General features: G+C 48.5%; 3 protein-coding genes and 1 long non-coding RNA gene across 6 annotated transcripts in view; 2 read left to right on the forward strand and 2 right to left on the reverse strand.

Annotated features, from left to right (window-relative positions):
- Positions 1–33,018: 33,018 nt before the first annotated feature.
- On the forward strand, positions 33,019–91,448 carry C5H16orf78 (chromosome 5 C16orf78 homolog). The gene is made up of 10 exons (XM_036187645.1): positions 33,019–33,168; positions 34,430–34,534; positions 35,013–35,139; positions 52,251–52,503; positions 55,196–55,323; positions 62,039–62,167; positions 81,605–81,852; positions 88,601–88,640; positions 91,215–91,324; positions 91,425–91,448. Exons 1-10 carry the CDS (start codon positions 33,019–33,021, stop codon positions 91,446–91,448), a joined length of 1,314 nt encoding a protein of 437 aa, XP_036043538.1.
- A 35,337-nt stretch (positions 91,449–126,785) lies between these two features.
- Znf423 (zinc finger protein 423) lies at positions 126,786–430,058 on the reverse strand. Of its 3 annotated transcripts, none has more exons than XM_036187113.1 (8): positions 429,656–430,058; positions 375,475–375,534; positions 328,901–329,101; positions 249,235–252,449; positions 242,761–242,845; positions 153,513–153,644; positions 151,998–152,113; positions 126,786–127,474 (listed from the first exon to the last, which is right to left on the reverse strand). In XM_036187113.1, the coding sequence occupies exons 1-8, from the start codon at positions 429,693–429,695 to the stop codon at positions 127,445–127,447; spliced, it is 3,879 nt and encodes a 1,292-aa protein (XP_036043006.1). In that variant the 5' UTR covers positions 429,696–430,058; the 3' UTR covers positions 126,786–127,444. The 3 variants fall into 3 exon arrangements, with proteins under 3 accessions (XP_036043006.1, XP_036043008.1, XP_036043007.1); XM_036187115.1 differs by lacking the exon at positions 429,656–430,058 and adding an exon at positions 415,200–415,251; XM_036187114.1 differs by lacking the exons at positions 328,901–329,101; positions 375,475–375,534; positions 429,656–430,058 and adding an exon at positions 272,992–273,073.
- Positions 170,864–182,354, forward strand: LOC118583631. The gene is made up of 3 exons (XR_004944972.1): positions 170,864–171,001; positions 175,125–175,251; positions 180,869–182,354. It is a non-coding gene; the product is annotated as an uncharacterized LOC118583631 (long non-coding RNA).
- An 85,196-nt stretch (positions 430,059–515,254) lies between the features above and the next one.
- LOC118584713 (nuclear receptor coactivator 5-like) overlaps positions 515,255–576,716 on the reverse strand; it is an 87,226-nt gene continuing 25,764 nt past the window's right edge. Inside the window, exons 2-9 of the mRNA XM_036188959.1 lie at positions 574,383–574,446; positions 532,322–532,404; positions 532,048–532,174; positions 528,170–528,369; positions 523,053–523,316; positions 520,808–521,002; positions 518,666–518,794; positions 515,255–515,533 (exon numbers count right to left, since the gene is read on the reverse strand). Coding sequence (XP_036044852.1) covers positions 515,475–515,533; positions 518,666–518,794; positions 520,808–521,002; positions 523,053–523,316; positions 528,170–528,369; positions 532,048–532,174; positions 532,322–532,404; positions 574,383–574,446 — 1,121 coding nt within the window. The 3' untranslated portion in view covers positions 515,255–515,474. The remainder of the gene's footprint in view (positions 515,534–518,665; positions 518,795–520,807; positions 521,003–523,052; positions 523,317–528,169; positions 528,370–532,047; positions 532,175–532,321; positions 532,405–574,382; positions 574,447–576,716) is intronic.

Consider the following 576,716-nt stretch of genomic DNA (forward strand, 5'->3'; position numbering starts at 1 on the left):
AAGCAGGAAGCTTTGGGCCAACCTGAGATGATAGCTTTGTCAATATTTCTCAAAATGGACTCCTTGTTACACAAAGTGCAACAATCAGTTTTCATTCCTTCAAGGAGATACCCAAGGCAGGCAATGTTGTAAAGAAAAGAGATTCAGTTCACAGTTTCAGAGACTCAAAGACCCATCAGCAAAGTGCCAGCTCTGGCAAAGACCCCTGGCTTTTTCACATATACAGATGGCATCATGGCACAAGCATGTTGTGAGGATAGCATGCACAGAGCAAGGCCGGAAGTCAGGCTGGGAATGACTAAACTCATTTTTAAAATAGCTTCCTTTCACAAGAACTCAACCCTGCCAGAACCACCTAGTCCCTCTGAGACAAGTGATCCAAGGACCTCCTCCTAGATTGCACCTCTTACAGGACACATCACCTCTTAAGATTATCATACTGGGGACTAGTTTTCTAATACATGAACACTTAAGGGGATACACCACATCAAACCATAATTCAGACTGTTTTAATCATTATATCCTGAGAGAAACTAAAGCATTTGATGTCCATGTGAGTTGGGGAGATGTTGGGCTAACTATTTAGGATTTTTTTTTTCTGCATGATTTCTCAAAGCCTTTAGTATTGTGATGTGTTTTGTAACTCCAGAACAGTGCTTCCCAACCTTCCTAATGCTGAAAAAAAAAAAAAAGCCCTTTTGTTACTACTCTCTCATGCAATACATCCCTATTGCAGTTTGCCTTCCCTCTGCTCCTCCCAGCCCCCCTGTCCCCTCTCCCCCAGATCCACTTCTCTGTTTCACTTATGCAGCAATACTTTATTTAATACAGTTTCTCATGTGTGCTGACCCCCAACCATAAAATTATTTTCCTTGCTACTTCATAACTGTAATTTTGCTACTGCTAAAAATCATAATGTAAATATCTTTGTTTTCCAATGGTCTAAAGTGACTCCTGTGAATGGGTCATTAGACCCCCCCCAAAGGGGTTGCAACCCATAAGCTGAGAAATGCTGTTCTAGAAAGAATCAAACAAGAGTCAGCAGGACCCCTCAGCTTTACTTAACAAAGCCCTGTTTGTCTGTAGCATCCTATGAAGCATTTCCCAAGACATGGATTTGTGAATTGTCCTCCTGGGAACTGTGTCCTTGGAGAATATATGCAAACGGAGGCGACTGGGTTCATGCTGCTCTGAAGAGGTCGGGTGGCAAGAATCTTAAGAGTCCCAGAGGAGGTGATATTTAGGATTTTAGCAGAAAGCATTCTCTTTGCCTGAATTAGAACAAATGAGGTGTCAGTGTTTTTTGCAAAGCTGGTGGCATCTCAAGGTGTCTGGGAACTGAGAAGTGCTAGACAGAGGGGCACTGGAGCCTGCATGCCTTGGGCTGAGCCTCTGCTTGGCCATTCAGAAGCTATGCAGCCTTGAGCAGCTCACTTGCTCCTTCGGTGCTTTCTCCTGCCTGAGAGAATGAACCAAGACCAGGTAGGGAACGGGCAATGTCTGGGAAGTGGAAGTGCCCACCCAGTGGCTGAGACAAATGTTGCTCTTGGCTTCTCCTTCTACCTCACAGCCACCTACCTATCCCACGGGGCTTTGCTGGTGGTCTGGAAACCTCGGGAAGATGCTGCCTCCCTCTCTCCTGTCCTCTTGTGGCAGCTGAGATGGTGGCATGGGACCATGATTCCTTCCCATCTACACCAGCATCTTCCTGCATATTCTTGAGGACACTGTCACTCTCAGCCCCTTGGCCAACAAGCAATGTGGAAACAGATGCAGAGGCCCCACTGTTCGCTCACACTCCCAGACTGTCCTTCAGGTCGCCCTCTGTGATATGTCACCGAGGGGGAGCCAGTCCACGAGTGCCTGCTCTATCCGAGTCAGCTCCTGCCTGCGTCTGTCACTGCTGATTGCATTTGAATGGCTTCGTCTCTTTTTTAAATAAAAGATTTATGCCTTAGCTGTCAGAGCTTGCCTTTATTTGAAAATTTAATCTTGTTTCTAGGAGTCTAGATTAACTTATTAGATTTAGGCATCCCTCTCATGGTTCTGGGAGAGAGGCAGAGAGTCTGCTCTCTGCACAGGCCTCTGCAAGCCTCCCTGTCAGCCAGCCAAGGTGGAATAGGCGACATCTCAGTGCACCTGGGACAGAGGGTTTGGCAGGGTTTCCTGGGTCCCCTGGGCCAGCTTCCAGACCTCTGCTCTGGAACCTGTGTTTCCTGAAAGGGCTGTGCATCAGACTCACCCTTCCTCCAGCTTTATGAAGGGACACCACTGGTCAGATGAGGGCTATGTCAGGGAGTCCTGCCCTCCCCCATCTATGTCTCCTCTCTCGGGAGAATTCTGCACTGCCGTTATGCCACAGGGAAGGGTATCGAATTTGCTTCCTGCTGTGTAGGTTTATGCGGGTCTCAAATCTCCAAATCTGAGTGAAGGTGGCGTGGTTAATCCCATCTCAGAGTTTAGCAAGAGTCTGCTTCCCGCTACTACACAGAGCAGACTGCAGGATGGATCAAAAGTTCCTTCAGCTCGCAGTGCTGGAGATAGAAGTCCCAAAGTTTGACACGGACATTTAGAAAGGACTCAGAGCAGCAGCACCTGTAACAGGAGAGGGAAGAGGCCCCTATGGCCCACAATGCATCCGGGAGTTAAAGAACTTAAGACCTAATCACATGTCACCCATAATCAACACTGTCACAAGGGAGTGAAACTCCTGGCTGAGGCTTTGGGAAAGGAAGGTAGAGCCACGGTTTACGGGGAGGGGTGTACCCTGAGCGCTGCTCTGGACATTTTGGTCACTGGGCCAACCGAGTGGTGGAGGGTGGAGTGTGACCCTCTTCGGAATGAGGAAATAGCAACAAGAGGAGCAGTGAGTCCCAAGGTCACAATAGTCTGGACAAGCTCTGGAAGTCCAGCACCAGAGCTGGGCTGTCCCCATCCAGCTCCCCGCTCTCCTGCACCTGGATTATGGCTGAGCTGTGCCCGCCTTTCTTAGATGCAAGCCCCAGCTCTTGAGAAGAGTGTACACTTGGACAGGGAAGTCAGAAAGGTTAAGGAGGTTGTAGAAGCCGGACTTGACCTTGTCCCAGGAAAGGCGGGAAGCCGAGAGAGCACTGGCCCTGGATAACCGCCTCAGAGCGGTTGTGAAGAGCTGCCTACCGTGTGAGCCACCCTGCCCACCGGCTCAACACCTTTGTAGCCACTGTAGCCCAGGGTTCACTCCCAGTCTGAGTCTCTTTCTTTTCCTCCCCAGAGCACAGCGCCTGCAGTCTTGACTTTCCCGCTGCACTCTCGCCATCTGCTGGTCAATGGCGGAATAGCATCAAGTAAGCACTTGGAACAGTCGCCTCCTCTAGGCCAGCCCAAGCAGGGACCGCGCCTTCAGCGAACGCGGGCGCGTCACACACACACTCACACACGCGCGCGCACCAGTGTGCACCAACAGACCCTCATGCGCTTGTGCATGCACACGCAGGTGTACACACAAAACATGACACACAGGCATACTCGCACATGTGCACACATAGGCACAAACACGCAATCACGCTGCCAAGGATATGGGCTGAGTTGAATCTCGCCTTGCTGTTTTCGACTTCCTCCAGCCACTCACACAAAGGACCCTGAGTTTCTGACCTGAATAGTCTCCTCGGGCCACAACCGATGGGTCTCATCTGTCCTTCTGTTCCCCCTGCCCTGCCCGCCCTCCTGCTCACAGTGGAAGCTGAACTATGTTTTGTTGCTTGGGTGGGAGGCCACGCTTGCCTTCTAGTCTGCTTCAGCGGGTTGATGAGCCGACAGGCGGCGATCAAGAGCAGCCTCTGGTCTCAGAACAACCTTGGAGCTGCCCTGTGGGGCTCTGCTGCACACTGCGCATGGACGAGCCCTTCTTGTTTGTCGCTTAGCAAAATAACTCCAAGGGAAGGAAGATACATAACTGTCTCCATAATTCATCTGCCTCGGCCTCGAGAGGAGTTGAGAGAATCCCAAGCCAACAGTCAGGCTGGGGTTGGGGTAACAGCTTGAAAGGGATGGGGATGCTGGAGTGAGCGTGCTGGCACTTACAAGGCCCACAGTGTCCTTACTGACCCCATCTTGTTTTGAACGTGGAGTTTGGACTTACTTGCACTATTTCCTATTTTTAAAAGACTGCATTAATGAAAGCAGGAGCTAAACGGATCATTTAAACACCCAAGCTCATAGCACCACTAGTCACAGCAGCAGAAAGCGGAAGAAACTGCCCACCAGGGGATGAGTGGGAAAAGGAAGTGTAGTATAGCATATAAGGGCACATTTGTTCGGGCCTGGAAAGAAAATTCTAACACGTTGCAGCAAGATGAACCTTGACACCGTGCTAAGTGAAATAAGCCAGTCACAAAAGACAAAAACCAGGTCAGACTCCACCTGCTGTAGTCTGGATCTGGAGTGTCCCTTGAAGGTTCATTTATTAAAGGGATAGTGGCCAGCCTGTGTTGCTATTGAAGGTGGTGAGCACTATGGTCTGGGTGATAATGGAGTTCAGTTAGGAAAGATGAAGTCTGGGGGTTGGATGGTGATGCTGACTGTACAAGAGTGTGGATATACCTGAAATGTCTCCTACCGTGGTACAATAGCATGCTCTTATAGTTTGAATCTAAACATCCTTCCCCACAAGCTCACATTTTGAACACGTGTCCCCAGCCAGTGGTGCCTGTTGGAAGGCTATGGAGCCTTTAGGAGGTAGACCCTGGCTGAAGGAAATACTTGCCCAGGATCTGACTGTCAGTCCCCAGCTTTCTGCATCTAAGGAACACACAGGGAGTAAGAGCTACAACCATGGCTCACCTGGATGACCTTAAAAGAAGTAGCCCCCAGCTTTGCCACTGCCCTTGACAGTGCATCCTTCCTGAGCTCCTAGCCACTGTGTGTCTGTCTCCTCACAACGGCCCTGTAAACTCTAAAATGTACAGGTCTAACGAAACTGAAACTGAGGTAGAGAAGTTAAAAACTGTGTCAACGGTCACATAGGTTACTTGAAGCAGAGGCGTGACGCACCCCACACCTAATTTGTCTCCCACTGCCAGGAACTGAAGAGAGCCATGTCCTTTCTCCCACCTCCAAGCTCACCCCAGGTTTCTGCCTGTCCCCAGGGACAGCTCTTTCTACTTTTCCTGCCAGGGCCCACTACAAATGTTAGAGGACCACCTCCTGCGTCTCCAGCCTTGCCCACTGGATGCCTTGAAAAACTGGGCATACCCCCTCCTACCTGGGTCCTCACCCTGTAAAATTTGCAGAGAGAGAGCTGGGATTATGCTGGCAACTTGTTTGAGGCGGCCACAGTGGGGGTTCCTGGGCCTCCTGCCGCCCTGGGTGGCCCCAGGCAGACACGTGCAACATCTCCTCTGACTCCAGCAGAGAAGTCGCCCATTGTCACTGACTGCCATCATGCTGTGATTAGTTAATCACTAAATGTGTGGGGCTTTTAATTAACCGCCAGCCTTGCGCGGGCAGCTGTTCCACAAACCACATCTGATCTTGGTCCCAGTCCCAGCTGACATGGTGCTTCCATTACACAATGACGCTTGCATATAGTGCTGCTGCAGAGATGGCTGCTGCCACGGCTACAGCCCTAAATAGAAGCCACCAGCTGCAGGAGGGAGAAAAGACAGCCATCCTGGAGTGGGGCCACCAGGTGTGGGAGGATAAGAAATCTGGTGAAGTCTACACACTACGAGTGTGGCTTGTGCTGTTCTTCCATGTATTAGAATCAGCTCAACTCAGACATGTGCACGAGGAAAGGACCCAGTTCTGGCCAGATAGAGCAAGGCTTCAGGCATGGCTGGATCCAGGAGGAAAAGGAAAACTACCGGAACTCCCAGAAGAGCTGCATTTGTCTCTGCACCGTGAGGCCACTGCTTCCTTCTAGAATGCCTATGTCTGCTCACCTCTGCACTTTGGAATAGGTCTAGCCTTACTTCCCCTGACACTTATCATATTTAATCTGATCCATCTGGGCATGTGTTCCTGTTATCTGATAGGACGGGATAGTTCAGTTCAGTACAACTGACAGCAGCTTAGGCTTAATTCTTTCTACTGGGCTGTCCTGTGCATGAATTAGGAGATATTTAGCAACTTCCTTACCCCTGGACACTAAGCATTCCCACCAGACAGATCATGACCACAAAAACCACCTCCAAATACAGCTAAATATCCCTTGGGCCAACAACACTGCCACTGCAATAGACTTAAGGCCCAGGATGTCCCATGGGAAAGGTTTGCCTCCAATGGGATGTCAGGGACGACCTGAGAATAAAGGCCAGAAGGCAGGCAGAAACAGGTGGAGCCTTCAGCAGCACACCAGGTACCAGAATGGAGGGCCATGCTGCACCTTCACTCAAACTTGCCTGAGACAGTCACTTAGCAGGACAGATGGTCTGTTCAGCTCACAGTTTAGAAGGCTCCAGGTCTAAGACCAGGCAGCCTCATTTATTACCACTAGTAAGGGTCAATGTCAATGACCATTGTCATGATAGACAATGTTATCTATGTTCAGCAATGTTCTGACAGCTGGAACCCGAGGGTGGAAACAGACCCAGTATCACATTTCCACCACAAGACATGGCAAGTCACCTAAGGACTACTTCTCAGTGCCCCATAGTCCATCCCAACACTGTGGACTTTTAGGGATCACTCAGCCTCTAAGTCATACCAGACACAGACACTCTTTCAGTAGCCCCCATGGTAGGCTTGGGATGGGGGCTGAATGTGTGGCAAGAAGCTGAGCACAGGTAGAGAAGCTTGGATCACAGTGAAGAGTGATTGCCCTGCCACCCACATAGCTGCTTTCTACAGTCATGGTCCCTAATAGTGTGAGGCGCCTGCTGCACATCACACTGAGGCTGAGTTAAGACCTTGTCCCAGGAGTCAATGCTAAGTGTAGTGACCGGGAGTGCTGTGCTATCATTGTTTGCTTGGTGCCATGGAGCAGAGTCAGGACCTAGTCCTAGTGCGCTGGTCTCTGAATCCACACATTTGCACCTCACCAGCCCCTGCCAGAGAGCAGAGAAGAGCCCGGCACTGACAGCAGCCTCAGCAGGGTTACATAGAATGCTCCTGGGAACAAGAAGTGGCCAAATACCTATGAAGCTTCCTTTTAAAAATCAGTCTTGAAATGTGGAGTTTGCACAGCCCCCTGCTGTGCAGCGGCCACTAAGATGTCCCCTCCTCTTAGACCTGGTACCTGCCGCTCCAGTACTGCAGCCCAGACCTCAGTAACTGCTGCCCCACACACTTCCCCAAGCACACACAAGGCATCTGCATGCTAGTGTAGTGAGTGAACTACTGCCGGTTCTCTGTGAGGATTTGACTAGCTAGATCCAACGCCTGAAGCTCATTAAAATTTTTTCTCTTAGTTTTCTAGATTTTATTCCTAATGGATATAATTATACATATTTATGGGTCTGGTGTGTTGTTTTGACACATGCATACATTGTATAATAATATTTCTGGTAATTAACATATGCATGTCTTGTACTTATCTCCGGGGTGAGAAATTCAGAATCCTCCATCCTAGCTAGTTTGAGATCTTCACTATAATGCTGCTGACCACAGTTGCCAGGGGAACACCCTAGAGTGTGCCCCTCCTACCTACTTTAATTTGGCAGGGCTGACCTCCCTTTCCCCTCCCAGCCTCAGATCCCCAATTCCACACAGCGGCAGAGCCTCTGGTACTTGTTCTCTGTGCTTAAATCCTTTTTGTTAATTAAATATTTTAAAAATATTATTTACTTTATTTTATGTGTATGGGCATTCTACCTGAATGTGTGTCTGTGTACCACATCCATGTAGTTCCCACAGAGGCCAGAATAGAGTGTTGGACCCCCTAGCTACAGACGGTTGTGAGCCACCATACGGGTGCTTGCTTTGCTTGACCAGTGAGCCATCTCTGCATCTCCCTGTTGTTTAAATTCTTGAGTCTCTGACAGCTTCCTGTGGGGCCTCCCTTGCCCAGCTGTTTCCTCGTCTATAAAAGTGAAGAACAATGCACGCTTACCTGGGGGGCAGGTGTCCTGGGCTCCACTGCTGGCAAGGCAGGATTTCTACAGCTAACCAAAGCTCTTCAGTCCTCAATTTCTCCAGCTGTAACGAGAGTCAATAACATCCCCTTTGCTGGTTGGAGATGAGTTCAGCATCTGGTGCAGAAGGTGGGCAGAGCTCAGGAAACATCAAAGATTCTCAGGCCACAACCAAGCTGTTCTCCTCACTGGATCTCACTCTAGCCTCCTCTCTCCCACATCCTAGCATCAGGTCCCTGACAGAGAGCTGCAACATCTGTGGATGTGTGTCACCCATCTTCCCTGCTCACCTGGTGTGAAAGCTCCACACCAGAGCTCTCCTCAAGATAAGACTCCAAGCTAAGTCCTGACAGGCTGGGCCGCAGTCAGGAAGTGGCTGGTGCACAGTGCACATCCCACCATGCAGCATGTTGTGGCCCCTGTGGCCCCCGAACTTCTTCTATTGAAATTATAGTCACAATAAATAGAATAGGATTTCCTGAGCAACCTGCCCCATTCAGAGCAACACCTAAATACCAAGAAGACCAGAACCTGTGAATGGCCTCCTCTGTTGACCTCCAGGAGTTGTGAATGCATGGCGGACAAAGCTGCTCCTAGTGGTCCTCCCAGCTCCTGCTCAGATATTGAGAACCGACTGGAACAGAAAGTTGGGGAGGCAGATGCTTGAACTTGCCTGCTATTGTTTCTGAATGGCCACCACACTGGGCTCTACTGTCTCCTGCCCAGGCATTGTTCTGAACCTTCTACCCAGTCCAGTCCACCACTCCCATTGTCAGCTACCCCAGGTCCCGCTATCTGTCAGCTGCCACAGGACCCAGTTGTCTATGTCAAATTCACACTGGCCGCTTATGAAGCATCTGCTGCGTACCTGGCCCAGTTCTAAACACATTATCCAGCTATCTCATGGAGTGCTCACAATTAGAACTACTGTGCATTTTATCTTACAGAAGCAGCCCCAAGATGTTAAGAAACCTACACAGAGGCTGCAAGCTGACATCCAGATCTCCCCTCCAGAACCAGCATTCCAACTTTGCATACAATCTTGGAGCCTGGGCTTCTGCAACTTTGTAAGCCCTCCAAACAACACTACAAATCATAAGACACGAGTGTCGTGAGTGTCATTTTCCAGACCAGGCCTCGCTGTATTCATGGATCAGGAAAACAGAAAAGAGAATGGACAGCCATTGTGAGCTTGATACATGTCTCTCCAGCCTCTCCATTGGCCCGTGCCATACAAAGGCCTCCCCCTCCGTTTAGCCTGGGAACATGAGACCCTTCCTCACTCCTCCCAGAGGGAAAGCAAGGGGTGTTGGGCTTTAGTGGCAAAGAGGGGGAAAAGCCACCAATGTAGTGAGTCCAGGGATGTTCTGGGGGTCAACCCATTCTTGATGCAAGAATGGAAGGAGGGCTGGCTGAGAGCCAGGCAGACAGGAGCCCAGCTTCACCACCCAGAATGCAGTTAGGAGACAGAAGCATTCAAGAAGACTCAAGCTGAAAAGAAGATGGAATGGAAGAACCGGGTAATTCAGCAGGAGAAGTCATGGGAAAGCCTTACATGAAGAATAGACCAAGCAGACGGTAAAATATCAGAACTCAAAGAGAAAACCGAGAATCTAGACCAGATAAGCAAGGGATGGGAAGTGTTTTCAAAACACAGGAAAAAGAACATACAGAAAATGTGGGACACCATGAAAACCCCAAACTTCTGAATTATAGGTGAAGATGAGGGAGAAGAATCCCAGGTCAAGGGTTTAGAGCAGGTCTTCAATAAGATCATAGAAGAAACTGCACTGCCACCCATGACCAGGTTGTCAACTGGCCCAAGCTGCAGCCAGGGGTCATGCCTGGGTCTGTGGCCCTACTGCAGCCAGGGTCTGTGCTGGAATTCATGGCTCCTGGCACCATTGAAGGCTTTGCAGATGCATGAGGTCTGGGCCACCCCCTGAAACCATGTTTTTGTCTGAGGGCCACCTTTAGAGGGGAATGCTGATCTGAGAAGCTTGAGCAGTTCACCCAAGGCCATGGTAACATCATGATCCGAGAGGCTCCTGAGGACCATGTCTGGGTCCATGGTCCTACTACAGCTGGGTCTATGTTGATGTCCATGGCCCACATTCCCATCAAAGGCCACAAAGATAACCAGCCTCTAGGTTACCACCTGTGACCATGCAGTTTCTGGGGCCATGCCAACCTGAATGGTCTTCGCTGCCACCTGTGATCATGGAATCATCTGGGCCCAGGTTTCTGCCAAAGGTCAATGTCTGTGGCTGAGGTTATCATAAAAGCTAGTTTGAATGCCCAATGTCTCTACCACAACCTGGGACCATTTTGGAGTTTGGGGACCACACTGCTGCTGGACCCATGCCGATCTAACCTGCCAGCCATGGCCATGGTGACATCCAGACCCAAGCTGCTGCTGCTGGTCATGTCTGGGTCCCTGGTCCTGCCACAGTTTGGGTTTGTGTTGATGTCCATTGCCATGTTAACCACAGGGGCCCATGTGAACTGTGTGTTGAACCGTGAGTTGAAGTACAAGGGCCTCCTTGAGCTGGTCCCACCCATCCTTGACCCAGAGAGAGCTGTCCCGCCCCCCCCCCCATACCTAGGAAAGCTGGCTCTGCCCCTAATAGGAGAGCTGGCCCCTCACATTTGGGAAACATGGCCCTGCCCCTCACCTGAGAGGAGTGGTCCCAGTAGCCCAGACTTGAAGGAGACCAGCACCCTCTTTTTCCCCCAGGGTACTCTTCAGGAGGGAGAAGTGAGAAATGTGTAGATAGAAATATAGAGAAGAGAGACAGTTAGAAACACAGGATAGCCTCAGGAGGGCCTGGGTCAAAACCTGCTGGCCCCTTCTGTCTCTACTAAAAGGCTTTTAAAGGAATGCCAAGAGATGGAACAAAAGACCTCCCTCCAGCACAGCCAAGTGCAGATCATCCCAAATACCTGGTAACCATGCACGTGGTCAAGCCATCCTCTAATGCAGTCCTGCTGTGTAAAGCAAGTTCAGATCTCACTAGAAAGCTTTTGTGGGCTCCCACATGGACTGACCAACTTAGCAGCCACCCAGGTACACATACAGGGCTTTGGGTTGGCACACACCAACATTTACCCCATCTATGACCCACTGAAGTGCGTGAAGGGACTGGTCCCATGACCCCATGGTCTACATGACTTGGGTCAACAGTGGAATGGATGTCTGGGGAGTTTCTCTGGGGGTCTAGTGTTGAGGGTATGCTAGAGGACAAATGCCTTGAACCATGTAGGGTAAAAGGACCAGCCAAAGAAATAGACTCTGACCCTGGAACCAGAGCCAAAAGATTAAAAAGAGCCAGTGAAACAAATACATTTTGGCTCTGAAACCAGAGCCAAAGAAACACTCTGCCCCTGCCCAGCTGAGCACAAAACCAACCAATCCCTGAGCATAAAATCCAGCCAACCTCTGAGCCTGTCCAAACCCAGGGATTGAAATCCAACCAATTCCCACCCTGGAAATCTCCCTAGAAAAACTCCACCTTTAAGAAGACTTATATAAGCCCTGTGCCTGTTCAGTTGGGAGCTGCCTTTTCCCACCCTGGCAGAGGCAGGATTCCTGGATTCTCCCTCCCAATAAATCTCTTGAATGAGTTTTGGTCAAAGACCTTCTTTTTCCAGAGTGGAGCACAGCAGAGAAGCAATAGACATCTCTGGTGGGAAACTCTCTTAGAAGAGTGAAGCAGAGTTGAGCTTTAATACCTCTCTGAGAGAGGAGCAGGATTGCCACATCCCATGGGGGAGACCATCCCCCACCAGAACACAGCTACAGGTGTAGCCTGACTTCCCCTACAGTCAGGATTCCCTTCTCTTCAGAGCTGTAGGTATTGTCTGACTCCCAACAGTCAGAATACCTTTCCCTCCAGATTGATAACACTTGCAATCCTGACCAACAACACATTATACAATGTGTGGTGGAAATGTGTTCCCCAAAATATTGTGTATCCTAATAAATTTATCTGGGGTCAGAGAACAGAACAGCCACTAGGTATACATAGAGGCCAGAAAATGGTGGCACACATGCCTTTAATCCTATCACTTGGAAGGCAGAGATCCATTTGGATCTCTGTGAGTTTAAAGTTACACTGGAAATAGCTAAGCATTGTGTCTCACGACTTTAATCCCAGAAAGTGATGGCAGAAAGCAGAAAGGTATATAAGGTGTGAAGACCAGAAACTAGAAGCATTTGGCTGGTTAAGCTTTTAGGTTTTGGAGCAGCAGTTCAACTGAGATTCATTGGAGGCTTCCAGTCTGAGGACACAGGATCAGCTGAGGAACTGGCAAGATGAGGTAGCTGTGGCTTGTTCTGCTTCTCTGATCTTCCAGCATTCACCCCAATACCTGGCTCTGGGTTTGTTTTTATTAATAAGAACTTTTAAGATTCCTGCTACAGCAATGATCATTTGCAAGAAAAGTTGTGTGGACAAAAGGGTCTGCTGTATGACACACTGCAGCTCCCAATGCCACTAAGACGAATGAGGAGGCAATGGAGAGGCAAAGACAGAGGAGTGACATATTTCATTTTGTTTTGTTTATTTCATTGATTGGTTGGTTTTTTTAAAATAGAAATTGATATTATTTGTATTTTAATTTTTAGTATTTTTCTTGATTTTTAAATTTTAATCTTATTTTTATTATTTGTCTTTTAGTTTTCCTACCAAGATGAGGGGCTGATGCAGAGGGACTGGGAGATGGGTGAAATTGGAGTGCGTGATGTGAAATTCCCAAAAAAAAAAACAATTAAAAAATTATATTTTAAAAATAAATAAATAAGTTTAAAGAAACAAATCATAGAAGAAAACTTCACCCAAGCTAAGGAAAGACACAAGGATACATATACAAGAAGTACACAGAGCACCACATAGACAAGACCAGAAAAGAAAATCTTCATGACATATCATCTTAAAAAAAAAAAAAAAAAATGCCAGGCGGTGGTGGTGCATGCCTTTAATCCCAGCACTTGGGAGGTAGAGGCAGATGGATCTTTGTGAGTTCAAGGCCAGCCTGGTCTACAGAGTGAGATCCAGGAAAGGCGCAAAGCTACACAGAGAAACCCTGTCTCAAAAAACCAATAAATAAATAAATAGGTGGATGGGTGGGTAGGTGGATGGATGGATGGATGGATGGATGGATGGATGGATAGAAGATAGATGATAGATAGATAGATAGATAGATAGATAGATAGATAGAAATTAAAACACACTAATGTGGTGATATTGTGTTCCCCAAAATATTGTGCACCCTAATAAACTTATCTGGGGTCAGAGAACAGAACAGCCACGAGATACAGAGGCCAGAAAATGGTGGCATACACACACACCTTTAATCCTAGCATTCCGAAGGTAGAGATCCATCCAGATCTTTGTGAGTTCAAAGCCACACTGGAAACAGCTAAGCATGGTGACTCACGCCTTTAATCCCAGGACATGATGGCAGGAAGCAGAAAAGTATATAAGGCATGAGGACCAGGAACTAGAGCCCAGTTAAGCTTTTAGGCTTTTGAGCAGCAGTTCACCTGAGATCCATTTGAATGAGGACACAGAGGCTTCCAATCTGAGGAAACAGGATCATTATTGAATGATGAGTGGGTCAAAGAAGAAACCAAGAAAAAAAATTTTATAAATTCCTGGAACTAAATGAAAATGAAAACACAACACACCAAAACCTCTGGGACACATTGAAAGCAGCCCTACAAGGGAAATTAATAGGTTTAAACTTAAGTGTCTATTGTTAAAAAAAAAAATCAGGAAGAGCACAAATAAATGACTTCATGGTGCAACTCAAGAACCTAGAAAAACAAGAATAAACCAAATACAAATTGTCAATAGCAAGAAATAATAAAAATCAGAGCAGACATCAATGAAATAGAAACAAAGAAAATGATACAAAGTTCACTGAGTCTACGAGCTGGTTCTTTGATAAGATAAACAAGATGGACAGACCCGTGGCCCATCTAATCAAAAGATGAAGTAGAGGACGCAAATAAACAGAAGCAGAAATGAACAGAAGAATGCGACAGAAAGCAAAGAAATTCAGAATGTCATTGGGGAATGTTTTACAAACCTCTCTTCCATTAAGTTGAAAAACTTAAAAGAAATGGATGAATTTCTGGATTCAGCCAAACCACCAAAATTAAACCAAGAAGAAGTCAACAACCCAAACAGCCCTATAACAAGTGAGGAGACTGGAGTGGCAATAAAAGCCTTCCAGCAGCATTTGCTGAGAGGCTTTCTTCCTCCAGCCGATGTTTCTGGCATCTTTGTCAAACATTAAGTGTCTGAAGTTACAAGTTCTGATGTTTGGGTCTTCGATATTGTTCCATTGGTCCACAATGTCTGTTTTGGGACCAGCACCATATTGTTTTTATTACTATGACTCTGTAATGTATCTTAAGATCTAGAATTGCAATCCCTCCAGCATTTTTTTCCGGGATTGTTTTGGCTATCTGAGGTCTTTTGTGGTTCCATGTGAATTTTAGGATTTTTTTCTGTTTCTGTAAAGAATGAGGCAGGGATTTTGATTGGGACTGCACTAAATCTGTGAACAACTTTTGGTAAAATGGTCACTTTCACTGTATCAATTTTACCAGTCCATGAGCATGAGATGTCTTTCTACAGGCTAATGTCTTCATCTTCTTCTTCAGAGTTTAAAGTTTTCACTGTAGAGGTCCTCCACTTCCTTGGTTAGGTTTATTCCTAGGTACTGTATTCTCTTTGAGTATGATATTGTGAATGGGAGTGTGTCCATGATCACTTCTCTGTGTGTTTATTGTTATTCTCTGAGAGAAGCTATTGATTTGTACAAGTTGATTCTGTACCCTGCCACATTGCTGTATTTGTTCATCATTTCTAGAGGTTTTCTGATAGAATTGTTGGGACCTATAGTGTATAATTTTATGTCATCTGTAAATAGGGATAGTTGGACTTCTTTCCTATTTGTAGCCTTTAATTTCCTTGTCTTATTGCTCCAGCTAGTGCTTTGAGCACAGTGTTGAAAAGGAGTGGGGACAATGGGGGTTGGGGGGACTGCCTTGTTCCCGACTTCAGTGGGATTGCTTCAAGCTCTTCTCCATTTAGGATGATGTTGGCTGTGGGTTTCTCATCTATGTCTTTCATTATGTTGAGGTGTGTTCCCTCTATCCCTACATTCTCTGGGACTTCTATCATGAAGGCATGTTGGATTTTGTCAAAGGCCTTTTTTCTGACTCTATTGAGATAAGTATGTGATTTTTGTCTTTAAATCCATTTACATGGTTATTGCATCTTGTTGGTTGTCTTTTCACTCTTTGGTCTTTGCTCTTTGAGGGGAGGAGCCACCACTCAGCTCCCAAATAAATCACATAGAGGCTTATTCTTTCTTATGAATGCCTGGCCTTAGCTGGGCTTGTTTCTAGCCAGCTTTTCTTAAATTATCTCATCTACCTTTTGTCTCCGGGCTTTTACCCTTTCTCTATTTATGTATATCTTTTCTCTACTTTTTACTCTGTGGTTTGCTGTGTAGCTAGGTGGCTGACCCCTGGAGTCCTCCTCTCCTTCTCCTTTTTCTCCCTGATCTTCTTTTTCCAGATTTCTCCTCCTATTTATTCTCTCTGCCTGCCAGCTCCACCTATCCTTTCTCCTGCCTTGCTGTTTAGCTCTTTACTAGACCAATCAGGTATTTTAGACAGGCAAAGTAACTCAGCTTCACAGAGTTAAACAAATTCAACATAAAAGAATGCAACACATATTTGCATCATTAAACAAATGTTCCATGACATAAACAAATGTAACACATCTTAAATTAATATTCCACAATAGTTACATATTGTTTTGTTGTTGTTGTTGTTGTTCTGACTTTCATATGTTGAGCCATTTGTACATTTCAGGGATAAAGCCAGCTTGGTCTTGGTGGACACTCTTTTTGATGTACATCTGTATTCTGGTTGCAGATGTTTCATTGTGCAATTTTGAATCTATGTTCAACAGGGATATTGGCTGTCATTTTCTTTTTGTTGCGTCTTTCCCTGGTTTGGGTATTGCAGAGACACTGGCTTTCTAGAAGGGGTTTCGAGTGCCGAAAAATGAAATTAGACCCATAGCTATCAACTTGCACAACAACTAGTTCCAAATGGATAAAAGGTCTAAACATGAAACCTGGAACACTGAAACTGCTTAAAGAACACAGAAGCTGTTCCCTCATGATATAGGTGTAGGTAAGGGCTTTCTGAATAGGACTCTATCTGCCCAAGCATGACCCCTGGGACTTCATATAACTAAAAGGCTTCTGCACAACTGAAGAAGCAATCAGCCAGGTAAAGAGGAAGTCCACAGAATGGAAGAGGATTCTTGCCAGCTCTACATCTAACAGAGGATTAATATCCATACAATGTAAAGAACTCAAAAGGCAAAGAACCAAAAAACAAATGACCCATTCCAAAAATAGACTTGGTATCTGAAAAAAGAGTTCTCAAAAGAAGAAAAAAAAGTATCTAAGAAATGTCTTTTAAAAATATTCATCATCCCTAGCAGTCAGGGAAATGCATATCAAAGCATCTTTGAGATTTTATCTTACCCCAGTCAGAATGACAAAGACCAACAAACAACTAATAGCAAATGATGGAGGCAGTGTGAGGAACGCCCTCATTCATTGTCTGTGGGATTGCAAACTGGTACAGCCCCTACAGACATCAGTGTGGACAATTCTCAAAAAGCTAAAAATACATCTACCATGTGACTCAGCTCTACCACTCCTCAGCACATGCCCAAAGCACTTGACATCCTACTTCACAGGTACCTGCTCAGCCGTGTTCATTGCTGCTCTAGTCACACTAGCTAGGAAATGGAAACAACCTAAAACAAATTTGCAAATTTGTTTTGTTATCCAACAAATGAATGATAAAAAATTGATACATGCACTATACTATGGGAAACCATTCAGCTATAAAGAAAACTGATATTTGTAGATAAATGGACAGACCTAGAAAAGATCATAGTGAACCGGGATACTCAGACACAGAAAGACAAATGTCTCATGCTCTTTCTCATTGGAGACTCCTAGCTCCAAATCTTCAGATAAAGTATAATTCTTTCCAGGTGGTGGTGGTGCATGCCTTTAATCCCAGCACTCGGGAGGCAGAGGCAGGCAGATCTCTGTGAGTTCCAGGCCCGCCTGGTCTGCAAAGTGAGTTCCAGGAAAGGTGCAAAGCTACACAGAGAAACCCTGTCTCAAAAAAAAAAAAAAAAAAAAAAAAAAAAGAAAAAGAAAAAAATTCTCAGCCCTCATCAAGGAAACTTATCTTTGCAACAGATGGAGACCATTAAAGAAAACCACAGCCAATCAAAATGCAGAGCTGTGAGCCCAGTCCCAGTGGATACATCTATTAAACACCTCCCATACCTAAAAGGACACGCAAATTTGCTGTGAGACTGTCTCCTAAGAATGTCAGAAGTTTAAAAAAAAAAAGAAAGAAAGAAAGAAAAGAAAAGGCCGGGCAGTAGTGGCACATGCCTTCAATCCCAGCACTAGGCAGAGCCAGGCAGATCTCTATGAGTTCGAGGCCAGCTACAGAGCAAGATCCAGGACAGGCACCAAAACTACACAGAGAAACCTTCTCTCAAAAAAAAAAGGATGTCAGAAGTTGCACTCATAATGCCTCACCAACATAAGTGCCTAAACGTGAGGTGAACAAGGTCAACGATAGACATACCAATGTGGATAAGGGGAAGACCAGGAGACCTCACCCCTACACAAAGGACTATAGGCAACTCAGGAATGCTCAGAGTGGGATCGATAGTCTTCTGAGAGGGTACACCAGTTGGCTGTCTGATAGCAAACGGTCAGCCCTGAAATCATGCACACAAGTAACATTCTAAGACTGAGCAGCTTATATTTAGGAATATATATGTATAAACATATATGCATGTAACAACAATTATTGAAAAAACAGGCCATAAATTTGAAAGAGAGCAAGAAAGGGTATATAGGAAGGCTTGAAAGGAGAAAAGGAGGGAGATGATGTAATTATATTTTAGTCTCAAAATTTTTAAAAATTTAATTTTTTTTAAAAAAGAAAGACACTGTGCCATATCTCTCTCCTGTTAGATTAGTGAGACAGTGGTCCCCAGGGAGCTGGAACTGAGACAGTGTTGAGTCTGGGTGGATAGACTGCTTAGTTACACATACCTATTGTTTTCTGTTTAAACCTAAAACTATGTCAGTACCCCAAAGACTAGACTTGGGGGCCACAGGACCCCTTTTATCAACTTTGTTTCTCAGACTTATCTTTCCTGGGAACCACAAAGCTGGGGCAGGGTGAGGCCCAGGCTCCAGAGGGTTTTTGCAGCCTCCTCTCCCTGCTTCAGATTCTTGCAGTCTGGACTGGCATGCCTCCTAGCTGGGAGTATAGCTGAAGGAGGCTGAGCAGAGACAGCCACAGGAGTTACCATCAGCATTTCTTTTTAAATCTGACTTCAACCAGGTTTATATAAAAATCATGATTTCCGACACCATTTGAAAAACTGAAAATGGAAACTTTCCCACTGTTCCACAAAGCCATGACCATCCAAGCCAGGTGACAGCTGTCCTGTGAAGAAACCACTGTTGTCCTCACCCAGCAAGTGCCCCTCTAGAGGTTACTCATCTCGCCCTTGAATTTGAGACTCTGATCTAGTGCACTAGACCAGATAGGAAATGCCTTTGGGGAACATGTCCAGGGATGGCCCTTCTAGGTTTCATGTGTCTCCTGGACAAGCCTAGGAGCTCCTCAGCCCTTGGTTTCCTCCCATCTGTGGAATGGGAGCAAGTCCTGGTATTCTCTAAGGGCATGTGCAGCTCTGACATTGTGAGCTCCAAGACCTGTCCTGTGACCTTGGCTTTGCAGGGGTCTAGCTCAGCCTCTGCCTGGAGTGTCTGCAGAGCAAGGAAGCAAGCAGAGGGAAGACCCAGGGTTCCTTTATATGGAAGCTTCCAAAGATGCTTCTTCTTTTCACTGACCTATCCCCTCTCCTCAAACTGAGGAAAGAGTGAGGCTGGAGCCTGGCCAGCTAGGAACAGGAGCCCATATTGGTCTAACGATAAATCAAAGCCTTAACAAACAGCCTATTGTTGCACTGCCTTGCAAATACTGTTTCCTTGAGGACCAGTCAGTGCTGGAGGTGGGGATGCTCATTCTTTCCACTCTGTTCTCGCTCCCGTAACTTCCACTTCTGCCCTCACTACAGCCCCGGGTTCCAGCCCAGACTTGGACTTCAGTTCTCTGTGGCAGCATTGCTGGACTTGACGTTCCGAGTCTGTGTGAGTGTCCTAACTTGGTCTCCACTCTCGACTCCACCCACACTCAGTTCTGCTCATATCCTTAGAGGTTCCTGGCCCATAAAGAGTCCAAGAACTTCTCCTTGGATGAATGAATGAACCTGGGATGGTCTGAATGTTCCCTCCCAAACTCACAGGAGACTGACCTGCCTCTGTAATAATAGTTTTAGGGCCAGGCATTTGAGAGGTAGTCAGGTCTGAGAGCTCTGTTCTCAAGAGCAGTCAATGCATCACTGGGTCACTGGGTCAGGTGTCATGAGTAGGTCTGTTATACATTCAGCCACCACTTGCCTCTCTCTGGCTCACACCCACTTACCTTTCTGCCACAATGCTGTGCAACACGAGGGCCATACCTGGTGCTGCTCCTCTGTCTTACACTTCCCAAACCGTAAAGCTAAATGAACTCCTTCCTAAGCCTCATCATTTTGCTGGCTTGGGGTATTCAGTTATAACCATAGCAAACAGACCAAGACAGCTTTCAAAAGCAGCCAGGCATTCACCCACCTTCAGCCTCTGGATCCCACTAGGGTCACTTTCTGTCTCAGCCCCCCCCCCCTCTGAGTGACAGCCTATTAGCTCCATACTGCCCCCTTCAGGCACTGGCAGTCCTCCCTGTCATGACGCCAGCATTCCTCAAGATCTAGTTCATGGGGTCTCTCTGATGCGGACTTCCCATAGCATGCTTTGCATGTTGTCACACTTTCTGTAGTTACACACTCGGTGAGCTATACCATCCTACCTGTGGTCGCTATGGCCACCCCATCTGTGTTTGTCATAACCACCCCTGCCTCCATTGCTGCAGTGGCGCACCCCTCCTTAACCTGTGGTTATGATGATCATTCCGCCTACTGTTGCCATGACCACCCTCCCTGTGACCACACCCCAGTGGCTGCAATAACCATCCACTCTGTATATTTGATGACCCTCCTCACTTTGGTTGCCATTGCCACCCTCCCTGTGGTTGGAATGACCACTCCTCCATGACAGGGATGTCCACACCGCCCCCTCGGTTGCCATGACCAACCTGTAGTTGCAATATTCACTCCATTTGTGGTTGCAATGACCACACCCCTGTGATTGTGATGCCCACTCCACTTGTGGTTACACAACCACAACCCCTGTGGTTGCCATGACCACCCAAACTATAGTTGCAATGATCACCCCACAGGGATTGTAATGGTCACCTACCTGTGGCAGCTTTCTGCATCATGCAGCAATCTTCAATTGCAAGTGGAACACCCAATTCCATTTGTCACCAAGCACCAACTCTGCCACCAGCTTCTCTTTCAGCAAGCCCTCGGCTCTCCCTCCTAACTGAATGGGGGTTCATCCTCAGGGAAATTCACTCCCTCATCAAGGTGAAGCCCACCTGAACAAAGGAGAGCCCTTCCCAACCCCAAGTGAAAGTTCTCAGCTCTTGCTGGCTGGCCTTCTGTCTAAAGCCCTCGAGCCATGGTTTAAAGCAGCTCTTACTTGGCTTAGAGGGAGCTGGTCTCGGTGAGAAGCAAATCTCCCCCAGATGAGAACAGTGTTTATACCACCTCGGGATGCAACCAGAGTGCTGTGGAGACCTTGGGAAGAGGCCACAAGATCCCTAGGCTTTGTGTTTTCCCCCAAAAGAAACCTAGAGCTCACGGAGGGCAGGGCTGGCTCCACTTCCTCTCTGGTCCCCTTCCTTTCCTGTGCCAGGCATGCAGCTCACTCCCGAAACTTTCCTTTCTTTGAATTCCTCTCTTCTTTTCCATCCAGATCACAGCTGTCACCCACTGTTTATAAGAACATCTCTGGTGCCCCCAGCTTCCACCCATCCTGAGACAGCCTTCAGGTGCTACCTGGTATGGGCAGACCTCCAGGAAGAGAACACTGCTGGCCTTTCCCGACCCAGGTTTGGTAAAGAGATATCTTGGAGGAAGATGCCTGAGATTGGCCTGGGGCATGCACACTCACTTCTTGGCCTTTGGACCTCCTCATCACAGCCTCCCACAGGGCTCTGGCAGCGTGGGAGCAGGCCATGTGCCTGCCTACCCCTGTCCACTCATCACAATGACATTGGAATGACAGCTGCCCCAAGCAACACCAGACTTCACCCAGTGGGAGTGGAATAGGAGTCTGATTCTGCTTTACTGTTACTGTTTGGTTGGTTGGTTGATTGGTTTTCGGTTTTTTGTTGTAAATTTGAATGGGAAAAATGTAAGTCTTGGAGACTGTCATATGAGAAAGGTGTGCAGGAAGGGGGCACTGAGAAACAGCCAGAATCAAAGGACAGAAGGCAGGCAAGGGACAGACTGAGAGGGGCCCAGAGCCCCCTCCTTGGCCCTGTTGATTTCTGACTCCAACCCAGAGACTCAGTCCTGAGGCATCCTCGGGACCTGTCCAGTGCTGGTTCTTGGCATGGCTTCCTGGCCCAGTCCACTTAGCATATTTATTTGCAGTTAGAGAAGTTCCTCTTCCTAACCCACCAGGAGCAGCCTAACCTCCCCAGGAAGTCTCACTTAAACCAGTGAGAGTCAGCCTCTGAGCTCTCCGATTCAGGATGCTTTGATCGGCACATGTCTTGAAACAGTGACCCAGCCCAGCCTGCTCACAGACTCCCCTAACTTCTTTTGCTCACTTGAATAATTCAGTCACTCATTTCTTCCTAGATGTCTTGCTAACTTACTGTTATTTCAAATTATGGTTGTCAGGCTTTAGCTATGGTCCATACAGGCCCAATGCTTGACATGGTAAAGATGTGAAGAGAAGCCAGGTAGAGTTTGAATTTTGAAAATGGGAAATAAATAAATATTAAGCAAAGGCTAGATGGTGTTGCAAATCTTGGGAAAGAGCGTGTGTGGGATGGAGAGCACATTGACTAAAGGGATGTCAGAGGGATGTCTCAGCCTTTGGAGAAGCAGCTGACTGTGGATTAACTTCAAGCATTTGAAGCACACCCTCAGCCCAGGAATGCCCCCCTAGCCACCTTCCCAGCCCTGATCCAGGTCCCTAGACATCTCCACCTCTCTTCCCACTGGGCTATCCAACTGGATTTCAGTGCTGTTCATAATAGGCATCCCCAGTTTGTTCCACTTCACCTCCGGGGTAATGTCCTCTGAGGAAGCGAGCATACTTCTGCTTCTAAGGTGATGTGCTTGCACAAATATTCAGAGGAAAAGTGAACCATCTGTCCTCAGGGGCTGAGTGAGGAAGGAAGAGATTCAAACCTTTGGCTGAATGGCAAGACATTTTTATCACAGCTGACTGTTGGTAGAGGAAGAGAGTGAGAAACAGGAAGCATTTCCTCCCTTTTTGGAGACAGTGATTTCTGCGGCTTTTACCACATGACACAGTGTGAGAAGAATCTTCTATTTTCTTAAGATTTTTTTGTTATTATTTTGATATGGGCTACTTTTTTAATGTAGGCTAATCAGATACAGGGTCTGATATTGGCTGAGTAATGGCCTTGATCTCACTATGTAGAGAAGATGGGCCTTGACTGTCTATTCCTATTTCCACTTCCTGAGTGCTAGAATTAAAAGCATGCATAGAGTAAGTGCATGGATCATAAGCATGTCATGCCTAGCCCAAGAACTTTCTAAACATAATTTAGCCTGAACAACTTCAGGAGTAACCAGAGGAAATTGTGTGCATGTCCTTGTTTTGCTGTCTTGTTTTGTGGGATTATACCATTTCTTGAGGGGCACTTGGTAAACCTAGGGCATCGGCTTCTGTTTTAATTGTGAGTGGTTTAGGTCATTAAACCATGGGAAAACCTGTCACTGAGGTAGCTTCGCCCCAACAGGTAGACCCTCAGTGGAGGGACAGCGGCTTTGGCCTCAAGCATATGGTCATGTTATGCCAGTCAGCCATGCAGAGACAGAGACAGTGGGGATTACTGTGCCTCCATGTGAGACTTGAGAATATAAATGTCAAATCAGAAACTTTAGCAGGTTCACTTTAAGACAGAGAATTCATAGCCTCTCTCCAGACAGGACTGCATGATTCCCAGAGCCCAGGTAATTTCTTCAGCAAAGAAGCAAATGACTAAACAGCCACAAGTGGACATGGGCAGGAACCAGACTCCATCAAGACTTAAGCTGAAGAAGTTTCCAGCACTTACAGTGGGTAGTAAGGGCTTGCCGTGTGTATACATTACCTGGGGGTTATGAGGCATGCCTGTAACCCCTGCACTTGGGGAGTTGAGAGAGAAGGATCCCAAATTTGAGGCCAGCTTGGCCTACATAGTGATACCTTTCCTCCCTAAATAAATTAACAAATAATTATTTATGATATACAAAAAAAATCATGAGCATGGAACACTATTCAGGGGGATATTGCCCTCGAATGTCCCCTAATATGTTTAGCAAGGACTACAGCTAGACACGTGCTATACACTATCTTTCTTAAAGGTCAGAGATTAAAAACATGATTCAAGGAAAATCAGGAGCCTTAGAAAAGCAGTGAGGAGGCATCAAGCAGCCAAGGCATGACAGGAGTCCCAGACACAAGAAATTCGAAGAAGAAAAAAAAAAAAGGTACAGAAAAATGCTGGATAATAACAATGCTCCAAAACTCCTGAGATCTGATGATGATAACATTAAATACTGCAGTGGATTAAATGGGAATGTTCCTCCCAGGCTCCCTGAGATCTAGCACTCTGTCTCCAGTGGTTGGCACCATTCTGAGAGATGGTAAAATTACATGAGGTGGACACAGGGGAGAAGCAGCAGGTCATTGGGGTGGGGCTCCAGTCCCTTCTCTAAGTGGCCCCCACTTCCACCAGTTCATAACCCACCCAGAATCATGGAGCCAAGGACCATGGATTGGAAGTCTGAAGCCTAAAACCAAAGTAAATATATCCTTTTAAAGCTGTCTTAAGCAGTTGACCTCAGTGATGCAGTACCAAAAAGTCCCCAAATAATAAAGAAAAAGTGGTAAACAACACACACCAACACCCCAAACATGAAAACAAAGACAGAGAGCAGCAAGGAAGGAGGTAGTCCTAAGCACAGACAGGGTCGACATCAAGGAGAAATTCAAAATCACCCGACCCAAGAGTTCCACTGCCCAGCAATGCTTTCTTTAAAAATTAGGGGAATATAAAGACATTGCTACATAGTGACAAAACCTCATTGCCAATATATGAAAAATGAACAATTTCAGATGCAAAAACAAACAAAACCCACTCTGCCTATGAGCCCATTTATCCAAAACAGGCAAACCTGGTAACTGGGGCTAAGGTGCCCTGATGGCAGTGAGTGGTATGCTGGGGGAGGTGCCATGGTGCTAGTCCCATGAATGCTTTTGGTTGTGATTTGGGCATACTGAGTTCAGAGTTTACTCAAAGAGCTGATCATAACAGCCCTCCCCTATTGGGATGCCTCATTATTTCCTCTTTGTTTTCCTGGCATTCCCATCTGAGCAGAACCTCTGACCTCCAAGGTGTTGTCTTTGTTCTTTTGGGGGACCCACCACCAAGCTCACAAATAAATCTCTCATGGAGGCTAATTCTTAATTATAAATGTCCAACCTTAGCTTGGCTCATTTCTAGCCAGCTTTTCTTAACTTTAAATTATCCTATATACCTTTTCCCTCTGGGCTTTTCCTTTTCTATTCCTGTATATCTTTCTTTGTTTCTTACTCCGTGGCTTGCTGTGTAGCTGAGTGACTGACCCCTGGGGTTCTCCTCCTCCTCCTCTGGCTCTTTCTCTTTTCTTTAGCTCTCCTCTCCCAGATTTCCACTTGTATATATTTTCTTTTCCCAATGACCCCTGAGCCTTGGGGGGAGGGGATGTGATGTGGATCCCCATTTATGGCTGAGCATTCGGCAGTTTTATTCCATGTTGGCCCATTGTGGCTCTCTGCCTTGATCATCATTTACTACAGAAAGCAGCTTCTCCAAAAAGGGCTGTGAGATGCAGTCATTGACGGGTATAGCAGTAAGTCATTAGCAGCCAGTTTCATTCTGTCTATCTGCAAAAATGATGGTAGGTTCTTCCTTACAATTGCCTCTTTAAATCATGCTTTATTCAGAGCTGGCAACCTGAGGTTGCCATGGTACTAGCTAACAGGGGCTCTGTTCCCCGTCAATTAAAGAATTCAAAGACAGAAAAACGCGTGGCGCAAAGTGAGAGTTTACTAGCAAGCATTACAGATATGTTCAGTAGAGAAGCCCCTACCCTCCAGAGCTGCGGAGAAACCAACTCTGAGGGAATTTCGGTTTTTATTTGAGTTTAGGGTGTCCCACCCAGCGATCCCCCCTCTCTTTTTCCACTGGTCTAAAGGTGTCTCTATGTCCTTATGTAGCAAGGATTGGGCCTATGTCTCTGTCCTGGAGCACAGAAGTCACTCATTTCTTTGGGTAGGGGTGACACACCCACCCTCCTCTGTTGAGAGCCCCATATTGGTATGCCAAATGTAGCTGAAGTTTTCCTGTATCCCACCCAGTCTGCAGCTGCTCAGACACAAATAAACACACAGAGGCTTATATTAATTATGAACTGTGTGGCCATTAGCTCAGACTTATTACTGACTAGCTCTTACACTTAAATTAACCCATAATTTTTATCTATGGTTAGCCACATGGCTTGGTACCTTTTCTCAGTTCTGCCTTGTCATCTTGTGTGGTGTGTGTGCATGCATGCATGCATGCATGCATGTGTGTGTATGTGTGTGTGGTACCAGAAAACTCACAGGAGTGAAGTGGGAGTGCCCTAGGATGAGGATGCTGTTCAACTGATAGAAGAAATAAAATCTTTTCATAACATACTAGACCTTGGTAACATGCTTTTTTTTCTTAATTCTCTTAACTGCTGAATTGCAAGACCAATTCCAGTTCCCTTGGAATCATCAACAATGGACCTTCCGTGTATTCAACCAGGTTACTTTCCTATTCCTCTTAGTCATCGTGACATGGTAATCCAGGACCTTGCTTTGTTATCCTGCCCACCCTTTGTAATAAGGTTTCATTGCAGAGATGACAGAATACTGACCTCCGTTTTACAAATTTAGAAAGGCTTCTAAAGGCATAGAGGTGCACCTGAAGGAATGGGGATGGGAGCTGAGTCTACAAAGTGTGTGAAGGCCAGGCGCTGCAGCAAAGTTAGGAGTATTACAGCCCGGTATGGTGCACATAATACCAGAAAAGTGTGTTGGAAAAAACTCCCAACAGCCTGTACCTGTGAATAGAAAAGAAATGCAGCCTTTCTTAGGACTCCTGGGAGAATGGTGGACCTCCACACCCACCTCATCCAAGCTGCCCATCCTTCCTGCACAATTTGGTAAAGAAGGGTGCCAAAAGGCATGGGGGCAGAAATACTCCAGAGGCTTTGGAATAAGCCAGGCTAATCAGCTGTGTGCCCCCATTATCCCAACATCCATTTCTATTGGAAATCACTAGAAGCTAAGAAAGCTATCACTGGGGGCTGTGGCCAAACAACCCATGCTCATAGTTCCAATAGGGTCTGGCATCAGCTGTGGAAAAGATCAGAAGCTCCATGTCCAGTGCAAAATCAGCAACTGCTGGCTGTGGATAAAGCATTGTAACTGTGGCGTGCACAGGCCCCACCTCAGCTTATCTGACTAAGAGTTGGGATGGAGGACATTTGGTGAAGCCTCTTCCTGAGGTAGCACAGAATCAACCCCTCCAAAGGTGGCATGAATATGTACAGAAATGGGGTGCAGGCTGCCCTAGGGCCCTGTCCTTTTAAGCTACTCAGCTCCCTCTAGTAACTGAACCAAAAGCTAAACCAGATCAAGTATTAAAAGAAATATCACCTGTAGCTGGAAAGTTTCTCTCTAGGTGCCACCAAGGCCCCACAGTCCCACAACCCACTTATAAAATAATCACTCAGAAGCTTACATTAATTAAAATGGAATGGCCTAATGTCTCAGGGTTCTTGCTAGCTAGATCTTACATCTTAAATTGACCCATCTTTATAAATCTATACCTTGCCACGTAGCTTGTGGCTTACCGGTATCTTTACATCTTGCTTCTCATGGCAGCGGTAGCTGGCAGCGTCTCCTGACTCAGCCTTCCTCTTCCCAGAATTCTCCTCTCTTATCCCACCTACACTATACTTCCTGCCTGGCTACTGGCCAATCAGCGCTTTATTTATCAGACAAATCAGAGCACGCATTCACAGCATACAGAGCAATATCCACAGCAACCACCCATATGCCTGCTGCATACAGTAGAAACACCAAGTAGGTAGCTGTAGAAACACAAGCGAACACAGATACCATGTGGCTGGAGGAGGGAAAAGAAAATGCTGCCTGTAAGCTGAATAAAAGTAGTACAGATAATAGTGACACATGACACATAGCCATGATAACCTGTGACCTCTCTCCAGAGGTCTCTCTTTATTGGAGGAAAAGGAAGGCCTGCAGGCACTAGGTTGGCCAGGATAGCAACAACAGATATGGAAGCAAATTCATAAGGGAGTTAGTTCATCAGGAATCAGAACCCCTGACAGTTTTCCATATGACAGCCTACAGCCCATTGAGTCTCCTGGATACTTTTTATTCTAACCAAAATATAAGCCATTTGCCCTCAGATGCCACTAAATGGGTCATTCAAAGTCTAGTCACAGGGAAGCCAACACAGCGTTCATGTAAAATAATTTGATGTCTCACATGCTGTTCAATTGTGCAAGGTCTATTTCTGATTGTGGCCTTGGTAGAATCCCATCTATGTCAACTTGCCTGTAAAGGATTAATAAATAGACTATGCAGGACCTATGCCTCTCAGTGATGGATGCAAGTATGTCCTCTCCTGTGTGATCACTGCCACAAGTCTCTTATAAGCACTTCAGTGCAAATGAACAACTCCTGAAATCACCATTGAGTGCCTCATCAACTCAGTGTTATGTATGGGTGTCATGAAAAACTGACAGTTACAAGGGTAGTCATGTCACAAACAGTGATGGGTAGAACTGAGCTGAAGACAGCTGCATTGATGTTTTCACCTGCTTTACAATGCACAGATAGAAAAGGGCACCCCCAGAGGCCATAAGGTTGCTAAATGAAAATCACAGTGCCAGGAATGTGCTACTGAGGCCCTATAAACCACAAAGGCTATTGATACTGTTGTTAGTTGTTGAGAGATATTTGATTACACTGTGTAAAGATATGTCACTGTGACTGGTTTAATAAGAAGCTAAATGCCCAATAGCTAGGCAGGAGGTATAGCAGGAACTTCTGGACAGAGAGAGCTCTGGGAAGAAGGAGAGCAGAGTCACCAGCCAGAAGGAGAGCAAACAGGAGGTGCAAGGTGAAAGAGAGGTAATGCCACATGATAAAATGTAGATTAATATAGATGGGTTAATTTAAGTTACAAGAGTTAGTTAGGAACAGGCCTAAGCTATAGGCTAAGCTTTTCTAATTAATAAGAAGTCTCCATGTCGTTATTTGTGAGCTGGTGGTCCAAAGAAAAGTCTGGCAACAAAAGTTGTACAATGTGAGTGCTCAAATATCCAAACATAAGGCCTGAAAAAGCAAAAAAAAAAAAAAAAAAAAAAACCATTCTGGACAAAGAGCTTCATAGTCATACAATCTTTCAGGCAGGCTGGTGCTAGAAGACATACAGGGGTGCCGGTACCAGCTGCTGCCTGCAGGCGGGAGCCATCCACCAGTGCCATGGACCAACACCATCCACTAAGCTGAGCTGTGCCTGCAGCTGACATAGCAATTTAAGATTTATCTCATATGATTAGAGAACTTTGGAGATGCTTAATAAAGACAGATCCAGACAGGAAAAAAAAAAGAAGAAAGCTCTAAATAGGTTGTGGTGTGTTTTTAAAACACACCCAGAATTCTCCTTTCTCTTATCCCACCTACACTATACTTCCTGCCTGGCTACTGGCCAGTCAGCACTTTATTTATCAGACAAATCAGAGCACGCATTCACAGCATACAGAGCAATATCCACAGCAACCACCCATATGCCTACTGCATACAGTAGAAACACCAAACTGAAGTAGGTAGCTGTAGAAACGCCCTCCTCCAGCCACATGGTATCTATGTTCGCTTAAATATTATGTAGACTTAAAAAAGAAAAGAAAATGGGTATTAACAGCCATAGGAAAGAATAGTTTATAAATAATAAGATAAAGGATAAAGTCTTTAAAGAGAAAAATAAAATAATATAAAAAGGATAAGCCACATAGAGATGGGAAAAATACAGTGAGTCTGGATCCTATATGGTCTTGTATTGACTTTGGATTGTATGTTTTGATTGCTGATAAGCAAACAATACCTGCTGAGAGACACTGGATTATAAAAACTACTAAATTAAACCAATCTATATATTTTAGAAATGTCTTAACTTCAAAATGGAAGTAAAAAAAAAAATTGTGTTGGGGAAGTGGTTATGTTTTTGTTTCCACAGAAAAAGAAAGTCTGTGGATTCATTCAAGGTTGATAGAGATCAGATTTGATTGGGAGACCCTTGAACCAGACATAAAGAAAAAAAAACTAGAAAAACTACAAGAAAGGTGATGTATATTTTACCTGTTCAAACATAAAACAAAAAAATCATCTTTGGCTGGCTTGTGTATAATGCATAGTTCATACTTGTGTTAACACAGATATGTATATTACCTTTAAAAATTTGTATGTGGGCTGGAAAGATACCTTAAAGGTCAAGGACACTGGCTGTTCTTCGAGAGGTCCTGAGTTCAATTCCCAGCAACAACATGGTGGCTCACAACCATCCGTAATGAGATCTGGTGCCCTCTTCTGGTGTTCAGGCAGAACACTGTATACATAATAAATAAATAATTTTTTTTTTAAAGTTTGCGTATTTTCAGAGAAAGGGAACCAGACACCAATGAAAATGAGTGGCCCTGGTGATCCAGCCTCTCAGAGTGCCTCTGTTGCAGTTTCCTCAGAGTTCTGCACCCAGAACAGCTTCAAGGCTGCTGGCTAAGATGGTCCAGCCTCACAAACTACTCCAGCCAGGGCTTCAGATAAGCCTGATACAGCCAGCTTTCCTGGGACTTGCTTATCCAATTTGAACAGTATACTGTCTGGATTGACAATGTTTCCCAAAGCCATAGACCATCTAACAAAAACGCCAACACCAGTCATGAGAAGTCCTCTTTAATTTATTATTCAGCATTATTCAAGAGAGTCCCAAAACATGACAGGTTATTGATGTTGCCCTTGTTTGCCCTCCTCCCAGAAGTGGAAGGTAAGTCCCTATTGCTGAAGACACCATGTGTGGTGGTTGGAAAGAAAATGGCCCCATGAGGACTGGCACTATTAGGAGATGTGGCCTTGTTGGAGTAGGTGTGGCCTTATTCAAGGAAGTGTGTCACTATGGGGGTAAGCTTTGAGGTCTCCTATCCTCAAGCTATGCTCAGTGTGACACACAGTTGTTTCTGCTGCCAGCAGATCAAGATGTAGAACTTCCAGCTCCTTCTCCAGTACCATGTCTGCCTGCATGCTGCCGTGTCATGATGCATAATGGACTAAACTTCTGAGCTGTAAGCTAGGCCCAATTAAAATGTTTTCCTTTATAAGAGTCATCGTGGTCATGGTGTCTCTTCACAGCAATAGAAACCCTAACAAAGACACATGTACTTCAGATCTAGGGCCCAAGCTAGATCTGACCTGAAAGCCTCCTCCCTAAGGAAGGACTAGCTTTCATGGTGCCAGAAGGCACCATACAAGCTTCCAAAGGAGGGAAACCACCACTTGTCCTATGTAGCTATGGTGTCTATAAACCATAACAGCATCTAGCATGGCTCAGTAACCCCAAAGGTGCAGTAGTGGGAATGCATACCTTGGCAGTAACAGACAGTTCCCTAACTGGGCTTACAACCCACTCAATAAGAGGGAAACCATGTCTGCAGCTAGATACCTAGCCAGTTACCCAGGGTTAGTGAAGTCATGGGTCTTAGAAGAGAGCCCGCAACTGCCACTTTACTAAACCAACATAATTCCTAACTACATTCTAAACACTTGTCCTTATACCATCAGATAGGTAAGTGTAGTCTTCACCTTCATCAAGGATACTTCTCTTTATAATAGATGGAGACCATCACAGAAAACAACCACAGCCAGTCAAAGTGCTGAGTGGTAGAGCCCAGTCTCAAATGATACATCTACAAAACAACTCTTGTATCTAAGCATCAGAGATCATTGTAGAAGAGGGGACAGAAAGAGTGTAAGAGCTGGGGGAACAGGGAGTTTGCTGTGAGCTTGTGTGACAGGCAAGACAGTGCTGAGGTTCCTCCAACTTGAGTTTTTGTAGAAGCCATTTCAGGTCTTGCTAGAATTTTATCTCCTTGATGAAGAGTCCCATGGAAAATTACCCAACTCTACTCTAGGATCTAAAGGTCAGGATGTCCTAGTTAAGTTAGCTTCTGTTAATTTGCCTGTTTGTGCTGAACCCCCTCCAGCTAACTGCTTATCTTAGCTTCTGTTAAACTGCTTGCTTCTACAAAGCTTCCCAACAGCTACAGAACAAGATGCTGAGATATGATTTTATTCTTTGAGGTTTTTTGGGGGGTACCTTAAAAAACCCTGTATTCTAGATGCTTGGGGATATACCTAGGTCTCCAAATATTTGGGTTTAGTCCCAGATGGTTGGAATAAAGACTTTCAAATTGGCTGTAAACTGTGTCTGAGTGGTCATCTCTGATAATCTACTCATAACAATTATGTCCCCTAGAAATGTCAGAATCTACACCCACGAGGTCTCCCCAACATGGCTGCCCTAACATGAGCTAAACAAAGACAAGGACAACATCAATAGGCATGCTAACATGAACAGAGAAACCCCTACACAAAGAACTACAGGTAACCAAGGAATACAGAAAGCAGGAGACATCTTCCCAAGGAAGAGCACAGCTATTGGTTATGTCAGCCTGAAAACACACATACACATAATGTTATATAGACTAAACTGGTATTTTTGTATTTAAGAATATATATACATATATGTATATAATATGAATACATAATACAAAATATATATAACAGGAATGTACATTATGTATATAATCATAACAATTAAAGAAAAAGAGGCCATGAATTTGAAAGAGAGCAATGGGGGAGTATGTGGGAGGGTCTTGGGGGAGGAAAGAGAAAGGGTAAATGAGTAACTACATTATCTCAAAAAAAATTAAATCTTGAAAATAAAACGATTGTTGGGGAGCAAAAGAGGAGCCAGAGCTGCTTGGAAGAGGCTCACCGGCCTGTCAACCTGCCTGAAGCTGAGTGGAGAGCTCCCGGGATGCCAAATGTGAGAGCTGTCACTCAAGGTGAGCTTTTGGTGAAACAGCAGCCTGTGAGTCATCTCCACTCCTATAAGTAATCCCTCACATAACTTGAACAGAGAGACTGTAAAGGAGAACATGGCAGAATCCAGGGAAGACAGTAATCAAGGTGGGGGTGTGAATTCATGAGAAAGAGTGGGAGGTAGCTTACATCCTACCTCCACCCCCAACTCTGACGTAGAGGATGGTTGCTAAGTCATCAGTGACCTCACAATCACTCTCCAGGCCTTCTATCCCCCAGGCCAACATCCATCTGCTTCCAACTCTGCCCTTTATCATTACATCCAGAGGACACATCCTACCTCTGAGTCACCACACTAGCAGACCCAGGGATCACGACAAAAAAAAAAAAAAGTGCCAGTCTCTCCTGTGGGCACAGCTAAGACATCAGCATGTCACAAGACTTAGGAGATTTCAAGAATCTGATGCCCACTGAAAGGAAGTCTGTCTGGAGGACAGCTGAGGAGAGGCGGATGTCTGACCTCACCCGGGTGCTGGAGTGGCTGGAAAGGAGGCAGGGCAAGAAGAAGCGTGCCCTCCAGGTGTGTACGTTGGAAGAAATTGCTGGAAGACTTTATGCAAGATTATTTACAGGAGAGAGAATTGAAATTCAACACCCCCTAGCAAAGGGGGATCATTTTTTAAACACTGGGGTAAGCTAGTGGGTAAGTTCTGAGGTGAGACCACTCACCCTGGTTGGGCTGTCTGTATCTCCTAATGGCAATTGTCATGGTTGGGCTTCTCTCCCACCAAAGACAGGTTTACAATCTTTCCTGGTGGCCATATTTTAAGGGATGGCTTCAGGTCCTTGAGAAAGATGCTTCACTATAGAAAATGTAGGGTGTGGCTAACAGATTTCTCTTTCAGAGGGGAAGAGAAAGAGATTGTTCAAATACAAATGTTCTGAAGTAGACATTCTAGAAAGCACTTGAGTCAGGGTCTGTGGTGAGGAAGAAGTCTGCCTAACATTAGGTCAAACTGTGGGCATTGCTAATACCTGTCAGTGTTAGAAATAGTCATGAGCACTAGCTTATGGGGTCTCCATGTGGGCATATTAGGAGCACTCCCACTGTTCCTAGCCTCCTCCCTCCTCTGCAGCATAGATCATTCATTCCTACTGCCACCCCCACTGAGACTCCTCCCACCATATACCTGACTCCTCCCCCACGTAAAGGGCTGCTCTCACCAGCCCATTCCTCCTTCATTGGGAGTCCTAAGTACCAAATTTGCCTTTCCCCCCAGAGTTTAGGTCCCCTGGGTCCATTATTTGTGAAAATCAAGTTAGGCCTATGGAAAGTGGTACCCTCTTCGGAAGATACTGAGATCCCATATCCCCCAGCTGCAGAGGATGCTTCCTGTGGCCTCTGGTCCCAGAGCAAATGGGTGAAGAGAGTATGACTAAGGACGGACTCATCCTGTAGCTAATCCTTACTGTCATTCCCTGCTCCTAGCCAGGCACACACACACACACACACACACACACACACACACACACACACATACACACACACACACACACACACACACACACACACACACACACACACACACACACACACACACACACACACACACACACGCACACACATACACACACACGTCATTCTGGAATGTTGACAAAGGTACCAGGGATAGATGCTAGGGTAGTCCAGAGACTAAGAGACAGTGAAGAAACAAGAGGCTCCAGAGTGTAGGTATTAAGAGGTGGTTTGCCACTTGCCAGGACTGTTCTCCTATTTAGGGACAGTGGATGGAAGGAACCCTTACAGGGTGGATGCACAGCCCTTTCTCCTGCTTTTTCAGAAAAAGATCGAAGAGGCGAACCGTGCAGAAGAGAAGGCAGGGAAGAAAGGCCCAGGGGCTAAGAAGAAGCTGGACAAAGATGGCCGCAAGGTGACCTTCAACAAGGTAATCACCCCTCCAGCTTTCTCCACAGCTGCTGCTCTGCTATGGTGTCTAGCCACACGGTTTGTGAGGGCCCCGAGATCCTCTGTGTCCCATAATGACAGCTCAATAAATAAGTCTTCTGTATGCACCCCACCCCCCACCTCGTGCTGCTTGACCAACAATCCCTACTCTCCTGAGGTCCCATTTCAGGACAAGTGTCTCACCTTCCTCCTCCCACATCCCTCCACACTCAAGGATGCCAGGGCATAGAGAGCAGTGGGTATACCTGTAGCTAGAGGGTATCCCAGACCTGCCTGCAGGCATGGGCTGTATGTACCCCTAGAAGGTAAGGCGAAATAAAAATGAAGTCTCAATAAGCCAACACAGAGGGCACCACTGCCCATTCAAACTCTTCCTGGGCCCAGGCCCTTGAGCAAACTGGAAATTTCTCTGTTGGGGTTTCGAGGATGCTCAGCATAATTTCTCTCCTGGCTCCAAGAATCAAGATCCGAATGCCATCAAGAAGCTCCCCGTCGGTTACCAGAGGGGGTACATAACAGATGTAAAGGGCAAGCGTCTGAACATGATGTCCACCGCCTTCAGCAGGGATGGCCTTAAGAAGTCTGGTAAGGAGACAACCTGGGTCCTGGGGTACCAGAACTGGCCCTCCCTGATCCAATTTCTCAGAGGCAGCAGAAGAGCTGCCCATCCATGTCAATTGAAACCTGTGTACATAAGAGTTAGGACTCAGCATGCAGGGTCCTTGGGGAATCACTCCTGGGGTGGCATTTCACAATCTGGGAACGCCCTGGATAGGAGGGAGTGGTTGTTGAGCTCCATTTATCCCCAAGTATTCTCAGGAATCCAGCACAGTGTGCTGCTCGATCCTTAAGTATTTTGGTGACATTGCGTTCATGAGTACCAAATTTCCTAAGTTAAATACTATGACAATGTCTACTGCAGAGGGTACTATCCTAGTGACCTGACATCTACCAAGCAGTGTCCACCCCTAGCAAGGGCAAGGGCTGGGTTCCAGATGGCTGTCCTGCTCCACCAGCTGTATCCTGCTCGACGTGCCCTTGGCTCTGGTCTAGGTTTGTCACATATAAAATGGTATAGTGACCCTCCTTTCTCTGTATGGCTGCAGTGATCTAGGGCCTGTGAATCAGCCTGGCACAGAAGTGCTCGGTAAGGTGGTGCCAGAGGATTGGAAAACAGAAACACTAAGTTTGGTTCTGCTTGGTCTCTTGGGACATGAGCTTACGGTGAAAGTGGAATCCGGAAGGCATTCCTGCGTGCCTGTGTGGAAAGTGGGCAGGAGCTTGGTGCACTTTTGTGTCTCAAAACAAACACTTTCCCCAACTTTTCATTTAGTACACCAAAGCCCCATGGTCTGCAAACTGAAAGCCCCTGGTCTGTCACAGTTTGGTATGACAGAGGACCTGTGGTGCTAAGAGCATGGGGGACTCTAAGTTGATCCCACAGCATCACACTACTGGGACATTCATCCAAACCAAAGAAGCCCTGCAAGCTGTCAGGTGTAGGCCCCTTGCTTTTGATAAAGGCTCTGTGGTTGTGTGAGACGTGGGCATTCAAGACAACTGAGTGGAGGGTATTAGAAGCCCTCTTCATTTTCTTTGAAGCTATTCTAATTGTTCTTACTATATAAAGTTACGTAAATTCTTAATTATTCTAAAATTTTTATTAAAGAGTTACCGGAGAAATAAAATCAAGATGAGAAGCTCCTGACTTCAGCCATGCTGTCTGTGACCCCCACTGTCACTGTTGCCACTGTGGGGGCCCCATTGGCTTCGTGAGCTTCCTTAGATCTTGATTCCAGCAGAACCCCCTTCCCCCTGCCTCCTGAAGCTGAGGCGCACAGTAGTCTTGCTACTGTGGTTTCTTCCCAGACTCCTCACGGGAAGCCTTTGTGTGTGAGCAGAGTTCGCTGAAACTTTGGGGGTCAGAGAGGCTAAGAATCACATCACAGAGGAAGAGTACGCACCAATCAGGGGCTGGTCAGGAGACCCCACTTTCATTCCTCGGAGTCCTTTGTCTCCTGACCCCCCAAAGATTTCCTTAGCTGCGCTTGCCAATAAGGAAAGCTTCCTGGGGTTTTCTGAAAGTTCCAGGCCGAGTTTCATGGGAGGCGACCAGAAGCACTAGTGTTCATCCCTGAGAGAGCAGAAGTCTGCTTAAGGATCCTCTATCGTAGTTCCAGTCCTCAAAGGCTCTTCCCTCTCTCTCTTTCCTCCACCCGCGCCTCCACCTCTGCAGTCCCTACCCGACTCAGTGCCACTGGCTTTTCGTTTACTCTGATCTTGGTTTCTTCTGTCTCATTCATAAAGTATGCTATGAAGACATTTTCCTAAACAAAATTAGTCCCTTCCCTAAAGAAACCTCCTGACCATGGGTAATTTCACCTCGCTGTACAGGATGTAGACATGAAGGTTGACTGGCAGGCAGTCTGATCCTCTGTTGTCCTCCTCTTCTCTTCCTCACCATCAGAGGCAAATTTATCGCATCTGAGAATAGCAGTCTTGCTTCTGATGTGTAACAACCCATAGCCACTAGAGGGCAGTGAATGGGTCCAGGCCGCTAAGAAGCATCTGCACCTGGCCTCATTTGGCATCCAGGACTGGGCCAGGCTGAGCTTAGCCACAGTACAGATCTTCCCACGCAGTCTTGCAGGCTACCTCAGACAAGCAGGCAGGATCCGGACCGGGAAACACGACGGTGATGAGGCAGCCTCAGAGCGGGCAAGGCACCAGCTACACACCCCACTCCCATTACGACTTTGAACTATACAGGCTCAACAAGCTTCGTGTCCTTCACCTTAGAGCAGGACAATGTAATCGGCCAAGCAGAAAGAGCTCTGGCTGAAGACCTCCTCCTCCAACCTCCACGTCTTGTGGCTTCTACTTATGCCTCCATCTGTGTCTCCGCCACTGTTGTCTTAATTTGTACGTGGTCCTCCACTGAACGGTCCTCTTGCAGCTGTGACTCCCACGGCTGCCACATTTACCTTCCTAATTGATTTGTGTGTTTATGTTTAATGTGATTTTCTTCATAACATTGCCATAGAAAAGTAATCAACCTCAAATGAGGGACGACTTACCACAAAGAAATGAAGATCGGTGAACTGATTGAAAAACAACTCAGAACAGTTTTTCCTAAAGCTTAATGAACTCTAAGGCAATGATCATCTAAGAAGCTTCCAGCTTCAGTAGATGGGAGCTAATGCAGAGACCCACAACTGAGTAATATACAGAGAGTGCCTTGGAACACTCAGTCCTAAATGGTAAATCCCTGCCCTTAGGGCTCAGGGAGCCCAGTGGAAGAGGAATCAGCAAGAGTGTGAGAGCCAGTGAGGATGGAGGACACCAGGGAAACAGGACCTTCCAAATGCAGTAGGACCAACACATGTGTGAACTCTCAGAGACAGAGGCAGCATGCCCAAGGCCTGCGTAGCTTCAAGCCAGATGGGGTCCCAGCACTGCTCGGAGGAGAAAGTGGACACAGGCTCCCATCTCTAACCAAGAAGCTATCTCCAACTGACAGTTACCTGCAAAGGAAAAATAAGTTTTCTCCAATGAAGTCTCACTGGGTGTGTAAACCACACTTAAGTGCAGTCCCCAGCTATAGATGGCCAACACAAAATGAACTCAGTGGTACTGTTGAAGTTTTTGTCTCATATTTATTGCTTTGTCTGGGAATTTTTTATCTTACTGGTCTTCTGCTTGATATTATTATTTTTAATTTTGTGTTTTTACAGGTTCTATTTGGGTGGTGGTGGTGGTGGTAGTGGTGGTGGTGGTGGTGGTGTGTGTGCGTCCCATGCTTTTTCTTTGTTTTTAAATTGGGGTTGTTTGTTTCTTTTGTTTTGTCCTTTTTATTTCTATAAAGAGAAAGAAAAAGAAAGAAGGAAGGAAAGAGGAAGGAGTTGAAGGAAGGAAGAAAGGAGGAAGGAAGGAAGGAAGGAAGGAAGGAAGGAAGGAAGGAAGGAAGGAAGGGGAGAATCTGGGATGTGTCTGAGATGAGGGAGAAGAAACTGATCAGAATACATTGTATAAAAAATCTTCAGTTAAAACAAACAGGACACTAAGGAACTAGAGGCAACAAAATGAAATTAGAGAAAGCATATTTGAATGAAATGAGAAGTGTGGCAAAGAAACAACCACTTTAAAAGACAAAAACAGAGATCTGAGGGACTGAGGAACACACAGTGTCCTGCAATGAAGCGTTTTAACTGCACAACAGAGGACATACAGATTCTTCAATCCAGAGACATTTTTTAAATAATCTAGTGAGAGAGACAAGTAGAAAATTCAAGAAAATCAAATAATACATGCAGCGTGGCTGTCTGAGAAAGAGACAAAAGACCAGAGAAGGTCATCTAAGAAATAAATAAGGAAGCATGGTGGTGAGCACCTCTTATCCCAGCACTCAGGAGACAGAGGCAAGAGGATCTCTTTGAGTCGAAGGCCAGCCTTGTCTACATAGCAAGTTTCAGGCTAGCCAAGGCTACAGAAAGACACCATGTCTCCAAACAAACAAGAAAAAAATGAATGAAAACTTTCAAAATTCAGGGAGAGAAAAATCTTTGATTCATGAGACCCCAAAACATCTACACCAAGACAAGACACATTAAATCCCAAGTCCATGCAAAGATTTTGAAAGCAACAGAAAAGTAACTTTTCATACACAGGGATCTTCCATAAGACTATGAATTTCTAAATAGAAATTCTGTAGAGCAGGACATATGTAGAGGATGTATATTCAAAATATTGAAAGAAGAGATACCTGACATCCCAAAATACTATACCTATGAAAGCTGTGCTTTAGAAAAGAAGAGACGCCGCGTGGTGGTGATGACACACGCCTTTAATCCCAGCACTTGTGAGGCAAAGGCAGGTGGATCTCTAAGTTTGAGCCCAGCCTGGTCTACAGAGTGAGTTCCAGGTCAGCCAAGGTTACACAGAGAAGCCCTGTCTCAAAGAAAAAAGTAAAAAAAAAAAAAAAAGAAGGGAGGAAGGAAGGAAGGAAGGAAGGAAGGAAGGAAAAAAGGGGAAGGGAAGAAAAGAAAAGAAAAAGAAGAGATAAAAAAAAGAGAGAAATGGAAGAGACAACCAGACATGGTAGTAGTACATGCCGGTAATCCCAGCACTTAGGGGCTGAACTCTGAGAGTCATAAACTAAGACCAACCTGGGCTACATGAGACCCTGTCTCAGGAAAAGGGGATGAGGGAAGTAGGTATTTTCTGAAATGGGCAAAATTTGAGAGTTCATTCATATTACAACCAGAGGGTTGTTTCTCAACAGAAATAAGATGCTATGTATTAACAACATACCTACTAATGAATGTAAAAATCTCCTGGCAAACAGTAACTATATAGTCAAACTCAGAATTCTGTAGCATTGTAATGGTTGTTTGTAAATCATGTCCAAGACTGGAATGAAAGTTCAAAGGTAAACATCTTTTTTAGATTTAACTATGTGTACTTTTGTGGTGTGTAGTCCATAGGTGGGCATGTGCACATGCGTGCAGGTGCCTAAAGAGGCAATAGGCGTCAGATCTCCTTGAGCTGGCATTATAGCAGTTGTGAGCCACCTGATTTGGAGTTCCAGGAACCGAACTCAGATCCTCTGCAAGAGCAGTATGTGCTCTTAACTATGAGGCTTCTCTGCAGCCCAAAATCCAACATCTTAAAAGCTATAACTATGAGATATAATATCTAATAAGGGCAACATTTTAAATATTTTTGTCTTGTATAATTGACTTCATAATATTAGTACATATTTACACTAACTATAGAACATATCAAATTCTTATGCTTCTTTCACTGTGTGGGAGTTCATTGTCAGTCATATATTCATTATCTTGTGTGTCCACTAACAAAGTTTATGAGGTACTTATAAAGTGGAGTTACTTCCCCAAGAAAAGTTAATAAATTTCAATACATTTAGAAAAAGAGTAACTATAATTACAATGCTTTGCTAGTAAATACACAAGATTAAAAATATAAAATTTTGGGCTTGGGGGATAGCTAAGTGGTAAAGCCCTTGCCTAGCACAGGAAGCTGGGGTTCCATGACCAGCACCCCAGGAAGAAGCTGCTAAGGCTAAATGTTAGGAGCTTAAAATGGGATGTTGTAACTGTCGAATGGTTGGAGTAACCACAGAAGAAAACCCTGTAGTAGATATGCAAGATGTGAGGAGAAAGGGTCAAAACACAGCACAGCAAGGTGTCATCAACACACAAGGAAGACAGGAACAAGGAACAGAGGACATGCAAGCTGTCAAAGACAAATCGTGAGCCCTTGTCCTTGAACACAGAAGCAATGTCACCCCAGTCCATCTTGTGTCGCTATAACAGCACCACAAACACAGGTGAAGAAAGGGTTGTCTGCCTCACTTGGGAGAATGCAAGGCCCAAGAATGTGCCTGCAGCAGCACCTGCTGGGGGCTTTTGAGCTACATCATCGTGGAGCTGAGGGTGAAGGGCAGCTGGCATGTGCAGGAGAGGAAGTGTGGAGGATGGCCTCGCTACACGACAGAATGCTCTCCTGACAATATTAGTCGGGCATTTCCCAGCACAACCCACTTCCCACTCGATTGAGGACCAAGTTTCCAACATGTGAATTTGGGGAGCACATGTAAACTATAGCATTTGCTAATCAAACAGAGTTACTGGGTAGCTCAAAAATCTAGTTATGACTCATTTGAACTTTTAAGAACATACAGAGGCTGAAAGTCAAGGGCTGGAAGAGAGATACTCTGTGTAAATGAAAAGGCGGGAGGTAGCTGCACTAGCATCCGATAAAAATAGACCACGAAGGTTATTATATAACAATGAAGAGGTCAATTCGTCAGAAGACCTAACAGTTGTAAATATCTCTGCGTCCAGTGTCGGACTGCCTGAATAGATAAAACAAATGTTAACAGCGCTGAAAGTAGAAATAAATAGCAAGACAATAATAGTGGGGGACTTAATAACCTAAAGAGGGGGAAATGATACATCATCTCGGCAGAAAATCAATCGGGAAACAGCAGATTGGAAAACACAAGACCAATGGACCTAATAGACGCATACAGAGCATCCCGTCTGTCTGCCACCAGCCGCTGCGCATGCTCCTCAACACGATGGAGACTCTCCAGGATAGAGCAATAGGCCTCAGATTCATGGAAGTGTCTTCTCTGCATTCAACCAGAATCAGAGGAAAGTGGTAAACTAAACAGCACTCTTCTAAACAACCAGAATATCACAGAAGTCCACAAGCACATGGTACAAATCCAGAGATGCATGAGAATGGAGGTACAGCATACCAAAGCTGGGGAGGCAGGAGGGGCTGAAACTGCACTCACTATAGGTACATGCTACAGAAAGAGAAAGCTGCAGGTAAAAGCGGGGGAAGCAAGCCCAAGTTAATAGAACAAAGTAAATAATAAAGATAATTACTATATAGATTCTCAGGCAGTAAAATGATCAATGAAACTAACAGTTGATTTTTCAGAGATGAACAATTGATAAATCCCTAGCTAGACTCAAAAAAAAAGGAGAATCTGCAAATAAAAAGTCTACCGTTTACATTGCAGATGCCACAGAAGAGCAAAGGATATAAGGAAAGATGACAAATGGCTAAGTAGCAATAGGCTACTGCCTGAAAGAAAGACATTTCTAGAAACATGAAACCTGTCAAAATTGAATCATGAAGAATCAGAACAACACCAAGGAGACTGGATCAATAAACAAAACCCGTCGAAGAAAGGCCCAGGGCCTGATGGTTCACAGGGAGCCTATCAAGAGTTTAAATGGGAATCAATGCAGATCCTTCTCAAGCTTTTCTAAGACACTGAAGAGCAGAGAGTATCCCAAGCCCATTTTACAGGGGCTTCATCTCCTGATACCAAGTCCATATTTTTTGAAAAGGCAACAAGAGAAGAAAACCTCACAGGCTAATGTCCATTATACAAGCTGGGATTAACACTACACAAGAACAAACCTCACACAACAGCCAAGCACAAGCTACCCCCAATGTGGAAGGATGGTCAATACATGAAAATCCATACACAGTGTGCTGCACTAGCAGAATGAAGAACAGAAATCAGGTCAAGTGTGCTTTTGTCAGAATTCAACATCATTTTATGCTACAAGCTCAATAAAGCATAGGACATTCACCCCACCAGAGTAAAGACCACACATGACAAGCCTACAGCCAAAATCACACTCTGTGAAAAGCTGAAAGATTTTCCTGGAGACCAGGAACAAGGCAAGGGTGCCCACTCACCATTGTTGCTCACCATGATACAGAACACCCTGGACAGAGCAATTAAGCAAGAAAAAGAAATACAAGAGACCAAAATCAGAAAAAAAGGAATAAAATCACCTCTTTTTAGATGTCACAGTCATAAAACTTTAAAAAGACTTCGAAAACAAACAAAAACAACAGAATTAATGAAAAAGTTAAAATAAACAAATTCAAATTGATTTTACTTCTGTTATTGATATGTATTCATCACGCACAGCAATGGGTGATGAATACACACATTGTCAACTATATCATATATTTTGACCACATGTGCCCTCTGTACCCTTTCCTTGCTAGTCCTTCTTTTCCCAGAAAACCCCCATCTACTTTCATTCATTCATAATGAATTTATGAATGAATACACACATACATATATACATATACACATAAAACTTAGTAGCCACATGAGAGAAAACATTATTGTTTTTGTCAGTCTGGCTTATTTTGCTTAATATAATATTGTATTTCTTGACAAATGCTGAAAAGGAAATTTTTATGATGATTTTGTTTTCATTTATACGTACATATGTGCATGTGTGCCTTGTGTGTATTACCCAGGGAGGCCAGAAGAGGGCATCAGACCCCTAGAGCTGATGACACAGGCAGTTGTGAGCCTCTTGGTATAGGCTTTGAGAACCAAACTGTAAGAGCAGGAAGAACTCTTAGCCACTGAGCCGTCTCCCCAGCCCCTGACACAAAGGCATTGGTGGGCAGTATTGGAAAACAGGAGGTGGAGTCTAGAGGATGTAGGCCACTTGGGCATGTGCTGGAAAGGTGACTCTGCTCCCCAAGGACTCCCCAGCCCTGCTGCATGACTACTATAAGATGAACGGCTCATTCAACCATTCCCTCTGCCATGATGCCCTGCTTCACCACAGCTCAGAAACAGTGGAGACAGCTGACAGAAGACTGTCTGAAGCCATCCATGTACCAAAAATAAATAAATCCTTTCTCCCTCAAGTTAATTTTCTCAGGTATTTACATAGTGACAGAAAAACTGAATAACACAACATCCAAGCATGCAGTGAACTCATGGACAGCAGCAAAAGCTGAACTGTTTTTAAACATGGCTGAATAACTGGCAAACAGTGTTTTCCAAAGATCAAAGATCACACACACACACACACACACACACACACACACACACACACACACACACCAAGCTTGGGAGAGCAGGCTCTAGAACCATTAGTCACCAGGAAAGTCAAATCCGTATTACACACAGGAGCTGTGACGGCTGTTCTAGGTTGTCAACTTGACTACATCTGGAATTAGCTAAAACCCAAATGCCTGGGAACACCTGTGAGGGAATTGTTTTTAATTAAGTCACTTGACTTGGGAAGACCCACTTCTAATCTAGATCTTTTAAGGTAGAAATATCTACTTTTAAATCCAGATCTTTTGAGATGAGAAGACCTACCTTTAATCCAGATTTTTTGAGGTGGGAAGATCCATCTTTAGTCTGGGACACACCTTCTGCTCGCAGCCTACATAAAGGACATGGAAGAAGGAGTCTTTTGCCCTTTGCCTGTTTACTCTTGCTCTGGCTAGCAAGTCCATTCATTCACTGGCAGTAGAGCCTACTTTTTCAGGATTCTGAAGTATATTGAAGACAAGCTAAGATATCCAGCCTCATGGACTGAACAACTACTGGATTTTTGGACTTTCTGTTGGTAGACAGCCAGTTTTGGACTAGCTAGACCACAGCCTGTAAGCCATTCTAATAAATCCCCTTTATACGTATAATATATATGTCTCTCTATATAATATATAGTCTGTATTATATATGTCTATATATTCTAATATTATATATCATATGTGTACTATGTACTATATGTTAATGTGATGGTATTGTATTCCCCAAAATATTGTGCACCCTAATAAACTTATCTGGGGTCAGAGACAGAACAGCCACAATATTAAACATAGAGGATAGGCAGTGGTAGCGCACGCCTTTAATCCTAGCATTCCAGAGGCAGAAATCCATCTGTTCAAGGATACAGCCAAGCATGGTGACTCACGCCTTTAATCCCAGGGAGTGATGGTAGAAAGCAGAAAGGTATATAAGGTAAGGCATGAGAACCAGAAACTAGAAGTATTTGGCTGGTTAAGCTTTTAGGCTTTTGAGCAGCACAGCTCAGCTGAGATCCATTCAGATATGACGACTCAGAGGCTTCCAGTCTGAGGAAATAGGGTCAGCTGAGGAACTGGCAAGGTGAGCAAGCTGTGGCTTGTTCTACTTCTCTGATCTTCCAGCGTTCACCCCAATACCCAGCCCGGATTTGTTTGTATTAATAAGACTCTTTAAGATTCCTGCTATAATAATATATGTCTACATATCATATGTAAACATGTATATTATTAGAATAATTAATTTTATTTATAAAATATGTATTAGAGAGAGATATAATATCTAATAAATATATATCTATAGAGAGATGTTGATATATAGATTCATTCTGTAAGTTCTGTTCCTCTAGAAAACCCTAAGTAATAGAATAGCCAGAGCCACAGAGGATAGCATTTTATACTTCGCAGGACAGCCAGCATCAAAAAACAAGTAAAGCAAGTGTCAGTAAGGGTGTGGGGAGAAGAGAGCCTAATGCTGCTGGTGAGATTGTAAGTTAGCAGAGCATTTTGGAAAACATGAAACTTCCTTTCAAAAATTAAAAAACTCATTGCCCTCTGATCCACCTATCCTACACGTGATACACAGCCAGGCGAAAAGAGAGTGGGATCTCGGGTACACTGATGGACTCATGCCTTCAAGAAAGCACCACAAAAGTGGGGGCCACCTAAGTGTGCACTGATGGATGTGTGGATAGGAAAATCAGCTGTAGCAGCTGGAGAGATGGCTCAGTGGTTAACAGCACTGGCTCCTCTTGCAGAGGACCAAGGTTCAGTTCCCAGCACCCACATGGTGGCTCACAACCACCTGTAACTCCAGTTCCAGGGGATCCAATGCTGTCTTCTGACCTCCACAGATACCAGGAACACACATGGCAAACAGATATAGATGCAGGCAAAACATTCATACACACAAAATAAATAAATAAATAAAATACCAAAAGGGGCGGAATTAGATGTGTACATGCAATGGAATGCTAGTCAGGCATGAAAAAGAAGTAACCTCTGTCATTAGCGACATGAATGACTTGAGAGGGTTTGGGCTAAGTGAAAGGTTAAAGAAAGCTTGTGTCTATATGAGGCTAAGTGCCTGAACTTCTAGAAGTAGGAGCATGGTGGTTGCCAACGACCTGGAGGGGCAAAATGTGGACATTCATGTCAAAGGTATAGATGTTCGATACAAGATAAAGATTTTGGGTGTCCAGGTCTCTGAGACCTTCATGGATGGCAGAATGACAAGCCACAGAAGGCAAGAAGGCAGTTTGATTCAACACAACTCAGTAGCCAGTGTTGGTTCAAACCTCAGGAGTCTGACCCTGAGGGTTTGTTTTTGGTATATATAAGCACAGCACAATTTGGTGAAAACTATTCTGCTGATAATGAACTCAATCCCATGTGCACAACAAAGCATACATATGTCTTCTTGAGGAACAAAGTAAGCTATATGCAGATCAGACATGATTACATGGAAACTCTCTGTAAAGTCTGTAAAGATAGGTTCTATAGACTGACTGAACATTAGGATAAGGGTCTGGGGGAGGATCCAGTGCCAGAAACGTCTCCAGCCACAGAGACAGCACAAAGGTCACCAGGCTAGAAAGGAGCCCATTGCAGCCTTCTGGGTGGATAACAGGTTTTGCATTCCTTCCCGTGAACAAATAGTCTTCAGTGCTTAACATCCCAGATTCCCCTAATGCTTGTGTGAACACAAAGACCTCCATGCCCCTACCCTTGGGATCTAATACAGTGTGTTCATGATGAGTGTAATTAGCAGCCCTGCATTACACACTTGAAGTTACTACACTATAGTAAAGAATACAATATTATACACTTCAAAATTGCTAAGAGAGCTGAGCTTCACTGCCTACACAAATGATGGAGCCATGGTTTGGGTGCGTTAACATGGTTGCTGTTGTCATATCTTGATCCACATGTACATAAAACCAACATATGCACTTTAAATATAAGCACACTTATTTGTCAATTATACCTCAACAAAGCGATAAACATCAAGTCATATTAAATGAACACACTAGCACTGCTGATGTAGCTGGGTTCGCTGCTCCCTTTTCGCCTGCCCCTGTGGGTGATTTTGCTCCTGTCCCATCTTTCTTGGTTTGTCACCTCTAATCTTGCACTGTTGTAGTGACAGAGTCTTGCCTAAACATGCACCATGCTCGCCTCCTGCCAGCATCAGAAGACCTACCAGGACAGAGCTCCATTTGTGGCCCTCACTGCCTCCATGTTGTGCGGCCAGCACCATAGTTCTCCATGTTACAGACCCACAATGCATCATTGCGGTCTGGGGGTTTGTGGTTTGTTTTGTTTTAACACATTTAAACAAGACATGTATTTGCCTACATCCTGAGTGTCCTTCCTTCCTTTGCATAGATCCAGAATTCTGACTGGAGTCATTCTCTTCGCCTTGAGGCTTTCAGGGGATCTGAATAAGAACATAAATTCTTGCAGCCTTGGCACATCTGCAGAGATCTTTATTTCACCCTTTGCCCCCCTCCCCCGGCTGTGGGTCTGTCTTCTCCCAGGTCTCCATCAGCCCCTCCCCCTGCTGGACTCCTGGTTGCCAGCAGGGACTGGAAGCTGGCTGCCCTCTGAAGCTGGGTGAACGTCATTCTAGGCGTTCTTTAAAGATTTTCCTCTGAGTAGTTCCCCATTGCTAAGCCTCAGAGTCCTTGGCTTCATAATTCTTACACTTGTGTTCAAGGTTTGCAAGGAATTCTTGGTTTCTAGTTTATATCGAATTTGCAACATTTTTGCCAATATTTCTTTAATTTTTTAGTTCCCCTCTGTCTTTCAGACACCCCAATCACACATGAAGTTCCTCAGGTTTGTCTTCCAACCTTCTCTCTTCATGAGTTATTTTGTATAGTCCCTGTGGCCACGCCCCTGAGGCTCTAGTCCTTTCTTCTGCAATGCTCAGTGTGTTGTCAATCTCATATGTTTTTCATTTCAAACATTGATATTTTCATCTCTACAAGTTCAATTTGGGCTGCATCTCCCCTAGCATGCGCATGCCTTGATGAGTATGATGGTACATTTAAATAGACATTTCTAGACTGGGGATGTGGTTCAACCAGTAGAGTGCTTGCCTAACATGCACAGAGTCTTAAGTTCAGTCCCCAGCACCATCACACAGAGCCAAGCATGACATTACACACCTGTGATCCTAGCACTTGGGAGGTGGAAGCAGGAAGATCAGAAATTCAAGGTCATCCTCTTGTGTATAACATCAAGACCAGCCATGAGACTCCCTCTAATCTACTATTTCTTGTTGTTGTTTTGTTGTTGTTGTTGTTGTTGTTGTTGTTGTTCAAGACAGGATTTCTCTGGCTTCCTAGAACTACCTCTGTAGACCAGATGGCCTTGAACTCACAGAGATCCACCTGCCTCTGCCCAGAAAGTGCTGGGATTAAAGGCATGCGCCACCATCACCCAGCTCTGATCTATTTCTGTCACTGTGCCCCCTCCTTCCCCACAGTGACTGAGCTGAGAGGGGCTTTCCAACACTCTGCTGTGATCTGTAGGAGCCTCTCCTGTTGCTGTCTGGTCTTCCCTATGTGGTCCACCATTATCCTGGAAAGATGTACCTGCTGCAGCCTCGGGCAGCCACGGGCTGAACCCTTATTTCTTCTCACTGCCTCGTGTTGCTTGTTGTCCAATGTCTTAATGCCCCAGACTCTTACAATGCCCAGGTTTCTAACTGAGTTGGAAGGCAAACACTCACTTTCTGTTATCTAATCTTGACTGAGAGCAAAAGTCTCTGACTTTTCCAGAATATAAGACTGCTTGAAGTACAATCCTTGTTCCCTGTGCATTGGGTGACCTAGCTGGGGCAGTGCTGGAGAATTGACCCTGGTAGTGAGGATGCAGGAGAGCTGGTGGGCTGACCAACTCAGCTACCACCTAGGTCCAGATTCAGGGTTATGAGTTGGCCCACCCTAACATCCACCTCACCTTTGAACTTCTGGAGCATGTGAAGGGGCCAGTCCTGTATATCCAAAACTGCAGGATCTCCTTGACACAGGGCAGCAACAGGATATCCAAGAGGAGTCCCAGTGAGGATCCAGTATTGATAGGGTAGCAGAAGCCAGAGGCCTCAAACAAGACCAATGACGCATTTGCAAATAAAGATGTATGGACTAAAAGAAAAGGATACAATGCAAGCCCCTGGAGTGATTTAAGAAGGGAACTACTGAGTTGGATTTGAATTTCAGAATGGTCACCCTGGATAAAGGCCAGTGAAAGATCCCAGGAAAACATCGAACATATTCCATGACAAAGATCCTGGTGAAGTCTGGAAACTAGCAAAAAGAGCTTTTGGTGGCCAATCGCTGGGTGCCTGTGTGTGTTCTGTGGCTTTAGGCCAAGGGAACATTTCTAACGGGAAAGGTGGAGAGTGATGGTTGCAGACATGCACACTTTGTCTACGTGGATACAGAGTCATCTCTGGAGTCCCAGATGTGGCCCATGAAACATCTAACTTATCTTTTCTCTTATATGCCAGAAGTGGGGATCATTTTATTCTAAAAGAGAGGTCAGTACAGGCTTCCTGGAAAAGGCACCAACATCCTGGGTTCGTCATGCATTAGATGTGGGGGTCTTGGGTACATGACCTTTAGCTTACTCACTGGTTAAATGTATGTGATATGGTTGTGAAAGTAGAGTGACCCCAGAGAGCCCTGAACTGCCACAACCTTTAATGTTGTTGCTGTTCTTACCGCTGTAGGCTCACCTGGATCCAGAAGAGGATCAGAGAACACAGGAAAGTATATGCTGTTACTCTAAGACCCCTGATTTTCAAAGAGGACACTGAGACCATGCTCCCCAGAGGAGAGCACCAACCCCATCAGCACAGGCAGACACTGCTGAGACCTCCCAACCCAGTCACCCTGTCAGGGACCAGCCACAGGCCAGAACACCATATGGGGCATGAAGTGTTCTGAGGCTAGTATGTACCCATCTGAGACCTTAGGCAAGTCCATTGACCCTCACAGGGAGTCTGGACCCATTCCCCATAGGCATATCATGGTAAATTCCTGAACTTTGTTAGTGAAAACATGAATGCTTACAGAGAAGTTTGCTTATAAGGGGGGCGGGAAATCAACCTGGCATGCTGCTGGAAGCCACAGTGCCTTTAGATTACAGAGGAAAGTCCAAAGCTCATAAGCCTGCCCCAAACACACCAGCATCACATCATGGTGACTGGATGGCCTCTGCAAGTTTGGAGATATTTAAGATGCACAGTCATGGACATCTCTGTCTGTGGGAAATGCCACAGAAGAAAGCAAGCCTATCAAATTAGACATCAGTAGATTTAAAAGTCAAAATTCAGATGCATCCTTGAAACCAAGTGACTTTAAACATTGAAAACAAAGGCTAAGGTGGCAATAACAAGGCAATAACAAGGAAATGCAAAGGTACAACAGGGTAGAAAGAGACCCAGGAAAGGAGCCAAAGAGATTCTTAAATGTTAAAGAATTCGTAGGAACCTCAAACAGCCACAGGCACCAGACATGGCAACTAAACAGGGAAAGCAGAGATGAAGAAATCCAAGAGAACACTTTAAAATGGATGATGGGGCTGGGGTGATGGCTCAGTGGTTAAGAACACTGGCCATTCTTGTAGAGGAGTGCGGTTTGGGTCCCAGCCCCCATACGGTAGCTCAGAACTATAACTCCAGTTCCAGAGGTCTGGCGCCCTCTTCTGGTATCCTTGGGAACCAGGCACACACAGTGTACATTCCATTCATACATACAGACAGACAGACAGACAAAACACTCATACACATAAAATAAAAATATTTTTTCTAAAATATGATTACTTAGGAAATTTTAAGTATTCCTCTTCCAAAAGAAAAGGCTGTAACAGGAAGTGCATTAAAGAATGCAGTCATTCAGTTACAGGTGATATAGACTCACATTTAAACAGCATAAATCTCATATTGCCAATATTTGTCAACATCATCTATAAACTTCACAACAAAAAGTTTTTATAAGGCATAAGATTGTATTTATTTTAAATATTTATTTTTATTTTTCAAATTATGCACATGCACCTATATCTGAGTATGGTTTTGCATATGTGTGTGCAATGTCGAGGCCAGAAGGTGTAGATCCGTGGAGCTGGAGTTACAGGTGGTTGTGAGACACCCGACATGGGTACTGGCAACTGAACTTGGATCCTCTGAAAGAGCAATATGGGGCTTTGGACACTGAGCCACCTCCTCAGCTTTTTAAAACATAAGATTTTAGAGACATATATTTTATCCTAAAACAATCATAAGAAATAAAGTTAAAAGATACTCTTCAACTTAAAAAAAATTGGAGACGAATGAATAACAAAGCCAGGCATGGTGGCGCACACCTCTAATCCCAGCATACAAGAGGTAGAAGCAGGCAGATCTCTATGAGTTCGAGGCCAACCTGGTCTACAGAGTGAGTTCTAGGACTGCCAGGGCTACATAGAGAAACTCTGTTTCAAAAAACATAAAACAAAAGGCAAAAAATATAAAATATAACTGGCCAATCTCATTCAAAGTGACGAGATGCTAAAGACATTTTAACTAAAGTTGAGACCAAAATGTGATATCCTTCAGTTTTAGACAGTTTTAGACTGTCAAATGCAGTGTGCCAAAAAGAATATGTAGTTTTTATAAACAGTGGGAGGAAGATATTTTGATTTTTCCAAAATATTTGCAAAACTCAGGACATTCTAATTGGCAGTGTATTTTTGAAGCAATAGGCTTTTCTCTGCACTAATCATGCCAATTAGAAGTGGAATGAACAGTGTGCCTTCCGGTAGTTCTATAAAACAAGGACAAATGGTGTCTGGCTTGAGCTCCATGTTCGGGTCATGTCAGACATTCCCAGTTTCCCATATCTGTGCAGTTGTAATCTGTGCCTCTGCCTGATGTGCATGCCAACGTGTCTCCATGCCATAAACTACCGCCCTTTTAAGTCCAGCTCAACACTTACCTCTTCTGATTTCTTTTCCTTCGGAGTTAATTCCCATTAGATAAACTTCCTCTGAAAAGGGAGAACAGGAAAGATTGAAAGCAAGGAGCAAGGGGGAAACTGGGCAAGGAAGGCAGCTGGGAAGGCTAGGAAAGTGAAGGATGGGAGAAGGGTAAGTGCAGCCCTGCGGGAGCTCTTGCCAAAACCTCAGAGCAGCTGTGAGGAGCCCATTCATTCCTCTAGCTCCCTCTTTCCCACTCCCACTACCCCACCCTCTCAACTCTCACCTGTCCCAGAATCTAACTCCCTGGCGGTATCTTCTGATTTCAGACTTAGACATCAAGGATGTCATAGCCCTAGAAAACAACACTCGGATAAGCCCATACCGCAGACAAAGCTCTGTTGACCCTGTACTTCAGGAAACTATGTTTGGCACACGGAGGGTAGGTTTGCTGAGAGACTGGTCAAACAAGGCTCCTGACAACACCTATGACCGCAAGCTGAAGAGCCTCATGGAGAAGGGCACAGAGCCCAAGATAGAGTCAGCCAAGATGCTGAAGCCAGAGGAGGTGCTGAGCTGCCGGTGAGCACCACTGGGGTGTGTGGGCAGGCCTAGGACAGCAGTGTGTGAATGCATGCATGCCTGATCATGGAAAGGACAGGCCTAGGACATCGGGCCATAGACCCATACTTAGACATGGATGGGGCAGGCCTAGGACATTAGATCATAGACCCACACTTGAACATGGATGGGGCAGGCCTAGGACATTAGATGATAGACCCACACTTGGACATGGAGGGGGCCAGCTCAGCCCTACCTGGCCCTAGCTGGCAAAGGATTGCTTGCTACAAGGCTAAAACCCTGGGTTTCCCAGCAGTCTTTACTGCCAGAGGCTACAAGCAATATATTTACTCCTATTAAAATTCCGCTGATGGACAGCCAGGTAGGGGCTGCCATTTTGAGCTCTGCCACTGGAAATCCAAATTTTCCATTTGCCTCACAACAGAAGCCATAGGGATTCATGAAAAGGAAAATGTAGGTTAGCTGCGGCTTTTTTCTCATAAAGAAACTGCCCTGAGTCCTTCCACTCTGGTGAATTTGAGCGACAGCATCTGTACTGGTTGCTCTTCCGTACTCTGGTAAATACCACTACCAAGGCAACTTATATTTGAAGGGGGTTATTTGGGGTTTACAGTTCCAGAGGGATGAGACTCTGTCATGGCAGGAGGCCCATCAGCACACCTGGTAGCCGCAGGCCTGGTGGCAGGAACAAGGAGCTGAGAGTTCATATCTCCAAACACAAGCAAGAAGCAGGGTACAAACTAGAAATGGGGTGAGACTTTAAGTTCTCAGAGCCTGCCCTCAATGACACATTTCCTCCACTGAGGCCACTCCCTCCTAAACCTCCCCAAACAATGCCATCCACTGGAGGACCAAGTATTTAAACACCAGAGCCCACAAGGGACATGTCTCATAGTGTCACGGTCCCCAGTGACCTTCTGCTATGTTTGGGGTTAGATTCCCAAGACAACCATGAACTGTTTGGTTTCTCTCTTCCCCTCTTCCTTTTCCACTCCTGGAACAGAACCCCGGTCCTTGCGGGAGCTAGGCAATGCTCCACCACTGAGCCACAAACCCACCTATCTCTGGCTCACTCTCCCCTCTGAAAACACCCAAGGATGGTGTCATCCTTAATGAGGAGTAACAGTCAAAGTTAAAAACCTTTAACAGAGTCACCCTTGACAAGCTGGCAGCAATGTAGCCATCTTGGATGACAGACCAGCCACAGTGCCCAGGTGTGTGCTGTCCTGGAGACTAAGAGATGAAGCCAAGGAGAGACCACACCTGACCACTGCCCTCCTCACAGGGACAAGCCATGACGTAGCTCTAATTGGCTCCACAATGGGGGCTTCTTTCCCAGAAGAGAGAGCAGGAACTCTGGGGCAGGTGGCATCTGTAAAGTCATTGGGGAGGCACCTAAGACAGGGATGAGATGGTGGAGTGGGCTCTTAAGGAAACCACAGGTGAAAGTGCCAACCCACCCACACCTCCCAGGTAGGCTGACCTGGGGTCGAGGGAACTGGGGCCACCAGCAAAGGCACTGCATGGGCAGAACCCAAGCACAGGCAAGGCTGGATGACGACAATACAGCTCCTTCCTGTCCCCCAGAACCAGCCTCTGCTAAAGCTGGGACCAAGAAGTCAGCAGATTAGCAAACACTGTCATCCCAGCACTCCGGAGTTGAGACATGAGGATTGTCTCAGCTGCCTGAGCTACATAGTGAGATCCTGTCTTGGCATAGATAGATAGATAGATAGATAGATAGATAGATAGATAGATAGATAGGGATGGATGGATGGATGGGTGGGCAGATGGACGGACAGACAGAAAGATGAAGTGATTGAGTATAAAGCTGGCCTTAAGGTCAAGGTTGACAGTGGAACCAGGAACTCTGTCTGGATCCCACACACAGCACAGATAGGATTAAATTCACTCCTCAGCAGAAGCTGGGATTATAAGGCTTTAGAAACCAGTTTAAATCAATGGCCTTGTTGTTTAATACACACATACAGTTCATTAAAGGAAGGCACGCATGCCTGTTCATGCAGCTCTGTGTATGCACACTCAAGTCCTCCAGCCTTGGCTCAGATCCACTGCCTCCAGCAGTGCCTAGCATACCACATTCCACCAAAATTAACTCGTACCCACAGCCCACATTCTCCATGTCCTCTTTCTTCCTGACACCATTTTAATCGTCTTCCAAATGGGGTGGCCCATTCTTTACCAGATTGCCATTTTGTTGACAGACTTCCTCATTCCTCAAATGAGCGTCTGTCTTCCCATAACATAGCTTCTCTCTACTTCCATGGACCTCATGCTTGTGTCAATGAAAACTGGTCTGTTTTCTCTGCAGATAACCAGGGTGATGCCTAACAGGTTGATTTCCAAGAATCACAGTACCATGAGCTCCTACCACCTTCTATCAGAGACACACAGGGAGTCAGGCCAAGGTCTCTTGCCAGCCTCCTACTGCCTAAAGCCAACCCGTATCCCCACCTTTTTTTGAGACAGGGTCTCACTGTGTAGCCATGGCTGTCCCAGAACTCACTATGTAGACCAGGCTAGCCTCAAACTCACAAAGATTGACTTGCCTCTGCCTCTCGAGTGCTGGGATTAAGGGTGTGCGCCACTACACCAAGCCCATAGCCAACCCTTTTTTAGTGACAGCCAGGTCCCACAGCTCCTTGTCACCTCTCCCTACCTTCTCTTGAAGGTACCTGCGTTTGTCCAAGAACAACATCAAGACCTTGATCAAGCTGTGCAAGGATGCAGGGATGGATGTGGAAATCCACCCACACATGGTAGAAGCCGAGATAGACGCCAAGAAGATATTCGATCATCGTAACAGCACAGCACTGTAGTAGCACTGCCCACTGGAGGCTCCTCCCATGTGGCCTGAGCACCCTGACCATTAGCTTCCCTAAACCGCACTGGTTGAACAAGTCAAACGCATCACCACTAGCTGGTGTCAGCTTTGTCCTTGGCTCCGCCTTGCATCAACCCAGGAGTGACTGGAAAGAGAGCCCCCTAGAGAAAGCTTGCTGGGTGACATGGCACTGGGGTAATCAGCACAGGTGGAGACAGGGGGACCAAGAGTTCAAAGTTCAAGGCCAGCTCGGGGCTGCATGAGGCCCTGTCTAAAACACCAAAATGGGAGAGAGGGAAGTGCACAGCTTTTACAAACTGCTTCTTAGGAGGAAACGCTTCTTGCGCAAGAAAATGGGGCTCTGAGTCTCTACAGGAACTTCAGAGAGGAGAAAAAGTTGAACACCTATCTGGAGACACATGTCACTGCTGTATAAAAGACACAGCTGTGTGGAGAACTGGCCCATGTGTAGGCCTGGGGCTGGTGGGTGATGTCCTCTCTTGTAAGGACTGACTTCATGGTAACACCGGTTTTATCTATTATCCATTCTTTTCCCACCAGGTGTGTTACACGGCTTGCTAAATTCCTCTTGTGCTCCATTGGGAGCCCAGGTCCCCCCCACAGAACCAGGTCTGCTTGTCCAGAAGCTCTGTCCCACATGTCTGGACTGTGTGCAACACAAAGTTCCCAAGAGGAAAGCTAGTACAGGGAAGTGTACAGGGCAGGTAATTGAGCTGGTGGTCAGCCTGTGCACAATATGGACTCAAATCTCTGGAGAGGAGATCTTAGTGTACTAGAGAGGAAAGGCTTCCTGGAGGAGGATGCTACTTCTGTGACTTGTTTTTGTTTTGTTTTTTTGTTTGTTTGTTGTTGTTGTTGTTGTTGTTGTTGTTGTTGTTTTTCAAGACAGAGTTTCTTTGTGCAACAGCCCTGGCTGTCTTGGAACTCACTTTGTAGACCAGGCCATCCTCGAACTCACAGAGATCCACCTGCCTCTGCCTCCCAAGTGCTGGGATTAAAGGTGTGTGCCACCACTGCCAGACTGGAAGCTACTTTCACTGAGAAACAAGAATGCCCAGATGTGTATGAGAGAAGGAAGGCAGGCAGAGAACAGAGCATGCAAGAGCTCAGAGGCCAGGAGAATACAGAGGTCAGGAACCTGCAGTTAAGTCTGGATGGGGGGCCACTGATAGCAAGTGCAGGGAGAGGAGATACCAGCCTTGTTTTGTGACTCTCCTGTGTGTACCAGCAGTCCTGTTCAGGATAGCTGTTATCTGCCTCATCAGACAAGCCTGGGCTTGTGTTAATGGAGTTACCTATGTTCTAAGATGTGGCAAGGCATTGAGGATGTGGGTCAGGACCAGGACACAAGTACATTGTGTTCTAGCTCATGCTGCCGAGCCGAGGTTAGTTCAGATTCAAAGGTGAGACTAGCCTGGATCCATGGAAGGGAAGAATCATAAAGTAACCTTGCAAAGGGTTGGGCTGGGTCAGCAGGTGTAAGAAACCAGCTAGTACTGTGATTACCCAGAAAAATTAAACCAAGGTAATAGTGTTGGGGGAAAATGAGGCAAAGCCGGAACAATCTGTCACTCGACTGGGCATGAGCAGAAGGTCTCGGGGCCACACTTGAATCCCCCTGGGCTGTATATTAGCAGAAGGAGAAAGAAGAGAAGGCCAGTGCAACTGATTCTCTGGGGTTGGATGGATGGGAGTCACCCTCAGCCCCAACAGTGTGGTTCCCCGTGGTCAGCAAGGAACCAGACAGGAAAGTTTGGCCAGGGCAGGGCACAGCAGACAGGGGTACTAACCAGCCCTGCTCATAGGGCATCCTGTTGCAGAGCTCTGAGGGCTGGGGGTCCAGAATCAAAACCCCAATGTGGCTGTAGTCCTCCAAACTCTGTGGAAGATATTCCTGGTCTCACCTCTTAAGCCACAGTGTCCCTGGTAACAGGCCTCAAGCCCTGCCTCTATCCATCACATGGCTTACTTCTCTGTGTTTCTATCTCACAGGTCAATTAGGGCTCACTTGAATGATCCCGTCTCAACCTGCCAATCTTAGGAAGGCCCTGTTTTCAAATAAGGTGGTGTTTCAGGGTTTCAGCAGATATTCCGGTGAGACATAATCCAACCCATAGCACAGGAAGAGATGTGGGGAGCTAGAGGCAGAGCTCCCTCGAGATCAGCCCGAACCCATGGCAAAGCTCTCACTGGAAGCCACACCCCACCATCCTCTCTGACCTGACCCTCTCAGAAACACTGTGTCTCTCCAGCAGGCTGGTGGACACATGTGGCATAACCACCCCACCATTCCTCACTAGACACCCAGAACCAGGTCTCAGGAGGTTCTCCAGGCCCTCAGGTCCCTGTTCTTGGACTTAAAAAATCTGTATGAACCGATTTTTACTAATTTGAACTATGTTTCACAGTGGGAGGTTAAGCCCAGTTCCTGCTGAGCTGAGCACATCCCTGGTGGATTCTTGGATTCTCTGTGCCTCTGGACCCTCTTGAGGGCAGTGGGGAGCCATCTTCCAGACCCACACATACCTACAAAGCAAAGCCGCTGCTTCCCTGGGGCTCATCCTAGGCTGGAGGGAGGCAGGTTGTGTTCCACCTGCAACTGGGAAGCCTCCACGGATGGATGCCCTGTGAGGCCCGAGGCTTGCCAGGAAGCAGTCTACAGCACAACTGCAGCTTGCTGATAACCTGGCATAAAGCCCACAGTGAGTCCAAGCCCACGGTACAGACAGCACAGAAAATGGGATATGCCCCAGCCAGCCCCACGCTGGGCTCAGACAACATCACCCACGGTGCACCAGGGTTTCTGAGGCCTCACAAACTCTGGAATTTCCTGTAAACGGTATAGTCACACCACTCTCCCCAGAACCAGACACACATATCAGAAGAGATTCGTTCTGTGAGGATAGAGGTGACACTGTGCACCAGAGGCCAAACTGTTCTTCCCAGCAGACCAGACAGGCCGCTTCAATATCCATATGGAAAATGCATTGACCCTCGGCCTCTTCATAAGCAAAATTCAATTCCAGGTGGAGGCAAGTGGCGGATGCTTTGAGAACAAACTTACCAAACACTCTCCATGACCTTGGAGAAGGAAAAAAAAAAAAACCTCTGAACACAATATGAAGTATTAAAATGAAAAACTTTACTCAATAAAGGACATCAACGCAACTGCTCCAAGGGGATACTGAGTGTCCGACACACTGACAGTCTCCAGATGATCCAACTCCATGTATACATCAAGAATGGGATCCCCAAACCGGAAACAGTCTTACCTAGCTAGCATGTAGGCATTTCACAAGAGAGGGTAGTTAAGTGCCTAATAACGCCCCCCAAGATTCTCTCTGTCCTCAGGATAAATGAATGATAGAGCACAAATATACATTATATACAAACGAAAAGCCACTCCACACCTCACAGGATGGCGACAGGGACAATTGCCAGCGAGCTGCATGGAGCAAGCAGAACCCCCATGCACAGCCCTGAATGTTGTAAGCTGGCCAACTACCAGAAAAGTTTGCATGTGACGGCCTCGTGGTCCAGCATTTCCTATTGGTGCACATCTGCATGTACTCACGTGGGCACTAGAGACACGCTAGCTATTCATAGCAGCCCTGTTTGGTGTATCCAAAGGCTAGAATCAGGTCTGGACCCATCAGCACAAGACCTGGGGTCTGTTCACACAGCTGACTACCATAGACAAACCAGGTAGAAACTGACCAGGTCAAAACGTACAAACAGTACCACTCAAAAGTAGCAAAACTCAAGGGATTGTACCTTGATTCCCATGTAACAGCCTTCAGCCAAGGAACTTCCAGTGTTAGAAGCCTGAGTGGGGTAGCCCTGTGGAATGCAGGATTGGGGAGACTGTGAACACACAATGAGCTGGTCCTTGGGAGTGTCTGCCTTTTGTGTGTGCTGAGCTTTAAAGTACACATGGGTAGGAGGGATGGTCAGTGAGTAAGGTGCTTGCCACGTACACATGAGGACCTGAGTTCAAATCCCCAGCGCCTATGTGAAAACTAGATGCAGTGGCACATCTGTAATTCCAAGATTCCTGACCTGGAAACCCTCAGGTCAGCTAGCCTGGTGTGCCCAGCAAAAGCTATCCTGTCCAAACAACATGGACGGTGAAAACCCAGATTCTCCCCTGACTTCTATCCACACTCACACTGGGTCATACCCCACCATGCTGACATGGACGTGCACACACCACACAGTTAAGCCAGGGCTGGAGATGTATGTCTGTCATCCAGCAGTCAGGTGACTATAGCAGAAGAATTGTGAGTTGAAGGATAACGTGGGTAGACTATGTCTCAAAAACACAAGATAAAAGTGTGTGCAAAACATTTATATCTAGTCTTTTGATAACAAAGTTCTGGTTTCATGTTTGAAAAAAAAAAAAGCCTCTGAGGAGGACCCCAGCTTAGACTCCTAGCAACGGAATCTAACAGTCTAATAGTAGATAAGTAGCTTGAATTGGCTGTCTCCTGTGACCAGATTGGTGCCCAGCCCAATTGTCATCAGAGAGGCATCATCCAGCAACTGATGGAGGCAGATGCAGACCCACAGCCTAACATCAGGCAGAGTTGGGAGGAGGAGGAGAAAGGAGTGCATGGGCCAGAGGGGTCGAGGACACCACAGGAAGGCTCACACAGTCAACTAACCTGTGCTCATAGGGGCTCTCAGAGTCTGAATCAACAACCAGGGAACCTGCATGGGACTGACCTAGGCGCTCTGCATATATGTGACAGTTATGTAGCTTGGTCTTCTTGTGGACTCCTAACAGCTGGAACAGGGGCTGTCTTTGACTCTTTCACTGGCTTTTAGGACCCTACTCCTCATCCTGGGTCCTTACCCAGCCTTAATACATGGGGAGGTGCCTAGCCGTACTGCAACTTGATATGCCATGTTTTATTGATACTCAAAGACCTGTCCTTTCCTGGATGGAGATGTAAGAGGAGGGTATTAGGGGGTGGGGATTAAGGAGTGGGGGACAGGGACTGAGGGGTGAGGATGGGGGTAGGTTGCATCTGGGATGTAAAATAAAAAGATGAATAAATAAAAAATTGGAGGGGGGCAAGAAAAGAAAAGAAAGCTTCCGTCTTGAAGACAGCATCCCCACTGGCCTTCCTTCCCAAGTGTTTTCCCTCTAGAGTCCACCAGGTGGCGCTCGATCCCAGCACAAGATGCTCTGCTGGAGGGCACCCACAGGCGTCCACTCAGCTGCAGGCAGAGCCACAGGCCCATGCAAGGAGACTGGACATTCCAGCCTGAGCTCGGATGGCACCCACACAGCCATTCACAAGCCAGCGGAGAGCCCCTGGGCATGTCACTTTCCTGAGGCTGTGATCCTTTTCCCAAATAGGATCAAAAAATGTATTTAAAACAGAGTGGTATCCATGTATGTCAGCTAGACAGACTTGAGACTTAACGAGAATGTGAGAGGACGTTAGAGTTACCGTCACCAAAGGAGGGACCCTCTGTGCCTTGTGGCAGCAGAGCACACATTCCGAGATAAAGCCCACCCTCTGGGCAAGCAGATGACCCTGGCCTGGTATAAAACCCAAAGGTCTGTACAGATTTACTCATAGACACTCACCCCAGGACACATAGGCTCTGCAGGGTCCCAGAGGCCACCCGTGTCTGACATCATACAGATGGCAAAATGTGGTGGATGACAGAAGATGTGAAATATGACAAGGAGCATGCTAGCTCCCCTACACACACACACACACACACACACACACACACACACTGCTTACAGTAAGTCACAGGCATGGACACCTTAGGATGACCAGGATGAAGAAGGATGGAGGAAAGGAAGGAGGACAGGTGGGCAGGCTCCAGTCCAAGGCTGCTGTGAGAAGTCTGAGGAGCTCCTCTCGGGGGGCAGTGGTCACCCAGGAAATGATTACATTTCTGCTGTGCAGTGAGACACTGGCAATTTTTAGATGTCTGCCGTGTTCCAGGCAGGGCTCATATACTGCACTTCAGTGTAATGGACACAACAGACCAAAGCCAAACTGCACCAGCCTGGAGCTGATGTGCCAGCAGCTTTGAGCATTCTACACTCGAGGGCGAGGAAAATGACACCCTGGCCTAAGTCAGGGATGGTGCGTCTGATTTCACACTCAGTCTCATGGGACCAGGATATACTCCTCACATCCCTGAGGCCAAGGCTGGACCATGGCACCATCTGGCACCAATCTCAAGGGACTACCAAATCCTACCAGTCACTATCCAGAACTGCCTCTAGGGTTGCTCCAGGATTCACCACCACGGCTGTGACATTGCCTCCTGGGGGCCATACAGCCCTCTCTCCCAGCAACAAAGCACAGCACCTCCCTGCCTCCCTGCTAGAGTGTGTCTCCACGATTCTGCCTGCCTCTCAGCCGGAGTGGGCCTCCAGGAGCCTGGCTTCCGGACTCTGGGCCCTTTGTGTGGATGTGCCTCTGCTCTCTGCCTGGGACAGTTGAGCCAGCAGGAAACTGCTGTCCTGGGGGAGGTGGGAGAGAGATTCAGAGAACCGAGCACCACGAATTCGCAGCTTTTAAATTCTTTTCCAAGGCTGTGAACAAAACACAAATTGAAATGGCAACAGCTGTCCTCAGGTCAGTCTTACTTCTCGACGCGGGTTAATTTATCCAGCATACTGGTGCCACTGAATAGTGGATGTTCCCCGCACCAGCAGCTTCGACAGGTGTTGTGACTGCAAAGGAGCTGAAGAAAACGTCAGCCGTGGCCATACCTGCCATTGGCAAAAGAGGAGCGTCCGGGGCTCTGAAGAAGGTTCAGGAGGTGAGAGCCCTTGCTGGGCGAGCATGTGCACCTGAGTTTGAATCCCCAGCACCCATGCTGAAAAGCCAGGCATGGAGTGCGTGTAGCCCCAGTGATGAGGGTGGAGGCAGATGGGTCCTGTGAGCTTGCTGGCTACTCAGCATACCTGACATGGAAAGCTTTGGGTTCAGCAAGAGTCCCTTCCTCAAGAGAATAAAGCAGAGAGCAACAGAGAAAGGCATTCCACATCTTCCTCTGAAATGAGCACACACATGCATGTGTACACAGATTCAGGGTGTGTGTATGTGAATATGTAAATGTGTGTATATGTGTGTGTTTGTGTGCATGTGTATGTATATGTTTGTATATGTGTACATGCATATGTGTGTTTGTGTGTGTATATATGTATGCATGTATGTATGTGTGTTTGTGTGCATATATGTGTGTATTTGTGTGTGAGTATATGTGTGCTTGTGTATGTGTATAATATGTGTGTATGTATGTATATGTGTATTTGTGTGTGTGTATATGTATGTGTGTGTGTGTGCATGTGTGTGTGATGTCAAGTAGTTTCCAGTATTAGTATTTCTGCTCCAGGTGCACATTCCAGGGAGAGTTCATGATGTCCTCTGAAGGAACAACCCCTACCTATTGGCTCAAGAAGGGCCACACGCTGGAAGAAGGGAGGAAAGGAAGCTTCCCACAGAGCACTGAGCAGCTCCATGGTTGTCTAAGGTTTGGTGACACAGCCCTTGAGCGATGAGAAACCCTCAGCCTCCCACAGTGTGCCTGAGTGTTGGAGCAGGACACAGAGGCAGTTAGATGGGAGCTCCAATACTGTCCCAGAGTGGTCAGTGTCTGGACCACGTCCAGGTCTCAAGGCTGACTGGGAGTGGTTGGTGACAACCCTCCACATGGTCTCCACTAAGCAGGTAAAAACTCAAAGCCCCGAAGCCTACCTCAGAAGTCACCACCACCATCATGTCTGTATTGTCCCATCTGTCACACAATTCAGGTCCAGTCAACAAGGAAGAAAATAATACAACACTGGTATACAGATCCAGAGGTGCAGGCACTTACCAGGAGCCGCCAGTGGGGACGAGCTTGTCTGAATGACATTACAGAAGGAGGGATAAAGAGGTGAGGAGCTTTGTAGCAGAAGTTGTGACCACAGCCTTGAACTCCTGGGCTGCACCAAGATGCTGGTAATCAGTGAGGGAGAAAATCCAGAGGTGAGCAGCCTCCCTGAGGATCCCTGAGGCGTCTGAAGGTAGTGGTACCTGACTTAGAACTCTGGGTAGAGATACCGGCCGCACTGCAGAGGGCAGAGCTGGTGCTGGGCTCTTCTGAGACGTTTGATAAGGCTGAATAATGGGCATTAACAGCCTTTGAAATGTCCCGGACCTTCTGAACCTGAGGGGTGATGCTCCCTGTTCTGCCCCCACCCCTTTCTTTCCCGATGTTTAGAACTCAAGGTCTCTGGTTGCCAAGGTGAGTGGACTTGGCTTCTGGGCTTGGAGCTCCTGCTTGCCCAGCTCACTAACTCCCAAGAGGGCACGTCTACACAGCTAAGAGTGAAAGATGGGGAAGTGAGTCTTACGTTTGTCTGACATTAGGCCCTTTCTGGGACTGGCAACAGCCAGCCAGCCTACGTGCACAGAACACCCAGGGCTTGGGCTGTTGGGCCCTTCGCGCTCAGGGTAGGCTGAGCTACCTTGCCTGAGACATCTGCCTCCCCCAGGATGCCTTAGGCAGACTCCACAGCTCAGGTTGCACTAGCCCCACACAGAAACAGCTCTGGGGCTCCATCCCAGTGGGGAGGACATAGGAACTGGTTGGAGAAACAACAAGGGACCCACAAGGCCTTCCTCCTTCCTCACAGTGGAAAGGAGGAAGGTTTGAGGGGGAGGGAGGGGGGAGGCATGGTAGGGACGTTGGGGAGATAAAACTGAGATGCAGCGGGATGCTTCAGGGCTCCATAACTCCTGAATGTCCCACTGGCATCGAGGAGAACTGGGGTCCATTCTCTATGGGGTCCTTGGAATCCAGGCTGCTTCTCTGGACCCAAGTAAGAGAGGAGAGGCCACACTGGCCACCAAGGGGTAGGTTCACATCTTAGAAGTAGACTTCCCTAAAGCCATGCCACTGAGAGACAGCTTTATTTCAGATCCTCAGAAACTTCCAGAAGAAAAACCTCTGCTCAGCCAGCTCATGGCCTCTGTAGAGAGACAGGACATGACACAGCTCTGCTGGGGTCCACCCCTCAATGTACCTTCATCCCCCTTGACACGGTGCTCTGTGTCTACTGTGACTCTGAGAAGGAAGTGATTCCAGCCTCATTTTGTTGATAGGGAAACTGAGGCCCAGAGAAAAGGAAAGACTTGTCAAGTGTGCAGAATTAGGAAATTGAAGAACCGGGGGCAGATTTGCAACTTTCACAGGAACCCCAGATTCTCTCCTTATCTGCCATTTTCTCCCCCTGCAACAACCAGCTGAGCCTTTCCTGAATGACAGATGCTCAGCAACCCCTGCACCCCAGCCCCAGACTCTGAAAGGCAAATTCATACATTGTTGCACCTCAAGGAGGTTTGCAGGTTAGCTGGGAACAGGTCCTAAATAAGTGGGTGATTGTTAAGTGTGAAGGAAACACCAGGAGGGGACTACTTCAGAAAGTCAGGGAGAGCCGCCTGAGAGGTGCTTTTCACCCATGTCCAGGAAAAGCAGAAATGAGCTTTGGGATCAATTAATAATGTCTGCTGTGGCCACTTGATTTGGAAGTGGGTGGGTCCTCCAAATATGTGTTTGCATCTTTTGCTTTTATGCCTTCTCTTAGAACGCTTGCTTTGCAAAGAGTTAGACATACGCTATTTCTCAGTCCATCATGATACAGAGAAGAACACTCAAGTAGAGCCATGAGCCAAGGCTGCTCACTAACCTCATTAGTGGAAAAATCAAGGAAAAGAAGTGGAAGCATTGTGGGAGAAACTACTTCCCACCAGGAAGATGTTAGCCAAGCCTTGGAGAGCCCCAGCAGGGAATCTTGGAGGCATATTGAAAAGATGGCTGTGCTTACTTACACATGGCCTACAGCCTTGGTGGGAAGGGCAGCTGAGCCTTACACATCTGTCTAGTCATACATTTCTGCCTGCTTTCAGAGTGCCAGCCCCACCTCAGGCTGCCAAGCAGAAATGAGATCCTCCCATCAGCTTTGCACAGCTCATCACCCCATCAGGTGCTCCACCAGTGTGGCCCCTGGCTTCCTTGTGTGTTGCTACACACAGGTGGCCTGCTCAAAGTCCCCTGGATGTGACCAGCTGCCTTGAGAAACAAGGGCTAGAGCAATCTGTCCTTACCTTTCCCACCCCTGTCACAATTATGGTCATTTCTCTCCAGACTTTTGATTGTCCTCACCCCAAGGACTATGTCTCACATATTTGCCACCAAATACTCAGTACCCACAGAGAGTGTACTGGTTTTTAGTTTTTGTTGAATGATAGAAAACTGAGTGGTTTAAGACTGGAAGTTTGGACCTTGTCTCACACACTATTGGCTCCGGGTTTTAGGGTGGCTGGCACAGGGTGAGCGCAGCATGAAAACCAATCCTCTTCAGGCCTACTCCTAAGCCTTGGGGCCAGGGGAGCTCCAGAGGAGGTGAGCCCACACTCTTCCACATCTGCTATGGTCACATCATGTTGTTTGAAGAGGCCCATACTTCTTATTGAGATGCTCTGTTGGTCCTGTGCTATGTACTAGCATCCACAGGCAGGATCTATGTTCCCAGAGAGTTGGTGGATAGGATGGACAGTCAAGGAGATGGATCAGATGCTCACAAGTCAACATCAAAATTTACAGACAGGTTCAGTGAAGACGGTGAAGCTCGAGGACTCAGGACAGTGGAGAAGGTACTCTTAGAGAAAGGAGCCTTGCCTAGAAGAAAAGGAATAAATTGGGATCAGTCTGATAGCAGTAGGAGTCTTAGGGAGCAGGGGTCCCGTGGAGGGAGCTAGAAAGAAGATAAAGTAGAGCCAGCTCATGGTGGACTTTGGTTCTTAGATTGAATGGTTTCAAGTTGGGCACATGGGTGTTAGGAGACTATCGTGGACCTCCTAGAGACAAGATCCCTGGGGGATTGGCAGATGACACACCCATGCCCCCAAGAGGCCAGATTTTGGAGAAAGGGGAAGACACCCCAGAGCACGGTGATGGATGACTCTGTAGACCTCGATTTTCAGAATGTGTCTCTTCAGAGAAGCCAGCCACCTTGTTAGTTCTCACAACAGTGCATCTTCCCTGGATCAAGATGCCTGTGCAAACACAATGACACAAAGTGGGTTTTGTGTCTTGGCTTTTCTGGGCCTCCCTCCACCGCCGCCCATATCTATTCTCCATTATTGGCCAGACAAAGCCCATCCCAAGATCCTGCGTCTCCGTTTGTCACTAACATCTGTCCTTTCTCACCTGTGCGTCTACCCGTGCACGTCGCCACCGAATCTTTCATCCCATTGACATTGTAAGGGTTCAAAGTAAGGAGGTTCACGTCGTCAAAGAAGCCTTGATCTGAACGCCTTCCCCCACTTTTGCCTTAAATGAGTTGTTAACAGGAACCCAAGTGTCTGTTGAACCTAAAATACTTTAAAAAAATAAAATAAAATAACATTTCAAGGTAACTTGAGACACACACTTTAAGAAGCGAAGACTCAGCGTGTCCCCGGCTGCTTCCTCCTTGAAGCTCCGGTCTTCGGGGCTGTGGGAGGTATCCAATCAGACAGCCGCCGCTGAGGGCCAGGGAGGAGGGCTGCTGGGGGTTTTATTTTAGATTGAGCTAAGACCATGAAATGGAAGGCAGGAGGAAAAGTGAGTGAGCGAGCAAGTGTACATCTGTGTGAGGACGACCAGAATAATGAGTCGCACTAATTCACAGGATTCCATTTGACCATCACACACGGCCCCCTTTTCTCTTGAAGGCCACTTTGAAAAATCCCATTTTTAAAAGTCATTTACTTCCCCTAGGAGGGCAGGCCTTCTAAAAATATTCCCCATTTCTTATACCTTGGAAGCAAATTATTTATGTTAAAGCAGCTTCGTTATCCCGGCCCCACTGGGCCAGCTAGGAAATGGAGGTGACTTCCAGAAGGCACCATTGTCAATGGCAAAGTCCTAGGAGCTGCCTGCTCCCAACTAAACAAAGCAAGGCTTGCTGCCAGACCTAAGGGGCCCAAAGAGCTTGTTCATGTCCATAAGGGGGCCTTCCTTATAGTCTCCCACAGTGGCTGTGAACCACCATGGAGAGCATGAGGCACTGGGAAGCCACAATGACACCCCAGTCTGCACCTTGGAGTTCACATTTCAACATGAGCTGACTGATGTTTAATACAATCACAAATGGGGAGGGGCGCCCAAATAGGTACAGTCAAAGCTGGATGGTGAATGATGGACAGTGGTAACCCCTGGGTAGCCCACAGTCAGCCCTGCATATCCACTGGTCTCATATCTACATATTCAACCAAACATGTATAGACAAAGTGTATTTTTTTTTAAGACTGGGCCTACACTGGACATACACAGTTTCTCTGGTCATGGTCCCCTAAACAATGCAAAATAACAATGACTTACATTGGGTTTACACAGCATTAGGGATTACAAATCATCTGGAGGTGGTTTAAAGTCTGAAGAACAGGTTGTTTGCAAACACAATGCCATTTTACAAAAGACGTTCAAGCATTGTGGTCCCAGAAGCCGTCCTCTGTAGACATGTGAACTATACTTGGACATGTCACAGGACTTGGGGTCAGGATCACCCTGAGGCAGTGTCCAAATAAGAAAAGAATTGTGTGGGGAAATCTAGTTATAACTTCGTGGGGGAGGGGGCATGGTAGGAGTTCCCAGAGCAAAGGTCTGGGAGTGGAAGAAGCTGGCCTGCCTAGGGCAGAGAGCCAGGAGGTACACAGAGGGCAGGGAACTCAGAGGGAAGATTCCCCTTCACTGACCTGGTCACAAACTGAACGCTGGAGCTGAACGTTAGAGTCCCATAGAAGCTTGCCCCAGTAACAGGAGGATGCTGGGAGACATCCCTGACCCACCCCTCTCATCTCCACTTTCTCTCCACCTGGGAAAACGCAATTAAAAATCACCTCTGAAAAGTCGGGAGGAGGAGGAGGGGAGCCGGGAAGGGATAGGCATTCAATGTAGGTGGAACTGTCACAGGCCCCCTAGAGGGGGGTTTGTCTTCCCCCTTTAATCAGCCGCAAGTCTTGTCATTATCCGGTGGGGGAGAGAGGCAGAGCGAGGCGAGCACTGGCTCCCTGGAGAAGCCGCTCCATTCTTCCGATGTCCATAAGGCAATTAAGTCTTCACGTTGCGAACCTGAAGGTTTTCCAGGCTGTGCCAATTGGTATAGCTATAGAGGAGGGGCACCCTGCACTAGACAACCCCTGGTAGCCACCACCTCGCGGCAGCACAGAGGCCCTGGTCAGAGATGCCATGGAGGACAAAGCTAAGCCTCAAAACAGACTGGCCTCAGCACCAAGATGCTGCCCTGGGTTGGGTGGGGGCTGCGGGACTGAGACCCTAGGGGAAGTAGAGACTAAGCATGATCAGGAGCACTCTGAGAAGTATGCCAGGAACGTGAGGCCCTTCTGTGAACAGCCTCATTACCAGTGAGCCTGGGACAGAGCCACTACCACAAGCCTCTCATTAGAGAGCTAAATATTCAGCTGCCAGCCTGTGAATGGATGAGTCAGAATGGTTCCTTCAGGTTCCAGGGAGACGCTGGATCAGGGGTGTCCCAGCTTTCCTGACATGCATGGGAGGACCTGGGTGTGAGCCAGCAGGGCCTGAGAGAGGAATGTGCTGAAGCCCTTGCTGCTGGCTGGCCAGACAAGGAAGAAACTTTTGGATCCAGAGTAGTGAGGGTAGGGTACACTACCTAGCACTAAGATCCAGAGGTGCAAAGGCCAGGGACAGAGGCCCCACAGGAAGTTTGGAGGTGCTGTGATGCAGACACATGAGGGAACCTTCAGTCAGCAAGCTTTGAGGGGCAGGGGCTGTGGTTTGAAAACAGAAGATGGTGTAGGGATTGAGGGGTTGGCCCTGGGTAAAGTATTTGCTTCACAAGAGCATGAAGACTTGAGTTCAGACCCCGAACACCCACATAGAAGCCGAGTGTGATGAAAATGCCTGTGAGCCTGTCCCTGGGAGACAGAGATGAGTGGACCCCTAGAACTCACTGGCTAGAAAAATGGGCACACTCCAGGATCAGTGAGAAACTCCGTCTCAAAAAAAGAAGGTGGAGAGCAAGCCATTGACTCTCAACTCTGACCTCCAGCCTCCTCCGTGTGCACGCTCACAAATATGCCGTACACACAACAGAAGGGAGATACGGCTCCACAAAGCTGCCGTGCTGTGCTGACGGAAATGGGGCAGGACCTGAGGCCAGGAAGGAAAGAAAAGGGAGACCAGAGCACTGAGTGAGGGCTGTTAACACCAGAGACGAAAATCAATCCAGATTCTGTCTGTCACTGCCCCTGCCTCCCCACCCCACCCCCACCCCCGCCCAGCTGTGGGCGGTGCTACAACCAGGATTGACTCTGAATGTCTCCCACAGGCTCTTAGGCTGAACTCTCAGCCTGTGCTGCCAGTTGAGGAAATTTTTCACAGAGGGGCCTGGCTGGAAGAAATGGAGACTGTGAGCCAGCTTGCTCTCACCGCCTCGGGGAAGCATGAGCAGACTGCCCCGGAGTGAGGGTCAGCACTAGCCCCTCCTCCATTCTGTAAGATCCTCTCAGGTGGGTTTTCAAGCTTCCAGATATTCCTATACATTGTGCCCCTTAGAGTGCCTTCAGTGGCAAGTGACAAAAACCACACTCACGTGATTAAGAAACCAGGGTCAGATGGTTAAGCGAAAGGATCCTGCTTAATAAGCTCTTACGGTCTGACAAGTCCGTGGCCAGTCTGTCAGCAAAAACGAGCGTGGTCCCGGAGCACAAAAGTGTTATTATGCCCAGTGGTTCTCTCTGTATTTTGCAGGCTTTCTTCTCAGACAGCTTCTTCCAGACAGTAAGATGGCTGAGCTGCCCAGAGTTGCTCTCCTATGGCTTCCAGCCCAGCAGGAAGATCCCAGAACACCTCTTCCTGGTCACTCAAGCAACCTCTCACTGCCCCTGACTGGCTGGGTCAGCTCATCTGATGTTTCATCCCAGACCTGTTTAATAGTGCAACCAGGGCTACCTGGTCTCCAAAGGGCAACACTTCCCAAGGGTCAGGCGCATTGTTTTAAACAGTCTTTCCAGCTTCCAATGTCAGTGCCCAGTGTGCGGAGCTGATGATGTCCTGGAAAGCCAAGTCTCTGCTGTGGCTTAGGCAGAGGACAGGGAGCCAGCAGCTCAAGACAGACTACAGCCAGGCTGATATTTCCCTCCAACAGCCTCAGCCACCCCACTTCCAAAATGGGATCATACAAGCCACAGCTTATGAGATTGTCAGAATTACAGTCACGTTTGTAAAGTGTTAACCTGGGGTCACCATGGATTAGGCACTCAAAAAGTTGTGCTATGGCAGAACAGTTAGGAACCAGTGAGGCTTTGACACTGTTGAAAAGCCCATGCACAGGAGAGACCTGAGTCAGGGGTGTGTGGGTCTCCACCCCACACCCTGATCTCTCCCTCTCTTCTTGCTAGTGAACTCCATGTGAGCAGAGAAAGCCTGAGCTGAAGAGGCCCCATCCTCTGGCAGTGCCCAGCACTCTCCCTGGGGCCATCCCTTGCCTGTGCCCCTTTGCAAGCTCCTTCACCTGCGGAGTCAGGGTCTGGCACTCTGTGCTTCCAGACACAGTGTCACTTGTAAATCAGGGTGACCAGGCTGCTGAACAGGCTGGCCTTCTGTGCTGTTCCCAAAGCCTGCTCGCCCCGCCTTAGGCTCAGCCAGCACCAGTGACAAGGCCAGCCGGGACCTTCTGGAACTGTGCAGGGTCAGCCTTTCAGTTCATTGTGTATCCCTCTGCCTTCCCTGGCCTAAGGGGGTGTTGGCCACCTGAGCACATCCAGAATGCCAAGGACCTGGACACCCTGCTCTGAGCTCCCAGGAGTGGGGTTCCTTCCATGCTTCCTTTCTGCAGTGGTGGTGAATGTTCAGTCAGCAATGGAGTCTGCACCAGACCTAGACCCCTCACCAGTGACTCACCACATACCTCTAACCCATGGTTACAGAAAGGCTCAAGGCCGTGAAGGAACATCCTGAACGACCTGGATGTCCTCATTTCTGAGCTCAACAGTGACCAACATCTGGCCAGTCTTGTGTTATTTCCTCCTACCCCAACCTGGTATTTCCCTTAAACTTGAATATTTAAAGAAAATTCCAGAGAGGCAAGGACCGGGGTGCAATTCAAAGCCAGGTGTAGGGAAGAAATTAAAGGTTGTGGCAGGTGGCTCAGCCAGAGCCTGAGGAAATGACACTGAACCCCAGACTAATTGGAAAGAAGGGGTAGGTGGGAGCCCCTGGCAGAGCAAGCAGCGGGCACAAGACCTTGTACAGCAAGGAGCTTGGGAGTCAGCCCCAGTGGAACGAAGGAAGACGAGCTTATATCATGAAGGACTCTCGCGAGTCTCATTACCACAGGAACCCCAGGGCAGATTGGACAAAGTAGGGACGTGCCTGGTACAGACACACAGATAGTGTCTCAAAAGTTCAAATGGATGCTGGGCCACGGTGGTACATGCCCTTAATCCCAGCACTCAGGAGGCAGAGCCAGGCAGACCTCTGTGAGTTCCAGGCCAGCCTGGTCTACAGAGCGAGATCCAGGACAGGCACCAAAACTACATGGAGAAACCCTGTCTCAAAAAACCAAAAAAGTTCAAATGGGGAGCCAGCCAGCTATGGTGGATTCCTAGGGCCCCTGTACTGAAAGAAGCTGAGGCAGGAGGATTGAGTGCTCTAGGCTAGCTTGAGCTGCATTGCAAGATCCTGTCTCAAAAACAAAAGCAAGACAAGAATTACAGGTGGGGTAGGTTTGGGGTTTGATGCCTTGGGACACAGGGGGTTGAGCTATCATTCTCCATCTGAGCCTTATGACAGATCTGAGTTCTCCCAGATGAAGAGACACAGGCTCTGAGTGATTAGCAAATACACGGTGGGGCTGGGCCTTCACTTGACTGCCTCCTGCTAGTCCAGTAGGGAGAAAAGAGAGTACAGACATCCAAAAGCTGCAAGAACAGAGATAGAGTGGGCTAGATTCCTTCCTGGGGCCCTTTGCCACTACCGTCAGGAATGGCTGTAGTCGCCTGCTGAGTGTGTCTATGCTGAACATCTGTGCTGTATGTCTACACTGAATGTGTCTACACTCACAGGCTCCCACAAGTCAGAAACCACCTCCATTTTCTGGAAGGCTAAGCCTGGTCACAGCATAGATTCACAGCTGGGCTTTTGCCTGTCTGTCCTTTACCTCCCCAAAGCTGCTCCTCTCCTTCAATGGGCTCCCCGAGGGCCCAAAGCATGTCACAGGGCCGGGAGCCTCTTGAGAAGCAGTTGACTGCAGGCTGGATGCTGACAGCAATGTCTGTCTGGGGACAGGCAGTGAGGACGGCAGGGGATCAAATGGAACCAGGGGCCCCAGAGACTTGATCTGGGAGAGCTGGGACAGGAGAGGAGCAAAGGAGGGCAGAGCTCCAACTTGGAGCCTGCACTTCCGGGGGTTGGGGAAGCTTGTGTCAGTCTCTGGGATGAGCTGGCTTTTGATCCCTACCCCACAAGTCCACAACACGACACTCAGGTTCAGATGAAGAAACTGAGGCTTGCTGCTAGGCAGTCTATAAACATGAACGAGAAAAAGCCCTCTTCCTTTTCACTAACCTCTAAGGGAGGCCTGCCCGTTCTTCACGTGCCAAATGCAGGCAACAAACACAAAGGTCACAGAGTCCTCAAGACAGCACCATGTGCATCACAGCTTCCAAGTGGCAGTAGTCTCCAGACCTGACACGGGTGTGCAAAGTGTCCACAAGGAAGCACGTTACTAAATCAAACTTAAAAAGAAATACTTAGGCAGCTCTGCATCCCACGCAATGCTCTTTCCTTTATTTCTCTATTTAAAAGTACTGTTCTACAGCTGCTAAAGGGTCCATTATTGGTGAAATTATTAAGGCCACTCCACGTAGTTAAAAGGGAGGTTTATTTTGTAGGGTAACTTACAAATGAAGGGGTAGGTTGCAGGGTCTGGCAAAGGTATAGCACAGTCCGGCGGTGTTCTCTGGAGAACTCTGCTCGGTCTACCTCCAGCGTCCGGCGTCCCGGAACCAAGAGAGCCACCACCTCCTCCTCCTCCTCGGTCTTCCGCTCCCTCCTCTGCCCTGCCTTGTGGGCGTGATCATTACTGAAGCCTCAATGGAGGTTGGAACTTCCAGGCCAATGCTGGGATGGCTACCCACTACAGTCCATGGCATCATAAAGGTCAAGACCTCCTTCCCCAGTGCAGCATTGGGGACCTGGGCTGCTCCCTTCTATCTGTCATCCGATGGCAGATACTCAGGACAAACTTGACATGTCTGCCACCTCACGCTAACTCACTACCCCAACTCCCACCCCCAGAAGGTCCAACAGGAGCTCCTGGGGTCTGCAGGTCTGCCAGGCCTCTGCTCGTGCTCAGTGTGTCCATAAGCCCCCGCTTCCCTGCCAACCTCACCTTACCCTGATCCCCTCCTTTTCTTTTTCCTCAAATGTTCCCTGGTCCTAGCCCCTCCCAACCAGAGACCTCTACAGGGACCGGGAGCACGTGTCCCTTCTCACCTCACGTCCCTTGTTCTTGTTGCTGTTACCACACTGGCTCCCTCTGACACATGCCGTCAAGCATCAAGGACCCGCCTTTCAAAAACTTGCCACAGCTTTTATTGAAACGTATTTGTAAGCTATGACTCTGGTCCCAGTGAACAGCGGTCAGTATTCCGCTAAGCTGCGCTAAGATAACAAACAGCCCAAATCACATTGATTTACAAACACTGATTTCTTGCTCTGCTTTGCTGTACAATGAATGTGCAGGTGGAATGATGGAAGGGATGGGAGAAGAGCAGTGGATGGATTTCTACTCAACTCAAGACACTTGCCCAGTCCAGGCAGACTGGAAAGAAATCATATGGAGGCTGTGCAGACTGTTGGCCACTGCAGAGTCGCCCTAAAAACATGAAAAAATGGGTTTCCAAGAGGAATTGGAAGGAAGGGAGGGTGCTGGGGTGGGTGGGCCAAGGTGTGGAACTTGGCAGTGAGGAAACGCTACAGCTGTCTCGCAGCAGCCCGTCCTTCTCCTAGGTCCTTCCCGCTGACGACGTGCACACCTTCTCCCCACTGCAATAGGTTTTCCCTTCTATTTCTGCTCTGTTAAAATTATCCAAAACTTCCTGTGCAATTCACTGACCCATATTCTTTAAGGAAATGGATGGAATCATTTTTTTTTTTTTTTTTGAGCCAAACATACAACAGAGAGAAAGGCATTACTAACCCGATTTTACTCAGAAAGGAACTGGCAGCCAGAACCTCACAAGTGTCTTGACAGGCGTGTCATATCAGTGGAGACCCAGGCTCGGTGCTCCTGCCCTGGGGCAGGTGTCCTGGCCCCAGGTGCACCGTGTGTGTCCCCTGGACACCAGGCATCAGTCAGACTCACATTGCCCCAAGCGCCTCCCAGGCATTTGGGAATAGAAAAAAAAAAAAAAAATGGCCACTGTCATCTCCCCTTCTCCCACCACCTGCTCCCAGCTACCTCCTGTCACCACTGACTGCCCTCCACAGACCTGACAGGGTCTGTGGGGCCATTGTGCATGCTCAGTCCTAAAAGTTAGGGAGAGGATCTGACGTTGCATCCTCGACAATTCCGTGAGCCGTCATACTATGGCGCATTTGACAGGGACGGTGATGAGGACAGAGTGGTCAATTTAAAGGTGACATGCTGGACTAGATGAGGCAGAATATGAAGCCCTGAAATATAACCATTCAGGGTTGCTCATGAACCTCCACTAGCAGGGCCCCCAAAGCATTGACAATTCCATCTCTCTGAGCTCACATCGGGGGAATCTTCCATATTACCAAGATAATACTATATTAAGCGAGGTTTTGTATTTGGTGTATTTAATGAGCAAGCAACTCCCCAAAGGCCTTTCAATAAAGCCAGTAAATTTAACAGGAGAAACGCATCAATTGGCTTTGCTGCTCTGGCTAAGAGGGCTGCCGCTTTCCGCTTTTACACATCCTGCCGTGTATTATGCTAAGAAAGCCGTGGAATCAATCTCTGAGAAGAGGTCTAAAAGGTGGGTGCAATTAAGCAGCTAGTACTCAGCCCTCAGCTGCCCCAGCAAAACTGATTATTTTAATGTAAAAGCAATGAAGTTGACGAGAAGTCACCAACCCACTCGCCATCAGAATGTCCCAGCCCTGAAGGGTCTCTGAGAGGCCGCTGTTCATAAGGCAGGCCAGAGACCAAATCAAAGACTAAGTGTATAAAGGCATGCTGAACCCCGAACAGTATGCTCGGGTGAAATTGATTTATGGAAAGCAATATTACAGGTTTTGACAAGAAGGGAGAGGAGATAAAATATTCATATCCTTCATCTCTTCATGGTGACTGCAGGACACCCTGGTGCCCTTGCAGAGGATTGATAGAGGGGACCTACAGTTTGAGATGTTGGAGTAAGTTTGTGGGACAGGAGAGGGGGTCTGACTGGCCTTATCTTCAACCCATCCAGCTCACAAAACTCAGCTGTGCTCTCCAGGTATGTTTCCTGGCTTTAGAACACAATTCAGAGCAGAGCTAAAGGACATTAAAAGTGATCCCCTGCCCTGGGTGCACAGCTCAAGGAAGGGGTCCCATACCACACACAAGCTCTCCTGCCACTGTATGGAAGGGGCTTTTCAGGCTCTGAGTGTGGACACACTAAGGGGAGCATCTGTGGCCATCTACCTACTAGGATCTGAATATAGCTGTTCCCAAACTCCTGAAGAAATGAAAGTCTCACTCTTTTTAATAGAGTGGCTCGCCTTAAATATTTCATGTTAGTCACAAAAAGCTGGCTACTATACTGCCGTCGTATATGTGTGTCTGGCCAAGAGCAGATGCGGAAGCCGGACTGTCATCAAACTTCTTTTGAGAGCTGCTCTTCCCCCAGGCCACACCCCTACTTGCCCCTCCTTCTTCCTTCTCAACAGAGCAGTCTGAACTTGCAGTCTGTTCTCTGCACTTGCTTGCCTCTTCTGCGGAGTCATTACTAGGCACATAGTAGGTCTCTGTGGTGGGTATTGTGTTCCCTGAAATATTGTGTGTTCCCCGAAATAAATGTATCTGGGGCCAGAGAACAGACAGCCACTAGAACAAAGCCAAAAATGGTGGCTAGAAAATGGGAAGAGTAAGCCATAGCAGAAGTTGGGCGGTGGTGGTACACGCCTTTAATCCCAGCATTTGGGAGGCAGAGCTAGCCAGATCTCTGAGTTCAAGGCCACTTTAGAAACAGCTAAGCATGGTGACCCACGCCTTTAATCCCAGAAACCCAACCTTTAATCCCAGGGAGTGGGGGCAGAAAGAGAAAGATATATAAGGCATGAAGACCAGAAACCAGAGCAATTAGAGAAAAGCATGTAGTTAGTTAAGCATTCGGCTGGTTAAGCATTCAGGCTTTGGAGCAACACAGTTCAGCTGAGATTCATGTGGAGGAGGACTCAGAAGCTTCCAGCCTGAGGAAACAGGATCACCTGAGGAACTAGCAAGGTGAGATAGCTTGTTCTGTGGCTTGTTCTGCTTCTCTGATCTTCCAGCAATCACCCCAATAACTGGCCTCGGGTTTGAGTATTATTAATAAGACTCTTTAAGATTCCTACTAAAGGTCTCTCTCCTTCTAGACTCTCTGCTTTCAGTGGTCAGTTGTATCAATGCTAAGGACACTGGCTTGGACTGGGACTCCATTTCCCTGTCTTGTTACTCTCAGGCTTGGAAGCCCTGCTACCACACAGCAACCAAGGGGCAGACACTGATGCACACCTGAGTGGTGTGAGCTCAGGCAGATTAAGTATTCTACACATTGTTGGCTTGCTCAGTTGGTGAACCCCGAGCTCCAGCTTAGCATTCTCCTCCTTCTAGGCTTCAGATCATAGTTCCCAAGGTGGGTAAGTGGCCCCAGAGTGTCCCACAGTCACTCGATCAGAACGCTTCCAAGCATTCATGCATCAGGAGTACACAGGTCCCTGTGAACACACATGTGCACACAGGGCCCTCCCAGGAGGTCTCTGTCCCTCTCTTATGTGTTCTTTGTGTCCTGAAGCTGTATCTCCTTCCACATGGGTCAATGCAGATTGCTAGCCTTGGGCACCACAGTGGTTTTTCTCCCTTAATCCTGCCAACAATATAGCAGGTAGGCTCCTGGTATCGCCCCTCACACTGAGGGCACAGAAGGTGGCATCCCGCTGGGGTTTGCTCTCCACCTCTTCCCATATGACATATGTGGTCCCACAGTGTAGACAGCTGAAGAGTGGTGTTTCCGGGAGATGGAGTGGGGATGGTTAACTACTTCATTCCGTCCTGTTAGCTTATGACCTGGCTGAATCGTTCTGAAAGTTGGGTGCCCAACTTTTAGCCTGGCTTGTAAAGGAAGGAGCTGGCTCCAAGTTCAGGAACCGGTCACACCCTCTGTTGACTAACCTGACCCCAGGCTCCTGACCTATGAGGAGCGCTGATGTCACAGATATAACAGAGAAAATTCCCCGGAGGGGTCAGGGCACCCCACACCCAGTGCTACCTCGCTAGGGTTCTCCTGGGAACCCCCCACTTTCCATTTCCAAAAGCACTCACCATGCTTGGGCTGCCTAGAAGACAGCAGCTGTTCTCAGTTCAGCTTATCCGATCCACAAAGGCCAAAGTGGCTGGTCCCTGTGGCTGGTCCCTGTGGCCTCTTGACAGCAGTCTGGACTGGACCCCAAAGTGCTTAACCAGTGCTGTCAGACCAGGTGTGAGCCAGCCTGTGTCCCTCTCCCCCAGACTAGGCCAGGAACAGTCAGAGTGGTTGATCTGAGCGGGTGACCAGGTGCGACCCAACTGCTCCATCTGGATCGGCAATTCCATGATGGAAGTTTTGCTCCTCCATACACGATGTTTTATGAACCCCACTCTGTGCCACACACTCAAAATTTATTGTCAGAGAAAACCATATTCTTTCCCCAGAAACTCAGCACTCAGTAGGACTCAGGCGAAGAGGAACTTGATGTGTAAGGGACAGAAAGGCGGAAGCCAGCCTCCACTCCTCACGGCTGGAATATCCCCACAAGGACACACCCTCCCTGGTTTTGCTCCCCTCCCTGCAGATACCCCCGATTCCCTTCTCTTCTTTAGACTCCTTCCCTGACCCCTGCCACTCCTGCTTCTGAACTCTTGGCCCATGGTGCACTTGGTTTGAAATCTTTTGGAAGAGTGTATACTGCCCTGTGTACCACAAGACAGGCTGTGTTCAAACAAAGCCTTCCTCAGAGAGCTAGCAACACACGTACACTTTATAACATGCAGAGACGCTAAACTCAACCCCGACCACCCGCCCTGAGGCCATCTTAAAGGCCCTGCTCCCAGCCCTCTGCTCTGCAGGCACACGGGCCTCCTGGGGTTTGGGTTTTTGTTGTTTTATCTTGTTTGCTTTCCTTTGCTTTATGCTTTTATTTGTTTTGTTTGTTTATTGATATTGGAAGTTGTATAGTTTTGTTTTGTTTTGTTTTGTTTTGTTGTTGTTTTTTAATTTGCTAGATGGTAAGAATCGAATTCTCTATCTTTGTACCCCCAGAGGAAATCTGCCCAAGATGCTTCCCACATCACCCCACAACACTTCCAATGATAGGAACTTGGGAGAGTGAGGGCTGCTCACGCTCAGCCCACTTCCTGTCAGGCCTCATCTTAGGAAGGAGCTTCTTTGGGTGGGTGTCCCTGGTCCCCCCAGGATTGCAGCTGGCTGCTGAGGATCAGCGTCTTGAAAAGAGAATCTAACCCGTTAGCCTATCAGTGGCACCCCAGCCCAAGCCTCAGCTTTGTGCCTAACCCCAGCTACGTCTCAGGTTGTTATTTAAGGTAAATGACGGAAGACCATACTCTACTTTCTTCTGAGGAACTTACTCATCCCTGATGACGATGCACACGAAGGGACCACGTGGACCATTATCTCAACTGTCACAGAGCCCAGCCCAGCCCCACCTCCACTTGCCTAGAGATAGAACTGCCCACAGTGGACTCCTCCCACATCAATCATCCATCAAGCAAATGCCTCCCAAAGACTTGCCTACAGACTGGTCCTGTTAAGGCATTTTCTCAATTAAGATAGTTTCCTTTTTCTCATTTTTATTAGTTCTTTGATAATTTCACACAATGTGTTTCAATCATATTTACCACCACCCCAGGCGCTCCCTTTTCAATGACATTATGTTTGGACATGGCAGAGCCTTAGCTACCCCATAGCATGGAGATCTTGGTAATGCCTTCCATCTCCCTCTCTCATCCATGTATCATTTTTTTAAGATTCATTTACTTTCTATGTATGAGTGTTTTGCCTGCATATATGTGTGTGTACCATGTGAGCGCCTGATGCCCTCAAGGGTCAGAAAAGGAGGTTGGATTCTCTGGAACTGGAGTTACAGAGAGTAGTGAGCCTCCAGGTGAGTGCTGGGAACTAAACCCAGAGCCTTTGCAAGAACAAGTGCTCTTAACCACTGAGCATCTCTCCAGCCCAATTGTCCTGATTGTTGGTTGATGTGGGAGGCTCCAGCTCACTGTGGAAGGTGCCATCCCTGGACAGGTGGTCCTGAGCTGTCCAAGGAAGGTAGCTGAGGAAGAGACAGGAGAAGCAAGCCAGTAAGCAGTGTTCCGTGGTTGCCACTTCAGTCCTGCCCCAGGTTCCCGCCTCAAGAGCGCACGCTCTTGCCCTGGCTTCCCATGATGGCGACTGTAAAGTCCAAGCTGAAACAAACCCTCCAAGTTGCTTTTGCTTGTGGTGTTTCCCACAGCAACAGAAAGGAAACCAGGGCAGCAGGATGAGGGCAGGGTGCAGGTAAGAGCTGAGGGGTACAGCCTCCTACCGTGAGACAGCAGCAGCCACGGGGACCAGCCGGGTGTAACCGGAGGAGGAGAGAGGGGCTGTCCCAGAAAGACTCGTTAAACAATGTAGACACATCCCTTACCCTATTGGAGCCTGCAGCCAATGAGAAGAGGCCGTGGACCAGCGTTTTGTCTCTACAGCGAGATGCCTGAGACTTTAGGATGAAGGTTTGTTCAGCTGTTTTGAAGGTTTGTAGGTGAGTCTCCTCTATCCACTTAGCACCAACAGAACCTTCACATCTGGTCAAGCTGTGGTGGGTCACAACGGTAGGAATGCATACAGTAGCCAGAGATCCACATCTGGAAAGCAAAATCCCAAGGACAGGATCCCCACCAGACCCCACTGCTCATACCCTGACAAAAGCTCCAGTTTCAGTGGACCTGGGGTGGCCCAGCCATAGTCAAACCACAGAAAAAAGGAAGTAAGGTTCATTTCAGTCCTGACACAGAAGCCACCTCAGCACCACCACAGAGGCCCCAGTAGGTGTGAGCATCAAGAGATGTTTAGAAGCTTGTGGGAAAAACAGAAAAAATAATTTGGGAGCCAGGTGGTCACGAGTCAAGGTCCTCCCAAGGGATTAGACACAGAAATTCCTTGAAGACCAGGATTTTTCCTCCACTCAGGGGGAAGGGGGATCCTTTCTAGGCCTCAATCCCCTTATTCTCCAAACCACGAACAGCTCTTTCTTTCCGTTAACGGTTTGTGGGTGCAGATACAATAATGATCACAAACACATCTTGACTGTGTGTGTGTGTGTGTGTGTGTGTGTGTGTGTGTGTGTGTGTGTGTGTACAAGTTGGGGATGAAACCAGGGTGTGACACAGGCCAGGTCTCTGCCATCCCCAGCATAGCAGAGCCATGGAAACTACAAAGGTGCCGAGGTTGTGCGGCTGTCCTGCGGGTGCTCCCGAGGATGGAATCTCTCACAGACACAACTCTGTGACACATTTATGAGGAGCCCAGACTTGGCACTCTGAGCAAGGTCTCCTGGGCAATAGCTTGTGAGCCTGCTTGCTGCGTTGTAGAGTGGGCCAGGAAGGGCACCTGTGTCACGGTGCCATCACAGCCAAGTCTGAGGACAGCAGTGCTTCTGCCAAGCTGTGAGAACACACGGGCATGGGGGGGGGGGTGTCACTGTTGTCCCCTTCCCCTGAGTCAGCACAGCATCTGACACCCAGGGCCACAGCCAGGTTCAGAAACCAGGACTCTGGCGGTCATGCCAGAGAGGGAAACCTGCCTTGGAAGGAAGGGACAGAGCTGCATCCAGAACCTCAGCGTTCAGAGAGTGCTGTCTGGTCTCTCTGCCTACCCAGGCTCTGGGATGCCCAGGGACCACACCGCGAACCAAATCTGCCACAACCATTCCAAGGGAGAAAAATCCTCAGTGGTAGTGGGAACATCCCATGGATGGCCACCAAGGACAAAGCTGTACACCGGAGGGCAGGGGGCAGCAAAGGCCACCGAATAATCCAGGCCCCAGAGGAAGACCACGCCTCCAGACTCAAAGCAAACTTTCCAAATGCAGAAGGGATGGACCAAAAAGGATGTGATGCCCGAGAGAAGAGGTGCCAGGTTCCAGAGGAAAGAGGGGTACATGAGCCTCCTCCTCGGGACATGGTAAGTATGTGTGTATGTGAGAGAGAATATGTGTGAGAACATATATGTGTGTGTGAATGTGTGTGAATACATGTGAGTGACTATATGTGAATGTGTGTGAGTAGGAGTATATTTGTAAATATGTGTAAGGGTATATGTGAGTGTGTGAACATATGTATGTGTGAAAGTGGATGAGTATGCATGAGATGACATGTGTGACATTATATATGTGTATGAATGTGTGTACATACATATGGTTGACTGTGTGGGTGAGTGAACATATGTGAAATTGTATATATGTGTGTGAGTGCATGCATGTGGGAATATGTATGAATATGTGAATGTGAGTGTGTATGTGTGCATGTGTCAATGTATAAGTGTGAGTGTGAATGGGTGTGAGCTGTGAATGAATGTGTGTGTTGATGTGAGAGTGGATTGGATGTGAGTTGCAAATGAATGTATGTGCATGTGAGTGAATGTGTGTATGTGTCAATGTGTATTGTGAATATGTGTTACGTGTCTTTTAGTGTATATGTGCATAACTGTGTGTGTGTGCAAATGCATGTGAGTGTGTGAGCAAAAGCATGACTATGTGAGTTGAGTGAATGTGTGTGTGTGTGTGAGAGACTGTGTAAGTGAGTGTTTGTGAATGTGTGTATTATCAATATGAGAGTGAAGTGGGGTATGAGTTGTGAACCTGTGTGACAGTAGGTGTGTATGTGTGAATGTGTGTGTGTCAGTGTATTGAGTTGTGAGCTAGTGTTTGGATGTGTGAGAGTGTATGTGTGTGTGCATGCACACTCCCATGTCCATGCAAGTGCTGGCTTGGGTGCCCAATGTGGCAGTGGAAGGGGAACTTTTTCCAAGAACCATTTTGGGTGCACAGTGTGAGGAAAGGAGGGTTGGCTGGGCTGTCCCAGCCTGGCCTTGGGTCCGTCGTCGTCTGTGCCTGTCTTTAGTTTCCACCTCCCCACAGCCGTCTTTCTGTGTCTGGGGCGTCTTTTGTGTGTTTCTGTCTTTCCATGTGTCCATCCTGCTCATCCTTCTCGCTCCTCCCGCTCTGTCTGTCCTCTTCCCTCTCCCTTCCCACCTCTCTCTCTCAGCTCCATCCCTCTCTGCCCCTCCCCCTGTGATCCCAGTGCCCCCCTTTGCCACAGGAAGCCTCTCCCTCAGCCTCAAGTCTGCCTGTTCTTTTGTGCTGGGTGAGGTGCATCTTCCAACGGAGCTGAGCTGACTCCTCTGGGACACAGCTTCCAGGTCTGAATGCTTAATTCTGCACTCAGCAAGGGCAAGGACTCAAGCCCCATTGTATTCTGCTTATCTTGCACACTACCAGGCTGGCTAAAATGCTCTCTTCCCTCCCTTGCGGGCTGGTGTCCCCGGAGGAGGGGGTGCATCTAGAGCTCCTCCCAATGCTTTTACTTCCCTGGTTATAAAAGGCTAGGGCACCCCAAACAGGGTCTTCACATGGCCACAGGCAGGGAGCCCTGGACATGGCCGCACGTAGGGACAGCTCCATCTTCCAAGCTGCATATCGGAACTCTGTATTGTTTTTTGTTCTGTTCCAAGACCTAGTGCATACTGTTTGCAGTTGTGTTTAGATCTGGTTACTTCAATGTGTGAATAATAATAAAAACACTTCACCAGCATGAGTTGCTGATGTCCCACATTTCCTCTTGGACAGACAAGGACACTGAGGCACAGAAAAGTCATACAACTTGTCAAGGTCACACAACCACCTGAGGTGAACTTGAACCTAGCCATCTACCCTGAGTTCTGGACCTCCGGAGTCACACTTGAGTCTTTTTTCTGCCTGGCACTTCGGCCCCCTTTTAGCCACAGGACACTGCACAGAGCCTACCCCAGGTTGGTGCCTAGAACATCCAGTTTGAGGGCTCAATTCCTAAATCCCAGCTTTTCCACAGAACTTCCTCTCTCAGTTCTGGTCTCAAACATCGTCTTAGGGCCTCTTTCCCTAAGCACCCCACACCGCTATGTCCCTCAAGGTTCACACAATAGAAGGCTTCTTGAGATTCTTCATCTGTATTCTGGATTACTCCCTTTCCCCTGTGATGGAAACCCGCTCAGCTTCCTAGCTGTGACCTCAACATCCAAAGTAGCCTGAGATCCACAATGCATGTGGAAATAAGTGGACACGAGGAGGGTGGTGTGGCCTTGACCAGAGAAAACATGAGAGGTAATGAGTTGTTTCTGAGAAGGACCATGAAATGGAGTCATGGTGATCCACCCACACTGTGTGGGCTGAAGCAGGAAGCCAGTCACACTGTGCTATGCATGGCAGGGCTTAAGAAGGCAAGAAGGACCAGGGTGTGAACAGTCACCAGACTGAGGGACCTGGATTTCACCAACAGGAATAGACAGTGAATGAGGAGCCTTGGGGAGAGGCCAGGGTGGCCAAGGCCCAGGCAGTGTGGATGCAGAGAATATACCAGCTGTGAACAGGCAGGCACAGAACCTGATGAGAGGGAGGAAGCCTCCTATGGTCTGCAACCGCCCGGATGCATTTTCTAGAAATAAGAGCAGGTCGGGACCTTTGTTTTCTGTTTTCCCCTGCCCGCTGAGGGCAATGAGGAGCCAAGCGTGTTTCCAAACACATCACAAGAATCTGCAGTGGAAGATAGAAGAATAACCCCAGGCTTCTTGGTCTAATTCTCAAGGTCAAGTGATATCATTAGAATAACATGAACTCAATTTGAGTTACAGCAGGGAAATCATGTTAGGAAATATGGGTCACTCTCCACCACCGCGTGATGAAGCTGCCACCATCGGAAGCACTCACTCAAAAGCCTGCCAACACCCCTTGCACCACTCTGGGGCTGGCACCCGATAGCAAATCACCCAGAACCCCAGAGCCCCCTGGAGAAGCGGAAGTGTGACTGAGCAGGGACTGCAGAGTCAGCTAGAAGGGTAGGGTGTCCCAGAACAAAAGGCAGGCTGGTTCCCACTAGTTTTCATTGAGAAGTCTGCCCTGTGCTTTGCTTCAAAGTCCTCTGTGGGAAAGCAGGCAGAGGGAAGGGCTGGGGTCAGAACACACCAAGCCCAGTGCTGGTAGAGGAGACACCAATGCTTGGAGGGGAAACACCAGGTTCCAGTGGGAGCTGCCCTGAGATAACAGCAAAGGTGAGACACTGAGAGTCACAGGGACATCCTGTATAAAAAAGACCACCCCTCCACAGCAAACACTAGCCCCAAGTGATGAGACTCCCTGATGTTCAGTGAAAACTAGAATTCGAGACTTGATGTGCCATCTCCTTATTTTAGAATGTTGTAGCATGGTAAAATGATGTGTCTCCTGCTGCAGGAGACAATTTCTATTGGGACTTAAAAGGTTAAAACCAGCCGGGTGGTGGTAGCGCACACCTTTAATCTCAGCACTCGGGAGGCAGAGCCAGGTGGATCTCTGTGAGTTCGAGGCCAGCCTAGGCTACCAAGTGAGTCCCAGGAAAGGCGCAAAGCTACACAGAGAAACCCTGTCTCGAAAAACCAAAAAAATAAAAAATAAAAAAAAGGTTAAAACTGATAAGGTGGGTATGTGTGTGTGTGTGTGTGGGGGGGTGCTGGCCTCAGGCTAGGAGGCCTGCTTTGTTAGGAGGGAGGGCATTTGCAAACCCACATGCTCCCTGGCAAAATCCAGTGGCTCTGCTTTGGAATAAATGGCAGAGATTTGCCCTCCACTGAAACACACTTCACACATTACCAACCCCTCCAGGATATAGCCCACAGCTAGTGGGTGATGCCAGGGGGCCACTCAAAAGGCTTGGGTTCCTCATCTAAACGTGGACCACCTCCAAAGGACCATGGGACATCAAGGCTCCAGCGATCAGCTGAGGGCATGGTACCAAGGGGACCTCCACCTTGGCCTATCTTGGTTTCTTGCCCCCTGTGGGCCCGAGCCACACCTCCCAGAAGGCTTTCCTGGCCCCTAGCACTCACCTGTCACAGATTGCCCCCTGCGTCATATCCTTTACAAGAAGTGTGATGTGATCCCTTAGGCAGATGCGGCTTGCTTAGAGCTCTGTCTGCACTGGCCTGGGGGACCCTTTGCTGGGTGTCTTGTGTGTGTTGGTCTAAGAACAGAGACAACCGCACAAAATTGTGGCTGGAATGACTGGCCATGTGAAATTCAAACTTCTAAATCATAGCCTCATCCCAACTTGGGGATCTGTGGGGTGCAGGAGTTCCCCACAGATGGAGGATATCTAGCAAGCTCTGTTCAACTGATGCCAAGAACCCATTCCTGTGGAGGACAGCAAACAGGATTTCTAGACACCTCCCAATGTCCCCTGAAGACAATCTGCCTGTCATTGAGAATCTGTACCCTGTATTTGCTCTCCCCATGACCTATACCATTCAAAGGAGGCGGTGCTTCCTGCCATTGTATGTGACCTCTTATTTAGTCTGAGAAGGATCACATGCCCCTTCTCCCTGCTTCTGCCTGCAAGGTGGATTTGCTCCTGGTCAGACTAGGGGATGACTTCTGCTGTCTACTCCATTCTGTAATCATGAGTGTATTTCCTCAATTTACATCTTAAATTCTGTTACCCATTTAATAGACTCGCGTGGATTGATCGTGATAGCTCCCTGACTCACTAAAGTTCCATGGCACACAGAAGAAGCCACAGATCAGGGGACAAAAGCTGACCAGGGCCCTTTCAGGCCTTCACAGAGAGATGGACTCTCAAGGCTGACCAACCAGTGGTGTGAGGTAGGAGAGGAGCCAGCCCAAAAGGTTGGGGACACTACTCCCAGCCTCAGAGACTCGTCCTGCAGCCTGGACAGAGCTGGGTCTCTCCTCCCAGCTCCACAGCCTCAGGTGAGAAATAGAGACACCAGTTTCCATCCTACCGACACCCCACCCCTCAGAGGATCTGCAGAGCAGTGGTGTGGTGCACAGGGGAGCACTGGCATGATTAGAGTACTGTGCACATGAGCAATGGACATGTACATTCAACACTCCCAGAATCAGCTAAGGGAGTTCAGCCTGAGGGAGACTGAAAAATGAGCAGACAGACAGACGGGCAGACTTTGTCTTTATTTGCCACTCTGGCCTTCCCCAGTCCCCAGTTGCCCTGGGAAAGGGAAACTGCAGATAAAATGCCCAAAGAACAAACTATAGTAAATTCTCAGAACCTACTAAATCCTAAAGAAGCCAGGAACTTCATTTTCGCTTCAGAAAATGTGGCTTTATACGGTGGCACACCCCGACCTTAAGTAGAATGCAGTAAGTGATAGAATCTGCTTCCTGTCTTAATTCCAAGAAGAAAGTGAATTAAAAGCCTGTCAATGGTGGATACCACCTTGACAGCCACATTCCACCAGCAGTGGGCAGCAGAAACAGGAGGAAGAATTTGCCTTGAAAAGACCTGGTGGAAGCCGAGACTTTGTGCCCATCTTCCTGCCCACCTCCTTCCCACCCTCGTCAAGCCAGAGGGAAGCAGTGTGGTCCTGAAACAGCTTCACTGCCAACAGTGACAGGAAGCTGCAGCCCGCCCCCTCCCCGCCGCCAGACAGCAATCCTGTGACTAACACGGGGAGTCCTCACTGTCCTGTCACCTCCTTCTAGGGACTCTTGGCCGCCCACATTCCCGTAATGGGAAGAAGCCAGCCGACTTCTGGGAGGCAGGATGGCAGTGGGTAGAAGGGGCTCCAGAAGTTTGCTCCTCTGTGATTCTTCCATCGTAATCATGGGGAGTCAGTTTACCCCATGTGCCCCCCAACCGTTAAACAATTTGAAATCATTTTTTTAAGGAATAGTGAGTCTAAAATATGGAAAGAAAACTGTAAAATCAAAACTGTTAGTCATTTCAAGAGTAAAACTCTATTTCTCTTTCACATTTTAATGCAGAATAATATTATTGAACTATTGCACCCAGTATGAGCTGGGTCCTATAATACATGATATAATATGGGAAAGGGCTTCCCTGTCTTTGGTCGGCCCAGAACATACATGTGCTTCCCTTCACCTCCAAGTGTGTCTACGGGGATAGTGAGTGTCCTCACCAGATCTGCAGAATGGACCCAGAGACTCTAGGAAGACCCTGAGCACCAACCTATGTCCCTTAGGTAAATTTGGGAGCTGGTTCTAGACATGTGACATAAGCGTTTAACACCACCTCTTACCATCAAGGCTTTGTAGCCATCAGACTGAACCTCTGCAAATTTGAGAGATTCTGGGAGCCTGAGTCTGAGCCTAAACCTTGTGTTCTGATTTTATTTTTTGTTAAATGATGGGAATCCAGTACTTTCTGCACCCGCGTCTTGGCCCAAACTAGAGTTAGACAAGATACACCCAGAGGACCACGTGAAAAAGAACCCATTCCTTTGTGGGAAAGAAAGCCATTCCCACAGGCTTCAGAGGCAAATAAAGTAGGCTTGTGAGCATCTCACTTGCCTGACCTCCCTAAGCAAGGTCCTCCAAGCCCGCCCCCTGCTCCCTGGCTCCTCTGTGAAATTGCATGTGTTGGACAGAGGGCAAATGCCAGAAGGCATGATGGTCTGCCCAGTGCCTGCTGGTCCCCAGCTGGCAGACATCTCTTTCCACAGTCAGTGAGCAGGGTTGTGTTTATTTTGTAATTAACAAAAAACAAAGGAAATGGCAGGGGGCTTGTGGGCGGTGCTTGTGGCTTGTTTTTGGGGGGCTGGAATTCCTGCCTCACCCCTTGTTCCCTTGGCTCTGCGTAGGTAGAAGGGGAGGAGGGGGCGTCAGCCCTTTCTGTCATTTCCAGGAGTCTGTGTCTTTTGTGGCCAGGTCACCTGCTTTGACAAACGGGCCCGCTATTTCAAAAGACGTGAGGGCAGAACTCTGCCCTGACGGGCCTGTGGGTGGATCGAGTCTGGTTGGTGACAGAAGGCAGCCATAGTTGCTATGGAAGGGACTGTGGAGGGATCAATGAACCTGGGTACTCCAAGTCCACATCTCAGACAAGAGTCCCTAGTAAACCTTTGTCGTGATATCTTCAAAATGGGCCCATGTTCCTGTACCCGATGGAGGGATGGAACAGACCCCTACCAACAAAAATGGGGAGGTTTGGGGATTTGGGAGGAACCTGTTAAGCAGATAGGATTCCAAGATACCCATGCTAAACAAAGCAAATTCCATTTACTTCCACAGGAGCCTGAGATTTTGACAGCAAAGAGAGACTTATGGTAGAGTTGTCGCTGCATTTATATTTAATAAATTTAAGAGAGAGATGAAATAGACTTTAGCAAGGCTAGTGAAATATTTATAAAAGCACACCGAAGCTGTGTAAGGGAGAGGGGGAAATAAAACAGCTCACATGTGGGATCAAGTCGAGCAAGCCAGCTTTTAACCTGACAGCTCCCTCGCACTGCAGGCGTGAGAGCTGCCAACAGGCCGCAGATGCACCACACCTGAGCTAGCCGGGAAGGTGGGGAGGTAGGGGCGGGAGGCGAGATGGGGACGGGTGGGCACAGCCAGCTCCATGCAGTCTGGGCAGCTGTCGCACCTGCCCAGCTGCTCAGGTGCTCCTGGCACCTTGCAATGCTCTCCCAATCCTTCCCACCTCTGGCCTGTGTCCAGTAAAGCCCATGGCCCAATAGGAACACGCAGGGCTCCTGAGGAGCCTCCCATAGCTGAGGGCTGAACACCCTTATATCTCTTTAAGAGACCCCCCATCTGTCTTCAAGCTTCTGTCCAAGCAAAGGCTCATTTTCCCATTAAAAGGAAACGTGGTTAGATTTGTTTGCATTTTTTAAACACACAGTTACTACACATCCATGTGGAAAGCTCCAAACACACAAAACAAACATCTACACCAACAAGCATGTAAACTCCATCAGCCACCATGTACTTACCCCGTCCAGGGTGATTTTAATGTCAGGAAGGTCATTTCAGAGCAAGTAATGCTGGCAGCTGAATGTCGTGTGACACAGTGTGTGCTGGACATTCCTCCTCCGTTTTTTGTTTGTGAGTTTTTTGTTTTGTTTTGCTGTTTGTTTGTTTTTGGGACAGTGTTTCTCTGTGTCCCCCTGGCTGTCCTAGAACTCACTCTGTAACCCAGGCCTTGAACTCACAGAGATCCTCCTGCCTCTGCCTCCTGAGTGCTGGGATTAAAGGCGTGCGCCACCATCACCCGCTTTCTTCTCCAATCTTAATCTAAATCTAAATTCACCTTCAAGCCTATGTTATCCTGTCTCCCCAAGACACATTCACAAAGAAACATTTCTAATCCCACCCTCTCGGACAGCCCAGTGTGGTTCTTCTCCTTCTCCACCTTGAGGGGCTCAGGCCCAGGCAGGCTCTGGACCACACCCTTCACCACCCATCACTCCCTACAAAAGTATCTTCCAGCTTCAATATTGGGCTGTGAGCAACATCTCCTCTCTCTCTCTCTCTCTCTCTCTCTCTCTCTCTCTCTCTCTCTCTCTCTTTCGGAAAACCACACCAACACTTGTCCACTTTCCCAGAAGTGGAAAATTGCTTTGCAGTTTGCAGACTGAGCTGCAGAAATGGGTTCACCAAAAGCCAATTTGCAGAAGTCCAGTTCAGCAGATGACAGGCTGACCCAGCCTCTCTTGGGCTTGCTTTTGGAAGTTTGTGTTCCCTGAACCCCTCTAGCCATTCTTACTCCAAATAAAGAAATTCTACCTCCCTCTCCATCCCCAGCCTTTGGACTTTGCTTTTTGTTTTGGTGTGTGTGTGTGTGTGTGTGTGTGTGTGTGTGTGTGTGTGTGTGTGCTCATAGGCCTGTGCATTTGCAGGCCAGAATTTGACATCACATTCCTTCCTCAATTACTTTCCACCTTACATTTTAAGACAGGGTTTTGACTGAACCTGGAGCTCATGAATGAATTCAGTAAAGCTGACTGGCTGTGGAACTCCAGGGATTTGCCCGGTTTTTGCCTTCCCAGCACTGGGATTACAGCTTTTTTATTCCTGAGACAGGGTTTCTCTGTGTAGTCCTGGCTGTTCTAGATCTTGCTCTGTAGACCAGACTGGCCTCAAACTCACAGAGATCTGCCTGCCTCTGTCTCCCAAGAACTGGGATTAAAGACGTGCGCCGCTACCACCACTGCCCAGCTGGGATTACAGCTTTTTATATAGGTGCCCAGCTTTTTGCATAGGTATTAGAGCTCTGAACTCAAGTCCCCATGCTTGTGTGGCATGCACTTTGCCCACTAAGCCACCTCCCCAGTCGCATGGACTTTGGACTTTGAATGGTGGCAGAGAGCCCTGCTGGCGAGTCTAAGAAGTGTATCTGATGGCTCATTCAAAAAAAACCGTGTCTGCAAACAACTTCCCACACACTGGCTTTTGCAACTGAACACATATCTTCCTCTGAGCTACAAGAAGGTTTGGGCCCATTACCCTGAGCCCTGAAGGTACCTTCTCTTTCCTTCAGGCCCTGCCTCAGTATCCAAAGTCTCAAACTCCTACCGTGGGGGCTCATTTGAGTATCTGGAGGGGAAGGCTGAGTGTTACAGGATCATAGAGGCGGCCACGCTAGGCACTGTCAGGAGTCTCAGAGACACTAGGCACAGAATGTACCGAAAGCAGAGACAACAATACCTGAGTCTCCCCTCTCCACTTCACGTCCCTCTTCTCCCACCAGGCCTACCTGACGGAACCCCAATGACTGGCCTCTGCCCAAGTTGGTCCCTCTATTTAGGACACTCTTCCTTACCCACTCTGCCTTCTTCCTTTTGCTTCTGTTAAGGTATGGTTTGTTCGCAATAAATGGCACACACGTGACATGCACAATGAGCTAAGTGTTGACACACAAACATACCTATGAAACCACTGTCAGGGCATTGCTCCTGTCCTCACCCCCCAGGTCCCTCCTGATATCCTGTTATCCCTCCCATCCGTTGTCTCAAATACTCACGACCACTGACAGGATTTCTGACCCTGTAGTTTATTCACAGTCTTTATAGCTGTGCATGCTTTGAATCATGTGGTGTGATGCTCATGTGTCTGACTTTTTGCATGAAGCATCGTCTCTGAGATTCACGAAAGCAACTGAATAGATCAGTAATTCACTCCTTTTTTGCTAAGTGACATTCCATTTCATGGGCCTACCACAATTTATTCATTTACCTCTGGGTGGCTCATTGGCAGATTAAAAATAAAGCTGCTGGGGCTGGAGAGATGGCTCAGCGGTTGGGAGCACTAGCTGCTCTTCCAGATGACCCAGGTTCAATTTCCAGCACCCACATGACAGCTCATAATAGTCTATAACTCCAGTTTCAGAGGATCCAACACTTTCACAGACATACATGCCTGAAAAACAAAAATGCACATAAAATGAAAATAAATTATTTAAAAGACTATTAAAAAAGTAAAAATAAAGCTGCTGTGAACATTCAAGTACTAAGTTTTAGATGGAAATTCCTTTTCATCCCTCTTGAATAAATACTAGGTTTAGAATGTCTGGCTTGTGTAATAGGTGTGTGTTTAAAATCTTCAGAACCTAACAAACTGTTTTTTGGCTCAGCAGTGTAAGGGAGTTCTTTTTTGTCCACATCCTCACCAACACTTGGTAAGTCACACAGGCTTTAATTACGGCACTAACTAGAAGATCCCAGGTAGCCAGTTGTGATACAAGTCTGCATTACTGATGATTGTTGCTCTTCAGCTTTTCATCTACTCACTGAACATCTTTTTTCTTCAAGACAGGGTTTCTCTGTGTAGCCCTGGCTGTCCTAGAACTCATTCTGCAGAGCAGGCTGGCCTCGAACTCACAGAGATCTGCCTCCCTCTGCCTCCTGAGTGCTGGGATTAAAGGTGTGCTCCACCACCACCACCCAACAACTAAATATTTTCTTGATGAAAACAATTCACATTTTCTGTCATGGGTGCATGTGTCCCTATAAGTGTGTGTGTATGTGTGTGACATGTGTGCATATATGTGCATCTATGTGTAGAGATCAGAGGTCACTATTGGGGGGGATCTCCCTCAATCACTCTCAGCTAAGTTTTTGAGGCAGGGTCTCTCACTGACCCTGGAGTTCACCAATTCAGCGATCCCCAGGGGGGCTCCTGCCTCTACCTCCCCAGGGCTAAGACTTCAAGATGCATACCACCACACACATCCTTCCACATCTGTGCTGGGACTCTGCTTCAGGTCCTCATGGCAGGCACTTCGCTGAGAAGACCACCTCCCCTTGTTTGTCAAGTTCTTTTGGTTTATTTTGAAAGTTTTAGAAATACATTTCTAAGATAATAATCCAATTGCAAATGCCTCTGTATTTTGTTTCTCTTTCCTTTCATTGCATCTTTCAAAGAGGGTGCATTTCATTTTTATAAAATCGAATTAACTGTTTTTTCTTTTAGGGACCATCATTTTGGTACTACGTCTAAGGAAGTTTGCTCACCTCAAGGTCACAAAGATTTTTCTCCTGATTTATTCAGGGATTTTTGATAGCTTTTGCATTTTGCATCTGGGCCTGTGGCCCGTGTTCAGGGCTGTATGTAACAAGTAATAAATCAAGGTTGATTTAATTTGGGCATGGCTCTCCAACTGCTCCAACACAACTTCTAGAAGCGATTCTTCTAGAATCATTTTCCAAACTTCAAGAAAACATGGCTTTCCCACATGTGGGAAACTTTCTTCTGGACTCTATTCTGTTGTCTGTCTCTCCATGGACAGCCGCACCATGCTGCGAATCGCTTGCCTTGACTGTAGTCTAGAAACCAGGTCATGTTAGTCCTCAGCTTGCAGGGACTTTAGGATTGTTTTGAATTGAAACTCATGGGCAAGGCAGGTCTGTGTATTCAGGGATTCCTTAATCTCTCAGCATCATGCTAGCTTTTCAGAAGACAGCTCTTACACACCTTTCTCTCAGACCAAGCTCCTAGCACTCCAGATCATACACTATTATCAGTATAAGTGGTGATTTCAGTGGTAGTTCTTGACTCTTCCTTACTAGTCTGTAAACACATTGGATTCTGTCTATCACCGTGTGTCCCTCAACCCAGTTCAACATTGTTTTTAGTGGTAGTGATTATTTTACTGATTTATCATTTTCCTACATAGACAAACACATAAACTGAAAATAAAAATATTCTAACTGCTTTATTTCCTTTCTATCCCATGCACATTTGGGAGCTGCAATCTTCCAGATGATGCTGAATAAGAACAGAGAGAGAAGACATCCAGGCCTTGCTGGTTACCTGGCAGGCATCCTGTTTCATTAAAACACACTGTTACCAGTGGGTCTTTGTGGTCAAGGACACTTTGGGTCTGTTGAGATAAATGGATTTTCTTCCCTATTTTTTAGGACTTACTTTATTTTTAAATTTTGTGTATATATGTTTGTCTGTTGGAGAGTATATGCACATGTGTACAGACACCTGCAGAAGCCAGCAGAGGGTGCTGGGTCCCTGGAACTGAAGTTGTAGGCAGTTGTGAGCTTCAGAACGTGGGTCAGGGGAGCTGCACGCAGTTGTGTGTGTGAGCAGTTTGTACCTTCGCCTGCTGAGCTGCCTCTCCAGCCTCTCTCCTGGGATTTGAATGGGATGAGTTACCCAGCTTGATGCCGTGTTAGTGACTTCTCTGTTGCTGTGATAAGACACCATGAGCAGCTTTTGAAAGAAAGTTTATTTGGATTACTGTTCCAGAGAGATAAGAGTCCAACATGGTGGGGAGGCATGCCAGCATGGTGGCAGGATGGCTGGAGCAGGAAGCTGAGAGATCACATCTTTAACTGCAGGCAGGAAGCAAGGGACAAACCGGAAGTGGGGTGAGGCCTTAAACTCTTGAAGTCTGGCTGCAGGGACATACTTCCTCCATCCAGGCTGCACCCCTTAACCTTCCAAGACGTAGCCACTAACCGGGAACCAAGTGTTCGAATGCCTGAATCTGTGGGGGGCATTTTTCTCACTCAAACCACCACAGATGCTAACCCACAGACTCATCCTATGTGTGCAGTATGGGACTCAGCTTCAAAGCATCTTTTGTAAAGGTTTTCCCAATCTTCATTCATGAAGAGTGTGGGCCTACGGCTTTCTTTTCTTGCATTGCCTTTGTTTAGTTTTGATATCACCATCACGGCGACATAAGCCACATTCATTAAGGCAGAAATATTCTTTCTTCAAATTTCTGAAAGGGGCTGGGTGGTGGTGGTGGTGGTGGTGGTGGTGGTGGTGGTGGTGGTGGTGGAGGCGGCAGCGGCGGCAGCGCACGCCTTTAATCCCAGCACTCAGGAGGCAGAGCCAGCCTCGTGTACAGAGTGAGATCCAGGACAGCCACCAAAACAACACAGAGAAACCATGTCTCGAAAACAACAACAACAACATTCTCAAAGGGTATGTATGGAACTCTCGTCATTTCTTTGCACAGACGCCTTCATGGACTCTAACTTCTGGAACCATAAGTCCAATGAAACACTTCCTTGTACAAGTTGTCTTTGGTCATAGCGATTGATTAGAGCAATAGAAAAGTAATTAAGACACACTTAAGATGAATATGTAAGGAAATCAATAAATACTATTCTTAAATAATTGTGGATTAATTCTGGGTGAGAACTCTGAGTATTTGAAAGATGCTGTCTAGTGCTTTCGTGCGCTTGCCCTTCACAGTGCTCCTTGGGTGGTGGTTTCATAATTCTCATGAAGTTGGGGTGAGTTCTTGTCACTGTTTCTTCCACTATGCTTCCTGGCCCTCCCTGCAGAAGTCAATGGGCTCTCGCTGCCATGCTTTTCATGCCATTTGTGCTGGCTTCCATCTTCAAGTTCACCAGCCTCTCTTTCTGCTAGAACTTCCTGTTAGCGCCATCTCACGCACGTTTCAACTTCAAACCTGCAGTCTTCGTTTGCAATTTGCTTTTGGTTTGGTTTTTCGAGACAGGGTTTCTCTGTGTAGCCTTGGCTGTCCTAGGACTAGCTGTGTAACCCAGGCTGGCCTCGAACTCATAGGGATCCACCTGCCTCTGCCTCCCAAGTGCTGGGATTAAAGGTGGTGTGCACCACCACCCAGTTCATTTGCAATATATTGATCTGTGCCTTTGTGTGCCTGGAGTTAACTGTTTAAACATGGAGTATCGTGTCGTCAGAACTATTTAATGTCTTTGTTGCTAACTCTAATATCTGGATCCATTCTATGTCAGTTTTGATTGAATAATTGTCCTCTTTCTCATGGGCCACATTTTCCTGCCTCTTTGCACACCTGGTAATTTGTAAATGGACACTAAATTGAATTTTAACCTCCTGGGTACCGGATATTTTTGTGTATGTACACATTCTTAAGCTTTGTTTTAGATGCAGCTAAAGTAGTTAGGACCAGTTCAATTCTTTTGGGGTCTTATTGTCAGGACTTGTTGGTGACGCAAGAGTGCTCAGCCTAAGGCTCAGGACTGCCTCCTTTTAAGAGGAGACCTCTGTGTTGATCAGTTTCAAATTACCACATCAAATAAAAGACAGTCAACTTATAAAGTGGAAAGGTTCATTTGTCTCAGTTTGGGAGGCTTCACCTCCTGGTGGGTGGGTGGGTCCCATCCCTTGGGTCTATGGTGAACAATGTGGTGTATAGCACATAGTAGAATGCCTCATTAGGAACCAAGCCTTTACCACATGGGCATCTGGAGGAACCTAAAAACTCAAACCATAGCAGCCTTGCTGAGTGCTCTGCCCAGCGCCCTGTGAATCACTAGATCTTCTCACCTAGCTGCTCAGAACAGGCAGCACCCCAGCTCTGTGCCTCCAGATCCTCTTCTCTCGGGGTGTTCAGTGTTCACTCCTGGGCCTCAGCTAGTTCTCTCCCATGCACAGGCTCATTAATACTGTGTGGAGCACATGCAGGAATACTGCACTCTCTCTGAGCTCAATGCAGGTCTCTTAACTCCAGTCTAACCTGCTCAGGGCCTGATCATCCACTGCTCCTCACCTTCCCCTGTGCCCAGGGCTCTGACAGCCCATGTCCTCACTCCACCACTGCTCAGCACTCTGACAGTCCAGCTCCTTCACTGACTCTTATCTCACAGGGAATATAGCCTTTCATTTTTATGTCAATGTTTAACAAACCACTGTTTTTTTTAACTATTCTATTATTTTACATGTATGGGTGTTTCACCTGCATGCATGTCTGTGTACCACAAGCCTGCCTGGTGTCTTGGGAGGCCAGAAGAGAGCATGGGGTCCCCTTGAACTGGAGTTACAGATGGTTGTGAGCCATCATATGAAGTGTTAAGAATCAAGCCCAGTCCTCTGGAAGAGCAGCCGGTGCTCTGAACTGCTGAGCCATCTCTCCACTCTCCAACTCACGGTCTCATACATCTCAGTCAGCATTTTTGTCTCAGTCTGGCTCACATCATCCCATCTCGGCTGGAAGTGGAAGCTCCCTTCCTCGCAGAAGTTATGTGTGCACACCTCAGTTCTTCCTCTGACATAGTTCTTACCCGTCTGTATTGCTCTTGCCTGATTATAATCAAACGGACCATAATGAAGCGGAGGGGTGGATCCAGGTCTTCCTCACTGGCACACAGTAAGTCTGGCACACAGTAGGTGCCTAATTCATGTTGAACACTTTGAACACGTTTAGCTCCCAGTGGTTGAAATAGCGATAATAACACTCTTCTCCTTGTGTTGGGTAAGACACTGGGGACATGAAACATATTAATGTGAGGTGTACCTATGTACCCAGAAACAGGATGCTAACTTACCAGGTTGTGTCTTCAAGACTCCAGAAGTCACAGTTGGCAGCTGGTCAAGCAACACTCAATTTGGACACAAAGGTGGCATGCAGAACCAAGGATGATGGGATGTCTGGGCTTCCTGGGCAAACAGGTCGCATAGTCCCACAGTGAAAAGTCCATAGATGTCCAGCCTGTCTTCCTCCTGAACTCCAGGCTCCCCACCCCCCAGGGTCATAGAAAAGGTCCTAGCCCAGGCAGTTTGAGAACAAAAGTCTACAAAATGACCTGATTTCAAATATTTTGGTCTGTATTTGATGGGGGCTGGGGGCCCCCTCCCTTCCCTTCCCTTCAGTAAAGCATTTCCATAAGAGAAACTGCTTGATGGACCTGCTCCCTTTAAATTATTTCCTAACGATCCAGACCTGGGCCTCTCCTTGGTTCGCCTTTCCTTTCAATTACTTTCATTCTTCAGCGGAACAATGGCGGCGACTCGCCCCTCCTGCCTGGGACTCTGCAATGTGTGCCCCTACAGCCAGGTGCCCAGGCTGGGCCCTAGCTTTGTTCCCCTGGCCAGACAGCCGGTGTTTCATCTTCCCGTCTCCCATTCTGCACCATTTAAACTTTAACCTGGTAGTAACTTTGCCCACCTTGGCTCCCAATTCAAAGGCTGCAAGATGAAAGCCCTCCCCTTGGATGTGGCTGGAAACTTCATCCTCAGTCTCTCTCTGTCTTTGAACTGCCTTGGAACCTTTTTGCCTAGACCCTTTTATTCTCCCTGGGGCTCTAGCTTTCAGGCTTGGGGGCTTAGGAAAGACAGCAATGGGGGCTTCCCCAGTGGGGCCTGACAAGACCCCCAGTGCTCCTGAGGACAACTCACCTGCTCTCATACATGTACCATCCCACCCCAGGCTCAGGAACCTGTCTCTCGGGCCACCATCTCTGGCCTTCAAGGCCAGTCCCTTGCCTTCATCCAGCCCTCCCCCATCCGAGCTTCCCTTCACAAGCCCCAGACCCACAGCAACTTCAAGGCTGAGAGCCCCAGGTGGGTCTTGCAGAAACTTTTTCCTTTTCAATGCCAGGCAGGCCACTCGCTGCTTTCAGATGTCAGGCAAGGCACAATGAGAGAATTCTGAAATCACACACACACAAAAATTCCAGGTAGTCAAGACAAAATGGGAGAGTAAGAAAACGAACCTGAGAGAGCGAACTCAAAATCAGACCCAACTTTTCTTGGTCTTCCATGAAGGTTCCCCACTGCCAGGGTGCACGGCACCACCCTTCGAAGCCACTGAGGTCCCCTCCCCAATTATACTCAAGGATTTTATTGTTGACAATGGAGAATAGTCTGTCACCCGTGTCTCTGATGCTGACAGACTTAAAAAACACTAGCTAGCCTGAGATGCATGGCAGACCTCAGAAAGACATGTCCTGTCTCTAACTCCTGGGATCTGTGGCAATTGCCTGGCTTGGAAAATAGGTCACTGCAGATTAAGTTTAGGTCTGACAAGAGGAAGTCACTGTGGATTACTCAGTAGGGGTGCTTAATCCAGTGACAAGTGTCTTCTCAGACCAGAATTCGATAACCCACTCTGTGACCCTGTCTTTCTCCTGTTCGGATACCACATGTGCCTGTTTTCTTCAGAAAACAATGAGGTGAATCAGATGGGAGGTGTGGCCACAAGCCAGGGCATCTTGCAATCATCAGAAGCTAGACTGTCCCCTAGAGCCTTGGTGGGGAAGCCCTACTCATACCTTGACTTTTGATTTATGCCTTGCAGAATGGTGACAGAATCAAGTTCTGTTCCCTAAGTCACCAAGTGTGTGGCAGGTTAGCTTCAGGAAATGAATGGAAGCATGCAAGCGGAGAGGAACCGCATGGGCCAGCACACTTCTTCCTCCCTGAGCCTGGATTGTCCCACGACATCACCAGAGGTGGTTCAAAGAGGAAAGGTATGCTGGGGCAATGGTCCCTCTCCTTTCCCAGGGCCATAGGAGGATAACCAAAGGATAAAGAGAGGGATAGGGTCTGCTGGAGCAGAGGAAGAACAGACAAAGAGGCCAGTTCATCGCCACCACAAACTGTCCACCAGGCTAGAACAAGAGATGGTACTTCCCAGAGGAGAAATCTGCATTCTGGAGTCTCAGACTGGAGACACAGCATGACCTAATCCTGCCTCCTAAAGAAAACGGGGCACAGGGATGAAGAGATGGTTCAGTGGCTAAGAGCACTGGTTACTCCTCCTCCAGAGGTCACAAGTTCAATTCCCAGCAACCACAGGGCGGTTCACAACCATCTATAGTGGGATCTGATGCCCTCTTCTGGCATAAGGTGTACATGAAGATAGAGCAAATAAACTTTTTTTAAAAGAAAGAAAGAAATCACGGCACATGTGAGGAGCAGGAGGGTAAGACACACATGGTCCACCAGCATGCTGGTCAGAGAAGCCCCCCGGAGCAGAATGTCTTCTGAAGATAGAAGGCAGCTGACCACAAGGCTTAGCATGGGGCAGGGTAAGCAAGTATTCAAGTGCCATCCTGAATCTTGACTCATCTCCTGGCGGCACCTCTCACTTCATGCCTCACCTTGGGGGTCAGAGAGCTGTCCACAAATTTGAAAGTAAGGCCAAGACACTGAGAGCAGAGAGGAGAGGACAAGCAGGAAGGACCCAAACTATGAGGTGCTTTCAGCAACTCCAGAGTGTCAACTGCCTGTGGTAGGGGCATGGCACTCAGACAGTACAGGACCAGCAGAATGCCACCCCTGGGTGGGCAGCTGACAGGGCGGTACCTGAGCAGCTGTGGGGCCTAGTGGAGGTTCTGGGATCCTACAACAGGCCTCTAGAGATGGCAGCAGAGTCTCCAGCGACTCTTCAGACAGTGGAGATGTACGAAGCACTAATGTAAGTGGAAAAGTTTCCATTGCCACTTGATAGCTGAGAGCTATGTTTGTAAAGTTGTGTTAGACAAGCTTCGTGGGTCCCCCAAACAATTGAGGGACATTGTAAGAGGGATTCTAGGGATTCCAGAAGTGCAGTAGTAAGTGAATGCAAGAGCGGGGTGTGTGTGTATGTGTGTGTGTGTGTGTGTGTGTGTGTGTGTGTGTGTGTGTGTGATGTATGTACGTATGTAGAATGTATATTGGTTTGTTTTTTGTTTTTTGAGCTGTTGGCAGGTGCCACCTCTAGTGAAGCCAGTACTTCTAGGCAGGTACCAGCTTCTGGGGACCAATGCCGCCCTGAAGGTCCCAGTGCATACAGACAGGCAGAGCTCCACTCCATCTGTCTACCTTGACAGGAGGCAGAGAGCCTCTCCTTCTGCCCCTGTTACCACCATGGCCCATGACCTGCTCCTGGCCAAGACTTCTGCAGGCCTAGCTCCTCAGGGAGCCTTGCCAGGAGGTAAGAGTCACTGGTCACCCAGCAGCTTGCCTATGTACAGCTCACAATCTGCTAATGGCCACACGGTCAATAGGCAAAGGATGTACTTGCATGCAGAACCATCTAAACCCCACTGAACTAATCATATAAATTTTCTAACAGATGTAAATGCTCTGGAAAGATGGGCTGGGCATAAGCACCCTGCTGCTGACCCACTGTGAGTAGCCTAGGTTTCCATTTCAAGGCAGATGGCCTTCCAGAGAGAACTAGGCCTATAACAGCCATCTATGGGCTATGGCGGGGGTAGCATAAAAGGCATAGAAGGCAGGTACCTCGGTTCTGCCCCCAGGAGCCCTCCACATCCAAAATCCCTGAGTGCCCTTGTTACCCTGCCTCCCCACACTATTAAGCAGTAGAGAAGGCCCCTGGTCCCCAGGTAACATTAATGGTGTTGACCAACTGTCTGGAAGAAGAATCCACCCTCTGGGTGTGAGAGCCCCTTAGCAGTATGCCAAGTACATGCTTCTCACAGACTCTGCCTCTGCCTGTAGCTAAAATAGGAGCCCTTTGTGAGCTCCAGGATGCTTTTCTGTTGATGACGGCTTTTTCCATAGAACAGTGGGTCAGCTGACCCAAAGAGAACCATCACTTCGGTGGCCCAAAGTCAGGTGAGTGTACAGCTGTGATTAGGTAAGCCACATCTCTGGGCACCCAGCCAGGCTACTTCAAACATCTCCATGTTGCCCTACCCCCTAAGTTGGAACACATTTCCCTGGAGCTGAAGACCCTCCCACCACCAGGAAGGACAACTGGCATTTGTCCCCTTCTTGTATATAGCCCAGAGCTTTGCGTAGTGGTCCCTGGCAGGAAGGGGCCACAGGAGGGTGAACTTTGAGCAGTGAACTTGTTTGCCCTTTGACTAGGTGGCTGGGAGTGGAGGACGTTGTTCCTGAGGCAGCTGGGACCTACTCCTAGAAGCTCATCTGTAGAATCACGGGAGTATATGGGGTACGCTTAAGAGCTGCCCCCATCCCATGCTGCCCTGCCAGAGCAGGGTGAGAAGTGGCTGCCAACCCAGGCAAAGGCCTCGTATAGCGCTTATCCTCAAAGAACTACACATTAGTCAGATTTCTAATTCTGTGACAAAGGCCTCAAGTAAACCATCTTATAAAGAAGGGACAGTTAATTTTGGAGCACAGGTTCAGACATCTTAGACTACAGTCACTCAGCCTTGTTGCTTTGGGCCTGTGGCAGACAGTACACGAAGCCCGTTCACTTAATTACAGACAAATAAGAAAACAAAGAGGCACAGGAAGGGGTCAGTGTCCCAGTGATTTCTTCAAGGGCATGCCCCTGATGACCTAACTTCCTTCCACTAAGCTCTGCTTCCTTAAGGTCTCATTACCTTCCAATAACACTGTGGGCTGGAAACCAAGCCTTCAACAAACAGGGCTTGGGGCAAAGTCAAGACGAAAACTCCAGTAAGCTTCTTCCACCCGCCAGACTGGGTAAGATGGCCTCAACCTTTACTGCAAGCGCCCCGAGCCTGGACACCCCAGACCTACCAGGTCCTGTGCAGACCGAAGCTATGCCTCTGCTACATCCTCCACACTGCGCACATAATTAATGCATCCGCTGCCTTTGCATAGTCCGGACCAAAATGCCGGACACAAGTGATTTTTCAGAGGATTTATTTCGGCAGTTTCAGAGTTGTCAGTCCATGGGCGTGGGCAGAGCACCAGAATGAGACTGTAGAGCTTCTTTACCCCATGGGGACCAGGAAGGGGGGGAGCGGCAGGGACAAGATACTGCCAACGACCTTCCCCTGGTGATGTGTTTCCTACAGCTAGTTCCCATCTCCTAAAATTTCCAGCATCTCCAAAATTAGTGCCACCAGTGTGTCCAACAGCACAGGAACCTGTGGGGGGACATTTCATATTCAAATCATAACAATAATAATTTGTAACTGCCCAGCACTCAGGAGGCAGAAGCAGGCGAATCTCTGTGAGTTCGAGGCCAGCCTGGTCTATAGAGCACATTCCAGGACAGCCAGGGCTACACAGAAAAACCCTGCTCAAAAACAAAAACAAACAAAACAACAAAAAATTGTAATTGTAGCTCAAACACGAACAGATGACACACCTGAAACCCAATTAATGTGCAGACAGGTCTCATCATCCACTGTGCCCCTGCCTGGAGGTTTTTCTACAGCAAACATCTCCTCTGAGTCCCAGCCTGCTTCTGGGCCTTGCCACCCTCACTTTCAGTGAGCTCAAGGATTACAAACTAATCTTAATATATTTGCCTGAGCAAAACCTAATTAGAAAGACAAATCTGCAAAAACTGAGAAAAACCAACTGAACTGTAGAAGGTGCCCCCAAAGCCTGGAGATGGAGGGGAGGTCTGGGCTTCCTCGCTCTGAGCTATCTCTGTCTCAGCTCAAATGAGGGAGATGGATCTCCTCTCTGGAACAGACAAAGCCAGAGGAAAGGCAGCCGTGGGAAGATGGCAGTTTGGAATTCCACCATGAAAGGGATCTGGCTGCACCTTACCTGCTGCCTTGCTTCAAGGACCATGAATTCCAAGTCCATCAGAGAATCGGCAAATGGTGACATGTTTCCATTGAAGGCCATAAAAATCCCAGTTCCAAGAAGCTTCAAAAAAAAAGTGTGTGTGTGTGTGTGTGTGTGTGTGTGTGTGTGTGTGTGTGTGTGACAGAGACAGGGAGAATGTGTATGAAGGAAGAACTTGTGAATCATGTCACTAAAACCTCAGTGACAGAAAGGACTGGTACAGTACAGCAACTTGCACAGAGAACTCTCTTACTCCTCACCCCTCAGCATCATAGACACCATGGCTTCCCATGATTTGCTGCCAGCAACTTGCTTCTACCCTCCCCTCTCCATGATCAGTGAATGGTGGTTGGATCTGATCGGCCTCTTGTTAGCCACATGTGCATCCATGTGCTAATCTCTTGGTCAGAGAGATGTAATCCTCTGACTGATTATCCCTGGGTCATTTGTTCCACCTCTACATATTGTTTATCTCACCTAATACCAAGGTAGCTTCAAGGGGGAGATGGCAAAGTTGGGGGGCAGCCTAACCTAAGACAACTCTCCATGGATGGCTCTGGAGGCCGTAGTGCCTGGGGCATTTAATGGCTTCAAGCATATGCAGCCCCATTCTGTGTCCTACAGGATGAATGGACAAGAAACTCCATATGGCCTGGGAACCCCAGGCCCCATTCTGCACTGCCATGTTGCAAGATATCCTCAAATCTGCCTATAGATCTAGTTGATGGCAGACCTTGGCCAGGAGAGATGGCTCCTGTTTCCTCCGAGGCCTCCTCAGCCAGGTTCTGCATACAGCAGTCATTCAGTGTTTACATCTGTTGACAAGTAGTCAGCGAGCCTCCCAACAGTGAAGAGTACGCTCTAAAGAGGAGCAATACGTAAAGACCAAAAAGTGAGAAAGTCCAAATAGTCCATGGGGAGTTATTTACTGAGCACCCAGGGGTTCTCGGGTCACAAATGGAGCAAGCATGAGGGACTATGGGAGATAAAGAAAAGTACTCCAGTGTAGATGGTCATGAGCTGAGCCTAGATGGATGGAGAAGTCATTCAGTAGGAGGATGAGGGCATGCATGGGATCAGCAAGCACAGAAAAATATAAATGTATGTGTAAGAGCTGTGCAATCTGTCACCACAATAATCCCCAGGGTTGGTTTGGCTGATCTAGCTTGGCTAGGTGGGTGTTCTCCCCTCCTTCTCCACTCCACGTGCATTTCTCCAGAAAGCTGTGTGTGATGTTGAAGATGACCTTCCCTAAACGGAAGAGGACTGGTTTTCCTTCCATCAAGAGGACATGGGTAGCTGTGCTCTCCTGCTAGAACCTCCAAACAAGCTATCACAAAGGCAAAGGTGGTGCGGGAGTTGCCCACCGGGTAGGCTCTATGGCCAGCAGATGACAAAACTGCCTGTAGAGGCAGATATTGTCAGCTCCTAGGACTGAGACCTGGGTACTTTTTATTAAGTTTTTACATGGTGCTGGGCACTTTGCTAAGTGCTTTCTGCTACCACTTGTAGTATTACTGATTAAGTACTCATTCAGTGCTTATGACTATTACATTATTACAATATCAGTAGATAGTCATTAAGTGCTTGGTACTATTTTCATATAGTGCTATCTATCACATTAAGTGCTTGTTACTGCTGTCTCATAGGAATAGCACTATCCCCATTTAACAGATGGAATAACTGAGACTTACTGAGTCATTTGGTTTGAGGTTGGAATGCAAGAGACAGGCTTCCCACCCCAAGATAGCACCCTGTCCAGTGGAGAGTGGGGAATTCACCCTGCATCCTATCTGAGGGGGCTGAAGAGGAGGCCATTGTTGTACGTGCTCCCGGGCCCCTAGCCTTTCCAAGCAAACATGCAAGGCAGGGAGTAGATGGAAGCTGCCCACCCAGGGACTGGCTCCAAGCCTTCCAGAACCCGGCAAACATGAAACAATCACAGATGAGACAAGGCTTGAAAGCCACCGTGCTTAAAATAAAAGGAAGTCGCATTGTAAAAGATGACACAAAAAACTTGTTAAGATCAAAAATGCAGCAAACCCTCAAAAAAGAGCCTTGAGATAAAGGATGTGGGGATTTACCTGAGGGTTTCCACAGGGGCTTCTAACGTGGGCAAGGGCGGGGCCATCCCCAGCAGGGCCTGGGCACACTGGCTCTTTTGTCCTTGGTGGGCACCTTTCATGTCCTCCCCTGCCAGGGATATGGGGCTGGAGGACGTCGCACAGACGTCGGACACCCATTAAGTTTTCCAACTTAAAACTCATTTCTTTCCTTTTAAACTCGGAAACTTGGAATCCTTTCAAGGCCTGAGGATGGCAGGCGTTCTCACAGTACCCATCCTCCTGCTTCTGCATGCAGAGACAGAGGGGCTTTCTGTCCCTGCCCCACAACTGACAAAGGGCCGGGTCTTCCGTGTTTTGAGTTCTCTGAGGAACAGAGGACCCAACAGGCTCCCAGTGCAGTTCTTTCTTGAACAAGTGTACTTGTGGGATTTACCAGATAACACTCCTCAAAAGCGATGTTATCTGCCGCCCAACCACAGCGGGGTGTTTGGGGCAGAAGGTGGGAGGGATCAGGCCCTGATTCCAAGCACCCAGTGCCTAAAGGTGTCTCTCAGAACAGGCACAGCCTCACAGGGCTGGGGGGTACACAGGTTCTGTGCACCCAACCTTTGAGGACGACCTGCTCACTAGGCCTTGCCTCACCTCAGTGTAGAGGAATTCCACAGCTGCAGCACCTCCCTGGCCAGACACCAGAGAGCTGGCCCAGGGGCGCAGGCAGGGTAGAAGTTGGGGCCAATGACTTAGGGGTGTGTCAGGCTTCCCCAGTGCCAAGTGAACTGGGCTCAGGCTCACTGATGCAGAAGCCATCCTAATGTGGCCTGGGTTCTCGCTGGGTTTCACCTATAGTGTGCACAATCCTGACACCTCCCCACAGCTGTCCTGATGAGAGGATGGGCAGACTTTGGTCTGGTCATAACTGTCATATGGGAGGGACCATGTGAGGGTCTCACAGACTAGGTAGGTCTACCATAGGACTCTGGACTTGCTGGGTCTGGAAAGGTAATGTGGGTGATACTGGGTCTGAGAGCTGGAGCCAGGGTGGCCATGGAGTCGAGAATGAGAAACAAGACAGGAATAGAGAGAGGAAGAAGAAAGGAATGAAAGACGCAGCAGGCCTCTCCTCACTAACCCTACAAACTCAGGGAGTCTTGGGAGGGGTTTGCCTGCGCAATGACCACCCTCCCAACCTTCCCAACCCTTGTGATCCAGCAAAGCACGCTCCCTTCAGGACCAGGAGCCCTGCCTTGGGAGCCTTGGGCTGGCCAGTTTGTCTACACAGGCCCTGGGGTCCATCACCCGGGTGGGCCACAGGCTGAGTGTCCTTCAGCAAGATCTATGAGTGGAGTTTTCTCTTGTGAAACTGTGACTTGAATTCAGCCCAGATCTCTGGGTCTCCAAGAATTTCCATGACCTCTGGTGCAAATCGCCCAGCTCTGTGCAAGCCTCGGGATCTGGATTCTGCCTCGATGGCCTCTAGCCTCCTGCTTTACCCTTCTTCAGCCAAACCCCCGCCAACCCTGGCACTCTCCTTGCCCAGCAAAGGAGGCAGTTATTCTGCTACAATGGCACCTGCCAACTCCCAACAGTGGCCAACAGCCTCTAAGCCTATGCCTCCTCCTGTAGAATTGGGTCCCCAAAACAGACATCTACCAAGCCCACAACCCCATCAATACTGTTAGCTCCAAAGGTCTAGAAAACTAATGTCCCTGTATCAAATTTCTCTATAAGATAAAGCATCTGGATGGAGGTAGATGTGAAAGGTTGAGTAGGTGAGAGAAGAAAGAGAAAAAGAGGAAGGAGGTGGGGGAAATGAGAAGGTAGAAGACAGAAGGAAGTGGGGAGGGGAAAGCAGGGCGGTGGAGGATGGGGAAGGAGGAAGCAGAAATGGAGAAGGAAGGTGGACAGTGAAGAAATATGTGAGCTTTCTGAACCTGGAGTGGAAGGCTCCTCCTGGACCCTAGGGCTGAGTGAAGGACCAAGAGGTCAGCATGACTTAGAAGTACAAGACTGAAAAAGTCAAATTAGGGCTGAGTTAGGACCTCAGGGACACAGTGGCTTAAATGCAGCCTCCACAGAGTCTTTGTCGACCACTGTCTTTGCAGGGTTCGTGGTTCCCTTTTCCTCTGGACTTCACAGTTTGCTGAAGGGAGACCCGGAGTCGGTTTGCCAGCGTGGACACCCTGTGATTCTTTGTAACATGAAGGTAGGTTATTGTCAGCTGACAGGGAAGCTGGACTGTGGAAATCCAGAGCCCCTCAGGAAAGGGAAAAGGATTTCAAAGTCTGGGGAATAGGCAAGAAGTATTGGTCTTGAGGAATGGACATCAGGCTCTTGGCCCTCTGGCCCTGTCTGTGTAGCCTGGCAGCCTCCTTGCTACATAAGTCTTTATTGAGCTCCTCAGTAGAAGATGGTCATGGCATGCATGTAGGTGAAGGTGTCTAGGGACTAGACAGAATGCAACAGGGATTATTTAATCGAAAATCAGTCATGTGCAGCCACATGAAACCTTCTTCCTTGTGGATCAGAAACAGTCAAATGCTGTATACTTCATATAGCTCCAACTAAAAATGAACTATCATAACAGGATCCTCAGAGATTTTGATGCCAGGTGACGCATGGGACAGGGCCGATGAGCACATCCTCTTAGTCCTATTCTATGATGCTGTGTCACTGTCCCCTTCTGATATGGGCACAGGTGCCCACTCCCCTGTCTGGCCCATAGGGCAAGTTCCAGGAACCCAAAGCAGATGTGCTTGAAGATGGCGGAGCTGTGAGAGGCTAGATGTAGCACCTGCTTCACAGACACAAGTCTGGGGGTGGGGGGCAAGGCTGAAAAAGGTCTACAGTGGGAAGGTACTGAGAAAGAACTGTGGGGCAGGGGGACAGATCGGAACACACAGAGGTCCACAGGTGACAGGAACACATACTTGGAGACAGGCAGAAGTACTTGTGGGTTCTCTCCAGAGCTGTCTTGTATTCTATAGAGGAAAATCATAGGAAATGCTTCTAGAGACCCAGTAGGTGGCGCTGTAGTAAAGAACAGATCCAGCCACCCAGCGAGGTTCCTGGTCTCAGAGCCTAGCCCATAAGGAGCCTAGGAGATGGCAAGCACCACAGAGAAACTGGACAGAGGCTTTGTGGACACACAGAATGACTGAGGCTCAGGCTCTAGGGACCCTGGTCTGGCCTTCCCGTGTTGTCCTAGGGTTTCAGCTGGATTCCAAAGACCCTGAGTACTAAGGAGCTGGAGCTGGACACGGAGCGGTGACTGGTCACCTAATGACGGGTGGTCACCCACAAAGCACCTCACCTTCGCCTTTTCACAAGAAAAAGAATTCAGGATGTGAAAGTCCCTCTGGGCCTCAATGAACTATTCAGAACGTGTGGAAATAGATGGGGATAGCTGGGATCTACTGATGAAGAGGAGAGACTGTAACTTTAGGACAAGAGGCCCACTTTGTGCCACCTGCCTGTGCAGACTCTGCTCAGAATCCCTTCTCCAGGGATCCCCAACGGGATCTGCCCTGCGATGGAGCAGAGCAGAGCTGGGTGTTGTTGGCAGCAGGTGGGGGTGGGGAGCAGGGAAAGGAGATGGAGCCCCAGCAGATTCTGTTAAGCTACTTCCCACATCACTGACAAAAACCAGCTCAAGGGAGGCAAGGCTTTGCTCACTGGCTCAGAGGGTTCAGTCAGTGGTTGCCTGGCTCCGCATGCATGGAAAAGAAGCAGAGAAAAAGGAACACAGGGAAAAGATAGGGCGGGACACAAGCCTATATGAGTACCCAGGTCCTACCTGCCTTTCCACCTCCAATAACACCATTGGGATGGACCTCTGACCACGTGTCTGATTTCTCATCTAGAAGGCAGGAGAAGCGAAGCCACAGAGACAGTTAGTGAAGATGGATTGGTAGGAGAGGGGACACACAGCACTTTTACCAGCCACATGACATGCACGTTCAGGTTTAAGCACCCCTGTAGACAGTCTTGGGTTCATTCTGACCCTTCTTGATCACCAAGTGACCTTGTCTTATATGGGAGATTCTCTGGAAAGGATTATCAACAGAATGCTATGGGCTGAGAGTGAAGGGCCAAGCCAGTCTACGCCATTAAGGACTGGTTCTCTTCTCAGTTCTTCTGAGGACACGTGGCAAAGCAGAGGCACAATTCTAGCTGTGCTAGAGCCTTAGTGTTGGTAAGTGTTGCTTAAGTTGCTGACGCCACAGAGCCCCAAAGGAAAGTGAAGTCTGTGTGCACAGAAATATGAACAACATACACTGGCAAGGCTTTGAGAATGCACGTGAGTTGCAAGGGGAGAAATGATTTAAAGTGAGTTAGGGGGCAGACTGAGTTAGTCCAGTATGATGTCTGGGCAAATGTTTCCCTGTGCCAAAATAACAGCCACCCACTGTCACCTTGGGACCCTGTAGTCAGTAGACCATATGATCTGCCACAGAAAGGGGGATCTGAAGGACAGGTAGGGACCCAGAAAGGAAGTCACTCTTTGGGGATCTTCACAGTGGGTGTATGTATCTTAAAGAAGAAGCCAGGGGTCAGTGCATGGGGCATGACTATGACCTCCTGGATAGGCTAACTCCTAGAGATTTTATTGAGTCCCCTGTCACAGGACATGCGGCCTCTTCTCTGGCATAGGCAGGCATGCAGGCCTGATTGATTTTGAAATCTTGTCTCTTACACAGGAAAAGGTCATGTTTGCAGGTGGGCAGCCTGAGGCCTCTTTCCAGCAGGGAGCCCTGTCCATGCCACAGGACTTCCATTAGTACAAATGGGGGCTCTCGGAAGAGGGCTTGAGGGGGGTGAGCTGAGTGTGTCAACATGAAAATCGTTCCTAATAAAGCTGCTAAGAGTCAGAGACGAGGAACTCCTGAGCCTGCCAGAGCAAGCGGGGCTACTGTGGGGGACAGGGATCACTGAGGTCCCAGTCAGCATGAGTGTTCCTAAGAAAGCTAGAACAGAAGGGTGGCCATCCTCCTGCTCACAGGCAGGACTGTAGCCTGCTTCCACTGGCCTATGGTGGAGAGAGCAGGCAAGGCAGAGACCTAGGCTGGGAGCCGGGGCAGCGTGGGACCATATGCTTGAGGCCTGAGAGTGGCCTACAGGTGCTGTTTCCACACTGTCAGCCTCAGTTCTGACCAGACAGGCACAGGGGCCGGGGGGAGGGATGTCTTGGAGGCAGGTATTTGCACTAGCTTTCCAGGACCCCAGAACCAAGAGCTCTTCAACTCCTGCCAGACCCCACCTTGAGGCAGCAAGGACCATCTAGCTATTACTGGGAATAGCACTCATCCATCAGTCAAGATCTGGGCCAGCAGGGACCTCACAGAAAGCTGGCTCCAACGTCGCCCGACTTGGCTTACAGCTGGATTTGATCTGTGGTTGACTTTGTGTTCCCAAAGTAGAGCTGCAGAAAGCCTTTAAAAACACCCTCCAACTTGCTGGGAAACCATTTTACATTTTAAAACATAGACCTGGAAGAGCACACATTTTAAAATATAAAGATTTGAGTGTGCAGTCCAGGCCTGCTTTCTGAGGCCTGGGACAGGAGGGTCAGCTTCCTGCAGCAGATCTGCCTGGCCTCCCAGTCACCTTCCCCACTGGGACTGAAAGGATGCCACTTTTCTTAACACACTGTACCTCGTTCTCTCTCATTGCTGGAGCCATGAGAATTAATAACCTTGGTTTGTCATTGCAGAAAGGCAATCCTTTCCCACCTCTGGGCCTTTACACCTGCTGTAGTCTTCACTTAGGAGACTTCTGGATGGCCACACAGTCTATCCTGAATCTCACTCTTGTCTCTGCCCAAAAGTTACCATCATCTCTCCATTCACCTTGCCTTCCTTTGATAACCAAAGCCCTTACTTCCTCCTAGCATAGAATACATTCATCTGGTCCCTGGCCTTTGTCTCCAGCTCATTCCATCAACAGGCTATCCATTCAAGACAGTCTTTGTGTATTTTAGCTACTGCCTCATTGTTGACCCATGGGTGGAGCATGGAACATAGCAGACAACTCAATAAATTAAAAGGAAGGACGCAAGCAGTGGGCCTTGAATGCTGGTCTGGGGCATAGGGCTAGCAGCCTCCAGGAGCTCTAAGCACCAGAGTAATAGGTCAGCTTGTCAGTCTCAGCCTTCTCTGGGAACTGCCTCTGGCATGTTTATGAGAACCTTGAGGGAGCCTCCTTTCCACACTGACTATATGATATATTGACAAGCAGCCACAATGTGGCCAGCATCTTGGGAAAGAAAGGCCACCAGAGCCTCGCCTTCAGAGGTCTCCAGAACAACTGGGAGATGATGGAGCATCAGAGGAGGGGGAGGGGATCCTTGAGCCTGCAGACTCATAGATCATTGTACAGAATGGACAGAACTCAATATGCCCAACCCCCACTGAACACTAGCTGGTTAGGGTTTTGAGCAGAATCTTGGAGGGCCTGAATCTTACCCTTCCTTTTTAATTTCTTTTTTTTTTTTCAGTATGAATACAGTGGCCTGTGTGTTCATACTGAAATGATGAAGAAATGTAGGGTTCTCTTGCAGACCGTCTCAGAAAGGTATAAAGTCCTTGAGAGCCATGGGGACACTGCTCAAAGACAGAGAAGGTGGCATGCTAAGGTTGCTGGGATTGCTTTCTTGGTATGTGATGTGGTGCCTGGTGCTGAGCTCTGGCCCTGGGCTGGACTCTCCCCCAGAATAGGCACTTCTCCTTTTTCAGGAATGTGCTCTGACTGACCACCACTCTGCCTGCCATTTTTACACTCTCCACGGGCCCAGGATGCTGTAAACACCCATACGCGACTCTCCTGCAGGGTCTCAGGTTGCCAGCAATCACAGCCATCTGGTCACATGGCATGGAGCCCAAGCCCAGTGTCCAGGGAGCTGTGCCAGGCAGCGATTGGTTCTGAGACATGCCCCTCAAACTGGGCAGGGGGCCCCCTCTTCTGAGGAGCCCCTGGGGTGCAAGGGAACAAAAGACAGATTTCTTTTTCCAAAACTGTAAAAGATCTATTTCACTTAAGACTCAGCACAAAATGAGGAGCGGGGAAAGACGCAGGAGAGAAGAGTGTCTACAGGGTCTTGAATATTCACAAGCTGGCTTTGCATAGCTCTGGGTCCTGGGGGATCAAGAGGCAGGGAGGGCACGCTCCATGTTTAAAACATCCTCCAAAAGTCAGAGTTTCGTTTCCGAGTTGCCTGTCCACAGCTGTCCCCACAGCTCAGGCTCTCTACTCACCTCTCCAGAAGCTGCTGGTTACAGGGTTGCGATGGGATGAGAGATGATGGCATGTCTTTGGGCAGTACCGTGCTCAGCATGTCTCTTGTATTGGGTACACATGCGAATCACTCACTAGTCCAGGACACATGGCTTAGTGTCATGAGGCCAGTGTACCTGGCCTCCATTGCACAAGTGTGCTTGACTTGAATTGGCAAGCGTGACTCCAGAACCAACATCGATTGTGTCAACTCTTGCTGACATCTGCACTCATGGAGCTGTGAGTGTACCAGGTGGGTATGCATACAAAGCAAACCTGCCCCTGGCCTGGGCTCTCCCTTCTCCAGAGCCAGCCATCTGCTGAGTATTTGGAATAAGTTGTCCCAACAACTCTCCCTTAGGCAGGCAGGTAGAAGCAGGTAGAAGCCAGGCTACCTCCCAGGAGGCTTCTCTTAGGATAACTACCTCCAGTTGGCATTTGGGGGCTGGTGCTCACTTTAAAACGCATAGCAAAATAAATCTGACCACTGGGAAGTGGCCCTGGACCTGTCAGGGGACCTGCATACCCCTGGGTACCTATGACAGACAGCTGTAAGCTATATTTGATGTTCCCTGAAGCAAGCTGAGGGTAAGGAGGGCTGAAACAGAGGCCGCACAGCTGCTGTACACAGCACCTGAGTCTGTCAGACACTGTGCCCCTGTGGTCACCCAGCTCACTTTTGCCACCATGGCAAGACAGATTGACTTCTCATCCCATCCACAGATGAAGGTATGAGAGGTACAGGGCAACCCAGTGCACACCCAGACGGCTCTGGCTTCCAAATGTCCCCATAGATTATGAGTCCACATTGCTCTAGTATACTGGGCTGGAGAAAGGCCAGTGGCTGTCAGTCAGGCACTGCTGGAAGGTCTCATTTCTTCCTTCCAGACCCTGTGAGGTCGGTCAGCACCAGCCACGCCCTGTCCTAACCCAGAAGATGCTTGATTCACAGAGGCAAAAGACTGCTCTTGTTGGCTTCCTAGACGCCGCCGAGAGGCTGCCCTTGGAAGAGCAGAAAAATGGGAAGATGAAAACATCTCTTGCCTTTTCTTCCTGGCAGAGATGACAAGGCGCCACTCTGCAGGGCCCTGGAACTTTTCTGGATCCTGAGGGCCAGGTTGGCGATTTCAGTCTGGAGAGAGTGAGAGATGGGGCAGTGCTAAGACCAAGGACAGCCAGGTGTCTCCTGGACCACATCCCATCCTCTGCTCCCCAGGCTCCACCTGAGGACCCTGCTTCTCACCTGACTGATAGAAGGGCAGCTCTGAAGATGTCTCTGTTCTTGGTGACCCCTGTGGTCAACCGTCCCTCCTCATCTACACTGCCCCAGAGTCTTCACAGAGGGAGTGGCTGGGGTCTGGGGCAGGAAGGTATGGGATGGAGCCAGAGCCCATCAGCCCCTGCAGCTCCTCTGCCTCACTGAGCTGTGTTGGGTTAGTCAATGTAACGTTTAATTACACTGAGCATCTAACGACACAAGGCAAGTCAGATGTGCAGTTCACCTCCTGCTGAGCCTCCTGGAAGCCTGGGCGAGGCAGGTTTTCTCCATATGTGGCTACGTGGGGGTGTGCGTGTGTGTCTGGAGGGCTTGTCTTCCTGCATGCTTGTGTGTCCAACTCCTTGTGTGTGCTCCCCTGTATTGTCTGTGTGGCTACAGGGTGTGGTTGTCTGCAGCTCTGAGTGAGTGTATGTGTGTGTCTGGGTTGTGCTTTGTGTGACTGTTTAGGTCTGGGTACACCTCTTCGTATGTGTCTCTGTGTACCTGACTTTGTCGTGCCTCTTAGAGAAATCTTTCAATAACTATTTGGAGGCCCCTAGTGAAAAAGCATCCTGGCCAAAACTCTCCCTGGTTGTATACTGCTCTAGAGAACCGCCCTGGAGAGAGAAGGTAATAGGCACCTCCAGCACTACAATCCTGAGAAGGCCTGGAAGGAAAGCAGGTATAAACAATTTTTCTATATGTGCCCTTTTTCTATAATGGCACTTTGGACTCTGACCTCCTCTTTGAATGTCAGACTCCAGAACAGCATCTCCAGTCAGTGTGCTCTGGATCAGTGTCCCATACAGCCTGCCTTCCATACAGAGTATCCCAAAGAAGATGGTTATGCATAGGACACCGTGTAGCAGATGGTGCAGTCGAAGCATGGCACTGTGGAAAGCTCAAGTCCCACTAGAGGTCTGTCTATAGAGAAGAAAGGATGGGATCCATGGCAGTCACTTGAGCCTTACCAGGCCCTTGGCTGCAGGAAGCCAGATTAGCCACTGGAGGGATGTACACGTTCTCCTAAGCAGGCCTAGAGAGCTGATGGTCCATGGACAGCAGAGCCAAGCTTAGTCAGGGCTAACTGAGAATTTCCCAGAGAACTGAGATGGGTAAACTGAGGCAGTCCACTTGCTGCTTGCCCCAGAACATACTGTTCTTGGTCAAGGTGGTGGTTTGAAAGAAAACGCGCCCCCAAAGGAGTAGCACTGTTAGGAGGTGTGACCTGGTTAGAGTAGGTGTGGCCTTGTTGAAGGAAGTGTGTCACTGTGGAGGTAGGCTTTGAGGCCTCACCTATGCTCAAGCCACATCCAGTGTCCCAGACCACCTCCTGTTGCCTGTTGGTCAAGATGTAAGAACTCTGGGCTCCTTCTCCAGCACCATGTATATTTGCATGCTGCCTTACTTCCCTCCATGATGATAATGGACTAAAACTCTGAACTGTAAGCCAGCCCCAATTAAGTATTTTCCTTTGTAAAAGTTGCCATGATCATGGTGTCTCTTCACAGCAAGAGAAACCCTAAGACAGTCAAATCACGTGCAACTCCCTATACATCCCTATTTTTCTCTCTACCAAAAGTGTTCACATCAAGAACCAACTGGAGTCCAATCTGCTCAGCCCACAAAGTATAGAATTGTCAAGTGCTCACATAGGGATTAAAGATGTAGGTACAAAGATGTCCCTTGTGGTGGTGTTTATAACACAAAAGGTGGGAACCATGCAACTTTCCCACCAATTATGGTTTGTTTATGCAGTGAGTGTGCTGTGATTGCTATAAAGAGTGGTCTGGAGGGAATCCAGCAAGTTGAGATGGATATGATTTTCCCATTTCTCCTGCTAAGTACAGTGAATACCCAGAACATTACATATTACAGAGAAGGGAGGGGGTGATGAAGAGGGAGAAAGGGTTTGAAAGAGGACAGATTGGATCATAACCTTGAGAAAAGCATGATGATGTGTCCTCTGGCTTTGGTTTTTGCATCATAGATCCCATACTTAGGGCTTAAAAATCAGCAACCCCAAAATGCCCATAAGCACAATATGAATAAATAAATAAATACATAAAAAATAAATTAAAGCCTGTTCTCTCTCTCTCTCTCTCTCTCTCTCTCTCTCTCTCTCTCTCTCCTCAAACAGTGAGGCAGAAGACTTCATTAAAGGAAAGGCGCAAAGCTACACAGAGAAACCTTGTCTTGTAAAACCAAAAAAAAGAGAGTTCAATACAGGCAAATATCACAAATAGAAACAGTGGCTCCTTCCCCATCTGGAGACCTTGACACCCATCCTCACAGTCTACAATGCGACCCTGTGCCTTCACTGGGTGAGTAGCAGAGGAGGCCAAGTAGGAATACAGGATGTTCACCCTTGCTATGCAGCAACAAGGTCCTTCCATGGAGACAGAAGACCCTTAACTTCCACTTCCAGGTGAGGGCCCCCCCTCCCTCCTTAGAGTGGTTTCAATATGGTTAGAGAAGCCGACCCAGAGGGAAGCAATAACCCAGCCTTCCTACCTTCCCAAGTCTACCCTCCATCATGAGAAGCCCCACCTCCAGCCAATGGAAGCAGAGTCAGGGGCATAGGAGACTATTGGCAGCTGACATCAGGAAGTCAGAGAACCCCCACCTCATCTTCCCCTGCTGGAACCGTCTGGCTGAAATGTGATACACAGTTTGACAACATACAAAATGTAAATGTTTCAATAAACCACGAGGATGTCAGATAGAATGAAAAAGGACAAGGCAAGGCAGAATTGAGCTGACAGGCATGCTAGAACTACTTAGGCAGTAATCATAAAAATGATCAACTACAAACCTGCCTGAAAGTCTCAGCAAAGGCACATGTCAGGAAGACCTGAGTAGAAAATTCTGAATGGGAAAGGAAAACGGTAATGAATAAGGATATTAAGTGCTGAGTTCAGCTGCAGATTAGAGGGGACAGGAAGAAAGCAGTGAGCTGGAAGAGAGGGCAATAGAAACCACCCAATAGGAGTGAGAAGCAGAACAGAACAGAGCAGAGCCTTGGGTATTTGTTGGTTTATAATAAAAGATCAACACCAGTGTCCCGGGAATCCTGGAAAAAGAGCAGGCAAATACTAATGTAACACTTGAAGGAATATGGACTAAAGAAAAATTCTAATTTATTATAAACTCACAAAACAGAGAAAATCTGGAGACACTGCAAACTGCACACAAAGAAACCCACTCCGACAGGCATAGACAATTCCTAAAGTAAAGACCAAAAAGATCTTACAGCGGCAAGAGGGTGAGGAAGGGGAAAAGCCAAATGAAAGTGGAGAAGTTGGAGGCCAGAGGGAGATGGCACAAGGTTCGAGGCTGGAGAGAGGAGCTGCCAAGCCCAAGCTGTACCCACTGACAAATGTCCTTCGGGAATAAAGCTGACTGGAAATGTGACTGGATCAAGGAAAGCTAAGAGCAACCATAACCAGCTGGCTACCTGGAGAGAGCAGAGGACATCCTCTGAACCTGAAAGATCAATGTGTTTAAAATGTGGGATCTTAGAATAAGAGGCAAACGAACACAGTAAGAGAAGATACATGTCAGCAAAACTGATTTTTCTCCTTTCAGGTTTTCTAAATTGTGTTCAATGGCAAAAGCAAAAATTACTTAAAATATCTGATATCAACTTGTATAGAATACTTAAGACAATTAAGTTATAAAGAGTGGAGTACAAAGAATCATAAGGCAAAGTAACATTTCATGACTCCTCTGAGGTGGCACAGTAATGACATGAGTAGATTTACATATATTTCATGACAATTATTTATTTGTGTGAGGGGGGCATGGGCATGCCACGACATATATGTGGGGGTCAGAGGACAAAGCTCTGGGAGTCGGTTTTCTCTTTCTATGCCAGGTCCCAAGGGTTAAACTCTCTGGCCCACATTAGCAGATTTTAATAAGTTATGTGTGTGCAGTGTGAATCTGAGAACAGCAACTAAGAGACTGTAGAAGAAAATCCACTCAAAAACATCTCCAGTAAGTCCAGTTGAAATTCTTTAAGATTTATTTTTCTTATTTTTTAAATTATGAATAGGGGTGTGTGTGTGTGTGTGTGTGTGTGTGTGTGCAGCCCCTAGAACTGAGGTTACAAACAGTTGTGAGCTTCCTAATGTGGGTGCTGGGAACCAAACCCGGGTCCTCTGGAAGAGCAGCAAGTGCTCTTACTACTGAGTCATCTCTCCAGCCCCTCCCCCAATCAAAATTCTTTTAAAAATCCTTAAGGTAATAGGGCAGGGAAAAAGCTAGTTTAAAAATATCAATCAAAAGAGCAATTGGCCAACTATCAACTATCAGCAGTCTGCATGAAATTTATGTCAAGTATGATACAAGCACACTGAAAATGCAAAGATGAGGAAAGATATAGTATTCAAACATTAATCAAAAGAAAATGCTAGTGGTTACATTAGCATCCAATTACGTCGACTTCACAGCAAAGATGATCAGCCCACAGAGAAGAAATCCTAAATGCAGATGAGAAACAGACATTCATTATAAGGCTTTTTAAAAAATAATTTATTTAATTTTATTTTATATGCATTTGCGTGACAGTGTGGATCCCCTAGAACTGGAGTTACAAACAGTTGTGAGCTGCCATGTGGGTGCTTGGAATTGAACCCAGGTCCTCTGGAAGAGCAGCCAGTGCTCCTAATCCCTGAGCCATCTCTCCAGCCCCTCCCCCATTACCAGGCTTTAACAACTGGAGAAGATAGGAAGGCAGTAAGGTTATAGAGCAAGCTGGCAGTGTCTGAGACCGAGGGGACAGCTACAGAACACACTACCCACCACCATTCTTTCAAGTGGCAGTAGTACACATACCATGATAAACCTTGTCATGGCTCATAAAACGCCCAACGTAACAAAACTAAAAGAATTGAAATCATATTCTCCAACAACAGTGGGACAAACCAGAACAGGTAACAAATACGATGGAATGCCTGCCACCACACTGTTGGAAACTAAAAGGAACAATGAATGATCAGTGACAGCTTGTACTATACATTGAACTCAATGACAATATGGTACATGTTTTAAGACAAAGAATAAAGTAGTACTGAGAGGAAAACTTATAACGTGAATTTATTAGAGGAAAAGCAGCCAGGGCTACACAGAAAAACCCTGTCTCAAAAAAAAAAAGAAAGAAAAGAAAAGAAATGAAAGGGCTGGAGAGATGGCTCAGTGGTTAAAGAGCACTGGCTGTTCTTCCAGAGGACCTGGGTTCAAATCCCAGCACCCACATGACAGCTCACAACTGTCTGCAGTTCCAGTTCTAGGAGGTCTGGGACCCTCATACTGCTGCTGGGAGGTGGGAGAACCTTGGAGGTGGGGCCTAGTGAAAGGATGTTAGGTCGTGGGGGCATGCTTCTGTAAAGCGGACATTGGAATCCCAGTCCTTCCTATTTTTTGAAATGAGCAGCTATGCTCCACCACACGCGACACCCATCACGCTCTGCATTGCCACAGGCCCCAAAGCTACAGAACCACGTGGCCATGGCCCGAAACCCCTGAGACTATGAACCCAAATAGACCTTTTCTCCTTGTAAGCTGAGTCTCTCAGGTACTCTGGTATCGTGACAGAAAGCTGATTAACAAAGGGCCCAAAGTCACGTGGGCAGATGGTGAGAGAAACACACACACACACACACACACACACACACACACAAACCCGTCCCAACATCTGTCCCTCTCCACGAGAAGCAGAACAAGGCCTTGTTTGCTGTTGCTGTACAGAGGCTCGTGTACTGGAACACAAAATCTTGACGTGTCCTCACTATTTCTTTGTGTGTCTAGCACAAACCAGTAGTGAGGCATCCTCAGATGCTCAGAGACAGAGATGCTTTCTAAGCGGCTTGCTACAGGTGGCTTCTTGGTGCCTCTGGAGTCCTCAGCCGAATGCAGGAATGGGCGGCCACATTTGCCACACTAAGTGCTTGTGACGTCATCTGGTCAAATGCTCACAGCTATGGAGGGCTGGACTTTTATACTTGCTTTCCAGATGGCGAGACTGGGGCACAGAGAATGTCATTGAGAATCTAGCTCTGACCACCTGGAGGGCTGTAAGGCTAGAGAGGGAAAGATTTGCATCCTTCAGAAGAGACAGAGATAGGCCTCCCACTTCCAGCTCCCACCGTTTGGCAAACCCAGTTTTCCCTGTGGCTGCTCAATCTGGCAACCATCACTAATTCACCTGCTTCTGGTTAGGCACCCAAGGTTAGAGCCATTCTCCTACCACAGAGGACTCAAGTTGGTGGCCCTTGCAATGCTTTTCCTAAGCACACAAGGGACGTTGTTTTTGTTGTCTTGTTTTGTTTTTTTAATTAAACTCTGGCATAAGTAGTACTAAAAATGCAGGTTTTTCCACTTGAAATTCTGTATTTCTTCCTCTCTCCCGGACTGTCCAGTGACTCGGGTTTGCATTCCTATGGGGCAAAAGGCACTGGGCTGCCATGCAGGAGGCTTCCCTTCCCTCCTCAGTCCACAGCCTGCTCCAGTCAGCCTCAGGAGGGGTTTCTGGTTGTAAACATTGGGCAGTCACTCAACAAGACTCATTGAACACCTTCTAGATACGCGTGCCTTCAGAGGGACAGCAGTCTGTACTCTCAGTGGCTGAGCTAAGGAGGTGACAGGGTAGTGACAGAGTGTGCTAGCTAGCTTTATGTCTACTTGTCACAAGCTATCATCAAAGAAGAGGGAGCCTCATTTAAGAAAAACACCTCCGTAAGATCGGACTATAGTCAAGCCTTGTGATTGATGGGGGAGGCTCCAGACAATGGTGGCTGGGGCCAGCTCTGGACTGGTGGTCCTGAGTTCTATAAGAAACTTTCTGTAAGAAAAAAAAAAGGCTGAGCAAGCCAATAAGCAGCACTCCTCCACGGCTTCTGCATCAGCTCCTGGCTCCAGGACCCTTCCCTGTTTGAGTTCCTGTCCTGACTTCCTTCTATGATGGGCTATGATGAGAAGTGTAAGCCAAATAAACCCTTTCCTACAAACTTGCTTTTGGTTATGGTGTTTCATCCAGCAATATTAACCCTAACCAAGACACGGAGCAAAGGCAGCCTTTTCTTTGGGGCCTCCTAATCCACTGCAGAAGCCCTAGCGCTAAGGAAGGGGCAGCTGCTCCATTCTGCACGTTTATCCTTTCAGCAAGCATTTTCTGAGCACTTACTGTGACCTGGAACCGGTCTAGGTACTAGACACACAGCAGAGATAAAAGACCACACTGTGCCCTCTTGGAACTGCCTCTATTGGGATCTCACAGCAAAGACAAGGTAGGGGGGTGGGGCGGTGGGGGGGATGGGGGTGGAGGGTTTTCCCCATCAGACCCGAGGCTGTCATTGTCATGGCTACTGGCTACTACGATACTACAAGAGAAAGTGGAAACAGCACAGCTCACCCGTCTCAGCGCCTGGCCTCGCAGCCTCAGCCTTGAGGTGGACCATGAGGCAGAGGTCACCCACCCAAGAAGCAGCCAGCAGGTCCTCTGGGGACTGGCGTCTGCATGGAGACATACGGACTAGGATGTGCCTGGCGAGCGGGGCCCCACAGACTTCCGTGACCCTTTTGCCTTAGCATCCTCTCTCCAGGGTCACCAGAGGTGATAAGGCTGGACCTAGCCAGGCTTCGCAAAGACTTCTTTGTGTTGTTACATGACTAGGTGGGATCTTGACTGGGCTTGGCGTTAAAACTAGGAACGGCCACGGCAGGTGTAAATTATGCATAGCTATTTCTAGAAGCTTCTCAGATTTCTCAAGAGAGAGAAATTAATTTGCCTGTTTGGGCAAATAACACCAATTTTTCCCCCTGCTTAAGGTCATTTTGTTAAAATAAAATTGATTAACGTTCTCTTTAAAGTTTAAGTAGAAACTGCTCAAACATATTTTTATGCACAGAAGCACGGCTTGTGCCCTTCAGTAATTAATAACTCCACAAATAAGTTCACACCGCGCAGCCCACGCTCAGCTTGCAACAGCAGCGGCGGCCGACGCGGGTGGGCGGGGCCACTGTGGGCGGGGCCTCCCAGACCGGACCAATCAGAACTCCGGAAGCAGAGGGCAGGCCTCGGGGCGGAACTGGCTCAGCAGGGTGCTCCTGCAGGCAGAGTCCCGAGCTTCAGGACCCGGGCAGTGTTGTGTCTCCCAGTTGGTGTGTTAGGGGCACATGGTGGTTAAAGGAAATCCACACGTTGCTTAGGACGGTGCCCCGGCCTGAGTGCGTAGGACGTGGTTCCGTCCTCACTCAGATTTACAACTTTGCGAGCTTAGCTCTGAGTACTCTGTTTGCCACGGACCACACACCGCCTGGCTTGAAGCGGGCACAGTGGTGGAATGTCTCGAACCAGCTCGGTCGACTTCCGCAGCAGTTGGGACTCTGAGCTGTCTCTGAGCCCGCTCCTCTTGTCCTGGGCCAACCTTCCTGTTCTTCATTCGCCTTCACGCTCACTTTCTGCATCAGGTAAATAAACATGGCTGCGGAGTGCGTGCCCGCACTGGAGACACCCAGCTTTTCCGAGTCAGGCTCTTCAGCCTCTCTTCTAGCTGCCAGGCACACACAGGATCCCCACCAGACCCCTTGTGATGAAGTGGGACCACGCGTTGCAGTGACTCTGTGTGTGATGAGGGTGGGAGTGAGGGAGTACAGAGACTCCCCAGTCAAGAGCACTGAGATGCCATTGGGATCCTCCTGTCCACTGCCTGAATTGGTGACTACATTTGAAGTGCTGGCTGCTCTCTGAGCGAGACTTCTAAACAATTCTGATGAAGAAAGGTCCCTGGGGATTTAATTCAGGATGGCCACAGAGCATGAGTGAGCAGTAAATTTTTGTTGTCAGCCACTGAAAATCTGGAACTCTTTCGTCCCATGTCATGATCTAGCCTGTCCTTACTGGTACATGTTCCCATAGACAGACAATTATAAAGTATGTGCACACCCAGCGATGGGCTAATCATCAGGCCTTATCAGAACTCTGGTCTTTGGAGCACCTTACCAACTTCAGGGGTCAGAGTGCTGGGGTACTCGTATGAATGAGGTACTTAATTAAACTACAAAGTAAAGTGAATGCAAAATCAGCAAGCAAGAAAACAGTCTATTTTCATGGAATATTTTTGAAAATCAAAATTAACAGAATAAAAAAAACCCTGGACAAAATAACCAATTGCAAAATAAACACGGATTTGATGCTGTGTTCTCCTAATCACAGCATTGGGTATTTAAAACCTATTTTACAAAAGGGGTGGCCACCTACCGATTTTAACATATTGGGATATTTGTTTTGTTTTGTTTTCCTCTTGAACAATGCTCCTGAAGTGAGCATGTCAGTGACCCCCCTCTACCCACCCAGCAAGAACTCACCCTGAACCAGAAGGGAATGAAATCCCACCAGAGCACAGAACGAGAGAAGCTGGAGGAAGGAGGCAGGGGACCCCAAGCTGTGCAGTTAGTTGGAGAGAGACCCCCACCACCCCCACCCCCCCCCCCCCCCCCGCAAGAACGCTGTCACCTGTTGGCCTGTTCACTAGCACTGAGCACCTGTGGGGTGTCTCACTCTTGATCCTCCTCTCCTGAGAGAATCAAAGTCAAGTGTCAGTTGCAGACACCCTCTGCTTGTTGCTTTGATGGGCAGCAAGCATTTGGGAGCCAAGTCATCTCGAGGTGTCTCTTTTGCAAAGGTAATTTCCAGCCTACGCCAATAAGCACCTAACACACAATGGGAAAGAACTGAGTGTTGAATATAATCAAGTTACCTACCTAGTCAGTCAAGGTGGCACCAGCTTCCAGCTATTGAATCCACATCCCAACCATCAGGATGAGTAATGAACTCATTTTTTCTCCTTAAAGATAGCTCCTACAGTTTTCATAGCCTTTGTTGATGTCGCCTTGATAGACTAACTAAGGACACACCTAAAAATTCTAGGAGTCGGATCTATAATCTATACCTGCCTCTCTCCAAGGTGGAGGGCCTGAAATCAGCTCTTCTATTAAAGAATGGGGAACCAGCAGTCTTTCTGTGTCGCTTGATTGATTATCATCATCATTATATTTGAATACAAATATTGCTGGCAGTCAGACATCTGAGGCAGAAGGCAGGACACCCAAGGTGCAGCTGCAATTCTATCCCGTGTGTGACCATGGACCAATTAAGAACTTCTTCCCTGGACTGCTATTAGACTTTCTAAAGTAGAAAGGAAGTGGTGGAGACCTCTAAGCTTGCTTCTAGCTCAGAGCTCTGTACAGACTGAGTCCTCTTCCTCCTCTTTTTGACTGCTGCCTCCTTTTATTCTACAGGTCTCCATTCAGGTCACTTGCTTGGCAAGGCCTCCTAGACACAGGCCTGCAACAAACACAGGGGTCTCCACCTGTCACTCACAGCTTCTGCCTTTCGCCATCATAGCAATATGGCTGTGTGTCGCTGGGTGTCTAGTGGCTTGCTTATTTGGAGGGTGGTTTTCAAATGACTCTGAGCTGCAGGAGGACAAGGGACACACGTGGACCTCCTCATCTGTGGCCCCTGTCTTAGGAGGTGCCCGGGACACAGGAACAGTCAGACAACAGCTGGCAGGTGGGTGAGTGAATGGGTAACTAGGTCAAAGTTGAGTGCTCATCATCCCATGCCAAAGAACTCACCCTCAGACAAGGAGGGAGGAAAATCAGAGGGGAATTCCACATTATCACACTGGGAGTCAGAAGGACCCACTCTATGGTTGGGGTTGAGGGTGCACTAAAGACTTCCCTAGGGCAGCTTCTCCAGCGATCAAAACTCTTACAGTCTTGCTTCCAGAAGCTCTGGGAGGGTGTCGAGAATAGACACATGTGTCCCAGGATTCCTGGGTCATTTCCAAGCCTGGGCAAAAATCTCTTTGCCCAAAGACGGAGCTGGATAAAATGGATGGTCTGCACATCTAGATGCATCTACCAGGAAAGTAGGCTTCTGGAAACCCACCCACCCCCCAAAGCAAAATGAAATGACACGGCCGCTTCCCTGAAACACACACACACACACACACACACACACACACACACACACACACGCTTGGGCTGCGCGCGGGAACACACACACACACACACACACACACACACACACGCTTGGGCTGCGCGGGGAACCCGCTCAGCTCTAAGTCACTGATTTATAGCGGTGCCTCACTCCCCACCCCAACGCCGCTTGACAGCGATGAAGGCGAGTCCCAGCCCCCATCCTGCAGGAAGTGGAGAGGGGCGCTCAGCTGCCGCGATGGGGGCACAGCCAGCGGAGAACAATGGGGTTGGGCGAGGGGAGTCGGCAGGGTTCCCTGGCAGCCTTGTCACCGCCATAAACCTCATTACCTCGCCGTCCCCCAGGCCGCCTCTCTCCTTACCCAAGGCAGCAGCCGGCTTCGCCGCTGATTCCCACTCGGCGTGAAAAGCTCTTAAACCCCCCGCTGTATTTTTAATGGGGGCAGTGACTAATTTAGCCCTACGCCACCAACCGTCAAATCACATCTTCTGTTGGTACTTACTGAGGGCTCACCTGGGCTGCATGGGGCTCAGATAAATCCGGAGCTGGAGAGCGCCCGAGGGAGCGAGGTGGTAAGCTCGGGGACCTGACTGGACTGTCTCTGCACTGCCTACATCCGGGCCCAACCCAGCCTTAGCGACCGCCTTGAGAAGCTTCGCGCCTTCCCAACTTTGAGATCACTCCAGAAACGGCCACCCTCACCCTAACCCCGGGAATGAATCTTGCTGCTTCCCACCTTGAGGCCACCTGCATTCAAGGACGACATTCCCAGTCTATGGTCAGGGGCAGCTCACTCGGGGCAAAGTTGACTTCGTGACCTGGGAAGCGCCACCCCCCACCCCCCCCCCCAATCCTTGTAGGAAGAAGCAGGAAGGGCCCTCCTACAGGTCACCGGAAACCCCTAGCAGGAATCCCCTAGAAGATGAGGAGCCTAATTGCTCCAAATTCTGCTGACTCGCTATCACATTATAATTAGGTACAATCTGTCTGCTTCACTTCCGCTCTCCTTGCCCCGAGTGAAACGCGAGCCAGGAAGGGTTCCCTGCACATCCAGCCTTGGATGAGAGAGAGCTCTGCGATCTCTGGTAGGGAAGTAGTGTGAGAGCCTAGGGGAAGGGGTCCAGGAAGCTTGCTGGTGTTCGGGGTGAGCCCTGAGGCAGCGGCAGGGCCTAGGTCACTAGGCCAATGAGGTGCTAGGGGATCGCACCACCTTCTCAGGGCTTTTGTGTGCAGGTAGTCTTTGAACAATGTCTTCTGGAATTTGGCAACTGGAGCACTTCTTTGTGGGGCTTTAGTCCTGACCCGGCCACAGGTCTCAGCTGGGAACTTGCTGTTCCCATCTTGTCCCACCCTGAAGTCACCAGCCCTGGACGGTCCACGGCTGGGTAGCTGCTGTTACCTCCCTCACATCCTATGCCTTGGCCCAAAGTAGAACCCAGGTGGTTTCTGCTGCCCTGGCACCGTGAGGGCTACCCACCAGCCTATCTGACTCCAACCCAGCAATGGATAAGAGTCCGTCATTGATATGTAGCAGGGGCATAAAAATGGCCCCCAAGGCCCCCAAGCCTCAGTTTCCTAATCCAGAAATGACAAGGGCAGAGTACTTGATTTCTTTCTTTCAGTGACCCCTGCAGCTCATCTGGCCTTCAAGAGTTAGTCTACGGCACTTCTTTCTGTGAATCTATTGTATGGAGTCCCCAGGGGTTGGTGTGAGCCCATGGGAACTCCCCAGAGACACACCTCCTGCCAGCCGCTTTGGCTTGGGGTTGAAGAGGAGAGAACCAGGCAATGTTGCTGATCGCATGGATTCCCTTTATTGAGCTGAACTAGTTACTGCGGTCAGATCAAGTCACATTTAAAAGCAGACCATCCAGTTGCACGGAAACCGATTATATTCATTACAGAGTTTTAATCACTGTCCGGTGAACTGGCAAATCCAATCAAAGCATTAGTCTTTAATTAAAAAATTAAAAGGAAATATTCAGACAATAGCCAAGCAATCACATCACGATGCACAATTACCTAGAATTGCAATTAAAAAGTAGTTAACTGAAGGGGGAGAAAGAAAAACAAGAAAAAAAAAAGAAGCAAAGAAAGAAATCACACTAATCCTTTTTTTTAAAAACTATCAATATAATACATGAAGGAACAAAGGACAATAGCCTCCAAAAGCAGGTTTCTCTAACACTAGAAATGTAGTCTGCGGCGAAAACTCTAAAAGCACACTAGCTGTAGCAGGACAATAAAAAACACTGAGCATGGAATACTTTTAATCTCTGCCATTAATATTCATTTCCAGCTGCTTATAATAGCAGCGCCTCATGGCCAAATCATTAGAGTTTTACATCTGGGTTGCAAATGACACTTTGATTGGATGTAATGTTCAAATGGCCCTCCCCACGGCGTCTCCGGCAAGCCTTCTGCGGAGAGGTGTCCTGTCGCGAGGTCCCTCACTGTGCGTGCTGGCTCATCGTGTGGTTCTGCAAAGGCGAAGAAAGGAGACACGCATGAGGGCGAAAGAATGGCGAGCATGCCCGTCCCCTCCCACCCGGGGCATGGACGCCGAGAGCTGCAGAAAGCGGCTCGATCATTACAAAACAGAATGCCAAAGCTAAAAGTGCTCGAGGGGCAGCTGCCAAGGCGCCACGTAGATCCGAGATTGGGGATCGGTTCCTGTTGCTGCCAACCTGGGATCCCTATAAACTTTTCATTATTTATTTATTTATTTATTTATTTATTTATTTATTTATTTATTTATTTATTTAAGACCATTCGTGTCGTACCTACAGGGTGGGCTATGTGGAGAGAGACGGAACAGCCGGGGAGGTGGCAATAATGAGCACCACCTTCCTTTCCCTCCAATGGCGTGGAGGAAACTCTGACGGCCTGCAGGCTGCACTCTGCATCACATCTCGGTCCCTTGCTCACTGTTCTGAGCCATGCAGGAGGAAACCGCAGATGTGCAGAGCAGCACGGCTGCCCAGAGGCACCCGAGTGAGCGCAGACGCGCCACGACTGTGGGTGGGCGACGCCCGTGGCCCAGGCAGGGGACAGGTCACCCAGCAGGGAGGGTCCTGGGAAGAGCCTGGAGCTGAGCTCCCAGGGCCCTGCCAGTGTGGTCACGTGAGAGGGAGATGGTGCGCTTTGGCCGCTTGGGCCTGGGACGCCAGGGCCCAGGTGGGAGCCTGTAGCCAAACGCTTTCCTCTCTCCACAGCCCATGCACATCCTTCTTCCAGCCAGCCCCGGCGAGGCAGGCAGGGCGGGCAGTGTGGAGTCTCTTTCCACTATGACCAGCAGCCTGGGGCTAGATTTTCAGAATACCTCCAAGCCTCGGAGCCCTAGAAGGAGACCCAGCCTACCAGTCACCGGCTGAAAGCAGCAGACTACATCTCTGCTCTAACCACCAGGGGGGGCAAGAGAGGCGCCGCGACTTTCTCCTGGACTCCAGGTCTCTCAGTTCCAGAAGGACCAGAGGACAACTACAGCTTTTTTTCTTAGAGGTCTGAGAACCTAGGATGGAGATGGGACCACAGCTACTCTCCAGGATAGGTCCTCATAGCAGATACGCAGGCCACATACCGACAGAGGCGCTTTGCTTTTGATCTTACGAGCCATCATGTGGAAAGTGAGGCTCAGACAGACAAAACACCAGCCTACTTCAGCCTAGGATCCAGGAGGGGCTGATCCAGGCCATTAGAATCTAGTGGTCTGCACCCAGTGGGTATATCAGCCCGCTGATTATCCACAGCTTGCTCCAGCACCCTGCTGCAGGCTAAAAAGCCCAGATCACCAGCATGACCTCGAACCTCAAATGGTCCAAGGTCCAAGGCAGATTGTTGGAGCTGAAGATGGGCCCCAGGTGGTTTCCATGGGAACCCCATCCTCAGCCCTGTGATAGCAGCCAACCATGTGGAACTGAAGGCATCCTCTGCACAGATCTGGCTTCTTTGTAACTCTGGACCTCTGCCACCTTAACACTTCCCCGAGCTGTCCTCTGAAGCCGGCTTTCCTCTAGCGCTCTGGACGTTCACACTGCGCCACCAGCCCAGGTGGGCCCCGCTAATACACCTCCTGCCCAGCACCACATGAGTCTGTGCACTTCTTGTACTTAGGCCTGGCTGCCCCCAACCCCCAGTCGCAGGCAGGACAACCTAACCCAGGACTGGACACATGCTGGGTTCCCCAATGCCTAGTAGAGGTGTGGTAGGCACATCGGCCTGGGAACAACAGAGCTAACACAGGCCTAGGGTGCTAACTAACACGTGGGTGGAAATGGTGTGAATGTGGACTGGAGAGCATGCAGTGAGTTCTCATGTGTGTGAACCATTGCCAAAGACAGCAGGAAGCCAGGCAAGACCCTTGAGACCCACCCACCTCCGTTTGGGGAGAAGGAATTCCCTAGAGGTGGAAAGTCTTGCCTTGGACCAATGGCTAGGAAACTGAAAATAAGTAACCCTTCTGAGAGCATTCTCCCTTCAAGAGCAATAAGCACATGCTTTTTAGGTTAGACTTACAGAGGAACTTCCTCCAAAAGAGTTCTGAGGTAGACAAATAAAACTACCTTCCTAACATTTGACTACACCAACAGGAGCCCAGGATGTCACAGCAGAAGGAAATATCAGACTCAGTGCTCTGAAGGTGACCAGCAATAGAGTTCAGTCAGCTTGTGTCATTAAGTACCTGCTAGACGTTCTGCTCTGGGCTGGGAACAGTGAGGACAGGGAAGACTCCAGCTGGTCCCATTCCTAGAGGGGTCTGACGTAGGAGTGACATACAGAATTAACGATGCCAGCAGTAGCCCGGGAGAGGGTCAAGGTCACAGCTTTTGTGTGTGTGTGTGTGTGTGTGTGTGTGTGTGTGTGTGTGTGTGTGTGTGTGTGTGTGTCTGTGTCTGTGTGTGTGACTTTAGAGAAGCTGTGCACAGGGTCATCAAAGGAGGGCTTCATCTAAGGGCAGCCTCTGAGAAGGCAGAGGGGTATCTAAGATCCATCACTAACACCACAACCCAAACACCTTACAAGGCACATCTATGGTAGCTCTTTTCCCAGAGCATGGACTCCTTCAAGGCTTCTAATGGCTTCCTCCCAAACACATGGCTCTTACAAGAAGCTCCTAGCCCCATGTCTCTTTCTCTAGTTATGCTTATGCTATATTGAGTTTCTGGAGAGAAGGAAAACCAACCAAACCTAACCAGTTTTTAAAAGACACTTCCGATCTTACCATTGAGCACTTCCCAGAACCATAAAGGCTGGCAGTAGGCCAGCCAAAGGCTGCGACGAGCCTGGCCAGGACACCTGGCACCCACAGACCTCACTGCCTGCCAGGGAGACACAGGTGTGGGGCAGAGAAGCAGGTGAGGAAAATAAAGCGGAGGCACAGTGAAGGTTCTCGGCTGGCCGCCATCCACTGGGCAGCACTCCTGCACTCACGGATGGGGTTTGTGTGATATCCTGAATCAAGGCCTCTTCCTGATGCACACTGCTAGCATCTGGTTGGGCCTAGCTGAAGGGAATTCCTTTTGTGGTAGATCTTTCACCCACAGAATCCTTATTACTCTTCTGCTGGGGGACAGTCACTAACTCCTTGCTGGGTTTGTGTTGGCTATGTGCTGGGCACAGGAACAGTGAGCTGTGTGTGAAGTCAGTTGGAAGGACTGTTCTTACACCCCAAAGCACAGGGATTGGGCGGGCCAGCTAGAAGGTCACACAGTCCAACTCTGGGCACAGAGCCAGAGCTCCACCCACCTCCTTAGCCCATGATTATTGTGGTCTGGATTTCAGGTTCTGTTCCTTGGCCTGCCTTGCCAGCATCAGGTTTGAGGAGACAAGTATCTCAGCACATTGGATGCCTGGTCACATGAAACAACATGACTCCTCCTGTCCTGGAGGCCCAGATGTAAGCTGAAGAGACTTATCCATCCTGTAGACCACTCCCGGTGTTCCAATAAGCCACTCCACGTATGTGCCAGCTACTCTCATGGTAACCAGTCACCTACCTACCAAGTCCTAGCATCTTGTCTGGCTCTCCCAAACGTCCTATTGACACAGGCCAGCCTTCTAGGTGACCACCAGACAGGCAGGCAGCTTCAGTGACCTGCTAAGTACCTTAATGGCCAAAAAGGGCTACTGTTCCCGGTGCTAGTTGTCCCTTGCCAGACATGTGACCTTGGAGCAAGTTCTTTGACCTCAAGCTTTGTGAGTTGTCTCTTTCTGAGATGCCAGAATGACTCAGGAAATGATGATGCTTATGGGATCTACCTACAGACAAGTACCTGAGACAGAAGGACTGTTTGCTCCCTGCTAGGACCCCCCAAAAAAACTGTTAACAGCTGGGGCTACAAGGCAATGTCAGAGTTCCCCCCACTCATGTCCCCGAAGCTGACTGTTCTCAGGAATGCCTTGCATGGCTCTGCCCTCAGGACATCAGGTACCACTGGTCCCTGATCATCAGACCTGGTTGAATACTTGCTTTCCCCTTTCTGCAGCAGAATGGGTGATCTGGTTTGGAGGAGAGCCCTAGGAGATGCTATGGTAGAGGGAGAGATACATACCAGCATCCATCCATCCATCCATCCATCCATCCATCCATCCATCCATCTCACAGACATTCATTCACTGAGCCCTTGTCTATGAGGTCCCAGGCTGTGCACTGAGCATGTACAAATAAATGGAGACACCTGCCCTCTTCCCTTGTGAGAACACGGACATGGCTCGGTAGGGAGTCTAGACTCACAGATATCAAAGACCCTAAGGAGGCAGGAAAGAAAGGACTCATTCCCAAAGACCCAACCTGAGCTAGTGCAGAGACACACTTATTCTCCACTCAGAATACCCCACCACCCACTCTCTGTCCAGCTTGTGTGACTCCCCCACCATTATGTCCCCGCCCACACTCTCCCTGTCCCACCTGCAGGGCCTTCTTCCTGAAGCCCCTTCACTTTTCTCAAATTCTCCGTCCAGAAGAGGCCAGTTCCCCTCACCCTGTCCCTGTGTCACTCCCTGGCTGGCTGCAGCTATGAGAAGCCCTCGTGGGCCTGGTTTTATACTGGCTCTTCTCCCCAAGACCAGGGATCAAGGCCTGGGTTGGGCCTTAGCCCGAAAGATTCCATTTTCAGTGGAGGACAGATGCCTTAGCCCGGCCTGGCTGAGCAGGGCTGCTGTAGGGCTCTATTCATTGCGCGCCCATTTCACAGTCAAGGAGCTTGGCCTTGGGCAGTGGACAGGGGAGAAGGAGAGGGGGTACAGGCCAGCCTCTGCCAAGTTTCCAGCTGCAGAATTTCATGGAAAGCAGCAGGGAGACAGGGCTTCTGATGGGGACTCCCTCAGGAGAAGCCTTCCAGCTGCCCTTGAAAGACAGTTTGAGCTAGCGTTTGCACTAGGACGTGTGTGTGTGTGTGTGTGTGTGTGTGTGTGTGTGTGTGCGCGCACGTGTTATATGTGTGTGTGATATGTGTGTTATGTGTGTGTGTTATATGTGTGTGTTATGTGTGTGTGTGTGCGAGAGAGAGAGAGAGAGAGAGAGAGAGAGAGAGAGAGAGAGAGAGAGAGAGAGAGATATGAAGGAGCAGTATGCCAAGCAGGATGAACCACTCAAGCATCTTGTAGATGTGAGTAACACTGATAAAGATTGTGACTCACATGACTGAGGCCCAGTGTCTGGCTCAGCTGGCCAGACACCACACACTTGAATATCATCAGAGTCCTCAGCAGCCCCATGAACCAAGTGCCACCTTTGTCCCTGCTGTGTAGGGCATGAGGTGCAGGGTGCTTCAGGTCCCAGGGTTGACAATGCCAGTGTAGGATGTGCACCCACAAAGTGTCTGCATACCGCCCTCTGCCACGGCCCTGCTCTGCCTGTGAAATGTGAAAAGTGCGGCATATGCTGGGGGAACAATGAATAATTCAGCTTGGCAGAAGCACAGGGTATGTGCTATGGAGACAAGCCTCCAAAGGAAGGCAGGGGCCTTATTGATGAGGCTCCGTGATGCCAGACGAGGCAGCTTGCCCTTAAATCTGGGCCACTGGGAGCTATCGAAAGTATTTGAGCTGTGGAGTTACACGACGCCAGACAGAGGGAAAGCTCTTGCCTCCACCCGGAAAGTATCTCAGCAGAGACTCTTCATCTCCCTCTGCTCCCTGTCATGGCCTCCCCAGCACACACTGTCACTTGCCTTTCCCTTTGGGGAGGGTGCAGACGTAGGCAGCTCTGCTCCCCTTTCTGTCGTGAATCACCTGGGCAGCCCCTCTCTGCTTGTGAGCACTTATTTTTAGCAGTTCTTGACAATCGTCCAAGGGTCTAAGACGAACAGATGGCCTGTCTTAAAGGCTCGTATGTTCGCTAGTTTGCACTTCTGACAAACGGTGCGCACACTCGAGAGCACCCCATAAACAGCGCCGAATGAATACTCACAACACAATTTAGCTAATGCACGTCATTAAAATTAGGAGTGAGTGATGGCTGGGGCTCCCTATAAATGCCTGCCAGTGACGCACCGCTCCCTGGGGAGGGGTCAGGCCTTGACATACTTGTACCCCACTTTCACCAGCAGCCCCCTTGTCACCCATTTACCCTCAGGACAGAGAGGTTTGCCACTGTAAAAGTGACATCCACCTTTGGCATCTGAGAGAGGCCTTGGACAAAGCCCCAGAGTGACCTATAAGGTAGAAGGAGAGAGGAAGACCCTCCATACATAGGGACACATGTGACATTTGCTTCTCCCTGCTGCCCAGCCAGCAGCAAGGAGGAGCCTGGCTCCTGCCACTCCAGAGCAGCCGCAAGTGAGCTGCAAAACTAAGCTTAGCCAGGAGGATCTGGAAGCCTGTAGCAGGCATGGGGACCTACTAGCCTGGAGTTAAGAGCTCAGCTTCCAGGGATCAGCTTTGAGGGACATCCAAGAGCAAGAGCAGACTCAGGGACCCAAGAAATACCTTGAGGACAAGGGGAAGGCCTGATCCAGACTCCTTTGGCTAGTGGATTCTCCCAGAGGCTGGCCAAGCTTCAGTTTCTGTATACTCCCTCCTCCTCCAACCCCTCGCCTGTCCCCAGGACACAAAAGACTAAGGCAAGTGGCCTGCTCCATCACCAGTTCCATAGGTGACAACTGCCTTCCCTTACATGAAAAGATGGAAGAAATATATATGAAAATACAGCATCCAACAGACTCTCCAGGTGCAGGCACCACGCCCCGACACTTTAAAAATGAGCCCACTTGAGAACAAATTATTAGGGAGCCCCCTCAGAGTCACCACTGAAATAAAGACCAATATTACTTGTTCAGGGGTCCTCGGCCTCAGAGGGATGCACCTCATGAGTGAATGGGACCAGTTGGTCTGTGTGTTTGGTGTGAAGGGCAAGACTCTAGCAGCCATGCAAGAGAAAACAGTTTTCTGGCTGCTGTCACAAGCAAAGTGTGTGTGTGTGTGTGTGTGTGTGTGTGTGTGTGTGTGCGTGTGTGTGTGTGTGTGAAATACTCCCAGGACTGCTTACAAATCTGTCTCTGTGAGGCAATAAGGAGCACATTTGACCCAAGTCCTGAGGAAACTTGGTAACTCTTTCTCTGAAGAGGGGCATTTGCTAGTAGATTCACTTGTGTGGACACTAGGCCCTCTTAAGCAGACTACCCCATACTAGCACACTCACTCTGCACACCAACCTGCTTTGACCCTACATAATGGCTCTAAAATATGAACTGGGCCTTGGATCCCTTCCTTCAAAGAGCCAATTCAGATCCCTAAAAGTTGATGCCTCCAGGCTGGCATGGAGCAAGCCTGTCTATTACGAAGTCAAGCTAGGAATAGTGCTATGCCCTGAAAAGATGTAGGGACCAAGAGCAAGCCAGGGGCTTCTCAGGTCACACCTGCCATGAACTGGGCCATGAAGAGTTTGAGACCAAAACAGGAACAATATACCTTGTAAGTTAATGGGAGACTTAAACGGGGAAAATAAACCATTCAGCAGATGTGAGGATTAAGAGCAAGCCCGAGGGTCCTCAGACCAGACCGCTAATAGGAGGAGTCAAAGTGTACACATGCCATGGGGCATACACACATGAGGTACCAAGGCACAGCCAAAGTAACCTAGAGGTAGTTAGGGGCATTAAACTTGGAAGTGCTTATGTCAGTAAAGAAAAGGGAGCCGGGCAGTGGTGGCACACATCTTTAATCTCAGCACTTGGGAGGCAGAGGCAGGTGGATCTCTGTGAGTCTGAGGCCAGCCTGGGCTACCAAGTGAGTTCCAGATAGCTAGGACTGTTACACAGAGAAACCCTCTCTTGAAAAAAGGAAGGAAGGAAGGATGGGAGGGAGGGAGGGAGGGAGGGGAGGGAAGGAAGGGAGGGAGGGAGGGACGGAGGGAGGGGAGGGAAAAGATCTAGAAGAGCTGTTCAAGCCATGTTGACTGGCCTCTGCAGGAGGTCTCCAACACAAGGCGTGTGGTGAAGAGTGGGGCCCAAGGCAGTGCAAAGCAATGGGGCTGGTGGATCTGTGTCAGCCTCAAGAGCTCAAACTTGGGAGGAAAGATGCATAGCTCAGCTCCAGGCAAGGCCACCATGGGGACACATGGGCCAGTAAGGCCACATCTGCAGGCTTTGTCAGAAAACTGGAAATGGGGTTTTTGAAACTCTAAGCTTCCTCTGGGTTGAAGCAGAATAATGCAGACCAACCACATGTCTCAGCTGAGTCTGACCTGAGGCCTCTGGAGTCATCCAGCATACTAACTGGGCCAGGACTCCTAAGGCAGGGCCGTTTGGGGCAATGCTCTCCCATGGCAGATGGCCCCAGTGCTTTGTAGGGTTGTGGAACTTGGCATGGCAAGCTCCAGGAGTTAGGGATGGTTTCAGCTGCTCACTGGCCCTGCCTGGTGCTGCCTCTATTGCTGTTGAGAGGTCAGCCTACAAGCTACATAGTAGAGAGATGGCAGTTAACCCGGGAAAGCAGTAATGCTTGCTCTCCCATCCAGAACATGCTGGGCAGTTGTCTTAAAAGTGGCCATGATCCTTTGGGGACATTACATTAGGCAAAATGAGCTAGTCACAGAAAAAAAGATACACAGAAAAAAAAAAAAAAGATGCATACTGCTGGAATCTTCTTGTTTGGGGTACTGAGTTAGCCCAGCTCACAGAAGAGCATGTGGCGGCTGCCAGGAGCAGTTTCAGGCTGGGGAGGTGAAAGAGTTCTGGGGGCAAAGGAGGTGAGGTTTGCATGGTAGTATATGCATCTCAATGCCTCTGAGCTGTACACCAGAATGGGGAAGGAGGGAGCTTCATGTTACATGAATTTACCACAACCGAAAACCGAGCAGGTAGGTCAAGCAAGAAACAGGTTTGTATTCTACACCAAGGTCAGAGACTCAGGACCATTCCTGTGTGGCCATCTTCTGTCTTTGCCTCAGAGGATGCATGGGCTGCGGTAGCCTGTGACACCTTAGGCTGGTAGACTGGAGCTGCAGCATCCAAGGACACTATGCCACCTGGCAGCAGCTGCTGGCATTGCCTGCAAGGAATGTCCACATCCACACTGCAGAAGACTTTCCTCCACAACAACAGAACCGGCCCTTATATCAGTGGTGTGGCTCTTGGAACCAGGCCATCACAGCCACAGAACCCAGTCAGGGCAGATACCCAAGGCCCACTGATAAAAATCCTGTTCCATGGGACAAGGGCCTGCTGCTGAAGGAGGTGTCTGCATTTTCCCAACACTGGGGAGGAAGCAGGAGACAATCATACGGCCCACCCACTTTAAAAAACGTGGGAACAACCTGGGGGCGGGGGGCGTTTCCTCTTGGCTCATTTCCCACTCTAGGCAGATTTTTACTCTGTCCACACAGAATCATCCTTCCTCACAAACCAAAAACCAGGGCAACTAGCCAGTAGTGGGATATAAGACCTGAAAATTAGGGCTGTCCTGGAAAATCTAGGTCACACGGTCACTAATTATACTGAACACGTATGTTCAGGTCCCTGAACCGCTCTGGTGCTTTTAGGTTTGTAAATGATACATGAAAACTTTGATCCAGCTCTGTTTCTACTTTCTTCTAAATTCCCATTAAAAAGAAGACTTTACTGCATCTTCCAGTTTTCTGGAAAATTCTCCCTGCCAACAAAAAGCTGCTCCAGCAGATATTCTGAGGGTGGCTGCCCCCCAAAACGTCATGCCCAGCACCCGCAAATGACTTCTGGCGACCACACGGCTCTGCCCCTTGCCTACAACCCTCCAGGCTGCAGGGGCAGAAGTCTCAAAGATGGACCTAATTTACTGTGATGAATTGTGGCATGCACCACTGATCCACACTGCAGCTGAGACCCATTACAGCTAATGATTGCCACAGTCCTCATGAAACACGTAGGTGTGTATGTACTCTTGCTAGTCCCTAAGGAGTCACATACCACAAATCGAAGGGCACAGGGTGATCTCCCCACTTTTGGGATGTTGCTCCCACAGAGTATGGGTCAGCTGGCAACCAAGCCATGGTCACAGTGTCTCTGCCCATATACCTGCCCTACCCACACCAAGTGGCGGTCTGCCTGATGGATGATTCCCTTTTACCTAACAGAACCCACTGGTTCCATGAGGCAAACCCACAATCATCTCCACTCCGGGTCTATCTACTCCATCCCACTCAGTGAACCAAAGCAGTATGTGTGCACCCATGCAGGCAGTTTCAAAGTGGAGTGTGAAATTAAGAGCATGTGAGTGGGAAGGAGGACTGGAGAGATGATTCAGTGGTTAAGAGCATTTTCTGGTCTGGCAGGAGATCTAGGTTCAGTTCCCAGCACCTACATGGTAGCTCACAACTATCTATCTATCCAGGGGATCTGATACCCTCTTCTGACCTCCTCTGGCACTGAATGCACAACACATGGAGAAAAAAAAATTCACATAAAATCAAAAGAACCGAATCTTTTATTTTTAGAAAAATAGCATAAAAAGAAGACACTCTAAAAGCCGTATACATGGGATGACGTATACAGAGAGATGGCTCTGTCGTAAAGAGTGCTTACTGATCTTGGAGAGGACCCAGGTTCAGTTCCCAGCACCTTTGCTTGGAGGGTCATAACCCTCTAGCTTTGGGTATCTGCACTTGTGCCCATACCCACACTGAGACACAGACATACACCACATAATTAAAAATAAATCATAAGTTAACATATATACCTCAATATCGGTACATATATAAACCTCAATAGGTAGATGGAGGGTAAGTGGGTAGGAGGGTAGGTTGTGAGGCCCGGATGGCCAGAGTAAGAGAGTATCTGGATGAATAAACGGGATGGAGGTAGGTGGGCTGGTCAAAAAACAGTCGTGGTTTTGGAGTTTAAATCTGGCTTTGGTCACTTACTACTTATGCGACCCTAGGCTCTAGGAAGACGTCATTTCTTTTAAGTCCCCATTCACACATCTGAAGGGGCCGGGGCTGACTGTATCTACTTCACAGTCTTGTTATGAGGTTTAAAGAAGGAAATACGCACAAAAGCTGAAACAGCACACAGAATGCCCTGTGTCAGACGGGGCCACTGACTGTTGCCAGGGACGACTGTGACATTTGTAAAACCAGATATGAATATACAGCCAGGAAACCCCAGCTTCTGTGGCGTGGTAAAGAAACTAGGGTCTTGGATAGTGGCCTGGGTCTAGCACTGACCAGCTCTGTGGCCTTGGGGAATGTATCAACTTCAGTGTGTTTTGGTTTCCTCATATTAATAGAGGCGTCATAAGGGCTTTTAATGTTCAAAAGGGCTAAGGACAATGTCTGGCACTTGATAAACACTGGGATAATAATTATGGGAAACCTTCCTGTTTTGAAAGACAGAAATAATTATTTACTTTCAACGACCTCTGGGCCAGGAGGTTTACCTTCTGCTCTGTACGGCGTTTGCTGTTTTGGTCACAGTGACATCTCCATATGTGTTCCCTCGTTTCTATGTGAATGGAGACTGGAGGGGGTTTTTCTGGATAAGGCATGTTCCCCTACCCCACTAGGAACCCCACACCCTGTCCCAGATCAACTTAACCCTTTCTTTCCTCCTCTCCCCCCACCATAGTCCCCACCAACATTGTGTTTTATCTGTTCTGAGAATAGAATGATCTAATGATAGATTTATCACAACAACCCCAAATATGACCAGCTCCACATCCTTGAGCATGTCTGTGTACTGGCTGTCATACATGAGTCCCTGCTATGTGTCAAAAACTGCTCTTCACACATCAATGTCACTTTTCCAACATCTCCGATTTTTCTGATGAAGAAACCGAGGCTTTCCCTTAGTCTTGCCGCTGGCCAGAGGTGGCACTTGTCTCTTGCTGTACCCTCATCCTGTTGTCCCCGGGTGCCACCTAAAGGCCACATCAAAAGGAAACCGTCACCCAGCACAGGCTTGGACCAACCATGGCCAGCCCGTTGGATTCTATTTAAACTTCAGTGGCAGAGCAAGTACAGCCAGCTCACTATTGACACAGCAAAATTAATTTCTCGCCCCCCACCCTGCCCCCCCCGCTCCGTCCAGTGTTCATAGGGCTGCTGACTGCTGCTACTGAAATGCCAACTTACATTTCTCATCATTAATTTCTTTCTAAATGTCATTAGTAATTGTTCCTGCTGCACCAAAGAGTACAATCTAAGCTTCCACCAAGACCCACTCTGGTCTCTGGCAGACCCTCCCGGAGAACAGGGCCCCTGCCATATCAGAGCCCAGCCTCCTAGCAGGAAGTGGCAAGCCACACTCCCAAGAAGAGGCGGTTTGAGCAGGAGTGGTCCAAGCACACGGATGCCTATCCAGGGTCCTGGAGCAATGGACACCAGCCCAGGGGCCAGGCTGCCTAGGTTTCTGTCTCCACTGCTGACCACCCACGTCTCAGCCTTCCACCTGTAAAAGGTACAGTTGACCGTGCTGGCTGCGCCGGGACTGTGTTGAGGGAGACAAGTGAGGCTTCCCGCTGAGCTTGACTTGGGGTGTTTCTGATATTCTTACTATTTCTTGCTTCATACCCAGGTCTGCAAGCTCAACTCTGCCACCAACAAGCTGTGGAACATGACATCAACTCACTGGTGTCCCTGAATACGACCCATCAAAAGTGGCAAGCCCAGCAGCACTCAGGAGGCCAGGGCAGGAGGCTAAGTGTTTGAAGTGGACCTTGGCTACGTAACAGTAGCCTGTCTCAACAGAGCAAAGGTGAGATAGGAACACTGACGGCCAGTTGCCCCAATACTGTCCCCTTTATCATGTCCTCCTGGGATCTGAGGCTCAGTGGCCTCTTGTGCAGAGGTGGTGACCCCTCTAAGAGGGGTCATATACACCAGGTCCCAATGACCAAAAGCCACAGAGCCTCACAACCGTGCCCTGCCCATGTCCTTCCTGTATACTAAATACCCTGTCTCTGTCCACATGGGGCAAAGCTTTGTAGTGTGCAACTCTCTGTGAGCACTGAAGCGACATGTCACCCACTGTCACTGGTATTGTCATTGTTACTAAGAAACTGAAGGCATTTGGTTCTGCCTAAAACGGCGCCGGCAAGGGGCTAGACTGAAAGAATACACAATGGTCCCAGGCTTAAGGCTCCTGGCAGTCCCCCATGCCCATCTGTCACCATGGCATGGTGCCCCTAGAAAGTTGGTTGGCCCCAGCCCCAGGACATGAATGGCAGGCTGCAACAGGCAGCCCAAGGCCCATTCTGAATGCCATCTCTGCTCAAAGCTGAGCCTCCAGGGAGGCTCCCAGTCCCCACATGGGCCTCATCTTGATTCATTGTTCAGCTAGACCAAACCCTGGGGCCCAGAGGACATCTAAGCAGAGCTGGCCACAGGCTCCAACTACTCTTCCACCCCCTTCTGTGACTGTCACAAGTGCTTACACACCCAGGGCTGCTGGAGCAGCTGGGGTCTCATGCCCCAGTGGCTATGCGTGCTGCTGGCCTCACCCTAGAACTGACCTCATGGGAGGCAAGGCTTTGATCTATCCCAGCGTTCACTTCCCTCAGCCTTAGGGTGAACTCTCTGACAGGGAGGCCCAGAAAGCAACCCTGGGAAGGGCTGGCCCTTGGAAGGGGCTGGCCCTGGGATACCAGCCAGTATACAATCCACTAGATTATAGACACAGACCCATGCCCTAGGCTCCTTCAATATGGGACTGGTGTTCATTTTGCGATCCTCTGCATACAGACCCCCAAACTGCCACACATAGTCCCTCAGGTCAAGTAGCTGACCCCAGTGGTGATAGCAGGGATGACAATAATTGTGGTCAGTGATGAGATCACACTTTATAGTGGATAGAGGGGCCTTGTACCCTTGGACATCAGACACTGATCACAGCAAAAGGTAACCTGAGGCAGGCAGAGATCTAGGCCCAAGGTGTCCTGGAGAGTCCCTGTGGGGCCCAGCCATGCAGCTGCCTTGGAGGGCTTCAATTGTTTGATTATTGATTGATTAACTTGATCAATCTGTTTTGGATTTTTGGAGATCTTTTCTCTAAAATTCTTGACACAAGAAGCATTTCACATTTTGGAGTTTTTTTTTTTTTAATTTGGAGTATCTGCAAATGTATAATATATACCTTGTAGATGGGACTCAAGTCCACACTAAAAATTCATTTGTATTTTGTGTATATGCTGAAGGAAATTTTTATATAAATTTAAAGTATTTTTCTGCCTAAAACATGGAATCATGGTGTGGGATTTTATACTTGTGACATCATGCTCGCTCACAAAAACACTGGAATTTTAGAGCTCTTGAGATTTCATAGTTTTAGATTAGAGCTATGCAGTTTTGTCCAATGGGATTGAGGCAGTGGGGCAGTCCTGTATGACCATCCTGCACTCAGCAAGCATGAAAGAAAAGTCCAGTCCTACTAATGGAGTGTTGTAGTGGATAGCCATCCCAGCATTGGCCTGGAAGTTCCAACCCCCATTGAGGCTTTGGTAATGGTCACGCCCACAAGGAGGGCAGAGGAGGAAGCGGAAGACCAAGGATCGAGAGGAGGTCTCTCTCTTGGTTCCGGGACCCTGGACGCAGGAGGTAGACCGAGCAGAGTTCTCCAGAGAACACCGCTGGACTGCGCTATAACTTTGCCAGACCCTGCAACCTACCCCTTCATTTGTAAGTTAGCCCACAAAATAAACCTCCCTTTTAACTACGTGGAGTGGCCTTAATAATTTCACCAATAGAGTGTCCCCTCCATACAGCAGATGCATGGCTCTAGGCCTTTGTGTGTCTCCGTTGCCTGTACACACTCATGTGGCACATAGTAGGTGTTCATCAAACACTGAGGCAACACTGAGCACATTCGTGTACCACTCACTGACTGAACTAAGAAGATCCTGGGCACCCACACCATGGTTGGGATAATGAAGACAACGGTAACCCTGGCCAGTGCTGGCAGACTTGGTGACAGAGGCTTTGCAGACAACACTGCCTTCAGACCCCACACTCCACAGAAAATAAACTTCCTCGCTGGGCTCCTGAGGCTCCAGGGTCACACAGCTGCTTGCTAGCAGGGCTGGAATTCAAAGGCAGGCTGGCTGCAAGGGTGGGCAGATATGAGCTGTGCTGGGTTCTTCCTGACCTAGGGGGAACACAGTGGCCTAGCTGGAAAGTCCCTCATGCTAACCCCAAGGGTTCTGGCTTCTGGAAACCTCTACCCCTGGGAACAGCCACCCAGGCAGCAGAAGCAGTCAGTGCCTGTCAGCAGCGGTGGCAGCTGTACCCAGGACAACAGAATGTCTAGGACGCTTCCGAGAAAGGGGCTCCAGGAGACTAGCAGCCAGCTTGGCCCTCAGGCCCCAGGGCTCCTGGCCTCATGAGTGACCAACTCCAGTGTTAGCAACAGAATCAAACTCCCAGGAGCCACTGGGGTGTCCCTACCCCAGCCCCAGCCAAGGCCAAGCCCTGTTCTCCCTCCAGTGGTGGGGTGCCTGGGGCCAGGCCATTTTTAAAGCAGACAGAGGAAGGCATGCTAGTCACAGAAAGCGCAGCTAACGAGTCAAATGCTAAGCATATGCCTACAGCACTTTTACTTTTTAATTATTATTAGTTATAATTATCCGGCTGGATCTGACAGCAGCAGCACCAAGAAGCAAGGCAGGTGGCTCCTCCATCACCCATCTTATCAGACAGGGGCTCTGAGAGCAGGCTCAGCGTCTGCAGACTACAGCCTTCCTCTCTCCTTCTCTCTCTCTCTCTCTCTCTCTCTCTCTCTCTCTCTCTCTCTCTCTGTGTGTGTGTGTGTGTGTGTGTGTGTGTTCTTTTTCTGCTTGTGTTCTCCTTCCTACTTTCCAAGTGTTCAAAACATATAGTAAAATACATGGGAGGAAAAAGGAAGGGATGGACGAAAAGATGATGGATGACTGTGTAGGTACATGGTGGGTGTATAGGTAAATGAGTGAGTGGGTGGATGGGTAGATGGACAGATGGACGGATGGGTGGATTCATGGATGCATGGATGGATGGGTGGATGGATGGATGGATGGATGGATGGATGGATGGATGGATGGATGGATGGATGGATGGATGGATAGATGAGTGGATGGATGGATGGGGGGAGGGGGGATGGGTGGATGGATGGATGGATGAGTGGATGGATGGATGGATGGATGGATGATGGATGGATGGATGAGTGGATGGATGGATGGATGGATAGATGAGTGGATGGATGGATGGATGGATGGATGGGGGATGGGTGGATGAGTGGATGGATGGATGGATGAGTGGATGGATGGATGGATGGATGGATGGATGATGGATGGATGGGTGAGGGGTAGGTGAGCATGTTGTGGGTGGGTAGACAGGCTAATGAATGGGTGGGTGGGTAGATGCATTGGTAGATGGACAATGGGTGGATAAATGAGTATGTGTTGGGGTGGATAAGATGAGTTGATGGGTGGATGTAGAGGAGATGAGTAGGGAGATGGATAGGTGGGTGGGTGGATGGATGGACAGATGGACAGATGGATCTGTCAATGAATGAATGGGTAGGTAGGTTGTAGTGGGAGGATAAGTGGATGGGTAGGTGGATGGAGGGAGGGAGGAGAAAGGGGTGGAGGGAGAGTAGGTGGATAGGTGGGTGAATGGGTGGATGGATTGATACACGTGTATGATGGGTGCATAAATGGGTGGATGGATGGATGATGGGTGAAATAGGAAGACAAATAAGTGGGAAGTAGATAAGATTGGTGGAGGAATGAACAGAGGGGTGATAGGTGGATTAATATGGAAATAGGTGGCAAATCTCTTGGTGGATGGATAGAGAGCAGGAGATAGGCAGGAAGATGACTACAAAGTGGGTGAATGGATGGGGTGGGGCTTGGCAGGTCTTCATCCTCCAAAATCTCACATTTGCACAAGAAATCAGGAATATACGGGTTATTTCTAACTCGTATTGGCAAAGGAGTCTAGAGCTAAATCAAGGACTGGAAAAGCCAGAGGAAAGATGAGGGAGAACATCCCAGAGATGGGGCCACTTGGGCAGGGTTGAAGAAGGGGAAAGGAAGGGTGTTCCAGCAGGGAGATGGGCAGATGCCTCACACTGGCTTTCTCCACTTCAGATCTAGGATGAAATGCTGACCTTTCCTGACCATCCAATCCAGTTGTTCAGCCTTAACTGTGTGTGTGTGTGTGTGTGTGTGTGTGTGTGTGTGTGTGTGTGTGTGTACACTACCTCCATCACAATACAATTCATGAATCTACTGGCTTACTATATCTCCCATAGAATATTACCTGTGTGGGTAAGGTCCTGTTTGTGTCCCGAATTCACCCGAGACTGCAGAAAGGTCGCCAGGTTGTGAGTGTGTGATAAAATAATAATGAAAATGGGGGAAGGGACTGGACAAGAAGGGTCCCAGCAGAACTCAGACCACACCCCCAGTTCACAGACACCTCCCCCTGGCTGGGCACCAGGATCCAGCCTGGCAGGGCAGGGCTCTCACCATCAGACTGCTCCGGGTTGCTTGTTAGAGCACCAGCTCTGCTTTTAATCAATTGTAATCATTTCGCTGGAAGCGGCATGATTAGGCACACACAAGCAAACAGCGTGAGCTAATCCTTTAAACAGGCCCGCTAGGTGCTGTGCTGGCCGCTTGGCCGCCGCGGGCCAGCTCGGAATCACTTACTCCGGCCTCTGGCTTTGTCATTGAGGGCCTCAAGAGTCCAGGACACAGAGCAGGCCCGTAGTTCCTTCCCTCTGCCCAGTCCACCAAGGAGAAGTGTGTGTGTATAGCCATGTGAACGTGTGTGTGTGTGTGTGTGTGTGTGTGTGTGTGTGTGTGTGTGCGCCCACGCACACGTTAGTGCACATGTCATGAACTTGCCAGTGCCCAGGCAAGCTGTCCCCACCAGCTCAAAATGCCAGAGCATTACTTTGGAAGAAAAAGAAGTTACAGGTCTTGGGCTCCACCCACACTGTGACAACACCACACAAGTCCCCAGACAGCGTAAGAAGCCAGAAAAGCAGTACCAAGAAGCAGGAGGTCTCAGGCACTGCATTCACCATGGCAGAGTTATCCCCTCTTCTCCACAGCCTGCCTTAACAGAAGCTACCCCAGGGCTCTTCTGCAGGCCTCAAGCCTGAGCCTGCCAGGCCTGGCTCCCCGCAGGGCAGCCCCACCAACAGCCTTCCCACCTAGCTCACCCAGGAGCGCTTTCTTTTACATCCCCTGTTACTGCCCCTCCTGCTACCTGCTTGGCCCAACTACTAAAATAGTTTCTGGGTCCCCTGACAACAAGGCTTTTTATAGTTCAGCACTGCAGGCCTCATTTAAATCTATTAGCTCATATAAATGGCAATTTATTTAAACTTTGGAGGGTTTCTGTTTGCTTCAGTAGCAAAGACAATATGGTTTTGTGAGGGGCTCTGCCACTTACTTATAACTTCAGACAAAACTCCCAAACCTCTCAGAGCCTCAGTTTCCATTTCTGTACACAGACACGAAGCAACCCGCTCAAGGCTGTGCCGAGACAAACTATGCCAACTGCTAGAGATGGGGTGGGTCACGGCAGAAATGAAGCAAGAGTTTGTCACTACCGTTGTTCAGCCCACGCAGGGACGTGGCCACCATCAGAGCCCGGCTCTGGAGGCTTGGTAGCAGTGTACTGGCCCAGGCATCCCGGTGAAGAGCAGAAGGCAGAGCAACCCCGAAGAGGGGAAGGGCATGCCATCCGTGCTCTGTTAGAGGGCACAGAGGTGCCCAAGGGGATGTGGAGACAGCTGGGCTGGGCGGGCAGAGTCTGCCGCCCCTTCCTTTGGGTTGGCTTACCCTGGCAAGGGGCCGACAGGGCCCCAGGCCTTCATCTGCTGAGGCCTGCGGCTGAGAACACAAGGCCAACAGCCCTGGCATTTTCCAAGTGTCTTATTCCCTAATCATATCTCCATCCTGCCCCTGCTGAGCCAGAGAAAAGGCCAGGGTCACAGGAAATGGAGACAAGGGGTGGGTAGGGCCATGTCCTCCTGCCCCCCTGATCTCAATGCTTCTCTCCAAGCCTCAACATGGCTGTCTGCTGCACACAGTATTCCGGCTAGCATGATTGCCTCAGATGGAAGTTCTCAGAGTCCTGCTTTGTTCCAGCTCAGAAAATAGAACTCCAGGAGGGAAGGGACCTTACAAATCCATATGATCTTCAAATTGCCTAAAAGGGAACTGCAAAAAACAATGGTCAGACCATCGACCACATGGTCTTTCCTGTGTCCACCTTGTGCCAGGCATTTCTGCACAGAGGGACGAGACTCCCTGCATTGTACAGATAAGGAAGCCAACAGCCACTGGCCGCACAGTGAAGGCACAATAAAAGCACAAGGCGATTGCAAAGAAGATGGAGTCCCACTGCCTAAGGGACACTTGGCTCTTGAGGACAGGACCCAAAAACACAATGTCATCTCCTGCTCTTTGGTTTCCAGAAGCCACCTACATCACTACAGTTTCATTTGTGCTGAGGCTTTAGCTCTCTCCAGAGAAGAAAATCAGGAGTAGCGGATCATACATCATGCCTTTTCCCAAAGCTTGGGGTCCCCAAAGCATGCTGGGAAGCCTCTTCACTCCAGAGTTGCAAACACTTAGGGACAATGGGCTCCTGGAAACTCCCTGAGGTCAGCCTGGGTCCCCATGCCCAGCATGTGGTATGAGCGCACAAGTGTACTGTGTGTGCCTGGGGGTGGTGACAGAAGTCCTTCTTGTCCCCTCCTGTTGTTGGCCCACCCACAGGCACGGACACTGGCCTGCTTTCCATACTGGAACATTCTTGTTTTTCCCAAAATCATGTCGGAATGCACATGGCAGGTCCTTTGAGTCTGACCTCTCCTCCTGGGCATGAGAAATCCCTCCAGGTTATTTGAACATGCATAGACACTGTCCAGGAAGTGTCACCCACTCCCCAGGAGTGAATGATGGGAGCTTTCACCGTGGGGCCACTGCCAGCATTGCTGCTGTTGCTAGTTACTAGTGTAGGTGTGTGTGTGTGTGGGGGGGGGTGTCTCAGCTCCTCTCTCTCTGGACAAATGCCCTTGGTTGATTCTGGGGAATGGCAGCTGGGAGCTTAACTTTCTTTTTGTACTGTGGCTCTACCGTGTTGAATTCCCGCGGCGGGGTGCCAGAGTTCCCGGCTCTCAGGCCCCAGGCCCCAGACAGGCACCCAGCACCTTATTTTCCTGGCTTCAGCCACTCTGGTATTGTGGGTGGCATCACACTGTGGCTTTCTCTACTCCTTCCTGTCACAACTGACATTCATCTTCTCTGGGAGGCCTGCCTGTCAAAAGGTTTTGCTCATTTCATTGAGTTTTAGAGTTCCTTACACATTTGCTCAAACTTTTATCAGCCCTGTGATGGGCAAGGACCTCTTCCCTGCCAGTGGCTTCCCATTCTCTCAGCAGTGTCTTTCCAAAATCTGGACTTAGGATATAAATCAACCTTCTCTCCTGCTTGGGATCCTACCACAACAGAAGTGGAGGTGAACCTCTGAGACCCTACACATGTTGCTATGACCTGTACTCCAGCTGCTTCTCCCTACCCACTAGGCCCCGCCCTTTGCTTTGGCTGGGCTCTGCCTGCTCTTGCCCTCACAACAGCCACAGGCCCTTTGCACACATGGCTCTCTGCCACAGAAGCTTGCCTGCTCACCAACTAAACTTTAGCCCTAAAACTGGTACTAGGTACACATTGAGCCCTCCATACACAAGCACCACATAGCAGAGCAACAACCCTTAGTCTCCTCTCATGCTCCTAGTCATGCATAAACACAGTTTATCCAAAGTCCTTTGAGTCAATCTCAGCAGAGCAAGGTGAACTCAGAGGTAAGTAAGTTTACACTTCCCTCATTCCGCAACCGTGTCCTGTGAATGCACCCACTCTTCAGAGGCAGACACAGAACAAGCCTGCAGGCGTCCAGCACTGTCACCCTTCTGGCCCCACAGCAGAACATTCCAGTCCTGCTCAGACCCACACTGTGCATCTTCTCCTCAAGTCCTCTTGGCCCACAGTCCCTGTGCTCACCAACTTTAGCTTCAGAGAGTCTCCTGACTCAATATCATATGGCACATGGTCCCAAGAGGCAGTTGAGGCCCAGCAAAGGCGGCATCCTGGCTGGCCTCACCGTCTGTGGCCCCACAAGTTCTTACATGGCACCCAGGAGAACCCTCAGCCTTGTTTTCTTCCCACAAACAGGACAATCCAGATCAGCTTCAGTTAATGGCGATGAAATCGTGGGGCCTGAACACCCTCCTCAAACACAGAAAATTGCTATTCAAGTTACTTAACGAAAGCCATTATTTGCATAGATTTAGTGTTGCTACACTTCCCATTTAAATGGTCTGTAATTAAAATAATTAATTGCAGAAAATAGTAACTTGTTAAGGCTATAATTTAGGGAGGTTCTTGTACTTGAGGATTCCACTCAAAGGTTATCAGGGTGACCAGGGAACCAGTGGCTTCTAGAGACTTCTTTTCCCTTTTGGTAGTGCTGGAGATGTGTCCTAGGGCTTGTGCATGCTGCTAGAAAGTACTCAACCACTGAGCTACATCCTCAGCCTCTAAATTCTTTTTATTTTTAAGGCAGGGTCTAACTTACCCAGGCTGGCCTCAAACGTTTGATCTTCCCGCTTCAGCTTTCTGAACAGCTAGGCTTACAGGCTTGGTTACTCTTGGTTGGTCCTTAGCCCAAGGTAAGGCAGAGGCAAAGTGAGGCACAGTATGTTACCCTAGTTTCCCAATACCTGTACATTCAGGAAGTCAAGCTAGTCCCCATGGTTCCACTGATGTGCCACAGAAACGGGAACAGAGAGTCTCCTCTTTCAGGGAGAAACCTGTTTGTTTGTTTACTTACTGTTTCTTAAGTATCTCTCCCTCCCCACTCTCATGAGCACACATTCCGTGTGTGTGTGTGTGTGTGTGTGTGTGTGTGTGTGTGAGAGAGAGAGAGAGAGAGAGAGAGAGAGAGAGAGAGAGAGAGAGAGAGAGAGAGGCATGATGTCTGGTGCAACTGTAAAGACCAGAGAACAAAGTTGGGTGTCTGTCCTCATCTTCCACATTGAGAGGGTCTCTTGGTTGTATGTCGCTGCATACACGAGGCTAGTTCTCCTATGAGCATCCAGGGATTCTCCCATCCTCACCTCCCAACTCACGGTTGAAGCAACAGGATTACAGGTATGTGCTACAGCACCTGGCTTTACAAGAGTTTTGGGAATTGTTAAGCCAAAGCATCACATATATGTAGCAAGCACTTTACCCAGTGAACCACATCTCCCAGACCCTCAGGGAGAAGTCTGAAAGCCAATAAGAAGAGACCAGTTGTTCCCTTCATGGTGTCTGGGACAATGGAAGAGGACAAAGCCAGACAGGGGTAAGAAAGGAGAGGTATAAAGCAACTGTGACTTTATGTACTAACAACAGTGGTTAGTACATAACACTAAGATGTTCTTGAGCAGCCTGTCCTGTTGGGTTATAGAAAGCTTCTTCTCTCAGGGGATCCTGGCCTGCTCTGATAGATGGGCCACACAAGTAAGGCAGATAGGGTAGGACATGCTGTGAAAGCTGTATTTGGGAGAAGGGGCATGTGCTACCAGGCGGACGAGGCAGCTTCCCAGGCTGCCCAATGTGATTTGGTTGCTAACACTGGTCCTGGGGACTGGCTCCTCAATATCCTCAGCACAAAGGCTCAGAGTATGGACCCAAGACAGCAAGAAGGACCTGAGCCTCCACTGATGGTGGTCTCCTGGAAGTGGAGCCCTGCCCTGGCCTACCCTGTTTAACTGGATGCCTAACTCATCCATACTGGGGAGGGAGTGAAGGCCACAGGAACAATATAAGAATGTATGGGAGCTCAGAGGGTTTGCCAAAAAGAAAAGAACCCAGTTCTCTCTAAGGTCTCGTCACTCAGCCAGAGCTGAGCTCAATCAGGACTCAGCCAGCCGATGATAAATCCCCCTCTGCACCTTTCCTGGGTCTATTTTCAACAACTATGCAGACAGTGTGATTTGCAGCCTCAAGAAGTTGGCCCAGACCAGCGGTGATGCACGCCTTTAATCCCAGCACTCAGGTGGATTTCTAGGAGTTCAAGGCCAGCCTGGTCTATACATCGAGTGAGATCCAGGACAGAAACCAAAACTACACAGAGAAACCCTGTCTCAAAAAAAAAAAAAAAAAAAAGGAAGAATAAGGAAGAAGGAGGAAGAAGAGGACAAGGAGGTGGTGGAGGAGGCATCCCAGCCTGTCCTGCACCAAGCACTGTGGCCAGGAAAGTGATGGGTGACTGTCAGCCCCTCCTGCCCTGGGTAGGTGGAAGGTCACTGGGTGCAGGCACAGTACTGCACAGGTATGAGGTAAGTATTGCCCTGCGGGTTGATGCACCTGACATATCTTCAGGAATCTTTTCACACACCAGCTCCCTTCTGCTTCCTCATCGAGCCTTAGCTCCCTGACCTGTGCATTCAGACAGTGACGCTCCATCCCACCCTCAGGAATCCAAGCATGGAGTGAGGGTGTGGCTTGTGTGGAGAAGCTGATTGCTTCGCTTCCCAGTGGAAGCCGGAAGAGCTGGTGCACTCACTACCCCTCCCTCCTCCTCCTCTCTGCATGGTGACCATGGAAACATAGATGGTCATGGACCCTCTGTGGGCACAGGTCACCAAATACCATGAACTCTGCCTGGATCTGCCACATGACCGGCAAATAAGCCTTTGTTCCAGGCTACCGTAATCTCAAGGATGCCGCTGCTGCAAGCTGACCTCCCTACTGTTATGGATAGCGCTGAGTCCCAGTGGGCAGCGTTTCTGAGCATCCATGTGGCTTGGTTCCAGTAGATGGGAGTCCGGTCTCTGGGACTTCAGTGCTGAGCTGTAGGAGTCTGCCACCCCTCGGTGTATGCACTGCCAGTGCCAATGATGGGTGGGAGGAACTCTCCCTTAATAATGATACTATTACAAGGCGTGACGATTGTGTGAGCATGAATGGTGTTTCTGGTGGGCATGTGAACTCTTTCATGTTAATAAGAATTTCCTGGAAAAGCCAGTGGGACAGAAAGTTCTGGATCCAGATCCAGATCTTCAGAAAATCAGTACCAAGTAAAAAGAGGAGGCCCATGGGACTCAAGGGCAGGGCTGCAGGTGTCCATCCAGTGGCGCCCTGCATGAGGATCCCTTGGCCATGGCAGATTCTGGAGGATCAAGAAGACTGGTGGAGACCCCTGTGGCCTCCTGAGGGCCACACTGGCCTCAGTACTTGTTGCCCTTCCTCTGAGCTGGAGCCAATAGACCTCCACTCCTTTTTATATTCCAATTGCCTGGGCAGAGCTGAATTCAGGTTGCATGAGCAGCCACACAGGCCTCCAGCCACAAAGCCAAACCCAGCCAAATCAGATGATCTGAGTGGGGAACAGAAGGAAGGGGCCCACTAGGAAGCATGGTGGGTATGAGCTGGAGTCACCTGCTCCAGGCTCAGTCCTCTTCTGTAGGCTCCCCCAAGAATTCACAGGCTGGCACACACTAGGCTAGCCAGTCAAGAGGGCAGAGGCTGGTGCACAGGGGCTGGCACACTCACCTGCAACTCTGTCTGGAAGAAGAACTTCTGTGGGCACTGCGAGCAGTCGTAGATTTTGTCCTCTTGCCCATGCACGGCGAAGATATGCTGCTGTAGCTTGTTGGCCTGGACGAAGACTGTACACACACGACGGTCAGAGACCAGCCTCAGCCTCAGCCCCACCACCTCTCGAAAGTAGGGATCACCCAGGCATGGGTAGGGTTGACCATGGACTACTTCTGGGAACATTAGTCCCTATCAGAGGTCACTGAAGTGGATAAGCTAAGTTTTGCCACTTGGTAGCTGTGCAACCTTGGGAAAGACAATTAAGCTCTCTGGGCTCTGTACCTTCCTTTAAACACTGGCGTTAACTGTAGCAAACACATCAATGGATATCTAGGAGGGACACATGGGCAAATGGGTGAGGTGTCTAAAAAATAATGAAGACGCGCATGTTAAAGATGGTGAATGTATCCTCTATCAGCCGAATGCCTTCGCACTGCAAGGCAGTCATTGTTATCCCATCTGACAGAGAAGAAAACCAAGGCTCCAAGAACATTAAATGACTTGCCCAAGGTCCCACTGCAAGCAGGTTGCTGAGATAAGATAGGTCAGCATAGCATAGTGCCTGGTACCAAGCAGTTAGTCAACCCCATGAATCACTGTTCCTGTCATCAGGGTTACTGTCTGCATCCTTGCATACAATGCTAACAGATGGGCAGGGGATCCTGAGTTGGGAGGGACCAGGGTGTTCCAGGGTGGCTGGGTCCCTAGAGGCATGTGCATACACATGTGTGTCATGAGCAGGTCATAGCAGTGGCTTCCCTTCCCAGTGGCAGCAGTCTCCATGGTAGCCCAGTTCTGGGCACACCCATGAGGTCACCCAAAGCAGCTGTGTGTCTGGGATGTGAACACTTCAGAGATAGCCTCCTGCCAGGCACCCCCCTGGGGTGGGCTTCCCGCAGCGGTAGACAACAGATGTCGGGGAGGCCAGAGAGCCGGCTCCCTGTGCACACCGGCTGCCATCTGGGTAGCAGGAGGGGGCCAGCAAAGCCCCCGAGATGTGCCTCAGGCCGGGACAGCCGCTCGCTCACTTGCTGGGGCTGGCAGCCAGCCTGGGGGCTGGAGACTTGGCCAAAAAAAAACTGCCCTCAAGCTGCTTGGCTGAAGCCTGGCTGGGACAGGGGGCTCAAAGGCTGCAAGTGGAGAGTTTACAGAGCAGCGTCACTGCTGCTGGATGGAGCTCAGGGCTCCACAGAGCATGGAGGAACCCAGGAAGGGGCTGACTAACAGCACCAGAGATGCCAAGGCTGCAGTGGACAGCCGCTCCGCCGTAGTAGGAGAAGGGATGGGAAAGGTGTCGTCACCCAAGCTACCCAAGAGGAAGAGACAGATGGGCTATGGGTCAGCTCTCTATTCAGGGAGACAGGGCTTCAAAGGGGACGGGGGGGCTGAGAGGCTGGGCTCCAGCCACAATACAAGGCAGGTTCCTCCCCACTCCCGTGCAAACTTGTCATGCCCACATGGGTACCATACCTGTGAAGCACACGGGGCACTTGAAAGTACCACCCATACCCTCGAAGCTGTGCTCAATGAGATGGCAGAGGAGCTTGGCTGGGGAGTCGAACATCTGGTTGCACAGCTTACACTCGTGGTTAATGCCTTCCTCTGCAAGGGAAAGTGACAACTTCAGTGAAGCTCCCACAGGAACAACCAGCACCAAGGCACCCAGCACCAGTCCCAGGACACCTCACACCAGCTCCAGGACACCACCTTGCACCAGTCCTGTGATGCCCCACAATATCCCACACCAGCTGCAGGGCACCCTGCACTAGTGCATCTCTAATCACTGGAATGGAAGCTGGTGTAGGGACCACAGACACAAGCCATCTCTCTGATTTGGATGGCCCAGTCCTGACTCTTGCAGCAGCCAGGCCTTGGGTTTGGATGTAGGCCTCATGGTTTTTCCTCTGGTCACAAGCAGTGTTCAACAGCTTGAGTTCTGAGATCCTGCAGAAAGCGGGGCATACTGGGTACTCGACGGTAAAGAGAGTAACCAGGTCTTTAAAAATCCAATTGCATATTCATCGAGTGTGTGCAATGTGCCAGGAACTGGCTAGAATGAGCTATGCATTCTTCGGAGAATGAAACAGATGATGTCTTTCCCTCATTCCGGTGGGGATGGGGGGCGTGGAGCATTGGTTGGTAAGCTGGGTGTGGGGGTTACTCTAGAAGAGAGGGACCCAAGAGGGACAGAGTGGGAGAAAATGGGTGAGGGAGTTTGGTGAGACCCTAGAAGAAGTTGCAACAAGCAAGCTGTCTCTTTTGTGGAAACAGCTGCCTATGCTGTGGGTCACAAGAATGGGCAGATTCTTTGATCTGCTTCCTACCAGAACAAATGCTCCCATCTGGGAGCTGCTACAGCTCCTAAGCCTTCACTCAGTGGTGCCCAGAAAGTGGAATGAGTCAAGGACCATGTCCTGCCTGCTCATTTGCTGGGCTTGAGCTGAGATCCATGCTTTCAGCCCAGTGGTCAGAGAAGGGGCAGGCTCCCTTACTTGAGTAGACATTGGCTTCTGCACCTCAGTGTGCCTCAGTGTCCTCTCTTAGAAGCCCTCAGTATCATCCTTCCTCTTATAGTCAAGGTATGAATTAATGAGTTAATTTATATAAAGCAGCACAAAGCACACAGCCAGTGCTCAATTAGTGTTTACTGCTGGGTATGGCTGTTTTGGCAAAAATGCAATCTGGGACAGCCAAGGACACAGCCCTCCCTTGGCTCCCCGGGGAAACTGGGCTCACCAAAGGTGCCAGGTGCTCTGATTTGCCCTCAAAGGCAAGAATTAGGTAGCAGAGGGGCCTGCTGGTGGCAAGCCACAGACACAGATGGGCTGAGCCTCCTGGCGAGTCCCTGGGTCCCCAGGCCCTGGCAGGAATGCTGGGACAGCAGGCTCTCATTCCCCTGGCCCAGCTCATCCCCCCACACCCTGGGCACCCCCACCGCTGAGCTGCACACTCGTATGTGCAGGTGGGCCTGCCCCACATAGCCCAGTGGCTGGAATCTGCCGGGTTTTTGTCGTGTCCCCGGAGCCCCAGCAACTAGGCCACGTGCACCCGGCAGAAATGCGAACAGATCTTCCCTTCACACTAGTGGAAAAGAGAGACTCATTGACAAGTTTGGGGACGTGGGGCAGGCTCAGCACGCTTGCCACAAAGCCCCACACACCTCCTCCACTTCCCAGGGGAGATACTCATTGTAATTAGCGATGACTTCCAGTGTGGGGGCTGCCTCTAAAGACCCCCCAACATGCCCTGCACTCCTCCCCACTACACCAACAATGCTTCTCAGAGCCTGGTGTAGGGATGAACGAATGCACGCAAGAGTGGGTGAGAACCACCTTTCTGTGCGGCTCTCCTATGGCAATGCGGACGGTGGCCCTGTTCATGACTGAGGCCGGGGTAAGAGCCACAGCTGTGAGAGGTTTCCGCAGAGCTTTCCAGCAGCAGAGTCTCCGAAGCAGTACGGCTGACTAGGAAACGGATTTCCAGGAAGAAGAAACGGGTTCAAAGAATGAGGTCACTTGCTAAGATTGGGGTGCTGCTCTGTGCAGGCTACAAAGCTTATCACACGTGTGTGGCCCGCTCCCACCCATACCTCACCCTCTCACACTGCTCCGGAATCCAAGACTTTCCAGTCCCAGCACCTGTGGGCAAGGATGCTGCCTGGCTGTCTTGTAGCTCCCAACACACAGGCCACCTATAGCGGGGCTCAGGAAGCAGTCCCGAGGAGAGGCGCCCAGCTGGGCCCTGCCGTCTGGCTAGAGCTGGCTCTGCAGCAGGGATGAGTGATGGCTGACTGCTCTGACTCCAAACAGAGCCTTTCAACACTCGCCTGTGAATGGGCCTGGGGCTGTCTGATATACAAACACCGGGAGGACAAAGAAGGCTCCTGCAACTTATAAATCAGAGAAACCATGTCTGACAGTCACTTTCCGTTTCGTGAGCGCCGAGCAATTCATCAGCTGCTCCCCTCTGATTCACAGAGGCAGCTCCGCCCAGCACCCGCGTTCATAAATATGTGCACAGTCAGGCGGCCCTGAGCCGCCAGCCGCTTGCGGGGGCCTAAACGGCTGACAAATCACAGCCCAAACCCGTGTCAAAGTGAGGTTCCGGGCTAATTAGATCAAAAGCCCAGCAGACAGACAACGCCTGTCTGGGACCCTTTCCTCTATCTCCCCCAAGTGCTTAAAAGAGTCAGACCTGGGGAAGGGGGGAATAACACACGCAGAAAGTCCAAGTGTGAGGGGACAAAGAGCCTGGGGGATCCCGCAGACCTAGGAATGTCTTCCCCTCAGCACGGCCTTTGATTTGCTAGTCTTCACAAACCGGGCTCCTCCCTACAGCAGGGTGGGCTGCACTCCCTGGGGTGCCCATCAAGTGCACCTCTGCCTAGAAAGCCAGCCCGGAAATGGGGGAGGGCCAGGAGGCGGTGAGGGACTGTCCTAGTTAGTGTGACAAACGCCGCTGGCTGGCAAGCGTGGTGCATATGACCCACTGTCAGCAAACCCAGCACACCCTGCCTCCATGCTCTCACCCCCAGGCTCCGACAGCCTCTCTTTCTGTCCCAAGACAGTGGCATCCTCTGAGAATCACTTTTCTGAATTATATAAGATTGCGCGGAGCTTACCACACCTCGGAGCAGAATGACAAAGCTGTCTGGGAGCTCTCGGGCCTCTCCGCCCCAGTGTGGGAGCTGGGGGACTTTGTGAGTTAAGACTCACGATCACTTCCATCCTCCCTATTTTTTTTTTTATAGCACATGACAGGCATCCATAAGAGAGACCTGTACACCTCAAGTGAGTTACACGGCCCTGCTCGTTTGTAAAGTGAAATGCAGATCTAGCCCTGAAATTCACATCTGCCTCCTCCTGCTCCCTGTGAGTCATGCTGGCACAGGGAATCTATTGATTTTGTATAATTTTTTTTAAAGTGAAAATAAGCCGGGCATGGTGGCATACACCTGAATTCCAGCACTCAGGAGGACTGCTGTGAGGTCAAGGCCACCCTGGGCTACATATTGAGTTCAAAGCCAGCCGGTGCTACATAGCAAGAGCCTGCCTCTAAGACGGTTGAATAAACAAACAAACAAACAAATAAATAAATAAAGTCACAATGTGCCAGACAAGCAAGCCAGCAGGCATGAAGCTTCCAGAGCTCCTGTTTTTCTTTTTCCTCTCCTTTGCTCAGGAATAATAAGTGTTAATTTTACACTTCATTTCTCAAAAAAATAATAGGATGTGCTTTTGCTTAAAACCAAGTCAGCTCACTGGAACCTTTCAGGCTGAAACTGTGTCACCCCAAAGAGGAGCCAAGGGCTTTGTGGAAGAGCGTCGCGCAGAGATGATAGCTCCCTGTAATGTCCCCGACACCGACTTTTGTCTCCAAAAGCATTTGATCCGTGGCAGACACACACTTATTTCCATACAGGTCTTGGGGGAAGCTAGGAGGAGAGAGAGCCGATTATCAGAACCCTGAAGGTGAGACTCCAGTGGGTCCCGCTGATGTCAAAGGCAGGCCAAGCACACACTCCGAGGCCATAATTTGCTGCCTGGGAGGGAGAAGCAGCAGGCTGTGGAGGGAGTGGACAGGGCATTGTTCCTGGACTCCACTGAGGTGAGCAGAACTGCTCCAGACCTATTGCCTGATCTAGAGCTGTCGGCAGAGACTCTATTGGGGAAGCTGTTGTCATCATCATTAATGTGTGTCCCTGTTTAGAAAGGGGATTGGTGACTGCTACCTTGTGTCGATGGGAGGCACAGCTAGTCACTTATATTCAGGAAGTGACAATAAAGGACATGCAAGTCTGAACTAGAAACACTTGGAGTTGAGCCTCAGTGCCACCGTTGTTTACTATTCATATTTGGGTATTTCATTTAACCTCTTCATGCTTATGTTCCTGCTAGAAATCAGAAAGAATCATCACAGGGGTTCTGCAAGGCTGGCAAGCAGATGACTTCTACCACAGGACTTCTGCCTTCCTTGAAGCTCTTCCCAAACATGCATAACCTTCCCTTCCCATGGCATTCAGGTAGACTTCCTTGAAGAGGCCCCAGGAGACACCTCTCACTAAACCAGGGCAGTTTGTCCCCTTCTCCCACCTTCCCCACCTTAGGGTGCTCACTACTACATGGCTGTCCGCCAGGATGCTGGGTCACAGGGTTGGGTGGGTGGGTGGGGTACCTGACAGCATGTGGCTGCCACAGGTCATCCAGAAACAATGCACACTCACAGGCCTGGGGGCACTCCCAGCCCCTCTGGTTTCTTATTATCTTTGGATCATCTCAGAAGCACAGCTGGTTTTGGCTCCCTCAACTGACCCAAGAGCAGAGAGGCCTTGAGAGAAATGAGGGGGGCCCAAGGACTCCACAGGACATGTATTCTTCCTCCTTTCAACGTCCACACTAGCCTTAGAAAGCATAAGATAAAGAAACAAGACTTGATGACCAGAACCAGCAAGCCATCCTGTGTTCTTTAATCATTTTTTTTTTTTTGACATGCATTGATGTTTTGCTTGCGTGTATGTCTGTGTGAGGGTGTCAGGTCCCCTAGAAATGGAGTTATACAGTTGTGTTGTGAGCTGCCACGTGGGTGCTGGGAATTGAACCTGGGTCCTCCAGAAGAACAGTCAGTGCTCTTAACCACTGAACCAACTTTCCAGCCCCTTAATAATTTTTTTTTTTTTTTTTGTGGCAAGCTGACAGTAACACTCAGACTCCCGGACAAAAAGAGGTGAAGGCCACACACTTGCCCTCCAGTGTCCTGTCACCCAGATAAGCAGTGAACCATGGTCACTGCAACAAGCTGCATCCTCAAAACTCTAACTGGAGGAGGGTGCCAGGCAAAAGGGCCCATTTCAAGTGAGCTTAGCATGGCCTTGACCCTCACCCTGGATGTCCGGGTACTTACAAGGAGGGTTAAGCGGTACAGGCAAAAGGGAGGAAACAAAGGCACCAGTTTCCATGTTTGAGTCAGCTGGGCCCCTTGCTAGCACTAACTCAGGGTTGGCAAGAGAGCTGGGGACTTCCCTGAGTGCAGGAAGGACAGTGACAACGTGGGATGGTGCTCACTGTGGCACCATCTTTGGAACAGCATTGCTGCAAGTGGAGGAAATGCAAGGGAATGTGGTCCCTGAAGCCATTAGTTAGTTACCAAAGAAGAGCCCCGTGGGCTTACTCCACAGTGTCAGGCATGAGCCCACAGCCTGCCCCCAACAGTGGGTCAAAAGAAAGTCCTAAGGTCCCCAGCCCAGGCCCAGACACACCCCCAAACCTCTTCCCATGGAGGTAAGGGAAGGACAGGGTGCTTCAGTCCCGTAAGCAAATGAGAAGGCAGGAAGTGTGCGGTGGGGAGACCCAGGAGAGAACACCCTCCCCTAAACCTCCCAGTAAATAATGACAGTGTGCAGACTAGAACAGGAAACAGAAAGTGGCTAATGGGAGTCAGTCCTTTGTCGCCAGCCAGGAACAAAGGTTCCTGGGCAGAAGACAAGAGGGCAGGTGAGTGTGGGTACACACACTGCCCTGGGGGTGCTGGGGTGGGGTGGTGATGAGAGATGGTGAAAGGGCTAAGGGGAGAAGCTAGAGGGCACAGAAAGGTGAGCTGGGCCCTGGCAGCTCCCAGGATAGGCCTCCCCCAGATCATGTACCCCTAACCAACAGCCCCTGGGAACAGAATCTGAAGCTCAGCTTCAGACGCAAAGAGAAGATGGATTTCCAGAGTGCTCTGGTGTTTGCGGCTTGTACTGAAATTTGATAACGGCCGACATGGTCTGGAGACTGCTGACCGGAACATAGGGCACAGCTCTCTAAAGTTGCATGAGCAGATGTGGGAAACCATTTGCTGCAGGGAGAGATACTGGAAACCCCATGAATAGGTGATCTCTGCCCCCTACAGCCTCCCAGCATCACCAATACCCTGCCTCAGTGCTTGGTGCTATGTGTCCCTTGATGCTCCATACCAGCAAGACTCGGTGGCTACTTGAAGGTCTCACCGCCACCATTACTGCTACCCCCACCTTGGGTTCACAGTTTCCTAATTAAGCCTGGAGGATGGGCTGCACCCCTCATCCTCCCCGAGGGTACTTTTCTAGGCCTGTCTGGCCAGGAGGGACCCATCATCACACAGTCCCCCGATATTTCAGGAGGGCCTATAAATGAGCTCTGGCAGCCTGAACTGGGGCCCCAGAGGGACCCAGAGCCTCTTCAAAACAGAGCCCTGACAATTAGGCAGTCTGAGTTTTGAAAGGCCTGGGATTGATGGCGTGGACAGTAAAAATATCACCTGGGGAGCTGGGTGTAGTCCTTGGAGGGTTGCCTGAGGTCAGTTGCTATGGCAACGGAGAATGAGCTCAACCTTGTAACTGACCCTTATCTTTTTTTGATCTGTGGGCCACTTGGGGCCAAGGCTTGAAATCAACTGGAAAATAATCCGGTCACATATCAGAAGGAAAACTATTTATACTTATTTACCCAGGTACCCACTCACACACACCCCATCCCCTTAGATAGGGAGGCCGAAGCCATAATGAGTCAATGTGGGAGGCTGTAGGATTTTAGAAAAAAGGAAGCGTGATTCTCCCTCAGCAGGATGTAGCCATTGTCATGGACAGGGCCCATGTATGTGGGAGGAGCTGTCAGCCTCTCCCCACAGTCCTTGCTTTCTCCTAGTCCTCCCCGGGCCTTCCTGCCACTAGCCAAGGCCACTAAACAAGTGGGCTCTGCAGGCTCTCCTGCTGTCTGATGTGTGGGAGCACTGTGTGAACTTGGAAGGGTCCCCTACTGAATCTCTGCTGTCTGCTGTGGGAGCACTGTGTGAACTTGGAAGGGTCTCCTCCTGACTCCCTACTGTCTGCTGTGGGAGCACTATGGGAGCTTGGAAGGGTCCCCTCCTGAATCTCTGCTGTGCTTGTTCTAGGTTGTGAGGCTGTGAGGCTCAGAGGTGTGGGCAGGTGTGCATGCTTCTCCATAACTGAGGCCAACACTGGGGCTGGGTTGGCAGAGGACAGTCTCACACCTTGGGAAAGGCTAAATTGGCTGGCTTGGCTACCCACACTCTCACCTGGGATTCCAGGGCAAGATCAGCCACATGGCCAATCTGGTCTCCAGGATGTTGATCTCCTAAATTCTTTGCTTTCACTTCCTCCAAAACTGAAAATTGAAAGACTCCAAATGGTTCCATTGAGTGAGTGTTTCTGAGAGCCAGGTCAGGGGTCAGATCTCAGCCAGAGGTCAGCAAAGCTAGAGTGAATTCCTTCCTATCCCAGCCAATGGGACAACCCACCACTTCACCTGGCATATGCCTCTTCAAAGAAGTAAAGGACTGAGTCTGAGGCTGTCCAGTATGAAGGCGGTCCTGGCTCTACTGCAGACCACAGGGTAATAGAAAACCAAGCACTTTTCTGGTTGTTTGTTTGTTTGTTTTGATTTTGATTTATTTATTATGTATACAGTGTTCTGCCTGCATGCCAGAAGAGGGCACCAGATCTCATTATAGATGGCTGTGAGCCACCATGTGGTTGCTGGGAATTGAACTCAGGACCTCTAGAAGAGCAGCCAGTGCTCTAAACCTCTGAGCCATCTCTCCAGCCCCTGTTTGTTTTTTGAGACAGGTTTTCTCTGTGTAAACAGCTCTGGCTGTCCTTTGTAGACCTCGCTTTATAGACCACACTGGCTTCTAACTCACAGAGATCAACCTGCCTCTGCTTCCCAGTGCTGAGATTAAAGGTGTGCACCATCACAGCCTGGCACCAAGCACTTTCTGACCATGGAGCCTGCTTTCTGGGGCTGCATGAGAGGGGGAGTTGAGGGGAGATGGAAAGGTCACAGGCACAGAAACTGGTGTCCCCCGCGTAGAAACCCTGGTGGTCAAAACTGGAAAAATAGAACCCTGATCACCTTCCAGAATACATGGCCTGTGGCTCATGTGCTTTCCTGTCCACACCACCTAAGACATTGCCCTCATACTGCAGCCGATAGGTGCAAACACCAGCTCTCTGTCCTTCCTTTAAAGAGTTCACATCAGCTTCCTTGTCCCCATGCAACCACCTCCACACTGCTCCCATCTATGTGCTGACCTGTGCGGATCCAAGCCCTTTCACTGCGCCTCTCCTGCTGAGGCTCCTGGGACCAGGCTCTCTTGTTTCTTTGTGGTCCCCACACTGTTGCTCTTTCGTAAATACATGTTTATGTTGTGTGTGCATGTTTGTGAGAGTGTGGGTGTACACATACAGAGGTCAAGACAGCTTCTCTGGAGTTGGGTCTCTCCTTCCACCCTGTTAAGACAGGGTCTGCTTTACTTATGTCTCTGCGTTGGGTACTCCAGGCTAACACTTTGTAATAAGAGATGCACTTCAATATCTCTCCACATCTGACTTTTCTAAAACGATTTATTTATTTTATGTATATGATGTTCTACCTGCATACTAAAAGAGGGCATCAGATCCCATTATAGATGGCTGTGAGCCACCATTCAGTTGCTGGGAACTGAACTCAGGACCTCTGCTGCCAATGCTCTTAACATCTCTCCAACTCCATATCTGACTTTTGTGAAACAACTATTTCAGGGATCAAACTCAAGACAGCAGGCTTGTGCATCAAGCACCTTTGCCTGCTGAGCTATCTCCCAGCCCCTTGTTCTCTCTCCAAACCCAGTGGGACTTCCTTCCTTGGACATCAAAGAAGTGTGGAAAGGGGAGTCTGGCTCAGGTCCAGCTGTGCCCCTGTGCCCTGGCCCCAGCCAACGTCTCTGCAGCTGGGTCAATGTAAGCAGCTCCCTAACTTGGAAAGCCCCAAACCTTAGTCAAAGACTGGAGTGGCTTGGGTGGGACACAGCTGGGGAGTCTTGCAGCACTCTCACTGGGGACAATGACAGAAGCGCCAACCTCTAGCTCTCTGCATAGGGTGTAACCTCCAGGACATGGTGACAGGTTGCTTGTAAGAAAAATGTCACCAAGGGATAGAAGGTAACTTATCTCTGGTACCTTCTGAGTGGAAAGAGGAAGAGTGGACAAGCCCTCATCAACAGCGCTCAGACAGGAGAAGGTGATGCCTCCAACAGTAACAATGAGGCACAAGTACTGGCCATTTAAGCAGCTGAGACTTCTGGGAGGCTGGCATGCAGCTCAGTGGCAGAGTCCTTGCATACTCCAGATCTTAAGTTCAATGCCCAGCACCACAAGAAAACTAAATTTAAAAGAAACTCCCTTTACCTCCAAACCTCTGGGGTTTGCAACTTTAGAGGATTTGAAATCTATGGAAAAGGAGCTGGTCCTCAGCCCTCCTCACAACCACACCCTTCTGTCTGCCACACTAAAGACGAATACCCCAGAAATCGAAGATTCCACACCCCCTGCCTTGGCTGTCTCAGCTGCCTGGGCGCAAGTAACTTAGCCTCCTTTAGCACATCGCTGATCTTAGATTAGTTTTCCACAGCAAGGCAACTGCCTAAGACTCCATCTTGTTAATAATCCTCAGATTAATGGCCGCTAATAATATACAATTAACGTGACAGGCAGGCTCCAAAGCCTTCATTGTCTCCAACCCTGCCGAGGACCACGAATTACCCCTGCTTCAAGGGCTTTCTCTTCTGCCAGCATCACTTTTTGTCCCTGCCCAAATCATCACTTGAAATGAGCGACAGTATAGCATCAAAAAAAAAAAAAAAAAGGCATCTTCTAGATCTCTACTGTCCAGTATGGTAGTTCCTGGCCACCCTTGGCAATTCAATTTTGAATTGACTATAGTTAAAATCAAAACCTCAGTTCCTCGGTCAGGTTTTAAGAACTCAGCTGTCAGTGGGGCTACCAGCTGCCAGTCAGAACAGTGCATCCCTGCAAACAGTTTCTCAGGACAGCGCAGTATCAGGATGTGGTGGCATGGTGAGGAATGGCTGGACCCCCAAGAACCCTGCTTAAATCTGGGTTCACTGAACTGAAGTCCATGCACGTGCTTCAAAGCACAGCACATCTCAACTCAGAGCAGGCCACAGCCAGCCAAATCCGCCATCAGTGGAGTATGGGCTCAAAAGGCAATGGGCATACTTCAGCAGGGCGACACGGCCCACGGAGGCCTCTGCTGTTTGCCACCCTGGCTCTGTGTGGCCACTCAGCATCTCCAAATGGCTTCCTATAAGGTGTGTCTAGCCAGGAATAGGAAACTCACAATTCCAAGTATGATTTCCGATGAGCCCACATGGCTTCATACCACTGTAGATTTGGAAGTCGGAACCAGGGTGACCAGGAGTCAGGCTGTCGGTGAGCATGGAGACCCACCTTATGGCTTACTGTCACTGTTTGTGATGGCCTTCTGTGGACCTGCTTACATGGGGATGTCTCTGACCCTCAACTTAAACTCTTCCTTTATAATCACACTTCCACCTTGCTCAGGACAGGTAAGAATCTGGTGAGTGTGGAAACACTCAAGAAGAATGTGATTTCTCTGAGGGGTGGGATCCAGGGCCTGACAGAGAAGACACTATATGATGGATCCAAAATATGCAGTTGTTCTAGAAGTCTTCAAGACAGACCACCATGGAACCTGTCTTTATCATGTCCTGGCCACAGCATCTCCATGGGGACAGCAGGAAGACCAGCAACCAGAAGATACTTGCCGAACGCCAAAGCCAAAAGTGAGGGACCAATCTGAGGAGTGCACCTTTGAAGTGGACCAAGAAATGCACACATGTGTTTTCCCAGCCTGACTGTAGGGGTTCCATGCAGCGGCCTTGTGAGGCTTGTGCAACCTAAATCTCAAAGAAGGAGGATTTTTGTGGTTTTGTTTTTGCTGGAACCCAAGTTCAGTGAGAAGAAAAAGACCATACTAGAAACTTGAAGGTGACATGAAATACATGACCAAACACTGTAGTGGATAACCATCCCAGTATTGGCCTGGAAGTTCCAACCCCCATTGAGGCTTTGGTAATGGTCACGCCCACAAGGCAGGGCGGAGGAGGAAGCGGAAGACCGAGGATCGAGAGGAGGTCTCTCTCTTGGTTCTGGGACCCTGGACGCAGGAGGTAGACCGAGCAGAGTTCTCCAGAGAACACCGCCGGACTGCGCTATACCTTTGCCAGACCCTGCAACCTATCCCTTCATTTGTAAGTTACCCCACAAAATAAACCTCCCTTTTTACTACATGGAGTGGCCTTAATAATTTCACCAATAAAACACACTCGCATGGATGACACTTCCTTCAAGAAGTCACATGAGTCCAATGGTGTTGGGGCGGGGTGGGGGTGGGGAGGTTCTGCGGCCTTTGGTTTAGTGGAAAAGCCACACAGACAGGAAGGTGTGGTGTCCCAAGGTATGCAGGCCTCTAAAGGGTTCTTAGGACCATGCTGTCTTGTTCACTGATCCCCACTTCTCATCTGTGCCCCCATCTCCAGGACAAGCCTCATGCCATGCCTGAACTTCTTCCTTCAGGCGGCACAGGACAGTGGTAAGAGAGAGCCACCTTAGCTCCAGGTCATATGAGCGCTTGATTTGTTCCACTCTGGAGTTGGGAGATTCCAGACACTTCCTCAGGATGCTTTGGTGGCAGCACCCAGACAGTTTAGAGCCCTGCGGCTCTGCTGCTGGCCCCTGGCTGCACTGCCATCTGCCTTGCAGGTGCTGCGGGCTAGGGTCTTTGATGATCCCATTGACCAGGTTGAGGCAGTTCAGAGCAATAGCTCTGGCAGCCCCTAGCCCAGAAAGGCAGGGGACAGGTGACAGAGTATACCAGAGGGAGGGAAGCAGGTTGCCTGCTGAGTAGCTAGAGATCAGGGTGGAACACATACAGGTAGTCGCTGCTGCTCAAGCCGGCTCAACAGGCTGGGATAAGATGTGAACAAGATCAGGCCTCCCACTGTGGTAAGACAGACACCCCACCTCCAAATCCCATATATCTCTGGCTTTCATAGTGTCTTTTTCTTTTCAGAAAGGGTATTTTTCTAGATCCCTTTCAAAAAGAAAAGAAAAAAAAAAGCTGGGTGTTGCAGTGCATGCCTTTAGTCCCAGCAATTAGGAGGCAGAAGCAGGTGGATTTCAAGGCCAGCCTGGTGTACAGAGTGAGTTCCAGCACAATCAGGGCTACACAGAGAAACCCTGCCTTTAAAAAAAGAGGGGGGCTGGAGAGATGGCTCAGCCGTTAAAGGCTAGGCTCACAACCAAAAATATAAAAAAAGAGGGAAAAAATAGCAGCTCTGCCATCTGACTCTGCATCTTGGTTCTGTCCACCTGGCTCATCTCTCCACAGCTGCTCCAGGCTCCCCAACACCAGTCTGAGCAGCCCAGGCCAAACAGATACTCTTTCCAGCTCTAATGCATACTCTTGGGAAAGTGGAGTTACTCCATTCTGCTCATCATAAAGTTACATCTTCTGCCAGAAGGCCCAGGCCTCACCTACCCAATACCCACCCACCTTCCTTACTCTGAAGAGGCCCTCAATCAGGCATACAGCTCAGTCAAGCTCTTATGCTGTGCCTCTGTCCTCCTAACCTCAAGTGTCTAAGAGATGTCTACTGTACACAAAGCTAGCTGACCTGTTACAACAAATGAAAGCATTCTCTGTTTATGTTTACTTAACTTTCTGTCACTTACAACCTAAACAACCCAAGCTAACAAATTCAAGTCTTTCTAAGCCCCGGGTAGACACACAGAAGATGTTCAATAAAGGCCGGGTTGGATTGATTAGCTGCTGACTCACGCTTGCCATATCTCATGGCTCTGGGGATGGATCAGCTCTACAGTACATGAGCCATGGTGGCACCCCAAACCCTTTCAGATGCCACTTGACATACCTAGGTGCCAGCCTTGCTGTATAGTTCCAGGCACCACACACACAATGACTAGCAAGGCTGAGTCTTCCCAAGAGTCATGCCCCAGCCAGTGTGCTGCTCTTAGCTGGTCTTGGCTGTCTTCTGCTTACTTGCTTCATTCAGCTGACACTTCCCAGGCAAGCACAGCATTCAGAGCTCAAGTGCCAACTGCAACCCACAAGCTGAGGGCTCTAGGCTGGTGGCAGCAACCAGAGACTAGCATCCTCCCTGCCTCACAAGACTACTGTGTGCACCTGCAGGTTATAGCAAGCATTGTTATCATCACACTAACTACTGACAGTAGTAGACATGCTGGACACACAGGGGTATCAGAAGTCATTGAGACCCTCTCTACCATATCAAGCATGCTGAGAAAGAAAAGTCTAAAAGGCCAAGCCAAAGAACATATGCAAAAACCCTCAGAGAAAAAAATATCCCAAACCAGGGTTCTCAGAGATGCAGAGGCCTAGGGTGACCCAACAGCCCAGCTAGGCACACACCAGCCCCTTCCTTCATGCTACATTCAGACTTGAGACTCAGAGCAGGGACCCCATGGACACTCTAAGGGCAAGTGGAACAGTAGAGGCCTATCATGATGAACCAGAGTCTGGGTATTGCCAAAGGCTTGCTTGCTGAAAGGATGGTATCTCTCTTCCCACTAGACAGCACACACACACACACACACACACACACACACACACACACACACATCGCACATGCATGCAAGCACCTGTTAGCACATTTGCTGAACCATTTTGAAGTCTGGCAAAGTAAACTTTTCCACTACAGCATCTCTCACTACAGCAAATACAGCTCCCCATTCCTTTGTGGTGAGTTCAGGTTCCTAGGGAAAGAAGACACTCAATGATGACTTCCCTGCCTTTACTGCATGCTTTAACTGTTCTGATCATACAAGGGAGGGGCCTTAGCAAAGCCTTGGAACTCTGCAAGCCAGGTCCCAGCAAGTCCATAAACTGAGACTTTTTGTAAGTCCCCTGAGTGGAGCTCTGAAAAAAACCTTCCTCTCCCTGCCCAGGGCTGCGAAGGGCAGAGATCCTGTAAGCCTTATGGAGACTAGGCATATACCCACAAGATCAGCATCCAAGATGAAATACAAGTCCAAGTGGCCTTTAGCCCAGCATATAACCCAGAACCTCTCCCTGCCTTTCCATAAGCCCTTGCAGCCGTGGGCTGGGCACTAAGAAGCCATTCTCTGCACCAGGGTACACTCAGAGGAAAGACTAGGCTCTTGCAGTGAGAGCCAGCACAAACGGCACTCAATCAGAGATCAGGGGTGGGAGGATGGCGCACGGTGATATGTGTGTGCATATGTGTTTCTCCAAGGTAAACAGTATTTAGTACCTGTCCATGGTCCTGCCCACCGAACCAAGTCGCTTCTCTAAACAGCAGTGCCTCCAGCAGTGGTGGTAAGCATGCCCTCCCTACAGTACTATCTGGGTTTGTGGAGTGGCAAGAGAAAACTGTTAGGGTCACAGGAAGAAACCAAGGGATCACCTGCAAACAGCAGGACGCTTAGTGTTGCCTGGCTGCACTGTCTAGCTTTTCTGTGATGAGAACCAATAGCTTTTGTAATAAAATAGAATTAACGCTTTTTAATTTTAAAAATTGAACTCAAGTTGAGCTTAGCGGCACATGTCTTCAATCTTAGCACTTGGAAGGCAGAGGCAGGTAATCTTTGTGAGTTCAAGTCCAGCCTGGTCTGGTCTACAGGGTGAGTTTCCAGGACAGTCAGCACTATACAGTGAGACCTTGTCTTGAAGAAATAGATAAAATAAAATGAAAAAATAGAATCCAGTGAATAATGAGTGGTATTGACAGGATACTCACTCTGTAACTAGAGGTGACTGGAGCACACATCTCCTAGCCCCCCTGACCCCCTGCCCTGTAGGTCCCTGGATAAGACAGGCTAGTCAAAGCACAGAGAATGAGTGTCTGTGGAATGCTCAACAATAAAGGAGACACTCGCTTCCCTCTGAAACTCAAGGAACATCATGGAAGAGAAGAGGATTAGAAAGATTTTAAGAGCCAAGGGTCAAGAAAGGCCTGGGAGAAACTATGTCTTCTGGATATGACAGGACCACTATATTTATGAACTGACAGCAGCTGTGGTTGTCTGCATAAGATCTTCAAGGGATCAAACCATCCAGCATGGAGGAGGGAGGAGTTCACAAGCCCCCCCACCTCTAGCTGAAAAGTTTTTGACAGTTGATGGCTGCTAGAGGAAAGTGAGCCTATTTTCATTAAGGATGTGACACCAGGTAGGTCAATGATGCTACAGTGAATGGCCCACACCCAGGAGTATATGGGTACCACAAATTGGATGCAGTGCATTATTAAAAAAAAAAAAGGTGTGAAGTTGGGAAGGGTTCTTAAGAATCTGGGCTGGGCGGTGGTGGTGTACGCCTTTAATCCCAGCACTCCAGGAGGCAGAGGCAGGTGGATCTCTGTGAGTTCGAGGCCAGCCTGGTCTACAGAGTGAATTCCAGGAAAGGCACAAAGCTACACAGAGAAACCCTGTCTCGAAAAACAAAACAAAACAAAACAAACAAACAAAAAAGAATGTATCTGGGAGGGCGGGGCAGTTATGATCAAAATATATTGTATGCAGGTATAAAATTCTCCAAGAATTAATAAACATATTATATTTTAAAAGACTATAGGCTGTGGCCCACAAAGACCTATGTTGGGGCAGACTGCTCCCTGTTGCCTTGACTGTGTTCTCTCACCTGTCAGGAGGAGGGCTGGGTCACTTTCCAAATCCAGGCTCTGGCACTGTGATGAAAAAATTCCCCTTCCTGGCTGGGAAACTCCCTCTCTGTGGAATGAGGAAAATTGTGACCATGTACATACAGGCTGACTGATGGTATGCCTTCCTATAGCTTGGCAGACGCCTGCTGGGCACTTGGCAAACCGTAGTTCCTCAGCACGGCGGTGATGACGTTTGAACAAGGTTAAGTCTCCACGCATTCTCATGTTAGGCATCAACTGTACTACATGTAGGGTTGGGGGATGGGTGCTACAGGCTCATGTACCGGACAGCTAAATGCAACCAACATGACTCCTGACCACAAAGCTGGAGGCCGGGAGGAAGGGGGAATGCAGGCCAGTTCTGATGGGTGAGCCCTCATGGGTGAAGAGCTGGCATGTGACAGACCCCATGACCTGCTCAGATGTTCTTAGCAGCAGAGGCCTCTGGCTGGGTCCAGGCGGGACCCCTGGGGGCAGGCAGCCGCTCCAAGTGCTGAGGGCCAGATGCAGCCTGACCAGATCTGCGTTCTCCATGAGATTGAAGATGACAGGCATGGGGGTGGGGAGAAGCTGGGTCACAAGGAAACTTGGCAGTGAGACATGGGAGAGGACCAGCTGGACTCACGGGGCCCCGTGTCCCCACATTTGGAGGGCCCAGTGAGAGGCCATCTCTTCATCCCTGAATGTCTGGGGTCCATGCCTTCTTGTTGCCCACTCATCCCTCTGGCGCCCAAAGTCAGGGCAGAAAGCAATAGAAAGATCCAATGTTTGTTCGTTGAATGCTAATTTGACGGAGGAGTGGGCATGGGGGAGTGTTTATAATCAGCACTCCAACAAGCCACAAACGACGCCAGTATTTTATAAGCTTGTTAGAAACAAATCACCCCTCAGCTGATATTTACTTACTGATGAATCATAAAAGGGCTCAATACACAAAGAGTAATCCGAAAAGAATGTCTTTCTTGGTTCTGTCTTCAGCAACAGTGCTGGGAGCCTGCCTGGCCCAGCCTCAGCCTCTCCCCCATCCTCAGCAGCCTCCCCAGGGTGGCATGTTGCTGGCACCAGCCCTCTGTGCTCCCCCCCTTCACTGGCCTCCGTCCTTCTGCCGCCCCCGGAGTCCTCGGCAGGAGCGGATCCAATCCTGCTAATTTGCATGATGATGAAGCCTCCAGTGCGGGCTGGGTCTTAAGAGGGTTGGGAAGAAATATGCCCTGTCCTTTGGAGAGGAGCACAGAAGGCTCTGCGATGCCCAGGAGGATTGGGGCTCCTGGCAGGTGGGTGGGGGTGGCCAGGCAGGGGCAGCGCCCGCCAAGGACGGCTCAGCTCTACTGCCCGCTGAGCTTATGTCCAGCTGGCCCAGCTGAAGAGAGACCTGCCCAGGGCTTAAAGCAGCAGGAAGTGAGGTATGAGTACCAGCTCCAGACTCAGCCTAGACAGGCCCAGGTCAGAGTGACCGACACTTACCGGCTAACTGACCTTGAGCAACCATGGACCTCTCTACATCTCAGATCTGGAAAACAGGGGCACATGCTGGCTGGGAGGACCAGGAGAGGCAGCTATGAGCATTAACCAGAGCAGCCTATCAGCCACTGTTGGGTACCCACTGCATTAGAATTGCCATCAGTCTTTCTTGAGTTACCAGGTCCCATAAATCTGTCTGCCTCGTAGTCATCTCTTCCTCCTTCCAGCTAGCCAGCCCCCCCAACACCCCTACACCCCAAACCATCCATCCATTGATTTAACAAATGACAGGCATACTATACTAGGCAGTCCTGGAGACAGGTGCAGCTGACACATGTCCCATCTTTAAATTGCCTCCAGTAACAAAAGGGGTCCCAAAGTGAGGATGGTGCTACCCAGGGAGGCAGTAGAAGGCAGAGGCAGGCAGTGTGGGGTGTGGCAAGGGGTGTCATGTCTGCTTTCTACACATTTTCAGCTTCTGAGGCCTTAGCATGCTGTACTCTTAGGGTGTGAGCTTTAGTCTGCAGTCTTGCCTAAGCAGGACGGGGAGTGGCAGGCATAGCATAAGCGTAAAGCAGGCAGGAAGGAGGCAGGTCCTTAACGGAGTGCATGATGGGGAGAGGAAACTGCAGAGGAAGAACTGTCCTAATCTGTCTGTTACATAGTAGATTCAGGAACACCAAGTCAGTGGATGGATGGATGGATGGATGGATGGATGGATGGATGGATGGATGGACGGACAACTTCCTGGGGGCGGGCCTATCTGAGAACATGTTTGAGTACAGAAGTGAGGAGAAGGTTCCCAAGGAGGGTGACTTAGGAGGATTTGGGGAAGGCTGGAAGATGCTGGTATGCAGGGGGGACTGGAGCGTGCCTCCATCTTGCCAGGTGCAGTCTGGGAGTTCTTCCACCCTGCAGACACTGAGTATAGGTGCATCACTGGCATTGACAACAAGCAGGGATGGGGTGCAACGCTCCTGACCTCACAGCTCCCTTGGTTCTTTAGTAAACAGGAGCTGCCCTGCAGAACTGCAGGAAAGCATGGTCCCAGTGAGTTGGTTGCTCTCTACAGCAACACATAGCACAGACGGACAGACTGATACTGCTTAAACAAGTTAAGTGCCGAGTTTTGTCTAAGGTTATAGGAACTCAATTCTGAACTCCTGTGATATCAGGACACAGGCCAAGGAGCTCACACTGGTCTTCTGGCTCCCTGACACAGGCCATCTTTGTCTCTTGCAGCCTTCTAAGTCCTCTGGGAAAAGAACAATACTTAGTCCTATTTTATAAAGATATTATTGTTATCATTTCTGTTGCTATTATTATTATTATTATTATTATTATTATTATTATTATTATTTTGATTTTTAGAGACAGGGTTTCTCTGTGTAATAACTCTGGTTGTCCTGGAACTCACTTTGTAGACCAGGCTGGCTTTGAACTCACAGAGTTCCGCCTGCCTCTGCCAATTGCTGGGATTAAAGGTGTGCACCTGAGCCACCACCACCCGGCTAAGATTTATTTATTTTCATTTCATGTGCATGAGTGTTTCTATTGCACATATGTATGTGTACCATGTATGTGCCTGGTACCCGAGAAAGCCAGAAGAGGGTATCAGATACCCTGCAACTGGAGTTAGAGTTGTGAGCTGCCATGTGGATGTCGGGAACTAAACACGGGTCCTTTGCAAGAGCAGCAAGTGCCCTCAACCACTGAGCTAGTCCTGTTTTATAGATGTGACACCTATTTTCTAAGCACCACAAAAGACACAAGTGGCAGTGTAAGCTGCCACCCAGGTCTCTGATCTTGAGCAGAGCTCTTCCTCTGCTCCAGGGTATAGGGCAAGATGGTGGAGGCCAGGGAAGGGAAGGGCAGACTTGAGGAGGGCACCCTATTACATGCCAGCCGGTGCAACCTGGACCCTGGCCACCGCACACCCTTGCCATCTTGTCCACCCTGCTTGCAGCCTGTGAACTCCATGGCATCTTGCCGAGCCCTGATATCCACGTGCAGGTCTGAGTGACCACCTGCTCTCCCCACCCAATGCCCAAGGCTGAGCAAGAAAATCGGCCACAGGCAGACTGATAGCTCAGCTACAGTGACTCTCTGAAGTTACTTTGCATGATAATTTTGAAGTTTGGGTGCAAAATGACTCTGTACAGCTCATGGACGTGAATGGGTTTGTCTGTGCCAGACAGACTAGACCTCAAAGTTAGTGATTAGTGACCACAGGCCCTTCTGGACTCCTCAGCGCCTACCAGATGCCAACCAAGACTCCTTGACACTGGATGATCTAGGGATACCTCTTCTGGACAGTCTAAGGGTGGTGTTCTTGCACAGCACATGATGCAGCCTAAACTTCAAGCAGCAGAGCCGAGCTCTGGACCCCCAGAAGATTCTAATTACTATCATTAAGAATTTCTATTAGCACCAGGTGGCGGCGGCGCACGCCTTTAATCCCAACACTTGGGAGGCAGAGGCAGGTGGATCTCTGTGAGTTTGAGGCCAGGCTGGGTTACATAGAGAGCTCTAGGACAGGCAGGGCTACACAGAGACCCTGTTTCGGAGAGTGAGAGACTTTTCATTAGAAGCTGAATAAGGACAATTCAGTTCAACACTGAAAACAGAGCGAAGTAGCATGATTAAGAGTCAGGCTGCTTGCCAGGAGACGTCAACCAGTCCACTGGCAGACAGGCTGTCCAGCATGGTAAGAGGACATGCTCTCCACCCAGCACCTGCACACAGTAGCCCCACAATTGATGCTTTCTGAGTCAGTGAACAAGGGCGATACATTTTAAGAACACACATGCTTTCCCACAGGGCTATTCTCTACTTCATTGTAAGCCATTTTAATATTCATTTATATCGTTACTTCTGTTTTCCAAGAACAGCTCTCCACCCAAGAAGTGCTGTGATTTAAAAAAAAAAAAAGTGTTTCGTGGAGGGGTGCCAATCCCCCCTTTAAACCCACAGTCATCACTCCTGGCCACTAGGAGACAAGGTCCTGGGGCATTAAATGGAGGTCTCCATGTCCTATCCATGTCTTACCCATGAAGGACTTTACCTCATCCTTGTGGGAGATTAAAGAATAAAGGTGGGATTTCATCACAAAGTTCAAGGTTTACACTCAAGGTCAAGACATAGGATTAAGCCACTCACACAGAAAATGTGTCTCTAGAAGCTTTGCTATAATGAGCAGGTTTGGAAGTAAAGCCGAAGCTGATGGGCTTGGAAGAAAGCTCAGCCACTAGGCTTTCAGAGTATTGTCTGCAACCCCCTCCAGTCCCTACTGGCCTGCATTCTAATTCCCCACCCTGGTTGAGGAGAATTCACTCCTTAAAGCAAAGCAAGAGGGAAGACAGAGCTTGGCAGGTATGACTGGGAAACATACATGCTGGTTTTCTGTATGCTGGGTAACCTTAGGAAAATTATCTAACTTCTTCATTGCCAATAATGGGACTTGTGGGGAGGATCAATTGGCATTCTCAGCACACTGCCAAAAATCATTAAGTTTGAGCTAATCATAGGAAAAGTGTATTAGTCAGGATAGGCTAGAATATGCTTGGTAACAAATGGCCCCAGCTTTCAAGAGCTATAGACAAGTTTTATCTCTTATTGTTCTTCATATCCTTTGCAGAGGGCTCTCTGCTCAGACATTGCTTGAGTACCTGCACTGGTGACAGTTTCTGACAGTGACAGTTACTGTCCCAGGCAATGAGAGTATTCCAGAGCACCCCCACACACACACCCCCAGAGGATAAATGCTCTCATCTGCAGATGACCTAGGCTACTTCCACACACAGAATTAGCTACAAGAGGCACCCAACCCTAAGGCACCAGGATGTGTAACACAACCTCACACCAAAGGAGGACACTAAGGACTCCCAGTCACCAAGAAGAGCTATGTCGCTTGCCAGAGGACTCTCTCACTCTCAAAGCAAAAGTCAGGAAGATGCTGGGCAGAAACTGAAAACTGGCGACAAGCCTCTCCAAAAAACGTTCCAGCAGGCCAAGGTCCAGGCTTTGAAGGGGCAGGGATATTGAGTCATACTCTCCATTTCTCAGGGTCAGCTCCAGAGTGGTGAGGGGTCCCAGCAGGGTCCCTGAAGTTCCCATGCCTTCTCCTGAAGGCAGAAGGTGAGCCCTCTCTCCAACCCTTCACAGGCCACCAGCTCTCCAAAGAGCACACCAGGTAAATGCCATGCGCCGTCCTGGGGCTTCCCGCAAAAGTCGCTCTCTCGCCGATAATGGCTTTAGGAGGCTATGCAGCCGCACGCCTGGCATCTGAAGCATCGTCTGAGGCCAGGTGTTGCATCTCTAATTAGGACGGGGATTTTTTTCACCCCACACAGAATTTACATAATTGGGAAGGAGGTTACTGCGAGGACCATCCCCACCAATTGTGCATTTTCCATGCCCTCCTTCCACTTTCCTTTGCACACTTCAAATTTAAGGCAGAAATGAATCTATTTGAATTTTTTGAAATTAATTATCATCATTGCCACAGAAAATGTATCTGCTGCCTTCCTTGGGGAGTTGAAAGAGGAGGGGGGTGATCTTGACTACAGAGGAGTGCAGGGGAGCGCCACATGCCACCCATTGCTCTCTCAAGCATCCCCCTTCAATGGCAACACAGCCTCACTCAGTGGTCCTCACAGCTCCAACCTGATCATCCTGTGCATTCTTCAGAATTTTTTGAGCACCAAAATTAATGCTTTAAAATGTCACTTGCTGCAGTAAAATTTATCAACATTATTATATACCACGGAAACTGCCATCCCAGACAAATGCACGACATTAGACTTGGTCTAGAGCTCCCCAGAGGGAACGTTTGCTGCAATTTGTATAACAGTTTATATATTTATGCTATTTAATGGTACAAAGCAATAATTATGACTTCATTCACTGATAAGCAACGGCATTACATAAATCTGATGCGGATTTAGAACGTGCCAGCTCTGACGCTGGTGGACCAGTTGTAAATTATGTTGCCGTTAAAAAAAAAAATCCAAGCAAATATGAAGGAGCAGCAGGAAACTAATAATGCATCTCCAGCTGCTGCAGTTAACCTGCAAATGTGGCCATCTGCACCTTGGGAGGAGGGGAAGGGGAGTGGGAGGCAGGGCGGAGCAGCAGAGCCTTCAGCCCTCCCAAGCACAAAGCCTGCCCCAACGTCCAACCAAGACCCTTGCTTTCCTGCTAGCCTGCAACTGCCCCAACTTCCAGGCCTCCTCTCACCTCTGGTGCCCCTCTGTACTCAGCCTGAGGAAGGCAGGTGACTTCGCTCCTCTCCTCTCTCTTCCCTCCTCCTCAGAGCTCCCAACTCAGCAGGGCCTACCTGGCCAGGCAACTTCCTTCACAGACCACTTCCACTTTTTTTCTTCATTTCTAGGTTTTCTTTTTTAACACTTCACAGACTTAGTTTGCAAGGTTTTTGTGTTGGTTTTTTTTTTTTTTTAATATTAAGGGAGTGAAGGAAAGCAAAGTATGCTTATGAGATGGGCCCCACTTCACCCAAGCCAAGGGCACAAACGGATTCCTGCTCAGCCCAGTGGGTGGCAAGCAGAAGAGAGAGTTCTGGGCCCTAACTCCCCAGAAGCTGGAGGGCTTGGCTATGGCCCAGACCCTGTCTCATTCTGGGGAACCTGGAGGGCTTGAAAGTACAGGGAGAGAGCCAGGCTCCTTGGATGGACCTCCGACTCAGAACTGAGGTACCAGGGACCCTTTGTTCCCTTCTTCTATCTAAAGATAGGTTAGAAGGGGCATGTCCTCCTCCTCTAAGGAGAGGATTGTACTGACCGCATTGATGCTCACCCTGCATCATGCCCCATGTCTTACCAGCCTCTGTGCTGACTGTGGCTGCTGAGCCAGTTGCTCAGGAAAGAAAACTGAGTCCCAGAGAGACTACACAACTTGCATGTCAGCTCAACTCAGGAACCACATGTTTGAGCCACCAGTGCAGAAGAGTGTTTCTAGGCCACCTAACCCCCCCTCCTTCCCTCTTTTCTGGGTAGCCATGGCTGTCCTGGAACTAGCTCTGTAGACCAGGCTGGCCTTGAACTTACAGAGATCTGCCTGTCTTTGCCTTCCAAATACTGGATTAAAGGCGTGCACCACCACCACTCAGCTAACCTGCATATCTCAAATTGCAACCCGCAGCAAGAAACAGATGCCGTGACATAGTCCCTCATTAAGACTCGTGGGTGTGAGGCCAAACACCTGCTCTACAAAACTACATCCACAATGCTCCTGGTGTCAGGGACAGAACACAGGCCCCTGCCCCTGGAGCCACCTGCAGACACTGCTGTGGCATATTCCTGCTCCTCAGTTGTTCCCCGCCACACTATTCCACAGCATCCCTTGTGATCGCTTGCCCCTTGCTCATTTTGCTGATGGGCTAGACTTCATTGATTTCATGATTTGCTGATGGAGCTCCTTCCTCAATTTCCAGTAGGAAAATCAGAACTCAGAGGTCTTCACGGGCCTGTGCCTCAGCCAGAAGCCAAGCCCAGGCCTCTAGTCCGCTTCCCACCAAACTCTGGCTTGATGTCCTCCCCAAGTCCTTCCCGCCTGGGCCTTCCCAGAGCCACTTCTGAGCATACGGGGTTCCTGGCCATAGTGTGATTCAGAGGGGAGCATCGACTGAGGATGAAGAGGGAAGAGGCAGAAGCAGGGCTCTCAAGGTGGGTCCAACTGAAGATTCGGAGGGTCGGGTAGAGACAACAGTCTATCATCTCCGTGGGCTGCTCCTCAAGGCAGGGAGTGGCAATTGCCTGGCCCCAGGCTTCCCTCAGGATTAGCTCACCTGCTAGATCCAACAGGGGCCCATTGTGGCTGGTGTGTAGGCAGGTGCCTTCACACTTGAGATCAGACCCAAGAGTCACAGAGAAGATCTTCCCCAGCTTCCCCAGCCCGGAACTCTCCCTGTCATCACATTCCCACCTGAAGGTCTCTCATGCCATTTCTAGGTCTCTGAAGGGAAGCCTGGGACACAGGGTGAGAGGCGGTTCCCCCAGCTGCCTCCTGTCTACAGCTTCCTATGGTTTTGACAAAATGATTATACAATTATGAAAAAAACAGCCTTTTTTAGAGTGGGCATGGTGGCCACTCATGCCTATAAACATAGTAGCACTTTGGAGGCAGATGCAGAGGCAGAAGGATTAGGAGTTCAAAGCCAGCCTCTGCTACAGAGCAAATTTGATCCCACCTGGGGCCATATGAGACTCGGTTCAAGAAAAGGAAGGAAGAAAGGGAGGGAGGGAGGGAGGAAAATAACATTTTCTTAATTCTTTCTAAACACCTAATGGCAGGCCTTTCCAAAGCAAAATTTTAGAAGCCTACATCTATCACTTCTCCAAGATGACTTCAGGCGGCTCACAGCTCTACCTCCACACGTCTTGGCTTATACATGCTAGCATTTGTGAGGACATGGCCTTCTATTTTGATGAGCTAGAAAAATACCCCCTCAATGGGAACCTATTCAGTGACCCAGCCTGCAGATTCTGGGGACTAATTCCTCAGCAAAGCCCAAGGAGTGTGGATTAGCCCTGCCCACCACAGGGTGTGTGCAAACTGGAACTCAGAGCAGGGATGTTGAGGAAGAGCTGAGTCACTGGAAGGACCACACAGGCAGAGCTGAAGATGGCAGTTAGCCCAAGATGCCAGGAAGGTAAAGGGCATGGCCCCTCGAGACTGCCGCTGAGGACAAGTGGGGATGCTAAGGGAGGTTCTTCAACACAACCTGGACACATTTGGGAAGGGAGAATTTTAACTGAGAAAATGCCTCCATAAGACTGGCCTGTAGGCAAGTCTATAGGGTATTTTCTTAATTAATGATTGATGTGGGAGAGCCCAAGTCAGTGTGGGCAATGTCACCCCCTGGGTAGGTAGTCATGGATGGCGTAAAACAGACTGAGGAAGCCGTGGAAAGCAAGCCAGTACCCAGCATTCTTCCATCCTCCACTGCCTTGAGTTCCTGCCAGGACTTCCCTCCTTGATAGAGTGGGACTTGAGAGCTGAAGCTGAAATAAACCTTCTCCTCCTCAAGCTTTTGGTCATGTATTTTATCATATCAATAGAATCTGAAGTAAGAAAGTACTCAAATTAGGTAGAGGTCAAGGTACTGAGACACGTGGACAGCAGTGTGGCCTCCTGCTGGGAGCCACACTATGTGTGCACACACCTGCACCCACGTATGCTTCAGAACTAGTTATCAACATTTTAAAAGACATGAGATTTTATATTAAATCTGAACCTCTGAGCTGAGTGCTGGTGGCGCATGCCTTTAGTCCCAGCACTCGGGAGGCAGAGGCAGGTGGATCTCGGTGAATTTGAGGCCAGCCTGGGCTACAAAGGGAGTTCCAGGACTGTTAGAAAAACTCAGTCTCAAACAAACAAACAAACAAACAGACCCTTTATCTTTGCAAACTTGGGACTCTCCAAAATGCAGTCAGTCTCCTGAATACCAAGGCAAAGGAAGTGAGTTCTCGCCGGCCACCATAACACAGCAGTTCTGTTCTGTCTCACACCCATTAACAACCCTGCAGCTCCAGCTTCCATACGCAAGAGCAAAGGACAACATGCTTCCAGTTCCCCTGCCACAAACTAGCTGTGTGACTTAGGCAGGCTCCTGTCCCTCTCTGGGTCACAATAAAGCCAGAATGGAGGCTAGAAATCAACTCCTCTTGTGCTTGATGTCTCCTACACATCATCTCTGGCCCTTTAGCATAGGGGTGACCTAGGTGAGGATTTCTCAATGAGAAGACAGCGTGAAGGGGAGGCACAACCATGTCAGCCACCCCCACAAGCCCTGGCACCTTCCCCGAGGCTGTGCTGACACCACTCCTCAGAAGCTTGATATGAATATTGTGTCAGAGCCTGGATATATTAAGAATGACAATGCGTTATTACTGCAGCAGGGAAATCTCATGAGTCCAGGAGATAGGATTTCAAACTCCTCAGCCAAAAATCAATAGTAATGCCCAAGCATTTGTAAAAGAAGCATGTCAGCCTGCATTGGGGAAGACATGCTTTCGGTTTCCACAAAACCAAAGGGACAGGTGCAAGTGTGTCGTTCACATTCACAGAGAATGGGCAGCAGGGCATGTCTGCAGGCCCAGAGACCACACCAGGGCCTTACTGAGCAGGCAGCAAAGCCTGGGGTGCTCCTTGCCCTGATAGATGCAGGAGGGCCCACTTCCCAAATTGCTTCTGGAAACTGCTCCGCCCTAGAAACCAAGCTTGCCTGGGAAGTAAGAAAACAGGTATGGCACCTGGAACACCATCGGGGTGGTTCTTAGCTGCAAACTGGGTAAAGGGAAAGCAGCTTTATGAACCTCCTGGGATTACTGTAAGAACCAAAACTCTGGGTTTTTAGAAAAGTCAAATGTGCCAGAGGAGGCATGCAAACCCACGGAAAACACACAGGCTCTGAAGGCAGAGAGAGCTGGTTCCAGACCCAGCAGTGCCACAGAGAGCAACAATAACCTCCTCTCACCTTCAAGGGTGTCCCAGGAGTTGAAGGTAGCATCTGCTGTGTCTGGCACAGTATCACCTCCCAATAATTACAGACTTCAATATGATGATCATTACCAAAAATACAAAGTAATGCAGGGTATCCTGCCCCGCCTATTTTGGGGAGACAGGGTCTTACAGGTAGCCCAGGCTGACCTTGAATTCTAAATCCTTCTAACTCTGCCTCCAGAGTGCTGGGATTCCAACTGTGCACCATGGCTGTCTATATGCATTTCTTGATTAGATTAGTCGGTAGCTGGAGTATTTTCATGAAATATTGTCTTTCTCCGATACAGGATTCCCCAGCTTACAAAATTCCCTTTTTCTTGAGTGAAGCTTGTAAAGGAAGTGAGAGAAAGTCTTTCCATTTGACTAGAAACTGAAGCTCCCAAATGGATATGACTGAGACAAAGACACACCTCGAATGGTCGCAGCAAGGAGCACACGGCATCAATGCAATCCTGACGCAGGCGCAGAAGAACCCCAAACCTTCACGGACTACCCCCTCCTTAGCTGCGGGCGTGCCCTCTGCCCCCCAAACAATGATCTCTTTTTAACACTGACTCTCGAAGGGATGGGGATTGGATACCCACGTGGGGAGAACCCCAAAGAGCTCCTTCCTATTGGCTCCTGACTTTCCAGATCTCAAGCCTGAAGCCACGTCTTCTGACTGCAGTTTCACAGCCAATGGGCAAGGAGATTGAAACCTCGCTCCCTCCTTCCCCACATGGACATAAGGGGGCGGGGCAGGACATGGCAGCAGGGGACACAAGTGTTGAGACTGAGTCTGCTACTGCCACACGTGCCAGAGCCGAGGCAGCACCCAGGCCACTACCATGGCTGCCTCCAGCACATGGTGTGCTCTGGATCCCCCAATGGATGACAAGGACATAACTATGCAGGCCTTAGTTACCTCAACTGTCTGGCTGATCCCCCACTCTCCTTGACTGTTTTGTTCAAACTGAAATGAGATGCTTCAAGAGCCAAGCAGGCAGAAGGTGGAGGGCACCCAAGGGGTCTCCAGGGTCAGCTGAAGCTGGTTCATGCCCAATCCCATTTTCAAAGCAATACAATGTTTATATATGTATGTATATATACATACACACACACACACACACACATCTGAGTGTACAGATACATGTTCACACGTATGTCAGCACACATGTGTAAGTGAGTCTTCTTTTCAATTGCTTTCTACTTTATTTACTCAGGCAGGACTCTGAACCGAACCAGGAATTTGCCGATACAACCAGTCAAGCTACCCAGCTTGTCCAAGAATCCTGCATCTTTACCTTCAAGAGCCTTGGGATTGATTACAGGGGAGCCCCCATACTCACCTACATTTACACGGATGCTGGGGACCTGAACTCTGGACTTTGCACTGGCATGGCAAGTGCTCTAACTACTGAGCCATCTTCTCAGCCCTGTTTTGGTTGGAGTGCTGAAACCCAGGATCTGCCCCTGCACCTGCCTCTGGACTGCTGGGTTCCAGGGGCGTAAGCACCCAGAAACATCAGTTTATGAGCCTACTTTGGCCACAGCAAGTGGTCATCTCCTTCCTTGCTCCAGACTCTGTGAAGCCAGGTATGCCCATGTGGTCAGAATGCTTGTTGCGAGGTCTCTGGTAACCTAAAAGTGCTTTATGTGACATGATGCAATTATCAACAGGACACTTGGAAGTTCACCTCAACTCTACCCCTCTCAGTAGCCCATGTTGGCACTGAGTTTGCTTCTCTGCAAAGAGAAACATCTTTCATGAGGTCTTTTTTTAGTATTTAAAATTACATGTGTATGTGCACGCCATGGCATGCGTGTGGAGGTCAGAGGACAACTTGTGGGAGTCAGTTATCTCCCCTACCATGTAGGTCCTGGTCATCAAACTCAGGTCTTCAGGCTTGGCACCGAGAGCCTTTTGTCACTGTACAGCCTTGCTGGCCCTTCCGTGAGACAGATCTTAAGGACGGAAGTGCCTGGCTCAGTGCCTCATGCACAGCTGGTGCTCAGCACGTACAGGCTGAAGAGATGTTTGAGAAAACAGTCCAGAGTGAATGGGTGTGAGTGACAGTTGCCTTTTTGAGAGTCCAGTGAGTGAAAACGGTACTTTAAAAGAAATGGCTTTGTCACTATGGAACTTTACCAAGAACCATCACTTTCTTTGGTATTCCATAGGCTTCTTTAATAATTAAATGTTTAAAAAGATAATAGGCCTTATGGCAAATATGCCTACATTTGAAACAGTATGGACAAATATGTAGGAAAGGAAATATCCTTAAAACAGCAATGAAAACAAAATTCATAATCTATTCCTTCAGAGTCTTTAATATCTTATCAATAAGGCCCTGTTGCCAGTTCAGGAGCAACCAGTGTATCCATGTCCAGAGTACTGAGTACTTCCGATCAAGCCATGCAGGAGGCCCTGGAAAACAGCTTCTCAGAACATACACCAAAAGCAGTAAGCTCGACAGGTGGTGGTGGTCCACGCCTTTAATCCCAGCACTTGGGAGCCATAGGCAGGAGGATCTCTGTGAGTTCGAGGCCAGCCTGGACTACAGAGTGAGATCCAGGACAGGCACCAAAACTACACAGAGAAACCTTGTCTCAAAAAAAACAAAAACAAAACAAAACAAACAAACAAACAAACAAAAACAACAAAACAAAAAAGCGGTAAGCTCTCGCTGTGGGCTGGACACAGCACCAATCATTTTGTTGGTAGCATCTCATTTAATTAATTGATCTTAATTTGCTTCTTGTCCTTTAGTCCCCACACTATAATGACCTATGGAGTATATAAATAAATGGGTGGTCAATTGATGGAGGGATGGAGGAAGGGATGGATGGATATCTAGTGATGAATGGATATTAGACACACAAATACATAGGTGAATAGATGTGTTTATGGTTGAGAAGATGGGCAGATAAATGGTTAATAGATGAAGAGATGATGGAGGAAGGGGCAGGATAGGATGGATGGATGGAAAGACAGAGAGGTGGACAGGTGGATGGGAAGATGGAGAGGTGGATAGGAAGACAGAGAGGTGGATAGGAAGACAGAGAGGTGGATGGGAAGACAGAGAGGTGGATGGGAAGACAGAGAGGTGGACAGGCAGATGGGGAGACAGAGAGGTGGACAGGGAGGATGGGGAGACAGAGAGGTGGACGGGAGGATGGGAAGATGGAGAGGTGGATGGGTGGATGGGACGACGGAGAGGTGGATGGGAGGATCTTGGTGTCTGGTGGACAGAGAGGAGGATAGGTGCTAAGTGGATAGATGAATGGTGGATGAGAGGGAAGAAGACACAGACAGATGGATAGAAGGGCAGTTCCAGATAGATAAGAAGCCCATGTCAGGCCGGTCTGCCTCAACTAGCACATCATTGCAGTAAACACAAGGAGATAACCAAAAGCCATTGCCATCCAAAGACCCAGGGATGCAGTTCAAGAACAGAACATTTACCTAGTGTATGCCAGGCCCTGTGTCCAACCCCTAGTACTGAAAAAGTAAACAACAAACACTAAAACCAAACAAACAAAACCCCAACACAATCTGAGTCCCACAAAGGGGCTTCCTTCCACACAACCCAGCAGAGGCTGTTTCCGAGGTCACGAGGTCACAAGGCCACAGGTCTCCTCCTGCCACAGAGTCTAATTATGGCCAGGAGGATTTGAAGGACTTGAAGAGCACTATGAAGAAACTTGCCAGGTATAGACACCTGCAGCCCTCGCTACTTGCTCCCAACCTCTGCTCTCACAACAAAGATTAACTTGGCTTTGGTTATATTTCAGCAACTTTTGTTGAATTCTCCCATGAATGTGCATGTGGGCATCCTGCCCCGGCCACTCTGAGGTGCCCACAGCCCCTCTGCAAGAGGAGGCTCAACAAATGTGTAGAATAGATTCCAAGGTCTCAAACCGAGGCCTCTAAGACTCCCATCTTGGCCACAAGGGAACCAGAGCTGAACCACCAGCTACAAGAACACACTATCTGCAGTTTCTTCTTTATCCACAAGAGGGCAGAGTGTCTTGAATATATGCACAGATCCTTTTGTAAATGCCTGGTGTACTTACAGAACACTGTATAACTCAAAAATTATAATTAAAATGTCTTAGCGCCTGTATTTATAGTAACATTTAAACTACTGTGCTTTCTTGAAGTCAGTCATTTACTTGAGAACAGCACACTTTATGGTGAACAGATCTTTGAAACAGTTCCGCTGGGATCTAGCCCAGGCACATGTAACTCAATATATGTCAGCAGCTGTAAAAATATTGGTGGGAGAAGGCAGGAAGAAAGCCATGAGCCCTGATCAAGTGTGCTGTCTCTTGCATCTGACTGTTTTTAGCTGCTCCCTCCTCTTCCAAATAATTGGGCCATTTTGGTACCTGCTGTCACACAAGGCAGGCCTTCTTTGAGGCTCGATGATCAAAAAGGGTATAAATGAAAATGATTTCGATGTTTGGCGGCCTGGAGAGTGACCAGGGCATGCGCAGCGGTGGAAGGGGTGCGGCGGCCGGCAGAAGGGGTTGTTCTAATCTTGCCCACTGCACACCGCCATGGGGAGAGCATTCCTGGGGCTAGAGCAGCTCCCTAGGGTGAGGCCACGGTAAATTCCGCCTAATCTCTTCTGCATACAAATGAGCGCTTGGCAGGGGGACTGGGCCAGACTCTGCAGCCCCCACCCCCATCTCCTGGGTTGCTGTCTTGGCTGAACAAACAACCCAGCCACAGTAGTGAGGGCGGCAGGTTGCAGAAGGCAAGTGTTTCATGGGGTCTTGGGGGCAAGCATGCTGAGGCAGGGCTCCTTCCTTGTGTCCTCATGGCCTGGAGGTGGTGCACAGGTACCTGAGGGGCAAAAAGTGGTATGGTATGGAAGAACAGAAGGCTAGCCCAAGTGAGAAACTAGACTACTCAAACTCTGGGCAGCTGAGGAACTCAAGGAGATGGTGACGGTGATGTGACTGAGCAGCTTGGTTGGGGACCACACCTATACAGAATGGTTCATTAAGATGCACAAATCCATGCCGATCCCACATCATAGCTGTGAAGCAGACGTCCCCCTACCCTGAACAGCAGAAAAGACACTTGCCCACCACAGGGAGAGGCTCTCCACCAGGTGAATGAAAGACGTCAAGTGCGGACCCAGGAGTCTCAACACTGGAGCAGTGAGTGCTTCCTAGCCTGTGCTTCACGACCCCTTTGAGGGTCAAACGACCCTTTCATAGGGGACACATATCAGACACCCTGCATATCAGATATTTACATTATGATTTATAGCAGTAGCAAAATTACAGTTACGAAGTAGCAACAAAAATAATTTAATGGCAGGGGGTCAGCACAGTATGAGGAACTGTATTAAAGGGTAGCAGCATTAGGAAAGTTTTGAACCACTGCTCTAGAGAGATGGCTGTGGAGGAGGAGCCAAACACCAAAGTAGGAAAACAGCCCTGGGGTAAGGGAAGAGTGTCTGGTCAAAGATGCACAGAGCAACAGGGACTGCAGGTACATTGTGCTGACCTGTGGGGTTGGGTCTCTGGTGTCGGTTCTACCTACAATAAGCTACAATAAGGGCAAGTGTCTGCAACATGGCCGTCAATGCACCTTATAAGGTCTGTGTCCCTGCAGTAGTGGGCAAAGCTTACACCTCAGTATTTGGGTACAAATGCCCTTAAAACGCCTGTGTGTGTGTGTGTGTGTGTGTGTGAGAGAGAGAGAGAGAGAGGGGGGGGGGCCCACTCTGGTGGTATAGAGAAGGTTCTAAGGCACAAAAAGGTTAATTGCTCTGTGGCTGGACTGACAGGGTCCCTGCCCCAGCCCTGGGTCACTTCCAAATCTGAAGCTGTTCCAAGACAAAAGGAGTGAATGTAGAGATGGGCTGGGGCCTTTGCTCAACAGTGGGCCCTGTGATAAGTTACAAAGTGTGTGTAGATACACACTTGGCATAGCCCCAGAGCCAGCATGTGCCTACTTTTCCCCAGGATGCACATGCTCTCTCTCTCTCTCTCTCTCTCTCTCTCTCTCTCTCTCTCTCTCTCTCTCTCTCTCTCTCACACACACACACACACACACACACACACACACCTATCCCACACCTACATCTTCCATGGAAAGCAGCAGGAAGTGCACATTCTGAGGACTCAATTAGGCTCAGTGTGTTGCTGACAACCTTTCAACTTCCAGAAGGCATTTTTACAACGCCTTCCAGCTAAGAAATTACTAGGTTCCTATCCTTCCCCAAATAGTCTTGGCATCAGAAAGAACCAAGGTGCATCTGGCAGTGAGGAAGGCGGCTCCACCTGAGGCGGCCCCAGGATGACTCCGTGACCATGAGGAATATAGGTCTCAGCAGGGGCAGTCCAAGGTAGGAAGGAGTCCTTAGCTCCCCCAAATCCAGGCTCAAGATCCTACTCCTGGCACAGGTGGACAGCCCCCAGGAAGGCCTGGGTCATACTATAAGGCAGGTTGTATGCCTGGAAAGGGGGCTGCTTCCTGTCTCACAGGTAGGGAAACTGAGATCAAAGAGTTCTAAAGACTGATCTGTGGCTTTGTCACTCTAAAGGATCAAAGCATAGGCTATTTCTGCTTCCTGTTCAGTTCAAATGGTCACACTATATGAGGCCACCTGGAACTAGACAGGAAGGGAGGGAGCCCCAATTCCCAGGCTCCCTTGGGTGGTATAAGCATCAGTCTGGGGACAGTCAGATCCTATTCCCCCAAACCTCCAGGAAGTCCAGTGAGCCCCTGCAGCAGCCCTAAGGAAATGATTCCAAACACACGGTGGACCAGAGTGAGTTACTGGGCCCCATCCTCTCTTAATGTCTCTGACTGTTCCTGGGAGCATCCGGACTTATGCCTACCAGGACAATGATGTTGTGGGAGGTTCTTTTATATTACACTCCACCCCTCCTGGGTCTGTGCTTTTTGCACGTGAGCCAAGAGCAACAGCATCAGAGTCTATGGGACATTGCTGGATAATGACAAGAAAATCCTTGAATTTCAGAGTCTCTCAGTTGACTAACATCTCCAAACAAAGACAAGTAAAGTGAGTTCAGGTACAACTCAGTAGTACTGACTTGCCTAGCATGCACAAGGTCCTCTCCCAGCACCACTTCCAAAAGAAAGATTCTGCCCACCATCTCCATCTTAGCATTTTTCGTCTTCAGGGTGAAGGGTGTACCCAGAAAACTACCACGTGATCACAACAGCCCAGGCTGGGGGTGCCAAGCAGAGCGTATGTTCTGTGTGGCTTTATGTGAACCTCTAACTATGCTCTCTCACAAGCAGCAGGTTGGCGATTAGCAAAATAGCGATAGTGAAGGTGTAGGTGCCATAACTGTGGCAGTGATGACAGCCATCGCCAGGGGCCAGCCTTGCTGGCTTTCTACTCACTGTCCCCAGAATCCCCACTGTAGGCAGGAGCTTGAAACATTTTAGGGAAACTTGGCCAATCATTTCCGTGAATCTTTGCTGCCTGGACAGATTAAACCCAGGCCCCAAGTGGCTCTCCCAGTTGACAATTTTTCTTTCAAAAAGGCAGAAGTTGCTGTGAGCCAAGTTCTTGCAGCCGAATTCCTGGACACAGTTTCCAACTATTCCAATCAGCCGGCTCTGCGGTGGGGCTGGGATTTCAAGCTCGCCACAGTATGAAGTCCAGTTTGGGCTATATTCCCTTCCCTCTCGCAGCGTGATGAAGGTTTCCCCGCAAAATCAAAAGGCTTACTGTCAAGTTTTCGATTGGCCTGGGCTTCGTGCTACCGTGTGTGTGGTGATGGGAGGAATATGAATGTGATGCCGGCTTCACCATGGGGCCTTGAGGCCTCGTCCAAGCCGTCCAGGGACCTTATGAAAGTGGAGCGGAACTCTTTTCATGTATATTCCAACTGCTGAAATTCCCCAGACGCGCCACAGTGTGCAAACGCGGTGGAGAAATGAACAATGGCTGGGTAAAAAGCGAGGCAGGTCCGCAGAGCACGCTGAAGATGGACCTGTGTGGCTGTTTGGAGGGGAAGCCAAGCCCTGATCCCGCTCTCCCTTCCCTCAGCTCTCCTGCTTCCTGGCTTTCTTCCTGCTTGGAACTTAACGAAAATGAAGTCACCCCATTTCTGGGGATGCAGGCTGCTCTTGAATAAAAAAGATGAGCAAATTCACCAAAGGAAGCTGACACTGGGAAAACACACAGGTGATGCTCAGGGCAGACAGCATCTGTTATCTTGTTTCTCCTTCCTAAAGTATATTGTAGGTATATATCTAGGTACACATGTATGTGTGCACATGTGTACATGTGCACATGCCTCTGTGTGTATGCGAGAGCATGCATGTGTGTGCATGGTGCATGCATGTGTGTACACCTGCGTGTGTGTCTAAAATGGTGGTGTCCTTTAGCTAGCTCCTCTTTACTCCCCCAGTCCAGTGTGCGTCAATCCTCCCAACATTAGATCCAGTGTCCTGGTAGTGGCTTGGAACTTAGGATCTCTACTTTCAAAGAATAAAGGGAAGTTATGGGGGAAATGGGAGCATTTACACCACTGAAATTGGCAAACACTACAAATCAGAATTCATTTTTCTCAGACAAGTAGCTGTTAGATATTTACTGGCCTCATTACAACACCACTGTCACTCATATCACCATGTGTGTGTATACACACATGCAGCGATCTACAGATACACACACACACACACACACACACACACACACACACTGTTCATATACTAGCATGCATCACTGATGTCTGTATGTTCTCCCTAATTCATAGCTTCTCTTTAAATAGAAGGCAATACTAGAACCAAAAATCTAAGTGGATTGTATGTACAACCCGTTCTTCCAAAATACAAAAGTAAAGCTACATTGACCCCCCTTTTCATTGCCTGGGTATTAACTTGCTCCTATTTCTGCAAATTTGCTGCAATCCTGTTTCCCGGCAGCCCCAGAATTAAACACATTTCTAATCTCTCACTTCAGGTGCAGTAAGTGCAGTATAGGGCACAAATGAATAGTTTTATTGATACTAAATTTTATAATCCATGCAGCACTTTGCTGAAAATGGATGTGTTCTGGATGCATTCATTATTTCTCCTAATTCAAAGACCACAGGATTGTAGCCGCCCTGCTCGAAATGCCTCTGATAATTACTGGCGATTTCCTACTGGCCTGAGGTTCAGCTGACGATTCATAGGCATGCCCTGCATCAGGAGGCTAAATGACAATAAACAGTCCGTCAGATTATTACTTCCTTCAATTTCAGGGACTATCCAATATTGGTCAGTGGCTTCTGTCTCCTGCAGATAGAAACGCCCTGCCAGTTGGATGGTGCTGTGAGAAATGGGGGTTATAACACCCTGCTAAAGGTAATGTGTGCATGCTCCCCCCCTGCATGCAGATGCACCATGGACCAGAAGAAGCTGTCTGAGAAGCAAGATGCCTGCAGTTGAGAAGGAAGATGCATGGAAGACAGTAAAGGATGGTGGTGGGTTCTGAGCTTGTTTGGAAAGAAAGATGTTAGAACAGGGGGTTCATTGTCAGACAGTCGGGACCACAGCCTCAGATGGCCCATCTAGAATTATGTGACCCTTAGACAAGCTAACTTTCTGACCTCATGTTTCCTCATCTGAGAAACCACGGTAAAATTACACCTGTCCCTCAGGGGACAGGAGGATGGCAGACAGTGCCTGTGCTGGGCCTGCCATAGTGCCCACACCCACATAGTGCCCACACTCACATAGTGTTTGTACTCACAGGATACAGCTACTGACTGTCTTCAGACACTATAGTGAAGTGGGGCCAGGAAGTATTCACATCCAGTGAGAACCACCAGAGAAGCATAAAGATTGAAACTGGGCCCATGATTGGTTGTCATGGCAGCCTTGGGTGAGTTCACTATCTTGGGAAGCACTTAAGAAAAGCTAGGGATTATGGGAGAGACTGCTGAATAAGTTCCATATTCAGACCAGATAACTGAGGTGTCTGAGACTCTTGTCAAGCTATTTTTTGTGGGGTTGTGGGGGGAGTGTTTCAAGACAGAGTTTCTTTGTATAGATTTGGAGCCTGTCCTGGAACTCACTGTAGATCAGGCTAGCCTTGAACTCAGAGACCTGCCTGCCTCTGTCTCCCAAGTGCTAGGATTAAAGGCATGCGCCATCACCACCCAGCTGAACTATTCTTACTAAAGAAGAATCTGACCAAATTGCTGTGCTTGTTATGTATTTACACAGCCTAACTTTGTTGTAAGCATCATATGTGCTATCATTGCCTTCATTCTTAATACTGGAGGTGTCAGGGATGGGATCCCTGGCCTCATGCATGCTAGGTAAATGATCTTCTACCAAACTGCTCCACAGTGTTACCCTCATTTTATAGACAAGAAAAGCTGGGCACATGGACTTAAACAATCTGTTCAAAGTCAGGGCTGGAGCATGAACCCAAACAGTTTGTTTTCCGGAGGCACACTCTGGCAACATCGCTTCTGACCATGGCTGGTGGTGCCTGCAGCATCCCTGCCCATTTGGCTCCTGCCCTCCACTAGTATCCACCTGACTCCTCTTAGGGTCCCCTCACAACTCCAAAAGACACGGGAAAGAGGATTAGACATCAGGAAGGAAGCACCAATCCATGTCTGCTTGGGAGCTGCCATCACACCATAGATGGGCCAAGGTCATCCCCCACCACTAGATAGGCAGAGGCCATGGCCAGCAGCTTTGGAATCCAGGATTCTTCTCAAGTACGACTGTTCCAGGGGAGGAAGTGTAGCCTAGAAGCTCCTGACCCAACACCCATGCTCCCTCATCTGCTGACAGATTACCCACTACACTAGTCTGCCCGCGTGAGAACACAGTAGGTTCACTAGAGATAGACCACATACACCACTGCAATGAGTTGGACGCAAGGCTGTTCTATTTATAATCATAATGGTAGTTTAGTGGGATTTCTTCTTCTTCTTCTTTTTTTCCCCTACAACCTGGCCCTTCCACTGGGAAGCAGTTTGCTTTATGCAAAAATCAGGGCATATCCAAAAAAAGGAATTTCTCCCTCAGCATTCAGTTTTTCTACGAAGGAAAGTGCCATAGATGGGCCCTCGAGTGGCATCTCTGACAATGGAAGCAGCTCTTCTCCAGCCTGGAGTCAGACTGTTGTGAGCCAAGTCCTTGCCAAGAGAGGCCATCTCCTCCCTTCAGAATTGCAGTCCAAAGAACTAAGGTTCTACCTGCAGCCAAGAAGAGCTTGGGTCAGCCGACTAGAGCAGCAGACTGCTTCCAGGCTAGGGGAAGCTGGTGTGACTCCCAATCTGCACCTGTCACACTAGTCAGGGACCCCTGGACACACTGCCGTGTGTTGAGCTACTAAAGATCTTTGGAAATAGAAGTACTGATGTCCAACTCCCACAACTACCAGGCATCTGGAACAAGGCACAGGGTGGGTGCTATGCCCGGCCAGGCCCTCACTGCAGCAACCACTTTGTTTCTCGGTCCCCCAAAGTCCCAGTGAGACAAATATTCCTGGTCTTGGTGCAAGCAACATGTCTCCTCTCCCTCCTCTAATCCCCAGCAGCCCCCATCCTTTTCCTCCATCACCTGACCGCCAGTGAGCTAACTTTTCTCAAGTTCCACCCAGTTCTTGAGTTTCTGTCGGAAACTTGGCCTAGATGACAGCTGTGTGGGCCTCTCCCCAGCTCGACCCAGCAGGAGTTCTAATACACTTCATTCTGGGGCTGGTTGCTGCTTTTAATCTACCAGCACGGCGCCACAGCTGCTGTAAGCTAGCTGAAAATGGTCTGCATACGGGTGAACAATTGTAACCCTTTTCCATGCAGGCAACACACTTCAGCCCAACACCCTGCCCGGTTCTCAGTGCCTAGGAAGTGGGTAGTCCCAGAGTGGCCAAGGTTTTCTAAAGCATCAGAAGGTCCTCCCCTGAAACATCAGCAAACTCAGAAACCTGAGCCACCATTGACACAGAAATGCCATCCTCCTGACATGACTTCTGGTCCCAATGAGAGCTTTTAACAGACTTCTTCCCAAGCTGCCGTGGGGCAGCATGGACCCCTCCGGCTAGGGCTGTGACCCGGAGTTCTTCCCCTTCCCTTTGAGTCTGCAGAAGAGGGGCTTCTCCATGAGGCTCTCCCGTACTTGTGGATACTCTTGCCACTGCCAACACCCCCACACAGGAGGGCATGGCCTGGGGCAACAGCACCAAGCTCTCAGAACTGCTGGTGCCATCCTCTTGCTCAGGTCTCTGCCCCTTCCACTGAGCAGTAGCAAGTTTAAATGGGCTCAGCAGGGCAGGGTTGGAGCTGGAATCTTTGCCAAATATTAATAGTTACCATTCTGACAAAATAGCCTTCACCCTTCAGGCACCAAACACAAATTCAGGTATCGATAGGGAATGTGCAGGAACATAAACAGGAAAAGCACAGGAATAGAACCTAGAGGGGCAACCCGGTACACCATCAAGAGATACCATCCTTCCCTCCAACCCCTCAGCCTTCAGTCCATGCCCCCAACCTTCCCTTCATCCTCCCTCGACCTTTTCTCTATGCCCTCAAACTCCCCTCCACCTCCCCTGTCCAAGTTAGCATCAACTGTCAACTTGACACAACCTAGAATCACCAGAAAAGGTCAACTGAGTAACTGTCTTCTTCAGGGTGGTCTGTGAAGGATTGTCTTGAGAAAGTTACATAAGAGGGCCCAGCCCACTGTGGGCAGCTCCATTCCCTGGGCAGGTGGCCTGGTCTATATAAGGAAGTTAGCTGAGCATGAGCCCAAGCAAGTCAGCAAGTAGTGTTCTCCATGGTTCCTGTCTGCCTGCCTTGAGTTCCTGCCCTGACCTCCCTCAATGATTATTACCTGGAAGTATAAGCCAAATTAATCCTGTTCTCCCCCAAGTGGCTTAAAGCAGCTACAAAACAGTAAACTAGAACACCCCTTCAATTTTTCCTCTGTCCCCACCCCCGATAGTCCCCATCCCCAGGTTTCCAAGTGGGCAGTGATGGGAAGTAAGACCAAGTTCTGTGGCTCAACTCAGTTCCCTGGCATCTTCCTGTAGATAATCAGCGGACTGAACTACCCAGCACACACAGGCCTCCATTATGAAAGGGCTCCACTTCTGGGCTCCACCACCTGCTCAGTGAGGTCCTCACATGGCACTCCCGGGCTCCTCTATTGGATAGGGACTCTTCTACCCTCCAAGGATCCTCCCTGCCTGCTCACTGCCATTACACTTCTGTTTCTAGAATACCACTTAGAAGACCCTGGTTGCCCAGTTGGGCCAGTCCAACATCCAGTTCCTGGAGTGAATGGGTGTACACTGTCAGACCCCAGCCCAGCCGCTTCCCCTAGGAGGAGAAGAAAGAGCTGTGACAGACTCCAGAGCCCATGGGGAAAAAGGCTGGAGGGGTACTGGGAGAGCACCTCCCCAAACCAGTCCACCTCAAAATCTAGTCTTCCTTCAGAACTGATATGGCAGCAGCTGAATCTCTTTCATTTGAGTAATTATCATATAATTAAGTGCATGAATTACAAGAGAGCCAAGGCATTAAATTAAAATATTTAATGCTTGTAAATCTGAAAATGATCACTGTGCTGATGCACAGCCAGTGAGGAGGGAAGCTAATGGCTCAGTGGCTGGTGCTGGGAGGTAGGAGGTGACCACAGCAGTTGAGCAGAACCGCGGAAGGCAGAGGACACAAGTGAGGGACGAAGTTTAGTGCAGTCAGCAGCTTGAGAGGCCCAGCCAGTGCGCTAAACACAGCTGGTTCCCTTAGAAGGTCGAGGCATTGGTCCTGAAATGGGAGTCCTGACGCCACTAGCTACAGCCACAGATGACAGTGTCACTGCTCTGGGAAACCTCAATGGGACAGAAGGAAATGGAGCCATGCTGTAGCACCCTCCATATCAGAGTTTTATCCTTTTGAACCACCCCCGGAGTTCAAAAACAAAGAGGTTTCTGCCCCCAAAGTCCGCCATCCAGTCATTTCTGCTGTCCTGCCGGTCAGGTCAGCCTTAGATGAGATTCTATCCCAGTGTATTCACTGGGGAGGTTGGAAACAGGCCTGGCACCTGCAGGACATACAAATAATGGGAATCCAGACAAACCTCAAGGCGTGAGCCACGTGAGATCTTAGAAAAGCCCCTACCTACCATATGCTGACCCCGAGGATTCATTTCTTAGCCCAGAAGAACCCTGTATCCCGTGGCTCTGACTTGAGGGGTGGCCAGCTACAGCCACATCATTTGTCAGAGGGATTCCAATGAAATGGGCATGCCACAGGAAGATGACCTCTGCACCTCTGGAAGCTGACTTTGATTTCACCCCTGCCAATGCTCACCCTTCTTTCCCTGTAGACTGAGCCCAGGGTTCTTCAAGACCTGGCCAATGGGAATGTTCCACGTCTCTGGGAAAAAATGATTGGTCCACAGACAAACACGTGACCACGCCTGGCCAAACAGAACCCATCCTAAGAGATTTCCGGTTTCATTGGCGTTTAAAGGTTCCTTAGTCTCTGGGGTTGCAACACCAGCAAGGTGGGGACCTAGAGGGCCACTTTTCCTAGGACTACAGACAAACTTGCCAAAGCCAAAGCCAAAGGGACTCCAGGGCTGCCTGCAGCTCTGACTGAGATGCCCATCTGGGGAACCAAGGAGATGACGCCTTTAGTTTCTGGGAACAATTTACAATAGTGTGAGCTCTTGCGACTCAGATACGGCTTGATACCCTCTCTACTTCCCAGGGAGAGTGTGGCCCCGATTGTCCATCTGTCTGACTTCCCACCCCTCTCAACTGCCCTCCTCCCTAGAGGTATTCAGTACAGCACTGGCCTGAACAAAGGTACAAAGAAATGCCTGGTGCCCCTTGCTTGGGGCACCTGTGTCCACCCAGGGCTACAGCGGCCCTCTCCCCTACTTCCCCATCCCTGTCCCTGGCAGCCTCTCCTAAGCCCAGTACACCTGTGGTGTTGCTGGCATTGAATATCCATGGTCCAAAACCACATGGGAGATTCTTGGCAACAGGGAACTTCCTCCCTTCCCGCTTCTGTTATATGCAACTGGTCACAGGGTCTTTCCGCCTCAGAATCACTACCAATCCCCATGCTCACTGTCTGGAACAAGCTGTCTGCCCTTTAGGAGTCAGGTGTGGCTCGAGCAGCCCCAGGGCATCTCCCCTGCAGTGGCCTGCTCTCTACTAGTGGGTACTACATCCCCAGTGCCCACCTTCTCCTTTTTTCAGGGGGCCAGCTTTCCTTGCTGGGTGACAACAGCTTGCAAACTCCTTTCCTCTCTTATGGAGCACCAGTAGAGGGACCTAACTGAGCCTTTCCTAGATTTTCTGGACAGGAGTTAATAAGGGGCATAGAGCCCTCATGGAAGCCACCCTATAGACCCTCCAAGTTCATGGGCAGTCCAGATATGCAAGTGATCTGCCCAGAGCAGATGCCTCACAAGGGACAGGAGAAAAGCGTGTTTTCCTGACAGGAAGTGGCCAGGTGAAGGGAGCAGCTGTGAGTACCAGAGGCCTGGGTACAAACTCCAGCCCTGTGACTTCCTCGCTGCCCATCCTGCCTCTCCTGTGTCACTCTACGAGCCTCAGCTCCCTCACCTGTACGACAGGACTGCAGGACTGTTGCAGCAGCTGTGGACACAGAGGCCAAGTGCCACCTCTGACTTCCCATGGAGGCATACACACCAGCAATGGGAACCACCATGGCCACAGAGCTGCTGTGTGTATGTATCTCCAGCCCAAGCAGCAGACACCTGGGGAAGACATCTAACAACCCTGATGAGCCACTGCTTCCAGTGAGTGCATCTCAGAAGCGAGCAGGCCTGGTGAGCGTCCTTAGTGAGTCACTGTGGGGGCTTTCCACTCTGGTCACACCCTAATCCCCCACAATAATTCCAAGAGCAGCCCCATCTGATGGGGATGAAACTGGTGTAGCTGTGGCGTTGACAACCGTCCAAGGACTCCAGGGCTGCTGAACGGCGAAACAGGACTTGAGGCCAGGTCATTGGGATCATCCAGATGCTTGGCTCTATGCTTTGGCTCTGCCTGCCAGCCTGAGCTATGGAGCCCTGTTCCCAGAACCTGACAGCCAAGCTAGCCAAGAAGATGTACCACAGGTCTGCCTTGTAGAAGAACTTCTAGTATGCACCCCAATGGATGGAGCACAAGTAACCAGGTGCTGTACCCTCTGATGTAGGCCTACTGTGTGCTTGGAATTCATACCAGCTTCAGTCCTCTAAGCATCTCCATGTGCTGGGTATTACTATGTCCATTTTATAGGGAAGAACTTTGAGGCTCAGAGAGGCTAAGTGGCTACACCATGGTCACAGACCTCTGAATCTCAGAGCTCACAACAGCTCCAGCAAGCCAGACTGTCTTTATGTACAAATGTGGATTTAGCACTCTTTTCCTTTCCTTTTTTTTTTAGCTTGTGGAGAGTCAAAAGCAAGCTTCACAGGCACCTATTAATGACACATGAAATAGTGTCCCACAGTGTTCTCCAAGTCATGGTGAGTATATACCGCAAACTTTCTCTACCAACTCATCTAGATTCTGATACAGGTTTGATCTATACAGAATGTTTTGCACATTGGTGGGTAGATATTTTGGATGATTCCAGGGAAGGGCTGGACTGGACAGCTATGAGGTTGAAAAGACTTTTATAAGGACAGTAGTGGCAGCAGGGTCCAGAGATTAGCAGGACCCCCACCCTTCCATCACCAGAAGTGCCCCACCTCTCCTCTAAACATGATGAGGTCATCAGTAGCCTCACATCCATACCCCCTCTACCCCATTCCCAGAGTGGAGGAAGGAAAGAAGGAGGGGTAGAACCTGGCTTTGATGTCTTGAAGCTGATGGGGAAAAGCAGAAGGACGTCAAGGATGGGTGGACAGGCAGTAAGTCTCCCTGAGCTGTACTCCTCTGGGGCCTCACCTCAACAGCGAACATGGCCAGAACTTCCCAGCAAGGTGCTGAGCCTGTCTACCTAGTAGCGAGGCATAGTGTGGGTGCCTCTCCTTTATTCTTCAATGCACAGGTGCTGGGCATCCCCTCTGCATCTTTTCACTCACTCAGAACACACAGGAAGAGCCTCTTCTTACATGTGAGTTTCAGGATGAGGTGGTGTCTGCCTGTCAGGAGCTACTAGTCTGATCTGACAGGCCAGGAAGCAGCCACCTTCTAGATACTCTGTTACCCACTAGCTGCAGCCTGAGGTTTAGAGGCCCAGGATGGAAAAGAACATGCCCAGAGTCCGAGCAAATCTGAGACAGGAGGTGTTACTGAAGACCATGGCCTGGAAGGTACTGAGCCAGAGAGATAGCGCCTGCAAATACAAAGGGAAGAGCACATGGCAGATGGGGGGTGGGGAGCTTCAGGTCTGACCACTGCACAGGCTCTCATGAGCTACATGAGGTCTCTAGCTAGGTGTGATCAGGAGCCACTGAAGCCCCTCACCTGGGGAACACATTCAGAAGGCCACTTGGTAGCCCCCATAGGATACACACACATTGGCAACGGAGAAGCAGAGTGGGTTCTAGAAGAGAAGAGCGATGCCAGGTTCTGTGCCATGCACAGGGTACTCACAAATAAGTAGAACACAGCTGCTGCCCACTGCAGCCCTGATCCAGGCACAGAGAGTGGGTATCTGTGCTCCTCATGGAACAAGTTGGCTTTGAACTTCTGATAACATGACTTGGTCTGTACTTATTGTGTAATTGCAACATCAAGGCAGAGGGCAAATGTTTTCATTCAAAGAACATTCAATACCCACTGTCTTAGTTAGGGTTTCCATTTCTGTGGAGAGACACCATGACCACGGCAACTCTTAAAAAGGAAAACATTTAATTGGAAGTGGCTTACAGTTCATAAGTTCAGTCTATTATCATCATGGTGGGACCATAGTGGCATGCAGGCAGATGTGGTGCTGGAGGAGGAGCTCAGAGTCCCATATCTTGATCCCCAGGTAGCAGAAGAGACTGTCATATTGGGCATGGCTTGAGCATAAAAGACCTTAAAGCCCACCTCCACAGTGACACACTTCCTTCAAGGCCATACCTCCTCATAGTGCCATTCCCTATGAGACTCAAGCACATGAGTCTATGGGGGCTTATCTATTAAAACCACCACTCCTACTATATGCCCTGTACCCTATGCCCCAACAGAAACAATAGTTTAGGCTGTCCCAGAACTTGCTATGCAGACAAGGCTGGCCTTGAACTCACAGAACCCTGCTCCCGCTACTGCAGAAGTGTTAGGATTAAAGCATTCACAACCTCACCTGGCTAATTGGCCTTTTAACCCAGTCCAACTCCAAGGATGCCTGTCTAGGTTTCTCTCTAATGACACACACTGCAGACACACACTTGTCTACTTCCGAAACCATACCTACTGTGTGCACGCATGGTGCAGCGGCTCACATAAAGGTGACACACACCTACTTTCAGTTCACCGTGAACACGAACCTTGCAAACCTGAGGCACTCAGATGCTGAGATAAGCCAAGAGACACACTGTTTTTCAGAGGGATGGCCTATGCCAGGAAGACAGTGGCTTCATGAGTGATGCTCCAAGGCACTGGGCCTGGGCTGTGGAGAGTGTGGGTAGACCCAGTAGAGCAGGAGGAGTGCGGGTATTGGAGTGAGTTCTAGACTGAGGCAGTCTATGTACAAAGCTGGAGGTATGGCAGCAACAAAGAGCCCACTCAGGCTAGGAACCAGGGTCCCTCCACCAAAAACCAGGAGCAAACCCAGAGAGCACCATATAGGGTGGCAAAGCTTTGGACTTGCTTCCTAGGACAAGGGAACCACTGGAGTCTTCTGAGGAGAGGTGTGACCCACAACTTGCACTTGGATTGAGAGGCTGTTGGAAGGGCCACCAGGTCATCAGCCATTACCATGGCTCAGAGAAAGGGTGCTGAAGGTGTGGACGGAGGTCATGGCAGTGTGCAAAGAGAGGAGACACAAAGCATCCTCAGTGCACGCTGGGGAGGCCACTGGCAGTGAGAGCAGAGAGGAGGGCATTCCAGGCAGAGGCTCAACTATCATGGTCCTAGTATAACCATACTTTGGAGAACCTGCCAGTTTATATGGTCAGGTTTAGCAAATGTAGGCTCTTCATGAGCAATACAGAGGGACATTAGTTTGGTTGCCTGGTTGATGAGACATGAGAGATAAGGAAATAGGCATGTGGATGGCCACTTAATATCTAGCTAGAGGAACATGTTAACAGATCGAGGGATGGATACGGTGAATGGAATACCAGAAGGTGGTACTGAACAGTAGAGATGGAGACATGGGGCATGCTGGGTTGTGTGGGATGAATACCTCAACGAGAGGTGGATGGGTAATGATTCTCAGAGGCTGTGACTGGGGGATGCTGGAAGGCTCATTCTGAGTGTGTCTTCCTTCATCCCTTCCAGTTGAAACTTCTCTCCCAGCTCCACCCTCAGCGTCCAGAAAAACAGCAGTCTTGATTCCAGTCATCTTACTAGACTGACTCCTGATCCCAGTTCTGCGGTGACTTGCTATGTGAGCACACTCAGGCTCCTTGTCATCTGGTACCTGCCTAGGAATGCCTGCTGTGGTATTTGACCATCCTCCCTACATCTTCCATACCTCACTTATCCAGCCAGACTGTCCTTCAGGAAGCCCGGCAAGCTGAGCCCCACTCACCAAGGGAACACTAAGGAACATTGTTATTGAACTGGAGTACACACCAGTCTTTGTGACCCCACTCTTAGTCTCTGATTCAGGAGGTCTGGGGTGGGGCTGAGGTTGGCCCCCACCTGGAGGGCTGATGACTTCAGGGTCCCCATAGCTACCCCTCTGGAGTTTGTGTGGAAACCTAGAAACCCAGAGTGGGCAGTTCCCCTGTCCATGACACTGTTCCTTACAGTCACCCAAGGCAATGGGGAACCTCATGAAAGGGATGGTCCTCTCCTGCCCTTTCAAGGTCCTGCATCCACCCTCCCTCACCACACCCCCTGCCTGCTCTCCTTTACTCCTGGAGCCTGGGAGAGCATCCTGCCTTCTGTTGCTCACACAATGCCTGCCCCTGCCGCCCTCAGAACAGCTGTGGGCTTAATTATCAAAATAACATTTTAATAGTTTCATAACCGAACTCCCTTCAATATATGCCAGTGGAAGAGGCAGTGAGGAGTCCTTTTAGCACCTCTTCCCACCCGACTTGCTAATCGGAGGCATTTAAGTTGCCATGAGGCCCAGATGCCCGGCTGGCCCACGGAGTCTGCTACACAGATGTGGCTTTCCCACTTATAGTGAAGGATTCAGCTCATGCCAGCCAGAACCAGGAGCCATCACAGACTTCTGGCTCCAAAGCAGTACGCTAAGAGGACTGAGGCTCCCCACTGGGATCACAGGGGAGGGGACATGGGGGAGGGGTGAGTAACTGGCTTTTATCACATTTTTTTGTATTTTAAAAAGTTGCTATCACAGCATTAACTTGCCCCCCCCCCATCCCTTTGCTGCTTTGTGTAATAATTCTACAGGCGTCCATGATAGAATTTAGCTCTTGAGTTAACCCAGCGAAGACCTTGCTTCTCAGATCAGTCCTTCATTCCCCTGGTTGCTCCTTAGATCCCTGAGTCCCTAAAATGAACCCTGCACTCACTCTATCCAGCCTTGGCTACATTCAGAGCCCAAGGACACAGGTCCAGCTCAGCATCTTAGTCAGGAGGAAACTGAAGCTGGAATAAGCTACACCCAGACAGTGGTGAGCTGGGATGGGCAGCATTATCCTGCCTTCAGAGGGCAAGGCCTGGGTGAAATAATTCTTCCTAAGGGTCCTTCTCAAAGTTCAGATTACTCAGTGGCCTAGGGCAATCAGGTTCTGGCTTAGCAGGGGCAGGGCACAGCTGGGAGTTGCTCTATCTAGAACAGTCCTCTGCCACTGAACCACACCTTGGGAAGTAGGGATTCAGAGGACATGGCCCAGAGAAGGCTCAAGGCAGCCCCTGGTGAAGTGAGAACAGAGAAGGTGGGCATTGGGAAAGGTAGCGTGCAAGCTCGGCCTCCTCCAGCAGCCCTGGCTCCGTCTCCAGTGTGCCCAGACCCTGAGAAAAAAGAAGAGGCATCTCAGAGGCCAGCTCTCTATCCGGCCCTGATCATGCGCATTTGTCATGGCAGCCACAGGGAAAGACATAGCCTCTGGCCTCTGCAGGGACCTGCCCTCATCCTGATCCCTGCTGCAGCCATAGGGCACCTGACAGGCATGGAGAAGGAGCTGTGGGAGCACAGGATGGCTAGCATGTGCTGACTGTCCAGAAGACAGGGATGTGTGCTGCTGTCTGAGGTGGTTCATGGGTCCAAAGGGATACACAGTGGGATGGGAGTGCCAGCAAGAACAGAGAGCAGACTAGCTGAGTGCTGCTGCTTAGCCTGAGCCCCGGGCAGCTTAATTTTAGGAAAATGGCAACTAATCTTACAACCAGTACTGCAGGAGGCTACCATGCCACCTGAATGCAAGCTTGGAACAGCTGCCTTTTAGACCTACAGACTCAGAGTCACCCAGTCCCCAGTTGATTCTTCACAAACTGGTTACCAGCCCTCCAGAAAACTTGGAGAATCCCAAATGCCATGTGCTTTGCTGACCACAGACTGCTCACAAGTCTTGGTTTTGTCCTTCCAAACTGTGTGACATCCAGCTAGCAAAGATGTGACTCAGACAGTCAGCACCCTTCACTGAGCCCAGTATATTTCATTAGCAACCTGGGCCTACTAGTACTTGATGGATTTGTGGATCTGCCCAGAGCAGACGTCACCTATATGTGTCCACTCCAGTATGTATGTATACACATCTGGTTTGGTTTGGTTTTTAACAGTCATCTTTTGGCATAAGCATGGAACTCATTCCAGGAATCCCAGAGACCAAAGCCCGAGGACACTGAAGTCCGTCCCATAAGGAGGTGCAGCTTTGCACAGAACCCCCACATGTCTTCTTACATGTTTGAATCACCATGAGATTATTATAAAACCTAACACAATGTAGATGCTGTGTAGACAGTTACACTGTTCAGGGACTAATGACAAGGGGAAGACCGTACATGTACAGTTACAGATGCATTATTCCTAAAGATTTTCCAGATACACGTGAACTCACAGATGTGGGAAGTTGGCTGTGTGTAGTATACTCTTTATTAAGTAGAAAATTTAGAGTCAGTATCTCTCTGTCTTTCTGTCTGTCTGTCTCTGTGTGTCTCCCCTACCCCAATTTCTCTTCAGTGCCACAATGTAGGCTTGGATGTCCAGGGACTCACTCAGTAAACTCAGAGATCCATCTTGCCTTTGTGTTTGGGTCCCCCAACCCCTGTGCTGGGATTAAAACCATGACTACTACACCCTACCTTGAGTGTCTTTTTAAATGCAGTCTAATTAATATTCAATTAGGTAATTAAATTTAGTATAATATTCAATTAAGTATTTACTGAGCATCTCTGTGTCAAGTCCAGAACGTGGACAGGAACAGGGCACAGATCATAAGATGCATCGTTGCTCTCAAGAATTCAGGATCCAGTTGAGGAGATAAGCCAAATGTACTAAAGAAAAGAAGGAGAAGCAGACCAGGCCAGACCAGCTTCAAAAGCCCCTCAAGCAGGCATTGTAGCAGAGCCTTGGGAATGGACCAGATGTAGTGACAGGACCAGACTTTTCCACACACTCCTCAGAGTATACTACTACACTGAATACTCACAGGCTTTAAACTCGAGGCCCCCAAGGCCACCACTACACTGTGGAGGAGACAGACTCAGAAGTTACATGACCTCCCCACAACAAGGAGCATGGCTGAGGCTCACACAGGGAGATCAGGGTCTGGAGTCCACCTGCAGCCAGTATCCACTGAAGAAAACTCAGCAGTGGCCTGGGTGAGAGGGGCATAGGGCACAAGGTGACAGGCAGGGTGGCCCCTGGCACTGCTGAGAACATAGTGGCAAGTGCCCAGCCCCAGTCTCCCTCATAAGGGAAGCCCTATGCTGGACAACAGCCCCCATTCCCACACAGACCAGAGGCCTCACTGAGGCACACCATCTTCAATCCCCGTCTACCAATACAGGCAGCCTAGCACTCATTCACAAAGCTTGGGACAGGAAGCTCTTTGGATTCAAATTCTGGAACTTTACATAGATATCATGCGAGAACTTGGGGGGGTGGGGTGGGACTGAAGTCTAAGCATGACATTCTTCATACAAATCTTTCCGCAGCCTGTAGAGCCACTCCAACAGGATCTGCTCTCTGACCATTAACCATCCCACGGGGTTAGGTGGGGATGCGTCACTTATAGAATAATGTCATTGCCCAAAAGCTAGGATTTGGGATCTGGAGGGTTTGGAATGTTCAACCTGTCCTAGAGACTTGGCTCCCAGACACACTGGGTCAGTGATAGTTGGAACCTGCATGAGCTGGGCACATGACAGGTACATGCACCATGGATAGGTAGAGGAAGGCTGTGGGGACAGTGCCCAGTGCCTATACTCACAGGAGAGCAGAAAGTAGAGTCACAGAATAAATAACACCCCTGGACTTTCTGGGCAGGTCCTGGGAATGCCATCGTCGGCCTTTGAAGCCACACAAGTAGTGACAGTGCCAGCAAGCAACCTCATAGGCGTAACAGAAACCCGAGCCTTTGTCTGCAGACAGCCACCCTCCCAGGGACCCCACTGGCGACACCTCCCTCTCCCTACCTTGACCAGGCCACTGGAATACAGCTTCCCGGTCCCCCTGGAGCAAGCAGGATAGGGCTTCTTCCATTAGCCGAGGGCCACCTTCATTTCCTTCACCTTCTCACACTGCACTTTCCAAAACAGGATATTAAGGGAAGAGAAACCAAGGGCTTTCGGGGCTTTGCAACCTCCGCTCCAGGGAAAACCAGACACTCATCCCTGTCTGAAATTGCTTCACTCCGTGAGCCTGTGGGCCACGGGAGCCCTCCCGCCACAGCCGAGCAGAAAATGGAGTTTGTTTCTCCATTTCCCAGACCCCCTCCCTGCCTCTTGCCCTCTCGGCACCCCCCCTCCCCCTATTTAAGGGTTCCTCTGCCTAGTCCACAGCTGGGGGCTGGGGGCTGGGGCCCCGTGGCATGCATGCTGCCTTGTACCAAGGCCTGGGCTGGCTCCCTCAGCCTGCAGCCCCAGGAGGGAGGAAAGGAATGTAAAACTCTTCATATCTCCTCTCATGCCCCAATCCCATTCCAGGAAGCCTGCGCATAACCTTTTGTTCTCTGTGATATTCAGGTTTCCAGGTCATTCTCTGGTTTTGCCAGGAATGCAGTGTGCTCCTGTGTGTTCCTGGCTTGAACAAAGTGTGCTGGTGTTAAAATATTCATCCAGTATGGGTGGGGCTGTGTTTCAGAGACACCAAGCCTTGCTTGCCCCTCTGCCTCTGCTCCTAGCCCACCTAGAGGGCTGCATTCCATCTTGATTTTGACAACCTGTTTTTAGATTTTCCAGTCCTTGATGGTGGCCTCCAATGCGAAGTGGAGGGAGAGATACAGATGGACTCAACCAATTGTCACCTCTCCAAGGGACAGGAGAGGGATATTAGACATTTTCTTGGAAGTTAATTCACTCAAAACTGGGCACTGGGAATAGTCTGTCAAAGCAATTAATCCCTCCCCCACCCTCTGCTGCCCACCCAGCATCAGCTGGAACCCTACCACTCTCTAGAGGAGCAGGTGCATGTGGACCCCTGTGCAGGTGCCAGGGACAGATCCCCGCCTGGGCCAAATGGCTCGGGCCAGCCCCAAGGATGCTTTTGATTATCAGTCACCTAGTTCGCATTCCCTCTGTCCTCCAAGCCCTCAGAGTGTCCACCCTAAGGAAAGGAAATCAGCTACCCCCAGCACTGGTCTGTAACTAAAGGCTTGAGCTAAATTATACTGCCAACCTCGGGGAGCTGGAGAGTAGGCCTAGAGAAAGGGCTGGTAGTGGGTGGATGGGGAAGGAGGTAGGTCCAGGCATGTTGAGTCTGTTTTTTATCCTGTGCCAAGAGTAAGGGGAGAAACTGAGGCTGGAGATTAAATATCATAATTCATGGAGCCCTTGCTCCATTCTTCCTGGAGACCACCATGAAAATGTCACACAGGCTGTGGGGAAAGAAGACACCCCAGTTGTCCAGTCCCTAGTGAGAGAAGACCTGTGATCATGAGCGGGAGGTGGGGGTAGGGCCAAGAAGAGCATGTGGGGATATCTAGTGGCAAGGGGCCGTTTAAGACAACATTCTGCCTGCTGTACTACTTCCCATGAGTTTGTCTGCCAACTTTGGAGGCAACTTTAAACAGCCTTTGCACCTGCTGAAAGTCTACAGGCCCATCCGCACCAAGACAGCGCTGCTACACTACCCCATTCCCCATTACTGTGCCCTCATATCCTTGCTCCCTCATGACCTCTTCTACTCAGAGCCATAGCAGTCTGTGTGACCTTAAGTAGGAGTGTACCGTGAAGGCTTAAAGACCGTGAAAACCCACAGATCTCCTAACCACTGACAGACAATGTGGCTTGGTCTCTGCCAACCTCTCTCACCATGGGAGCCTCTGTGGCCATGCCTCACACCCTAGCCCAGCATCCCAGGCCAGTATTTCCAGCTCTCCTCACGCTGGCCCCTTGGAGATATACTATACTCCCTAACTTGCTCCTTCTCTACACTAATTGTCCATCTCCCCATCTTCAATCACATATTGGCTTGTTTGCCGTTCAGTCTCAGTGTTCCTGCCTACATGGAAAGCTCTACAAAGGTGGAAGAAATGAACCTCTTGAGTCCAGGAAAGTGCCTAGAACAGACTTGTCTCAATAAGTGTTTGTTGAATGAATTAAAGAGCTACTGCTGGTTAGCTTAAAACAGAACCTCCCCCACGGCCACAGGGTAGAGAAAGCAGGTCTCCAGGCGCTCAAGACCCACAGAGGCAAACACTTCCCCAACCTGTAATGAATATCAACCTTCCTGGCTCTTCCTTAATTCTTAATCACAACTGGAGTCGGATATTCAAGCTAGAGAAGCAATGTTATCCAATGCCCCAGAAAGCCTCTGAGACCAGCATCCAAGGGTAGAACAATTTCACTTTCATAAGGCCTAATAAAATCTTCATTCCTTGAGCAGGCAGCAGAGGACCCACCCAAAGAACAACAGGGCATTCTATAGAACGCTAGGAAATGTGGGCTGTGACCAAAATCTGGAGTTCCCAAAACCCATCAGAGAAACAGGCGAGTCCTGGCCAAGGCCAACAAACTATGGAGAAGGACCTCAGGGTTCAAGAGCTGAGCAAATTTATACCCCAGTGTGCCACGTATAACAATAAATGTCTCAAGAGGTGGCCAAGGCCCATGGCACCCAACTTAGTGTGGATAAAAATGTCACCCAACAAAACAAGGGGGGAGGTGACAGCCCCCAGCCCTCACTATGGGCTCCCCCATTTCTCCTCTGTGATCGGAGGAACATTCAGCACGTCTTCTGTCTCCCTGTCTTCCATGGCTGATTAAGCAGTTGGGAGTAGAGTTTACTGTGAAGAAAGCAAACAGTTATGCGCCATCCGAGGTAAACATTACCTTGGCGGTGGAAGCTGAGAGGAGGCTCGTTGTCAGGAGGGATTATCATTATAATACTTAAAATAACATTTATAACACTTACTGAAATTACGCCAATGAAGTCTGCAGAGACACGGGAATGAAATCAGCTCGATGTGTTTTTATAAGAATACCAAAATCTCTGTCCCTGGGAGGAAAGTTAGAGGCGTTAGCGCTATTGCGGGGCCTCCATTAGCTGGTAAAATTTGAATACTGTTTCTGAGGTGAGCGCTAATCTTCTTTGAATCCTCCCAACACATTTTATCTGTAAAAAATTGTAGTTAAAAATTTAGTTTGATGGAATGATATTTAAGTGCTTTTCTTCATCTTAGCCTCTGAAAGCGCCCCAGAGAGTCTCCCTGTAATTTGTTCAAACGAAATAATATTTTCGTTTCCCCGTTTCTCTTTGTTGTCTTGGGTGATGAAAAGTAACATTTCTTTTCTTTCAATCCTATTAAGCGAGGCTCTCAGAGTGCCAGCCACTCAATCCAAATGAGATCTGGCAGACAGGCCCTCGGCTTAGAAAACAGGGCCTGCCAACCCCGCTTTCAGTCAGGAGCTGACATGTCACCAGGCAGCGTTTCCTAAGCAATAACCGGGGTAGCCAGTCAGCTGCGTGGGCCTTCCCTTTGCTCCGGCACTTACTCTCTCCTCTCCAGCAGCCAACACGCTGGGAATCTGGGCCACAGAACCCATGTCCTGTGTCCACCCAATCTCCCACCACTGCTCCTGCTCATAGATCCCCAGAGCACCCTGAGCTGCAGCCACATTCCAACTGCAATGCTGTTCCCCAGGGCAGAAAGAGCATGGAGTGCCTACCCTCGTCCCTTCCTTTGTGGGCTCAACCCCCTCCTACACAGCCTCTTGCATAGCCCAGTCGTCACAAAAACAGTTTGAACTTCCAAACTCCTACTCACTCTTCAAAACCTCTGCTCAAAAGCTACCTTTTCTCTGAGGCCCTCCTCAGAGACTTTTAGCCCAGCCAGAGGGTGTGACTGAACCAGTCACGGTGCACTCATTAACTATAACTCTACAGATGCTCTGTTACTTTCAAATGGAGCAAAATCAAATGAGCTGCTGGAGGATGACATGCACTGTAGACATGAAGTGAGCAAAACACAAGAGAACAGATGCATCCCAGCCGGTCTACACAAACACGTGCACACCCAAACATCAGTAGGAGTGTCAAGCAGCTTCTGGGGAAGCCAATGTGGGAAGGCTTCTAGAGGAGTTACACGAATCTTTCCCCCCAACAAACGCGCATTATATTTTCAGTGGAAAAATAAATAAATTCATATCAGTGGGGAACTTCCAGGGGCCATTGCAAATCTCCCCTCTTACCTCAGTAAAGCACTGTGGACAGAGAAAGGAATCTCCCCTTGGACAGCCTCATCACTTGCTGGCCTCAGGGACCCTGCTTCCCGTCCACATGTGACAGTTTTCCTACCACCCCACCACTGGTTTTTCATACACACCAAAAACCTCTGAAAATGAGATCCTTTCTGTGTCCTGCTCAAAACTGGGCTCTATCATCCTCTTTCTCTCTCTGCCTGTGGCAAACAGGGAAGAACCAAGAATGAGAAGATCTTGGGGCTAGCTCTGAGCAAAGAACCTGTTGACAGCAGAGCAACTGGACCCTCCAGGCCTTTCTGATGTGACGGCCACTAGCTATCTGACTGGAAACCCCTGCAGGACACTGGCCTTTGAGATTCCTAGATAAAGCTGCCATAGGACATAAGGGAAGCATTTTGTAAGTGCACTCATTGGACTCTACAGGGGACCGAGGCGGAAGTGGTAGTTGCCTCACTTCCTTTCTATGTAAAATGCCCATGGAGTGACAGTGATTTGAAAACAGACATAATTTAGTCACAGAAACAGTAGTCCTGTTAGTTTTATCCTGGTGGCATAATTTTCTTTACAAAGACATGAACCACCTACAAAATTATTTGCACACCATATACATACTTTATGCTACACAAACATGCACATGCATGCACACACACCAACACACACACACAGCATCAAGCTCAGCTGACCGGGACTAAGAGAGTACATCTTGTGCTGAATGTCCCATGATAGCAAGACACCTAGCACAGTGTAAGAGCACCAATGACACTCGGTGGCTCACTGATCACCTGAACAATACAAAGATCCTATAACCAAGCACAGCTGTTCTGGAAATGTCAACAGTCTGTCGGGAAGTTGAGGGTCAGAATGATCCCTGTGGCTTGGCGTTAGGGATTCAAGCGAATTCTTTTACACTACAAACTGAAGTCATGGGCAGGGAATGTAAAACCTGGGTGCTAAAGGATAGGCTGGCCACACACAGCAGGACATAAACATGGGATTCCGATAGGCCTCTGATAACCACAGGTGTTGTCCCAAAGTGTCCCTTCCTTAAATGTGGGTCATCGGCACCAACACCTCCATGTACAGTGAAGAAAGACACAGGGGCACCTCCAGGCCTCAGGCCATCCCTTGGAAACAGGAACTGAAATGGTCAGTACATCAGAGGAGGAGGCTTCCATGAAAGTCACTTCTAGTGACACAGCGGGTCCTTCCCCAGCATTCCTATGCCCCTGATGAGCGAGTGTGGGTTTATAGGACAGGGCCTGTGGAGCTCTCAGGGAATACCCCCTCCCGCAAGCCTGCCTCAATGTCATCTTTGTCAGGCTTTGCGGGCGCTGCTGAACTTAGGTTTTTGGGGACTCTCCCAGCAGATGCAGCAGCAGGCCTCCCCAGCCACTGAGATGGAGCTGCGGGGAGGGTCTGTGATCATCTACCAGCATGGCCCTAACACAGTAGCACAGAGCAGGAGGGGTCTGGCTGGACACAGTTTCAGAGGCAAGCAGCCACAGCTGCAGTATCATCAAGCTTAAGTTTCTCCTGAACCTCTCCCTGGTTTGCAGGTGGCATTATGCCCTCCCTCCCCAGGGACATCTGTCCTCTGCTATGCTTACCCCTGTGACCTCTGTGTGTACAAGTCTCTGTAGAGACCCTTTCCAAGCATCCTGTGGTACTAGTGATTGGGGTTTCCACTAAGAACTCGAGGGAGATATAGTTCAGCCCCAGCTAATAGCACACTCTGTGGATCTCTGCCAGTCTAGAAGGATACTTCATTCACCCACCTGGCTGCTGGGCCACAGCCCGTCATTTCCTCTCATGGCTGAGCATACCTTCCTCAGGCTTCTCTGAGCCCCAGCCAAGGCTTTCTCAAGGCAAAAAATAAGAAATGCTCGAAGAATCCCAGAATCAGTGACAGGGGCAACCCTACCATTATCCAAATGACCTTTAGCAAAAGGGACTTGGTAAGGCCCTGGAGGAAACCGAGCAACCAACTCTGTGATCACACGTCGATGGATACCTGAAACCTGACATAACTGGGGTAAGAGTCATCCTCATCACCCCGACACTCACATAGTCTCCCAGACTCCCTATGCCGTCTATGGAGCTGTCACTGTTGCACGGCCTTTGGTGGGGGTGGGAACAGGCTTCTCAGTCATAGCCATTTCAAAGTCTGTCTGTGTGTGGGATGCAGCTCGCCTCTGCCAGAGAGGGCATGCTTTGCAATCTGAACGGGCAGGCTTGTTAACTGACTGTTGAGTCTAATGTTATACCACTATTCTGCCTCTCGTTAGCAACACAAATTACCAGCAATTAGCTGGCTGACTGTTCAAAGGCAGTTCAATTTCATGTATAAAGAGAACTATATAATGCTTAATGTATCTATCAAATGTAATAGCCCAAACAAAATTAATGATATGAACACAATGAGTGCTTATACGGGATAATTACAAGGTGTCGGTCATGAGAAGCGTGCCACAGCGTCAGACACACAATGCAGGCAAACAGTCACCAAAGTTGTCAAGGCTGGGCCAGCTCTTAGGAAAGAGGGAAGTCACTGTGGGGCACAGTGGGGCTCGGCCCCATCCGGTGACAGGGTGGGAAAGGCAGGCCACTGTGGTGTCCGAAAAACACAAGACTCTAAGCAAGATGGGAGGATTGATTTTTCTCATCTGTAAAATGGGGAAAATTTACAACTGCCTAGCAAAAGTCTAACCTGCACCCCATATTTGCATAATAAAGAAAGGGCTTTGCTAGCTGTCCATATCTCACCTGGAGGAAAGCAGCCATGCTGTTGATGTTGTTATTATTATTACCTTAAAATTTCCAAGGTGAGGCCCAGCAGACCGTTTCTCTCCCTCGTCACTAACAGTATGGTGGCATGATACAAACGACACTTCGATTTAATTACCATCCCGTTTCCCCCTCCGGTAACTAAACATTTTCCTCTGCTCAGTATCCCTGGAATGACAGGGCCATTCCCAGTGTATTACTTGCATATCTATAATTAAATAATTAAGAATTGTTCAAGCCCTTCCAAACACAACAAAAGGCGATGATTATTTCAAACCCACTTTAGGAGAAGTCAAGCCCCGATCAGTTCCATCTTTTGCTAATAGTTATGCAAGGCTGCACCGGCAGCATTCCCTCTTGCATGCCAGCACACCAATAAATTAAGATATTCCTGGCCGCATCTGCACGAGGGAAATTAGAGCATTACCTGGTCCCCGCCAGTGTGCCAGCTCCGAGCGGCAGGCGCAGCCCACGCTGGGCGACCAGCTGTCTGTGAATGTGGCGTGTGGATCACAGCTCGGAGCCAGGGGATCTCTTAGGAGGTCTGCTCTAATATCAAAACTGCCGCGCCGCAGGACTGTTCCCTTCACGGCACAATATTCAAACACTTCTCCCGCCTCTCTTTCCAGATCTGAAACCATGCTGAACCTGGTCCTGGGACCATCCAACATCCCAGTCCCAGCCCCAAGAGCCCCACGGATTTGGATTTTTCATGCTGCCTGGAGTCCTAGGTGGTAAGGTCAGCACCAAGACACCTTGTTTCCTGAGTCCCCAGCTCTAGCTTTAGAGATGCTCTGACCTCATTACTGGTGGGTGTAATGTCACCAGGAACAGTTTTGATGGTGGCATGGTGGCCCTTACAAAGGCTTCACAGCCAAACAGATTCCAAAATGGTTCACATAAGCCTGAACTTACACCTTGAAAAGGGAGAGAGAGCTATTTTTCCAGAAATGATGGGCTTCCCATGCAAGTCCCAACGTGCACACCACAAGGATCAATATTCAGCTTCCCGAATATTCTTCAGGCCCCATCCTCCTGCATTCCTAGGGCTAGAGACCCTGCTCTGGAACCAGCCCCTGTGCTCCAGACCAATGAAAGCAGACACAAGAGCATATTGTCCTGAGAGTTGGCAGGCATGCCAGGCATCTGGGACTCGGCAGAACGGGGGCATAGTGAGGTTCAGCAATCACTGGGGACGGACCCACGGTGCTGAGGCAAACACTGGAGTGTGGGAGAAGCCAGAGGCGTGCTCAAGCACACTCAGTAGGACAGTCAGTAGACAGCGGGCCATGCAGTTGCAAAGGAGAGGAAAGGCAGTCTGGACTGCAGGCCATTGATCAGAAGGGAGTGGCCAGCAAGGCTCAATGTTTAGTAGCCTGGAGGACTCCAAATCCATCAGCTTCCAGTTGGGAATCCTCCAGCAAGAAGAACTTGAAAGAACCTTTAACATGTGCTAACTTATCTTTCTCAAAACCTTCTGGCGAACTCCTTGTAGCCATTCAGTTTGAACATCCATCCTCCTTCTGACCTCCAATGACTGTCTACCTCCTAACTTCATGTATCTATCTTTTCTCATATGAAATTTCTCAGATGACAGGGACCCCTTCCTAACCCACTTACAATGAATGATCTGAACAGTTCCATGCCTGCCCCCTGTCATCTGATTGAGTCCTTTAGGGTACAGTCTGTGTTTGCCTTGGCCGAGGCTACTCACTCAACATAATGCAGGCACAAAATAGGTTCCAAGCTCACAGGAGAGGGCCTGAGACCCAGCTGCCGTAGAACATATAAACCAAAGAAAGGTCCAGTTATCAGGAGCTTTCTGATCCCGTGTACAGTGGGCTAAACTCTATTCTCCCTCCACCCAGCTGAGGCTGAACACAGAGCTCCCACTGGGCCCCCATGATGGTGCAAACTAGATCTTCTCCCTCCATGCATGGGGGTGTGTACTACATCAAACTGTGCTGTATCTATCTTGGCCTCACAATGAGATTAAATGCCATCCACGGTGGTCTTAATGGTGCGCAAATGCGCCACAGCATTCTGAGGCCTTTCTCACTTCCCACCTTCTCCACACATCCTCTTCTAGGATAAAGTGTATGCTCTAGCCTAAGTTCAGTTATGAACTGCTTATGATGCGAGATGTTTTCACGCTAGCCTCTCCAGTAGATTGAAAGCTTCTAGAGGCAGAAACAAATCCTATACTTTTTCAATATCTTCCTTGATCTAAAGCGGAGAAAGTGTATTTGGCAGACTAGTCTAAAGAAAGTGCCACCATGCTACCACCATGCCACAGGTGGCAGAGAATGCCAAACAGGCACTGGCCAGCCGTCTTGAGGTGAATGATCTAGTCACAGGACTTGACTTCCTGCCCATTCTCTCTGCCCTCCCTCAGACATTAAGGCTCTATGAAACATGACTTACACCAAGTCCCAGAGGGTATTGTGGCCAGGGCCAATGACTTAGACCCTCTTTCTGAGATTCTCGAGTTGTCTCTGTTGAAAGCTAAAGGGGCCTCAGAGCGTAAAGAGGAACAAACCCAAACATGGAACCCCTTCTTCCCAATCCCCAATTCCAACAGCTCAAAGGCCACAATCGAGGAGAATCCTGACTGCTGGCAACTTCGCTGACTACCCTTCCAGCCAAACACTCAAGGCAGAAGGTGACTCGCTCTCAAGCCCTCCATTCTCAGTTCTTCAAATTAGTTTATAAATGTTATTTCTTCTGCGTCTGCTGCTCACTCTACTCAGGGCTAAGAAACCCAGCTCAAGACCTGACGTGGGTATCACTTTTCAAATGCCCAAATCCCTGTAAAGGTTTAGTGTCTAGCTGTGTGCATTTTGCTCAGTATTAACATGTTCAATGGAGTACTTTGATTTTTTTTTTATCTAGACGCCAGAAGCTGGTGAATATATGCTTCATAGCTTCAGATAAACCTTTTGTTCTTCTGGGGCTGATCAGCTGGTGGAGCAGCGAGAGGGAGAAGGGAGGGGAATTCACAGGGGCTCAGCGGTTTCAAAAAGTCAAATTACCTCTGAGCCATAGCAAGGCTGATAATTTAAATGAAAAAATATATATACAGGCCGCAGCACACAACACCGTCTCTGTTAGGACTTTTAATGAAGCCCCAGTTGTGATGACACTGAAGCCGGGAACGCTACGGTGGGATAATTACTTGGCTCCCACACAGCTGAGTTCCATAGATGCATTATTAACGGCACATTCCTCGCCATAACGAGAGCTGAACAGAGGTAGGCTCACAGACCTTGGCGTCCGCCATTAGCGGCCTGGCACAAACACAAATGAGTGTTTTCACAAAAGCATGCAAAGGTTGTGAAATTCCAATGAATCTGTGCTGGGAGGCGGAGACACGGGTGGGGGGGGGAAGGTCTGGGGGTGTGTGTGTGCACATATGCTCACACACACACACACACACACACACACACACACACACACACACACACCCCTGTGTGACCGGAGATGTCACCTTTCCTGTACAAAGTACTTGGAGTAAGGCAACCTGGGAAATTATGGACTCAGAACACATTGATTTTCCTGCAGCAGATCCAAGCAGCAGCCTGGTGAAGAATTACCGAGCAAAGAAAATCATCCAATACTCCAAGAACCTGGCTCTCCCATGTCAGCCATCCTGAGCTCACCTGGCTGGGGCACTGTGCTGCCCAGCTGGACACCCACTTGGCACCAGCAGGCAGTTCCCTGTTACACCTAGGTTCTCTTCCTGAATTCACACTCACAGGGTCAATATTTTTAAGACATGCAAGCACTCCTCAGACTCCCAAGTTTTCAAGACATACAGGTTCTCCTTGGACTCCAAGGACTTCTGGAAAGGGTTAAATGCCATTTGGGTATTCTTGCACTGAACTAACCCCAGTTACAATCAAGAATGCAGGCACACAAACATCTTCACAAGGGCCTTTTGGGGCCCTATGGACATCCCAGGCATAGGCTCCAGAGCCCCAGTGACTTAAGGGAGGCTGGTGGGACAACAGAGCCCCAGTCCTATGCTTCTTCTTAGTCTCCTCCAATTTGCTTCCCCCGAAAGCGTCTGTTTCAAGGTGACCCTGTTTCACGAGTTAGCCCCAGCATCCCCCGCCTGCTCACAGAACCAGGGGCCTCCCAGTAATTAACACCCGCACTTGATGAGGTCCAGCTGGCAGACTGACGCTGTGCCAGCATCCTCCACTCCAGCCCAGGCGTCTCCAGCCAGCCCTGTGAGGTCTCCTCCCTCCCACACCGTTCTGGCTACTCTGTCCCCAGAGAAAAAGGCGGAAAGTCACCCATCACGGACACCTCACACAGAGCCCTTTGTCAAAGTAAATTGCTAACTGCTCCAATTGGAAGTATGAAAGTATAAAAGGTGGCAGTTCCTATAATGGAGTGCCAAGCAGCCAAAGATGATGGCAGGAGGAGTGTGTGCCGACCCAGAAAACGGCCATCATCCGCTATTTGAGGATACAGTACAAAACAGCACCAGCTCTGCTTAAACCACATTCGATGTACACAGAGCTAGTTTGCAGGGACACAAACCTGCTCATGGCTGCCTCTGCTAGTGAAGTCAGGATGGGCAAGGAGGTTTGCAAGGCCTTGCATAATGGTGGCACTTCCTAGTTTGGGTTAGAACTCCAGCAGGCCACATGCTTATAGCGATTAAGCTTTTCTGCATATAGTGGTACATCAACAGTTATTACTCACTTGTCCATATGTGTGCTTTTCTGTATACATACCAAACAGCAGTAAAAAGTTCGTTTTAAGTCTGTTTACATGTATACGGAGACACCAAGTCTAGGAAGGCAAACAACAGCTTCCTGGGAGGGGAGAGTAAGATGATTCCTGCACCTTCTTTCTGTGCATCCGCATCTTCTCTCAGTGAGGAAAAACATTATTTTAGTTTAAACAAACAAACAAAAAGCCTTCTTTAAAGAGTGATGGGTAATTTGCCTTTAGTTATAAAGAACATAGCAATTAGCAAAGTTGATAATAATCACGCTGTCATCAGCCACTCAGGAAATACAGCACTAAAATGTAGTTTGGATCTGTTCCCACCCCCTAGAAGAGCGCAGACAGACTCTTCCACAGAAATCACTTGTGGGAGTGAATTGCATAAGCTGCATTTCCCAGTGTGACCTGTGAGCAGCGTGAATGCAAAGGATAAGCCCGGATGCCGGTAGCTGTAATGTGCATGTCGTTACACACACAGGCCTAGGGCTGGAACCACAGCACAGATGGACAAAGGCAGAGCAGTAAGAAGCACACCCAGTCAGCTCAGGCGTGTGGAGCTGCCACCTTCCAGAGCCTAGCCTCCTGGGAAAGCCTTGCCCTAGCGCTAACCTGGCTCACTTTAGATGGCCTTCTAAGAGGACCATGAACTCCTGGCATGATGCTCCCACCACCAATGTGCAGAATAATAAGGAAGAAGGAGGCAGGGAGCAAGCAAGGGACCAGAGAGACATCAAGTGTGGCTAGGGCACCCCCCACACCCAGATTCTTTCAGTACCTAGATAACATGGATTGCTAGGAGAGTGAGGAGAGACCCCTGGTGGTGAATGCCACCCCCCAACCGGCAATTTAGCTGTGACCCCCAACTCATTCTGACCAGCAGAATAAGAGCGTGTGTTCTCAGAGTGCTGTCCAGGCAGCGTTCCTCTGAAAGCCTCACCCCTGCCTACTGGTATCCTTCCAGAAGTCTGGAAAACTGCGGAGATTTCTGGTGGAGTTGTAGTGCCTCCCTCAGGCTGCTACAAACTCAGCCAAGAAGCTCTGAAGCCTCTGAGAGCGGCTTTTCCAGATGCTGAATGGAAGGTGAGGGCCCTGGCAGGGGAGGGGAGGGAGGAATGGCCCTTAAGGCCCCAGAAACCGGTGTTATGCCTGGGGTGCCCAGTGAGGAGGACCACTTCCTTTCTTCATAGACATTACTTAAGCAAACACACGGGGGAAGTACCTCCACCAGAGAGGAAACTGAAGACTTGCTTGAAGGCTCTGAGAACAATGCTCCCTAGAGGCAACCCATCCCCTGTAAAAGGTAGGGAATGCTGTCTTCAATTGCTCACGCCAAAATGTGAGTTCTTGAGGGTCCCTTCTCAGTAAGGATGAGAAGCTAGAGTAGCGGGTCTCCCTCCTATAGGCTGTGCTGTGGCTCTCAGACCCAGGTCTAGTGTGCCCTTTCTTTATTAAAACATTCTGCTTTACCCTTTGTCCCTTCCCTCCCCCTCCCACCCCTCCCTGCCTCTTCCTCTCTTTCCGTCAGAAAGTTTAGTTTGGTGGAAAAAAGAACTACACCCTCAACCAGCAGCCTCTAGTCTGGGAAGTCCAGCCCTACACCAGTAAGTATACACACACACACACACACACACACACACACACACACACACACACACGAGGGGGGATTCATCAACATACAGTCACAGTCATACACAAAATGTACAGAGAAATCAACAAACAGATCCAAAATACAACATAAACACTCAAAGACGATCACCAAGTGAAGAGCCAAAATCAGACGCGTTGACCCCGTAATCACAAAGGCACATAAACACATCCGAACACAGAATTCACCCACAAACTTGCCAACAAACAAATGTGGGGAGGTGAATTTCATAGAAACTGTGCATACCCTCTCAACAGCAACAGTCTGTGGGAGCCAAGAGGCCCGTTCGTGCCCCAGGCTCAAAGGGCAACTTCAGAATCCTTAGAAATAAACCCAGAGGACCAGCAGTGCCGGATGCCCGGGAAGAGCAAGGAGGCAGAAAGGGGCGGGTCATTACAAAACAGGCCCAGGGTCAGCAGCTCTCTGAAGGCAGCAGGGCCCAACCCAACCCTTTTATAACCTCTTTCTTGTTTTGGTCCATAAACTAACCCCTCCAAGAAAACCCCCCAAACTGTCTAGTGTCCTTCAGTCCTCTCCAGGTAATCCTGACTGGAAACAGCCAATAGCTAGAAGGCAGAGCATGGATGGAGGTGAGAAAAGAGGTCTCTCCTGTGCCTACCAGGGCTGTTTTTCCTTCTGAACGACTAACTCTGTTTTAGACAGACTCAAGAAGTTACTTAGCAGTTCCCTGTGGAATAAGGGATCCACACGTGACAGACCCTCACAGGGACATTGTCCAAGATGTGCTTTGTTGGCAGTACACAGGCTAGGAGCACTGAGATCAACTCTTCATAGATGCCCCAGGACTCAAGTGGCCTGCGTCAGCCCCTGATGAAGCTTGAACCTAATTCTCAAACCTTCCTTCAGGTAACCGCTCAGATGACTGAGCCAGGCCTGATGCAGGTAGATGAACCTCTGATATGCAGCTCCCACAGAAGGGTACCCAGGTAAACATTTAAAAGACCAAGTCCCCAACTACAGGGGTGCTAACAACGGCCTGTGTCCTTACTCCTCAGCCTGTAACCTAGGGAACGGACTCAAAACAAAACCTGAACAAACTTCCTCAAACCTTGAGTGACTCCCATGAAACAGCACCAAACTTTAGACCACACTCACTTCCCGGAAGGAAAAAAAAAAATCAATTGTCTTTTTAAACCTCTATAGTATTTTGTCAATATTTTTTATTACAGTGGAGAATGTATAAATATTTTATTATAAACCAAAGGCCTAAAATAAACAGTTTAGTAAATAGTTATTACATTACAAGGAAAAACATCTGTGGAAACGGCTTTCCATGTAATTATTCTTGCTATTTTACATTAGCGCTCAACGTGAATTTCTTTGGCACTAATATCTCACTTGTTCTAAATCTTCATCCTTGTTGCTATTATTAAAATCTTAAAAAGGTGCCAAATCTTAAATGAAGAAAAAAATGATTCGCTAGAAATTATTCATACCACAGTGAGCCGCTACTAAACCTGGCAGGGGTGCAGTATTTTCGGTGAAATTAACATAAAATATACAACTGCAAATTATCCAGGAAATAGCTATGTTCTTTACGGCATGCTTTTACATTCAGAGAAAAAAAAAAAGCGTTCTCTTTCTCCATCGCGCACAAAGCCACGAACAGCTCCATTCTGGCAAGTTTTAAAGGGAAAGTAATAGATCTCTCAGCGGAGCTGGAGCTCTGGAAAGGGGCTGACAAACACTCACGGGTAGGCTCACCGGCAGGTCAGCAGTAGGTGAGCACCAGCCCATGTCAACCCCGGACAACCAGGGCAGAAAAGGCAGAAAAATATAGCCTCCGTCTTTCTCCATAACACAGAATGGATTTCCTCTCCAAGGCCTCAGCCCTTCCTCCTAAACACAAGAAAAACTGTAACACCATGTAAAATGCAAATGTCCCTGTAAATATTTTATAAAATTGTTGCATACATCCCAAAAGCTATAGGTCTTAATTGAGAGCAGGCGATTTTTCTAGTCAATATATGGAAATGGAAAATGCTAATTTGTGTTTTTCTACTTATGAAAGACCCTGGAGAACAGCAAGGCACAAATGCACTCACTTTAATATTATAAATATAATTTGGCTCCCTCTTTACCATCCCGACAGCCATGGCTTTTATCTCCCTGTGGCTGCAGGGGGAGAGGAAGAATCGCTTTCACAGCATTCGCCAGGGAAGACAGCCTCGGATGATGGCAGGGGGCACATCAGGCACAAGGCCGCATGCTTCCCCACCCCCACCCCTCCTGGGACTGGCAAACAGGGGTATAGCATGATTGGGCCACATGCCAGAAAGCTTTGTCCCACCTGATGTGCAGCCTGCCCACAGGACAGAAGCCAGAACCGTGGCCAGTGTGGGCCATGTGTGTCCCTTGCCCTGTGGGGCCTGCCTGGGCTTGGAGCTTCACCTAGCTGCCCAAGAGCCATCTCTGGGCTGAGGGTCACTTGTTGAACAGCCATGGGAGTGCAAGCAGGTGGCCAGGGGATGTTAAGATTGGAGTGTCCAAACTGCAGAGAGAGCAAGGCCACAGTCCCCTCAGGAGTGCCACTGCCCTCCACCCCATCCTCCATCCTACTTGTCAGCCCAGCCTTCTACATACACCCCACCCTGTGACTTTTACACAGTTGAGGCCACTTGAATCTGAGTTGGTCTGCACTGAGGTCTGCAGGTACACTAAACACATCTCCACTGAAAAGTTTAATAGAGAAGTATTTAAAAGCTCGTTAGGTGGATTTTTAGATGTGCTGAATTAAATAAAAATATTTTTTTTTATTCTTCCCATTTCCTCTTACTTTGCTCTTAATGTGGTGGACAGAAAATTTCAAATTCAACACATGGTTCCCATGCTGCATCTCTTTGGAAAGCCTGCTGGGTAGGACACCCGGATGTGCTGGGGAAGCACATGCAAGCTGGATGCTGTGACTCTGTTCTTGGTGTCCAGGGTTCTGCAAATTCCCAAATCCTCAAGTCAATGGGTGTAAGAAAGCACCACAAAGCAGAGGGGCCATCACTGGCCTCTAATCCAAGGCTCAGCTCCTGCCCATTCCTCAACCAAAGGCCCCAAAGCCTTGGTGACTTCTCCAGAAAGATTTCTCCCATCCCAGCCCTTCATACAGTTCGACCGCTCCTTCCCCATCCCATGACCACATAGGTTTGTGCTCAGGGAGTCCACAGCACCCCGGATTGCTAAGCATCCATACTTTCATCCACATTTTACAGCTTTATAAACAGAGGTTCAGACAGTCCAACCCACCTGCTTAAGGCCACTCAGCATATGGGTGGCAGAACCCGGTGGGAAGGCTCTTCCCAGTACAGGGCTTCAACAGCTGAACATGGAACCCAGGTGGCCTCTATAACGCAATTCACAACAGGCCCACACAGAAACAACCTAAACCCAAATCAGTGAAACACCACTTTGAACACAGTGATATAGAACAACAACACACACAACAATAAAAAGGATTAAGGCATCAACTTCATTCCAGCCTCCTGGATGGATGTCACAGACGAACGCTGGCCTAAGGTCAGACCCAGGGTCAGTATACCGTGAGTTTGTGCAGATATCCAAAAAACAGGCAAATAGCTATGGCGGAAGACTCTGAACAGCAGCTGTCCTGGGGGAGGGGGAAAGGGGAGGGGAGTGGGAGGGACGGGGTGGTAAAGACTAGCAGCAGGAGTGGTCTGTTACCAGGTGTGTGAGCTGCTGGTGTGGGTACACCTGTGCACTCTTACTGCACTGGCCTTGGCCTCTGCTCAAAGGAAGACCTTCCTGAGTATGGAGGCAGCAGTGACCTCAAGGTAGGGCAGCACCTCACTAGAAAGAACGAGCCCACACAGCCCTACAAGGAGATACCCCAAAAGCTAAGCCAGTGAAGCCAAGAGTCTAGGAACCTCTCTAAATCAGAAAGACAAAATTCCCAGTAACTTTTGGGTCTCTCTGTTCCAATAAGTGCTAAGAGAGGCCCCCTAACTGTGGAGATTGGGCCCAGTGGGGCACCATGAGCTGGCCCCCCTCTTGTGGGGAGCAAGGAGGTAGCTAGTGACGTTTATTACCCGCCTGCAGCGAGACTGACCGCAGGCCTCCTCTGCCTACACTGAGCCATTAGCTGGTAATGGCCCCAGAGGCTCCCGGCCAGACCCGGGCTGTGCACACTCACAACACCAGTGACACTAATGACCGCCACATTGTGCAGATAAATCATCATTGCTCAGAAGGGGCTCCGGCTGGCTGGCGGTCTCCGAGCTTCATTTCACGAATTTTCCTAATACTCAGCTGCCTTGTGAGGGGTTCTTGGGCAGACACATCGTCTGCAGATTTCTCTAATGCACTGTTGTAAAGAAGGGGCAAAAGGAGAAAAGGGGGGGAAATCAGGTCATGTCATGCCACAGAGGTCCATGGTGGGGGAGCCACGGCCTGGAGCAGAATCCTTGTCTGGGATTCCTCAGGCATCCATGCAACACACTAAAAACAATGATGCAGGGACCCCTGCCAGTCCAAATCAGAATTCCACAGGCCAGGAGGCTTCATGATTCACAGAGCAACATGGCATGGCGGTCAAGGCCATAGATGACCACAATACCTGGGCTCTAGCCCAGTACTGACACCTGCTGGTTGTATGGCCTCCAGCAGGTCCTTTTACCTCTACATTTCCTATGAACAAAATGGGGAGATGCGGGTGAGAACCCAGTGCTCACCACCTGGTACATAGGTGCTCCTTGTAGCTAATATCACCATGGCCCTTCTCCTGCTAAAATTCAAAGGACAGACCACAATGGCCACTGTAAGATACTTGTTCTCTGCAGGTTAGGACTTGGACTCTGGGTCCCAGGAGGGGGGATGCTCACTGTCACAAGGTTCATTGGAATGATTGGCATCCCACCATGGTCACAGGAAAGAGGAAGCACTCTCTAGAAAGAGGCAGTGTACATAGGCTCCATGAGTCAGTGCAGGACAGATATAAGGGGCTGGGAAAGCTCCAGGCTTACCCCTGAGACCTGCTGACAGAAGTCACCCTCAGCCTTAGGATCAAAAGTCACACTAGAGTATCCCAGGGGCGTCTGGACAGCAGCCTCAGCCTGCCATCCTGGAGGAGGGGACAGAAAGAGCCTTGGGCATAAACAGACTCCTCAGGGCCCAAAGGCGCTGGCCCTCTTCCCCTACCCTGGCACCCAGCCCTCCTCTACAGGTGACTAGTCCTTGCTCTACACCTCAACCTTGCTGTGGAGTCCTCTCCCAGGTTCAAATCAACTCAGATCTTACACACAGTTGTACTCAATTATTGTTTGATCGCTAAATTTTTTCTTTCTTTTTTTTCTTCTTCTTTTGTTTTTCGAGACAGGGTTTCTCTGTGTAAGAGCTCTGCTGTCCTGAAACTTGCTTTGTAGATCAGGCTGGCCTTGAACTCCGAACTACTTCTGCCTGGCTAGGGCTGGGATTAAAGGCGTGCACCACCATGCTCAGCTTTAAATAACATTTATTTATTTATCTATTTCTCTATCTATCTATCTATTTATTTAGTTGTCTATTTAATATGTATGAGTGTTTTGCCTGGTTGTATATCTGTGCAGTGTGTGCATGTCTGGTACCTCAGGAGGCCAGAAGAGGGCATCAGATCCCCTGGGACTGAAATTATAGACAGTTGTGGGCCACCCTGATGGTTCTGGAAATTGAACCTGGGTCCTCTGGAAGAGCAGTCAGTGCTCTTAACTGTTGAGCCATCTGCCCAGCCCCGAGCAGGACTTGGTTTCTAACCCATCATGTTATTCCCCGCTCAGCAGGGTCAACTTTCTGTTTTGGATCTGAGATACTCCATTCTCAGCCTCACTCTATTTAGGCTCAAAATGACCAACGAGGAGACCAGAGTCCAAGTCACTGATGCTCCCTGACCACTCTAGGGCGCCTCCTTCAGAACTGCTTGAGTGCCAGCCTTTCCAACAGCACAACTCTCCCAGTTTCACAAGCCCAACCGCCAACACTCAGTCCTCCCACAGCCCCCAGTGTAGGGCAAAGCCACAAGGCCACCTCATGTGCTCTCCAACCCCAGGAGCCAAGCTGATGAGAGGCAGAGGTTACGGGGCTGTCCATTGTCCACTGCGGCTGGCAATCACAAGGCAGGCCTGCTGACCATGGCCTGCACAGGGAGGTTCAGGTGGGTTCAGTACCCCAGGGGAACAGGTGTGTACAACCTCTCCCAAACGGGAATCTGCTTGACGGGAGCATGGCCCGGCCTGGAGACTAGAGCTGCAGGAATGCGACCTACAGGCCACGTGTGGACTGAATTCCTTCTCCTGGGCTGTGCATCTCCAGCATCCGGGAATCACACCTTGCTTGATTCAAAACCAGGTCAGAGAAAAGTGGCTCTCATTTCCGGAAGGGGTGAGTGGGCCTCCCGGGGAAGGGTTCTGCAAAAGTCTCCAAACTGAACGTGAGAGGCGAGTGGGAACCAAGCCTCATTCCCTCGGTGGCCCCACAGCTGCCAAAATTACTGACAAACTGACCTACAAAGAGTTTCTATTTTGTGAGCAAACCCCAAAGGTTAACAGTAGAGCCGCTGGCAGGCAAGCCGCACCACAGAGAAGCCTTTGCAGCTGTTCCGGCATGATGCCTGGCACTGAAGTACCAAAAGGAAGAAAAATTCCACAGCCATGAAAGGCAGGGCCCCGGACCACAGCCAAAGGGCAATCGGATCCCTAGGCTCTGGATCCCTGCTGCCATTAGCGACTGCCTGTGATGGAAACCACAGAACCATGATGGAAACAGTTCTCAGCCTGCACACGTGTGCTGTGGAGAGCTACCATTCAAACAATTGTGCCTCGATGTAACACCAACTCTGTGGACAGACCATGCATGTGACGTGTTTCTCTAGGAAGTTAGATACAAAGTCCAGAAGGTCTTTGTACACGGTCTAAAACACCACCATCTTAAGCTATTCTAGGGACCCAAGTCATCACACTCCCATTCCATGTTTGAGGATGCTCGGGCCTTGCCAGTGTATGACATTAGGAGAAGGAATGCATCCCTTCACTGTTTCTATGAGAATGTCTAGTCGGCCTTCCCCCATTATCATCCTGCAAGAGGCCCTTTCTGGCTGGCAGGAGCAGAAGCCGGGCTAGGGACAGACAAACATGGAGTTACCTACCCCTCTCCAGCATGGTCACCAATGCCAGAGAAAGCTTTAGACAGGCACAAGACCAGCCGAGAGGAATGAAGGACAGAGAGGACCCTGCAGCCTGGGCTCCTGTGCGTCCCCACTCACCTTCCACTTGGATCTTGAAGAGCACCAAAACCCACTGGCGCCCTGTCACTCTGATGGGCCAGTTGGGAAAGTGTCCTCCACAAGGGCTGAAGACTTCTGCAAACCACCCACCAGGATAGGCTGACACACATGTGTTCCAGGCCTCTTAAATGACAGGAGGGGCAGAGCAAGCAGTTCTGGGGCAGACTTTGCCGACCTTAACCATGGAAGCTACAAAACACTCTTTGTAGAGCAGAGCTCAACAACCACACCTCTCCAGGGACACCTCTCCTCTGGTGGCCCAAGGACACCTGCATGAAGTACGGCTGTGAGACTACAATTTGAGACATATCTGCTGGCCTCATTTCTGGAGTCTCTCAACAGCTCCAAGGTTCCCACCGAGCTCTCAGCCAGCAACAGCAGGGACCGCATGGCCCAGAATCCTCCAAAGCTCCCCATGATACAAATTCTGGAGCTAGGGGAGGGGTACTTGTTGACTGCATAGAATCCCAGGCTATCCTCGGGAAACTCTCACTCAATTTCAGGCCTTTGCTGAATAAAGGAGTGAGATCACACATGTGAAGAAGAAAGGAGACAGACACAGAGATGTCAGGAGTGGTCTGTATTTTGCCACCTCTGGTCAGCTGTGTGACCTTGGGCAAGTGTTTTTCCTCATCTGGCTCTCACTTTCTTGGCTTTGGCAGAGTACAGAGACCATCCAAACACTGTTCCTAACACAGAGAACACTGAGCTCTCCCTCTGGAGACAGAGCCAAGTCTACCCTGGCTGGAGTTACTCTTAAATAGAGAGAGGACACCCTCTACCATCCATCAGGAAAATGAAATGGCATTTTTTCCGCTGACTGAGGCCTACCCTGGAAAGCTGTGAGCTGGGCAAGGAACATTTCTGCACACCCCTCAGCATCTAGTTAATTTCCATTTGAAATAAACACATTTTCAAGGCCAAGGTGATAGCTGGCAGGTGGTGGATACTAAACCTAGGGCTGACTGACAGGTGTCAGTTTTCAGTCACTGCTTCCCAGTAGCCACCAGACTGTGAAAGGAGGGCAGGTGTTCTGATGACAAAAATTCCCAAATTGCCTGATGCAGAAAGCAGGAGAAAATTCCTGCAAGAGGGATTTCAGCCTCCATGAGCCCACCATGCCCAATACAGGGTACTCCAGGAAATTGAGGGCAGTGACTGGAATATGAAGACTGTACCGCAGCTGTGTGCACAGATCCCACAGCTGTCTTAATGGCTCGGAGAAGTCAGCAAAAGTGACCATGTTCCAGAAAAGCCCCGTCCTCTGGGGTTAGGAGCAGAGTGACATCAAGCTCATTCCCATATGGATTAATGCTTTAGCCACATGGCCTGGGCTGAGGGCTCAGCAGGGAACCCCGAGTCAGGGGAAGTACAACAGTGTTTTCTCAACTGTAACAGAAGTCCCGGATCAAATATTGGCCCTGTATCATTGTCTGGCACATGTGACCACAGGGCACTGGGATATAAGAAAACCAAGAGGACATCCTAGCTACGTGTTTGCATTGGTTGAGCAATGTTCTTGCTGTCCCAGAAACAGGTTTCCTAAGTCTCCAGGCAGAAATGGTACAGGCCACCCAAAGGCTGACTGGCCCTGAGCAGTGATCATTCAGTGGGGTCCTGTGGGAAGGGGGAAGTTAATGACAGCCAAGAGAAGGAGAGGTCTACTCCAGAAGGAGAGGCAAAAACATCACCCCCAAATGATCTGCACTACTACACCAGCGCTCTCTTTCTGGTTAAACAGGTATTAAAGGCTCATGCTGGGATAGGCAAAGTCTTTCACACAGGCAACAGCTGAGGACACTTGTCCTTCCAAGAAGTACTCCTTATTGGAAAGCCCTTGGGCAAACCTCACTCAAAGGGGTTTTAGTGGGTGCTGTACTGTAAAGGGACCCTCTCTGCTCACTTCAGCCATAATTTCAGACGTGTAAGGTGATGAATCAGGCTGAGTGAACCAAGAACCTCAATTCCTGTATCCTTTACCTGTGGGTAAAAATCTCTTCCATCTTGGTCCACTAAAGCTACGGACATATTTTTACTATCCATGGGAATTAGCATATGGGAATCCAGTCTCGACCTAGGTGCCGAGGGCAGAGAAGTCAGCTGAAATGGCTTCTGGAAGCCAGTTTATGCCAGTCTCCTGCATTGCTATCAGCCCACCAGACTTCAAAGGAACAGCAGTAAGAATCCTTTTCCGGGAAAAGATGGGCTGAGAACAAGGTTGTTTCAGCCCCATGAAAGTACCAACAAGACTGCTTCAGAGCAGGTCTGTAATTAATTCACACATTCAACTGTTAAGTCCAGAAATATGTCCATGTTGACAATCTGCATTCGAGGCTTCAAAAACAATCTGTCGAGTTTTCATTTGCCTAGCAGTCTCGGAAGTGTCCTGACTCCGGTACCTACCCAAGTGCCGCCTGGAGCCGCAGGTTCCTGAGATGATACCCTGGGGATGAGAGAGGAGGCTGAAGATGCTCAGCTGAGTAAATAGTGTTTGTGCAAGAGCTGTCCCCCCTGTGAAAGGAAGAGACAACCAAGCAGCCCATGAAATTCTAGTACTCCCCTTTCCAAGCCCCATAGCAGCCCTCAACTACAGGGCCTAGGGAGTTCTCTTCACCCTCTAGTTCCTACTTGAATGATCTCATGCCCAGCCCCCAAGCAGCTTGAATTTGCCTTGCATCTGGTTCAGCCCAGCAGCTGTCCATCTGCTGAGTCGGGGAGCTCCCACCCCAGCTCCCAGGCTAACATCAGAGTGTGAAGGACAGTTGGTGGGGAGAAATCGAGAAACTGCATGGGGAGCACAGACAAGGTCCCCTTACCATCCACTCCACACTGGGTGCTGCTGAGCCTGATTGACAACAGTGATGACCAGAGGCCTGCCCAGCAGAAGCTTCTCCACCTCTGTAGAAGAGGAAGGAGAGGGAGGGATTGGAAGCCATCCTGCTCGGGTCTCAGTACCACTGTTCTCCATGAGTCCTTTGACTCAGGCTAGCTCAGGAGTAGCTGTGGACTCAGTGTTTCTGAGACACTGCTGACACTCCTGAGAGCCTGCTTAGCTTCTGAATCCTTCCACGGATGGAGCATCTTCAGGCTAAGTATTGGACACTGTATTAGGAAAGTAGCAAGACCATTCCAACAGGTGAAGAGAAGAGAGACCACTAGAGACATCAGGACCCGAATAAGGATATATGGCAAGGATTCTGAGCTTCCTTTTGCCTTCCATACCATAGACTTAGAGCTGGAGAGACTGGCAATTCAGAAACACCCACTAAGTTTTTTAAACTTTTTTTTTTTTTTGCAAAAATAAAATAAAAAAAAAATCGGGGTCCCTGTTGGCAATGTTTAATGAAGCACTAATATGCCCTATGTCCTACTGTTACAGTGAGGTCAGGAAGAAGCCAAGATACTCTTCCTACTGAAAGCAATCAGCCATGGCCAAAGGACTGCCACCCACTCTCCTAGCGACAGTGGAGCAGGGATGAGGGAGTTTTACCACCACTGCTGAGACAGCGGTTGAGGCTTTGCTGGGAGACTGCGATTCTACCTCTATGCCCGGCTATAAAGATGGTGTCCCAAGCTGGGTGGTGGTGTCTCACACCTTTAATCCCAGCACTTCAGAGGCAGAGGCAGACGGGTCTCGAGTTTAAGGCCGGCCTGGTCTACGGAGTGAGTTCCAGGACAGTCAGGGTTACACAGAGAAACTCTGTCTCTAAAAATACCAAAAACAAAACAAAGAGATGGTACCCACACTTCTCCTTTCCTATAGTGCAACAGAAAAACTTGGGTGAGACATAAAAGGTCTAAATAAGAGTTAGTGTTTCACCAGATAATCCAAAACATAAAGGTTTCAATGAAAAGCCATCCACCCTCCATGCTCAGTGGTAGAATAACCAGTGCTTAGCAAGCACTGGGTCTTGCATTCAACACCCAGCATCATAAAAAGCAACAGTAACCAAAAAATAAAACATCTGCCCTGCCAAAACCAGGAAGATCTCAAATTGGATGAAAAATATAATCAGTATACTTTCATTGAAATGATAGCCATGGTAGAACTAGCTGGCCAAGAATTTAAAGAATCCGCTATAAAAATGCCAAATGGTCAGCTCTGAAAACATGCTTGTGAGTAAGATTATGCAGACTGAGTAGGTTATATTTAAGAATATATATGTATACATATTTGCATGTAACAGTAATTAATGAAAAGATGCCATGAATTTGAAAAAGCAAGAAGTGGTGTATGGGAAGGTTCGGGGGCAGAAAGAGAAGGGTGTAATTATAATTTCAAAAATAATAAAAATATTTTTAACGAACACTTTATGAACACATTTAAAGCAGAAAGTCTCATCAAAGACATAGATACAAAGAAGCAAAGAGCTCTCACTAGAAACAGTGGGGGTGAGGAGAAAGTGGAAGAAAAGAAATTATCAATCTAGAACCTTCCATCCTTCAGCAACAAAAGGAGAATCAAGACAGTCTCAGACAGAGGAAACTAAGAAAGCTTGTCAGCCAAAGGCCAGTGTTCACTGAATGTCCAAAGGCAGAGAGGAAAAGACCAGAGATGGGACATTAACAAGGGAGGGATGCTGGAGAGACAGCATAGAGCAGACATGGTTTTCCTTTTCTAAATTAGACTTGATATAAAACAAAAAATTAAATTAATACTGATAGTAGTCCCAGAAATGTAGAGAATAAATAATTACGATGATTAGAATAAACCAGGGGAAGATAGTGTGTTCTACACTTCAGCTGACCTGGCTAAATGACACAAACCGTGTCTATAAATGCTATATATACTTTAATACCTGCAGTAACCATTCTTAAAAATGTGCAAGAATGAGGGAGATGATTCATTTGGTACAGTGAACCATCCAGGCACAGGGACCTGGCTTCAGATTTCTGGGGCTTCATGGCCATCTGGTCTCGCTGAATCTATAAGCTCAGTGAGAGACATTGACTCAAAAAATTAAAGTGTCAGATACCTGACACGGACCTCTGAAGGATTAAGAGTTTAAGAACAACCTGAGCTACATAGTGAGGCACTGAAGAAAAAGAGCCAGGCGGATCTCTGTGAGTTTGAGGCCAGCTTGGTCTACAGAGTGAGTTCCAGGAAAGGTGCAAAACTACACAGGGAAACCCTATCTCGAAAAACCAAAAGAAAAAAAGAGAGAAAGAAAGAAAGGAGGGAGAGACAAAGGGAGAGACTGGAAGGGAAGGGAAGGGAAGGAGGGAGGGAGGGAGAGAGAAAAGAGGGAAGGATGGACCGAGAGAAAGACAGGAGTCATACATTGTAGTTTTTCCAATCATGATGGACTATAACTCGAAATTAACAGTGCAAAGATAACAGGAAAAACTCCAAACACTTGCATATTGAATAATGTACTCCCACATAATGATGAACTAAAGAGGAAGTTCAAGGGAATTTTCCAACTGTACCTAATTAGAGCTCAAGAGATGGCTCACTGAGTAAGAGCACTTACTATGCAAGCATGAGGACATGGGTTCAGATCCCTAGTGCTCACATTTAAGAAGTCAGGTGTGGCCATGGGTTCCTGTAACCCCAATGCTATGGGGGGTTGAAGGCAGCAGGATTGTTAGGGTTTGCCGGCCACCAGTCTAGCTCCAGTTTCAGTGAGAGACTGTCTCGAAGGAGTAAGGCAGAGGGTGACAGCATAGGATTCCTGACACCCACCTCTGGCCTCTGCATGTATACACACACGTGTGTAAATAAACCACATCTCTCTCTCACACACACACACGTAGATAAACTATATTGGATTGAATTAAAATAAAACTCCAGTGTGTTAAGAATCTGAGGAGTGTGACAAAAACCAATGCCAAGAGGGAAATTGATGGTAGTAAGTGCTCAGAAAAGATGAAAAGTCTCAAATCAGCCTCAAATCAACAACAAATCAACTTCCATCAAAACCTAGGAAACTAGTAAAGCCTTGTAAGCAAGCAGGAGAGAGCAAATAACACAGATGAGATCAGAAATCGGGCAACAGAAAGCACAAAATTGAAAATTAATTAACAAACAGTTGGTTCTTTGAAAAGATCAATAAAATCGACAAACCTCTAACAAGACTGAGAAATAAAGGAGGCGGACTTACAAAATACCAGCATCCGGCATGAATGTCGTCGGGCTATCTTCACAACCGTCAGGATAGGGGAACGATGCCAATACAGTAATGTTAAGAATTAGATGCAATGAACTAACTTCTTGAAAAATAAACTACTAAAACTCACATAATATGACCTGATTTGAATAGTCCTATACTAGCAAGGAAGATAAATTATTCATAATTTAAATCTTTGCAAAAGGAAGTCTTCAGACCTATCGGATAATTCTAAAAGATGCTGGAAGAAGATGAACACCAATTCCATACAATTTCTTTCAGGAAATGGAAGAATAAATAGCACTTCCCTGCCAATTCATATCACAAAGCCTGCATCTCAACACAACCATGCAAGCACAGGACAAACATTATGAAATTTCAGACTTGTATCCCTCATAAATACAGACATAAAAGTCTTTCATGAAATACTGCCAAATGAAATTCAACAACATGTAAAAATTATTCACCACCACCAAGTAGAAGACATGCCAAGGAAGCAAAGCTGGTTCAATACTGGAAAAATCAATCATTACAAACCATCATTAATAAAAGAAGACCACAGGATCATAACAACAGATAGCACTCTAAAAATGACTACATTCCACAGCCATCCAAAACAAAACCTCCTAGAAAACTGGGAATACAGAAGGAGGAGTGGTTCCTTGGCTTGCAAAAAATCTGCACATGTGTGGCAGGTATTTAACTTAATGGTGAATGAATTGAAGGAATGGAATGCACTCTCCCTTAAGGCCAGAAACGAGGATATCTATTCTTGCCACTCTTAGTCAACATCATCTTGCAAGTGTAAGCCAAATAAAAATACAAGAAAAGGAAGTCAAAAGCATATAGACAGGAATCTATAAAACTCTCCAACAGATGACATAATTGGCTCTGTCACAAACAACTCTAAAAAATAAAATAAAATAAAATAAAATAAAATAAAATAAAATAAAATAAAATCAGACAGCTGTAGGAATTGAGCAAAGTCTAAGGATACAGAACTGTGCACCCAAAGACCCATTTTTTTCCATGTATGGTACCACATGCCTGCAATATTAGAAATCAGGCAGTGGAAACAGAGGATCAAGAGTTCAAGACCAGCCTAGGCTATACATCAAGACTCGACTTCTAAAACACAATGCACTACACTACAATATACACAATACAATATATACCATACACAACAAAATAATTTAAACCAATTGCATTTCTAAATATGGGTAACAAATATTTAAATAACAAAATTAAAAATATAATATAATTTATAATTACTAAAAACAAAAATTAAATATTTAAACAAATCTGTTTAAACCCATGCAGGTACAATACAATGAAAACTAAAAAAATGTTTTAAAAACAAAGAAGGTCTGAATAAACGAAAGGACACTGTGTTAATGGACTGGAATACACAACATAGTACAGATGGTGGCCCTCCTCAAATCAACATACACCTGTAACATGATCCTTATCAAAACTACAGAAAGAGAGGCTGAAGAGAGAATTCAACAGGTAAGACAACACTGACTCTTACAGAGGCTTAAGTTGTTACCAGAACCCACATCAGGCCACTCATACCTGCCTATAACTACAACTTGGGGGTCCAATGCCCCCTTCTGACCTCCATGGGTACCCTTACACACATGGCTTTCATTTACACAAAAAAATACATAAATAATAAAGAATAAATATATTTTAAAATACAGTAAGATTGCCTTTGGGTATAGATAAGATTATTACAAGATTTATCTGAAAAGCAAAGGAACTGAAGCATTAGGACAATATCGAAAAAATAATTTTAAAGAGAGGATTCGTCTACCCATTTTTTTTTTCAAGACAGGGTTTCTCTGTGATACAGCTCTGGCTGTCCTGGAATTCATTTTGTAGACCAGGCTGGCCTCAAACTTGCCAAGACCCATCTGTCTCTGTCTCCAATCTATTCAATTTTAAGATATACTTTAAACTAGGTATGATGGCACATGCCTTTAATCCAGCACTTGGGAGGCAGAGACAGGAGGATCTCTGAGTTCAAGACCAGCCTGATCTACAGAGTGAATTTCAGGGCTACACAGACAAAACAAAAGCAAACACAAAAGAGTTTTACTCTATAGTGGCAGTAATCAAGAGTGCCATTAACAAAGGAACAGACACATTGATCAATAAAACCCAGAAATATACTTACAAATTATGCCAAACTGGTATTTGACCAACGTGTGAAAACAACTCAATGGTTGTTACAGGAGCATCTCATTAAAGTAAATTGAAAGGGATGGGGCATATACTTCAGTGCTGGAATGTTTAATCAGCAAACACAAGGACCTGGTTCAATCTCCAACACTCACGCATAAAATTTCAGAGTGAAACATGGATGAAAATATGACATAAAACTACAAAACTTTAAAAAGACCTTGGCTTTGGCTCCAAGGGTACAATCCTTAAAAGAAAATCTGATAAGCTAGACCCCTAACAATTAAAAGCGTTGACTAAATAAAAAGATTCTGTTAAGATGAAATGATAAGCTACAGACTAAGAAAAACATTGGCAAAACCATATATTGACAAAGGACTAGTACCTAGAATATATAAAGAACTCTTAAAACTCAATAATAATAATAATAATAATAATAATAATAATAAAACCTAATACTCCAATTAGAAAAAAAAGAAGACAGCCGGATGGTAATGATGCACTTTAATCCCCAGCACTTGGGAAGCAGAGGCAGGCAGATCTCTGAGTTTAAGGCAAGCCTGGTCTACAGGGCTCCAGGATAGCCTGGGCTACACAAAGAGACCCTGTCTTGAAAAACCAAAAAGACAAAAGATATTAAGACAGATTCCAACAAAGAGGAACTTTGGTGGCAAAATAAGCTCATGAAGAAAGATGTTTCAAACCATTAGTCATTAGGGAAATGCAAATTCAAACTGTCTTATCTGGCCAAAACAAACAACAAAAATAGCAAGCACAGCAAATGCTAACAAGGATGCAGAAAAATCTTTCCTCCACTGCTGGTGAAAACAGAACTCTGGAAAAGAGTGTGTCGGTTTCCTGAAAAGAAAGATGTGCAAGTACTACAGACCCAACAGGCATACTCCTGTGCCTTTATCCCAAAGATAATTAAGACTCGCATGCAACATCGCTTACTACACTCTATAAGTTGACAAATGACAGTGACAGAGAACAGATTAGCAGTTTTCAAGAAGTAGTGGCTGCAGGTGGAAGTGGCTAGGGCAACAAGTGATTCTTGTGGCCATGAAAACCCCAGAGCCCCCATGGATACCAAAACACACAGAAACTCCAGGGCAATATCAAATAGTGCAGTATTTGCCTGTAACCCACATGCATCGCCCTATTTCATTAAAGCATTTCTATATTACTCATGACACCCAGCATAATGGAGACAGCTGTTATTGCCTTGGCCAGGACAAAACAAAGAGGTAATAGGTAAAGGAGTACCTGGAACCACTGAGTTAGAGTCACAGGCCTAGAGACTATAGGCTGCTGGGTTCATGAATGGAACAGACAGGTCAGCTTGTTTTCATGAGATAGGGGATTCCATCGCTATTGCCATCAGGTACATTGGGATCTTTAATCAGCTGGAAATCCTTCTGCACTCCCAGTATCTTCTATGTGCCATGCAGTGTCCTGTCTTTTGTATCTCCTTTAACCAGCCTAGTCTGCCAAACAGACACCAAGAGGTGGGTGTGAAATCCACTGTACATTGGATATACTACTGTATGCTCTCGTGGAAACGGGTGTCTACCCTCCTTTCTAGAATGCTTGCCCCACTGTGGAAGTTGACGATGCCAGAAAGGAAAGATTATGCCATCCACAACAATCTGTCATGAGCAGCTTCGGGACCTTCAGAGGCCAGAGGCTCTCCTTTGCTGCTAGAGCACACACTGCTTCTGCACACGCCCCTCTGCTGGAGCAGTGAGCTGTCACCTGCACCACAGATGACCAGCTAAGAAGGACAGCAAAGGAAGCAGAGCTGAGATCAGTGAGGTAGGGTTTCGGCCTTGTGGTGAGTTCATTGGAGTCCCTGGATTCAGCCATACCTGAAGCCTGCTACCCACATATGCCCAGACTTTGCTGTGACACGAGCCAATAGTAAATTCTCTTGACTTATTGCCTAGAGTTCTACCTGATGGCACCCTGAGGGAGCCCAAACCTCTGCCTACATAGACCTTGCTCTCACCACCACAACCTTTACGGCACTCCACACCCGCTAAGATTCCATTTCTTTGGACTATTCACTTCTTGGCACACCGAGCAAACTTTTGATACTGACATGTAAATTTAGTAAAACTCTACAGGATAGACTCAAAGCACTAACTTCCTAAAGGATCCTGCTTAGAAAAGCTTCCACTGGTGCCCTGGGTTCTCATTCTGCCCCAAGCTCACAAGGTCACGCCATTCATCTTTAGGGATCTATCCCCCTTCTCCACAGTTCTGTATCCAAAGGTGGATAAGCTGGGAAGACACTCCTACCTCGCACCCACCCCCACAACACTATAAGGCCAATCAGCTAGGGCAACCCCAACTGCTGCCATGTGCTCCCCACCAGGCCTCAGAGGCCCACAAGGATGGGAGACACAGCTGGTGTCCAGAACTAGTACAATGCTCTGATATCTACTGGGTGCTCAGGACGCAGGAGAGCACGCTCTGGAATGACCATTAGCCACAGGCTCCTTGATGTCTCTCTCTTATCATGCTGGGTAAGTATCAGCAGGAAGCAGATTCAAATGAAAGTGAACCAAGCAGTGTGATCCACAAAGGGCCTTCGATCAGTGCAACATCATAGGCCGCCAAGCCCATGGGGAGGAGTGAGAAAGAAAGGGTGGACATACTTAATGACCTGGTCCATGCAAGATGGTGCCCGGCCTGCCCTCCACCATCTAGTACCAGCTTTGTGGTTACTGCCTCCTGGCATCCATCCCGCCTCTTCCCCTTCCTGCTGGTTCTCCCTCCTTGGGCAGGTAACACTCAAATTTCTCCTTCTGAAAAGGACTCACACTTCCTGGGACATTTAGGATGCCTCAGTTCCTGCTTCTCATCCTCTTGTCTTAGTTTGGGACCTGGAGAGTGCAGGGGACACTGTCCATGCCCCTCCATTCCTTCTTCTCTCGGCCTCAACCAGCCCCATTCACACCCACAACACAATGACACTTGTTGCCAAGGCCAAGAGACCTTTCTGTGGTTTGCCATACTGAACCAACACTGTTCCGGGGACAGCCTCCTGTCTACCTGAATGGCACGTGCTCCTTGTTCTCTTCTTTTTTTTTTTTTTTTTTTTTTTAAGATTTATTTATTTAGTATACAGAAGAGGGCGCCAGACCTCATTACAGATGGTTGTGAGCCACCATGTGGTTGCTGGGAATTGAACTCAGGACCTCTGGAAGAACAGTCAGTGCTCTTAACTGCTGAGCCATCTCTCCAGCCCCTCACTCTCTTCTTGAAGATGCCTCTGCTGTCTCAGTAGATGTTCAGATCTACTTCTTGTACCCAGGTTTCTTGTTAAACTCCCTGCCCAGGGATCCATGGTCATCTGGATGCCAGCACTCGGACCCAACATCTCAGGCAAGCCAGCTCACTCATACACTCAAGCGCACTAAGTGTGAGGAGATTGTGAAGCGGTCTCGGGAGCAGGTTCTTAGTCCTCGGGCCTGAGTTCAGATCTCCACCTTGCAATTTCTCACACTCAATCTCCATATGGAGGGGACAGTCACAGAACCTCTGAACGGGTACCACAAGGCCTAGTGTGTCAGCACACACAGACACTGAAGGATAGGCCTGCCATTCGGTAAGCCTCACCAAACATAACTGGTCATTGCCAACTACTTTGCCAGCCCAAAAGCTCCTGTTCTAGAACAACATTCTCTTCTATCTGTCATTCATGCGGGGGTCACTCAAGATCTCTAACTCACTCCTAACTTCTTCCCTATGCCCAGCACCCTGGCCTTTTCCCACCCACCTCACTGTTTTCTGTGCTTGTGTCTGCCACTGCCCCGGGCCAAAGTCAGCCTCTCGTTCCTATGGCCTTTACTGTTTCTTCCTCCTGACACCCCTCCCCCATTTCTTCTTATCCTTAGGCACTCTGGTTAGATACTGCCACCTCCAGGAAGCCTTCCTGGCATGCTCACATCGACCAATACAGCTGAGCCCACATCTGAGACTGGTGACATTTTGTTGAACTTGAAGTTATCATGTGCCCAGTTGTACAAACAGTTCCTCAGAACATGCCCAGAGGATTTTAACCATGTTTGCTGAACGTGACATTACGAGGTCACTGGTAGGGGAAATCCCAACTATAGACCTCTTTCCTCTTCTTGAAAACAAGATACATGTACGAGGAAAGTCAGAGCCTAAGAGTCGCACCATTGGAAAGAGTCAGAATGCTTGGCCACCAGCTTTCTGGAATACACCAACAAGGAAGCCAAGCAAAGTCAAGGAAACTGAGTCTTGCCTGCTCTCCCCTGCCCAGCTGTGATGGCTTATTGGCTGTCTGTTCAGGCTTATTACTCTGACAGAACAATTCTAAAACCCAAAACACAGTCTCCTGGGAATGAGAAGTTATATCACATACTGAGGTGAACAGAGGCTCAGGTCCGGCGTTAACCGGAATCAAAGGCACCATTACGGAGCCTGGCAGGGAGCCTTTCCTTTCCCTTTCCACGGTAACCTCTTCGGTCTGATTTGAGAGTTTTCTGTCTCCCTGGTGTGAGGGAGATCTCACTGATTTCCACTCTCAACTATTCCCCTGGGACCAGCCAGGACTCTCCTCCAAAATGCTGTGAGCTGAGCCCACAGGGGGTCCCAGACTTCCAGAGGGCAGTAAGTAGGGTGGGCTGGGGCCTTCAGGCACTTAGATACACCACCAGAGGTGGGCTCTCTTTCTCCCCCGGCCCACTCACATTCACACAGCACACAGAGCCCACCTCCCACCCCCTCAGAAGGACTGTCTATTTTGTATAGGCAGCAAGTAGCTATGAGGTCAACACTAGGGTGTGCTTAAGTCCTGAGCAGAAGGTTCCATTTCTAGCCCAGCCCCTAAGAGGCACTCAGGGACAGGGGCCAGCAGGACATGACTAATGTCCCATGGGGAAAGCCTGGCCCTGCCTGGCTGCCCTCCAGAGAGCCCATAATCATTGTCCAAGGACAATGAGGGCAAACAATCCTGAGGAGACTTCTCAAGGACTGTCCCTCCCCAACCTGACTTCCTTGGATCTCCCCCAGGGGTCCACAAGGCCTTAAGTAAGGATATCCAGAGGCCCGAGAGCCTAGTAACCCCCTAAGGTGACAGCCAGTTTCTTATCTTGAGAGTAAGTTCTCAGAGCCTTCATCCAGACTTTGTCAAGTATCCCCATCCCAAAGAATCAAAGAACAGATGCCTATTAATGGTCAAGAAGCAGTCAGGCTGCCAGGGCAATTGGCTTCCCAAAGATTTTTAGATGCCCGTTACAGGCTCTCAGGCCTGAAATGACATGAGATTTCAAAGGTGATCCTATATAGAAAGGCTTCCAAAAATCCTTGTCTCCAGCATATCCAAAGTCCCATTGCCACAGGAGTACTGAGGGGAACTAAGAAAATGCCTCTAAGGAGAGAAGCATCCGGAGTGATCCCAGTGCCCAGCTCATCCAGGCAACAAATCCACTCAGTAGTCCATCCTTCTGCTACCAAAAGGCTAGTTTAACAGCCCCAGGGGAGTTCTCCAGCAGCCCGGGCCCCAGAGGAGACCTGCCTCAGACCCCCAAGTGCCCCCGACTTTACGAGAAGTCTGCCAAGCTGAACAGCGCTGCTTTCACTCCCACGTCCCCTTGGTTCAGCTGAGGGGAACTGTTACTCAGGCCAGCTCCAAGGCAGTCACCCTGGACTCAGGCCATTTAGCAAGTGTCCCTAAGGACTCTGGGCCCAGCAGATTTACTGGGACTGCAGAACCAATTCTACTTAATGTCTCCTGTGCTCAGGGCTTCTATGCTCACAGCACCAGCCAGATGTCATTCTATTCACTTGTGTTTGCTGCCACACCCCTGGAAGGCAGCAGGTATGATTTTGTAGTCATCCCATCTTGTTCTCTTCCTCCAAACACTGTGCTCTGATAAATCCTCCTAAAATTCTCAGCTCAGTTCAAGCCACAGCCTACTCCAAAACCTTCAATGGCTGCCTAGTGTTTTAGCTCAAGCCTCTATACACAGACCGATGGGGACTAGGCTGGGGACACAAATGAGCCCTACAGCCCTATGTAGCATCCAGCAGCCTACCCCAGTGAGTCTGCAGATCCTGGGAGGACACTTGCCCACACATCTTGCCCATGGGGAACAGCCACTGTTGGCTCCCGGTGCGTGTGCACGCGCGCTCTGCCTGTGCGGAGGGGGATTCCAGGTGTCACCTCCTCTAAACTTTCAAGAAAATCCAAACAAAACATCAGGCAAAAAGATGGATCCAGTCCAGTGATGGACCCAGCCTAGAGGGTAAGTCCAATCCTAACCCCCTTCTGTTGGTATCTGAAGCCCCCTGTGACTGTGCCCACAATCCACCTCCCCATCTTCACTGCCATGATGCTATGGCCATGTGCTGGCCCGTCAGGCTGAGCCCCACAGCTCTTCCATGCTACTCATGTCCCTGAGCTCTGATGCCACAGTCCTCCTCTGAAAGGGCTGGTCCACACCTTCATGACCAACCATCAACATAAAAACGACTCTTTTTCCTATGCTGGGCTCACCTCTGTTGAGACAGCATTACCACTGAGAAAATCCCTCTTCATCTTTCAGTACCAGGCAGGCCCTTCTGATCTACAGGTCCCTGAACTGGGGCATCGGAATCACTCCAGCACTAACCTGGATCTGGGACCCATGGTCTTTGCCACCATAGGCCAGGTTGGAGCTATAAACACAATGGAGAGAGCCTGGCTGCTTTTTGATCTTCCTCTGCTGTGCACCAGCTGTAAGATCTTGAAAAGTCATTTAAGTAAGTAAGGCCTCTGCAGGCCAGACCCTTCTATTTATAAGATGGGGGCAAGCACTGTATCCTTCTCAGAGTCCCTAACTGCACGGCTGGACCCTACAGTATCTTGAGCAGGATGTTGTAAGTCTGGAGAGCAAGGCTGTCGCCATTTCACCTTCAATGGCCCTAGTGGCCACATGGCTGTCGTGGTCCTGCGCCACTGATGCTCTCTGACGGGGCAGGGTGATGGGGTAAAAAAAGAGCTGCAGCTGAAAGAAGAGGCGAGGGTGACGGGCACTACCTGGGTCACCTGGCTCACTGGCATCTGTGTCATGTGCCCCGCTCAGGAGCCTAAAATCTCTGGTCCCAAGACCCTCCACTCTGAGCTGCTGGAGACCAATGGCTCCCACACATCCTGGCAGCACAGCAGGTCACAGTGACGCAAACAGGTGTAGATGAGGGGCCCTGCCCCGCCACCACAGAGATGCCACCACCGCAGCCCAGCTCTCAAGTGAAGCTAAAGGCCCATCACACCCTCCTTTTGAGGTCCTGTACTCAGGCGGTGAGCGGCCCTTTTGCCTCGCACCTGAGGCCAAATGCTCTCCAGGCCATGTACAAAGGAGATGTGGGAGAGCAAAGGGAGGGGGAACACCTTGGTAATGACCATGGTCCAATTAGCTGGCTCTCATCCTCCACGCTTACAAACAGGAGCCATGTCGCCACCTGCTCCAGAAGCAAACATTTTCAGATCTCTCCATCGGCACCTCCCTGGCTCTCCTGAGAAAGGGTCTCCCAGCCTGCAAATGACAGAGCAGCGTCTCTTCCTGCACTTTGCAGGGGCTTTCAGTCAGATGAAATGAAAAAAACACCAATCTCCCTGTCAGGCTGCGCCCCCTGGCCCACCTGCCCTTCCTGGTTCTTTCTAGCCATTCATTGCCAAAGAGCCCACCAAACACGGGGCCATGCTCTCTGCATTCAGAGGACAAACTCCACACCATAGGCAGAGACTGATCAGGTGAGGGGTAAGCAGAGACACTCAGCTCCGGAACCCACACAGTGGGGTGTACTACAGCTGGTGGGGACCAAGGCACCTGAGATCATTTTGTACCATCCCCATTAAAGGGGGCCTTTGCTGTAACTCCCTTCATGTAGCCTGTGGATGGATGACAGATATACAGGAGCAGACAGTCTCACATTGTTGGCTAGAGCAACATGCATCCATCGATTCTGAGAATTGATATGTCACTGTCTACTGAAGGTGAACATCACACAGCCTGTGATCCAGTAATTCCACGTCTGTTGCCATATTCCCCCATATATATGACACATATCATCTACAGTATACAGTACCTAATATTCCACATCCCTGCGCAGGTCGCATGTATACATTCACTGATAGACATGTCCAGCACCCTAGTCACAGCAGTGTACTCTGTGAAACAACCCAGAATGAGCCAGGAGGGAGCCACTACACAAAGGCATGTTCCTGTGATGGAACGGTCCATCCTGAAGAGAAAGAATGGGAAGACTGAGCCTCGGACAGAGGCAAGCATGGGAATAGGGGAAGCTTCCAGACACCATGAGTACAAACGGTAGGACTCCATTCACAGAACACACAAATCAGAGACACCCAACTGTGCTTTGGGACAGCAGAATGCAGGCAGGCTCTTGCTGGTAGCAGGGGGCCTATGGAGTCAAGGGAGTTAGTTGATTTGGGGTGCTGGAGACAGCTGGCTTTCTTGATCCAGGCTCTGGCTATAGAGGTGTGCTCAGATTCAAAGACAGGTATGTAAGGTTTCTGAAAGGGTACAATGAAGGGTTTTGTTAAGACCCAAATGAAAAGATGCCAGGAGAAGGAAAGTGGAGACGGGGCAGGGGCAGGCTGCTCTGGTTGACAGGAATCTCTCTGCTCAGACCACGGGATTTGGGAGGTGATCAAAAGCCCAGGAAAAACCCTGGGTACTGATCTCCCAGGACCTTTTGAGGCTGGAGCTGTCAATCAGCCATCCCATCACGCCACAAACAGCCCCTGACATCACAACTCTGTGTCCCCTTGCACAACAGCACAGCCACCCCCAGCTGCTCAAGGTCAGGAAGAAGTCCCTGCATCCCTGGGAATGCTGGGCCGTGTGTGAGCTCCATGGAATTTTGAAAACTCCGCTTCTAAAAAGAGAAGTTTCTGCCAGGTGGTGGTGGCGGTGGCAGCGCACGCCTTTAACCCCAGCACTGGGGGAGCAGAGGCACACAGATCTCTGTGAGACTGAGGCCAGCCTGGTCTACCAAGTGAGTTCTTAGACAGCCAAGACTACACAGAGAAACCCTGTCTTAAAACAAAACAAAAAACTTTTCGAAGTTCAAATCCACTTGAAGAGGAAGAGGAAGAGAATGGGCATAACTTTGCGAGCATTCTCTTTTGACAATCCGCCCAAGGAACTCATCACACGACGTGGGGAAACATGAGCAGTTAAATGTATTCAATGTCATGACACACAGAATTGGAGCATAATTGCCCCTGAGTGCTCGGCAACCGGAAAGCACTCGTGGCAGAAATGGGGGGAAATTTATGCTGGGAAATGGAAGCTGCTGTCAGAAGTTCGGTTGTGGGTGTGAGCGGCGCCTTGACAAGAAGGCTTAGGCATGCACGACAGGCACTCCCACCCTCCATCTTGACTCCCACTGAAATGTCACAGAATCAAAGACCACCATCCCACCAGTGAGCAATGGTGGGGAACCATCAATTTTCCAGCCCTGGCGATCGGACCCGCGAGGGAGGATGTGCTCTTACCGATCATGTGGTTGGCAACGTGGATCTGGATCTCTCTCTCATTCTCGAAGGTCATCTGGCACTTGATACACTGGTACGTCTTTTTCTGTTTGGGAATGTGAGAAGAAGGAATCAGGTAGGCAGAAAGCCAGGTCCCCAATAGCCTGGCTCAAGACGTCCCAGAGTGGTTTGGCCTCTCCCAGCCCACTCTCTTCCCACCTCGCTCCAACTCTAGCCTCGTCACGGCACAGGCCACCTTCCAAGGGGCTGCTCCTCTGCTGGAGCTGAGATAACTTGCTGTGTGTCAAGGTCAACTTTCTCAGGAGCCGAGGGGGTTTGTCCTGCTTATAAAGGTAAACCCATGTATCCACCCACCCATCTACAAGTACCCCCACCATTCCAGTTTGGGTATGGCATGCCCCATATAATCTCTTGCATGAGAGGTGTGGTTTGCCAGTTGTTGAGATTTGGGAAAGTGGTTGGGTCCCGAGAGTCCCGGCCTGACTGATGAAGCAATTCCTTGACAGATCCAGGTATGATGGTATTACACAGTAAAAGGTGAAGTAGGGGCCAGCCTGAATAAAGTGTCTTGTCCTGTGTTCCTTCTTCTGCTTCCTATCTGCCACAAGGTGAACAGTCTCTGGCATATGCTCCTGACATCATCATGTCCTGGCTCACTATCGGACCTGGAAACACAGAGCTAGGAAAGCCTGGAATGAAAACTCTGAGACTGAGATAAAATACAGCTCTTCTCTACTTAGATTGCTTTTCTCAGGTATCTGCCTCCCCCCATACACACAGGCCTGTCTCTCTCTCTCTCTCTCTCTCTCTCTCTCTCTCTCTCTCTCTCTCTCACACACACACACACACACACACACACTCACACTCACAAAAAAACCCTAAGTAATACACACCTGTTTATCCACTACTCTCACTTTTCCATCTGTACAACTACTCACACCACAGCCTCCACACATCCATTCATACCACCTACTTTGCATCTGTCCATCTATACACACACGTACCACCTATCCATCTGTCCACCCAGCATCCATCTATCCCATAACCTCTTCATCTGCTGGTCCATCCTAACAACATGGCAGCTGAGCAGGGGATGCTGCTCCCAACAGTTCCAGTGCTCACGGATGGCTCAGGAATTGGTCAGCTGTTCTGGGTATCCATGGTCAAGTGCCTGTGGTTTACAACACACACTGGCTACTACCAGCTGCCTCTGGAGGTAAGTGAGGGCAGAAAAATAGAAACCAGCAGGCTTCCACACTCGCAGCTTAGCATGGGTGGCTGTGAAACCTGCCTCACAGGGACAGGAGTGGCGTACCTGTTGTGCATGGCTATATGGCCTTTTAAAAGGATATAGATAATAACAGGACTCAGTATAGCCAAGATTTTTAAGAAACCACTATGGTTTCTGAGGTGTTGGTGCCTCGCCATTGGAAAAGGAGGCAGGATTTCTAACCTTGTGGCGAAGGACCCAGGAGCCACTCTGAGCTACAAAGCCAGGATGTGCCAGCTCCACCCAGGCTCCATCTGCAGGCTTTCTCATGGGGCAGCCTTTCCATCTTGGAGAACTCAGCTCAATGTCACAGCTTCATGAGAAGCCTTCTGTTCCCACCACAGGGTGAGCTCAGGGACAGTCAGGTCTCCCAGCTGATGCCCAAAACAGACTGTCCTGACTGCGTGATTCATCTGCTCCTCACCACTCCCTGAGCACCCAAAGGGCGGGAATGCGTGATGTCCACCCAGTGGGTCAGCAAAGACTCACAAGCAAGACCTGTTGAACACATGAGCAAAACTGCTGAGCAATATGCAAAGTGCTGTATTCTATCACAAGGGACTGAAAGAACTAGAGACAAGGAGCTGGAGAAACAGCTCAGCGGTTAGGAGCACTGGCTGATCTTCCAGAGGACCCAGGTTCAAATCCCAGCACCCACACAGCAGCTGACAACTGTCTGTAACTCCAGTCCCAGGGGATCTAACACCTTCACACCAATGCATATAAAATAAAGTTAAATAAATTTAAAAAAAAAAAAAAAAGAACTAGAGACGGTTTGTATATCCTGGGTTCCTACCACCTTAAGAGCTTGGCCAGAGGAGCGCCTTATAATCACTTAACTTTTGTCTTGTTTTGTTTAACCGTCCCTTCCCATTTTTGAAGTCCTATACAAAGTCTCTGCACACAACCTAGGCTGTCCTCACTCACAATGACAATTCTTCTGCCTCAGCTCCCGAGGACTGAGATCACAAACACCATTACACCCAGCCTGGTTATTATTGACCAAGAAAATCTGAATGGATGGACACATGTAGAAATGGATGGAAGCTGGGATTAGAAGCTTCAGGCTCCAGCTTCAAGCCTCTGCTCAGACTCCAATATCCCTCTGGCAGTTCCCAAGTGTTTCAGGAGAACATGGAGTTGAGTGTATTCTTAGTGCATTTCATGACACCGGTCCCAGAAGCAGGTACTCAGCTTGGAAAGGCCCCAGGAAGAGCAGGGTAAGTCTCAGAGGGCAGATAAAGACAGGGCTGAAGACTCCTGACCATTGTAAGACCACAGGGACAGAGGTCTTCTGAGGAAAACACAACTGCATAGGCGCTATCTCAGCTCAACTCCATGTTCATGGAGAAGAGGTGCCGTGGCCTCTCTATTCTCAGAACCATTCATTCTGCCTCACACATTAAACTACCTGCTCATCCTGGCAAAGACATGTATATGTATGTCTTTAGCTCTCACTGGAACCCTGATGCCCACATCTCATACTCCCTACCAGAGGCCCAAGTAGTGTATGACAGAAACGTGCTGAGTGCTGGCTACCCAATATACCTAGATTCCTAAGTGTACGTGCATGGCTAGCATGTAAGCAAATGCGCACACACACACACACACACACACACACACACACACACACACACACACACAGACTCACCATTACCAACACTTCCAAACTTGGCTCCAATATCTACTGGGTCTGCCTTTCTTCACTAGCATCCCAGAGAAAGCTCTGCCACCTTCTCCTCCTCTTGAGCCTAGACCACACTAGGAGACATAACACAGAAGCAGAAATTGACATTCAAAGCACCTCCTGTCACAAGGCCCTTCTCTAGGGGCAGTCCAGAAACACAAGAGCTGAGGCCTAGGGCCTGTGGCCGGGGGCTGCCTCCCCAGTACAGCCCTGAACAATCTTAGAACAGAAAGAATCTCGGCCCCAGAATAAGGAAGAAAAGTGAGGGAGGCAAGGTAGAGCTGCCTGGGACCCTGGGAGGGAAAAGAGGCAGCTCCAGAGAGCCCATCACTGCGCTTACACTCAACATGCACTGAGCAGCCACTGCATGCGGACAGTCTATACCGCTCCTCACTCTACCCTTTCATCCTCCACACGGAAGAAAGACACACTGAAGTTCCACAGGCCCCATCATCGGGTCTAAGCCCCATGTCGTAAGCAAAGATCCAGGGACTCCCTGCCAGGCAGGCTCCCTCTGGAGCTACTTGTTAAGTAAGCCCTTCTTCTGGGCTCCAGGGCCCAGATGTCTCTAAACAGTCCTGGTCTATGTGAGAGAAAGCTGGTGTGACAGGGGCCCATGCTTAATGCGCCCACTTGGAAATCCACTAGTCTGTAGAACAGGTTAACAGGAGCACCCAGGTGCTCCATCTAGAATGGAGCCACCCCAGGACCTGCTGCGGTAGTTAGAGGCCAGAGTTCTGCCCACATTGACTAGAGGTGAGTCCATGTTGTTATTACTTATGAACGGGGGGAGCTAGAAACCTCAATGCTTTACGATCCAGCCGACAGCATCCTCAGCCCCACAGGAACCCAGTCCTCTGAGATCTGGTTGCTATGGATACACTCCCAAGGGTCCCAGCCTTCCAGCCCCCAAGCCCCTGCACAGCCCCCAGAGTCTGCTCTAACATGAGTGAGTCCTGGGGGAAGCGAGGGGTGGGTGAGCAGACAGCTGGGTCCCTGGCCCCAGGCGTGCCCAGACAGGGGACGAGGTCCCAGGGGTAAGGACTAGAACAAGGAGGTACCGGGCTTTGTCTAGATCCTTTTTGCAAAAGGTCTATCTGTTTGGGCCTTTGGGCTGGCAGGGGTGGGATTTTCAGCCTCGCACCTCTCACATGGACCTGAGGACAGGGAGGGAAAGACCTGGGGAGGGAGAGGAGCAAGGCTTCAGTCTGCCTCATGTGCACAGTGTCTTCTTGGCTATGTTCCCCCTTCCGGTCTGGAGTCCCTCGAACAAAACAGAGCCTCTCACTAAGGCTCTTGCTTACTGTTGTGGAGACCAAGCCTGTTGCTGGGAGCCAAGAGAAAACCCCTCATGTAATAGGGGTTTTTCCAAGAGAGGCGCTCAATGCAGGGCAGCCTGGGGAGGGGAGTTCCAGGAGTTCAGGACTGGGAGTTACTGAGCAGCTTCCTGGCCATCAGGACCCTCAGCAAAATGATGGGTAAGCTGAAACAGGTGGATAATCCAGGCTGGGATGCCCTCAGGAAGGGCAACAGGAGCCCAGCCACACCGCCCCCATATAAGAACAGCGCTGCCCTGAACTCCATTCCTGCTAGCTGCATCCCCATGCAGGCTGGATGGGCCATAGCGTGGCAGGGGAGAGTGACGGTCAAGAGAGTAGGAACTGTGGAAACAGTAGGACCTCAAGCCCCACCTCCGCCTCTTGATAGCTAAGGCCTGGGCAGGAAACCCACCACTCACATCCTTCATGAGAATGAGTGCAAGAAAGAGCGCTTAGATGACGAGGAACCGTCACACCCTTACCTTGGTCAGAGTGGGCCATAAGTGGGAGTGACAGCACAGGCCCCGCCCTCTGTGCCCAACACTCTGTCACTCATTTCACCCTCTGGGCACAGTGCAGAGGTCAGCATAGGAAAGGTCACACCACTTGGCACTCACCAGTCACGGCAGGGCAGGGTAGCTGCCGGCCTACCCGGGGCATCAGCTCTGCAGACACGAGGCATTACTATTTCCTTTGTCCCAATTACTACCCTGGTGTTACCCATACTGTCACATTAAGTGCTACTGCTATGACCCTCTGGCTTCACAGGAAGACACTGGCCCAGAGGAGGTCCTAGGAAAGGGAGATTTGCAGCCTAGTCATCTAATCTGTACTCCCCAGGACTAGGTAGAGTCCCCCGGGCCAGCCAAGGCTCAGGGGGACAGAGCTGGGCATCAAGACCAGTGTCCACACTCTAGATCTCTGAGAGGTGTCCCACTGACGCTGTTCAGAGGCTCAACTCAACTGACAGGTCATGAGATAAAGGGGTACCAAAGCCTGCAAAGAAAGGCCTCTAGTCCTCCAATTTCCAGTGAGTTTCACATGGGGGCTGGGCAGGAGGCTGTCCTCTGGGGGGGTTGTTCCTCCCCTCTCTCCAGCCCTCTCCCTCTCCCCCTCTTCCTCTCTAAACCCCAAATCTGCATTCCTATCCTGAGACAAAACACCTTCAGCAAACACCCCCATGTTTCAGCAAGCAGCCGGGACAGGCGACTTCCCCATTCTGTCCCTATCAATGGCACCAGCGGCCCTTGAGGGAGAGACACCCTTGAGACCCATGTGACACCTCCTCTATCTGGAAACACAACACAAATGCGGTGGGAATTTCTAGCCCAGGCTGTTTGACACCCAAAGGCCAAGCATGCTACAACCACCTCAGGTGTTCACCAACCTAAAGGCAAGGTCCTAGCAGGCCCACTGGCAGCCCACACTGCCTCTGCCTCAATCAGAGCAACACATGTGAGCCTATGGCTCAAAGGTGGATCCAAATCTCAAAGGTGAGATCCACTCCTGGCTTGCAAGTACCTCTAAACATAAGAGCTGCCCTTGACAAATTTGATGACCACATCAAGCAATTGCTAGTGAGGGAATCAGAGTCATACCCATACCCAAGGGTCTTCCCCACACCACAACGGCACCAGCTACCATGACGCTGATATGTCGTCATACAATATGTCCATGATAGGTTGTCCACAGAGGTTGTAGCAAGCACACACAATCCTAACCAATGCCTGGTTCTAAGGCCCAGGCAAACCTGTTATCACTGGGATCTGTGTTACAGGAACCTAAGACTGAGAGCCCAGAGCTGGGAAGTGACTCACTCAAGGAGACATGGTGAGCCCGGTAGTCAGTTGACTCCAGATACCCAGCAAAGACGCCAGGCATCCATCATAAAAGGAACATTGACTGTGCAATAGCCACTGTGCTGGATACTTCTGCTGCATCTCACTGGCCCCTCACAATAGCTCTAGGAAATCAGGATAATTATTACTCGCATCATACAGGTGAACCCTTGACCAAAAAAAAAAAAAAAGTATGCATGCCACACAGCTGGGAGGAAATAGTGATACAGGGCTACAGGGCAAAGTAGATGTTCTTAACTCACATGGGCAATGCTGCCTCTCTGGGCAGGAAGTACACACATAGAGCTCCAGTGATCCCCAAGGAGGAGATGACAGGAATGATGGTCAGGCTGCACTTACCCGGGGCACTGGTGACGTCTGGGCACCTTTCCGGGGCCCACTGGTCTCTGGCGTAAGATCACGGTGGTCCACCTGCATGTGGCTCTCCAGGTCCTCAGCACTCTCGAACTTCACATTGCATTCAGGGCATCGGAGGCCAGCACAGGGCCGGTCAGCAGGCTCGGGTGGGGCCAGGCCACCCACCTGTCCATTGGCACTACGGGCCATGCAACCGGCACATAGGCCATAGGGCAGCCCATTGACATCAAGCCTGACCAGGTCCTGCTTGCTACGGAACTCTTTGAGGCACAGGGCACACTTGTAGAGCTTCTGCAGCCCCTGGCCATTGGGGGATGATGCAGCCGAGCTGCCTGCCAACTTCTGCATGTGGAAGGTGCCGTGGATCTTGAGCTCCAGCGTGGAGGTGACAGTCTGCATACAGACCACACAGCGGAAGCCGGTGAGGGAGTTGCGCAAGTCGGGGTGCATCTGGCAGTGCTCAATAAACTCCTCCTCACTCTGCAGGGGCATTTTGCAGATGCGACAGGTGCCTGTGTCCAGGCTCTTGCTGTGGGTCACCTTGTGCTCAGTGAGCGTCAGCAGTGAGGGGAAGCGCTCGCCACAGATGGGACACATGTAGTGCTTGGCAGGGCCCCGGTGCGTCTGCAGGTGTTCCCGGAGCCCGTTCTCTGAGAAGAAAGTCCGTGAGCACACGTTGCATTTGTGGCTGCCCTTGATGAATTCTGCCTTCTTGCGTGAGCCATCGTCCTCGCCGGGCCGGATGTTGTGATCCCGAAGCCGGTGGTTCTGCAGCAGCACCTCCATGGTGTAGGCTGCACCACAGATGTCGCAGCCATACATGGGTTCTGATGCATCCACGTCATCCTCACTAGCCTCGTGGCTGTTGGGTGCCTCGGGGTTCTTGAGCAGCATGCCCTGCAGGTCAGCAGGCTCCGCCTTCTTGGCGGAAGTGGGAGGCACCCCGTTGGCCGTGCCGTTCTCCGCGGCTGCGTCAAATACACAGTGCTTCTCTCGCAGGTGCTTCTCCAGAAGGATGACGGCGTGGAAGGCCTTGCTGCAGAACCTGCAGTTGTACTTTTTGCTGTGTGTGGTGATATGGCACTGCAGCTCCACCTCGGTACTGAAGGTCTCACCACAGAAGATGCACTTGTGGGCCTTGGCCGGGTTGCCGAGGTGACTGTGTTTCACGTGCACCTGCAGGTCAGCCTCCTTGCGGAAGTCCCAGTTGCAGGCCGTGCAGCGGTACATCTTCTTTTCGTTGCTGTGTTTCACAGCCAGGTGCACCTGAATGGACACCTTGGAGTCGAAGACCTCCTGACAGAGGGTGCAGTGATAGAGCACGAAGGTGTGCATGTCCAGCAGGTGTTTCTGCAAGTCATCCACCGAGGAGAACTGCTTGTCGCAGCTCTCACAGACATAGTGGGTGGACGTGGTCATGTAATGCACCGTCAGATGCTGCAGGAGGGACTCCTGAGAGTCAAAGTCTTCTTTGCACTGGGGACAGGCCTGCTTCCGAAGCAGCAGCTCCAGGTGCAGCTTCAGGTGGGTCTGGAAGCTCTCAAAGTTGGAGAACTTGAGGTCGCACTGATTGCAGGGATACTCGCCGTTAGAGATGGAGTTGGCACTCCCCGAGAGACGCTGCCGTTTGGGGGAAGACACCTCGACGTCAGAGGAGACAGGGCTCTGCTCCGCCTTGGACTTCTTGCTGTGTGCCAGTGGAATGTTCTTGTGGTTCTCCTTGATGTGCTTAGTGAGCTTCAGGATGGAGCCGAAGATAGGAGAGTTGGTACAGTAAGGGCAGGAGTAGACCTCCATGAAGGACTGTGTGGGCTGCACAACAGGAGACTCCAGCTTGGTGCTGCCCACACTGCAATGTGCCTGTTGGATGTGCTCGGTGAGTGAGGACTCGGTGAGGAAGCCCATGGAGCACTGGTTGCAGAAGAAAGCATTATTGCCATCCGGAGGGTTGGCATTGGGGCCACAGTGCGAGACCCGGATGTGCTCCTGCAGGCTGTTGATGTCGGCGAACATCTCGGGGCAGTAGTTGCAGTGGAAGGCAGAAATGTTGCCAAATTGCATGACAGGGTAGGCGTGGCTCTTGTGCAGCTTGCGCACATGCTCGTTGAGGTTGTAGAGTGTGGGCATGGAGTCTAGGCAGATCTGACACGTGTGGGTCTGCTGAGGTTTATCCGCATGGATGGTCTTCAGATGGATCTCCAGCACGGCCAGGCTGGTAAAGTCCCGCTTAGAACAATAGGGGCAGCTGTAGACCACCTTGGACCAGCTCTGCCCATCATCCCGCATCTTCTTCTGCCCCCTCAGTGGCTTCAAGGTGGAGTCTGGCGTGGACCCACGCTCCACAGAGGCGCTGGAGTCAGGGGTAGCGCTGCTCATGGAAGCCACACTGCCCAGCACAGGGTCAGGGCTGACACTGTGATTACTGGAGTCGGGCTGCCGGTGGCTGTCCAGGTGGCAGTACACACCCTCCACGGAGGAGAACTGCTCGGGGCACATGGGGCACTTGTGTTTCTGGTTGGCGTGGGCTTGGTGGATGTGGGCAAGCAGCGTGCTCTCGTCAACAAAGACCTCGGGGCAGTGGATACACTGCAGGTCCGCCTTCTCGGAGAGCTGCGGGTGGAGAGTAAGCACGTGTTTCTCCAGCTCCTCTGTCTGGCTGAAGGTGTCCTCACAGTAGTCACACATGAAGTCGTCCTTCTTGGCCTCCTTCTCCGACTTAGCCAGGTGTTCCTTGTTCTTCTTGTGGGCTTGCATGTGGCTTTGCAGAGAGCTGGTGGAGGAGAAGCCGCGCTTGCACACGCTGCACTTGAAGGGCTTGCTGGAGCTGTGTGTCTTCAGGTGGATCTTGAGGTGGTCGCTGCGGGAGAAAGCCGCCTCGCACTCGTGACAGTGGTACTTCTTATCGCCCGTGTGAAGCTTGATGTGCCGGTCTCGGCTCCTCTTATGCTTGAAGAGGCGGCTGCAGTAGGTGCACTTGAACGGCAGCTTGTCGCTGTGGATCTGCTCATGCCTCTTCAAGTAGCTCAGACGGATGAAGGACTTGTCGCAGAACTGGCAAGGGTATGGCAGACCGGTGCCTCCTTCCTCCTCACCGAGGCCGAGGTCACAACCATCTCCGATCATCTGCGTAGGTGACGCAACATCCTTGCTGGAGGGAGATGAAGCCACCCAGGAGAGCTGTGGGTCATCATCACCATCTGCAGGGGAAGGCAGGAGAGATTAGAAGCAATTCCCAGGGCCACTGGGAAGCAAGGACAGAGCGAGCTTCTCACAGCTCTCAGCAGAGGCTTGCAGCTGGCCAGCTGCTGCAGGGGAGGGATGACGAAGGGCCGGAAGTTAAGTGGACATACAGGCCTTCCCATCCACAGAGGACATAGCAGAGGGGTGGCAGGGTACTGAAGGGAAGGGTCTTTTCTTTCGTGACACTTGTCTGTACCTGTCTGTAGTACACCCCTACACAGGAGCAGCTCTCAGCCACTTCCCTGGTGGGAGGGAGGAGGGACAGCCTGGACAAAGTCACCGGAAATGACCTCACAGACCATCAGTCCCATAGGCCAAAAGGAATCCAAGTCCCCTAATTCCAGCCACAGCTGGGAGTCAACTTCCATTGACCCTCAGCCCCTAGTCCCCAGGCCGCCAGTCTTAAGAGGAATCCTACTGGTCCTTTGGGCACAGGCAAAATTTAGCAAGAACAGAAAAAGCCCTTTGTTTTAACAGCCCCACCATATGCATGGACGGAGGAGTGATAAAGTCAGAAATTGCTGTTTCTGGGAATAGACAGGACAGGAGGGGTGTAAAATTGCAGGGCTCCCAGCATCAACCCCAGTATGCAAATGAAGCAAGCTGAGGCAGAAAGGAAGACCTGAGGCACCCAGCCAGCGTCCCCAAGGAGCTATCTTCTTTGTTTCCAGCCCTGGCTTTATCCTACTCACCCAGGAAGCCAGGTGATAGCCATAAGGATAGACCAGGACACCAAAGACCCGAGCTCAGGGCTAGCCGCCCTTTACTCCATGTAAGGGACTCTCTGCTCTCTGGAGACAAGAGGGACTTCTCTGGCCCTTCCAACCTCTGAGGGAAGCTAAACAAACCTCAGGGCTGGCCATTTCTGGGAAAACAAAGGCACACAGGACGCAGCAAATAAAGCCAGTGAGGTTCACAAAGCACAGCGGGGGCTGGACAGAGCCAGCACGAGCAGGAAGGCGTTCGGTTCGCAGGCTCAAGTTTCTCATCGAGTGGATTTAAAACTTAATAATGAATGAAACAGACCACAGGCTGCTGCGGGCAGGGGAGAGACAAACAAAAGCCCAGATTCAGCTTTGCTGACCTTGTCTTGTGACCCTGAGGAAAGAGACCAGGGCCTCTGGCCACACCGCCAGCCTCCAGCCAGCCAGCTCAATCCTCAGAAAAACCTCACAGAAGTTGCCCCTGACCCACAGGACGTGAAGAGGATGGAGAGGCACACATTCAACACAGGCAACCATATGTGCATGCACACACACATTTTACACAGTGCCCCCAACTCCACTCACATATCTAAGCACATGTGCTCACCACATCTTACACATAGCTCCCCAAACACACACCTATACGCTCACACAATCACACACACACACACATGCATTCCCACACTAATTTACAGGCACACTCACCCTTGCTTTAGTGTTACATGTGTGTATACAGCCTACATACCAGAGTCACAACATTTACATTATGGATGCCATACACACTTATGCTTAGACACATACCTTAGACACACAACTATACCATCACAGACACAGAGCTCCTGCACAAGGCTCTCTGTAGTCACACAGATGTTTCAGCCCACCACAAGAGCTCATTCAAAACATAACAAGAGCTGGCTGGAGAGCCCCTCATAACTAGCACTGGGTAGGTCCAGGCTCCCATCACAGCCCCAGTGCCCACCCCACAACCCCAGCTTCCAAAGCATGAAGAGTTACCCCAGCTGGCACCACGGGTCCAGCTCTGCCTGATGGAGATTGTGCTCCAAAGCTTCCGTTCTGTGTTTCCTGGCAGCCTCCTCACCTCTAAAGCCCAGCACCCCTAGGAACGCCCTCCTGGAGTGAGGGCACCTTCTCTCCTGGGGGCCTCACGTTACAGGCCCTTTGGCCGGGAAGGACGCAGCCGCTACCAGCTTCCTAGATTAGGCGCAGCGGGAGGCGCCTTATCCCCTTGCCTATTAATTCCCAGCTTTTGCCAGCTGGGCTCTGAGGGGCACAGACAAAGGGACCCAGGGGAAGAGATGGATGGATCTGGGACTTGCTCGGCCTCTCTGCCCACTGGCCAGGCTCAACTACCTTTGCATTATTTTGATATCTTAGCTCAGAAATACTCAAACTACCACAGAACCTCTCCTGTGTGCCTGGCCTCTTCCAGGTACTTTCTCACCATCACTGGGGAGGTGGGGGCCAGGGCGCTTCCACTGTACAGATGGGGAAACTGAGGTGGATCCCAGAAACAGAATCCTGGCAAATAATAAAATGGCAGCGGCAGCGCAAACCCCAGGTCTGCTCGCTCTCCAGGCCAACTTCCCTAGAGGCAAACAATTGAGCTGACATGCAAAGTCCCTGGGTGAGAAGGCCCAACCCTCCTTCTAGTCCTCCCTCAAGAGGTAGGCAAGAATTGCTCAGGGTATACATTTCAAGGAGAAACCACCAATGCCCAGAGAAGCCCCCTAGATGCCTGATGAGTGTAGAGAAATGAACAAGCAGGAAGGTGAAACCAGGAAGGCACTCTGCCCTTGGAACAAGCCTGAACTAGCATATCTACAACAGTCCTGGGTTTCTAAAACCTTCGTGCTAACTGATGACCAAAGGGCAGCTACATACACCCCTGGGCTTCCAAGCTCCCCCAGCAACTCATCCAGACCATGGGTGACCCTCCCAGCCTCTGAGACTCAGTAAAAACATGTGCAAAGGAAGCAGCACTGTAAGAGGTAGATGAGATTAATATGAAACCCGCTACAGTTCTGTTGGCGCCCATGTCGCAAAGATGCGCATGCCTCCACAGACAACCCACTCAGGACTGCCTGAGGCTGAAAGTGGGTGCCGTGGTCAGAGTTCAGCTGGCAAGCAAAGGCTGTTGAGGAAATGGAAATGGACTTAGCAGTAACTGCAAAGGGCCACACAGCTCTGTGGACTAGCTACAGAGGTGCTGAACTGTATACTAAAATAAGTGAATGTTACAGCATGCAAATTATACTTCTATAAAGCTGGTAAACAAAAGCAGTATTTTGCCAATAATAAGAATTAATTCTAATTAGTATCAGTAGCGCTATTTTTAGCAGCTACATCTATTGCTCACATCCCACATGCCAGGACTGTACATGTCTGTTATCTCAATAAGTCTTTCAGCCTTCACAGCACCCATGGCTGTGGTCTCCAGGAGCACCCCATGTTTGAGATGGAGATGCTGAGGCTGAGAGGGGTGCCCACCACACAAAGCTGGATGCTTCACAGAGTTGACCCCTGTGTCTCCCAATCAGGCAGTTTCTGATCCTAGGCTAACATATGCTGCTCAGCCGCCACCACCATGAAGGGAATCATGACCTGCCCAGTTGTGCCAAGGTACCCAAAGTTCATGGCAGGGCTGACTGCCTGGCTTTATTTTCTGCAAACAAGTCTCAAAGCTAAAGGGAAGTCAGCATTATTCTCCATCAACTGAGCCACTGCTGAGATCATAATCATCCGAATTGAAATGAATATAAGACTCCTTAAAATGAAAGGGCTCAATCAGAGGAGAGGGGCATGTTGACATAGGAAGTCCCAAACTGGTCACCCTGCTTAGAGCCAGCTATTTGAAAATCACTCGGCCCTGGTGGTTCTCCGCCTACCTGCTCCAAGTGTGTTTTGCACTGGGGGCATCTAGCCAATGGCACCAGAAGAAAATTAGAGAAACAAGCATGGGCCAGGGCTCCACTGGACCTACAGGGGCATCAGCAGAGGAAGGGAAGACTCCTGTTCCTCCCAGTAACAAACACCCCTCAAACACGGTTAGCACTTGCCGTGTGTAAGTGTGACCACCCATGAGCAGGCATTACTAGCATGTCCGCACACCCTCTGGCAGGAGTGCAGAAAGGGATGGAAGCATGTGGAAATGAGGTGAAGGGTATCTCAAGGTCTCTTTTCTTGAACATTCAGGATTCAGCAACAAGTAGGTTCAAGGAAAGCCTCCCTTGCCCAGCTACCTTCCCATCTTCAAAGGAAGATTTTCTGTGAACCAGGCATTCTTCTACGACTTTCCATGCATTAATTCAGTCCGCAACAGTTCAACGAGCTAGGCGTATTATTACTTCATTTCCATTTACAGGCGAAAATGATGCACAGAGGCTGCCTTGCCCGGTGCCACCCAGCTGCCAGGCAGTAGAGCCAGGAAACAAACCTACTTAATCCTATTCAATTGGCAGCTTCATCCACAATGCTGAGATGGGAGAAAAGTGACAAATGCCAGCCCCTCAGCTGTTGCCTCCTCTAGAATAAGCATGGTCAAAGGACAGAATGAGAGAAAATGACTTTCAAAATGGAGATTAAATTCTCTTGAAAATGACTAATCCAGCAAAGAGGCCTGGAACGAAATAGTTTCTAGAAGACTTCTGCTGTCTGCTGGAGGAAAACACACACCCCAAACATTAAAGAGGTGGAAATTATGATAAAAATTCAATTAAGTAGAAGGAAGATTAACTGGGCTTTCGAATACATCGGCAACATAAGCAAGTGATCCCAGACTTGTGTGGTCAGACTCAGAGACTGTCAGGAAGCTAGGGGCAAGATGTGACCACAGCAAGAGCAACAGGCTAAGGCTGCAATCGGTGCACCTGAAACTGGCAGGCAACATGGAGCAGCCATGCAGGAAGGCATGGGGCACACAGCTCCCATCTGCTCCCATCAGAGAATATCAGGGAGCTGCTAGGACCCAGGAGGAGATTGGTCTAGCCATTACTCAGATACACAGGAGTGAGCTAAAAAAGTAATCGTCCTGCCATAAGAGGCAGAGGAGAAAGTGACCCTCCAGCACCAAGATGAAGGGGCAGCCCTAAAAAGAACTTTAGCAAGGATCCCTGCTTCAGTATCATTAAGAGTATAGCTGAAGCCCAGGAAGTTCTGGGTCTCCAGGACATTGCCAGGCTGAAAAGTTCCATCCATGTGAATAAAAAATGAAATCAGCTGGTGATGTCTGCCATGAGCAAAGGTATGTGGGAACAGAACGGACTCAGGGCACCGAAAAATTGGAAAAAGGGTCCCCCGGCCCCCCCCTCTAAGAGAGGCTCTATCCATCCTATGAGCAATGAGGCTTTGAGGCAGGGTCCCCTAAGTCCTGCTGTCAGTGCAAAGACAAAAGGACATGAAAAAGATGCACTGAGGTCTGAAGAGGAGTTGCCAGCCAGGTCAGCGCCAACCCCAGCTGATGTGAGTCCTGCTCTAAGTAGACACAAAGCTGCCTGGGTGCTCAGGAGAACCAGCTGTCTGTGCTCCCCAGAGCACGCAAGACCATGTGCTCTAAGGCATACACAAACTGCTTCCCACAGAGTCAGTCGGAACAGAAATAGGTGGCTCTCCAGACACAAAAGGACTCAGCGCAGTGTAGGACATCTGGCATGTCCCTACCTTCCTTCCAGGAAGCTGGGAATCCTGAGTCCTGCTGCAACAAGAACACTTGAACCTGGGAGTCTATGGCCCTGGTCCTCAGAGGTGGGTGTAGATGATGCTGGCTGGCCTTAGAAACATCGCCATGCCTTTCTGAGCCAACAACACCCCTATACCATGGGTGGACTGGACCACCTGTGGCCGTTTCCTGGAACTGCTTCTAGCCATCAGCAATGCAATTTCCCCAAGAAGCCTGAAGCTCCCAGCACACAACCCTAGGTGTTTTGTGGCTTTTCTTGGTAAATTCAAAAGAATTGTCAAGACGGAAGGAAGATTCTATCCAATCTGAGTTAGCATAAAGGAGTGCCCTGGGCCACTTTCACACATGTGAAAGGTGTGTCGCTTTCAAACATGTGACTGATGGCAGCTGCTGACTGTTCACCTTCTATTGCTTAATTTTTCCAAGATTGTGCAGTTAGGGCAGGAAGGAAATGGAGATTGAAATCTAGGGGTAAGGGTCTTGATACCCCACTCCAAGAAGAAGTGCTAACAGCTCATTCCAATGGAGCGAGTATCTTCTATCTCGTTCTATTTCTTCACCATGACTCAAATCAAGGTCTTCTGTGTCATTACAACCATTCTTGCTCCCCATCATGGTATCAATAGTCAGGTTAAATCTAAAGGAAACAGCTACGATTCCTCAGGCAGAGTGGAGACATCCAACGCCCAGGCATATCCTGGGCAGAGTTGGTGTGCGGGGGAGCAGCCTGGACTGTGTCTGCTGCCAGACACCTGTGAAGGAAGCAAAGGAAGCAGGCTGCCTCCAAAACCTGCACAGAACCAAACTCCAAGATGGTGCCAAGCAAAAGCAAATGCCTAAACATGTCAACCTCTCAACTGCTAGACTGTATGGATGTGAGACTCCCATGGTAAATGGAACTCGGGGTACCGATTAGCTGACCTAAACACACAGAGATGATTCTGGACTGTCTGGGACTATCTGGGAGAGGCCTCTGGAGTCACTGGGTCTTTAAAAGATGGAAGAGGAGGCAGAAGTTCAGTCAGAGTGGCACCGTATGAGAGCAAGTCAACCATTGCTGCTGGGGTTGAAGACACGTGAGTGATGAATGTGGTGACCTCTGTGCATGGCAAAAGTTTTCTGCCACCACCTTGACCTTTGCCCTATGTTTTTATCAGACTTCTAACCACCAGAACCATCTGATGACTTGGTGTTGTTTTTTCTTTTATGTATATGAGTGTTTTACCTGCATATGTGTAATTCCACCTCTTGGAACTTGAGTTATAGATAGTTATGAGCCACCATGTGGGTGTTGGGAATTGAACCTGGGTCCTCTGAGGAAGTTCTCTTAACTGCTGAGCTGTCTCTGCAGCCTCAGACTTGGTGTTGTTTTAAGCTACAATGTACATGAGGATTTGTCAGAGCAGCATTAAGAAACAGTACACCTCTGTGGCAGGAGTCGGATGCCACCAGAACAAACACTGGGTGATATGAAAGTGACTCAGGAGCTGGACAGTGGCCATGAGCTGAAAAAAAGGCAGAGGAATGATGTCTTTGTAAAGGGGTGGGCAGCCTTATGCAGGCTAACTGAAATACAGGTATAGATAACCGCTGGTGAAGACTTGGAAGGAAGAGAGCAGCATTTCCCTGAAAACTAAGATCTCCTTTGACCAAAACCTAAGCCAGCATGAGCCAGAAGCTGGGATACTAGACCTGTATAGATAAGGCTTACCAGGAAGAACTATGCTCTCGGAAACTAAAGGAGAAGGATGTTAGCCACACAGAGGCAGGAGTGTCCCCCACGGCACGGGAGGAAGAGACTACCTACAATGGGAAAACACAGGTATGGACTGGGTTTCCTGGGAGAATGTTGAAGGTGTTTCCTGGTTTTTTCTTGCAGCTTACAAGAAGAAAGGAGAAAAAGACTAGAGGCAGAAATGTGCAAAAGGAACCAGGATGCATCCTTGGGAAATCCTCGAATTGCAAGAAGACCACATAACGTTTACTTTTAGGAAAGCATGCTCCAGAGGGACGGCCGAGGGTGTGGCTGTGCATTCCGCAACCATCTCAGGAAAATCAAGAGGTCAGCGTTGAGTCACACAGAAGCCTTCTTTAAGAGATGAAGGGTGTGCCTCGCAGGCCTTCCCCAAACAAAACAGAGTGTCTGGAAGATTTAGGAGCATCATCCTCAAGCCATCTCAACAAAGCCCAAAGGTAGAGACAAAATTCTCTAGAAACTGCCTCTGAAGGAGCAGCTTGTCTTAAAGGGCAATTCCCCATGAAATACACAGGAGAGCCACAAGGGTCTTGAAATTTTTATACCAGCAGAAACACTGCCAGGTTAGCCCAAGAGGGAGAGAGAGAGAACAAGATGAAAGACGTCCATCACATGCCCCAAGTCCTACAAGCAGGAGCCGAGAGAGCAGAACAGCTCAGCTGCAAACGTGTGCTACCTTTTGTGGATGGGAAAGATGACTCAGAGGATGGACGCTCAAACCCAGAATGGGTAGAGCCATGAGCTATGAAGGATGAGGTCACTCGAGGACCAGGCTCAGACCTGGCACTCTATAACCACACACAAGGATTCCCTCTCTTGCTGTTTTCCATGCTCTCTTAAAAGGCAGACTCAGATAGACATGTCTGTAAAGGCCCCCCGCAGCTCTAATAGCCCAACCAGTTGGTGAAGTCTGTCCCTGATTATAGGAGCACCAGCAGTGGGTGTCTCAGCTCTGTGCTCCCTCCCAGTTTGGGTGTTTTTTTCATTCAAGACATTTTGTTGAGCCTGTTCTATATTCCTTGTTTCTTAGGGTGTGGAATATACCTATACCCTTGGGATCCTATGGTGGTATCTACCCAACCTCTATTTTATCATTAGTACTTGTCTACACTCTAAAACATCTTTTGGCTGGTTTTAAAAGATATTCTGGCCAGGGTGGTGGTAGTGCATGTCTTTAATCTCAGCACTCGGGAGACAGAGGCAGACGGATCTCTGTGAGTTCAAGGCCAGTCTGGTCTCCACTGGGGGTTCCAGGCTAATCAGGTCTACACACTGAGACCTGTCTTAGATAGATAGATAGATAGATAGATAGATAGATAGATAGATAGATAGATAGATAGGAAGGAAGGAAGGAAGGAAGGAAGGAAGGAAGGAAGGAAGGAAGGAAAGAAAGAAAGAAAGAAAGAAAGAAAGAAAGAAAGAAAGAAAGAAAGAAAGAAAGAAAGAAAGAAAGAAAGAAACTAAGACAACTGTAGGGAAATGACCGAGCCTTGAACTTAAAATGTACACACAGGCTTGCCCTGGACTCAGAAGAGCCACTGCTCTTCAGCTGTATGATCTTGGGCAAGCTACTGCACCTGAGACTCTCCAGGATAGGATAATGAAATCACTACCTTACATAGCAGCTCCTGCATTTGAGCTACAAAGGTTGGCAAAAGAAAATAAAGGAGGAAGGAGCCAGGGAGATGGCTCAATGGTTAACAGCACTTGCTACTCTTGCAGAGGACCTGGGTTTGGTTTCCAGCACCTACATGGTGGCTCACAACCATCTAAACTCCAGTTCCAGGGAATCTAACAGCCTCTTCTGGCTTCCTTTGATATACATAGTGTACATGCATGCATACAGGCAAAACAATCACAGACATAAAATAAAATAAATAAAGGGAGCCCTCAGCAGCTTAGGCAGCTACTGCCAATCTGGAACCTGCCAGTAGTGTGACACACTTCACACCATCCAGGGCAACACCATCCATTGATGGTGCATTTACTTCTACAGGCACCCTGTAATGAACCCAATGACTGCCAAAGCTGTGGGCATCCCAGGAGAAAACCCAGATTCCCATCTAGCTACTGTCTTCGCTCATATCCAAAGAATCAAGAGAGGTGCCACAAAGCCTACAGTGTTTGCTTTCGACCAGTTGAAGCAGGAGAAATGACATCCTGAGCGGGGAGGTCTCAGGTCACCATAGCCCTCCCCACAACTAGGCAGTCTGCAGGCCGTGCAGGTATTGGGCACTTTGGGAAGGCCAGTAAATCTACAAATCACCTCTGAATGGTTTTCAAAGGTTCACATTCACTCCTAGCCATCCCTGGAGGAGCCGGGAAAGCCCTAGAGGCAAAGGCCACATATCCATGATACAGCTGAGCCACGGTTCCCCTTCTGACCAAGGGCACTTGCTTCTCTACATGCCCATCCAGAAAGTCCCCCTTTGATCCTTGTGGCCTAGACCCGGCATTTGCGTTTCCAGCAGCCAACCAGCCAGCAACTGGTCTTGCCCCCTCCTGTCTCCATTACATCCCATTCATGTGGCCAATGCAAGTTCATTACCCTGCCTTAGTTTTACAGATAAAACTCAGTTTTCTCCTCTGCACAATGGGAGCATTGATAGTCTTGACAACACTTATTCTACAGATGAAGTTAGCCAGTGTTCATGAAATGTTACCCATGATCAGTGTTCTGTAACAGGTGAAGAGCCATTATTGCTGGCTCCTAGTTCACCATAAGATGGTCACAGAGTAGAGAGAGATAACTTTGGCAGTTTCAATGGCCAAGAGACAGTGAGGGATAGCATCTCCCTGAGCCCTAGTGGCGAGCAAAGAGGAACTAAGCTGAGGACTGCATGTCACCCTACAGATGCTGTTGTTTTGTTTTTGTTTTTGTTTTAGTGGAGCTGAGGATCGAACCCAGGGCCTTGTGCTTGCTAGGCAAACACTCTACCACTGAGCTAAATCCCCAACCCCTGGATGCTGGTTTTCAAGACAGAAGAAATGACCTGTATCGAGGCTAGATGTAGTCCTGACTTGCAACCCCAGGACACCATCCAAAAGACGGCTTGAGACCATCCAGCTCAACACACTCATGACAGATGATAAAGTCAAGGCCCTGGCAGTCCTGGAATGGCTTGTACTCCATCCACAGTGCCCTGCGTGGCACCATGGCAGCTGCCGTTCCCAAGGCCTCCAGCCTCACAAAGCAGGGTGGGAGGGAGTCAGTGTCATCTTGCCCCTTGAAACCTCTGACCTGGCAAAACACACAGCCGGCTGGCTGCACCATTCCTTAGACAAATTTACTTAGCACTGATATTGTAAATGCAATCACATTCAAATTTTATCAGAGAAATTAAACAGACTATGGAAAAGAAAAGAAAAAACAAACAGCACTCATCAGCTCACAGAGAGCTGGCTGTGATGGAGCTGGCTAAAGAGGACTATCTCAGTCAATCCTGCCAGCAAAGGAGGTGACTCCCCAACCTGACTCTGCCAGGATTCCCCAGAGACTGGGCGGTGGTAGTCCAGGGGGTCCCTGCAAACCCACACCACTTTGCTTGCTTGCACAAGGAGCCAGCACCCTGTTAAGTCATCTCTGTGAGCTTTAAGAAGCTGCCGAAGGCCGGTGCACAGGGCGCCCTGCTGACTAGAAAAAAAAAAAAAAAACAGCATGCTTTCGGCTTGAATCACTGTTTTTCTTCACTCCCTTTGGAGATCAGCAGAGCCCACATTCGGCCACGTTCATGGACCTGGGACTGTAGACAGCTGCACTCTAATTACATGTAAAGTGTACCAAAACATCCCTTTTATCACAGACTGGAAATCTGTTAGCATCTGTCTCTCCTTTGTCTCTTCCACAAGATACAAGCTTGTTTCTACATTTTTCTCACCTGTAGCGGTGATTAAAATTCATTATAAATGAAAGGAGTGAACAGAGAAACAAGTTCCTCTGTGTACCGTTCTAAACTCAAATTAGAAACAGCTGTTTGCTAATTCATGCAGCGATGTTTTGTCGTGCTCTGTGAATCAATAATAACTCACCCTATTGCTGCAGAAATTTTTGGATAATCCATATATTTAACGCGGCATCGGGTTCTCCAGACAGAGAAGCTCTTAGCAAAGTATGCAGGCAGGAGGGGACTTAGACTGACACTCTGGAGACAGCTCCCATAGCCCCACCCCAGATAACCTCAAATCCAGAGCCACCTGGCTCTGACCACCCCCACCCCCATCCCCAAGGAACCCTTGAGTGGTCTTATCCCCATCCCTTCTCTAGAATCAATCACACAATAGGAAGAAAGAAAGAGAGAGAGAGAGAGAGAGAGAGAGAGAGAGAGAGAGAGAGAGAAGGAGGGAGGGAGGGAGGGAGGGAAGAAGGAGGAAGGAAGGAAGGAAGGAAGGAAGGAAGGAAGGAAGGAAGGGAGGGAGGGAGGAAAATTCAACTCTGATTAAACATCAACCACATACACTCTCCAGCCGCTGGAGGGAACAGCAAAATTAAAAGTCTAATTGGTACCCGAAACAACTTAAAACGATTAAGTATAGGTGAAGCTTTCCACGAGAAAACAATCCTCTGGTTGAGATTAGGAGTGTTTGGATAGCATTTCTACCCTTGCATGAGCCTGAGCAGCAGAAGTCAGAATTGCTCGTTGTCCGGAAGCCCATAGAAGCCTTGGGAGGCATACGGGTGTGCCCTGGACCAGCTCCTGGGACAAACAGGCAGCAAGCAGAGCTTGCCCCCTGAGGCGGTGGAGGAAGCAGATGGTCTTCCCCTCTGTAGGGAAGGAGGTGGCTGAACCTCTGGAGGCCTCTGCTGCTCGCTGGCACACCACCTTACTCCATCTTGACTAACACAAGCTGTCCTTCAAGACACTGCCTCCAGGAAGCCCTCCCCAATGGCGTTTGCTGTCTATTGGTGTTCCCTCCTTAGCCTCAATAAACTGCTTGTCTGTATATGAACGTCTGAGTTTCTGTGTCCCTTACACCCTTTTGGGTTTGGGACATGGTCACACTGAACCCAGCACAGTGCCATGCTCTTCATAAGCTTCACATACGTGACTCCTCACCGCCATCCTGGGCAATGACCACTTTCAGTACGGCCCTAGTTTACAGCTTAGAAATTTGGAATTCAGGTAGGTAGGGGCCTGAGCTCTATGGCACTTGACTGGAGCGACCCCGGGTTTATGCAGAAAGCCTTAGCTGAGATTGCTTCAATTGCACAGCTTCTGTGTCCAGGCCACGGAGCCCACCAAGGGCGCCCTCTACTGGCCATGTAACCCACCCTGCTACTCAGGGACCGGCTGGCTCTACTACCCCCAGCATCCTAAAGAGTCCCTGTGTGAAACTGTCAGGCCTTCACTTTCCATTCACTTGAGTCTTCAGAGGTTAGCAGTTCAATGCCCCTGGGCTCTACAGAGCCCAGACCCAGATTTTCCCTAGAGAGGTCCATGTTATCATATAGCACCAACCACAGACAGGATCAGGCAAGCACAGAAAGACATTTTGAGAGGCAGGAAGTTCTTAAACTGGGATCTGAAGACCAGGTAGGTTCAGCACAGACTTTCTCCCAAATATGGGGTACCTGGTACATGGGCCTGGAAAAACTGTGATGATGGCAGGGGAGTGTCATGATGCTGTTAGCAACATGGATACTGAAATAGTAACTGCCCTTCACCCCCCTTTGCGATCTCGGGGATGGGCCAAAGGCAATAAATAACACTCCATTTCCACTGTCTCTACCCTCTCGTGGAAGAAGACTAGACCCAGAGTAGGCATTCTAGAAGGCTCCTGGCTGCTATGATAGGATCATGGGATCTCTTTGATTTTGTTTTTCATTTACTTTGTTTGTTTCAAGGAAGGATCTCACTATGCAGCCCTGGCTGTCCTAGTACTCACTATGGAGGCCAGGCTGGCCTCAAACAGAGATCCACCTGCCTCTGCCTTCCAAGTGCTGGGATGAAAGGCAGGCGGGTGCCACTATGCCCAGATGTTTTTCATCTAAGTTCCCCATCAATTCAGGGCAAACGGCGCTGGGTTCCGCTTATAGAATGAAGTGAATGAATATGTCTAAGTGGGAAAAGTAGGAGGCCCCAAGGGGAAGTACCATCTGAGTCACAGCCGAAAGACCAGGATACAAAGGCTGCAAAACTCCCAGAAGAGGTGAGGACAGGACCAGACAGTGAGGAAGGCCTCAGGAAAACGAGAGAGTTAAAGCTAGGTGAGCACACACTGCCCCAAAGTAGCAATCGATCAGGTGGTCAGCCAGAGGAGGAAGTTCGGAAGAGGCAAGGCCAGAGTCCACACCATGAATATTAAGCATAAAAGCCCCAAAGTACAGTCAACAGTACCTAGGGGGCCCCACAACATCAGAACAAGTAGCCATGAGTAGCCCCAAAGCACTCCAATTCTGACCAGTAACTGCTGATAAGGAATGACCAGCCTTCGAGCACAACCTACTTCCAAGAGATCTAACTGGAAGGGTCTGGTGTCAGCACAGTATCTTGTGCCCTAAGGACCAAATGTGTAAATCACTGTGGACAGCAGAAGTACCACCACTGAGGACGTGCAGGACACCCAGGGAGGGGACACACAATCCCTCAGGCACTTCTCTCGGCAGCCATCTTTTCTTCTGGTCTTAGAATGAATCACCATGTCCCCAGTCTGTACAGAGGAGCCAGTGTGACCCAAAGACACACACTGGACCACAAAGAGATCTGCTCTCTCAGCAGGAACTCAGCAGCTGGACAGTGCCAGAACCAGCAAGCAGAAGTTCCATCTCAAGGGCATTCTAGGGCTGACATGTACTCTTCCATTATCCACCGCCCCAAGTCCACCTCGCCTTTCCAGCACAGAGCTTATAAATCTGAAGCCACAATGGCACAATGGGGTGCAAGGTGACCCTAGATCTCTGGTCATTATCATCCAAGGCAAGCCTCCCACCCTCAAAGACAACCCCATCCACCAGCCTAATTGGAGACTACAATCAATGACATCCTATTTACTTGGGTAGTTTGGGGGTTTTGTTTTATTTATTTTTTCTTTTTTCTAAAATTTATTTAATGCATCAGATCCCCTGAAAGTGGAGTTACAGGCAGTTATGAGCTGCTATGTGGGTGCTGAGAACTGAACCTTGGTCCTCTGGAAGAATAGCTAGTGCTCTTTCTTAACCGCTGGGCCACTCTCCAGCCCCCTTGTTTTATTTTTCATACAGGATCTCACTAATATAACCCTTGTTGACCTAGAACTCAATATGTAGACAAAGCTGTCCTTGAAATCAAAGAGATCCATCTGCCTTGGCCTCCTGAGTGCTGGTATTAAAGATGCGCCACTATGCTAGGCTAGGTCTTGAACTTCTGATACACCTGTCTCAACCTCTCAAGTGCTAACACTACAGAGTCCTGATAAATCAAATGCTGTGACTCTCAGCCTGCATCTCTATAGAATACAGCTCCTTCTCAGCAGACTGTACAACTCTCCTCTAGAGGAGAGAGCAGTCAGGTCCCTAGGCCCATTTTGCCCTACAATGCCTGTGGCTGAAGGTTTCTAGACCCTATGAGACCAATAACACAGGTGGTCAAGACACAGTCTTTCCCCTGTCCAGGCACAGCCCAGTCCTATCCCCGCCCCTTTGTCATCATCAACATTCCTAGGCAGACTTCCAGGAAGCCTGGATCCTGAGCCCTCCTGGAGAACAGAAGTAATACCAGAGTGTGTGGCCAGCATAGCTTGGCTCCTCTGGGGAGCACACACGTGAAGAGGTGCCCATTAAGGGCCTGGGTGTTGTGAAGGGAGAGATAACTATGCTACCAATCTGCTGCAGCCACAGGGCTCCATTCCAGCAGCCTTCCACAAGAGACCATCTAAGCTCACAGAAGGTGCCCGAGGAAGGTCACAGGCAGGGCATGGGGAGGAGCTTACACAGGTTCAGATCCCTGAAGTGCCACACTCCTAGGAGAGGCCAGGCAATGTCAGCTGTCAACATCACACTGTCCTCTTCAGGTCTGGTCACCCCCAGGCATCATCGACGCCTGCCTGTGCCTCTCCCCGAGCCGGACCAGAATTTCCTCAGTTCCATGGGTATGGGAAAAACAGTGGGCCAGGCTCTCCGCCTCTTCTACAAAACACAGCTGGCTTGTGTAACTTTCTTACTGGAGATGCAGGCAGATGTGACATGTGGAAAGCACTTCTCAGTGGCTCTCTGTGGCCAGTGTGAACCCGCTTCTCAGAGGAGCACACTGAAAGGTACAAAGACCAAGGGTTCGCCAACACAGCCAGTGATTCCTTCAATGGATACACCAGCCAGTCTGAGAATCAGGGTTTGATGTCCCAACCCAAAACCACCCACAGTTCTCTCCCCTCTCAAAAACCAGGGGCGTTAATACCCACAAGATGATCTTCAACTGAAAGGGATCAGGGAGCCAGTGGTCACTCAAAGGGACATTCATAGGCACGCCGCCTAGAATGAAGGTCTGATTTGCACCTGCACCCCAAATAGGCTTGCCCCTCCCTCCTGCCTCTGGGCCACAGAATCTGCACCATATCCTTGCCTCAGGCTCCAGGTTCAGCGAGCCTGTCCAAAGCACATGCCTAAGGTGGCACTGTGTGTGCTGTGATGTGGGTGGGAAGCAGTCACTGCTTGCTAGGCTTGCCTCCTGGAGTCACTAAGAGGTCATCTGCAGGACTGTGCCCTGGTATTACAGCTCAGCTTGGTCCTTTCAATTGCCACAGGTGTGACGGTGTGGCCTACCTAAGGCCAGTCCTAAAGCATGGCGTGGATAAAATTGAGGTGTTGTTTTCATAATGCCCACTAAAATGAATGCATTGTAGCCAAAAACAAAGTACAGGTTGCCCACAATTGGGCTGTACATTCTTACAAATGGCCTGGGGGAAACCCCGGAAGGCCCTCTGCCCTAGCTCTGGGACTGTTCCCCTTCCCTCTCCAAAACACAAGTGACGCATAGCCAGTGCCATGCCTGGGTAGCCCCTGGAATCTTGGTACCTTCTATTCCTAATAGAAACAGGGAAGAGAGAGGAGGTGGGCAGACTCTGTATAGAAGGGGCGGGAAAGAGGAGAGGTGGGGGAGCCTGGGTTCTAGGGTGTGCTAGTGCCAGCTCACAGCTACTCGGAAGTCCTGTTCAGCCTTTGTGCTCAGCAGAGAACATTTCTGTTTCCTCCATATTTTCATGTTGCAGCCTCCAGAAAATCCTCCGCCATGGGCTTTACTGCTGAGCTGTAGAGCTTCTGGGATGGAAGGATTAAAGGCTGCCCGACCCTGGCCATGTCAGCACCACCAGTGAGGATGCACTGTGTGTCCAGCATTTGAACAATTTGTCTTACACGTTTTCCCTGTTTGTATGCATTGAGACTGCTTTTTTTTTTTTTTAACTAGCTATATTTTACAGATGAGGAAACTGAGGCTCAGTAGGATGGAAGAAGCTTCTATGTCCTGGGAAAATGAGGCTCCTGAGGTTGGAGGGGGATGACCTTCCCTAGTACAGAGCCCAGCAGGGTGTGAGGGATCCAGCTGCCTGCTGGCATGAAATTCTGGTATCACTGGATCTGAGGGCCATCTACCCCCAACTCAGACACTACCAGGTCACCTCGGTACCTGCTGCAGAGCAGGTATCTGCTGAGTACAGTACCACCACACCTTTCCATGGAGCCAACTGTCAACGAAGGTGCAAGATAGAACTACATGAGCCTTACTCCTCACAACGCTGCAGTCCTAGTGCTTCTCCTGGGTTGAAACTCCCAATGGGCTATAAGGATCCTCACAGGTACTCTGCATTTAGAACTATCTTCAGACAGCCTCGATAAACCAGGGCTTTCCTGACTCCTGGGGCCTCACAGGTACCTGGCAAAAACTCTGGTGGATGAATGAATGAATTCAGGCAGGCATTACTGACAGTACCCCAGTCTACAAAAAGCAGTTGGCAACCAGGGCATGGATGGATGGATGGATGGATGGATGGATGGATGGATGGATGGATGAAAACAGCATTACAATCTGGGGTTTGAGCCAAAGAAGGCATTTTATATTTATATATTTTATATATTATGGCATTTATGCAAGAATGAAAAAGTGCACAAATGAATAAACAAATGATGGATAAATAAGATTTACCAGAGAAGACTCAAGGAGCTAGTCAAGATGGACCCTGTAAGGTGGAGGCTGAGGAGTTCTGACCTTGAATATTCAGACCGCCAGGGCCCAAGGGGTCTGCCCTGAGCAGAGCCCCTCCAGCTGCCAAGTGTGGGACTCCCACACTTTATGGCAGGATGCAATTAGAGCAGTCTTCTGTGTGACCTGCATTTGCTGTCTTTTATTTAAAAAGGCAGGGGTGTGCAAGGGCAGTCAGGGAGCAGTGGGGACATGGGGTTAGGAGGAACAGCTCCACCGCCGGCCAAGGCCTGAACCCCTGGAGAAATATCGTTAAAACAAAGGAGACACCAGGCAGAAAGGGGGTCTTGTTTGTTCAGACCAGAGCAGAACAGCCTTAATAAGATAAGAAGCAGAGATGCCCTGCTCTTAAAGAGACAGACAAGGCAGTGAGGTTGAGAGGTGGGGCACACATTTTTCTGGTAAAGCCTCCGAAGCAAGTGATTGCCTCTTTGTATCTCACACACTAGAGGCTTAAGGTATGTGAGGATGAATCTGTGCATGCCAAATACCTGTTCTATGTGACCCCCATCTAGAAACCAGAAACATCCTGCTTTATTAACCTGTACCCCCAAACAAGTGAGCCCTCTACAGGAACATGGTAAAGCACACCTTGGCACATACATTTTCCCAGGAAAGAGCTGATTCAGTGCAGGTGGTTATCACCCCTACCCAGCTAGGGCTCCCATCTGCCTGCCTGATGGACTGACACTAGATTGAATACTTCGGATTCATCCTGGAGGCTCTCTGCATCCGTTCATCCATCAAATCTCCAATCATTCTCCAAATAGCCAGAGTGCCAACCCCATGGCACACTGTCCCTGGTGTAAAGCCCCTAGAGGGGCTGTATCTGGACATCAGGACAGAGCCAGAAAGCCTAGATTCCAAATCTCACTTCCACCACTGGCCGGCTGTGTGGACTAGGATATGTTACAGAGCCGCTCAGCAACTCACCAAGAGGAAGATGGGCGAAGAAAGCCCCCTGCCTCTCTGGCTGCAGTACATAGGTGAAACACCCTGGGCCAACACCTAGCACTAGGAAACACTCAATGCACCTATGATGGCTTGATGCTTCCAGATCAGGGGTAGGCCTGGGAGACGCCATGGCACAGCAAGATAACTATAGCAAACCATGTCCCCACTCACAGTTCACTCTTCCCATGAGCATCTTCAGTTGATCACCTCTTAACTCACACCCCTCCCCTGTAACATCGTGGGAAAGAGAAAGCCACGCCCCCTGTCTGGACACTGAGCCCCAGTACAAAACCTGAACCTAGAAGGACCCCTGCAGGAGATGCAGCTCTCTCTCCAGTGAAACCCCTTCTGCAACTAGATTTGGTTTCTTCCAGTGACAGAGAACCCGTTCCCCTCTGAACCCTCTTCACACGCAGGAAGAAAATATTTTATCATGAGCCCTACAAGAACAATTGCTGACACCACTTGGAGACAGGAATAACAGATATCCCGAAGCCAATTATCCCTCAAGAAAAAAGACAATGAGTCACCTGTTGCCTGGAAGCCATCTTTAAAGTGACAGTGCAATTTGCATTAGTCTAGTCCTTCAGCAGCTATTAATCTGTGCCTCCTCCCTCAGCCTGTGCAAGGCTCTGGGGACAGGGTGTGATCTCAACCAAGTCCTTGCCCTCAGCACGCTTTCAGCATAACAAGAGGGGATCCAGTTTTCCAGCTGAATAGAGCAAGGCACCATCAGCTGGTGCCATGGACACAGAAGGAGCAGGAGACAAGTGGAGGAGAAGGAACCACTCTGCACAAGTGACAAGGTGACAGGACAGCTGAGCAGACGCTTTCAGCCAGCACAGAGACAGTCAGGGCAGGATCTGAGGAGGAGCGTTCCAGACAGAGGATTATACACACATGCTCGCCAAAACCCAAGCAAGCCAATGTGGGGACGTTTTGCTTTCTGAAATAGCAGTATAGCAGTGTGGGAAAGGAAGCAGAACAAGCAGAGGAGCCACAGTAGGGCTCACAGGCCAAGAGACTCCAGGGCCAGCAAGCCCTTAGTGGTACCCCAGAGCTCAAAAGGCACAGAGGTATCAGGGATGCAAGCCAGAGGGGACAGGGGTGAAGGTTATTGTTGTCCTGCCTTCAGAGAGCACAAGCAAAGCTGTGCCCAGATCCCTACAGAAACCAACTCACTCTGTGACCTGCTGCTGCTCACTCACCCTCTCTGGTCTTAGTTTTGGCAACAGCTCATCAGGACTGAGCATCCTCCACGCAGGCGCTCTCAGGACCCGAGTCCTCGGAGTCTGCTGTTCCACGCAAGACGCACCCACCATTCCTCTACCCTACTGCGCCATCCTTACACCCATGCCAGCAACACCACGCAGGATTGGTACTCCTGCCAAAATAGCTATTAACCCAGTAGCCAATAATAACACGTTATCCTATCAATTTGCTGCTGAAATGCTGTGTAATTGCAGAACCTAAGTTTGCCATCTCGGTAGCCTGGTTACGACATAAACAGAAAGGACCTCACCAGTCCCCTCCTGAGGAGAACAAGTGGCTGGCCAGGAGCAGTCCTCACTTCCCACCCCCATACACCTCTGGCAAAGCCCCAGGAACCTATCCAGAGACCTGGCCTCTTATCCGATAAGCAATGTCACCCCTCTGAGCAGAGAGGGCAGCAATGCATGGGCCATGATACTTTGTGAGCAGCCAGGTCAAACCCAAAACCAGCACACCCCCAGCTCTCTGGCTGGTAGTAGGGCTGAAGAGCCAATAGACATTCAGGGGTACCCAAATTCAGAGGCACATGGACGAAAGAGATGCAAGCTAGGGCTCCTTGAAGGACGGGGGCAACAAGAGGCTAACAGAATAGGTCAAGGGACGGGTAACAGAGAAGCAAGAGCACAGTGTGAGACCCAGAAAGCAGCAAGCACCTGAGGCCGTCCCACTCCCACAATTCAGAGCCCCAAGCAGGTCTGACACTGGCCAACAGTCTCTCCTTGGCAGACAGCCTGCTCATTTTACCCACTTCATTGGAAAAACCCAGTTTCCTTCCTTCTGGATTTGATACACAGCACAGACACTCCAATCTCAACAAGCTGGGAGCCTCCACTGAGACTTGGCATCCTGTGCAGACTAAGGCCTGATGGGTCCGTCCTTCCCTCTTCCCTGGGTCAGTCTGCACCTCCCCTCCCACGCCACCCCACCCTTACCTCTCCCCATGCTCACCAGGGTGCCCAAGAGGCAAGTGGCTGGTGCCAAAAGGGCCAGACTTGAGCCCGTGTTCCCAGCACTGGAGGCAGGGCAGGCAAGGGGGAGACAGGCACTTCCCACTGGCCCACGGGTGACCTCAGCCATGGGATGCATCTCCACCCGCCTTGCCTGGCCAGCCCAGGAAGGCTGGGTTGAGGGTGTGCTGCTCCCGCTGCGGGCTTGGCGGGGAATCCAGCTAGTGGGGAGAGGAAGAGGCTTGGGAAAGGAGGGGCAGCAGATGGAGAGGGAGAAGACAGAGCAGGCCAAGCTCAGGCCAATGGCCACATGTTGGCTCAATGGAGGCCCAGACCCTAGGGGTGCCAAAGAAGCTCTGTCTTAGGAATCCACAGAGGAGGAAGGCCTGAGCTTGGGGCTGAAGTAAGGACCAAAGACAGGCAGCAAAGGGACTCTCAGTCACACCCAGTTGGCCAGCACAGGATGAGGGACAGCCTTTCGGAGGCCCCTGGGTGGAGTGGGTGGGGTACTGTCTGCGGGAAGCAGCACTCACAGCAAATGAAAACCAGGCCTGAAACTGGCTGGTTGCTGTTCAGCTCCAGGGAGACCTTCTGTTGGCTAAGGTGCCCAGCCAGAGCAGAAGGTGGTGTTCAAAATGCAGGGGCAGGGAGGAGACCCAGCTGCTGATGCAGGGCTGGACAGCTACCGCTAAATCATACAGTCATTCATTTTGGCACTCTGAGTGCCTTTTGTGGTTGGCACATTCTGCACCCAAGGTCCACTTGGCCTCAAGTGCTGTTTAAAAACTAAGTAAATATAAAAGAAAATAAAAATACTAAAGGTGCAATTTCCTTCCCTCTGCAAGGATGCCAGGCAGGTTCTCTGCAAAGCTGGGCCTGAGGACTGGAATCAGGACAGCCAGCCAGGAGTGAGTATGGTGTCTAGGTGCATCCTTGCCACACACCACAGGGAAAGAGTGCCGTTCATCCCATTAGAAGAATGAAATTGTCTGTTGCACATATCCATGGCTAATCATAATCGGTGGGACTCCAGGTCCTGACACTCTGGGCTGGGCACGTGGCAGGCCCAGCTCTCTATACATATGATGTATAGATATGTGTAGATTTACATATCAATACATATGGATGCCAGTCACCTGTTCATACATTCATCCACTCATCCAGTCTTTCAACAGAGGTTCATGACCAGCAGCTGATAGCTGCCAAGCACCTTGATGTTAGAGGCAGGAGGATGAAGCCCAAAGGTTCCCACACATCTGTGAGGGTGATAGGCACTGGAGAGTGCTTGCACATATGAGAGTACAGGGGTGCTGGGTGGTATCCTGGAAAAAGCAACCTCTATGTGGAGCCCAGCAGGTAAGACTTAGCCAGGGTGAGGAAGCAGAGGAAGGGAATGGAGCTCTGAGAGTCTTCACACAAAGGCCAGGAGGAGACTGGAGCTCTTGAAGGCCTAGAGTGGGCCTCATCCAGCTCCTCCTCCTCAACCATAGTGGGTGGCCCATGCCTTACCCCAGATCAACACAGTGGGCCCCATGGCACCTCTGGAGACCATTCCTGCTGAGCCATGGTCAAGCCCTCATTCTTAGCATTAGTTTTTGTTAAAAATGTTTTTGCTATGTTTATTTTTAAGGGAGGATAGAAAGAGAAAAGGAAAAACCTGAGGTCTTTTTCTTTGGTAGTGGTGTGGGGGGTGGATAAATAAATAGAGCTCAGAGAAAAGGGCAGGAAAAGGTCTCAGCATCTGTAACCACTGAACAAATTAAAATTAGCTCATTTAATCAGTGCCTAATGGCCTGCTGTCCCGAGTGGGCCCCAAACACAGCAAACTTCACAGCAACAAGGCGAGTGGACCAACGTCAGTTTATTATGCAACAAAAGGATTTTCTAAATAGTGTGATCAAAATGCACAGATGCCTACAGTGAACTGGGGAGACAGAACATAGCCCCCCAGATCTTGGGCGGTCCCAGCCTCTCTGCTGGGTCTCTTTGAATAGAATTGTTCTTTGGTTTTTATTCTAATTATCTACACGTGTATGACTGTGTTCCAAGTGTTTCAACCAGCAGAGGAAGTAACGCAGCCCCACCATACAATACCAGGCCACTAGTTCAAGTCCCGAGCCTTGACATCCGCCTGAAACATGCATACAGACACATAGCCCCCCCCCCCCCCCGAGAGAGAGAGAGAGGAGCACAGTTCTTTGCACATGGTCACATACATGCAGTTACACATATACACAGCTACATAGCATAGAGTAACACACCACATGCACATACACTTCTCTCAGCTCCTCCATCCCTGCCTAACAGCTGAAGACAGGGGAGGTCCAGCTCGCCAAGACTCTAGGGAGGACCACTGCATGCACACCTGAGGCCCAGGCTGGTAGCAAGGACTCTATTTCCCTGGAGTCATTTCTCTACTCAACTTGCCACCTGGGCTAAGTCATTAGGGCAACGGGGAGAGGGGAGAGGTCAGAGGAGGGGATGGGGGCCACCGGAAAGAAGGCACAGGATGAAGAAGTTGCTGGGAAGGAACAAGCCAGCAGCTGCTCCAGGCCCAGCCCTGAAGCAAGGCCAGCTCTTTTACCAATGCCCAACTCTACAGCCTCCCCATGGCCTCCAGGCCAGCCACACAGCAGCCTTGTGCTTAGGCTCAGAGATGACTATGGGTTCTGAAGTTGGGTGACCTGATGAACCCCAGGACACAGCACAGGATTCTACTGGGCCACTCAACATGATGTGCAACTTAAAAACAGCTCATTTCTGAAATGTTCCATTTTAACTCTACAAAACATGGTTGACCTCAGTTAACTGAAGCATTGGAAAACAAACTGAATACAGGGAGAAATGCTATAAAGACATCACATAAAGGGCAAAAAATAACCAGCCAAGGAAACAAGAACCTTCTAGAAGGATTCTGATCCCAAGGCAGACAACAGTTGTGAACGCCTACCAGTTCTTACAGTGACACTCTGGGGTCAGTTCAGCTGTGATGTCCATACTCAAAAAAAAAAAAAAAAAAAAAAAAAAAAAGGAAGCAGAGGCTCAGAGGAGAGAAGCCTGAGCTGGTACTGGCAGGGGAGGGGAGGGTGCTGTGTATGGGACTCTGGCCATACTGGCTAGGCCCTGACACCAATCTACTTCCTAAGGCAACTGCAACTGCTCTGGTCTTGCCGGCTCCCTGCTGCACACTGTCCTCAGAAGGTCTCCCAAGTGTGAGCTAGTCTAAAGCCCCAACAAGGGGTTACTTTCAGACAGGGGTACAGCAGATGTTAAAAATGGCTGCGGACTTCATGAGCCTTGAACCATCCAACTCAGATCCAAATATGCAGCCCTTTCCCACACAAAGGTACACAGAGTCCTGAGTCTCCCAGATCCCATGCTCAGGAGGAGCTGGGCAAGAATTCCATTCTTATTCCTGAGATCTGGAAATAGTAGAAGTAGAAGGGAACTCAAGCTCCCAGCATTTAGGAACCGTACCCCGGAGGGAGCCAAGTCCTCCTGGGAGACTCCTACCAGACCCACCAAGCTCTCACCTTGCCCTCGCCAGCCTGGCTCCTCCTGTGACCTGTTACATGGGCAACAGTGTGTTCCTTTTGATGCCACCAAGTGTTCAGAAAAGAGACCAGGTTATAGGTTCCACACTGTAAGTCCCTCTGGATTGACAGCAGTCCTATTTAGGGATCTCTTCCACTTAGCTTAGTATGACCCATAATGGCCTATGGCACACCTCTCCCCTCCCCACCCCCTGCCAAGGATAGCCAAGGTCCAGACAGCTGACAGGAGTGAGAACCATGTGAGGCAGCTGTGGCGTGGGAAGTAGACCCCAGGGACAGTCCTTCCTTAAGCTCTGCTCAGCATTGGCAGGTGAAGAAACTGATCTCCCCTCTTAGCACTTCTAACCTCAGCCATACAATGAAGACAATGGCAATGGACGCCTCTCCCCTAACTTGAAGATGGAAGGGAATGATAGCTCAGTGTCTGGCCTCCCTGTCCCACAGGGCGCACTGAATGAAGTAGGTACTGAGATGGTCTTGACTCTGCCTCATCTCCGCATGAGTCTCCTGAGAGGCCAGCCACAACCCCAGCAAACAGGATGTGGGTGTCTTTTCTCTGTACGTCCAGCAAGACCACACCACCTTGGACTCCCTGTAACCATCTCCATACCACACCTGGCTGGCAGCTGACAAAACCCCAGACAGACACACATGGAACCCTATCCTGACAGGGTCTGGGCCTCGAAGGCAGGAGCCTGAACTTGCCAAGAGATGCAGCCAACTTCATTCTCTTACCATCAAGATTCAGAAAAGAAGTGGAAGAAAAATACCATTGATGATACCCTAGCCCAATGGCCCTAATAGGCTGGGAATCAAGCCTTGGATGGGGATTTGGCTTCCACACCCAAGGCTGTGTAGCCATGCTGAACCACAGTTCCACATCTGGCTCTGTATACGTCACAGGGCTGCAGTGGGGGTCAGATGAGAAGAATGGCTGGAAATATTCTTCATAAACATCAAAATGCTGTAACAAGCCTGGGTTGATTGGGACAACTGGGAAAGGGGTAAGGTTCAGCTGTCTGCTCCCCTTAGTTGAGGCCGTGAGGCAGCAAAGGCAAAGTCAAGGAAGGCTGGTTCTGACTAGACAGTCACCTGGGGCCCTGACTGTGGACAACAGCTGCTGTAGCCCAGGAGTTCCTCCTGGTGATAATCAAACGGAAGAGTAACTGGCACAGGTCAGTGACATGCAGCCACTCAGCACAGCACCCAGCACATGGCAGTTGCTATAAGCACAGAATTCAGCACATGGTGGGCATTGTCAACTGGCCGACATCAGCATTTCCCAGTCTCTGGCCCCCAAGCAACTGCTTCTGTGGGCCACAAAAATGCAGGGCTCCTTCCAAAGAAGGCAGGCTATATAGGAATGAATCTCAGCCAAGGGTATGGGTCATTGAGACACAAGACCCTCTGATGGAGGCAGCGACCTGGTGCCAAGCTGGGCAGATGAGAGTCGGGTTCCTACCTTCCAGACATTCCTCATGTCTGTCTCCATTGTGGCATCTCCATTAAAGGCACACTCCTATCTGAGACTCAACTGCCCTGTGTGCTCCAACTCCCTGCAACCCAAAAGCTCTGAAACCCAAGGGATATGGTGCACCATCTCATTCTGAGCCAGTGTAGACCGCAATTAATCTGAAGCAGGGATTTTCTTAATTGCTGGTTTTCACAACCCAAAATGAATATAAAATACAGTTAGCTGGCAATACCAGCTTGCGGCAAGATGTTTCAAGCCTCTTTTTTGAACGTGGAATTGGAGGGGGGACCACTTTTAAGAATTGTCATGTGGACAGGATTATGCCCAGAGTACCACCAAAGCAGGACACTCACTGTCCAGAAAGAACTGCACAGTCAGCTGAGGGACTTGGGCGTGAAACACGGGGGCAATGTCTTACTGGGGGGGTCTACATCCAATATATAAGGGGTGGTTTTCCTAATTGCCTTCCTTTACAGGCACATGAGGCTTCATATCCCACAGCTTTCACAGGATGGTTCAGAGCCTGGAGGATCCCATGCTTAGCAAGGCCCAGCATCCCTCATTAGCTGAGTTTGGCCACCCAGGGGATGCAGGAGAAATGTTGTCAATGTGCACCTGGCATGTGCTATAGGATCCACAAGGATGGCTACTCCAGAGAAGCATCTGTGAAGAGGACCCTTCTGCTACCACACTCTCAGGAGACCACAGGCCAGACAGCACCCACCTCAAGGCTGACCCCCAGGGCAAGACCTTACTCTTTCTTCAGGTCCACAAATCAAGCCACTACAGGGCACTGCCATGCCTACCAAAAAGGAACGGCGCCCACACGTGCTGGGCATGACAAGCGGCAAGCAGATAAAGGGCCCTCCCTGCCTACGTGGCCTAGAGGGACAGAAAGAAGGGAAAAGGCAGCAATGAGACATAGCCATACTGCTGTGGAGCCCCATGACAGCTCCATCTAGTATCCAGTGAGAGTGACTGTCTGGGTTCCCCATACACATCTTCCACTTGTAACAGGCACAGCCCCTGCAGCCAGGCATGGCCTGCATTCAGACCTTTTGGGGAGGAAACTGTGTTTCTTGAGTATTTGGGGGTTCCCAGAGCAACCAAGTATATTGATGTATCTATAATAAAAAAAAAAATCACCCTGAAAACATTACAAGCAGCTCAGGTCAAATTATATCACTAAACCACACAAAGAAACACTGCTGCAGGCCTTCTAAAACTCAGGATCACAAATAACATGTCACATAGAGCTATGCTGTCTCTTTACTCTGCTGTGTATGGATATTGGTTGCTATTCCTGCTTCCCAGAGGAAGAAATTGAGGCATAAACGTGAGGACCTAATGCCCTCAGGGTAAAGTCAAATGGAAAGCATAACCAAGGGTGTTGACAAAAGTCCTGGGCCACAGACTGACAGCTTCCCAGGAAAAACAACTCCAGCAGAGGATCAGTGGACACAGGAGCCCGGGAGCAGATCGCCAGCAGCAGGTGAGACTCACCGTCCCACCCTGTTGCTTGGTGACTCCTACATGACAGAGTCTATGCAGATCACCTTACTTACAACAAGTATGCCAACCACATCCCTAGCCCCGGAGAAACAGGGAAATGCTGCTTTCTGGAGGCTGAGGCTTCAGGCGGTTCTTCCAGACAGGAGGACAGTGGCCTCACTTCTTCCAAAGGGTGCTGGCACCCAGTGACCCCTCAAATACATCCCCACTAGCTTCTCTCCAGCAGCACTTTTTAAACTATTGGAAAAGTTTCCTGTATAGGCAAACTTCTGATGCTATATTATCAAATAATTCCATGGCAGATTCATGGCATTAAAAGACACACACACACACACACACACACACACACACACACACACACCAATGAGGGCCTCTGGAGTCTACTCTAATGGGGCCAGCCCTGGACTTAGAGCCTGTTACAGAAAATTCCAGCTGCAATTGGCTGGTTTTCGTTACTCTGATAGTTAACCAAATAGATGGGAGCTCTGGGCTGAGGGGCACAGACATGAATGAGTGTGCACATGGGCAGACACAAGCATATGTTATTCACTCTAGTGCACGGTCATGTGAGTGTGCATATTCTCATACCACCCCACCCCACCCTCCTTCCCCTGATGCCTGGAAAGACCGCTCTGATCATCTGTGTAACAAGGGTTCTCAAAGTGCTGAGCTGATGTGTGCCCATGAAGGAGAAATGTCAAGTGTGGGCCGGACCTAGCACAAAGGCAAGGCAGGCGTGGAAAGACTACCAGAAGGTCCCCTCCATCCCAGGATGCTCAAGCGTGGCCAGGAGATCAGGGACACCAAGGGCAGGTAGGCCCTTGTGCTGGGTCTTAATTTAGGGGGGAAAATATGAAGTAGGAAATAATGAGGGGCCAACGTAAGACAGCGCAGCTAGCATTCAAGAAACAGACACTGCTCCAGAGAGCAGGGAGACGCAGATATGACGGGCCTTCAACCAGGGTCTGTCACACACAGGCGTCTGCACTCGGGGCAAGCAGACACAGTGAGTTACACCCACTGTATCCATCCCACATCACCCACCTTACCAGGAAGGCTCTGAGAGGTGATGTCACTCAGCTAGAGTCTCAAAGCCAGTCAGGGGTGGAGTCTAGTCTGGGGCCACAAGGAGGCAGGAGGAAGGCAGAGGGAGGAGGCAGAGGGAGGAGGCAGAGGGAGGAGGCAGAGGGAGGAGGCAGAGGGAGGAGGCAGAGGGAGGCGTGAATAAGGCACAATTGCAGGACTCACCAGGCAGTGGGGCCTGGTGAAGAGTGGAGGAACAAAGCTAAGGCCAAAGCACAGAAGGAAAACACCTCCTCTGGGGTGCTCAGGCATGCACAGCAGCAGGGACAGCTCAAGGCCCTGAAACAGACCACAGTGAGAGGAGACAGGGACTTCAATGGGATGCCTTCAGCACCTCCATCACACGTGAGTTGCCAGTGGCCAACCGGTCTCGGAGAGAGATTCAGCCCTAGCTCTCCCATTCCCATCCTGACCTTTGATGGGACAAAGTCCTCTCCCAGCAGATAGCCTGGTAAGGCACCTTCCCATCACCCTTCCCACAGTAGACAAGCGAAGAGCTGCTTGTGGCAGGGTGTGAGGTGCACACACAGCTGTGGCGTCTGTACATCCACCGGGAGCAGAAATTCCCTGTGCCAGAATTTCACAGGCTGAAAACAAAGGTAACACTTAGAGCTGTGTGACCCTGGAGATAATACTTAACCTCTCTGAACCTCCATTTCCTCTGCTTACTGTCTTGTGCATGCAAAAGAGACACAGAAGACAGAATATGCTAGATGCTGAGCAGGGATAACGCGGGTAGTCCGACACATCTGGTGGTGTAAAGCCCACCCTTGATCATGCTGAGAGCCACATGCCCCCACTCATGGTAGCAGGAGTTCCAGGGACTCCAAGGAGCTCGTCCACACCTAGAAACCTTCCTGCTGGGGTGATGCCCAGCACCAGGGGCTGCTTGCCGCTCCACGCTCCTGTGGCACCATCAGCTGGGACTGGCACATTTGAAACAGGCTGCATGGGCTCCTCCACTGCTGCTGCCCCGCCCCCTCCAGCTGCCTTTGCGCCTGCTGCCGGCGCTGCTCATTCCCAGGCAAATGTTCTAGTTAATTAAAACACACCCAAGTGCTCACACGCACATGAAGCCAAGCTACAAAATCTGCTCGAGCAAACAGCGGCTCCAGCATGGGATGGATGCAGGCCAGGGAGGTTTCCAAAGCTGATGTCATTCCCATCTAAACTGCTCTGACTGTTCTGCCTACACACACACAGTACACACATGTACACACACACACACACACACACACACACACACACACACACCTGTACACATGTGCACCTGCAAGCTATGGGTATTACACGTGTACTCTAAACACACCCACATCCACATTGCCCATTCTCAGACATGCACACACACTCACACATATACACCCGATCCAGCTACTGTGGCCCTCCAGCCTAGAGCACTGGCCATGATTAGCAAACACAGACCAACTGCATAAGGGAATGAATAAACAAATACGTCAATCAAAGCACTGAGTGACAAATAGGAACGGCTCAGCTCTGGCCCACAAGCCCAGGTTTGTGTCGTCACCAACTGAAATCCCCAAAGGTCCAGAAAGAACAAAAGGGTGGGGGCAACCTTCCTCCAGTCCCCTGGGAAAGTTGCCATTCCCAGACCTGACATCCAAACAACCCAGAACTGGCAAGCGAAGGCTGTGATACCCGTCAGGTAATAGAGAGTGGCCCTGATCCATGAGGGACCCCAATAGAACCCCGCTCCAAGATGAAGGGGAGGGGTATCTGGCAGCCCACCAGGCTTCCTCACTGTCTGAGGTAGGAAGAGTCTCACACTGGTGGGAAACGCAGGCAGAACACAGGCAGTCACAGGCAAGCCTGCCCAGGAAAGCAAACTCCGGCTGCATGAAGACCACTTAGGGCGAGACCCAAACAGTCCTCTCTTCTCGAGAAAAGATCGACGCTCACACAGAAGCATGGGTTATTTGGAGCCCCAGATGGGACTTGACGAAGGTCTCTGTTTAAAGACCTGGGGACAGACAGCTGTGCTGGTGCCTCCAACTCATCACACGGGCAACTGACCTTCTCATCCATGCCCGGGGCTGCCAAAGCTCGGATGTGAGCAGAAGGCATGGGAAGGGTGGAGAGGGGAGGGGAGCTTAGGAGTCAGGAGCAGCCCCTCCCAAGGGGTGAGGACCAGCATCCCAGGCCTCAACTGAAGCCAGGTAGAGATGCAGATTGTCTCCGCACTCCATCTGCTTGCTGAGAGTCTACACTGAACACATTCACTAGCAACTGTAAGAATCAAAGCAAAATATTTGACTCTCAACTTACATGTTTGTGAGGGTTCATATAGATATACCAAGCAGCTGGGGCCAGATCACCTTAACAAGAAATGCTCAGAGTCCTTCTGGGTCCTCTGTGATCTGAGGAATCATCAGGAAGTAAGACAAAGCCCTTGCATTCAAAGAGTTGGGGTCCTGGACACAGTGACAGTAAGAAGACAGTGGTCAGGTGAGGTGCTAAGTAACTGGAAAAATTAAGTAGGGCAGAGTGTTTATTGGCCACGTCTCTAGTCCATGTTCCTCCTCTGTCTTCGCCTCCTCACCCTATACCAGCTGTCATCACATATGCCCACCCTGTTGTCTCACCTTCGCTAGTTGACCCTGACCCAAGGCAGCATGGGTGGGTGGGCTGGTAGAGAATCACACAGACACTGGGTACAAATTCAATGGGGAAGGAAGTGGGAAGTGAAAGAGGTCCTGGAAAAAATGGCTAAACACCAAAGGCATCCTTTGTCCTCAGTCATGGTAGTGATGGCATTAGCTTGGAGAAATCAGAATCTACTCAGCAGCCAGACCTAGCCACTCCCAAGTCTAAGAGAAAAATAGAACATGGGTTCCCACTTAGCAGCTGGCTTCCAGAACCTGGGCACTCTAGCATTGGTCAGGTGGTTTGGACCACAGCAACCAGGTACTAATGCAGTCTTCCACGCGCACTCCAGTCTGGACACAGCAGCCAAGCCCAGGTCATCTCAGTTCGTGGCTGTTTTCAATGCCCAAGGCGTTCCTGTCTACCTCTCCAGAGATCAAACCCCCAACCCTCAAAAGGCCCATTTCATCTCTCATCTGGGCAATGTGCAACTTCAGTCTTGGAAGCAGTGGACATGTTATCCTTATTTCTCTTCCCACATAGATTTCTCCGAGTGGCTGCTTTTCACCCAGGGAAGCCATCAAAAGCTCAGCTCTGCAAAGATACAAGGCCATCCAAAGGAAGACAGCACAGCCTAACGCTGAAATGGTGGCCAATCTGTGAAGCAGTTCACAGCACATCCAACGCACAGCATGTCTTGGATGGGTTTTGTATTGCTGAGCTTCCTGTGGCAATTTTATCACCCTACTGAGACTCTGAGAGTTGCTGTGGTACCCTGAAGTACCTTGGCACACAGGTTGTTGCAACTAAACTCAACTATGCAGCAGATGAATGAATGAATGGATGAATGGATGGATGGATGAATGAATGAAATACATTAAGAGGATCTGACACACACCACAAGCACCAATACAAATAATGCAAATGTCAGGAACACTAAGGCTTGCCTGGCTCAAGAATGCCTGCCCAAAAGCCAGAGCCCACGGAATCTCAGTCTGTTCCCAGAACAGACAGGACAGGAGCCATGAACCACATGTCAAAAGCTCACTCTTTGAGGAGCTGGAGACACAGCACATTGGTTAAAAGAACAAAAGCTGCTAGTCCAGAGGACCGGGTTCTGATTCCTAGCACCTACATGGTAGCCCATGGCTGTCTCTAACTCTAGTTCCAGGAAATCTGACATACTCTCCTAGCCTCCATGGACAGCAGGCATGCACATGGTGCACAGATGTGTACACACACATACATGCAGACAATACACTCGTGAACAAGCTGGGTGGGTTACAAACCAGGTACTGAAAGCATGGCCTGAGAAGATAGAGCAGGGTGAGTGCTGAAAAGCAAGGGCTAAGTCAGGATCATGTCACCCCAACATGTGGGCGGCAAGGCCCCCTCTCTCTCCTCTCTCTCTTGTCCTCTCCTGTCCTCTCCTGTCCTCTCCTGTCCTCTCCTCTCCCCCTTCTCTCTCTGCCATGAAAGCAACCTGCAGGCCCACTCAGCCCATAGCCTCAGCCTCACCCCAACTGCTGCCACCAACTTCCTGGAGGATTCTGGGACTATAATTTTTAAGATTTGCATGTTAGGCCTTTCAAACGTACTTCACAGAGCCCTCCCCTCCCAACATCCCCCTTCTCCCCGACTCCCCTTGGCCCCCTCCACTCCTTGCTTCTTTCCCTCTCCATGCTACTCCTCACTCGACTTCCCTCAGGACCAGCTCTGACATCCTAGGTCTGCTGGCTTCGCCTCCCATTTTCTTTCCCTACACCCCCCGGTTTCCACCACCCTCCTCCTCTCCTGTGTTTTTCTTTTAACCTCACTCACTTCTTTCCCACAGCCTTCCTCCACCACTGAGGAAAACAGGCAGAGTGAGTTCTCCGGTGGGTCCCACCCCACCTGCTTAGGAAAGGAGCTGAGTCCAGAAGGCTGGCTGGGCGCAAGCCCTGGGGCTACTAGGCCCTCCTGGCCGCACTGGCAGACCAGGGTCTGGACCGAGGCCGAGGTCTGTGAATTCGTTTCACCTCCCTCAGCAGCAACTGTCCTGCCTGGGGATCCCAGGAGGCACATCGCATCTGGCCAGAACAGAACCTCCGACAGATGGGACTGAGCCCGGAGCTCAGCAGGAGGCCGGAGAGATGGAATTGAAGGCTGGAAGTGGGTAGTGAGCTCATGGGGGGGGGGGGGAGTCACAGGCTTGAATACAGTCCCTGCCACTTCAGGCAAATTACCAAGCCCCAATGAGCCCTGGTTTCCTCATCTCTAAAGCAGGAACGACAGTCCAGGGCTGTTGTGACAAGGAAAGGGAACGCTATCACAGACACTCTACAAATGGCGGTTATTTTGACGCCTTAAAATGATTATACATGTGCCTTATGGTGACAGCTCAAAAGAGATTTCAGGAGACCCCTCTACCGCCAGCAGCCTAAGCCCCCACTGGGCATGTGTGAAAAACAAGGGGGCCTCAGAGACCAGGGAACACTTTGGCAGCACCTCATTCCTGCCTGACCATGGCCACAGCCTTCCCAGCCTTGTGCAGAGCGACTGACACCAGTCTGTGTCCTGACCCACTGTAATCCTGGGAGCAGGTAGCAGAAGGTGCTCCATATCTGCCACCAACTTTGTTCTCTCACCTTTCACCCAACAAATGTCTACTTAGCTCTTCTGTGTGCCGCAGAATGGAGCATTCGGTGGTGACCACGGCCAAGGGAACCCTTCAAAAAGCTCACTACCTCTTTCAAAGACAGCCATTGATTAAGAAACTATAGATGAGGGCTGGAGAGATGGCTCAGTGGTTAAGAGCACTGGCTGCTCTTCCAGAGGACCAGGGTTCAATTCTCAGCACCGACATGGCAGCTCACAGCCATCTGTAACTCCAGTTCCAGGGGATCTGACACCCTCACACAGACATACATGCAGGCAAAACACCAATGCACATAAAAAAAACATTGAAGAAAAATTAGGGGGAAAAAAAAGCTGGATGAGGGTGGTACATGCCTTTAATCCAAGCACCTGGGAGGAGGAGGCAGGAGGATCTCTGTGAGTTCTAGGCCAGCCTGGTCTACAGAGTGAGTTCCAGTACAGCCAGGGCTACACAGAGAAACCCTGTCTCAACAAGCCAAGGAAAAAAGAGAGAGAGGGAGAGGGAGGGAGGGAGGAAGGAAGGAAGGAAGGAAGGAAGGAAGGAAGGAAGGAAGGAAGGAAGGAAGGAACTATAGATAGCATAAGAGCTGCCAAGAATGTTCTAACACCGAACAACTTGGGATAGCATTGGTGTTGAGCTTAAGTAAATTCTCGTATGTAATGACAAACATACCCTTCTATTTAACAATAAAAGGCTTGCTTTCTCCTTTCTTTCCTCCTTTTTTACTTTTCTTACAGAGTCTCACTATGTAGCCTAGGCCTCAAACTTATGATATCTTGCCTTAATCTCTGGAGTGTTGTGATTATAGGTATGCGCCAAACATGGGCTTTAAAAACTATATTGTTTAATACTAAGCATGTACACTTACGCTTAATTAGTATCTTCCTATACACTGTGAGTATATTCCTTGTATCGTGTTCTGATTTTTCAAATGTTGGAACTGAATAAGGTCAATCTTCACATTTGTTTAGACAGATAAACTGATTTCAAGAAGACAATGGGTCAAGTTCACATGTAGCTACTTAGTGGTAGCCCATGTAAACCCAAATTCAGAGTATAGTGACAGTGGTCACCTGTGTGACAAACCGTGGAAGAGGAGAGGCCTCCTGGACATTTCCAACGGGTGGGCCATGAAGCCGAGTTCCTGGAAGTCATTTCACTTGGGGTCCTCACTCGCTCGAATGTGACAGCTGTAGTCCCAACCATGAGCTCGCTGAGTCACAGCAGAGTACATTAGAGGTTCCCTGCTATAATCCCAGAAACACATACATGTGTGGACAAAGACCAAGAGGAAAAAATACTCAAGAATATAGCATGTTTACAGAATAAGAAATGTTTTTCTCCAAATTCAACTAAGTGTGCTGTCTTGATTCCTCTATTGAATTCATGAGTTGTTTTACCAGAGATTTAAATTCTCCAGTTGTCCTAGGGAGAATTAAAGGGACATTTACAAAGTGCTATGAGGATGCCAATACCTTGTGCTTGGCACAGAAGCTGGATGAGGAGAAAAATAGTGGGTCAGAGGGCAAAAAGACCTCAGGCTGCAGGCAGAAAATCATTTACATGTGAGGCCCATCTGCTCCCCCCTTATCCCCGACTATCCAGACCGGATTGTGTCTCCCTCACATAGCCCACTTCAGGATGAAAATGGGGACAGGGTTGCTGAGTCCCAGAGAAGCTGGCTAGGTGAAGAAGGGCCCGTGATATGGGCTCCTGCCCCCAGGGAGGAGATGCCTGGCCTGACAGCAGGGGTCTGGTTCATGAAGATGAGTCCATCAGGGAGGTCCCAACCTCCCAGAGCCTGCACTCCTCAGAAGCTCTTCCTCAGCGGGAGCCACTTCAAGGCCCTTTGCCAGACTAAGCAGCACCCCATTTCCACTGCATCCCAGCTGCATGAGACTACTGCCAAAAGTGGTGGACCATAAATGAAGGGGTCCTGACAGGCCACGGGGTGAGGAGTGCAGAGGCCGGGCGCCAGACTCTGTGGGCACCAGGTGCTGCACATGCCTGGCTCTGCATTCACCAGGCAAAGCAATTTGTGTGCAGTCAGGTAGGCGGGTGGAAATACACCTACCTCCCTGTCAGCCAGAAAGGCATGGCTCAGGAACCATTGATGTGGCCCAGCTTGACCAGCCAGGAGGATTGGCGGAAAAGCAAGAGAACTGGACATGACCTTCCATCCAAGGCTATAAGTTACAGGAATAAGCAGCCAGGCCAGGTACACAAGGACCAGCAGGTTAGCCTCTCTTCACAAGGTAGCAGACACCAAGTTCTGGTTGCTTGACATGAGAGAGAGAGAACAGTCCAGGGCAAAATCCCCATGGGTCAGGTTGTACCCCTGTCCTAACATTTCATCTGCCCTGTGGCCTCAGGAACAGGTTCCCTCAGCTGAAACCGCTGTGGACTGGGCTAGCTAGTAATCCACTAGGCTGGGGACAGACGGTGGAATGCCCCTGCTCTCACAGAGCAAGGAATCTTCTGGAAGCTGAGAAGCAGCCAGGCTCTGGCTACTTGGACCTACTGCCCTCACCTCTGTTCCCAGGTTCCTTCCTAGGCCCAACACTGTCAGAAAAGGAACAGTTTCCACCTCACATCCCACCCTCCCACAGACCTCCCTGACTCCGGTAAAGACCCTTCTGTTCTTGGATGTTCAGGCAGAAACTCGGGGCTTGTCCCAGTGCCCGGAATCCTTTACTTCCAACATTTTACCCACGTTCAGACCATGTCCATGTCAGCACCTGACACCCTCTAGAATAAGCTCTCCAATGTCTAACATCTGTACTAACCAATGCCAAGGTAGCCAGCTGTGCACCTGGACTGCCATCCACTCAACAGCCAAGACCCCAGCTCTCCATTTCTCCACTCTGCCCTTCTCCAAGCACACTTGTTGCTTCTCAGGCACCCAGTGTCACCAGCGATGGCCTCTCTCCAACAGTCTTCTGCCTTGCCTCTCTGAGCCTCCATCTACTCTACTGTCCTATAAATATGCTGCCCCCCCCCCACAGTCTCCTGAGATACTACCATTTCTCTGGATCCCCAGATTGTTCCTCAGCATACTTGCACACTTGGAACAATGGTCGGAGAAAGCCACAGAAGAGTGGAAAGACTCCTGTAAAAGCCAGTGTCCCAGACATCTGTCGTGAGACAGGGAAGCTTCACCCACGAACTCTCATCAACACGGTTTCCCACACAAGACCAGTACACTGACAACAGCAGTTGCCATGCCAACATGGACAGGGGAGATCCCCCAGAGTCCCGTCCCCAGACGAAGAACTACAGGCGGCCAATGCCCGCTGAGATGGGAATGCAGTCTTCTTCTGGGACAAGCTCCCATATAGGTTTCCTAATGTCAAGGGGTCAGCCCTGGACACAAGTACATACGAACTAAATGGACTCAGTGAGTTACACATGTGTGTGTGTGTGTGTATTCATGTAACAATAATAATCATGAATATGAGGGGGGTACAGGAGGAGATGGAGAAGGGGAAGAAAGGGGTGGAAGTGATGTAGATACAGTATTCATGTATGAAGTTCTCAAAAGAAATGATTACATTAAAAATATATAATGGGTCTGGAAATTTCTTAATGTCATAGCAGTGGACCACAGCTTATCACTCAGGGGTTAATGGTGCTGCTGATGCAAACAAGCTATTGGAGAGCAGTTTCTTCAGATATGACAACCTTCCACCTTGGAGGGAAGCTCATGTTAGAAAGGAGGTGAGACAACAGAATGTTGCACCCTGCAGGGAAGAGTATTAAGCAGAGGAACTTGTTAAGTGCAAGGCAAAGGCTTCCAGAAGTCCCTGAAACTGACTGCATTCACTAGACCCCTCCCTCCCCAAGATTATATAAACAGCAAGGATTGTTGAGCGATACTCTGAGACAAGCTGAGTTGCCTGGAAAGGATGCTCTTCAACTTGTCAAGATTCTTATAGGTTGTGAATTGTGCTCCAGGTCCCCAGCTTTCATGAGCTGTCACCCATGTTGGAGTAATGCAACTGTCTTTGATTTCTCTTCCTGTAAGTAACCCCTCACCCATATTCTAAGTGACCCCAATAAAATTTACTGGTTCACCGAGGTGGACTTTGACAGTATCCATACTTTGGCCTGTCCGCAGTTCCCTATCTGGGGTGAACATCATTTGTTTATGTCTCCCCATGAATAGTATCATACAACAAAAGCCCACACAACTCACTGTCAGTGTGTGAGTATACATAGAGCACCTAGCACTCAATAATTTTAGTAAGCAGTATGCTGCTCACTGGTTTATATACTTGATAGCATACTATTGCTTTGTGGGGGACAACTTTGTGCAGTTGGTTTCTTCTTCTACCTTTGTGAGGGTTTGAGATTGGAACTTGTTGGGTTTGTGTGACAAGCAAGTATTTTTATCCACTGATCTGGAATCAGTCTATTCGGTTATACATGTTTATTTGCTTGTTTCTTTGAGACGAGGTTTTTCTGCATAGCCTTGGCTGTCCTGGAACTCACTATGTAGACGAGGCTTGCCTTGAAATCGGAGATCTGCCTGCTTCTGCCTCCCAGGAGCTGGGACTAAAGGTGTGTGCCACCATTGCCAGGCACTTTTTAACCATTATTATAGAATGTGTCCTCCACATAAATGTGTGTGTGTGATGACAGTCAAACTACTATGTGACACCAGTCTTGTTTATCTCATGCTCATATCCCAATTGCCTCAAGGGGCTACTAGGGTCTTGTCCTGGACCACGAAGGACCACAATGTGCACAAGAGAGTGAACTCACTTAACTTTGCAGTTCTGAGAATGTGTTTCCATTATTTATGTCATGAGTTGTTTATTATCCACTCCTGTGTGCAATGGGGTGGGGTGGGGGTGTCTACGGGAACCAGTCCAGACTAGCCCTGGTGACCATGTACTGAGTACCTAGTACCTAGTAGTCAGCACAAAGCAGACACACAACAGGGGCTCAATAATGCCATCTGAATTAGTCGGTGCCTGAAAGTTCTGGCACTTGAGCCTGGAGGAGGTGGGCAGGAAGGATCCTAAACTTGTGAACACCACACACTCAGTGTCCCTAACAAGAGACCTTCACACCAAGTGCAGAACCATCTAACCCATGGAATTCACTGCCTGGAAATGTCCCACAGCCATTCAGCGGCAGCTATGCTTGAGGCATGGACCTTGAGTATCCCACACAGGCAATGGATGCAGAGCACAGGACAAGGCTCTCCAGGCCTTCCTGCTGGTCCATTATACTGAAGCAGCCACTCCTCCCCACCACACCCAAACTTTCCTATCTCCCAGGCCTTCCACCACTGCCCCTGACAGAAAGACATCTTTGCTCTCAGTCCTCCCAGGAACTTCTAATGAAGTCTCAAGTGTCCAGTTCCCCTTGGCGATCTGGGAGTGTAGGCACTAGGCCTAGCCTCCATCCAAGCATCACTCAGGAGCAGTACGTAGCCTTGGTTCAAGTCCCAGAAGCCCCCATTTCCTAGCATCACCTGCTCGATCTCTGCTACCATCTGAGTTTGTGGTCCAAGCACTACACAAATAACCCTGGCCTGGGCCTGTCTACTCCTAGAGGGAGATGAGGTGCAGGAAGGTATGGGAACGTACCTCCCAGACAGCACACCCACCTATACCTCACACCTCCAATACAGCCCAGCATGTCATATGGCTGAGCTATCAGTTCATGTATGACTTCTGTAGCCCATCCTGTAGAGTCTATTAACATCCACTAATAATGAATGTACAGGCTTTCTCCAAGCTCCAAGAGAAGCCCGGCAGAGTGGGCGTGTCCTCTGGTCCTGCTCTCTCTCTCTCAGCACATTTCTCCATCAGGGAACAATTAGGAAAACTCTCCCCAGGTTATATTTAGAAAGGGGTGGAGGGGGAAGCTTCCTCTAGTAATTTTCATTCAGTGGCACAGGACTGTCAGGCCCCACCACCCCCAGGCCATCACTGCAGGGCAGGCAACCTCCTCTCCCCCACACACATTGGTGGAAACGAAGCCAGCCTTTGCCTGGCCCTGATTATGCCAGCGTTTAAAAATAAGATGTGAAAGATGCATTATGTAAGACCTATACCACTCTCCTGACCACCTCCGACTCGAGAATCAAAGATCATCATTTCTACCATCAAAAAAGAATGAAAGAAAGACAGGAACAATGAAAATAGCCGCCCGACATGAGCCCGATCAAAGGTGTGGACACAGAAAACGAAGAGCCGGGGGGCCTTTAATTACTGCCTGCATCCTCCGAGTCATGTGGCGAGAGGGGAGAAGAAAAGTTTTGAAGGCCACCAGGCCCTGTCCTGCTGCGGCTCCCGTTTCCACCGCCAGCACCAGTTCCCGACAAACTCTCGCCTTTCATTCCCCTCCCTTTCTTCCCTCCTTCCTCTCTGCCCCCCACATGTCAGACAGCACTCCCAGACTCCCAGGTGCTAGCTGTCCACCAGGAGAGAGCGCTCAGAGGGCTCCACAGAGACCTCAAGCAAGGACCTGTCCCCAGAAGGTCTGCAGCCTGGGGAGGCCCCTGGCAGCCTCTCTCCCCAATATAGAGGGCACTGGGAGGGACCCAGGGACCTACCATGGGTGCCGACGCTGCGGTACCAAAGTGGTCACCCCCCACCTTTTTTTTTTTTTTTGCAAATCTCTCTTGTGAGTGGGGGGGTACTCTTCAAATTCACATTGGGCAGGGCTCCGTGGGGCAGCAGATCAAACCTGAGAACCGGCTGTCTGAGCTCAGCGGCAGAAAAAAGGATTGCCCAGGGACTGAGCCTAAGTAGAGGCTGGATTAAACTTCAAACACAAACTCCTCCTTTTTCTACACAGCGGACAGTCATGGCTAATATCTCAATGTGGACTTTAAAAACGAATTACAAATAACTTACTCTGGGACTTGGGTCTTTTGTATTAAGAGGAGGGGCCAAAGAGATCATTCCAACAGAAAGACAAATGAAGGGCCTGCCCTCTTGCTCTGCACAGGGAAGACCAAGGGAGCTAGAGGCAGACAGGCCCCGAGTGAGAGCCCGCTGAGGAGGCAGCTTGCTGGCCACCAGGGGCTTCCTCATAGTAAGACCCCAGTACATAAAGGAATGCCAAGCTAAGGTGACCACAGGAGTAGCAGATGTTAAATGTCTAGAGATTTAAAGTGCTCTGTTAAAACATAATGTCGTATAAATGTACTGTCCACATGATCAATGAGTCGATGAGGTTTTCACAAAGGAAAACTTGAGCAAGGAAGTGTCTCAGTGTGTAAAGGCACTTGCAACCCAAGCCTGAGGACCTAAGTTTGATCCCCAGAACCCATATGCTAAAAGGAGAGAAACAATTCCTACAGATTGTTCTCTGACATCCACAGGCATGTTGTTGCGTGTACACTCACACATATACACATGCAAACACAAAAATAAAGAAATAAATGTGAAAGGTGACTTTAAAATAAGAAAGACAGATGACAGTGCACAATCACCGTGGCAGCAGCGGTGGTGGCTGGGGAGAAGAGCGTGTGATTTTCTTCTTCCTACTTCTCCAGGGCAGCCTCAAGGTTGAGTGTTCCAGTCGCTGGGAAGCATCACCCTACTCTCTACCTCACAGTGACCCTAGATACCAGCATGAGTCTAGCTGGACCCACATCTGCGTTCCCTATGCTGGATACCAGCCACCTCAAGATCTCTGAAAACACAGGCACAAAGGTAGGGATTCCCCGGTGGGGTTGGGCTGAGTGTTGGAGAGAAGAGATGGCTCATGGGTAAGAGCAAGTATTGCTCTTGTAGAGGATTGAGGTATTAACCAACATCCACATCAAGTGTTTCCCATCCTGTAACTCCAATTTCAGGGGATCCCACTATTCTGGCCTCTGAGTACCCACAGTCAATACAGACATAACACACACACACACACACACACACACACACACACACACACACACACGCACGCAGCCCCAACCCTCAATTAAAATAATAAAAAGCCAGGTGTGGTGGCACATGGCTTTGATCATTTGGGAGGCAGGGATATCCCTGGGAGCTGAAGGCCAACCTGGTCTACGTAATAGGTTCCAGGACAGCCAGGTCTATAGAGAGAGTGATAACCTGCCTCAAAATAAGTAAATAAATAAATAGAAATGAAAATAAAAACAAACAAATCTTAAACCATAGGTCTGGATATACAGGCGAGGTGACAGCGTAACTTGTGTATCTCCCAAGTGTACGTGTTAGAATGAATGTTTATCTGCAGTGCAGCAGTGTTGAGGGTGGGAACTTGGAGAGCAGTGGACTGGAGTAACTTGGCTATCCCAGGAGTAGGCTCCTGATGTGAGTACAGCTGGTCTCTCTCCCACCATGCAGCACTATGGCCCAGACTGCCTCACCCTGTCATATCTCCATCTGGCTCCACACTGTTTAGCCACTCTGGGTATCTATCCCAGGGCAAGTGGGCAACGCTACAAGTTTACTGACGTAGCCCCAAGCTGCTGCTGATTCCAACTTTCACATTCTTTAACCCCCAACACACACATGCAAGGAAAGTGTCTCCAGCCACATTTCACAGAAAGGTAAACTGAGGCTCAGAAATAGGTAAAGTATTGACCACAGACTTTGAGCAAAGAAAATGTTTGAGCCTAGGACTATCAGGATGCAATCACATGCTTTTCTTTCCTTGGCTTGACATCATCTCCCCAAGATTCTTCAAATCAACCATGCCAACAAGGGTGGAGGTGGAGATGGTGATGGAGGGGGAGGAGGAAGAGGAGGAGGAGTTGGAGGAGGAGGTAATAACAGCAGTTTTGGGAAGGTGAGATCAGAAAGCTTATGGAACAGTCAACAACACAGTTCAGAGAATGACTTATCCACACACAGCAGCCAGTGCACACTAAATGCCTAATATCCAGACACAATATAACAAGATAATCACAGCTAGCATGGGGCCAGAGGGGGCCAGAAAGTAGATCGAAACTTCAAAACAAAGAGGTGCAGGCCCTGGCAGAGCACAGTAGGCAGAGGAAGAGGTGGCAAAGCAGACCTGTGGAATGCAAAGAGGCAAGAGGGACAACCTCCTCAGCAGTCAGCACCAGTCCAAGCACAGACATGAGAGCAGAGCTTCTGGCCACTTTCTTCTTGGGCGACAGGGTCATGGCCATTTCCTCCAGGTTTCTGGTCACCAGAGGAGAGATATTCTCTAGCTAGGAAGAATTTGGCTAGGCCTGTGGCACGGAGGGGGGGGGGGGGGGCAACTGAACAGAGTCGGCACAGTCCTCAAAGACAGACTAGAAAAGGAAACAGACAGAAAGCCAATGTCCACGGAGCCTCTTCAGGCTCTTAGGCCTCAGCCCTCCTGATAATCCGTCTGTGGCATTTCTAGCTCTCTATGGAAAGGCTGTTAGCTTTGAGAGGCCATTTGAGTCTGTGTTGACACCCATTCTATACCACAGAACATGACCAAGAACTTGGACTGTGTGGTCAAACATACATAAGTTTGACTTTGGGCCCTGGGTAAGCTTGAGTGTGCCTGGGCCTCAGTTTCTCTGTAGGTTAAAGCAAAGGATTCTGTGTTATTAAAAAATTATTACAAATGCTTAAATCTCTACAAAGCCCCCCCCCCCCATGCCCAAAAATCACTGGAAGATATATGTGGGTGGGGATGGGATCAATTTGCCTCAGCGTTCACAAATTCGGGCTGCTGAGCTGGGGAGATGGCTCAGAGGATAAAAGCTTGCCTCCCAATTCTGGAGACCCGAGTTTGATCTTTGATACAAAAAGCCAGAAGTGGAAGTGCACATCTGTAATCCCAGCACTCCCACGATGAGATGAGAGGCAGAGATGGGCCCAAAGCTCACATGCCAGCTAGCCTGGACTACACAGCCAAGCAGCAGAAACAAGAGAGCTCCTGCCCCAACAAGATGGAAGGTGAAAACCAACTCCTGGAGAGTTGTCATCTTGCCACATTGCCACGGGACACACTGGCCTGTACGTACACAGTATGCAAAAATAAACCGAAAAATTCTTAAATCAGGGATGCTAACAGTGGGGAACACACCTTCAACCCCAGCACTCAGGAGGCAGAGGCAGGCAGCTCTCTGAGTTCAAAGTCTACACAGCGAGTTTCAGAACAGCCAGTGCTATACAGAGAAACCCTGTCTTAACCATACACACTGCCGCCACCACCACCACCACCAAGTAAATAAACTCAGGGATGCTGATAAATGAAAACATCAATAGGTCCACGTCCCACACCTGCTTTGGCCCCTCAGTAAGCAGCTCTACTTGGAGTGCATGGGAGTGAAGAAGACTCAGTGTACTGCACACTCAAGCAAGCCCTTCTAGACCGAAACAGGAACCGTCAGTGAACAACTGCCTAAGTACCATTTACCTAGCAGCATAAATAAATGTATGTGAGATTACAAGAAAGATGGCTTAGCAGGTAAAAGTGTTTGCTGCTCAACTCGGACAGCCTGTGTTAGATCCCAGGATTCCCATGGTGGAAGAAGAGCCCTCTGACCTCCACATGGATGCTGTGGCATTCATGCGTGCACACACAGGCACATCATACACACACATAAGAACTAATAAAATTAGTTTTAAAGAGAGAAAAAAGGTGAGGCATAAGAAGAGCTGGGGCTGGGGGAAGGGGACAAGCAACATGGTGGTTAACTACCATGTTACTTACTGGTCCTGAGGCCTTGTTTCCTATGAGGGGTATTACAGGTATGCACTCCATCATCTGGGCTAGGGGAAGGAGAATCAAGATTTCCCCTTCCACATCGCTCTGACAGGATCCCAGCTTGCAGTATGGTACATGGGGCTGAGGGACCACATAGAAAAATGACCTAGAGACCCAATGCTGCAAACCTGAGGCTTCCAAAGGGCCCACACAGAGGTTTGACATCAGGTTGCGGTGAGGTGGAATGAGATCCCAATCACCAGATGTTGTGTTTCTCACCAAAGACCAACACCTAAATCCAAGCATGACCCCCACCTCCAACAGACACTGGGGAGGCTCTTCCACCACCTCAACCGTCTAGCAGGTAGTACAAAAGCCAAGGAGAAGAGCCACAGAAAAGGAGGGATCCAGAAAGGAATGTAGCTGGGGAGAGACAAGCTCCTTTAGGCCAGCCACTGCATGGTTTGTGACACACTTTCACACCTCATCTCTTTGCAAAAGAGAAGAATGGAGCAGTGATGAAGTATGTCTTTAATCCTAGCACTCAGGAGGCAGAGACAGGAGGACCTACAGGGCCAGTTCCAGGTCAGCCAGGGCTATCCACAGAAAAACGTTGTCTTTGAAAAACCAAAAAAGAGAGACAAATGTCCCATTGCTCAGATGAGAAACCAGGAACCAGAGAGATGCTTGTCTGCCTCCATGGAAGAAAGGATGCTCCCTTACCTGTGTCCCCAGCTTCACCCTAGTTCTGCATTGGGCACATGGTAGGCGATTAAATAAATAAATGAGTGAGAAATAATCATACAGCCTCTCTGTGAGTCCCACAAAGGCAGAGGTTGATTCATTATTTGCTTGCTTCACTGAGTGCTTAAGAGGTCATGAATAAATAAATGAAAGAAAAACAAATAGTTAATATTTATTTAGGTGCTTATTATGTGCCAAGCATTGCCCTGAGCACTTTATATGGATTAACGTGTTTAATTTCCATAACAAACCTGATGAGGTAGTCACAATCAATGGTTCTGTTTTACAGGTGAGGAAACTGAGGCACGGAAAGCAAGTGAGTTCCCCAGCACCACAAAGTAAGAGGAGGTGTGATTAGCTAAAACCCAGATGGTCCAACCTTCCTCAACCCTTGCTCATTGAGGTAGGAGGACCCGCGCTTGTTAGCCGATTCAAACATCTATCCCTGCCTACTTAGAAGACACATTCCTCCCCTGTGTGGTCAGAGACCACAGACCTAACCAGACAGCACTGCATACAGTCATCATAATGGATGGGTGGACACAGGACCAACTGGAGCCAGCTGGAGAGAATCCCCGAGGCTTCATGATACTGCAGGAAAGAGAGGCTCTACCTGAGTGAGCTCGGACCTTCTGTGGGCAAGGACACTAACTTGCCCTCTTCCGAGAAACCTGGCCAAGAAAGAAGCCAACAAAGGAGAAAAGCGAGAAATGATGGTGAGAGAGGACCATAAGGATGCTCCCGGGTCTGTCTGAGCTGCCTCCGTGGGCCTCACAATGACAGGTGCCACACTGTGCCTGTTCAACATCCTCACCTTGAGGGCTCAGAGCAGGCCAGTGGCCGAGTCAAGTGCAAACAGTAGTTACAAAGCCAAAGCTGTAACACACCTCCTTGGTCATTGTCCATGCTCTGCTCATTTTTAGCACAGAAGCTAAAGATACTTTATAGATTACTAATGACAAGGAGGGAGGTGGGGAGGGAGGGAGAGAGGAAGGGAGGGAGGAGGGAGGAAAGGAGGGGGAGGGAGGGAAGGAGGGGGAGGGAAGGAAGGAAGAAGGAACGAACAAATGAATGAATGAACGAATGAAGGAACTAAGAGAGAGAGAGACTATACTTCTGCGGGTCAGAGGCTATGCTCGTGGTAACACCGAGCCTGGCATGCAGAACCCCCAACTATGTGCATGGAAAAATGAATGAGTGAAATACAAGCAGCTGAAGTTAATTCTGCCATAGACTATGGAGGCCTCATAGACCTCTGAGCAGTTAGCAGCATCTCAAGGATTCAGAAAGTCCCTAACTCCAACACGGGAGCAGGGCTTCAGCCACAAACTAGAAGCATCCAACAATCATTGCTCTGCAAGCAGGGGCTGGAACCTGTGCTGCCCAGTGCCACCCTGTGGGACTTCCCCTTCACTACACTCCTCTGATGCCTCAGGAACCACACTTCCCTGCACCCTATCACCCTTCACACCTGCTCACACTAGCCTCTGGGTGCAGGGGGACACCAAGGAAAGACCGGGTGCTTTGTGGTCACAGTTGGCACCTCATAGCCAGAATGAAATACAGGGAACCCAGAAGTCAAATTTTTGTGACCCCTCTCAGTTTTGGAACAGGACTGGGAGGACTTTGGGAACTATTAGTAAAGAAATATATCTTGGACATGAAGAGTGAGGAGACGCTACCCGGTGAAGAAAGGAGATGGTGGCCCCAGAAGCATCTTCGGGCTCTCTTACCCACATCCGGCTCAGCCTGGGCCTCTATTACTCTTCACAGCTCTAACTAACCAGGTCAGATGAATGATCCCACAGCAAGCTATTTGTTCAGAAAGCTGGGGGGCTGGTGGGGGGCAGTGTCCTGGCCTGGAATCCACTGGTTTTTGAGTGCTTACTGTGTGCTAGACACACTCCAAGCCCTTTCCACACGTGATCCTCGCACGGTTACAGCAGCCGTGGGGTAGGAGGCCTTCACCCATCTTCCAGATGCAGAACGGAAGCACAGAGGTCTCCCCTAGTTAGCAAGGGTCAACATTTTCCATGCGCTGGAGCCAGTATGTGGTGGCAAGTGGCTTATTTATCTTCCTTGAGCCCTGGCAGCTTCATCTGTACAAATGAGAACTGAATGCGCAACCCTCGGCGTTACATTGAGAACTCTAGGAAGTATGGAGGAAAGAACAGAGCATGTGACCGGAAACTGCTCCTTCCCACTTTCCTGTCCCATGAGAGATGCACATCCTCCCAGCTGCTCCCTAGCCTCACCAAGCAGGCAGATGCCGTCAAGATTCCTGTGGCACATACTCTGTAGCATGTCTCCTTGTACATGCGGTATTGTTACCACTACTCATGTGAAAGGCCGGTGGCTCTGGTTTAATGCTTAGCTCAGGTCAAGCTCCAAACTAAGAGTGGGTCAAGACTAAGACTGCCAGAGAAAGACCCCAGACCATGACTCCCTGTGGAGGCAAATTCCACAACCCAGGTTCCCTGCTCACTCTCGAGGGTGTTTGTGTGTGGGGAGAGGGGGCTGGCGACACACATGGACTCTGGAGAGGGAGGCCCAGCCACCAGGCCTGGCTGGCCTCTCTCCTTGTCTCTTTGAAGTTCCCAGCATGGGCTGGGCTGGAAGGAAACCCTGGGCCACAGAGGCTGACTGGGGCCTCACCTACCCCCCTACCCTGCCGCCTCTCTCCTCATTGTACAGTCCGGCTAGGCTTTTGTTGCCAGAGCCCTGGCAGGGGACAACCAGGGACCTGGCCTCATTATGTGCCTGACCTCGGGCACACCTCCCCCACCCAGGGCCTGGGCCTCCTGGAGGCCTCCTCCATGGGACAAAGGGCCAGCCCCCAAAACAGCTGGCGGCCTGCACAGCTCTTTGGGGGTGGGGAGAGCCGAGGGGCCTAGAGGCCTCTGGTCTGGCTTTGATGGCTCCGAAGGTGGGGGTGGGGGGGCTGCTCCTTTGGAAACCTTCCTGTAGAGCAGACAAAGCTCACGGGAAACCACTGAGGGCTGGTGCGGAGATATAGTCTCCGGGTAGGAGGCTGACCTCTCTCCTCTCTGACCTTCCAGAATTCCCCACACAAGTAGGTCACCAAGGGGGTATGAAATAGATGCATTGTCATAGTAAACAGATAAACCTCTCTGTCCCTGCCTGGGGTTCTTCTGTCACCTAGCCTCTGGGTACATTCACCCAAGAAAGAGCGAAAGCCAGAGGAACCGTGGGATCACCCTCTGATAAGAAGCCTTCTTCCTAGTATCCAATTACCAGTAAAGCAGACCTTGAGCACCAGGTAGAAGCATCTAGAAGACTGTACCCAATCACTTCCTTCATAAAATGTCCAGTTATTTGGGGGCCTGTGCTTTGTACAGCCGACTGGCACACGGGTTTATCATGCACCAATTTTAATATCAAAAGACTCCAGGGAAATTTTTTGGAGTGTTTTATTTGCTTAAGATCCTGGAGCTGACACAGGGGCTCCCCTGAGCACAATGGGACTCACTCAGGGAACGGCAAGGCAGGGCCAAGCGCCGAGTGCGTGTGTGTGCCAAGTTGCGTGGTCACGCGTGTTTTGAAGCAGGTGTGTCCCAGCATGTGCATGTTGTCAGTGACATAACAAAAGGCCGACTGAAAGCTTCACCTATGGAGCAGGCAGGCAGCCTGAGCCTGCAGAGAGGGAAACAGCCTGGACAGCCCATTGTAGAGAAGGATCGCCTTTCAAGGGACAAAGGGTGGAGGGGAGAGAACCACACACCGGAGAGGCAGGCACATCTGTATCTGCTCTCAACCGTCACATCGTCCCATTATGCTGTCTCTCCTGCAGCATCATTTGGAGGGAACACACGCGTGTGTGCGAACACAGGAGCGGTTCCGGGGCTGGCCTGACTCTACATTGTCCTGCCCAGCCAGAAGACTCAGAGCCATGCTCTTACAAAGACATCGATTTTCCTCCTTCCCTTCCAGAGTGAGATCAGATGAGCGCCCGGAGTGACACATCCTTAACTTTTCAGTGGGGGTTTCTTGTTTGTTTGGACCATGGTGGTTTTTTTTTTTTTTTTTTTTAAATAAAGACTGGGTCTCTAATTGCATCGTTTTTTTGGCCACATGCATCTCCCTGGCTCTAGCCCCCCAAAACAAGGAGGGCATGCACTGGTTATCTGTGCTTGCAGACTGCTCACAGGGCATCCTGGGCTCAAAGAATGCCAGGGGGTTAGAAATCGGGGAGGGGGGGGTGGAATTAATTGCCGAGAAAACACAAGGCTGTGCTGTGACTCTGATTCCATCAATTACCTTTATCTCTCTGTGCAGGTCTGCCAACCATCCCCCAGATTCGGCCCTGCTTAACTTTCTTTGCCAGTTGCGATACCCTGTCAGATGCCTGGCGCTGCCAGGCTACCCGCATGGGCTCCTTCTGGGCTCTTATCAGCCTCCCCCAGTCGGCCTGGTCGGCACAGCTGTTCCAGGCCCCCAGCCCCTCACTTTATCTGCTTGCACAGACCTCGGCCTGGCAAGCAGTGGGCCCAGCGCCTGCTCCACATTCCCCAGGAAGCCCTCTGGGAACACAGCCTCCCTGCTCCCAAGCCCTGGGAGAGTTCATTACCAGCCAGGGTCCCCCGGCTCAGCAGCCTAGGTGCAGACCGCATCGCCCAGCCTGGCCGCCGGAGCCGCCTGAATCATTAAAACTCCAACCTTCTGAAGGGAAGAAAGAACAAAACCACAAATTTAGATTAATAAAGCATTTGTTGATTCTACAGCAATTTAGCAGGCCCCTAAGAAACCCACCAGAGACCCACGGAGCTCCAGTAATTTTCTGTTATATTATCTTTCTTGTAAAATACTTCCCCAGACAGAGTCCCCAAAGGGGCTCAAATATCACTGTGACTAACCAGAATCAATGTGCACTCACCTATTGACATTTTTACATAGTTTTTGGATTTAGTATCCAGCCGAAAACACAATCAACTCCTCTGCCAAGGAGCAGACAGGCACTTAGCTAGCCAGCTATTAGTGTTACAAAGGAAAAAATGCTGGCACCCAGGGGAGCCGGGCAAGGCGCACTGACGTCAGGGGGTAATTGGGTGTCTGAGAGAAATTGCCAGCGGCTGGCCGGCTCCCCCGGGGGCTGCACAAAGCTGAGCTGTAACTCTAATAAAGGAAAGGAAATTCTAGAAAAGGGGGCCTTGCTACAAAGGAGCCCAGGCAGATGCCAAAAATAGCCCTTTGGAAATAAATAAATAAACGTGGCCAAAACATATAGATCTAAAACATAAAATAAATCACTCCTCTGAGGAGGTGTTCTGGCCTCCCCTCTCTGGACATCTGTGTAGGGCTGGAGTGTTCTGCTCTGGGCCCCTTCTCTGGAAGCCTGGAGAGCCACTCAGGAAGAGGTTTGCCATCTACTTTGGCACACAGGGAGGCCTTTTGAAAGAATCTAAGTGTGTAACCCCCTCTTTCCCAAAGGGCTTCTTCTTCTTTTTTAGGCTAAGGAGAGAAATAATTTCTATTGTTTAGTTTTTCCTTGTTTCTATGTTTTAGTAATGGGAGGTGGGGGCAGAGCTCAAAATGCCATCAATGTCATTAAAAAGGTCAGAGTTTCCAGTTACATGGGTCTGGCCTCCTTTGGAAGAAGTCTACATGTACGGACAGTGGGTTGAATTTTCTTGCCCAACGGCTTGCCTAACCACTGACTCAAGGTTAGAGGTTGTGGCAGATCTTGATGTCTCCCAACACTTTCCCCCAAAGACAGCCAACTGTCTCCAAGAGGAAGGAGAGCAGGAAACAGCATCTGGAAGGCCCCAGGCTGGGTACCGACCTCCATGGGTCATCGCAGGACCCAGAGATGCTGTGAGGTCCACAGGCTTCTAGGAAAGTCAGACCTTATTGGCCAGAAGGGAGAGAGTGGCCTTGGGGGAGGGGAAGGACAGAAAGGCTGGAATCAGAGTCCCAGGATTGTTCTGCAAAAAAAAAGAAAGAAAGAAAGAAAGAAAGAAAGGAAGGAAGGAAGGAAGGAAGGAAGGAAGGAAGGAAGGAAGGAAGGAAGGAAGGAAAAATAGGACCAGGAGTTTTTGTTTTTAAAAAGGACACATACATGCCCCAAAAAATGAAAAGAAAAAAGCCAAATGTACTGAACGCCACTTGGAAATCGTTCTGAACGAATGTCTTTAGCTAAACTTGCCAAATCAGCATCTCAGGATGCTGGTCCCCAGTCTCCAGGTCCCCGCTGAGGCGCCCGGGGCTTGCAGAAGGCAAAAGTCTTCCTGATGTCTACTCAGAGCCCAAGCCCCACTCCTGTGATCTGACCAGCCAGGAGCCCCAAAAGCTTTCTGGCTGGGGGTGAAGGGCAATTCCTCTCAGGGCAGAGCCTCCAGTGTTGGCACGAAGGAAGAAAATCCAGCTGGGGAAAAAAAAAAAAGATAGAGAGCCTGTAGTGCAGACCCAGGGGAGGCAAGCAAAGCTTTGGAACGCCGCAGCCAGCGCCCTGGCGCCAAATCACAAACCTTGAATCAATGATGCAATTGCTTAATTAATCAGCCTGCTCGGGTGGGTGCAGAGGGTCTCTGTGAGTGTCTGACCCAACCAGCTCCTGATGGGCAAGCCCCCCTCCTCAGGGCCCCTCTGCAGGACCCTCGGGACCACAGATGGTTGAACACCGTCTGGGAGTCTCACTGAGGGGAGAAAATGTGAGTTCCCAAGTCCCCTGTGTGATCCAGTCACTCTGGCAGAAGGAAGGAAAGAGAAGGGAGGGGGAGAAGGGAGGAGGGTCTTATCAGCAACTTAGGATTTCTTGGCCTTGGCAGCTGTAAGTCAGTTCTCTCAATGTGATTTTCCTGTCCCAGTCAATGAGATTGTAAAAGAAATACAGAGCACAAGACCTCTTTTCAGCAAGCCAGACATAGACAGGCAGAGGCCATTTAGATTAACCTTGAGCCTTAACATGTTTAAAGGCTAGCAACTACTAAACAACAGCATTGAAGGTGACTGTGCATCGGTGGAGGATGGGGCAGGGCAGGCAACGTGCAGAATTGGAGCCTGTATCTATGTGAGCAAACATGCATGTTGGACAAGGGGGCATTCCTTCTGCCTCTTCAAGACTTCAGTAGCAAAAAAATAAGTAGCTGGCAACCTTGCAATTTCTTATTCTGATGGTCAACAGGCAGAGAGGGTTTGAAACCAGTCCTCACATGCGATTGGACCATCTCCGAGGTTGATTTTCTCATCTTTAATGCGCAGAGGGGAAGGGAAGGGAGGAGAGGAGAGGGGAGCAATATCTCAGAGGGACCCCAAACGGTTAATGATAATGAGCTGGAGCGCACCAGGAGTTTAGCAGTACTGAGGAAGAGGGGAGACCCGGAGAGAGGCCTGGCCAGAGGTGTTTCAATTACCAAAAAGAAAAATCATTTCTTTTTAAACAATATCCCTCAACACTGGGTGTTTAAGAGAATATTCTCTGGCCCCTAAAATATCAAAGTGAGATTTAAAAATAGAAAAGTCATTTCCCGTCCCCGTTGCAGATTTTGCTGCAGCGTTCTAGAAGGCAGATTAAATGAAGGAAGCTCAAACACACTCAATTTTGTCCTTTAGCAAATTCTTCTCTTTCACTCTTGCATGAAGAAAAAAAATCTCCCCACAGAGTTTTTCTCTTCTTCCTGGTGTGGATCTGGGCCCCTGCAGTGCCCTGTGTAATTTCTAGTTCCTCAGAATTCAGGTATTAATAAAGACCCCATGGGGACTTCCAACAATATAACCCTACATTTTGAGGCATTATGAAAGGAAACCCCCAGGGGTCTGTGGCTCAAATTTCTGAAATGTAGGCATTGTAAAAGGCACCCCAGGGGATGCCCGCAATAGAAATCTGCTGAATTCAAAGCATTTTGGAAGTCCTGGTGGGAGTAATGACTCCCACTGGAAGCTTTTTACAAAACATGTGTTGCTGACATGTTGACAGATTGCTCAGTGAAGTGTTTAGGTGCATGCACAAGGCGGGCCTTTGGAGACGCTCGGCGCTGCCAGCGAGTCTCCCAACGCTGGAACCGGTACCATCCATATTTCATAATGGGGGAGGCCGCTGCAGCCAGGGACTGGAGACGTGTTCTCCACACCCGCAGCCAGCCTCGCACCCCTCCACTGAGGAGCACTTTGAGTGGGCTGGCCCAGTCCTCGCCTTTGGAAGCTGGTCTGTGCTGCACAGCTGTGACGGCCCTTGTATCCCTGCCAAGGGCTCTACTGAAGGAATCTTGAAGCGACCTCACTGATCACTGCAAGGCAGTATGCAGATCAAACCAAGGAGGGGGCGGCAGGGACCCCTCCCCACCTCCACCCCCTGCCCTTGAGGAGGGGCAGCAAGGCAGGGAGGGGGTTTGAACTCAGACTTGCTGGTCTTGACAGCATGAAGCTCAGGAAAGTGATCTGTGACTTTAATAAGGCAGAGGGGCTCAGAGGAATTAGCTGCCTAGGTGATAGGGGCGGGAGATGGATGGAAATGCATCTGTGGCCTGGTGGGCTACGGGCCAGGCTGGGGCCCTGGGGAGGTCCCCTCACCTACAGCCCCATGCACTCCCAGACACTCGTCTCCAAAGAGTTTTTCCGCCACAACAGTCTCCCTCTCTCTCTCTCTCTCTCTCTCTCTCTCTCTCTCTCTCTCTCTCTCTCTCTCTCCTGTGTGTGTGTGTGTGTGTGTGTGTGTGTGTGTATGTGTGTGTGTGTACACACATACTTTCCCACACAGGATAATGTGCCATATGCTCATGTTCATAAAATTTTAAAGGTAAAAGCAGATGTAATTTGACAAATGTGTACATGTGTTGATAAGAACACATGCACAGACACACGCCTGCACACACCCCACATTCCAACACTGAGCCCTTCCCCTCTACCTGGCTCTGCTTTTACCTTCTGGGCCTCTCCGCACGCACCAGGATGAGAGCCGCAAGCTGCCGAACACACAAAGACATCTCTCGAAATGTCTTTCTTCTTTTTGTAATTTGTTCTCTTGGAGCCGCGCTGTCTACCGCGTTGCTGGCATGGGGTTTTCCTTTGCTGAGGTTTTCGGAGTGTGGAAGGGAGAGAAATCACCCTGATTTCCATGCCAACAATGTCAGGCGCACCAACACTGAGAACTGGCCAGGGGTCAGAGGCAAGACCTACACCCAGGCCAGCCCCCATCCCTCCAGAACATCACCTCCACTGCAGAGACACCCTCCCTCTCCTGGTGGCCTTTCTTGCCTTTCTCCTCCTTTCAGAACTAAATTGCATCTCAATGGACAAATGGCTTTTCCAAAAGAAAGGTACCAGATTCCACTCTCACAAGGCTCTGGCATGCTTGGGAGACAAAGCACCCGAAGGATGAGCTTCCTGGGGCATCTGCCTTGGTGGAGGCCCTGCTGATGTCATGAATTCCTTTCCAACTAGGGTGAGAAGCCACCAGGAGGTTCCAGGACTGCCCCAACTCACTGGGCTGACAAAGGCTTGTGTTTACCAGCACTTGTGTGCTTGGTGTATCACAAGCCCATCAGTGACCAAGGGCTAGGGGAACACAAAGAATAACACGATGTTGACCCTCCACGTCCACTCCCTTTAGCACCAAAGTAGGAAAGACAAGGTTCTCCAGGGTAGACTTGGGGAAAACCTGTTCCCCATAAACAGGAGCGGCTGAACCCAGACTCCAAGGATCCAGGTTGCAAAGATCTGTCCTTGAACCAGCTCCCTGACTACATAGGATACGAGGGCCTCGGAATGAGGAAGAAGTGCGAGGGTCTCACCCATTCTGGGACATCACTTCTGTGAAGTCCCACTAAATACATCACACTTTACGGAAAGACAAGATGCCTAGCAAGGGTAACCAGTTTGTCCCAATTTGCTGGGGCTTTCCCCATTTCAGAAATGAAAATACTTCATTTTAGGAAGCTCTTCAGTCAGTCACAGGCAAACAGGGACATTGGTTCCTCTCTGCCCTCACACAGCCCTAAACTCATTTCCATGAGACCAAAGACTAGCATGGAGCCTGGTACTTAATAAGTATTTAATAAACAGCTGTTTAGCCTGTATGTGTGTGCCTAGCTAAATGGAGCCTTTTGTCCCTAAGCTTCAAACAGTCTGGAGGAAGGACAACAGTTTATGTTTCATCACACAGGACGAACTTGGTTGTCAACGCAACAGAGGAAATAGCGCTCCACACAGAACACACATTCCAGATCCTCCCATACCTCGGCCTCTGTTGCACTGGAAGCCTTGAAATATGGCTGCCAGAGTGTGAACAGGAATAAAACGTCATAGCATACGGGACTTCTACACCCGCAAAGAGTCCTTTCTGCACCTGTCTACAGTTGCCTCACTAAACCCCTGGCCTAGAAGCCACTTTATGAACGAATTCCAAGGTTTACCCTCTCCAAATGGCCTCCACATCCACCCTCTCTCACCCCATCCATCCTTCCAGCTTCTTCCTGAATGACCTTTTAAGAGCAGGGGGGCGGGGCGGCATCTTGTATGGAGAAAGGTGGGAGAATATTGGCAGTGAGTAATGCCAGGCCTCAGTTAAACTCATCTCCTTACATGAGAGTGAGGGTACATGCAGCATCATCTATCCCATATGACCTCCCATGAACTCCCCAGGCAGATGCCAGGCCCACTCAAGTGATGAGCCAAGGCCTGGACAGTCCACAAGGCTCATGTGGAGTCACAGCATGGAACTGGGATGGGACTGGGCTCAAACTAGAGAGGACTCTGATGCACCTGAACACACCATAACACCAATCAAAGAGGGGTGCCAAGATGATACCCAACACCATGTTAGGTCACAGTCACCAGGAAGCACAGTACACTGCCAAGCAAGAGCCGGGAGAGCATGACGTGGGCCACACGGCCAGCAGACCTCCACATGATGGCTGCTTTTTCTTGTCTCCCTGCTGTCTTTATTTAGAAGATCTTCCACAGTAAATTTCTATAGTGTGCATAAGAGGGGGAAATGTATTCTGAAAAACAGGGAAGTGGCTGAGCGTTCCAGGGAACCTCAGAGAAGGATCACAGAGAGTTCTTGCTGAGAGATCAGGGAAGGCTTCCAGAACGACCAAAGGAGAAGTCTGGCTTTGAAGCAGAAGCAGACGGGGTGGTGCTCCAGGCAGGGAAGCCATACCAAGGACACATGGAAGGCAAAGGCAGGGTAGAGCATGAACTGCAACCAGGAGCAACACTACCATCAGAGTAAACTATGGTGTCATGGACACCGGCCCGTCACCACCCCGTCAATTTGAGAACACTGCCCACCACTGCTGGCCTCCATTGGACAACCAGATGCTGTTCCAGATGGATGGGGCCTTCATGTTCTCAGCACTGAGCCAGTGCTCTTACAGCTGCCTGGCCAAGCCAGCCCCATCCTCAGGCAGGCATTGGGCTGCTGGTACCATATTCTAAGGGAATCATTTCTTCATGGGAGCCAGGGCACTACTGCCTCTGTCCATGCCCACCAATCACTACAGAGCCAGGTGCAGATTGGGCCGAGGGCCACTCACCACCTGAAAGGAGACTTCCAGCCACTGACAGGGCAGCTGCCACCACGCATAAGAGTCCAGGTGTCAAAAGAAAATTAAAACAAATGACCCTGTCACACATTTTATCATCTATTCATAAAATATGCAAAAGCAAGATGGAAGAAAAATAGGTCAATTCAGGGAGACTGACAGTGATAAGGAAATCTAAACCACCCAAAGTACCACCTCCTGGCTTAGAGAGGCTAGGTCTGCCCAGTCCAGACATATGAGAAGAGACCAGAAATGGGCCTGGAGTACACCATGTTAGGTCACAGTCACCAGGAAGCACAGTACACTGCCAAGCAAGAGCTGGGAGAGCATGACGTGGGCCAAGGGTACCAACAGCACAAAAGCACCTTCAGCCTCATGTCCCAGGTGATGACCAACAGCTCTGAAAGAAAAAGCCATCAACAAATGCCCAGGAGGATACCCACACATTCTCCGCAGCAGCCAGAGGCCTTTCAAAGACATACCCAATGGCACTCCTCATCTGTCCCTTCCAATAGCATCCCACTAGTCTTTCGATAAAATCCCAGCTTTGTCCCAAGCGTCACAAATGACCTTCAGCCTGACCCTACCCTCTGCCTGCCTTCAGGGCTCCCAAGTGCTAGCATCCTGGTGTCTCTGCTGGTCTGCTAGTCCCACCCCCAGCCTCTTCATGCTCCACCTCCACCCTGACAGCCTAATCCTCAGTCCTCCATTCCATATCTCTCACCCATGCTTAAGTATCCCTGACCCAGGGAGAGGGCCCTCAGAGGCTCAACTACATGTGGGGAAAACACTAAAATATATATTTTATACAAAATATGATATGTACAATAAATACAAATATATAATATAAAGAAATTTGATTTTTTTTATTTGTTCATTTACTTATTTATCTTTCCAATATTAAAAAGTAAAGTGGAGCTTGGGCTGTAGCTCAAAGGAAGAACTCTTGCCTGAGGACTTAAGTTCAATCCCTAGTCTTGCTAAATAATAATAATAACAGCAACCTTGAATTAAGCACTCAAAAAGGAAACTGCCTGTGGAAGTGCCTAGCACTTCTGTGATTTCCCCACTGTGTAAGATGTTTAGATTAATATCTACTCCTCCATACACCACCAGCTCCACCATAGGGACAATGCCCGCTTCACTACGGGCCCTGCACATAGCAGGTGCTTAGTAAATATTTGTCGAGAAAATGAAGACTAATAATGGAATGAACAGGCCAATGGCCACATTGTAAACACGCTCTTCAAAGACAAAAGCAGCCCTTCCTCGCTGCAATCCTGGACTTCTGCTTCTCCTGGTTAATTTAAGTAGCTCTTTCAGCAAGCACATATATGCAAAACACCTACTATGTGCTGGGTCTTTGGGGCCCAAGCAAGAATATGACAAGCCTTATCTTCCAGCTGCTCAGCCTAGAAACAACAGACAGGCATAAATGCTGGGGCTGAGACAAGATGATTGTCATGAATTCAAGTTCAGTCTGGGCTACATAATGAGTTTCCAGAATAGCCTGAGGTAGAATGAAGCCATGTGGAGGGGAGGAATGGTGTGTGTGGGGGGAGGAGAGTGGATAGGGCTGCATATGGATCAGTTGACAATGTTTGTCTAGTATACACAAAGCCCTGGTTCAACTCCCAGCATCAACAAACAGCACAACGCTGGACCCTCCCGGAATCCCAGCATTTGGGAGGTGAAGGCAGGGAGATCAGCTGTTTAAGGTCTTTCTTGGATACATAGAGGGTTCAAAGCCAGCCTGTGCTGCATTAGACCAGCTCAAATACAAGAACAAAATAAATAAGTAAAATTTGGAATACTCAGCACCTCTTTTTTGGGGAGCAGACCCTGTGAGTGGGGGAAACAGAGCTGGACTGTACATACTGTCCCCTGTGATGCACCTCCACAGAGGTCCTGAAGTTCCGATGGCCCAGTGTTAGGCAGGTCCACCTGCTGGATGCAGCAGACACAAACTAGAGTCTCTGAGAAGCAAGGGTGCAACACTTGCCACCACACACACCACACATGTTCCAGATGCTCGGACTCCACGCTGAGTGTGATGTCCATAGCTGGCCCCTTCCCTGGCTCACATCTAGCTCAGTAGCTTGTAATCGATGCAGCAATGTCTTCTGGGGATGTTTTTTTCAAGTACCACCACCATGGTCTGTATGTTTGCATCTCCCTAAAATTCATACTGAGAAAGCTAATTTTGTGATGGTATCAGGAGGTAACTCTGGCAGGTGATTAGGTGTCCCCGTGAATGGGATTAGTACCCATCTAAGAAAAGACCAAGAAAATTTGCTGGCTCCTTTTTACCCTTCTACCATGTAAGGACACACAGGTGATATAGTCTAGGAGGAGTGGGCTCTCATCAGACACTGAATCTGCTAGCACCTTGAACTTGACTTCACAAACCCCAGAGCTACGAGCAATAAATGTCTCTAGCTGGCATATTATTACCCAGTCCCAGGCACTTTGTTAAAACCTCCATAATGGATGAAGATTTTTACTGGTATCTAGTAGGCAAGGCCAGAGGTGCTGCACGTCCTGTCAGGGAAAGAACAGTGCCTCCGCCTTCAGATGTACACTGCTCTAACAGCTACCCCGTATCTGGAAGCTATAACACACACCAATACCGGCAAACTCTCTTTCCCCAGACTTGGCCTGGGCTGTTGCAGAGCCGTGAATCCAAAGCACCAAGGATGGCAACACATATCTGGAGAAGTGAGGTGCTGGGTGTGTCCAGAAAACTTAGCTCCCATCCAAGCTCTCCTTGCCCACTGCCCAGCTCTTCTCGCCTCCAGTTTGCCTATCACTCCTAGAGTCTTTGTTACTGAAAGTGTGGTCAATAACCCCACAGCCCCTGCACCCTCAAGGGCTCGTGTAAAATGCAGGCTCTTGTGTTGCTCAAATTTCTAAAGGTCTTATTATAAAAAAAAAAACAAAAAACCAAAAAACGGATGCCAGATATTGGGGCCAATGCTGAAAGATCAGAGACAAAAGAACAAACCACTGCCACATGTCACCTCACCTACTTCACGAACCCTCTGACTAAACTCCTCGGAGTCCTAAGCCTAACGCTCTCAGCCAAAAGACCCTTTAGCTGAAAGAGATGCTTCTGACAAAAAGCCTTTAGTCCCTGCTCCCTCACACCTTACACACCTTTCTCTGCCCTTCCATATCACTTCCTGGGATTAAAGGCGTATATGCTTCCCAAGCAAAGGCATGAGATCTCAAGTGCTGGGATTAAAGGTGTGCGCCACCACTGTCCAGCTCTGTTTTTCTCCTAGACTGAGTCAATCTCATGTAGCCCCGGATGGCTTTGAACTCACAGAGATCCAGACGGATCTCTGCCTGACCAGTACTAGGATTAAAGGTGTGTGCCACCACTTCCTGGCATCTATGTTTAATCTAGTGGCTAGTTCTGTTCTTTGATCTTTAGGTAAATTTTATTAGGGTAACAATATATCACCACACTCTTGCACAACCCAGAACTACCAACTTCGAACGTTCACATTCGCCAGACTCCAAGTCAGAGCTGCAAGCACTTAGAAGCCTGAGGAGCATTTCTGGAAGCCTCTGCAGGATAGGCTCCAGGCTCTGCTGTCCAAAGATCACTACCAACTGTGCTGGCGGGGTGGGTGCTCTCTCCCTCCTTCCCTTCCTCCAGTATCACATTTCCTGTGTCCGGTGAGAGATGCCACAGCATCTCCACGTAGAGCAGGCAGGTGCCATGGTGGCTCCGTTCCCTTGGTGGGCCAATGCAAAGAGCCACTACAACAAACCCAACAGGTATCCAGACTAAGACCCAGCTGGAGAAGGCCCCTGCCCCACATTCCACCTATAGGTGTTGCACAGCTGAGATCCCAATCTCGTTTCAGCTTCTCCATAAGCTGTTGTGGGTCAGGGAAGGCTGGCTACCCCTGCATAGCCTCCAACTATCAGAACTGAGTTAGACCCAAGATCTGATGCCAAGTAAACAGCAGGGTTACGATTGTAGAAAGAGGTGGAATGGGATGAAAATGGATGGGACAGGGTGGAGAGAAGGGTGTGGGGTGGGATGAAGATGGGGTTCCATGTAATGAGTGGTAGTGGGGAGAAACTGATGGAATAGGATAGCACTGGCTGAGTAGAATGGAACGGAATAAAGGCTAGCCCAACAACGGTCTTTCTCTATCAACCATGGAAAAAGCGCTCCTAGGGAGGCATGCATACGAACATTTTCTACAGCAAACACTTGGAAACAGCCTAAATGCCCAGCACCAGGGGACCTTCACAAGCCATGGTGCATAATACATCACACTAGGCAGTGCCATGATACAGCTAATAAAGGCCGGGGAGCTCCCCACAGCAGCATGGGAAACTCTCCAAGGCACAGTGCTGAGTGAAAGAAGCAGGCTGCAGAACCATAGATCCATTAAGGCATCACTTATTTTTTAATCAAAAATCAATACTACACCATTTCTATAGATGCAGGTACACTGTCTTTTGTGGGATGTGAGACATTACAGATGGTTGAAACACAGTATTATTTTATGTAATGTTGAAAAGAAAAAGGAAGCCTCTGTAAGGTAAGCCAAATTAAGCCATAAGCCTCCACTTGGAAGGTGTACTTTGGCTTGGGAGATGATGTCCAAGTACATCCATGAACATGTTCAGTTTTATGTAAATTCATAGGTCATGAGACAGGCAGGCCAAAAACAGTGGCAGCAATTAGCCTGAGGGCTGGGGACAAGACCAGTTCTTATCTGGAATCTTTGAAATGATTATAGGGAGACATTCACATATTGCTGGATTGTTTAATAATGTTTAAATTTTTTAAGTAAATGAAAACTGAGCAGCTCACTTAGAGGTGATGAGAAACAGCGTCAATGAATGAGTCAGAGGCACATAGGGTACTCTGCCCCAGCAAACTCAGAGGGCCTTGGGCAGATGAGTAAGAGTAGGCTGTAAAACCGGGTGAGGGAGAAAACTCTAGGAATGTCCAGTGGGGAAAGTGTCACTGGAAAAAAAGGAACAGAAGGGAATTTGATTTGGAGAGGTGAGTCGCCATCAGCCCTCTTGGGGGGCTGCAGGTTGTCTCCTAAATGTTACTTCTCCACCCTTGCTGCGCTCTGCAAGGAGCAGAATGGAGAATCACGATGCCTGCTTGAACACACCACTCACAGGGGACCTCAGCTTCAGCCTCTGATGCCACCTCACTATCCGACTGTGTGTCAGACACAGCTGAACCCTGGCCCACAGCGGCCATGTCACCTTGCCTTGCACACAAACAAAAATAGCTTTGGTGCTCAGAGAAAGGTTCTCTTGGCTTATCCTCTGGGGTCCCGGGAGCAGCTGGGTCAGTGAATAGAAATGATGGGCGGTATAAATACATAACAAATAGGGGGTATCTGCTGAAGCATCCTCGACCTTACAGCTTCTCCTTGACTTTTCTGCAGCTGTTGTCCCCAAGAAGCCACAGCTGGAGCCACATTGGTCCTGGGTGGTGAAGGCCAGTGAGCCTTCCATTGCCGCTTCCTCCAGCAGCTAAGCAGGCAATGCCTTAATTCACAACTCCATTTGTGCAAACGTGTTGGCAGCTCCAGCTTCATTGTGAACAACTGCATCTGTCAGGACCCACACCTCGCATCAGAAAACTGTGCAATGTTAGTCCAGGAATCTGTGCCCAGATCAGTGCCGAACCAAATCACAGACACTCAGCCTGTCCCAAGGAAAGCACCACAGAAGGGGAAAGGCCATGACAACCAGGCTCGCTCCAGGAGAAAGAGCACAGCTCCCATCAGCACAAGAAACTTCTAGAACTGGGGTTGATGATCAACAGGTGATTTCTAAGTACGTGCTCCTTGGCAAGATCCATGGCAGCCCAGCGGACAGTGGATGAAACACAAATGTTCACCTTGAGCCCCTTGAGAGTCACACCCTGCCTTCATCCACCCCACCTGTAGGTGGCAGGTGGCAGGGCAGAGAGGGCAGATAAAACTGGTTCTCCATGAAGCCTCCCTGCTGCAAAGCTCTCCTGCTAACAGACCTCCCTGTGGCTTTTTTCTTCAGGTAGCAGTCAGTGCTGGCCCACTGGCATCTATAGATGTGAAACCCCCTTCTCAGCTCTGTGAACAGGCCCCTTATTACATGCTTCTCATGTCCCGATTTGAGTGTAACATCTGCTTTCCATGGGGACCCTGGACAAGGGGGTATCCTTTAAGCCTTTCCTAAGTCAATATGCCTACAGCCATTTATCCCACCTATGATGAAAAGCTCTTAGAGAGCCTGAGTCTCAGTAAATTGCTTGCAATGAAAACAGGGGGACAGTAGTGGGGATCCCCAGCACCCATGTAAAAGCTGGTCCTGGTATACATCTATAACTCGAGTGCTTGGGTGCATAGAAACAGGCAAATCCTGGAAGCTTGTTGGCAGGCCAGTCAGCCTATGATTGGCCTGTGAGCTCAAGGATCCGTGAAGAGCGTCTCCAAACATAAGGTGGAGAGCAATATAGGAAGCCACCCACATCAACCTCTGACCTCCACATGCACATATATGCGTGTGCCCGTGCACTCCCTGTACATGTTCACACTATGAACGCTTACACCACCCCCAAGCTAAGCTATAAAGCAGAATGGACAATGGGATCGGCTAGGGTGGCCGGCACCCAACCCACCATGGTCTTCCCAGTAACTCATCCAAACCACACCCCAATGTTGGTGACCCGAGTCTTTGCCTTCTACTCTGAAGTGCTCTCTCGGGCAATCAAACTAACCCTGTAGTTTGATAAAGGGAGAGAAAGTAACCCACAGGATGCAGTCACGGTGTTCGTTCTGCCTGCCACCTACCTCCAAGCTAGCATCTCGCTTACCACACCAGGCCCTGCGCTTGTGGAGTCTGGAAGCTTCCCACTTCTAGAGAGCTGTTCTCACTCTCAAGCAGGCTCTAGCCACAAGCACCACAGGCTGTCATCCAGCTTTTACCTGCTTGTTCCCCTCATCTGTCTCTCCTACTGGGGCTACCAATGCATTTCCTTGGTCCCTACTGTGTTCCTGATACCCACCTAAGGCCCGGCACTCCATACAGAATACCATGAATAGTGGCCTTACAAAGTGAAGAACGCACCAGTACCCGGATGAGCGACACACGTTCTCTGCCTTCCCTTCGCCCCTGCTCCCCTCACCATGGCAAGGCTGTGGAGAAAGTGTCTGGGGCAGGCAGAGAGGGGATGGGGAAGTATGGATGGTAGAGCCTGAGGAGCAAAAAGCCTCTTCAGGCCAGAGGAGACATCTAGCCGCAAGCCTACCAGAATGTCTGGCCCTCCAGCTACCCAGCGATGAATGGACCGATTCAATAGCATTCAAGCAACATCTCACGTCACCCAGCAAATGTATCTCAAGTACCTACTATGTATCAGGCCCTCTATGAGGCCAGAGACAGACGCAGATGAGGAGGACAGAGCAAGACACTGCTCTCCAGAAGGCCACCTTCTAATGGCAAAGATAAGAGCCCAAAGGAAACATTCAAAAATAATAATAATTTCCAACAACAATTGCCAGGAGGGAAATGAAATGAGAAGGTTTGACAGATAATGAAGGGAAATGAGGAAGAGGTAACTTCAAAGAGTTAACAGGGAGCAAAGAAGAGACCACGTGAGTCCCTGTGGGAGCCTCTGGGTAGCACAGAGAGAGGGTACAAGTGTACCTGTGCAAGGCTTACTGAAGCTTCCATGGAGAAGCACAGGGAGGGAGAGACGGACCAGGTCAGCAGGGTAGACGCAGTGTAGGGGAGAAAGGTTGGTTCTGGACCACTCTGAGAACCACTGGGAACCATGGCTGGGAAAGGGTTAGGAGGTCACAGGAAGGTAGCAACATCTCACTTGTACCCAGCTTCCCCACCCATCCCCACCCAGACCCTGCCACCCTTAGAGAGCCTCAATAGGTCCTAGCAGGCCTGAATTTCTTACTCCAACACTTGCTGGTGCCAAAAGGCTCAGGAAGTCACTTGGAAAGGACCCAAACTTCCCACCTTCAGGGTGGCAGGGTAAAGGGACAGACCTCCATGTACACTCCTCAAGGCAGCTTTCTGCCTCCCTCTGGCCCAATACTTCTTCAGCCTCACCTTTCCCAAGTGCCCCAGAGCCATGATGTCATTTCCAAAGGCAGAAGAGTCTAGTCAGTCAGCTCCACACTGAGACTGTTTAACACAAAGGGACACATTTTATAATCTCCGTATGTTCCCTGAGCTGGAGCCTGGAGCCTGGACACACTGCCAAAAGCTTCAACCAAGAATCTCATTTTATTCAGGCCAGAGCCAGGGCTATGCTTCAAATGGCCTTGTTCTTTTCTGCCCTGAGCCCTGCCTCCTCAGCCTGTCCCTTCTCTCAATGGGAGCTACATGGAGACTTGTCTATGTTCAGAGGCCGCAGAGCCCACGACAGGTGGAATCCCACTGTGCACGAACCCCTGCTGGCTACTCGCCTTGAACCGCACGCCCCAGCAGGAGGGAAATAAATTTGGTTGGTTTCTCATTTTGTTGGGGATGTTCTTTATTTTGTTGTGTTAGGGTGTCATTTCTAGGATGCCAATCAGAGTTTGGAAGAATGGGGGAGAGGTGCATCAAATCAACCAGTGTCCATTCCTAGGTTTCTACCCACTCCCCACCTTCTACCTCCACAACGTCTGATGCCCAGTCCCTGGCCTTGCAAAGACCACCACCAACCAGGAAGTAGTTCAGAACTGGTCCTGATTCTGTCCCTTGGAACACTGAGGTCAGGAGTTCTAGCGCTGTTCCGCCTTGCCTCTGGTACATGGCTCTGACAAGGTTCCCACCTTACCCAAAAGCAGCCAAAGCTATGAGACACTTCTGCCTTTCCTCATCACCATAGCAACAGGCTCTAACACAGCTACGGTGCTGGGAACCCAACCCAGATCATGGCAGGAAAGTACTCCACCACTGAGCTACACCCCCAGCCCCAGCCACACCCTAACTGGTCCCTGAGCTCACAGCACCCAGTCTGGTATCTTCACTACTGCTCTGAGTTTCTCCTCTCTCTGAGCTGTTGCCACCTGCCAACATCCAACTTTTTTCCTACACCAGCAGCACCCTTACCTCCTCTGCGACAACTTGACATGGCCTGGGCCAATAGTCCAATCACTCACCACAAGCAGGAGATGCAGGAAGACTGAGTCCAGCAGCCTTCACCACAGTCCTTGGATTTTGGTCAGTTGCCCTACTTGATAGAAGCACGATTGGGTTTGGTGTCCTGACACTGGACACCGAGTAATCTCCACTTCTCAGACCTCCCTCCCTTGTCTCCCAGCAGCATGGGAGACACTGTGTCCTCTAAGCATCCTCTGGTGTTGCCTGGGTCAGCTAACCTTTCTGCTCTGGTCTTTGCTCCACACTGCCCATTCTGGCTTGAGCAGCACTTCACCTATACCATAGAGGCAAAAGGTTGACCAGTCTCAGAATCCCCTGGGTAGTAAGGGGCTAGGTGGTGTGAAATGAAACATGTACAAGGAGAAACCCACAGGCTTGGAATCGTTCCCAGCACACAGCAAGTATTTGAAAGACATCCTTCTAGAAATGAACATGGCACAGACAGCATGCTTCTGAGGACTACTACTTTTCTCCTTCAATATACATGTTTGTTGGTTTCTTGGGGTGTCAAGACTTAAGTTTCCAACTATGTTTTGATCCACTTTTGCTGTAATGAAAAAAAAAGCAGAAACTGAGTAGATTATCAACAATAAGTATTTATTCTTCACATACCTGGAGGCTAGGAAATCCACGACCAAGTCCTTGGCAGACATGATACTGGCACAGGCTGTTCTTTCATAGCTGGCACTATTCATCACGTGTGGAAGGAGCTGGTGGAAGGGACTAAGGGACTCGGGTACCTTCCTAAAGTCCCATGTCTTATCCCATCGTACTGGGGGACAAAGTTCACCATGAATTTGGGGGTGGAGTAGTAGAAACATTCAGACCACAGCAAGTTCTCATAGCGACTTTCACACAATGACGCCCTCTCTTTACCTTGCTTCCCCCCACACCAGAGGGGGCCAACTAGAGGCTATCAGGAGGGATCCTCCAGCCCAAACACGTAGATTGAAGGAGAAAGGCAGTCCTCAGAAGCATGGCATCTCTATGTGTTCACTCCCAGAAGGATGTCTTTCTGCCGTGCACTGGAAATGTGCAGGGTAAATCCCATTCTTACCTGCAAAGCTTCTCAACGTTGCTTCACCCTCACAATTAGTCACTGAAACTTGCTGCTCCAGAAACATGAGTTTCAGACCTTTGCTCCCACCAGGAGAAAAGCATCAGGGCTCGCACAGGGCTCTGGCCATCATTCACCAACCCATGGGTGAGTGAAGAGACAGGTAGGTAGTTTGGACCAAAGAAGGAGACCTACTAACACAAGCTATGACTCCACAAAAGGCCCACAGGACTTGCTGGAAAGCCAACAGAGTGCTTGTTATATCATCTGGACCCAGAGGCACTCAAGTCTAAGGACCAGAATACCCTCTCTAGCCTGGACACCCTGCCTCAGGTGCCTAGCGGCTAGAACACAGCACAGGGACTTGATGCTGTGCCCGCCCATCCCAGAGCTCTGCTCCTGATGACCTGAGATGCAGAAGATTAAGGAGGCCAGACTATGGCCTCTATGAGACACCTAAGGTGGGGAACATTTGTTAAAATTAAAGGTTCAAGTCACCCCTCCACAAAAAAAAAAAGAATGGCAAAAGGGTTGCAGACCTCAGATGCCATGAGCCCGATGCCAGGTCTATGCAAATATCCATGGTATGGGGCAAAGGCTCATAGTCTCCTGGCTACCTGGAAGCCGCCATAAAGGATGATCAGATATCCAGCCTCTGATCAAGTCACTACCTCCCCTGGACCATCACCTTGAGCCAGTCTTGCCTCAAAACCAGTTTGGCCCATTCAGGGTTCTGGTTGTTTTTGAAATAATTCTGCAACCTCAAATGGGCAGGTGTTAAGGCCAAAAAGGATTCTGCCCTCCAAAATGTCCAGCTGGCTGTGGAGATGCTGCAAAAAGCAAAGTCAGTGAACTGGATGGGTAGCCCCAACCTGGTGCAGGGCTACACTTCCACTCCTTTCCATGTGGTTGCATGGGCATTCTCATCTCTGCAAGAGGATGCCCATGTTGTCCACTCTCCACCTCCTCAACTCCTATCCCAAGGTCCAGATGGAACTGCTGACTTCCTGCACTAAGCCATGTTAATGCACATGACTGTCTCCCATGGCACAGCAATATGTGTCCATCTTGCCCTGCAACAGTGCAGAGCAGAGGTGAGCAATTCCTGGCCCTAGCCGTTCCACTGAGGTTCAACCTCGGGAGGTCATTGAAAAGAAACCTTCTGTGTTCTCTGACACTGCTGAGTTGGGAGAGTAATCACCGGGAAGCACTGAGGTCACCTCTACTGATGCTTACATGGAAAAAGACTTGGGGTGGTATCCTTGGAGGCTCTGGAGAACAAGGTGTGAAGTTGGCCTTACTTCTTAGTTCCCTGGGCTAGGGAGTCTGTGATCTGTTTGCCATTTGGGTCAAATTAACTATACTAACTGGGGACCTGTTAGGTGCCAGGCAACCAAACAGGTTTTGCAATAACTTCACCTTCCAGTTAGGTTGTGCATTCCTTCAAGATAGAAACAGACGAGGTCATAAACACACACAAACACACTCATATGTATGTACCATGCATGTGCATACTTGCCTTACAAAAATTTCTAAACTGTGACAGATAAGAGAAGGGTAGACTCAGACCTCATCAAGTCACATGTACAACTGGCCTAACGCCAGGTCAGGTTTGGACCTCCTGGTCTAGCATGGTATACACACTGGGTCCAACAACAGGAAGCCAACAGAAGTTTTAGGTTATGGTGAAAGAAAGCAAGACTCTACCAATAGTGAGGAACCTGGCCCATCCCACACTCCTGAGCCATCTCAGCCTCTGCTCTTTTAGGCTAGACCCAGAGGGTGTTGTTTTCAGAAGGCTCACACCATTGCACCTGACTCCATTATGACCCATCCTGGGCCACCAAAGCCAAGTTCAGTGATGTAAAAGCTCAATAAGGTGGTCATGATGGCCAGGTGAGAAGGACGTAAAAACCTCTCTACTTGGGAGAGTGTCAAGGTCCACTAGACCATGGGTACAGATTTTCCCACTGCCCATTGGGACCCTGCCTTCCATAGTGCTGGATTTGTCAGGCAGCTGTGCAGAGGCATGCTATCAACAACCAGACAGTAGCGCTCACTCTGTGCAGTTGGGTCAAGGGCAGGCTGCCTTATAGAGCTCCTACTACAATCCGCACTGGTGCCCCAGAAGAGCCCCATTCATAGTACATGCTAAGTAACACTTGTGAGATGAAGAGGAACCATTTTGTTCATTTCAAAACTTCCCTCCCAGGACACTATAACTGAAAACCTCCCATGCCCAGACATAGTGCACACAGCATCTGTGGTGGTTACCCAGAATGCAAAGCACTTTATCCAAGGTATTTCCTTGTTCGTCTTACCATAGGCACATCTTTACCTTTTAAGAAGCCTCCCTAGGTCAAGATCAGCAAGCATTTGCAGAGTACCTACTGTGTGTTCTGGCCACAGGCAAAGGTGACCTTAAGAACAGCAAAGAGAGCAAGATCCAACCCTGGACACCAAGAACCACCAGGAGCAAGATGGGTTGGCAAGCATTCCGATCTTTGCCAATCCAGTAGGTTAAAAATGATATTTCCCTGTGGCTTAAATGGATGGTTTTCTTATTATAATCAGAGCTCTGAATCTTTTGAAATGTTTAAGATCCCACTAGTATTTCTTTTTCTGGTTCCATTTCTATCCTTTGCACAGGGGAGATATTCAAAATATCTAACCACCAGTGTGGCACCAACCAATCAGAGCGGGCACTGGCCTTGGGCACGGCTGTCATCTCCAGTGGCTTGGCTGTGTCTCAGCCCAGGCTCCGCCTGTGCTTCTGATTTATCGAGTATTTGCTTAATATTTATAGGCGCTCCTTATAGTGTCTTGTTTGATTTATTACAGAGGATGCAATGTAGTATTTTGTTTTTGTTTTTATTTAGTTTGATGTTTCTATTTTCTGTTTCACGGCTTCTAGATCTGAGGGTATAGTTAGAGATGCCTTACTCACCCTGATCATATTAAATTAATTTCGTAAATCTCCCTATGTTTTCTTTTGGTATTTTTAGGTTTTCTTTTTCTGTTTAAAATTCTGGTCCCTGCGGGATTTACCATGGCCTGAGGAGTAGGGAGGTTCAGTTTCCTTTTTCCCTTCTTTTCTGCTTTCAGGGCACCCACCCAGCTAATTCTAACCCCAATTCTTGAGCAACCCATGTGTCCATGTGCCCTCAGTCTCTGGTATGTTTGGACCAGGCTTGTCTCCAGCACCCTGCTCTGTCCCAGACTTTTCAAATCCACTGGCTCTAACCTAAGCTGACCTGGGTACCACCCCCTGCCACACTCCTTTTCTGAACCTTCTTCCTGTGCCTTCACTCTCATCTCAGGAACCTTAATGTGTCCACTGCTGGACAAACCGTACCCTATTCTTACCGCTAACCCAAGGTCAATATAGGGAAAACTGAACCCTTCCAACATAAAGCCTGCGCTTTATTTCTTTCTTCTGTGTCCTTCAGTAGCCAGCCATGTCTGTTTGCCCCATCATACACACGTGTGGCATTTCACTGGGTTTGTGTCTCTCACTTCTACACATTTGGTAGCTGATACCACTTCTTGCTCTGTTTTGTTTGTTTTAACCAGGCATTATCTGCACAGAGAAAGCTCCTAATGTGGGAGACTGTGCTCCAGCACCCTCCCCCAGCCTTCTGCACAGCTTGGTGTCAGTTCCTCACAGCTGGAAGAAAGTCACACCCTGCACCTGTGTATTTGGCAGCACACAGCCCAGCGGCTGGCTCCAGCCCTTCTCTGCATTGCCCAAACGGAGCCAGTATGTGGGATGCCCCAAGCCAATAAGGCAGGGAGGGACCCCAATGCTGTTAGAGCAAGAAAGAGGCCTAAGCTGGCACACAAAGGCAAGCCCTGGCCAGCAGCACACAGAAACAAGGCCAACAGAGGTGCCAGCTTTTGTGCAGCCCCAGACCTGTAATTGGGACCCACAGGTCACTCTGGCCGCAACTGAACAAACCAGGGTCTAATTAACTTTCCCCTCGGCTTCTGCTACAGCCACATCTCACCTTCACCAGAAGAGGATGGCTGGCCTTTCAGAGGCCTGGGAACAGTCCTGCGTCCTCAGAAAGAGGCAGCAACAATGACCAGAGGGAACACAGCTTTCGCTGCCATTTAAACAGATTCTGCACTTAGGTTTTTGTGGTTGGGCCTTTAGAAGAGCCGTGTCTGGAGTTTGAGTCAGAACTCCACAGTCTCCAGCCTGGGTTCTGGCAACAAGGCAGAACTCATCTGTCACCCTTTCTTCCCGTATATTCTGTGTGAGCTCCTTCAACTCTGGGCTTCAGTTACCCAATGCATAAATTGAGAGTGAATGGGAGTGAGGGGGGAACTACTGCCTCTTGGTAGGATTGTTGTAAAGACTGAGTGGAGAGCATTCACTCATTCAACCAGCATATATTAAGTTCCTCTGTCTGCCAGGTGCTGGGCTAAAATGGAATGGAACACACCCAACGTGGCTCTTGTCCTCATGAAGCTTAATGAGAGACATGGACAGTAAGTGGTGGAAACCATAACAGGCTCCCTGCAGAACCTGACAGGAGCGTGCACCAAGGGCATAGCAGCTACAGAGAGCAACCAGGAAAGGCAGGGGGCCGTGTTCCAGGCCATCTCACGGTGCCCTACATGCAGCAAGAGCCAACCATGTGCAGACTGGTAGGACAGCAAGCCCATACAATGACATATGGAAAGAAATATGTGCTTATCTTTCACTCTGGGCACCGGGAACCTCATAGGTCTCAGTACTGGCCCTCGACGGCCACCATGTAGCCTGAACAAAGTCAGCGATGAGAGAATGGCAGCCGAAGGGAAGAAATCAGGCTTAGCTCTGCACCAGTCCTGCAGGCTGTGTCTACTGCATGGAGCATGCTCTACAGCTCCATATTAGACACCATGGTCTTTCTACAGAAACTGCAGCTGCCTGCCCTTCCCTGTAATGAAAAGCTAGACATACCAGCTGTCCCTTTAGCAAAGAGGCCACTGCCTCTAACAGCCATCAGTAGCTCAGCTTGGAAGCCAGGATTGTTGCAGAGCAGGATTGACAGCCAGCTTTGGGCACTATCAGAAGAATCACTGCGAAAGTCAGTTTGAAAATGTTACAATGGCATAGACAGAGCACCCAGCATCCTCAGGAGGGCAGGCTCATTCAATTAGGCCGGAGCAATGGTCAGCTGGAATCACAGACTAGCCTCACAAGGTAGCACCAGTGCTAGGAAACGACAAAAGATTCCATCTGAATCTAGACTAAAGGTCCACGGCGATCAGCTTCAATGGCACATAAACACTGGAAGCTGCCCCTGGCCAAATGGAACCTGCTTCTGCAGAGCCCCAGGCAGTGCCCAGAGATGCTTTCTGAAGTTACTGGAGTCCCCCAGCTCCCCGTTACAACTATCCCTAACACTTTCAAGGGCAGAACATCATGAACTGTGTTTGGGTAAATTCCAGCCCACTCTCTGCTCTAGCATCATTTAAGACAGCAGAGCCTGAATTGGTGGAGTTTTCCAAAAGCTGCAATTCAAACATCCACCAAATGCACAGCATCTCCTAACAGGGTGCCCACAAGTCACATCTCCATGCGGCCCGGCAAGCCAGCATACTTGGTAAGTCAACACTGCATAGACTCATCCTGTTTACAGGATGTGGACACTGTCCCGGCCACCAGAGCTTCCTCTCCTTGAACTCCACTGTTTGAAATCAAGATCCCCACTTCCCTGCCACCCAAAAGAGGGGGGAAATAGAGACTGCACAGTGACATGAGAATCTACCCAAAAAAAGGTTAAGGGCTAAACATGAGATACTTTCGAGTCTTGGTGTATGTTTATAACTCCAAGCATGGAAACATCTGTGACCCCACTGCAGGCAAGGGCTGGAGAGACGCAAAGACAGGGAGGTGTCAGAACAGAGAACACTAGGGTTTCGGCCTTTCTTTTCCTAGCCTAGAATGCACATACACCCTCTCTCTGCTGTGAGGAGGGGAGAAAAAAACTTTCTTTCAAGTTCATGCTTCAACAACAGATAGGCCAAACATGACCACTCCTACCAAGAACAATAACACCCTCTGAGACACTGACTAGAAATGAGGGTTTCTCAGGAGAGGCCTAGGTGCCAGGTGGGGTCATCCTTAAGAATCTCATTGCCACCTTTGCACAGAAAGCTTCCCTTCCGTGTGAGCCCCCTATCTGAGATGGTCCCCATTCCTTGCAACTCTTTCTTCACATGCTGATGAAGCCAAGCACCGCCCCCCCTACATCACTACCCCAAACACTTCAGATAGAAGAGTCCAGAGGTCCTCTTATGGATCAGAGATGTCCACTAAAGGCTCATGTGTCAGGATCTGGGTTGCTAACTAAAGGGGTTCAGGGAAGTGATTATGAGGACTTTGACCTAACCAATGGATTAATCCGATCATAGAATTATTGAAGGGCAGAGCCTAATTCAGCAAAGTGAATCCCTGAAAGGCTAGACCACGCCCAGTATGTTCATTTCTCTCTTCCCTCCTCCCCCCCTTCCCTCCTTCCTCTCCCTCCCCCTGCCTTCTCTCTGGCTACCATGAGATGAACAGACTTCCCCCGCCACCTTCCTCTTCCCCTTGATCTTCCATCTCATCATGGTCCAGAAACAGCAGAGCCGGATGACCAGGGCCTGGCATCTCCAGCACTGGGAACCAAAACGAAGTCTTCCTCATCTGAGTTGTATTTCTCCAGTATTTGGTCACAGCAAAGAAAAACGGGCTAACACAGTTCCTGCAGCCCAAAAGCTCTAAATAAACAACACTCAAGAATATCGGCCCCAGGCTGGGGAGATAGCTCGGTAGCTAAAGGGACTCAGTTCAACCCCCAGCACGCATGTTTTCACATGCTGGGCGTGGTGGCACACACTAGCAATCCCAGAGAAGGCAGAGACAGATGGATCTGTAGCACTTGTTGGCTGGCCAGCATAGCCTAAGCAACAAGGTCAGGTGCCAGTGAAAGACCCTGTCATGGGGGGGGGGCGTGGGGTAGTTGAGAAATGACAACCCAGGTTGACTACTAGCCTTCACACGCACACATGTATATATACATGCACACACATGCATGCCGGTAAACAAATAATTTAAAAAAAAAAAAAAACCTCTTCCCGTGAAGGCACCCAACTCCACTCCACTCACCATGCCAGGTTCATAGATGGGTTCCCCTTCCTCCACACCCCAGCACTGCTGGTTTCTACAGTGAACAAGACTTCCATTCTCAGAGGAGTGGACATCAAGAAAGACAGGTGGTGTTGCCCTAGGCCCCAAATTCTCAACAGCAGGGAAGGCTTTGTGTTCTGACAGCCTCTCATTGGTTCCCAACCTCCAAGGAAGGGGAGGGGTTAGAGGGTAGACTAATGGCCAACAGCCAATAATCTAAGCAGCCTGATGATGCAATGAAACCCCAGGAGTCCCAGGTTCAGAAACGTTGGTGAGGATGAGTCCAAGTGACTAGGAGGGTGGTATGCAGAGGACAGGAAGCTCCATGCCACTTCCCTACACCTCACCCACATCTCTGTGTCCACATCCTCCACTACAGCTTTTTAGAGTAAGCTGGCATTTACAAGAGAAACGTTTCCTTGAGTTCTTTGAGTCACTTTGTCAAACTGTTCAAATCCAACTTATGGGTGTGGGACCCCAATGGACAGCTGGATTAGATCAGAAGACACACACTAGAGTCCCCTGCTCAGCAGGGAAAAATCTGTACACTTGAGTCACGTGTGTTCTGTGCTGAGCGCCGAGTAGGAGAATCAGGCAGACACAGGGTTTTTCGCTTTTCAGGTAAGATTGCCTTATTGACAGGAACTTTAGCAGAGCCCCATAGCTGCCAGACTCCCCTAGCAAGAGCCTCTCTGGAATGTCTTTCCCCTAGAGTGGACGGACATACGACAGCTTCTGTACAGCAGGAAGCAGGACTAGCGGCTCCTGTCACCTGATCAAGGGTGAGCCCAGCCAAGGAGACACTTCTTTCCTTCTACATTTTCCTTCTTTCTCCCTTCCTCCCTCCCTCCCTCCCTCCTCCCTCCCTCCCTTCCTTCCTTCCTTCCTTCCTTCCTTCCTTCCTTCCTTCCTTCCTTCCTTCCATTTGTTTTTCAAGACAGAGTTTCTCTGTGTAGTTCTGGCTGTCCTGGAACTAGCTCTGGGAAACCAGGCGGGCCTCAAACTCACAGAGATCCACCTACCTCTGCTTCCTGAGTACTGAGATTAAAGACATGCACCACCATATCAGGCTACTGCTACTACATTTTCACATCATTTCTAATACAAAAGCAGAAACCAAGACCCTCATAACATTTTTAAGCTAAAGTCCAATGTATAGAAGAGAACTGGTAAGGTGAATAGCTTGAACTGGCCAGGGCACCAGAGCACCAAAGAAGGAAAGGTTACGCACACAACAGCTGCTAATGCAGAAGCAATGGGAGTGTGTGGCCCACCTCAGGGAGTGAAGAGTTTGGGGTAAGGCCCACACTCTTCCCAGTGGTTCATTTCAGTGATCCTAAGAGTCCTGAGGAGAATTCTGCACGTCTCCTCCATGTCAGGAAGCTCCCAGACTGGGTGATAATGAATTTCTCCAGGATGCTATTAAGCAAGGTCACTACTCATATTCTGACTCCCTTCCAATGCTCCAGGTTTTGGGGGTGTTCCTAGATATCACATCCCAATGGAGGTCGTTAGTGGGGTCCTGTTCGGAAATAAGCAGGGCTATAGTGGGTTCCACCAACCTCAATACCAATGTTTGGCATCCTGCAAACAGGCTGCTGCAGAGTTCAGCCCACTGGAGGCCATGGAGAAAAGAGCCTGCCAGTAGGAGAAGTCTGCCTAACTGAAGCAGCTAGCTACCCACTATTGTTTCTGACACTGACCTCAGCTCCAGCCCCTGCCTCTCCTGCCCCTGCTCCACCATCTCAGGATTTCTTCTCCACATAGAAACACTAACATTGTTAAAAGTGTGGGAAACGAGCATGAGACTCACGTGGATGCTTAGAGATAAAGGAAGGGAGAAGAAGAAGGTCCTGATCCAGGACCTGCTGAGATGGGAGAATACTTGTCAGCAGAGGTCCAGCCATACCTAAGGGCCTTTAGGAACAGAGTAAGCAAGAATTTTAAGTTTCAAGCTGCTTCCTACCAGTAAATTTGACTCCAAATGGGTGACAGTCCCCTTCAGAAAAATGACCTTAGATTTTGGGGCTCTTTCCCCAAAACCAGCATCCAAAGGATTTTACTGATGACCATAATGAAGTTTACAGGGTTGTGAAAAAGAACATAGGTCCTATGGTCTCCCTCTACAAAGCTCAGAGCCCAGAAATGCATGTGTCCCTATAGTGCGGCTGGTACACCCCAATGTACACACGTGTCCCTAACTACATACACACCAGACAGAGACAGAGAAAGCAGGCACTCTGCTGAAGTCTTAAGTGGCTCCTCATGACCCCATGTCCCAGCACACCCTCCACAGTGCAGGTTGCGTCTCTTACCAATTCTCTTACCCAGGAGGTGGCACAAACCCAGAGGTAGACCCAGGTCTCCACTGCACAGGCTGGCCTTGGTCCTGGGAATTCCCCCATCCTATCACAAACCCTTCCTCACAGCTCACTGCTTTGCATGGCTTTCCACACTTAAGCTGCTTAACTTTGCACTAACAACCTCTTAATTGCTAGGTTTCCAAAAGGCTTTCCAGAAATCTGGGGTACGGATTCACCCACTTGCAGCCCGTACACTGTGGAGTATGGTTAGACAGAGAGAGGCAGGGCACCTCTACCTAATTTCTGCCTGCCAGGAAGCTGTGGCTTTTATTTTTAATTTTATTTAAAAGAGGATACAGGGTACCCAAGACACCACAATAAAATGACATTAACTGTAAAATTACATTATTAATTCTTTAATCTCACTTGAGGCTTCAAGCTGTTGCTATGTCCAATTATCCATGTAACCACCTGTCAGAATCCCGGCGCTATTTAGCATTACCTCCAGGACAGCGGTGGGCCCGGTGGTCCGTCAGGTCTGCCAGAGACTCGAAGTCCTGCTGGCAGTGATCGCAGGTGTAAATTGACTCATCCTCCATGTCTTCATCGTCCTCATTTCTCTCCTCTTGACTTGTCACGCTGTTCCTGTCTTCCAGCGCACGGCTGGTTTTCCGATCGCACTCTGCCTCTCCTTCTAGGCCTCCTGCCAACAGGAAGAATACAGTCCACATCAGCTGACAGGGGCTCGGGAAAGGGGTTTAAAAGAATCACCCAGTATTTATTACGATACATTTAATTACTCTACCTCCTGGGGTCCATTATTCTTGACACCTCTCAGTATATTAATATATGGGGGGGTTGTAGCATGTGGTGCAGTAATTCTCAACCAGATTCTTTAATTCGTGGCGCAAATCTTCCAGGAGGACTTCCTGTCATCTTCCCTCTGTGCGTGGCTGCTGGGGGTTGTGACCCCTCAGGGAAGTGAGAATGCCTTACTTAGTATTTGTTTCCTAAAAATCCAATTCCATGGCGTCCCTCTCCGAGGCCCCCACAGCTGTGCCCAACACACCCAGACTTGTCATTTTCCCTAAATCCCTGCAGTTTGGAATGGGGACCTCTCAGGCACGTTAGCCCTTCACACGACACATCTCCCAGGTCCCTGCAAATGTCCTGTCTCTAGAAGACAGATAGGGCATGAAGCTGAAGGACCTGGGATGTTTAAATCCAGAACTTGAATGGAGCCAGCTATGGTGGCTTGCCGGCAATCGCAGCACTCAAGAGGCTGGGGTACGAAAATCCTGAGTTCAGGACCAAACTGAGCTACCTAGTGACTATAAGGCCAGTCTGGGCAACAGAGTGAAACCCTCTCAACAAAACAAAGCAATGACAACAAAGAGCCTGAACAGATCCAGCTGTTCCCAGTGACCAGGGAGCCACCTAGACAGTAAACACCAGGCTTGGAGAACAGTAGCGGTTTCTGTAAGATTAACAACTGCTCTGGACTTAACCTATGCAGTGAGCCTGTGGAGGGAAGAGACTCATGGCCACAATCAAGCTCTGCATTTACATGCTCTGCAAGGCCACAATTCTAGGTACACAGCCCCATCTCACAATCTCGCATCCCAGACCTGAAAAGGAGCTCAAAAAGTCATGTGGTATAGCATCCCACAGAGAGGGACAGCTCTGTGAGTCCCACTTCAAAGCAGGGCCTTCCCATACTCAGCAGAGGGGTAACATCCCAGCACTCTCCATTTCCTGACTCTGTCTACCTTACATCCCCACATCTGTGGGAACAGAAGATAGCCTCAACCTTAGAAATTAACAGACCTTGTAAAGCAAAGTGCAAAAAGAAAAAATAAGGTAAGTGCACTACACATAATGTTAGTAGCACTCATAAATGTCAGAGGCTTAAGCTTGCCCATCAAAATACAGGGACTCTTGGATTGGAAAACTAAAGTGTGTATTGTCCCTTTCCACACACAATTGTCCTGCAACACAGATCTACTGGTCAAAAACTGGCAGCACTAATCTAAATCAACTAAAAAGGCCTCTATCATGCATAAATGTATTTATGCAAATATATATGCATTCAAAAGTGCATGCATATGTGTTGTGTGCATATCTGCATGCACATAACTGTCACCAAAAAAGGCTTAGCAGACAACCTTTAAATTCCCCAGGGCCAGTCGCCAAAGCATAAGAGAGAGACCTGAAGCTAAGAACGCATTCAATTTGAGGAGCAAAGCACAGAGCCATAAATATTTCAATTTAGAAACAGATGATGTTATAAGGGCTCTATTTCTCCTGTCTGCAAAGAACACATACTTCCAAGCCCCCAGCATCGAGAACCTGGGAACACAAATCAGCTCATCGGAGAGCCAGCTGCCGCCTTCCATGGCAGGGAACAGAGTAGGACACACGGCAGAGGCAGTAAAAAAATCAATGCTTCCATTTGTGGCCCATCAAAACATCTCTCTTCTTACCAATTAAGGGATGTACAATTTTTAGGTTCTTTTATTACCAGAACAAGCCAACTCCTGGCAATACAGAAATCCCATTAAAAGCCAAGCAGCATATTTATCTCAGGGAATCTGATCCACAGCAGCAACAGCAATGTGAAGAAATAGAAAGTGAAGACGTAAAAAATATCGTTCAGAGCCTTCGAAATTATAATCATCACACATCGTAGTTACATGGGCAAGCACTGCTCTCTGAAATTCTAGTTTACTGTCTCTTCCCTTAATTTAACAACAAAAACAAAGGAAACCTTCTGCAGAGGATTTAAAGAGCCATAATTCCAGCTTTATCTGCTCTACCAACTCTCTAGATAGTAAGTTACACTTCGCACCAAGCCTTTGCTACTGTACTTAACACGCAGTTTAATAGACATATTTAAATTACCCCCTTGTTATTTTTTTTTTTTGCCATATTTACTTGGCAATTCTAGTTGTAATAGCTCAGCGAATCCACAACTGGAACCACAAACACCACACTGCATTTGATCTCTTTAAATCTGGTACATCCTGTTGACTCGGGAGTAGATAAATCAGAATGTCAACTCTCCGTTTTTATAAGGCAAAAGCCCATAAAGTCGTCCAAGAGTATAAATCTGTTTTAAGAAACTGTCACCTCCTCTATGTCTGGCTACTAATGGGAAGGCTGTGCAGAAAGGGACAGAGGAGGGGAGAAAGGGGCAGATGAAGGCCCAGACCTCACCATCCAGCCTCCCAGAGGTGGAACGCTCCACCAGGCTGACCTTCAAGGAAGGTCAGGCACACAGAAGGCTCTGCTAGCCAACCCAAGTTCTGAGGAAGAGACTTTACTGAAGACCCAGCACCCAGGGTCTCTGTTGACTCCATGCAATCAGGACCTTGGAAACAAAAAGCCCTCTGACTCAGGGCAGGACTGGCTACAAGAACTATGGTCGGCAGTGGTGACCCACATCTTTAATCCCAGCACTCAGAAGGCAGAAGCAGGCAGATCTCTATGAGTTGAAGGCCAACCTAGTATACAGAGCGAGTTCCAGGACAGCCAGGGCTGCACAGAGAAAGCCTGTCTTCAAAAAGAACCAACAAGAAAAGAAAAGAAAAAGAGGGATAAAGGAAGGGTTACTTTACTTTCCTACCCAGCTCTAGAAACTTCACTAGAAGGAAAAAGGATGAGGAGTCTTTTTCTTTTGCCAGGGAAGGAAACAGAGGCTCTCCAGGGTCACCCCAAGCTATAGAATAAGTGGAGCCTACCCTGTCCATCTGTGGGGACATCAGCTCCCAGAGACCGCCGACTCAGGAGAACAGAGGGCTCTTGAGCCAACATCCTCTCTGGAGCACTCTCTGGCTTCTCCTCGACCCTGGACCCACCAGGATCGGCCTCACAATAAACCTCTAGGATCAGAGGATTGACCTCTGACTCAGTAACCCTACCTGTCCCTTTCTTTTCCTGCATCGGAGGTCCTCCTGGTCCCTGCTCTAAGCCTGGATGTGGCTAAAACAAGCACAGGTAGCTGAGGCCTAGACATGTCCAAGTCCCTACCAAGTGCCACCACATGTTTCTGGCACAGAGGCCTCCTAGCTTCAACTATGGCCAACCTACTGGCCACCTGGAGGTCAGACATAATAGTCAGAAAGCTGGGAAAGGCAACCTGCTGGTTTCTCCTGTCAAGACCTTTGGCCTGCTAGGGCCTTCCTGCAAAGTGGTTCACCAGCTCCTTCCCCCTCCAGTTCTCCCAGCTGCCATCTACAGCCACTAAAGCCTTGAACAGGGGAAACCCAAGCTACAAGGACTCTCTGCATGGGGCTACTCCCTTGTGACCACATGCATGGCACAGGAAACCAAGGGAGTCAGAAAACACTGCCTTCCAAATCCAAACTGATACTGCCTCTACTTCCCAGACGCCACACTTACAATTTGACACTTTCTAAGTGTTTGCCCTGGCAGCCACCAAGACAGCAGCTGGCACTAACTGAACCTTCACTGGATGCCCCATACCTTCCGAGCATAGCCAGCTAGGGAGTGCTATGAGTGTTTACCATTGTGTCCCCAATCTAAGGGATGAAAACGGGGTTCTATGGGTTAGTGAAGGCCAGAAGTCCACACACAACAGAGACTTGATAAGAAACAATGAGCCAAGTGTTGGAGATTTGTACATGCATCGAAGTCCTAGGGAGGGTCTGTGTCACCTCCTGCTGTCTTCTCTGTCCTAGCATGTGTCTGCACAGACACACAGGCCTTTTGGTTCCACAAACTGCCCAACTGCCTCTGCCCAGGACTTAATACTTCCTGCTCTCTAAGCAGGAGAACGTCCTTACCTCTCACCCACCTGACACAAACCCCACACGCACCTGGACCCCCTTGCTGTGAGAGCACTTGGTACAAAAGATGCTCATGTGGACCAATCTGCCTTTTCTCTCACACACACTGTGGCAGTCTGCATTTCCTAGAGACACCAAAATAATTCTCATTCCAATTGCCCTCTGCAACAAGTCCTTGACCCCACACCCTTGAAGAAGAGGGACTCACTTCCCCTCCACAGTCCCCTACAGGCTGGCAGCCTTGGTGAGCCTCTAACCGACAGAACGCAATGGAAGTGATGTGCAGGGATTCTTCAGAGGCTAGGCAGGAAGGAGCTTGAAGCTTCCCAGTAGGTCTCTTGGGATACTCCCACTGGGGATGAAGCTGCCAGACTGTGAGAAGTCCAAGCCTAGCACAGCTTCGGCTTAACATCCAGTACCAGTATGTGAGTGTACAACCCATAGGTATACACCAACTCAGACTTCCATCCCTGATCGACTTCTTATGGCTATGGCTATGACTGGCCACCACACAGCTGCCACTCAAGGAACACCAAGAGAACCCTGCCACCAAACCCAGTCAGCCCACAGAATAGAGAGAAATAACAACAGACTGCCAGTCACTCAAAAGCACTGAACGCAGGGGATGCTTGACACTTAACTGGCCAGAGCATGCCCATCAGACCGCGAGCTCCATGGGGTGTGGCCGTGGCTGCTTCTGCTCACTACCATCCCCCAGCCTCTGGTGCAGACAGCCACATGGTGGGCGCTCTTCAGTAAGTGCTGAGGATGTAGAAAAATGAATTGGTTTCAAAGAAGCAAGTCTCTGTGTCTACAAGCCGTAGTCACAGCACTGGTTAGCCAATGGCATTAAGTGGGACCACATAAAGACATCAACTTGTAGTTTGGAAAAGTCCAATATTGCTGATCTCAAAGTATTTGGCCTGTACAGAGAGGCTACTCTATCCTATGAAACTCTGAATGTTGAACCAAAAGGTATAGGCTGGAGGTTTCTGGTAGCGAGACCAGGACACACGCTGCTTCTCATTAGGAAGGTAGTTTCTTTACTCCACTAAGCGACCATCCTCCTCAGGGTGACAGTGTGAGGGAGAGCCAGGGACTCTGACAGAAGCTCTACACAGCCTCAGAAGTGGCAGAGAGGGGGCAGCAATTCGTCAAAGGTAGAGGAAGGTGGCCCAGCCACCCCACAGAGGGAATCTTGGGATCTTCTGCCAGAGGCTTCCATGTTACAGTAACTTAATGCCTAGATGCCACGGCTATCGCCAAGTTTCAGACAGGGAAGCCAACTAATTAGGAACACCCCAGTAAAGACAGCTCTGGATTCCAGATCTCCAAACTAGCTACTGCACAGGTCACTGAAGGGGGAACCTGATGACGAGCTGGATGGAAAACAGCTGTGTTTGTCTGTCCAGTCCAGAGAAAGGAAGGTGAGCCTGGGGCTGTGGGTCTGGGAAACTTCCTGGGCTTCTGTCCCGGGCTGTTGGGGCTCCAACACCTAAGGACAGCTGAGACAGGAATCAGCAGTGAGCGAGGACCCTCTGTCCCTGGGTCAAGCAGGCACTGTGCCCAGATGGGGGCCTCTTCTCTTCCCAGGGGAATCTGTAGATCCAGATGTCATCAGGTACAGGGCCTGGACACCCTGAGAAGCTCCGAGAACCATGGGGACAGCCCTGTCCTTGGGACTTCAAGGCTGAGCACCACATGGTGGAGGCGAGAGACCATAATATTCCAAGGGCAAAGCCAGAGAGAACATGCCAGGGCCAACAATCACACCTTCATTCATTCCACCTTCATCCACAAATGTTTCCTGAGTGCCCAGGATGTGCCAGGCATAATATACACATGTTTGCTACAAGCTAAGTGCACTTCCTAGCCCTGTTTATCTTGGTGGTCTCAAAGCCCACAGAAAGGCTGACACAAAAAAGACACTTCATAAATGTGATGTGGGCACCAGAGTGAGCGGGTGAGGAGCTGAAGAGAAAGTGGGCCAGGAATGTGGGTTACACAGACAGCTCCAGACGCCCCCTGCTACACATGACCTCAGAAGGGCCTCCTGCCTGAGCCTCTGGTTTCTGCTCTGCCCACGAGGCCCTGAGTGGGACTGGCAGCATCTGTTCCTGCTGCAGCAAGGAGACAGAGCAACACTCACTAAATGGACAGCCATGATAGGATGTGAGACCCGCTAAGCCCCTCCTACCAATGAGTACAGGTGCCTGGGAGGTTCTACCCAGAGGGTGAGAGCAGGCAAAGGCAGAAAGAAGGATCACAGGGGAACTGGGAAAGAGGAGAGGGCCCAAGTCATCAGTCAGCCAGGCAGGAAGGCCTCTCTTGTCATCTCCCCTCACAACTAGGCCTGGATGTGAAACTGTGCTCCCCACCTCTGCAGAAAGCACAACCACCCAGTACTGAGTTCAGGTACATCCTAGTGCTGAGAGCCCACGGTCTGGGAAACATCAAGACACCAGGTACAGCCTACTCCTGATGGACACAAGCTGCTGGACCAAAGGCAGTCATTTAAATAACAATACACACAAGCAGCAGATGGCTGGCCTTGTAGTGCAGGGACCATGGGAAGGCAAGAGAGGACAGACAAGAGTCACAGGCTGTGGAATCAACTTGCCCAATTCCAATCCACATTCTACCATTTAGCAAGTGGGGACTTTGGACAAGTCATTTCTTGTCTCTGAGCCCCATTTAACTCTTTTTTTTTTATTATTTTGTTTTTCGAGGACAGGTTTTCTCTGTGTAGCCCTGGCTGTCCTGGAACTTGCTTTGTAGCCCAGGCTGGCCTTGAACTCACAGAGATCTGCCTGCCTCTGCCTCCCTAGTGCTGGGATTAAAGGCGTGTGCCACCACCCGGGCTCATTTAATTCTTTATAATAAGGTAATAAATATGAAGCCTAGTATCTAATCCATGTGGTGTGAGAAAATGGTTTATGGCTGCTGACTTATCCAACACATTCAACATCATGACCCAGGCAAGGGTTAAAGACACACACACAGCAAGTGTGTGTTCCTAAGGATGGAGAAAGCAAGGCACGTGCCCCTGTGAAAGGCACAAAAATGTCCATGCAGACACCCACACACCCCTAATAAAACAACTCACTTAGCTCAGAGGAGACTGAGTGGCACCCCCACCCTCCATCCCTCACACCCCCACCCGTCCCTGAACAAACTTGCCATGTGACTTGAGTCTGCCAGGGGGCGCATACTGACACATTTACCTCACAGTTCACTGGCCCACCTTTCTTGTCCTCACCCCTAGTACAGCTTGAGGGGGAAACAGGCTGGAAGCACCATCTATTTCCACAGTTACTGGAGGCAACGATTTCTTAAGCCGAAAATCCATACTCTATTCTGACAGCCTGTAAGCGTCCTGAAACCACATTCCCAAGGCAAGAAGTACTTTCAGAACTTGGGTGCTGGCTAGCTTAGCTCCATATCTGTATGGGCCCTGCCTACATAGAAGGGGACACTTTTTGACACAGCCTGAGCTAGTGGGCCTGCAAGGACAGGGACACAGGGAGACACCAAACAGGACCAAGAGCCTCCGACTCCAATTAGACAGCATGTTTATGTATCCATTGCTGGCCCCAAGTAGCCATTATTTATCTGTAGGTTGACAGGATTTGCAGTACAAACCAGCACTTAACACTCAAGCTAAGGTGCCCTTGGCAGCAGGGTTCTTGGCAAAGATCTCAACACATAACTTACTGTTCATGTCCTGCCTCTTAAAGAAGGAAGTGACTGTTGCCCCCAGTCAGGGTCAGGGGGTTCAAGGATAGAATAGAAGTCAAGTCAGGGTCAAGTCAGACCGCACTTCATGAGTTTTGCTGGATGCACTGTCCATGAGGGGCTGGTCCAGCCCAGGACCCTAGATGACCCTGGAAATGACCAGAACCTTCCAAGGAACATCTCTTCATCCATAAGAGATTCCAGAACCTACACCCAGAACTGACTCACAGTGTTGCAGCCAAGGTTCCCTCCTTCCTCTGCACCTTTGTCTTGGGTCCTAGTTTGCTCCTTATTGCTACAATTAAACATCATGACCAAAGGTGGCTTGGGGAAGAAAGGGTTTCTTAGCCTTACCCTCCAGTGCCACAGTCCATCACTGAGGGATGCAGATGCAGAGGCCATGGAGGGGAGCTGCTTACGGGCTTGTTCCTTGCGGTTTGCTCAGTCTGCTTTCTTATACAACCCAGAGCCGCTTGGCCAGGGATGGCACTACCCACAGTGTGCTGGGCCCTCCACATCAATCATTAATGAAGAAAATACCCCCACAGACACACCAATCTGATGAAGGCATTTTCTCAATTAAAATTTCTCTTCCCGGACAACTTCAATTGAGTCAGGTTGACAAGAAGACTAACCAGCATATCTTGTGACCCATAGCCCATTAAGGGAGATGCCACCTTACACCAATTACACAGAAAGCCAAGCTGGCTCAGATTGGGGTAAAAACCCATTGCCACTCAGACCCCACATGACACAAATCTTCAACATCATACAGCCTGATGCATGGGGTGTTCCTGGAAGGCTTGTGGGGTGTGAAGCCCCCCCCCCCCCCAGTGGCCCTGTCTGGCTCCAGAGACAGTCATCACCCATGGAAAGTGTACCCAGCACAGCTTCATTTGCTATTTGTTTCCATATAGGAAGAAGTCTTTATTTTTATGTAAAATCTCTGGAATTTTTTGAACAATTTGGTTTGTGTGTGCCCATGCACTTATTATGCACGTCACAGCACATGTGTGGAGGTCAGCTTCGAGGAATCTGTCCTGTCTTGCACATGGGATCCAGGGATCAAACTCAGGCTGTCTGGCCTGGCTGCAAGTACCCTTGCACTAATCTAGCTTGCTGGCCCCAAATCTCTAGATTTGTATGTGTTAACTTTGAGTTTTAAGGAACAATGTGAACTGGGCTTGGTGGCACATGGTTTTTTGTTTGTCTGTTTGTTTGGTTGGTTTTTTGTTTTTATTTTTCAAGACAGGGTTTCCCTGTGTAGCTTTGCGCCTTTTCCTCGAACTCACTTTGTAGACCAGGTTGGACTTGAACTCACAGAGATCCGCCTGCCTCTGCCTCCCGGGTGCTAGAATTAAAGGCGTGCGCCACCTTCACCCAGTACATGTTTTTAATCCCAGTACTCAGGAGGCAGAGGCAGGCAGATCTCTGAGTTCAAGGCCAGCCTGGACTGCAGAGTGAGTTCTAGGACAGCCAGGGCTACACAGTATTGGGGGGGGGGGGGGCACGATTAAGACTTTGGAAGACTGGATATGACCTAGAGCCCAACTGAGAGTCTCTGCCATGGGATGCCCAGCAGGAGCAACCAGGGGTTCTAACATCCGGGGCCATCTGCTCAGTGTACCTTAGATGAGGAGGCTAGCTGAACAGTGTATGCAGTGTCCTTTCTTTGGTCACTCAGGACCTAGGTTGGTGTCCATTCTATGTGATCTTGATGACTTACACTGCTGAGCCTTATCTTCATTTTGAACATGATGGTGACTTTGTGGCCTGATCAGGTTATGAGCTCCGCTTACCAGGGCCTGTTGATGCTGGCATCACTCCAGTTTCTGCCAACTAGACCCTGGTCAGCATTGAGCTTCCCCCCAGGTACAGCCCTATCAGACACAAAGCTTCACACCTGCAGTCCACCAACATTTACTGAATACCTACCTACTAGATTCTGTCCACTGTTGGGGACACTGCAGGCACTCCAAAGAACCAAGTTTAGCTCTGTACCGTGAAAAAGCCAACATTCCGTCACAAGCATCTTGCTCCTGATGATTGTTTATAGACAAAGGGAGAACATTCTCCCTCAACCCAGCTGTTCAGGTGTGGAGTCCATCCCTCAAAGACACAGGGACATGGCAGCTTCCTCTGCCCACAGCACACCTGCACATGCTCACTGGAGATAAGCAGGGGAGAAGTGGGAAGCAGTGACAGGGCCGGTGGGGTGGAGGGAAGGAGAGGAGGGGACATAAAGGACAGCCATCCAAATGCTTTCCCGGAAAAGGAAAAATAAATGTTTTCCATTAAGTAATTAACGGTGACACTCCCCCAGCCACGTAATCTCACCACGTAATCTCACCATGTGCAGTGATCAAGAAGAGTAGGACAAAACCTCCCTGGAACTATGAAAACTGCGTGCTGTGACTTGCTGAAGCGGTGACCATTCTGTCCTCTCTGAGCTGTCAGGTGATATCTCCAGGCAGGCCAGAGGTGATCGGGACCATGCGGGAACTAGATCAATCCAGCAGATTTGTGGCTATGGCCAGGCCTGGCTCTCCTAACTGCCCCAGATCCTGACACAGAACTCAAGGCCCAGATGCTGGCCCTTGTGGTAGCTGCACAAGAAGAACCCCGTGAGGAGACAGGGGAGTGGAGGGGTCTGTCGCGCTCTAACCAGAACCCAAGGCCAGACTGCAGAATCTTGGCTGGGGATGAAGTTCACATAGAGCCCAGAGCATGCGCAACAAGTTGCTTTGGCTTCTGGGTATATGTGCCTCTCTGGTCCTCAGTGGGCCCATCTGTAAGTAGGGCATGGATTGTGGAACACGACTTTTTGAAAGAGTGTGCCCTGGTGACCTGTCATTGTGCCAGGGTAGGCCTGAGACAGACACTTAGAAAGTACCATGAGCTCACTCAGGAGGGAATCCCTGCTCCCGCTGTTCAGCAAGGGCTCTGAAGAGGCCCACCAGGCCAGCTCCACATCAGCAGCCAGGGCTACCCTAAGGCCCACTCCTTGCTGCCTGCCTGCTACCACGAGTACCCTGAGCACTTGATAAATACGCCTTCTGCTATTGATAACAGCAGTTTGTTGGACTACTGGGACTAAGGGGGTCCAGCCCCTTCTGGTCCCCTCCCAGGGTCCGGGAAGAATCTACAACCAGCTGATAATTAATCTTTGATGAAAAGAAATGAATCTATGTACACAAAACTCCTTAGTCCGTACATTTTTTTATTCTGTCAGTTACAAGCTTCTATTCTCTCATATCTAGCTCCTTTCTTGCCTGATTTCTCTCTACACTTATCTGCTGTCTCCTCCAGGTTCTATCTTAATTTCTTCATCTAGTTCTGCCCCTTCTAGGTTCTCATCCCTCCTGTTCTTTCCCATCTCAGCTCCTCTCCCTTCTCCTTCTCTCTCATCTGTTTCTTCCTCATCTTGTTCTTCCCATCTGGCTCTTCCTCATCTTCCATCTCATTCCTTTAGTACTCTGTTCTAGCCCTTCAGTCTAGTTCTTCCCCATCTCAGTTTGTTCCTCTCAAGTTCTTACCCATCTACTTCTTCCATTCTCTTTTCTCTTCTCTGTCCTCCCATGCCCTGGGAGTCCTGGTATATATATATATATATATATATATATATATATATATATATTTACAAGTAGTATTCCCTTGGCAGTGCAAAGTTGGGTTTCCAGGGTCAAACAGAGTGGTGATAAGAATCACATAGAGGGGCAGTAACTGTTAATTATCATTTGCAACCCCAAAGGGAAGTGACTAATGGGGAAATGAATTAACTAAGGGCTAAATTCGGGTAATATCTAAAAAGAGGGCTCTTATGTGCTCAACTATAATCTTAAACGTGATTGGTAGAAAATGTTAAGAATCTGTAAGTTGCTAGGTCAATAGGAGGAAATAAAACTGTCTTCTTTTTTCCTGTGGCTCCTATCTGTCCAAGCTATCTGCCGTTTTTCTGCAGGGTGGGGGGAAGTGTGCTCAGTCGCTAGGCAACCTGTGTACAGCTAGATGCCTCTGGTGATAGTTAAAGGGGGGTCTGGAACTAGAAGTAAGGTTTGGGAAAGAAGGAAGTAAAGCTTAATTGGCCCATCCGCCAGGCCTTCTCAAACAGGTGGCAAGGATGCTTAAGTCTGTTCTTAGAGAGTACAGAGGTGTCTCTGATAAGGAACTTTCCTCCATCTGGGGATGGACCTGGTCGGATGCTGCCAATGATGATCATTACAGGGGGGCTTGAACTGGGGTTCTGGCTGTGCACAGCTGTCAGTGCAGATGGTTATCTAAATAGTCCTAGAAGTGGCTAGGTAAGGAGTTAAAGGTCTATAAAGTTAGTAAGGCTGTAAGAAAGGAGGGTCTGAGCTAAATTGTGTAAAGCTATTACTTAAGGTCCACCTGACTTAGGCAGTGTCTCCTTGTGGAATTCACCTTAAATCAGGATACTTTCATGTGGACTGTTATTATTGCTAGTCCTTGAAAATGGCTAAGGGAGATATCTGATTCCAGAGAAAGCCTTTCCTGAGGCTGTTCTCCAAATACCTGGAATGAATATGTCCAGAGAGTGATCAGTCCACACAGTTAGCCTTTCTTAGGGAAAAGTCAATTGGGAAAACTATAAAGGCACACATGATTTTCATAACAGAATACAAGCCAAGTATACAATATAACAAGCCAAGTAACACCAAAAACTCCTTGGGATTTGACTTCCTCTGGAGGAAATCCTTGATCCCTCCAGGTAGTGACTTTGCCATAACCAGCTGAGATCTTACGACATATTCCTGCGGGTCACAGCATTGGTCCAGCTTCCCTCACCTATCAGCACCTAGCATACAGCCTGATACACAGTAAATGTGGTACACAGTAGTTGTTCCAAAAGACTGGTGAGGGAGGTGTGATGTCTTTAATCCCAGCACTCAAAAGGCAGAAAGGTAGGAGGGTCTCTGTGAGTTCAAGGCAGCCCTGGTATACAAAGAGATTCTAGACCAGCCAAAGATACATAATGAGACCCTGCCTCAAGAAAAGGATGGAGGGAAGGAGAGAGAGAAGGAGGGAGGGAGGGAAGGAAGGAAGGCAGTCTGAAGTGAACAGGTGAACCATGCAATCAGTCAGGAAGGGCCCAATCCACTGTGACATGTAATTACCCCACTCGGGGTATAGCTCAGTGTTAGGGTACTTGCCTAGCATGTACAAGGCCTTACTTTTCATCCCTAGTACAGCTAAATAAACAAATGAACAAACAAGTCTAGCCATGGGTCTGTAAAAGACAGAGTCTTGGGAAGAGTCAGACAGTGGCAGCAGAACCAGGAAGAGGCACTTTATTCTGCCCTGCCCAGATGCAAGTGGTCTCTGGTACTACAGACTCCAAGGCCTCTACTGCAACCCAAAGGCCAGATACCTCCCTACCAATGACCCTCCAACCTAGGGCCTCCAGCCTGGCTTCTGTGCATCCCTGGGAGGCCAGGAGTACCCTCTCCTCCAGCCACAGAGCAAAGATTGTGTAAAAACTTTAAAAGTTAAATAGTGACTGACCATGGAGATCATCTGGTGTGTGCCACATTCCAGGAACCACAGAAGTGTCTCCTGGAGGGAGAGAAGCTGAGGGTCTGCTGGGTGCTTCTCCCAATGTGAGGAAGTCAAAGAAGTTAAGTGGTAACAGGCTTCTGAATGCCAGGTCCCACCCAACCCAGGCCAGGTAACCCCCCAAGGCACTCTGGCCCCAAGCCACCTCCAGGGACCCTGCCCAGAAGCAGGTTTCTTCCATGGACCACAGTTTCTCTGCACAGCTTAACCTCATCCACTTGCTAAGGTCTGTTGGCTTTCTGCTTGTTTCACCCCAGTCCCCAAGAGAGTGTTTGGAGTCTCACAAGTGGGCAGTAAAACCTAGATTCCTACGATAACCCGTGGAACAAAACCAGACACCTGCTGCTCAGCATCCTCACCAGCAAGAGAACAGAGGGGGTCTCCAGACCAGCATACCTTTCCTGGTGTGATGGACAGAAGTCGGAATTCTGCATGCTGGCCTCCAATCTAGGAATCTACATTCGCACACAAGACGAGCAGAGGATTAGATTAGCCACAGGTCAGAGGTCAAGTGGGCAGCACAGAGCAAGCTTCCAGACTCACCCTAGGGTTTGGCTCTCTCCACCCGAGGGTCAGTACTGAAGTGATCTTTATGCACACGCACACACGGCACCCCACCCAGCCCCGCGCTCATCCTCAAACCGTCTCTTAACTCATATTTCAAACAGCTCTTGATGCTCTTCAGTCAACATGAGGCAGAAACCTTTTATTAAATGCTGCTAATTTTTTATTGATCACACTGTGAATCATTTCATTTTCCATTACCACAAATGTCTCCTATCAGGGCTCTGTAATGACGCTTCTTTATGCAGTCTTGAGCAACTTGTCACTTTTAATCAGTTTTCAGTTTCAGTGTGGCTCAAAAATTAGAAAGCAGGCTCTTTCTGTCATCATTGCTTTTGTTTAAAAAAAAAAAAGTTTCCATACAGGAAAGGTTATTGTACTTGGAATAAATACACACGAATCAAATTCAGACTAAATTCCTCCATGACTCTAACCAATTTTAGCATTAGCTCTTATAATTTTTTTAGGTTTATTTTCATGGAAAGACTGTGCATAATTATTGTTCGTGCCCTCCCAAAACACTTACGTTACTAAAGTGCGAAATGTCTTCTAACACAAAGACAGATCTCTGGGAAGTAATTACAGAAATGCATTCAGGGGCAATAATTCTATATTAGCTGTCAGCAGCAGACATCCTCAGAAAGGCACTTGTTACCGAGGAATTATTTTTGTTGCTGTTGAAGGCATGGCAGGCAAGCCCAAACCAAAGACTGTATCTGACCGGAAACACAGGATCCCTCATCAAGGGTCAAATTAAGTTTAAATCATTACCTTGAAGCCCAGAAAACTCGTACCTGACTGTCTATTGTGGAGACGTTTGTGAGACGCACTTGAGCGTAACATGGTCTTCCCTTTCGCAGCGTGGTGCAATTACCTTGAGTCTCAAAAGGATTCTGCCAGGAGCTTGTCACAATAGGGAAAGAGGAGGTGGCAGGGTGTCTATTAAATGCTAACTCATGTCACCAAACAGAATTTTCAAGAATTATAAATTGCAGCGCTGCCTCGAGGCTGACCCCCTCGTGTTAAGAAGAACCCAGAATATTATCAGGAAAGTGCAGGAATTTGCATCAAAGGCAGGAGAGGTCGCTCTATAGGGATGCAGCTGAGGAGACAGACCATGGACCAGTACTCAGCCCACAGAAAGTCTGGGCAGCTACGCAACTCCAGCAGGGGTAAAGAAACACCCTAAAAAGGAGAGAGGTGAGGACAGGAGACATCTGGCTGCTATGTGAACACTGTTGCTAACTCTTGACATGTCTGCGAGCCACACTGTTTCTCCTTTCTAAGCTTCCATTTCCCTATCTTCACTCTCCTACCTCAAGGCTCTGTTGCAAATTTAAGTGAGAAAATTGTCAGTGTACCTGTTCCTGTTCCAGGCTTATTCCCTTACCTGAAAAATGCCAAGACCTATTCTAGATGCCTCTCTAGAGAGTAGAGAACAGAAGGTTTTCCTAGGCTTGAGGGGTCCTCATGTATCTCAGGGAATCAGCTTATAGTTGCCCAGCCTCAGTTTTCCCATCTCTTAAAAGGACATGTGAATCAGAGCAAAACATCAGCATAGGCTTCTTAATCTGCTTACCCACCATGGCTTCCAAAGTGACAGGTTCTTGCTGAGGTCACTCAGCAGGAGTCCACACACCCTGACATTGTCCCTCCCTGGCCAAAGCATCCAGACCTTTCATAGAATCATCCCTTCCCACTGCCTTCTATGAGGCTCACATGGGAATCACCAAAACACAACCCAGGGACATTTTCTGGAACTGTCCCAGAAGAGGAAATTACCCAAAATGAAGCCTATAGTGGAGTATGGAGCTGATGGATAAAGCTGAGGGAAGACACTGTCACCATGCCCTCAGACCCAATCCTTCAGCAACAAGACATGTGTGCTAGAAAGACTGTACACTGGAGAAGTTCACTGGGAGAACATAGCTGAGGAATTAAGGTTGCAAATAAAATCCTTCTGAATGTCCTTAAGTAGAAGATGGATAAACCATGGTATAGTTACAAGTAGAAACCATGTAGCAATTAAAATTAATGAAACAAGGTTGTATGGATCACCATAGACCTTCTGAGCATAATCTGAGAGAAAACAAGCGAGTAGCAAAATACAAGGCATACTTATATACAATACACCAACATATCCTTGTAAACTCTGTGTACATATCCTGGTATTCCAACATCTATGCTGTTTTTAAAGTGATTCCAGCAACAACATTTAGTTGTATTTTACCCACATTTCAAGAAGAAAGACAGCCCAGAAGTGATGAATGCCAAGCCTTGCAGGAGAACGAAGGCCCCTCAGAGCTCTGCTGGTGAATGAATGTGGTGTGTTCCTAAAGCCAAAGGTCTTTCCTGGATGGCCCTTATTCCCTTTCTTACGTGTGAAATAGTTCACTTAAATAAACACTACTGCTGAGCCACTGAAGTTTGAAATGTTAAAATTTTTGAAAAGAATGAATAGTAGATAAATTTGAGAATCACAGTGGAAACATAGGGTTTTAGATGGAAAAGACTCTGGGAAGGGGGACACACCACAGCCAACCCAGTCTACTCCTACAACCCAAAATCTCAAATGTGCACTCCACACAGCACACTCACAGCAGAGCCAGAGGTGGTGCTCACACCCACAGCTCCTGCTCCACTTCCCCTCCATACAGGGTAGTGCAAATGGGCAAGGAAGGGGCAGAGAACTCAGAGGACTTTTCGACATGGAAAATGAAATGGTACCAAGACATCAGGTTCTGCCAGAACAGGAACCTGCCCCTGTCACTGTAGACCCCCAGTGCCTCGAACAGTACCAAGTAAGACGGCACGCACAAATATTCTCGAATGAATGCATGAACATAGAACGTGATAAATGAAGGCCATTTGTGTCATTATTTAGAGCAGATGGACAGCATCAAGTTGGTCATTTTTAGTAGGTTTTTTTTATTGTGTGCGTGTGTGCATGCATGTGTGCATGCGTGTGTGCATTCGTGTGTGCATGTGTGTGTGTGTGTGTGTGTGTGTGTGTGTGTGTGTGTGTGTGTTCACTGGCCACATTAATACATGGGGAGGTCAGAGAAAACCTACAGGGGTTATCTCTCTTCTACCATGCAGATTCGGGGAATTGAACTCAGATCATCAAGCTTTGGCAAGTGCCCTTACCCACTGAGCCATCTTGCTGGCCCAAGTGAGTCATTTCTAAGTAAATGCAGATTCTGTCCCTCTGTGCTGGGGAAAGAAGGCTCCAGCCCTGACTTCTCACCAATTTCCTGCCCCTCCTGTGGGCAGGCTGCGCTTGTGAGTCCTGACTGTGTATGGAAAGCACCTTTGGGGAGATGAGAATGGAAACAGTCTAATTCAAGAAGGAGCCAGGCTCTGCCTAAAACACATCCTGGCCTCCTTCCACAATCACACATCGAATGGAGAAAATTACTCCAACCCACTCCACAGGAGCACATCCATGCCTGGCCAGCCAAAAACAGCCGTTGCTAAGAAATCACACCGGGTGACGTCACATGATCACTTGCTACAGGCAAGATGCAGCCAGGGTCAGAGTTCAGAACAGTTTCTGCAAATCTTCCCAACAAAGCAGAGAAAGGAAGCAGAGGAGGCTCCTTGACAGGCACCCAGTGCAGCTGCACACTCTATCAAGCGTGTGCTGTTACAAATGTGGAAACAGGCCCGCACTAAACCCCCAAGAAACAGGTGCTTCTTCTGTGCTGGGGTAGTTCCCAGGAGGTGAGGGTCTGAGCGCCTCCAGGATGGTCATCCTACACAGAAAGGAGTGAACATGGAAGTCCAGGCCACAGAGAAGGCCACATGAGCAGCAGCTTCCCACATAGAGCTCAGTTTCCATAGTGTCCAGGTGCCACCAGCTGTTCCCAGGCATGAAAGAGTGTGGGCAGCAGTGGGTCTCTCCAGCCAGGCCTGGGGGCGGGGGTGGGAGTGGGGGTGGGCATCCAGCAGCACCAAAGCCCATAAAAAGCAGGCTCCAGGAGTGACGGCCCACAGGGGCTCTCAGCTACAATGGACAGAGGGACACCTAACCGGGAAGGCAAAGCCTAAGGAAACCCTTGCACTGCCATCAGGTGTGCACACACGCACTGTGCCCTTTACAGGGAGTCCATCAGGCCAGCCTGTGGTCCTATCTAGCTTTCTCCCCAGAACTGTTTCTGTGTGTCTTTTTCTACCATGAAGAGGAGGAGGAGGGGGAGGTAGCAGATTCCTCGAGTTCTGATTACAGAGATAATCGTGACGGATGTCAAACACACAAGCTGTATAGAAAACAGCATGGATCACTGAAACCTCACCACCCAGAAGTTTGGTCTGGGACCACCCTGAGGCACAAAACCTCACCCATCCTGTCCCGAATTTGAAGGCAGAAGCAGCAGTCACTACAGAATGAGGTGGTGCACCTGATGATGATCCGTACCCTTCTACACTTTGATCTCCTCAGCCCTGTGCTGTGCTCACCTCCTTGATGGCTTCTGGAAGCTGCCTTTAAAGCTTTATCTGGAGCAAAATTCACATGAGTCTGTGACTCACAGCTCAACATGAGCAAGTGCAGTGATGGATGGGGAGGACTGCAGTGATGGATGGGGAGGACTGCAGTGATGGATGGGGAGGACTGCAGCAATGGACTGGGGGGCGAGTACTGCAGTGATGGATGGGGAGGACTGCAGCGATGGATGGGGAGGACTAAGATTTGTCTTCCAGGATAGGTTTCCTAGTTTTGTAAGGGGGTCCACCCCATGGCCTCTGAGCTAATGAAACTCTCTGCTGCAGCCTTGGTTCAGAGGACCACCTTCATCGGCATTGCCTAAAGGGAAAGCTGCCAAAGTTCCCATCACCATCCACTGCTCTGGACATCACTCTGATGTTAAACACACACACACACACACACACACACACACACACACACACACACACACACAAAGACCCATGTGGTTGAAATCATGTAATTTTTGAAGGGACAGGTCCCTTCAGGCCAAGACTGTGCCCAGTAGCCTCAAAGCCCATTCTCTGTTGCTCATGTGTGCTCATGCACATACCTCTGAGCACACACCACATTGTGCTTCTGTTCCAGGAAGTCACTGTGGGCCTCATCTTCACACCCGAAGATTTCAGTAAAATTTAGCAATTTCCAAGTCAGGAATTCTGGCTATAACAGCAAGAGGCACAAAACAGGGGCACTTCCCAGGTTTCGTAACCTCACCTAACCATGGAACCAAGTCATCCCTGCGCTCCAGGGGGATCCTGGGAAACCCCTACATTCCTCTGCCCCAGAAACTCAGATAGGAGAAAAGGTCAATTGTCGTTGGGACTTGGACTTCCCTTAGTGGCACCTCCCTTTCTCACTGCCAGTTGCTGGCCCATGTTGAATCACAGATAACCCGGTGGTCAGGGGCAGAAGGAGTCCTGGGCCAGCACCACACTCTCATCCAGCAGGGAGATGCAGATACATCAGGACACAGCATCTCATACCCTACAACTGCTAGGGACTGTCCGCAGCTCTCAGGGAAGAAGACTGATGATCCATTCACCCTCTAGTGGGGAAGAATGGCGACAGACAGGCTACCGAGAAACTTAAAAGGTGGCCAGCACTGGAAGGAGATTAGAGGAAGGCCCAGGGTCCGGGGAGGCAACTTGAGTGGGTAGTGATAGTGGCCTCACCAAGAGGACACAGAACACAGAGAAGCAGAGGAAATGGCAGCTTCATCCATTCTAAGAACAGAGAGGGGGGCTATGTGTCCACAATCAGAGTGGAGAGAGGTAGTTCTGCAACCCTGGAACGCCACCAGATCCTGAATTTGAAAGCTGGAAGAAGCCTTGAGACTGAGCTCAGAACTACTGCACCTGGACCTGAATGTATGTGTACTCTGGGCTTCAGGTGGCTCAGTGGTGACCTCAGACAACAAGTTTGGGAGACTCCACACCTTTGAAGTCAATGGGCATGGCTGAATCTTACTGGCCAGCATTTCAGTACCACAAAGCCACAAGTATTGAAGTTATACGCTAAAGTCAGGCCTGGGTCCCAGCTCCACCATGATTACAGCAGAAAAGTGTTCTCATTTCTCACAGATTAAACTCTACACAGAACCCTCCAGGTTAGCTAAGTCTTGGAGCAAACACACCACCACCTGTGCACTGCCTCTGTTCCCAAAGGAATGATACCATCAGCCTGAATAGCTCGACTATGTGGAGCTTGGGGTCATCTCTCCCATGGCAACAAGGGAGTCATCATCTTTAAACTCAGAAACATCTGAATCATAGCCCTAGAAGGAAGAAGAGCAAAGAGATCCCTGTAGCCAGATTGGGCAGGCATCAGGGCTATGCCTCACACTGGAGAATGTGAACAAAGAGAGAAGCTCCCTCAGGACCTCAGCCCCACCTCACAGGCTCCTTCCAAAAGCAAGTCCCTAGAGGAGAAAGCTGAATTGTAGGGTAACAGCTCACCCCCACCTGTGTCTCATCAACCCAGGCAACTGTGTAATGGGGAGAAGGCATTTGAGACAGGTAGCCTGGTGCAGGTGGCATCCACTGATTCCAGCTCACAAATGAGCTCTTGGGAGATGCATGGGCACACATCCACCTGCTCAGATCCAGTGGGCCTACGAGCCCTCGGTGAGAAGGAATGCCAGACCTGGTCCTCTGTATCCATTTGAGCCTGAGGGAACTCTGGCCTGGGAGTCTGCAGGCAGCTTGTCCTTGGGACAAGGAAGACCAGGAGACTACACAGGTCAGAAGGAGGAACATGGAGGTCTTGGGACACATCCTAAGATGTCATGATGCCACAAAGAAAGGAAAGAACTTAACCAGGCATGGTGACACACACCTTTAATCTCAGCACTTGGGGGCAGAGGCAGGTGGATCTCTGAGTTCGAGGCCAGCCTGGTCTACAGAGTGAGTTCCAGGACAGCCAAGGTTACACAGAGAAACCCTGTCTTGAAAAAAAAAAAAAAAAAAAAAAAAAAGAGGGGGAAAAGAACAAAGGAGGAGGAAGGAAGGAAGGAAGGAAGGAAGGAAGGAAGGAGCAAGGGATGGAGAAGGAAGGAACCTGGAGGACTCATCCTCATAAAGTCTGAGACATGGACTTACCTTAGCTAGACAAGGTCCCCTAACATGGCGGGGCTTGGGGATGGGGGGCGTCTCCCATAGGCTGTAACTGAGAGCCTGCAGCATGTGCCTCCTAGACCCATTGAATTCCAGGCATTATCCTAGCCAGAGGTCACTGAAGTCAATAGCACCGAGCAGGAGCACGCAGTCAGGGAGCCCAAGGTAGTAGCAAGTATGTGTCCAACACAAGAAACGGCACAGTGGCAAGAGGCAACTGGAGTTCTGGTAGCCAACAAGGGCCTCTCTAGGAAGGGGACATTTGAGACAACACTAAAATGGCACAAAGAGCTAGGCATGAAAAGGTGGAGGAAAGGTATTCCAGGTAAAACCCACAGCTCATGCAAATGCCCTAAAGCTGACATTGTTTCAAAGGTAACGAGCCTCCCATACGAAGCGGCATCCAAACAAGACCTGGCAGGAGAGGTTTGGAAAAATCAAGGTTTCTAGGTCTCTCCCACTTCCAAAGCTGATGCACCTACCCTCTGCCTGGTGCCCGGGGAAATGGGGGGCAGCGCGTGTCTCTGGCACCTGCTGCAGCTGCTGGACACACCTGACACACGTGCATAGAGTGTGGGCAACACCTTGGTTTCACTACTAAATGCACAAAGCGCAGCCTCTGGTGTGGCTCAGTGAGGTTGTATAAACAGGTGGGAGGAGCAAGAAGGCAAGAATAAAGTTTTCACTGACATTGTGTGTGGAATTCCAGGCAGAATGGCCTTCCTCCCTGCCTCCGGGCTCCCTGGGTGAACACTTCCTGCAAACATTGGTTCTTGGTCTGTGGGGGTCTACTTCCTTTGCGCTAACGAATTTCTAACTGGGTTTTCAGCTACTTGTTCCTAGAACAATCCTTACTGCGGCCCTCCAGTGTTCCATCTTCTTCAGTGGTGACTACGTGTGCCCCCTCCCCCTTAGCAGGAGACAAGGGAGGTGTGAAAAACCATCTAAAAGAGGTGGCTGGAAGCAGTCAAGCTCTATCCCCACGTGCAATCTTTATTTATAACTCTATGATGTCAAAATTCAAGAAGCGACAACAGAAAGGGTCTTGTCCCCAAGATGCCAGGCAGAATAAGGTCAGGAAAAGCCAGTCCAACCCTCAGAAGACCCGCCGTCACCAGGAGCTCAGCACTCCTGCAGACCACCCTGTCCTCCAGCCCTGTCCCTGGCTAATCTTTCTCTAATTTTCCCGGCTGCTTCCTGCTTCCTCCAAGTCACCATAATTGGGAAATCTTCGGTTTACAAGCAGGCACAAAGTCACTCCCTGCTCTCAGAGGACACCTACAGAGGGTGGAACCACATTCTCCATCATCATTCTTCCCAGACATGGCTAATAATGACCCTCTTCTGCTAATGAAAAAAAGCACACATGTACGCGTCATGGCTGCTGTAATTAAGCTTGTGACGAGCTGAATTGGAGGGAAATTAGATTTATTTACGTGCCGTCCTGCTGCTGATGAAGCACTCGCTATTAGGGAGACTCCTCATTAACCCTCACTTTGAGGGCAACCTCTTTTGTGCTCCGCTCCCTCTACGTCCCCTTCATAAATAGTAGTTGGTTAAAAAGCCATTCTCGGGGCTGGATTTTCTTCGGCCCTTAATCCTCAAGCCACACCACCCAGATGCTGACGGTAAGAAAACGTCAGGGTGATTACAGTTCTTGATGCCTTCGCACCAATGCATTAGCCCAGCGCTGGGAGGGTATGGGGTGCTGTTCTAGGCACTTGGTGAGTCATAGAAGTGTGGGGGCCATCCCTGTCTCCAGGGCTAACCTAGAGGCAGAAGTGAGTGAATGAGTGGTTAACTGAGACAGAGATAATGAGAGGGAGCCAGACTGGAGATGGAAGAAACAGACGAAGACCAAGCAGCATCAGATGCACAGCTTCAGACACACAGCATCAGCAAGAGCAGCTGGAGGCCACAGACGCAACACTGGTATCAATGGCCAGGGTGGCTAATTCCTAGATACTCAGAGGGGGCTGGAAGCCCCACAAGCTCTGGATTTTGTTCAAATCCTAGAGCTGAGCTGTGTTCAAATCTTGGAGTTGGTCTGTATCAAGAGGTATCCTATCCCCATAGGTCTTTGAAGTCATGAATGCACAACACAAACTTAACAACAGGCAGGTTTGTTTGTTCTTTGTTTTGTTTGGTTTTTCGAGACAGGGCTTCTCTGTGTAACAGCCCTGGCTGTCCTGGAACTCACTTTGTAGACCAGGCTGGCCTTGAACTCACAAAGATCCTCCTGCTTCTGCCTCCCAAGCACTGGCATTAAAGGCGTGCACCACCACTGCCTGGCTTGTTTTCTTTTTGTTTTTTTGTTTTGTTTTGTTTTTACGTGTGTTTATGAAGGGCAGTGTTGTGTCATTAAATATACAAATGGACACTGAGATGCTTTGCAGTTTCCAGAAATGCTAGACTGTGCCAAAATCCACGTATTAGAGTTAAGACAGAATGGTAATCAAGGGCTTAAGCCTTGCAGAACAGTCCCTGCCAAAGAGAATCACCTCCCCGGAGCCCTGCAAGCAGCCGAGGCAGGGAACACCAGACCAGCATAGACGTCATCTCCTGGCTCAGACAGCCTCTGCTGGCCCATCCCTCAAGCTTGGACCAGCAAAGCTTCAAGTCAAAAGGGCCAGAGACCACATGACCAAGTCCATTGCTACCCTGGACAAAGACACTCTCCAGCACCTTCCTGGAAGCTGTGCAGAGCTGGCAGGGGAGGCTGTGGGTACCACAGTCATCATCTCTCATGGCACACTGGGCAAGGGGGCTTGGGAATACAGGGATATACCCATATGAACTGATACCAAGCTCATAGAGAGTGGACACAGAAGCATATGAAGCAGATAGAAGGATGGGTACCAACAATGAACCCAGGCTATGGGCTTGCATAATTGCCTCAGGTTTTCTTTTCTCAAGAAAGAAAACTTTTAAAAGCCCAAGTCCTATCAGAGACAGAGGACCTTCTAACCCACAGCTTGCCTCTGGGCTCCAGAGCAGGCAAGTGAGAATTATAATGCTGGATGGCCCAACAGCTAAGACAAGTATTTGTGTGTAGGTATTTGGCCTTGCTTATACATTACCTGATGCATAATGGCCAGGAGGTTTTTTTGCTTTGTTTTTTTTTTTTTTTCTTTTCTTTTCCATTAGACTGTTAACATTGGGACTGAGTCCAATGCTTCTATCTGTTCCATGCCAAAGACAAAAATCAGGCTTTCAACACATACTTATTAACAAACACAGCCAAGGGCTTCCACTCACATTCTTGTTGCATCTCAGTGTTAGGCTGGGCTCAGCTTCATCACTGGCTTTGCTTAACCTCCTGTACTACAAATTTCCCACATAAACTCATGAGTTCATATGATGGCTATCACCTTCCTCCCAGAGCAAGTGAACGAGGAGACCAGGCCCTTGCTGCTGCCAATGTGATAGCTTTATCGAGCACCCACAGAATGATATTCAGGACACAAGAGGGAGACCGTGCAACTCATGCTGGATGGAGTTCAGCACTGTGCCATTACCCGCAAGTTTAAAGTCAGCTTCAACCCTCTCCTATGCAACCCACCTGTCCATAACGACAAAACATCAACACATCTCTCCAAGTACTTAGTGCTCATGACCTGCTGCTTCCAAGGGCCCACCTTGGGTAGAGCGCCAAACTCAATGCAGCAGGGAACAGAGGTGCCCCTACTCTTGGCCCCATGCCATCCTGTTCCATCAAGGAAGCTGGAAGATGATGTTTGTACACGATGTGGGCTGCCCAATAGTCAACTCAGGTTTGCCTGCCATGGAGGTGCCATATCAAGGGCCCATAGAGGTGTGGTGGTAAGCACAAAGAGATGGATCTTCTCTAACACACAAAGGAGAGAGGCTAGTCAAAGACCAAACAGTAGACAAAGCTCTCCTCACCACAGTGGCTCCACTGGGGCTGTGGTCATCTTCTCAGGGCTGAGGTATCTCATTCATGGACATCTATAAAAGCTCCAGTTTCTTCAGCCAGCCACCAAATGAATGGGCCATGTGATGATGGTCACATGATGACCTACCTTCACCTTCCAGTGGCAGGGAATGGCCTGTCCAGGAGCCTCGCCACCAGGGTTATCCAAGCGTATTCTAACAGTGTCTGTAAAAACCATCTGAAAGGTTATCTTTACTGTCCACAGGACAGAACTTGGAATCGCAGGAGACCCAGCTTTGAGTGTGCCTTTAGGACACTCCTAGAGAGATTAAATGAGGTGGAGAGAACCACCCTAATGTGAGCAGCACTGTCCCATGGTGGGGTATCAGAATGAATGAAAACTGAAAAGAGAAGAAACCAGCATTCACCTCTCTCTCTGGTTCCTGACTATGCATACAGTGTGACAAGCTTCCTCACGTGCCTGCCACCATGGTCTCACTGCCCTAATGGACTCTATCCTCAAGTAGGGAACAAAATCAACCCTTAAGTAGCTCTTTGTAAGCATGTGGTCACAAGGGTGAGAAAAACAACTAACACACCATCCCTCATACTTTGTAAAGAAGATAATCCAAGAGTCATACACAAAGACGGCAGAACTTTAAAAAAAAAAAAAAAAAAAAAGATGGCCATAGAAGTCAAGCCAGTGGTCCCTTCTGGGAGAGGAAGGACCACAGTTCTGATAGGATTTGAAGGCGCCTGGCAAAGTTCTGTTTCCAGATCTGAGACAGCTGGTTCCAGGGACACCTTCTAACACAGTCACTAAACTATGTTGTGAAATTTCGATGTCTGCTTCATTTTGCAATAGAAGTTTGTTCATTGTCAGGTGTGGGAGGCAGAGGCAGGCAAATCTCTGGGTTCAAGGCCAGCCTGGTCTACAGAGCAAGATCCAGAACAGCCAGGGATGCACAGAGAAACCCTGTCTCAAAAATCCAAGAAGTGTGTTGATTATAAAAAGGGATGCTTGTTATGCGTTTTGCATGAAGGTGATGTAAGACAAGGTGCAGCAAGCAACCAGCTGGGAGGTGACAGCAGGAGAGCCCAGGGTCAGTCACCAGCCAGATGTTGTGGCCAAATGGAAGATGCTACAAGTATGGCAGGCTCACCAACATCTGGGACCCATGAAGTTCTGGGTCAGGGTGTGCACTTTACAGGGCAATGACAGCTCTGTCCTATTATGCACAGGATCTAGACATTTAACTCAGGCTGGCCTCGAACTGGCAATCTTCTTGCCTCTGCCTCCCAAATGCTGGGATTATAAACAAAGGCTATTTTGAGCAGAGGTTCCCTTCGTCAAGTGTCACAGCCGAGCCTTCCTGCTTTTACCATTGCACTCCTTTGGAGTTCAGATACTCAAACTCAAGAAGCACTGTATTTGGAAGAGACTGAGGCCTGACATGCCAAGTGAAAAGCCATTCCAAAGTAGCAAGCTGGGAGCAATGAGAGCCACCTGCATCACTGTGTACAAGGAGACTCGACCTAGCATCCCACATCCTCCGCCTCTTATTGACTAACTGGCTACCTCAAAATTATTCATCTTTGCAAACTCGAGTGCACACATGCAAACACACACACATGCACACACATACACAAAGGAGCATCTTTCAGGGAAGGCTTAACAAGGGAATGAATGAATGAATCCGTGTTCAAATCCACTGAGCCAGGGCTGAGTCCCAGACAGCAGAAGATAGGCTAAAGTCATACTTCCAGAGAGGCCTGAAAATAAAGATCCACCCCAGGTCACAGCAGACATAGTATGGCCTCTGTGACCCAGTGGGAAGTGGGTGGATCCCACTGAGGCATAAACCCAGACAACTTCACTGCCCTGTGCCCCTCCATCATTCCTATGTAAGTGTCCACACAGATGATCACACGTCGGGCCCTATGAGGCTGCAAAGACACTGTGTTCTTAGAGAAGAACCTGTGACTGCTTTCTGACATTGCAGGGCTAAAAGACAAGAATGACAGACTCCATGTCCAGGTGAGAGAGCTGTGGCTCACAGGGCTCGGGCAATTTAGGGGAGCACCAGCCAGGAGGAGAAAGGCAGTTCTGCCTCTCTCCAGAACAACTAACTCCCCAGGCCCCAGCATCTCCAGCCTTGCTTTCCTAATGTAACCACGGGAATCAAGGGCCGGTGGCCTCCCCACACCGCTGTCACCCAGGACCTGAGGACACAGCCTCTCCCGCTTGAGAACGACAAGCTGTGTGGAACCTTCTGCTCCCTATCTTCAGCCCCAGCCTGAGAGCCAAAGGGCCATCAGCACCAGTCTTGGTCTCAGAATACATGAGTTGTCCAGTAAGGGGAAATGAATGGAGAGTGGCAGGGCATCCCCACCAAGGCTCTGCAGCAGCGATGTTTGCTTTCCTGAGCATCTCCTCACTCCCCATTTTCCCCAAGTTTAACTCATAAATCCTAAATGGGTGACAGGACATTTTCACCTAAGTGTGCACACGAATCAGCTGTAGGACGTTCCGTCCTTGGCACAGTCCCATGTGTTCCCCAAGGCAGCCTTGCTCACCTCCGCCACAGATGTTATCCTTCCCTGGTTCTGAACACATGGATGTGGATCGGATGGAAAGGCTCCCACTGGTGGCTTCTCTCACTTAACTACGATAGCACTCCACCCAGACACTTTGTAGCAATGGTTACAACTCCCTGGTTGCTGGCCGGAGGTCACAGCACTCCCGGGACCACAGCTGACTTTGCTCCACCAGACCCAGGCTCCATTTCCTCTCATGCCAAGGTAGCATGACAGCTTGAGGGGACAGGGCTGTGCCTAAGGGTCACCATATACCACAGCCACTCAGATTAAGTGAGACATGGAGACCAGGTGTCTTTCCCTAAGTCAAAAGAAGGGAGTGGGGTGGGCGTGTGTGTGTGTTTGTGTGTGTGTGTGTGTGTGTGTGTGTGTGTGTGTGTGTGTGTGCGCGCGCGCGCGCGCACCTGTGTAAAGCTGGAGACCTCTCCTGCACCCACACACTTGTCATTGGACCTAGATGCAGACAGCTGGGATCCACCCAACTCCCCTCTCCAGGCCACATGGCTGAGGGCCAAGCTCTACAGGTGTGCTGTCATGGTATGCAGACACTGGATACAGGAGTATGATGCTCCTGGAAGATGAGGCGGGGCGTAGCCGACCATGCAACTCACTACAGAAGACCAAGCGGCACTGAAAAGAAAGGAACCCCTAACACAGTCTGTAACATGGATGAGCCTGAGGACAGACAAGAAGGGAAGCAGCCAGACTCAAATGACCCAGCTCACCTATTGGTGCCTTAGGAAACAGCGGACAGAAGGGCAGGGGCAGCTGCCATGCTGGGAGCAGAAAGGGTGGCTGACATCAGGGGAGTGGACTTCTGGAATTCTGGAGAAGGGAGGGATAAAGTGGCCAGCAAGGTACTTTAATGCCACGGAACTAACAAACACCTCCAAAAGTACTTCATTGCAATTTCTCTTCTAAAAAATTATAAATAAGGAAAAACTAAATCAATGCGGAGATACCTAGACAGCATATGCAAGAAAAGGAGAGCAGAAATAATCATGGAATTATCAAAAACAAAATGCAATTAAAGGCAGACATGTTTGAATAGGGTCACGTGGATTACTTTATACTACAAATGATAAAAAAAATGGGGGCTCAGAGTCCCGGTATGTTCAGAGTGCAGCAAGCCAGAGAGGATACCTCACCTCCAGCCAGATAAAAAGCATGGGGAAGAGCCTATTTTCTTTTTCTAATTTTCAGTTTTTGAAAGACAGGTGTATGTGGGTGCGTGTGTGCATGTGTGTACACAAATATGAACATATGTGGAGGCCAGGACAACAACTGTTTTCCTCAATCACTCCCCACCTTTTTTTTTCTCTTTCACTAGGAACTTGGGGCTCACAGCTGGCCAGCAAGCCCCAGGGATGCAGTTGGCACGGGCTCCCCAGAGCTGGAACGACAAGTGCATACCTTCACACCCAGCTCTTTACATGGGTGCTGGGGGATGAAACTCAGTCCTCAAGCTTGCAGAGCAAGTAAGTTCTTTATCAACTGAGCCATCGTCCCAGTCCCTAGAGCAAGGGTCCTCAACCTTCCTAATGCTGCCAGCCTTTAATACTGTTCCTCATATTATGCTGACCCCCAGCCATAAAATTATTTTGTTGCTACTTCATAACTGTAATTTTGATACTGTTACGAATTGCAATGTAAATATCTGATACGCAGGGTATCTGACATTTGACCCCTGTGGGCGTCATGACCCATATGTTGAGAATCTCTGCCCTAGAGCCTTCTTGCTTTCTTGCTGGCCAATGTGAAAGCAGGCTCTGCAACAGTTAAGAAAACATGCATGCTCCAGGTCAGCGTGGTGACCAAACCACAGGCCATGACAGGCACCTCCTTTGGACATCTTTTGTGGTGTGTTTGGTTTTGTCTATGTGGGTTGTTTTTGTTGTTGGTTGTTGTTGGTTGTGGTGGTGGTGGTGGTGGTGGTGGTGGTTTGGTTTGTGTTTGCTTTTTGGAAGGATTTTGTTGAGTGGCCTGGGTTGGCTTTGAATTTGGTCTGTAGCTCAGGTGGCCTTAAACCTTCATGCCTGCACCACCAAGCCCAGAACACTGACGTTAAACTTTTGTTTTTCAAAGTCTCGCAGCCTTGAGAGTAAACCCTAGCTCTGAAGAACTCCTCCTGTGGCTCCTGGCAAAACAGGGTTTTGCATCCTGGGAAGCCAAAGAAACTCAAGTTGCTCCAAGCCTGAAGCTGAGCTGTGGGTAAATGACAGCCTCCAGCTTCCAATCAAGGCCAGCATACACAGGCTCTGTATAATCTGCTTCCTTTACCCTTCAGAGCAGGGCTACAGCCTAAGGGCTCGGGCTACAGGTCAAGAAACCGAGGCCCACCAGAAGAAGGTAAAGCTGAGGTTCAGCCCAGTGTTCAACCATCAATCACACTGTGGTATCCTCCAGAGACACTGAAGCAACCTGGGCGCCACAGTGAGACCTGAGACAGGAGAAATTAATGTGGGCCAAGGTCTTGGCATCTTTACCCCGAAGTCAAAAGCCAACTCACTCAAATGGAGTGCCTGGAATCCTTAGGGCACTTGGCTCTAAAAATTCATTTGATCTACCAGCCTAAGAGAGGTTTCTTTGTCATCTATAAACAATGAGGGAAAAACTAGAGGGGTGATCAGAGAGGAACAAGGACAGCCAAAAGTCACACAGCAAGTTCCCAACCTTTGACCCTAGAGAGAGAATCAGACCTCACCAAGCCCCCAAGGCATGAACCATGGATGACCGAGACACAGATGCCTTCTCTGAAGTCTTCCTTCCAGGCCACCACCTACTGCCCACCTGGAGATCAGCTCCTCATTTTTTCCTGCTAATTAACTTGGATGGAAATGTCTTTAAAGTGAGGCTCAGGGCCCCCCACCCCTTCTGTGAACCAATTTCATCACAACGGAAACCATGTTGCCAAAATGAGAAAAATGAGAATCCCCTCCTCCTTGGGCCCGCGCCCTTGAAGGCATCTTATTAGAGAAGGCCAGTTCTTAATTAACATTTTGATCTTTAATCCATTACCCATCCCTCTAATCCTGTTCAGAGGTGCGGCTGGCCCACTTCCGCAGGCAGTGAGTCCAGCACCCGGGCTCGCCACAGCTGGACGCCACCGACAGCCTCCACTCCCAGACACCTGCTCTGCTCCAGGCGGGAGGCACATCCAGGACGGGTGGGAGGCAGCTCTCTAGCTGGCTCAGTGCAAACCCGGATGGCCACTGCAGACAGGAGTTCACTTCATTAACCCAGAGCCCCAGCTGTCCCCACTGGCCCCAGTACTCTTGGCTCTGAGGGGCTTCACTTCAAAGAAATGATGTCCTTCCTAGCCCAGCTCTGCCCACTCCAGCACTCTCCAGCCCATGATCAATTCTGCAGCTACACCAAACACATCAAGATGGAGCTGACATGGCAGCCTCAGGCCCCAGAAAACCCAGAGCCTGCCCTATTACTTGCATGCTAGTTTTGGGACATGGCCACTCCTGCCTACCACCAGAGGCCATGTCCAATATCCCGCTCAGTCTTCACTGCTTGCCCGGTTGGTGTGGCCCACACAATGACAGGTGCCAAGTGCATGCATGTGACCTGACCCCCACAGATACAAATGCTCATAGTCTCCCACCCCAATGTCCCTCAATATGTACCAGGAGCCTCATCCTAACGGTAGTTCAATCCAAGTCCTCATCAGTGGCCTCAAAGTGCCCCACATCTCAGTAAGCCCCATCCAGAACCAGCAATGCAGCCACCAGCCTTGGAGGGCCTATGTCCTATCTTTGGCTCATATACTTCGTTCTGGCATTCTGTGAGAGCTCCCTCCAAAGAGGCTGAGCTGGCCACTCCTGTCCAACCTTGACTACAGCTCCCTGACCCTCACCCAGAAGTTGGTGGCATCACCCTGTCTCCTGTTCATGCACAGCTGGAGGGGCATTCTGACAAAGCCACCCAAGCACCTAACAATGCCCAGAAGAACTCAGCTTCGCACCCTCACACCCTGCCTCATCTCCTCAGCCTGGCCCCTTGGGCTCCTCTCTGTTCTAGTCTCAGTGAAGAACCCTTGCTCCACAGGTTCACCTCAGAAACTGCCCCTGGCCTTCTACCTGGCCCTAATACCCCTTTTCTCATACAGAAGCCTCTGACCATCCCACCTACCTACCACATGTAGTCATCTACTGACCACTTCAGTGACACACGTCGATGTCCATTCATACAGTCACATTCCCAGCACCATCTCTACTCTGCACAAAAGAGCTCTGGTCAGTCCAGTTCACCACCTGGAACATGGACACATGCACCACGTGTGCCTTAATACTGGTGACTGCAGAAATAAACAGGCCTGTGGAGACTGTGCCAGTGGTAATCCAGTATCACATCCCATCCAGGAGACAACCTGTATCAACAGCATGAAGTTCATACAGCATCAGCTGAAGAGGTAGTTAGACATAGAGCAGAACTTCCTGCTGGTACATGACCTGAGAAATTGTCCATGTATGAACAAAGGCAAAACTCCTGCTGGGGAGGAGGAAGAGGAAACCAGCCTCAGTGGAAGAGGATATGAAGCCTACAGACCAGGGAGAAAGGGCAGCCAGCATGTGGTCATCCACACACTCCTAAGGACAGGATGAGGGCTCATATACAGTTTAAAACCCTGGGTCCACACAGACCATCTCCTGAAGGACAGCAGAGCTCCAGCATTCACAGGCTCTTTCCACAGTCGCCCTTAAGCTGCCAGCACTGCCCACACTGGGAAAAGTTAACTATGCACTAGTGACCTGGAAGGACACCCATGTCACCCTCAGCATCTTAAAGAGGTGCTGTTTGTGCGGTAACACAGTCAGCTATAGCTTGTGATGCAGCAGCTGGCCAGAACCCTGGCATCTCTGAGCCTCACACTTCCACACTCAGAAAGCAATACTACCTACGGCCTGAGTGCTTCTGTGAGGGTTCCACAAAGGTGACCTGTGGCTCTGCTGCAGGAGAAAAGGGGGCAAGCACATGTTCCTTGGAGGTGTAATCTACCCTGGCAATTTACCCAGGCCAGCCCCAGGCCTCTGCAGAACATACTGAAAATGTCCATAGGATGCATGCAAGCTGGGAGGTAGGGGGAGGGCCATGGGGGCATGGCCATCAAAGCATCTTCTAGGGCCTCCATGGCCCTTCCTGAGGAGCAGGGCTCCTCTTAAAGAAGACTAACTGATGGACAGGTCCCCTAGGTTCACCACCCCTCTTTTCTTTCCTCCATACTTGGGGTTTCCTTCCTCCTACCTAGATAGAAGATCCGCCCAGGATTCTTCCAGGAAGGCTCACCATGGGAAATCTACAGGGCACCAGCTAGCCAGAGGAGGTAGCCAGCAGCAGGCCTTGAGGGCCCAGGCCCAGACCCCTCTGTCATAAGATGGACAAGTAGGCATCAGCACTAGGTAGGGGTAAGGGGGGGCCATCCTCGAGCTCTCCATCTCTTTCGTACCTCCGCTCCCCAGCTGTGCGCTCCCAGAAGCTGTATTCTAGCCACACACAGTAGTAAATACAACAACATGGTGGCATGTAGCAGGACAGGCAGGTGTGGCAAGAGGCAAGTCCTCAACCTGTCTGTGGCAAGCACGACCAGCAATGCTTTGGACGGGCAGGTGAGTGGGGTGCCTCCCAAAGGGCTAGGCTAAGCTGGGCTTGCCCATGGCAACAGCTTCTACCACAGTGCCCAAACTTCAGGAGTTGGATACAAAACAAGGTAACCACTGTTGTCACCTCAGGTCAGAAAAGAGCAAGCAGCCCTCCTCGAGGCTCACAGGGCCACAGCAGGTGAGGGCTTCACTGAGCGGCTCTGAAGAAGTTGCTGAACTGCATTAGGACCCACTTTGGACATCCAGGCAGCTGTCCAGCCTCCAAGGCAGGCTATATACCAGCTCCCCATGTGGGTTTCATGGAACCCTGGGTTACAGGATGCTGGTTCTGTGAGTGCCTTCCCAGGGTCGATGTAAGAGCAATCTCAAGGAAAAATGCTTATGTAGCACATGCCCAATCCTGACTGTGATGGTGGCCACCAAGATGGTTGGTGGCCGCAGTGACGATGACAGCCACACTTCCTTCATTCTATCTCTCTCTTGGCCTAGGCTGCCGGGAAGCTCATCAACTGTACACTGACCCAACCCTTATTATAAGTTTCCAACAAAATTAGTCTTTTCCTCTATTAGTTAGGCTGACCGGTGAGGCACAGGCCACTCCTATCCTGTCACAGATCACCACAGTGAGCATTTAGTAAGTGTCAGCTGAACACATTCCTCTCTCACTTATCTTCACACCAAAGCTGCAGGTCGTGGCTCTGTGATCCCGTTGAAGGTTAGGAAATGTCCCTGGGAAGAAGCAGTAACTGAGTCAGGTCTATTCTCCAAGAGCAGCTCCTCAGTGGTATTATGCACTCCCCAGTTCCCTCCCTGTTGGTCTCTGGGAAGAGAATCCTGGAGGGCGGGGACCCCATTATACCCTGATGCCTCATGCAGCCCAGACATGTGCTGAACACAGTCACAAAATTGATGGAAACAAAGGTCCACAGGCTTCAACTCCTGTGCCTTTGCATCTTCAGGGCTCAGCAGCCCTCACCCTAACATTAACCATAACCACAGCCTGGACCCTAACGTCAAATCTAAACTCATTCAACCCACGTAAACTAACAGCTATGGAAATTCTCCTGGCCTGGTCTCCATCCTGCATAGCCAGCATTCTGCCGCAAAGGCTAGACCAGGTGGGGGGATGATGCAGGCTCTCAGTGACAGCATGGGCTCACACAGCTGATGGAGGCATGTGGGGGTCTGCTGCAGGGAGTCAGCAGAGACAGGAGGTACACACACACACACACACACACACACACACACACCACAAAAAACCCTGGGCAGAGTAGGCTGAGGCCATAAAAGCCCAGAGAATTGGACAAGAGCATCGTGTTGACCTTCCACTCACTGTGGTGACGGCTCTGGCCTTCAAGGGCCAGCCTAGGGGGTGGGGAAGATGCCCAGCCCTGCTTCCTGCCTGTTCCAGGCTGGCCAGGAGCCCTACAGCCAGCACAGGAAATAACAGGGGCCCCCAGAGGCCGCCCAGGCAGGCCCAGTACCGGCCAGCCAAGGCTGCCCGGGAGGGAAGGAGGCCATTGTCAGCCTTTGTTTCGTTTCCCCGGCACTACCCAGACTCCAAGAAGCCAGGGAGCTGACAAAGCCTCCCCTCACAGCAGCTGTCCAGCCTCCCAGTCCCAGTCCTGCAGACAAGCCTGCCAGGTCCCTGGGCTCTTAAAGTGGCAGGTACAGGGTGAGAACGCAGCCATGTTGAAGTTGAAGGTGGGTGTGCATGGGCCAAGACAGGCCAGGGAGTCAAACAGGCAGATGGGTATGAGAGTCTGGGTTCTGCCTCTGTCAGGCCAGCACTGAGACCAGGGGCAGGGGTAAGTGTCTGAGAGGAAAGGTCTAGACCCTGGAGGCAACAATCAAGAAATTGAAGAAAGAAAATGGAGAGCAAGGAGACACTGTGTACCCTAAATACACTGGTATCAACTCTGCAAAAGGGTCGAGGGACCATCCAAACGCAGGCATCAGCTGCCCCATGCTAACACAGCACTGTGGACAGGAGAGGAACCATGTGTCCTGCACACATATGCTATCACCATGCTAACACAGCACTGTGGACAGGAGAGGAACCATGTGTCCTGCACACATTTGCTATCACCATGCTAACACAGCACTGTGGACAGGAGAGGCACCATGTATCCTGCACACATTTGCAGGTATCTTTGTAGGTACACATACACATTTGAGCACACATATATGCATGCTATATGGAGGGGCATGTGTGAAGGCCTGTGTGTGAATGTGTACACATGAATGTGCCTGTGCATCATGGGAGGTATATGTAGGGAGATGTATGCTGTATGTGCATGACTTTGAACTGCACTCCAGGCTCATACTCAACAGCAGTCTCTCACTCACACATAGTTGCTGGCAAGTTCTCACCTGCGACCTGTCACTACTGTGGCATCATCAAGGCTGTCAGCCCCATCCTCGCGCACCTCACACCAAAGGAAGGTCACTGAGCTCCAGGACCATGAACCAGCAAGCTCCAGAAGGAGGACCCTGGACCCAGCTCAGGCAGAAGCCCACCAGCCGTGAGGCAGCACACAGATCTCTACCACCCTGGACCACAATGGCCATCTGTAGGGTTGTGTGCACATGCTGTAGGTACCCTGCCTGGCACTGAGTGACTGCTCCTTGGAAGGCAGTCACTAATGAGTCAGTGATGAGCATAACAACCATCGTCCCAGCCTCTGCAAGCCCGTGGGTTACCAAGGCCCTGCACCCTGATAACAGTCACCATAAACTGTATCAAGTTTATCAGACTCAGTGTCTGTCTGGTGTGCTAACCACTACCCAGTACCAAGTACAGACATCAGTGAAAGCGATCAAAAAGCAGGAAGGGATGGGTGGGGGTGTAAGTTATGTGGATGCAGTGATGATATATGAAACTCTCAAAAATGCTTTTTAAAAAGCAGTCAAAAAGAGACTATGCAGTGTGAACAAAAAAAAAAAAAAAAAAAAAAAAAAAAAAAGACTTCTCTAGGCAGGACAGAGTGGATGACCAGCTTCAGTGTACACATGCATGCCATGTATATTCCTGTCGAGTGAGGGGACAGCAGCCAGAGCCCAGAAAGCTGCCTGAAGCCCCCAGCTGACGCATCACTGACCATGACCATAAAGACCAAGGCTGGTCCACAGAGTGTCCGCCTAGGACGTCAGGGCCAGCCAGACTGGTTGACCTTGGCCATTTCCTACCAGGTGCTGGCTCTGCCTCCATAGTTCATGTGTCCAGCCCCACCCACTGAACAAACCAAACTGCATCATGGGCTCAGGGCTCTGCCTTTCAGAGCAAACCTTGGCTCATACCAGATCTTCTGCACGCCATGCTCCTCTTAAGAAAAAGTCATAACCCCAAGTCAGGTAGACATGAGCAGTGCTGGTTCTGAGGCCTGCCTGGGAACAAAACTGAGACTGGGGGCGTGGGGGAACTTGTGATGAGGAGAGTGATCTGGGCGACTCTGCCACCCCAGCTCCAAGCTCAGAGCTAAGGTCCAATGTGTGGCCCACGGCAAGAAAGGAGCATAGGACACAAGCCCCTGGGGACAGAGCACTGCACACAGAGTCCCTCCTGAGCCCTCACTGCCATTCCTGCCTTAGATGGGGACATACAAGGGCCTCGGAAAGGTAGAGTAACTAACTCAACCCTCACAACAGCTAATGAGTAGCCGGATTCTAAACCTAGACTTTGTTCTCAAAGAGGACAAATATCCAGCCCTAAAGTGCCCAGGGCAAAATATTAAACAGGAAAGATGCTGTTCTGGACCTTAGCAAATGGGAGCAGAACCCTGGGAGTGACCGAGCTGGGCAAGCTTTAATCCAGCAGTGGTGCTAAGGACAGGAAGCAGGAGACTGGCCCAGCGGCACTAACAGAGGATAGCAAGAAACCATAGCATGGTCATCCTGGGAAGCTTCCTGGAGGAGGTGTGGCTTAGGTTTCTTCAAAAGATGAACAAGAATGGCACAGACTGAAGTCCAGTAAGAGAAGAGGCTGGAGAATAAAAGCCTGGTTGGATCAGTGGCATCTCCATGACAGTGTCTCATGCAGTCTCTCCCTGTCAAGCCACAGTCGGCATTTTGACAAGGACACGTCTGCTCACATGTTCATGTTCAGATAGTATGGCTTAAACTCCTCCAGGACACAGAGGCTGGGTAACAACCCACAAATGCATCATCCCCACACATCTCCACACAACTCTGAGGTTGATCATCTTTAACAACCAGGCTAAAAGTCACCGAAGAACTACAGGCTTCTGTGTCCCCCTGAAGGGTTCCCAGGTCTTTGGGAAGGGGTGGCAGCATGGAGGTGATGCCTCCCTAGAAGCAGAATCATAAACCCATCCCCCACTACACACCCTCTGGTGTCCCCTGAGAAGTCCATCATCACCAAGTGGGAAAGTATTGCACACTGGTCTTCCCAAGACAGACAGAACTGAGTCCCAGGGCCAGCAGCAGAACAGTGGCTGAGCATTAGGCTGGGGCCATGGACCAGGCAGCAGGAGAATGCCCACATCTAGCTGGAAAAGTGGAACTGCACAAATCAAGCCCCATGCCATGGAGGTGAAACACCAGAGAAATGGAAGGGTAGCAGAGAACAGAGCTCACGGGCTCACTCCTGTGCCCAAGCTCCAACATGCCTGGCTACCAGCATGCATACGTGCACACAGACACATGGGAGAGCTAGTGCTGCCAACAGAGAATATGACCCAGCAGGAGCCAAGACTGATGGGAGCCTGAGGAAAAGGGAAGCCAGGAAGCTAAGAAGTACCACATTCTCTGAGGAGAGCTGGCCATGTCTTGCCCAGTTCCAAGGAGCACCAGGACCTCTCAGGGTTCTGAGCCAGGGAAGCAGGAACCTGGACACACACACACACACACACACACACACACACACACACACACGCCTGTGCCTGTGTGCACACATGACAGATGCCCTACCTCGTCCGACTACTCACCATGGTAACAGAGTGGCCCCCTCTCAGCTCCAGTCATCACCTGAAGGCTTCTGAGGTCCCCCGTGCTGTTGGGAAGCAGGTCTAACAAAGGCCCCGCTCAGGCCAGCCCAGCCAGGGGGCCTTCCAGCCAACCAGCTGACGCATGCCCGCCATGCTCCCCCGGTGAGCTCAGGGCCACCATGTCTTCCTACCCAGCCTGCCTGGCTCCACTTAGCTCAACTCCCCACAGACTCCCCAGCCGAGCTAATGAGAAACTCCCCAGCTGGCCTTGTATAAAAACGCATTTCATAAGTCTTTAAAATGCTAGGAAATTCTACATCTCTTTAGTGAGACTTTCCTGTTCCTTGAAAATGTCCCCTGGTCCTCATCAAGAGGAGGAGGGGAGGGGGGCAGAGCACAAAGGGCGGACAACACCCTCCAGAGCAGCCTGGGGTCCACGGGGACCCTGGGGTAGCCTCACCATGGGACACAGCAAGGGGACTCCCAGCTAGTGCCAGAGGGACAGCAGCATGAAACCCAGAGTAGTAAGCTCAAGGAGAGGAACAATATGGGAAGCAGGGAAGAAGCGGGGGTCAGTCTTGACTGCCTTCGTTTGAGAACTGAAAGGGAAAAATGAGTGTGGTGATGCATGCCTGTCATCCCAGCCCTCGAGAAGCTGGGGTGGCTAGGAGGCCACACCAGAAAGCAATGCAAACCACCCCCACCTGAGACCTTCCTCAGGCACAGAACTCAGGTGGGAATCCTGGAGGCCCTGTTTACTGGGAGTGACAATGGGGCCAGTCCACTGTCCCCACCTTCACCTAGGCTGAAGGATATGAAGGAGCTTGCAAAGGCCTGCAATGTGATAGGCATCAGTGGAAATGCTAGGGGGCCGAGGCGGGGGGGGGGGGGGGGGGGGGGTGCAAGCGCAGGCTCTGTGAAGCCCTCGGAATCAAATCGTCAATCAGTACACATTCTGACCAAACAGGACCCGAGTGGCTTCCACTGCCCACATCAAAAGGCCCACTCTTCCGGACATTTCCCTTGAATCACCTACCCAAAGCTTGGAGGTGATAGACTGCAGGAAATGGGGGCTGACCACACCCTACCCCTAACCAGAACCGCCCTAAGAGGAAACAGGAAGCTCCATATGCTTGCCCCGCAAAGCCTAGAAAAATGGATACTCAGGCCCTGGTGCTAACCTCGCAGCCAAGCAGGTCCCATCATCCACCACAACCCCTGCAACCTCTTCCCCCATGCCCAACACTTCAGTGTGGTAGGGTGGCCTGGAGAGTGCTGATACAAAGAAAGCCTGGACAGCGTGTCTGCCAGGACCCAATTTTCCCAAAAAAGGGTCTCAAGTAGGCATTTCCCAGGCATCAGCCAAAGTGAGACCAGCCCTAGCCAAGGTTAGACCAGCTCCAGCGGGACTCTTCCACTGACCTGGGCACCGTGCCAACCCGTCACTGTGTCTCTAGCCTTTCTACAAGGAAACAGCATTCTTACAGGCAGGTCTGCCCTCTATGGGTGAGCTGTGAAGTTCGTGTGTGAGCTGCCTGGATTCAAATCCTTGCTCTGCTGCTTTGGGCTGTGTGACCTGGAAGCAATCAGAAGTGTCTCTGGGCCTCATACCCAAAGCTGATGAGATCTGACTCCAAAAGCATCTACTACATAGCAGTGACGGTTTCTACCAGCCAGGAGGAGGCCAGTGACCTGGCAAGAAGACCTCCAACTCTGACCACAGTGCGGTATCAATAGTCTCGAGCTGCTGGGCCAGCACAATGGCTGATCACAGTGAGTGTGGCAAACCACAAGTGAGTGTGTCACTATGCCAGGAGACAATCTACTAACCTGCCCAGGCAGGTCAAGGAACATTAATCAACAGATTCACCCATCTCCAACCCACACAGTCAGCCCGCAAGACCCTCCTCCTCTACAGCTCTATCGCTCAGCCTATAGTAGCCATGTTGGAAGAAAGCTTCATTCTCCCTGAACCCAGCTAGGAGAGGGCACCATCCAGTGACACCAAGACCAGACAGTGACAGGAGGGTGAGCATCTCTGCCTCAGGGCTCACATCAATGACAGGTATGGGGACAAAGAGACACAGACAGGCTTGGCTGGCTCCTCACACCCACACACTGCAAAACTCAGAAGCATGCACATCCTTACCAGAACTTTCCAAACGGCTTTCAGAAGAAAGAGGGACCCTGGAGAGGGGAATGGAATCCCATCCACACTGGGATGGACAGGAAGGCAGGGAGAAGGGAGGACATGGGCAGGAAGGCAGGTTCAAGGCTGGAGACCTGAACACAAGCCTGTGACATGCTCCCTTGGGAAAGCCATTCCAAACACACACACCCTTCTTACTTGTGGCCAGGCCAAAAGTGGCTGATACCAGGAGCTTCTTTGGCCAGAACAGTAATTTACAAGTCGTTCAAAATGAAATGCCTCCTTCTCCCCAGTAGGACAACTGTACAGGCCATGGAGAAAGGGGAGCCCTCTCCTGTCGCTGACAGGAATGTGAAAGGGTGCAGCTGCTGTGCAGAACAGCCCAGGCCCATCCCATGCTGCTGTAGATCCTGACCACTCCACCCATGGAGCTGAACACAGGTGTTCAAACAGAAACTTACACAAAAATACTAATGGTAGCACTGGGCACAGCAGCCAAAGATGTGAGTGCCCAGCAAGAGTCCCTAGACAGAGGGACGATAAGCAAAATGAAGTCTATCTAGACTGGGGATCTTATTCATTCATAAGGGACGAGGTCAGCACAGCCTGCGCTGAGTATCCCCATGCAGGTGAAGGGACCCAGTCAGTAGACGTTCTCCGGGGGCCAGCAGCCACAGGCAATGTCCACCACAGGAAACTAGAGATGGAAGAGCAGCTGAGTCCTACCCAGAATGTGAGAGGTAGAAGAGCAGGAAAATAGCTAGAGGGGTGCAAGGCTTCTTTAGAGGGGTTCATATCTCACCCAACTGTGACAATGGTCCCATACATCTCCGAGCAGGAGGAGAGCCACAAAAGTCTTCCTGAAGTGAGTGAAGTGATTGAAAAGCTGCTTTTAAAACCGAGTTGCTATTTAAAAAAAAAAAAAAAGCCTAACAGTTTTGTCTGAAACTCAGCTCTGTGTTGTTTCCGCAGATCTCAGATGACCCGGCAGTTCAGCCAGCAGCTGGGTGACAGCTGCCTTTAGCGAGGCCTGTATCATGTCACCTTCTAGTTCACTTGCTCTACCGCCAGGAGTCTAAGGGAGGAAGACACGCTTGGCTGTGGTCCCCACGAGTCTAGGGGGAGGGGAGGAGCTCTGGCTGTGTCACCTAGGAGTCTGGGGGAAGTGAGCGTTTGGACTGTGTCCCCTAAGGTTCTGGAAGGAAAAGAGGCCTCTGACTGTGGCCTCAAGGAGTCTAGGGGAGGAAGACACGCTTGGCTGTGGCTCCCAGAAGTTTTTCCCATCAGCAAAGCTCATCCACCTCTCTGCGGAGTTCACACGCCAAGCTGGCAAGCAAGAGCTGCTAAGATCATAAATCCCTCTTGCAGTCACATACACTCATCATGGGTGCTCAGAGGCAGCTGAGGTTCAAAACAGGTTCAGAACTTCTTCAATTAAAAGTCTCTTCTTCAGATACACCACACACCACATAGACCACACACAGCCTATACACAATACACACAAAACCACCACACACCGTATACACACAATCTATATACGTAGCCCCACACAAGGCACACCCCGAACACACATCATATATGCACACAATATATACATATAACACACACATACCATATATACACAATACACATATTCCATACACACCAGATACACACAACCACCAACACAACATAACATAACTCACAAAGACCATATGCACACACAATACACATAGCCCACACAACCATACACATACACAGAGCCCCCACATCACAAACAGCCACAGCCACACATACACAGATACATGCTCACACTACATACACTACACATATAACCCCTATATACACAGCCTCCACATTAACAAAGCCACATACACACTACAAACAGCCCCCACACAGTTCACACACACACACACACACACACACACACACACACACACACTACATACAGATTTAATACATAGCCCCTACATACACTATCTACCATACTCAGTACATACATACTACACACACACAACCCACATAGGTACACATTTATTCTACATGTATCATAAACACATCACACACACACACACACACACACACACACACACACACATGCCCATATCCTACACATTCAGACACATCACACACACTTGCCATGTATACATACTACACACACACACACACCATAAACACATACCACCACCTCCTGAGTTTTGTGGGTATGAAAATCAAGATCTTAGCCTGGGGAGATGCCTCATCCAGTGAAGAGCCCCCACAAGCATTAGGACCCAGATTTGGATCCTCATGACCTGGCAGAAGCCAGATGGGCCTGGCAGCAGTCCTGTCATCCCAGCACTCAGGAGGGGGAGCCCAAATCTCCAGAGCAAGCTGCGTACTCAGACTAATCAAAACTGAGCTCCAGGGAGAGACCTTGCTTCAATATATAAGGTGGAGAGCAGTTGACAAAAACACCAGCTATCAGCTGCAGATCACACGCACACATGCACACGTATACATGCACGCACACACACTCTTCAGGATCACAATCACATGAGAAACTGATCATTGAAAAGCCTGCACTGCTCAGCCCCCACCTCAGCTCTGAAGAGCAGGGCTTTCCCAGGGCTCTGCCCTGCTTGCCAGTCCAAAGACAGGAGGCAGCCCCTCACCAGGTTGGAAAACTCTACATATCTTTCCATTCCTTCCCTACCAGGCAGGTCCCAGATTAAGGACACAGAGGGAACAGGCCAGCTGTCCCTAAGATGGCTACAGGGTCTGACTACTGGGAGGGCAGGGCTGAGCACAGTGAACAACATCTCACAGTCTGTGTCTCTATCTGAGTCCTCATCCTGAGTCCTGTATCCTAGTCCAGTGGCCCCACGCAAGTGGCTGCCTGATACCGTCTGCTCTGCTCCTCCTGGCCACCATGTGTTATGGGGAACAGACTACAGCTATGTCCTATGGATAGGAATATACTCTACCAGCAACCATGCCGGAGTACTCAGAGTGCCACCGCTGAGTGGACTTGGTTCTCCACCTCCCTGCTAGGCAGGCAAAGGCTGGGTTGCTTACTCTGGGTATAAAAGGCCACTGCTCAAGCCCTCACTCCACAGTGTTCTGGCCATCACACTACTCAGCAGCCTTACAGGCATCACCACCACCGCCCCATCACCCCGTCTGGAAAATGAGGACAGCAAGTCTCTGTAGCTTGTCGGGGTACTGAGGGGGGAGGGCTGCTCCCCATACTCCTCAATGGCACCTATCTCCATTTGCTGGTACAGCCAGGTGGTAACTGCTCACCTTAATGACAGTTACCAGACAAAGAAGCTTCATCTGGGCCCTTGGCCCTGTCCTCCTCAGGTGGCCCCAAAACCATCCCCAGAAAAAATGACAGTATTACCACTGAAGAGTGTCACTTCACAGAGCTATCACAATGATGCCAAGGGTAAAGGGTTCACTGTGACTGGCACACACTAAGTTACATGCCTAATAAATGTGTCACCACCCACAGACAGGGCTGCTTGCTGCCCTGTCTTCATCCTGTCCCAGGGTTACAGCCAGCTCACAAGCCTGCACTCAGGGCCCCCAAGTTCCTTCATGGCTGAAGTCCAACAGAACTAGGAAGGAGAGACGATCACATGCACTATAAAAAATCATCCCAACACACCAGAAGGCAGCCAAGCGGTCCACAGCCAGCTCTGGCTTGTCCACATCAATTAGCAGGTGGCCCTAAGTTCTCTGGAACCACAGAGCATGGTGGCCATGGGGTCCCTAGGGTCAGAGGGGATTCACAAGGGTGAACGGTGCATGCTTGGCTCTTGAATGGAAACTGGAAAATCCCACATCTCCCAGCACTCTTGGGAGCTCAGGGAGCCCAGAGACTGGTCAGGACACTGTGGAGTCACAGAAACGTAGACGGCACTGAGCACTGTGGATGTCGCCCCTGCCTCCTAGCTGCCAGGAGATGCCTCACTACCTTGCACCCTGCAAACCTGACACCCTCTTCATATCGCAGCCACTACCATACTGCTTCCCTCACACCCCACCACTGTTTCCATCACAGAAGTGAAGACAGCATACCCAGACAGGGATGGCAGCCTTCTTGGGCATAGCAGGCTCCTCTCAGGAGGCTGGCATAGCCTCAGTTCACACCTCCTCACACACACATCTGTCAGGAACCCAACATCCTATTTTATATATATTTTAAGGCAGGGTCTCTCTTCATACTCCTGGAACTCACTATGCAAACCAGGTTGGCCTTGAACTCACAGAGATTCACTTGCCTCTGTCTGCTGGGTGCTAGGACTAAAGGCATGCACCACCATGCCTAGCCCAGTGTTACTATATTTCAGCAACCATAAGGGGTGCCTCTCTCCAGCTCAAAGGGAGACAAGGACAACACTGACCCATAGTCTTGCCTCTGGGGCCCTCAAACTGGAGCGTCCCCATTGCTCAGGCTCCCAAACAGTTTCCCCCATGGAGGGAGTCTTTGTCAGACATAACAAATCCCACACCCAGGCCACAAACAGTGCTCTGAGCCTCTGGAAGGCACTGGGCCAGAAGCAAGGGGGACTGGAGATCAAGGGCCCATTCCCCACTCTCCTGTTCAGTCTGTTACATCCTTCACAGCTCAGTTATTTGAAAGCCATCTTCAGGATTTTCGCTGGGACACCAGTGAGATGACTCAGCATGAAAAGGTGCCTGCCACACAGCCTGGAGATCTGCTTTCAATCTCCAGGACCCACACAAAGGTATAAAGTGGTGGTTCTCAACCTGTGGGTCATAACCCCTTTGGGGGTCACATAACCTTTTCACAAGGGTCACCAAAAACAGATAGTTACATTACAATTTCCAAAAGTAGCAAAAATATAGTTATGAAGTAGCAACGAATATAATTTTATGACTGGGGGTCACCACAACATGAGGAACTGTACTAAAAGGTTGCAGCATTAGGAAAGTTGAGAACCACTAGCATAAAGGGAAGAACCAACTCCATAAAACTGTCCTCTGACCTCCATGTACAACATGGCTCCTTCACTACACACACACACACACACACACACACACACACACACACACACAGTAAATTTAAAGACTTTTGCTGAATCTAAGTATTACATATTGTCATTCAAAACGTTTTGTCAACTCAATTTCTTCTGTGAGGCGAGTTGGCCTTATGAGCCATACTGTCTACAAAGTCACAAATTAAATGTACAACCATTAATGTTAAATATGTGTAGGGCTGAAATGTGTACCCAACACTGCTCCCTCTTGTCTTAGTTTCCACAACTAAAAGAGAAGGCTGGATGTAAAGATTATCTAATAGAACTCGTCAGGCATGAATCTGGAGATAGCTGTTCAGAATCCAGGGACACACCTGGCACAAGGTGGCTGAGGGGACAATGAAAGGAATCCTGTCACCTGCCAGACAGAGAACGGGGATCCAAAGCAATAGGAATCTCTGGCTGAATGCAGAACTACCACTCCAGAGCTCCAGGGTCCCAAAGCCAGGTCCAGCCTCAAGCCCTGTGGGCTACCACAGAGGGTTACCAGTTTGGAAAACCTCAAACATCAATCAGCTGCTTCTCACAGCTGGAAACAGCTGCAAGAGGAGAAAATCTGAGGTAGAAAACCCAAGGCCCCCAACAGTCACATCATCCAGCACCCCCAATTCCACACATCCCACAAGTCTGAGCTTGCCCCCCCCATCTTCTCCCCCTGAAGGCATATTCTCAGGCCTGACAGTCCATCACTGGGCAGCAGTAAGTAATTCTGGTTTCCATTGGAGTTTCAATCTATTAAAGTGGCTTCTATTCAATGTGTTTGGCAAGAATGTCAGTGGCACTCAGAGACAAAGATGCCACGCCTGGCAGGGAGGGGACTCACCACCCATCTAACTTGCCCAGAGGATGGGCCCATGGCCCTTGGGAGGAAAAGGGCGTACTTGTCTCCATATGGAATGGATTTTATTGGCCATATGGAAGAGATATATAATCGTGTTGCATGGGGAAGTCTGGACTAGACACAGGAATGTGACATGAAGAATACCATTTCCATAACCAGCTGGGTGGCTTTCTGGATCTCTGGGCCAGTCCCCCAAGTCCCCAGCAATGCCCCACCAGCCCCAGGCACTTACCTGCAGCTGCCACAGAGGAATCCCAGGCCAGCGAGAAGTCCGAGGCCTCCCCCTCTTCAACTGGAAGAGAAGAAAGAAGGGCTGTGAGCTTGGAAGCTGTACACAGAGATCACGGGGTGGGACACAAGTGAGGGAAGATGGGAGCACTGTGCAGGTATTTATATGCTATCTGCCCCCAAGGGAAGGGCAGCACAACGCCTATGACAAGGTGGCCCTTGTTGGTGTCACAGATGTGAAACTGTGATCAGAGTAAAGCACAGGGGCTAGGGCATGTTTGGTGGGTCAAGTACAGCCATGCAAGCACGAGGACCTGAGTTCGGGTCCCCAGAGCCCACACAAGCCGGACACCATTTGTATCTGTAATCCAGGTGTTTTTATGGTAAGACTGGAGGCAAAGACAGGAATCTCCAGAAACACATAGGTCGGGTAGCCTTGTGTACAGAACAGCAAACAAGAGATCCTGTCTCAAACAAGGTAAAATGCAAGGACCAACACCCAAGGTGCTATCCTGTCCTCCATGTGTACATACATGTACACACACACACACACACACACACACCATATATACACACAAAGATTATAAATAATAAAAAGTATCAAACATGAATGGCAAGTAAGTACTGTCTCCATTATGTTTCCATAGCCCTGCATCCTGGCAGACATCACTAATCAATCACAGCACTGCCACCAGCCAGACATATCAGAATCTTTCTCTACTTCGTGCTACAACAATTAGTGCACAGTTTCTACTCATGAGCAAAACATCTGCCAGCCACAGATATGAGGCAAAACTGAGAACAGTCCCTAATCTTGCAGGCATTTTCCCTCACCAAAGGTCACATTGCCTACCATGGCTCCAAAGGCTGCTTTGATCATGCAAGGAGCAGATATAGTGGCTCCTGGAGGTTGGGAGAGTTCAGTACACTATTCTGCACTTGGAGATGTGACCTGCAGACAGACCTCAGCACACATAATGGCCTGCAGATAGAATCACTGCAGCTCATTGGCTGGTAACAGGGCAAGGGAACTCACCTTCCCCCACTTCAGCCTGGACCCCACAGAAGGATGCTTAACAGAGATGGAGTCTCCCCATCCCAGACCCCAGCACTTGAGACCAGGCTGGTGGGGAACAGGGGAGAAACACTATACAGCATAATAGCACTCTCGTCCTGGAATCAGTCCCAGTCTGGAGCACATAATAATATTAAAGCTGGGTTATGGACTTTGTAAATGGAACTTTGTTTAAGCCAAAAATGTGCACACATGTTTTTCAGATTTAACAGGCTCTGCAGCTCAGCACACGTGCAGGCTGAAAGGACCTGAGCCACCCACCTCTCTGCCCTTGATACTGTAGCTGGAATAGCTGGGTGCCCACTGTGAGGCAAGCACTGTTCTCAGTGTTCCTCGGTGGAGGAGCACCTAGCCTCACAGCTAATGAGGGCAAGTTTGGGCTCCAACTCCAGGCGGTCCATGAAGAAAGGAGTTCTCTATGAATCGGGGTACAAAGGACATGTCTAGAATCCTGGCCAGCTCAAAAGCAGAAAGACGGTATGCTAAGTAGTCACCCAGTAAGAAGAGGGAGAGAGCTGGCTGGTCAGAACCTGGCTTCAAATCTTGGCTCTGGGCCTCATGAGCTGTGTAATCTCAAGCCCTACACTCAACTCCATCAAGGCTGTAGAGTTATGAAGTCTGACTTCCCAAGTCCTTGGTCTTGAGGATGGTCCCTCCCCATGAGAAGAGCTAACACCAGCCATCAAAGAAAGCACATGTGAACACATCTAGCATTTTGTACCCTGTAGGGACTAGAAGCTGAGGACTGCTCTGTCCTGGAGACAAGGGACTGCAGAGGTAGGAGGAAAGTGGTCCAATGCAGCTGTCGAGGAAGGTCAGAGTTAGCAGGCCACGGTGCAGACTTCCTGCAGTATGTACGGTGGCCCTGACCATGGCCTTCTCAGTGTGGGGCCCATACGCCAGCTGGCCTTGTGCCTGGAACATGAATGTGTTTTCCCACAGCTGCTGGCACGCAACACCTCCCCATGCCAGCCCTGGCCCACATTCTGCCTTTGGAAGGTATGAGCATATGGCCTTTATACATTCTTGATGAGAGAAAGAAATGCCCCACCTGTCCCATTCTACTTGAGGCTACTGTCCAATACTGTGAGAATGACGAGGGTTTCCTACCTGGCCAGGCTCTGTGGTGCAGTCTGGGTCCCCAACCTGATCAAAAGGACTAGAGGCACAGAAAAGAAACCATACCAAGTGCTGACTGGGACATAGACAGACTGTTCTCTGGGGGCCTAAGGGCCCAGGCTGGGAGCCCCCACATCCTTAAACTGGAATTCTACTGCAGAAGCACAAAGAACCCATGAGGGCTAAGCATGTTGGAGATGACAGTCCATGTAAGGCCAGTCTGGCAGCAGACCACAAGGACTACCCACCATCCAGGATGGTGCTTTCTGAGACCTCCCCAGGTTCCCTAGGTAACAAGTTTATGAGATTTAACATCAATAGAACCAAGACATGCCTCTAACCATGGCCAGCCTCCAGTGTGTTGGGCATCTGTGAGGAGCATGGCTTGAGAGCACAGAGCAGCCGGTACAGGAGGTGCTGGTGCAGACAGACTATGTCCACATCGATACTCTGCACAAAGTCTACAGGCACAGGCACAGCATGAAGCTCACAGAAGGCAGAAACCAGGAAGGGCTGCATTCACCAGCACGGCACAGATGCAGCCCCAGGCCAGTCATCTGCAGGAAGCCCCTCTGTGAGGAGCCAAGAGATTCTACAGTCCAACATTTTCTGTGACATTTGCACATGTAAGATCTGTCACCTGTTGCAAGACCACAGTCTCTTTCTACTCCAAAGTCTCTTACATCTCCCTCCTACCCCATTGGTCATTCCTGGTAGCAGTGGGCACTGGGATAGTTTTGTCTCACAGGGATCTCAAAGTGGTTTGCCTTCCAATCCCACAAACTAGCTCCATTTCAGATCCAAGCAATAGATGCCCAGTAGCCTATTTCCAAGAGCTTGAGCACAAATAAAGGATTCTAAGGGTCCATAAGGGCTTCAAACATTAGAAACCACATTCTTTCTCCACTGTGGAATTGATGGCTAACTGAACCCTGGGAATGGGTGAGTCCCATCAAATGCTGTCTCTGTAACTCCTCTCTGGGACATGCAGAGTTTGGCCTGTGTACCACGATGAGATGTGCAGGTCCACCCAGGGCCTGTGTGCTGGCCTCTGAGTGGCAGACCTCAATGACAGACTAGCATATTAAGGTAGGTGGACATCAGTGTAAGCCACTGCTCCTGGCTGGAGAGCAGTGTCACCTCCACCAAAGGGCAAGGCCTCCCCCAATACCTCACAGAGGCAGAAGAGACACTGAAGACAGGAAAAATGCAGAAAATGAAGCAGGGATGAGGAGAACGGAAAAGCACCCTCCAGCCCAGCAGCCTGCTAGCTCAACAGGGCACTCCTGCCCTCAAGCTCTGGCAAAATCAGACAGGACCTGTTTTGTCAAAGACAGGGGAGCTAGGGGGATGGAGACAAGTCCAAAGGTGACAGCCTCAGGAAGTGAAGGAAGAAAGAGAAAGTCTGGCTGAGACCACAGAACCCACCCCAGGTCAGTGCTCACCAGGAGCCCAGAGGACACACCCCAAGATTAGATTCTAAACACCCACACAATGGGCATTTTTATTGGGAAAGGATCACTTTCACCAAAAAATATCTAGGAAAATGTTCTCCCCACAACCACCTGCAAACAAGAACCCCTGTATTCTTTGGAGAGATTTTTTTTTAAATGATGTGTTTTTTTTTTTTTTATTTTATGTGCATTGGTGTTTTTCTTGCATGTATATCTATGTGTGAGTGTGCCAGGTTCCTTGGAACTGGACTTACAATTTGTAATGTAGGTGCTAGGAATTGAACTCAGGTCCTCTGAAAGAGAAGCCAGTGCTCTTAACAGATGAACCATCTCTCCAGTCCCACTTCTGGAGTCTTAGTAGACTCTCTTCTGGATCTAGAGACCACACTACCCTTGCAGAGGAGCCAAGCTTACCTTGGCCGTAAAGAGACTCCTGAGAGTCCCCCATCCCATGGGAAATGGTAAGCCAGGCAAGCTCATCCTTAGAGAAGCCATGTCACCTCCACCAGGTTAGGCCCCAAGAAGGTCAAGGGGCCTAAACCCAGAGTCTCACTATCAAACAAAGGAAAGTCTGCTGCTCCAGGAATGAAAATTACTAAACAGGGCTGAGGATGGAGACCAGAGACAGCACTAGGCAAGCATAGGGGAGACCTGAGGCTGACCCAGCACCCCATAAATAAATGAACACAGGTAGGGTGGAGAGGCTGGCCCACCGTGTGCAGAGGTGCAGGCTGGACACTTACAAAAGGCCAAGCAAAGGTAGGAAAAGGAGGTGAGATGTAAACTGCTGTGTTCACCAAGCAGTATATCCTGAAGCAGGGCTGTGGACGCCCAGGGAAAAGATCATGTATTCCTCTACACGAAAATGTGATGGATTCTTTGTCCAAAAAGCACGAAATTGCTGGAATGCAGAGCCCAGCCCATGATCCTCTCTGAAATCAAGCTCCCAGGGAAGATGACCATGTTCAATCAAGAAAAACCCAAGCACAGGCAGAGATACGCTCCCTCCTGACCCCACTCCAGTCCTCCACACCAGCTAGACCTTCAGGGAAGCCTAGAAAGAGCATGAGGGTCACCCCCAGCCCTGGAACCCTATGCTCTCTGTTTTCTCTGGTCACTTGCTAAGATGAGGACAACCCTCAGGAGGCGGAGACAGGAGGACCACAGGCTAGCCTGCAGTTGTGGGGGAGGGTGTGGGGATGAAGGCTGATTCACAATACTAATGGCAACACAGGAGGACCAGAACGTCCTAGAGTGAGGCTAAGTTGCAGCCAGGACCCTGGGCTCCCTCCTGTGGTTCTCTGGCCACACCCCCAAGACCAGCACCTCACACTGAAATAGCTGAATTAATTTAAAAAAAAAAAAAAAAAAACTACTTTCTAGAGGCTGGAGGATCAGGGATCAACCCCAGCTATATAGCAGGTCAAACATAGCAACCCTGTCTCAAACAACCACCATCTAAAGGAAAACGACAAAAAAAATAAAAAATAATAAAAAAAATAAACCCAATAACCAGATTTCATGACTCCTGTCTGTCCCCCATCCACTTTTTTTTTAAGTAAACTGCAAAACTAAAAGTGCCTGGCACAGCAGCATGGCACAAGATCACCATGGAAAGCCATTGCCCAAGTTCTTTGGGAGACTCAGGCTTGGAGTCCCTAGGCAAGTGAAGAACCAGTACCAGAGAATCCACAGCTGGACCCACCTCCTTCTCACCTGCCCCACCATTTGCACCCTCTTAGGATGAAAGGAATGGGAGAGGCCTGAAGAGGGTGGCAGCTACAGACCAGCAAATGAGGCACAGCGGCAGAGGTGGTGGTGGTGGAGGTGGAGGTTATGGTGGTGGTGGAGATGGTGTTGGTAGTGGAGGTGGAAATGGTAGTGGTGATGGTGGTGGAGGTGGTGATGGTGGTGGAGGTGGAGGTTATGGTGGTGGTGATGGTGTTGGTAGTGGAGGTGGAAATGGTAGTGGTGATGGTGGTGGAGGTGGTGATGGTGGTGGAGGTGGTGATGGTGGTGGAGGTGGTGGTGGAGGTGGTGGTGGTGGTGGTGGTGGAGGTGGTGATGGTGGTAGAGGTGGAGGTGGAAATGGTGGTGGTGGTGGTGGAGGTGGAAATGGTGGTGGAGGGGGTGGTGGAGGTGGAAATGGTGGTGGTGATGGTGGTGGAGGTGGAAATGGTGGTGGAGGTGGAAGTGGAAATGGTGGTGATGGTGGTGGTGTGGCGGTGGCGGATGTGGTGGTGGTGGTGGAGGTGGTGGTGGTGGTGGTGGTGGTGGTGGTGGTGGTGGTGGTGGTGGTAGAAGCAGTGGCAATGGTGGTGGGAGAGATGGTGGTAATGGTGGTAGGAACAGAGGAGGAGGACTTAGGTATAAAGTCTTTAAGCACAGCTCAGCCACAGGGAACAGCGTTCATCAAGCCCACACTTCTTACTGCTGACAGAGATGCAGCTTCCAACGGTCCATGGAGTGGGTAAGGTCTGTCGCTGAGAACTTCCTTTCCCTCCCCATAAAGCACCTGGGAGAGAAGACACACACACACACACACACACACACACACACACACACACACACACCAGGGGTGGGAGTGGCCACAGTAGCAGGGAAAACCAGCCTATGCAGAAGGCCCACAGTAGTACCGGGCACCATTATAGTCAACCAACATCTGCTCTCCTTCATCCTCCAGCCCTCTACACTTACCACCCCCTTTCTGGCAAGGAAGGGAGCCCCAGGAAGCCACCACATTTCTCAGGAACAGTACAAGTGGGCTTCAGCTCATGGCAAAGGAAGAAAGAAGAGTGTGTGTGGAAGGTGGAAGAAGAAATCTGTGAGCACCGGCCTTCCCTAGGTTACCCCACCCTGGTCCAGTCGAGCCTCGGGCAAGAACAGAAAGGAAACAGAATGTCATTGTCCAGTACCAGGTCAACACTCGTGAGAAACAGAACCAGGAAGTGGGAAAAAGCAAAGGAAACAGGGCAGGGGCCAGGGGCCTGAACAAACTAAAACATCTTTCTTCCTTCCTCTATTGAGACTGTTTCATATCTCAGTCAGAAGAACCAGACACAGAGAAGTAGCGGGCCCTGGAGCCATGCGGACGGCCCTCACACCTGCTTCTCTGTGCGGGTCCCAAGCTGGTGAGGTAAGAGGCATAGCACAGGTCTGGACCACTCACATCCTTCCCCGACACCCAGTGCCCTAACCACTGCACCAGGTCTTTCATAGATGCCTCCTAGGCTGCTGCCTGAAAATCTGAGTTTGCGGACCCATCTCACAGACAGCGAGACAACCCCACAGAAGCAAAACTGCTCACCACGGCCCAGTCAAACAGACCTAGAACCTAGGTGTTCTAGCTCCAGACTCCTCCACCTCAAAACAAGTTGCTAGGTGATTAAGTCCTCAATGAACCAGTTTCTAGGGGTGTGGGGGTAGAGGCATTCATGATTGCCCGTGCAGTATTGCTAGCAAGAACAGACACATCTGTAGCATATCACAAGTACAGAGCGCACACCTTTAATCCCACCACTCAAGAGGCAGGGGCAGGTGGATCTCTGTGAGTTCGAGGCCAGCCTAGTCTACAGAGCAAGTTCCAGGACAGCCAGAGCTACACAGAGAAACCCTGTCTCAAAAAACCAAAGGGGGGGCATCTTTGAACCCCATTCTCCAGGTGAGAAAAAGCAGCTAAAGAGAGAGCATGGAGCTGAGACTTAACCCTTTGTTTGCCTTCTACTTCTAGAAAGCAGAAGCTCCAGTTCCAGATGGAAGAGGGCAGCTCAACAGAAGCCTGGAATCTAGCTCACTCTCAGCATCCTGCTCCTCGACCCAGCTGTCCACGAGACTCTCCTTTATCTCCCACCCCACACCCTCAGTTCCGAAACATCCTAAGAAAAGGTTCATCTCTTGGGTATCCCCAAGTGCACAAGCCACTGAAGGCAACATGGGAAGCCACGAGACAATGGTTCCTGGGAAGTGTTTCGTGGCTGGCTTTCGAGGAGGAAAGGGTTCATATTTGCAGCAGCCACCACTACCTGTGATATAAATTCTCCAGGCATGGCCAGTATTACCACACCACCCCCACCACTGAGCACTGGGTTGGGGAAGGACAAGGAAAGGTTCACTGCATCAGTAGGCACCTCTGCAGGGCTGAAAAGAAGCAGCAGCAGGCTGCTGAGGGGACACAGACCACCCTGCCTGTCCACTCCCTCAGCTCACCCTCCTACCATGTCCCGACTTGCTTGTGAGTAACTGTCCTGTGTTTAAGCAAAGAATTCAAGAGCGGCCTCCGTTTTCTTACTGCTTCCTAGAATTAGCTCCTGGTTTCTTTTTATAAAAGTTGCTGGCTTAAGTACACATGTATACAATGTATAAAACAGGAAACTGATCAGTTAAAATCAAGGAACTAGAAGAGCAGCTTCCCAGGCCTAAACACATTGTTACAACTTGCAGAAGGCTGGAACAGCACTGGTAACTCAAGAAGGCAGCCGCTTCTGCAGGATTCCTGCCTCAGCATGAGTGAACACAGCCAACGTCTTTTCCTACCAAACCATACTACTACCGCTACTGATGACCCTCTGAGTTCCACCACAGGAGGCTCGGGCACTAATCTAACCAGCCCCGTTGCTAGATGCCTAGACTGCTTCTAGCTGTTCCCTAGCGCCAGTGTCTACGGTGCACCTCACATTCACAAATGTCACAACTGGCCAGGAGACTTTACAATGATTTTCCTTAAGATTAGTTCTCAGAAGCAGGGTTTCTAGAACAAAGACGCAGCCCTGTTGAGGCTATTAGGTAGGACTTGCTGTCAATGGGGTTGACTTTCTCTCACCATTGGAGCGAGGTACACACAGTGAGTGACCAGAAAAAGGACTGAACTTTGACCTTTGTCCACTACACTATGAACACTGTCTCAGGCTTCATCTTCCCAATGGCCCTAAGACGTGGGTCCCCCATTTACCAATGAGGAGAAACAGAGCTGAGATGCATTTGGTTGTTCACATCATGCAAGCAATAGTCTGTATTTGAATCAGGGCCTGTCTCCAAAGGACACAGCTTACCTCTCAGCTCCACATTATCTGCCTCTCTCAAGCATGAGGCAGTTACTTCCTGACCTTCCCAGAATGTCTACACCTTCCCAGAAAAACAGAAGCTGATCGGGAAGGTGGAGCAGAGACTCCTTTGTCCCAAGACCGGAAGAAATTGTTCTATAAGAAGCAGGCCTTGAGTGTGCCAGCCTAAGGCAATTAAAAACTCTCCAAGCTTGCAGTGTGACCCCAAGCAATGACTCTACTCCTTTCACTCTTAATTTCCACATCGTAAAGTGAGGGCAATAAAACTCCCATGCATTTGGAAGACAAAGAGGAATAACCCAGGCAAGGAGTTAGGCTTAGTGTCTCCAGAGAATGGGTGACTCTAAACAGAATTATGCTTTGTTACCCCTCTCTGGGGAGCCGCCTTCGCAGGCTCTAATGGCTGCCCTCCTGTCTGCTCAGGTCCCTCCTTGTGGTTAGTCATCTTCTGAATGTATTTCCTGTCATCCCTGTGTGTTCTCACTGAACCACAACATGCACGCATAAACATGCATTCATGATGTGATGTGACTCGGCATTGTTTTGATGGTAGCATGGGTTCATTCCTACTAGCGCCCAACTTGGAAGGATGATGATGGCGTGGAAGGCATCCGAACAGTATGTGGAGGTCATCCACAGGCAGGGCTGCATGAGGCACCAGTTGTGTACTGGGAAAGGCAAGTACCAGGACTACACATCCAAGCACAGTAGGGGAACCCAGCTACTCACTCAGAACTGTGGCTATTTGAGGCAAAAAGGAAGAAGGGGAGAGTCCCATTCTTTTAGTTTTTCTACTTTGTTTGAAGAAAGGCATCATAAAGTAGAAACTAGTATGTTTTTATGAGACCTCAAAAACTTGGACTCTGTAAGAACATACCAAGCATGAATGTTGGAGCCTTGTTATACATGTGGTTTATTTTAAACACCCACAAAGAGGAAACTGAGGCTCTGATTGGAAACCGATGATGCATGCTCACACAAGCACATGGTGGGAGGCATATTTTCACTGGTTGTGGCATGCAGACCTAACTTCCATCTCTCTCTCTTTTTTTTTACTTATTGCCTCTTTCTCCAATTGTGTGGTGAAAAGGACATAATAAAAAGTGTCACCGTCTGACCACTCTGGAAAGTGCAGGATGCAGTGTGGACCACATGCACACTGGTCTTCCACCCTTCCTGCAAACGGGCAGCCCCTCATCTCCTACAAAAAACTGAATGAATGAATGGATGGATGGATGGATGGATGGATGGATGGATGGATGGATGAGTGAATCGCCATTTCCATGTCCCCAGGGTAGGAGTGATTAGTGCTTCATGATCTAAGGAGTCAATATTCTTAATAAGTCTGATGGGAGGGGGCATTTCATGGGCACAAGTGTGTTGTGTGCCCCCCTACTCTGCCCCTTGCCCACCCCTAATGATTACTATGCCCATGAAAAAGCCTTCAGGATCCCAAGCTTCCCCCACCTCATGCTAGCTCTCCACACATAGGCAAGGATTCCCTCTGATCTCCAAGATTCTCTGAAAAGCTTCACTACACCCAGCACCCAGCTAGAGGGAGGGGGCACACACTCCTTAGCAATGACAGCTGTGCAGCAGGGGACTCCTAGGTAATGGGCATTCCCCACACTTCCACCAAGCAGAGGTATACATGCACACATACACACACGTACACGTACACACACAAACACACACACACACACATACACGCCCAAACTCCCTCCTTCACACATTTCTTAGCTTCCCTCTCACACACTGGCTGCACTAGTAACCACCTTCTTAATATGTCTTAGAATGGACATAAAAAGCAATGTTTTCCTGAGCCAGTGTGGAAGCTTAGAGCCAAGAACTCTGGAGACTAATGCAGGACCACCAGGGATTCAAGGGTAGCCTTGGCTCCATAGCAAGTTCAGGGTCAGACTGGGCTAACAGAGGCCTTAAACTAAAATCAGAAAGAAAGAATGTTTCCCTAACCAATAATAGAATAGATGTGACTCAAACTAATGGATACAAATGCAAATATGAATAAAACCCCAGAAGAGCTGGGCATGTCACAGATGTGGAGAACAGTGTGACTTTCATTGGTGCTGTACAGACTGTGGGAACTCACCATCATATCTACGAACAGTGACAGCAGAATTCTGCAAACCAAGGGCAGTGCTTGGCAGGGAGGTGGACACACGGCTCACCCAGCTACCACAGCCCTTGGGGGCGGGGAAAGGAAGACAGATACATTCGGTCCTCTCTCCGCACCAGGGCTAGGAACTCAGCTCAGGAGCACAGGCCCATTTCACAGACTGTGTATCCATCTGGGTTGGACCAAGGAGACTGGGCCTCAGGAAAGTTCCTGGGAAGTCCAATCCAAAACAAAGCCTCTGAAGTGTCTGTGGGTGGAGTGGAACGAGGCTGCAGGAAAGACAGACGCCCACAGCTCTCACAGACTCTTAAGGTCACAGAGTCCTGAGAGAGCTTGTCACTGGATAAGGGGCACACAAGCATCCCGACACCCCAACCATGTCAGTCTCATCCCACAGGCCTGAAAGACCCAAAGCCTGCCAGATGCAGGCTGCCTAGAGAGACTGAGTTCATTTTTCTTGTGTCCTATGATAATACTTGGCAGTGTTTATTTAACTTTCGGCTTTGGACAGCAGAGAGATGGAACGGGAAAATCAGCTTGGCTCCCTTCAAAACACAGCAGCCCACACACACATCATGAGAAGACACCCACACAGACGCTCCCCTCCACCCTCCAAGAAGACACATCTGGCCCACTGCTGGCAGGGAAGGCCCTTGGGGCTGCAGGAAGGCTGTAGCTCACCCACAAGTACTGTGTGCCTCCCCACACACAATGTCTGGCTCCCCCTGGCCAGAGTCTCAGGCACTCCTCGCCATGAGCCCTGGCCTCAGAGTTTTAGGTGACCAGATGTAGAGGAAGAAGACATGCCCAAGTCCCCTTGAAGACAGTCTGAAAGAGAGAGTGGGCTATAGGGAGAAAGGAGAGTCACATGACAGGGCTGCCTTCCCCTCCTTCAGTAGAGGGGACCCTCTGGGCAAACTGTCCAGCCTGACAAAGCCCTTCTCCCTTGTTCTTCTGCACTGGGTTTGGCATCTAAAGCATGCTTCCTGGGCTCAGGAGAAAGAAACCGGTGGTGAGAACTGATTGTCTACCCAAGACCACCCAGCAGGACCTGGGGGCAGGGAATGTTTCTACGCTGCCATGGCCATGTAAGCTCTCCCAAAATGACAGGGCTCAGCCCTTCATCCTGACCTGATAGTCACAGAGGCATGCCTTACTCCTTTTCTCAAATCCTTCCCTCATGACAGGGGCACCCCCATGCCACCTGAGAGCCGCTCCCTGCAAGTGGCAATTATCCCCCCACCCCTGCACTGAAAGCAAATACAGAAAGAGGCTCAGTATCCATAGGGGCTGAGGCAAAGAGAAGAAACAGAATATAAGCGAACCATGGAGTATAAAGGACCTTTATAGCAGAATTTAAGGCCTGGTGACCCTGTCCCCACCCCCAACACATCCTGCTCTCTGGTCTGGCATATCCTAGTCTCTGATTCTTATTCATCCTTTGGCAGGGAAGCACACTGGGTATGTCTGGCCCATTCAGAACTCATGGTAAAGACTTAGACATCCAAGAGCCCAAGGTTGGAAGTTAGACAAGCCTAGTCTCTGACAGTAATGACTGTGGATACTTGGCCTGCAACCCACCTCTCTATAGCTCCATTTTCTAGACAAGGTCGGACAGGGGCCATACCAGTATTGACCCTAAGAGGTCCTGTGAGGTGTGAGGTGGGGGTCAGGGTTTGGGGTACAGTGGAAAGGCCTAATGAAGGATGACAGGAAGGGTGGGTGCGGCTACTCTTGGCAAATGACACGAAGCAAGCAAGCAGTCACCTATTCTCCCTTCCAAGAACTACACTTGGCTCTTCAGAGTGCTGCTGGGTCAGGATGGACAGTACCATGGATCACATCACATGTCATATGTCACATGTTACAAGGGACACTAAACTCAGACTGGTATGCTTGCCAAGGTCATACATAAGCCCAGTCAAGCCTCGGCTCCAGGGTCAGGACCAAGCTCTTCAGATACTCCTTCCTGGCATTCACTAGCTGTACTGGTCACTGCTGATGCAAGATTCTGGTTTGGATGTTAGAGATATGCAAGCAAGATGCCAAGAGTCTAATACAGTCACTCCCTCACTTCCTCTGATGATGGGAAAGCCATCTCCTAGGGCCCCAAGCCCCCTTGGGATGGAGAATCTAACCTGGCCCCATCCTTGTCCTGACAAGAGCATGCCACAGCCACAAGGCAAGAAGACCTTAGAACCCTGCTCCCAGCTGCTGCAGCCTGGGGACCAACCCAATGTGCCTAAGGACAGACTCCAACTGACCTGCTGCTCCAGGTGCTCTATCTATCTCCTGCCAGGAGGACAGAATCCACCAGGCCTGGCACAAACTCCTCCAGCCCTGCAGCCATAGCTCCTGGAAGAAAGTCCTGAAAACACACCTTCCGCAAGCCAGAGGCTACCTAGGCAGTTGTCTGTGGCAGGTGCAGTCCCTTCAAGCAGATTTCTCTCCCCAGACCTGAAAGGCAGGACCAGTTAGCATGCTGGAAACCCAAGCTGGGGTTTTGGTCCTGAACCATAGACTCAGTACAAATCTATAAAATGGAGAAGGAACACTATCTTGTCACCTGGTAGCTTTGCCGGTCAGACTAGCTTGGTGCAAGGAAGCACTCAAGAGGAACCACAAAACAGCCTTGGGTGATGCTAGGGGGTCATCCCCCTCAGCATTCCAGCCAGGCAGCCAAGCAGCCAAGCCCATGTCACAGGACATCAGAGGGCAGGTCAGAGGTTGCCCAGCGGTCAGAGCAGACCAGCCCTGGCTGCAGAGACTAGACTCTCCTGCAGTTGCAACAATGCTTGCTGTAATGTCTCACTGCACCTTCTGAGACCTCTCTGTCCAAGGCTGGTGCCCACTCAGCCACCAGTGCCTCTGCCACCAGTGCCACCCCAGAGACATTGGCTCCAGAAGCCCCTTCTCTTACCATCTCAGCTGACCCTCTCAGTGATGGAGGCCCCACCTGACCTCATTACCCAAGACACTTCCCTAGACCCTTGCACAAACAGAGCCTCACTCTCCTCTGGTTCCCCTAAACCTTCCTCAGCAACCTGTGGCCAAGATACCAAGCATCAGACTCATGTGGGCTGAGCCTCTTCTCTCTGCTGGGACACTTCCAGCCCAGACTCATCTCGCAGGACAGCACCCACCAGGTCTAGTGGTTATGATGAGTTCATCCAAGGCCCTTGGTTTCCTTATCCTTTCTAAATCCCCAAGACTGCAGGAAAAACACTTAAATATAGGTGAACACACAGAGAAAGGGCTGACACACATAATGCCCTTCCAGAGCAGGTAGGCTGGTGAATAAGAACCCTCCTATGAGCCTACACCACCCCCTTTTCAACACAAGTGGGCCCCCAGGCCCTGAGTGGTCTTTAGCCCCCAGGTTGCAGGGTAGGGCTATAAAGAGCAGCTGTACGAAGTCCACAGGCCTACAGGGACGTGGCCAAAGAGGGGTGCCTAGGCAGATGGGATCCTGGAACCATGTCTCAGAAACAAAGCTGAGGAACAGACAGTGTTAGCCCAGGGGGACAGGCTCAGGAGGACCCAGAGCTGTCTGCAGATATGTGAAGGGCTGTCACTGGGAAGAGGGAATGAGCTTGCTGTGTGGCCCCGAGGGGTCAATTGCCAGGACCAAGCAGTGGAATTCTGGACAGGAGAGATTCAAAAAAAGGAACAGAGGACTCAATCGGCAAAGGCCACCTGAAGGAAGGTATGAGCGGGCTGTGGTAAAGCTTCCGGTGAGGGGAGGGCAGAGCAAGGCCCCCAGAACTTCCAGTGACTACAGAGGAAGCAGGTCAAAGCTGAGAGGAACAAATGGGCTTTGAAGGGCTCACCCCAGCAGCACCCTTCCCCCTTGAGTCTGTGCAGCCTGGGCTGAATGGGCTGGCACAAAGATCCAGAATCCAAACGCTTCTATGGACTACAAATGAATGCCCCGCCAGTGAACACCCAGGCCACTGTGGTCTAACAAAAACTCACAGTCACCAGACGTAGTGGCACACACCTTTGATCCCAGCACTTGGGAGGCAGAAGCAGACGAATCTCTGTGAGTTCAAGGCCAGCCTGGTCTGCAGAGTGAGTTCCAGGACAGCCAGAGCTACACAGAGAAACCCTGTCTCAAGAAAACGAAACCAACAAGAAGAAAAACAACAACTCACAGGTCAAATGAGGCCCCCACCTCAAACAAAGAGGGAGCACTGGGGAGCAAGAAGAGCCACCCTACAAATGAGAGCAGAGTGGGTTAAAGCTAGACTGGAGCTCTGCCCCAATTTGGGGCTGCAGCTGGCTTCCCAGCCTTCTGAGAGACTCTGTCAGCTGCCTGACTCAGCCACCCAGCCTGAAACCCCAGTTCTAAGGAAGAGGGCAGCTGTCCAGAGGCTGGGCGAAGGTCACAGCCTGTGGAGAAGAGTCTATTCCACAAGTCACACTGAGAGTCATTTTCTCATACAGGGTGCATGCCACAGGAGGCAAAGCAGAATTCTGGCCCTGTGCACCTAGAGAGTCTGTGGCTGGAGCAGACCTTCAGTGACACAATCACATGGGCTTCAGAGAACATTACAGAACTTGGTCACCAAAGACTGGCAGATGACTGTCTATGGAAGAGCAAAGGGGCAAATCCAGTGTCACAGAGATGGATTGGGGTAAACCAAACTCACACACATTGAGTGATTTTCCCCATTTTCCACTCAGTGCTCTGGAGGTATGCCGTACAATCATGGTGAATTGTGTGGTGCGGTCTGGGGACTGGGAAAGGAAGCAGGGAACCTGGTTCTCCAAGGCTCCCAGGCTTGCCCCCCATCATTCTTGGTGTATCCAGAACCCACATAAAAGTGAAGGAGAAAAATGACCACACAAAGTTGTTCTTTGACCTCCATATGTATCCAGTGGTATGCTCATGTATGCATGCACACACACACAAACTACACACACATATAATTAAATTCTTAAAAAAAAAAAAAAAGAAAGAAAGAAAAAAAAAAAAAGACAGCATTCAAACCAAAAGGGGCCATGGAACTGACTACCGTTCTTGAGTACAAGAACAGGCAGGTCTGTCTAGGAAGCAGATCAAATGTCTCCTCAAGAGGAAGCTGGGTTCCTGGGTTTGTTCTATTGCTAGGCACACTAACCTCCTGGATTCTCCAAGATGGCAAGACAACCTAAGGGCCAGCAGCAGCATTGAGGCCATCCATCAGCTTCCAGATGCCCAGTGACCAACCCTGCTAACAGCACCCCACCTCTTTCCCATGCCGAACTCAAGTACACAGCCTTTCCAACCCAGCTAAAAGCATCTATCCTCCCAAATATCTCTCTCCAGTGTCAGGACATACGTGTGTATCTCTCTCCCAGTCTAACCCTCCTGACTCCACCACTTCCCCTCAGTTTCTTCTCTTGTTCATTCTCTTAGCCTTCCATGAAATTTCCCTTTGGCTTACATTGTCCAACATTTACTTATGTCGAGGGCAGCCACTACATCTTGAGAGACAGAAAAGCAACAGCTAAGACAGTAGTTGCACCCATCAGATGGTCCCACCCTCATCCCCACCCAGGAAAGGCCCAGGCAAGGTGAGACACACACACACACACACACACACACACACACACACACGCCTAGTGAGTCAGGAGGCACCTGTAGTGGGTAGCCGTTCCAGCTTTGACCTGGAAGTACCATCCACTTTGAGGCACCTGTAAGGCAGAGCCGAGAGAGGATCCTGAAGACCCAAGATCCAGATGGGCTGGCTCTCTTGGTTCCTGGATCCTGGACTCTGGAGGTAGACAGAGCAGAGTTCTCCAGAGAACATCGCTGGACTGTGCTACACCTTTCCCAGACCCTGTAACCTACCCCTTCACTTGTAAGTTACCCCACAATATAAACCTCCCTTTTAACTACGTGGAGTGGCCTTAGTATTTAAACCAATAGGCGCCCATTTGGACTGCCCAGAGGAAGCTGGAGGAACAAATAGCAGCTCCTTCCTGGAGGACACAATCAGGACTTATGAGAGATCCACAGAAACATCACTACAGCAGGGTCTGACTAAAGGATTCCAGAAGCCAAGAGCAGGACCAGAGATTCTACTCTCCAGTGCACTGAAGCTGGGGGCCTCAGACAGGTCTATGACATCAGCTTTTCTAGACACTGTGTCCGCAGGATGAACCATTCATCTGTCTCCTGTGAAATGGGGTGAGTGGAGCACCCTGGGAATCTAGAATTGTTATTGGGTATCTTTCTAGCTATGGGTGTGTCCCTTCTCAGAAGGGCAACTGAGGCTCAGAAAAGACACATGCTGAGTCCTCAGAAGGCAAGATCACCCAAACCCTCCCAGCTCCAACTGAACAACCAGGTAACTTACAAGGCTACAAGCTTGACTTAGAGAGTAGGAGTGAGGTGGAGATGGAGGAGACAGGCTGGAGCAGGAGAGAGGTGGAGATGGTGGGCTGGAGCAGGGGGCCAAAGCCTCTTAGGAAAGAGCTGTTGTGCGCTGTCCTCAACTCAGCAATGACTCCTTCCCGAGAGGCTTTCCTAAACCCACTCATTCTAACAGCCACTCCAGACAGCCCCACACGGCTCAGAGCCTTGGAATGACAAATCTAGCCCAAGTTCTTGCCACTCTCCAGCTGTGTGACCTCTGGGAAGTTACTTAACCTCTCAGAAATTCAGTTTCAAGAGGCTGAGTCAAAAAGATCTTGACTTCAAGACCTGCCTGGTCACAGAGTGAGACCTTGTCTCCAAAAAAAAACAAAAACACAAAAAAGAACTTTTTTTTCTTCATCTGTAAAACAAGAAAAATTACCTGCTTTAGTGGCAGAATAAAGCCAGCCAATAAATGCAGCCATCTAATCATTGAGAAAAGTACTATGTCCCCTCCCTATGCCAACAACTCCATCACTGGAAATAAAGAAGCCCCGCCCCACCCTGCCCCGCCCCGCCCCGCCCACCATACCACTCTTGACATGGAGTCAATATGGATAAGTTGTCTGGGTGAGTCCCAGCCCCTGTCAAGCAATGGCCCTTCTGTTTCCTTAAGAAATCGAATGAACGGGCCTAATTGATGCAGGGAGAGGACCGCTCACACCCCAGCTTCCCCATCAGGCTCGTCAGTGGGAAAGCGCCTGTCTAACCTGGTGCTCCACCAGTCACAGGGAAAGCTGAAGCACAGAGAGGTGGTACCCATGTAGAAAGAACAACAGGAGAATGTTACACAGCAAATGGGTGTGGGATGGGGACTGGACCAGGAGCTTCAGGTGGGCCCTGCAGGGCCAGCACAGGCCCCACCACACACACTAATATACACCTCAGAGTGTCCGCAAGCTTCCAGCTTCCAGGGCAGATGGTTACGGAATGGGGAGAAGAGGTGAGGGAACAGCACACTGCAGCTGACCCTCAGCAGGTGCTGGAGCGCGGAGAAGTGTGGGGTGGAGATGTGTGTGTAAAGGCATGTGCACAAGGCACAGAGCTGGAGTGGAGGTGTGAAGGTCAGAAGACAGCTTTCGGAAGTCACTTCTCACTTTCCATCTTGTTTTGAGGCAGGGTCTCTCCCTCCGCTTTCTGCCATTTCTCCTCAGACTTCAAGCTAGCTACCCCTCCAGTTCCCGTGCACGTCTGCAGCCACCTCCCAGCTCACACTACTGCAGACGGCTTTTTACACGGGCGCCGGGATCCAGACTGAGCGGCCACGCTTGTGCAGCAAGTGCTCTCATCCACTGAACCACTTTTTCCAGCCAGAAACCTAGATTTCTGTACAAACTTTACTGAACTTGTAAGTGTTACACTTTAATTCCAAACAAATTTTAATTCCAAGCAGCTACCAAAAAAAAAGACAGAAAGACAGAAAGAAAGAAAGAAAGAAAGAAAGAAAGAAAGAAAGAAAGAAAGAAAGAAAGAAAGAAGAAAGAAAGAAAGAAAGAAGGAAATGAAGAAAAAAAGAAGGAAGGGAGGGAGGGAGAGAGGGAGAGAGAGAAAGAAAGAAAGAAAGAAAGAAAGAAAGAAAGAAAGAAAGAAAGAAAGAAAGAAAGAAAGAAGGAAAAAGAGAGAAGAAGAAGAAGAAAGAAACACAACTCTGGTGCTGCGTGTGCTTCTCAGGTTACCAGTCCACAGCCTCCATCCAGGATTTCAGTGCAGGGCCTGAGGATGAGTTCCTGGCAGTGAGTCAAAATGGCATGAGCAGTGCTTGGAAAGTATCTTTCCCCATAAATCAGCGTCTTGGCCAGTGGTTCAGATTCTACCATTAGCTGTTCATTCCATTGCAACAAAACCGTGCTCTCCTTGGGCATTCTTTTAAAAAGAGGACTTCAAGAGTTTGTTATGAATGTCTTTGTCTGGAGGAGAGACAAAATAATAATAATAATAATAATAATAATAATAATAATAATTAGCAATAACTCAACTATACTGAGCAATTCCAGCACTCAAGTCTGCAGTATGCAACAGACCACAAAGGCTCTGCAAGAGTGCAGAAAAGTATGCAGCTTAGGCAAGAGGCTGTGCCATCCCCCAGCACATGCCCCGGACAGGGATAAACTCTTGGTGTCTGTCCAGCGAGAAGTGTCCTTCACATCTGCCACCTCAGAGTAAGTCCTGCATCTTCCAGCGGCAAAACTCTCTGCTGCCAAATGGCTGGGCATGGCCACTGCTCTGGGGGTGGAGGGGTGAGAAGAGAGGCAGGGCAAAGTTTGCCTTGATATTTTTTCCCTAAAATGCTGATCTTAGGTCTAGACAAAAGAAAAGATGCTGCTAAAATTACTATGAGCCTTACCCAAAAGGCATCTGGTTACACCTGACTCTAGACCAGTGCTTGTGGAAGTTCCTGTTCTTGCTGGCCCCTGGCTTCTAGAGTAGGGCTACAAAGGGAGCCTGCAAGACATGGCACAGTAAGAGAGAAGCTCAGGCCACGTGGGATTTCCCAGGAAGCAAATATAGGCAGGATGAGTACCACAGGGGGCCCCCAAACAGAAAGTCACAGGGACCCACATGCACATTAGCCCAAAAAAGAGAGGTGGGTAGATCCCGCTCTGAACAATTCTCAGCAGAGCTGAGACCCTGGAGGGAGAAGAAAGTAAGGCGGAGTTCGAGAAAAAGGAAAAATCAGTGAGAAACGAGAGCCCACCATGCTATGGCTCTGCATCAGGGGCTTCATGCAGCCCACTTGTCTGTCACCTGACGCTATCAAGTGCTAGCAGGTGTAGTTAGTTATCTACAGCTCAGCAGTGATGAGTTTGGTGCCCAGAGAGGTTCAAACACCAGTCCAGGGTCACTCAGGTAGATAGATACCAGATCTTCTGTGTACCTGTCTCAGTCAGTTCCCAAGCTCTTAGCACCGACATGGTGGCCTTTCTGAGTTCATCAAATGTGCCAAGCCCTTCTTACCACGTAAGATTCGGACCATCACCACCACAGTCTCACCCCACACCAGGTCACTATCATCACCTCCTTACTCCTACCTTAGCCAAAGGTCCACCACACCTTTTCTCGAAGCTTCGATTCATTTGAAATCCAATCTGGTATTCCAGTGTGCTCGTGTCTAACTGAACTTGAGCATAACATCACAGTCACAGCCTAATGTTCAGAGGCAAGGCTACATACACAAGCCACCTGAGGAACTAATGAGAACTCAGACTCCATTTACATAGTGGCTAACAACCACCGACAACTCCAGCTAAAGGGATCTCACCCCTCTTCTGGCCTCCTTAGATGCCTGCACTCACACAGACATATACATACACATAAACAAAAACTTAAATAAACAAGTAGTTCTCGGTCACTAGTCACAACAGCCATATGTAGCCAGTGTCCACTCTGCTGAATAGCACACAAGGACACATTCCCATACTGTGGAAGTTCTGCTGGACAACACTAATCTAGACCTAGAGCAGACACTGTTGCCAGTCATAGACTCACATACACACACCAGTTTCTGGTCTTTCAGTACTGTGCTGGGCTCACAGAGGGCCCTCAAGAAATGCTGAATAAAAGTGAGGGATGGAAAGGAGAGATAAATGGAGAGCTGGAGGAGAGACAGATGGAACGACAGATGAACAGACAGACTGATGGATAAAATCATGATGAGCAGGTGGACAAATGTATGTTCGGATGGATGGATGGATGGATGGATGGATGGATGGATCTGGATCAGAATCTCCAGCACCTTATGTTAATATTCTGAATCGCCCCCTTGAAATCCCGCCCCTTGGTTCTGCCCTGTCCTGATGTAAAAGCTTCATTTAAGGAAAAACTCGGCCCCTTCTTCTCTCTTTCGCTTTCCTCTCAGGAGGTGAGCACCCTTGAACCCCCTCTCTCTTCCTCCCTCTCCTTTCTGTCTTCTCCTATCTTTCTCTTTAGCCCTCATTATAATAAACCATTTCTGCACATGGATGCAGCCTCTGGGTTGTGAATGTCCAGCGGTCACTGCCCACATCGTGCTTGCAGGGCATGCCTGTCACCCGCCTGCGCATCTGCCATCAACCACGGCATGTAAGCACGGTCCCCTCCATGTGTGGGATACCCTGGCCCAGCCAGCTGGGAGTTTCCCATGTGCACATGATTCATAACACCTTAACTTTCAGAGATCATGCACCCACACGTAGAAAACCTTACCTAACTGTTCTATCATAACCCTCTGCTCAATCCAGCTGCCCCTGCCCCGGACATGAGCAGCTGAGGACCGTCCCACAAGGCCCTGTAATCATGCCTTGCTGGTCTAAGAAGGATCCGTGTTGGAAGAGAAGTATCAATTCTAAAATACCTCCACTATTGTGAGTTCTTAGAGCCCAGCAGACAAGCGCTGACACTCTGACTTCAATAGCTTCAGTTCTGAAAGCCTTGAAGACATTTCCTTCCAACTAAGTAACCCAAATAAATGTAGCGTTTTTTTTTTTTTATAAAGAGAAATAATTAAAGAGCAGATGGTGTTGCTTACTTTGAAATGTTTGCTCTAAAATAGATTTATGTGCACCTTGGTTGGAGTTCATCCCCCTCTGCATCCATGTGTCAGGAAAGGAGATCAGCTTGCTAATTACCTGGCTGTCTTTTCCCTACAAGATCCCAATTTAAGAATCTCGTTCCATTCTAAGAAAATTAATTCAAAATGCCAAATAATTTAAAAATGTATTAAGATTCCCCTTAGACCAGAATGCAAAAAGGAGTTTTCATCTGTCTGCTAAAAATCACCTTGGGTAGTAAGATTGAAGTTTAGCTCTTAAGACTTGATCCCCCAAACTGGGCTTGCGGCACAGCTATTGGTTCCATATGTCCACAGAATGTTTCATTTAAAGTATATGTGCTTTTAAATTGGTCTCTGACCATTTTTCTGCTATGTGTCTCTAAGCACTCCACACATTTTCCCAACCCTTGGAGCCTTGTTCTCCTCGGAAGCTAGCCTCTTTTATTTGCATTGGAGGTAACCTATTTCCAGCATGCCAAAATCTGTTCATTTTCAAAGCCACTTTTGGAGATTTTATAGCCTAGAATGGAATAAAATTTAAATTTAATAAAATTTGAGACCTGAACCAAAAAAAAAGAGAAGAAAAGAAAGAGAAATGAACCGGTTTAAAAACCAGCTACTCAGACATTGAGGAAAATACCTGAGAAAAACCCCACGGGGCGGAGACCATGGTTAGCCTGCCAAATGTCATTTGGGGCTGGCTTCAGAAGAGAACCAGAGCTGAGGATGCAATGCAATTATTTAAATCCAGAAAGAAAAATGTTTGCTCCCAAATTTGGCAGCAAATGACAGCCTCTCATTCCAACTGCCTCTATGCATGGGTGAGGAAGCTTCCTGCCCAGGAGTCACTTAGGACAGAAGTCACACTAGCTGAGCTTTGCACTATCAAAGGTCCTGGTTTTTATTTGTTTGTTTGTTTAATCACATGAACTGGAGTTGCAATCAAAGCCTCTGTAAGGTAGCAAGTTACACTTTCTTTAAATCGCAGGTTAGAACATGAGATTTTTCTCTTTGTTTCTCCATCACTGCCTTTGTCCCTGGCTGGCAGCCCCCTCCTCTGGCCCTGTAGCTCACTCACTTTCTTCCTCCCCTTAGCTTGGTTCTGGGTGTGAAGGCCCTGGGCTGTCACTCCGGCCTTTCATGGGTCCAGGGAAAGAAGCCACGCTGATGCCACAGGCCTCCGGGGTATTTACTGCCAACCCCCCCAGCCCCATCCCTCTGCAGTATCGGAAGGGGCCCTCAGGCCAAGGGGTTTGTATCCCAGTTCTCACTGGGTTTGTCTGCACCACCACCACCAGCACCACCACCAGCAGCACCACCACCACCACCACCACCACCACCACCCCGTGGCTTGGTTGTCTCCATGACTCTTGTCCTGCTGTAAGGCAGAGCTGCAGAAATTAGGAGGTGGAAAGAAGGTACTCTCCAGCAACTGACTGGCTCCCCACAGGAACATGGGCAGAAACTCCAGGGTGAAGGGGTTGAGGACAGCTCCCAACTCCTAAGGCTGCTCTGAGATTACAGGTATGTTGGACCTTAGGGTCAGCTCATTTGCCTACATCTCTCCCACAGGAATCTTTTTTCCCCCTAGTGTTGATTATCAACTGTGTTTTCAATGCTAGGCAAGCGCTCTACCCCTGGGCTGCATCCCAGCCACTTGCAGGAAATTTTGAAGATTAGTCAGGGCCAGAAAGGATGCAGCTCCATTATCCTTCTTCCTGAGAATGAATACCCCACTGTAAGGCCCCAGGGGGGGTCAGCCCCAGGTGTCCTTGGTGACAACTGAGCTTTCCGGCACTTTGTACTCCCAGCTTCCCTTGTCCCAGCCCTCAGGCCTGCTCTCTTTCTCATAATCCATGCCTTTTCTTTTCCAGGATAAGCCTTGTCCTCCAGAAACCTTCCCTGGGCAGAGTCCATAGCAAGGCTGCTTGCTGCAAGCTGGTAACCTACTCCACCTCACAGAGACACTAACGTATCCATTGAACAGATCAAAACACCAAGGCTCACACTGGTGAGATGGCTTGCCTGGCTAGGGGCCAGCCAAAGCCAGGACTGAAATGCTTTTGTACATGCTTGCATGGCTGACTCTGGGGACCCTCCATCAGCAAGGCCTGGTTCTGGGTGTGGCCCAGGGGACCCTGAGACATCTCTACTCTCTCTTCAGGCCATCCTGGTGACTAATGACTCTGGGCAAGACCATGCAGGGGACAGGAATCCTGGGATTGACCTTGAACTTAAGCGGCTGCAAGCTCTGAGCGGGTTACTAACAAACCAGGAGTAACCCGAGCCAGCCCTTAGATGGAAGCATGGGAGGCTGGCCGGCCTGCTGGCGCTGGCATCCCCAGCGGATGCCAGCCTCCCTTCTCCATTTCACCAGCCTCTGTTCTGCACGGCCCTTTCTCTGCAGCAACAAAGCCACTGAGCTCATCAAGCGCTGAGAAAGGGCCAGACACTGCGCTAACTACTTTACACACAGTGTCTGGTTTAATCTCCAGCACAGAGCAAAAGCAGAGGAGTTTATCCTGCATTCCAGGCGAGGAAACTGAGGCAGCTGTGGCTCTCATGACAGATCTCTGATCCAGGTTCTGGAACAAGACCTGTGTCTTACCATTGCCCTGTCTGGCCATTGGGGTAGGGAATTCCTAAGTGAGAGTACAGGAGACCTAACGTCTCAACATGCTCTGTGGCACATGAGGAGAGGTTGTGACTTGTTAGGATTATAAAGAGAAAGAGGGGACATTGAGGACAGAGGAGGGTTATCTGCAAGTCTGTTCATGTTTGAAGAAGTTTCACATATATCTAAACATAGAATGTTTGTACTCACCCAAACGCAGCTCCTGAACATACAGCAGCCTTTATTTGAAACTTTATGAATGCTAAAATATTCAAACTCCAAAGGCTCAAGCCGGGAAGTGGTAGCACACACCTTTAATCCCAGCACTCCGGAGGCAGAGGCAGGTGGATCCTCTGGTATACAAAATGAGTTCCAGGACAGCCAGAGCTGTTACAATGAGAAACCCTGTCTCTAAAACAAACAAGCGGTTCCCCCATTGTGCTGTAAGCCTGTATTTAAGACCTCCTCCCTCCTTCAATAAACGGCATTCAACATTCAAAAGAAGAAGAAGAAGAAGAAGAAGAAGAAGAAGAAGAAGAAGAAGAAGAAGAAGAAGAAGAAGAAGAAGAAGAAGAAGAAGAAGTAGAAGAAGAAGAAGTAGAAGAAGAAGAGGAGGAGGGGATCAAGAACATGATGGGGAAACCCACAGAGACAGCTGACCGGTCCTAGTTGGAGCTCACTGACTCTGGACTGACAGCTCAGGAACCTGCATGGGACCGAACTAGGCCCGCTGAATGTGGGTGACAGCTATGTGAATCGATCTGTCTGTGGGGTCCCTGGCAGCAGGGCTAGGACTTATCCCAGGTGCATGAACTGACTTTCCGGAGCCCATTCCCTGTGGAGGGATACCTTGCTCAGCCTTGATACAGTGGGGAGGGGCTAGGCTCTCCTTCAACTTAGTATGCTAAACTTTGTTGACTACCATGGGAGGCCTTACCCACTCTGAGGAGTGAATGGGGGTAGAGTGGGAGGGAGGTGAGGAGGCGGGAGAAGGGGAGGGAGGGGGAACTAGGGTTGGTATATAAAATGGAAAAAATTTTAATGAATAAATATATTTACTTTAAAAAAAAAAAAAAAGCAAAATAATCCAAAAGGCTCACTAGGTCTGAAGGCTGAGGCAAGAAGTTCACAAGTTCAAGGCCAGCCTGACAAATTAGTAAGATTCTGTCTCAAAAATTACAAAACTATAGAGGAGCAGATGTACCTCCATGTTAGAACACTTGCCTGACAAATATGAGCTCAATCCTCAGTACTAAAAACAAAATAAAATTTAAATTTAAAAGGTTAATTTGCACATCCAGGCCTGAGAATTGTCAGTTTCAAACTGGGACAGAAAATCTCAAGTTCAGATTCTTCTCTGTCAAGCTCAGAAACCTGTACATCACAAATGACTACAACCCTGAGGTCACAAGCTGCCTGGCCTCCAGCAGACCTGGCCATGGGGATGACCAACTGAAGCTCATGGAGGTGAAGGACACATCTCCCTGCTCCTCAGGTAACAAGTGGCAGAGCCAGGTTTGGAACCCAGGGCTCCACAGTTCTCCCCACCCACTTCTAACTTCCAGGCACACCATCCAGGATGACGCCCCGCAGCTGGATGCTCGCGGGCCAAGGGGATAACAAAGACTCTACACAGCTCTCCAGGGATGCAGAGGTTCAGGCAAACAGGGCGATGGACTGAGTGCTGGATGCCTGGGCTACACCCAGGCCAGGGCATAAACCAGGGCAAGGCACTTCCCTTCTGGAACCATTCCAAAACTCCCATCCAAGGTCCCTGTGGAGCTTCCCCAGGTCTCCCCCAGAGAGGAAATCCGATCCTTTTGCTTTCTCTTCTGGGACCCCATCTCCCTGCCAGATGTCAAGCTGCCTGGTCACCAGCTTTGTCCAGGGTGCCCTATAACAGAGGCCTTGGGATCAGTTGGTAGACACACCCCCCAGCCCCCAGCCCAAGTATAGCTGCCCTCCTCAATGACGGGAAAGAAACTCCTGGACGGTTCTTAAGGCTCGAAATAAAGTTTAAATATTACTTGGAAATGACTAAACAAATCAAATCACTGTTAAGTGGATGTCGTGGGCTTCCTCTAGACAATACGTTTAATGAAGATTATTGCCCTCCTGGTTATGGTCTGAGATTTGCATTTTATTATCAGAGAACCACTTATGCATTACTCTAGGATTTTCATTAGGTAAATAAATTTTTATGTGGATTTCATTATACTCCCTTGGCTGAAATTCTGATCACTTAACAGCAAGAATGCTGTTCCAACATCCTGTCAGTCAGGATGTCGCCATTTCCTTGCGATGCTAAAAAGTACTTTTTAAAAAACCTGGTGTCGATGGGGAAGGGAAAAGCAGGGTCAGAACTCTGGGTGGATTTCATCCCCAGTTCCTTTGCTGAAACACGCCCTAGAAAGGAATTCCATGTTTCAAAACACGTGTGTCCTTTTGCACATACACTGTGTGAGGTTTATATGAATCGTACAGGGTTTCTATACTTTGGCCACGTGGAGGTAAATGGATTCAACAGCTCCAGGACCAGAGAGACTGAGGTACAGGCTAGAACTGGAGAGGCAGAGTTGAAAGAGACACACATGGGAAGATTCAGGAAGGAAGACAGTAGAGGGAAGCATTCCTGGAACCTCAGCCATCAGCAGGAAAAAAAAAATCATTTCTAAGAAGTCTAATACAAAGCAATTAAGCTAATTGGAATCTAGCCTGTACAGGGCGCCTCCGGAAACTGGAGACCAAGGGACTCTCCTTGCTGGAAACTCACACCTCAGTATGAATGAGTGAGGGATGGAATGAATGAAGCAGCTTGTCACAGACCCTCACCTCCAGACCCAATCTCACCAGCCCTGTGAGAAGACACAGTGGTCCTGGATGGCCCTTTCCTATTGACTGTCAGGATTTCACAGGAACTTGCTAACATACGGGGGAGGGAGGAACCCTACTTCTTTTGTTTGTTTGGTTTTTGTTGTTGTTTGTTTTATTTTTGGGGTACAGCCCCCCCAGACAGGGTTTCTCTGTGTAGCTTTGGTGCCTGTCCTGGATCTCACTATATAGACCAGGCTGTCCTTGAACTCACAGAGATCCATGGCATTCGCCACCACCACCACCACCACCACCACCACCACCACCACCACCCACCCCCGGCCGGGACCCTACTTCTTATTAAAAGGGCTATCCCATGCCACAGACTGGGCTGGACCCTGTTTATTATCACATCTCTCTTTGGTCAGCCCAAAGGACCCAAATGGACCCTTCGAGAAAGCTTCACTGAAAGCACATCACAGGGCAAACTCCAAAGTGGCCCAGGGCAATACAGGAGAGCCCACGCAAGAATTGCTCAGGAGAAAGAAAGTGTCAGGCTCCACACCCTGACAGCAGCACCTCAACATCCTGCCCAGCACTAGGACTGGGGTGCGGTGGGGTCCCTCGTAACCTGTTTGATTTGGAGGAGGCCGTTATCCTCGCCAGCACTCAGATTCTTGTCTGTAATACTAACGGCAGTAACCACATTGCCTCACAGGGTTGGGACAGCTAAAAACCGACTTGAACCAACAGTGTATAAAAATGAGGTCAGGGATGTTGAAGATATCCTGGGATCACCACTGGATGCAGTCTATGACCATCAGCCCACAGCACTTCCTACAGCTGCTTTAGCTATCAACAGTGTCCCAAACATACCAAAGGTACCTGGACTCCAACCTCAAGCATCTTCAGAACACAAAACCCTCCTGATCTCCACCCAAGAGTAGACATCTGGGACTCTCCAGTAGAAAGACCTTTGGGGTTTTTAGAGCTGATTTTGTTTGTTTGTTTACTGAAAACACAGCCTCACCATGTAGCCCAGGCTAGTCTTTAACTCTCAGTCCTCCAGCCGTGGTCCTTCCTGTGCCGGGACTGTTGGCCTGTGCCACATGTTCCGCTCTTCTAAGATCTTTGAGAAACAGTAGGGAAGAAAATGAGGCTAATGAGAAATGAAGGTGTCCAATAGGAGGGCCCCAAGGATAACAGTTTTCCTCCCGGAAGAGAGGTGTGTTTATTTTTGTTTATATTTGTGTGTATGTTCCCATCTGCAACTGAGTAAATATAGCAACTTTTTTTTAAGGAGATAGGGTCTCACTATTTTGCCCAGGCTGGTCTTATACTCGTAAACTCAAACAGCTCTCCAAGGAGCTGGGACTATAAAAATGGGCCAGTGTGCCCAGTTCCACACCAACATTTCAGTTTTTCTCATGGACGGGAGGGGGGGGAGGCGGGACACGTGCAACTGTTTCTGCTTTCCAGCTGCCTTGTGACCTGATGAATCACTCCTCTTATCATTCCTTACAGTGGCCTGTACCTGCCACCCAGCCACCCAGCCACCCAGCCACCCAGCCACCCAGCCACCCAGCCACCCAGCCACCCAGCCACCCAGCCTCAAACACTTGTCCTCCGCAGCTTGTCCACTATGTAAACACCCTGTGCTTAGTGTCCTTATCACGCTTATTGTGCCCCACCCCTAACAACAACCAGAGCTGCTGTGGTCCCAGGAACCTGTGACATCTTTCACCATGGTACCAAAAGCCTGGTTCAAAGTACTGGGCAGACAGACAGAAGTCAACTTCAAATCCTTCCTCTCCTTCACCAGCCCAGTCTCTTTTCCACACTCCTCCGCAAGTCATAAGTCTTGACTACTAAAAGTGCTCTGTGGACAGAGGCATGTGAGCCTTGTGGACAACTCTCTCCAAAGGCGATGGAGAACACATCCCTATAGACCCCCTCACATGAGGCTCAGCCATTACCACTCAGAAGCTCACTTGTCCCCAAATACCTACTGTTGACTACGGTAACCACCTACGTGAATAGACCGTTTGTTGCAAGAACATAATATTTTCCTTGGCTTTTTAGGCACCAATCTGGCAAATGAGCATTTCCCCACCTAACTTTCTAATGGCTTTATGTGAGTAGTTAATTAGAATTACACACACGTTTATAAAAGTTTAAATAAAGCATAGTTCGAGTTGGTGAAAATATATGTAATTACTCACACTGACACTTCCCACCAAAAAGAAAGGCAACATAAGCAAGGCCCCGGAAGGGCCAGCGGGTGGAGGAAGCCTCTGCCAGCTCCAACAGTTCCACCTTGGGGGACAGAGCCTGAAGCCGCACCACCAAGGCGCTTGCTGCTAATGCTGCAGCCAACACATTCGGAAAGGGCGCTGGGTAGACACTGGGCTGCTGCAGTGGCCCTGTGCAGACACACACAAAAAGGCCCTTCTCGGGCCCCAGCCAGCCATGGAGGAGAGGCCTGGAGACCAGTAGAGCCCCTTCCTACACCCAGGGAGACCCCTCCTAGCTAAGCTAAGCAGAGATTTGAGCAGCCAGAGGACACAAACACCAAGGGGTTTGCAGCAGGACTGCTGTCTTCAAGGCCCTTCCCCTCTGGGTTTCCTCAGCTGACCTAGATCCTTCCCTGCCATCCACTTCTGTTCCACTCACTCTCGTGGCCATTTCTCCCTCCCCTCCCAAGTTTCAATAAGGTGGTTGCGTCCACATCCTGTGGGTGTGCCCAGATCCACTTTAACTTCCTACAGTGAGCGGCTGGATAGTTCCCGCTAGGAATTCCTGGCAGCTACCAGATGACTTGCCTTGGACAAAGAGGTCTCAGTAGTTCCCATCACCTTTGTGCTGTCTAGAAAACCCTGCTGGCTCCTGGGCCAGCCTCCCTACTCAGTAGCAGATGACCAAGATGCTTTCCTGGCACCGGGAGGGCTGATAACACCGTGGGAAGAGTGGTCCTGGGGCAAAGTGACCCAGCCATTGTGGGCAAGGGTGAGATCCTGAGGCTGGTCCATCTGTGCTGCCCGCAGGCTGCAGCCATAGACCTGCCAACTGAGCACCCTCAGAGCTCCCGTCTCTCACCACTGCATGCCCTGAGACAGGGTGGACTTTCCCCATTGGCCCTCGACTGCAGCTGTAAAGAGCCAATAGGTCCAGAGGCTCCTGGGGACTCTCCTTCCTCACAGAACAAGAACAGAAGAAAACTTGGGCCCTAAGGGACCGGGACCCAGCAGATAAGGCAGGGCACTGAGAAGGGCCTGGTAAACACAGGCTCCTCTGCTCAGGGAAGATTTGAAAATGCCATGACATGCCTGGCACTTCTGGGTCTTTTCTCCTCGCCTCTGAGCAGTCCTGAAGCCCAGGGACTCGATCCAGATGGAGCTAAGAGGCTTGCAAGGGAGGAACCGCAAGCAAGTAAAACAAATCAATTCTGCTGAGACTAGCTCATCTGGAGAGAGAGAGAGAGAGAGAGAGAGAGAGAGAGAGAGAGAGAGAGAGAGAGAGACAGCAGTGACCCTACCATGTCCAGGCGAGCAAGGTGCTCCAAAAAGCCTTGCTGTGTGACCTTGCACCTAAGCAGGAAGGCTGACTCCAAAAGGCTGGGAAGAGGTCTGCCAGTCTAGGAAGGAAGCAAGTGTGTTCCTGATGAAGGAAAGGCACACAGAGGAAAGAAAGGACTGAGGGGGGGTTGGAGCAGAGCATGGGGCGCTGAAGTGGTGTTCTAGAACTTTACATGCAAAAGGTACAAGCATTTATAGTCCTTCTGGAACCTTCTCACTCAGCCTTCCCACCTCCTTCTTGCTTGCTGACCCAACAAAGATTTTGTTTAGATGTCCTCAGAGGCCACTAACTCCAAGGAGTGATGCTCCATCACTTGGCCTGTGGCTGGACTGGGTATCAGGGGATATCATTCTCATCAACAAGACACAAAGGAGGGACTGTGGGGTCATTTAGAAGACGCAACCCTCATCCTCTAAAGACACACCTTTGTCGGGGAATTTCTCTCCCCTGGTCTGGGACACAAACATGTAGGGTGTGGTCTCTGGTACAACAGCAGACATTTCCCTAGGAGTCAAATCTGAGCACAAAGGCCAGTGTGTTGAGCAGAACAGAACGGAACCATGAAAAACACCTGGGTCTAGGCTGGCTGAACTAAGTAGTACTCCACAGCTACACCCCTCCAGGTCTCTCCACCATTATTTCCAACAGCCTCTTATTCGTGAGTTGCTCTGAATCTGAGTTACTGGCTTGGCTGCCTAAAGCATCCTGCCTGAATGGTACCACTCCTGTTGGTCAGCCAGTTCCCCCAGCAGCTGGCTCTGTCCCTCTCCTGAGGATCTTTCAGCTTCTCTGCACTTTAGAGCCCTTAGATGGGGGGAGAAATGTTATCCAGAGCAAAGTACTGGTCATCGACGCAGGGTGGAAAGGAGACTTCAGCTTAACACCTCCAAAAGGGCTTGACTCCAGGCTCATGCCCAACAGGAGAGGTAAAAGCTCATAATGGAACTTTCTTGGCAGGTTTCACATTTAACATTCCTGGCATCTGGAGAAACTGAAAACATGGAACAAGGGTTGAGAGGGCAAACGCCAGAGTCAGGAAACCTGGGTTCAAATCTTAACACTTCCATCTACTTACTAGTTACATGACCTCAGTGTCCTCATCCATCAAACCAGGAGGCTGCTACTTAGAGCTGTTGGGAGGACAGCAGCCGACCATGGTATACAGAGCCCAGAGCCCAGACTAAGCGGTCTTCCAACCGGGGCTGTCCAGTGAATAAAAAGGTCCACCGAGACCACAGAAACTACTTCCTTGAGGTGATGGCAGACCCCTCCACCATCAGGAGGTGCAGGGTGGTGAGCAGTGTTCACTTCACGGCTTCCTTTTCAGAAAGTGGAGGTTCCAAAAAGCAGCCAGGATCCAAGGGCCCAGGATGCTCCTCCAGCTTCCTTCCTTGTCAAGCCATCTCTTAACGGGACGGAACTATTTCGGGTCCACTCAGTACAAGCAGATTTCAAGTTTCTTTAGAATCGGCTAAAAGAGCATCCCAGCTAAGCCAGCTGACCCATCCAGATTATGCCGCTTGAGTCTAATGCACAGATTGAGATTATGAAATGATCTAAAATGAGCCACTAAGGAAAAGGCCAAGAATGTTTTAGAAAAGGGAAGCCACTGGGAATGAGGATATGGCCTCTCACAGTGTCTTTTTCTCCAGATCTCCTCTCTTCCATGCACTGTTTTCAGGAGGTCCCTGAGCTCACAGGCACAGGGGCAGAACCAAGGGGACAGGAGCCCAAAGAAAGACAAAGGATTCGGCCACCAAAGGCAAGAGCAGATGTGAAGCGACTCAGTGTATGAGGGTGCTTGTCACCCACCACACCTATTGACCTCAGTTCAATCCCAGGAGCCTGTGTAGTAGAAAGAGAAAACTGATTCCTACAGACTGTCTTCTGGTCTCCACAGACTCACACATGTGCACATGCACACACATGCACATATAGATAAATAAATAAACAGATTTAAAAAAAAAAAGGCAAACCAAAAAACCCCAAGTTCCACAAGAAACTTCCACAGAGGAAAAAAACAAATCCATTACTTGGGCAGGATCCTGCAGTCCAAAAGCAGCCATGCCCTCCCGGTGGTACCCTCCACAAGCCTCAGCTCTTGCCAGGCAGAAAAGTGGGCCTGGAAATCCCAGGTCCACCCATTAGGTACTAGAAAAGGAAGCCAGAATATGAGTTTTGTTGTGATACTTCTGGCTTTTCCCATACCGGTTTCTTTCTTTCAAAGACAGTGCAGGAGCTGGAGAAATGGTTCAGTGGTTTAGAGCACCTGTGCTCTTGTAAAGGATGGGGTTCGATTCCCAGCATCCACATGATGGCTCCCAGTCATCCATAACTCCAGTTCCAGAGTATCCAACATCCTCTTCTGGATTCTGTGGGCACCAGGCACATACATGGTACACATACATATGTGTAGGCAAAATACTCATACACATAAAATAAATAAATCTTAATGTATTTTTAAAAGAAAAGTGCAAGCCAGTCATAACATATCTGATATGCACCGGTAAACTGCACCTCTTCACCTACCTGCATACCTCAAAAAAAAAAAAAAAAAATTCCAAGGGCAACACTCATCCTCAGGCCTCCAGTCTACAGCCTTCATCCAAGACGGGAAGGTGCAAATCCATAATCCAAGCATGCAGGAGGCTGAGGACAGGGCTCTCAAGTTCAACTCTACCCTGGACGTAGAGTGAGGTCATTCCAAGAACTCCAAGTCAGGAAGGACCACAGGAAGAAGGGGGCTCAGATGTGCAACCTTCCGACTGGTTCAAGCGCACTGGGGTACCTAATCACTAGACCACTTTATCATCACAAGCTCCGCCCATACGCAACACCCACAAGCCCAGGACTCCAGCCAAGGAAACCACCCTGGGCACCTCAGAGAAACCCAAAGCACTGGAGGCTTTTTTGTTTTGTTTTGGTCTGGTTTTTCAGGAGTCTAAACTTCATCCCCAAACAGGATACATTTACATGTGGGAAGAAAGGCCTGCGCATGCACCAAGGACGCAGACCCAGGTATTTATACAGTTTCATAAACTGTGAATGATTATTCTGTTTCATAAGAACAATCACTATGCAAATGAAACCTCCAGCTAATACAAACAGGGCTGTTAAACTCACTTGCCAATGTTTATGAAAAGAAACCCAGCCTGGCCCTGACCAAGCATGCTAAGAAAATGTTTAATCACAAGACACATTTGAGTGAGGAAATTAGGCAAATAAGAAAAGATGGCCTGACTTCACTCCCAGAGCCCCTTCCCACCTCCCAATCCTCCTTTATTCAGCAAGACAATGATGGCAAAATGAAAAGGCTCCCAGAGGAAGGAAGATGTTAAGGCTCCAGGAAAAAAAAAAACAGGGCAGACTGGGAGGAGGGGGCACCCTCACAAATTTCCACAGCCCCTCAGGATTTCCCACCTATTCACACTTGCATTTGAGTGGGGTGGCAGGAAGGGCGGAGCGGACAATGTGCAGGAGACTCCTGGGCAGGACACAGGAAATTCCTGGCTGCTCCTACCCATGCCTGCTATTGAGCGCAGACCAGACCCCTGGATCCACTGCACCCCCAGGTTGGGTTCACCGCAGGGGGCACCAGGCTGGCATCAGACAGCAGACCTCAAGACAAGGCCTGAATGTAAGAGTCCCAGCCCTGGCAGGCTAATACTTGACCTTCCCACCACCTATCACAGAGCAAAGGGGCAGGCTTTTTACAGCCAGTCAGCGCATTAGGAAGGGTCCCAAAGGTGCAGAAAGCCGATACATCCTCGGCGGGCCATGCCACTGCAGCTTAGGAGTCAATAGCCTAGGTGTCAATATGGACCATAGAATGTGAGAAGGTGAGGCAAGATAACTCAGTCCAGGTGCAGGGGCATAAACCCCTGGGAGATGGCCTCCCCTTGAAACAGAGAATAGGAAATCGTGCTCCCGATGCTGTGACAGGACACTGAGACCTAAGTGCTTGGTGGTGTGCATAGCCCTTGGGACATGATCCTGCTCAGTCAAGGTTAGCTATGTGGTCTAACTTCCTCACTATACAGAAGAGGACCACAGGATGTTGACAGAGTTCCCCAGGTCACACAGGTTAGTCGCACACATAAGACAACCCTAGCTCCAGATTCTCCAATAGAGAAGGAGGGGAAGGATGGGTGGAAATTCAGCTGGTACTGCCCAGCCCTGTGGCTGCTCCCGGAAGTGCTCCGCAAGGAGACAGTGGTGGGAGGGACCTCTGCAGCCATTGCTCCCAGGGCCTGGGGGAAACCAGAGCCGTGGCCTGGCAGGGCCTCCCAGGGGCCCGGGCAGGGGCAGCTGTCCAGAACTGTCTGTCCAAGGAGGGGGCAGGGAGGCTGCCACACGGAGCTCGCCGTGTGCCAGTCCCTGGGGCCAGGCCGGCTCAGCCTGCTGGCTCCATCCAGAGCCCGCCCCAAGGGATGCTGGGGGAGGCAGCCAGGATCAGAGCCGCCGGCTGCGCATTCCCCTCCCCCAGCAACAGGGGACTAAAGTGGGTCAAGGAGGAAGGAGGGGGCCCAGGAGGGCTGGGGGAGGGGGCCGAAGAGCTCGTGAAGGCACCCAGGGGGAGGGAACCAGGGGAGGATGCCTGGAAAAGCAAAACCATGTGTGCAGTGGGCCTTGGGGGGCCAGGCAGAGCGGCTGAACGGCTGCAGAAGACTAGAGGGTTGTCAAGATCGCCTCAGAATAAACTGCGGGGCGGGGGAGGGGGCTTCATTCGGGCTCCTGCCCAGGTTGGTCCTTCCCTTTACCCCACCCCTTCGCCTTGCAGGCTCCCTCCCTAGTCTTTCTTGCCACTCCTAGAGGCCACCCTTCAGTCCGTACGGAGCAGCCGGTTGGCTCAGACTAGGAGGTGTGCCCAGCTGGGGCCCAGCTGTCCCGCCAGGAGGTGGGATCTTGGGGTAGGGAGCAAAAGTGTAGCCCAGCCCATGCTGAGCCCTAGTTCAGCAGGACTGTGGCTAGGCCAGGCCAAATCAGCCACAGCTCACCAGTGAGAAGGATTAAAGTGTGCCCCTGTCCCCCAAGGGGCATCCTTGGGGAGTCTGGTAAAAAAGGAAAGGGAGGGAGGCAGGAAATGCCGCCGAAGCCGATCCCCACCCGGGAGGGCCAGTCAGGTCCCAGGGCTCTCAGGGGAAGGACTAGAGGGACATCAGCTGGTGGTCGGCTCCCACCCATGACTGGTCCCAGCTCAGTCACCAGTCTCTCTCTAGAAGCTCCCCCACGCCTCACGGCCAAAAAAAAAAAAAAAAAAAAAAAAAAAAAAAAAAAAAAAAAAAAAAAAAAAGAGGAAGCATCCATCCACCCAGGCAATTTGATATGGTCCAGAAACCTCCAGGGTGCCTGGGTTCCAGGAAGCCAAGCAAGGAGGGGGTGGAGGGCAGAGAATGTAGAGGGGTCCAGTGTCCTGGCATAGGAATGTACCCAGGGCTCCAGACCTTTGTGGGGGATGAAGGAGAAAGGTCAGGGGAACAAAGCCTTAGAGCACCCTGACCCAGCAGCCTCCTCATAGGGGCATACACCCATAGGATGGGAGTGTGGGGGAGGGGGTGGAAGGAAACATGATGTAGGCTGACAGGCCAAGCCCAGGCCCTGGGCAGCAGTTCAAGGAGATGCTGTACTCCTTGAATACATTCCCTAGCAAAGTCACTCACACCCCCAACATCAGATTCCTGATGATCCAGGATCCCCACCAAAGCCTGGAAGGTGGGGTGTGTGGGAGAAACCACAGGAGGGAGGGACCACTCCTACAGTAAATCCTTAAGTACACTAATCCCACCTCGCAGAACGGAAGAGCTGGCCTTGGTATTACCAGGTTCTCATGATGCCACAGAACTAGCACAGCCTGGTCGTCAACCTCTCAAACGTCAGGGTGGGACACCCCGGTTAGCCTTCCCTTCTCTACCCTGTCCAGGCTGCTTCTTCCCAGCTGGAGTCTCAGGAGTGGGTCCAGCCCAGGAGCAGGGAAGGGATGAAGCTGGCCACCTTCCTCAGGGGGACACAGTGTCACCAACTCTGAGTCCAGAACTTTGTCCTGTCTCCTAGCTGGCCACCACCTCCTGGGAGGAGCTGGGTTGGCACTGGCTCACCAGGTGTGCAGAGGCAGCCCAGGGGTGACTCTAGCAGGCCCCACAGCATCTAACCACCATGACCTTGAACACTGGGCTGCTCCTCAAAGCTACATCGCCCACAACCAAGTAAACAGGTTGGTACCAGCCTCACAGGACAACTGAGGAGATTCATGAGAAATTTATGAAGAAACCGTCCTGCAGTTGGTACCTCAAAAAACACTGACAGACATCCTGTCGCTGCTGCCCTTACACATGGGCCAAACATCCCAGGTGGACTCTGCAAAGAAAATAAAGCAGGACAAGATACACAGGAAGGTGGCGACAGGTTCAGCCTCACCCAGGACTTCCAAGTGGGAAATGAGATCAGGAAACCCAGAACAGGCCTCCACATTCCCCCTGGAGAACGTGGAGAACTAGTACTTAGAGCCAGTGAGGAGAACAGGACATTCAGAATCAAGCCCCGTGAGACACCCAAACAGACTGAACTGTGGACACAGTGGACACAAGCAGGCAGCTGGCTTCTCAGGGATCCAGCATGGGGGATGGGAGCAGTTCAGCCTGGCTAGGCACTCAGGGACTAGTAGCAAAGCTGGAGTGTCAAAGGCTCCCTTCCATCCCCAGCCCTAACAGTGTGCATGGGTTCATAGGCCCCAACAAGGTCTTGCACATTGGTATGGAAGCTTGGAAATAAACAGCCCAACTCACCCAACTCACAGCAGCAAATGGCCCTGATACTCCTGAACTTAGAACGAGGCCTGTAGTTTCTGTGGACCCCCTTTTTCCACTTGGCACAGCAGGAGGGACCGTGCCTAAATTATCTCGCTGGCATGTGGAGATGCCATGTGCACCTCCAGAACCACACAATTCACAGAGGTTGTAAAAATCTACGTGTCCTTTAAGAGTTGGGCAGGATGGTATGCACCTATCCCACTTAATCAGGGGTTGTTTCAGAACTGAACGATAGCCGGGCAGGTGGACCTCTGTGAGTTTGAGGCCAGCCTGGTCTACAGAGCTAGTCCAGGACAAGCTCCAAAGCCTGTCTTGAAAAACCAAAAAAAACCAAAAAAAAAAAAAAAGACTGAACGATAATGAACAGCCAGGGTGACTTAGATTGATTTCAAAATAGGCATAACAGGCGGTAGAGAGATGGCTCAGTTGTCAAGAACATTGACTGCTCTTCTAGAGTTCAAATCCCAGCAACTACATGGCATCTCACAATTGTCTGTAATTGAGGATCTGATGCTGTTGTTCTCTGTCATCCACAGGGACCAAGTATGTATGTGGTGCTCGAACACACATTCAGACAAAACACTCATACACATAAAATAGATTTAAGAAATAAAGATAATAAAGAGTGGGGAGCAAAGCTTGGTGGCAGAGTACTTGTCTAACATATATGAATCCTTGGGTTCAATATTCAGCACCTCAAAAAATATTTAAAAAGAAGCCTTTTAAAATCAAGCAGTGGTAGTGCATATCTTTAATCCTAGTACTCGGGAGACAGGCAAGTGGATCTCTGTGAGTTCAAAGCCACCCCAATCTACGCAGCTAGTTCCCTGACAGCCAGGGTTACTTAGAGAAACCCTATCTCGAAAAATCAATCAATCAAAATCAAGGCCCAGGGAATACCCAAATGGCTTACTGATAAGAAGGCCTGCCACCAAGCCTGGTGACCTGAGTTAAATCCTTGGAACCTCATGGCGGAAGGAGAGAACAGCCCCTGCAAGTTGTCCTCTGACCTCCACACAGAGGCTAGGACATGTGCACACCCACACATAGACGTCACACAAAATAAACAAATGTAAAGATCAAGGCCCAGGCAGCCATCTTGGGGATTCCCCAGAATGGACCATGCTCTGTGCTGTGTGCACACAGCAGCAGACTACCGCACAATGCCGTCCCATACCCAGTGGTCTCTTCTACTATTCTATGTTGTCTCTTCCATTCACTGTGCTCTAGCCTCAAAGAAAGCCATCCAGACTTGTCCCAGTCCCCCCCAGTCATACACACCCCACATCCCCACAGACTTTCTTCCATTGGATTCTCATGGGTGGAGACAGTGAGTTTTTTCTTCTCCTCTATCCACGGCAGAGCTGGGCCCAGGCAAAGGGAGGCAGCCCTGGGGTCAAAGGCAAAGAGGACTGGAGGCTTTCCTCTGTAGTTCCCTCCCATCTTGCCACGTCAGCTGTCCCACCACCCTCTCTTGTAAAATCCTCTCAGAGGACCCGAAGTCAGATAAGCAGAGCAGGCTCCCAGTGAGACTCAGCCATTAGCAGAACTGTGTACTCTGTCTAACTATCTCACTCCAAAGTCCACTGTCAGCTCCCTGAAGGCAGGTACCCAGAATGCCTCTGAAATGGCCATCCAGCTCAGGCAGTACCAGCCATCCACCAAATGAAGCAAACTAGATCTGCCAGCCGTCTGCCTGTAATTTCTTGGACAAGTGCACGGGGATGTAGTTCATTAGGTAGTGCTTGCCTAGCATGCACAAAGCCAGAGCTTGGATCTCTGGCATACCATAAACATGTTGATACATGTTGGCAATCCCAGCATTCAGAGGGAAGAGGCAAGAGGACCAGAAATTCAAGATCTTTCTCAGCTATAATGCAAGTTCTAGGCCAACCTGGAATACCTCAAAGTATTTTTTGAGACTCCATCAAAAAAAAAAAAAAAAAAAAAAAAAAAGAAGGAAGCAGCCCCATGCCCATATGTCCAGCCTCTTTATGTATTCCTGGCATAATGCAGAGACACAGCATAGCTCAGTGGTCTCCAAACTCGTCTTCAAATAGGGTCTAGTCCTAGCTGCCCATGGGCAATTGACTTACATCCCTATGCTTCCGCTTCCCTCTCTGTAACACACGAGGGATCACAGTACCTGCCCATAGGTGTCTGTGAAGCTTGGATTGGTGTGACTTGTTCAGAACAGCCTTGGCCCCTAGGAAGCCAGCAATGGAGGGCACTGATTGTGTGACTGTGCACAGCCCAAGCTGCTGCCTCTGACCTCCTTAAGCCCCGCCCCCAAACTGGGGGCCAATCCGTGCTCTAGGACCCCAAGGTTCCCTAAGGTGCACATCTGGCCCGCCGGCTTCAGCCCACCACCCACCACCGGCCGGCACCCCGCTGAGGTCGCGACGCCGCCCCCGACCGGCCGGAGCCTCTTGAGGCCTGAGAGTGCCGGATCCGCTGAGTGGCGGGGCCCACCCGGAGACGCGCGAGCGGCGCAACCCGCGCCTTCCCAGCCAGTCCCCCGCCGCGGCCGCTTTGTGCCAAGCCCAGACTCTGAGTTACTGCGCCGCAGCCATGGAGCCCTCAGCGCGGGGGGTAGCCGGCTGGTTCCCAGGACGGCGCCTCAAAGGAGTCCCAGGGCCGCCTCCATGGGCAGGACGGTGGGGACCCCAAAAGGGCCACGTTCCCAAGGCCACCAGGCTTTCACAGGTCGTGAACCAGAAAGCGCCCCAGATCGGCGGCTGTGCTTCACCTACACTTATCCCATCCCCCTACCTCACTACCACCACCCCTCCTTTCCCCCAACTACCTCCCCACCCCCATCTCTTGCCCTATCTATCCATGACTTCTTCTCTTTCAACCACTGCATCACTGTCTTTCCATCCCTGCTCTGATGTCCCTGGACCCAGATCTCTGAGGCAAGCCCACAGACAGGCTGCAGTGAGCCCAACTCTTGTCCTGTAAGTCTCTGGTGTCCCCGACCCAAGGAGCTTCCACCATCAACACCACTACCCTCAGGTCACAGCCTGGCTTGGAGAAAGGCCGGATTCTGGGCCAGGCCTCTGAGGAGACTGAGGAGCCTCCTGGCCTCATTTCCCCATCTGTCAAATAAGTCTGGAATGTGAGTCCACTGCCAGGTGCTGGGGACAATGCAATGACCAGACAGAGGAGGTACTCTGCTGGATGGTTCTCACAGGGTTGGGTCACGGCCTGGGTCCTGCCATGGCTGATATACTGAGAGAGGCTTGTGTGTCTGTGATGGCATGGAGGACACATCGTCTTGGTTCCTGGGGCAAGAATAAGACTCAGAATTCTAAGCCCAAGCTGGTGACAGCCCTAGCTGAGCTGACCCATCACCCAGGGAGTCTCTCTGGGGCCTGGATTGCACCAGAAAAGCCAAAATGGACTAAACCAATGGGGTTGGTAGCAATGAGCAGGGAGGGAGCTCAGGAACACCCAGCCCTGTGGAAGTAATATTTTTCAGGCCCCCTCCCATCAGAAACCCCTGTCATCTGGACACATGTCCCCTCCAGGATGGTCCAGTCCAGACAGCTTCTCCCCACCATTCCCTTCTGAACAGGAAGTGTACTATTGAAGTGTACACTTGCCGAAGCCTCTGCCTCCAACTACAGTGAACTTACATGTGCGCCTGTCGCTAGAGCCTCAGTACAGAGTCCATGCTCAGTAGACACATGGGATGCACGAATGAGTGAGCGGACAGCCAGCCAGAGTGTGGGTCCTAAAAGCCTTGAGACTCAAGCTGACATGAGAAGAACCAGCAGCAAGCAGTCTAGAGGACATCTCTAGGGACTCTCGCATGAGCGTTTCAAAGGACCAGAAAAGCTCTAAAGGTTTGAGAAAGTCACAATTCTGCTTAATCCAGTGTTGCCAAGTGCATCTGGCCACAGGAGACATTATACCACACATAACCATGATTTCCTAAACAGCTGGAAAGGACTTGCTTCTTTGTGCTTATGAAAGGATCCAGCCAAGCACAGCACTGGGCACACAGGAAGTGCTCCAGAACACCTGAATGATGGATACAGAGAAGCCACACACAAAGACCACCACTGCAGTGATCAGACTCTTCCCAGGCTGCTGGCACCCGAGGCTAACTCCCACATTGTGCAGGTGTGCACATGCACATACCTTGACTCCCACACACATGTACAAAGATAGAGAGGCACACTTGGGAAACATGCTGAGAAATATAGGCATTTGCATGCAAGTACACATACCCACAGGAACACAGAACTGTGTGCACAGGGATATACAGTCTCTGTGGCAATGTTCTGCCCTCCCAACAAACATTTCCTGTGCCTGGCCAGTGATCGAGGGGGCAGAATCTGCAGGGAATATGGAGAAGACAGGCCTTGGTCAACACAGCAGCAAGTTCCCAGAATGCCCCTGCTTTTCTCGTAGGCACAATTCTGTCACAAGGTCACTGCACAACCTTGGACACCTGACTTGCAGCTCTCGGGTCACTTCTGACCATCCTCATGAGAAGGGTACTCAGCTGAGGGGTCATGACTAAGGCTCATTGTTAAGAATCATTATTGTCAGGTAGTGGCAGCGCACGCCTTTGATCCCAGCACTCAGGAGTCAGAGGCAGATGGATCTCAGGGTTTAGGGCCAGCCTGGTCTACTCAATACAGCCAGGGCTACAGAGCAAAACCAAAGTGAGTGCCCAGATTCAGGGACATCCAGACCCTGCCTATGACAGGCACACCTTGTGTCTGCATACAGCACTCATTAGATGTTAGTACTCCTGGTGGTGTGATCCCATTCTCGAGGCACAAATAAAATGCTGGATTCTGCCCATTCCCCTATCAAAGGAATTCCCTCTGTGTAGCCCATCACAGCCCACGGCCTGTGCCTCTCTCTCCCTCGGCTGCCCTGTGTCTAATCCAGCTGTCAGGGTTCCATACCTTTCCCAGCATGCCTTCCACTGGGTCCCCTCTGAATGCTCCTCTGAACCAGGCTGAGTCTCACCTAGGTAAGATGTCCAGGATGTAGGAAAAATGAACATAACAGAAGAAAGAAAAAAGGGATGGGGACTGGGAACTAAGGATGCAGGGGAGAAAACAATGCCCACACTCCTAAGCAGTGCCCATGAACATGAGAAACTCCACTAACATAGCAAGTGCAAAGGAAAACAATGTGTGATTTCGTGGCGGTCTGCTTGGCAAAAAGAAAACAAAAAGAGAGAGGAAAGAAATCCCGTTTGGGCAAGGATGAGGGGAAACCCACCTTCATGCACCAGTTAACGGTGGGCGAGCTGGTATGATGTTCGCAAGTCAATTTGGAAATAGCTACACCATTTTTCAAATGAATACTCCTCGACCCAACAATCCCACCTCTAGAGATCTAGACTAAGAAACGCTCAAACAAGAACACAAAAGTCTGTAAGTGCCGATGCTCCCCACATCACTGTAACAGCAAAACACTGGAGGCAATTCCACATCTGCCAGCAGTGGACTGTGCGTAAACTCCAGTGCCTTCTGGCTGTTGATGTGAAGATCTACAACACTAACATGGTAGTAACTTCCACACTAACAGTCTTCAGCCCCGGCTGTACATTCAATTTACAGGAAGCTTTTAAAAAAAATAAAAATTTAAAAAATTTAAAAAAAAAACTAACCTGGGACCTTATCTTCAAATTTTCTGGTTCCAGGTAATATCACTACCACTTCAAGTACCTAAGGAAAAAAACTAATTATACAACAAAGGCTAGAAACCCACTGCCATGTGAAAATAACGAGAGGTGGCATAGTCAGGTAGCAGAAGATACTATCTGTGTGCATTTGTAGATGCTCCAGATGTCCTGGATAAATGCACCCTTGAAAATGTCTGGGTGAGATGATGACAGCCACTGTCACCAGGAAAGAAAGAGGATGAAGATATCTTGAGACTCAGAAATCTTTTACTTGGTTTTAAAGATGTGAGCACAGCCAGCCCCAAAGGCAGCATTCTATAGAAGAGAGGAAGCAGAGCTGACTCCTGTTCCTACAGAGCCAGGGGCTTCTGCAGCCCTTGAGAAGGCAGATTTTCTAGCTAAAGCTAGTGACCACCAGCTCTGACCCTGGAGCTGGCTAAGATTTGTCCTCGAATCCAAGTTCTTCTGAATGACCTTGGACAGAGCATTTCAATGCCACAGTTTACATGTCTCCAGAACAGAAATAAGTCAGGGAACTGCTACAAGATTCATATGAAGGTACAAATGGGATGGGATTGTACACAACTGACCTCACACATGTCTTCTCCATGGCTCTGGATGGACCCCTGTATGGCCTGGTCATTCTCTACCCTCATCATCCCCGGATGAAAAAGGCACCCAGAGAACCAGCTTAAATGACACTTGGCCAAGCCCCTGGGGCCAGGGGTGTCTGCATGGCCGGCACAAGCAATTCCACAAACTCGAAGATTCTCATACAGCTCAAGACAGTCACACCATGCCAAGCCCTAAGCCATCTTCTCTTGTCTCTTATACTCCTCAACCCCCAGACTGGCAGAAGAGCAGGACAAGACCATCTGCCCACTGCAGATTCCCTAGAACAGTCCCATTGGAGTCACCATTACCAACCCATCACATCAAAAGATAACTTGAAAAAAATTCCTAACTCTATCTTATTATTATATTCCTTATTATAAAGCCAAAAATCTCCTACATTTACCCCCTTTTTTATGCTTTTGTGAGTTAAAAACTATACTTAGGCTGCATGCAGTAACACACACCTATAACCCCAGTACTCTGGAAGCTGAGCAGGAAGATCTCAAATTCAAGGCCAGTTGGCTACATAGCAAAATCATCACACACACACACACACACACACACACACACACACACACACACAAGAGCTGGGGATGCAGCTCAGAGTGTATAGCACTTGCCTAGCATAGGCAAGGCTCTGGGGGCAAGGCTCTGGGGGCAAGACCCTGGTTTCAATTCCACCACACAGCACACAATAACAATCCAACTAGTTCCATCCCCTTCGAGTCGGGAAAGAGACACAGTCAAAAAACTGTCTTGCCCAAGGCCTCAGAGTATGCTCTGTAACCTCCCTCAGCCCCACAATAGAAACCAGGTTGACTTTCAAAAAAGGGGGGTCTTTCTTTTCTATTCTAGATAACTAACAGGACGCCATGCCATTACTGTTCATGTTCTCCTTCCCACTTCTTAGTTTCAAGCCCACTCCTCACTCCTACCACTGTTCCTGGGGCAAACCCTGGAGACAAGGAGGGTGCTGGAGGCCCCTAGCAGTATGAAACTGTAGAGTCCTGGCTAGCTCCAAAGCAACCAGGCCTTTCCAGCCTGGCCCCTGTAGCTCTGTGGCAGTTCAGTGAGCAGCATGAGGCCTGTGCTCAGGCAAGCACTCCGCTTTACTTAAAATTATTATGAAAATCTCACACTAAGCTGTCATTTCTAAAGTGCGTAGAGCTAGAAATGGCAGCTCCAGAAAAGCAAGGACAGGGAGAAAATGGCACTGGCCACTCCCAGCTTCAACAGGCAGAGGGCTCACAGCCCTCCTTCAGCAGAAGCAGAGGTCGAGAGAGGAGGAGGAAGGAGGACCCTGCCTTAGATATGGATGCCAGGAAGTCTTGCTCTGGCCTTAAGACAATGTGTGCCCCAGCCAGTCCACCCCCTCACTTGTTCACTCCCCCACTGATTAATTCATTTACACGTTTCCCACACACTTATTCACACTCCCCCACCGATTGATTCATTTACATATTTCCCACACATTTATTTACTACTCATTCACTGTCTACTTGTTCATATGTATTCCTTCAACAACCAACATGTTTGCTCAATCATAGGTTTTCAGACCTACAACCCAGGCAACCAGTAAAGATCATGTATAAATGACTACAGAGTACCAGATGCCCAACCATGTGTCCACGTCTCAGTCAGCTCTCTCACCTGAATAAGGCAAGGTGGATGCTGCCATCTCTCAAAAGGGCTGACTCTGAGTACTAAGGACTGCCACGCAAGGCAAGACTACCACAGCTAAGTTAGGGAGCCAGACAGCTCTACAGTTAAAATTCAGGGTACAGCTGTGCAGGGGGCGTGGTCTCCCAGGGAGTGAAAAACCGGCCAGTCCAGGCAGGATGAGACTAAGGATGCCAGAAACATGGAAAGATGAGTTTCGATCCAAGATTGCCCTTCATCCAGTGACCTTCAGGACAGAGGGACCCAATGGTAAAGGAGCAAAGGCCTGAAACTTCCCAATTGTGCAGGCTGGCTGATTCCTCCATAGTGGACAAGGGACCTGTGGAGGTTAACCTGGGCACTGCTCACAGGTCCCCAAAGACACAGTGCTCTGCAGCCTCCCCAGGTGACTACAGCCTACCCCTCTTTCCATCTCTCTCCTCTGGGACGCCTGTTCTACTCCTGCACCTTCTCCCTGGAGAGCCCCTGGAGCTGGTGATTGCCTCTCCTCTCCCTAAGTTCAAATCTGTAGCCCCTGGGGGTTAGGAACAAAGTTCTGTCTCCTGCTCAGGAACCAGAAATATCCTGGTAACTGCAAGGCCCCACAGCACCTGGGCCAAGGGTCTAAGCTGGCTGTGGCAACCACACCACCCGTCTGCCTTGTCCAGCCATGTCCCATCCCTTCACCAAACCCAGATGGCAACCACTCTAACTTCAAGCAAGTAAAACTGGGTACAACAGGAGTCAGAGGAGCAGTATGTTTTATTTAATTAAGATCAACAAATTATTAACCCTCAGAGCAGGACAGGATTGACAATACTGTACAAAATAACCCTGTCCAGGTAATGAGAGGGCACATTTCAATTACAGGAAAGGCAGGGGTAGAAAAAGCGCACGCGCGTGCGCACACACACACACACACACACACACACACACCAAAGACTAGCAGATGGCTCTATGCCAACACCCATACATATGTGCCCACACTGGGACGCTCTAAGATTCAAAGCAACCATTCCACAGAGCTGTTCCTCCCTTCTCCTCTCAGGTGAGCCAGCCTGGATAGCAGGCAGGATGACAGGCAAGGACTGTCTGGGTCCTGGCAGGTAGCTGGGATCTGGCTTACCTCGGGTCCTGATCTAGTCAGGCCCAACAAGGTTCCATCCCCAGAAATGTGTCCCCGAGGACAGGACTAATGTTGTAACGCTGCTGATGACCACCAGACCACCCAGCAGCTTCTACCCCACCCAGCGCTGGGTCACCTTCTATACTACAGGCTTTTACTACGTATTCCCAGCTTCCTTGAACTTGCTGGATGAGCCAGGTTGGCCTAGAACTCAAAGAGATCCTCCTGCCTCTGCCTCCTGGGAGGGAAGGTGTGGGCCACTAATTTGCAATCTTAACCAGGTTTGCTCGCACAAAGGTAGGCCACACATCTGCAGGAAGTCAGACTCTTCCCTGGGCCACTCTCTTACCGTCCCCACACTATGCCTCAAACTGTCTTGCAGGAAGGAACTTCCAAAACAATAAACTCTAGAAGTTCCACAGCCCAAGGAAAGCCTTTCACTTGTGTGTTCTCCCTCCAAATGAACCCTCGAAGAACATAGGAGTGCTTCACACATTCCTCCTCTCTCTCAGGCAGTCCCTGGCTCTTAAGTGATATCAGCCCCAGCACCCCCATTATCTAGGAGAGAAAAGTGGCTGTTAAATTAGTGAGCACATCCACAGAGCCCCATTTTATATCCCAATTCAGAAGATGACATGAACATCTGCTTTCACTTCAAGACATTAATTTTCAATTATTGGAGAAAAACAAAATTAGTCCTGACAAATTGCTGGTGAATACTGGCTCTTGTCTGGTGGTTCATAATAACAATTTCAGGGGCCACAATTACTGTCCTAGGACAGACTCTCCTGATGGGTCCCTGTCATCTGGAGTCCCGGACAGTGACAGCTTCTCACTGGTGGTGCTGTCTAGCAACAGTGAGATGATGCTTCCACAAGCTTCTGCAGGCAGGTGCCTGCCTCTCCCATGACCAGATTAGGGAACTGGGGAGAAGACAAGGACAGTGAAGTGGGAGAATGCCCTGGAAAGCCACACCAAGGCTTTCCTCCTCCTCAGAAATAAGATTTTGACGCCAAGCCCTCTGATATCCAGAAAAGCCTGGAACCACCTCATGAGACCACCTCAGAATGTGATAAGCCCTCTGCAGTGGGACTGGAGAAAAGTGCATGATTCTCCTACTGAGATCCCTCTACCCTGACACTGTTACCCAAACTCAAGAGTCCTAACCCCCAACATCCAAATGCTTACAGATACTGACGAGTAAGAAGAAAGTGTTTGTCAAGAAGGAGTGGTGGCCGTCTCAGTTCTGAGAAGGCTAAATAAAGCAGAAGGAAGCCAGCCTGGGCTACACAGAAGATCCGATCTGGAGAAAAAATGTAATTAACATTAGGTGTGGTGGCACATGCCTTTAATCCCAGCACTCAGGAGGCAAAGGCAGGCGAATCTCTGTAAATTTGAGACCAGCCTGGTCTACATAGTGAATTTCAGGATTTCAGGACAGCCAGAGCTATGTAGAGACTCTGTCTTTAAAAAAAAAAAAAAAAGTAATTAAATAAAACTTTTTGCCAGGGTCCCATGGACCCAAGAACCCAAGAACCGAGCTCAGCTACAGTCTCAGAAGAAAAAGAAAAGGAAAGAAAACTGAATTTGCCAACTTCTATGACCAACCAATTCAGAAACTATCCCACTTGATAAGAGATTTATCAACACTTTATTCTCATTTGTCAGGCTTTTTATGTATCTTGGCTGCTATAGTTACTGTATCAATAAGAAGCCACGGAAATATGAATGAGAATTCCAAAATAGCCATGTGGCAGTCTTTCACTGCGACTTGTCACCAGTGAAACCAGAGTGTGAATCAGCTACCGTGCGGAGATTCTGAGGTTGGGAGGCGTGGACGCAAGTGAGGGGAGGTAACCAGGAAGGAAGGCAGGTTAAAAAAGAAAGAAAACAGAGCAACAACAACAAAGGAAAATTCTATCTTTCAGAAGAGAAGGGGAAACGTGGCGACTTCCAAAGTCAACTCAGTAACTGAGCTGACATTGTGTAATTGACTTTGCAAGTAGAACAACAGCAGTATAACAAAGAAAATGTCAGTGTTTTCACAGCGCTAATCTATAACACTGGGAGGCCCTCCCGCTGCCAGCCAGGCCTCACAATACAATAGCTTTCAGAGGGATATTACCATCATGCTTTTATTCCTGACATCAATCAAGACAAAGAGAATCCTTTTCACAAGACATTAAAAATCAAACCTTTGTACAAGAAGGTAGGTAAAACACCATCCTCCTTAAAGACAGCCATGAGGAGCAATCAGCTAATTGGCATCCTTGAAAGAGGGAAAGTATTTTTATTTACTGAGTGTACAACCCCAATCGTTGGCTGCCCCAGACCCTGGCAGGTAAGCTAGGAATCAGAAGTTTCCATCCTCATCTCCCCGACTCACTTCACCCTTCCTGGAGCCCACAGCAGGCTTACAAAGCCAATAGCCAGTGCCAAAAACTTCAAGCCATTTTGGGTGTAAAGCTACTCAAAGGATTCTACACATATAATGCCCTTGCAAGCTGATAGGCATTTGCAGAAATTGTCAAATTTGCCAGCAAACACATATGGGAATTTTCTCAGCTATTCATAGTAATAGGGGACCCAAGTAAGTCTCCACAGTTCTCTGTACAGCAAGTACACTAGACCCACACATCTGAAGAAACCCTAACCGCAACTGTTTTCAAGACATGAGAGCATTAGTCTTGTGCCAAGGGCCAGGCTTGTTTTATGCAAGATCTATACAAAGTGGGTTTCTAAACCTATTTGCTGACCTTGACAAAAAGATCAAGACGTAAGGAAACCTAAGCACCTTCAATTCCATGACTTCAAGATCGTTTGAATGTCTGTGTAACAGCAATTGATGACACACAAAACAGCAGGTCCAAAAGCAGCCAAGTGAGCAGGGCTAATGCTCACGAGAGCATATCATCTACATCCTTCCCAAACTAACCCACTCAGCCACCAGCCCACCAAGGGGCCCAAGAGGGTATACTCTTGATCCCTAAAAGGTGCACACCTACACAGAGCATGGACAATTGTGATAGAGGAGGGACCTCTAAATTGGAAGAACTCAAGGCAATGTGACTGGCCCCTCTGACATCTAATAGACAATGTAGCAAAAGTACGCACTTGAGTCTGATAACAGAGACTGAGATGTTATGCTGGAAACATCTCTGGCAGAAAAGGGTGTTTTCTCCTTTCAGACAAAAGTGGACACCTTTGTTCTATCTATACAGTATTGAAACAACAGGTGCTCTTCATTTTGTTACAAGATGACAAATTCTAAAAGGAAAAGTCATCCTAAGGCTGCCTTGAGGATTCCTTCTCTCCCATCACCACCTAAAGCACCCTTCCATAGAGCCAGGCAGCAAGCCTGCACCGCAGCCTCACTGGTGGGCTCCTTTCGTTTACACATCCAAATGAACAGTTAAGAGAAATCAATGCATCTAATTGCCAGACTATTAAATCCAACATCAGGGGAAGAATTCCACAGCCACCAGCTTAAGAGCTGGCTACTGATATAGCAATTGCTGCAACTTTCTATTACACTGAACCAGATCTCCAGCCTTTCTGTCTCCAGCTAGACAAGCTACACTCTTAAGATGCTGAGCTCCAGTTTCCTCCTCGTGTGGTCCCCCTCCTCCTCTGCTAACATGCCACAGCACTGCCAGGGCTGGCTGGTTCTACTGAATTGCTTTATGGCTGCAAAGTCACCGGCATTTTGCACCTTTCCTGGCGAACGCACACTAGACACCTCACGGTTAAACATTTAGCAAGATTCTCCTGCCAGAGGCACATAGTTATCTTATTTTATTGCTTATTGAGTTTTTTGCAAGGAAACAGGTGTAAGAACCTAAACAGCAATTACTAGATATAAAGGATATTTTCTAGAATGAAACAGGCCTTTCAAAGCCAGGAATCAGTAACTTAATTGGTGTGGAAGGAATTAAATATTAGGATTAAATGTCATCCACCTGAACCCAGAGAAAGCTAAGGAATCTACAAAGGATTTGTCTTGCCCTTCCTGCAAGATCATGTACATTTAGCCAAACAAATCTCAACCATTTACACTTGTGTGTGGTCTCTGCTGAATCAAGAAACCTGTAACCTCAGAACGCCTCTATTTATTACATCTCAATTATTTCCATGGAAACAGGCACAATGGTGAACTACACTGTTCCCAAGTCCCTAGACCACAAAATTTATAAGATGGACTTCCGAGGAGCTTAGGCTGGCAAGAGAAGACAAAGGGAGAGAAGTACAGAAGTCACTAGTGGTCATGTTGGATGGGAGGTGGTGCATGGACACACCTAAGTGCTAATTAATACTAAGAACTGTAATTAGCAGATAGTTGCTAAAATGGAGAAAATCAACAATAGTACAAATTATTAAAAGTTTTTAACTGGGGCTGGGAGAAAAATGTATTCATTTTCTACAGGAATGAGAAGACTGTTGCGTGGAGCCTAAGGGAGCCAGTCAGTTCTCCTTAATGTTGAGTGACAGAGAGACCTGCTGGCAATCCTTACCAAACTACCTGGTATCATCGGCCAAAATAACATCAGTGAATGAGATGACAGCAGCCTAGGGAATGAGGCCAAAATCATCAAAGGAAACAAATTGTTGCAACTGCCACACCACCAGGACAGGCATACAAAAAAAAAAAGGGAAAATCGGTCAGAAAATGTGACTTTTGTCACATTTATGGATTTGTTGGGTAGTTTGGAGGTTTTGTATTTTTTTTTTTTTTTTTAACAAAAATCACAAGGCTTTTGAAAAACAGGCTGCTCACTCTCTGCCCTCCTGCCTTGGCACCCCCCTTCCCATTTGCTGGGCATTCTCCCTATAGAGCTGAGCTTTCCAAAGAAGGACAGACATCCTGGGGGGACAAGTGACCCCACTCCAGAGGGAGGTTGTGTCCAGAGTGGGAAGTGACCCCTGAGGCCTGTTTGATTTTCAAAGCGGCAATACCCATGCTTTCAAATCACACTTTCTGAGCATTCATTCAAAATTGTTACATTTCTGTCTCTCCTTCCTGCTCTGGGCTTTCATATTTCCGAGATCAATTACAAATTACGGTCAAGCGACTTTCACAGCAGAATATACACCAGGCTGGGGGGAAGTCCACAATGCCTCTACATCAGCTCTGACACACAGCAGTAGAGTTAAAGTAGAATGAGATACAATGTAAAAGGCAACCGCTGTTCTTTAAGAAGCACCTTCCAGCATCTTTAAAGGTGAAGACCTTGTGTTTCGAACCCTTGGTGTGGAACAGTCCACACTTAAGCACTGCCTGTGGAGTATTGCTTGAGAGAAAAGGAACAGTTCTTGAGAAGCAATAAATCTTTCACCTATTGTAATTCTTATCAATTCAAATTATCTTCTCTCTTAATTCCTCTGTTGGTATGCAGTCACATCTCCACCTTATTCACCTCTATAAGGTAATAAAAGGCAAAGTACTGAGAGAAAAGAACTAGAGCAGATTTTGGAACTGAGCCCTGGAGAGGTGGGAGGGGGGAGGCAAGGGTCCCCAGACTCCAAGGATGGAAAAGCAATGTTTGGCTGATGTTCCAGAACTTCTCAAAACACCTCCCCTGGCCTGCCTGTCACTTTGCTGCCTCTGCCCATCCCCGCTTGAATTGTTTGCTACACATAAACACATACATTTAGGGACAGACACGTGTTAAAAATCATTTCAAGGCTCATTTCATGAAGGGCTGAGGCTCAATTCTAGTCTTCTGCTGTGATCCACAGAGTGTTTTTAGAATTCGGTTCCGACAGCTCTGAAACACCCATCCATCTGTTTGCTGTGACCTGTCCTGCCTTTGCTTTCTGCGGCTTTCTAAATAAGAGGTCTGGAGACACAGACCGGGTTATATAGGTGGGCAAGCTTTGCATCTGCACACACAGACACGCACAAACACATCAATCTGCTTCTATACATAGGTTTGACCCAAAGTCAACTGCATCAGTTAAAGAAAACTGCTTTCCCCACCAGTAATTCCCATTTTGCTTTTCTTCTGGGTTGCATTAAGTTCCCTCTCCAAGAAATGAGTAGTTAGCCGAGGAAAGATAGCAAATATTATTTCAAACTGCAAAGCTCTTCTTCCCAGACTCCTCTACCCTGTCGTCTTCTGGGAGTCTTCTCTTCTGGCCTCCTTGTCCCACAATCCGAACTCTCTGGAACCTCCAGTTTTGTAGAACAAGTCAGGCTGTTCAAGATTGAGAAGCTGGACGGGGTGAAAGGAGCCGGTGCTGAGTGTTAAGTCTACAGACAGGGTCTCCGTGGGACCAGGTGCCCCTGACTCTCCCGAGGTTTTAGAAGGAAGGGGAAGCCAAGGGTCTCAAAACCCACGTGGTGCAGATTCAGCACCAGCTATTCCAACCAGGAGCAAGACTGGCAGGAAGGGAGCCGGCCCCAACGCCTTCCCGCGCAGGCCTCCAGGAAATGAACTTTTCAGAGCAAAGCTGGGCTGTGGCCAGAGGTCATTAGGGGAGTTGGACCAGGACAAGGGCCTCAGGACTTCGGGCTCCATGGTTGCTCACATCCTGCTTCTCTATCATCTATCTCCCAATGCGCCCAGGCAGAGTCTGGAATGGATACAAAGCAGCAGGCCATGCCTTCCAGAGCTAGCCGGGGAGGGGAAAAAGGGACAGGGAGGACCTGGAGGCCTTCGCAACAGCCTCTCCCCGAGGCATCTGCTCTCCAGGGGTCCCTTCAAACCTGGGACTCTCTGTGGAAATAGAAAGCAAGGGGGATGTGTGTACTTGGCTATCTATAGCTCCTGACAAACGTGCGCACCCTGGGGACTCTGTACAGAAGACAGCCAGAGTGCCCGCGGCGCGGCTGCCCGGGGTGGTACCGGACGCCCTGCTCCAAGGGGCGCTCACAGCAGCCACTGCGCTCCCCTGGGGACCAGCATCCCGCCGGCGCGGCACAGACAATGAACTCCTGGCGAGTCTCCCTGCCCAGCTGGCCTCGGTGGAGCCGGCAGGAAGTGCGGGGGCCCGGGCCGGGAGCTCGGCCTGGGCCTGGGGCGGGGAGGGGGCGCCCGGCTCGCTCTCTCTCTCTCTCTCCGCATCCCCGAGTGACCAAAAGGACACCGGAGAACGCAAGCGAGGCCCGAGGCCAACGAAGGATTGCTGGCCTCCAGGGCATCCATCCTCGCCGCCTCTTCCTTCCCCATGCTGCCGCCGAGATTCGCAATCCCCGCCAAGTCGGCCGGCACCCCTTGATTGGCCACGCGGGCCCGGGGCCGGCGCGCTAGGAGCCGCGAGGGCCCCTATGCAGAGCCCCCCGGCCCGGGTCCCGGCAAGAGAGGGCGCCGGGCCCGGAGCTGATCGCCGGGCAGGGTGTACGTCCTGCCCCCGCCGCCGGCGCCTCCCGCCCGCCCGCGGCCTCCGCCTCCGCCTCCGCCTCCCTCCGCCTCCCTCCGCCTCCTCCTCTCGGCGCTCGCTCGCTCGCGCGGTCCCCGGCCGCCCGCCCGCCCGCCCGCCGGTCCCTCCTCCCTCGCTCTCTCCCTCCCTCCTCGCTTGCTCGCGCCTCCGCCGGGCCTCGCTTGCTCACCTTTCACCGAGCGCGGCTTCGCCTGCTTCCGCCTGGACATGTCCGGGGCTCCGGGCGCTCCGTCGCCGTCCGCGGCCGGCTCCCCGCGCCGCCCCCTGCCTCTCCGGGCAGCCCTTCTCCCCCTTCTCCTCCGCCTGCCTCTCGGAAACTTTGTTTTTTGCAGCCGGGTCGGCGGCCGTGAGGAGCGGACCGCAGGTCCCAGGCAGCCTCCCTTGGGGGGACAGCCCTGGCCGGCCCAGGCCGCTTGGAGGCGGGGGGAGGCCCGGGGGGCGCTCCGGGGCCCTGCCTGTTGCAATGCGGCAGCCGGGGGCTCCGGGTCCCAGCGGCGGTCCCAGCGGCGCGGGGAGTCCGGAGGCCACTCGGCCGAGCCGAGTTATGCAAAAAAAAAAAAAAAAAAAAAAAAAAAAGCCGCCCCCCTCCTCCTCCTCCCCACCCCCCGCCGGCCCCCGGCCCCTGCGGCCCCCTCCCTCTCTCCCCCACACCACCGCCACCCTCACCCTCCTCCTCCTTCTCCTCCGCCCCTTGCCGGATTTTTGTGCAAAGTTTGCAGGCGTCCGGCCACACAGCCCGGTGCGGAGCTCACAATGAACCCATCTGAGGAGGGGGAACCGGCTGGAGCCGGGAGGGTCTCAGGGGGCGAGGAGACCGGAGGCGGTCCGGAGCACAGGAGCTTAGTACCCCCGAAAAAAATAAAAATCCTTCAAATTATCCCCTGCCGCACACACACACATACACAAAAATAATAAATATTAATGGCTCAAAAATGCCCAAATGCCTGGTTTGGAGATTATGATGGATGGGGGGGGGGGTCCCTCAACTCAGCCTACTTGGAGTGGGGGGCTCGAAACGGCCTCAGTGGCTTGTAAGCCGCGGCTGGGGGTCCCCGGCTCACGCCCCCTTCTCTGGCTCTTGGCTGGGTCTGATGCCGGCTCCCCGGAGGAGTAAGGGGCGCGCGGGGGCGCTCAGGCGGAGGCGGGCAGGGGCGCCCGTGCCACGGGCATTGCTCAGCCGGTGCGCCGGGCAGCCGCTGCCTGCCCTCGGGCTGCGGTGCTCAGCGCGCGACGCGCAGCCGATCCCCAGGCCGGTGCCAAGTCGCGGGCCCCGCTAGCTGCCTCCATGGACCAGGGGCTGGGAGAAGGGGGAGGCGGCGGCCGCGGTGGCGGAGGAGGAGGAGGAGGAAGAGCAGGCGGCGGCGGCGGCTGCCGGGCTCCCGTCCTCCCGGGCAGCGGCGGCGGCGGCTGCGCCCCGGCTCCTCCGCGCTCCAGCCGGCGCCGGCCCGCCCGCCAGCCTCCCTCGCGCTCCTGTCTTCTTTGTGGTCGCTGGCTCTCCTCCTCCCGATCCGGCTGCTGGGGCTGCACTGCAGAGACACATAATAAAGCCAGGCTTGGCTGGAAATGTAGCCGGGTCCCAGCAGGAGGATGTGAGGAGCGGAGTCCCGGCGGGGGAGCGCTCTGATCCCGTGGGGCGCCCCGCACTGCTCCGGCTCGGATCAGACGGAGAGAGGGCCAACAGCACCGAGCGATGGACAGCGCTGGAAATACAGCTCCGGCCGCCCGCAAAACCCGGACCGCGGCGGTGGCAGCAGGCACGGCGCGGGCGCGGGCACCGCACCGGCAAGCGGGGCCCAGGCTCGGGCTCTGACAGCACTGGGCGAGAGGAGAGAATAGATAACAGGCCTTCGCGGGCTGACAGGCTTGCCTGGATGCCTTTAGCATCAAAAACTGAAAAAGTGAGAAAATGGGGGAGCAAACCGAGGTGTGGTGCCTCAGCACTGCGGCCCCCGAGACTTATGATGCACGCACAAGAATTACCCCAGGAACTGGCTTTTCTCGCTAGTTCAGTATTCCAAAACCACCCATGCCCCACACCAAAGAGAAATTTCCACCACTGAGTTAACCTACACCTCCATCTGTGTAACTCTCGCGCCCGGTGCAAACTAACCAAACACCATATACATGGCACACCTTGTATATTTATTTCACCCCTTCCCTCCGCCTAGTGGGAAAGAAACCAGCTCCTACATTGCACGAAGTTTTGCCCCAGCCACAAGGGGGCGACTCGCGTTCTTGCAGCTTTGCAACAGGCCCTGGGAGCAGCCATCCGGAGGAGGTTCCCCTAAACTGCCCTTTGGGGTTTCTCCCACCAGCTGCAGAGGCCAAGTAGAGTCTGGGGAGGGGTCCCGACACCACCCCCTCCCAGCAAGTGGCGCCACCTTAGGCCAGCGCGTCCCGCAGCAGGGAGAGCAAAGCGGGTGAGCGGCGCGGCGCTGGGGGTTATCAATCTCGCCGATCGATAAGTTGCCACTTGGAGAGGGGAGGGCTGTGTCCCCTCGGAGACAAGTTACCCAGGGCAACCTTTCACGGAAAAAAACCCGCTGCCCGCGGAGAGCAGAGCCCAGCCCAGCCCAGCAGCGGCGCCCGCCCCAAGCAGGGTGCCTGCGCCCCGCCGTTCCCGGGACTGAGCGCCAGCCGGGCCCGCGCCCCCCTCGGCTAGCTTCGCGGTCCTGCGGGGCCTTTTTCGCCAAGCTCGTGCTGGGCTGATTGCCGAGGTAGATGCCACCCCCGCAACCCTGCGGCTTGGGAGCGCGGGCCGGCGGCTGCAGAGAAAGGCCTGAGGCAACCAAGCCGGTGTGCGCGCACCTAGGGCCATCTCCGAGAACGAGTCGGGTGACCGCGCTATGCGTCGCCAAGGCCAACGCTCCGGCTGCGGGAGACAGAGGCAAGGCTCCCTGGAGGGCACAGAGTCAGGCCAGAGACATCCTTCTGTCTAGGACCTGGGCCCTGGGGGCCACCCCTACTTCGGGGTTAGGGCTGCCATCCCTGGCCATCTCCTTCCCGTCCTCCAGAGCTCATGCCTCCGAGTGCACACCATCCCCGGCTTCCCGCAGGGATTGAAAGCCGCCGCCCACAGCCCAAAGATGTCCAGTGTTAGACAGAGAAGGGGTGCCAAGGGCCAGGGCAGAGGCCGAGAGGCGCCTGGGAAGGCGCCAAGAAGGAGGGGCCGAACCCGCCGCTCCCTCACCCCCGCCGGCGCCTGGGATCGAGGCCCATGGAGAGAAGCTGACAGGCGGCAGATGGCACACGCTGGGGGAGGGGGCGATTGGCCTCGGCTCGGGGTGCCCCCGCCGCAGGCTGCCTTTGCTAGGTGGAGGGGGAAGGGACCAGCCCCCAGCTTGTGCGCTCAGGCTCTCTAGGGTGCTGAGACTGCGGACTGCGCCCAGCCGAGAGCCTGGAGGGAGAGGGCCAGACAAAAGAGCGAGGTAGTGAAGGAAGGAGTGTGCTGGACTAAAGGAGGGGTTCCTCACTGGCGTGGAGGGGTGATTAGGAGATCCGTGTCGCTGCCCTTTTTCCACCCTCAGGGAACTGCGGGAAGCTCAGAGGTCGGAGGTGGCAGTAGCAGAATGGAGGAGGGGGCGGCGATGGACCGTTTGGAACTAATCTTCAAGGAGAAGGGTCATGGAGCAGACCACAAAGTTCTCTCTGGACCCTTCCCGCGCTCCTCAGTCACACACGTTTTCCTCTTGACGCTCGTCCTGCCCCCCACCGGCGCGCGGCTGCGGTCTCCCAGCTCAGCCGCAGTCAGGGTGCGGAGGGAACTCGACCTCGTCCCACAGCAGCGGCTGGATTCCTCTGAAGCTTGTTTCATTTTTAACTCTTTCCAGAAAATTGTTGTTTTAAGGAAAATTGCAGAGCTACAAAAAAGCCAAAAAGCCGGTAGTGCACCCCTCCCCCCTTTGACTCTCTTTTCACCCTTGCTGAGCTCCCATCCCTGGGGTCTCAGGGACTATCTAGAGACGCTGGGCCTTGCTTCTCACCAGCCTAGTGACTTTGAACCAGAAAGAGGTCATTTTCAGATGGTGTTTTATCTCCTGTCTGCTTCCTTAGGGAAAGCAAAGGTCTGGACCCCTCCTGGTGAAGCAGGGTCCCTTCGACCTTCACCTCATCTGCTGAGAAGAGTAGCTGAGAAAACCCCACTGCAAGGAAAGAGAAGGGTAGTAAACGGCTCTTCCTTCCAACCCGTGCTCAGTTGAGGGCAGGAAAGGCTCCTGCCCTAGGCTCTGCCGTTCTGGCTCAGTGCTCCTTGAGGATATAACTCTGGACACCGCAGGGGAAGCTGCTGCTAATTTCCAAACCTAGGCAGGCATCTTGCAGAGACAGCTGCAGAGGGTCTGGGGGACAACAGACACCAAACAGGACCAGAGAACAAAGTACCAAAGGAGGGGTTTTGGTTTTGGGTGTGTGGGGGGGGGTGACTTGTAAACTCATGAAGGGCCCCTAGAGTATTTCAAGAGATGTGTCTGTGCAGGCGAAGTGGCCCATGCCTGTCATCCCAGCACTTGGAGGCTAGTGCCGAGTGAATCAAGAGTTGGAGGTCATCCTAAGCTGCACAGTGACTATCTCAGACACTTTGAAGTGACTATTGTGACCACCTTCTCCCCATCCACATAATTCCAAATACAAAGAGACCACAAACACACAGCTCAAATAACAAGCCACTTGAATATATGCAATCTGAAATTAGTGGTTTTTTTCCACTCTCTTACTAGGAAAAACTATGATCACAAGTTCATTTCCTTGTCCACTTGTTGACTGTAAATGAACTTGTTGATTGTCTTCCTACTATGTGCCAAAACAATGAACAAGAAGGACCTTGTTGGGACTGGCTCTCTAGAGGAATAGGAAGGGTGGCTGACTTCTAATAAGTCGCCAACAATGATTTAATTCTATTTTTGAACAATCGTTAGAAAAATGTACAATGTAAGTGATGTCAAGGTCGCAGCGGTGGTCTGGCCAAGAGTCTGAAGGAAGGGACCAAGGAAAAACAGTGTACATGATGTGCAAAGGTGCCTCCGGTGAGAAGAGGTGTTGGGCGGTTTTAAGGGGAAGCTGCACACCTCAAAAGACCAAAGGAGGCAAAGCCAGGCTTGAGAGCCAACTCAATCAACTTCCACAGCTTCCCCCACTGTCTGACTGGAGAGCCTCAAGCAAGAAGAAACTTTCTTGCCTCCATTTTCTCATCTGCAAAATGGGAATACAGATGGTGTGCATCCCACTGAGGACCACCTGTCTAGCCCAGAGTGAGGCCATGAAGCTGCTCCCAGGACTTTGCTCCCTGCCCCCTTTCCCATCTCTCACTTTCACCATAGGGAGAAATGCCAGCCAGATAAACATAAATGCCTTCCTTGTCTGGCAGGCTCTCCCTTCCCTGATGTTCCGCACAAGGCATTCTTGCCCCTGCCTTCTAGAAGTTTCCCAGCTGCTCCAAATGTATCAGGAGGTTTTTGTGTGGAGTGCATTAAGTGGTAAGGATGGAATTCAGGACCTTGAGCATATACCAGGAGGCTACACGCAGCCCAGCTTCAGCTCCAGGTACTTTTGTTGTATTTTAGTGACCAGTCATTGTCTGTGGAACCCACTTACCCCGGACCATCTTGGGCTCTAGAGACACAGAGGGAACCACGAGCAGACCCTCTGCTTGCATCTCTCAGCCTGGCAAGCCACCACTGGGCAGCAGCTCCCCTTCCCAGGCCTTCCCCAGGGTACCGCACAGGCCGCCGCTCCCGGGGACTGGGTGCTGAAGCTTTGGGGGACTCTGAGGAAAGAAGCACAAGATGGAAGGTCTGCTCCTCCTTGGCTTCTAGTTCTCACCCTGACATTTGGGGGAGAGGGAAACCCCTGCAGATGCTTCTGAAGTTCCCCAGGGAGCTCCATTGTCCCCCTGACCACAACTCAAAGAGGCCAGCAGCAGGCCCAGACATCTGCCTCCCTGGGGCTGGAGGAGCCTGGTGCCAAGAACAATAAGTCGGGTGTGAGAACCTCCTTGTCTTCTCCAGTTTCTGCTCAGCTGGGAAAGCCATTTCTATTTTATCATCATTATTATAATTATTTAGTTCTTCAAGCATCAGCAGTCTTTGCAGTGAACACCCACACAGCAACAAGGAAACCAGCTAGGCAGGAGGATCCCAATGGACTCACGCCCTCAGAAAGCTTGCAACTGCTGGCCCAGCCTGGAACCTCCACCAGACCCCCACTAGCCACCCGGTGTGCAGCACTCAAGCCTTTGAGCCAAGCTCACTTCCTGCTTTGTTCTCCCAAAATATCTCTTGTACAGTGTCTGTGGTTAGCTTTATATATTTCAATGTTTCTTAGTTTTAAATTTTTTTTAATTTTTTTTAAACCCGGTTTAATGAATTGTGAATGGTGGCACATACCGTTAATCGGTGCATTCAGGAGGCAGAGGCCAGCCTGGTTTCCAGGCCAGCCAGGGCAACCTAAGTGAGACTCTGTCCAAAGGAAGGAAGAGACTGTCCGAAGGAAGGAAAAAGGAAGGGAGGGAGGGAGGGAGGGAAGGAGGGAGGGAGGGAGGGAGGGAGGGAGGGAGGGAGGAAGGAAGGAAGGAAGGAAGGAAGGAAGGAAGGAAGGAAGGAAAGAAGAAAGAAAAAGAAAGAAAGAAAATATAATGAATGTGGAATCCAATTTTAAAAGCTTTATCTAGGAATAGTTGGATAAAATACCCCTAGCATGCAACCTCCAGGACTTGTGTCATAATTGGACATGTTCTAGGCCAAGTCCATTGACCATCAGCACCTTAATCAACCGTCAACCAAGCTAGTTAGCAAATTTGATAGCAAAAAGTAATGGATTTAGAAGTAGACTGTCGTTGAAGTAGAGTCTCATAGATAGACACTCAAAGCACTCAAGGTACTATTGGCAGGCATATGAGGGACAACTCATACAGAACCCCCATGCACACACACAAGCACACACTCAGAGCTCAGCCCCTAAGGGTCCTGGGTCCAACCCTGAGGAGTAATTCTGACTGCACAATGCCCACGGTAGGGCCTGTCCCTACAGAAGTGGTCAGAAGCTGTGAAAAGACAAAGCTTGCACTTCACTGGGCTGACAACATTGCTTAAACACTAGTTTTGTCCTTGTAGTTGTCCAGCTCGTCTACTGGCAGGTCACGTGGTAATGATCTGTGCGTATGCTAGGTTGGTCTGAGGCTGCCTTCACTGTCTGCTGTTACAGAGGCAACTGAACAGCAGCAACCTCTCACCCATCTCCAATCTCTTTTGTGACCAATACTGTCTGAAGCTACTAAGAAAGACCAAGCTAGCTTAGATCAGTTAGGGGAAAGATGGTTGGTTGGCTGGCTGGCTGGCTGGCTGCTTGCTGCTTGCTTGCTTGCTTGGTTTTATTTTGTTTTTCCCCTTTCCTTATCCATCCACATTGTATTAGAAGGAAGCTCTTCTTCAGTATCCCAGGTATGGAAAAATACCATGGAGCTTTCAGACCATCAGCATGTGTGAGCCCTTCGCCAGCTGAGCACACAGGACATCCCAAACACAAAGAAGGGGAATGACCCACTGAGGTTCCCCATTACATCCAGCGCCTTGCAAGTGCTCAGAATATAGTGATATCATTGAAACAAGAACCCTCCATCTCAGGGGCAGACAGAGAAGTTGACCAAACATGTCACTTTCTATCCCACCATTGTCCTAAGAAGTTTCTGGTGGGAACAGAAACCAATGGCCACAAAATCCTAGATTTTGCCCAACTAGTCCAAAAGCTCTTTGAGCAGAGCCCTAGATTTTGGTACATACTCCCATCAGATCATGTTGCCCACTTTCTAACCTGTGAGTAATAGTAACTAAAGAAGCTGGCAGAACACAGATCAGAGGCGAGCTCTGGACAGACAGAGCTGCCATGTAGCACAGGAACCTGTTTTAGAAAGATCCAGGAAGGCCTGAGTTAGAACCCACGTGTATCATGTACCAGGCATTCCCTCAACTATGACCTTTGGAGAATCCCATCAACAGAACAGAGTGGCTGTTGGTCAATAGGTAGGGGAGCATCTCATGGTGATACATCCTGTGGGGCTGGAGCACGTCCAGCATGCAGCACTCTATACGCTGAAAGATCGGAGTTATTGTTACTGCATCTGAGTTGTGTTCCAACTTCAGTAATGGATGTAACTGAGACAGTACTGCAGGTGGGCACACAGAAACAAGCTCACTTGCAAAGACTAGAACCAGAGAAGGCTGGAGGAAAGAAGGGGGCAGAAGAACTCCCCAGGGAAGAACCTTGGGAAGAGTCACCTCTTTTTATCTGCCAGCTCCCCGGATTCATCCTCGGGGTCCTTCCCTATTGTTAAGATCAGTAAGTGCTGCCTGTTCCTTGTGGTTATAAGCACAGCTTGGTTGCTTTAGAATCTGCAGGGTGGCCTTTATCTGCCTCAGTCTCCCCCTTTGCAAAATCCTTTTGGCTTTCTGAATGAAGAAACAGTTCTAGACCCACCTTCTGGCCCAAAAGGCAGTAGGCCAGAGTTCAGAGCCTTAGGGAGTAGAGGGAATTCAGGCAAAAGGCCGCTAAAGGGAGGTTATGGGGCTTGGGCCTTCCTAGGATGGGAGCAGAGGGGGCAGGGCCCAGGCCCCAGTGGACAGGCCTGGTGCACATTTCCCAGGGCCTGCTGTTGCCTCCTCTGAGTGGCCTGGCCCCATCCTGGTCATGCACATTGGGACATGCCAGGGCCTGGCTTCCCAGGGGCTGGAGGGAGCTCCCGCAGGGGACTTCAAAAGCTCAAATGCCTTTCAGAAAGGAGCTAAAACTTTCTGCTTAACCAAAGCCTCCACGGGAGAAGAACAGGCCTGGCCTTTTTCTTTTTAAGTCTCTTTATTTTCCAGCCGGCTGGCCTGGTCATTCTCTTTTTTTCCTATTATAAACGGTCCCAGCTGCAACACACAGGGGGAAAAAAGCCATCTCCCAGGACTGGGCAGGGGCTGGTTGCAGCCTCTGCGCCTAGCTGGCCTCCTGGGGCCGACAAAAGCAGCTCTGGCCTCGGGCACCCACTGGGAGAGGCCCTGGAGCCCCGCCCAAAGCTAAAGCCACAGCAGGAGGGAAGAATTCTGGAAGTTTCTGCCTGCACTCCAAATCTGCCTGCCCCTGGGAGCCAACGTGTCAGGGACAGAAAATGAAGAATCAGGTACCCCTTACTAGGCCCACGGAACTCTGGGCTTTAGACCAAGAAGGGTCCTACAGATGATTCAAAATGGACCAGAAAGATGAGGGAAAGCTGTCTGGAGAACAGTTATACAAGCGCAAAACTGTTTTCAAGTCCAACACCAGATACCAAAAGAAAGTGGGGGAGGAACAGGAGCACCCTAGGGTTGCTAGAATGTGGTACATTACTCCGTCCAGTCGCTGTCCTGTTTCATTTGTCTGTGCCTCAGTCTCCTCATTTGTGAAAAGTGGGCTACATCCAAGGCCACCTTGTAGAACTACTGGGTTAAATGTGCCAGAAGGTAAAGCTCTTAGTACAATGCTCAAAAAGGTTACCTCTTATTGTCTGTAAATGCAAGGACTTGTTTTCTTCACTCAGAGAATGTTTATTTGTTACTTCCTAGGGTCTGTGCTGTGATGGGCACAGGGCCAGATACCAGTAGCACAGCTGGACCAGATGGAAAAGTCCTGGCCAGGTGGAACCTGAGTAGGGATGAGCTGACATGATACAGTAGGCCAGACACATGGCACACCCCGATCTTCCCTTCTGATCCTAGAAGGACAGCAGGATTTCAGAGCCAGGGGGGATGTCACAGAGACACAGAGAAGATCTAGGAGTTCACAGAGTGATTGGGCTCATTTACCTTTTACCAGAAACTCTCGACAATGAATTTAAGCGTTCTCACTGTGTCTTTAAGTGGTGTTGGGCCCCAGGCCTGCAGTTTGCAGTCCCAGCTGGGTTGTTCAGTCTCTGAAGTACCCAGGTTTTCATCCTAATGCCACAGAGGCAAGAGTGTTCCCTGAGGAAGAGGACCCCTTGTCCTGATGCCTCTTGAGGTATGCTTCCCCACCCACAACAACCTCCTGAAGATGGCCTGTCAGCAGGGGTTTCCACTGGGGCTCTTCACAGCCAGCCTAGGCCCCCACAGTTGCCCATGGGCATTTGGTCTCCTGTTGGGAGCCAGTATGCCATCACAAAGCCAATACAACACAAACAACCTCTCCTCACCCTCTGCCCACAGGATCCCAGAACTTGGCAGGAAACCTTGCCCCCTGACTGAATGGAGCAGGGGACAGATCTGCCTCTAACTTCAGTTTAGTTTAACTTAGTTTACCTTAGTTTAATTTAGCTGTTTGGGAGAAACAGTTCCCTCTTTCCCAGTCCTTTTTCCAAGTGCCCCTTCCTGATGCTTAACAGGAAGCTCTCCCAGCAGGTCTAAGTTGTTGTCCACAATGCAACATCATCATCATCATCATCATCATCATCATCATCATCATCATCATCATGGAGGTTGTAGGGTCACTGGTCCTGGTTACACAGCCCTTAAGGGAATGAGTCAGGATTTTTTGTTTCATCTTGTGACAGAGTCTCAAATACTCACTCCCAGGCTGGCTTCAGACTCATGGAACCAAGAATAACTGAACTCAGGGTCCTACTGTCTTCATCACTTCCTGAGTGCTGAGTTGACAGCTATGTGCCACTGTGCCCAGTTTTCTGCATTCTATCCACAGACCCCCAGCCATGGCTTTTTGAGAGAGAGTTACTGAATAGCCTAGCCTGACCGCAACTCTGAGTGATCCTCCTGCCTCAGCCTCTCATAAACTAGGAGTACAGGTGTGAGCATCAGTGCCTGTTCAACCAGCACAGAAATTAAGCTGGATCTCCCTCTGGAGCAGGAAATGGCTTCTCTCCAGCTAATTTCAGCTCCTGTACCTTGCCTGAAGCGGAACACTGGCTTACTGATTTCAGATAGCTAGCTACTGAGATCACATTTAAACAACTAAGTAGACAGAGAGATAAAGATGATATCTAGGGATCACAGACAGCCATGCCAGGTGTCAATACAGGCAACAACCTTCCCCCGCCCCCCTCCAGTCTCCATCAATCCCAAATCATTTCTCTCTTTTTTGTGTTTTAGTTTTGGTTTTGGTTTTGGTTTTTCAAGACAGGGTTTCTCTGTGTAGCTTTGGTGCCTGTCCTGGAACTCATTCTGTTGATCAGGCTGGCCTCGAACTCACAGAGATCTGCCTGGCTCTGCCTCCTGAGTGCTGGGATTAAAGGCATGAGCCACTACTGCCTGACCCAAATTATTCCTTGTTGTTCTTTTTCTGTTGGGGAATATATTGTGTTTGGTTTTTTTGAGACAAGGTCTTATATAGTCCAGGGTGGCCTTGAACTCATTATATAGCTGAGGCTAGCTTCAACTCTGATCCTTCTACACCTGCCTCCCAAGTTCTGGTACTACAGGTATGCCTGGCTTAAGACACTTTTTAAAGACTTATTTATTTATTTATTTATTTATTTATTTATTTATTTATTTTTGGTTTTTCGAGACAGGGTTTCTTTGTGTAGCTTTGGAGCCTGTCCTGGAACTTGCTCTGTAACCCAGGCTGGCCTTGAATTCACAGAGATCCGCCTGCCTCTGCCTCCTAAGTGCTGGGATTAAAGATGTGTGCCACCACCGCCCGACTAAAGATTTATTTTTAAGGGCTGGAGAGATGTCTCAGTAGTTAGGAGCAATTGTTGCTTTTACAGAGGACCTGGGTTTGGTTCCCAGCACTTACATGGTAACTCACAATCATCTGTAATCCATTTCCAGAGGACATGTACTAGACATACATGTGGTACGCATATACATACATAATACAGGCAAATACTCATACATATCAATTTTTTCACTAAAGATTTATTTTTATTATTTTAACTATGTGTATACGGTAGAGAGAGGGTGTGCATCTGCATACAGGTACCCAAGAAGCCAGAGATGTCAGAGGCCTCTAAAGCTGTAGTCACAGGTAATTGTGATCTTCCTGACATGGGAGCTGGGAACTGAACTTGGGTATTCTGGAAAATCAGTAAATGCTCTTTTAAAGTGAGATTTTTTGTTTGTTTGTTTTGTTTTTGGTTTTTTTGTTTGTTTGTTTGTTTGTTTTTTGTTTTGTTTTTTTTTTTGTTGTTGTTGTTTTTTGAGACAGGGTTTCTCTGTGTAGTTTTGCGCCTTTCCTGGAACTCGCTTTGGAGACCAGGCTGACCTCGAACTCACAGAGATCCACCTGGCTCTGCCTCCCAAGTGCTGGGATTAAAGGCATGCGCCACCATTGCCCGGCGAGAATTTTTTTTTTTATTATTGCTATCTTAGGTATAATGGGTGCTTTGCCTACTCTTATGCCTATGTACTTCATGCATGTTTGGTGCCCATAGAGGCCAGAGAGGGCATTGGATCTCCTGAAATTATAGTTACAGATGGTTGTGAGCCATTGTGGATGTGCTAAGAATCAAACCCAGATTCTTTAGAAGAATAGTCAGTGCTTTTAAGTATAAAGCCTCTCTCCAGGCCTTATAATTTTTAATATGTAGAAGATAATACTTTGTAAATTCATGTTCCTTCATTGATATCTTACTGGAGAGGGCTTTTTTGTTTGAGGGGAGGTTTGTTGGGTTTGGTTTGGTTTTTTTGGTTTTTTGGGACAGGGTTTCTCTGTGAAACCATCCTGGCTGTCCTGGAACTTGCTTTGTAGACCAGGCTGGCCTCAGACTCACTGAGATCCGCCTGCTTCTGCCTCCCAAGTGCTGCGATTAAAAGCATGCAACAATACCAGCCATGTCTTTGATATGAACAATTTATGTTCCCTTGTCTTACTCAACTACAGCAATCAGCCAAATGTCTTGGTTTCTCTCACCTCCAACTCGGGTCAAGCATCTCTACTTATGAATGCAAATGGAAAAGCCCCCAATACCTAGATATTTGCATTTGGGAGGTGAGCTCCAGGGGCCATAATGGAAATGCCAGGTTCTTGGCCACCTGAAGGCCATCTGGAAGTTGAAAGGGGCATAATCTCAGACACTCTCAGGAACAACAGACAGGGAACACATCAAGTAGGTATCTCTCCAGACATGCAAGAGCTGACCACACCAAAGAACACCCACACTCGCCAGGTTGTAGGTTGTGATTCTTTTTTAGGCAAACCATCCTCTGCCACTACACATAGATGTGTCCACAAATAAATGAATCTGTAAAGCCAATCCTGACCTTGGGAGTCTACAGCCAGAAGTTCTGAAATCTTCTCTCCGGCAGGTTCTTGATCTTCCTGAGGCTTTGGGTAAAGCTGTGCAGAAACACCGGAAACAGTAACAGTAGCAGCAAGTCATTGTTCTGTTCCAACTAGTTTATCAAAACCCAGCTTGAAGGACTATGTAAGGTTCCAGTGTACCAGCAGGTTGCTAAAATTCTTTGCAGAGGGGCAAAAATAATGTCTACCCCTCCCGCTAGGGTCACAATGCAGACCAAAATAGATTCCACCATAGTGCACCTGAGGGGGACCAATGAGTTTACTAGGCTTCCTTTTATATGTATTATGCTTTTAAAATTTATCTATATATCTATTTATTTATTTTGTGTTTTTGAGACAGGGTCTCACTGTGCAGCTCTGGTTGTCCTGGAACTCACCATGTAGCCCAGGTTGGCCTCAAACTCATGAAGATCTGCCTGCCTCTGAGTCCTGAGTGCTAGGAATAAAGGCGTGTGTGCCACCACGCCAGGCTTTACTGGGGTTTCTTACAGGGTATGGGTGAGGGTTTACTAACAGGAAATAGATGGCCCCAGGGCACTTAAAAGTCTTTACTTGGCATGAATAATGGCTTCCTCATAGCTACATAGACAGTCCCTTTCCCCAGTCTTCCCCAACCTATATACCCTAGCAGTGCAATTAGGGTAGAATGGCACACAAAGGGCTAGAAAGAGTGGTCAGCTACTCGGCTGAGGATGAAATACCCTCCCTGCCCACTCCTAGGACGAGACATCAGCAGTCGTAAGGCCCCATCTTGATGAATTCTGGAAAGTAGGTACAGATGATCCCCTGAAGATGATGGCAGTATTTTTCTTTCTTTCTTTTTTTCTTTTTTGAGCTGAGGATCCAACCCAGGGCCTTGCGCTTGCTAGGCAAGCACTCTACCACTGAGCTAAATCCCCAACCCAGCAGTATTTTTCTTACAGTGCCTTAAAACATACTGCCAGGCTGGGCAGTGGTGGCATACACCTTTAATCCCAGCACTTGGGAAGCAGAGGCTGATGGATCAGAGAAACATTGTCTCAAAAAACAAAACAAACAAACAAAAAACCCACACTGCCAGGCGCAAGTTCTCCATCACTCTGCCTGACAAGCCCCATGGTGACTTCAATCTGTGTCCACACAGTGACTGAGTCTCCCATGCATCTCCACTCCCAGTTTATGAAATGCTGGAGATTAAACCCAAGGCCCTGCAAAGTTACACCCGGTCTCCAATTCCTTTTCGTGAACACACAGTAGCACATCTGTAAATACATTACAGTATTAACCTTTTGTCTTCTGTGTAAATGTTTCCATGTTTTTGTTACTTTGAAAGTCATTTTTAAGTATCTGGATGTCTTTAATCTTTTGTCCCAGAATGAAACCTCAGGGGTGTGGCTGATACACAAAGACTAGAATTTTTGTTTCTTTGATATAGTGTTGTCTACATCAATGGTTCTCAACCTTCCTGGTGCTGCGACACTAATACAGTGCTTAATGGTGTGGCTACCCCAATCATAAAATTTTCGTTGCTACTTAATAACTGTAATTTTGCTACTGTTATAAATAATAATGTAAATATCTGATACACAGGATATCTGTTATGTGACCCCTGTAAAAGGGTCATTCAAGGCTGGGCAACGGTGGCATATGCCTTTAATCCCAGCACTTGGGAGGCATGAGCCAGGCAGATCTCTGTGAGTTCATGGCCAGCCTGGGCTACAGAGCATGATCTAGGATAGTACCAAAATTACACAGAGAAACTCTGTCCTGAAAAATCAAAAGGGGGGGCATTCAAACCCCCCAAGGGGTCTCTACCCACAAGTTGAGAACCATTGGTCTACGTTAATATATGAATACACGGATAGTTAATCTTCACTGTTAGTTGGATAAGATTTAGATTTATCAGGGCAACACACCTCTGGGTATGTCTATATGAGGGTATGTCTAGAAAGATTTAACTACAGAGGAAGCCCCCACTCAAAATGTGAAATGTGGGTGGCATCATCCCATTATTTTGTCCTGAGCTGAGTACAAAGGAAAGAAGGAACTGAGCACTAGTGGTCACCTCCCTCTGCTTCCTGACTAAGGATACAATGTGACCAGTCACTCCATGCCCCTGCCACAATGCCTTCTCTGCCGTGATGGACTGTAGACTCACACTGTGAGCCAAGATATATCTTTCTTCCTTAAGATGCTTTTGTTAGGAAATTGGTCAGAGAAACAAGAACTATAACTAATGCATACTGACAAATTTCTTTTTCCTCCAAAATAATTAATATTTATGAAGGCAAGTCTACAAGATGCCTCCTCCCCGTTTTAGGTTTCCATTGCTGTGATAAAGACCATGACCAAAAACAGCTTAGGGAGGAAAGGGTTGATTTCATCTTACAGTCTATCAGGAAGGAACTGAAGCAGAGACCCCAGAAAAACACTACTTACTGGCTTGCTCCCCATGGCTTGCTCAGCCTGCTTTCTTATAGCATGCCCAGGAATGGCACCACTTACAGGAGGCTGGGCATTCCCACATCCATCGTCAATCAAGAAAAAGCTCTATTGTCTTGACTACAGGTTAATCTTCTTAGAGCTGTGACCCTTTGATACAGTTCCTTGTATTGTGGTGACCCCCAACCATAACATTATAGCTATATGGCTACTGTTATGGATCATAATGTAAATATCTGACATGCAACCCCAAGGGGTCACAACTCACATGTTAAGGACCACTGGTTTATGGGGCTGGAGAGATGGCTCAGTGGTTAAGAGCACCAACTGCTCTTCCAGAGGTCCTGAGTTCAATTCCCAGCAACCACATGGTGGCTCACAACCACCTGTAATGAGATCTGGTGCTCTCTTCTGGCCTGCAGGGACACATGCAGGCAGAATACTGTATACATAATAAATAAATAAATTTAAAAAAAAAAAAAAGGCTACTGGCTTAAGGCGCTTTCTTTTTCTTTAGATGATTTATTTTTATTTTATATGCATTGGTGTTTTGACTGCCTTCATGTCTGTATAAGGGTGTCAGATCCCTTGGAACTGGAACTACAGTTATGAACTACCAAGTGGATGCTGAAAATTGAACCCAGGTCCTCTGGAAGAGCATCCAATACTCTTAACTCCTGAGTCATCTTTCAGCCCCCAAGGGCATTTTTCTTTTCTTCTTCCTTCTCCTCCTCCTCCTCCTCCTTCTTTTTTTGTTTTTTTGTTTTTGTTTCTTTGAGGACAGGGTTCCTCTGTGTAGACCTGGCTGTCCTGTAACTCTAGATCAGGCTAGCCTCAAACTCACAAAGATCCACTTGTCGAGTGCGCCACATCTGCCAGCTCCCTAATTCACTTTGGCCTTGGTTATTTTTCTATTGCTGTGATAAAATACCAGGACAGAAGCAATTAAAAGGGGAAAGGTTCACTCTGACTCACAGTTAGGGGGATGGTCCATCATAATAAGGAAATCAAGGCAACAAGAGCTTGGGGCAGTTGATCAGGCCCAAAGCACAGTCAGAACTGCAGGTTCAGAACCGCAGGTTCAGAACTATGCCAGTCTCCAATTACATTGAGATTAGTGTTACCCTTTTTTTAGTTATTGTTTTTCAGATAGGGTCTCACTATGTAACCCTGGCCATCCTGGAACTCAAGGCTGGCCTCTAACTCACAGAAATCCACCTGCCTCTTCCTCCCAAATGATGGTATTAAAGGCATGCGCCACCATGACTGGCCAATGTTACCCTCCCTTTAAAGTGGTCAAGTCAGGAAGAGTGTATGCCCTCCCATGTCACCTTGCCTTGCCTACAACACCTTCCCCTGCAGTTTGCGAGCCCACTGTTCCTCAGCCTTCACGTTCTGGCCATATTTCAACTTGAATTCCACAGCCACAGTGATGTTGGCATCATTTTAACACTCCCAGATATTTGCGGAGAAAAGATCCAAAGTTAAACAGCCCCAGGAGAGAGGCGGGAGTGGGGAGGCTTGGGGGCTTCCGTAAGCCTTGGGCGACAGAGATGGAGAAGGGTAGGGGTCACATAGCATAGACTTGGCAAATAGCCATGTGCTCGGATCCAGGGGTCTGTTCCCCAACTCTCCACCCCTAAAACAAACCTGGCCTCCCGGGTCTTTAAAGGAGCGGGGAAGCAGGTGAACGCTCCGCGACTCCCAGAACAGGGGGGAAATGCTTCTGGCATTAAACAAAGCCTTTTTATATTTAAACTGCCAGCCCAGGATTTTCAGGAAAGTTCCCCAAGCGTCACTGAGTGTGTGCACAAAAAATTATGCCCCGGTGTATAAACACGGTTGGATGCAGAAACACGAGCGTGCAGGACCAAACTCCACTCCGCCCCGCGAACCCCGCGATCCACGTCCCGCTCACCCAGCGGGGTGGATAGCCCCAGGGGGCGGGAGAAGCTGGCTCCACCAGGAATTCCAGAGCCACAGGGAGGGGGAGGAAGCCACCGCCTCCGCGGGGGTTCGGAAGGGAGGAGGGAGAACCCATTGCTAAGCCACCCAGCTGGCCAGGTGGGGGAGGACCCGGAGGAATGCGAAGCGCAAAGCCAGGGGCCTGGGGGCTGGCGTGGGTCTTTGTTGAAAAACTGGAGAGGAGGTTCCCTGGCTAGGAGTCTGGAGTCCTGTCCCTGGAGGCGCCTCTGAAGGCACAGGACGAGGTCAGTGCTCAGGATCCGGTGTCCCCTGCCATCAGTCCTGGACAGTGATTCCTCAGAGTCCAGGAATTCTTTCTCCCTGGAGTCCGAGAACACTCTGGTCAGGTTCAATGGCGCTCCGAAGGGAAACTAGGGACCCAAGACCCTCCACTGGCTAATATCCTTGTGAACTACTTTTTTGTTTTGTGTTTAAAGGACACCACAGCTTGAGTGGGCTCTGCAGCTTCTCTTCACACCTTGCCCTGCCCAGGAAGACCCTCTACCCTAGGCCAGGGGTTCAAATATACCTGGGTTCAAATATACCTGGGTCCCGCGTTCCAAGACCGGATTTCCTTTTTTTTTTTTAAGCTGAGGATCGAACCCAGGGTCTTGTGCTTGCTAGGCATGCGCTCTACCACTGAGCTAAATCCCCAACTCCGGATTTCCTCTTAAAAGCCAGCCTATCTCCTAGAGGGGGCCAAGCTACCGGGCTACAGTATCACTAGCAGTGCAAGGAGCCAAAGCTGTCTGGGGATCCCTAGGGCATCACACAAAGCTCTGAGCTATTTAGTTCCTGCCTGTCCCTTAATCTCAGGTGTATTTCTGACACTCAACAGTGAAAATCGAGCCCTGGCCAGAATATGGTTACAGCTGGCCAAACTGAGGCTCAGGGTGGTTACAACAAACTGTTGAACTCCACAGCTGGCCAGAGGCAGAAATGTGACTCAAATTGATGTCATCAAGCCTCAGCTGTGGGGAACTTTATTATGTCTCAGTCCTGAAGCAAATGGATTTGTTTTCCAAGTACAGCTCCATCTCGAGTCAAAAACAGCTCCCAGTTGCTTCCTGGCATTGTTCACAGAGCACCTTTTGGGAGCCTGACCCACTGCCTGACAGAAAGAATCCTTCCTGTGCTGCCCACAGCCAGCTGTTCACAGCAAGAGGACATCACTTACTCCAGTCACCAGGCCAGTCCCGGCACAGCTGGGGTTCAGGCCCGCAGCTACGGCCTGTGTGCAAGGAGCTGCCCCCCGCCCGCCCCCACCCCAGCACAAGTCCCACGTACTTCCTCAGCACTGCTAGTGAGACTGAGATTTTTCTAGTGCAAAGCTGGCAAGCAGTGCCCAGTGTGTCTCACTGACCTCTTTCCTTATGTTCCCATGGTAATTTTGAACATCTTACTACCAAGTAAGAATCAGTCAGTTTCACAGCAAAATTTTTGTTTGTTTGTTTCAGACAGGGTTTCTCTGTGTAGCCTTAGCTGTCCTGGAACTCGCTTTCTAAACCAGGCTGGCCTTGAACTCACAGAGATCTGTCTGCCTCTGCCTCTCAGATGCTGGGATTAAAGGCCTGTGCCACCACACTCGGCCACACCAAAATCTTATTTTCTGATTTTTTTTTTCAACAGTCAGAGGGGCAGACAACAGTGAGTCCTTATTTATGCATCCTGTCTTTAAGCGGACAGGCCACTGAGGACAGAGAGGCGAGGGCCTGGGCAGACACCTACAGGTGAAGTAAAGGAGGGAGCTGGTCTTGACCTGTCATTGCTGGAGGCAGATGCAGAAGGGTCAGGAGTTCAAAGCCAGACTGAGTAACTTGGTGAGACTCTGTTTCAAAATAAAAAGAAGGCTGGAGACATAACTCAGTGGTAGAGGATTTGCCTGTCTCCAGCCTTCTGTAAGTCTGCAGGTTCAGTCCCTAGTACCGTAAAGGAAAAGGGAGGAGAGGAGAGGAGAGAGGAGGAGAAGGGAGGGGAGAGAGGAGGGGAGGGGAGGGGAGAGAGAGGAGGGGAAGGGAGGGGCTGAAGCCAGCGCCCCTGGCTCTCACACCTGCTCATTTTGAGCCCATCCAATCGCTGCTGAACCATTTCCAGATGACCTTCCTGCCTCTGCCTCCAGAGATGAGGCAGTCTTAGAAAACAGAAAGAGGTAGCCGGGGGATCATGGGAACTGAACTTGGGTCAATGTGGTAGTGGGCTTTACCTCATATACCATGCGGCATAGTGGAAGGAAAGGTCTCCAGCTGGACCCTGCAGAAAGAGGACTGCTGTATCTGTCATGAGCTGGGTATGGGGAAGAGGAAAGTCCTCACACTGGGCCAGCAGAGTCCAAAGAAGTGGGACAGTGGGATGGGGGGGAGGGCGACAACTAGGGTGGCAGCGACGTGTGGTTCAGATGGGGTAGCCATGGGGCCATTCTAACTTCCTCTCAAGCATGACGGGAAACAGCCAAAAGGATTTTAGGACTGGACCATCTGAGGAGCTGGTGCAGCAGGAGCAGACTAGCTAGGGAAAGACTGTCCCAGCTGCCTGATGAGACAGGGTGCTCTGGGTGTGGAGACCCTAAACCAGGGCAGATTCCAGGGACTGGAACATGGGCGGTTGGCTGTCTTCTTCATGCTTGTGCAGTCCTGGGGATCAGCAAGAGGACCCTGAGCATACCACTGAGCCACATCCCTGGCCTCCTAGTTTCATAAGTCAAGCTGGGAGCTGTTAACCCTTTCTTGTTCTGCAGCTCTCTTTGGAAAAACACGTGTGGAAATGACTCAGTGAGGCAGAAAACTTGCTGACAAGCCTGGAGACCTGAGTTTCACATGTGCTTGTAACTCCAGCACTATCAGGGATAAAAACAGCATTATTGGGGCTTGCTGGCCAGCCAGCCTCCAAAAAACACTGACTCCAGGTTCAGGGAGAGACCCTGTCTCAAAGAAATAGAGTGATAGAGGATGTGGTGATATTTGGTTGTTTTGTTTTTTTTTTTAATTTTTTTATTTTAAAGATTTATTTATTATGTATACATTGCAGAACACCAGAAGAGGGCACCAGATCTCATTGCAGATGGTTGTGAGCCACCATGTGTGTGCTGGGAATTGAACTCAGGACCTCTGGAAGAGCAGCCAGTGCTCTTAACCTCTGAGCCATCTTGCCAGCCCCGAGGTGATATTTGTAATCAAAGAAATAAAGCTTGCCTGAGGGTCAGAGGACAGAGCCAGCCACAGAGTTAAACATAGAGGTCAGACAGTGGTGGCACACACCTTTAATCCTAGCACTCAGGAGGCAGAGATCCATCTTGATCTCTGTGAGTTCAAGGCCACATTGGGCTCCATGAGATTGATCCAGTCTAGGAGAGAAACAGCCAGGCAGTGGTGGCACACACCTTCAACCCCGGCACTTGAGATCTCACACCTTTGCTACCAGTATTTGGGAAGCACACACGCTGTTAATCCCAGCACCAGGAAGGCTGAGATAGGAAGGAAATATCTAGGTGGAGAAAGGCATATAAGGCGTGAGGAGACAGGAACTCGGACCCTACCCCCCCACCCCCATTTCGGCTGAGGACTCAGAGGTATTCAGTCTGAGGATTCATGGAGACAGGATCTTCCCATTTCTGCTGAGGAGTTGGCAAGGTGAGACGTGGCTGTGGCTTGTTTCCTCTGATCTTCCAGCATTTTTCCTGATATCTGGCTCCGGGTTTTTATTATAAGACCATTTAGGATTCATGCAACATAGGAGAATACCCAACGTCTTCCTCTGGCCTCAAGGACACATGTATGTGTGGTTGCATGTCACACACACACACACACACACACACACACACTCGCATATAGAGTCCATGCCAGGCATGGTGGCACATGACTGTAATGCCAGCACTGATGAAACTGAGGCAAGAGACTCAAGGCCAGGTTTGGAGAAATGTCTCAGCAGTTACGAGCACTGACTGCTCTTCCAGAGAACCCAGGTTCAATTCCCAGCACCGACATGGCAGCTCATAACTGTCTGTAACTCAAGAGATCTAACACTTTCACACAGACATACATACAGGCAAAACACAAATGCACATGACATAAAAATAAATTTTAAAAAGGAAAAAGAAAGTTCAAGGCCAGCCTGGACCATCTCTAGCAATAAGCCAGCAACTCGGGTGCCCGCACCAACATGGGTGTAGTAGATAGCCATCCCAGCATTGGCCTGGAAGTTCCAACCCCCATTGAGGCTTCGGTAATGATCACGCCCACAAGGCGGGGCTGAGGAGGGAGCGGAAGACCGAGGAGGAAGAGGAGGTCGCTCTCTTGGTGCCAGGACGCTGGACGCTGGAGGTAGACCGAGTAGAGTTCTCCAGAGAACACCACCGGACTGCGCTATACCTTTGCCAGACCCTGCAACCTACCCCTTCATTTGTAAGTTACCCCACAAAATAAACCTCCCTTTTAACTACATGGAGTGGCCTAAATAATTTCACCAATACATGGGAAATGTTTAAGTCGGGTGAAAGGAACCAGGTGCCCATTCTCAGCATAGCAAGGGCTCCAGACAATGCAGATGTACTGGATTTTCTCACCTCCACCATAAACCACACTGCCATAAGATGGGGCCTATAGAAGTCTAGGGAAGTATGGCTGGATTACCCTTCCCAGCCAAAGAGGTTAGGTTATGGTATGTGAACTTCAGGGTGGAAATTTCTCCAGGCCACAAGGTCTCCCAAGACAGGCCTCGTGACCCTCCTTGCTGTATGGTACTGTGTAGTAATACGTTGCTATATGGCTAAAGATTTCAGTGGCCTGGCCTCATTAAACATGAGCCTCGCTGTCATCACAGCAGAAGTAATGCTGTAACAGCATCCTAGGGTGCTGGGGCAGGGCTCCACCTACTGCCATCCATTCAGGGTCAGGGACACCACTGACCAGGATGCCAGACACAGTCTTTTCTTTTCTGGAGCTGCATGTCAGGGACAGCTAAAGGGTCGGACCTGGACCATGGGGAGTACAGGGTTCTTTGCCTCCTTTGCCTCCCCAATTATGTGTCCCAAGAACTGAGAGGGGACAGCCCAGAGCCTTCTGTGACCAGGTATAACTGCAGCCGGGTTTCCAAGCACATGTTCAGGGACCTGCTGTAGAGCAGAGCCAGGCTCCACGTGACCTAGGAGGAAGACCCAAAGAGGTGACTGTGGTGATTTGACCGGCTGAGGGAAGTGTCTAGGAGGCAAGAGGAGGAAGGAAAGCAGCATGGCAGAATCCATTTGGAAGTAGCCTGGTCTGGGTTCGAATCCCGGCCTTGAGAAAGTTCCTTAACCTCCTCCCTGTGAAATGGGAACAATAATAACAGCAACCCATATTCAAGCAAGGAATGATGGTGCTACTTGGGAAGATTGAGGCAAGAAAATTCTTTGAGACCAAAAATTTAAGGCCAGTCTGGGCAACATATTTCCATCTCAGATAGATAAATAAGTAGCTGACGTGGAAGTTTTCTCTTTTAGACTTATTATTTTATTTTATGTATTTGAGTGTTTTGACTACATACCCGTATGTGCACCATGCGCTTGCCTGGTACCAGAGGAGGTCAGAAAAAGACCTCAGATTCCTGAGAGTTAGTTACAGGTGGTCCTGAACTGACACATGGGTGCTGAGAATTAAACCATGTCTTCCACAAGAGCAACAAAAGCTCTTAACCACTGAATCTCTCCAGCCACAAGTATGACAATTAGTGAGCTCTAGAGGTGGCCCTAAGCCCTTTCATGTGTTCTAAACCACTCTGTAAAACCACACTGGTATATATATGCAGCCCCCGGGGAACAGGATAGGGAACACACACCCAAGAGAGGGCAAATTATAGTCTTTCTTTCCTTTTGTCTTTTCTTCCCTTTTTGTGGGGGAGAAAGACAGGGTCTCACCATGTAGTCCTGGCTGTTCTTCAACTCACCATATAGACTAGGCTAGCCTAGAGTTCATAGAAATTGGTCTGCCTCTGCCTCCTGAGAGCTGTGATTAAAAGTGTGAGCCACCATGCCCAGATAATGATGATAACGATGATGATTTAGAGATAGGGTCTCACTATATAAGATCTCACAGCAATCCTCCTGCCTCAGCTTTACAAATGCTGAGATTACCACCCCAAGATGAGGTCAAGTAATTTAAGCAATCACACAGCAACCAGAGCCAGCTGACCAAACGAGGTCCTTGATCCTCATCTTCCAGAGCTAGTGAGAGTCATAAACAATGGTGTATGGGGAAGCACACCACCCTTGACTCTGTTCCACACACGCTCAGCATGTTATTGCTGCTGCTGCTGCTGCTGCTGCTGCTATGACAGTGACTGTATGGCCAGCTAAGACTTTGGGGACAAGGACTGTAAACTGGGCACATTAAACAACATGGACTGAATTTCTCACCGTGCTGGAGGCTGGAAGTCTAAGATAGAGGGTTGGCAAAGTCAGTTTCTTTGGAGACTTCCTTGGCTTGAAGAAGGCCACTTTCTTCCTCTGTCTTCATGGTCATGTCCTTTTCTAGGGAATGAACCCAGGGCCTTGCTCATCCTAGGTAAGTGTCCTACAGAGAGACATCCCTAGTGCTTGCCAGTTTGAGAAAGAATCTTGCTGTGTAGCCCAAACTGTTCTTGAGCTCATGAGCTTCCTGCCTCAGTCTCCCAAATAGTGTATATTACAGGTACACACCAGTACGCCTGGCCTAACCTCTTCTAAGGACAGCGGTCATTCTGGCTAGCTTTGGCCTTAGGATATGGGTGCTGTTGGTCAACCGCCAGAGCCCTAGCAGCCACAATGCTTAGCCCCAGAGCGTTCCAGGAGACAAACCTGAAGCCTACACAGTCAAGACTCAGCCTATCCTGGGGTGAGCTGGCCCTTTTCTCCCAAAGATATCCCCTCCCCCAATTTACATTACTCTTAACTTTGGACAACTGCAGTTTGCCTCTAGAATGGTGTCTTGTTTTGTCCCTCTCCTCTCCAATGGCCACCGTCAACTAGAGGGACCTCGGCACACACAAATCTGACCATTTCGCCTTTTTTTAAATCTTCCATGGAACCCAGGCACTTACACAGCATACCAAGCAAGTGATTACCTACAAGCACCATCCCCAGCTCTTGTTATTTGAGACAGTATCTCTCATTGTAGCCTAGGCATGGTACCTGAGCCACGCTTTCTTCCCTGTATCTTCTTGGCTTCCCCACCCCCATCCCCAACCCCTAAACCCCAACCCCCCCCCCACTAGCCCATGCAGTGGTCATGGGCTGCTCCTCAGCGAGATTCTATAGATGGCTTTGAGCTTCAGGTCAGCACTTCAAAGGGCCTTGTATGGCAAGCTGGCCCTGGGCCAACTAGCAAGTGGGGTGGATGGTGAACGCAGCTGTGCTGCCTGTGGTACAGACAGACAGCTAATTGTGATCCTACTGGAGCAGGAGCTATGGGGACAACTACCTCCTGAGGGGGCATCACTGCCTACAGCCCAGTCCGGAAGAGGGCCAAGCTTTGTGTCCTTTTCTACCTTTGTGTCTAAGGTAGAAAAATCTGGGCATAGATGAGAAGGGGGGACAGTTATCAGAGACTACGCCAATGCATACATGGGCCATATAATGATGAAACTCTGTATACATGAAGACCCAGAGAGATGCACACAGCAAGAGATAGCATTGTCTCTTGGGTCAGTCAGCCTAGATGCCTGAGTGGCCTTCCCCTGGGAGAGTTCCAGATGAGATGATGAGGGACTAGGTTAGTGACCATTGGGTTTCCAGTGATGCTGGTGTCTTCCGAGTTGTGTATTTTCAACTGTAAGGACCCTGTGCCTGCTGTTTTCGCTTCGTCACGGTGGCTGGGCTTTAAACTACTAGCTGCCTGGCCACTCAGGCCATAGCTTGGGGGGAATTCTGTTCCCCCAGACAGTGGCTCTGTTGCTCACTAAAGGTAGCTTTAATTAAACCTCTACCGTTCTAATAAAAGGCTAGGGTGAAAGCCTGCTAGCTCAGAGTTAGAGTAGCAATTGGCTAGCTTTTTCTCCTTGCTGGTATCCTCGGAAACTTCTCTCCTGCCACACCACCCCAACTGAAAAACCCACACTAAGCTCCTCCTAGCTTACTTCCTGTCAACTAGTTGCTAATCCCACCTCTCTGGGCTCAGATTAATTTTATTTAATTAACGCAAAGGCAATACATCTTTACATAGTTAAACAAATGCAGCATAAACAAATGTAACACATCTTTGCCTAGTTAAACAAATATTGCACAACATGTGCCTAAAGACAAAGAGATGGACTCTGATGTGATTTATCGCAAAGAAGCATTGGGCCAGGCAGGGTGACACCCACCTGTAATCCCAATACCCTGGAGGCTGAGGCAAGAGAATCATGAATTCAAGGCTCGCCTTGGCTACAAAGAAAGTTCAAGGCCAGCCTGAATTATACAAGACCCTGTCTCAAAAACAATAAATAAATTTAGAAGGCATATATGTGTATATGCAGTGATTTGAATAGGAATAGCTCTCCATAGACTCATGTGTTTGAATGCTTGGCCCATAGGGAGTGGCACTATTAGGAGGTGTGGCCTTTTTGGAGGAAGTGTTTCACCGGGGGCAAGGGGGTGGGCTTTGAGGTCTCATGTGCTCAAGCTTTACCCAGTGTGGCACACAGTCTCCTGCTGCCTATGGATCAAGATGTAGAACTCTCAGCTCCTTCTCCAGCACATGTCTGCCTATGTACTGCCATGCTTCCTGTCATGATGATAATGGACTAAACGGTAAGCCAGCCCCAATTAAATGTTCCCTTTTATAAGAGTCTTAGTTTGGGTTTCTGTTGCTGTGAAGAGACACCATGATCACAGCACCTTAAAAAAAAAAAGTTGAGCCTAAGCTGGGCAATGGTAGCACACGCCTTTAATGCCAGCACTGGAGGCAGAGGCAGGCAGATCTCTGAGTCTGAGTCCAGCCTGATCTATAAAGTGAGTTCCAGGACAGCCAGGGTTACACAGAGAAACCTTGTCTTGAAAAAAAAAAAAAAAAAACTACAATGGAAAGGAAGGAAGGAAGGGAAGGAGGGAGGGAGGGAGGGAGAGAGGGAGGGAGGGAGGGAGAGAGGGAGGGAGGGAGGGAGGGAGGAAGGAAGGAATAAATTGTGAGTAGTTTGCTTACAACTTGGGTCCCTAGGGTGGTAGGCTTTCTTCTCTGAAAGCGGCTACAGCCTTCAGGTTCAGAGTAGTGAGCTGTATAAACTCTGCACACTATGAAGTCCACCCCAGGGAATGGTGGGGCTCAGCGGCTCACTATCACTGCTGCTGATACATACAGCAACCAGTCTTAGGACGCTCAACATGGCCACCCCTCTTCTGAGTCTGGTTTCCATTGCTGTGGATCCCTTAGGTGGGACTGTTGTTGTTTCTCTGAAGGGTCCCAGGCAGTGTTTGTTCATGGTCAGTCTGAATTGTGGATGATCCTGGTGACATCTCAGAAAGCTACCTATTCTTCCCACTGTTCCTTTAGAGATGGACGGTTCTCCAAGAAAGGGTTACCCTTCATGCCTCGTTCAGCTACTGAGTGTACATGTCAGGGGCCCAGCAGCTTCTTGCAGTTTTGGTGGACACTGCAAACCCAAATGCAGTACTTTGACCTTGCCACAGCTTGGTAGTGCTCTCCCTGGTGACTAGAGCCAGCCTTCCTGCCCTTGGGCTCCAGCCTTCCTGCCCTTGGGCTCCAGCCTTCCTGCCCTTGGGCTCCAGCCTTCCTGCCCTTGGGCTCCAGCCTTCCTGCCCTTGGGCTCCAGCCTTCCTGCCCTTGGGCTCCAGCCTTCCGTCTGATGGGGAGGCGCTCCACAACCTGCCTTTCTTTGGAAGAAGCTCTTCCTCTCCACCTTGTGGCTCTCTCCTTGCCTGAGTCCCCCCTCCTCTCTCTCTCTCTCTTTCCCTCCCTCTCTCCCCCCCCCCATTCTTTCATGCCTAGGATCTCCTCTTCTCCATTGTCCTCGCTTTTGTGGTCACTGTCTGCCCTCCCCATCATGCCCCCCCCCACACACACACACCATCTTCTCCGCTCTCCTCTGGTCAGGTCCCTCCTTGAGATTTCTTCCTCTTCCCTGGCCTGGGTCTTACTGCTGAGGCTTTGCCTGGGGTCTGCTGGTTCTCAGCCCCAGCTGTCTTCCTGGTTCTTCCCTTCCGCTCTTCTCTCTCTTCTTAGCCTTCACTTGTCCTGACAGAGCCCCCCTTTCTCCTCACTGCTCCCCTCCAAACCAGCTTTACCACCAGGTCCCTCTACACTTCACTGATGCTTTCAACTGCCTAATAAGGCAATATATCAATAGATCTTATTTTTTTCTTTTTGGTTTTCGAGACGGGGTTTCCTCTCTGTTGCTCTAGCTGTCCTAGAACTCACTTTGTATATCAGGCTGGCCTGGAACTCAAGAGATCCACATGTTAGATAGAATCAGGCATCTCAAGTGCTGAGATTAAAGGCGTGCACCACCACACCTAGCTCCTTATTATTATTATTATTATTATTATTATTATTATTATTATTATTATTTGGGTTATTCGAGACAGGGTTTCCTGTGTATCCTAGAATGTGCTATGTAGATCAGGCTAGCTTCAAACTCACAGAGATCCACCTGCTTCTGTCCCCAGAGTGCTGGGTTTAAAAGCATGTGCTGTCACAGCTGGGCTCAACTCTTTTCCTGAAGTTTGCCTTGAGCTTTCTTCTTCCATTTTTAGCCATCCTCTGGTTTGCTGGGGTTCCAGGCAGTCTCCACCAGACGCTGCAAATCCATTCTCAGACTGAATGGAAGTGAAACTTTTCCCCAACATATTTTTATTAATTTTTGGGAGATTTTGTACAAATGCATCTCAATCACACTCACGTCCCAGTCCTCTCGGGTGCACCTCCCACCCTTGCACACACATACACCCCCAAACCCAGAAAACTGGACCCCCCCACTGCCATAGCCATTAACTATGAAGAGCTACGCTTCAGCGTCTTTATCAGAGTTTTTTTTGATTCTTGTTTGTTTTTATTTTATGTGCATTGTTGTTTTGCCTGTCTGTCTGTGTGAGGGTGAGGAGCCTGACAGGCGCCAGCGCTGACGACTCCACCCTGGGTTGAGTGGCTGCTCTGGCCTAGCGGGTAGCAGCAGGGCGAGGCAGGCCAGCGGAGGCCCGAGCCAGAGGACTGGCCCTACCCCGCTCCTTCGTCCGACCCCATCGCTGTGACCCCACACTTCCCTAGCTTGCCTCCTCTCCACTGAGAGCGCTGCTCCATTCTGCCATCGTCTTTCTCCAATTCTGTGAAACCACTTTTTAAAAAGCATCATCCCATAAGACCTGCCTTTTTTTTTTTAACCAGTTGTTCCAGAGATATTATGTGCTCTGCAGGCTCATCCTTCACCCCTGCATCTCCCCAGAGAAGCCTCCTTAGAGAAGCCCCACAGCTCCAAGGGTGCTGATGGCCGTCACCATCTTAAATTTCCTTTTGCTAGTGGACATCTTGAATAATCACTTTCTTCACTTTAAAGGCAGAAAGGTATTTGTTTTAAAGAAGTCTGGCTTTTCTTCCCTCATACAAGTATCCAATATGTGAAGCGTGAGAACAATTCCACAGAGGCTGTGCCATGCCCTAACCCCTCAGCAAGAAACCCCGCCTGTTGGACCAGGCTCATGCCCACATCAGCATCTTCAACTGCTCCTCCAATGACTGCATCAGTGCCTGCCTCCCCTCAGGTTCCGGGTGGATGTGAACTTCTCCTGCCGTCAGTGAGGCCACAGGAGAAGCTGACCTGAATCCCAGCATCTCCTTCTGGTGTCTTTTGCACCCTCTTCTGGATTCTTTGTTAAGGGGTAAGGTAGCGAGCCCTTCTCAAGTCCTGTGAGCCATCTTATCAACCATGAAGCCAGTGTGGGCTGCTCCTGAACATAGCCAGATGGTTAGAAGTACAGGTGACAACCTAGAACTTAGGACTCTCTTGGGAACTGGAGGGCGGCCTTGTGACTGAGCCCTTAACCTCTGCAGGCTGCTCTGTGTCTGGATCGTGTCAGAACTGAGCTGAGTCAGCTGACCTCCAGTCAGTCAGCACACACAGCGAAGGATTACACAGGGCAGGAAACTCCCCGCAGCTGGACCGCAATGAGAGAAATCTGTTCCCCTGGCATATAGCGCTGATGAGCTCCGTGAACTCTCATCCCACACAAATTCTGTCCTGTGTTTCCTCAGACCCCGCTGGATGACTGACCCTGGGCCACCATGCCCAAGTTCCCAGCAGCCTGTGCAGCAGGGCCTGGCTCTGACAGCTCTGGTAGAGAACCTCTTGTTTTCACCCAGGACTCCAGAGAACTATGGGCTGGTTTGCTTAGTACATGACTCCAAGCTTCTGTCCCTGGCTGTCCTGCCCCAGGGAATATCACCAGAGCCTAAGCCCACTGTGGTGCAGGGGTGTAGATGTGAATCACCTCCTCTGATAGGCAGTGTGCCCAGTGCCCCTCCACCCTCTGCCCTTAGCTGCCCTCGTCGGGCACAGACACATGCTCCAGAACAGCTTGGCCAAAGCCACTATATTTGTTTTCTACGGCTGTGGAGATAAGCCTCCACCAACAGCACAAACTGATGCTCTATCGTGAAGGCCAGACGCGTGAAACAGGCCTCGCTAAGCTTTGCCAAGTCTCCATTCATGGAGAATCCATTCCTCTCTCTGCCTTCTCCAAATTCAAAAGACCACTTCCATCTTTTGCTTTGTGGCCCCTTCCTCCATCTTCAAAGCCAGAATCTTCAAATCTCTGACTCCAACCCCTGCTTCTGCTTCAAAGGACCCTGGTGACTACATTGGGCCCACCCAGTGCAGACACCAAGGGTGTCTTTTTATCTCAAGGCTGTCTCATAGCAACCTTGATTTTAGCTGCAATCTCTGTCCCCTGCCACCTTTCATAGGGTACTCACAGACTTCAGGAATTAGGACAGAGACACCTGCAGGGCTCTTATTCTGCCTTAGACAGTGAAGGGCAGCATGATCTTAGCACCGTGGAAGGAAGAAGGGAGGGAGGGAGGGAGGGAGGGAGGGAGGGAGGGAGGGAGGGAAGACAGGGGGCAGGGGAGGGTAAGGTCCAGGCGGCAACCGGCAGAGTTGATGAAATCACCTGGATTCAAGTGCATCAGCCACGCACAGCTGAATGAGTTGCTTCCCTTATTTGAGCCTCAGTCTCATTTTATGTGGTTTGGTTTGGTTGGTTTCTTGAGGGCAGCCCAGGCTGGTCTTGAACTCAAAACAGCTCTCCTACTTCAGCCTCCACGCAAAGGGACTTGATGGATATTGATACAATGAGGAAGTGTCCTATGAAATCATGTGGAGAGCTTTAAAAATATCCAGCTACAGCCCCCACCCCAGCTCAGCTGCATCATTCTCCAGGCAAGGAAGAGCCAGGCACTGACACTTTGAAGACATTGCCAGGGATTATAAGCATAAGACGCCATGTTCTGCTCAATCTCCACATTTGAAAAATAGAAGATAATATGTCTAAACAGCGGAATACCACTCAGTGATGAAAAATAGTAGTAGGCTGCGGAAATACCACATCAATATGGGTAAAACTCAAAATTATAGTGAGTGAAGCCAGATCAGAAAAATGCAGTTTTTCTGTTTATATGCACTTCTAGAAATTGCAAACCGTTTTATAGTGACGGAAAGTAAATCAGTGTTCCCATGTGGCCAGAAGGAGGGATTCCAAAGCACACAAAGATGCTTAGAGTGTGATGGAGACGCTGACTGCTGTGGGATGTTGGTGAGCTCATCATCTATAAAATCATCTGTAGGTCCAATGTACCAGAGTAAAGTTCATTTTATGTGAATAAATATCTGTGGCATGCTCATCCATAGATGGGACATGTATACAACACCCCACTTCCCTAAGGTTGGGGGAACATCATGGCAGGCGAGGGTAGAAAGACCGTAAGAACCAGAGACAGAAGGGACTGCGCAACCAGCGTCTTCCGGACATGACAGGACTGCACTCATGAACTCACGGTAGCTGTGCCTGAGTAAGATCAAGTCGGTCAACATTCCAGTGTAGAGGAGGGAAGGTCTCCCGGGCCTCCCCCTAACTAAGGAGCTATTGATAGCCAGCAGCTGCTGAGGAGGGAGAGTCAGTTTTCTTTAAAGGTGTGCCCCCTGGTGTGTTGACCACACTCCAGGGCATGGCTCCACACCCATGACTACATGGGCAGCATAAGTTAGACCTAGTGGGCTGTAAAAAAAAAACCCAAAAAACATGAAGTTAGAGGGGACTGGGAGTGATCTGAGGAGTCAGGGTGAATATAATCAAAATATATTATATACATGTATGAAAGTCTCAAAGAATTAATAAAAATATATTGAAAATAAACTACATGCTTTACACACATTCATTGTGTATCCTGTGACTGAACTGTTTATGTCTTAGTAAAACTTATAATCAGAGCTGATTATAGTTTCTTCCTCATAGGGTGATGGTATAATTGAAAAACCTCAGGACAACATTTGGCACATAATCACTCAAGAGATATCTAGCAGAGTCAGGTGTAGCATCACAGGCCTGTAATCCCAGCCCTCAGGAGGCTAAGACAGCAGGACTGTGAGTTCAAAGGCAGCCTGGGTTACAGAGAGAGCCCTTGTCTCAATAAAAAAAAAAAAAGGTTGGGGGAGAGTTGGGAGAGAAAGTGTGGGACAGTGTTCTTAGTAATCCTGTCACTGGGGCTGGAGAGCTCTGGTCCCTCCCTGGCTCAAAGCACAACTGTCCTGCCCTCCCCTGACATGATCTGAGGCTTTGTGCTAGAGTATGGGAGTGGCTGGCAGATTTTAAAGCCCTTGAGTGATTGAATGGATTTGAGTAAACTGGGTCTCTCTCTCACCACATCAATAGCTAGCCATCAAGTCCCTCATGTGGAAACTGGGCTAGGACATTCCAGAGAGTTCTGTCTCACAGGCCAGAACTCATTCGTTCATTCATCAAGTATAACCCACTCCATTGTGCAACCCTGACCGGATGCGGGGATCCAGGACAGACCCAGGTTTCTGCCTCCTGGAAGCTAATCTGTGAAGGGAGACAAACAGACCTGCTGTGAGGCAAGGCCGGAAGAGGCCCATGACTAAGAAGCTTCAGCACAGGAGGAATCCAGGAGCATGTCACAGAAAGTGGAGACGGACATCTCTTCAGGCTCTTCTTGAAGATTGTTAGGCGTTTGCTGTGCAAGGAAAGACAAAGCTATACAACAAACTACTCCAAACTGGCGTCTTCAGGGAATATTTCACTGCGTGTAGAGTCTGCAGGTCAGGAGTGTAATAGGCAGGGCGGAGCACCTGGCCTCCCTCCTTAGTGTCTGTGCCTCTGCTGGAGTCTCATTTGCTCATGGACCAGCATGACTTGGAGACCCACCAACCATTGAGAGTGGATTGTCTGTGTAGAGTGGTGAGCTTCCTCACAATCGTGGTGGCTTTGGGTAAGGCATGGGTGAATGAGCCCATGTACTTTCCCACAGTATCATATTGGCTGAGGGAGTCTGAAGACCACTCTTCCAATTCTATGACATCTGTAATGGATAGTATTTTCAACCAGACAGGATCTGGAGTTGCTTACAAAACAGAACTCTAGCCCTGTCTGTGAGGGGGTTTCTAGATTTGGTGAAGTGAAAAACCCACCTTAAATGTAGGTGCCACCATCCCATGGACCAGGGTCCTGGACTGAATAAAAAGAAAGGGTGCTGAGCTAGTGCCGAGTTGGTACATTCATCTTGCTCCGCACCTTCCCCATCGTGATGGAGCAGCGCCTTTCCCACCATGATGAACTGTACCCTCAAACCGTGCACCAAAACAAGCCCTTCCCTCCTTAAGTTGCTTTAGTCTGGTGTTTTGTTCATCCTCTTGGCTGAAGAGGCCAGGAGCACCGCACCCAATGCGGTGATGGTATCTCCTATGTCCTGGGTGTTCTTATGCATCAGACGCCACGGTAAGTTCTCCTGTGTATTAATGAACCAATTCACTGAGTCTCTTAGCACGATCAGGGTCTGACTGGGTGTTTCCAGATTCTTGACATCCTGTTCAAGACAGAAATAAAAGTGCAAGGAGATTGTGAAGTAACACAAGCACTTTTTTTTTTTTTTAAACAAAGCAATCAGAACAGATCAGATGTCCAGGAGTGACAGCAGCCCACAGGGTACTGAAAAGTCCTGATTATTGTTCAGAACTTCCTTTTATGGGGCTCAACAGGAGGCGTAGTTTGGGTGGGTCTCTATTTTGATCGACAGATAAGTAACCATTTACCTACTGTACATGCCCATTCCCATAATACATCTGACTTCAGTCATACCCAATGCCTACTGATGCACAGGCCTAAGATAGGCAATTCTCCCTACAAATTCACTGAGGAACGCAGTTTGAACCCTAAAACAGTCCAGGCAGATTGGCCCTCTTTTCTTCATAATAGATACATTGAGAGTGTTTGAATAGAAAGTGTCCAAGTTTGATGTTTGCTAGGGGAAAGAGACGTGTATTTCATTGTTCCAAGTGGGGTGTGCAGCTTTATGAAGGTGGGGGCCACAGGTTGCTAAAAGTTGCTAGGGGCATTGTTTAGAGGGGTGTGTGTACATATTGTGTGCAGGTAAGAGTGCCAGGTGCGGGCGGTGATGGCGCACACCTTTAATCCCAGCACTCGGGAGGCAGAGGCAGGCGGATCTTTGTGAGTTCAAGGCCAGCCTGGTCTACAGAGCGAGATCCAGAAAAGGCGCAAAGCTTCACAGATGGGTTGGGGATTTAGCTCAGTGGTAGAGCACTTGCCTAGCAAGCACAAGGCCCTGGGTTCAGTCCTTATCTAAAAAGAAAAAAAAAAAAGCTTCCCAGACAAACCCTGTGTTGAAAAACCAAAAAAAAAACCAGTGTCAGGTGCCAAGTGCACTATTAGAAGAGGCCTGACAGACTACTTGAACAAGGACTTGAAACAAGCCCTGCACTTTCTCATTAGGCAGCGGCTGGACAAATGATACAGGACTTGACAATTAACCCAAACATAGAGTTGAGGTTTAAAAAAGAAAAAGGAGAATATAGATATGAGGTAGATCACTGAATCTACCCTGAGAAAAAAGATAAAAAAAATAATAAGATAAATAGGTAGATCATTGAATCTACACTAAAAAGAAAAAGGGAAAGATATAAAAATAACAAAAGGTAGATTATTGAAACTTCTATGAAAAGAAAAAAGAGAATATGAATATGATAAGAAAAAAGATCATGCGTAGCCCCATCTAGTAGAGTCCAGGCTGCTAAGCTATGGCCTCTGCTTGCCTGCCTCAAATCTTCATTGTCTCAAGGAATGTAGGGGAACCTGTAAACAGTTGGGGAGCTGGTAAATAGGAGAAATGAGGTCTGAGCCCAGATAGCCTGACTCCCCAGCCCTGGCAGCAGCTGCTGCTCTACAATTGACTCTTCAGTAGAGGCAAGTGTAGCTGGCTGTGCTCTGTCTATGGGGAGGGGAGGAGCCAGGCCCTAGAGGCCTTGAACACACGTGGAAGAGTCCTGAGTTCCTGCCGAGTATGGTGGGGATCGGTGGAGAGGTCTACAGCCAGAAAGCAGCATGGTCCCACTTCCTCCACGCTAGGCAAGAGCCAGGAGCCATGCCGCAAGGAGGTGGGACAGCTCAGAGAGAAGACAGGGAGAGTATTATTATTGATCATTACAAAGCTCCTCATCCATGAAATATTCTGATTTTGAAGAATGTTCCTGTAATATATATGAAAAAACTAAAAAAAATTTAGGTAGTATGTCACATTAACAAATTTAATTTAAATATAAAGTATAATATGTAAACTTTTTTGGTTTTTCAAGACAGAGTTTCTCTGTGTAGTTTTGGTGCCTGTCCTGGTCTCGCTCTGTAGACCAGGCTGGCCTTGAACTCACAGAGATGCACCTGGCTCTGCCTCCCGAGTGCTGGGATTAAAGGCGTGTACTACCCACCACCCTGCATAAACATTTATATATTATGCACCATATAATGGAATAATAGAAACTTGTAGCATAAATATACAAATGATGTATACTATTTAATAATATAAACATACTACGGGGAACCATGGAGTTGGCTTGGCTTAGCTGCCATGAGAGTTATGTGTCAGGTTAGAGTCCATGGCTCCTGGGCCAGTGTTCCTTCCAGTTCCTGAGAGACTGATGCACTCCCTCAGGCAGTGAAGTGTTCAGGCTGCTTTGTTTCTCTGTATGTTCCCTTAGTAGTCAAGGAAGCATGAAGGCTTGACAGGACCATTGGTCTTAGACATTAATCTTGTGTACCCTGTATGACTTGCAAACTTCGTTGTATCCTAGCAACTACAACTGTATTGATCCTGGCAATTATCATTATATCCTGTTCTGATAAAGGTATAAAATGTCTGATTGCTCTCAATAAAACTGCCACAGCCTCCGTTGTGCTGTGGCCCCACTGACCGGCCTGATTTAATTCCTCGAGGCCGTATCAGGTGAGCTTGGCCTGGTAAGTAAGAGTGGGTGCTTATAACATATAATTTGAATGCATGTTGTAAACTGCTGGGTACTGAACCTTGCTAAGTATGTGCTCTGCCACTGGGCTGATCGCCTACCCATGGGACTAGTGTTGAGGATGGTGCCCTGGATTCCAAGTGCGATATTAGATTAGATGAGATTGAAGACAAGGAGCTGCCACTGGGAAAGAGGATGGTACCCATTTAGGGGATGCTGACATGGGAGGCCTAGCGGAAGTGACCCAGGTGCACTGAGGCTAAAGGCTTGAGAGTAGGAAAGAAGGACTGATACTCTCTGGAGAAATGGAGATGGTTTCCTCACACAGTCCTTCCTCAGTACCCAAGAGGAACAGGCTCCAAGATGCCCACGGATCTCCAGCTGCTCAAGTACCTTCACCAAACTGCATGGTTGCATGCAAGCTGAGCATGTGTTCCCGTTTACTGTGACATCTCTAAATTGCTGTGAACTATTTATCTTGATATAGCTGATCATGTTACTTTAGTATCACTATGGAAAAAAACACCTGACAGAAACAACTAAGGAAAGGGTTATGTTGGCTGCTGGTTTCAACCCATGATGGGGGACAGGGGACCATGGCTGAGCAGCTCAGTCTAGGGCAGCAGGAGCATGGGTAAAGGTCATTCGCATGGTGATGGACCAGGGTATGGCTATGACCCAAACTAGGAGCTGGGCTATAACTTCAAAGGCCTTCCCCTACTAACCCACTTCCACCAGCTGTAGCAGATCTCTTAAAGGGTCCACAACCCCCCAAAACAGTGCCACCATCCAGGGAGCAAGCACTCAAAAGATGAGCATGGGGAAGATGCTGCAGATTCACACCGTAAAAAAATATCTCCATCTTATTTTATGGTGGTGCTGTTATTTAATTAAAAAAAATATTTTAGGGGTTGGGGACTTAGCTCAGTGGTAGAGCACTTGCCTGGCAAGCACAAGGCCCCAGGTTCGATCCTCAGCTCCAAAAAAAAAAAGAAAAAAAAAATTTTATTTCTTTATTTCATCTATATGAGTGCTCCATCTGCATGTACTCCTTTATTCCAAAAGAGGGTATCGGTTCCCACTACAGATGGTTGTGAGCTACCATGAGGTTGCTGGGAATTGAACTCAGGACCCCTGGAAGAGCAGACAGTGCTCTTAATCAGTGAGCCATCTCCCCAGCCCTTAATTTTTAATCTATATTCATTCATTCATTTGTTTGTTTATTTTGAGATAGGGTCTTACTATATAGCCCTTGGTTGGCCTGGAAATCATTATGTAGACCAGTCTGGCCTCGAACACCTGTCTCTGCCTCCAGAGTGCTGGGATTAAAGGTGTGTGTAACCATACCCAGCCTTATTTTTAATTTTTTAAAAATATTTTCGCTGAACGTGGGTGACAGTTGTGTGGTTTGATCTGTTTGTGGGGTCCCTGGCAGCAGGACCAGCTTATCCCAGATGCATGATCTGACTTTTTGGAGCCCATTCCCTGTGGTGGGATACCTTGCTCAGCCTTGATATAATGGGGAGGGGCTAGGCTCTCCTTCAACTTGGTATGCCAGACTTTGTTGACTACCATGGGAGGCCTTACCCACTCTGAGGAGTGGATGGGGGTAGAGTGGGAGGGAGGTGAGGAGGCAGGAGAAGGGGAGAGAGGGGAACTGGGGTTGATATGTAAAATGAAAAAAATTTTAATAAATAAATATATTTAAATAAAAAAATTTCAAACCATGGTGCTTGAATCTGTGGGTGGAAACTGCAAACACAGAGGGCTGACTGTCTGTCAGTCCTTCTGGGAACCTGGCAGAGAGTCACCTCTCCATGGATCAGGACTGTTCAATGGCCCTTCTCCAGGCTTGGGAAGCCATTGCCCAGAGCTTGTGGGAGGGGGTTCCTTGAGCTTATTCTGCCCAGAGAAGGTTCCTTTCAAGAGGTCTCTCAGTTTTCTCTTTTCTTTCCATGCTACGGTGGAGAAAAGGACACACAGAAGCCCACCTCTCCACACATACTCAACAAAACACTCACCAACATTCTCAGGCTGGGTCGCCTCTCAGGACCAACTCTTCCTGAGTGATTTCAATGACGGTGACTTCAAGGGGAGGCAAGATTCCTTAAAAACCCCCGCATAGCATCCATGTGGGACCAACTCTGCTTCCCTGGGTTCTCAAAGCCCAATTTAATCCAAGCTTATTAACACATAACATTTTAATTTGCCTTTCAATAAGTTCCACACTGTATAAGCGTAACAAATTTAATAATTTCAGAAGTAAGGATTTCATATGTTAATTACAATGCTCTATTTCTTTGTGAAGCTCAAACCAGTTGGGGTAACCCCTGTGGAAAAGAGATTTGTAGAACGAGAGTTTCTGGTGTCTCCATGTACCCCCACACCTCCAAAATGCTGTTTTGAAAGCAGATGAGAGGGGGGAAATGGGTTTCTTGGGCGCAGAGAATGAGCTGGACTCTGATGTTCTCCGGTGTCTTCCTTTGGGGCGCTTTATCAGAGGCTAAGACCCAGGTCCCATACTAAGTTGTCTACTTGATTCCAGGATGTACCAGAAAGGGAAGAAAGGAAGACGCCCGTAGACAGGCAGGGAAGGCAGCCAGTTAGAGCTTGTGCCACAAAGCTTGCTGCCACTGAGGGCTGCTGGAGAGCTTGGGAGGCAGAGAAGAACATGCCCATTTCATAGGTACCACTCCAGGAAGGAGGAATTTCGATGTGGACCTTCCAGCCTCTTCAACCACCCACTTCAGGCTGTGGTAGAGAATGCCCAGTCTGCTATGTGTGGCAAAGTAGACCCCAGGGAAGCCCATACCTCGGCCAGAGATGCCTGGCAGCCGGAAGCCAGGTAGTGTTCCCTGCTAGGTCGAGCTGAGGGACAGGAGAGCAGGAGGAGGTCTTTCAGCAGCCCAGATTTAAGTGAGGACCCCCAGCGTACAAGCAATTAATTCCCTAGCACTGGGTGAACTAGCGCTACATTTGCTGGAGATTCTGAGCCTCCACCTAGGCTATCCAGCAAATAATCTAAGTATTTATAATACACCAGCCCTGACTAAGTCTGGACGCTCACCCATGGACAAGGCTCTGTTTAGTCTGTACTTGTGTACAGCATGCTGTCTCAATGTCCCCAGAGGTGGCACATAGTGGTTATCTCAGTGGTGGCAGACATGCTTTCATTTTAAATTTTGTCCTTCGTTATTTATATGTGACTTTTAATTTATTTTTACTTATTTATTGTTTTGTTTTGTTTTTCAAAATAAGATTTCTCTGTGTAGCCCTGGCTATCCTGAAATGATCTCTGTAGACCAGGCTGGCCTCGAACTCACAGAGCTCCACCTGCCTCTGCCTCCCAAGTGCTGGGAATAAGGGTGAGCCAAGTCCAGCTCTTATATGATATGTTTACCTTAAAATGTTTTTTTGCATTTGTGTGTGTGTGTGTGTGTGTGTGTGTGTGTGTGTGTGTGTGTGCATGTACCATGGCCTGCATATTGAGATCAGATAACAACTTGTGGTAACTGGTTCTCTCCTCCCATTATGTAGAAACCAAGGATCAAACTCAGCTATTCAAGATTGGCAGTAAGTGTGCACATGCACGTGTGTGTGTGTGTGTGTGTGTGTGTGTGTGTGTGTGTACACAAACATATATTAGTGGGGCTGGAGAGATGGCTCATCAGTTAAAAGCACATGCTGTTCTTGCAGAGGACCTGAGTTTGGTTCCCAGTGCCAATGCTAGATGGTTCCTAACCACCTGTAACACCAGCTCCATGGTGATCCAAGGCATCTGGCCTCTGAGAGCATCTGCACACTCACGTGCACACTCATACACAGACACAGATATACACATTTTAAAAACAATAACAACAGATATTTTAAAAAGGGATGAGGGAACCAGGCAGTAGTGGCACACACCTTTAACCCCAGCACTTGGGAGACAGAGGCAGGTGGATCTCTGTGAGTTTGAGGCCAGCCTGAGCTACAGAGTGAGTTCCAGGACAGCCAGGGCTACACAGAGAAACCCTGTCTCAAAACAAAAACAAAAACAAACAAACAAAAACAAAAACAAAAACAAAAGCAAGGACTGCAGGACCAGCTCAGTGACCTTGCCTAGAATGGTATAAGGTCCTGTTTCTACCCCAACACCAAAAGATAAACGGTAATATGGTAAGTTTAATGTCATGTTCATTCTAGCACACTAAGAACATAAGCATATGAAAATATGAAAATATTGATTTCCATCAAAAATATCAAACAGGTAATTATACACCTGTGGCACACGCCTGTGACAGAGGATGTCTGAGGAACTGTCAGACAAGTGTAGAGGAGAAGTGACAGGTGGCTGACAAGCTGTTAGGGAGACGTGCAGGCAGGTGCACGAGATTGCCGAGAACAGGGAGGTGGAGGCCCTGCAGTCAGGCAGGGAAAGGCATGGACGTCTAGGGAGCACTGCAGACAGAGTGGGGTGCTAGCTTGTGGCAGGGGAACGTCTTTGGGGCTCACAAAAGCCTTCCAGCTTCCCAGATGATTTATACGGACCGAGTCCAGGAGAACCAAGTGCTGGGAGCCTGAAGTGTCCAGATCGGCACACCTTGGTGGTATGTACCAAGGGCAGGTGGTAAAGCATGAGTGACCGTAGCAGAATTCTAACTCAGCGCCTGGCCAAGGCCATCTCCTCCTGATGTGAGGGGCAGACAAAGGAAAAGCATCATTTTTGTTTGTTTGTTTTATTTTGTTTTATTTTGTCTTTTCGAGACAGGGTTTCTCTATGTAGCCCTGGCTGTCCTGAAACTCACTCTGTAGACCAGGCTGGTCTCGAACTCACAGAGATCCGCCTGCCTCTGCCTCCCGAGTGCTGGGATTAAAGGCTTGTGCCACCTCCACCTGGCTTAAAAGCATCATTTTAACAAGGAGGGGGCAGCCCACTTCACAGTTAGATGGGACACTGTCCCCTCCCCTCACTAACTCCGGTCCCAAACATGACCACCTTTCTGTATGGGGACAGTCTGATACCCCAGGGTGTGCATTTTTTCTCTTTTAGATGTCTCCCTTCACACAAACCCAACCTTGCCTCGTCCTTCCTCACAGCAACATGCTGCATCGTTTTCATGGGAGACACTGTGGCTGTAAGCATCCCCGGTGATACAGCGGCTGCCTCCTTTGGGAGGTCCTGCCCATCTCATCCTGCCTTCCCGTCACTGTCACACTAGACCTTATCTACTTGCTGGCTCCTCATGACAAGAAGCCCCGCCTGGTGAGACTCAAGTCATTCTTGCTCATCACTATGCCTGACGGGAAACAGCTACCAGAGGTGCGTGGGGGCCTGCTCTAAAACACACATTCAGTGCCAGCCTTCCGTCCCTGCCGTCCTATGAGAGAGAGTGTCGTCCCCTGCCCTTTCCTCCTTTCTTTTTGCCCACCCCCATTTCCTCTGTCGGCTTTGGACTCCTGGACTTAAAGGATCCTCGTTCCTTCCTTTCTGGAGTAGCTGGGCTATAGCTATGGGCCGTCCCTTCCCTTTTTCTTATCTTTTAAAGAAGGCTGCTCTTGGGGATGGAAAGATGGCTCAGTGGTTAAGACACTGACTGCTCTTCCAAAGGACCTGAGTTCACTTCCCAGAACCCACCTAGTGACTCATAACCATCTATAACTCCAGTTCCAGGAGATCTGACACCCTCCTTTGGCTTCTGTGCAGACAAAACACTCATAAAATAAAAAGAACACACACACACACACACACACGCACACGCACACGCACACGCACACGCACACGCACACGCACACGCACACGCACACGCACATGCACACGTGTGCTGTTCTGGCTAGCCTCATTTAACAGATGACGCAATAGGCCCGGGTCTAGACTTGCTGAAGCAGATATTGTAGGGACTTCTGTATCCCCCTTGCCAGCTCTTCCAGTGCCTGAAGAACAGACAGCCAACTGCCAGCCTCTCCACCTTTGTGTCTGAGGACTTTCTCTGGTCATCAAAGCTGACTGCTCACATGGATGGTGGGCCTGAGTGCTGTGGAGTTATCATCCCTGTAAGTAGCCCTCAACCAGTGGTGACAAGACCCAACTCCCTGCTCCTTGTGGATGCACTGTATATGACTCCTCAGAATCCCCAGTGGGGAGACCTCCAGGTAGCTAGAGTAACTTCATTCTATACTGGCTCTTTTCTGTCCTTGACCCCATCTCACCCCACCCCCATTCCCTGCTAGAGTATCTCTGTAGGGTCAGAGAACATATCTACATACCTGCCTCAGTATCCACCTTCTGCCTCAATGTCCCTGGGGTCATTTATAAATGACCCTCTAGCCAGGCTCAGTTTTCAGCCTTAGAAGACCAGTATCTGGAGTTAAAATGGTAAGCAAATAAAAGACTTTTTAAAAAATTATTTTATGTGTCTGAGTGTCTTGCCTACATGTATGTGTATGCCCCACATGTACATCTGGTGCCCAAGAAAGTCAGAAGACCAGAAGAGGGGGTCAGAGCCCCTGGAACAATAGTTTCAAATGATTGTAAGCCACTGTGAGGGTGCTGGGAACCGAATTCGGGTCCTCTGCTAAAGCAGTTAGTGCTCTGGCAGCTCCAGCAGCTCCAGCCATCTCTCCATCCCCTCCCCCCAAAGACTTCCTGCAGCCTCATCTGCAGGGAGCAAAGGCTTAGTGCCCTTCCCCCTCCCCGACTCCAGTGGTCTCTGCCCACCATCAGGCCTAAGTAGATCAGCTCTTTGGAAATCCCAGCTACTTCTTTACCCCTAGTGACGAGAGACAGGGCCACACTGATGACCACCAGAGTTCATTCCTTGGAAAGGATTTGTACCAGCAAGGACGTAACCTGGGCACAGCTCTGCTCCAGCCGAGCACCTCCTTTCCACTGCACACCATGGGGAAGCCTGCCTCCCGGCCCCTGCTTTGGGCTTGGGTCCAGGTATGTGGCTGTGGTGCTCACCTGCCATTGACCTTGCCTCAGGGTTGAAATGTTGTCCATGCTCACCTACAGTGACTGCAAGTGGACAGCTGAAACACCAGTGAACTCCTTTGTAGACTTTTCCAACAGCCATGCTCAGAGTCCCTGGAAGATGGACATGGCATCCTAGCCTGCTCTTAACCCTGAAAGGGCCTCAGGGTCCCCAGGAAACCCCTGGTTTGTCTTCTACCCCAGCTCCACAAGCCCCTTGTTCTCCAAATGCAGGCTTCTCACCTCAGTCCTCTGCTGAGACTTTGCGTAGCTTCTGATAATCAGAGTACAAGTCAGCAAGGGTCCATTGCTCTGTCCATTGTACAATGGGGCATTCTGACCTCATCTTTCACATGCTCCCTGACTGACGTGCACCTTGTCTTTCTGTTTGGAGATCCACCTGCAGTTCCCGCCTCAGGGCCTTAGCTCCTGCATGATCTGTGTCCTTGTAGCGGGCCTCCAGGGCAAGTCCCCCCTCCCCAGACTCACCTCTCCTCTTCTGCCAGATCATGCTGGTCTGCTAGCCACAGCCATTCTCCTCGCAGAAGACAGTGCCCTGCTTGTTAGCTATCTCCTCTCTGGGACCAGGAACTTCCTCCCTTTTGTTCTGTCCTATTCCCAGAACCTAGCACAGATTCTGAGTAATTATTCAGTAAATAAGCAGAGAGAGAACATGTGGACGAATGAGTGACTGCATCCCCACTGCCCAGGAGGGTGGACCAGATAGAAAGCCCAGAGAGGCTCCTCTGGGCTTCCCCAGGAGAGGAGTCTCCCTTCCACTGGAAATCAGAGCACTAAGTATACTAGAAGATACTCGCTTACTGCTGTGCCAGCTCAACCACCCAAATACTCCATTTTCCACCCAGTCCTCTCAAAGGCCCAGAGGAGCCCACAGAACCTTGGGGAAAGCATCTCTGATCTCTAGGTGGGGGGCCTGGCAACCAGGCTCTGAGCACCCCGATCTTCAGGGATTTCTTGAGGCTCTTCCTGGTCCCTTGAGTTTTGGTGGCTTCTGCTCAGCAACCCAGGCCCCAGGTGGAGGAAGCAAGTCCCTGTGGGAAGAGACTGGAAAGTAAGACTCTGGGGTCAGGGCCTCCTGGGAAGAGGACTTGTGAGTAGAGGGGTCCACTGGGAGTCACCCAGCTCCAATCACCCACAGCCCCCTCCCAGGGTGATGCCTCCATGGGAGCCCAGCCCAGGAACACAGTAGGCCATGTCCTTGGAGGATGCCTCAGGACATTGGCAAATGGTTTGGAAAAGTTTGGCAATACTCTGTGTCTCCCCAGGGTGCTCCTGGACTCCGGCTGCTCCGAAGAGGACATGGATCCTAAGAAGCCGAGTCCCAGGCTGTCCTCATTCTTTCCAAGGTAGGTCTCAAGGGCCAGGCAGTCCCGGAGTGTCTAAGTCTAGGCCTATGACATCTATAACCTCATTGGGTTCAAGCCTGCTGTCCGGCTCCACTGTCCCCTACCTGCCACAGCAGTGTCCTGTCGGTGATCAAGCCTGGCTTGGCAGGTTCCACACATGCTCCTAGCCTGGACCTTTCACCCCCAGGCAACCCTGGGTCTGACTCCCATTGTAGACCAGAAGGCCCCATTTAGCACACATGTTGTAACATGCCTTTAATTGTCCTGTTCTTCCAGACAAGCTCCAACATACATGAAGTAGAAAAACAAAGGCAAGTGTAGCTTATGCACCTGCATTTATATATATATATATATATATAATATATATATATATATATATATATGTTTTTCAAGACAGGCTTTTTTTGTAGCTTTGGAGCCTGTCCTAGTCTAGCTCTATAGACCAGGCTGGCCTCGAACTCACAGAGATCCACTTGCCTCTGCCTTCCGAGTGCTGGGATTACAAGCATGCACCACCACCGCCCGACTAGCACCTACATTTATTTTATTTCTCAAATACCATTTTAAATTCATTCTTTGTAAATTTCAAACATTATATAATATATTTGGATCATATCCACTACCTCCCTCCAATGCCCCTCCAGACTCCCCAATGCAGTGTGAATCAGAAGTTTCAGCCTGGCCAGGGTTGAACCTGACTCACAGTTTACAAACCTCCTTCTGTTGCTGTGTGGAGAAGAGGTGGAGAGGCAGGAGGATGACAAGGCCAGAAGGAAAAGTCAGAGGGAGGCTATCATGGGTAGCCGGGGGTGGGCAGATGTGGGATATGCATTTCTCTACCTGGTGAGCACTATGGTGGTCCCTCCACATTCGTCTTGTTGTGTTTTCCTCAATACGACCTGTGAATCCCAGCATCCCCCTACATGTTATACAGATGGTATGTGTATTCTGGGCCTATGGTGCAGGGGTCTGCCCCAGGCCAGACTAGGAGAGGGCTGATAATGAAGGAGGCCATACCACAGCAGAGACCAAAAGCAGCAAAGCCACCTCTGGGTGGTGTCTGCTCCCAGGCCTCTTCTGTAACAGTTGCTTTAAATAACAGGACTCTTACCCCCCACCCCCACCCCAAGTCCCTTCATGTGGGCCTCCTCTGCATGGGTTAGAGTGCTACAGGTTACAGGGGCTGTGCTCTCCAACCCAGGCCTCCATCCTCTAGTCTAGCCGTGCCTTGGGAAGGGCCTGGGGCCTCCGTTCCTTTTGGCACAGGGCATCATGCCCTTAGCCTGGGCCAATATAGACAATGTTCTAAGCACATAAAACTCACATGCAATCTCAGGGCCTTGGCATTCAGACTACAAGAAGCTTCCCGTAGCAGAATAGGGCAGTGGGGTGGAGGGTGCACCTCAGCTCCCTACTACAGCCTGCCTTTGTGGTAATGGTCTGGCCCACAGGTGGCACACAGGTTAGTCCAGGCTATACCTCCCCTATCCCTGCTTATTCAGATTCCACAGTGCCTTCATTTTACAGATGGGAAAGTGGAGGGTTTGGTGCCCAAACTTCCCAGCGAGACCCACTTACACTGCCCTGGTATGGACACACAGTTTTCCTCTGGCCTCAGGGGCACAGACAGACTCTGACCCCAACCCCCACCCCTCTCCACCCAGCTCCATGGGCAGGGTACTCACTCCACGCACATAGCAATGCCTGCCACCAGCTTCCCAACACACCTTAGCTTCAAACCCTTCTCCCAACTTCCGTCCCATGTCCCATGTCATGGCCATCTCCCGCGTCTGTCTCCCCCAGGCCCCGGTGACTGTCCCCTGCTGCCCTCTGCCTACGCTGTTCAGCAACAGTGCTGGCTGAGCTATGGCCCCAGCCCATCACATTTATTTTATTTTCTGCTATTTATTGTTGTTGTTGTTGTTTTGGGTTTTGTTTTTTAAGCACATAGTCCAGGCCAGCCTCCAACATCTGATCATTATGCCTCCATCTCCCAAGTGTTAAAATTAAAGCTATTGCCGGGCGGTGGTGGCACATGCCTGTAATCCCAGCACTCTGTGAGTTCGAGGCCAGCCTGGTCTACAAAGTGAGTTCCAGGACAGCCTCCAAAGCTACAAAGAAACCCTGTCTCGAAAAACCACCAAAAAAAGGGAAGCTATTTTCTGGTTTTTTGTTTTGTTTTATTTTTTGTTTCTTTGTTTTGGTTTTGTTGTTATTGTTGTTGTTGTTTGTTTTTTGAGACAGGGTTTCTCTGTAGCTTTGGAGCCTGTCCTGGTACTCGCTCTGTTGACCAGGCTGGCCTCAAACTCACAGAGATCCACCACCTGCCTCTGCCTCCCGAGTACTGGGATTAAAGGCATACACCTTTGATCCCAGCACTTGGGAGGCAGAGGTAGGCAGATCTCTGAGTTCAAGGCAAGCCTGGTCTACAGAACGAGTTCCAGGATAGCCAAGGCTACACAGAGAAACAATGTCTCAATTAATTAATTAATTTAAAAATTTTAAATAAATTTTATTTTAATTTTTTCTTTATTCACTTTATTTATTTATTTATTCAATTTTTATGTCCCTTTACTGGAGCAAGATCCCTACACAGTGATGCTGTATACAGGATCCCTAAACAGTCCTGGGTGGAAATTAAGAACACTTCATCTGGACAGACTTTGGTTACACTCTGCTTATTCGTGGAATAGTTTGATTATAAAGCTTTATACATAAGAAAGCTGTGAATTAGACCAGGCTTTCCAGTAATCATCTCTGAAAAAGTGGCATTTAATCTTAGCTCGATTTTTATAGTACTCAGAAGCCTGTGATCCTGTAGCTTCTCAAAACATCCAGAGCTGAGCAGAGTGGGCGCCTCACCCAGAGCTGAGCGGAGGGGGCTCCTCATCCAGGGCTGAGCAGAGGGGGCTCCTCACCCAGAGCTGAGCAGGCAGGTCCTCTCCAGAGCTGAGCTGAGCGGGCTCCTCTGCAAAGTGTGTATCAAAGAACACAAAGCTAGAGATTGGCTCAACTGTTAAGAGCATTTATTGCTCTTGCAGAGGACCCAGGCTTAATTCCCAGCACCCACATAGCAGCTAACAACATGTGTAACTCCAGTCTCAGGGGATCCAATGACTTCTTCTGACTTCGCAGACACCAGGCACACATGTGGTGCACATACATACATGCACCCATACACATAAAATTACCAAATAAATCAATCCTTAAAACAATAATAAAATATGAAGTGAGGGAGACAGAGTTTGACCTGATGTCATTATGCAAGTCAAACTTGGAAGGTCATATTAAGTATCCATTCTGATCAAACTCTTCATGTACACATTTAGTTTTGTTGTGATAAAGCTACTTGAACATTTTTTTTGTTAAAACAGTGTTATCTTTCTTGTGGAAAAAATTAAAAACAAGCATTATTTTATTCTATTTTATGTACCTCTGTGTGCATATGAATGAATGTGGTGCACTCAGAGAACAGGAAAGGATGTCGGAGCCTCTGGACTTACAGGTGGTGGACATGGGTGCTGGGAACTGAATTTACATTCCCAGAAAAGCAGCCAATCCTCTTAATACTGAACCATCTTTTCAGCCCAAACTCTTGTTCTTTTGTTTTATACTGAATTTGCTTATTTAATGAACAAATAGCACTCGGAGAACAACTTGTGGGAGTTGGCTGTCTCCTTCCACCATGGGGGTCTTGGGAATTGAACGCATGCTGTCAGACTCGGTAGTAGGTGCCTTTATCCACTGAGCCATCTCACCGGCACTAGAATGAAGCTGGAAAGAAAAAAGTGCATGTGTGTGTGTGTGTGTGTGTGTGTGTGTGTGTGTGTGTGTGTGTGTGTGTGAGAGAGAGAGAGAGAGAGAGAGAGAGAGAGAGAGAGAGAGAGAGGGAGGGAGAGAGAGGATGCCTATCCATGTGTGTGTGTAGGCAACAGCCTTAGGTGGTGTTCTTCAGGACCATCTTCCCTTTTTCTTTGAGATGGAGTCTCTTACTGTCTTCAAACTCACCAGTGGACTAGACTGGCTGGCCAGTGAGCCCCAGGGACCCACCTGTCTCAGCCTCCCCAGTGCTGAGAGTATAAGCACACATCACTAAGTGAATTCTGGGAACTGAACTCCGGTCTTGGGGCACACAGGTCAAGCGCTTTACTGAATGAGCTACCCCCCTAACCCTAGAATGAACTTTTAGTTAACAGGTAAAAAATGTGCATTTAGGGGCTTGAGTGTAACTCAGCAGTAGAGTATGTTCCCTGGGGGACAAGGCCCTGGGTTTGATCCCCTAGTACTGTAAAAGCAGAGTGCATCTTTCTTGGGTACCATGTCTTGTCTAGGTACACATGTCCGGAGTGTGAAGCTCAAATCAGAGCAGTTAGCACATTCATCACCTGCAGCATCCATTATTTCTTTGTGGAGAGACCATCCATCCTATAGCTGTTTCAAAGCATACTCAGTGTAGTTATTAAATGCACTCACCCCAGAGCTTACCCACCCTATCTTGGCAACTTTGCACCACATCCAACCTCTCCCCAGCCCTCTTCCCTTCCACCTTCCCACCATTCTTCCTCCTACTTCTGAAATCAACTTTTCTAGATTCCTAGCTTTGAAAACAATAAAGAGAAGCAGATAAAATTAATTTTAATACCATATTTTAAACTGACTATCCGAAGCATCATCACCTCGGCGGGTAATCAGCATCTAAAGCTGCAGAGGAAATCTTGTCCTCTTTGTCCTGCTCAGTCTTTGGCGTCAGGCTGCATGGACACAAACGCAGCACGTCTGATTCAGATGAGCCACGTTTCAAGCCCTCAACAGCCATGGGTGGCCAGGGGCTTCAACAATGAGCGGACAGCTCTGCTCTAACCCAGCAGCCGGAATGGGCCTTTACAAAGTAGAGCAGAGCGCGTCGGTCGGTCGGTCAGTCTCTGCTGGGAGGGATGCACTGGTTCTAGTTTCAGAGTCAAAGTCCTTACAAGGTGAACAGTCTTTGTCCAGCCACTGGTCCTCGGCTTCCTGCTGGGTCTTTGCTTCTCTCCTTCTGGGATGCTCTCATCCCACATCACTCCTGGCCTGCTTCCCGCCTCTCTTTAGGCTCTTAAGCGGACATCACATTCTTAGCGTGGCCTGTCTGACCACTTTAGTTCACTTGTAGCCCCACCCTCTATTTCTCCTTTCTTACCCCAGCCCCACCTCTAATTAATTTCTCTCCCAAGCGCTTTTTCTTCTAATTGGCTGTATAATGTTCCTATTTAATGTATTCACTGTCTTTATCACCCTTGTTAAAAATATTGGCTTCAGTGGAGCGGTGGTGGCACACGCCTTTAATCCCAACACTCAGGTGCCAGAAGCAGGTAGTTCTCTCTGAGTTTGAGGTCAGCCTGGTCTACAGAGTGAGTTCCAGGACAGCCAGGGCTACACAGAGAAAAACTAAAAAAAGTGGGGGAGAGGAGGGAGCTTTTATGTTTTATGCATACTCCTATGCCTGGAGTTTGGCACACAGGTATCAACAAATGTCCATTGTTATGGTGTGGGGGATAGATGGATGGATGGATGTGTGGAAAGATGGATGAATTAGATATGTGGTGGATGGATGGATGGATGGTTTGGTGGTTTGAATAAGAGTGGCCCCCATAGGCTTATATGTTTGAATGTTTGGTCCCTAGTTAGTGGGACTGTTTGGGAAGGATTAGGAGGTGTGGCCTTGTTGGAGTAGATGTGGCCTTGTTGGTGTAGATGTGGCCTTGTTGGAGAAAGTATGCCACAAGGGTGGGCTTTGAGGTTTCCACAGCCCACACCAAGTCCAGTCCCTCTCTCCTCTCTCTTCTCTTCTCTCTCTCTTTCTCTTTCTCTCTCTCTCTCTCTCTCTCTCTCTCTCTCTCTCTCTCTGCCTTCTGCCTGTGGATCAATATGTAAAGTTTTCAGCTACTGCTCCAGCACCATGCCTCTCTGTTCCCCACCATGATGATCATGGACTAACCCTCTAAAACCATAAGCAAGCCCCAATTAAATGTTTTCTTTTATAATAGTTGCCTTGGTCATGGCGTCTCTTCACAGCAATAGAACAGTAACTGGATGGATGGATAGATGGATGGATGGATGGATGGATGGATGGATGGATGGACGGATGGCTGTGTGGATGGAGAGGTGATGGATGAAAGTGTGGATAAGTGGATGGGTGTTTGGGTGGATGGGTTGATGGATGTGTGGATATTTAAACAGATGGATGGATAGACATATGGATGAATGGGTAGATCAATGTGTATATGCTTAGGTAATTGGATGTTTGGCTGGATGTTGGATAGATGGATAAATAGATGGAGACCTGTTAAGTGACAAGGCAGGGCCAGTGAAAAGGCCATTATTCAAACTCATATCCACAGACATGATGGAGGCCTGGGGAGCCTGTGGCCTCATCAGCGCAGGTTTCTAGCTCCACCACATGCAGCGACCTGCTTTCCTGAAGAATCCACTGTGCAGCATCAGGAGCTGCAGGAGGCACAGCTGTCTAGGACGCCCCTGGAAGCTCATTTTCTCAGGCCAACTTCTTATGTGGCCTGAGAAGGATTTAAAAGATTTGTGATTTGAAGATAAAATCTCCCAGTCTGCGCAATTAATGTTCACAGTTCATTGTTTGTAATTGCACATAAAAATTAAATAATGAGAAATTATATGAATTAGACTTCCCACCTTCCCACAAGGAATGGATTTAAGAAGAAAAGTTCCAGGGCTGGAGAGAGATGACTCAGAAGTTAAGAATATTTTTGCTCTTGCAGAGGACCTGGGTTTGAATCTCAACATCGCACAGCAAGTCACAACTGTCTATAACTCCAGTTCTAGGGTATCTGACATACTGATCTGACCTCCATGAGCACCAGGCACATACGTACATGGTATGTACAGGCACATACAAGCATGCAGACAAAACACTCATACACATTAAATAAATAAATAAGTCCCATTTCCACTTTCAAAGGACAGGTCCTATTAGCAAAGTGCTCTGGACCCGCCCTGAGAAACAGTGACAGGGTTGGCATGCAGAGCCCAGCTCAGCTCTGCACATGAAGCTGGCCACACCAAATACTTCACACACCCGGCTTCAGATCATCACAGTAGACAGCAGCAGAGGAGTGTGCCATTTATTAGCTCCGGAAACTTGAGGCTCAGAGGGCTCAGTTAGTTGGTCCCCAAGTCAAACTCACATCTGGGACTATCTGGTCAGGTATCTTGGAGTCCACAGGGCCTTTGCTGTGTCAGGCTTTGAAGGGTCTCCCGGCAGGCCAACAGATGCCACAGACACCATGGTGGCAATGCTAATGAAGACCACACCCATTTTTTCTATCGTCCCCTCGGGACATTTGAGTAGGTGAGTTTCCTAACACTGCATGTCTCTGAAGTACAGGGTCACACTTCTAATGACTCTGGAAGACATTGAAGTGTTAGTTTTTAACGTAAGAAAGGAAGAGACACTGCAATTTTGAATCCCCATTTGGACATTTCTCCATTTATTTTCAACTTTCTGGAGACGACCCGAAGAGACCCAACTGTAGATTCAAGCTTTATCCAGACTCTTCCTGTGCACATGGACTTCTAGGAGGCAGGCCAGGTCTTCCTATCTTTTGGCCTCAGTTTCCCTTCTAGCCCCAACATTCCAGAACAATCTGACTCTTGCTGCTGCCACAGAATGTCGGAGAGGAAAGAAGGTGGGGACCCAGCCCTCACCTCGATCCTTGATGACACTCCGTTGCTGGCAGCCTCTCCTCACAGGGTTCTTAGGTGCCATTCCCACCCCGCCCCCACTGGTGGCTTTGCAACTCACTCCACACGCGGGTGCCTTGAGGTGGGCAGAATGGCCCTATTCCCACCTGATGTCACAGCAGGCAGTGGCCACTGCCCCTCCACACTCCCTGCTCAGTGTCACAGAGCCCCTTCCTACCAGCTCTCTTCCTCACCGGGTGGAAAACCTGGACCACTGACTTCCCAGAATGACTGAGTTCTTACTGCAGGCAGACTGTAGATGCAAACGGTGTCTGGTGGCTCTGCCCTCCAGGAGCCTGGGTCATAGGCATGAACAGCACTCTTTACAACAACAAGCAAAAGAAACCAGAGGATCCCAGATGGGTGTGACAGCATAAAGATAGTCCTGAGTGACCGTGGGTCCACTTAGAAGATGGCCACACCCTTGATGATAAGGAAATGGGGGGGGGGGGCGCTAGGAGAAGAAATACAGGGCTATCCCCAGGGAGGGAAGCCAAGATTCCTGCCAAGTCATTCAGGGACTTGAGCTAAAGACCCCTGCTTTCTGTCAGTGTTAAGGGACAGAGAAGAGCGTGGGAAGTGGGGGCAGATCAAGGCACCTAATGTGCAGCCACTGGCCGCCTGAGGTTTTTGGTACCATTAGTCATTGCAACTTTATTACTGTCTTTTGGGTTGGCCAAACAGGCACGATGCAGCCAGGAAGGGCTGAAGTAAGGACACTAGTGAGTTTGGGCTTTGAGCCACTTAGACGTGAATCCAAACCCAGTCTTTGCCAGTCAGTCACCTAAGTTGCATAAGTCACCAGGCTCTGTGCCTCTGTTTCCTCGCCTGCAAAGTGACAGAAAGCTGTCTGGAGCCTAGAAAGGTAGCTCAGTGGTAGAGTACTCGGCTAGCATGTGCAAGGCCCAGTTCCATTCCCAGTGCCACAGAAAAAAAAAGAAAAGGACCTGCCCCAGCTCCGAGTTCTAGTAGAACACACAGTAGGTGCTTGCGAGCTTGGGTTTGTGCTTACTGTTTCAATGCTGGCATTGGAGCTGAGGGACTGATACTCACTAGAAAAAGCATCTACCATGGAGCTATGCCCCAGCCCCACACATTGCTTTCTCACGGTTTTGGAGAAGAGGAAGTCTGAGACCAGGTGTCTAGCACACGCAGGTGCTGATGGGGGCACTCTCCCTGGCTCACAGAGCCACCTCATTATGGTGGAGGGAGGAGGAGCCAATGTCTCCCTCTGCTTGTGAGAAAACGTCCATGAAGGTCTTACTCTAACATCTGCAAAACCTGATCACTCGCCCAGAGGTGGTGGCGCACGCCTTTAATTTCAGCACTTGGGAGGCGATGGCAGGAGAATCTCTGAGTTCGAGGCCAGCCTGGTCTACAGAGCAAGTTCCAGGACATCCATAGCTACACAGAGAAACCCTGTCTCCAAAAACAAAACAAAACAGAAAAACAACAACAAAAACCTGATCATTCTCCAAAATCCTACCTCCAGAACCAGCCACTCAAACCAGACACCATACACATTCAGTTCTTAACTGTTCTCTGTGGCAGCATGGATCCAGGCAGGGTGGCATGAGACCCAGAGATGTACACACCCCTCTCCAAGTTCCCCAGCACCTCCTTCAGAAAGAGAACATTGAGGAGGAGGGGTTGGAAAAGAGGCTGCACACTCCAGCTCGCTCAGGGCTCTGCAGAGTGCTCAGTGGCATGATGGAGTCCACCGCACTCTGTCCCCATCACTGCCACTGTCACATGATGACCACCGTGGTCATCACCACAGCAGTCACCTGCCACTCCCACCAAAAAGAAAAAGAACACCAGTAATCACTCTATCTCCTTTCTCCCTCCCTCCCTATCTCCCTCCCCCATTTCCTCTCTTTCCCATCTAGTTAGAGCCACGGGGCAAAGAGAGATCACATTCCCATTAAGCCCACTCTAAGAAGAGTGGCTAGGCACACATAACGACCAAAAGTCACCAACCCTTTGCCTCCTGGTCAGAGAGGTGAGAGAGAGTGTTAGAGTCTGGGACAAGATCGGCGATCTGCCTTGATTTACCAGTAGCTACTTGGGGGACAGTTACTGGGAGCAAACACAGAAGCCTGTGTCCCCAGTGTCCTAATCTTCAACAAGAGGCAAACCCTGCTGCACACAGAGATTTCCTGCCTTGCTTAAGGGTGATAACCATTGCAGACAGTCTACAGCCATTGTCAGACTAAAGGACACTGGTAGGCGACATTGGGCCAATGTGCCCTCTTTAGAACAAGTGTATATATATTTTTGGAGCACAGTAGAAGTGTAGAGTCACATAGAGCACTGGGCTAGACCTGGCCTGATCCAAGGTCAAGGGAGAACTAAGCTGATCACACCTGGGTAAGAGACAGCAAGATGGGATAAGCAAGGCCTGGGGCCTGCCCGCTTCTACTGTAGTCAGGGCTGGGTAGCAGGGTGGCTGGAATATAGGGGGGTAAGCAGAATCAACCCTAAACCCAGAACGGGAATCTAGAATCTTCTCTGCTCTGGCCCTTGTCTTCCTTGGAGGGTTTCTAAATCTTATGGTATTAAGGAGAAAGTGCCTGGTGGACTTCGCTAAATCTTTGGCTGTGCCCACTTCCTCCCGCAGAACCCCAGCCTCCCTTCCCTCTGGTAATCTCCACAGCTCACTCATAAATTATGAGCGCATTCATTTGCATGTCAGAAGCTCGGCCAAGAAATTAGATAAAATTGATCCACCGCAATTTATTCTCTCTATTTTTCCAAGAAATGGCCTCCCTCCCATGTTTTATTCATGGAGACACCAGCTCTCTCTTTTATCTCCAACCCCAGTAACATTTTCAATTTACTCAATTTATGGCTGCAAGATGCCCTTGGGCTGGGCAGGAGGGAGGCCACCCAGGAAGGTCCACTGCGCCCTGGGGCTCACCCAGCCAGGCAAGATCTCACAGGCCCTGAAGCTTTCCTGGGGAGCCGGCAAGGATGAAACTGTGCACCTAGGGCCCTGGGCTCCCTGGAGAGGTGAATGGGGTGCTGCATCCCTGCTGGACCTGGGAACTCAAACAGCTGCTCTCTTCTGGGCACCTCTGGCCTAACACTGGGTCACTGACCCCTGACATTGGTGACGGGGAGAGAAACACATGCCTGTCAGCCCTCCAGCCCCACAACCCCACCTGAAGAGGGTTCTTTTCCACCTGCAGGTTGAGGACACTTCTCGTCTGTTAGGAGTATGGTTTGATTTAATTGGTCTTTTTATACCTGGAATTGCTGCCTTCCCTGGGAGGCACTGTCTTTACACTGTCTTCACAGCCACAAGGTGGGTGGTGGTGGTGGCTCACTATCCACACAAAGACACCAGACATGTGTGTGACAGCCTACCAGGAACCTTTGGGCAGTGAATTCGTGGCTGTCAGAGCCTGTACGTTTGGCAATGTGAGGCAGCAGAGCTTGGTGGGATACTGCAGCACACAGAAGGAGGGACCCTTTAGAAAGAGTGACCATGAGGAAACACTGCAGGCCACATTGCCAGAGCTAGCCAGGTGGATCTCTGTGAATTCAAGGCCAGCCTGGGCTACAGAGCGAGATCCAGGACAGGCACCAAAACTACCCAGAGAAACCCTGTCTCAAAAGAAAAACAAACAACGAAACAAACAAACAAACAAAAAAACCCATTCTAATCTGGGAAGAAAGCCTCACCACTGACACCTGGGAAGGAAGGGCTGCATGTCAGCTGTCTCTGTAACAAAACCGAGCCTGGAACATACTAGGGCCTTACAATGGTATGGACCTCAAATGTCTCCAACACCCTAGTGTTAAAGGCTTGGACCGCCGCCCATAGAGCTACAGGGAAGTGTGGAACCTTTAGGAAATGGGACCTGGTTGCAAGAAGTTACACCATTCACCTTGAAGGATTTATGGGGCCCCTGGTCCCCTCTTCTCTCTCGTTGCTTTCTGGCCACCATTAAGGGAACAGCCTCCCCAACCATATGCTTCAGCCATGATGTACTGTACCTCCAAAAGCCAAAGGAACAAGACCAAGAAGTTTATGGATCGGTACCTCTGAAGCCGTGACAGAAAGCTAACAGTGTTCCTATCGATTCAAACACTCTTCTGTATACATAATAAACAAAAAAGAAATGAACTATAGCCTCTTTAAGATACTGCTTTGGGGCTGGAGAGATGGTTCAGAGGTTAAGAGCACTGCTTGCTCTTCCAAAGGCCCTGAGTTCAATTTCCAGCCACCACATGGTGGCTCACAACCATCTGTAATGAGATCTGGCGCCCTCTTCTGGCCTGCAGGGATATGTGCAGACAGAACACTGTATATATAAAAATAATTTTTAAAAAATACACTGTTTTGGCGTTTTCTGTTACATGCTGCTGAGTTAACCCTAACACAAATACAGCTTTCCAAGATGTGACTGCTCACCACCTCTACCTTTCAAATCTGGGGGCAATCCAGTTCATGTGAGCTATTATTTACAAACAAAACACAGGAGCTGATTCTTTTTGTTTGTTTGTTTTTGTTTTTGTTTTTATTCAAGACAAGGTTTCTCTGTGTAACAGTTCTGGCTGTCCTGGATCTCACTCTGTAGACTGGGCTGGTCTTGAACTCATAGAGATCCACCTGCCTCAGCCTCCCAAGTGCTGGTATTAAAGGCATGTGCCACTACCACCCAGCTCAGGAGCTGATTCTTTTTGTTTGTTTGTTTGTTTGTTGTTTGGTTGGGGTTTTTTGTTTTGTTTTGTTTTGTTTGTTTGTTTGTTTGTTTGTTTTTGAGACAGGGTTTCTCTGTGTAGCTTTGTGCCTTTCCTGGATCTCACTCTATAGACCAGGCTGGCCTCAAACTCACAAAGATCTGCCTGTCTCTGCCTCCAGAATACTGGGATTAAAGGCGTATGCCACCACCACCCAGCTCAGGAGCTGATTCTTAAGAAGAAGAAGAAGAAGAAGAAGAAGAAGAAGAAGAAGAAGAAGAAGAAGAAGAAGAAATATCTCTTCTTCTGTGTGTATCTGTGTGGTTGTGGTCATGTGAGCTTATGTGATCCACATGCATTCAGGATCCAGGGAAGCAGAGGAGGGCATCGGGTCCCCTGGAACTGGAGTTACAGATGGTTGGTAGTCACCATGTGAATGCTGGGAACTGAACCCAAGTTCTCTGGAAGAGCAGCCTGTACTCTTAACCCCTGTCCTCTAGCTCATGCCCTGTACTGCTGAGGCACCAATCCCAAGCCCCAACTGCGCACCTCACATAGTGTTGGAACATGGATGTAGGCAGAGGCTAGCCCCGAGCATGTGAGTAATGCTTCCACCATCATTCCCAGAACCTAGCATAGGAGAAGAGACACACAGGGCAAGCCTGATCAGCTGGCTCCAAGCATGTGAGTAATGCCTTTGAATTTTCTTTCTCTATGCATATAATATTTGCATTAATTCTGTGATTTTTTTTCATACAAACCTACAATGTATTTTGATCATATTCATCCCACTCTTCCCCTTAACTCCAACAATAACCACCTTTCCCTCTTTACCTTTATAAACTGCCATATGGGCCACGTCTGTCTCCTCTTCATCCAGAGGCAGTCCTTTGTCCTCCGGGACAAATATCCCTGCCCCCCCCTCCCTGGGTCCCTTCCCCTTCTCCCTCATCCTCTATCTCCTGTGCTTGTCTCTTATCCCTGCCCTCTGTCTCTCTGAGGCAAATAGATCTCCTGAGAACTTGGTCTTGGTGGTCCTGAGCTGATGCCAATTCTTTCAGTCTGGGCACACTGGCACCCACCTGAACAACTATGGCATCAAGCAGTGTCATGGCCAGGAGGGCTGGAGAGATAGGTTAGTGGTTAAGAGAACTGGCTGCTCTTGCAAAGGACTGGAGTTTGGTTCCCAGCACCCACCTGGCAGCTCACAACTGTCTGTAACTCCAGTTCCAGAGGATCTGGTGCCCTCGTCTAGCCTCCAAGGGCACTGTACATACATGCTCTTTAGGACCCAGTGCACCCACCTACAGTGCAGACCATTCAGAAGACAAGTTTCTTCACTCAAGGCCATAGCAAAGTCCATAAGGATGCTCCCCCAGGGTAAGGATAACATGAGTGCAGTCTCAGCACTCAGAAGACTGAGGCAGGAGGATTGACAGTTTCGGGCCAGCCTGGGTTACATGATGGTCTTGTCTAAAATAAATAAATAAAGCTGGGTGGTGGAAGTACATGCCTTTAATCCCAGCACTCTGGAGGCAGAGGCAGGTGGATCCCTGAGTTCAAGGCCAGCCTGGTCTATACAGTGAGTTTCCAGGACAGCCAGACCTACTCAGAGAAACCCTATCTAAAAAAACAAACAAATAAATAAAATAAAGTAGATACAATTAAACAATAGACTTATTGTTTTAACTAGTCCTTCCCCGTTAGCTGTCCGTGTGCATTAACCTCACTTCAAAGGTAAAAAGGCTGAATCCGGAAGAAGCTTCCAGGCCGCAGTCCCCAGGAAGATTCCAGTGACCTAAGCACTGGCTTCCTCACAATCAGTGCACAAGAGATCCCATCATACAAGTCACCAACCTCCAGACCAAGACCCTCTCTGGCCAGTCTCCCAGCTGCCATCAGCCGGGCCCAAGGCGCCCTCAAGTCTGGGCATCTGAAGCTGGTGATACTGTGTATCCAGTAGAGCCGACGACACTAAGAGGGTCTAGGCCAGACCTCTCCGACACAGCTCAGACACGAGGTCTCCCTCCCGCCAACCCTGTTCCCATCAGAGTGTGCTGCTTGTAAAATACATTCTTAAAACGCCTGTCATATTTTATCCGGTGTTTACAATTGATTTTCTTTTCAGGTGACAGGGACTATGAGCCAGCTGCCTAATCTCTCTATCAGCTGTGCATTCCAGCATCCTTCATACCACTCTGAGGCCTAGAACTGACTCAGGAGAGGGGTGTCCTCAGCTCTGGGTCTTGGTGAGCAAGTCGGGCTGCCCAGGTCAGCTCCCAGGTGATGAACAGAGCCTCTGTGTACCGCAGAAGCCGCTGTAGTGTCCCCATTGAAATATACGCATGAGGGACACTTGTTGGAATTCCTAAGCAGAAACATCGGCTGTGGCCTGTAGATGACTATACCGGTGCCATGGCGGTCATCTTGCTGGCCTCGCCCAGTGGCCAGTGATGTTGGGTTTTCACCTGTCTCTCTGAGGTTTCACTAAAGCGAGGACAGCTATGGGGAAGGGACACGGACAACAAATGAATTCATGGGTTCCTTTGGTGAATAATTCAGGAAGATCTACAAGACATTGAACACCTTTCTGGGCATGACTGTTTTGTTTTTGTTTTTTGTTTTTTGTTTATTTATTTATTTATTTATTTATTTTTGGTTTTTTCGAGACAGGGTTTCTCTGTGTAGCTTTGCACCTTTGCTGGAACTCACTCGGTAGACCAGGCTGGCCTCGAACTCACAGAGATCTGCCTGCCTCTGCCTCCCGAGTGCTGGGATCAAAGGTGTGTGCACAAATCTCATGACTGAGGAGCCTAGCTCGGGGTCTTGGGACTGAGAATGGCAATGGAAAGGCCTAAGGCATATATCTGGCTTCAGTCACCCCAGTGCTCACTCTGATCCAATCGGCTGTGGTCAGAAATCCCAGGGAAAGAGAAGGGTTGTGCATCTCCCCATCCAGGAGGCAGCACCTTGATTTTTACAAAGCCCCCTATCAAATACTGCTCAAGAGACCATTTTATTTGCCTTGCTAGCTTCGTTGATTTTTGCTTGTTTTAGTAACTGAGAAAACATTTATTTATGCATTTATTTTTATTTATTCAGTTTTGTTTGCTTGTTAACAAAGGATATTATTGCCTTGTAGCTCAAGCCGACCTGGAACTCACTATCCTCCTGCATCTGCCTCCCAGGTGCTGGGACTGTGGGTCTGTGCCCCGACCCCAGGCTTAGCCAACACTTAAAATGGAAAGCCTGAGGTAATAACCTGGACCCATTTTCTCTCCTTGAGAACAACCCTCTAGTCTGCCATCTTTTTTCTGCCAGTGATGGAATGCTGACCTCACTGGTGGGACACTGGCTCTGCCTACTAGATACACAGGACTGTGCTAGCCCCGAGGCCATGCAACTTGCTGCTTTGACTTTAGGGGTTTTCAGTATCCCAGAGGAGTGGACAGGAAATGGGACAGGCCTCCTGCCTCCCAGGGCGACCCTCGAACAACTCCCCCCATGGTTCCTGAAGCTGCTCATGGGGTACCTGCCTGTGTGCTGCCACCAAAGGAGCCCCCTGAGCAGACAGAAGGGAGAATTTCCAGGGGGCCCTTCCACCCACTTCTGCCCATGATACATCATTCTTCCTGGCTTACTCTTCACCCCTTCCCATGAGCCACCAAATGTACTGAAAAGTCCTTCCTGAAAAGAACAAGAAATCTGGGGATCAGTCCAGGACTGAGGAAGTCAGCCCTGTGCTCAGGGTTCTTTTAAAATTTACTTTTAGTTATGCATATGTGTCTGATGGTGTAAGCATGTGTAGTATCCACAGAGTCCAGAACAGGCATCAGATCTCCGGGAGCTGGAGTTTGTGAATCACTGGATGGAAGTGCTGGGGACCAATCTCAGGTCCCCTGGAAGAAGGGCAAGTTCTCTTAACCTCTGAGCCATCTCTCTAGCTTGTTCATGACCTTTGGTAACCTCTCATTCTGAGCACAGTATGTGGCTCACAACAGTACTAGCTGACCAGAGCCAGGCAAGACAAGGGACACCTTGCCCTCTAGTCAAGGGCTTTGAACAGGAAGCTAGAGGTGTCATTTTTAAGAAGTGGGGTGGGGAGTGGAGGGGCTCTGCTTCCCGGGAAGAGGGGCTTGGGTAAAGCCTGAGAGGAAGGCAGGACCCTGACAAGCAAAGCTAGTCACCAGGGCAGCCTCCAGTTTGTGGCACTTACTCCCTGTGCTGGGAACCTGCAGGTAGCCAGCTCAGCTCTGTCCTGCTGGAGGTCTTGGGCAAGGACAAGTGAGGGGTGGGGTGGGGGTGGGGAGGTGAAGACCCCTCGAGGCTCACTGTGCCCCTCATTCCTCCTTCTTCAAATTCAGGCAGCACTGGCTTGTTGGGTACCTACCATGTGCCTGGTGTCCAGCTGCTCCATGTGGCTGAGGGAGAAGGAAGTCTGGAACAAAGAATATGACATGACCACACCAGGACAGAGGGGAGGGAGGGGAGGTCTTGGAAGGGAGAAGGAAGTTATACTTAGGCTGTAGTTTGAAGGATTGGGGAGTGGGCAGTGCAGAACTGGAAGACGCAGGATCTGATGGGGAGGGTGAGCTAAGTACCCAGCACACCTTGCAGCACGGGGTGGTGGAAGGGAGTGGGAAACACACACGCTCACGGCCGGAGAGGTAGGCGGGCTCATGGGGCCTGGACTTTGTCCCAAAGCTGAGGTTGGTCACCGAAAGAGTGTAAGCAGGAGGCAGATGCTGCAGGATCATGCTGGAAGAGGCCAGTGCAATGTCAGGGCACTAGGAACAGACCCTGGTTCTGGGACTCTGGAGTTGGGACACAGTGGGCCAAGGCAATGCGTACAGTGGGGATGTGAACCGACTGCCTGCCCAGCCACCGAGTGAGGGCTTGCGAGGCTCTTCTTAATTCCATTGTGGAAATCCATCCTCACCCTGGGAAATCAAGGGACCTTCAAAGTCCCATGCAGGAGCTTGCCTTAATCTGGGCAGACACCCTCTCGTGGCAGCATGTCCAGCCCGTGTCATTTTAAAATTCTCTTTGTTCAAGCCTTCCCAGTGCTATGTCGCTTCACGGCTTAGAGAGGAGAGAGAAAGGTAGTTCTAGCAGGGATCTACCCAATGGGGACCCATTGCTGGAAGGTGGCCACTAAAGAAGTTTCCAGGCCTAGAGTCCTCGGTGTGCTGCAACATCGGTGTTGGTCTTGTAGCTGGGGGGGTGGGGGGGGCAGTTCTCCCCACATGACATCTGGACACTAAAGAGCATGGCAGCGTGGTAACTTCAGGGGTTTCTGAAGCCAGAAGGACTTCCTTGGCATTGGCCAAGCCACATCCATGGAGTAACTTAGGAGATGCATAAACCTACCCAAAGTCCCCCTAGCCCTGCATCACCCCATTAAATAGATAACCGCAAAGGACCTGTTCTGCTTTACAACAAGCTCAGGCCAGCGCCCAGCCTCAAGGGAACCGCACAGCTGCAAGGTCAGGGGCTGGCTTGAGATCCTCTGAGCCAGGCCTAGCTTGTGCTGAGGAAACTACCCTTGGTCTGGTGGCCAGGTCCTATCAAGCCTGCTTGTAGCCTCATTGTGTCCGGGCTTTAGAAGTCAAAGCCTGCCCCCTTCTGGTGACTGGTAATTGTCAGGATGACATGGGCTAGCAGGGATACTGCAAAGGTAGGGTAGAGGGCAGGTGAGTGCCTCTATGGCCCCTGTAGCTCCAAGGGTGGCATGCTGCTGGGTCCTCTCCTCACCACCACACCTTGGATCTTCATTGCAGCTGCTATCCTGCAAAAGCAAGGGAAGCTGGGCTGAAGGACAAGCATCCTGACCCTGAACTCATACTCCTTTGCCAGCCCAGGCTGCCTTCAATGGCCGGTGAACTATTTCGTAAAAAAAGTATGGGAGTGCATACTATAACCCTGGTATTGGGGAAGCTGAGGCTGGAGAATTGCTGTAAATTTAAAGACATGTTGGGATAGATACAATAAGATTCTGCCTTAAAAACAAAATAAAACCATAAAAAACCTGGCTGTCCTAGTACAGTTAAACGGTACCGTGTGTTCAAAGCATTCATGTGTCAAGACTGCGCCCATGAAGGGCAGTTCAGGATAAACATTTGTTTTTATGCTTTTTCACTTTTTAACACACGAGAAGCCTTAAAAACCAGACATGGTCTAACTGTTCACACTGCCCAGGCCAGACACCAACTGAGATACTGGTAAAGCATCTTTGCCTCCAGAGCCCAGGGCAGGTTCTGATTGTTCTGATCTCTGAGGGCAGAGCTTAAAGCTAAGACTCTTTGCAGGCAGCAGATCTGAGCGGTCAGTGTGGGCTTCATGAGCAGCCCTGTGTCACTGGGCTCATGTTCATTGCTGAGGTCCAGCTTTTACCGTCGGCATGGTAGACAGGGCCCAAAGAAACAGGAACGCCCCATGTAAACTGCTGGACAGCTGCTGCACCCTTTCCTCCTCACAAGCTGGCTGTGTCATTTTCAAAGTGATTCGGTGTCTTGTCGAGTCAGGATCTAGCTCCCCGGACTGTCTCCTGGAGAACCGAAGTGACTGACTGCAAGCCAGCTGGGCTCCATCACGAGGCAGAGGCAGCAGGCACAGAAGGCGATGGCTGATGCTGGCTGTCGACTTGAATGAACTGAGACCACCAAGAAAATCAGCGAAGCACATCCTGTGTGTCTGAGAGTGTTTCCAGGGAAGACTGGAGTGTGGGATGGCTAGTTCAGTGAAGCCCCATCCTGAACGTAAGCAGTACTGTCCCACAGGCTGGAGGCACAGACCGGAAGTAAAGGAGGAGGCTTGCTCTGATCTTGCTTGACCCTTCTTGAGCAAGCACCATGTTTTCTGCTGCTGTCCCCACAGACGAATCTCCCGGGTTCTTCAAACTTGGAACACAGGCCTGTACCCACAGCTCTCCAGGCCTTCAATGTTGGGCTGGGGCTTCTAGTACCATGGAATGAGCAGCTACAAATGAGGGCCCAAAGAAACAGGAACGCCCCATGTAAACTGCTGGACAGCTGCCACACTTTTCCGCTGCCTCTGCCTCGTGGTGGAGCCCAGCTGGCTTGCAGTCACTTCGGTTCTCCAGGAGACAGTGGGGGAGCTAGATCCTGATCAACAAGACACCGAATCACTTTGAATCTACACTCTTTAGAATGTAGGAGGTCATCATGGGCTACCCAGTCCCTGTGTGGGCCAATCTAATACATCTCTTACCATCAGATACCCATTCCATAGGTTCTGTTCTGTTAGAGAGCCCTGATTTGTACAGAAAGGTCTGTGAGTCCATCTTAGCTGTGCATGCTGGAGTCTTAGGAGGCCATCATCGGGCCCTGGGAAGGGGAAAAGGGCAGACACATTGTTGACAGTTTGCTTTTCCAGAAAATGTGTTGTTGTCACCCTCTGCATGGTTCTCAGAGGTTGGCAGTCTAGGCCCTGTCACTTCTAAGTGACAACTACCAATTCAAGCTGGATTCAGTATGCAGGTGGGTTTATCAGCTTGTGTAACTGAGCAGGCCAGAGCATGGCTACCTTCTAGTACCAGGGGACCCAGGTCTCATGCAATCATCAACAGGGGTTGCTTCCCACACTGCCCTGCTTTGTGGATGCTCCACTCTCGGTGGGGTCCCTCCCCCAACCCGAGCTCTAGGATGACATCCTAACAGTTTGGCATCCCATCAGAAAGGGCATATGTGCCTGGTTTCCAGAAAATTTTAGCATAGAGCCTGGTTCATGAGACCAACTGGGGTTATAGGCCCACCCCTAATCCAATGGTCAAGACCAAGTCAACAGGACATGCCGGGCCTGGCCCAAATCACACCTTCTCAGGTACTGGGTAGGGGGTGGGAAAAACACCTCTTTCATAAGATCACAGGAAAAGGGTGCCACTACCAGTTTTGGTAGTCTGTGGGCTGAGGCCTCTGGCTCTAGCTGCTCTTACTTCAGCCTGTCTGGTGTTGGGTCTCTAGCCTGGCCATGGGTATAATTTTATAAATAAAGAATTGTTCTGTAGACAATTCAAAAGAATTGGAAAAAAACCCAAATTCTCCTGGAACTGGTGATTCTAGCAAGGCTGTGAAATTCAAAGTTAATATACAAAAGTCAGTTGTTTTCCTATATACTAGAAATAAAAAGGCTGAATTAGAAATGCAAAATATAATACTATTTATTAATATAAACACTCCCAAAATGAAATACTTCAGGACAAACCTAAGAAATTTGTACAAAACTTTTGATGAAAACAAAAAACAAGGAAGATTCAAATAATAAATTAGCATTCCATGTTCATGGACAGTGTCCTGGTTGGTTTTGTGAACTTGACACAAGCCAGAGCTATCTGGGAAGAGGAACCTCAGCTGAGAAAAGCCTCCATTAGCTTGGCCCTTAGGCAAGCCTGAGGGCATTTTCTTGATTAATGACTGATGTGAGAGGGCCTACTAACGGTCAGGGGGTCCTGGGTTCTATAAGAAAGCAAGCCAAGCAAGCCATGAGGAACAAGCCGGTAAGCAGCACCCCTCCATGGCCTCTGCATCAGCTCCTGCCTTGAGTTCCTTCTCTAACTTCCCGAGAGTTGTAAGCTGAAACAACCCTTTCTTTGCCAAGTTGGTCATGGTATTTTATCACAGCACTAGAAACCCTAAGTAAGGGGGCTGGAGAGATGCTCTGTGGTTTGGAATACTTGTTGCTCTTGCAGAGGACCTGGGTTTGATTCCTGGCACCCACATGGTACTCCAGTTTCAGAGGATCCAATGTCCTCTTCTGGCCTCTTTGGACACCAGGCATGCACATGGTGTACATACATGCATACATACATGCAGGAAAAGACTTATACATACAAAAGTTAAAAAAAGAAAGAAAAGAAAAAAAGAAACCCTAAGTCTGGTAGGATGACTCAATGTGGTGAAGATGTTAGTTCTTGGACTGGGCATTAGCTCAATGACCCAGGGCTTGCCTAGCATGCCCAAGCCTTTGATTAGACCTCCAACACCAGGAAAATAAGAGAGAGAGAGAGAGAGAGAGAGAGAGAGAGAGAGAGAGAGAGAGAGAAAAAGAGAGAGAGAGATGGAAGGAGGGAGGGAGGGAGGAAGAAAGAAAGAAAGTTAATTCTTCCCATTTTCTGGATTGAGCAGAATTCAAATCAAAGCTCCAGCAAGTTATTTTGAAATTATTGATAAAATGAGTAATATGCTCTAAGGTGCTGAAGTTTATATGGAGACAGCCAACTTAATATTGAAGGATCAAGTCTAAGTCAGATAACAGACACTATTCAACTCCAAGCTTACTGCAAAGCTACGGTAATGACAACAATGTGGAATCCCAAAAAATGAGGGTCTGGAGAGCTGGCTCAGCTGTGAAGAGCACTCGCTGCTCTTCCAGAGGCCTGGGTTTGATTCCTAACACCCACATGGCAGCTCACAAACTTCCTGTAACTCCAGTCCCTCTATGGTCACTGCATACATTTAGTGCACAGACATACATGCAGACAAAACATCCATACATATTAAATAAGTACAATTTTAAAATAAATAAAGTGATAATCAAATCACGTGGACAGAATGGGGAGCCCAGAAAAGTGCCACACAATTAGTGGGCCCTTGAAAAAGGGATAAGGTCAACATAACCTTTTCAATAGATAATTCTGGAACAACTGGACCTCCATATACAGAACAATGAATCTCCACACAGACCTTACACTTGTCATATGAATTAATGGGTGTCACCTCAGAGTACAAAATGTAAAACTACAAAACCCCCAGAAGAAAATATAAGGAAAAAAGTCAGGAGTCCTAGAATTTAGTTATGATTTTTTAAAATACAACACCAAAGGCATTATCCATGAAAGAAATAACTAATGAACTGGGTTTAAATAAAATTCAGTCCTTCTAGCTGGGTATGGTGGCACATGCCTTTAATCCCAGCACTCAGGAGGCAGAAGCAGGCCAGCCTGATCTACAGAGCAAGTTCCAGGACAGCCAGAGCTACACAGAGGAACCCTGTCTTGAAAAACCAAATATAATGAAATAAAACTGAGCCCTTCACCTTGGTGAAAGACGGTGTCAAGGCTGAGGATATGCCTCAATAGTGGGGCACTTGGCAGTAACTGCACAGTCCTGAGGAGGGAGGGACAGAAAGATGGAGAGAGGAAGGGAAATACAAATTAAAACAAGGAGATACATGTTGGGAGGCAGAGGCAAGCAGATCTCTATGAGTTTGGGGCAAGCCTGGTCTACACAGTGAGTTCCAGGACAACCTGAGCTATGTAGAGAGAAAACACTACACCCTAAGGTGGTCTACATGTCTGATAATGAGCTGTCTCAAAAATAAATAAAAAACAAAAAACCCCAATGAGATACTACCACACACTTACAACAAATGGCCCAACTCCAGAAGAGCAACACCACCAAATGCTGGCTGAGAGGGAGGAACAGAAGTTTGTAGCTGGGGAGAATGTCAGAGGGTACATCCCTGAAGACAACAGTGCCAGAATTTCTTCCATAGGACCCAGCAGTTGCTCGCCTTGGTTTGTACCTCATGAGGTCAATCTGTGTTCATACAAAACTCTGCTCATAGGTACTTGAAGCATCTCTACCTTTAACTGCCAAAACTGGGGAGCAAAAAAGATGGTCTTTTGCTGGTGAGTGGTTCACCTGAGGTCTACCTAGAAGACGGCACACTATTCAGCGCTAAGAAATGAGCTAAGTCATGAAGAGGTGTGGAGGAGCCTTAGGCATCGATAAGAAAAAGAAGCCAGCCTGAAAAGCTACACAGAACTGCTGCTGCACAGCATGGCAGTCTGAAAAAGGCAAAACTCTAAGAGACTAGTGGATCAGTGGTTCAGTGATTGGGGAGGGGTGAACAGAAGAGCCCAGGTTCTGGGAGCGGTGCAAGCCTTCTGTATAACACATGACAGTGGGTTTGTCCAAACACACCACCAAGTAAGCCCTGATGTAAACCACAGGCTGGGTGGCAGCAATGTGTCACATGGGTCCACACGAGGACGGGTGCATGTCTGAGAGCTGGCCACGGCATACTTGGTCTGCTGTAGGATAGTCTGTCTAAAAGTAGAAGCACTGATCGATCTGCTCACACACGGCGGGGTAACCACTCACCCAAAACTCAGAGGTTTAAGACAACAATGTGATTTGTCATCCGTCTCAGGCGGCAGCTTGATGGAGCTCAGCTTAGCAGTTCTCCCTCAGGGCTGCAAGTTGCAGTCTGATGGCTCCTGGAGGTGGAGTAACCTCAACGGTTCCTCTTACAGATGTGCCATGCCACAGCTGCCAGGACCTCAGCAGGGGCTGTCAGCCCACACAGCATCCCCATGTAGCCTGGCTTCCCTGAAGCATAGTGGCTGGGTTCTCAGGGTGGGGATCCCCAGAGAGCAAGCTAGGGGAGGGAAGCCAGCACAAGCCTATGCTCTATCCCTGAATGCTATGGCTGCAGGAATATGTTCCTGCTCAGCTGGTTATAGCAAAGTCACTACCTGGAGGGATCAAGGAATTCCTCCAGAGGAAGCCAAATTCTAAGGAGCTTTTGGTGTTACTTGGCTTGTTATGTATCAGCTGTCTTCTGTTATGAAAATCATGTGTGCCTTCAGTTTTCCCAATTGACTTGTCCCTAAGAAGGGCTAACAGTGTGGACTGATTACTCTCTGGACATACACATTCCAGGTATTTGGAAAACAGCCTCAGGAAAGGCTTCCTCTGGAATCAGATATCTCCCTTAGCCACTTTCAAGGACTACCAGTAATAACAATCCACATGAAAGTCTCCTGATTTAAGGTAAATTTCACAAGGAGACATTTGCCTAAGTCAGGTTAAGTAATAGCTTTTCACAATTTAGCTCAGACCCTCCCTTCTTACAGCCTTACTAACTTTGTAGACCTCTAACTCCTTACCTAACCACTTCTAGGAGTATTTAGATAACCTGTACGCTAACAGCTATGCTCAGCCAGAGCCCCAGTTCAAGCCCCCCTGTAATTATCATCATTGGCAGCATCCGGCCAGGTCCATCCCCAGATGGTGGAAAGTTCCTTATCAGAGACACCTCTGCACTCTAAGAACAGACTTAAGCATCCAGGCCACCCGTTTGAGAAGGCCTGGTGGATGTGCCAATTAAGCTTAACTTCCTCCTTTCCCAGATCTCACCTCCAGTTCCAGATCTCCCTTTAACTATTACCAGAGGCATCTAGCTGTACACTAGCGACTGAGCACACTTTCCCCGACCCTGCAGAAAAAACGGCAGATAGCTTGAACAGATAGGAGCCACAGGAAAAAAGAAGGCAGTTTTATTTTCTCCCATTGACCCAGCAACTTATAGATTGTTAACATTTTCTACCAAACACGTTTAAGGTTATAGTTGAGCATGTAAAATCCCTCTTTCTAGATATTACTCAAATTTAGTCTTTAGTTAATTTATTAGTCACTTCCCCTTTGGGTTGCAAATGATAATTAACAATTCCTGCCCCTCTTTGTGATTCTGATCACCCCTCCATTTGACCCTGAAAGCAGACAAACGCTGCTGAGGAATTTCAGGCTGGGTGACCTGAGCAGAGGGGAGGATTGTGATTGTTTGGGTGTATAACTGTTAAGTGAGAGACGGATGTTGGATTAAAGCGAATGGACCAAAGAGCTTTGCGTGTGTAGATTGATTTGCCAACCTTAAGAATAGATTCTCAGCTGGTTGATAGCTTCTTCCTGGGACCCTGGAAAAGAGACTATTAGGGGCTGGACCCCAATAGTCTCCGAGACCTGAATGCCCAGCAGAGAGGTCATATTAGAAGAGGACATGTGGAGTTTGGAAATTCAGCTGTTGGTAGAGTTCTTGTCTGGTAGGCAGGAGACCCTGGGTTTGATCCCCAGCACTGATGAACCAGGTGTGGTGGTGCATGTCTATAATTCCAGCACTTAGTGGGTGGAGGCCAGAAATCCCAAGTTTCAGCTTTATAGTGAGTTCTAGGCCACCCTGGGCTACAAGACTCTGTTTCAAAAAAGAGAGGGGAAAGCCGGGTGGTGGCACATGCCTTTAATCCCAGCACTTGGGAGGCAGAGGCAGGCGGATCTCAATGAGTTTTGAGGCCAGCCTGGGCTACAAGGCAAGTTCCAGGACAGCCAGGAATAGTACACAGAGAAACCCTGCCTCAAAAAACAAACAAAACGAGAGAGAGAGAGAGAGAGAGAGAGAGAGAGAGACAGAGACAGAGACAGAGAGACAGAGACAGACAGAGACAGAGACACAGAGACAGAGACAGAGAAAGACAGAGAGAGAACAGTCTTGACTCTCCATTAGAAAATGAAACCTGGGGGCTGGAGAGATGGCTCAGGGGTTAAGAGCACTGACTGTCTGTGAGTCCAATTCCAGAGGATCGGACACCTTCACACATATATGAAGGCAAGACACCAATGCACATAAAATAAAAATAATTAAAAAAGAAAAGAGACCTGTACGCTGACCAACTCTAGGCCATGGCAGAGCTGGCTGCCCTGAGTAATACCTTTGTTTCCTGTCCTCCTTCTGTGACCTGTGTGCCCATCCTGACTACAGCTTCCATGCCCAGATCAAGGACAACCTCCCTCCCATCTGCCCTAACTCCTGGAGCCACTTCTTAGCTCTTTCCTTGGGGGCCCCCACATCCCCAACACACTATCCAGACATCCACCAAACACTCATTTCCACCCAGAACCAGGTAAGGGCAGCACCCCAGTCAGCCTGAGAGGCAGTAGGGCCATTTTTAGCACTCTCTGTCTCTGCTCACACAGGGCAAACCCTGATCTTCCACCATTGGCTGCTGTGCCCACCTGGTGTCCTAGGGTACATGGAAGATGTGGGCTTCTGGGAAGCACAGGCATGTCTCGGTTCTTCCATCACAAGACACACTGGGGAAGAGCTGTAGACAGTCCTCTGGACTGACTGAATGAATGAGGTCCTCTCAACTGAATGAATGAAAGAGATCCTCTGGACTGAATGAATGAACAAAGTCCTCTGATTGAACCTTGGTTCGTCAATGGCACCATAAATCTACCCACCACAACCGCACCTCCCATCTGTACATAATGGGACTAAGACCTGCTGGCACCTTCCTTCAAGGCTTAAAACTGAGCACTTGGCCTCACCCCTCCTCCTCACTGGCTACTACACAGAAAAGCCACATACTGTAAAAGTGGAAGTCATTTTACAGCTCAGATTTGTAAAACTAATGCTTGTTTCTTAGGTACATATATAATTAGAGTACTTTAAAATGTAAAAGAAAACAATTACAGAAGAATTACCCATATTGCCATAATTAGAATGAACATTTTGGAATACTTTCAGCATTTTTTGAAGCATAAATATACTTCACATGGCTGAAATCATATAGCTTATGTATTTGTAACCTATTTTCAACATAGTCTAGCATAAATCCTATCATTACATTTTCTCCATAAACTTACTTCTAATGTATGTTTTATATTTTTTGGTTGTGAGCCTAGCCTTTAATGGCTGAGCCATCTCTCCAGCTCCTAATGTGTATTTTAATACTGCATAATATTCCACATTGTGGTGGGTGGAATAAGCCACAATTTGAAGCTGTTCTTTGCTGCCTCACGGTCTCCTATGACACAGTGAGGAGCTCTGTGCTCCAGCATCTTGTCCGTCTAGACCTTTCTCTGAGCAGGAACACCCCTGCTAGAGTAGCCAACAAGCACAAACACTTCTGCTTTAGTGTTGGGTATATGGGAAGGACCAGCATTCCCCATTCCCTGTACAGGACACAAATCTGTAGCCTGACCAGTTAGCTTACTCTGTCCCTCTGTGATTGGGTGAAGAGTGATCTTGGGTCCAGTTGGAACCAGTACCTCTCTTCTAGGCCAAGTGTGCAACACCGGACAAATGTTCTACCACTGAACTTTATACTCTGACACCTTTTGGGATTTTCTAAGACAGGGTCTCTCTAAGTTACTCAGGCTGCCCTCAAACTTACCAATCTCTTGCCTCAGCTGTACTATCGGCACGAGCCACCAGGCTGAGTTCAATGTGAACCTTCTGAGAAGCTAACCTTCTCTTCCTGGCCTCTGAGCTCCCTAGATCTGGAGGGGAGCTGAGAGCGCCTGGGTAGCATACAGCCGACAGGAAGATAGCAATTGCCCAAGCCCTCTGTGCCCAAGGCCAGCAGCTCCTCAGCCATTTTCGTCACATGAACGGACAGATTCCCACACTTTCTTCAGTCAGGTTTCGTTGGTTCCTGACCCTTCAGTGCCGTAACAAACTTGCCTGACACATGTACCCACAGTTCAAGTCCTCCGTCTCTTTGTGAGACTGCCCCAACAGCAGAGCCCATAGATAGGGCAGAATGTTGTGAACGTGGCGCTGGCAGGCCCGCCTGTCAACCCTCCCTTAGAAGGAGGCGGAGCCTGGGCAGCCAAGAGAGGAAAGTGGGGAGCAATGTGGGGACCAGCAAGTGACAGCTCCCAGGAGCCACTTACCAAGTCACTGTCAAGAGCCACCAACTAAGATCCCCAAACACAGGCTCCTCCCCCAGCTCCTCTTGCTTGACATTTGGGGGTGACTCAGAACCCTTTCCTCCCTAGAATCAAGAAGTTAAGATAAAGTCTTTCATTTTACATTTATTTATTGTACGTGTGCAGGTCAGGGGACATTTCCAGGATTCTGTTATTTTCTTCCACCATGTGGGCCCCACAGATAGGCTTGGTGACAAACACCTCCTGAGCCATCTAGACCTCCTCAAAACAAATTCTTTAAGGAACTGATAACTGAAAACACGCTGACTTGCGACTCAGACACATCAAAACTGCCAAGTGAATTGGGAGGGTAAAGCCTGATGCTCTTCTCCCTGCTTTGAAAGAGGTCTCCAGAGGTAGGGGAGCCTGGTGCCCAGTCCCCTCATGGCCAGGTGCCCTTCAGCAGGCATGTAAGTCAAATTGTGTTATGGTCCTTAGGACAGGCCACAGCCTACAAAATCCTTGTGCTGTATGTCCTGTGCCCAGGAACAGACCCTCCTCGCTGGGACACAAGGGGCAGGTGTATAGGGACTCAATGGGAGGGACAGGCACAATTCTCACAGCTCCACCTTAATATGTCCAGCACTTGCTGAGCTATGGTCTCTCCCTTCCCTTTCTCCTCCGGGACTAGAGATGAGGACAACCTTGTGCTGATCTTATAGTCTCTAAGGGCCCCACTTCCCTTCTGGACTCTCATGCCTTTATAATTAGGGCTGGGGATATAGCCCAGTGTTAGAGTGCTTGCCTAGCACACCGAGAGTCCTAGGTTCAATATCCAGTACCCCTCCATCCCCCAAAAAATACTTTTATAATTGGTCTCTTCATTAGACTCTTTGGCCAAAGCTTTAGAAGGTAACATGTGTCTCCTGACATCATTGCCTTTTTTTTTTTTTTTTTTTTTTTTCAGGGAGAAGAGTTGAGGGAGACTGGGTTTCACTAAGCAGCCCTGGCAGGCCTGGAACTTGCTATGTGAAACAGACTAGCCTCAAACTCAGAGATCCACCTGCTTCTAAGATTAAAGGCATGGCCACCACACCTGGCGCAACACAGGACTCTAGCATGCCCTGAGTCTAAAGACGTTCCATATCCTTCCTCACTGTTTGGGGAGAAAAAGCAGGACCTGCCCAGGCCACACAGAATGGTTTCCTGACAGCAAAGAAACCCATACTCTGGGCCAAAGTCCCCCTGCTAACTGCATGAAGGCCAAAAAGTGAAGTTTGCTGCTATATAGACCAAACAAAGCAGAGTTCTCTGTAATTTGAGTGACCTTGCTCAAAAGACCCCCTCTCTGAGATTATCCCATGAGTCTACTCCAGAGAGTAGTCATAAGGATTCAACAAAACATGCTCCTAAGTACCTCATAGTGCTTGCCTTCAACATGACATCACACCAGAGTCTTGTGCTGAGGCCTATCTGTACCAAGGCCAGCACAGGCCCCCTCTTGGTGATAGAATAGGACACTTCCACCAGAGGTGACACGTCCTAGCCAGCCTCTTCCCCTTACTCTGACTTCCTTCAACATCTATGCTGTCTTCTCATCTCCAGAGAGGAGCCTAGGTTCTACAGAGACAAGGGACCCTGGCCAGGGTTCCCAAAAACCTTCAAATAAGCCCAGAATCCCTGGTTTCTGGAGTTAGGATATGTATTTTACCCCCACCCACCCAGAGCTGAGGACCGAACCCAGGGCCTTGCTTTTGCTAGGCAAGCGCTCTACCACTGAGCTAAAACCCCAACCCCTAGGACATGTACTTTAACAACTGCTCAAAGTGGGCCAATAAGCTGGCATAGTGGTCCAGATCTCTGGTCCCAGAAACTCTGGAGAATAAGTAAGTACAAGACCAGACCCTGCAATTTAGGAAGACCTATGGTTGAGATTGGGGAGGGGGGGAGGGAGGGAGAAAAAGAAAAAAGGAAGGAAGGAAAGAAGAGAGAAAGAGAACTCACCAAGGCTAATTCTGGGAACTTATCATAGAAGATGACCAGCAAGAGGCAGAAGTCTGATTTCAAAACAGTACAATGGGCTGGACCAATGGCTCCGCAGTTAAAAGCACTGGCTGCTCTCTCAGAGGACCCAGGTTCAAATCCCGGTACCCACATGGCAGCTCACGCCAACTGTGACTCCAGTTCCAGGGGATCTGATGCTTTCCTCTGGCCTCTGCAAGCATTGCACTTATGTGGTGCACAGACAAATACAAGCAAAACATCAACATAAAATAGAAGTGTTTTCTTGTTTTTTATTTTATTTTTTTCGAGACAGGGTTTCTCTGTGTAGCTTTGGAGCCTGTCCTGGAACTCATTCTATAGCCCAGGCTGGCCTTGAACTCACAGAGATTCACCTGCCTCTGCCTCCTGAGTGCTGGGATTAAAGGTATGTGCCACCACCACCCAGCTAAGAAGTGTTTTCTTAAATCAATCAATCAATCAATCAATCAATCAATCAAACAAACCAACCTGGTGGTGATGATACACATCTTCAATTCCAGCACTCAGGAGGCAGAGGCAGAGGCAGTCAAATCTCTGAAAATTTGAGGTCAGTCTGGTCTACAGAGGGAGTCTAGGAGAGCCAGGGCTACACAAAGAAACCCCCGTCTTGAAAAACCAAAAACTAACCAAATAAACAAAAAAACAACCAAACAAAAAAAGTGGCAGAAACCTTGCCTGGAGGTTCTAGGTTTAACGACCAGTGGGGGTTTGGGTGGATGAAGCCCCCCTTCTTTTTACAGGGGTGGGGTGTAGGGATCGGACCCAGGACCTTGGGCATGCTACACCCATTTCACCACCACTCAGCCACATCCTCAGCCCAAGGCTCACCTTCCCCTCTCCTCTTTCTGTTTTGAAAGAAAAGGTTTTTTTTTTTAAGACAAGGCTTTTCTGTGTAACAGCCCTGGCTGTCATGGGACTAGCTCTGTAGCCTAGGATGGCCTTGAACTCAGAGATCCACCTGCCTCTGCCACTGAGTGCTGGGATTAAAGGCGTGTGCCACCACCGCCTGTCTCCAAGGCTCATCTTGAAATTAAAAGTGCTTTTATTAGCACATATTAACTATGCATAATAATGGGTTTCACTGTGACATTTCCATACATGTATTTTGATCATATTCACGAGCTACCCCCTCTACCTCCCACTGATCCGTTTCCTTCTCATCTAGCCCGTCCCTCCCATCTCCACCCTTCTCCGACTTTCCCTGAACTCTTTCATGTTGTGTGTGTGTGTGTGTGTGTGTGTGTGTGTGTGTGTGTGTGTGTCCCAATGACTTTGATTAGGACTGCTTAGAGGAGAATGAAAAACTAAATCAGTGGCCGGCCATACTGCAACCATTAAGTGTCTACAGACCCTCAGGGAGACATTCTCACACTAGAATACCACACACCCATTAAAAATAATGGGGTCCTTATTCATGGATAAGCAGAGGCAGTTAGGTGGAGAAGTGGCTACAGAGTACAGTACAAACTTGTATGGTACTTGTTATAGGCCTTGGGCTACTCTAAGTGCTTCATACATGGAAATTCCTTTTGCTTTTTATTGTCAATTTATGAGGCGAGTACTCTTCTCATCCCATTTTGTAGATGGGGACACTGAGGCTAATAGTACAGTTACCTGTCAAAGTCATGTAATCAGCAAGTGGTGGAATTGGTAAGATGGCTCAGAATGCTGGTCCCGGCATGCACATGGGACCCCATCCATGGCTCCACCCAGCTCTTAGCACTGTATCCCACCAGGAGAGCTGTACATTGAGTTTTATGTCTGTATCTACAGCACTGATTAATCTTTTTCTTTGTTTTTTCTTACTTTCTAGACTTTTGACTCAAGAGTTCTATTTTGGGGCTGGAGAGATGGCTCAGCGGTTGAGAGCACTGACTGCTCTTCCAGAGGACCTGGGTTCAATTCCCAGCAACCATATGACAGCTCATAATTGTCTATAACTCCAGGATCCAACACCCTCACACACACATACATACAGGCAAAACACCAAAAAACTTTAAAGAGAAGAGAGTTCCATTTCTCTGAATCCATCCTTAGGAAATTATAAGAGAGGCAAACAAAAATATATGTATAAGGACGTATACACAGGGTGATTACAATAAGGATTTGGAGTTCACTGAATGTTCACCCTGAGACTGGTTAGATAGTGGTGTTTGCACAGGTAAAGTGACCGACAGTGACACACTGATGTTCACACTCTTTTAATGAGTGAAAGAGGCAGCAAGCTGCATTTGAGAAACAAAGCCATGTGGGACTCAGGAAGGAGTCAGGAGAAAGAGGCTCGAGTGCCCTCTCCAGGCACGCCTCTGCCGCTGTGTTATTTCTGCAAGGCCAGGTTTTCTGCTGTCTATTACTCCTGGAACAGTAGAAGCTGTTCCTTCTCTAAGCGGCTGTCACCCCAGCTATAAGACGGCAGACAGCAGAGTCCCCGAGGGGTCTTCGCCATTCACTAGAACTCTCAGGAGACCACTAGCACACAGGACTCCACCGGCAGGAAAACAAGAACCAAGCTGTCACTACACTGATTTCTTCCTTCAAAGACCATCTTCCAAGAGTCCAAGGAAACCGTGAGAAGGCAGGGCTGCTCTGTGCTGTCCAAGAGCACACGTTCTGTCTTTCCAGCCCAGCCAGAAAGACAGCCCCTCCAGCCCAGCCGTGCAGACAAGCACTAAAGGTTGATCAAATAACAATGCACAATTCAAACATTTACTTTTCAGACGCCTTCAGAAAGTTTATCATACACAAACAAGCACAGGAAAACCAAGAAGGGTTGAAGTTCAAGCCAATTCGTTTGCCTAGCCGCCCCAGAGAACAGGAGCATCACACTAAGCTGCCCACAGAGGCCTGGGGTGGGAGCAGGGCGGCTCCCTTTGGCAGTGGAGGAGAGTGTTTGGCAGCTGTAGAGTGGATTGGCTGTGAAAAACACTGTGGGTAAGTGTAACCAGTCATCAAAAGGTCAGGATCCCAAGGGGGCCTGAGAACAGCATGCACGCGTTAGTGAACCAGGGAAGCTCAGCATGTACATCAGTGGTTCTCAACCCTCCTAGTGCCGAGACCCTTTAATACAGTTCCTCATGTTGTGCCGACCCCCAACCATAACATTATTTTGCTGGTACTTCATAACTGTAACTTTGCTACTTAGTTCTTAATATCATCAGAGATACGTATTATCCAATGGCCACACCCACAGGATGAGAACCACTGGTGTATAGCGTCCATGGGCAGCAATTGGCACATCCTGACCAAACTCAGCAGTTTAGGAAGACTGCAAGAATTTGCCATCAGTAATGCTTCCTGAGATCGGAAAAGACAGTCTGGATTTCAGTTTGTGTTTTGTTTTGTTTGTTTTTTGTTTTTGAGACAGGGTTTCTCTGTGTAGCCCTGGTTGTCCTTGAACTCAGAGATCTGCCTGCCTCTGCTTCCCAAGTGCTGAGATTAAAGGTGTGTGGCACCATTCCTGGTGTTCAGTTTTTTGTCTTTAAGTAGTTGCCCACAGAGGGAGAAATCAGTCTTACACCTGACAGTCTTTGGTGGAGAAAGTCAGGCAAAGGCAACTGGGCTGGGCAGTCACTCCTCAAAGATCTCCATGCCCCAGGATGCAGGGCCAGGGCCCCATCCACATGCCCTGGCCCTAGACAACCCGTGTGACAAGTGTGCACCAGGAACCTGCTGGGTCTGGGCACTGTGTTAGCTGTTGGACACACAAAAGGACAAAGCGCAGTCCTGCCACTTGGGCCCATGATCTGCTGAGAGGACAGACAGACAGACAGAGTCTAGATGGCATTGGAATAAATGCAAAGAACTTGGGAGCCAGTTTCAGAAGCTCTCAGAGCTTAGAGTATAAGGGTGAAAATGAATACAGTGGAGGCACAGGAGGCAGGAGGGCCACCGTCTGGAAGTTACATGGATAAACGGGATCTGAGGCTAGAGAAGTCAACACAATCCTAGCAGGGGCTCAGGAGGACCTGCTCAAAGCTGCCCGCAAACCACTCTTTCTCAAAGCTGTGCCCAGACACGTGCAAATGTGTACAGATAAAATAAGGAAAACACCAGGTTAACAGTTAAAACTACAGTTCCACTGGGTGTGGTGCCACAGGCCTGCATGGCAGCACTCGGGGAAGAAGAGACAGTTAAGAGCAATAATCAGCCCAGAGACTCTATTGCTTCCCTCCTTGCCTTGTACAACTGTGTGTCCATCACCTTGGGGAAGGCAAGGCCGCATCAGCAGACAGCAGAGCAGCATGCTGGCACACAGCTGGCTTTTTCTCTTTAATTCAGACCAGGATCCCAGCCATTGGGATGGTGCCGTCCACATTCATGTTGAGTTTTCTCTCCTCAGTTAAACCTTTCTGGAAACACCCTAAATAGCACACCCAGAGGTGTGTTTCCAAGGTGATTCTAAATCCAATCAAACTGACAATGAAAATCAACTACCACTATACAGAAAGACCCTGTCTTTAAAATTAGACAACATGAGCCAGTGAGATGGCTCAGCAGGCATTAGAGCCACCAAGGCTGACTGTACGGATTCTGTCCTTAATTATGTCATCAGCCTGTGACGGTGGCCCAGCCTAAAAAGTGAGTGGGCCCTCTGTGCCTCCTCTTTTCCCTTTTCCAAACTCTCTCCTTCCATACCCATTCTCTATCTGTCCTCTCTCTCCCTCTCCCTCTCCCTCTCTCAATAAAGCTCTAGAAAGGTAACCAGGGTTCGTGACTTTCCTCCAGCACTCTCCTCCATCGTGGGTGGCAGCCAGGCACGAGCAGTGCCACCACCGTCGCCATAACCAATATGGACAACCTGAACTCAATACCTGGAACTCACAAGGTGGGAGAGAAGACTGATGCTCGAAAGCCGTCCTTGAAATAAAAACTGATTAAAAGGAGAACAAAGGGGCTGGAGAGATGGCTCAGCAGTTAAGAGCACTGACTGCTCTTCTAGAGGACCGGGATCCAATTCCCAGCACCCACGTGGCAGCTCACAACGGTCTGTAACTCCAGTGTAAGTTCCAGGGGATCTGACACACTCACCCAGACATACATGCAGGCAAAATACCAATGCACATGAAATTAAAAAAAGAGACAGAGAGAGAACAAAAAGACAAAGAAATCCTACCAGTTTCCTATGTTCTGGGCATCAAAGCAAAGCAAAGGGAGGATTGTAGTTACGACAGGTCAGTTACCAGAAAGACAGCACAGGTTAAAGACAGTTTAGCCAAAGCTGGGCGTGGTGGAATACACCTTAAATCTCAGCACTCAGGAGGCAGAGGAAGCAGATCTCTCATTTGAGGCCAGCCTGGTCTACAGAAAGAGTTTCGGGACATCCAGGGCAACACTGAAAAATCCCATCTCAAAAAACAAAACAAAACAAAAACCAAAGACAGTTTAGTCTTTCCTGCTGCCTCTGCTACACACCCCAGGGGCAATATTCTGCCTTACAAGGGGCCCAGAGACAGAGCCAAGTGACCATGGGACTGAGCCCTCTGAACCCTCTTGTGCCCAAATCCACACCCTTAATTTGTTTCTATCAACTTATTTTTGGTCTCAGCAATAAGAAAAGCAATTAAGGCCGGGCGGTTGTGGTGCTCGCCTTTGATCCCGGCACTCGGGAGGCGAAGGCTGGTGCATCTCTGTGAGTTTGAGCTGAGCACACACCACACCCTGATTTCTACCCCCAACTTGGAAGACACTGGGTGTGGTGCTATAACTGTAATCCTAGAGTTCCAGAGGTGGTGGCAGAAGGGTGGAAGTCCAAAGCTATCCTTGGCCACTCTAGGCTACGTGAAACCATATCTAAAAAAGAAAATAAAAATGATAAAAGGGCAGGTAAGATGACTGAGCAGGAAAAAGCACTTGCCACCAGGCCTAAGGACTCAGATTGGCACTTGGAACCCACATGGTGGCAGGAAAGAATGACTTAAGTCCTCCAACTCCACAGGTACACCCACACTGCCCCCCTGCCATGAACAGACAAATACAACTGTGCCTTGGGAGGCAGAGGCACGCAGATCTCTATGAGTTTGAGTACAGCCTGGTCTACATCACTGAGTTCCGGGACAGCCAGAGCTGTGTAGAGACACCCTGTTTAAAAACCAGACAACGAAAACCATTTGTTTTTAAAGATGATCCGAACAGCACTCACCTTCAGGAGGACCGAGACACCCAAATGCTCTAAGGGGCCTCCAAGAGAACCCTGCCTGGCCACTATGCCTTCCACAAGGACTCCTGGCTATGGAGGCAGTTATGAAGACACACTGTGCTTACTACAGACGCCAAGGCCAACAGGCACCAGACCATAGGCTGTGGAGTTCGATGGAGCTAATATGGCCAGTGAGCCTGGTCAGGCCTGATGGAGAGAAGACATGTGTTCACCAGGGTCCTGGTTGTGATGCTTTGGATGTAACCAATAAAACTGGAATCATCTACCCTGAGTCCAGCTGAAGGCTAACTCCAAATAGCGCTGTCTCAACCCCCCCCCCCCACTGTCTCAAATAACCCTGCCTTAAAAAAAGCTGAAGGATAACAGATGCCGGCGAGACCAGACATTAGAACCACTGAGAAACACAGAATGAGGCTAGAGAGCAAGAGCTGCTCTTACAGAGGACTTAGGTTCAGTTTCACTACCTGTTATTTACCAGGCGAGAGAAAACATGAGGTACAACGAACCCCATTATAAGAGTTTTTATTAGGAAAGAGAAAGACTGGAGGTGGGTAGGCCTACCGAAAAGAAGGTGCTGGGGGTGGGACATGAGAGAGAGAGAGAGATGCACGCTACCTCTGGGGAGAGGGAGAGATAGCAGGGGAGTGGGTAGAGCCTGCTTTTTTAGGTCACCTCGTACATGTGTATATGGATTTTCATGGCTACGCCACACATGCACAAATTACGTGATCACATTGCATGCAGATTACGTGACCATGCTGCTCATGGATCACATAAAGCCCTGTAAAGCCCTGGAGTGACTATGCATTTTGCCTGACTGCTGATAACGCATGTGCAGTCATGGGACTCCAAAAGTGGCTAAGAATAACACCACCACCCATATGGAGGCCCACAGTAGTCTATAACTCTAGTTCCAGGGGATCTGATGCCCTTTTCTGACTTCCTTAGGAACCAGGCAGAGGTGGTACATAGTTATTCATGCAGCAAAACATCCACACACATAAAATAAACTATGTAAAAGCTGGGCATGGGGGTTGGGGATTTAGCTCAGTGGTAGAGCGCTTGCTTAGCAAGTGCAAAGCTGTGGGTTCAATCCTCAGTTCAAAAAAAAAAAAAAAATTTACTCCCACATGGTGGTGGCACACACCTTTAATCTCAGCTCTTGGGAGGCAGGGCAGGTGGATCTCTGAGTTCAAGGTCAGCCTGGTCTACAGAGTGAGTTCCAGGATGGCCAGAACTACACAGAGAAACCCTGTCTTGGAAAAAAAAAAATACAACAACAAATTATTTTATTTATTGATGCATATGCTCACACATAAAACAGGCATAGAGGTCAGAGGACAATTTACAGGAATCAGTTTTTCTTCCATCATGTTGGTCCTGGGGACTGAACTCATGTTATCTGGCTTGGTGGCAAGCACCTTTACCCAGTGAACCATCTTGCCAGCCCTCATTATTTCCAAACTTTCTAAAACAATGCCAAAATGCTTCCTTCCCTGGACCCAAAAAGCAGCCTCACTTACCAATTACAGCCCAAAGGTAAAAGCATGAATATCTGGTTAAGGTGGCAAAACCAACTTACATGCATACGGACGCTCTTTTGCTTAGGTAGCTCCAGATTAGAAATGATCTGAACTGTATGCTGTAAAGGCCCAATGTAAATGAAGGCATCTATGCTCCAAAGTGTATGCAAACATTCAAGAGGCAGCAATACACACAGGGAGTCATTACTAAGACATACCAGAGAAGAGAAGGGTCTACAGTATGTTCAGATGCTGACACTGTAAGCGTAGAGAACAAGGAATGCTGTGCACCTGGAAACTGAGGTGGGAGGCTGCTCCTCACTGTTCACCAAGTTTGCTTTGAGTTTTTACTGTTTGTGTACCAGCAACTTCTCTTTTTTTCAGTGCTAGGTTTGGAACCCAGAGTCTCACACATAGGAGGCAAGTGCTCTGCTACTAACCCACACTGCATCCGGCCTTGTTTCTGAAACGTTTATCTTTTTAAGATGTGTTTTGTTTTTAATTATATGTGTGTGTGCATATATGTGCAGGTGCCTGTGGTGGCTGGAGACATTGGATCCCCTGCAGCTGGAGTTATTGAACCTCCAACATTCATCGAACTTGGGTCCTCTGCAAGAGCAGTGCACACTCTTAACTCTGAGTCAGCCCTCCAGACCCTAAAATGTTGGGGTTTTTGTTTTTAAATGTAAAATTTTTAAAAAGGGAAAATGATGCCGGGCGGTGGTGGCAAAGGCCTTTAGTCCCAGCACTCGGGAGGCAGAGGCAGGCGGATCGCTGTGAGTTCGAGACCAGCCTGGGCTATAAAGCAAGTTCCAGGAAAGGCTCCAAAGCTACACAGAGAAACCCTGTCTCAAAAAACCAAAACCAAACAAAACCAAAATAGGCAAGGGGGGGGGGATGGGGTGGGTGTGGGGTGTGGGGTGTGTGGGTGTGTAAATGATCTTAACATCAGAAAAATTTATGCTTTTCTTAAGAAAAAATACAAAATGTCTTCAAAAATCTTAACAAGCTATTATGTGAATTTTATTCTATTTAATTATTTAGAAAACAAGTAATGTTTTCCCTGTAGATAATAGTATTTGCCAGTACTTCTGAATGTCAGCAGACAGTTGTATGGGTTTTTGTTCTAGGGAGGGTTCTGGAAGACAGAGGGCCAGAGTGCTCCAACCTGGTTTGTTTCCCCTAATAGACAATGAAATGCATGTTCAACACCACTCCTCCTTAAGAATTGCATGTTCAAAGAGGGAAAATACATGCTTAGCATGTCCAAGGCCTTGGCTTTGATCTTCAGCACTGTCAAAAAGTAACAACAACAACAGCTGGGCAGTGGTGATGCTCACCTTTAATTGCAACACTGAGAAGGCAGAGGCAGGGGGATCTCGGAGTTCGAGGCCAGACAGTCAGGGCTAGAGAGAGAAACCTTGTCTCAAAAAACAAAACAAAACAAAAATAATAAAGGTAATTTAAAAAGTCAAGTCAATAACCAACATTCATAGCCACTCAACAGGCTAAACTCAAACACAGACATGTTGAGCAGGTCAAGGCAGGGAGCAGCCTGAGCTTAGGCACTAACAGGGACCATGTAAAATGGTCCACCCACTTTAGTAATCTCCCTGTGATCCAGTAATCTCATTCCTACCTATTTAACCAAGAAAAGGGAAAACATATATTCATGCCGTCATGAACAAGATTACGGCGACAGGGACCAGAGAGGTGGCTCAACAGCTTAAAGAGCACTGGCTGTTCTTCTGAGGACCTGTGTTTGATTCCTAACACCCATGTCATGGCTCCTAACTGCCTGTAACTGTAGTCTCAGGAAGTCAGCCCACTGCCCAAAAAATCCTGCTTCTGTGGGCAACAGGCATGTACAAACACACATGGAGGCAAAACATTCACACACAATTAAAAACACATATATGAAGACAACCTGATGATGAAAACGAGCAAAGAGATAGACGTGCCACACCCATCCACATGACGGCCTCCAGGTCAACAACAAAGAGAACAGAGCACAGGTGCACAAAACACAGGTCCTCACAAACACCCAGTTAGCAAAAGCAGTCAGTCTCCACCACATACACCCAGCATAATGATGCTCAGACAAAGCATGAAAACAGACACAAGGGGCATATCGAAGTAACAGCTCATCTCGCATAGAGTTACATGAACAACCTAACTCACTAAGATACAACATCCCACTTACAATGGAGGGAAAGTTCATGCACTGTCCTCATGGCAACCATCATTAGACACAAGACAGTGGGGAGCGGGCTCTTGGGATGATGCCAGGGACATTTTATCTCTGTAATAGGAAGTCACCACTCAGCCCACATGGCCATACATTGATGAACTCCAGCTAAGTGGCCTTCTGAAAGGATGTACTATCCTCAAAATATTGTAGTCAAAAACTTGTGGCATGAAAACCATCACACTACTAGACCAAACTCTATTGACACAGGAAGTACAGAGCACCCAGATAGGTAAACGGTACCATGCCCATGCAAGCAGACAGAGTCACAGTCAACATACTCTACAAAACCATTGACTGGAATTCAAAACCAGTATGACCAAAAAAAAAGGGCGAGACTGGTTTCTCAAAGCATTCTTGGGACAATTGTGGAAATTCAAATACTGAAACTAGGTAAGTAAATATTCTGGAATAAAATTTTTATTATTCATGGTGTGGGAAGATTTTGAGACAGGTCTTTCCATATAGCCCAGGTGGGCCTTGAACTTGAAAACCCTTTGCCCTAGCATCTGGAACACCCAACATTCCAGGCTTTGTTATTAATTTTTCAACTAGGATGATGCTTTCACAATATGTAGGAAAATACCCCTATTCTTGAGAGATGCATGTGAAGATATTTAGAGGTGGTGTGATGAACTATACAATTTACCTTCATAGCAGAGCAAAAGGGTATAGAAATGTTTACAATACTCTTTCATTTTCAAAAAATTTTTAGATTTAATTTTGTATGTTAGTGTATTACATGTGTGTATGCACCATGTGCGTGCCTGATGCCCACAGAGATCAGGAGAGGATGTCAGCTCTCCTGGAACTGGAGTCATCATGTGAGTGCTAGGAACCAAACCCAGGTCCTCTGAAAGAGCAACAGGTGCTCCTAACCAATGAGCCGTCATCTCTCCAGCTACAGGACTTCTTACACAAATATCTTTGTAATAAAAATAGTTCATGCCGGGCGGTGGTGGCGCATGCCTGTAAGCCCAGCACTTGGGAGGCAGAGGCAGGTGGATCTCTGTGAGTTCGAGGCCAGCCTGGTCTACAGAGCTAGTCCAGGACAGGCTCCAAAGCTACAGAGAAACCCTGTCTCAAAGAAACATAAAAACAAAACAAACAAACAAAAAAATGGTTCCCAGTAAAAGGAAGGAACGTATTAAAATAAAAAAGAACGTCGATGTATTGTGGTAACCAGACTAGGACTCTGGAACAGAAAAATGATATAAGAAAATTAGTGAAACCCAAATGAAGTCGTAATGTGTAGTTAGTTAGCATTACACTGATGCACTAAGACATTAGGTTTGACAAGTGCTGCATGCTTCTGTAAGATGCTACCGGAGAAGCTGCATGAAGAAACTCTTTGTATCAACTTTGCAAATTTCCTGTAGAGCTAAAATTACACCAAATAGTTTTTAACATGAAGGCAAACATTATGTAAAAATCAGACATTTATTATATTTTAAAATAACTGAATAACTTTAGGGTTCAATGTAACAATGACCTTGTACAACTATCTTGTTTGACATAAAAACACTGTGTACATGAGAAAGTCTCCACAGGACTATATGTCAAAGAAAGCCACAGTTGTGTTCAGGGCTTGAACAGCAAGCAGTGCTGCAGCCAGGCAGGGCCTTGATTCTTGGAAGATGTAAAGCTGCCATCTGGGCCACAACCAGTCACCTTGTTCTTCAGACTCCTCAGCACATCCCTTAATTCTGTAAGGACACGGGTTGGAGTGCCCACTTGGCTGGCACTGACTTTAACAGAACTGCAAAAGGAGGCATAAAGCAGTATCATTTCCCATCCTAGTAGCCAACCTGACCCAAGGCCCAGCCACATCAGGACCAAACTTACCTGTGCAATTCTCCCACAGACTGAAGTGTCCTTATTAGCTCACTAAATTTTGGTGATAACCTTCATCTTACTGAAGGTCAAGGAGCAGCTTCCCAATCCCTATCTCCAGGGAGTAACATATATGACCTATAGGTTCCACCCTAAAAGATCAGGATGCCCTTTCCCGTCAGACTCCCAAACTCCTGACTACCTCTTGGGTACGCCCAGGTCCATGCTAATCATGCTCACTCCTCCCTTTGACTTTTTACAGCTCTCACGACTGTGGTGGGTAAGGACAGGTGGCTGACAGGAAAGCCCTATGGGCCTCTGTCTAAGGTAGGCTGTGGATGAGAGGACATAACTGAATGCAGGCAAAACCCCATGGTTTCTCTTGAGTCAGTATCACTGGGACCATGAAGTGATGAAGAACCTGACCAGTGTGAAATCTTGGCTCCGCCAGGCACTTGACTCTGGGCAAGCTAATACTCTCTGTGCCTTGAGCAGCTCATCCAGAAAGTTGAGGTAACCATAATACCAAGGTCACAGAAATGTTCAAGAACTGACAGCAGAGCTGGAAAGATGGCCCAGCCGCTTAGAGCACTTGCTGCTCTTGCAGAAAACCCAGGTCCAACCTCTACCAGCCACATGGTGGCTTACAACCATATGTAACTACAGTTCCAGGGGTCCAATTCCCTTTTCTGACTTCCTCAAGCACCAGGCACACATGTGGTACACATACATACATGGAGGCAAAACACTCAAACACATAAAATAAAATTTAAACAGAAAAAAAATTTTTTAAAGATTTATTTATTATGTATATAATATTCTGCGTCCATGTATCCTTGCATGCCAGAAGAGTGCACCAGATCTCACTATAGATGGTTGTGAGCCACCATGTGGTTGCTGGGAATTGAACTCAGGACCTCTGGAAGAACTGTCAATGCTCTTAACCTCTGAGCCATCTCTCCAGCCCCCAGAAAAAAATATTTTAAATTAAACAAAACAAAACCTAAATGGCATATCCATGTTTGGTACCCAATGGGGGGGTTGATATACCCTAATAGTTACCGGTCTACTTTGTACCACATGCTTCCTGCTACCCTTTTGTTTTGTTTTTGTTTTTCGAGACAGGGTTTTTCTGTGTCATTTAGGTGCCTGTCCTGGAACTCACTCTGTAGCCCAGGCTGGCCTCTAACTCAGAGATCCACCTGCCTCTGCCTCCTGAGTGCTGAGATTAAAGGCATGTGCCACCGCCGCCTGGCTCTGCTACCCTTTTTAATGGGGATAAGGGATTGTATATATTTTTATACTTTAATTCATTTTGTGTGTGTGTGTGTGTGTGTGTGTGTGTGTGTGTGTGTACAACTTAGGAGTTGGATGAAAGATAGGCACTGCTGCATCCAGCTTTTTATGTGCATTCCAGGAATCAAACTTGGATTTGTCATATTTGTGTAGTGAGTTTTACACACTGAGCTACCTCCCAGTCCCATGTGTGTGTTCTGAAACATAGTCTCATATAGCCAGGTTGGTCCTGAACTTATTATAGAGCTGAAGATGACCTTAAACTCTTGAGTCGGCTTAAGTGCTGGGGATTGGATAGGGGCTTCATCCAAGCACTATGCCAACTGAGCTCTATCCCCAGCTGCTTTTCTTCATTTTAAAAAACTTTCCCCAGTCATCAGTTTTGTTGTCTGGAGACTAAAAGAGCCTTCAGAAGCCATGGAGGCCCATCTTAGAGGCAATTAAAGTTCTTTAAACTTCCCCCAAGGAACTCCCGCCACTCCAGCCTGCCCAACAGACATGTCCGAACTGTCATATTATCTGGGTGCTCAGGAGGTGGAGTCACAGCCAAGGCTAGTTCCACACCTCCCACCATTTTATAAATGTATCTGTCACAACCATAGCAACACCTCAGTATGACAGAGCAGGCCTGTCCTCCTCTCAGAAGGGGAGTCTCCTATTTCTTTGATTCCAACAGAACCCTACAGAGGCTTTTAGAGATTCAAGACCCACAGTTGACTGTCAGCATTATGAGAAGACATTGCTTTTGCCTACCTCTCCCGGTCTGTCTGAATAAATCAACAGAGTAGTGTGGGTGTGCTACTAGCACCTCTTTTGTTTTTAGTAACCCCATTTTAGCCAGAAGCAAGCAAGCTGTAAGCCTAACAACCGAGGAAGACAAGAGCATCTAGCAGGAATTAGTAGCACCATCATAACAACACCGCCATGTGCATATTTTCCCTATAGATACCATCCATTTCATAGCAATTGCCAATGATCTCCATTTATGAAAGAAACATTTCCTATGTATATGTGCAACTTTAAAAAAAAGAGGGAGAAAGTCGGGTGGTGGTGGTGCACGCCTTAATTCCCAGCACTTGGGAGGCAGAGGCAGATGGATCTCTGTGAGTTCAAGGTCAGCCTGGTCTACAGAATGAGTTCCAGGACAGCCACTACTAAACTGAGAAACTCTTACCTCAAAATAAATAAACAAACAAACAAAGGAAGAAAGAAAGAAAGGAAGGAAGGAAGGAAGAAAGAAAGAAAGCAAAACAAAGCAAAGCAAAACAAAACCAAGCAAAACAAAATAAAACATAAAGGAGAATACAAAAGACTAAGAAATCAGGTCTATGCTTAGGAAAAACATGACAAAGTTGTCTGATGTCCTCCCTGACGCCCAAAGCTGGGCTGCTTCCTCTGGTCTCATCAGTACAGATGATGGTCATATAAATAATTAAAATTGGATGAAATTAAAAATGTGTATACTCATGCCAGACCCACTGTTGGCACACACCTTCAATCCCAGCACTTGGGAGGCAAGGCAGGTGGATCTCCCTGGTCTACAGAGTGCGTTCCAGGACAGCCAGGGCTGTACTCGAGAGTCTGCTTCAAAACCCAAATAAAAAGCCACATATTCAGTTACAGCGGCTGCATTCACACGTTCACCAGCCACATGAGGTAAATGACCTGTGTTCACCGTGCAGCCACAGAATCTGTCCATCCCCACAGAGGTCTACTGGGCAGCTCCAGTAAGAATGCCTCTCACAGCTCAAGTGCTACTCACCTGGCAATGGAGCCAAAAGTCTTGGTCTTTTGACAGGCACGGCACGGGGGCATCCTGAAGGAGCAGGCCTCTTAGATGGGCCTATCTGAAGCAAGGGAGGGGGAAACAGACTTTTGGGCTTGACTGGTCCTGCAGAGAATGAAAGCCAAAGCATAAACAGGAAGAAACGTCCAGCCACTCTCCCTGAGTGACTTCCCTTAATCTTTAGAAAGAACCTAAGCGAGGAGCAATCTGAAGGAATTCACATCAGGCTCCACCTTCCCAGACTGAGACAGTTCCTTAGTAGTCCAGTCTAGGGCTAGGCACGCTAGAGACCAGGATCCAATCAGGTCTGCTGTCTAGGGATGGCCTTCAGGCTAAGGATGTCTCCCCGACTCTTATTTTGTGTAATTTGTTTTGTTCTTGTGTTCTTTGAGACAAGATCTGGTTATGCAGTTAGGCTTGCCTTGTGCCACTTGGCCCAGCAGTTTAAATATCTGAAACCACTATTCAGATATACACATAACAACCTGAATTTTGCTTCTTGTCCCCAAATCCTAAATATTTACCAACTAAATCTTCAAAGGGGAGTTTGAAAATCATGGTCTAATACCAGTTTATCTTAATTCTCTGGTACTCTCACCCTTCCCTTCTCACAAAGCATTTCTGCCCCGCCCCAAGTTTTATTGATTCTGCCACATGGTGGTGGCACACGCCTTTAATCCCAGCACTCGGGAGGCAGAAGCAGATGGATGTCTTGAGTTCGAAGACGGCCTGGTCTACAGAGTGAATTTCAGGACAGTCAGGGATACATAGAGAAACCTTGTCTCAAAAAAAGCAAATCTCACTTTTATGCACAAAGATGTCCTCAGAGCGATGGATGCAGCTGAGGGTCAGAGCACTTGTTTAACCTTGTGAGACGCTGGGTTCCACCCCAGCACTGGGAGCAGGGGGTATTCCTGACCATAAATTGAACTTGAAAGACCAGGTGAAAAGTCATTTGGGGAGGTGCTAGAGGATGGTTCAGTGGTTAAGAGCACTGGTTGTTCTTCCAGAGGACCCAGGTTCAACTCCCAGTACTCACAAGGTAGCTCAGAGTCATCTGTAAACTGTCTCCTAGAAGATCGTGTAATACCTCTTCTAGACTCCCTGGGCACCAGGCATACACATGATACATAGATGTACATACAGGTAAAACACCCATTTTTTTTAAATCAAGATCTTACTGGAGAGCTCTTTTTTAATGTGGTAAATTGAAAATGTCCTCTTAGCATCCACTCCTTCACAAAAGCTAATTCAAGTAGCAGGGAAGTAGAGGAAAGGAGGTCACAGGGTTAGGAAGATGAGGACCCAGGAGTGCTCTGTTGTAGACAAACTCTCTCCTCAGACCTAAACAGGGATAAATATCCTGCTTTCAGGCTAGAAGAGGCTCGCTGAAGAACAGAGGCTCCTCAGAGGCACACAGAGGTTGGTGCTGAAGGCCAGCCAGGCCTGACTTGATGTCTGAACGTATGTGGTTAGACTTAGGCCAGGCCTCCCTCAGAGGGAAGAGATGGGTCTGGGGAACAGCTCTGAGCAACAGGATCCAGTCAGGATTGAGGTCAGTCATGAGCTTTCAAGTCTCTAGTTTAAACTAACCTGGGGCAGATCCTATCACACAGAAAAAGGAGCAGTGAGGCTGGAGAGATGGCTCAGTGGCTAAGAGGACTGGTTGCTCTTACAATAGATCCAGAGTTGGTTCCCAGCACACACATGGTCTCACAAATGTCGGTAACTCCAGTTCTAGAGGATCTGATGCCTTCTAAAACCTCAGTGGGCACCAGGCATGCCTATGGTGCACATACATACATGCAGACAAAATACTCACATATGAGTCAGAGTGATAAAACTAAAAAAAAATAAAACTAAAAAGGGAAGCTACAGTAGTGAGACCTCATTTTAGAAAACCACCATCGTTTAGAAATAAGAGCTTCAAAAACATTTGAATTTAGGGTAGGGGTTAGGAGAACCCAGTTTAAACATCTCTAGATACGGCCATAGGCTCAGTAGAAGGCTTTTTCAGGTTTGTGACTCGGTCAGGAGGAAATCCACAGCACATCATCTGTCCCCAACAGAAGAGACACTGCTGGAGGAGGCTGCTCTGCAGCACAGACAAGCACTGACCTGATGCTGGGAGCAGGCCAGCTTCCTGCCTGTCTCCAACAAGGGGCTTGACTGAGCGGGAAGGGGGAATATCCAGCAAGGGCCGGGGGCCAGAAACGGGCAGCAGAGGAGGAGGCTTGCTCACAGTGGGGGCGATCTTGCCCTGAAACAAGGCGGGAACGCTGCTCTTGGCTGATGGATCCGGAGCCTCGCATCCTAGAAAGTAGAAAGAGTAATGGTTAGCAGAAGCCTGCAGTCCAGGCCAGTGAGCCTTTCTAGCTAGTCAACCAAGTTTCACTTCTGCTTATTCAAGAAAGCCTTCTTCCCTTTTATTCATTTAGAAGGAACAGGACTGTCGTGTTTTAGCTTTCTAGATTCCACCCGCCCTGAGAAAGTAAGTACAGTAACTATAGAAAACTAAACACTCTCTTTTGTCAGATAACAAGTCATTAAAGCTTTAATGCATTCCAGGTCTCACACACTTCACTCAAAACAAGCTAATAAGAAAGTTACTACTTATTTATTTACTTACTTATTGGGTTTTTTGAGACAGGGTTTCTCTGTGTCACCCTGGCTGTTCTGGAACTCGCTCTGTAGACCAGGTTGGTTTTGAACTCAGAGGTCTGCCTGCCTCTACCTCCTGAGTGCCAGTATTAAATGAGTGCGCTACCACGTTCAGCTGGAAAGTCACTACTTTAAGAGGCGAGATCATGAATGAAATGTTCTTTAAAATCCTCAACATTAGGAACCATACACATCTTTATGCTTACAACAGTTATCAGAACTGTAAGCATGCCAGTGTTAACAAAAAATGAAACCCAGAGCTGGGAGGGAGGAAATTACGTGTCAATGTGGAGATAGAGGTCGTTTTACTTACTACAAATCTGGTCCAACATATGATATGAATGGAGAAAGGGAACCACTGGGGTGGAGGTGAGGGGAAGGAGTAACCCAAACTCAGGATGTATGAAACAGCTGCCTGGAAGCCTCTTCCACTGCAAAGCTGACTTAAAGAAAGCAGAGAGGTACTGTCAAGATGGCTCAGGGATAAACACTTGCTGTATAAGCCTGAGTTCATCTCTGAGCCCACGGAAACACGGAAGGAGAGAACCAACTCCACAAAGTTGTTCTCTGACTGCCACACGTGTGCTGTGGCACACTCATGCCCTCTCTCCTCACATCATGCACATGCATATAACAAAGAAATTCCTTTTTAAAAGTCTGAATGGACGTACCCTGAATGGTTGTGTGATGCTGCTGCTCCCTAAAGCTGCCAGTTATTAAACAGAAGTCCCAATGCTAGGTGTAAGACACCTCCCTGTGTGCTATTAGTTAGGGAGTTTCCAGAAGCTTCCAAAGGAATGCCACTTCTCTTGGCTGCTGCACTCACAGATGCACCGTAGACAGATGTGGTTACCCCAACAAGACTGGACCTGTCGACATTCTATCATGGATCCAGGAGGGGTTCATGAGGCCCCACACCTCCCTGAGGAGCTATGGGCAGTTAATGGCTGCTGGGGAGAAAGGGCATCCTTGCATTTCAGTAGTGTGGCCACTAGTGAGTTGCTTGTGCCCCAGTAAATAACCCCACACTCATGCTTATGCAAGCAACCCTAATTAGACTCAGCAGGGCACAAAACCAGCCCTGAAAGCAGGAGGGGACTTGCTGTGAGAGAGGTGAATTCAACAGGACCGAGAAGGGGGAAGAAAGGGTAATGAGGTATACATGACCAGAGTTCATTATGCACATGCACGACATTATCAAAGAGTAAGTCAAAAAATGTATTTTAGGGCCAGCGACAGCTCAGCCAGTAAAGATGTTTGCCACCAAGCCTGACAACTGGAATTGAATCACTTGGATCCACATGGTAGAAAAACCAATTCCCATAAGTTGTCTTCTGATCCACTCTTGCTCATACACACAATAATAAATTTTTAAAAAATTACCTTAAATATATTTTTAAACATCTGATTCAAAAGAAACTTTAACCTCAAAAGAAGCATTTTAGTCCATAAAGGTTAGAAACTTAAGAGTGTTTCTGTGTGCAGACCAGTTCCTTTTGTCTCTCTCTCTCTCTCTCTCTCTCTCTCTCTCTCTCTCTCTCTCTCTCTCTCTCTCTCTCTCACACACACACACACACACACACACACACACACTCTATTCTCTCTTTGAATGATATACATAGCTTTCTTCCACACATGGGTTTATAGGAAAAGGATGTACCTAGAGTCTAGAACTCAGAAGGGAAGGGACAACGCCACCTACCTTGCAGTTGCTTTTTCCTGATTGTCAGGTAGTCCAGGAGCACACCCAGCTCATCACTGTACAAATGCTTCCCCTCACTCAACAGGAAAAGAAGATGACAGATGCCGGATGGAACAGAGTAGCTGTTCAGGAGCTCACGGCCCAGGAAGTCATCCACCAGCTCAGAAGCCCTCTGAGAAACCCCAGTGCTTTGTCCAGAGAAAAACGCCTTCAATTCTTTAACAACCAGAAGCAGCGCATCCTCCAGGGGCACATGCCCATGTACTAGAGACAAGAACAAGGTGTTTTATCATATGGGGCTCTCTCTATATATATTTTAAAGAAATCATTATAAAATAACAAGAAAAGACAATCAGAAAATGGATAATCCAACTGCAAGTTGGATTAACTGTCTTGGTCTTTGATGACTAGAAGTGACTAGAGCCCTCCACAGCAGGTACTCTATTTGATTTCAAAATAGACAGTATTTCTTAATTGAAAATTATAGAAAGGCTGGGCATGGCAGTACATGCTTCTAATTCCAGCAGTGGGATATAGAGGACCTCTAGGAGAAGCCAGTCTGGTCTACACAGTGAGTTCCAGGATAGTCAAAGTTACATAGAGCAGTGGTTCTCAATCTTCCTAATGCTGTGACACTTTAATACAGTTCCTCATGTTGTGGTGACCTCCAACCATAAAATTATTTTCATTGTTACCCCATAACTGCAATCTTGCTACTGTTGTGAATCCTAATGTAAATATCTGTTTTAGACAATCCTTGTGAAAGGGCCATTTGACCCCATAAAGGGGTCATGACCCACAGGTTGTAAGAACCACTGACATAGAGACCAGACTCCACCTCAAAAAAAAATTTTAAGTAAATACATAAATTATAACAAGCAACAGCTGTAGGAATACATGATATAAGTGTCAATAAAATTAATCTGGGGGCTGGAGAGATGGCTCAGCATTTAAGAGCACTGGCTACTCTGCAAGAGGTTCAATCCCCAGCACCCACATGGCAGCTCACAGCCATCTGTAACTCCAGTTCCAGGGGATCCGACACCCTCACACAGATATACATGCAGGCAAAACACCAATGCACATAAAAAATTTTTAAAAATTTGAATTATTTTCTTAGTGCATGCAAAAATGAGTTAGAAAGAGAGCAAGAGAGCATTCGGGAGCACAAGTGCACAGGTGTGGCACACACGTGGAGGTCAGGGAACAACTCTGCAGAAGCCGTTTCCTTCTACTGTGTTCTGAGCAGGGTCTCACTTCTAACACTGTACACTGTCGACGCCAGGCTAGCTGGCCCACCAACTTCTGGATAATTCTCTCTTTACCTCTCATCTTGCCATAAGAAGTCTAGGATTACAGATGTGTGTCACAGCATCTGACTTTTTGTCTGGGTTCTAGGCATCGAACCCAGGTCATCAGGCATACAGCACGCACTTTCACCTACCGAGCAATTTCCCAGGCCAGAAAGTCTTAAAGAAAAGAAACCCAGTTTTTAAAAGACCAAATTGTCACATCAAAAAATAGAAACAAAAGCCAAATGTGATACCACATGTGTAATCTCAGCACTTGAGAGGCAAAGGTAAGTTCAACATCATCCTAGTGTACTTAGCAAACAAACAAAACCCAGAAACGGGGCAGGGACGAGAGAAAATAATGGAGAGTGATTGTGGTCGAAGTACATAACATACTGGACCAATGTCATTATGAAACCTACCACTTTACAATGATAGACAATAAGGGAGGACAACGATGGAGCAAAGAATGAAAAGCTGGAAGGTGAGGGTGCTCTGTGCCCTACAGCATCAGATGCAGCACTAAGAGGAAGGGACACCCAGAAGAGATGGCAGGAGTTGGAAAGGGCAGCCATGAGAGTTGAGAGGGGTTACAGATAGTAAGGAACTGCTAGTCTTCTGCATCCTTAAAGAGCTTCTTTCTTTCTTTCCTTCCTTTCTTCCTTTGTTTTTTTTCGAGACAGGGTTTCTCTGTGTAGTTTTGGTGCCTGTCCTAGATCTCACTCTGTAGACCAGGCTGGCCTCAAACTCACAGAGATCCATCTGGCTCTTCCTCCGAGTATTGTGTCAAAGGCGTGCGCCACCACCACCCAGCACAGGAGTTTATTTCTAATTGTGTACTTGACAGGTTGGCACACGGGACTTCCAGGCTAGTGCTGCCGTGTGAGGAGTAACCCACACCCTCAGTGGTCTTGCAGTCTCTGACAAGGCCCTGTGGGATTTTAGACCATAAAAAGCCTTCCTGAGTCTTGTCGGGAGTACTTTAGGAGAGAAATACTGTACAGACAACAAATTCTAGACCCAAGAGCAGCTTCCCCAGGCCTTCCTGGCTGCAGGCAATGCAAAGACATCTTCCAGTCTCTCTTAGGTCTGTCTGGTTAGTCTTCATGACAGATGACTCTTAGATGGACTCCCTACCCTGCCTGGCCTGCTATGTATCATCATGTTCTGAACAAATTCCAAGCCCAGGGCTCTTCAGAGCTGCAAGGGCCATGATTGTATTTGGCTAAATTTTACACTATGTTTATTAAGGTTATATTTAGGAAACAGTATGACTATATTACATAACAGGCTTCAGGCTTTAAACACTCGTCTTGGCACAGAAGCCACACACTTGCTGAAAGAGAACAGTTGTGACTGGTTTACTACACAGACACAGCTCATCAGAGCTTTATGATCTGATTTATGAACTTTATTTATGATCTGAATTTGATAGTTCAGGGAGGACAAGTAAACCATGTCCACATTAACACTATTCTGAACATAAAAAAAAGAAATTGCCAGTCAGGTGGCCGTGGTGCATGCTTGTAATCCCAGCACTCGGGGGAGGCAGAGCCAGGAGGATCTCTGTGAGTTCAAGGCCAGCATGGTCTACAGAGCGAGATCCAGGACAGGTACCAAACTACACAGAGAAACCCTGTCTCTAAACACACACACACACACACACACACACACACACACACAAAATAATACTCAACAAATATTCTACCTATTTTGTGATGATTTCTTAAATGATCTTGCATGATGTCAACACTTAAGTAATGAAACATAATTAGTCCTTTTCACAACTGGTTCAAATTAAACTTTTCCCAGGAGACTGAGATTTGTAATTATTGAAAGAGTGTATTCTTTTACATTTTAGAATATATGTGTACAGTAACTGTGACTTTTGCCTTCTAAACTACAGAGTACAGAAGAACTGTAATTTCACACTCTCAAGTGTAGAACTGAACAAAAGCTGGCAGGTAGGCAAAAGAGATGCCATGATCCTGATAAAAGAGCTCAGCCTTCCCATGACAGAAACAAGAGCTTATCATTTTTCTCCCTTTAGACCCAATGTGACAGCTGAATTGAGAACATTAATGTGATATTCACTTCTCTACCAATTCTTGAATGCAGTAGCTACACGCAACTGCAGATAGGCAGGACGCACAGAAGTAGCTCTCTTGTGGAGAGGAAGAACGGCAGAAGCAGTGAAGGGTAAGGTTTTCCGCTCTTGCTCTGACCTCTTGGTTTTTAACTCTGCAATCGGTTCTGTGTTTCTTATTTAACAAGCCGGATACATCTACACTTGAAGGTATGGGGATGAACTAATTCTAGCTACTAGTGTCCATGGGCTCTGTTCAAGGGAAAGATCCTCTGACTTAGCAAGAGCATCCGATACTGCTGGAACAGGTGACCCAGAGTCTGAAGGGAAAGTGTGCTCAATTGCTGCTAACCAGGACAGAAAATGAAGCCAGGTATAGAGAGTCTGGGATACAAGAGACACTTAATGAGTCTGAACAGAATAGTGCAGGGTCTTCTGAAAGAGGACTGGAAGACTCAGGAGGTCTGGGTGAGAGAGATGCAGACTAGGGAGACTCCCAGGATGCTTTCCCCTGCCTCCAGGAGGAGAAACACCATTTCCAGCTCCAGCTGCAGAAAATGGAGTAAAGACAAGAGCAGGAAAAGCAAACTTGACCACAGTGCAGAGGACGAAGGATGTGTTCGGATGTGGGCATCTGTCTAAGCTTGTACATTCGGGGAGCAGAACGGGGATCATTTTCACTGGGCGGTGGTGGCACACTCCTTTAATCCCAGCACTTGGGAGGCAGAGCAGGTGGATCTCTGAATTCAAGGCCAGCCTGGGCTACAGAGTGAGTTCCATTCTACTCAAGACTACGCAGTGAGATCTTGTCTCAAAAATCAAACAAAAAAAGGGGGGAGGGCATTAATTTTCATGTACTCTCATGAATGCTAGAACAAAGAAATGGATGAGAAAGCACAGAAAAGCATACTTAAAAAAAAAAAAAAAAGTTTGGGTCAATGCCCCCACAAAGGCTCAAGTGTGAAGGCTTGGTCTCCAGCCATTGTGTTGAGAAGCAGGGTCTAGCAGGAGTCAGGTCACCAGAGTGTACTGTGGAATGGGACACTGGGTCTGGCCTCCAGCGCTTGTCTTTCCCTTTCTAATGATCAGGTAAGCAGCTCCCTCTGACACCACCACAATGACAGACAGCACCATGACTCTCTATGAACTCAGATGGAAAACAAAGAAATTGGGATCAACAAGCCTTCTATTTAAGTTGATCACCCCCCACCCACCCCCACGCGCGCGCACGCGCCACCCCCCCACACAGGTGAGGGAAGTAGATTAATACAAAGTTTAAGAGAATCCTTGGAAAAAGGACAGTGTTAGATTTAGCCATCAAGAATATAAAAGCTAGTGGTAAGATTTGGCCAAAATCCCCACAGATGGCAATCTGTTATAAACATCACTGACAGGATATTTTAGGCTCTTTTGTACTTGAGACAGGGTCTACATAGCCCAGACTCCTGGGCTCAAGTGACCCATCCTTCTGCCTCTGCCTCTCAAGTTCTGGAACTACTGTGGAAGCCTGTCATACCTGGCTGTGTGATCCTTACACAGATGCAGTAAAGGTGATTTAGGTTTTAGTTTTCAGCGATACATAGAAAAAGGACTTTGTGGTACCTACAAGACTTTCTTCCTCAACTAAAAGCAGTTCAGCTACAAACATGAACCTTCAAAGTACGCCAGCATACAAAGAAAGGCACCTCAGGTTTAAAGCAGGGTTTGTCTCTAGAGATACTTTTAGAACTGACACTTACTTTTGATGGACTCATGAAGCTTGATTACGGTACAAGAGGAATATTTCACATTAGACGGCTCCACGAGAATACAGAAGGGGGAACCATCATCTTTAACATCCTGCAGTGCACGAGTGAGGTCCGATCCCGAGGCCAGGTGAATTGTTTCCACTACAAGACCATGGTCCCGTAGGCGGCGGCCTATGGCTGTCGCATAATCCCTTAACAAACACACACACACACACACACACACACACACACACACACACACACACACACACACAGGGAGATAAATAAATGAAAACACTGGTTACTTTTCAGTTTAACAGGAGAAAAAAATCCACATCACCACTATATAGTTAAGCAAGCAAAGAGTAAGACAATGTTTTATTTTATTTATGTTAGTGAAGTGCAGTCTTTTCTGAAACTATAAAATCCTTTGTAAATATTGACTTAGGAAAGAAAGCACACCAGGCATGGTAGCACATGCCTTTAATCCCAACACTTAGGAGGCAGCAGTAGGAGGATCTCTGGGAGTTCAAGGCCAGCCTGGCCTACATATTGAGCTACATAGGACAGCCAGGGCTAAATAGTGAGACCCTGTCTTGAAACAAAACAATACAAAGACAGTAGAGGATATGCTTTTGTTCGGTATACTGGGTACTGTGCTGAGTAAGCACCATGAATAGCCTTTTAAAAATGGAAGCATTCAAGTGTTCTTTGATGATGTCATGTCAATTGAGAGGCCGTAAAAGAAGTTTAAGATTGTTTTAAAGAGCAGGTGAGAAGACTACTCCAAAGAACAAGGCAATCTTCACCTCAGTTTGCTAAGAGGCTCTCCCTCCCCACGTCATCTCCATCAGGAGGGTTCTTTCATAGGAGAGGACGAGGGACAGTAGAGTCAGCCAGCATTCACCACATTAGCCAACGCTAGATCAAAACCCCAAGTGATTCATGCCCTGCTTCCTCAGCCTCCATCCTCAGCCAGTCTCCCCAAGCCTCTCCCTGAGTTGATGTGGTCATTCATTCCTGCCTAGTAGTTATTTAAAGACCTGCAAAGCCCTGCTCTGCAACCCAAACTCCTTACCAAGTATTCTCAGTCCTTACAAGACATACACTAGAAAAAAACAAAGTAAGTAAACAAAAGGTATTACTTCAACCCATCTAAACACGCTCTCCTCATACTACTAAGCTTCAAACGTCTCATTCTCTTGCCAAACTAATCCATCATCCCTGGTGATCAACTCTCCCCTTTTTTCTTCTGTTTCCCCCCTGCCATTCTGTTTATTATTCACATACTAGTCCTCAGCCCAGAGGTGCAATACAAGTGACATTATTCTCTGCAATCTCTTTACCTTATCTCCAAACTATGGTAACCCACTCTTTCTTGTATGAATATTTGGCTTCTGGTGGGACAAGCCCTTAGTACATTTCATCTCTCTCTTTTAAGACAATCACATGTAGTGTAGGTTGGCTTAGAACTCACTGTGTAGCCAAGGATAATCTCAAATTTCTGATACTCCTGTCTCCATTGCCAAGTACCAGGCTTGTAAGAGCACTAGGGAAGAATCACTCTTCTAACTGAGCTATGCTCTCAGCCCTACATCTGCTCTTCTAGCTGTGTGTGTATGTTTTATACTATTAGACAGCACCTCTCACAAACAAGAGTTGTTATTGAATTATACTTATGTTCCTGTGCACGGAGCCTTACATGTAACAAGTCAGTCAAACGCATGTCTTACAGAACTAAAGCTTATTGGGATAACAGGAAAACATGTTTCTGGCAATTTAGCAAAGTATAGATGATTTCAGAAAATAAACTTGGGAAGAAAACAACAAATAGGTCATACAGCCCATATTTCAAAGTCATCGCAGAAATAATTCCTATTAGATGACATGGACTGAAATTAGTGTTTTACAGTATAAAGGAATGAATCAGCCAACTACTGTAGCACTATGAACCTTCCTGACATCAACGTGACAAGAGAGCAAACAGCATGCCTTGCTTACAGGGCATCAGCAGCTGCAGACACACTGTGGCTGATGTAATCCTTCACTGCATCCACTCTAGTGTCCTGATTCACGGCTAACTGCCAGGCCAAAGAACACCAGGCAGGAGCTAGGGAACATGTGAGGAGTAGCTGCTAATGCCACTCTAGATGGAGAGGAGAAGAAATGCAGTCTCAGACAGTCTTCACTACAAGACTGCCCTCAATTAGTGCCGGCCGCCCAACTCTGCTGATGGGAAGATGGCCAGAGCATCAGGATCATGTTCAGTCCAACAAGCAGCTGGAGTCAGCCACAGTTCTAAATGAAATACAAGATGATCCAAGTCAGATATATGACACTTGCTACTAATGCTAAGAAAGCTAATCTAAGGGCTGGGCAGTAGCTCAGGTGGCAGAGAACTGGCATGGCATGCACAAAGCCCTGAATCTCCAGCACCACATAAACTGGGAGTTTATGCCAGAGATGGCTCAGAGGTTTAAGAGCGCTAGCTGCTCTTCCAGAGGTCCTGAGTTCAATTCCCAACAACCACATGGTGACTCACAACCAGCTATAATGGGATCTGGTGCCCTCTTCTGGCATGCAGGCATACATGCAGGCAGAACACTGTACACATAATAAACAAATATTTTAGAGGGAGGGAGAGAGGGAGGGAAGAAGGAAAGTCAAGCTAACTAATCTAACTCAGGTAGTGTGGCTCAAACCTGTGACTAGTCCCTGGGAGACTAAGGCAGGAGAGTTGCCACAAATTCACAGCTGTCTTGGCTACACACCAAGACCTTGCCTTTGGGGAGGCAGAGGGGAAGCTAATTTAGTCAAAGACTAATGCAGTGACCAGGCCAAAACAGCCTTGTGGCAAAATTGCTAAATGCTGAGGCAGCAAACCTACTATACATGCTGAGTCTTTTCCACCTCTAGGTTCAAAATCTGTTTAAGTTACTACACGATCAAATTAATCCAGGGCATTTCTGGACATCTTTCAATTAAGAAGAATTCCATCATTCAACTGTAAAAGGAATGGCCCTCTCCCACGCTGTGACTGACCTCATTTCTTCCAGCATACTGTCTCCCAACCCAAACGTCCTACAAATGAAACGGAGCTATAATTTTGCTTTTGAATAGTGAATAAAAATTCTGAGTTGCCATAAGATTGCAGATTTTAAAAAAAGAAGAAAGAGAAGAAGAGGAGGAGGAAGAGAAGACATCAACAACAGGATATGTTGACTGATGTGTGACCCTAACTAAACCTAGCACCTGTGAGGCAGAGGCAGTCAGATCTCTAAGACAGAGAATAACCTGGTCTACATAGCAAGTGCCAGACCAACGGGCTATACGGGCTATACAGCCAGACCTTGTCTCAAAAAAACAAAAAAGGGAGAAAGCTTAACAATGCCTTAATAGAGCCGTGTTCCATATTCGCACGCGCCTGGTATCATGTAGACTCTGTTCACTGTGTGATCCTTAGGACCATGTAGTGAGCGACACTGTAACAAGCACACAGCCCTCAAGCCAACCCTTGTCTACCAGCCAGACTCTGCCAAACACTACAGACACAGACCTAAGCCAGGGGCACGGCTAGTACCTCTCAAGAAATCACTGCTATTAAGACAGTGGACAGAAGCAATTTTAAAACAGCGTAGAAAAGCCCTGACTAATGAGATGGACAGCCTAAAAGGGGGTGAAAATACAAGCAATAAAGAAAACCTGAGTAAGACAGGACTCTGGAAATGATGACCCTACTTCCAATTTAGTTAGGCCAACAATGACAATTGGACAATCTTAAAGGAATGTCCCTAATGTTGACTCCCAGTAAGTTATGTACTCAAGACTGATCACCTAAGTCATAGTGTACACACACCCTCATTTGGTAAGATAAAAAGAAATAAAGTCACCTCTGACTTGTATCCATAGAGACAATAACGCAATCCGAAGGTCTCTCTCGATTCCATGCTTTCTGGAGCAGTCGGTAGAAATGCTGGAAAAGCGCCTCTCTCTGAGCATCCCCGCCACTGGTAAGATCTGCAAAACAGATGCACTGGGGCTTCCGCATAACCAAATCACCATGGTGGAGGGCGGAGGGCGGAGGGCGGAGGGCGGCCTTACAAAAGGAAAACAGTGCTTCTGCAGCAGTCAGCACACTGTAAACAGTCTTGACACAATTCTTACCTAGCTGGAAGTACTGGTATTGCTCATGGTTATCTTCATTCCTTTTTGAATAATCAAACACATTCCCCCATAATTCTTCAGTACTGCTGGAAGTATGAAAATATTTTCTCAAATTGTGCAGATGTTTTCCCTCTGAACATGCCCCCACAACATAAAAACCCCATCCAGATCACCCAATGCAAGCTACAATCACCTAAGACAGCAACTGTTTAGAAATGTGAGCCAAGAATCTGTTCTCATTTTAGAGTATTATGTGAGTCTAAGAGTTTCTGCCATTTCTCATCCATTTCTTCTCATCTGCTACAGTAAAAAGTGCTAAACGGAGTCACTATCCTTATTAAATAAGATGCAAATCACAAGACAAACAGACTGACTCATGCTTACAGCGTTCAGTCAGAAGGACGGGAAATATTTGTATAAGAATGTCCAACTGGGAAAAAAGGTGTTCACTTCTACACTAAGGGTCTTTGTTAGATGCAGGCAAACTCAACTCCTTGAGCTTTGCTCCCACACTCCTAAGTACTCCTTGGCTCCCCCGAGCAAGTTATGTTCCCTTGTTAAAAGTACGCAAAACAGTGCACAGATGCTGGGTAATCTATTAACCATCCAAAGTGCTCCCATTTGCTGTGATTTAACAGAGCAAAGGGGGAACTAGATGCCTCTGTACCCTAAATCAGGCACTTTTATTGCAGCTCCCCAGTATCTAGATAGCCATGTTTTTGTCCACAAGGAACGTCCTGCCAGGGAGAGAAGTCTCAGCGGACAGCAATTAGCTGCCTTCCCACAAGAGGCCTCACGCACGCACATGGCGGAGCGTCACTGGCTGCACTGTCACACTGACTGCTCAGTACACTGCCAACAAGCAGCCATCCCACTGCTCCTGCTCTCTGGTTTGGGGTAAGGTTCTTCTCATTCTTTCTCAGAACCATGAAATGCTTGCCTGAGTCCCAGACTCTCCCTCTTCCTAGAGAATGGAGCGCCCTGCAGTGTTCCCTCCCCGTCACCTGCTGCAGCTGTGTCTGCCTTCTCTGACAGATACAGGCCACTGCGTCCAGCCATCCCCAAGTTGTCAGCTTTCTTTAAACCTGGCTACATTTGTTCTTGCTGGCTTTCCCTCAGTCTCTGTATTCCCTTCCCCATCTCCTTTTCTTTTTCCTTCTTCTCTCCATTCCTCCCTTCTTCGTGGGGGAGGTAGTGTCAAACCCAGGGCCCCATGCCTACCAGGTAAGTTCTCTACCAGACTTACATCCATGGCCCCATATACTTTCTAATAATAAAGTAGAAAGTGTTCCCTTGCCTCCCCAACCAAAGAAGTAGAGGAGATCGCAAGGGATCCCAGAAGCTGACATCTGGCCATCAGGAAAAGTAACTGCCTAGACTCCACTCTCGGCTTTACCTCCTAGCAGGAAAGAGTTGATCCTCATCTGTCTCAGATTCCTCACTCCTATTTGGCTGGCTGCTCAGTTTGTTTTGAGGCAGAGTCTTACACGGGCCTCTAATTTAATCTGTAGCTAAGGTGGCCTGAACTGATCTCCCTTCATGCCCTATGGACTAGGGCTAGAGGTGTGCGCCTTCACGGCAGCTAAATCCCGCCCTTCTAAATAGAAACTGTGAACGCCTGCTGGGGGACTCCAAGGGCGGCTAAGGCAAAGCCCAGGGAACGGGACCTGAAGCAGAGTGAGCCCTCACAGGAAGCTGACCGTTATTAGTCACTTCTGCCTCTAGGCTCCTTCCAGACCAGGGCCAGAAACCCTCTCCTTCAGAAGGTAACCTAACAGAGAAGGCAGTCTAGGTCTCTCTCTCTTTCAGGAAATGGTACCTGAGAGAAACTAACCCCTATTAACAGTCACTCCTGAATTCTATATTTCCAAGTGCTTCTGAACTTGAGGAAGCATTTTTCAATTTTGAATTATTAATTTAATATGTCACAAAACTCATCTCTAATGGAGGCAGAAGGGAGGCCTTGTCAAAGTTCATACACATAAAAATCAATTCAAATACAGTTCAAGGAAAACTGCTTTTACCAAAACTACACAGTAAGATCCAAGGTGAGCAGCTTGAAATGCTACGCTGATTCACCTGCTTAGAGGCACTCCCCTGATGAATACAAAAAACAAGGAAAGGAGACAGAAGAGCCTTGAGAGTGAAATGTGCATGCTTCAGAACAGTAACCGTGAGTCGCTACAGTCACTAGAGAAAACAAGAGGACGTGGCGGCACCTGGCCCAGCTCCAGCTACTTGAGGCTCACACAGGAGGATCACTTGAGCCCAAGACTTACAGACCAACCTAGGAAACAAAGCAAAACGCTGTTTAAGGCCAGGCATGGTGGCGCACACCTTTAATACCAGCACTTAGGCAGAGGCAGGTGGATCTCTGTAAGTTTGAGGCCAGCCTGGTCTATGTAGTGAGTTCAAGGACAGCTGGGGCTATGTAGAGAGACCCTGCTTCAAACAAACAAAGCCCCCAAACCTGGTACAGTCTAAACAGAAATTTTCACTTTAATATCATATGCTTTTATATGTCTATCTGCTCCTCGGTTAAAAAAAACCTATTTTTCTTATATATACAAGTTTTTTGCCTTCATGTATGTCTGTGTACAGTGTGCATGTATGATGCCCATAAAGGCCAGCAGAGATTTGGGACTAGAGTTAGAGAGAGTAGTGAGACATCATTAGGTATTAGGAATCAAATCTGGGTCCCTTCTGGAAGAGTGCCAGTATTCTTAACTGCTGGCTGAGCCAACTCTCCAACCCCATTTTTAAAAACGACTGATATTTATATTTGCCTCTTAAGTACTGATTTGTCTTGCAGTGACCTTTTTTGAGCATATAACAGCAATTAGACAGTAGCAGAAAAGCACCTAGAAAAGAGTCACAGGCCTGCTACAGAGAATGAACAAAGCAAGGAAGTCACCCAGAGATGGCTGAAAAATGCCACAGACAAAGACCTGGTGGCTGAGGCCCTTCTGGCCATGGGTATACTTCAGTTAAGAGTCCAAACGACTATGGAAAGGTAAAAGTTAAAGTAGAGTGGTTAATATGATCAACTTGACCCAAGGGACTTCCCTAAAGCAAACATTAATAGCACCAATTTCAACAAACATCTAGATCTGCACAGTAAGAACACATTTGCATTGCTACCTAAGCTTTTAGCAAATTGAGCCACAACAATAAAATCTCACCTTAGCCTGTCTTCACACTCCTTTAAGTAGCCCTCTTGGGGAGAATGAGAAGTTGGCAGAAAAGGTTTAGATGGCCTACTGCTAAAAAACAACAAAGACAAATTATACTCAAGAAGAAATTATTTCCCATAGTTCATACATTAGTTTCCACAGTTTTGGTACACTCAAAGGTGATTAAGTCTTCAGTAAAACTGGATTTCAAAAATTTGAACAATGGCTTTTTTCAAGCATCTCTTTGTCAGAAGCTCTACTCTGTTCCTGAATACCTGTTTCTATTTTTGCTTGTGTGTTTGTTCAACCGCTTCTGCAAAGCTGGCAACTGAATGTGTAGCTCTGACACAGAAAAGACCACTACAACTCACCCACAGAAGGGGCTTCAGCTTAAGTCTGAGCTGCCCAAGTGCATAAATCCGAAAGTCACCATGCAACCCTAGAAGGATCTGCAACCATCAATTATAAAAGCAAGAAGCACTGGTTTTGTTTTAAGCTTCTTTTAGATGGCTGCTCCACCAACACCATCACATTTCCAAGGATTCACTGCCACCTGGATCATACCTGGCACTTACTTCATAATGGAGCTCCTGGCTGTGCACATCAACTCCAGAGTAAACATCCTCCACTAAAGCCGCCATTACATTCACACTCCAAATACACTTTGACACACACAGTCACCATCTGCCCCATTTAAGAGATGTGTTATTAACATAGATTGAAACCCAAGACAAAAAGCATGGCCAACCTTAGAAGACACTGCTTGCTGCAAGTTGTTACTGACAGAACCAAGGGTTTTGACAAGAATGTTACAACTTTGGACTGAGAGGGTTAAAGAGTTAGTAGAAAGCATCCCATTTCCAAAAAGGGTGAGCGCAGATGCTCCACTCGACCCTCTTCTCAATGATCCTAGCCAAGTTTGAAGGCCACGAAAAGGAATAAGCAGATGGTTCAATGTGAGCAAGTCAAAAGGAAGTTGCATTTGCCTTATACGGCTTCCTAGCAACTAAACCAAATGATGCCAAAAAAGCCAGCCGGCTCTAAGGAGCAACACTGCAGGGTATTGGAAACCCAGCGGTCGGGCAGAGCAGAGAAAGCCTTAAGACACCCCCACCTGGCAAGACAAATCCTTTACCCACCAATACCACCCCCCTTCCCACTTCCCTGTAGCTCCAGCTCAGTCTACCTGCCCATGCTGAGGGCAACCTTTCAAACTCCACTGACATCAGTGGAGCAGACTGGCACTACTATCAAATACTAACTCCCACTTCTGCATTGGAGGAAAGGCTCCATACTCCCTTAGCACACTTCAGCCAGCTGGACAAAGGATCCTACAGGCCAAAAAGACAGCATCCTTGCCACCCGTGGTCAAATGCTGCTGAGAAACTCAGGCAGTGTTCACAGGCCATGATCCCAGAAGCCCAAAAGCAACCCTAGTGGAGACAGGATGTGCTCTGATCTTCTTAAAAACAGATTGAGTAGTCAGTAAACAGACCAGAAGCTTCCCTGAACAGGGTGCCTGAAGGAATACACTCTGGCATGAACTGCCTTAGTGGGAGTACCTATACGTAAATGCCATATCCTCCTATGCGCAAATGATCAAATGTCCTGGATATTAAACATTGCATGGTCACCCTGACCAGGCAATGCAGTATATCTGGTGATCCCCATTAAGACCTCAGTTCCTCTCAGTCAAATGGTAGGCAATAGGTCAAATACTGTTCAATAATAAATAGAACTAATAAATCTGTTTTAATAAATAAACAATCTTCCCAGATGTTCAATAAACAAAGATGTTTTGATGCGTTATATTGAATCCCTGTAACCACCACACAAGCTGGAAGCTTAGCTTCCCCACACACTGTCAAAAAAGACAAGGAAAGTACGGCTCATCTCACAGGACTTCACACAGCTACAAAGCCCAGATTCAATTTCCCGTGGGTCAGACTCTAAAACCTGGACTCTTTTAAATGTATTGTTTATGTATATGTGTGAGATATGCATGAATGCAGGTGTATCTTTGCTACCACACACGTGTGGAGGTCAGAGGCTAACTCTGGAGTTGGTTCTTGATGTTTCTGCTGCTCTGTGTACTCCACGTTAGCTGGCCTTGAAGCTTTGGCTAATGCTCTCATCTCCACCTCCCATTATTGCCATAGGAATGCTAAGATTACAGATGCAGGCCACCACATCCAGCTGTTCTCACAGGGGTTCTGGGGTTAAATTTGGGTCATCAGGCTTGCATAGCAAATGCTTTTACCCACTGAGACATGTCGCTAGCACCCCCACCCCAACTTCTTTTAATACCTCTCAGCCCAGTGCTCCAAGCCAGCAAGCTATTTTTTTTTTATTTATTATTTTGTTTTGTGTAAAGGAAAAGGAAATCTATGAAAGGGCAAGGAAGAGGGATGAAAACACTGCCATTTTTATGAAAAGTAAACTAACATCATCTTCATAATAATGATCCTAATCTAAGAGTCCGAGAGATGAGGGAGGCTCCATAGCACATTGTGCTTGCCTAACTTCTCCTAGCCAAGGTATACCAATAGGAGCCTTTGGTGTAAGAGCAACTCAAGACTGTCTGGATGAGTGGGGAGGAAATAGAACTCCCATTGTAGGGAGGCAAAGAGAAGAATCTCCTCAGAAGGTAGTTTGACAGTTTCTTAAAAAGTGCAACAGGAGCATTATTTGTAATAGCCAGAACCTGGAAACAACCTAGATGCCCATCAACTGAAGAATGGATTAAAAAAATTTGGTACATATACACAATGGAGTACTACTCAGCAGAGAAAAACAATGACAGCATGAAATTTGCAGACAAATAGATGGAACTAGAAAAAAATCATCCTGAGTGAGGTAACCCAAACCCAGAAGGACAAACATGGTATGTACTCACTCATAAGTGGATTCTAGATATAAAGCAAAGAACAATCAGACTACAACCCACAGAACCATAAGGCTATATATATGACATGTGGGACCCTAGAATGACTGTTGCTTATAATAAGATTTGGTTTTACTCAATTACTGAGCAACACTCAATGAAACATTACACTATTAATGTAAGAATTTTATACTGTATCAAGCTGATAATAGAAAAATAAATAAGTGTAAAAAAAATTTGAATTATTAAAAAAAAAAACAAAAAACTGGGGTTGGGCATTTAGCCAGTGGTAGAGGCCCTGGGTTCGGTCCTCAGCTCTGGCAAAAAACAAACAAACAAACAAACATATTTTGCTAAAGCAAAAAGGGGAAACTAGAGGCTCATCATTCCTCTCCACATTCTATTCTTTCCCTTGTATTATATATTTTAAATTTTTTATCGGTGGATTCTGCTGGAGTATCCACTACAGATAAGCACTGGAGGGCTCCTGTTGCAGATCACACTCTGGAGAGATGGAAGGATCTTTCTACTGACACTTGAGGGGGGACTCGATCTGGTGTTGGGTGGACCCAGGGATCAGCTTATGTCTTTCCTCAGGACAATGAAATTCCTCATTGGGTTTCTGAGCGCTGAGTGTGCCCTGTGGCTGCAGCTGAAGCCCAACATGGTAGAGACCTATTGGGCCTTCATGAAAAACTCTCCTCTTCTGATGCCAATGGGGATTGAAAGCCCAATATGACCAGCTTTGGCAAGCATTAACATAAGCCCAGGAACTGCAGCCATGTGGTTGGATTCTCCAGAAGGTAATGCATGGTAACTCCTTTTTCAAGTATGTTTGAGAACATGTCACCCAGACACCTAGGAGATTAAGGATAACACTGAAGATCACTGACCTCCATTCATTAACAGTAGCATGCCAGCTAAGCATTTTCATTCTCATAATCCTATTCAAGCTGGAGTAGTACCTACTTCTCAGGAGTGGCTCTGTGCAACCTTTTTTGGCCTCCTGAAATTCATTTATCCCCCCTGCCCCTTTGAAGATACCTTAAAATTTGTGAGGCTGAATGGAGCCATTATGAGACCATTAGATCTGCTCCTTGTGAGCTGCCTGTTTTTTCTTTATGGTTCTTAGTTGTTCTTTTGCAGAGTTGCCAGATTAAGTCGTGCTGGGATCAAGAATAATGGGCCTCAGCGGTTCGTGTTCCTGGAGTTGTGTCCATGCCAATGGATACCCACACACTCTAGAAGAGAATTTGACATCGCTGCTGCCATTGTTGCTATTATAACAGTGATGACCACGGCTACTACTGTTTCTGGGATTGCCATTTCATAACTGGTCACTACAGCTAGCACAGTGGAGACCCTGGCAGCAAAAGTAGCTAACACAGTTAATTAATCTTTCATTCTATTGGGCATGACAAATTTAAATCAATAGTTATATACATTTTGATTGGCTTTGAAAGTTATAAATTTACAAACTCACGTTTCATTTGCTCTCAGGATACCATCTTACAAGGACTCCAATTTGCAGTAAGGCTCATTAAGGAAGGGAATGGCTCAGTTGCCTTTAGCCTACTGGCTATGGATGGGTTAAGACTTCTGTTGGTCTTTTCTGTGTCAAACACACAGATTGCAAGCCCAGCGCCACTTAGAGATCTTTGGCAACAGTTAACTCTGCAGCTCTCACACGATTGAGCCTGTATGATAATGAGTATTCAGAGACTGGTAATGCCTGGGGGGCACTCACCAACCTAAGACAGAACGCCTGTGTGGCCTGGAAAGGTGTCTCCATGACAAGTAAGATGACCTGCTGACTTCCGACGCAACCTAAGTCAGAAGCTCATTTTTTAGTAAAAGGGGGGGACCTGTAGGGCCCTGACCCCCGTTTTGAGTAACTGTTGCCTTGCTTGCTGACCTTGACCTTGATATCCTCCCTATGCTAATTCCCTGCCAGATTCCACCCTCCTGAATGCTTAAGGGAAGCTCCTTGTCTATGTATCCAGCATATTGAGCGTTAATAGCTTAGATACAAGATTGTAAAACATCAGAAGCGGGGTTGGGGATTTAGCTCAGTGGTAAAGCGCTTGCCTAGCAAGCGCAAGGCCTGGGGTTCGATCTTCAGCTCAAAAAAAAAAAAAAAAATATCAGAAGCAAACTTCTGCCCTCTGGAGTTCTTCCATTGTGCTGTAAGCCTGTATTTAGGACCTCTTCCCTCCTTCAATAAATGGTATTCAATAAATGGTATTCAGCATTAAAAAAAAAAAAAGGGAGGAGGAGGAGGAGGAGGAGGAGGAGGAGGAGGAGGAGGTCAAGAACATGATGGGGAAACCCACAGAGACAGGTCCTAGTTGGAGCTCACTGACTCTGGACTGACAGCTCAGGAACCTGCATGGGACCTAACTAGACCTGCTGAATGTGGGTGACAGCTATGTGACTCGATCTGTTTGTGGGGTCCCTGGCAGCAGGACCAGGACTTATCCCAGGTGCATGAACTGACTTTTTGGAGCCCATTCCCTGTGGTGGGATACCTTGCTCAGCCTTGATACAATGGGGAGGGGCTAGGCTCTCCTTCAACTTGGTATGCCAGACTTTGTTGACTACCATGGGAAGCCTTACCAACTCTGAGGAGTGGATGGGGGTAGAGTGGGAGGGAGGTGAGGAGGCGGGAGAAAGGGAGGGAGGGGGAACTGGGGTTGGTATGTAAAATGAAAAAAATTTTAATAAAAAATAGTGCAACAGGAGCTAGAGAAATGGTGCAGTCAGTAGAATGCTTGCTGAACAGCCATGGGGGCTGAGTTCAGTCCCTAGCACTCCTGTTTAGAAGACAGGCATGGGGGGGGAACAGCTGGAGAGACGGCTCAGTGGTTAACACCACATACTACTCTTGTAGAGTTGCATTTCCAGCACCTACATCAGGTGTTGGAAAAACGTGAAGACCCAACACCCTCTTCTGGACTCCATGGACACCTGAACTCATGTGTGCACATACCCACACACAGATATAAACATAAAATTAAACTTAAAATAAGTCTTGATAAACAAATAAATACCCTCCCTGCCCCCCCCAAAAATAAAACAAGAACAAAAACAAAGTACCATAGCTGAGTAGGGCAGCATGCACCTGTCATCTTAGTGCTGAGGAGGCAGAGGCAGCAGCAGGGTCCCTAGGGTGTGCTGGCCATCTAATCCAGCTGACTTAGCCAGTTTTGTATTAAGCAAAACACTCTTGTCTCAAAAATAAGTAGAGAGTGACACCCAACATTGACATCTGGTCTCCGTACACTTACACATATAAACACACACACACACACACACACACACACACACATACACACACACACACACACACACACACACACACACACACATAAATAAGTAAAACATATACTCATCATATAAACTAGCCAGTCCACTCCTAGATACTTACACAATAAAAATGCTTGTTTTCTTACTGTAATAAACAGCTGTGGCTGTGTAACTCTAAAGAAAAGTATTTACTTCATAGTTACAAAGGCTTCAAATCCAAACAGCTAGTTCCATCTAGGGCTCCCGTAGTAAAAAGTGGGAGCAAAGATCATAGGGCCAAAGAGAACCCAGAAAGACTCCCTGCTACAGTACAGAGCTCTTCCAGAGGCAGTGTTCTCAAAGGCTGACGGCCTCCCACTAGTCATGACCTCTCAAGCAGCTACCTCCCAACACCACCACATTGGGAATCAAGCTTTTGGGGACACACACTCAAACCACAGAAGACATATCTGTACAGACTATCATGTACTCTACCGTTTGCAGAGGCTTTGTGTGAAAAGCGACTGGAAACCAACCAACAAACTGCCATATACTCATTCCCTCATTGAGCTGCTGCAACAAAGCACCAGAAACCATGTGGCTTAAAAGACAGAGTTTTTTTTCTGAGTTCTGGTGGGAAGTCCAAGGTCCACTGCAGTCTCTCCCTAGCTAAGAGACAACTGCCTTTCAGAAATCTGTTTCTTCTTATAAGGCAACCAACCAATCCAACAGGATCACCTCTGGCATCACTCAATCTTCATTACCTACTACATGCTCTGTCTCAAATATAGTAAGCACTGGGGATTAAGAGTTTCAACACAGGGGGCTGGTGAGATGGCTTAGTGCTTAAGAGCACTGACTGCTCTTCCAGAGGACCCAGGTTCAATTCCCAGCACTCACATGGCAGCTCACAACTGTCTGTAACTCCAGTTCCAGGGGATCTGGCATCCTCAAACCTACAGGCAAAACACCAACGAATATAAGATAAAAATAAATAGGTTTTTGTTTGTTTGTTTGTTTTTAAAGAAGAGTTTCAACACATGGCCCCACCCCAGATAGATATCCACTGCTCAGTTGCAGGCCACACCAGTTAGGATAGAGACACACCCCCCCCACACACACACCCCACACCCCCGCTGAACCAAAGGCCATGCTATGTTCTAGAAGTCCAGCCCCCAATGCTGATGGAGACTCCCTGCTGGACCAGAGGTCATGCCAGATGAGAGAAATACAGACCACAAAGACCAGAAAACCAAAGAGGAAACAGAAACCAAGGAACAAAATGTCATCCAACAAAGACAAACTCAGAAATTGCCACCTAGACCTATATTCATCCCAAATCCAGATGCCTAGACACCAGTATAAGAACAAAATCAACAGCCAGGGCAATATGGCACCACCAGAGCCCAGCTATCCTACCTACAGGAACCCCTGAATATTCCAACACAGCTGAAGCACAAGAAGATGACTTTAAAACCAACCTTATGAAGATGAAATTAATAAATCCCTTAAAGAAAGGCAAGAAGAAAACAAACAAAACAAACAAACAAGCAGGTGAAGGAAATTAATAAAACTGTTCAACACCTGAAAATGTAAATAGAAGCAATAAAGAAAACACAGACTGAGGGAATTCACAAGATGGAAAATCTAGATAAGTAAAGAGGAACTACAGATACCGCATAACCAACAGAATAAAAGAGATGGAAGAAAGAATCTCAGGCATTGAAGATAGAATAAAAGAAATAAATACAGCGGTCAACAAAAATGTTAAATCTAAAAAGTTCCTGACACAAAACATCCAGGAAATCTGGGACATTATAAAAAGATCAAACCTAAGAATAATTGGAATAGAAAAAGGAGAAGGATCCCAGCTCAAAGGCCCGGAAAATATTCTTAACAAAACCACAGAAGAAATGTTTCCTAACTTTAAGAAGGATGCTTATTAAGGTACACAGAACACCAAATAGATTGAACCAGAAAACTAAGTCCCCCACCACATAATAATCAAAACACTTAACATACAGAACAAACAAATAATATTAAAAGCTGCAAGAAAAGGCTAAGTAACATATATGCTCAGACCTATTAGAATTACATCCCATTTCTCAATGGAGATTCTAAAAGCCAGAAGGGCCTGGATAGACATCTTGAAGACTCTGAGAGACCAAAGATGCCAGCCCAGACTACTATACCCAGCAAAAGTATCAATCGCCATAAATGGAGAAAACAAGATATTCCCATGACAAAATCTAATTTAAACTATCTGGGATAAAGCCTACTTGATCATGGTGGATGATCTTTTGATGTGTTCTTGGATTCTGTTTGGGAGTATTTTATTGAGTATATTTGTACCACCATTTCCTAAGGTTAGAAAAATTTTCTTCTATCCACAAATCCAGCCCTACAGAAAGGAAAACTCCAATCCAAGAAGGTTAAATACACCCATGAAAACACAGGAAATAATCTCATACCAACAAAACCAAAAGTGAAGCGTGCATGCTCGTGCATACACCCACACCACCACCACCACCACCACCACCACCACCAACAACAACAACAACAACAACAACAACAACAACAAAATAACAGGAATTAACAATCATTGGTTATTACTATCTCTCAACATCAATTAACTCAATTCCCCAATAAAAAGACAGGCTAACAGAAGAATAGATGCAAAAACAGGATCCATCCTTCTGTTGCATACAAGAAACATACCTCAACATCAAAGATAGACATACCTTGTAGTAAAGGGTTGGAAAAAGATTTTCCAAGCAAATGGACCCAAGAAGCAAGCTGGTGTAGCTACTCTAATATCTAACAAAATAGACTTCCAACCAAAATTAATCAAAAGAGATCAAAAAGGATACTTTATACCCATCAAAGAAAAATATCCACCAAAAAGATGACATCTCGATTCTTAACTTCTATGCCCCAAACACAAAGGCATCCACATTTGTAAATGACACATTACTAAAGTTTAAATTACATCGACTCTGACATATTAATAGTGGAAGACTTCAATGTCCCACTCTCACCAATGAACAGGTCATCCAGATAGAAATTAAACAGAGAAATAACAGAATTAACAGATGTTATAACTCAAATGGACCTCCTAACAGATATCTACAGAACATTACACCCAAACACTAAAGAATATATCTTCTTCTCAGCACCATGTGGAATCTTCTCCAAAATTGACCACATACTCAGTCCCAAAGCAAGTCTCAACAGATATAAGAAAACTGAAATAACCCCTGTATCCTAGCAGACCACCACTGAATAAAGCTGAATTTCAACAACAGAAAGCCTACAAACTCATGGAAACTGAGCAACTCTTTACTGAATGACTACTGGGTCAAGGAAGAAATAAAGAAATTAAAGACTTCCTAGAATTTAATGAAAATGAATACACAACATACCCAAACTTATGGAACACAATAAAAGTAGTGCTAAGAGGAAAGTTCATAGCACTAATTACCTACATAAAGAATTTGGAGAGATCTCATACTAGCAAGTTACCAGCATACCTGAAAACTCTAAAACAAAAAGAAGCAAGCACATCCAAGGAGAGGTAGATGGAAGGAAATAATCAAACTTAGGGTTGAAATCAATAAAGTAGAAACAAAGAGAACAATCAATGAAACAAAGAGTTGGTTCTTTGAGAAAATCAACAAGATAGATAAACCCTTATCCAAACTAACTAAAAGACAGAGAGAGAATATCCAAATTAACAAAATTAGAAACAAAAAGAGGTATATAACAACAGACATCAAGAAAATCCAAAAAATTATTAGGTCTTATTACAAAAATCTATACTCTACAAAATTGGAAAATCTAATAGAAATGGACAATCAAGATCAGATAAACAATTTAAATAGACCTATAACCCCTAAGGAAATAGAAGCAGTCATTAGACATCTCCCAACCAAAAAAAGCCCACGGCCAGATGGTTTTACACAGAATTCTACCAGACTTTGAAAGAAGAGCTAATACCAATATTCCTCAAAACATTCCATAAATAGAAACAGAAGGAACATTGTCAAAATCCTTTTATGAGGCCACAGTCACCCAGGCACCCAAACCACACAAAGATTCAACAAAGAGAATTACACTTTCCCTCATGAATATTGGCGCAAATACACGCAATACAATACTCCCAAACAGAATCCAAGAACACATCAAAAGATCATGTACCATGATCAAGTAGGCTTCATCCCAGAGATGCAGGAATGGTTCAACATATGAAAATCTGTCAATGTAATCCACCATATAAACAACTGAATGAAAAAAAACCCACATGATCATTTCATTAGATGCTGAAAAAGACTGACAAAATCTAACACCCCTTCATGATAAAAGTCTTGGAGAGATCAGGGATACAAAGGATATACCTAAACATAAAGGCAATTTACAGCAAGCCCATAGCCAACATCAAATTAAATAGAGAGAAAATCAAAGCAATTCCACTAAAATCAGGAACAAGACAAGGATCTCCACTCTCTCTATATCTATTCAATATAGTACTTGAAGTTCTAGCCAGAGCAATAAGATAATTAAAGAAAAACAAATGGATACAAATTGGAAAGAAAGAAGTCAAAGTACTGCTATTTGCAGATGATATGATAGTATACATAAACAACCCCAAAAATTCTACCAGGGAACTCCTACAGTTGATAAACACCTTTAGTGAAGTGGCTGGATACAAGATTAACTCAAAAGTTTTAGCAGCCCTCCTATATACAAAGGGCAAATTGGCTGAGAAAGAAATCAGGGCAACAACATCCTTCACAATAGTCACAAAAAATATAGAATGTCTTGGGGTAACTCTAACCAAGCAAGTGAAGACCTGTATGACAACGACTTCAAGTCTTTGAAGAAACTGAAGAAGATATCAGAAGATAAAAAAATCTCCTAAACTCAAGGATCAGTAGGATTAACAGAGTAAAAATGGCTATCTTACCAAAAGCAATCTACAGATTCAACGCAATCCCTATCAAAATTCCAATACAATTCTACAATTCTTTTTTCTTTTCTTTTTTCTTTCTTCCTTCCTTCCTTTTCTTCTTGCCCCCCCCCCTTCTTTTTTTTTTCTGAGACAGGGTTTCTCTGTGTAGTTTTGGTGCCTATCTCACTCTGTAGACCAGGCTGGCCTCAAACTCACAAAGATCCGCCTGGCACTGCCTCCGAGTGCTGGGATTAAAGACATGCGCCACCACCGCCTGGCTCCCAACACAATTCTTTACAGACCTTGAAAGAACAATACTTAACTTCATATGGAAAGACAAAAATCCAGGACAACTAAAACAATCCTGTACAATAAAAGAACTTCCAGAGTTAACACCATCCCTGATTTCAAGCTCTACTACAGAGCTATAGTAATAAAATCCACATGGTGCTGGCATAAAAGACAGGTGGCTCAATGGAATCAAATCAAAGACCCAGACATAAATCCACCTATGAACACTGATTTTTGACAAGCCAAAATTATACAATGGAAAAAAGAAAGCACCTTAAATAAATGGTGCTGGTCTAACTGGATGTCAACATGTAGAAGAATGCAAATATATCCATATCTATCACCCTGCACAAAACTCAAGTCCAAGTCAACATAAATCCATATACAATGAACCTGATAGAAGAGAAAGTAGGGCATAGCCTTGAACGCACTGTCACAGAAGACAACTTCCTAAACAGAACACCAAAATCACAAACTCTAAGATTAACAATTAATAAATGAGACTTCATGAAACTAAAAAGCTTCTGTAAGGTAAAGGTCACTGTCAATAGAATAAAATGGCAGCCTACAAATGGAAAAGATTTTTACCAACTCCCCATCTGACAGAGGGCTAGTATCCAAAATATATAAAGAACTTAAAAAACTAGATACTAACAAAGAAATAATCCAACTAAAAAAATGGAGTACAGCTCTAAACAGAGAATCTCAACAGAGGACTCTCAAATGGCTAAGAAACACTTAAAGAAATGTTCATCATCCTTAGCCATCAGAGAAATGCAAATCAAAATTACTGAGATTCCATCTTACACCTGTCAGAATGGCTAAGATCAAAAACATAAGTGACAGCTCATGCTGGAGAGGATGTGGAGCAAGGGGAACATTGCTGGTGGGAGTGCAAACTTGTACAGCCACTATGGAAACCAATATGGCAGTTTCTCAAAAAATTAGGAATTGATCTACCTCAAGACCCAGCTATACCACCACTCCTGGGCATATACCCAAAGGACAATCCATCCTACCACAAGGACACTTACTTGCACAACTATATTCGGAGCATCTATATTCATAATAGCCAGAAACCGGAAATAACCTAGATGTCCCTCAAATGAAGAATAGATAAAGAAAATGTAGATTTTCAAGTTATACTCAGCTGTTAAAAAAAAAATAACATCATGAAAATTTCAGGCAAATGGAAGGAACTAGGAAAAAAAAAAACATCCTGAGTAAGTTAACCCAGACCCAGAAAGGTAAACATGGTATGTACTCACTTATAAGTGGATATTGCTGGGCGGTAGTGGCACATGCCTTTAATCCTAGCACTTGGGAAGCAGAGGCAGGCAAACCTCTCTGTGAGTCTACAGAGCGAGCTCCAGGATAGGCTCCAAAAGCTATACAGAGAGACTATATCCAAAAAAACCCAAGTAAATAAATAAAAGAAATAATAAGAAAGAAGGAAGGAGGGGGGAGGGAGAGAAAGAGAGAGAAGGAAGGAAGGAAGGAAGGAAGGAAGGAAGGAAGGAAGGAAGGGAGAGAGGAGGGAGGGAGGGAGGGAGGAAAGAAAGAGGATATTACCTGTAAAGTAAAAGATAATCATGCTATATACCCGGAGAGGCTAGGTAACAAGGAGGCCTTGAAGGGCTCAAGGTGGGGCGGCACATGGAGCTCCCGGTAAGGGGAAATAGAGTAAGTTTCTGGGGTGAACTGGGGGTGAGTAGGGATGGGAACAGGAGGATCAGGTGTGGGGGATAGAGGGAGAGAGTATTGGGAGAGACGACTGGAATTGGGGGCATTTCAGGGGCAAGGAAGAAACCTAGTGCCATGGAAACTCCCAGAAATCTACAAGGATGACCCTAGCAAAGGCTCCTAGTAATGAAGAATATGAAGCTGAACTGGCAAGGCTCCCGGTGGAGAGATTGAAACCACAACCCAGATACAAAACCTTCAACGTACAATTTGTCCTGCCTGTAAGATGTGCTGGGGTAAAGGTGGCACAGAATTTGTAGAGATAGCCAACCAATGACCCATCCAGCCTGAGACCCATGCCACAAGAGGGAGCCCACCCCTGACACTGCCTGGAGGGCCAGGACCCAGAACCTGGATAACCCAGAGACCTAAGTAAGATAGAACCAAACATGACTGGCAAAAAAGAAAAAAAGAAAAAAAGTCAATGAAATGATCCCTAATGATACTCTGATACACTTCTAGACCAGAGCCTAGCATAACTGTTACCGGAGAAACTTTAACCTGCAACTGATGGGAGCAGACGCAGAGACCCACAGCCAAACATTAAGCAGAGCTCTGGGAATCCTGTGGGAGAGGGGAAGGATTGTAAGACCCTGAGGGGTCAAGGACACCACAAGAAAACCCACAGAATCAACTAACCTGGGCTCACAGACACTGAACCAACAATCAGGGAGCCTTCATGGGTCTGACCTACGTTTTCTACATATATGCATGTATGTTTTAGTTGTGTAGCCTTGTGTTCTTGTGAGACACCTAAGAGTGGGAACAGAGGCTGTCTCTGACTCCTTTGCCTGCTTTTGGGACCCCTTTTCTCCTACTGGGTTGCTTTGTCCAGTCTTAATACGAGGGGAGGTGCCTAGTCTTATTGCAGCTGTATGCCATGCTTGGTTGATATCCGTGGAAGGCCTTCCCTTTTCTGAAGGGAAACAGAGAAATGGATCTGGGAGAGAAGGGAGGTGGTAGTGGTGGGGACTGTGAGGAGTGGAGGAAGGGGAAACTGTAGTTGGGATGTAATATATGAGAGAAGAATATATTTAAAAAAAAAGAGAGAGTTTCAACATATGTAGTGGGGATATGGACTAGAAGCACTTGCCTGTGTGCAAGGATCTGGGTGTAATCCAACACTGCAAATAAATAAATGATAACAAAAGGGAAGCAGATTTACCTATCCAGCAATATGGATGAATCTCAAAATAATTACACTAAAGGAAGAAAAAAAAAAAGAATAACCCTGAAAGTATTTTCTACACAATTCCCCTTATATATTTTTTATAAAGTTATATTATATACAACTTTATACAAAATGTAAACTAAAGTAGCAAAAGTGACAGATTGTTGCTGAAGACAGGCAAAAAGGCAAGCTGAGTTACAAAGAGGCCCAAGAAAGCTTGGGGAGGTGATAATGTGTTCACTCTTTTGATTATAAAGGTAGTCTGACATCCACTGGCCAAAGTCAAGCTATACATTTTAATGTGCAGCTTATTATTATACTTCAGTGTTATAGAGCTAAAATTATAAAAATAATATTGGGGGAAACCTCAGCCCTTCTATGTTTATTTTTTGTTCCTTTAACAGCAGCAATGGGTTTCAACATTTTCCAGCTTTGTGCTAATCAGAAGTTACTCAGGGTCTGATGTCACTGAGGAGGGAAGTCCTCATGAAGACACTCAACACTTTTAGGTTAAATACGCACACATTCCCAAGGCCTCCAGGAAGGCCAGGGTGATTATTTTTAACTTTTTACTGTTGCATCTCAATTACCTCAACTTCTAAGACAGCCAATCTATTAAATTCTCACAGTAGGAATCTCTGGGGATAAATTTTAAAATTAAAAAGATTTTTAAGGATCCACTCTTAGAAGTTCCATCATAATTTTAAATTTCACTAGAAACAATTTGAATTTTAACATTTCTCTGGAGAATTTTACCCAAGCCTCTAGAAACAGACAAAGTAACATGGCTTTGCCAAAGAGACAAAAACCAAAGGAGCCACAAGCTCCTTCCCTGGCCCTGTGTCAACCCGTGTTTTAGAGTATGGCAGTGAGGCAGTAGCAGGGAGGGGAACCGTGCTACAGTCCAAGAGCCTGTGCTAGAAGTTAAGACCCCAGGGGAGCAGTGCCTAAGAGAGGAGCCTTGGCAAAGGGTCACTAGGTCACTGGCAGAGCTCTTCTTGGAAGAGATTAAGGTAGCTCTTATAGAGGACTCCTGAGTTCTTGTGAGTGTCTCATGGTCCATCATTTTAACAAAGTCAAGGCAGCAGGCCCCTGAAGCCCTTAGTCATACCACACAACAATCAAAGAGCAATGAATTAATGCACGCATGCTTGCTCTGCTAGCTTTCTCCTTGGTATTCCATCTAGGACCCAAGCCCAGGGTTGGTGCTGCCCACAGTGGGGGTGGGGGGGTCCTCTCACCTCAATTAACACAAGATAACCCATCACAGACATCTGCAGAGACCCAGGTGATTCTAGACTGGTTTCTGTTGTTTGGTGATGTGATAGCTCTCTTTGTTCAGCATGCACTCCCATCATAACCAGCCACCATGAGGGCCTTGGGAGCATTAAGGTGGCGATGGAGCCAGGCCTGTTAATCTCCCAATAAACTTCTTATTCTTTATGTTAGCCTGCCTCAGGAAATTTCATTATTACCTTAGTTAAGGTCTCTACTGCTGTGATAAAACACTATTATCAAAAGCACCTTGGGGAAGAAAGGGTTAATTTCAGCTCAGTCCATCACAAAAGGAAGTCAAGGCCCAAGTGAATGAAGCAAAGTCAGGAAAGTCCCAGCCTAACTGCTTATGGTTTGCTCACTCTGGACTTGCTCAGCCCACTATCTTAGATACCTCAGAACCACCTGTCCAGGGATGGCATTGATCAGTGAGCTGGGCCCTCCCCCCAACATCCATCATTAATCAAGAAAACGCCCCATAGGTTGCCCAGAGGCCAATCTGGTGGGGCTATTTTTCTCAACTGAGGTTCTCTCTTTCCAAATGACTCTAACTTATGTCAAGTTGACAAAAACTAGTCAGCACAATTAGAGCAACAGGAAGTGAGCTAATATACATAAGAGGTTTCTGATAGTTACTTTATTCCTAATTATGTGTGTGTATGTGTGTGTGTACACACGCATGCGCATATAGGATGTGTACATGAGTACAGTTGCCCTTGGAGGCCAGAAAAAACAGCACTGGATTCCTCCTAGTGCTGGAGTTATAGGTGGTTGTCAGCCACCTGATGTGAGTGCCAAGAACTGAATTCAGGTCCTCTGGAAGAGCAATATACATTCTTAACCACTGTGTCCTAAACGGTGTCCATATCCACCATTACTGTTTCTTACGGAACAGTTCTCAGCATTCAAAACGCTCATGTGTGACGGCTAGAGATGGCTCAGCAGTTAAGAGAGGGCTTTTCCAGAGGTCCCAGGTTCAATTCCCACCACCCACATGGTGGCTTACAACCTTCTGTAACTCCAGTCCCAGGAGATCCAACACCCTCTTCTGGCCTCCATGGGCACTAGGCACACATGTGGTGCACTGACATGCATGTAGGCAAAATATAGAAATTTTTGAAAAAAAAAAAATAGAAAAAAGAAACACTCTTACTGGAGAGTGTTGGCTCTTCTTTAGATAGTTTTGTGCAAAAACAGGTTGCTAGGAGCTGGCCCAAAGTTTCTGTTTAAAAACCCATGTTTAAGCCTCACAATGCCCTCTAGTGGGGATTTTTCAGAAGATTATTAAGAGGCCAGTGGTAGAATGAGCTCTATGGGACACAAAGGTAACCAGACCCACAGCTTTGCCAGTATCTGCCATGTCAGGCCAGAGTCCTCGCCAGACCTTACAGGTTCCCACCTCAACCTATCTGACCTAACTTCCTTACCCTGACCTTATTCTCTCAACAATCTCAGTTGTCATTCCCCTGTCTTCTGTGCCTAAAACACACATCCCCATTCCCAAATGTGCCTGACCCAGGAGGACCGTCCACCTTCCTAATCACCTAGGCTCCCTGTTCTTCTGACAAGTGCCCCCAACATCTGACACACCATTACCACCATCATCGCATCACCTGAAGTCCTGGTTTCAGACAGATTTTTAGGTTTTACTCAGTCTTTCTGTTCCTGGGTCCCATTCCGGATAAACTGCATTAGCCATCAGGTCGCCAGAGGCTCTTGATGACCTTAACAGTCTTCAGGAGTACTGGCCACATATGAAGTACTCCCGCCCTGTGTGTCATCTCACTCCTGGTGGGAAGAAAAGCTCCCAGACAGGAGTTCTGTCTGTTCGCTGCTGTCCCTCAACACCTGGGCCAGACCCTGCCGCTTGCAGGTATACAAAGACCAATGCTACAAGAATGCCACATGAGTCACCGAGACCTCCAGCATCAGAGGGCCCTCCTTTCTCACACTGTAAAGAAACAAAGCAGGTCTCCAGGAGGGTCAGGTGACCTGCTGGTTAGAAGAACCAGAACTTCTCTGATCTCCTGTTGCCAAGTACTGGGGACCACTCAGCACTGCTAGCCCAACACTTGAAGCTGCCCTAAACTGAAGCAAGAGCTGGGAACTGGTCTTGGTCTGCAGTCTCAGCTATGTCAATAGCCTCTTCTGTAGAATATGGTTGATTTGGGTCACCAACTTGAATATTTTATTGCATTTTGCCACTATTTTATACATGTATCTAGACAAATAGAGGAATGTGTGGCACTCCTCACAGGGAGAAAGCTAGGGAATGAACAGGGAGAAAAAAAGAATGAGTTCTTTCAGGCCATGTCAGAGCTTATTAGGCCCTGGCCAATCACCAGAAACCCACATGAAGTGCCAGGAAATTCCATCAAAGCTATGTGCAGTGGGAAAATGTGAGTAGCTTTTCCCCCTGCCCACCAAACACCCAGTGTTAAACAATTGACAATTCTACCTCACTTGACTCCCCTGCTCCTCAGGGTTGCACACTCTATACCAGGCTGGCCTCAGACCCATGGCAATCCTCCTGCCTCGGCTTCCCAAGCGTTGAGATAATAAGAGTGACCTATACTATACCTGACTGGTGGTTCTACATTTTACTCACTCCTCTTTCATACTTTCTCAGCAAAAGTAACAGGCATTTTCCATTCGTGGCAATTGCTGGGCACCTTTCAGCGTGTGCTTTAGCAACACCTGGATGAACTGAGGATCCAATCTTCCTTCCTTACAGATCTGAGCACCTACAATCTATGAAGGGTGCACTACCAAATGTATTTTTTGCCATCCAGTGTACAGCATGCTGTGAGTCAGTATTTACAGGACCCCTGAGAAGGTTTCGTTCCTCAGAGAGTAAACATTCACAGTAGTAGCCCCTACTAGCCTCAAAACAAGGTTGCATTTCCTCCAAAGTCTAGCCTTTAAAACAGCACAAAAGCAACCCAATTTATAACACTAGGCCAGAACATGATTTAACTACATATACATATACCATACTCAAGGGATATGTTTAGTGGGACTTAAAATCTTCCCCACAAAACTCAAATAAATGGTGAAAGGGGTGGGGGAAGGGTGCGTTCAAACTTTTATCCGAAATTAACAATATAGAAAGTGTTAGTATGGTCACAATACTCTGGTTTGTCTTGTTTGAGACAGGGTATCACTACATTGCCCAGGCTGGCTATACGCCAACTCAGGATCCTCTCGCCTTAGCCTTCTACATGCTGAGCTTAGAGCATGAGCAATCTTATCCACCTCACTGTTCAGTTGTTGTTGTTGTTTTGGTTTTTTCTAGACAGGGTTTCTCTGTGTAGCTTTGGTGCTATCCTGGATCTCGCTCTGTAGACCAGGCTGGCTTCAAACCCACAGAGATCCACCTAGCTCTGCCTCCCGAGTGCTGGGATTAAAGGTGGTGTCACCATCGCCCGGCCCACCTCACTGTTCTTTAGTAGCAAAAGTAGGGGGTCTTGAAATACTTTACCCTATTCCATCACAGTTACAGACATTATTAGAACAGGACACATGAATCTTTTTTATTTTTTCAGTCCCAGCCACCAAACCCAGGGTCTAGTGCATGCTAAGCCAGGGCTCTACTACTGAGCCACACTCAACCACAGCATGACTTGAGTTGGTAATAAGGACCCCCCCACTTCCCATAAAATAAAACAATTACCAAATGCCACTTTAAATAGTCAATTTATTCTATTGTAAGGTGAATTGTGTCCTCCAAAAAGATACCCTGAACCATTTATAATGGATCATGCCTATAATCTCAGCACTTGGAACACTGAGGCAGATGACTGAATTTGAGGCCAGTCATGACCATATTAATCCCAGGCCAGCCTACACTACAGAATAAGACCTTGTCTTGTAACAACAACAAAACAACAACAAAAAAGTACAGTGACATCCCATACCCTGGTATCTGTGACTATGATTTTACAGTGGTCTCATTAAGCTATGGGAGATGCATTCCAAGACCCCCTGTGGATACCTGAAACTAAAGACAGAAAGGCATCTGTGTATGTCTACACACACACACACACACACACACACACACACACACACATTATAAGAGATGAAAAGTCTTTAAGGAACAATTAAAACAATACCCTGCAACAGATTTTGTGCATGTGGTCTTTTTATACTCTCATCCACTCACACAAAGGAGGCATTTTGCCTCTTCCCTTTGGCACACCTGAACTGCCAGGTTTACTGCTCTTGTGCTTTGAGACATTAAGTAAAATAAAGGGTACCTGAATATAAACCCTGTAATGCCAATATAACAAGTCTGGTATCTGTAGTGGCTACTTAGTAACCAAAAAGGCAGTGTACACAGTGTGGCTACTCTACACAAAGTGATGTTTCTTGCCCTGGACAAGACAAAGTCGAGTATTATCCTGACTCAGAATGGGATACAACTGAAAAGTCATCCATCGTTTATTTCTAGAGTAAACATCTAATATTTTCAGTTCATGGAAGACTGTGGGTAACTTAAAGTGCAGAAAGAGGAGACATGAGGAAGGAAGCACACAACTGTGTTGAAAATAGGACCTTTGCAGAGGTAACCAAATTATGACAAGGTCATTCCAGAGTCAACTGAGTACGCATGCAATGACTAATGTCACCAGGCAATCTGGACACAGAGGTGGAAAGGGAACATCGTAACAGTGGAGGGAGATTCTGCAGAGCTGCAGCTGGGAGCCAGGCAGGGGTGGGAGGGGAATCCACAGTTAGGAAAGGAAACAGGCCCTTCAGAGAACCTGGGCACCAAGCTCTGCCACCCTGACTTCAGACTGCCCATATCCAGAATGGGAGAACATGAGGCGCTGCTGTCCTTTGCCACCCGGGTCCTGCATGTCATTAGAGTTGCCTATTCACAGTTGATTCTTTCAGGGTCCTGAGGGCATTTCCAAAAAGAAATGAAGATCAGACTGTAGCAGGACTGAATACCTCACTCTTCAAGTCAGTTAATATTGACCTAACAGATGCCTCATGCTTGATTTACAGACTCTACTTTCAGGAGTCACTGTTACTAACTAGAAGTCATAAATACAAGCGCACAGACACACGTCGTCTACCATTCTCAGATTATGCTAACAGAGAAAATCTCAGTCCCCAACATGGAAAAGTATTTGAGAAATACACAGCAGGGATTTGTCTTGAACAATCTCTGACCCTGTAAATTTTTCTTTAACCACAAGAATTACAAATACCTAAGTCTCAGACCGGGAAACTACACAGCCTTCTGGGAGGAAGGAACAAATGCCTTAGCTGTTCTACAGATCTGCACCTCTGGCTTCTCACGGGTTGGTGGAAGGAGACAGGAACCACGTGGCTGTTTGGAGACATGACATTTTCACATCTAATTGGCACTTGCTTCTGAGAAACAATACAGTTTACCTATGTTAGAATTGTGGGAAAAGCAGATCTGTGGAATCTGGAGCCATGTCTCTCTTCAATGAATGACAAGGGAGTCACTGCAGAAGTTCTTGCTTCACCTACAGGAGCTGTGTGTAGATGACATCAACTGTTCCGATTGCCCACAAGCCGGATAGCAATGCTCTATCTGCATGACCTCAGCTCCCTCAGCCACTGCTCGACATTGTCCCTTGGGGTTGTTTAGCAATGTCAGGAGCCAATAAGCTTCCTATAGTACTGTGACAGTATGATGTACAGCTGGATATGTCCAAAGGAGGCTATCAGGTTGTCACTCTCCATCTTATTCCTTTGAGACAGCATCTCTCCACTACACCTGGAGCTGCATTGCCCGTCTACACCCTTCCACGTCCACCCCCGGCATGGAGTTACAAGCATGAAGATAACCCATGTCGGGCTTTTGATGTGGGTTCTGGAGATTTGAATTCAGGTTCTCACACTGGCACAGCAGGTGCTCCTACCCACTGTCTACAATACTGCAACTTTTGATATCCAAAGATGTCCAACCCACACAACCTGACTGTTCAGACAGAGAACAAAACTGTCAACTTTTGACATATCTTCAATAACCAGACCACTACCTGCTTCCTAGAGGGCCCTTCCTTCACTCCTGAGAACAACTAACCGAAGAGCTAAATCGAAGTTGGAAAGAGTGTGTGGTTAGCACTTAACCAGAAACTGATGTTTCACATTAGAGCCTAGAACATTCACCTTGGCCAATACAGTATTTGGGTAGAAAGGTACTAACTTTTCACATCCTCCACTCCATCTCTGATTACTACATCTGTGAAGGTAGATGTTGTCATCTACATTTTCCAGATAAGAAAATACTAAGAGAGGAACGAAAATGGTCCATTCATTAATTCAACAAGTACTAAGAAGATAAATGCCAAGTAACATAACTCCCAATTTTCTGACCCTCTACCCAATGCTCTGTTTACTATAAACCACTGGCATTTTTGAAAAAACAGACTTCCCAGAACCTAGACTACTCACATTTGCCGGAGGTGGAGATTATATTTTGATTGTAGTAACACAGAAAGTTGTTGTGCTAATGCACAGGGCCCCCATTCTTCTATACACTCCATGCAAATGTCAATATGGTGGCATGTTAGCAATAACCAAAATAAATTAGAAGACAGTTCTGCTGATTTTCCACTGCCTACATTTCCATTTCTTTGAAGAGACTCAAGAGGAAATGCTCCTCTCATTGACAACACACTCAAGGATTTGCATTTGCTGATCTTATAATTTTTAAGCCGGGCAGTGACAGAGCACGCCTTTAATCCCAACCGACATGGCCTGTTCTGTCAGCCTCGAGATCACAGGAAAGCTGAGTAACAGCACCAGTGTGAACACAGGTGCTATCTAGTGAGTCCAAAGACCAGGTCGTAGCAGCCAGCACTGAAGCCAACATCTGGAAACAATGAATGCACACCTTTAACCTACCCTGTAGCTGTCACTTCATGTAGTTTTCTTAAATGCCAAAGTCAAGTCCCAAGTGCCAGACATTTGAGATATGGAAATGCTTTTATTTCCAAAACTGTATTTTGGGGCAATTTATAAACTTCAAGCACCGTCAAACTCAGAAAAATCTCATTTATATTTATATTTTCACCCTATCTCATTCTAAAGGGCTGAAAGGGCTGTAACTACACAGGTGTGTTGCTTAACTTGACACAAGAGTCCTGGGAAAAGGAACCTCAATTTAAAAAAGGTCTCTAAGCCAGGGGCAGTGGCATAAATACTTACAGGCAGAGGCAGGAGGATCTCTGTGAGTTCAAGTCCAGCCTTGTCTACAAAGTGAGTTCCAGATTAGCCAAAGGTACATAGTAGGGGGTTGGGGGAGGGAGAGATGGAGAAAGAGAGAAAACGTCTCCATCAATTGTGTGTGTGTGTGTGTGTGTGTGTGTGTGTGTGTGTGTGTGTGTGTCTTTACGAATGGATGCCACATGTGTTTGAGTGTCTGCAGTCTGAAGAGGTCAGAAGAGGGTTTAGATCCCCTAGAGTTGGAGTTCCATACAGACATGAGCCACCCAACATGGGTTCTGGAAACCAAATTCAGGCCCTCTGGAAGAACATGAAGTGCTCTTAATCACTGAGCCAATTCTCCAGTCCTGTGCAACCTTGCTTCTAAATTACTTAATAGAACTAGTGTATAATCTAGCAATCTCACTTCTGGATATATATCCAGAAGCACTCAAAACAGGATCTTGAGATACTTGAACACAATGTTCATGATGACATCATTCACAACAGCTAAGAGGAAGCAGCACAATGTCTTCAATGGTAGAATATACAAATAAGTTATGTACTGCTAAGAGTTCTCCAAAGAAACACAACAAGTGTGTTTGAGTGTGTATGTGTGTGTGTGTGTGGGGGGGAATTAAGAGAACTTGGGCTAGAGAGATAATTCAGCAGTTAAGAGCACTTGCTGCTATTGCAGAGGACCTGGGTTCAGTTCCTAGCACCTCCATGGCAGCTCACAATACCCATGACTCAGTACCAGATCTGATGCCTCTTCTGACATCCTTGGGCTCCTGCACACAGGTAGTACACATACATACACTCAGGCAGGAAAGCACATGCACACAAGCTCTCTCTCTCACACACATACACACACACACACACACACACACACACACACACACACACACACACACACAAATACATAATTTTTTAAGGAGAGGCACTAGAGACATGGCTCAGCAGTTGAGAGCAGTGGGTGCCCTTCCAGAAGACCAAGGTTCAAATTCCAGCACCCACAAGGCAGTTCATAGCTGTCTGTAACTCCAATTCCAGAGAATCAGATGCCCTCTTCTGGCCTCCATGGGCACTGCGCACACATGATATAGAGAACACATGCAGGCAAAACACCCATACACATAATATAAGAATAAAATGGGGGGGGGGGACTTTAAAAACAAATCAATGAGGCTAGAGAGATGGCTCAGTGGTTAAGAGCATATGCTGCTCTTGCAGAGGACCCCAGTTCCCAGCACTCACCTTGGGCAGCTTACAACAGCTTGTTATTGCAGCTCCAGGGATGAGGCTCTTTATATATTTATTTTTGGTTTTTTTTCTTCCTTTGAGATTTATTTACGTATTTTATGTATATGAATGTTCCGTCTGCATGACATCAGAAGAGGGCATCAGATCTCAACATGGATGGTTGCAAGGCACTATGTGGTTGCTGGGAATTGAACTCAGGACCTCTGGAAGAGTACTCAAGTGTTCTTAACCACTGAGCCATCTCTCCAGCCCCTATTTTTGTTTTTTTCAAGACAGGGTTTCTCTGTGTAGCCCTGGCAGTCCTTTAATTCGATTTGTAGCCCAGGCTGTCCTCCAACCGAAGAGATCCTCCTGCCTCTGAGTGCCAAGATTAAAAGTATGCACCACCAACTGCCCAGCCTGAGGTTCTCTTGATTGACTCTAAGGACATCTGAAGTCACACACATACACACAATTTAAAATGAAATATTTTTTAAATGATCTCTGTCCCAGTTAGCTTTACCTGTCAATGTCACACTATAATCATTTGAGAAGTCAATTGAAGAGTTCCCTAGACCAAACTAGTGTGTAGGCGTGTCTTTGGGAGTTTCTCTTGGCTTGCTAGTTGACAAGCAGGTGCCCTTGGCTATATGAGAAAGCCAGCTAAGCATGACCATGGCAGCAAGTCAGTAAGCAGCATTTCTCCATGGTTTTCTCTTGAAGTTTCCTGCTGAGTTCCTGCCCGACTTCCCTGAATGACAGGCAGTAACATGTAAGCTGAAATAAATCCCTTCCTCCCCTAGGTTGCTTTTGATCAGAGTGGTTTATCACAGCCACAGAAAGAACACACCAAACAGTTGAAGCAAATGAACTCAAACCTGGGTAAGAAATCATCAACTCAGATGAAAACTTCAGCCAGAGAGAAAAGGATAGAGGGAGGGTGGATTGACTGATTAGTTGATTGATTGATGGACTGAATGATTCTGGAGGACACAAAAAACAGATTTCACCAGGTGGTGTTGGTGTACACCTTTAATCCCAGCACTCAGGCAGCAGAGGAAAACAGAGACTTGTGAGTTCAAGGCCAGCCTGGTATACAAAGGGAGTTCCAGGACAGAGAAACTCTGTCTCAAAAAAAACAACAGTAACAACAACAACAACAACCAAAAACAAAAACAAAACAAAAAACCAACTCAGAAGTCTTAGAAGTGAGAAGTTCCATAAATCAAATACATCACCAAGAGACCTGGTGGACAGAGTCTCAGGGAGTGAAGGTTAAGGAGTTATTGAGATCGAAATGTAAGTGGACAGAACACTATGACCACAACATTCAGATCTCTAGGACATGACTTATGATCAAACCCATGAAGCAGAACCTGTGGTGCAGAAAAGGGAACCAATGTAGACCGAAGGCATAGAAAGCCAACAGAAGATGGGCATGGTGGTTCATGCTTACAGTCCCGGCACACAGCAGGCAGAGGAAGGAAGACTATTAATAAGTTCAAGACTAACCTGGGCCACATAATATGTTCCAGAACAGTCAAAAAATAGTGTAGGATCCAAAACATCAGAAGGGACTAGGCATGGTCACTCATGCCTTTAATCCCAGCACTCAGGAGGCAGAAGCAGGAGGATCTCTGAGTTCGAGGTCAACATGGTCTACAGAGTAAAATTATAACAAAAAAATTCTCAACTCCAGAGAAATAAATGGACATCAAAGTATCAGAGACAGTATTCCAAATAGCATTACCAAAACAATCTCTAGAAGACTAAGAGTACAAAATGAGAATAGAACACTGAAAGCTCCTTACAAAGGAAAACTTGAAACCTTACCTATAGGCTCCTCAACAGAAATCCCAAAAGCAGAAGAGCCTGCTCAATGTATTTCAATCCCTGAAACCAAGGAACTGCCAACAAAGACTAGTATGTCTAGCAAACTCATCATTTAAAATCAAGAGAAGGGGCTGGAGAGATGGTTCAGAGGTTAAGAGCACTGATTGCTCTTCCAGAGGTCCTGAGTTCAATTCCCAGAAACCACATGGTGGCTCACAACCATCTGTAATGAGATCTGCTACCCTCTTCTGACCTGTAGTCATACATACTGTATACAAAATAAATAAATAAATCTTTAAAAAAAAAATAAAATAAAATAAAGAGAAGTAAATATATAACAAGCATAACTTAATTTATGATCACTAAGTCACCATTGAAAAGTGGCTTAAAGGAGGAATACTACACAAGGAAGAGGAACAAAATTATATATAATCATGAGAGTCTGGGAAAGAATAATCTGACTAAAAACATAAGATATAGAAAGGGTCAGTGGGGCACGCCTTTAATCCTAGCACTCGGAGGCAGAGCAGCAGTTTGAGAGCAGTGAGTTTGAGGGCACCCTGGTCCAGGACAGTTTTTGTTACAACAGAAAAATCCTGTCTCGAAAAAACAAAAAACAAACAAAACAAACCAAAAAAAGGGAACAAATCAAACAGTATTAACTCTGTAAAGAGCAAACCTCTAACATAAAGAAAGGGAAAGTTATTACGCACTTTTCAATAATAACTCTAAATACAATCATACTTCTCCAATTAAAAGACAGGCTAGGCGACTAGGTTATGAAGAGAACCAAGTGTCTGTTGCCTCCAAGAAACCTCATCTCACTGGCAAAGACACACAGAATGCAGAGGGAAGGACAGAAAACAACAGTCCAAGGAAACGGAAGCTGGAAGCAGCCAGGGACAGCCATTCTCATAGCTGCTGAAGGAGACTTCAAGTCAAAGGCAGAAGGGACAGCAGGGACAGCAGTCATTACACAGAAACAAAGGGAACAAGCCACCAAAAAAAATAAGTTATGAGTAGATATGTACCAAACACTGATGTGCCTAACTTCACAAGCAAAAACTACCAAACTGATAGGAATCTCCAAAGGAGGAGGAGGAAGAGCAGGGGGGATGGGGGAGAGCAGAGGAGGAAAGAAGAATTTCAAGCCCTAAAACAAAGTAAGAGCCAACCAAATCTACTATGTTCAGCAAACTCACCTTATTCCATAGATAGCTATTCAGCCATGTTAACTGCAGCTCTATTAACAACAAGCTAGGAAATGGAAAGCAAAAGGTCCTTCAACTGATGGATGAGTGACAAATCGTGGTATATGTACACTATGGAATACTAGTCAGCAGTTTAAAAAAGGAAAAGAAAGACTGAAATCATGAACTGCATAAGTAAACGGATGGAACTAGCATAGAGCATTTTGAGTGAGGTAACTCAGACCCAGAAAGACAAACGCAAAACATTCTCTCTCATCTGACGCTCCTAGCTCTAACTCTTCAGGTGAGTACCCGGAGTAACTGTAGAAACCAGGGAAGTAAAAAGGAACTATTGTCAAGGCAGGGGATGGGGAGCAATAGAGGAGATAGCAGGGTGATCTGATCAGGGAAACGGGGAAGCGAGGAGCCTCTAACTGGGAGGACCCAAATGCAGAAGGAGGGAGGGCAAAGTAACAGTAAGGATGTCTGAAAAAGTCAAAAGCAATCAAGCTATTAACTATTTCTTAAAAATACAATAATAAATATAATACACCTAAGTCTGTACATAAAAACGCATATATACTTCAAATGAAATGCTCTCATCTAGGCTGAAAACGCTCCTTCCAAGAGCCAAGGACCACCTAACAAAAACCCCAATATCAGACATAAGAATCCCTCTTTTGAGTGGTTGGTCAGGGTTGTCCAAGAGACTCCCAATTATATAGGCTATTGCTATCACCCTTGGCTGCCCCCAGAGGTGGACAGCTAAGTCCCTATGCTGAAAACACCATGCACCTCAGGCACAGGGGCCACGGAAGCTCCCAACCAAAGGAGGGAAACGACCCTGAGTCCTATCCAGCTATGACACCTATGGACCACAACAGCTAGCATGGCAGGACATACCTAAGATGCAACAGAGGCATGCATACTGTGGTAGTAACCCACAGCTCTCTAATTGGACTTTAAGACCTGCTCAACAAGAGGGAGACCATGCCTGGGACTGGAAATCTAGCCAGCTATCCAGGGCTAGTGAAGTCATGGATCTTGGTGATCTACAACCATCACATTACTAAACAAGCATTGTCCCTAACTATACCAAGTATTTATCCTTATACCAACAGACAAATACAGTCCTCTCCCTCATCAAGGAAATTTTTTGCAAAAGAAAACTACAACCAATCAAACTGCAGAGCTATGAAGCCCAGTCCCAATGAAGACATCTATAGAAGAACTCCCACAATCAGGGAACATTGCAGAAAAACTGTAAGAGACAGAAGATCAGGAGTTTGCTTTGAGACTGTGTCTCCTAGTAATGTTAGAAGATACATCCATAAAGTCTCACCAACATGACTGCCTAAACATGAGCTAAACAAGGACAATAGTCATGCCAAAGTGGACAAAGGAAAACCCACAAGGCCTACGAAATCCTAAGAGCAGGAGAAATCTTTCCCAGGGAAGAGCACACTAATTGGTTATCCAATACCAAATGGTCAGCCTAAAAACATATACACACACAAAAACCAAAACCAAAAGCCAGGCAATGGTGGTGCACACCTTTAATCCCAGCATTCAAGAGGTGAAGGTAGGTTGATTTCTACAAGTTCGAGGCCAGCCTGGTCTACAAAGCAAGTTCTAGGACAGCTAGGGCTGTTACACAGAGAAACCCTGTCTTAGGAAAAAAAAAGAAAAAAAAAAACCATGCATACAAGTAACATACAGACCAAGCAGGTTATATTTAGGAATATGTATGTATATTACATACATGCATGTAATAACACCAAATGAAAAAGGAGGCCATAAATTTGAAAGAGAGCAAGGAGGAGTGTACAGGGGGAAGGAAAGAAAGGAAAAACAGAAATCATGTAATTATTGCCCTAGTTAGGGTGACTATTTTTGTGATAAACAAAACATTGCAAACAAAAGCAAGCTGGGGAAAAAAAGGGTCATCACAGTCTATCATCCAGGGAAGTCAGGACAGAAACTCAAACAGGACAGGAACCTGGAGGCAGGAGCTGATGCCAAGGCATGAAGGGGTGCTGCTTACTGGCTTGCTCTTCATGACATGCTGTTTTCTTATAGAACCCAGGACCACAAACCCAGGGATGGCATCACCAGACAGACTAAACAGAGAAATGCTGGAGCTAACTGACATTATAAACCAAATGGGCCTAACAGGTACTTACAGAACATTCTACCCAAACACAAAAGAATAGACCTTCTGGACACTTCATGGAACTTTCTCCAAAATTGATCACATACTCAGATATAAAGCAAGTCTCAACAGATACAAGAAAACTGAAACAACACCCTGCATCCCGTTCTGACCATCACGCATCAAAGCTGGATATCAACAACTGAATTCCAAACTCATGGAAACTCAACAACTCACTACTGAATGAAAATGAATATATAACATCCCCAAACTTATGAGACTCAAGGAAGGTGGTTCTAATAGGCAAGTTCATAGCACTAAGTGCCTACATTAAAAAAAATAAACAGACAGATCTCATACTAGTAACTCAATACCTGAAAGCTCTAGAACAGTGGTTCTCAACCCGAGGGGTTGTGACCCATTGGGGTCACATATCAGATATTTACATCGCAATTCATACAAGTAACAAAATTATAGCTATAGCAATGAAATAAAGTTATGGTTGGGAGTCAGCACAACATGAGGAACTGTGCTGAAGAGTTGAAGCCATTAGGAAGGTTGAGAACCACTGCTCTAAGAGCACAAAGAAGAAATCAAACCCAAAGGAGAAGGCGTTAAGAAATAATCACACTCAGAGCTGCAATCAATGAAATAGAAACAAACAAACAAACAAAAGCACAAAGGATCAATAAAATAAGGAATTGGTTCTTTGGTAAAATCAGTAAAATCAATTTGGTTAAAAAAAAAAAAGTAAGACTGACAAATGCTTATCCAAATTACCTAAAAAGTGGAGGGAAAATATACAAATTAACAAAACTAGAAATAAAAATGGGACATAACAACAGACACTGAGGAAATCCAGAGAATCAAAAAGACATACTTTATAAACCTATACTCTACCAAATCGGAAAATCTAATAAAAGACATGGGTAATTTTCTCAATACATACTACTCACCAAAGTTAAATCAAGATCAGATAAGCAATTTAAACAGAGCTATAATCCCTAGTGAAACAGAAGCAGTCATTAAAAGTCTCCTAACAAAATAAGAGCCCAGGACCAGAAAGAAATGTTTCAGTGCAGAACACTATCAGACTTTCAAAGAAGAGTTAATGCCTGGGAGTTAACTACAGTCCTCAGCTCTACCAGATGAACTATTGGAGGAAGAACTAATGCCAATACTCTTCAAATTATTCCATAAAATAGAAAGAGAAGGAACACTGTCCAATTATTTTACAAGGCCACAGTTACCCTGATACCCAAACCACATAAAGGCCCAACAAAGAAAGAGAATTACAGATCAATTTTTCTTATAAACATAGGTGTAAAATTTCTCAATACAATACTTGCAAACAGAATCCAAGAACACATCAATAAGCTCAGCCACCATAATCAAGTAGGCTTCATCCTAGAGATGGTTAATCATACAAAAATTGATAAATGTCCGCTATATAAACAAATTGAAAGAAAAATAAAACACATGATCATCTCATTAGACAAAAAGCCCTTCATGGTAAAAATCCTTGGGAGATTAGGGATACAAGAGACATACCTAAACATAATAAAGGCAATTTACAGCAAGCCCATAGCCAACATCGAATTAAACAGAGAGAAACCCAAAACAATTCCACTAAAATAAAGAACAAGACAAAATTGTCCACTTTCTCTGTTCTACCTATTCAATATAGTACTTGAAGTTTTAGCTAAAGCACTAAGACAACTGAAGGAGATCAAGGGGATACAAGTTGGAAAGGAAGAAGTTATAGTATATTTATCTGTAGATGATATGACAGTATATTTAGTGATCCTAAAAAAATACTTTCAGCAAAGTAGCTGGATACAAAACTAAGTAACAAAAATCAGTAGCTCAATGAAACATTTCACTATTAAGATAAGAATTTATACTGTATCAAGCTGATAACAGAAAAATAAATTAATTTAAAAAATAAAAAAGAAAAGAAAAATTTGAACTATTAAAAAAAATCAGGAGCCCTCTTATATACAAATGACAAACAGATTGAGAATGAAATAAGGGAAACAACACCTGTCATAATAGCCTCAAATAATATAAAGAATCTTGGGGTAACTCTAAGCAAGTAAGTGAAAGACTTATATGATTAAAAACTTCAGCTGAGTGTGGTAGCGCACACCTTTAATCCCAGCACTTGGGAGGCAGAGGCAGGCAGATAACTGAATTTGAGGCCAGCCTGGTCTACAAAGTGAGTTCCAGAACAGCTAGGGCCTTTACACAGAGAAACCCTATCTTGAAGGAAACAAAAAACAAAACACTCTCAAGTCATTGAAGAAATTAATCAAAGATATCAGAAAATAGAAAGATCAGGGCTGGAGAGATGGCTCAGAGCTTAAAAGCACTGGTTGCTCTTCCAGAGGTCCTGCATTCAATTCCCAGCAGTCACAAGGTGGCTCACAACCATCTACAATGAGATCTAATGCCCTCTTCTGACATGCAGGTATATATGCAGGCAGAACACCATATACATAATAAATAAATAAAGCTTAAAAAGAAAACAGAAAGATCTCTCATGCTCATGGATTGGTAGAATTAATATAGAAAAAATAGCCATCGTATCAAAAGCAATCTACAAATTTAACACAATCTTCCATCAAAATCCCAACACAATTCTTCACAGATCTTGTAAGGAAAATTTGTAGCTTCCTATGAAAAAACCCTGGATAGCTAAAACAATCCTGAACAATAAAAGAATGGAGCGGGGTTATCATTATCCCTATTATCCCCGTTTCAAGTTATACTGAAGAGCTATAATAATAAAAACAGCATGGTATCGGCACAAAAACAGATATGTTGATCATTGGAATAGAATCAAAGACCCAGACATAAATCCACATACCTCTGGACACCTGATTTTTTGTTTTTATAAAGAAGCCAGAAATATACACTGGAAAAACCACAGCATCTTCAACAAAAGGTACTGGTCAAACTGGATGCCAGATGTAGAAGAATGCAAAGAGATCCAGTTATCACCCAGGACAAAACTCAACTCCAGATGGATCAAAGACCTCAACATAAAACCAGATGCAGTAAGCCTGACAGAAGAGAAAGTGGGAGTAGCCTTGTACTTGCTGGCACGGAGACAACTTTCTGAACAGAATATCATTAGCACAGGCACTAATATCTACAATTAATAAATGGGACCTCAGGAACTGAGAAGCTTCTGCACGACAAAGGACAGTGTCATTCAGACAAAGCAGCAGCCTGTGGGGAAAGACTTTTACCAACTACACATCTGACCAGTAGAGAGCTACTATCCAAAATATATAAAGAACTTTAAAAAACAAACAAACTAGGTATCAAGAAAAAAAAATAACCCAACTTAAAAATGGGATGTAGATCTAAACAGAATTCTCAATAGAGGAAAATCAATTGGATGAGAAACACTTTGAAAAATGTTCAACATCCTTAGCTATTAGAGAAATACAAATCAAAACTACTTTTGAGATTCCATCTTACACAAGTCAGAATGGCTAAGATCAATCACACAAGTGACAGCTCGTGCTGGCGAGGACGTGGAGCAAGGGGAACACTCCTCCACTGCTGGTGAGAGTGCAAACTTGTACAGCCACTACGGAAATCAGAGTCTGTTGCTCAGGAAGATAGAATCAATCTACCTCAGGATCCAGCTGTACTTGGGTTGCTATTGTTATGATGGAACACCAAGACCAAGAGCAATTTAAGGAGGAAAGGATCTATTTGACTTAAGCTTCCACATCCATAATCCATCACTGAAAGAAATTAAGACAGGAACTCAAACAGGGTAGGAATCTGGAGGCAAGAACTGATACAGAGATCACTGAGAGGTGCTGCTTACTGGCTTGATCTCCATAGCTTGCTCTGCCTGCTTTCTTATGGAACCCAGGACCACATGCCCAAGGCTGGACCCCACCCACAATGAGCTGGGCCCTCCCACATCAATCACTAATTAAAAAAATGCTCTATAGGCTTGCCTACAGCTCCATCTTATGGAGGCATTTTCTCAATTGGGGCTTCTTCCTCTAGCTTGTGTCAAGTTGACATAAAACTAGCCAGCACAGACACAGACCAAAAGGATGCTTCATCCTAACACCAGGGACACTTACCCAACTATTTTCATTGTTACTCTATTCATAACAGCCAGAAATTAGAAACGATCTAAATGTCCCTCAACAGAGAAATGGATAAGAACCTGGGAAGTGGTGCACGCCTTTAATTCCAGCACTCAGGAGGCAGAGCAAGACGAATCTCTGCGTTCAAGGCCATCTTAGTCTACAAAGTGAGATCCAGGACAAGCACCAAAACTGCGTGGAGAAATCCTGTCTTGAAAAACCAAAACCAAAAAAAAAAAAAGAATGGATAAGGAAAGTATTGTATATTTACAAAATGGAGATTAAGGGGTTTTTTTTGTTTGTTTTGTTTTTTGGTTTTTCGAGACAGGGTTCCTCTGTGTAGCTTTGGTGCCTGTCCTGGAACTCACTTGGTAGCCCAGACTGGCCTCAAACTCACAGAGATCCGCCTGCCTCTGCCTCCCGAGTGCTGGGATTAAAGGCGTGCGCCGCCACCTTAAGTTGTTTTTTAAAACAAAAAACAAAAACATGACATCATGAAAATTGCAAGTAAATTGATAGAACTAGGAAAAAAAAAAATCATCCTGAGTGAGGTATCCCAGATCCAGAAAGACAAATATTGTATGTATCCGCTTACATGTGGATATTAGCTGTTAAGTCAAAAATAACCTGGCTACAATCCGTAGGACCACAGAGTCAGACATAGAGACTAGGGAATACAGATAGATCTCATTAGGAAAGGAAATAGGATGATTATACGGATGGATAGGGAGGAGGCTGGGATGGGAGATCAAGGGGATCAAGAGGGGGATGAGGGAGGGGATACGGAAGAGGCAGCTAAAATTAAGGGCCATCTGAGGGGCAGTATAGAAACCAAATACAGCAGAGGCCTTCCAAAATATATGCATACATGAAGGTGATCTAAATGAAAGCACCAAAGAATGGGGGAGACAGAGTCCCAACTGGACATCTCTTGTCACCAAATGAAGCTTCCAGTACCAGGACTGGGTTATATCTGAGTTGTTGGCAAAAGGAGTCCAATGCCTACATTCTAGTGTCTTTGATACAGGAAGGTACTCTGCACTCTACCAAAAGAAAAACGTAAATACCAAGCCAGCCATAAACCCTTTGATCTACAATGGTGTCCTACTTGCAAGACACACTACTGCAATGGTGGCACAAAACTTGTGGGAGTAACCAACCACTATCTAATTTGACTTAAGAACCACTCCACAAGATAGAGCCCATACCCAACATTGCTTGGGTGATCAAGAACCAAACACTACATAGACCAGGGACCTAGGGTAAAATCAAATACTTTGGGTCTAAAAAGAAAAAAAAAAAAATAGCAATAAAATGACTCCAATGACATTCTGCTATACTTAAAGGTCAGTGCCTTGCTCAGCCATCATCAGAGAGGATTCCTCCTGCAGCGAATAGAAACAAACACAGAGACCCACAGCCAGACACTATACAGAATGAGAGACCGTGGAATACTCAGTCCTAAATGGGATGTCTGCATCAAATCCCTCCTCTCAGAATTCAGGGAACCCCTAGAAAGAGGAGGCAGAAAGAGTATAAGAGCAGGACAGGATGAAGGACACCAGGAGAACAAGGCCCGCTAAATCGACATGGGCAAAGCTCACATGCACTCACGGAGACTGAGGAAGCACACTCAGGCATGCACGCACGGGTCTGCACCAGGGCATGCACGGGTCTGCACCAGGTCCTCTGCGTATATATTATGGCTTCCAGTTTAGTGTTCTTATGAGATTCCTGACTGTAAATGAGTGGGTCTCTGACTCTTGTGCCTTTTCTTAGGCTCTTTTCCTTCTGTTTGTTTGTCTTTGTCCAATTCCAACATAATAGTTTTTGTTCTATCTTATTATAAGTCTGTTTTCTTTTTCTTCTTTTTTTAAAGATTTATTTATTTATTATGTATACAGTGTTCTGTCTGCACATATCCCTGCAGGCCAGAAGAGGGCACCAGATCTCATTACAGATGGTTGTGAGCCACCATGTGAGTGCTGGGAATTGAACTCAGGACCTCTGGAAGAACAGCCAGTGTTCTTAACCTCTGAGCCACCTCTCCAGCCCCAGAAGTCTGTTTTCTAATGAGAGACAGAGGGGAGTGAAACTGGATAGAAGGGGAGGTGAGGAGGATCTGGGAAGAATAGAGGGAGAGGAAACCATAATCTATTTTCAATAAAGGGCAAAAAAATAAAAGGAATACAAATACAAAAGAAAACTTCTTCCTGTTTGCAGACAACACCAATCCTCTATTTAGAAGACTCTTAAAGACTCTACCGAAGACTTTCAACAGGTAAACCAACAAAGTTGTTTTTCATGTGGATGCTAGGGATTTGAACTCAGGTCCCTATGGTTTTGAAACAAGCACTTGAACCAATGAAACATGTCCCCAGCCCTTATTAATATTTTAAGTAGGATACAAAGCAATTAGTTTTATTACGGCATTTTCATGTGTCATTATATTTTGTTCTAATTTTCGATCTCCTTCATTCCTGCCTTCTTATAGGTGCCCGTACAGCCCTCCCCCAATACAGTTTCCTGTTCTGCTCTCAGGTTACATTATCCTGTTTTTCCCCGGACTCCCCCCTTAGTATATCTTCCTCCCCACTCTCAGGCCACTTCCTACAAACTCACACACATATATAAAACACATACATACAACATATGAACTTGAATCTAGGTTCTACGTATGAGAGAAAATCTGTCTGAGGAACTTGATTTTTTACAAAAGTTCCAAAATCATGCTTTGGAGAAAAGATAGCCTTTTGAGCAAACAGTGCTGGCAAACTGGATATCCACATGTTAAAGAGGGATAGCTAGATCCCTACTTCTCACCCTGTCCTAGAATCACAGGCCTTAATATAAGACCTGAACTTTGAGACTTCTAGAGGGGAAATGGGAAAGACTTCCGCACAGGCACAGGCAAACAGAACACATCAAATTAAAAGCCCTGAACAGCAAAGCAAGCCATCAACAGTAACAAGAGAACCTATGGTGAGAGGTTTGTCAGCTATTCATCCGACCAGAGCTGTATCCAGAACTCAAACATTATAAACACAGGCTGGCGAGATGACTCAAGCAAAGCGCTTGTTAACCAAGCCTGAGGAGCTCCGTTCCAAGCCTGAAACTACACAGTGGAAAGAAAATCAACTCTCACAGGTTTCTCCTCACCTCTACACACGTGGTAGCACATCATGTACACACGTACACACACACACACACACACACACACACACACACACTTTCCTAAGGCAGATAAATACATGAAAAATGTTACAACCAGCCATCAGGAAAATGAAATGCATTTCAAGACCATATTGAGCTAGGTGTGGTGGTACATGCCTTTAATCTCAGCATTCAGGAGACAGAAACAAGATCTCACCGTAGTCAGAATGGCTGTCATCAAGACAAATCTCCCGATAGCTCTATTAATAAACTCATAGAGCAATCATGGAAATCATATAGAGGTTCCTTAAAAAGAACTATACTAGGGGGCTGGAGAGATGGCTCAGCGGTTAAGAGCACTGTCTGCTCTTCCAGAGGTCCTGAGTTCAATTCCCAGCAACCACATGGTGGCTCCCAACCATCTGTAATGAGATCTGGCGCCCTCTTCTAGCCTGCAGTCATACATGCAGGCAGAACACTGTATACATAATAAATAAATCTTTAAAAAAAAAAAAAAAGAACTATACTATATACTATACTATCCAGCTACACACTCCCAGCATTCACCAAAGGGATCAAAGTCAGCATACAACAGATATCCCTGCATACTTATATCTATCTTCAAACTGTTCACAATAGCCAAGATACCCATCAACAAGTGAATGGATAAAGAATACATGGTGTACACACAGACAGACACACGTACACACAACATATATACTGGTTATTACTCAGCAGCAGAGAAAAATGGAGGGCTGGTGTCCTAACTTCCAACTGCTATGATAAAACACTGACTAAAAGCAACTTGGGAGAGAGAAGGATTTATTTGGTTTATATGTCAACATCAGAGTGTGTCACCAAGAGAAGCCAAGCAAGCTCTGGAGGCTCGAACTTGGAGGCAGAGCAAAGGCAGACTACGGGGAACATTGCTTACTGACTCACTTTTCCTGCTTCTATTCAGCCTATTCAGCTGGCTTTCTTTTTCTTTTTTTCTTTTTTCTTTTTTCTTTTTTTTTTTTTTTTTTTTTTTTTTTTTGAGACAGGGTTTCTCTGTGTAGTTTTGTAGTTTTGGTCCTGTCCTGGATCTTGCTCTGTAGACCAGGCTGGCCTCGAACTCACAGAGATCCACCTGCCTCTCCTGAGTGCTGGGATTAAAGGCGTGCGCCACCACCGCCAGGCTCAGCTGGCTTTCTTATACAGCCTAGGCCCACCTGCATAGGAATAGCACCACCCCCAGTGGATCAGGACCTCCTCTGGCATTTGGCAATCAAGAAAACAGCCACAGACATGCCCACAGGCCAATCTGACTCCTTCCTCCCAGGTATGTCATGAACAACCAAAATTAGCCACCACAGCAGTGGAGACAGCTCAGTAGGGAAGGGCTTGCCATGGTGGGAGGATCTAAGTTTGATGAACAGAATTAATAGGAGGTGGATGGAGATGCGTGTGTATAGTGGTCCCTACCTGTAAACCTAGCACTGAAGACGTAAAAACAGGTAGGGCTTGCTGGCCAGCTAGCTACCCTAGCGGTGATGCTTTAGGCCAGTGAGAGACTCTATCTCAACACACAAGACAGATGGTTCCTGAGAATGACACACTCAGGCTTGCATGCACAACTACACACCCAACACACACCAAGAAAAAGGGAACGTCATTTCAGGAAAGCAGATGAGACTGGAGATCGTCTCGATAAACCAGCCTCAGAAAGACGTGATTATAAGTTTTCTCTCTCATGTCAAATTTGGGGGGGGGGTGCACAAAAGTAGATTGAGACTAATAAAGAATAATAAGGGAGTTGGGGGATGGAACAGAGAGGATAACACAGGATAAGGGGGTGGTAAGTGTGACCCAAGTCTATTACACAGATGTATGGAATGTCACAAGGACACCTGTTTTCTATGCAATTAATATATGTGGATAAACTGTTAAAACAACAGAGAAGGGGCTGGAGAGATGGTCAAAAGCACAGCGTGCTCTTCCAGAGGACCTGAGTTCAGTTCTCGCACCCATGTCAGGTGGCTCCCAGTGGATTCCAGGGGATGCGTTGCCTCTGGCCTCCACAGGCATCCACACACATGCACAAAGACACACAAATAGACACGATTAATTATTTTAAATCTCTAAAAGCAGAGAAGAAAAAAAATACAAAAACTTGATAGCAGCTTCTTTTGAGTATGTAATTATTCCAAAATAGTTTATTTAAAAACAAAACAAACTGTGTATTGCTTTTGCAGCCAGAAAATGAAAAGGATGTCATTTTTTAATTATATGGACTAAAAATTAAGTGAAATCAGAAATAATTGTCAAAATTAAATCTTGATACCTGCACTTCTGGCTTCATCCAATTTTGATATTTTTACCCCAGAGTGCATTAAAAGACACAAGACACATGCAAAAAATATTTCGCTTTACCTTTTCGCTACTGAAGGTCTTCTATGTCCTAAATGGTGCCTGATCAATGAAAACATCTTAAGTCCTGAAAAGATATTTCAACAATTAAATCAGAAGATCATTTTTCACAACATTAATACCAGCAGCAATGCCTGTTTCCAGCCCACACTCCCACCCTGCAACTGTCAATTCAAAGCACACACAACAAAGAACTAACAATTACATCCCAGAGACACTTTATGAATTCCATTTCTGTGCAAGAGAAAAGAAAAATGTCAAAATGAGATTGCAGAACAGGACAGAGGAAGTATAAGCTAACAACCACAGTGGCGATGGATAATTTTTAAAACTGGGGGTGCAGCTCACTGGTGGAACACTTGCCTAGCATCACAAGGTCCAGGTTTAATGCTCAACACCCCAAAAGACCTAAGAAAACCTGAACTTTATTTCACTGATTTGGGCTTCCTTTGCTGAGTCTTCTCCCTCAGTGCCACATGCTGCTGGACAAAGGTGACAGAGAAAAGCCATGTCACCAAAGCACCATAAAACACCTGTTATTTAGGGCCAGCAAGGATTTTTTCCCCTTAATCAACTGATTTACTAACAAGCGTCCTAAGAGATGATGAAATGTCTAAGACTAAAAGGTAGAAACAATAAAGCTTGGTAATAAGAAAAAACACTAAGGAACCCTTTCTATTAAAATATACTTCATGTTACCTTGGTTTATTTCTTTTCATGCTAGAGACTGATACTCACAATACACACAACTGGAAGCCCAGCACTTGGAAGACTGGGAGCTCCTTGGTGCTACCTAGTGGTAGAGTGTTTACCCAACATGAGAGAAAGCCCTGAGTTCAATCCTCAGAATGGGCAACAGGTGAACTTTATGGTGGTCTTTTTTGGACATTCGCAGTTGTGTGACCACCATAAAAAGAAATGCAATGGCCAGCTCTACGTTCCCCTCTTCTCAGCCCCCAGTAACTAAAACTAGTCTGTCTTGAGGAGTTGTCTATTCTGAACATTTCACATAAGGAAATCCAAGAGCATGACCTCTTCTCTTATGTCTGGCTTCTTCTACTCAGCACACTTTCAAGTGTCTGCACTACAGAATATAGTACCTTTTTCTTCCTATGGCACGTTAAAATCTTTTAATGGGGGGTAGCTGGAGAGGTGGCTCAGCAGTTAAGAGTACTGGCTGCTCTTGCAGAGGACCCAGACTGGATTCCCAGCACCCATACAGTGGCTCACAACAGCCTTTAACTCCTGTTCCACGAGATCTGATACCCTCTTCTGGCCTCTTCAGGGACCAGGCACACACATGGTGGGCAAACAGCCATACATGCAGGCAAAACATTCATACAATAAAAATATAAAATTTTGTTGTTGTTGTTGTTGTTTTTTGTTTTTTCGAGACAGGGTTTCTCTATGTAGCTTTGTGCCTTTCCTGGAACTCGCTTTGGAGACCAGGCTGGCCTCAAACTCACAGAGATCCACCTGCCTCTGCCTCCCAAGTGCTGGGATTAAAGGCGTGCGCCACAACCACCTGGCTAAAATATAAAATTTTTAAATAAGCCTTTTAATGATGTTATTAAATAAGCCTTTTAATGATGTTATTATTTTGAATTACGTATTTGTGTCTAAGTCTGTGTGGGTATACACACATGGATGTGGGTACCCACAGAGGCCAGAAGTACCAGATGACCCTAGGGCAGGAGTCACAGGTGGCTGTGAGCCTCTGGATGTGGCTGCTGGAAACTGAACTCGTGTCCTCTGCAAGAGCATCAAGCATTCCTAACCACTGAGCACAAGCCCCCATTCCTAATGCAGACGCTATCTCCAAGCGATGACAGCCTGCAAAGGAAAAGTTAGTTTTCTCCAACGGGTCTCACTGGTTGGGCCCCATGCCCTACAGTAGACAGCCAACACAAAATGAGCTCAATGTTTGAAGAGGTTTTCTGTCACAAAATGCTTTGTCTGGGCTTTTAGTTTGTTTTACCTTACAGGTCTTGTGCTTATGTATTATGATTTCCAATGTTGTGTTTTTATGGCATTTTTGTGTGTGCAATGTCTGTCTGTCTGTGCTTCTTGTGCTTTTCTTTGGTGTTTTTCCTTTTTTTGTTTGCTTGTTTTGTTTTTGTCCTGTTCTATTTTGTTGGCTTTTATTTTATCTATTATTATTATTTATTATTATTATTATTATTATTATTATTATTATTATTATTTAGATGCCTGTTTTCTAATGAGAGAAGGAAAGGGTGTGGATTTGGGAGAGGGCATGGAGGTGGGGAGGATCTAGGAGGAGTTGGGGGAAGGGAGACCATACAATATACTGCATGAAAAAATTTATTTTCAATT

The sequence above is a fragment of the Onychomys torridus genome, chromosome 5 (assembly GCF_903995425.1).
Source record: "Onychomys torridus chromosome 5, mOncTor1.1, whole genome shotgun sequence".
Taxonomy (NCBI): Eukaryota; Metazoa; Chordata; class Mammalia; order Rodentia; family Cricetidae; genus Onychomys; species Onychomys torridus.

What these genes read in the sequence shown, in the direction of transcription:
- Znf423 (XM_036187113.1), bottom strand. Translation starts at nt 429,695, where the DNA reads ATGTCCAGGCGGAAGCAGGCGAAGCCGCGCTCGGTGAAAG. An exon ending in GGCCCACCGCTGTCCTGGAG is followed by an intron (nt 252,450 to 328,900) that starts GTAATGCTAAAT and finishes CTTCCCCTGCAG; the next exon opens with ATGGTGATGATGACCCACAG. An exon ending in CGTTGCCAACCACATGATCG is followed by an intron (nt 153,645 to 242,760) that starts GTAAGAGCACAT and finishes TTTCCCTTGCAG; the next exon opens with AGGAAGGCATTAACCACGAG.
- C5H16orf78 (XM_036187645.1), top strand. Translation starts at nt 33,019, where the DNA reads ATGTCACAAGACTTAGGAGATTTCAAGAATCTGATGCCCACTGAAAGG. An exon ending in GGATGGCCTTAAGAAGTCTG is followed by an intron (nt 35,140 to 52,250) that starts GTAAGGAGACAA and finishes TTCTGATTTCAG; the next exon opens with ACTTAGACATCAAGGATGTC. An exon ending in CTCTGAAGAAGGTTCAGGAG is followed by an intron (nt 62,168 to 81,604) that starts GTGAGAGCCCTT and finishes AACCATTCCAAG; the next exon opens with GGAGAAAAATCCTCAGTGGT.